Source organism: Acanthochromis polyacanthus, chromosome 17 (assembly GCF_021347895.1).
Source record: "Acanthochromis polyacanthus isolate Apoly-LR-REF ecotype Palm Island chromosome 17, KAUST_Apoly_ChrSc, whole genome shotgun sequence".
NCBI lineage: Eukaryota > Metazoa > Chordata > Actinopteri > Pomacentridae > Acanthochromis > Acanthochromis polyacanthus.
In genome coordinates, this window is record NC_067129.1 from 2,192,445 (window position 1) to 2,724,854 (window position 532,410).

The 532,410-nt window shown below is 39.6% G+C and overlaps 17 protein-coding genes, 3 long non-coding RNA genes and 5 other non-coding genes across 39 annotated transcripts; 13 read left to right on the top strand and 12 right to left on the bottom strand.

Annotated features, from left to right (window-relative positions):
- Positions 1–55,208: 55,208 nt before the first annotated feature.
- LOC110958056 (odorant receptor 131-2-like) lies at positions 55,209–56,793 on the bottom strand. Its single transcript, XM_022204358.2, has one exon. It carries the CDS (start codon positions 56,634–56,636, stop codon positions 55,659–55,661), a length of 978 nt encoding a protein of 325 aa, XP_022060050.1. The 5' UTR covers positions 56,637–56,793; the 3' UTR covers positions 55,209–55,658.
- An 8,460-nt stretch (positions 56,794–65,253) lies between these two features.
- On the top strand, positions 65,254–78,313 carry map11 (microtubule associated protein 11). Of its 2 annotated transcripts, none has more exons than XM_022204359.2 (13): positions 65,254–65,532; positions 66,452–66,795; positions 67,859–67,954; positions 69,083–69,212; positions 71,149–71,235; positions 71,556–71,676; positions 72,561–72,708; positions 72,965–73,047; positions 73,705–73,856; positions 75,204–75,340; positions 75,412–75,490; positions 77,298–77,412; positions 77,491–78,313. In XM_022204359.2, exons 1-13 carry the CDS (start codon positions 65,340–65,342, stop codon positions 77,645–77,647), a joined length of 1,842 nt encoding a protein of 613 aa, XP_022060051.1. In that variant the 5' UTR covers positions 65,254–65,339; the 3' UTR covers positions 77,648–78,313. The 2 variants fall into 2 exon arrangements, with proteins under 2 accessions (XP_022060051.1, XP_022060052.1); XM_022204360.2 differs by having other exon boundaries at positions 66,455–66,795.
- Positions 78,314–78,486: 173 nt separating this feature from the next.
- Positions 78,487–94,758, bottom strand: zgc:152891 (uncharacterized protein LOC767741 homolog). The gene is made up of 14 exons (XM_051937356.1): positions 94,612–94,758; positions 93,453–93,681; positions 90,840–90,921; positions 89,659–89,748; positions 89,429–89,544; positions 88,656–88,828; positions 88,437–88,580; positions 87,408–87,611; positions 87,073–87,159; positions 85,915–86,084; positions 85,710–85,825; positions 81,232–81,332; positions 79,616–79,786; positions 78,487–79,386 (listed from the first exon to the last, which is right to left on the bottom strand). The coding sequence occupies exons 1-14, from the start codon at positions 94,756–94,758 to the stop codon at positions 79,207–79,209; spliced, it is 2,010 nt and encodes a 669-aa protein (XP_051793316.1). The 3' UTR covers positions 78,487–79,206.
- Positions 94,759–99,876: 5,118 nt separating this feature from the next.
- trnav-uac (transfer RNA valine (anticodon UAC)) lies at positions 99,877–99,949 on the top strand. The gene has a single exon. It is a non-coding gene; the product is annotated as a tRNA-Val (tRNA).
- Positions 99,950–100,257: 308 nt separating this feature from the next.
- Positions 100,258–100,329, bottom strand: trnaa-cgc (transfer RNA alanine (anticodon CGC)). The gene has a single exon. It is a non-coding gene; the product is annotated as a tRNA-Ala (tRNA).
- A 2,584-nt stretch (positions 100,330–102,913) lies between these two features.
- LOC110969733 (rap1 GTPase-activating protein 2-like) lies at positions 102,914–160,681 on the top strand. 6 transcript variants are annotated; one of them, XM_051937347.1, is made up of 27 exons: positions 102,914–103,152; positions 105,325–105,392; positions 112,779–113,091; positions 121,318–121,353; positions 139,726–139,810; positions 141,246–141,281; positions 143,895–143,942; positions 145,707–145,739; positions 146,241–146,447; positions 146,531–146,634; positions 148,025–148,103; positions 149,203–149,256; positions 149,343–149,426; positions 151,190–151,290; positions 151,564–151,693; positions 152,700–152,855; positions 153,956–154,027; positions 154,103–154,189; positions 155,137–155,283; positions 156,127–156,231; positions 156,311–156,402; positions 156,500–156,604; positions 156,675–156,762; positions 158,385–158,445; positions 158,523–158,590; positions 158,761–158,791; positions 159,447–160,681. In XM_051937347.1, exons 3-26 carry the CDS (start codon positions 113,048–113,050, stop codon positions 158,767–158,769), a joined length of 2,031 nt encoding a protein of 676 aa, XP_051793307.1. In that variant the 5' UTR covers positions 102,914–103,152; positions 105,325–105,392; positions 112,779–113,047; the 3' UTR covers positions 158,770–158,791; positions 159,447–160,681. The 6 variants fall into 6 exon arrangements, with proteins under 6 accessions (XP_051793307.1, XP_051793304.1, XP_051793305.1 ...); XM_051937346.1 differs by having other exon boundaries at positions 102,915–103,152; positions 158,758–158,791; XM_051937344.1 differs by having other exon boundaries at positions 158,385–158,590; positions 158,758–158,791.
- On the top strand, positions 103,340–103,421 carry trnas-uga (transfer RNA serine (anticodon UGA)). Its single transcript has one exon. It is a non-coding gene; the product is annotated as a tRNA-Ser (tRNA).
- trnam-cau (transfer RNA methionine (anticodon CAU)) lies at positions 106,367–106,438 on the top strand. The gene has a single exon. It is a non-coding gene; the product is annotated as a tRNA-Met (tRNA).
- Positions 160,682–161,772: 1,091 nt separating the features above from the next.
- Positions 161,773–170,745, top strand: ncbp3 (nuclear cap binding subunit 3). The gene is made up of 11 exons (XM_022219884.2): positions 161,773–162,584; positions 163,834–163,899; positions 165,086–165,194; positions 165,282–165,407; positions 165,923–166,048; positions 166,132–166,280; positions 166,358–166,466; positions 167,742–167,841; positions 169,499–169,608; positions 169,717–170,028; positions 170,597–170,745. The coding sequence occupies exons 1-10, from the start codon at positions 162,402–162,404 to the stop codon at positions 169,941–169,943; spliced, it is 1,305 nt and encodes a 434-aa protein (XP_022075576.2). The 5' UTR covers positions 161,773–162,401; the 3' UTR covers positions 169,944–170,028; positions 170,597–170,745.
- A 6,201-nt stretch (positions 170,746–176,946) lies between these two features.
- Positions 176,947–192,981, top strand: pcf11 (PCF11 cleavage and polyadenylation factor subunit). The gene is given in 18 exon segments (XM_022219890.2): positions 176,947–177,332; positions 180,188–180,313; positions 180,649–180,831; positions 182,262–182,477; positions 182,750–183,774; positions 184,205–184,379; positions 185,248–185,653; positions 186,016–186,159; positions 187,083–187,522; positions 187,524–188,378; positions 188,514–188,580; positions 188,718–188,843; positions 189,497–189,617; positions 189,874–190,057; positions 190,837–190,992; positions 192,028–192,120; positions 192,206–192,241; positions 192,322–192,981. Coding segments are annotated over 18 exon segments (4,791 nt in total). The 5' UTR covers positions 176,947–177,089; the 3' UTR covers positions 192,517–192,981.
- Positions 192,982–194,069: 1,088 nt separating this feature from the next.
- Positions 194,070–200,253, bottom strand: ccdc90b (coiled-coil domain containing 90B). The gene is made up of 9 exons (XM_022219888.2): positions 200,091–200,253; positions 199,414–199,533; positions 198,759–198,862; positions 198,378–198,479; positions 195,605–195,646; positions 195,422–195,493; positions 195,113–195,166; positions 194,751–194,865; positions 194,070–194,635 (listed from the first exon to the last, which is right to left on the bottom strand). The coding sequence occupies exons 1-9, from the start codon at positions 200,140–200,142 to the stop codon at positions 194,580–194,582; spliced, it is 717 nt and encodes a 238-aa protein (XP_022075580.2). The 5' UTR covers positions 200,143–200,253; the 3' UTR covers positions 194,070–194,579.
- Positions 200,254–201,963: 1,710 nt separating this feature from the next.
- alg8 (ALG8 alpha-1,3-glucosyltransferase) lies at positions 201,964–215,022 on the top strand. 2 transcript variants are annotated; one of them, XM_051937358.1, is made up of 13 exons: positions 201,964–202,068; positions 203,531–203,609; positions 204,037–204,230; positions 204,761–204,870; positions 205,049–205,116; positions 205,771–205,897; positions 206,649–206,752; positions 206,852–206,972; positions 208,715–208,854; positions 210,182–210,321; positions 210,404–210,501; positions 212,184–212,256; positions 213,424–215,022. In XM_051937358.1, exons 1-13 carry the CDS (start codon positions 201,983–201,985, stop codon positions 213,647–213,649), a joined length of 1,566 nt encoding a protein of 521 aa, XP_051793318.1. In that variant the 5' UTR covers positions 201,964–201,982; the 3' UTR covers positions 213,650–215,022. The 2 variants fall into 2 exon arrangements, with proteins under 2 accessions (XP_051793318.1, XP_051793319.1); XM_051937359.1 differs by having other exon boundaries at positions 206,858–206,972.
- Positions 215,023–217,318: 2,296 nt separating this feature from the next.
- Positions 217,319–231,192, bottom strand: guca1d (guanylate cyclase activator 1d). The gene is made up of 4 exons (XM_022215005.2): positions 230,802–231,192; positions 227,988–228,137; positions 222,979–223,066; positions 217,319–222,480 (listed from the first exon to the last, which is right to left on the bottom strand). Exons 1-4 carry the CDS (start codon positions 230,994–230,996, stop codon positions 222,356–222,358), a joined length of 558 nt encoding a protein of 185 aa, XP_022070697.1. The 5' UTR covers positions 230,997–231,192; the 3' UTR covers positions 217,319–222,355.
- Positions 231,193–236,134: 4,942 nt separating this feature from the next.
- Positions 236,135–246,556, bottom strand: dub (duboraya). Of its 3 annotated transcripts, none has more exons than XM_051937365.1 (8): positions 246,468–246,556; positions 241,083–241,172; positions 240,702–240,770; positions 239,239–239,310; positions 238,909–239,148; positions 237,944–238,165; positions 237,659–237,904; positions 236,135–236,597 (listed from the first exon to the last, which is right to left on the bottom strand). In XM_051937365.1, exons 1-8 carry the CDS (start codon positions 246,471–246,473, stop codon positions 236,574–236,576), a joined length of 969 nt encoding a protein of 322 aa, XP_051793325.1. In that variant the 5' UTR covers positions 246,474–246,556; the 3' UTR covers positions 236,135–236,573. The 3 variants fall into 3 exon arrangements, with proteins under 3 accessions (XP_051793325.1, XP_051793324.1, XP_051793323.1); XM_051937364.1 differs by having other exon boundaries at positions 236,136–236,597; positions 237,659–237,826; positions 237,866–238,165; XM_051937363.1 differs by having other exon boundaries at positions 236,138–236,597; positions 237,659–238,165.
- Positions 236,565–246,289, top strand: LOC127530504 (uncharacterized). The gene is made up of 3 exons (XR_007937084.1): positions 236,565–236,671; positions 238,927–239,282; positions 241,097–246,289. It is a non-coding gene; the product is annotated as an uncharacterized LOC127530504 (long non-coding RNA).
- A 7,951-nt stretch (positions 246,557–254,507) lies between the features above and the next one.
- Positions 254,508–295,141, bottom strand: LOC110965841 (stromal interaction molecule 1-like). Of its 2 annotated transcripts, XM_022215007.2 has the most exons (14): positions 294,988–295,141; positions 293,777–293,905; positions 284,764–284,894; positions 284,568–284,682; positions 283,165–283,276; positions 282,036–282,151; positions 279,886–280,060; positions 267,605–267,782; positions 267,363–267,530; positions 265,659–265,759; positions 264,774–265,009; positions 263,529–263,615; positions 259,530–259,593; positions 254,508–256,806 (listed from the first exon to the last, which is right to left on the bottom strand). In XM_022215007.2, the coding sequence occupies exons 2-14, from the start codon at positions 293,901–293,903 to the stop codon at positions 256,374–256,376; spliced, it is 2,043 nt and encodes a 680-aa protein (XP_022070699.1). In that variant the 5' UTR covers positions 293,904–293,905; positions 294,988–295,141; the 3' UTR covers positions 254,508–256,373. The 2 variants fall into 2 exon arrangements, with proteins under 2 accessions (XP_022070699.1, XP_022070700.1); XM_022215008.2 differs by lacking the exon at positions 263,529–263,615.
- Positions 295,142–297,525: 2,384 nt separating this feature from the next.
- On the top strand, positions 297,526–320,485 carry rhogb (ras homolog family member Gb). The gene is made up of 5 exons (XM_022214995.2): positions 297,526–297,682; positions 314,006–314,114; positions 314,843–314,994; positions 315,109–315,279; positions 316,933–320,485. Exons 3-5 carry the CDS (start codon positions 314,866–314,868, stop codon positions 317,206–317,208), a joined length of 576 nt encoding a protein of 191 aa, XP_022070687.1. The 5' UTR covers positions 297,526–297,682; positions 314,006–314,114; positions 314,843–314,865; the 3' UTR covers positions 317,209–320,485.
- Positions 320,486–325,701: 5,216 nt separating this feature from the next.
- On the bottom strand, positions 325,702–335,824 carry pgap2 (post-GPI attachment to proteins 2). Its single transcript, XM_022215003.2, has 6 exons — positions 335,484–335,824; positions 333,197–333,365; positions 331,658–331,907; positions 331,363–331,469; positions 327,881–327,989; positions 325,702–326,398 (listed from the first exon to the last, which is right to left on the bottom strand). Exons 2-6 carry the CDS (start codon positions 333,362–333,364, stop codon positions 326,268–326,270), a joined length of 765 nt encoding a protein of 254 aa, XP_022070695.1. The 5' UTR covers position 333,365; positions 335,484–335,824; the 3' UTR covers positions 325,702–326,267.
- Positions 335,825–336,395: 571 nt separating this feature from the next.
- On the bottom strand, positions 336,396–337,535 carry LOC127530506 (uncharacterized). Its single transcript, XR_007937087.1, has 2 exons — positions 337,407–337,535; positions 336,396–337,286 (listed from the first exon to the last, which is right to left on the bottom strand). It is a non-coding gene; the product is annotated as an uncharacterized LOC127530506 (long non-coding RNA).
- LOC110965835 (uncharacterized) lies at positions 337,279–344,996 on the top strand. Its single transcript, XM_022215000.2, has 6 exons — positions 337,279–337,781; positions 341,315–341,520; positions 341,634–341,751; positions 342,155–342,338; positions 343,205–343,297; positions 343,558–344,996. Exons 1-6 carry the CDS (start codon positions 337,293–337,295, stop codon positions 344,052–344,054), a joined length of 1,587 nt encoding a protein of 528 aa, XP_022070692.1. The 5' UTR covers positions 337,279–337,292; the 3' UTR covers positions 344,055–344,996.
- On the bottom strand, positions 337,689–347,534 carry LOC127530507 (uncharacterized). The gene is made up of 3 exons (XR_007937088.1): positions 347,418–347,534; positions 341,240–341,505; positions 337,689–337,803 (listed from the first exon to the last, which is right to left on the bottom strand). It is a non-coding gene; the product is annotated as an uncharacterized LOC127530507 (long non-coding RNA).
- timd4 (T cell immunoglobulin and mucin domain containing 4) lies at positions 347,425–354,651 on the top strand. The gene is made up of 8 exons (XM_022215001.2): positions 347,425–347,527; positions 349,406–349,584; positions 350,202–350,364; positions 351,599–351,679; positions 351,850–351,929; positions 352,293–352,404; positions 353,747–353,780; positions 354,415–354,651. The coding sequence occupies exons 1-8, from the start codon at positions 347,467–347,469 to the stop codon at positions 354,497–354,499; spliced, it is 795 nt and encodes a 264-aa protein (XP_022070693.1). The 5' UTR covers positions 347,425–347,466; the 3' UTR covers positions 354,500–354,651.
- A 3,949-nt stretch (positions 354,652–358,600) lies between these two features.
- trnav-cac (transfer RNA valine (anticodon CAC)) lies at positions 358,601–358,673 on the bottom strand. Its single transcript has one exon. It is a non-coding gene; the product is annotated as a tRNA-Val (tRNA).
- A 3,089-nt stretch (positions 358,674–361,762) lies between these two features.
- On the top strand, positions 361,763–372,771 carry znf346 (zinc finger protein 346). Of its 5 annotated transcripts, none has more exons than XM_022214996.2 (7): positions 361,763–361,865; positions 364,197–364,300; positions 365,783–365,875; positions 366,318–366,468; positions 367,068–367,313; positions 367,417–367,516; positions 370,297–372,771. In XM_022214996.2, the coding sequence occupies exons 1-7, from the start codon at positions 361,808–361,810 to the stop codon at positions 370,436–370,438; spliced, it is 894 nt and encodes a 297-aa protein (XP_022070688.1). In that variant the 5' UTR covers positions 361,763–361,807; the 3' UTR covers positions 370,439–372,771. The 5 variants fall into 5 exon arrangements, with proteins under 5 accessions (XP_022070688.1, XP_022070691.1, XP_022070689.1 ...); XM_022214999.2 differs by having other exon boundaries at positions 367,071–367,313; XM_022214997.2 differs by having other exon boundaries at positions 366,321–366,468.
- Positions 372,772–455,571: 82,800 nt separating this feature from the next.
- Positions 455,572–478,842, bottom strand: fgfr4 (fibroblast growth factor receptor 4). The gene is made up of 21 exons (XM_022195067.2): positions 478,142–478,842; positions 475,642–475,864; positions 472,729–472,916; positions 472,479–472,629; positions 471,341–471,391; positions 469,775–470,044; positions 468,151–468,240; positions 467,882–468,048; positions 467,677–467,800; positions 466,113–466,303; positions 465,160–465,298; positions 464,824–465,017; positions 464,592–464,737; positions 463,526–463,647; positions 463,339–463,449; positions 463,022–463,212; positions 460,941–461,063; positions 460,376–460,446; positions 459,988–460,125; positions 459,159–459,264; positions 455,572–458,659 (listed from the first exon to the last, which is right to left on the bottom strand). The coding sequence occupies exons 2-21, from the start codon at positions 475,727–475,729 to the stop codon at positions 458,483–458,485; spliced, it is 2,838 nt and encodes a 945-aa protein (XP_022050759.1). The 5' UTR covers positions 475,730–475,864; positions 478,142–478,842; the 3' UTR covers positions 455,572–458,482.
- Positions 478,843–532,410: the final 53,568 nt, after the last annotated feature.

Below are 532,410 nucleotides of genomic sequence, written 5' to 3' on the forward strand. Positions count from 1 at the left end.
ATCAACAGGTCAGCCAGAAGTGATTATGAATGATTTATTGATTGTGAGGAGCAGGAAGGAGCAGAGCTATAAACTCTGGTGTTAATGGCGACCCTTAAGGCTACTTAGGAAATTAGGCTGCCTGTAAGGGCAACAATTAAGCTACTTGTCTTTGCTCTGCAATCAGACCAGAGAATACTGAACATATGTTGTCAGTCCTGCCTACAGGTGCAAATAACGTCACCTGAACCTGATGTGTCATTTTTGCTTGTAATTAGAAAGTAGCTCATCAGGAATTGTTTAACCTATCTGTGAAGGTTCCACATGGTGAAAATCCATTTTTGCTGTTTTTTGAGGCTGCTATGAACTGGAATGTGACATCTATTTCAATAAGCCCCCAATTAGTTAGACGGCTACCCGATTTTACAAGCTGGTCAGAATTTTACTGCTTTGTTGCTGTGGAGTCAACGGTTAGCTGACTCGCTGCCCGCTGGTTCCGAACCATTCAGAACGAGCAGCTTCCTCACAGTCAGCCAGATTTATTGAGATAATTCTGCTCACAGGTCAGAGCTTCTTGGAAACACTGAGGAACAATCAGAGATGGTTGAAAATAAGAAACAAGGCCTGGGAAGGTTTCTGTGTTTGCATGTTGCCTGCTGTGCCTCTGTGAAACCAAGTTAATCTGTTTGCTTCTCTCCTGCTCTCTGTGCTCACACATTCTGTATTTTAACACTGGAAAAATCCCAATAAAGCTGTCAGAATATTTTGCTTTTCTGTTTTTGTTGTCAGACAACAGAACAAGCATTAAAGAGTGACTAAAATGCGCACTAATTCTGCCATGGGGTAAACTGTGTTACTGATCAATCACAGACGCAGAGAGAGTTTTCTTCCTGAAGTGGGTGGGGATTCTGAAACAGCCCGTTTAGAACAGGTCTAAAACCATGTTACACAGTCATGGTAAAATTAAGTGTATTTTAAAGACACGTTGTATTGACATGGGACTTAATTAACATTAATTTACTGAAAAGGAACACATTATAAGCCCTGTCGCTTGGAAATAATAAAGCAGTACTAATTAGTTTTTCCAATTATTTCTTGTTTCTTAAAGGAAACCACACTTCTCTCAGACATCAAGTCATGTTTTGACATTTTCAGTACTAACTGAGCTGTGGTCTTTGCCTAACTTAAACCGTGTTCTGTGGGAGTCTAAAATCAGACAAACATTTTAGAAGGTGTAATCTGTTATTAGCTAATATTATATGAAAAGAGAACGTTTTGTCAGGGGACATTTTGCAGCCTGAACTTTGTGAATTATTTAAATATTGACATAATTTCTAGGAAAAAGCAGCGTGGACTTGTTTAGAACAGGAACTATAACAGCAGCATCATGGACTGCTACTGTAGTGTCACGTTTTAAACTCACACAGTTAAATGATGATTGTTCTTCGTTCCTCCTAATACACGTCATCATGTGCAAAAAAAAACTGTTTCAACAACTAAACATTCAGCTGTTAGGATAATACATTTATGAATGTATTCATATTTCATGTTAAAATTAATATGTGCTTTTGTCTGCACAAACTGAAGAGATACTGAACAATTACTGAGCAATTGTTTTAATATGAGCTTTTCTTGAAAAGGGAACATTACTTTATTTCCTTCATGGCTGATTAGTTTTTTATTAAGCCCCAGGCATAAGACAAAGATAATACAAAAAGGAAGCCATCTTTTTTTTCTGGTTTCTACAATGAGAAATGGATGATGTATTTCAATAAAGGACAGCTGATGGACTCATTTGTAAGAAGCACTCTCCCTTTGCTTTGTGTCTTCTTCTTCCTCTGTTGTCTCCTCAACCTTCTCGCTCCTTTCAGACTAACCTCCACTTCTCTGCTTCTGTTCCCGTCTATCACTGTTACTGGTGGTGTTCTTTCTGCATTACATCTTCCTACTTACTCTCTGCTACAATAACAAACTCCCAGCATGAAGCATACAAGATTGAAATTAGACTATTTTAGGATGCGGCTTCTCGGTAACCCATTAAAACCAAAATACATTCTACACATTTAGCTGCAGGCAAACATGCAGCTCAACCGGAGCAGCTGAGAGACTCATGTTCCATAATCACGCCAATAAAGCTAATGTCAGGACAGTCTGGCTGGAATGATAACATCAACTAAAACTAAAACTGTGGTCCAGATAAGTCTTTTAACAAGCAAGCAGCTGCAGCACACAGACTTCATATTTTACATTTATAAATGTGGGTCATAATTTCAATTTAACATCTTATTCCAGAGGGCTGCACAGTGCCGTAGTGGTTAGCACTTTCGCCTTGCAGCAAGAAGATCCCCGGTTCAAATCCCGGCCTGGGATCTTTCTGCATGGAGTCTGCATGTTCTCCCTGTGCATGCGTGGGTTTTCTCCGGGCACTCCGGCTTCCTCCCACAGTCCAAAAACATGCTGAGGTTAATTGGTTACTCTAAATTGTCCGTAGGTGTGAATGTGAGTGTGATTGTGTGTCTGTATATGTAGCCCTGTGACAGACTGGTGACCTGTCCAGGGTGTCCCCTGCCTTCACCCGAGTCAGCTGGGATAGACTCCAGCACCCCCCATGACCCTAGTGAGGATAAAGCGGTGTATAGAGAATGGATGGATAGACTGACTGTGACGGCCTCTGCCTCTGGATCAGGATAGTGGCAGGTTATCCTTCTTTCTCTCTCTCAGGTGAGCGTGGGTGCAGGAGCCTGGTAGACAGGTGTTGCCGATCCACTCACCTGGGATTGGAGCAGCTGGGAGTGATCGAGCCAACTACCTCGTCTTCCATATAAGCAGACGCTGCGGACCGCTGAACAGCCACAGTCAGCAGTGATCTCCTGTTCTGTCTGACTCACCTGGGTCAGCTCTGTACTGACCTCTGTTTCTTTACCTTCCAGTCTGGACTCAAACAAGTCTGAACCAACCAGCCCAATAGTTTTTACTGCAATGTTAATTTTAGGTGCTTACAGGAGGGAATACTTCCCAAAAGAAGAAGACTTCAGAGAAAATGTAATAACACAGCACACCTGGAATCAGACAGCCAGCAGGAGGCCATCAGGTGAAGCGTTATATCAGAATTGTCGAACAGCAATTTCATACATAATTAAATTTAATGTGAAGCAGGCCTTATTTTCTCAGCAGCACTCTTTAAGTAGGAAGTAGACAAAAAGGAATGATTCAATCAAGGATAAATATACAGTTTATTATACCTGTTTATATTATTAGATCTGGAAATTTCATTGACTGAAATGTTCATTATGCTAATCCAGACGTTCAGTGGTATTTATTCACGGAGATGTGAAATATGTCTATAATCAAATATTTGGTTTTGGATGATGGAGTGGAGTATCTTCCGAAATTAAGCACCTTTTAATTCAGTTTAGAGCAAAATGAGTGTAGTTTTCCAACAAATATGTATATGTGGAAGAGCAGATAAAAGATATTATCCTAAATAGTGGATGTAACAGTCCATGTGGTATTTCTGCAACCAAATAAAAGCTCTTCTGATTTGAGTTTCCATCTTTAACGTTTGCATGGGCGCTACATGTAGTGATCTGATAAGAAATTAATGCCAAGTGATAAAGAAAACGAGAAAGAAATGTGTTTTTTTTCCAACTTTATTGAGAAAATTTATACAATTAAAGAAGATAAGAGCTTTAGTCATTTACAGTTAATGAAGAATGATAAACTTGGTGTTCTCTCCACAAAAGATGAGGAACTAGTGGAGTAAAATCTAAAGAAAAATTTGTTGGGATAGAGTTGTTGTCTCATAATTTACAAATCAGGAGAGAAATGTGAGGCAAACGTGCAGAAAACTAGAAAGAAACAATTAGATGAAGTGTTTATGGTTATTAGGCCACAATATTTTTCCTATCTATGGATTGACCCCACTCCTCTCGATCTGATGGAAAATTCCCTCTGATCAGGCCAGTTTAAGGTTTTTATTATTATTATTATTATTGTGCTATTATTGCAACATTTAGGGTTCATGTAAGTACAGCTATTGTCAGTTTAACAACAACCTGCACTGAATTGTGCAGAAAAGATCATGTCAAGCTGTTGCACTTTGTTCTGTTCAGCAAGCAGCATTTATCTCTGACTTTGCCTCATTTTCATGGTTTGTTTGTGTCCTCCAAGCATTCTGATCACCATCTTTGATGTGTACGGTTACTATGGCTACCAGTGGACTCATTTATCAGGAGTTTAGCAGAAAAGGCGCCACCTGTTTATATCAGACTCCAGTTAATGCAAATACATGAAAGCGCTGCTGATCTTGTCATCTAACTTACAAGCAGAAAAGTGAATAAATGTTACTTGGGGAGAAAAACAATTCCAGACACGTCTACTGAACTTTAAAAATCTGTAGTCATGTCCTTGAATCCCTCGCTGCTTTCCTCTTGTTGCTTCTTCGTTTACTTCAAATCCACTGACCTGAAAATGTCCCTCTTTTGTCACCATAACTGCAAAAAAAGAAACCCTCAGTCACTTTTGATATCAGACATTGTTTATTGCCTTCTGTCACACGCATGCTTGTTTGGCTTTTGTTTTGGGTTTGTTTTTTTTTTTTGGTGAAACATAACTTCCATTCAGCCCTTCTGTTTGAGTTGTTGTCATTATTGCATTTGTGAACCACAGCCACTTACCGGTTAAAACAGCACCTTTATTTGTTTGACTCCAGCGGAAAATTGCTCGGTGCCATTCAGCGTTTGTTATGATTGTTTTGTTTTCAGCTGCAATTTGCGCTCAGTGGGTCATTCTGATTTTCAGTTGGCCATTTTTTTGTATTTGTTTTATATTATTCTTTGCAACAAAGCCTCTATGTGGGGGCTGATGTTCGAGGGCTGGCTCTCTCATGGTGTTGGATAAAAGGTGCTAAATCAGTCTGATTATGAGGAGGGGAAGCAGCGCTTGTGTTCACTTGTTTCACTTGACTTCACTGTAGCCACTTCATTTATATAGCTTACATAAAAGGTGCCATGCTTTGGTTGGGTTTTATTCTGTCAATAATGAACCTGCACAGTTCCCCAAATATTCATAAAATATAAATTAAGAAAACCTAAAGAATCAATCCTAAGACACAATCGCATAGCATGAAATATGAACCAGAAGCATAGACTGTATATATAGTGGACGTAGCATCTGGCTCCAGAATTGAAGCCCACCCGGAAGTGTCAAAAACTTGCAATATCACGCCGTCCGCTAGGGTTGGGTCCAAAAAGCTTTTGCTCCATAGACCCCAATTCATTTTTGGAGAAAAATAATATTTGATAGACTGATGTTCTACAGCTCAGGATTTTTTCCCGTCAGTTTTCATGGTCAAAATGAGAGATCAGGTGGCCGATCTTAAAATAAATCAATACTGAATTTTAAACAAATCGTTAAAGTTGGCGGAGCCAGGGGGCGTGGCTATACTTGATAGACAGCAACAGAAGCCTCTGTGGTAAAATGTGGGCGGGATAAGAGAGTCCTCAGCCAATCCTGCCCCTAGTTGCTCTCCGGTCCAGCCTGTTTGATGACGCTTTTTACGTCACTGGCTCCAAAAAATCCAAAATGGCGACCAGGAAGTAGCAAAATCCGGGCTTCATTTTCTCGGCGTTGAAACCAACGGGTGACGTCACGGTTAGTTTACCCCTGACCAGAAACAAAGAAATAAAAGCATGAAAAAGTGTTTAAACTTGTTAATATGACTTATTTAGCACAAATGAGTCAGTACTAGTGCCGTAGTGATTTGCTTTAGTGACATTCTTGGGCATTTGAGGGTTTATTTCAGGTAGATTTGACTGGGTCCTGATGATTTATGCGTCCTCTGTAATGCCTGTAACTTGTCTGAGACCTTCCTCTGGAGTCCAAAAGTTAAAAGTAACGCCACTCTAATTTTTAGATGTTTCCCAACTAACCTGTTTCCTTTACCAGTTTTCCTACATCAGAGGAGGGCGGCATAGTTTGGTTTGGCTGGATTTTATTTTATTATAGGCAAACCTGCAAATTCCATGTTTCACAAAACAAAGAAAATCTAAAGAACTAATCCAACAAAGTAACAATTATACAGAATTATATTTGTATCATAATTATTTGCATTACTGACATTCTTGGAAAATTGTAGATTTGACAGATTCTGAGCAGGTCCTAAAAACTTAGGCGTCCTCTGTAATGCCTGTAACTTCTCTGAGACTGTGGAGCTACCTTAACGGTCCACCATTTTAGAGTAACACCTCTCTTATCTAAAGTGTGTCTCCCATCTTGGCCTCTACTTGTAGCTCCAGGATGTCTGTCTGCAGAGCCTTGTTCCTCCTGCTGAGGTTCACTGCTGCTTAACTGACTCCATGCTGGGTCCGTGAGGTGCAGTCCGGCATTTGTTCTCTTCTGTCTTGATCAGACAAGATGGTGACAGTGCACTGACAAACATGTCCAAGTGGGCAGCATCTCCTGGATTTTACTGCTGACAGATATCTGTTGTCTGTTTGTGATCGCTAAAAAGGATCTTGGCCCGATCAGTGGCTGGTTGAGCTTGTTAATCCATCAACATGTGTCATTCCACTGCAGGTAAGAGGTCCTTTCTGCTACTCTGGCATTTTCAAACACTGACTTTCCTCTCAGGCAGTCTGTTGTTCTGTGGGCAGTGAGTGCTGGAGATGACGTGGTTGAAGCTTTGGAATCACTTAAGGTGTAGGAAGTGAAGTTGTTGGAGCTGTCTGAGAACATGATCACATTTCTGCGGTAAAATACTAAGCAAGACGCACACACAGTAAGACTGAATCAGACTAAACAAGCCACCAGCTTGGTCAGATGGTTCACTTTGCATGAAAGTAAAATCCTATGCAACAACTGCAGGTAACTCAAAGATATCACAGACATGTACCACAAAGTCAGCAAACCCCAGCTCTGTTGTTGGCTTCATTATATCTAACAACGGCAGTCTGGCATCAATCAGGAGTTTCTGATCCAGGCTGTGAGCGTGTTCAGAAAAAGAAGAAAAATGTTGGCTCCAGATAACCAAACATGGACAGGTGTAGAGCTGAGTATTCCTCACAAAAAGGCGACAATCTTTAACTGATATTAAGAGTTCAAAAACTAAAAAAAAAAAACTGCAGGAAGTAACACAGGTGCTGCAGCCAAAGTCAGGAAGGAAAGCTGGCAAAAATAATATTCATTTTGTGGATGCACAAGTCAATAGGCTGATCAGTATTAAAGCAAGATTAGGTCCAACTGTAATAGGACTGTGTGTCATTTAAACGTAGTCTTCTCATTCACCATTCAGTTAATTGTTATGTGTAGTGAGACTAGAAATCAGAGTTACAGATGCAGTCGCTTTATGCCACTCGGTAAACTCAAGTCATACAAATAAAGCTTTTTCATGGTGAAATGTGAAGGTTGAATTCAGCAATTTCACATTCACTCATTTTCTGATGCATTAGGCAATATTCATGTGTTTATTCTCTCAACTAGAGGCATTAAAAGGAAAAAAATATGAAAACAGTTTTAAACATTAAGCAGATTTACTGCAAATTTCATGAGGTCAACAAGTACAAGACTTTTAATCAGTTGTTGTTTTAGGATTACATCGACGCACAAAGGCATATAGAACAATGCAATGAATCTGAAACCACTTGCAGCACTGAAAACTTTTTACTATCTGCACACTGAGCTCTGCAGGATCTTCTCGGAATGGAAATACCATTTCTCAGGAAAACTGACTGGTCAGTAGGTGCTTTGGAGCAGTTTATGTTGAGATAACAGATGGAGGTTTATTAAAACACCACCTACCAATCAATCTGACCTGTCTGTGCATAGTTAGGACTGTTACACTCAACAAAAATATAAACGCAACACTTTTGTTTTTGCTCCCATTTTTTATGAGATGAACTCAAGGATGTAAAACTTTTTCCTTTCATTGTGGGCAGTCTAAGGCACACCTGTGCACTAATCATGGTGTCTAATCAGCATGTTGATATGGCACACCTGTGAGGTGGGATGGATTGTCTCAGCAAAGGAGAAGTGCTCACTATCACAGATTTAGACAGATTTGTGAACAATATTTGAGAGAAATGGTGATATTGTGTATGTGGACAAAGTTTTACATCCTTGAGTTCATCTTATAAAAAATGGGAGCAAAAACAAAAGTGTTGCGTTTATGGTTTTGTTGAGTGTAGATTCTGAGGAGGGATTTTAGAGCTGGTTTCAAAGCAACCTCATTGTTCTATAGACCTTTACCTTCATTTTATCTTCCAAATACATTTGTCTGCATTGTCTCATACAACTCTGGCCCCACTGAACCCAATGCTGCCACATTTGAAGTAATCACATCTTTACTTACCTTCAATCTTGTCATAACCGATAGAGCCAAGTCACACCAACAATAGTGTGATCTACATTTCAATAAATCTGGATTTTCCTCTAAATTCTTACCATATTTATTGCTAGATATAGAAACTATTCACCCCTTTGATTACTTCTTAAAATATTGCCTTGCAGTCTTTGGATTTATGGCTTGTGTAACATGTTTGCCACATCTAAAGATTCCTCACAATCACAGCAGCTCCTTTCCTAGCATCCCTCCCTTCACCAAATATTAGAGAGCTGCTCTGACAGTGCTGTTGAGTAGCACAGCCCTGCAGCAAATATTACCTTTGTGAAACTAAATGTTCCAAATTTGTTGACACTGTGTCGGAGCGGCTTCATTTTCGAGCCTGGAATTAGCGCTGGTGTTGTGTTGTATTGAATTACACTGCAAAGTGCAGCCGATGTCTTCCCCCTCCCCTTACATAAGGGAAGTGTGGGTGCAGTGACAGAGACAAAACATAGGTACATCTCACGGTTGAAAGCAATTACACGGCGTGTTGTGTTGGGCTGAACATGTGCTCACCCACTGAAAGTCTAAATAAAGCTAAAGGGTCTCGGTCACAGGTAGAAATGAGGCTGCAGTTCACCGGTTGGTTCGGTGTGTTTGGGATGCCTTTATGGCATTCAGGGCCTCGCCATGTTCAATCCATAGATTTCTTTTGCCTGTGGGTTTAATATATCTCAGTGCCTGGCAGTGCAGCTTTAAGCTACATAGTCCCAAAGGTGGTGAGCTTCCTTGTGTGCCTCTTCACTGGAATTGTGTCTATTTTTTGCTACATAAGGACTTTTCCGGATATGTCCATGGCAGCCGGTCCTGTCAGGATGTGGATGCTGCTGTCGGGTACGGAGGGGAAGCTCAAGGCCATGCTTATGATGTTGAGGTTAGAGTTGTATCTCAGCCTCCAGTCAAACCCAGTTTTGACTCCAAGAACAGCAAGCTGCTTGGGGGGTTGCTTAATGACAAAAAGTTGACTGCTGTATCTCAGCTGATCGGCTGGGAGCATCAACTGAAGAGGAGTCTTGTTTCAGAAAATTCACTTCCATACATCAGCATGCTGTAATTTAAGTGCCATTCAGCACAAGAGTACATTGCTGCTGTCCTTGAGTAATGATCATTTTGTTTAAGTGCTTTTTCTACTTTCTTCTCATATTGATAAACAACTAAGTACATATAGAAATACATCAAGTAATAATGTGCTGTAAACTGGAATATATGCGACATTGTTTGGATTTAAAGCAAATGCTTCCAGTCTTTCGAAATAGAGATTTTACATAATGCAAGGCACTAATAAGCTTGTTTCTTTGTGGATTTTTGTATGGCCTCTCTGACTTATTTCTCTGTACTTTCTTGACTGCCACAGATCAGGGAGATTATGGCAGTTTTTCTTCGTCTATACCACTATAAAACTTGTTTATATTCATCCTGCTGAGCCTATATTGACATTTTCATTCGGAAATTTTGAGTAACAACCTCGGGAGAGTTGCACTAATCTGATAGTGTTCGCACAAAGTGCCTGTGCATGACATTCTGCCTGTCTTCATTGTGTTTATACCGAATGAGAGGAAACAAGACAAAATGGAGTGCAAGTTTTGAATATTGCATATAGATTTGGATTTTTTTTTTTTTGCATCTAATTATGAGGAATGCAAATTTTGCTCAAATGCTGCAACCCCACTTCTGCCTGTTAGACCTCAACTGAAGAGCCTCTCCAACGGATTGGCTCTGAACAGCGCTAGAGTGCCTTTGTGTGGACGGATCAGGAAGCACAGCAGTAGTGGCCTATCGGTGGCAGCTCCTTGGCACAAGAAAAGAAGCTGTATTTAAAGGAACATGGTGACAAAAAGGTATAAAAATGATAGAATGTGAGTGATAAATTAAGGTGCTATTATATGTGGCTATATCTGCAACTTCCCTTTTTTCAGTGCACAGCTTCTCCAAAGACAAAACTTCCAGTGAGAAAAGAAGCAGAGCATCGATTGTGGTGAATTCAGCAGCATATGTCTCTTTTGTTTATTCATTACATGATTGATAGCTTTTACCAGCACCACTCAAAAAGCAGAACCTCCACGAGGTAATTACCCCACTCTGCAAATGATTGTAATTTGAGTTGAGCATTACTAATTGGTGTCACTAAATGTAAAGATTTTCATTAGCAGGGGTGTAATTAACCATTTTGAATGATCTGGCCCCCTTTTTTATTGACATACGGCAGAAAACATGAGAAATTCCGAATATCAACCAAATGGATCTTATTAGCCATGTCCTCCAGACCAAGGTGAATTAATCAAAGCAGACTTGATTTATATACCCCGCCCCTTCCTTTCTTCTTCCATCTCTCTTCCTCCCTCCCTCTCTCTCTCTCTCACTGAGGCAGCTGGGGATTCATTTGTCTTGCTGATTAATGATGAGAACCATATCCTCCACAACACCAGTAAATTAAAAGAGATTGGGGACAGAGAGAAAGAACATCAAGGTCCATTCATCCCAATCAAATTTCACAGTAGGTTCAATTCATCCTAAGCTTTATTTGTATTGTCTGCTATACAAACACAAAAAGCACCACAGTCATTCACTTTCTCCTCCCAGACCGTCTCTGGCAGTCTGGGGATTTCATCTGGCCACTTTCCAGGTGCACGCTCATTTTTCCAGCCTTCGGGATACAACCATACTCGCTGCTTCTCTGCAGTGTAAGCAGAGTGTCTGTTTCAGATAGTAATTGTTCACGAGCTGCAGCTACGCCTGGCTGTTTTTGGCTGTTGTCTCTGTGTGCAAAGTTTGTTTGTTTTGGTTTTCCTTCCTACAGTCAAAAGAAATAAGTGTAAAGTGATATAAAGTCTGTGCTGTATCTGGAGCCAGGACCTGGTCATGTACAGTATTTACATGTATGATGTACCGTCTGTAGGGTAATATTGTCTGTGTACATTTCTAAAGCACTATGTACGAGAAGAACACAAGTACGTATACGGATTCAGATTTTCATGAAAACCTTAAAAATAATCTGAAAGTCTGAGGCTCTAGAAACTCTGAACAGAAGAAACATTTAAGATTCTGTTTTACTTCCAGGTCGGTAATCAAACTCAAGCAAAAGAGTGGCATTGACTGTGTTTGTACAAAGGATTGGATTTCCTTGAGTTGTATCCTTCCATTGAAGCAGCAGTGAAATGACACTCGGGTGGGTTTAATTGACTCATCAGAGGCTTGTTCAAGCAAATTAACTGGTGGCCATTGTTCACCTGTGACAAACACGGCTGTGCCTCAAGTTTCCAGCAGAATATTTCTGACTCGAGCTCTTGTCGGACATGGGATATGTAGCGTTGCTTTCATGTTAATGACAGCTTCATTCAGACGTGCCGTTTGACTGATTGATTGAATTAATTCATCATACTGGACTGATAAACAAAAGACTAAGGCCCCATCCACATGAAGACAAAACGCTTAACAGTTTCAAAAACGATCACCATAAAGACGAAGGCATCTCAGAAAATGTGTGCGTCTGCATGAATGCACTCGATACGCTTGGAAACACTGTAAAACACATGCCAGACCTCTAGGGGCGCTGTAACGATATGACAGAAACACGTGCAAACAGAAGAAAAAAAACAGTGGGCATGCGCACTTGCGGCAAAAGTTGTAAACAGAGACCAAGCTAATGTGTCCTCGATAATTGTTTGTTCAACTCGGTGGTGATTGAGAAGAAGGAGATTTTGCTACAACATGTATAGTAGGGTCACTAGCTTCATCAGCACATTTGCTACACTGTACGCCACCATTGTTGTTGTCGTTGCCGCATGTGACGCATGTGTGTCAATGAAGTTATGAAACTGCGCATGCGTGTCAATGAAGATACGAAACTATAACGCAAGCGTATCTGACAAGTAGCGGAGAGCCAGTAAACACTGAGCTGCGTATACGGCATTTCAAAATCTTTCCACTCTGGAACCTGGTTTCAAAAATGATCATTTACAGACCCCCAAAACACCGTCTTCGTGTGGATGATACACAGATTCGGCAAGAAACTTATGTGTTTAGACCTCGGTTTGTCTTCGTGGGTGGGGCCTGAATCTGCCTGGAGTGGTGTGACTTGTCGCCATGTCAGGGATAATGTATCAGTATAGGTAATGAATAAACATACTATTGTTGGTCCACAAACATTAATATGTGCAACTCTCTCATGTTGAAGATGCTCTAATGGTCCTGCTGCTCCTTGATGCTGCAGATATTTAATAAAGTCAGAGGAAAGACTCCTAAACTGCTGGAAGCAACAAACTAAACTTCAGCTCCAGTTACCATTTAGTCAAGATTGGTGAGTTATGGTGTTAGTGGTGAGTCTCGGTAATCTGACCTGTTCTGTCCTTAGTAGAGAAATAGAGCTTTATTTCTGTGAACATTTCCTTTCAGTTGAAGTGCAAAGTAAGAAAGGTGTTTTCATGATTTTGTGTCTTTCGTGCTCATGATGTTTTTGAACCAGTATTGGTACTGAGGACGAAGTCTTCTGTACATTCCTTGTGTTACAACCCGGCTCTAAAGCTGCAACAAAAACAGGGAGACAGCACAGGGTGACGACTAGAAAAAAGGTTTTATTGAAGTACAAACAAAGGCGCACTGAAGACCTCCAACCAAACCAGAACCAGACCGCTGGAGCTCCAGAAGGAAACAGCTCCTGTCAGAGAGCCTGATACTAGAAAGGAGGGAGGCTTTATGTACACTGACAGTCATTAAAAACTTTGAGACCATATTTTTTATTTTGAACCCCGAAACTGGATTTTCTTCATATGAATCATTTGTTTAGCATATTGGCATACAGAAACGAAAATCTAAAGTTTCAAGAATGATTTCAAAATAAAGAATTTCACAAAAGAAAACGGCACCTGCCAAACACAAAGTCACAACAGTCAATACCGAGTATGGCCTCCATTTGCTTGGATGCAGGCAGCAATCCGTCGGCGCATGCTTTGGACCAGGCTTCTGATTGTGGGTTGGGAACAGCCCATACGCCTGGATACATCACTGTAGCTCAAACCGGCCTCCACCATACCCAGTGCCCGGAGACGTTGTTCATGTGATAGACGCGGCATGATGCTGTTCACTGGACTAACAATGGAGGCCTTTTTTGGGCCTTTATATAGGCCTTCAGAACCCATTCTCACATTGTGCAGATACTCACTTAGTATTGCTTGGTGTGTATTTGGTTCACTTTTGCAAAGTGACCAACCCATGTGCAATGAATCATGACAAAATGACAACTCATCATTATCTCAACTACCAGGGCACTAGATCATCAGTAAATCCACAATGAATAATTACAACCCCCTACAAGTAGAATTCTGCCTACATTTCTACCTCAAAGTTTCTGTTGATTGTCAGTATAGTTTGAGCCACTTGATCCCAGGTGTGGCTCAATCAGCTGATGACCCTCAGCACCTGAACAGGCACACCTGGTGTCCAAGTGGAAGGTCGTCACACATGGTACAACTCAAAGTGTGTCGCTTGTGTTTTCTGATGTGACTGTTTGCAGGTCAGACTTGAGCGATGTTGAAACTGATATACAAATGTTAGAAAGTCTGACAAAAATTGACATTGAGACTTTTGCAAACATGAAACTGACAGGCTCACTTGGCGTTAGATTAATGGACGGGAGCGCATGTCTGTTATGGCTGGAGAAATGGCATCAGAACTAATGGAAAGTGTTAGAAATCAAACTATTACTCTAAACGAAGAGAGGCTTGAGGGTAATCCATCCAAAACTTTTCAAACTTTCCTAAAAATGAAATGTGTCAACTTTGCAGATGCCTATCGAGAAAACATCAGAGAATGAACAAAATCATTAGAAGCAATTCTCTGGAGAGCACGTATGTTTGCTCAGAATTATACTACCGTCCGTCCAAAAGATGTGAAGATACTTTAGATTGCACCAAAGTGGTGGACTTGCTGACGATGGCATCCCTAGAGTCAGGCTGCTGGCATCATTGTTAGTTCCAGAAGGGCAGCTTTAGATTGCCAAGTCTGCCTCAATGAATAGACCTGATAACAAGAAACAACAGTGAAATCCAAATGTTTGTTGTCTGTGTCCTGTTACTTCTTTCACTTTAATCTGATAGTCATGGCGATAGCGGCTCAAAAACCTCTCCATCTCTCTTATAGTGTTCTTCCACTGCAGACGAGATTAAACCCAGTTATCTGAGAATCAAGCCCCTCATCGGCCAAAAACCTCAATCTGTGTTTGTCTGCGAAACTGGTCCACTCTCACAGTTTCATATTATATTTATATCCCATTGAGGAATGCATAATAATCCCTTTAAAGCCAGAATAACAACACTTCACTTACATGTTCCAAGTCACAGCTGCAGTTTATATTGAGCAACTCAACTTTTTAGAGTCTGTTTTTGTGTTATTGTTGCCATTTCTTTTAGTTTGATTATTGTGAAGCGACAGCTTTTATATCCTTTCCTTCCCTCCTGTATCATATTACTGCAGCTGCTGCAACAAACCATTTCCCACATTAGGAATCAATAGGCTTTCATCTTATCGCCTTTTGTTGCACGTACTGACTGCTCGACTCTCAGCAGGACCATGCAGTCTGTGGACAGTAGTTCTACATTGTTCAGGGACTCAAACAGGCCCTAAATTTTTCAATTATCCCCACAGCATTTGGCAGCTTCCCAAAAGGCATCTCAAGTGACTTGCTTCCAAAGGAAATAGAAGGGAAGTTCTGACAAGCACTCAGGTCACATCTCCCTAATTAATGCTGCCTCCTTCTGCTGTTCTAAAATCAACAGTAGTTCAGGCCTTTTTTCCCTCTGTGATGCATTCATTTCTTCTTTTACACCTGCCACTGCTTTCAAAGTCACCAGAACTTCATCTGGGTTCAAAAGGCGAAGAGCTACGTGGAGGAGCTCATAGTTTGAAAATACTAAGGAAGCAGCAGGAAGGAGCATTATAGTCTGTGAGGTTAGCGCCCCACAGACATCCACAGATTCATTGATCTCTGTGAGAAATATGCAGTAGTTTAGAAAGTCAGGAGTGTGAGAAATATTAAATCTATATAGCAAACACCTTAAAGAGCCTCGTGGAAGTTGTTTATATGTACCTGACTGACCAGAAGGTAGAGTTTGCACAGCTAATGGGAAAGTGGAAGCGATATTTATGCCAAGCAGCAACCAGCACAGCACACTGATGAGGACTGAAGTTCCTCTAACAGCCACTAGATGCTGGTTCCTGCATTCTTTCTACCAGCCAGTAGGGGGCGACTCCTCTGGTTGCAACATCTCTAAGAAAATAACCCTACTTCTCACTGGCTTTGTTCTCTTACTAGACCTTTTTCTTGTGACTTTTTAGTCTCAATCACTAATTTTAAGTCTCCCTCAACCCAGCATGATGTTCATTTAGTAAATTATTGTCGCATTTCGAGCTAAATGGATGATGAAGCAGAGTATGTTTTAAGAGGGGCTACCTTGTGGTTGTCAGATCACAACCACATCGTCGTGCCGAGTGTCCTCAAGTTCTCAGTCAGAACCACACCTTGCTCACAATGTCCAGTTTCAATAGAGCAAAATGGTCACATCCATCTTTGAAAACATGCTCTGAGAAGCGGAGTTTGAGTCAAACCCCGGAACGTGTATTAATCATTCACAAAGCAGTACAGAGGTGCTCCACACTCACTCACTCACTCGCAGGCTGACAGGCAGGTAGGCACACTGCGAGAGAACACTCGAACCGAAAGAAAATGGCGAAACGCAAATGTCATTTCACTGAAATGCGAAAAAAAAGTACCCCTGTTTTCGTCCGGGTCGTGTCAAATGGGAGGCAGAATGTACAGTCTGCAAAGCTGGGACTTATGTCTCTGTAGCTAATAAGAAAAGGAAAAAGAAGGGAAAAAAGGACTGTTGACTTGAGGCATTATTTCTATATTTTTTTCATTTGCCATTAGACACATTATTTTGAAGAATGGGCTAACTGAACATTGAAGAATAGGCTACCTCTCTTTTTTTCATTTTGTTTAATATTTTGAGGCATTATTTCTATTTTTACATAATTGATAATTGGGAGGTTATTTTGAAGAATGGTACTCTACGTCACTTTTCCTAACTAAGGTGTAAGTGTCAGACTTAAGAGAGATGATTATTTCTTATTTTGTTAAACATCTGAATACATGTGTTCCTACACAACTTGAGTCAATAATTATTAAAGACTAGAGCATGCCATATTTGTATGTGACTGATTATATTGTTCAGGAGAATTGCTTTAAATTAATAAATATATTATTTATAAAGCAACTGTTTGTGAGTGTTTTGGGCTATTTTTCTGTATATCCAGGTAAAGTGTAGCCTAGCCATGCTACACCCATGGCTGGAAGTGTGTCCTCTTTTCAGAGAAACAGAATATGGTCACCCTAATCTTCCTCCCATTTTCAAAATCACTGGCCCATCAGCAGCAGCCTGCACGATGAAAATGGAAAGTTTGGATTGGGCAATAAGACATATTCTGGTTGTTTGCTTTGATGAATTATCTATTTTAATGACTGCATGTGAGCAGCATCTCTGATTGTCTGTTCTGCTTTGATTCTATAAAACTGGCTGGTAATGTTGTTTATATAGCTTTATGTTACAATTTAAAGTCTATGGACAGCTACTGGTGGTTTTGGTTATTTTAAGAGGATTCTACTGAGGAAGGAGGTTCTATGTTCAGAATCAATAGTCAGCTGCTTGCACAGACAGAGCGTTTGTCTGCAGAGAAGATATTTACTGTTGTTTTGGACATTCAGGGTAGAGTGTTGCTCAACCAGATTCTTCCACAACAATACAGCTACACTGATAGATAAATTAACTTTATTTTGTATGACTAAATATCTATTTTCATTTTAGTTTTAAGAAAGTACTATTGCCACATAATATTCTTTATTTTTGTCCTTCCTTTTAGAAATGTAGCTCAGTAACATTTAGCACATTTTAACAGACCTAGACAAGAAATCTCACTTTCACTTGAGTAAAATTTGAAGAAACAATACTTTATCTTGAGTACAGTTTCCATTCTTGTAGAGAACGTAGTGATTTGTTTTATGGCCAAAAACTTTGCAGCTCATTACAAGATCAAAATAAACTGTTAATCATATTCACTCTATTAATACTCATCACTGTGAAGTTGCCAGGTTTGGTACCATTGTGACTGCAGTTTTAAAGCATATCTGGCATCCCACTATTACCCAGAGATTCTGAACAGAAGAAGAAGTCACTGCAGCTTGTGACTCTCCGTAAAACCACAGATAATATTTGCGTCTTAGTTTATGTGTGGATTAAACATACAAGATGAAGTGATTTGTGAGATTTAGAGACGGTGTTTTTGAGAAGAGGAGAAAGCTGAATTGGAAAATATTTAATTTTTGCCAATCTCACAAAATGACCACGGTTTATCCGGAAGAGAAGATGAATGTCTGCGCCAAATTTCATGAAAATTAATTTCTGTAGAAGTCAAACACATCAACCTTCTGATGGCAACCACCAAAGACTGGGGAATTTATTCTCTGATGGATGATCTGTTAGCAATAGATCTAATAGTTACTGACGTATTTTAGTCTGCGTCAACCTGCTGGAAAACTAGCTCAAGTTTCCTGGAAAGCTAAAATGAGCAGATGCATCACAGCGACTAACACAAAGTCTCAGTAAACCCTAAAAGGATGCTTTGCGAATTCTTTAGCTAAACTGTCTTATTTGGCATATTATACTTGTACTATACCCTGATTGTACAACCACAAGCCCGTCAGACCCTGAACTTTTCTTACCCAAATACGACTACTTTCATACCAAAAATATTGTGTTTTTCAAGTCTTCTTGCTGTAACTGCATCCTTATAGTTTTAGATTTAGATTTTTTTTTCTTGTATCTGTACACGAGTCGCTAAGTTTTAGCATTTTAATGTGTTTGGATAAAAATCTGCAACTCTCTGCCCAAACAAGGAAAAAAAAGTCAGATCCTTTGCTATATTTTCAGTATCCCTGTCATTTTTTCATATTATTTGCGCTTTATTTTGAAGATTCACACTTACACTGCATTTAATTTGCATGTCATTCTTCCACAAGGATTTGTATTCATTCCAGCAGTAAACAGTCCTTGAACTCAGCTGCCACCTTTTCAATTACTAAGCCAGTTCATTTGTGGGGTGCGCTGCTGAAGAATTTATCAGCAAAACACATATTGAAACTGCTGAACAAAGACACTTCTCAGTAATTTTTTTCTTAAGGCTACTCTGGCTACCCTTTGCTACCTTTGCAGCCTCGCACATCTCACCGTGCCATTGTTTGGGTGTTGATTTGACCTCTTCTGCCTCCAATTCATTCTGATGAAAGTAATGAGCAAGATGTCAAGGAGGAGGAATAGAACATTTCATTTTAGCGGCTGTGAATAAGAAGACTGACCTTTCAGTTATAGCTCGAGGAGGATCTGTAAGTGTGAAGGCCATCTCTGCCTGCACATGTTAACCCACGGTCACTGTGAGAAAGGAACACAAACTCAGTCCTACGCACATTTTACATACATTCCACTTCCATCAAAGACCACATCTTTCCATTGACATCCAGAGTCAGAGCACCTTTGTTCCAAGAAATAAAATTCCAACTTCTGACAATAGAAAAAAAAAAAAATTGGTTACTTATAAGAATCATGTTGTGAAAAAAGTTAAGAAAATGTCCAGTGTTGGCAGTTTTGCAGCTAGCGGTAATTTACCATCAAAATAATGAGCATGTTCTTACATGTTCACACTTTCTGACACAGGATGTAATGCAACACCTTTGGCCATTTGTTCAAGCCGCTTTAAATTTCAGTGACAAATGATGGTGATATTATACCAGTTATTAGAGCCCCATGCTGATCAGACAGATTTCTGACCATTATTGTGCGCTCCTGCGACGCCTGTCCACTAACGCCCGCAAACATTCTGACGTTAACACCCACGCAGTTCTATTGTTTTTGTGTTTTCTCCCATCAAACAGGAGAAACATCTTAATTCATGATCTGGCATTCATATAAACATCATGTCTGTGCTAAAGCAGAAAATGTAAATTAGGCTGTATTCAGACAAATTGCAGTAAGCTAAGCAGCGGACACGTTTCATACGTTGCTCAGTTGTATCTTGTTCAATATGTGCAGAAAGAAGCGGTTTATCTTTGAATGAGAGCTCACTTTAACTGGAAAGAATGGCCCATGCATGTCAACGAAACCTTCCCTAATTTGTGCCTGTTTTGCACACTTGGCATAACTCACATAGTTGATTTTTTTTCCTCCATTTTTGTCAGTAACAGCTGACAGATTTGTCCAAATGTCAGGCTTGCATTTGATTCTGTACTGTAATCCCAGCTTAAATCTTCTTCGTAATTTGCTGATTCCATCCTTCTGGTTAAATCCCAGCACCAGCAGTTTATTGTCTGACAACGTGGAGCAGAGTTGAAACCATCCAATCACAATGTAGACCTCTACCATGTTTCAGACAAGATCAGATAAGACAAGACGTTAAAAACACAGTGCAATTACATACAAGAGATGAAATTTTCAAGAACACTATATACGAAGAGATGAGGTCAGTCTGACTGATGTAGGGATGAATGACCAGCAGAAACCTTCCTCCTTAGAGTTGGCAGTCTGTCACTGAAGGCACTGCTTAAGGACTGATTATATGCACTAGACATACAGAACCCACCCATAATTACCCAGACCCACTTCCAAAACAAAGCGGCATTATTCCTGGGTCAAGTTAAATAAAGTCAAATGTCAAAAGTCACTGATTTACTTTGTCACACTGAATCAGCGTACTAATTTCACCAAACTGCATGAATCTAGATGCATTGTGCACAGACAATGATTAGGTGTTGCACTAAAGCATCAGCTGAGCTTACATGAGTGAATGTTTTAATTCAAACCTTCTGAACACGGACTGTACATAGAACAGGAACATCCCCATCCTGAGAACACTCATATGTTTGTAGACTACTGTTCCGAAGCCTTGACTTTCAGATTTTCCCGTCCCCATCTTGCTCTTTTGAATGCAGACCGAACAAGCGAGTTGTACAGCGATATAGTGCCAACTTGTTAATCAGCAGCATGCCTTGCTTGATCATCTTTTTGGTTCTAAATGGAACCATAATTTGACTTCAATACTAAAGGCTTCTTTATACGACCAGAGGAGTCGCCCCCTGCTGGCTGTTTAAGTCACTTCTGCATTGTCTTTACTTTTCAGACTTGGAGGCTACGTCTGTCTTTTCTGTTCAGTCTATGGGCTTTAGTTTTTTTGGAAGTGGCTTGATGGATGGTAACAAATCAAGGCAGCAGCTTAAAACTGTTTTCTTTAGCGTGTTGCAGCTAATGTAAGTTTTAACCACTGTTTGGTTGTAAAGGGAACACCAGAGGCTGCACTGCACGTTTAGATCAAAATACCCTACTTTGTTTAGCTGAACTGTCAGTATTCAAAACTTGGTTAATTAACCAAGGTAACCAACCAAGGCTACTGCATTCGGTGCGGTATCTGTCTGGGTAAGTATGTATGTGGGTGGGTATGTATGTATGTCCGGTCCGATATCTCTGCAAGTGCTGAAGTCAGGATAATCAAACTTGGCACTGAAGATCAGTCTAAGGTCCCCTGCTCAGGTGTGGAGTTAGAGGTCAGCAGATCAAGTAGGAAGGGATATACGTAGGATGATCAAAATTGATACAGACTCATATGCAAGTATTTAATGCCATCTCTCCCTGAGATCCGCACCATCTACTCCACCCGCTGCTTGAGGAGAGTGCGCAACATCATGCGGGACCAGCACCATCCTGTTCACCACCTCTTCCACCTGCTGCCTTCAGGGAGAAGGTACAGGTCCATACAGGCCAAAACTGCAAGACTGGCCAACAGTCTGTATCCACAGGCTGTGAGGCTACTCAACTCTTCCCCTCTCCCCTCTCTGCTCCCCCATTCTTACGGACAATAACCATATCCACCAATTATAAATCTGAACTGGTTTGCATAGTTGCAGAATGTCACTATTCACCACTACCCCTCTCCTGTGACCCTCCTTCCCCAACGGTTATGTCTTTGTTGCACTGGGTTGTTTACGGTAGTTATTATTTATTATTGTGGGTTTCTTATTGTGGGGTTTTTGTACTGGGCTATTTACGATATTTATTACTGTGAGTTTTTTTTGCACTCTATCAACTCTGCTGTTATGGATGCTCCAAGCGCAATTTCGTTGTTCTGTGACAATGACAATAAATATTCTGAATCTGAATCTGAATCTACTGAAACTCACCAGTAGATGGCGTGGTTCTGTCATCTACTGAGAGCTCATCTAGTTTCTGCTATTAACCGAAAACAATCCAGTAGATTATAAAACTTTGATGTATGCTCTCACCTAATTTAATTAGGAAACTGTTGCTCTTTAATTAAAATATAACAGTGCAAAGCTAACTTAGCAAGTTTGCTCAGTGGTTTTGGTCCAGTGTTTATGGTGTTCTGGTGGTCCTTGCAGTTTTCCTGATGTGGTGTTTACCGTAGCTGATGCATGCGGTCAAACACCACCAATGAGAATGACATGTTCTCTCAGACTTCTTAATGTTTGACCTTTTAACCTTTAAGTCCTTTTGTTCCCTAAAAACAACCACAGATGCAGCTCATAAATGCAATTCATTCACACACTCACAAAGTTGCTTGTGAACATGATCCAGCCAGTCGTTCCACCTGCCACCACCATGTAATTAGGAAAACACCTTGGTAATGTATAAATGTAATTTCCAGATCAAGGTTGACAGTGGAGTGTTGTCATCAGTGATAAAAATGATGGCCACGGCTCAGAAAAATACCCCAAATTTTAATATCCTTTTGGATGAGATGGCCTTTACTCTTCATTGCACTGCATCATCCCCGGCATCAAACCAATTCCCGTCTCTGATCCCATCTCCTGTTCTCCATCCTTTAATGACGACATTGTGCTCGTTTCATTAGATTTTTTGGACACATTTTCAGCCGAGCAACTGGTGTCTGGCTCGCGTTGCCACAGCAATATACCATCAATTCATACCAAGAGCAGAAACGTAGTGAGTGAATCACTCATTATCAGATGTGTTCTCATTTGGTATCTGCTCCTAGCTCACTATCGCAGCCAGAAACACTAATACCACAGATGATGGAGCAGCACTCAAAGCTCAGCAGTACAACAACAGGGTGTCAGGGTTGCAAGCTCTACAAACACTGGCTTCTTTCTACCGGCAGAACTCACACATGGAAGCACACACTCCCCCACCACCGCCATCACCGCTGCTGCCTCCAGCATGTGCTATTTTGCCAACTGCAACCCTGGGCAAGATAATAAGATGGCTAGCAGACATTTTGTCAATATTTCTGTCTTGGCTGAGAGTGCGCCTGGCCCGCTGCTTACTGATAGATGTGTTGACTGAATTTTTTTTTTTTTTCTTCCACAGGAGCTCTGCCCTGGTTTGCCAGACTGCAAGAGAGCAAGTAAGGCAAGTGTACAGGGAGGAGAGAAGGGCTCGCTAATGCAAAGCAGTTCATTAAAATCAGGCACAAAGCATCTATCAGGGGGGAGGGATGCTGCTAATCAGCGCCTGTGGTTAGTCCAGCAATATGAAAAAGGAGACGGAACACTACTCAGCTGTGATCTTGTCTAGGGAGCAGTGGAGTTGGTTGATGCTAAGGAGCCGTGCAGATGATTGATTTTCCAGAAGGATGCTTTGAGACACTGCTCTTGGTCTGCCATCTGATTAACATACATAGCATTATTCATGTCATGAATATACAAGGAGGCGAGGAACAAATAAATACTGACATGCATCCAGGAGCTGATAAATATTAAATGGAGCACACATGGCTTCAGATTTTACCATTTTATAATTTGAACATTCATGCTGTGAGGCCCCTAGCCAAGGTCTAATCTCGGGTTTGAACAGGTTGAGCAGCCAAGTGAGGAGACCAAACTTCTTCACAAACACCATATTTGTGCTTTAGCGTGGCGTCATGAATTCGGTTTCTGGTAAATCATTAGAAGTTTGCTGTGTTATTCAGCTGATCCAGACGGTTCACAGAGCGGCACAGCTAAGCAGCCTCTGATTTGTTTCGATATGTGTCTCAGCAGTACATCCAGAAAAACAGGTGCTTTAATGCAGATTTATTTTATTTAAACAAAAAAAATGATCTTACATTTTTTATCTCCACTCTGGCTTAATTAAATGTCTTCATAACTGTCAACTAATTGCATAAACTCATATTGGTGTGATCATTTTTAAAGTACTGACTGAATTAATTATTTTTCTTATTTGTACTTTATGCATTAATTGAAGCACACATTTTTCACATTCATTTAACTGTCGCTGTTTAGATACATACAGTCTATGTGCTCTGAGAAAAGATTGGCTCAGATTTAGTACTTTTGACTTGCTGGTTTGGTCAATAATTAAAGTAAGCTTGCAATCAGAACAAGAAAAGTCAAGATATAGCATTAACACTCTGTGGTAAATATGATCAAATATGTGGTGACAATACTGAGTTCTGTTGTGTGCTCTTGTGTTGAATCTTTTCGCCTACACAAACAGCATTCACTGTTGTATTTATGCTCGTGTGTCTGTGTGACTCTGCGATTACACTGCCAAAACAATCGTTAGTGGACGGGTTTCTGTGCCACTTGGACTTTAAACAGTGACTGCTGAAACACAGCACATCAAGTTGGAGGTGAGTTAACAGTTACTTCTACTAAAAATACTGCAGCACAGAAAAGAGAGAAGCTGTTGGATTCTTTTGAGTCTACTCATGGATTGGTATAGATGTGAAAATGACACAGGGATAGTCACTACATTGGTACAGTGCTGGTTATTGTGTCAATGAGCAAGCCATATACAGTTAAAGACAAAGTACTGAAACTTTATGTTTGCGCGCACAGTCCTTTCCTGCGAAGAACAATCACAGTTGTTGTTACATCTCTTGGTAGGTCCAGGTCCTGCTGCAGTCTCAGCTAAGATGTAGGTTTAATGCTTAGCTTAAACCGCTATAGCAGCTTTGTGAGGGCTGGTGTGAAATCAAATTAGTTCTGTTAGCCTAACCCACACAGCCAATCCCCCAACAGACCGTATCCTTAACCACCGATTACAGCACGGCCTCCAGCTGATAAAATATAACATTTAGGCTTTGTCCGAAATGGCATACTAACGTACTATATACTACAAACTCAATGAGTATATACTGTATACTACGTACTATAAGTATGATTAGAATGCCGACCGTTCACACTGTAGTATACTACTAGGTTTCCCATAATGCATTTCAAACCTCCGACGACAAAAACCGTAAGTACGGCTATCAAATATCTCGGCTGAATGCCGGCTTCAGGTCGATTTTACGCTAACAAACAGTCGCATAATTAATGTGGCAATTTCAAGCCGGCACTCCTCATGCAGTTATTAGCCAGATTATGCGAATCGTTTCAATTGTAGCTGCAGGCTACTGGAGGTAGCTGCTACTTGTTCTGTATGCAAAGCGAGCTGCTGCAACTAGCTGCTAGCATTCAGTAGCACGTTGTGAGGCGTCTGACAAATTTAAAACGTTGGTCAGAAAACGCCTATTTCTCAAATCTGTGGGGTGATTAGGATGACTACTCAACCACATAAAATAAAATAAAAATCGCCGCGGTCCGGCCACATATCCCGCGGAGGCTTCCATTTTGGTGGGTAGCTCGCAAAGCATTATGGGCCGGTTGAATATGACTGGTGTGGGCACCGCGCTTACTTAAAAATTTTCCAGAAATAGTATACATCCGGGTATTTCTCGCGTACTCAATCTTTTCATACTATCTAATGTGAACACACTACATACTTATTTTGACGTCACACTTAGTATGAGTAGTACGTTAGTATGCCATTTCGGACACAGCCTTAAACTTTGTGAGGCCATACTTGGATAGGGAATCAGTTTAAGCTAGATTTGAACAGCAGCATGCTAAAGCATTACACTTAACCCTTAAAAAGCCAGGACCGAGTATACTCGGTTCACGCTTACTCGTACGCACAGCCGAAACCGAACATTCTCGGCTCAACACGTGTGACTTGTTTAGGATTGCTAATTAACATAAAATATGCACACACCCGTATGTTTGGTAAGATATAAACATTGGCCCCAAATTTGCTTATTACAAACGATAAAGCCGTATGAGCCGATATAACGAAGCCGCAATTACGAAGCTCTTATTGGGGCTGCGTACCGGCCGATACTCAATATGGCGAACGTCTACGACAATGCGACCTCGCAAGACTTGATCAATATTTTTATGGATTAGGTGGTTTTAGCATATGTTTTAGTGTATGTACTTCTCCAGAAACATGGCCTTGTAAGGGTTAAAGAAACCGCAAAGTTTACCATGTTTGCTGCCTTGGTTTAGCATGCTAACATTTGATCAATAGCATCATATAACATGCCAGATGGTTTTGCAAAACTAAATAAGTCATCTTTGGAAAGTATATGTTAAAAGGGTAGGTAGTTTTAAAAAGCACTTGCTAGGTGATTGGATGGACCATCATATCTGAATTGCTACCAAAGCTTCCACTAGTTCCTCAGATGATGCTGGTTCATCCAAACTGCTGTGGTTTGAACACAAGGGCAAAGTCTGAAGCCTGGTGAGATGGATCCTGATGTGTTATGAATCTCATGAATATTCAGATACCTCTCAAGGTAAAATTAATGCCATAAACACCAAGTACAGTTGAGGCTGATCTGAATATCGTTTGTCACATTGTGAAGTTTTATATATATTAAAAGTCATAAACTAAAGTATTCGACAAAGTAGTCAGAGACAAAAATGTATTTTCTTGGAGATTGTACTTTTACTTCATGTTTCTAAAAGAAAACAAAGACATTGTGCACAAATTCACAGACCTCCTTTGAGAAGCGTGCGTTGCCATGTCAGACTGTGGATAAAAACTAATGGCACCAACACTGGTAGCTGTTTGCTGCTACTGTTTGGATTTCATAGTATTTGTGCAAACACACAAACAAAGCTGTTCACAGCCCACTGGCATAGCATCCAGCTGTGCCTTTGACACTGATTCACATCATAATGTCTCATTCATTATATGTGTTTCTTTAAATCCTCCTTCTGTACATATTTTTTGGTGTATATATTTTTGGCATCCTCCCTCCAAGACACACTGAAGGAGAAAAATGAAAAGAAGAAGAAACGAGTTGCCACCAATGTACTATAGTTGTAAAAGAGTTTTCATTTACGCTGCATTTGTATCACTTAGTCTTATCAAAGGTAATTATGGAAATTTACAGCGTAATTATGGAGACATTGACTTCTGCATTACTATATAATTATGTCTATTTGAAGCCCCTCAGATCAAGTCATAGTCTACGTTTGCCTGCAATCAAACTCTATTTAAGAGCAACTGCAAATAATAGTATAGAGTTTTTTCAGCTAATATATACTGTATATAAGAGGAGCAGAGATGTAACTCTTCCTTTATCTCATATCTTTGAATTTCCAAAGAATTAAAGTTGCGTTAGTTCATTGCTAGCATGTGAAGGCAGCTTTTGGTGTGTATAGCATTACTGTAAACACACCGCAATGCTCCACATGACCTGCTTCAAAACATCTATTACATGCACACCAATTAACAACAACATTAAAAACCATCTGCCTAACATTGTGATTCAAAACAGCTCTGAACCATCAAGGCCTCTAAAGGTGTCTTGTGGTATCTAACGTTAACGGAATGTTTGAGCCCTTAAGGTCATAGATTTGATCGGTTTTTCAGGCACCACAGAGACTCAATCAGACTGAGATCTGAGGAATTAGGAGGCTAAGTCAACACCTTGATCTTAATTTCATTCCTCAAACTGTTCCTGATCAACTTCTACCGTGTGGCAGGAAGCATTATCCTGGTAAATGTCACAATGAGATCCACATAAATGCAAGTCGCCAAGGTTTCCCAACAGAGCATTGTCCAGAGCATGCCCTCCTCCACCGGCTTCTTCCCATAGTGCATCCTGTTGCCATCTTTTCTCTAGGAAATACACCTGACGATCAAGATGTAGGAGGGAAAACATGATTTGTCAGATAATATTGCTCCATGATCCATGTTCCAATACTCATGTGCCCTTGAAGGTGCTTTTGACAGTGGACATTGGTCAGAATGAGGAATCTCCAGCTAAGCAACCACAAAAACGGCAAATGTTTTCTGACACCTTTATGTCTGAACAGTGTTAAGGTTTTCACTGGTTCGTGCTACATTAGATCCTCTGTGGGATCCAGCCACATGGTCCAGCCTTTGCTCCTCACATAAACATATCAGTGAGCCTTTGGCAGCCATAATGCTGTCGTCAATTTACCGATCGGCCTCACTTGGGCCACTTTTGGTAGATGCTGGTCCAACTCACCAGATGTAGACTGTAGTCATGAGCCTGCCATTGGTGTTGCATTGTTGATGGCTTTCTCCTCTACTTCTGCCAGCTATCTTTACCATTTTCAAAATCCCTTTTACCACTCAGCATCCCGGCTGACAGCCTACCTCACTGAAAATTTCAAGTTTACCTAAAGAGTTTGATTGTGCAGTAAAACCACCCTGCTAGTCTCTACAGCTGAATTAACCATTTTAGTGAATTTATTCCATCAAACAATTCCTCCTGTCACTATACATCAGGAATACTGCTGATGCACCCTTTGCTTTGCTTAGCTCTGCCCAGTAGGATTGCGATTGATTTAATGAATAACAAACTAGTCAGAGTGTTTTTCTTCTATAGCAGATTGATAATCGGGTGCTATGTCAGACTAGGCAGGCATTAACTCCTGCATACTGGGAAAACTGACAGATTCCCTTTTTGTAGCTGTTGTCTAGCCATTACAATGTATTCCATATCAAAGTCACTCAGATTCTCTCGCTGCCCATTTTTCCCACCCATTGAAAGGAGATGATCTGTGTCTTCTATGTCACCTGTCACTAGATATGTGTCAGATCAGTTTAAATCCTCCAACCTAAACAGCCACACATGTTGTTTGTACCTCTAATACAACTAATAGGAGTCTTCTAGTAGCAGAAGATATGAAGCACATAATCTGTTGAAATCACCACTAAAAGGTAGAACTAATTTTATGCTGTGATAATGGTATTGGTTTGATTAGGGTTAGACATGCAAAGGTTCAGGAAAATGTCCTAGTCTGAGCTAAAATAAAGTTGTTTTTTTTTACCTAAGAGGACTTTTTTTGCAATGTCTTGACTAAAAGAAACATTGGTTTGAAATGTTTTGCAGACAGTGGCCTCCCACATTAAAACCCACTGTTTCAGATTCCCATCCATCCACCCCGACCTCTTCCCTGTGCAGATTTTACAATTCTATAGCAATACCCTGTGACTTCCTCTTTTGCTGTCATGTTTACTACCTGAAGGCTCTTTCACCTGACTGTCAGCATGACATTTGGGGGGTGAAATGACTGATGCGGCTTCATAGGAGGACTAACAATGAAACAATGAGCACAAGTTCTGTTCAGAAACACCGAAACATGTTGTTTAGTATCGAAGGACAGTCTCATGTGCACACTATGTCCTCGTAGGTTGACACATGTCAAGCCGCATCAAGAGAAAATCACTTCAGCACGGCTGTGATTTTATTGCATTTGCTCCCCTGTGTTCCCTGGATGGCAAACGACACATATCAAATGACATGAGGTTCTCTTGTGTTGCACTTGATAACTGAATTATCTGCAGATTGGAGAGAATAGAGTCCACAGGGAGCAAAAGTATCTGTTAAATTTATTGGAAAGAAAAGGGAAGTCGAGTCAGCGTTTAATTGAGATGTAACTGAAACCAAAGTGCATTTGAAAACAAAAAAGTTTCGAAGACACTGAGAAAGTTGCATCTGAGACGAGAATCCCTCTCTGACTCAAACTCCAGAGAGAAACTCAAAGTAAAAGTAGGCTATTTCCAGCACTTGCAGAGGTATCTTGTGTATGCATCACAGAGGTTATTAGCCCAAAGTCTGGGGTTGTTGCCTTTGAATCATTAAGTAAAGAGTGAGTGTTTGAAGCTCCTTGATATAATGATCCTTGGCAACTCTGAGAGTTCAAAGTAAATTGGCAAGGGTAAAAAAGGCTTTTCTGCCACTGAACAAAATAGAGAAATCAGCCAGCTATGTTTAATAGAATTTTCATCAGTGCTCAACCAGTCTCTCAAATGGGTTATCTAAGATAATGGCTGCACGGGTTCATTACCTCCTTGTCAAATTAAATTTCTTTTTCTCCTCCAGGCAGATTGGATAGTGATTACAGATCTAACCAAAAGAAGGCTCTAACTTTCATGCCGTAAAACTGGGAAAAGGCCGTGATGACAGCAAAATTAGTCCATTTCATCTCAAGACCTTTGTTGCAAGTTGACCCATTCACTTCGCAAAGAAAGTCCGTGTCCAGTACTGTAGCACTGTGGATTGTCTTTGTTTTGTCTTTTCTCTTTCTTTGTTCCTCTTGTATCTCCAAAGTGAAGTGTCTTTTGTGAAAACGAGGTGATGCATACTGTAACACGCTGCATTTACTTAAGACAAAATCCGCAGAATCAGCATACTGGGTTTTTAATCTTTGTTTTTTTTTTTAAAGGACATGAAAATGTTAAATGGTGCGTAGAAAACAATGAGAATGTAAAAGCAACTGAAAATATAACTGTTAAAGAACAGAGTGGAACAAATGCAATTGTATAAGAATTTTAATTGCAAGCCGTCTGGTTTTAATCCTGGTAGGATTTACTGACAGCTGCGGTTTCTTGTGGCAAAGAAAAGGGGAAAAAAAGTCTTAAATTTAAAACTTAAACCATGTGCTGAGAGGTTTAATCACACATACTGATTAGCCACAACATTAAGACAGGTAAAGTGAATAAGACTGATTATTTTGGGGATGGGATGGATTAGGCAGAAATGGGACAGTCGGTTCTTGAAGCTGAAGTGTTGGAAGCAGAAAAAATGTGCAACATGATGATCTGAGTGACTCTGAAAGAGGCGAAACTGAATGCATCAGATCAGAGGTTTTATTGTCATTACCTTGCAGCGCAAGACGGCAACACAATTCTGTGAGTTAAAGTGTACGGAACAAAAAGACATTCTCAATGCATATAAAAACATTCAGACATTTTTAAACTTAATAAATACGGAAAACATCTCAAGGTAGCAGGAAAGACATATATTCATTATTTGTACATATAAACTGCCCAATCAGCTGGTATTAGAAGTTAGTATCTTTAATTTCACAGAACGGAGAAAATCTGCAAAATAACAGTAAATAAATAAGGCCTGGTAAATGTCTGAAATAGCCAACAGCTGAGTCCCTACAATGCTCTGGTCCTCCTTAATGACCCTTTGCAGAGCCTTCTGTTGAAGATGAAGACCCATGCTGTGAAGCAGTATGTTAGGAAACAATGATGACTGCTGGTTCAAAATATCGGTAAATGTTCCCAATATCAGGCAGCTGAGGCCCTACAATGCTCTGGTCCTCCTTAATGGCCCTTTGCAGAGCCCTCTGGTCCTTCTGGGTGAAGCTTTCCAACCCGCTGTGATGCAGTCTGCTGATGATCTCCACAGTGAACCTGGACCAGTTGACCAGAAGCTTCTACGGCCGATTGGCTCTCCTCAGTTTCCTCTAGAAAAACAGCCACTGATGAGACTTTTTCCAAAGGTAGTGTCTACAGATACGGACCCGTACCCCTAGCGTGTGGCCTACGGATACGGCACTTTCCATTTGCCGACAGATACGGACCCATATGTGAGTCTCGCGAGTCAAGAAGCTGCTAACCACTGCAAACTGTTGAAAGGTAAGCAAAGGTTAGGGTTAGGGTTAGGTTTAGGGTCCGTACCTGTAGTACCAATGCTACGGGTCCGTACCGCTAGCGTCTACCGGGAGTCACGTGACCAGATCTCGCGTATCTGATTGGCAAATGGAAAGTGCCATATCCGTAGGCTACGGGTACGGGTCCGTACCTCTAGCAACAACCTTTTCCAAATTTGAGGAAGTGAAGATTTAAAATCCCAGACTTTTTCCTCAGGACGGTGTGAAAACGGGAAGCTGGTGGAGGCAGCGTGACGCTCAAGAGAACATCATGTTGGGGAGGTTTGGGTCTTGGCTTTCATTTGGAAGTTTCATTGACTGTAACATTGTTGGAGACTCCTTTAGTCTTAGGATAACACTGCAAAATTGTTCAGGAATGGTGTGAGGAACATGACCAAGAGCTCACATTAGCTCCAAACTCCTCACATCTGAATCTCATCAAGTATCTGTGGGATTTGTTGAAAATCAAGACCAACCACGGCACACCTTCAGAGATGTGTCCAAAGCCTTCACGATATTAGGCTGGTGGTTTTATTGTTGTGGCTGATTTAACTGTGTTTGTCAGTACAGAAGCTGTGAAAATAGAGTTTCCTAAGAGGGAAGAAGACGAGTGCTCTGATGGACGTTAGCCAAGCTGTTGGTTCTGTTTTGTTTTTCTGGAGCAGTTCCGCCATCATCCACAATTAGTTTTAATGTTAGCTGCTTGATTTCCTTTGGGCTTTGCACTGCGGGAAATAAAATGCACCGTTTTAGTGTATTTTGTACTCTCTCCGGTATGAACACACACAATGCAGTGCTTGAAACCTGCTTTAGCTTGTAGCATGGACATGAGCCACTTGTCTATACCATATTTAAATCAAATGTACAATATTACTTATTGAAACATAAGGACTACAATTACATGCCTTGTTTCCATAATATGTACAGAACAAACAAGAGTTTAACAACCAGTTTTTGACTTTTACAAGATCCTGACTTTTGTATTTGGATCTTTTCAGTGATATCTAAATGTTGAAGCATAAATAGCTGCACGGTGGCTTTGTTCTTTTAGGTACTTTTAATTCTCGTTTGTATTTTGTGGGCCACACATAAAGACCAATAAATAAAAAGACTGAAGTCCAAAGCTCGCTTCCTGACAAAAGGAAAGAAAAGGCTTTTCTTTTTCTTGCTATTTTCGAATTGGAGTGAAAATAAATGGCAACATGTTTTGCCACAGACTGGCCTTCAACATTAGGGGAGTACAAAGAAAAATAAACCAAGCAGCTTGAGAGAAGCCCCTTCAAAAAGCATTTTCTTTTACCCCTCTGTGAGAAAGAATTACATCAGACTGTACCTCTCAGGATGTGCAGGATCTACAAATAGATAGCTTCAAAGGGCTGCAAGTGCCACCTGTGTGATGAGTGAACTTTAATCATCAAAGTGAAGTGGGTGGAGCACGCTGCGTCCAGACGGAAATTTGCATTTAAATATGTTTTAATTCAATCGCGTGTGGATATTTTCGAGGCGCTAAATTTCATCACTACAAACACTCGATCGCAAAAGTGTTCACTAACTGATAATAGTCAGCAAAATGTTCAAAAATACTGACGGAGGCTTCAAATGGAGCGGCGCTTAGTCACTTTGTGCAACCCTTTGATGTATTATTTGTGACAATATATATGGAAATATTTTTGATCTAAAAGTTTACATTTCATGTTAATATGCAGCACAATAGCGGAAGCGCACGAAAGCAAAATTTTCTCAATTACTTTTATTGAGAAATGTAAGGAGCCTCAAACCATTCAGCGGTTTTGAAAAGAGTTCAAGGAGACGTTTCTTTTGCTTGCCTGTCTCCTAGCAACAGTGATCTCACAACTTAAACTGAACACTTTGTGCTCTTGACCTCTCATGTCAACCCCAACAGGTTACATCTGAATGTAGCATCAATCACCTACAGGAAGCAATACTGACAAAAACACCGAATCTCCTAAATATTCTGCATTATTTAATATATACCATGCTTAACAAATTCATCAGACGGCCTGTCATAGAAATGACAAAACACAAGTATTTTAGAAATCTGTCAAAAATTGGTTTCAAACTAAAAATTGTGTTGTTATTAATTATGCAAATAACAAACTGGAGCTACTAAATAATCCTTATTCATATTTAATAACCAAAAATCTTATTATTTTCTATGACCTCAGATAACAGATTGTATTCTTGCTGCTGTCGATTTTATGGACTTTCATTCTTGAGCTCCAAATTTGCATTTACTTATTCATTCATTTATTTGATCAGGGGCAATGCAATTATCATAGAACAAATAAAACTGTTGCATTACATATAGAGTGTATAGCTTTGAGCTAATTTTCAACTCGCGTCCCTGGTTACTTTTCAGTAAAAGTAGTCAAAGGACCAACACCACCAATAAAAACAGCACAGACAACATTAGAAACCTATAACCCCCACCCACCCACCCACGCCCACACAAACACACACAATAACACAATCCACAGTCAGTCAGACCTTATAGATGTCATAGGTGGGTACATTCTTGTTTTTCTTTCAGCCAATCCATAACTTTTGCTGTAAATGTTTTTAAATCTGCTGTCCTATTAATGTTGTTTGTTAATGTGTTCCAGATGTGACAGCCTTTGATTGAAGAGGCTGTCTGTCCAAATGTAGTTCTGTGGTAAGCTAGTTTGCAGTTCTTGTTGGTGAAGCTTCTGGTGACCCTGCTGCTGTCCTGTCCTTAGATGAATCCACAGAGTGGCTGTGGCTCTGATTTATTGAGGCATTTAAAGATTAATTTGATGAAGCAAAGATCTATGAAGCTGTTGCCAGACACTTGCTTTGGATGGAACCTTCTGAATTCACTAAATCCCAGATCTGTTCAGTAGCATTCCAGCCTTGACTTTGACTTGGCCACTCCATCAGCTCCAGAACTCCAGATTCCTTTTTCTTGGTCCAGTAGTCTCTGCACAGCTGTGAAGTCTGCTTGGGGTCGTTGTCTTCTTGGTGTATGAACCCACCACCAATCAGGTTCAATCCAGAAGGGATCCCATGATGCACCAAGATGTTGTGGTAGACCTTCCCGTTCATGATGCCATCCATTTGAACTAATTTGTCCATGCCATTTCCATTAATGGAACCCCATACCATAATGGAATCTCCACTGTGTTTCACTGTTGGTACAATGGATCTAACATCAAAATGTTCTCCAGCTTTTTTGCAGACATAAACACAATTTGAGGCAATAGTGTGGTCAGTATGCCTTGGACTGGATTACAGAGACTGGAACTTACAAAATGCACCAAGGAAGAGACTGAAAACAAAAGCAGATGTCAGAAACCTTAAGGTCTGAAGAACTAGAGACAGAAGGAAGACCGCTGCTGATCTGCAGGTACAGAGCATGCTTCTAGATCAGAATCTAGGAGCATTAATCTAGATTAGGTTAATCAAAGATGGTCGAGCAGAAGACGCCTGGAAAAACCTTCTGTACACAACATTAACTATTAAACTAGAAACTAAAGTATATCGGTGTCTTTGGTGAAATTTAGTTTGGATTTCATTTTGAAGGCTGATCAGCAGGAATGTTCTGAGTTAGTCCTCCTGGTTGTAAAGTTTGCGTGTCCCAGTGCTGTTTTCACTGTATGGCAGGGTAATTGGTGATTCTGAATGGGCTGTAGGTGTTACTGTGAGTCTCTTAACCTTGTGGCGATCTGTCCAGGGTGTTTCCCGCCTCTTACCCAGTGTCAGCTGGGAAAGACTCTGTGACCTTCGGCAGGATAAAGCAGCAGATGGATGGATGGATGGATGGGCAAAAATCCCCGAGCTGCCTGTTCCACTGATGGTTTAAAACTGTTTTCTGAATAATCACTCCGTTATGTGTCGGCAGCTGCTCTATAATTTCACTGCCTTCAACAGTAACAATAAAAGTCGTTCAGTGCAGAGTAAAGATTTTCACCGGGCTTTTTCAGAAAACGCTTTTCCTCCTTCAGAAATACGAAAAGTCAAAAAAGCAGAATTGAAGTGGAGTCGAGAAAATCAGCACCGGAGAGAAAGTGCTCTGCAATTTAACTTTACTCCCTCATAATTACTTTTATTATATGCATTTCAGAATTCTCAGATTGTGGACATTTTTACCTCTCATTGAAAGACAGAGTTTAAAGTTTGTGTTCATTATTTTCAGGCACAAATTATGGTGCGTTCACATAATATTGTTTGGTAAATAGGTGCTGTATGAATGTAGGTATGACAGAAATGAAAATCTGAAACGCATTCATTTCTTTAGAAGCGGACATACCAAAGCGAAGCAGCAGTGAGTATTGAACTGATATTCAACAGGTGGCTCCAGCGACTACAAGCATCATTTCTATGTTACAGTCCTTTGTTTGGTCGTAAATGCAGTTTACCGCTGTTAAAGTTTCATACAGTTCAGCCCAAATATGCTCTTTATTAGATTAATAGCTCAGCGGTCACGTATCTGCTACTGATTGATCACATCATGATTGTTTCTGCAGCTTTTGCAGTTTTTCGGATAGCTTTTAAAGAGGAAGTATCACGCTGTACACTCAAGCTGAGCCAACAATTTCACTCTTCAAGGGAGTTTCAACGCGAAAAGCCGATAATGGTTCAGAATACAGGAGGATTCAGTGCTTGTGTACATATTCAGAAAGCAAAATGCCAACAATGCTCTGTGCCTGGACCTGCAAGTGGGCAGCTGTTAGCCGAAAGAACCAGTGAAGTGGGTTATCTTTGCCCTGGTTTAGACATTTTTCTCCTCGAGTTGTCATAAAAAAATCCCGCCGATGGGTTTGAAGGGCATGTTTTCTTTAAAAAAAAACCTACCAAAATAAGACCATTTATCACAGCGAGAAACTGTAAAAGCAGCAAAAATGGTCTTTTCTATTCATCTATTTTCATCTTTTTACTGGCCCTTGATATGCAGTTCAGTCAGAAAAATGAACCAGATCAAATCTTGAAATGGTGACATGTTGTCAAAATTACTTTATTTCACATCACATTTAAAAATTCATAAATATAAAAGTGTTTGCTCTAACCAGATGCTGTAAAAAAATAAATCTTCTTTCCTCTTCCCAACTAGAAACCCATGAGTGGCTCAGGTGTGACTAATAGTTGTGATAAAAAAATATAAAAACTCAGAGAATTTTTGGCTGAACTGCAAGCAGTGCTTACATAGTCTAGCCGCGCTAGACAACCCACGGCAACGAATTTAATTCTCTGTCAGGGTGGGTCTAGTTACCCTCCATAAGGCTCGAGGCTGGATTCTCCTAAAACTGGCCGGACGAATCACCATGAAGTGTAGAGTCAGAAGGCGGGCGTAACGAAGTGACGACAGAGGCGCGATGATTCTGACAGAAACAACCGGAAACAACTAGCCTAGCCACGCTAGACAACCCACGGCAACGAATTTAATTCTCTCCCAGGGTCGACAACAAAAACGACAACAGTCGTTGAGCTCCATTAGCACCGACTCTGAATAATCTTTCTGTTAACATGTCTGTAATATACTTGAGCTTCACCCATTGACTGTATAAATAAGGCTTCACCGAACTACCGCATCCTCTGATTTCCGGGGCTCTAGGAACTCCGTTAGCCTATTCGTTGCGCTGATTGGTTGTATACCTACCCAATTGCTGCAGAGTGATTTGAAAGACAACCTTTAAGCCCGCCTCCCTCCCTGTCGAGAGTTCCTAGACCCTTGTGCCTTCAGACCTGGGTCTAGCACGGCTAGGCTAGTGCTTACACAGTATGGAAGCAAATAAAAAATCGGAGTAGTAAAATATCTCCAGTATGAAGAGTTTCCGTTATTTCTTCTGTGTTGGTAACACCAAAAAATTTACATGTTGATTCAGCAGCTGTCTGATCTATTTTTTGTAAAATAAATAATCCAAAAAATTCAACTCTCTTTTTTTCTTTTTGATGATTTATGTCCTTCTAGTTTTGCAAGAGAAGCATTTTTTACTCCTCTCTACTGAGTCATGCTCAGTCTGTTCCCATTAGAGGTGCAAGATTTTATTTCACAGTGAAAAATGAGCCCACAGTGAGTAAAAATGTGACCGGAGCAAACAAACAGAAACCGCTTTGGGTTCAGAGGGTTAATGCAGCTTTAGGCCAAAGTTGTAATGTGTACTTTTCTCCAAACCTCTCATGTCTGAACAAAACATTGCCTCCACTTTGTCGTTCTGACACATAAATCCAGTCACGGGAGTAGAAAATTATATTTGCAATATTCATCCAGTATAATCTGCATTTCAGAGTTAATTTCATGAAATTTTATGAGAGTGTTATTTATGAGCAGATGACTAAGCATCAGCAGCTGTGTTCTGCAGAGAGGAGGTGAAGTGGTTCTCGTGGTAACAGACGCTGGATGGTCTGATCCAACTAATCTTTTGTCGAGATCCTGCTTCATTTTTTTCAATGAAGGCAGGATTATGCATGTGGCATCTCATTTACAGGTGTTTGGTTGCAGGTCCTCCTGTTTTTTAGCAGCAAACTGTGAGTGATGCAGTGCTTCTTTTCTCCTTGATCTGTGGCGTTGTTGATCTGCTCTACTGCGTTTTAATGAATTATGTCAACGTCGGGTAGTTTGGGCTCAGTTTTGTGCTAACTGTGCACAAATAAAACCACCAATGTGAAGGTATGAGCTGCTGAAAATGCTTTTATATAAATTGTCTTTCTGGGTAAAATGAAGGGAAGGTTTCTGTTTGATAGAGCTCTGAACAGGTGGAGTCTGAATCACAAAGATTGCATCAACTCAGTGGCAACATAATCAAATCTGGCTTTAAAAAAAAAAAGTTGAGCTGTGCCTTTGCTGTGACAAGTTTCTCTGCTTTTTGATTACATTTCCACTGAGGAGATGATGAACAGCAGGCTATGTGGGGCTCAGCGTGAGGGTTGCCTCTGCAGATATCCTGATTGGTTCACAAACAGAGTCTCTTTACTCCAAGACATTCAACAACTGATAAACTCAGTCCGAGCAGCCACTGGCTTGAGTTTCTTTGGACTGCATTTGGTTTGTCAAAGTGCTATGGCAATATCTGTCCTGTTTATCAGACTTAATAGTGACCATTCTAATCTGTAAATCACAGCGAATAAGACTCGACGCTTTCTGCTGGTGATATAAACACAATAAAAACAAATAACTTCTGTTTATGAGTAATGAATGAAATGAGTAAAAACAACTGCATAAAGAAAATAAACTATTTCTGTTGGTGTCATATGGAAATGTCGATATAAGCTATAGATTAAAAGTAGACTGCTGGACAAAACAGTGGGTATATTTTCCTAATTAGGAAGAAAACCAAGCTATGAATGACGACCCCTTTATGCGACCTGAGCTGAGATTTATAATGAAATCAACCATATCTTCTGCGATCTGCTGCGTATTATAATATCCCTGCATCAGAATACAGATGGTAATAGTGTGTCTAATACTTTAAAACAGGGGAATAAGAAGTTGTAGTTTTAATGCTCGACATCTCTGCAACAGAATAAAACAACCAAGAATGTAGATAATAATGGAAGGCAGATGGACATTAATTATAAAGAAATTACAAGTAACACATTTGCGACACGGAGAGTTTAGTTTGGGTTCATTGAGTTAATGAGGTTGTTTGATGCTGCTTGTGAAATTTTGTCCCACTTACACTATTGTTCAGCAGTAAAAGTATGGGGCAACTTGCCCCCCCCCGCGTCAAAGTCCGCCCTGACGTGCTTTTTTTCGCTAGCTGAGCTGCTAGCTGAGCTGCTATCTGAGCTGCGAAGCTGCCTGCCTGGCTAAATACTGGAGCTGTGTTGAAAATTCATTTCTCCATCACTCACATGTATGAAACGACATATGAAAACAGACCCCATTTTGAAAAAAAATGAAGTTCCCCTTTAAAAATGATTTTATTGCTGGAAGCTGCAAGCCAACGCCTAAAGAACAAACTAAAGCAACGGAACCAAACCCGGTTCAGTGAAGAGAAGCAGAGGAAATGTTTGACTGCAGACATAAAGCAGGAAGACACTGAGCTGCTCAGGTGTTCCTGATAACACCAAGCAGCCACCTGGATAGCCAATAGGAACACAGCTTACTGGAAGTCCAGAGGGCTGGCTTAGTGAAGGAAATTTAGTTTAAAGTTGAAGCAGAAAGTTAACAAAGAAAGTTGAAAACCACCTTCTGATACCTGAAATCTGAGTTTTCACACAAAGAACAGCTGAACATGTCAAACTGGTTCCATAGTAGAACCTTCACTGTAAAAATGTCATAGTATGGTGTGTTGCTCAGAAAACATTACAACCGGCTGTTTAGGGTCACCGAGGAGCAACACAAAAAGAGGACAAACGCTGGTTTCCAGGGGTTTGAAAGAGTATGTTTACAACAACACAACATGTGAGCAGAAAAATCACATCACTGGGATTTCCCAGTGTGATTGGCTGCATAGATGACACACAGATCCCCATCACAGCATCATGAAGCTGTTTATGTGAATAGGAAGTTCATTCACAGCATAAATGTGCAGGTAGGCTACAAGTAGATTGACTTTTAAGCTCGATGCGATACAAAAGGAACAAAAAAAACCCATCTTAAAGTCGTAAAAAAAAAAACATTAAAAAACTTCTCATCATCAGAAATGCTACAGGATTAATGAACACTTGTTAATAGGAGCATTTCATCGGTGTTGTCTTTTTCATGGGGTTTATTGACAATCAGAAAATTAAATGAGGACTACGGTTTCAAAAATGTTAAAGACTGCATCATAGTTCAACATCTGTCATTCTCTGCACTGTCCAGATCATATGTGATGCTGCATACATCATTTCTAATGTGGAGGCCACGTGGTCTGGGTCTGTTCATGACTCCAGGATTTATGGAGAGTCTAACCTGAGCAACAGACTGCAGCGTGGTCAGCAGCATAAAGATTTTCACAAAAGAATTCTCTTGTCTCCCTCCTTTAATATGCTCTGATGTATCCACTATACATTACAGAAGAGTTTGATGGCCTTCTGCTGGGTGACAGGGGTTACCATGACAACCCAGGCTGATGACCTCATACCCTGACCCTGAACCAGGCCCCCAACAGAACTTCAACCAGGCTCACTACAGGAGGAGAGCCCGGGTGGAGATGACCATAGGCCTGCTGAAAGCCCGTTTCCAGAGCCTACGTCTCCTCAGGGTGACCCCTGAGAGGGCCTGTGATATTACTGTGGCATGTGTTGTTCTTCATAATATTACCACTATTAGAGGCATCTACTTTCTTTCTGTTGGCTGAGTCGAAGTCTGTGTTAGTTTAAATAGTCTTAATTATTTAACAGGACATGATATGGATGCAGACATTTAGGCTGTGTGGATAAAACAACTGCACAGTCAAACAGCCACTTAATATTTAGGCTACTTTACAATGTAAAACATGATCAACATGAAGTACCTCCATGAGATAATGCCGAGGTCTGACCTGTTTGAACAATGTTTTTATATTTCATCTTAAGCTGCTGCCCCGTGCGCTTCTCCCCCGCAATTTCCCCTAAATGAAATAACTTACTAGGCTGCCATTCAGACAGTTATTCCCTGTAATATTATTCTGATTACAAAGGACTACATTTAAACTTACGCATTGATCCGGGCAGCAGTGTTCTCCACGCTGTCTCCCTCTCTTTTGCAGCTGCAGCGGTGTTGCACTTCTTTCTAAAAACGTGTTCAAACTTGCCATGTGAGCGCGTTAAAAATTTCCATTTCAAAAACACAGCCCTCTGCTTCCCCGTTGCCATGGTGACTCGTCGAATCGGGGCTCCATTGATGCTACTCCGAGTTGATTAAACCAACTAAAATCAGCCGTTGTGAAACCGAAAACTCAGAGTTTCCTATCTCAGAGTAGATCAACTCAGAATTCAGGGTTAAACTGCAGAGTTTGTTAAACCTGCTGATACTGGAGCTGGAGGGACAGGGTTTTCTCCATCACTGCTGCTCTCCATGTTCAGGAGATCCATAAAGACATATCTTTGCAGCACTACCAACAACTAATCCCCTTTATGCTCTTTTCTCCACTACATTTTATTTATTTATGTTTTTTGTGTTCTTACCTACTTTGTAAAGCATCTTTACAGGTCTTGGTTTGGGGCTGTGAAAGTCCGATCAAAACCTCAGAGTCATAATCTGGTGGTGATGGTGAGTAAGATGGTGGGTATCCTGCTCCACTCATGCCTCAAGACGAGTTTATAAAATCCATCGTCAGGCAGGAAAACGGTAATCTGTCGGACCCATCTCATGTCCCGTTTCCAGAGTATGCTGTCTTAAATTCAGACAAAAGGTAAGAGTCCCTCCCTCAATCAAGCTCACTAATGAGCAGTTAGCTGCTGCTACCAAAAGAAGGTACCTAAATGTCGTTTGAATATAGCATTATATATGTACTATATATAGGAATATAGTACTATATATATTGTATATAGGACTATAATACTATATATGTACTATACATAGGAATATAATGGTCTATCTTCCTACAGTTCCTGGAGTCAGTCATGGCTGAATCTGCTCTATCTTTATCTTGGAGCAGTGGTGACATCTTGTGGCAGCTTCATGGCAGACTTTATACAAACTGTCACTAAAACCAAACTGTTTTCATTTTGGATTTGAAGCTTAATGTGATATAAAATACTCATCCAAGATTACAGGCAGTAACAGACTGGCACAAGAAAAATATCAACACTAATTCGAGGCCTAATGTCACGGATGCAATGGGTCTATGAAGTTTGCATATGCTGACCTGTTAAGTGTTTTATTGCAGTCAGACTGTGCAGTAAAAGAAGAAATTATCACAATTTTAAATCCAGTATGTGTGTGAGTGTATGCAGTGTTTCAGCTCAGTCAGCCTAACTTAATTCACCCATAGTGCAAAATATTTTGCTTTTCTTTCTTTTATTAAAATGCACAACAGAGATGACTTAACTTGAACTTCTTTAGACTGTTTATCCTGTATTGCATTTAGGCTTGATTCAGCTACACATAGAAGCCAACTGCAGTGCAAAATCAATCATAGAAATACTACTCCAACTCGTAAAGAAACTGTTAATGTGGGTGCTGAAGTTTGCTGAATTGCAGGGTGGCTCCAAAGTTGAGCTTAATCTGTGAACTGATCTCCAACAAAAGACCTACTGTGGCTAAAACCATGTCAGTTTTATGTCGGTAAGTCTGTAAAGGGGGTTTGGTACTATGCGTTCTGTACAAGTGGCAATAGAGCACATCTGAGTTGACTTTTAAGCTCGATGCGATACAAAACTAACAGAAATAAACATCTTAAAGTAGTAAAAAAAATAAATTAAAAAACTCCTCATTATCATCAGAAATGCTACAGGATTAATGACAATCAGAAAATTGAATGATATCCTCAGGAAAGTATTCGAGTGTTCAGAATAAAGATTTTAGATTCTGTGTTCATAGCAAGCGACAGATGAATTAAACCAATTAAATAACAGCGTACAGTCAAAATACAGGTGTAACATCCGTACAGTTACCTCCTATCACGTCTGATTCACTGATTATGTTTACATTTGATCTCCTTCTTTCTTTCTTTGTATGTTTATTCTAATTACAAATATGCACTTTTATTTTGTCCTTCTTAGAATCGGTTTCGGAGGGAAATCCAGTATGTGAGGACCTCTGTGCTCTGGATCGGTATTCCCACCGTGATCCTGTTTTAGTCCGAGGACACAGCAAACTGTACGACAGCGACTCTCTGCTCGGTAAGTTGAGCTGCTATCAGTTGTTTTGTGATTAATTTGTCGTCAGACTGACTTTGGAACGAGCTGCCAGAGGAGACGAGGCATGCGGAGTCTGTAGCTTCCTTTAAGTCACTTTTAAAAACTCACTTTTATAGAATTGCTTTTATGTGATGCCGTCTTTTATCTTTTATCATCTTTTGTCGTCTTTTGTCTTCACTTTTATGTGTTTTGGTCTGTTCGGCCTTTTATTCGTGTTTTAGTCTTATATTTGTGAATGACATTTTTTTAACCTTTTATTTGTGTTTCAGTCTTCTAGTTGTGTTTTAGTGTTTTAGCCTTTTAGTTATTAGTGTTACTCGTTACATTTTAGTTCCTTTGTTTTATTGAATTCTTCTATGCCCTGCTAACTGATTACTGTCTGATTTGTTTTAATTCTGATTGTTTATCTTTATTTCACCTCACTCTGCACTCTTAATCTTTTAAATCTATTTTATAGCCTATTGTTTTATTGTTCTGTCTCTCGTTCCTGTTCCTCACCGACATGAGCATCTACTGGATTCACCGCTTCCTGCACCGTCAGCTCATTTATAAGGTGAGTACAGAAAAGTTTATCCTTCTAGCTACACTTCATCATCAACAGTCACACAGTTTAATTGCTGTAAAGTACAGATGGACACAACCCCGGTTAAAATAACCCCAAAATGTAGATTATCTGACAATGTGATGGTGTCCATTTGAATTTTTTTTCATCTTAATATCTATAATTTGCATGTGCTGAAGGTTAAACTGCTCAAATTTCATAAAACATTTTCTCATTTGCTTCATTGCTACGGTCTAATTAATGTAGATATTTTGGGTTTATGGGACAGATTTCAATTTTGTAGTGTGATTTGTTGTTTTTCATTGTCTTACATCCTTTTAAAAATGATAATTAAAAAGTTTATTTCAACAGCACTTATCAAAACCAGCGTTACAAAATGCTTTACGACAAACAGAAGACACAAACAGTGAAACACAGAATAAAGATGAACCGCGATGAACGATAAAAAAAACACCAAAGATAAAATCCTTAAAGAACTTAAACCTAAAATAAAGCAAGTAAAGAGCATTATGAAGACTGTGTAACTGACCAGTTAACAACAAAACCAAAGAAGATTTGTACAGAGAGATAAATATGGCTTCAAAAGTACCTCAGACAGGTGATTCCACCACTGAGGAGGCCTCAGAATAAACGTTTTCGTATTTAAACTGGAGATGGAAACAGTCAGCAGAATCTGAGGATCTCACACTGAACTGCTTCCTAAAGGGACAGCAGGTGTGATAAACACTCTGAGGCCATAAAAAATCCTAAAATCAATCCAAAACAAATGGTTCAGCCAGTTTAGGATCATTAAATTTGGTGTAATGTGTTTTCTTTTCTGTGTTTTAGTTAAAAGTCTCGCTGAAGTTGATTAATTGATTTCCTTTTAATACCTGCTAACAGATCATTACAGCAGCCCAACCATGAGGACAGAACAGCATGAATGATATTTTATTAATGACGGTCATTAAAACTCGCTATCGATCGTACCCTAGCTCAGTCTGTCAGACGGCTGTAGCTCGACCAGATGACCTTGTTAAGGTGTTGCTCAGAAAGTGAGATTATTGTCCAAGAGCACATCCAGGTTCCTGATATTTGGTTTAACGTTAATTTTTAAGGAAGCAAGAGATGATTGAACACCAGAATGCAGATTGTCAGGAGCAATTTAAGGGATCTCTGTTTAATTGAGTAGAATTTCAGGAAGTTTGCTTTCATACATTTTTTTCCATTACATATTCCCAAAGAACAAGATATCGACATACAGTAAAGCAAGAAAAGCACTCAGAATGCACAGTCCTCCTCCAAAGCTGCTCAGTCCTCCTCCAAGGCTGCTCAATCCACCTCCAAGGCTGCTCAGTCCACCTCCAAGGCTGCTCAGTCCACCTCCAAGGCTGCTCAGTCCTCCTCCAAGGCTGCTCAATCCACCTCCAAGGCTGCTCAGTCCTCCTCCAAGGCTGCTCAGTCCACCTCCAAGGCTGCTCAGTCCTCCTCCATGGCTGCTCAGTCCTCCTCCATGGCTGCTCAGTCCTCCTCCAAGGCTGCTCAGTCCTCCTCCAAGGCTGCTCAGTCCTCCTCCAAGGCTGCTCAGTCCTCCTCCAAGGCTGCTCAGTCCACCTCCAAGGCTGCTCAGTCCTCCTCCAAGGCTGCTTAGTCGTTGGATCATTTCTTGAAATCTTGAATAAAAAAATGACCTTGCGCTGAGCACAGGCGTGTTTTCTGCATGTGTACGTTATGCATGGATACCAGATCACGTGACTTAAATATGTAGCGGGTGGCAGGAATTGATGGGACTCAGAAACACCCTCACAGTTTAATCAGTTGTTCCTTGGATCATTTCTCATGGATAAGTCCTGATAAGTCCTCAGAGGTGGATTTGTAGTAGGATCATAATCAGCTGATGTAGTGTTCACATGTTGTCATGGTTACAGTGACATTGTGCCGCTATCTCACGACGATAGAGAAATCTTTAACAAATCCATGGATCCAGACTGTAATCCGCATCACTGCCAGAATCTAATCACTTGGTCCTTGTGTCATTTATGATCTTCCCTGAAAATTTCATCCACATTTGAGACTCCGTGTTTTCTCTCTGTGTTTTGAGAGCAAAATGAATTTAACCCTGAAAGTCTTTTTGAAACTTCACTGTGCATCTAAAGAAGTAATAAAGGTAGCAACAGAAATTGTACTTTGAAGGAAAATCTGAACTTGCTGTCCATTACTGGCTTTTCTGGAGCTTTCAGCCCCACCTCATGGTCTTCATCAGCATGTGGGCTTTGTTCAGACACAGATCTGTTGTCGGTTTGATCCATAGTCAACCAAAGTGAATTTTGAATTTTAGCCTTGAAAGTCCACTTACTAGTTTTCCACACTTTCAACCATATCACACAGTCTTCCTCTGCAGGTAGAGCTTCTTTATAATCATTAACTTGGAGCTAAACCAAACAGAACAACCTTAAAGGGCACCTACTGAGATTACATGTCAACAGATTCATCTCCACGGCAACTGAGCCACACCCATCTGTTGATGAATACCATGTAATATGGTTGAAAGTTAGTTTATGGGTCTTTTATAAAATCAGGATAATATAGTTTCACTTTCTGGTGTGTTTGCTGCATTAAAAACAAAGTCAGATCCTGCAAATGTATTTTAATAAATCAGCTTATTTTATCACAATCATTTGCAAACTACACCTGTTTTTAGAATCCAAAATGCAAAAACCAGCAGGTAAAAGTACATTCAGATACAAAATCGACTTCCCGTTTTGCAAATGTCCCCGAGTACATTCAGTGTGATGTATTTACAAGCAAAAACAACCAATGACTATAAAGCATCTAAAACAAAAAACAAACCAGTGGAACCACACGAGATGCTGTTTATCAGAGCAAATATGGACAGAGGTGAGATCAGTGATGATGAAAAACACATTTTTGCAAACACGAGGTGTTGTCGTATTCATAATGCTATTCATCTCAGCAGAAGAAGAACGGCATCCAGAGGGAGGATCTCATGGCTGCTCCTGCCACCATCCTTCCCAGTATTCCCAGTGCTATATTCTCTGCCATCCCATCGAACGGCTCTCTTTCAACAACCACCTGGTGGGTTCCTTGAAGATGGGCACAGAGAAGAGGTATTTAAAGTTTGTGCTTCTAATATTACAATGAAGGGGGGACTCTGGTTGCCAAAATAAAATAGCAAGAGAAGGAAGCTGCCAGAAGCCGTTTAAACCTTGGAGTTCGATCAAATGTGCGGGATTGTTCGCTGACTGCAAACTGGAAGAAGTTCGCTGCTGCATTTTCAGCTTTTCTTTTCTTTCTTTTTTTTTTTGGCCCTCAACTTAAAGTGGCAGCTTGTGTCCAATTCTATTTGTGTTTAATAAAGTGACCTCAAACTCATTAGCACACAGCAGTCCTGGGGCTATTTAATATTCCCACTCTGAGGGTATCGATTAGCTTCTGGGGTTCTGTACAAAATATAATGAAGCTGCCCCGTGTGATCTGCCGTGTGCACTGTAGCCGAAAGAACACAGACAATGAACAGAACACGCAGGGAAGCAGGGAATCGATCGGGTCACAAAACTCCACTTTCTCCAGGACCTCCAGAGGATTAAATGGGCCTCAGCACAAATCCATAACATAACATTTCTCTTGTGCTTGACCAGATCTGCATATACATTTTGTACAGCATCTGAACTCTTATGCAGATCAGACTCTGTAGGACTTTTTGTTGCACAAATTTAGTTGTTTTTTTGGGGGGGATATTATCCACGTTGTGTTTCCACAGGACAGGAAGTAAGAAGAAGGTACAGTGGATGGCTTTGTGTTTGGTGGCTGCTGCTGTTTGTTCACAGGCCTATTGAAATTACTGAATAAACCAGAAATCATATGCTGTACCTGGAAGATGCCAAGAACTTAACAATTCTGCATTATTATATCTGCAAGTAGACCAATTAGTCTCTGATTGTGGATTAAAAAAAACTGACGCTGCCATTGCTGTGATCAAATATTTGATATTAAAAACTATTTTCTATGTTTTGTTTTATAATATTATGAAACACAGCCACATTTGTTTCAGAAAATATCACTAATTGACTTCTGCATTATCATTTTTTGTTAATATTTACATAAAGATGACACTTTTCATGATGTTTTTTTCTCCATTTTTCCACTCCCTACAACCAGAGATTATTAAATCTATTTGTCCAGTGTTACAGATTCTGACTCAATGTCCTGTTGAGAAAAAACTGTGAAAATTTCAATTTTTTTATATTAGTTTCTTAGTTATTGTCATTCAAACACAGCCTCAAATTTAAAAATCATAATGACGAAAGTAGGTCGAAGGGGAATTATTTTTTAAAAAATACTTATCTTGGGACACAGCTGATAAATCAAGCTAAACATTTCACAAATATCTTTATAAATATCCATATTTTGTGCTACAGGATTTTAAGGAAATTTTAGGTAAATCGGGGATGGTTGAGCAGGATGGATTGAGATGGAATGGCCAAATATAAAATTTTATCATGTACTTTCTGAGATGATAAAATAAATGGCCATCAATTCAATTTCAGCATTTTTTTTTGCATGTTAGAATTTGAGGATTTGTTTGAATGACAATATCTCAGAAATTGACAATAAAAACCAGAGTATTTCGTAGATGGAGCTAAAATTTCACTGATATTATAAATATCCACATTTTATGCAATGACAAATTAGAGATGGTTGAGCAGAAATTGTTCTAACAATCTGATCATTTCAGCTGGAATGATCCCTATATATGCCTTATGTTGAAATATTAATCACAAGTCATAAATAAATCAGTCCAGTTTCCCATTTTCTCAATAATACACACCCTGTACCCAGTCCTGCTCCAGGTGTGATGTAGACGGTGTGGTGGCTGTTAAGAGGAACAGCCTGGTTGGAGTGGTATGGATCAACTACATGCGACCCCCCCCCGTGATCTGATTGGCCACCCCGTGTGCCCACCAAAGTTTTCATTACAAATTTACATCTCTGATTTCTGATGTTCCTGACCACCGACTGCACCTGAATGCACCAATGACATTAGTTTGATCTTTTGATTGTATTTCTTTTGGATTTGTGGATTTGAAGAAGCCTTGTAGACGTTTCCTGATGCCGGAGGAGAAGACGGGCAGCTTTGGACCTTTGCGGTAAGAAGACTGTGGCCGTTTCTCAGTACGTAACTGTCCGTACCTGGTTTCTCGCGTACTCGTGAAACGTCATCAGCGAGACCGCACGAATCGGTAGATGGGACCATAGATGTGGCAGTCTTCTTTCACCTTAAGGAAGAAGGACACTCGTTTCAGGACACCAATGTTCAGGTTTTGGACAGGGAGGACAGATGGTTTGAGAGAGGAGTGAAAGAAGCCATCCATGTCAAAGTAGAGAAGCCATCTCTGAACGGGGGGGGTCTGTGACATCATCTTTCGCCAATTTACAATCAGGTCCTTTCAAAACTCCCCAAAAGAACTACTCAGCAGACTCATGCTAATGACCACCATCAGCACACGAGGGCTCAGTGACGCATTTCAACAACCCCCATCGATACTCACAACCACCATCGTTGAGTAATCAGACGAGTTTTGGTATTGGTCGTTGGAATAATAGCCCTGGACACACCTCACAGAGGTTTTAAAGCTGGGGCAACACCAACCACCACCAGAACTGAAGAAGCCTCTTGGATGAGAGGTGAAACGTCTTCAAGGAACTTTCTTAAAATCCAGTGGATTTATTTAAACTACTTTGGATAACCATGACCTGGATGAATGAGAACCTACACAGACATGTATAGAATGTGCTATAGCTAAAAAGATGATGGTGTGCAAATACGCAGGAAAATATTAACTGTGTACAGATATCCAGTGATAATATACCCTTCGGAAACAAAAAGCCTTTTTTTAAAAAAGTAGCAGTGTTGATTTGTAGGTTGCAGGCTTCACTTCATTGCATTGCCTCTAAATGTGCAAATAACTACCAGTTCAGTGTCATGTGTTAAATGTAACACGAGTGGATTTTTTTTTTTCAAATCAGGAAACTAACAATCAAAAAACTGAAGCATTTTTCATAAGTTCTCACTTTTCTGCACATAAGAGAGACACAGACAAAGTTTGTCCGTCTTCATCCTCCTCCTCAATGCTGTGAAATGCAACAAGTTCTTCAGAAGAACATAAATCAGTGAAACAAAATAAAACCGATGAAAGTACATAAGCATGCTGAGCTTCCAGGTTCAGCGGATTTAAGCGAGCAGCAGAAGCAGCAGCTGCTCTGTGCGACTGTCAGCAGGACTTACGGACTAATTGATAGAAATCTTCACACCTCCTGTAAACAGCACAGTTGCCTCCAAACACAGCTCTGCTCACAGTTCCTAAATAATCTGTGCTTAATGTATGGTGGAGTTAAGAAAAGTAGAGTCGCTCTGTGTCACTTAGGGACATATTATTACGGTATTGTGATGTTTTACTATTAGTAGATGTGATTTGAATCCTGTGGCTAAGATCCGAATGCAGCACAAATACATGATGTGAAAAGAAGAGGGACGCCGTGTTTCATATTTACTTTTTTCCTTTTTCTTCTGTTTATGCAGCCCACATAGCTGCCTCCTGCAGACTGAACTCGCTGCTCTTTAGGTAAACACAAGTCGTGGGTGTTGTTAATCTGCTGGCTGTGAAGTCGGACTGCATTATCTGAGCCATGGGTGGTGCTGCTGCTCCAAGGTGGGAACGACTACTGACTGTCTGATGCAACAGAACAAGGTTTGAAGCAAACTGTGATCTATTAGAAAGTTTGAGCTTCTGAGGAATAGATGAGGTTGATTTGAAACACATGTACGGCGGGGGTTCATACAGATGAGGGTGAAGGCTCGGGTTAGTAGACCCACGGTGATGCTTTGAGCTAGAACTTTACATCGACATGCTAACTTGTAAGTGTTGACATCGAGAAGTTCGGCAGGAATAAAGTTCAATGGAGAGCTCTGGAGTAAATGCTGCATTGTGTGGAGCTCAGCGCCATAGTCGCAGTTCGGATCTTGAGTATTAGGCCATGTCCACACGTATCCGGATATTTTTAAAACCGAATATCCGGCCCCCCTCCGTTTAGGAAAAACCTGCGACCACACGTCCCCTTTTTCTACAAAAATCTCCATCTACACGTATCCGGATACATGTACGTATATATCAAGCTTATCCAACCAGAAGCGGCGGCGGCCTCTCTCATGTCGAACATGCCGAGGACATGGAATGGTTGTCAGGTGCAAAATAGCGGAAGTCACAGTAGTCCTCCTCCGATGCTCTTTGAGCATAGACTGTATATATAGTGGACGTAGCATCTGGCTCCAGAATTGAAGCCAACCCGGAAGTGTCAAAAACTTGCAATATCACGCCATCCGCTAGGGTTGGCTCCAAAAAGCTTTTGCTCCATAGACCCCAATTCATTTTTGGAAAAAATAAAATTTGATAGACTGATGTTCTACAGCTCAGGATTTTTTTCCCGTTAGTTTTCATGGTCATAATGAGAGATCAGGTGGCCGATCTTAAAATAAATCAATACTGTATTTTAAATAAATTGTTAAAGTTGGCGGAGCCAGGGGGCGTGGCTATACTTGATAGACAGCAACAGAAGCCTCTGCGGTAAAATGTGGGCGGGATAAGAGAGTCCTCAGCCAATCCTGCCCCTAGTTGCTCTCCGGTCCAGTCTGTTTGATGACGCTTTTTACATCACTGGCTCCAAAAAATCCAAAACGGCGACCAGGAAGTAGCAAAATCCGGGCTTCATTTTCTCGCCGTTGAAACCAACGGGTGACGTCACGGTTAGTTCACGCTTGTCTTTGAGGTGAAGCAGTAAATGAGCTTGTAAGATCAAACAAGCAAAAAGCGTCTGTAGTATTGTTGAAACCAGTACACTTTTGAGCGCGTCCATTCTGCTCCGATTGTCTAAAAAGGTCGCATGTCTGACGTCAGCAGTTTTGTCGCAGGCAGTGACGTCTGCGCTCCTAAAACTCCGGTTATGTCTGTCCACACGTAAACGCATACCCGGGGTTTTTCCCAAATCTCTACTTTGGCCGGAGTTTTCAAAACCTCCGTTTTCTGAACCAAAAACCTCCGGTTACGTGTGGATGACAGGCCGAATCGGAGAAAAATATATGCGTTTTCAGACTTATCCGGATACGTGTGGACAGGGCCTCAGTTGTGACACCTTGTAAAGGCTGATGTCCTCAGTCAGCTGAGATATTTCTGAGTGCAATGAAAGTGTATAGAAAGCTTCATCTCAACACAGCTGAAGAGGTTTTCTAGTCTGGATAAAAGTGAGGATTTCACTGACTGACCCACCAATTCACATGATATGTACAATGAAGCAACACAAAAATACACATTTTGTATGGTTTCATTACATATATGAAGTATTTTAAACAAGAAAAACTCTCAAATTACAGTCCTCCTCCAATGCTGCTCAGTCGTTGGATCATTTCCGACGGATGAAATCTTGAAAAAATTTGTAGGAGAAACCATGGCACCATAGAACGTGTCCATTAAATATAGATGCTCTTACTTTGAAAGAACATCAACTTTTTTACAGTGTGTCATTTAGAAGGAACTGAAATGAGTACTACTTTGTTTTCTGTCATACTGGATAGTTTCTCTTTGATAATTAAAGGGTTTGACTGAGAAGATGGATGTGAATAAATCCTGATGATTAAAATAACTGAAAAAGAAACATTTGAAGTAAAGTCTTATTTTAAGGAAGGCTTTGGAGCTCAGGAAGACATGTTTATTGGTGGGTAAAGATGTTGATTCTAATGACTTATTTATGGATCTGTTTCATTCCTATTTATAAACTATTGTTTGTGGCCAGACTGTTGGACTTCATTCATTTTGGAAAACAGGTAACCGGTCTGTTGTTCGTGTTTAATCCTGTGAGGACAGGGCCAGGAAGTAGCATTAGAAATATAATTCAACATCACAGAGACAAACTAACATTCACACCTATAGGTAGTTTAGATTTAACAGTTAAACTACTCTAGAGACTGCAGCATCCAGAAGACGTTTAGATTTAAACCCAGAATTGTTTTGATTTGAAGCATCGAAGGGCCAGTGAGGACTTTTGATACCTGAAGTGTATTTATTTGATCATAACCTGAGGATCTAAATGCATTTATTCCACTTGTATTGATTACTTTCAGATTATTTAATTGGGACTTCTTTCACCGATGCTTTTGATGGAAGAATGTGATCCTGATGGGTGATCTGCACGTAACTGGTAAGGTTCTCATGTAAGCCACAAAATCAATTTCGACCACAATAAAAACATGACTGACATCTGGTGGCAGCACGTGGTATATGTTTGTGAATTTGGTGAACTTATAAACACAATGGCTGTCCACTGTCCTCAGTTTAACTGTTTTATGTGGCAGTTAAAGATTAACTAAATTATCTGTTTTATTATAAAATATAAAGAAATATTTGCATTTGTGTTTTCATCTAAAATTGTTAATCTTTTTTTCAATACATGAATTTTTCCATTTTGATAGAATTTTTTGTTTCATGCACGAATTTCTTGGCTGCGAAAAAAACTTGAATTCTGTAGCATTCAAAAATTATTAAAACAGTCAAAATAACAACGTCTGTAAAATAAATATATTTTAGCTTTATTGTATTTACAATAAAGCAGTTCAGTTTTATGGACACATGTAAAAGTGCCTTTGAACTTAGTCCTTTTTTGACATCATTTTCAATCTCCATGCTCTTTATTTATTATTAAACCCTGTGGAAAAAAAGATAACTATACTACATTGTTTCTGGATTCCCATAGGTTGCTGCTTGTTCCTTTGACCTAATCCAGTGGTCTGGATGTTGAATCTTCTCTCGAAGTCCTTCCATTGGGTGAGTTTATGATTGATTTATCAGTGATGTCATAGGTTCTTTGGTTGGCTCATTGGTTGAGACCATTTGGAGCTTTAATGCCCAGCTTTTTTTATCCATAGCCCGTCACCTCTGCAGTGTCGTCCAGTGGGGGTTATGTTGCAAAACCTTGAATTGTAGGCTTTGTAAACATGCAGTGTAGCTGGGCTGGCTGTCCTGCTACAGATTTAGATCCTTAAAACAACATCAACATCAAATAATGTTACACATCACTATCTATGTTTGTTTTTGCTTGCTGTTTGGTTTCGTCTTCAGTCTCCTTGCTATTTCATTTGTAACTCGCTATCGACTGTTGCATTTGCTTGCTGTTTATTTCATCTTCAATTGCTGATTATTCTCATTGTCCGATATATATATATTTATATATCAAACCCAACTTGCTTTTAAAACATTTATCTGCTTTCAGTTTACGTCCTCTAATATATTTGACAAGCTAATTTTCATCAAGTACAGATTTATTCTCAGTGAAAAGATCAAAAATGCAGACGGGCCGGTGTTATTTCTTTACAGATTCATTCACCTCTCTGCTAAAAGAAGGTAAATATCCTGAAATATATGAATGAATTCATGACTGTAAAACAGACAAAGAGCACACAGCACATCAAGCTCTCACAGTCACTTCTAATAAAGCTAAAATAAAATTTAATTCCGCTTCAGCATTGCTGTAATTCAGCCACTAGAGGGCGTCACACTCTTCACAATGAGCCACCAGCTTGTTACAGGTGAGGTCACATCATCACACAGGATCCGAGTCATGATGCTTCATGTCTCACATCATAAAAGTATCCACTTTATTGTATTTCAGAGCAGCTAATAAAGCTTTTCTGTTAATAACTTTAAACTCTGTGGAAGCATGAAATGAGAACAAGCTGCCAGCTGACATTCAACCACAACTTGTCATTTCATTAGTTTATGTTTCGCTGTAATACTTAGGTTTATTGAACCCACTACCATGTTTATAGTATCTTTACATCTATAACTGCCCTGCTCTACATAAACCACCTGCCTCTTCTGACTTGTCACTTACTATTTCTATAATACACTATTTTCTGCATTGTGCACCATGTCAACACTGTATGTTTATATCCTGTCTTCTGGTTAATCTCTCTTCCCTCAAAGTATATTATTCGCCAAGTATCTCTATTTCTCACAGTTGTCATTATGATTTCTGTTGTCATATTTCTGAAGCTGACCTGGAGACTGTATGTGGCTGGAACAACGATAACTTTGACTTGTAGACCAGAGAGCTGTCAGGACAACTTGTCAAGTGTCAGAGGACCAGGGCAGTAAAATACTATTTGAATGATGTAGTTTCTCTCTTTAACAAACACAGACAGATTAATGCTCACTTCATCACCAGGATACTACACTATCGTGATGCTCTTTGTTCTAGTCTGCCAAAGAACACAAGAAATTCTTATTTTGCACATTAGTCTTTTTAAAATTCTTCAACGTCCAAACTGAAAACCCAACCTGGCTTTCACACCTTTGGATGTGGGTTTCCAAAGGCTTTTACGTCATAAATTTGCAGATTAGTCCTGTATTTGTTGTTTTTCTACCTCATAGGGAGTCCCAGATTTTCTGCAAACGCGTTAAATTTGTTCTGTTTTCATTTTTCTTTCAATCGTCCCTCCTTGTAAAATTCTGTCAAACTGTGGTTTCATCACGTAGAATATGAATAAAATGACAAGAAAGAGTAAATATCTATCATTTTTGTAATCACACAATTTTTCACAAGTTTGTGGCTGCAACATTCCTGTTTAATGAAAAGATAGAAGATATACAGTTCACATTTTTGTTCTCCCTCGGAAAAAAAATCCAGTGAAAGGTGAGACGGAGCTTAAAGGTGTATTTTAGATGAGGTGGGTGACGCTACATAGGACAAAGAACCAGAAAGAGTTTGTTTTGGTCAGAGAGCAGCAGATAATCTTCACAACTCAACACGGCCACTTAAACAGGATAATCTCAAATATCACATCTGTGCTGGAGAGAACAGAGTCATGACATGTATTACTGTATGCAACAATCACAAATAATATAATCTGAGTAAGAACAATAATACTTTGTTGTGACAGGGTTTTACTGTTGCAGAGGGTTTAAGACAGACTGACAAAACTACACAACGTCATTCTCAAAACAACGTAATATTTGTGAAGCTCATTCAGAAGCTTTCAATCTATATCAAGGATTTGAAAGCTTTAGGACATTGTTTACAATTTATACCACATTTAAAGGCACATATAAAGCTTTGTCCATTTACATGCAAGCCAAGGATGAGACGTCAGACTTTACTACGACAACTGAGAGTCTCAGTCGGCAGCAGAGGTAGAACATGAGGACGGGCCTGATGCTCTGATCTCTGAGGCCGTAGATGAGTGGACTCAGACATTTGGGCACAATCAAAATAAACAAATAAAAAATATTTTGGATGTGTACAAGCACAGCCCTGGTCACTACTGTTGACAGAGTCATGAGCAGTGGAAAGTAAATGATAGAGGAGAGATTGAGTCCAAACTGCACCAGATGCAGCAGCAGTGTGTTTCGAGCCTTATGGGCTGAAGCTTTGTCTGCAGAGGCCGACCTGGCTGCTGCTGCAACACCAATATAGGAGGAAATGATTGCCACACCAGCTGATGTGAACACAAAACATGTGAAGGCTTTGTTATAAGCATCAGATATTGGTCCAACAAATATGTTTATGCGCGAACACATTCCTTTGACCTGTAGATTCAGCAGGTTGTCAAAAGGAAGCTCTAACAGCAGAAGAAGTCGAATGAGAACATTCAGAAAAGAAAACATCCAAATCAAAATGATTGCCACATCTGTGTTTCTGACAGTGACGATACCAGCATGTCTCAGTGGGTAACACACAGCAACATATCTCTCCACAGACATCACCACCAGAGTGAGAGGAGCGATCGTAGTGGTGAAAGCAGCGAGCTGAGTGAGAAATCCACATAGAGGATACGTCATTACGACTCTATCTGCAGCCAACAGGAACAGAACCTGACTCACAACCAGCTGTACAGTTTCAGCAAACAACAGGTTATACAGCAGAATGTAGCGAGCAGTCTCACAAAACACAGCTTTACTCCTCAGAGTGAACAACATCATCCCGTTAATGTAGAGAAACACACAGCATGGCAGCGTGGTCACAATGGACAACAATACAATCCCCAGCAGCCTGTCGTCCTGCAGCCCAGCTGTGGTGTTATTCTGATTTCTGGATGACATTTCAGAGATTGATGATAGAAGTGAAGCACAAAAACACAATGAAGCCGTTAAAAAATACAACTTAGAACAATGCTCACAGCATCATCAATGCTCACAGCATCATCCAAACACACCTTAGCGTAGCGGCAGGTTGTTGTGTCACTCTGTGGGCAGAGCTTGTCTGCAGAGATGACTAAACCTCTGCTGTTGTTTATGAGCTCTGTCCTCACAGCAGCTTCACGTCACACCATCACATGTCCACGCATCAGCAGAGGAAGACACAAACCAGCCAGCAGCTGTGCAGCTGGAAAACACCAAGTACCAAAGAAAATATGCAAATATGTCGGAGAATATGATCGAGATTTTCCTTTGTTTTCGTGATTTTTGTATGTGCCACCAAGACATCTACTGTATGATTTGTCTGACGGAGTTAATAGAAAGAGACTAATGAATGAGGCCACCACGACACCTATGAGTCCTCTAAAGGAGTTATAAAAAGAGAATGTTGAGGGAAACCACCAAGACATTGATGACTAGTCTGATGGAGATACAAGAAAGAGGCTAGTGAGTTAGGCCACCAAGACACCCATGACTTGTCTGAAGGAGTTATAAAAATGTCACCATGACACCTATGATTGTGTTGAAAGAGTTTCAAGAAAGACAGGCAAGAGGGAGGCCACCAAGACACCTATGACTTGTCTAAAGGAGGTACAAGAACGGTACTAGTGAGGGAAGACACCTATGAGTCCTCTAAAGGAGTGATAAGAAAGAGACGAGTGTCAGAAGCCACCAAGACAATCATGACTCATCTGATGAAATTATAAAGTGATTAGTGAGGGAGGCCACCATGACACCTATGACTTGTCTGAAGGAGTTAGAAGACAGAGGTGAGTGATGGAGACCATCAAGACACCTATGACTCCTCTAAAGGAGTTAAGAGAAAGAGACTAGTGACGAAGACCCCTAAGACACCTATGACTAGTCTGATGGAGTTGTAAAAAAAACTGATTAGAGGGATGCCACCAAGACACCTATGAGTAGTCTAAAGGAGTTACAAGAAAGAGACTAGTGATGGAGGTCACCAAGACACCTATGAGTAGTCTAAAGGAGTTACAAGAAAGAGACTAGTGATGGAGGTCACCAAGACACCTATGATTCTGGAGAAAGAGTTACAAGAAAGACACTCATAAGGGAAGCCACCAAGAAAGACACCTATGACTTGTCTAAAAGAGTCGCATGAAAAAGATGAGTGAGGGAGGCCACCAAGACGCTTATGACTCCTCAAAAGGAGTTACAAGAAAGATACTACTGAGAGAGGCAACCAAGACATTGATGAGTCTTCTAAAGGAGGTGCAAGAAAGATTCTAGTGAGGGAAGTCACCAAGACACCTGTGAATCTTCTGAAGGAGATAAAATTTTTGGCAGCTGAGAAAGGAGAGACTGTTCAAACAACAACTGCTGTCTGTTCTTCACCAGTCAGTGCTTTATGGGAGAGTGACAATGAAGAAGAAATAGTTGAAAAAAATTTGTATAAAAAGTTGACTAGAGTTCAGCAGAAGGCAGGTGGGAGACTCTGAAGTCAATTGGAAGAAGCTTCTTCAATATCATGAGCCAAACAATTAAAGTTTTCAGATTTACGGCCATCAAAACTCCTTCAGAGTAGTCATATGTGTCTTGGTGGCCTCCTTCACTCATCTCTTTCTTTTACAGTCACTCAGAGTTTGAGGACATTGTGCTATATCCAGACTTAGACATGTGTCATATTACTCCTACTTGTCAATGACAGATTTAACTTTGCTCTAAGAGATATTCAGTAACATGGACATTTTATTGCATCCACCTGATTTATGTTTTAATCTTTTCATTTGCTTGGAGTGTTGTTTTCTTTTCATGGTGTAGTTCTATCAAGAGTCGCGAAGTTTCTTTATACTACTATCACTGAGACTCATTGATTGCATTCAGATGATCTTCATTTCACCAGATGTGTGACCTCTACCATTTACTGACTCACCCTAACCCGAAATCACGTAAGAAAAATGGAGCGGACCATGGCATTGTACATTCACTTCCAGGAATACATGTTGGATAACTTCACAATGTTTGGACTGGAAAACAATCCACAGTGATCCAAACAACAGAGGCAGCATCATGAAAGAAGATGGATTAACAAACTCAATACTTACCATCCCTCAGGCCTGACTGAAAGGTTGGGATAGACATGGATATTTGGCTCAATCTTCTGTTCAAAAACATTGACTTCCGAACCCTAACCCTTACCCGACCTATCCCTCACCCTAATTCTTACCCTACCTAATGCAAACCACACCTATCCCTAACCTTTACCTGAACAAACCCTAAGTCTACCTAACCCTAATCCAAACTTTTAAACTACCTAACCCTAACAAAACATATCCCAAACCTTTACCCTACCTAATCCAAACCCTTTTTATTGCAAAACTGTTTGCAAAATTGCCAGTATTTGCCACAACTAAACAACAAATACACTGACTGTGATTGATTGTTGAAAAGCATCCATGCCTCCATACACTGCTTTATCCTCACTAGGGTTGCGGGGGGTGCTGGAGCCCATCCCAGCTGACTCGGGCAAAGGCAGGGGACACCCTGGACAGGTCACCAGTCTGTCACAGGGCTACATATACAGACACACAATCACACTCGCATTCACACCTACGGGCAATTTAGAGTAACCAATTAACCTCAGCATATTTTTGGACTGTGGAAGGAAGCCGGAGTACCCGGAGAAAACCCACGCATGCACAGGGAGAACATGCAAACTCCATGCAGAAAGATCCCAGGCCCACCCCGGGATTCGAACCAGGGATCTTCTTGCTGCAAGGCGAAAGTGCTAACCACTGTGCAGCCCTGTTGAAAAGCAATAAACAGGAAAGCTTCCAAGGAGAATGAATGTTTTTATAGGCATCATACATCACAGAAAAACGTCTTTTTACCCCTAATATCTAGCACGACCAATGTCCAAGATGGACAAAGCAGTTGGAGTTTAGAATTGATAACTACATTTACTATGGAGAGTCTGCTGTATTACTGCAGCACTGAGGGACAATGGACACTCACTCATGGACCATAGTGTCGCTGGTAACCATGGAAACCATGCACTAAGACAGTGACAGCTGCAACCTAAAACTGTCCACAAGATAAAAGTTAAAGTATAAGTTAAATGTTTGGAGTTTTGTGATTGAAACAAAGATAAAAATCGATATTTTGACTAAAACAACATCAACATCAGATACTTTGTACATTTTAATTCTGAAGTAAACTTTTCTCACTTACTTTGTTTGTTCTTGTCAAACTTTGCCTCCATTTGTCCTCACGGTGAGGCATGTTATTAACCACGCCTGACATACACGTTAGCGGGGTTACTGCATTTGCTTCGGTATCTGGCTGCCTGGGTAAGTATGTATGTGTGTATGTCCATTCAGATATCTCTGCAAGTGCTGAAGTCAGGATAATCAAACTTGGCACTGAAGATCAGTCTAAGGTCCCCTGCTCAGTTGTGGAGTTACAGGTCAGCACATCAAGGTCACAGGGGTCACTTAGCACATTTCTTGCGTATTGCATCAGTAACCACGCCTGATGTACACGTCAGCGGGGTTACTGCATTCGCTTCGGTATCTGGCTGGCTGGGTAAGTATGTATGTGTGTATGTCCATTCAGATATCTGGGCGTGGTTCTGCCATCTACTGCAGGCTGGTCTAGTTCCCTTCTGCATGAAGACTTCTAAAAACGCCCCTGGGAGTCATTAATCATGTCAGCATTTGTTGAAAACATTAATTAGTGAGTGTCTGTACATTTAATGTGACTAAATGGGTTGTCTGGAGACTGTTGGATGGGAACATTTGTGGAAGCTGACAAACATTTACCCTCAAGAAGTTAACAAAGGGCCCTGACTAATTAAGGAAACATGTCCCTAAACAGAAAGAACAGTGACACTGCAGTTAACTCCATGTTTATTTTTCAAGAGGCTGTTGATTAAAGTAAATAAAAAATAAAGAAATAAAACTAAAACTGAACTTTTCCTTTGTTCTTGTTTTTTTTTTAACTCCTGAAGTTCAGAAACTTGTACAAAGTGGAAAAGGAAAGTTAGCAATACATCAGCTGCGCCCTCTTGTCTTCGGGGTCCGTGTGGTACATGGTGGCCCCGGTTGCTCTCTGGGGGCGCTGCCCCGTGGCTCCTCGGCCTGTGGGGGGGTGCCCTGTCGGCTTGGCACTGCACTGCTGTGATGGCTGTTCTGGGCTTCGGGGTCTTTCACACTTGCATGTGCATGTTTGCTCAGGTCCCACCAGCTCCTGTCGAGTTCCGCTGTTGAGCAGTGATGGGACCCGCCGGAATGTGCTGAGACTCTCTCCAGAGTCTAATCTCAAACTAAACCCTCTCTCCTTTTCTCTAGTATCTTCCTCTAGTATCATCTGGCCTATTCCACTCTATACTAACATGACACCCACAACTATGGTGTTCAGTACTGTCTGGCTAATTATTCATTTATTTATTTATTGTTTGGTTTTCTGTTCTCTTGTGTATGTGTTTGTTTGTTTATCTTATTGATGGGTAATTATTAGTTGGGAATAACACAACACCTGATATTCTTCAGATGTAATAGCATTGCTTGCTAGTCCCTGTCCCTGTCCATCCCCTCTCGTCCTGTCCACCCCTTTGTTTCCCCTCACATCACCACTGAGGTGTAGCACTGCCCTCCCTGACTCTTAAACAGGGTAATGTAATAAAAGTGTCAGCTTAGCTTTCAGGGAGGGCTGGTGATGGTCACACGCATGCACTAAATAATAAGATATTTGGCTGCAAGACTAAAATATGCATTAATCTCATAAAGTGTTGACACCCCTTCCATGGAGTTAAACAATGAGAATAAATGCAGACAAAAAAAAAGAAAAGCAATACATCAGTCACATGAACAAACTGCAGTGAGGTAAACATGGAGTGTAGGTGAGCTGGCTGCTCTACTGCAGATTTAGATTCTTAAAACGGCACCAATGCCACGTCCAAATAATGTTACACATCACTATCTGTTTGTTTTTGCTTGCTGTTTAGTTTCGTCTTCAGTCTCCTTGCTATTTCATTTGTACTCGCTGTCTACTATTGCGTTTGCTCGCTGTTTATTTCATCTGCAATTGCTGATTATTCTCATTGTCTGGTTTTCTGGTTAACAATTGCTCTATACTTTACTTTTCACTCACTGTTTACTTGTGACTTCAATCAGAGCCTATTTTCATTTCTACATGCTGTTTACTTTCATTAATGTTTATTATCTAACACAGTATCATCTATTAGGATTTTACACAAAGTTTTGAACTCTTCTGGGTTTGACATCTAATGTCCACATCCATAAAAATGTATGAAAACTGTGAAGAAACAAAGATAACAAACAAAGTTATGTGTAAAAGTTGAACTGCTACTAAACTTTGCAAATGATGAGGTGTGTTATTGTTGTTCTGGAAATGTTTTTTTCAGTTTGGTGAAACACTCTGAGGTGTCACAAAGAGAAATCCCCACGTCTCACCTCGTCCCCTGACAACTCATTTAGACGCATTAAATATTCATTAATGTTTGAGGAGATGTGTTTCTCTGTAGAGACAAAGTTTAACAAGCACAAACAAGTCCAAAGTAAATGAAAGAAACTTCAGTGTCTGTCCTGAAAACTTTGCTTACATGTTAAAGATGCCTGTTAACGCAGAGCATGGAGGAAAAATCAAAACATGTTCTAAAAGGGTCATATCTAAACTCAAATCATAGTATTTGTCTACATCAAGCCACATGGTTTTGGTGACTGAACTTACCAGGCTTTTAGCGCATTGTTAATGTTGTGAAGGGGTTAGTTTCACCCTAAATCAGAATGAAAGGCAAGAACAAGTAAATTTAAGGTACACAAGCTACAAAGAAATCATGAAAAGAAGTAATTGATTTGAGTAAAATAATAATCCTTAAAGCAAGTGTCAGCTTCTGTAGAAGTTGTAGATTGTAATGAACAGCTGCAACATTGAAGTCCTCAACAAATGGAATTTGTAAATGGTGCTTATGCCTATCAGCAGCATCTAAGCAAATGTACTGGAGCTGTAAAGCTGTTTTCTGTTGTGAAACTTACATGCTGTCACATGAGCAAGTGATGTTTGATGTGGTGCAGATGGTTCCCACTTGTGGCGACGAGCAAACAGGGTTGGTTGGTTGGTTGGTTGGTTGGTTGGTTGGTTGGTTGGTCGGTTGGTTGGTTGGTCGGTTGGTTCATGTTGTTTGACTTGTTTCATGTCTTAACAAGAAAAGTACTCAGAGAGCACAGTACTCTGCCAAGGCTGCTCAGTCATCGTATGATTTCCGATGGATGTACAGATACTGAATCACGTGACCTAAATATGTACCAGGTGGCAGGAGTTGATGGGACTCGGTAACACCCCCACAATTTCATCATTTGTTCCTTGTGGCATTTCTGATGGATAAGTCTTGATAAGTCCGCAGCGGTGGATTCGTAGTAGGATTGCAATCATGTGGTCATCAGCAGGCAGTTGATGTAGCGTTCACTTACTGTCATAGCTACAGTGATGCTGTGCAGTCATATAGAATCTTTAACAAATCCATGGATCCAGATTATAAGCCCCATCACTGCCAGAATCTCATGAGGTGTTCCTTGTGTCATTTCTGACCTTTCCTGAAAATTTCTTTCAAATCTGTTAGTCTGTTTTTCAGTAATGTTGCACACAGACAGACAGATTAACAGAAGGACAAACGTACGCCGATCATCACATAACTCCGCAGCGTTCCTTGGCAGTGTAATAAGGACAGAAATGTGTAGAAAGCTACATAATTTCATTGTTCATGACATTCTTTTTTAAATATTCATTTATATTTATTTATTGCAGTTAGGAACAATCACTATTTCTCATTAACCATAGATCTCTGTGGGTTAAAGGCTCAACACCACAACTCAGTCACTGGCTGTATGGGTTCAAGATAAGAAGTAAGTCCAAGAGCAAACCGCTGCTACATGTCTGTAGGAACAGCAGGACAGAGAGGAGCGAATGTGAGGAAGTGTTCAGGCATAACTTCATAAGATAAACCTGTGTGGGGAAAAAAATGAAGAAGAAAAGTAAGTATTTTAGTTGCATGAGTTTAAAAATTTTAAAAGGGGTTTTCTCCATTCTTTTTTCCTTGTGAAATAGTATTTTTTTCAACCAAAGCATCCAAAATCCTTCAAGAGAAACAACATGAGAAGGAGAAAACATGTTTGTTGAAACTAGTAAGAACTCACATCCCAGATGAGGGGTCATGAGTTTATATTGCTCAACTGTGCAGAGTCACAAGTCAAAAAGATTGGCTAACGTTGTTTCAACAATCTAAGCAGGTGAAGAAGAAGACAATGGAGCAGGCTTGTTTATGGCTGTTTCTGCCACAACAATAGTAACATAAATGCAGCAGTAGATGGTGCTGCTGGTTTACTGAGGTCAGCAGTCTGCCACAGAGCCAAGCAGTCACACTTCCATTTTAAATTTGGTGTATTGTCAAAATATAAATATCAGTCATGATTATCTCAACTTAATAAAAAGAACACAATCCAAACTATTTCTGAATCAGCTCATTTTATTCTTGTTTAAAGCTCATTAGAAGGTGGTTGGTATTGAATTCGTGTGGTTATTTAGTTGACATTTTAGTGATAGCCAGTCATTTTTTATTAAGCAATTGTTTCCATAATAGTTATGGAGTTTGTAAAGACGTGATCATAATGAACATAAAAACATTAGTTATTTTTTACATTTAATAAATTGTATGCAAGCTATATCCCATGGACTTCAACAGTTCCTCACTTATACACTGACCCAGACAATTTTCACGTCATTTAGGACAACCTTTGTTTTGTTATTTTCAACAAGATTTATGTCAGCTTTAATCGTTTCTCATCATTTTGGCTCATTTTTGTGGTTTTGGACTAATTTTCAAGTAATTTCGTGTCATTCTGGACTAATTTTCTGTAATTATGGATCATTTTCAAGTCATTCTGGACATGTAAATATGTAATTGTGGAACTTTTTGTATCATAGTTGACATTTTAGTGATATCCAGTCATTTTTTATTAATAAATGTTTGTTTCCATAATGAATAACTATGAAATTTAAAGACGTGATCATAGTGAACATAAAAAAAGCAACAGTTTTGTCACTTTTAATAATAGAATTCTATGCAAGATATATCCCATGGACTTCAGTCCTTCACTTATATATTGACCCGGACAATTTTCAAGTCATTTAGGACAATTTTTTTTGTTAATTTTATAATCATGGATAATTTTCTAATCATTATGGACATGTCAATATATAATTGTGGGACTTTTTGTAACATAGTTGACATTTTAGTGATATCCAGTCATTTTTTATTAATAGGTGATTGTTTCCATAATAAATAATTATGAAATTTGTAAAGACATGATCATAATGAGCTTGTAATTAAAATGTATGTAAGATTTATCCCATGGACTCCAGAAGTCCCTCACTTCAAACTGGCCCACATGCTGCTGATGGTGCAGAAGCGGCCTCCTGCTGCAGGCTCCAGCTGCTCCTGTGAATCCACCGCTGGGGGGCGCACCGCTTGGCTGTTCTGTGTGACGCAGACGGAAGTGTTCGTGTCATTGTCCCATCCTCTGGTCCTCCTCCTCTTCCTCAGCATCCTCCTCCTCCTCCTCCGTCGCCATGGTGCAGATGATGGAGTCGCAGTGTGAGTATTTCATGTATTTCCCGGCGGTGCCCATCACGGATCTGTCTGACCCGGCGCGCTACCGGACGCTGCCCCGCCGGAGCCACCTCTACCTGGGGGAGACCGTCCGCTTCCTCCTGGTGCTGCGCTGCAGGGACGCCGGGGCGACACCGACCGAGCCCGGCCCCGGTAAGGAGGCAGGGAGGATGCTGCCAGAGTCGGTGTTTTCGGTGTCAAACAGATGCAGCTGATAGTGTCCAGACCGGTGTTTTTATTCATTCATTTTCACACACAGCCTCCCTGTGAGCCTCATCAGTGCAAAACATTCATGTTTTACCTGCAGAATTCATCATGTAGCTGATACCAGACTGTGGATAATTAATGTGCTTTTATAGTAACCCATCAAAGAAGGAGAACATGCATCAACACAGTAGCTGCAGAGAGCCACAATAACCAGGAAGTGCTTTTAGTATATTTTAAAAACAGCAACACTTTCATTGTATTTAACATGAGAATTTCATCAATGAGTCGATTCACTGATGAGTCCACAGAGAGAAAATTAATCTGCTAGTTGGACCCAGTCAGTGCCAAAACTTACCAACCAGGATTCAAATTCCTGTCAACACTGCACAAAAGTAAAATTAAATTTCTGAAAAATTGGACAAAAGTAGAGCGAAAATATTTTTGAGTTTTATCCCAAAAATTAGACTAAAACACTAGATAATATGGAACCAAAGCAGGACCATAAAAACAGATAATATGGAACCAAAACACCAGATAATATGGAGCCAGAACAGGACAAAACCAGAGACAATATGGAAGCAAAACAGGATCAGATAGCATTGAATCAAAACAACAGATAAAATGGAACCAAAACACCAGAGTTTATGGAACCAAAACCGGATCAAATACCAGATGGTATTGAACCAAAATAACAGATAAGATGGAACTAAAACACCAGATAATATGGAATCTAAACAGGACAAAATATCAGATTAAACCGAACTAAACTGGGGCTAAAAGCAGCAAAATCGTTCTCTGTCCTCATTATGTTACCTTTGGAGATCCTCATCATCAGAATGAACCTGAACACGAACCTTTCCTCCAGCAGGCGGCCCTGATGCTGCTGCAGCAGGTTTTGGGTCAGAGTCGGCCAGCAGCCGGGCGTGGAGGGAGCTGGCTGGCTCCCTGTGTGCTGTGGCCAGCGTCAGTCCAGGCGAGAGCAGCCGCCACCGGGGCAACCACCACCAGCATCACCCCGACTACCAGAGCAGCGGGGACGAGGCCAACGAGGACGGCGAGGATGACTACATCGCAGCCGCCGAGGCAGCCATCGCGGCGCTGGGCAGCAGGGTGGACTCCCGGTGTCGGAACTTCAGGGACTGCAAGCCGCTGCTCATCCACAACTCGTCTGGAACGGCGTCCAGGGAGTTCCGCAGGGCACCTGTCCAGGTATCTTAGTGTTGATGTCGGTCACCTTGTCTAGCACTGACATGGATCATCATATCTTTGACATCGTTCAGACATTCAGGCTCTCCAGCAGATAGATTCTCATGGCTTTGGTGACCTTCAGTCTTTGTTGTTTAACGTTCTGAACTCCAAAACCTGCTGGTGGGATCGAGAGGCATTCTGTCTTTTAAAACGGGTGACAAACATGCGGCCCGTGGGCCAAAACCGTCCCTGAAAGTGTAAAAATTCCAGAGAAGACAGTAACTGCAGATTGTAAATTAGTAAAACTATGAATTTCAAATCATTTCTAGACCATGACAAGTTGTTTTGGTCATAAAATACTCGATTGTTCTTTTGTTATTTTGTGTCTCATTTTTGTAATATTTTCTCTTATTTTTGTTGCTTTTTGTTTGACTTTCATCATTTTGATCATTCAGTAAAATACTCTATCATTCATTTCCAGATGACTAGACGTTTTGTTCCTTTGTAAATACACCTTGATCTGGAAGTAGTATTGTGAAATGAATTGAGACATAATATTTCTTGAATTGAACTTATATTTCTTCAGAAATTTCAGGTTCCTCATGATGTTTTGTAAAAAGATAATTCCTTAAATGTGAACAGTTTCAGAACGTGTTTTTTTTCACTAAAACAAAGTGAAAATGTGGACTTATTTATAGGTTACTATGCTGTGATTTTGCTGGTGTGGATCACTTCAGATCAGACTGGGCTGAATGTGGAACCTGAACTAAAATGAGTTTTAAAACACTCACCAGAATTACATTATTTATCACAGCCAGGAACTGTAAAAACAGAAAAAAAATGTTACACTCTCGGTCACGTACTGGAAAAATCACAAAACCTGCGTTTAAAACGGTGATATCTAATCAAGATGACTTTATTCTGCTTGTCTCATTTTAAAATTCACCAAAAGTAATCATTTGCTTTGACCAGAGAATGTAAAAACTACTAATTCTGCAACCTCTGACCCCTGCAGCAGGTTGCTGTAAACACAGCTGCAGCTCCGTGACACTTTTAAATCCTTTGATTATTTTCTCTGTTTCAGTCTCCTCTGGACGAGCCGGTGGTTCTGACGGATGAAGTGATCTTTCCTCTCACCGTGTCTCTGGACAAACTTCCTGTCAGCACCCTGAAAGTCAAGGTCAGGAGGAACACCAGGCAGTTTCATTTCTGACAGTGATTTTATGGCATTTTCACGCCTGTAAAAGGTTTTTCCAGACTCCAGCTAAAACACAAAATACACGTACAGACCGTATTCAACATTAGAGAGCTGAATAATTGATCAATTCACCAATGTGTGACATTTCTGTTGTTTCCACATCAAAATGCTGAATGGATTTTCCTTCTTTTTAATGACAAATTTCAAGATCTTTCAGATTTGTCTTGCTGAAATGTTCACAGTTTTAGGCTAACAAATCTATTCATGATAGAAGATTAATGAAAACTAAATAAATTCTCCAATGCACACCCAGAATCCTTAGAAACATGTAGGTGAGAACAACAACTTGCAGTCATGGTTAATATTTTCTGTCGGTTTTAATTCTTTGTGCAGAAAACGTTCACAAGGTTCCCAAACATGGACTAAAGCTCACGTCAATATAGAAACAAACCAGGGTTCAAACTTCAGTGAATGTTAGACCAAAACAAGGATAAAATATGAGTACATTTTGTCCCAAACTGGAGTTAAAATTTTCCTAAATATTTACCAATACCATGCCGAAAACTCCTGTTAAAGCTCCAAGGAATATTGGGCTAAAACTGAGGTAAATATTAAGGGTTGACAAAGGTCGAAACATCAGTGAATTTTATCCTGAAAATTAGCTTGATATTTGATGAAGCAGAAATGTTAAAAATTTGGGGTTTCAAACACTGTTGGATTTTTCCCCAGTCAGCTTTTTATTAAAAAGAAAAAAAAGAAAAAATTAATGAAAATAAAATACATTTTCTAATCCACACCCTGAAGAACACATAAAACCCTTAAAAAATAAATGTGGGAATAAAAACCTACATCTAGAGTTACAAAGCGGTTCTATATTTACATCTAGGAGTGGTAAAATTCTGCACTACTGGAAGCAAGACAACACAATAATAATGTCAGTTTGCGGATCGTCGACGGCTGCAATGAACCAAACTCCACGGAAAACTGGACCAAGGCAGATTATTATTGGAATATTAGTGTGAAAGGTGCCTGCAAACTCAAGTGTGATCCAGAAAACCGGCTTCAGATTGCGTTTTTAAGACTGACTGGGATTCTTTTGTGATTTTCCAGGTGATGGTCACAGTGTGGAAGAGGGAGGCGGAGAAGGTGGAGGTGCAGGAACTCGGCTACCTGAGCGTCCTGCAGCAGCGAGAGCCGACACACACCTTCAGACACGACCTGAACACCTTCAAGGCTCAGGGTAGACACGTTTCTACTTTTATTACTCTTTGGATCTTTATTTTGTGAAGTTCTGCTCAGAAAACAAGCAGAAGTCGCCAGTGATGCTTGCAGTACCAGTTAAAGTCACATGGGGGCGGCGTTTCTTCAGAATTAAGCCCTGGTTGGTTCATCAGAATAAATCGTCACATGCACTGAACTCCCTGTATTTAAGGAAAGGTACGTTTGTTTAGCTGCGGATGTAAAAATACAGAAAAAGGGTGAAAGTGGTAATTATTCAGGTCTTAAAATAAGCAGCATTTATTTGCATACTGCATGTTTGCATGTGACAACAAACCAGTACCACGTAGATTAAATGCCAAAGGAATCTAAACTATATCACCTCTTAATTAGTGCTAAATTGAACAGTTGAACATTTCTGTAAAGAAATACTTTAAAAGAGCAATATTGAAAATTCAAGCCTCACAGCAGAAACTTAAGGCAACAAAAGGGAATCTACCTGTGATCATTTAAACTAAACTGAGTCTTGCTGTGATTTACAGTCAGTGTAACTGCATTAACATGCTTCTAAAATAGAGCCGTGAATCACCAGAACTTTCTCAGTTTTGGATCTGTTTGATTTGTCAGTCTGCATGTCTGCATCATGTCCACACAGAAAAGAGCTGCCTGAAAAATCTGATTGTGAGACTTCATGAATGGATCAGTGAGCAACTAAAGTTCTGTTAGAAACACAGCTGGAGCAGTAATCAGGAGGTATAGAAGGAGCCCTAGTACCATTAAATCAAGGGGTCTTTCGTCTGGTTGAAATAAGGTTAAATAAAAAATACATAAATAAAGCCGTGAACCACAAATATCAGCCGCTTTAGATTTGGGATTATCAGGGGAAATTCTGTAAAGGACGCTTCATAACATCAACCTCATTAGATGGAGGGCAAGAAGAAAACCCTTGCTTGGTGCTCGGAACAAAACCGCAAGATGATGAACATTAGGAGTGCATTATTTGGTCAGATGAGACCAACATAGATTTGTTGGGTGTTGTGGAAGTTCAGCAACATGGAGAGACACACTAGAGACTCAGATGGCTGAAATCGTGAGTAAAGTTCAGGAGAAGTGAGACCAACTGAGCAGCAGTACATAAGATAGGATAAGATAATCTTTATTACTCCCCATGTCAGGGGAAATTTCCCATGTTACAGCATACAGTGAGCAGCAGTAAACAACAATACAGTTATAGTCATAATAATATTTACAAGATGCACAAGGGTGAAGGGTGTAAAAAGTGGCTTATGGAATGATGTGAAGTGTAGGAAAATTCAAATAGTGCAAGAACTGTGCAAGCAACGCCAGCATCAATTCTGAGGATTCTCTCTGATCTTTGGGTTTATATTGTAGTTGGAAGAAAGTCAGATTTAGATTACAGACCAACATGGAGACAACTGTCCTCCTTAGTCAGAATAGATCATATCTCTAAGGGCCATTATGACCTTAGAAAGAGGAAGGAGTCATTTTTCTTCACATTGGGCTCATGGATAATGTTTGCTTTAGAATGGTGTCACTTTTTAACTAGCAGCTAGGAACAGACCATCTTTTCCTAGTTGTTAGTTAAAAAGTAACGCTGTTGTACACTGGGCTCAGATGGAGTCCTGCATGTCGGGCGTGAACCTGACCAGGACTACCACAGTGAGTGCATAGTCGTCACAGTGAAGCACGGAGGTGGAAGTGTGACGATGCAGAAGTTTCCAGAACTAAACAGTTTGTTCGACTTCATGAGACGATTAAAGCTTTATTTTAGGCATAGTTTGAACCCCGCTGGAAATGTAAATTGATGGTACCAAAAAACTCTTTTTTTGGCTTTCAGTCCAATCAAACAATCATATATCTACTAAAAACACCAATCAATGTACTTAATAATTGCAGCTACAGGCGACTGGACCGACTTTCTCCTGTTGTTTCTGCAGTGAGCACCACCCTGACCGTCCTACCGCCCCCAACCGTGCGCTGTAAGCAGATGACTGTTTCTGGGAGACAACTTGCTGTCCTTAAAGGTACAAAATCACTTTTAATTAACCGCTGTTATTAACCAGATTCACACTGGAGCAGAAAAAGTTCCTGTTTGATTCCTCCAAATTATGTAAGCACTAAATCTCGACTTCCACTTCCACACTTATTATTACACTGCCTGCAGCGGCTACGGGTCAGATATTAAAGACTAGAATCACTGTTATTAGAGTTATAGTAGCTGTGCAGATCATGAGCAGGAAATTACTTCCAGCGTTTAGGAGTTAAACAGCCTTTCTGTCTCAAATGTCTAAATCACCTAAGATGACATTTTCCCTACCTAAAATTGAGTTTCCTCTCCTCTCAGTGCTGAATGAGTCGTCTCAGGAGGAGGTGAGCATTCGAGATGTTCGGATTTTACCGAACCTCAACGCCTCCTACCTTCCCATGATGCCCGACGGCTCCGTGCTGCTGGTGGACAACGTGTGGTACGTACAAACAGGTTTTACTGAATCAAGTTCCCGTTACTTTCTGTTATATTACCCTGTCCTAAGTTACAGTTTGTAATTGTATTCTGTTGCATTATGCTCTGTTTCACACTTAGGTCGCACTCTGATGCGTTGTGTTACGTTACAAAATATTTTGTGTTGTTACGTTGTCGTCTGTTATGTTTAATTTTATGGTGTGATATTGTGTTGTGTTGTGTTCTAGGTTTGGGCTGAGTTCAGGTTGGTTTTGATCGGTTATAGACAAGGTTTGGATTAGTTTTAGACTAGTTGTAGGCTAATTTCAGACCGTTTTGGGCTAGTGCTATACTGGTTTTAGACTGGTTTCAGGCCAGTTTTTCGCTGTTTTAGGTTCATTTGGAAATGGTTCTAGACTTGGTTTGGATTAATTTTGGACTAGTTTTAGGGTAGTTCTGAATTGGTGTTGGACTAGTTTTGGACTGGCTTTGAGTTGGGTTTAGGCTACTTTCAGACTGGTTTTAGACTACTTTTCGGCTAATTTTGGACTAATTTTGAGCTGGTTCAAGACTTATTTTAGGGAAGTTTCGAATTGGTTTAGGATTAGTTTTTGGACTAGTTTTAAACTAGCTTTGGACTGGTTTTAGACTAGCTTTGGACTGGTTTTAGACGAGTTTTAGGCTGGTTTTTACATTGTGTTATGTTGTGTTATAGTCTAATAATTTATGTTTATTTAAAGTCTGTTGCCTTTTTGCTAGAACACATTTTAATATATTTTGAGATTTTATATGACATATTAAATTTTAAAACTTTATATTGTTTGGCTTTCTGCCACGTTACAGTTTTATGACCATCTGTTAGTTTTTCTTGCCTGATGTGAGTCTGACGGAACCCATTCTGCCCTGCAGCCACCAGTCCGGTGAGGTCGGCATGGCGTCTTTCTGCCGGGTGGACAGCTTGGCTTGTCGCCTTCCCAGCATGCTCAGCTCTTTGGAGGAGCACGACTTCTTGTTCCAGCTGCACCTCAACGACATGCCGCAGGACGACTCCAACGAGGTCATTGTGGTTGTTGGGTTCAGTTCTTTCTTCTACAGTTGCATTTAGTCTGACATTGATCTGGTGACGTTATTTTACTCTCAGTCTAAATTTCCTGCTTAAAGTCCATAACCCAACATCGAGACAACTTTGAAAGGATATTATCACTCGACGTGTGACTCCTGATATCATTACAGCTCCTCAGGTTGTTTTGTAAGAAGGTTTTCTTGATGCGTTCCTCTGTGGTGAATGTCGGTGTGTACTGTTGTGTTTTCAGGGGCTGGAGGTTCCTCTGGTCGCTGTGCTGCAGTGGTCCACTCCCAAGATGCCTTTCACCAACTGCATCTACACCCACTACAGGTCAAACACCAGTCGACAGTCCTCAAATACTCCATCACAAGTTTAAGAACAGATGTAGTTTTGGGCTGCTTTTAGGCTGGGTTTAGTCTACTTTTAGGCTAGTTTCAGACTAGTTTTTGACTGGTCTTGGACTAGTTTTGGGCTGGCTTTAGGTTAGTTTTGGAATGGTTTCAGGTTAGGTTTGGACTAATTTTGGACTAGTATTGAGTTGGGTTAAGACCAGTTTTAGGGTAGTTCTGAATTGGTTTTTGACTCATTTTGGGTTAATTTTGGGCTGACTTTAGGTTACTTTTAGGCTAGTTTGAGACTAGTTTTTGACTGGTCTTGGACTAGTTTTGGGCTATTTTTGGACTGGTTTAAGACCGATTTCAGACTGGCTTGGGGGCAGCTTTAAAGTAGTTTTGGAAAGGTTTTAGATTAGGTTTGGACTAATTTGGACTAGCTTTGAGCAGATTTTAGGCTAGTTTCAGACTGATCTTAGACTAGTTTTAGGCTATTTTTGGACTAATTTTAAACTCGTTTTGAGCTGGTTTAAGGCTAATTTTAGGGTAGTTCTGGATTGATTTTGGACTAGATTTGGACTGCTTTTAGGCTGAGTTTAGTCTGCTTTCTTTCTTCACTTTTTTCGATGACCCTCTGTCTTCCATTAACCTCCAGGCTGCCCAGCATCCGTCTGGACCGGCCACGGTTCGTCATGACGGCGAGCTGTCCAAGCACCGTCAGGGTGAAGGAGCACTTCAAGGTCAAATACGTCCTGCTCAACAACCTGCAGGACTTCCTGGCCGTCCGACTTGTCTGGACTCCAGACGGTTAGTGTGGATTTAGACCACAGGAAAGCATTTTATCCAGTCAGATCTCGTCCAACAGGAAATCCACCTGGAATCTTCTTCTCTATGATTCAGACGTTTAGACAGATTCCACTCTTTTTGTGGAGTAAATATGAAGCAACTAGTTAGCTTAGCTAGGTATTAGCTAGACAGGTTTTAGAGTAGTGTTTGACTGTTGGCACTTAATTCTAAACTTATTTGATCTCAATTTTTGACTGATTTTGTTCTTGATTTAGGATAGGGTTTTAATGAATTAGTTGTGGATTTGTTTGGTCTTGATTTTGGACTGGGTTTTGGATTTGGTTTGAACTTGGTTTTAGAGCGATTTTAGAGTGGTTTAGTTCTTGAAGTTGTACTGCTTTGGACTTGCTTTTGGATTGGTTTGGTAATTAGATTTTAGACTTCATTTTGGACAGGTCTAGTCTTGATTTTTAACTGGTTTTTGAATACTTTTTGACTAATTTTCAACTTGATAAACTGGTTTGGTCTTGAATTTAAACTACTTTTGGACTTGGTTTGGGAACAGTTTTGACTTGGTTTGGTACTGTTTTGCACTTGATTTTAAACTGGTTTAGTCTTGGTTTTAGACCAGTTAAGTCTTGAATAATGACTGGTTTTGGACTTGATTTTGGACTTGATTATAGATTTTTTTTGGACACGTTTGATCTTGATTTTGGACTCACATTCTGACAGGTTGGGTCTTTTTTTTTACCACGGGTTTTGGATTTGGTTTTGGACCTGGTTTTAGAGTGGTTTAGTTCTTGAAGTTGGACTGTTTTGAACTTGCTTTTGGATTGGTTTGGAAATATGATTTTAGACTTCATTTTGGACAGGTCTAGTCTTAATTTTTAGCTGGTTTTTGAATACTTTTTGAATAATTTAGACTTGATTGTAAAGTGGTTTGACCCTGGGTTTAGATGAGTTAAGGCTTGAATAAGGACTGGTTTTGGATGTAATTTTAGAATTCATCTTGGACATGTCTGGTCCTGATTTTTAATTGTTTTTTTGAATACTTTTTATCTTGATTATAAACTGGTTTGGTCTTGAATTTAAACTACTTTTGGACTTGGGTTGGTTCTGTTTTGCACTTGATTTTAAACTGGTAAATTTGAGCTCATTTTGTGCTTAGTTTTAGACTAGATTGGTCTTGGTTTGGGAGTTAATTTTTTACTCTCATTTACACTGGTTTGGACTTGGTTTTTATCTGGGTTTTAGTAGGTTTTGGTTAGCCTGGACTTAGTTTTGGCTTTGTTTTCAGATGGTTTTAGAATTGTTCTGGATTGGTTTTGCTTTCTTTTGCTGTTTTCTAACCGTATTTGCGTGTTTCAGGTCGTGGTCAGGGTGAGGATGCAGCGCTGGCAGCCGTCGTCTGTCACACTCCTCTCAGTAACCTCGGTCACTGTCGCAAAGGAAGCACTCTGTCGTTCAGTGTCGCCTTCCAGATCCTCAAACCAGGACTCTACGAGGTACGTCGAGCAGCAACAGTCCTGCTGCCTCTTTGTTCACCTCGCTGAGAAAATCTTCCCTCTTTCTGCAGCTGAGTCAACACATGAAGCTGAAGCTCCAGTTCACAGCTTCAGTCTCAAACCCTCCGCCTGACGCTCGGCCGCTGTCACGTAAGAACTTTCCCTTCTTCCCCCTGAAGAAAATGTTTTTGTGTGAGGAGAGCGTCAGGTTTCCATCAGAGGTCGCTGATGTCAGATTAAGATTCTATTCTGAGTCACTTAAACATCATTTTGATGCACAAATCCTCATGTCTGAAACACTGTAAAGCAACAACAATCTCTGACCTTTTCTGTCTTTTTTAGTAATAATATAATAAGTAAAGCAGCCTTGGAAGCACGTATGCATTCAGCACATATTATTTTTAGAATTAACTGACAAATACAGTTTGTTTGAGAGACACAGAAGCTTCAACTTATCAAACCGCAGAAAAGTGGCACCACAGAAGAAACTGTCAGATTTTCAGCTTTCTGATAGTCCTTCGACGACTCATCTGTGCTGCATTGTTCCAGCAGGAAAATGAACTAAATATAAGCATAAAATTATGACGCTTTAGAAAATCCCTTTTCTTTACATGTCTAATAAAACACACTAAAATAAGCAGTTTGCACTATATTCTGTAGATAATATAAAATACAAAAAAATCTGCATTCCTCAGAATGAGTATGCAGAGCTGACCAACACAAAAACTTCTGAGTCTTCAGATGAACTGCAGGCAGTGTTTCCACAGAGCAGAGACTGAAAGGAAAATAAAATATAGTGAATCAGTAAAATAAATGCACAACGGTTCAAAAAATAGTGAGCAGAGGAGCAAGTTGCTGTTGGAGCTGTTGGAGATGCATTCAGCACGGTGAAGTGAAAGAACTTTCTTTCACATGCAAAGTGGCATAAAAAACATTTCTGGAAGTTCTAAAATTGTAAATATTTAGAAACCTTTCGTACGTAGAGCCTTCATTTTTCCAGTTTTGGTAACACCTGTGGATATTTGGAAAAATACAGTTCATTTAGATGCCAGGGATTGGAAAATATGTCATGATGATTTACCTTTTTTTTTGTGATTATTCACAACAACATAACTGTCATAATGAGCACAGGACATGTCTGAGTTCTTTGAGTCATAGTTTTCCATAGAGGTGTGAGATAACTCAACAGTGACTGAGAATGTGAAAAGGAGGATTAAAGAGTCACAAACGTTTATCCTTTGAGCTGAAGAAAGAAACAGATCAAAATCTCAACATGAACTTTTTTTTAAAAATGTGGTTTAAAAATACAACAAAGCAAAATAAAGAGAAACATGAACATCTTTAAGAACATTTGTCTTTAAATTTTTGGACATTTTTCCCAAGAAGTTACAAACCAGTTTTGTTTTTGATTTACAAATGCTGTCATCTCTTCCATTTCATAAATATCCATTGTTGTATCCCTCCATGCTGACTTGAATATCCTGTGATAGCCACTTCTTAGTTCTACAATTCTTACTTGCAACCAACAAAACACTCAACTGATATTCATCCTTTTTTTCTCCATTCCTGTTTTAAACATCCCAAATAAACAGTTTTTATTGGAAAAGGAATTACACATTTAAAAATAGAAATGTTAAAAGGATGACATGGTACACAGGTATTAAGAGAGAAGCTGAAGAGAAAATAAAAGAACGAGATGAAGATCAGGAGGTTAGACAGAGGGACTACAGAGTGATAAAAGAGAACTTTATTTGAATGTGAGTCTAAAACTGTCTTATCTCAACACAAACCTTGAACATTATGAACTTCTCGTGTCCATAAATTAGTGCAAACTTGTTCCAGGTTGGTCCACATATGAACGTTTTCACATCTCTTCTCGTTTTCATGTGATTAAATGTCACTAAAACACCACAAAGCCTCTACTGCTGAATGTAAAAGCTGTCATCTCATCATGCAGGTAAAAACAGCCCGTCCAGCCCGGCAGTTCGAGACCTGCTGGACCGACACCAGGCTAGTCTGGGTCGATCTCAGTCCTTCTCCCACCAGCAGCCGTCTCGATCGCACATCATGAGGTAAAGTTCTCATTTCAGACCGAGCAGATATCACATGCGGTTAGGTGGTTATCTGATCATGCCGCTGGATGTTTCCAGGACGGGCAGCGCCATGGAGCGCCGGGCCATCACGCCGCCCGTCGGCTCGCCGGTCGGCCGGCCGCTCTACCTGCCGCCGCAGGACAAGACGCTGCTGTCGCTGGACAAGATCGCCAAGAGGGAGTGCAAAGTCCTGGTGGTGGATCCCGCCAGCTAGAAGGCGAAGAGGCTTTTATTGGGAAGGAGACTTAACCTCAAAGAAAGCTGCAGGAAACACCGACAGGTTTGATGGAACTTTGATGAGGAGAAGAGCTGCCGTGATCAAACTCCACACGAAATATTTAATGTATTATCACATCTACAGACACAGCTTTTATGGATCATGTGTTTTCCTGCTCATTTGAACAAAATTTAGAAAAAAAATCAGGAAATTTCCAAGAACTTCTTGCACAATTTAGTACTAATTATTAGAGAAACGGTGAAAGCAGAGCTACGGTTTTGCAAATAATTTTTAATCTAAAAAATGTGTCTTTGTTTTCCACTGCCGATCAGGAAGCAGAAACAACAGTGAAATATTTACTGAAGCACATCTTTAACCATCTGTAAAAGATTTCCCTCTATAATTATCACCACATTTCACAGGATTTTATTTACAGCTTCTAGTGGAAATGAGCTGGAAAAAACAAGAGCAGTAAAATGAAGTGTTATTTCTTAATTCTGTATTCTTTAACATTGAGAGAAACTTTTGTCTCATTTTTCAGTGTTATTCTCTCTCAGTAGTTTTATTTTGGACAGTTGTGCCTTCAGATTTTGAGTGAATGCGACACGACAAACTAAATAAACTGCATGCGAGAATGATTTTATTAAAAAGAATTCACATGTCCTGCTTTGTTTCCGTCATACCACATCTGTTCGGTTTACTGCAGGTAAATCTGAGAGGAGCAAAGCTGGAGGTGCTTTTATTTTGAAATTAAAACCCAGCTTCGTGTTTCTGAACAGTCACAAAGTTTATTTTTCATCATCCTCAAACCAAGAAAACAATGGAGCCAAAGTGGATTGTACACATTTAAATATCGCCGTTAAGACCCTGCAATATTAGATCAAAGACTAATTTATGTGACTCAATTAAATACATTAAGGCTACAGTATCATTAGTCATTTAAATTTACTATAAGAATTAAAATCCTATAAAATTACACGAGAAAAACCAATGAATTCAAACCACACTGACATGTTGGTTTGTGTTTAATTTTATGAATCTGCTTTGTTTATTCACGTTTACTTGCATGTGTGCAGATGCAGTTGTACAGTTTTGAGGTGCCTGGACTTTAATTTTTCACCACTTTATATTTCTTCTCCAGTACATCCAGACTTACTGCACTTTTACTGCACTCCAAGTGATTAGATTCAGATTAACAACAGAATGTAATCTGGAAACAAATCAAGGTGTATTATTGGAGTTTAAAATAACTACTGATCACATGAAGAAAATTCAACTCATTGATACTGGTTTTACCTTTAAAAGCACATAAACATGTGGTTTTCATCCAGAAACATGACATATTACTCTGATTGTTGCACTGAAGTAGAATTGTACCACTTCAGTATTCTTTGACTGCTGGGGCTTTGTTATTATGAGCTAAAACAATCACTAGATATGATTTTTGACATTTTACAGAACATTAATTTGATTAAAAAACAATAGGATCGACTAATTGATAGTGAAGATTGTGAGTTGTTGCCTTCGTCATCAATAATTGCTGCTGTCGGATGAGGTCAAATGGCAACGCTGTTCTCGATGTGTGCTGGACAGAGGTACGGATATGGCAGCTCCAGCCGGCTGTTGCGCTCAGCGATGTCTTCAGAAATGGCGGTGAGTTGACCCTGCACCTCCTCCACCAGCCTGCGGTGGACGCCGTCTGCAAAGATGGCCTCATTGTAGTGACACAGAGGAACCTGCAGGGGGAGACACACTTTCATGAAAACAGCGACCACAGACTGTCTGGGAAAGACGGACACAGCTAAAGTGATGCCTCGTCTAAAACAGCGGTGTCCAACCACCGGGCCGTGGGCCGTTACCAGGACACACAGAAAGAATGAAAACGTTTTACTTGTCATTTTTAGGGCTGGGACTTTAACGCGTTAATTTCGTGTTTGTTTATTGTTGAGGTGGGCGGAGCCTCACAGAGTCGTGGGCGGGCTGCGACAGCATCACCAGCGTCATCAGGACACGACACGTGGAGTTGATGTCGGGCAGGAAGGACAGGATGTCGTCCTCCGTCATGCCGCCTTTGACCTGCGGAGGAGGACGCAACATGGCCGCCGGGCAGTTGGGCATCCAGAGAGCGAAGTCCAGCTGCAGCAGAGGAAGGAGCAGATGTTCCAGATGTTCAGAGAGAACAGCAGTGTAAAGCCTTTAATATAGAAAACATGAATGAAATGAATCCTGTATTTGTGAGCAAAGAAAACCTTCCTGGTTCAGTGTGAGAGAAAATAATTTATTCAAAGTTTAAATGTGGGAAATCTCACTTCCATACAGTCAAAATAACTCAACTAATGATCAACTATTCCCTCTTTTGTAATATTTTTATACACATTCTCACCACAGGATGAATTTTTACTTCAGTGGAGTTACGTGACGATCGGCGTACGTTTGTCTGTCTGTCTGTCTGTCCGCAACATTACTCATAAACAGACTAACAGATTTGGGTGACATTTTCAGGGAAGGTCAGAAATGACACAAGGACCAAGTGATTAGATTTTGGAAGTGATGCAACTTATAGTTTGGATCCACGCATTTGTTAAACTGTGGGGGTGTTTCTGAGTTCCATCAATTCCTGCCGCCCGCTACATATTTAAAGGCACATGATTTGGTGTCCGTACATCACGTACACATGCACAACACACGCCTGTGCTCAGCGCAAGGTCATTTTGTTTGTGGGTACATCTACATTAAATGGACACATTCCATAGTGCTGCGATTTCTGATCATCAGTAACTAATAAACAAACAAATGCTGCATTTCTTTAAAAAAAAAAAAGCTTCATTTCTGACAATGCCATGTGGGGGAATGAGCGGCCTTGGAGGAGTACTGTGCTCCCTGAGTGCTTTTCTAGTTATTATTTTTATTACCTCCACCAGGAGGTCATGTAATCACCGGAGTTTGTCTGTTTGTTTGTTTGTTTGTTTGTCTGTTAACAGCATAACTCAAAATGTCATGGACAAATTTTCACCAAATTTTTACAGGATGTCCGGAAGAGCAAAAGTAACAATTGATTAGATTTTGGAGGTGATCCGGATCACCGTCTGGATCCAGGATTGTTTTGAAGGAGTCTGTACAATTGAGAGGGATGGCCACCAGGCCATCTCTCAGTTGTACAGACAGAGGTCGTGGGATCAATCCCAGGCGACGGCCGAATTCCGTGCGGCCGGTTCGGGCTGCCCTAGTCGGGACCGACGAAACAAAGAGGCGGTGACGCGAACGGTACCGTCACACGTGCGCGCAACGCTACCGTTATGTGCGTGCGTCAAAACACTGTGCTGTTACACTGTACATGCATGTTATGCTTTGTGCAAAAACTGTTAAAACTAAATTAAATCCGTCCATGACGTTTTGGGTTATGCTGTTAACAGACAAACAGACAGACAAACAAACTCCGATTGGTCATCTGTACAATTGAGGGATGGCCTGGCGGAGGTCTGCGCTCTCGGAGTGCTTTTCTAGTTATTGCTGTTTTTGTTGTTGCGGTTATTTTTTTTTATTTCTATTGTTGTTCTGTAGTGTGTCTGTGTTTGACTCACCTGTGAGAAGTTAACAGCAGAGTGCAGAGCTGAACACGAGAAAATGATCATCGTGACAAACTTGGACACTTCAGCTTTGGTGTTGAAGGACTGAGGGAAACCTGCACAGACATGTTCACATTTACAGATTCATGTAAATATTCACACACATTTACAGATTTGGTTGCACATTTACAATTTTTGTGTAGATATTTACATATGTGTATATAATCATTTACAATTTTGTGTTTACATTTTCAGTTTTATAAATGAATAAATGTCTGAACACATTTTTGTAAACATTTTCATATTTGTGTACATACAGTATTTGTGTCGATTTGCAGACATGACTGAACAAATTTTGGCATACATTTTTGTGTAGATGTTTTTTGTCTGTAGATTTTTGTACATTTTAAAAATGTATGTACAGATTTACACTTATTTGTGTACACATTAACAAAGCCTTATTAGACTAATTTATTTTTAGCATTTGTATACATTTACTTTTGTATAGATTTGCATGCACTACTTGTTACCTCCACCAGGAGGTCATGTAATCACGGAGTTTGTTTGTCTGTTTGTTTGTTTGTTTGTCTGTTAACAGCATAACTCAAAAAGTCATGGACGAATTTTTACCAAATTTTTACAGGATGTCCGGAAGAGCGAAAGTAACAATCGAACAAAACGTCATGGACGTTTTGGGTTATGCTGTTAACACACAAACAGACAAACAAACTCCGATTGGTCATCTGTACAATTGAGGGATGGCCTGGCGGAGGTCTGCGCTCTCCCAGTGCTTTTCTAGTTTGTTTTAGCATATACAACTTTGTAAACACATTTAAAGCTTTATCTCGAGCTTTATAAATGTTAATCATTATTGCAGATTTGCTTATTTATGTACATTTGTGTTAATTTGTGTGACTGTCCTCACATCTCAGTAATTTGGAAATTAGCAGATTTTTTAGTCTCTCAGTGCACACATTGACATAAACACAAACTGCAGTGTGATAGTTTAATAACACTGTAACAATTTACTGTTGTTTTAACAGTAATATTACTGTAAAGTGACCAAATGTCTACCGTAGAACCTGTTCACAGTAAGTTTCTGTAGATCTACAATGCATCAGGGTCAAAATTCACTGAGAGGTTAAATTTATATATATATATATATATATATATATTTTTTTTTTTTTTTTTTTTTTTACATGAATCACACAGTAAATTTGAGCGGGAATTTTCAGCAGTATATTTTGCGTCGTTCCCAGCGAAAAAGGAGGAGCCGCCATCTTAATATCCACCAGAACTTCAACAGGTGTCCGGCTACCTGTTTTATTTCCAACCTCACTCGTCAGAGTCTGCTTTTTTGTCCGTGACTCCAGCAGGTAAGTCACTTCATTCTTTGTAATTTTGAGTTAAATTGAAGTAGTTTGGTCCGATAACGGCCCCGTGTGTCCGACGGTAACTGACTCAGAGAGAAGAAAAGAGACGTCGGGCTCTCCTTAGCTAGTAAGTTAATGTATTAAACTTTAGCAAGCTGCTTGCTGATGAAATTTTGATAGAGTTTGGTTTTTGCATTTGTTGATAATGTTAAGAAGTGAGCCAAGAAGTAACGATATCGATAAACGTTAAATTTAAACCATGTGCGTTACAGCGCGCGCGCCTGTCTTAGCTACGTTCGTTAGCTAAGTGAGTGTTTCTGTTAGCTGCGTCCATTAGTCAGGTGTGTGTGTGTTTGTGTGTTAGCTATGTCTGTTAGCTTCGTCCGTTAGCTATGTCTGTTAGCTTGGTATGTTTCATAAATTTCATCACTTGTTTTTTGCTGTTAGCTGCTGAGAGAAAACTGACTATCAAAGCAGGCCTGACAAACAACACATTGAAAGGAAAGACTTTGACCCAGTTCTAAAATGTAAGTTATTCTATTTTTAAAAGCAGAACTTTCTGGTAAAGTTGTTGTTTTTATGGCAGGGAAAGACTGAGTGGACCAAATCTTTTGGGTGTATTACACTGACATGGGACAGTAAATAGCACTACGTGGGTCACTTTAGCCATATTTTTCTCCTTGGCTGGTGTAATGTATGATGTCTTTTGTGTTTGAAGATTTTTGTCAGGATAAATCCAGAGCAGAGGAAGTGTGCCTCCAAGGTTCAAGCAGAAAGACCGGCAAGATGGTCCAACAAGAAAGATGAGTCCCTCAGTCCATAGACATATATACGTAGACGCCTCATAGGCTGTCGAGAGACGTGCTTACAGCGCCGCCATCTTGGAACGGGACCAGCGGACGCAGCGGTACATAGACATCTACGGAGGCAAGAGGTACTGCTGAATCTCAAAGTGGAATTATGCGCTGAATTTTGAACTGATTGCCAAACTGTTTGATTCTTAGAAACGTCACATGTGTAGCTACTATACAAGCTGCTCGGATTTTTTTTACAATGCTGTTTTTGCCACTCAACACTTAAGCTACACACTATCTCCCTCTGACTCCAGCATAGTTATTTAAAGATGCCGGACTTCTGTTCAGCCTATGGATGCTCTAATGAGCGCTGTAAGGAAACAAGAGCTCGTGGGATTACTTTTCACATGTAAGATGTATGTAAGGAATAATATATTGTTAGCAGGTTGTCATAGCTAGAGAGAAATAAACGCAGACAAGACGGATAGAACCCCATCAGCTCCGTGTCTGGCTTCTACCCATGATCTAACAGCTCTCTGCATCATCCTGTGTATTACACAGCTGCTTACCGGTGAAATAACTGATCTGAGACCATTTTTTTGTTTAAAATTCGATGTTATGAATCTAGCGTTCCTAGCAACAGCCTGTTAAAAAGAAAAAAAACAGACTTATTGCAGGAATTGGTGGGTTAGAATACAGCATCTGATAGATCTACCGGTAATAATAGCCCTGATTTATGATGGAATCATTTTTGTTGTAGACGATTCTTTATCTCTGGCTACTTTTCTCACATGTTTAAGCTTTCCTAAAGAACGTGATTTAAACATGTGCTATAATAGTAATAATAACAGTAATAATAATAACAATAAAAATAATAGGAATAATAGTAATGATAATAATAATTGATATAATATTAATAGTAGTAATAATAATAATGATAATTATTCACAGTAGAAATAATAGCAGTATCTATCTATCTATCTATCTAGCATATCTGGCGTTTGTTACAAGCAAACCCCGTCAAAATTGCTTGAGAATTGAGCGATTTATGACAACTTTAATTGTATAAGCACATCATTCCTCTATGGAAGTAATGCATTGTGGGAGCGAGCGGTCCCGTTCCAAGATGGCGGCGCTGCAGGCACATCGCTCGAGTGCGCAGCCGCAGTCAATGAGACGTCTACGTATATATGTCTATGCCTCAGTCCACATGTAGCATCGTTCAGCTGGGACAGAACAACAACTATGCTACTGCTGTTTCATGCAGTGTTATAGTGGTAGAAACATAATGTGGTATTTCTAATGGCAAGTATTTCAGTCAACTAAAGTTTCCATAAATTCATCAATCTCACCTATAAATTTCTACATCAATAACAAAGTAATTTTCATTCTTCTACTGCACAGATGTCGACTCTCGCCCAGGAAGAGGATTCCATCCCAGAAAGAAGCATCCAATTCAGGATGAGGAATGTAGCTCAAGAACCCAATCCACTTCGGGATAAATAAAGTTAGTTTTGGACATTCTGTTGTTGAAATTCTACAATTCTTGGTTCTTACATTTCCAGCATTTCCAGGTTTTCCTACATTTAAAATTATAATCAAGTGTTTAATTGTTTCCAGTTATTGGATTTCATAGTTTTGTTGTTTAAAACAACTTAAAAATCTCTTATATGACAACACTGTCTATAGGGATGTTTATGTGAGTATTTTTGAACTGAATCAGCTTTACTGGGACGCCTTTGTCAGCAAGTCTCAGAGAGCAAATGAAAAGCAATATTAGACTTGCACACATCACATTGTTGTGATTAGCAACTCCTTCCCTTTGTTTTTTTTTTGTTTGATTCTTTATATTTGCTGCTAGAGGTACAGTCAGTTCATCTCAAACAATAAATCATTTTAAAATCATCAAAATATGCAAGGAAGACTAAACATAATTCCAGGAAATGCACTTCACTTTATATTGCTTTAGTAACTTTAAGTGGAAGGATTTGTATCTTCATAAATGTAGTGTTGTTTACAAAATGAAAAACATGTTTATTTTACAGTATGTAATATGTTACAACTAATTCGTTTGCAATATTAAAGTAGTACAGTAATCTTTGTTACAATAATCTCATTGTTGCTGTGACAATAAACACAGCACCCTTTTACTGTGATTGCATTTACAGTAAGATAATTATTACTGTAAATAACAACATAGGTACTGTGATTAAGTTTACAGTAAGCTTACTGTAAAACAAACTGCAACAACTTGACAACTGCTGCCAGCCAGTTACTGTACATTTTACGGGAAGCTTTTTGCAGTGAACAAACAAACAAGCAGAACCTGAGTTGTGTGTGAAGCCATGTGTGTTGATATCTGTGATCCAGTGTTGAAGCTCTGAGTCCAGCTGAACGTCATCGTCTCTGCTGTAATAAACATTCACCCAACTGACCACAAACCTGACACACACACACGCACACACACTTTGGTGAAACAGTGTTTTTTTCATGTCGCCTCACTCCAGGACTGATCAGGTGTGTTTGTTTACCTGTGTAGTGCGTCCCAGACCCTCAGTGCGTCCTGAGCGAAGTAGCTGTGTGGCAGGTTGCCCAAACCGCGGTCCTCCAGGTCATCGGGGACGCACAGGGACCGATAGGTGGTCCTGGCCGAGGCCCGGGACAGGAGGACGGGTAACGTCTTCAGACCGGAGCCCATCGCCTGGAGGGCCGTCAGGAGACACAGTGAGGAGAAAAAACGCATTACTGATTTTATCTGCAGTTCAGATGACAAAGACACAAAATAACTACAGAAAGACACACAATAACAACATAAAGATGCAGAAGAACCACAAAAAGACAAAAAAGAACCACAGAAAGACATAAAATAACCACAAAAAGACACAAAAGAGCCACAGAAAGACACAAAATATCTGCAGAAAGATAAAATTACAACAGATAGAAACAAAAGAGCCACAAAAAGAGACAGAACCACAGAATGACGTGAAATAACCACAAAAAGACACAAAAGGAACACAAAAAGACACAAAAGAGCCACAGAAAGACACAAAATAACTGCAGAAAGATAAAATTGCAACAAATAGAAACAAAAGAGCCACAACCATAGAATGACGTGAAATAACCACAAAAAGACACAAAATGAACACAAAAAGACACAAAAGAGCCACAGAAAGACATAGAATAACCACAGAAAGACACAAAATAGCAACAGACAAAAGAACCACAGAAAGACACAAAGCAACCACAAAAACATTAAGAAATAAGACAAACATCCACAAATAGGCACGACAAAATGGCATAAAACAACCAGAAAAGGACACAAAACAACTACAAAGAGACACACAACAAAAATTACAAAGAAAAGAGACATAAACATCCACAAATAGACATAAAAAAGACAAAATCAGAAAAAGAAAGAAACCAAACCTCAAAAGACAGAAACATATAAATAGACAAAGCAACTACAACATGACACAAAACAACCACAAAGAGACATAGAGTAATCACATGAACACAAAATGACCAAAAAGTGATATAATACTACCAGAAAAAGACAAAAACAACCAGACACATACCCCCCCCAAAGAAAACTCATAAAATGACCGAAAGTGACACTAAACAAGCAGAAAACGACCTAAAACAACCATTTAACATTGTTAAACTCTGAACTACTGTTTGTGAGGTTTTACCTTATCAAACACACCATCAGCTGCCAGCAGAGACGCTCTGGCCTGAAGGTTAATCTGCAGCGACGTCTTAACATGTGGCATCAACAGCTGGACACAAAAACAACCAATCAGAAAGGAGGAAATTACATGACTCTGCACATCTGGATGAGACACAAAATAAAACATAATACTACCACAAAAAGTCACAAAATGATCACACAGATACAAAACAATGAGGAAAAGACAAAACAACCGGAACAACACCCAGACATTTGAGACCTTCTGGACCAGCTGTGGCTGTATATAATAATAATGTTACATTAATAACATTGTGGGTCCATGTTGTGTTGCTGTACCTGGTGTAGCGGGTGCAGATCGGGCAGCTGCCTCAGCGTTGCCACGCAGCACAGCTCCCCCATCACATGGGTCTTCAGGTAGTGGGACACCAGCTGGTGACACTGGAAGTCGGCGGCACGAACCCAGATCTTAGCCAGCAGCCAATCAGAGCCGGGGTCAGAGGGCAAAAAGACCGGGTTCTGAGGACCCGGGTTCTGCTGCAGCTGAGGAACCCACAGATCAGCTGTTAGAGAACTTCTCAGAATGAGTAGAGCTGAGCAGAACAGCTTACTATAGTGTGTTAATGAGTCACCAGACTGAAAAAACGGACTGTTTTAACCATTTTTAATTGTATTTTTTGGATGTTTTAGATAACATTACTTTACAGATATGTGCTGTCATGTTCAAAAAAATAAATTAAGTATTCTTAGGATTAAAGAACTGACAGATCGTGTTTAATTGGTATTTTGCAAAGGTTATTAAATTACAGATATCATAAGACAATATTATCTGTAATGTGATTGTAAAGATTTAAGAAAAAAGTTTTCAGAGGATGAAATAACATTACTGCACATTTGGATGACACACAGAAGAACAAAACATTAAACAGCCACAAACGGACACAAAAATGATCACATAGACACAAAATGACCAAAAACAAACGTGAAACGACCAGAAAAACACAAAACTATCACAACAAAAAGACACAAAACAATTAGAGATACAAAATAACTAGAATAGACATAAAACTACCACAAGATACAAAATGGTCACACAGACACAAAACAACCAGGAAAAGACTCGAAACAACCACAAAATCAGACAAAACAAAAATAATAATTTGCTCTTTTATTGTGTGTATTTGTGTATATGTCTCTTATAAATATTTTAAAGGTATTTGTCATTATTTTCACAATTTTTGCAGCTTTTAAACATTACAGTATTCCACCTTTTTGTTCTTTCTGGATCTCTTGCTGCCAGATTTTTTTTTTACACATTTTGTTTCGACAGTGCGTTCATATCATCACCTACCTGTATGAGGAGCTCACCTGGATGGCGATGGGGACCAGCTGGCCCTGCTGGTTCAGGTGAAGGAGGCACAGTGGCGCCGACAGGTATGTCTGCTTCCCATTGACCACGTTGGTCGGGACGCCGTCCAAAACCTCGTAGTCCAACAGGTAAATCCTCCCTTCCTGCCACATGACACAACCTCAGCACACATGACTAAAAACACACCACACCTGGGAGTCAGAGGTGTGAACACGCACCTGGAGCTCGCGTTGAAGGGAGGAGCCTTCGCGCAGGAAGGGCTGGAGCATGCCGGCGGTGATGGATAGGTTTGGAGGGAGGAGGCGGGTCTGGCGCAGCAGCAGAGGGTTGCTGCCGTTCAAACACTGGTGGCCGAAATACCAGTCGTCCTTCCAGTGAGCCTGAACGAACCCTGAGAGGCAGAAAAAAAGCTTATTCTGCAAGGATGGAACCGTTGGAAGTTCACCTGCGACATGTAAAGACACACAAAGAGACACAAAACAACCACAAAAGACAAAAAATAACCAAAAATTGACATAAAAACAACCACAAAATGCCACAAAACACCCACGAGAAAAGAAAGCCATAAAGAGATGCAAAAAATGATCACAGAGATACAAAATGAAGAAAAAGACACATAAAATAAAGAATTGGATAAAGAATTGGAGACACTCAATCACCACAAATAGACACAAAATAACCACAAATATAGGAAAAAACGACCACAAAGAAAATTAAAACAAAAAACAAGCACAAAAAGACACCAGACAACCACAAAGAGGCACAAATGATCTCAGAGACAGAAAATGAGCAAACTGAGACAGAAAAAGCAACAAAAAACACAAAACAGCCAAAAAGAGACTAAATCTGAGCTGATCTGTTCACACATTTCTTCTCAAAGTGACTAATTTCTGCAAAACCCAGCAAGTAAAAGCTACCTTCTAATAAACCTTACTGCCTTGATACTGGGTAAAAGGTTGGATTTTAAAGTATTTGCCGCTCTCTTTCTTACTGGCGATGCTGTTCTGGTGTCCACTGTGGCTAAAAACAGTCTCCAGCTCTGAGAAGCTCGTCCAGGTTTCGGCTCGGCAGGTGAAGCCCTTTAGGTAGGTCAGGTCGGCACCTGAACTGAGAACGGACAAACAGACAGAATAAGTAATAAACACAATAAAAATAGTATATATATATACATATATATATATATATATATATATATCTCATACATTAAATGTTGGGTTTCACCTTTTGCGAGTGTAGCGGAGGTTTGGCATGAGTTCGGACACGCTGTTCATGTCGACACTTTGAGGAGCGCCGTCGACAATCATTCGCCACCTGGAACAACAACGGGAGAAGACAGACTCAAGATCCAGGTTTCTGCACCTGGAATCAACTCCAGACATTTAAAAGTCTACATTAATCCAGAAATATCGAGGAAGAGACACAAAGACACACAGTCACTTTAAAAAGACACAACACAACAGGAAAGTGACATAAAGCTGCTGCTAAGACACAAAAAAGCAAAGCAACTGCCAAAAGAAAAGTACATGACCACAAAAAGACACAAAAAACAAAAGTGATACAAACAACCACAGAGACACAAAACAACCACAGAGACACAAAACAACCACAAAGAGACACACAACAACCACAAACAGACACAAAACAACCACAAAAATACACACAACAACCACAAAAAGACACAAAGCAACCACAAAGAGACACAAAACAACCACAAAGAGACACAAAGCAACCACAAAGAGACACAAAACAACCACAAACAGACACAAAACAACCACAAAAATACACACAACAACCACAAAAAGACACAAAGCAACCACAAAGAGACACAAAACAACCACAAAGAGACACACAACAACCACAAACAGACACAAAACAACCACAAAAATACACACAACAACCACAAAAAGACACAAAGCAACCACAAAGAGACACAAAACAACCACAGAGACACAAAACAACCACAGAGACACAAAACAACCACAAAGAGACACACAACAACCACAAACAGACACAAAGCAACCACAACAAAAACAGAAAACAACTGCAAAAGACACAAAACAACCACAAAGGAGTCACAAAACAACCACAAAAATACACACAACAACCACAAAAAGACACAAAGCAACCACAACAAAAACAGAAAACAACTGCAAAAGACACAGAATGACCACAAAAACACACAATGTTACAACAAATAGATATAAACAGGCAAAGTGCCATCAAGTGACACATAGCGATTACAAAATGACACAAACTGACCGCAAAACGACAGAGAACAACAGCACAAAGATTAAAAGTAACTACAAAACTACACAAAACAACAAAAAAGAGACGGACACAATGGCAAAAAATTATACAAAAAACAACAAATGCAAAGAGACGAACCAGCTGCACAGTTTTACCTGATGAGTTCCTGCTGTCGCTGCAGCTGTCGCAGTCGGTGCTGCTTCAGCTTCTCTTCTGTCTCGTCCTGCAGCAAACACACTGTAAACAACAACAATCACACACAAGAACACACAATTAGAAAACTGAAACAGTCTGCATGGACAGCAAAAGATAGTTTGGCAGAGTGGTATTTAGAAAAAAAGAAACTAATGAAAATACAACTAGAAAAGCGCTCAGAGAGCTCAGACCTCCGCCAGGCCATCGCTCAATTGTACAGATGACCAATCAGAGTTTGTTTGTCTGTTTGTCTGTTAACAGCATAACCCAAAACGTCATGGACGGATTTAATTTAGTTTTAACAGTTTGTGCACAAAGCATAACATGCATGTACAGTGTAACAGCACAGTGTTTTGATGCACGCACATAACGGTAGCGTTGTGCGGGCGTGTGACGGTACTGTATGCGTCGCCGCCGCTTCGTTCCGTCGGTCCCGACTCACTCGGGCAGCCCCGACATTGCCCCGACATTGCAATTGTCCTTCGACCTTCAAAAAAATTCTGGATCCAGACGGTGATCCGGATCACCTCCAAAATCGAATCGATTGTTACTTTTGCTCTTCCGGACATCCTGTAAAAATTTGGTGAAAATCTGTCCATGACTTTTTGAGTTATGCTGTTAACAGACAAACAGACAGACACACACACACACACAGACGGACAGACAGACAAACAAATTCCGGTGATTACATAACCTCCTGGCAGAGGTAAATATAAATACTTACAAAATAATTATACACATATTTACGCATCATGAAACACAAGTTATAAATATGTAATACTAATATAACATAATACTAATGAAACATAAAGAAACACTTAAAAAATTGCTCAACAATGAAACATTTCTGAAACAAAACTTTAAAAAATAAAACATAAAAAACAGTAACAAACCAAATAAAACATTGCTAGAGCGCAAATGAACACAATTAAGCATGAATAAAAGTTAACAGTAATGAAAAAGCATTAACATTGTTAATGTTACTACAAAATACTAATAATACTAACAAAAAAATAACACGAATGACAAAACACCAATGAACCAAATGGAATAATACTAATAAAACACAATAAAATGTGACAAAACATTAATACTAAAAACTAAAAACATTAGAGGTTCCTGTTACGTCTGACTCTGCTAAAATGCATAGTAGTGTATATCATAATGTAAAGGTTTAGTATGTGCAGCCTATATAAGGCTTCCAAACTGGACATGACACGATACAGTGGGGGATGTTGAGAGACTTGCAGTGGAAGGTGTAGAGTAGTGGCTCCACAGAGCGGATGTCAACGAACAACCAGAGCACACTGGTGGCACCGCTGCTGTGAAACTCAGCATGGGGTTCAGCAGCAGCAGGACAGTGGCTGGACAGGAGCCCTCATGGACGCAGGGATAGCATCTCCTCGAACAGCAGATTAATTTCTGACAGTTTTGAGCATCACTAGGACATGGCAGATGCACCAGACAACAGCATGCAATCTGTAAAAGCTTCTCAAGGCAGCCCACGTGTACTATTTGAAAGAGACAGATGAACAACCCGAAGAGGTGCCCAGCTTTAAAGCTTGATGTGAGCATGGCAAACCGCAAAGTCTCCTGTTTTATTTCTGGTATATGGTGCTGTCAATGGAACTGGTGATCCTCTTGTTGATCCGATCATTCGGGGAAGCCAACTTCTTCCTGTACTGTCACTCATTGACTGAGCTGATACCGTACTTCTTTGCCAACAACAATGTAAACTATGCATGGTTGGAAGTCTGCAAAAGTCTGCATACACATGAATAAAATAACAGGCTTAATACCTGCTATGAAAGACCTTATAAAACAAAACGAAAATGCTCAAGAGTTGAAATCCCAGTTGCAGAATGTCACTTAGCTCCTCAACATTGCTGTTGACCTGCATCAAACAATAATTCCACTGTTACCTCAGGATGAAAAGGTTAAACAGAATAATTGGTTCTCAAGCATTGAAAATTACAACAGTACATTCAAGAATCATCACTCAATGGTTGGATGAAAACTAACATGTTCCCAGTCCTGTTGAAAATGTTTTGGTTGCAGCAACAAAGGATGTTTGTCACTTTCAAATGGAGGATGCCTCACAGGCAGCAGCACAGGACAAAGCCCCATCACACTTCATGAAGGTGTGCAGGATGATGTGAACCCAAGTGATAGCATATCAAATGTGCAGCAAATCTGTTGGCTTTGTGTTCACTAAAGCAGTTAACGAAACAGAAGTCCAGACTCGTCTATTTTTTGATAGTCACTGTGGAAGCCACTACAGCTATGTCAGTTTTCAGTAAAAAAGAACCGAAAAATTAGTCGAAAAATCGCATTTCCAGGTAAAGTAAAAATAGCCTAATAATTATGGTGGGAATGAGTTATTTTACTGTTACCATTCAAAGTCTCATTTAGGACATCATAAAGGTTAAAAAAAATTAGGCGGCATTTTGTCGTGGGGGAATGCACGGTAGGCCATCTGGGCTCCTGGACTATAAGCATAACAAAACATTTTTTAAAATTGATTAACAAGGAAACATTTTTATAACTACAAAAACAAAAGACTAAATTCTCACACTTCCCACTCCTCAGCTCCACTCCTTCGTCTGCTGTTTGCAGCCACCTGTCGCACAGGAACACCTGAGTTTCTGGCTCCGCCCCCTCCTGTCTGTCAGCCAAACGGCAGACCTCCACCCGGCTGCAGTGCCAGTCTAAGGCGGGGAATCCGGGTCGAACCTCCAAACGGAGCCGAACCAGAACCAGACGACCCAGAGAGCCGTTGGATTGAACCAGAACTGTACACGTCTGTGAATAAGTGCAGCATGGTTCAACAAGAGAAAGAGAAAAAAGGCCATAAGAGACACAAAACAGCTACAAAGAGACATAAAACAAGTACAAAGACTCACAAAACAGCTACAAAATGACACAAAATAGCTTCAAAGAAAGACAAAACCACCAGAAATAGACACAAAACAATTGCAAAGAGACACATCTACAAACTTATACAAAATAGCAACAAAGAAATACAGAACAACAGAGAAAAAGACAGAAATAATTACAAACATAATAAAACAACCAAAGAAACCCAAAAAAGAGGAACAGAACTGTTATGAAATGACACAAAATAGCCAAAAAATAAACCACGAAACAACCACAAACATACACAAAACTACTACAAAATGACAAAAAATATCTGCAATTAGAAACAAAACCACGAATATACACAAAAAAACTACAAAAACACACTAAACGGCCAAAATGACAAACAAAACAACTGAAAAATGACACAAAATGGCTACAAATAAGCACAAAACAACCACAGAGACAAAAATAGAAACAACTTGATAATGATACAAAATAGTTTCAAATAGACACAAAACAGCTACAGACACAAAACAACAACAAAATGACACAAACCAACCACAAAGACACAAACAAGGACTTTAGAGGAACCTTATTCTAAATTTTTTAAAATGAAACTATGATTTCTAACGTCATTAATCAAAGTTGTTTCTGTTTCTGACTCAAAATAACAACAAAAAGACAACAAACAACTATTAAACACACAAACACCTGTAAAAAACGCACAAACTAACCAGAAAGACACAAAAAACAGGCTTCAGATGGACCTTATTAATTAAAAAAATAAAATAAAACTATGGTTTCCAGTGTTTTTTTCTATTTCTTTCAGATTATTTCATCGAACATCACAGTGAAATGTCCGGTGAAACTCACCGAACCCGGCAGCAGACGGCGGTCGCCTTCATTCACGCTGAAGGGCGGAGTCTCGCCTTGCGATCCAATCAGACTGAGCCACAGGCGGCTGAAGGTTCCACAGGTGGGACCAGGTGAGGTGTGAACGCTCACTTCAAACTCAGACATGATGCTGAGAACACAGGGACAGAGAAATATTTATTATTTTTTTACGTTTTACAATTACTTTACAAAATTCCCCATTTTTTTTACAGGTAAGTTTACAGCTAATAACTGCTAAAATCACAGGAAAATAAAGGTATTAATGTGGACGTTAAGTGGAAAAATCAGGACAAAACTCAATCATTTCCAATTTCAAAAATTTGTGTCATTTTTAGAAAAGATAATTTGACTGTAAAACTGAACTATTTTTCTAAAAACATGATTATTTTACAAACATTTTTGTTAAATTGCAGATATTTAGTCAAATCACACTATTAGTTTTAATTAACATGTGCAACAAAAACAGACAAAAACTGTACATCCACATTAAAAGTTCATAAATTTTACAATAGTTGACCATAAAATTACACAATTTTTCTGTATTTAAATCAGCAAAAATATTATTTTACAAATTGCAGATGTTTTCCATTATTTAAACTAATTGCAATAAATATAATTATTTTTGTAAGAAAAAGTTGGTAAACTAGTGATTTAAAAACTGATTTTTAAAAAATGTTTACTGTTAATTTTCATATTTTTGGTGTTTTGTTAAATTAAAGATAACAACGATTAAAATCACAGATAAAAATAATAATTTAAATGTTGATTGGAATAAAAGCAGACTCAAACTGTAAATCTCTATTTTCACTTGCTAATTTGACAATGTTTTACCGTAAAGTTGCACTGCTCTTCTGTATTTAAGTCAGTGAAAAGATAATTATTTTACTGATATTTGCCAGCATTTTCAAGAAAAAAACATCTATATGAACAATTCAAAAAGAGTCAGTATGTTTTGTTTTTTGTTTTTTTACCTCTAATCTACAGAGTTGCCCTTTTTGTCGAAATACAGATAATATGAAGTGAAATTAGAGAAAATAAGTACTAATGTGCATGTTGACTGTAAACAAAAGAGCCAGGCTAAAACAGTGTGACCTCCTGTATTTAAATCTGCTACAAAAAACATTTTACAATTATTTTCAATTGTTTTCACCATTTTGAGCATTTTTTTTTTTTGTTCTTCATTATTATCAAGAATCAAGGAAGCCTGAAGCAAATCTGACACTGAAGTCTGAGTAACAACTTGCTGGAAAGTTTGGAAACTCCTTCTGTTTAGCCTTAAACACTGCTGCTGGATCATTTTCCTTTTTCTAGTTTAGTTTTAGTTTAGTTTATTTAAAAGGACAATGTGCAGTAACATTAAAAAGATGCCTGCACCAGATTTAGCACAGAGCTAATTTCCATCTGCAGTCCTTTGCACAATAAAAATACATAACACTAACAGATAATAAAATATTGCAGTCATAAAGATGGCATACAATATAGAATACAATACAAATATTACATTAAAAACACATAAAATTCATAATAAAATACACATGAAATTCATAGAGAACAAAAATGCACAAAAAAATGCAGAATAGTCAAAGTGTAAGATAATAATGTGCAACAGCTTTACTATTACTGTCTGCTCCATATTTTAGTGAGTGCAAAACTGATGCTCTAAAAGACAATTTTTGACCTCACGTGAGAAGTTTCTAAAAACTTTTCTGGACGTTTCACACACGAGGTTTTTGAAAGTGTGCTTGTGGTTTCAGCTCCTATTTGTTCTTGTATAAAACACAAATTCTGTGGGTTTGCCTGTTTCTCGTAACAAATAAATCTGCTTAGAAAGTCACAGGTGCAGCTAGAAAGCACATCTAGTTTGTCTTCCTCTGCAGGATCTCATTTGTTTACGTCGCTGATATTTGACTTGTAAAGTAGGTACAGTTAGTGTAGGCGTCCAGCGAGCACAAAGAAACAAAGGTGTAAAAGGACCGACAGAAAAGACAAAGATCACTTCCTGCTTCAGTAGAAGGAAACATCCAGCTCTGTTTGTTTCATCAGCAGTAAAATCAGCTGAAAGAATCTCCTTCTGTCCTTTTATTTTACTGAAATGCAGTTTAAATTAACTTAGAATGACACACTGGCTCTGAGAGGAAGATATACACTATGTTCAATAAGGTGTTCTATATTAATTAGAGTTGCTCTATACTTATTAAAAGTTTCTCTGTATGAGTCAAAGTTGCTCTATAAGTTAAAATTGCTCTAAATGAGTTAAAGTTGTTCTAAAGAAGATAACGTTTCTCAAAAATGAGTTAAAGTTGGATATCAAAGCTCTAAACGAGATTTAGTTGATATTATGAGCTAAAGTTGCTCTAAAATGAGTTATAGTTGTTCCATATTATTTAAAGTTGCTCTCTGTATCAGAAAGTTTTTCACTTCAAATCTTTGTTGGGTGTAAAGGAGAGAAAAATGTCATTATTTAAATTCTCTTTAAGGATTTTTTTCTCACTTGCAAAAGCATGAATAAGAGCAATTATTCTCCCTATTTTTTCATAACATGAAAAAACTAAAACTCTTATTTACCTGTCAGAAGTATCTGATCTGTCTGACTTGTTCTGAGGATTTCTGCAAGAAAAATGAAAACATGGAAATGTGATTACAAACAAGGTGAGTAAAACTAATAAAATACGATATTATGCTGTGCACATCCTAAAATGTAAAGGCATTCATTTTAAATGGAAATACAAAAATATAAAATATATCTACCAGAGTGATGCTTCCTGTCGTCCCTGAGCTGCTGATGTGTTGTTCGGCAGCTGCAGGTACATTTCTCACCTTTTCCTTTCAAGCTCCGCCCACAACACGTTCAAATCTAACACCTGAACACCTCACCGCAGGTACCGGACTGTTTCCTCTTCTTTTACTACTTCACACTATAAAATATTCTGTAAATGAGTCAGATTTTACAATTAAAACACGATAAGTTCATGTGATTTATTGTCAAAATATTATACTGTAAAAAAATATTTCATAAAACAAATTTTGCTACTAATGGTGCAATTTTTCTCTTTAATGACATGTCTTAAAATGTATTTTGAATTTTATTGTATTATTTTACAAGCATTGAATTTTGCATGTTTCCACTGAATCTTCATGGACACACATAGTACATGTATAAATGAGAAATATGATTTCATATTTAAATCAATAAATAATATATGAACACATAATGTTAAGATATATATAGAAATCAAATTAAAAAGCAGTAATAACATTTAGAATTTAAATAATAAAAAAGTCAATAGACCCTTTAATGACCCACGTCACGAATGACGTCACAGCTTTAGCTGGAGTATAGACTGTATATAAAGATGGACGTAGCATCTGGCTCCAGAATTGAAGCCCACCCGGAAGTGTCAAAAACTTGCAATATCACGCCGTCCACTAGGGTTGACTCCAAGAAGCTTTTTCTCCATAGACCCCAATTCATTTTTGGAAAAAATAAAATTTGATAGACTGATGTTCTACAGCTCAGGATTTTTTTCCCATCAGTTTTCATGGTCAAAATGAGAGATCAGGTGGCCGATCTTAAAATAAATCAATACTGAATTTTAAATGAATCGTTAAAGTTGGCGGAGCCAGGGGGCGTGGCTATACTTGATAGACAGCAACAGAAGCCTCTGCGGTAAAATGTGGGCGGGATAAGAGAGTCCTCAGCCAATCCTGCCCCTAGTTGCTCTCCGGTCCAGTCTGTTTGATGACGCTTTTTACGTCACTGGCTCCAAAAAATCCAAAATGTCGACCAGGAAGTAGCAAAATCCGGGCTTCATTTTCTCGCCGTTGAAACCAACGGGTGACGTCACAGTTAGTTTACGCCTGAGCTGGAGGCAAAAAGGAAACTCGCGGCTGTGACCGAAAGGCGAAAGACTGAGGGACTAGGCTCTAACAACTTTTCTAAAATGTCGTCCTGCTGTGTTTTTGGATGCCAGAATATGAAGAATGACATTGGCGAACGCAAATTAAAGTTTTATAGGATTCCACCGAACACTCGTGCTCAGAGGGAACGAAGATAGTTGTGGTTAAATGCACTGAGGCGAAAAGACTGGACAGAGACGATCAGCTGCAGTCAATTCCAGCCATTTTCAGTACAAAAAATCGCTAATATTCTATTTGTAAATAAAAAAATGACGAGAAATAAAGGGAATATTGGACGCGTATCGCGAGGTGCATTTCCTTGAAAACGACCGATTCGTGGATTTTATACCGACTTCAAGACATGTTTTGGACAAAATAGTTTACTGGCTTGTGTCGTCTGGATGTCCAAGGTTGGATTATGGCCGTTTTTTGTGGAATATTTTCATCTGTGTGTAATAATGAACCCGGAAATGTGAGTCGTGCTGTGTACGTTAAAGCCGTGTACAGAGAAAGGATGGATGGATATTCGTTGTTTGTCAGACAAATGTGTTTATATTACCCGCTGTGGTAATCACATCTGAAAGTGGTTTATACCGGTGGATTCATGAGAATCTAAGCTTTCCATCGGCGTATAGTGTTTGTATAATCGCGTTTGCAGCCTTCGGACATTCTTTAAATTCCTATGCAAATTAGTAGGTGTACCGCTGGCGGTACATTGAAGTTTAACGGGTGAAAAATGCTCGAGTTTGCAGCGCAAACTCCCAGCGCAAACTATATACTCCCAGTCCCGCTTGACTTCTCGCTCGCTTTTGCCTCCAGCATAAGCCCCGCCCACAAAAAACGTCACAATGTTTGTAAACAAATAAAGGGTCTATAAATGCAGCTTATTTATTCACTTCCCAGTGAAGTTATCATACCTTTTTCAAGTGTTTTTTTTTTAAAAATTCAATATTAATGCCCGTATTCCTGTGCAATTTTGTGAATAATTTGATAAATCTATCCATTAACATACAACAGATGTTGAAATAAATCCAGAAATGATATTATAAAAATAAAAAAAGTAAAATAATAAATCAGAATATACTTATAAATCTAAAACATTTATTCATGCCCTGATGGATTACCATGTAGTAACATATATTTTAAATAGATTCAAATATTAGTTATTTATTATTTTAATTTTTCTGACAATGTACAAATGGATTAAAATGTTGCTGAAGTTATGTGTATTTTAAACACACGAATTAAGCACATAACGGTCAAAGAATAAATAAAAAGCAAGGAGAATGTTTCCACCTGCGGTTTGTCCCTTTATTTATAGTGACGTCACTTGTCAATGGGGCAACTGGTTCCATAGTGTAGCGGTTATCACGTCTGCTTTACACGCAGAAGGTCCTGGGTTCGAGCCCCAGTGGAACCAGACGTTTTGTCATATGCGATACCCTAATTTTATAATGACGGCACAAAAGACAACAGCAGTCAGTTGTAACACGCGTTTATACGTAATAGCAGTGTCGTTGTATTAATAAAACCCATAGTACATCGATGAATACACGCTATGCAAAAAACGTGTGTGTGTGTGTGTGTATATATATATATATATATATATATATGTATATGAAAAGCTACATGAAAACGTATATTCTGCGTCCCATTAGCTCGTCGTAGCCGGTTGCCGTCGAAGAATTGGCACTCTAAGCATTTTTACAAAGTAAAAGCTAAAAGCAGTGGAGATGCCGGGGATTGAACCCGGGACCTCATACATGCGAAGCATGCGCTCTACCACTGAGCTACATCCCCACACAGTGCGCTGACTGAGCGAATGAGAGTTATTGAATACAGATAAGGCCCTAATGTCCTGTCGAGCGGTTGTTTAACTTTTTAGCACAGTTGAATTCGACAATTCAGGTGCAACAATTTAAGGCACAATTGCTACTACTACTGTAGCAATAGGTAGCAATATAGAAACATCCATATATACATACAGGAACTTTCTTTTTTCTGAGATAAAGTGTTCATGTGTGCTCAAAGATGGAACGTTCTATGATAGTTTCAGACTTTTTTCAAAGTTATACTGATCCATAATCATAGAGCATTTCATCTATTTGCCCAATCATAAAAAACACTGAGTCAGTGACACGATCAGAAATAACTGTAAGTTTTAAGTATAGCTAGACAAAATATGCTTTAAATAATTGGAAAGTGCGTTTTTAATCAGTTTTGATATTTTACAGATACCATTTTAATATCCATTCTTTATGCAAACCAGAGCAGAAGGGTTCTGGTAATTTTAGATGGAATAATCCTATATTTATTTTCCTTTCAGTGCACTCTGAATGCATTTTGCTTGTTTGTACCTGCACATTAAAAGCTGTTCGGAAAAATATAAACTTCATTCATTCGAACATGATTTTGAAGAAGTGCATTCAGGTCTGATACTGTCCCATAATGAGGGAGACATGGAAATCACTGCAGTGTTTGGGCAAATCAAAGTGAATTTCAGGTTATTGACGGAATTTTCTCTGACAAATACCAACATGCTAATTAGTTTTCTAATCACTGTTCTATTAGCTGCAATACCAGCAGTATAGAACGAATTGGCAGCAAGTTAAGACTGAAGTATGAAAACATATCTCTACATTTTATACTTTGGCAACTGAAAAGGGAGACGGGTATGGCTGCAGCCTGGAGACTGCTGCGTGATGGTGTGGGCGTGTACAACAGCAAGTGTACTTGGTACACGGTCAAAAATCTAAAGCCGTGCTTTCAGTAAGCGATGGCGTTACAGGTAAATTCCCAGAGAGGCCGATTTTTATATCCATTTAATACATAAGACGTTTGACGTTTGAATGAAACGTTAACGTTTCATTTGAATTGTAAGGTGTCCGTGGGCTAACACGTAGCTACGTCTTTATTTGAAGAAACGTTCGTTGCCTATTTTTCCTTTAAAGCTAATAGCTAATGTTAGCTACCTAAAGCAGTGTTTTTCGAACTCTTTTACTGATAAATGAAAGTGTTTTTCAGTAAAGTGTCCCTCATGATAACATGTTCAAAGAAAGAATTCACTTATTTACTTATTTTTCATTATCATTTGTCCACCTATAAATGTCAACTCAACTTTTTTCAAGATGAAATCATCTGCTTAATTGGCATGATTTATTTATTATTGTTCAGTAAGTCACCATTATGAAACGTATATGGTATGTCTAGGTGTTTTACAGATTTTGTTGTTATGTTCAGGGCAAAATGTGGCAAGAATAATATACAGAATACCTTTGTTTTGCATTCAGATGGCAATGATCATTGAAGGAAAATCATTTTTCAACATGACTATGCAAGAACTGTTGTAAAGACAATTGTGTCTCAGTGTGTAGCGTTAAACTGGAATAAATCAACTGTTTGATTTATTCCAGTTTACGATTCTCAGTTTAAGAGAATGTATGACAAGAAAATTATTAATTACAATTTTTATTGCTAGTTTTTATATATTTTTCCCCTCCCAACTCCTTTGGAATGTCATGAAACATATGATTTTTGATTTGAATGTGGACTGTGTGTTTTCTTGAGTGTAATAAATAATAAATGAGAATATAAATTAATATGACAGGCAAATTTATATTGTATCCCCATTTGACAATAAAAACAATAATAATAAAACCTAAAACAATTTTTGACAACAGACTACTGTTTGTTTTTCCTGTATTGTTCCTTCAGATCAAATGACCGTGTCTTCCACCAGAAATCATAACACCATACTCATGAGTATGCTTTTGTTTTATTGCTATAACCACAGGTTATGTTGGACGTGGGAGGTTGGGAGAGATGCAGGGTGTTTATTCTGAGGATCCCCACCCTGGATTTTGCAGCCAGTTCTGCCAGCTTCAGTCTTAGTGTTTGCTTGTGTGTGCACGCATGTGTATCTCTGAATAAAGATGCAGAGATAAAGGTCATGATATGTGGCACATTGATTTCACACATCACATACATCAAGTGCTTATCCTGTATTGCTCCTGATGAGAGCTTGTAAGTGTTGAGGTCCACCTGCTATGGTGAGTGAGTAGAAAGAGAGAAAGATCAACGAGTGACGAGTATGGCTGCAGCCTGCAGACTCCAGTGTGATGGCGCTTGTCTCGTGGTGTGGGTTTGTACAACACAGCCACCTGTAGTTTGACGCTGTGTAAGTACGTAGTATTCTGTGGAAAGCGCAAGAGAATTTAAGTGATGTTTGTGAGAAAGACATTTTCAACATTGTATAAACCCCGCTCGGACAGGACGTGAAAAGAAGACATGTCCGTACAAAGAGGAAATTTGGTCGCCCTAGATAAAGAACGGTCTTATTTGACGCAAGCTTTTATTCTGAAATTTAAGAGCTCCTGGGGGTGTGGCGTCCTTGTCACCAGACGAGCGCCATGAGACGAGCGCCATCACACGGGAGGCTCTGGGCTGCAGCGATATAGTTTTGGAACTCTCCTGACATCCACGTTAACGTGCCTGAATGGTTGCCAAGATATTTCAACTGCCGTCCAACTGGCTAGAATCGTCGGTAATATTTAGGAATTAACCGAGCAATGACGCTTCACTGGAGACCTTTCCGGGACCGGTTTCTGTCAGGACTAAAATTGTGTAAGTTTCGCTCCCTTCACATGACAGCAGCTGGAAGCGGAAGAGAATCAGTGAGGATGCATGAAAAGTTAAGAAGCGTTTATACACACACCTGTAATGTTAAGTTGACCTGCATCAAACATGCGGCAGTGCAGCCGGCATAAATGAGTTCATAAAAACTGTACAGTGTGGAGAGAAGGTGGTGTCAGCTGCGATGGCCGAGTGGTTAAGGCGTTGGACTTGAAATCCAATGGGGTCTCCCCGCGCAGGTTCGAACCCTGCTCGCAGCGGTGAATTAATCTTTATTTTTATTTTTAACACCGTTCGCTCAACTTTTGCGGATTCGGATTCAGAACACTTTATTATTCCCCATCGGGGAATTGAAAAAGGCACGTAGGGCAGGCAGTACAACCCTGAAAAGAAATCGGGATAAATATACATACAAATGTAGAGAAAATAATATAAGAATAACAATAAAAAAGACAAAAAACACAACTTAGTAACATACTAGTGCAAATATAAATGAACAAGTAAGTGCATTATGACAACGAAGTAGATGCAAGTTGTAAATAGGAACTGTGAGCAGGGTTCAAATCTGCGCAGGGAAACCTCATTGGATTTCAAGTCCAGTACCTTAACCACTTGGCCAAAAATTCTCATACTGTTTTGTCACATCATTTTATATTCGGCTTAAACACTGCGTTACTTTTCTGAGTTTTAATCAAGTTTCCAAACTTATACGGTGAAAAACATGGCTGACATTCTGAAGAGATACCCACGCCCTCTTTACATCACGTGACCAGGCATGCTGTTCGGATTGGTTCAGACATCGTTTAGAATTATTTGATCTCGTTAGGAATATATTCAAAACTGTTCGGATTGGTTTGGACATCGTTTAGAATTCTTTGAACTTGTTAGGAATGTATTCAAAACTGCTCGGATGTGTTAGGAACTTGTTTAGATGTGTTCGGAACTCGGAGCAGTCCATTTACTGGCGGGTACAGCCATCACTGCTGGATGTTTGGTTGTGTGTCTCTGTGTGGCCCTGTGATGGACTGATTACCTGGCCAGGTGAACTCTGCCTTCAACCAAAGCTGAGATAGACTCCAGTAGTTAGGCGGATAAGTCAAATGATAGTTCACTTTTTCAGGAAAGCACCAAATTTGGTACAGACATAGTATATGACCATACAATTGATTTAAGAGGAGTACCCCAAAAATCTAAGCCCCCTGGTGGCTGTTATATATAACACTGTTATAAATGGCTTTATTGAATCTGCAGACCCTTAAACAATGGGGGTAGATCTTGAAAGTAACTTTGTATCTGCCGTATTAAGGGAGATATTACATAAATAGGTTTAGCAAGGCGGCCACCAGGGGGCTTAGATTTTTGGGGTACTCCTCTTAAATCAATTGTATGGTCATATACTATGTCTGTACCAAAGTTGGTGCTTTCCTGAAAAAGTGAACTATCGACCCCAAATTTAGGTCTTATCCGCCTAACTGCAGCCCCCCACAGCCCTGTAGAGGATGAAAAGGTGTATAGATGATGGATGGATTTTATTCATGCATTTCAAGAAACTTTTTGGATTGTGTCTTGTTTTATGAGACAATTCCAAGCAGCCTCTTGGTATAGAGTTTGTAGTGAAAATGTAGATCTAGGAGAGGGTTGTTTCAATCCATTGACCTCTGGGTTATGGGCCCAGCACGCTTCCGCTGCGCCACTCTGCTGTTTTTGTTCCATTTTGTAGCACGCTGCTGTGATGAGGCAGTTGGTGTTTTCTCTGAACAACAGCGTCAAGCTAATGTTTGTTTTGTAGTGAAAAACTTGACTTAGCATGGGACTCACCTTTGGCCAAATCAAAGTAAAATTACTGCTACTGATTATCTTTGTAGATTCTTAATCATGCAGATCATGGTAATTGTAGAAGCTTCAGTAAATTCAGTGGTGCTCTTCAGTGCTAAAATACCTCCTTCTAACCCAACATCCCAGGAAAGGAAGGTAGTAGCATCACCCGGCAGAGACAAGAATATGACCATTCACTTTAAGGAGGAATAAGTCCAAAACATTGACTTGCAGTCTGAAGTTTGGACTTCCTGTCATTTTGTAGGGTTTCTTTCCATTTTTTTGAAGATGGTTCAGTCTTTCTGATTCCTTCAGTCTCATCTTCTTTCTGTCTCCTGTCTTCATCAGTGCTGAAAATAGTCTGGAGGGGATAAAGCAACGAGAAGCAGCATGAAGGTGTGACAACAACTAACAAGGTGAGTTCCTTCATACAGGTGTAAGGTCTGACAGAGTGGAATGCTAATGGGGGACGACAAAATGACAACAAGAATACCAGAAAACTGTAACAACCAAAACACAATACAACAAAAATTTACAGAATAAACACCAAAGTTGTGTGTAGTTCATAAATCAAATTGTCTAATCGTTGCTGGAAGGTGAAAACTTTAGAAGAGTTTCTGACTTTGAGGGACACCAGAGGAATCATTTCTATTTCGTGTCACATCCTATGATGTAAACATTCAGCGCCAAACGCCTGATGAGCTCGTTGAACTGAGTCTTGTTTTTTGTGACAATTCCAGTCAAACTCCTCAAGTTTGTAGTGAAAATGTAGATCTAGCAGAGGATGGGTTATAGGCCCAACACACGCCACTCTGCTTCTCTGGACTCTGGGTGGGACTCCGGTCAGAGATCTCCTGATGATCAGATGATGTTTGAAGTAGTTGTTCTACCACTACCAGAGAAATGGTGAACATAAAGTAAAACTTAATTTGTCTGCAGCCTTCAAATCACTAAATCCTCTCTGCTCTGGAAAGAGGACAGGTTTGTAGATTTCTGCTGTTTGGCAAAGAAATGAGCTCCAAATTCAGCAATGGAGCTGCTGCTTTCTCTGGCTGAGTGTGATCAACTCTTGATGAAGGTTTCAACAAATTGTGGATGTTTCTGCTCTTACATGTAAATGACCTGTTACTTACAGTTTATCAGTTTTAATGTCAACATTCTCACCTTAAAGAATAAACTGCTGAACTCTGCTAAAAAGCAGAAATCTACAAATCTGTCCTCTGCACAGAGCAGAGAGGATTTAGTGATTTGGAGGCTGCACACAAACTCAGTTTCACTTCATTTAACCCTTTTGCTGACTGAATGTTAGTATTAGTAGTACAACAACTACTTCAAACATGATCTGATCATCAGCAGATCTCTGATTAGAGTCCCACTCAGCGTCCAGAGAAGCAGAGTGGCGCAGCGGAAGCGTGCTGGGCCCATAACCCAGAGGTCGATGGATCGAAACCATCCTCTGCTAGGTCTACATTTTCACTACAATCTCTACACCAGGAGTTTGACTGTAATTGTCTCATCAAACAAGACACAGTTCAGTGCTGAATGTTTACATCATCGAATGTGACACTCAGGGGCCGTTTACACGAGGACCATCCTAACAGAAAAAGCAAAAGTGGCGTCTTGCCATTTCACGTTTAGACGAGCGGTTTTGAAGGAAATCCGCGTATATACGGTGACTCTATAGTGTGTGGAATTCGATTGGATATGCATGCCAGGCAGCTGGGTGGCGCTGTGATAAAACTCCGCCATGTCTACGCGCATGCTTACTATCTCCCTTTTCGGATCTCCGCCACGGTAAATGTTCATGAATGGAATGTGTACAGATTCTGTACGTTTGTTGGTACGACTCCTGTAGTGTACATAGAGCTGCCAGAGTTGCTTGAAGGTACGAAGGATGGAAATAATCACACATCTTTGTTTACTTCCTTGTACCGGCCGGCAAACCAAAGCACCGGCGCACGTATGTGACGTAATCGCGTACGCGACGTGGTCAGATCTCGGCAAAGTTTTGCGTTTTGCTGTTTAGACGGAAACGTAACGGCGGAGCGTTTTCTACTTTTCCACTCTGGAGGCCGGTTTAAAATTTTTGCGTTTTCAAGCCCCCAAAACGCCGTCCTCGTATAAACAATAGGGTGTTTTGTTGAAATATTTTGCCGTTTTTACCTGCAAGCGTCCTCGTGTAAACGGCCCCTAAATAAGAATAAAACATTATTCCAAAGTCAGAAAGTCTTCTAAAATCTCAACCTTCCAACAACTGCTGAACAGATTGTGAGTGTTTCTGCTCCCACATGTAAATGAATTGTTACTTCTGCAGTTTTATTCTTAACACCCTCACCTGAAAGAATAAACTCATGCACTGTGTTCAAAGCCGCACGGAGAATCCCCAGAGTATAGATGACGGATGGATGGATTTTATTCATATCTTTCAAGAGAACAATTGAACAGAAAGTGTTCTGTAAAATTTGACGATTTCAGATGGAATGAGCTGACTGTGTTTTAATGTGAAAACGGCAAAATCAAAACTCCCTGTAGACAAACTGAATGTTTATATGTGATAACAGAATGTCAAATATTTTAGAGCATTTTAGACATACTTTTATATATTTTACTAGCAATATTTTGTACATTTCTTAATATTTTCTGACATCTGAATAATATTTACATACATTTTAGATCTTTTAAAATCTAATATTTTATCAATGCTCTCAGGAATATTGATGTGTTTTGGGACATTAAGAGAAAAATTAATGTGGCAGAGGCTGAGACATTGTGACTTTTATTCTGTAGTCTGAGTTCAATCTCACATGTAACTCACATGTAATAATATAACATCAAATCTTTGTAGGCATTTTTATGTGCACTTTAACACATTTTATTAATAAGCACATTTTTCTAATAGTTCCCAGACATTTTAGCCATATTTCAGACATTTCATTCATATTTCTATACATTTTATTAATATTTTATTAATATTTTCTTATATTTTGTTCATATTTACTCATACTTTAACACTTTCAGTAATATTGATGTTTTTTGGGACATTAAGAACAAAATTAATGCACCAGGGGCTGAAATATGGTGAGTTTTAGCCTGTTGTCTGCGTTCAAACTCACAGGACGTATGTCCTAATATGACAATTAGATCATTTTATGAATATTTATTACAGTTTATCAATATTTTTCAAACATATAAATATTTTTTTCTGACATTTTTTAGATTTTTTCAGTAAAATAGTCAGTAGTCCGGGTTCACACTCAGTCACTCAGGCTGTTTGTAGTAATATAATATGGAACCACACGGCAGCTCTCTGAAACACTGAGCATATGTGGAGCTGTGTGATTCCTAGTCTGTGCCAGGAGGACGGGGGAGACAGAGGGGGAGACAGAGAGGGAGACAGAGGGGGAGAGACCTGGATGACGATCAGGGACATTTTGTTCTGATGTTAGCGTCCAGACAGAGCAGGTGGCCTCGGCACACTCAGCAACGTTTCCACCACTTCAGAGGATGGTACATCCATCAACGTAAACCTAACCTTCCTCTAAACCTGAAACCGCCCTAAAACAGAACAGATTTCTTCTTGGCCGCCTGGCAGGATGAATGTATGAATACAAATTTATCCCCCCCAACCCGAGTGATGTAAATACTCTGAAACAGACTCGATCCAAACCACCAGTGAGGTGGCAGACGGCGACCGAGACCGTGTGAAGGAGGAACAAAAACACGAACAAATGTCATCACAAAACCTCCAACAGGTGTCGAGAGGTTTCACTGAATAAAACACAACTGAATCAGTCATAGAAAGGCACATTTTCGATAATTTCATGAGGATTTAATTGACACTTGAATATTTTGGAGCATTTTGCTAACATTTTTGGGGATTTCAATCATATTTTCAGTCATTTTATAAATCTTTTAGGACAGTTTATTAATATTTTTATGACTTTTTAAAATTTTTAAGATGTATTTTTACTTTGTGACATTTTATCAGTATTTTCCAGGCATTTGATTTATATATTTTTGGAATTTTGTTAATATTTTGAAGCATTTTTTACTGATATTTTTGGACATATCAATAACATTTTCAGTCATTTTATAAAGGTTTTAGGACATTTTATTAATAATTGTAGGACATTTATATATTTCCAAGACATGTTATTACTTTCTGTCATTTTATCAAGATTCTCCAGACATTTAATTTTTTTTGGAATTTTTTTGGAATTTTGGGAATTTTGTTAATCTTTTGGTGCATTTCACTAATATTTTTGGGCATATCATTTTATCAGATCTTTATTATCATTTTTATGACTTTGTAAATATTTTCCAGACATGTTATTACTTTCTGACATTTTATCAATATTTCCTAAACATTTGATTTATATGTTTTTGGAATTTTGAGAATTTTATTATTATTTTGGAGCATTTTTGCTAATATTTTTGGACATATCAGTATTATTTTCAGTCATTTTTTAAAAGTCTTTTAGGACATTTAATTAATAATAATACTCTTGTGACGTTTAAATATTTCCCAGACATTTAAAAAATATTTTTGGACATTGAATTATATTCTTTCACGATTGATACTCTATGTTATGTATGTTGTGTCCAAATTCTAGCAATATTTTCATTGATATTGGACATTTTATGCATAATTTTGCCATATTTTATTCATATTTTTGAGACATTTTATTCATATTTTCAAACTGATGAATATTTTTCAGACACTTAAACGATATTTGTGGACATGTTGATATTTTTTTGAACATTTTGATTATATTCCGGACTTGTTATGAATATCTTGAGACATTTTCAGAACCTGCAGAAACATTTCCTGCTTCTGTTCAGATTGTTCATGTTGTGGCTGTGATGAACGCTGCAGCCTGTAGGGGGCGCTAGCAGCGCCTTTCACTGACGGACCTGTTTGTGTCCGGCTCATTTCTGTGTATGAAGTAATTGCAGCTCTCACTTAACTCTCTGTAATTCCCGTTATCCCCTCAGCGGTAATTGGATGTAAATGTATTCAGCTGCTGAGAATTAAACCTGAGAAATTGGAAAAGCGTTGAGCACCGCTTTGTGTTTCCTCCACCGTGACAGGCAGCCGTTTGTCCTGTTTTCATTTACATTTCTGCTGCATTCGCTGCTCTTTTGTCTCCTAATCGCTGTGGATTTGTCTGCCGTTTGTTTGTGTTCCATCTCAGTAACACATTAACCTCCTTCTCGCTTGGACTATCTGAATGCAGTTTACATTTTAGCTGGCTGCTGCTCAGAGAATTAGAAATACTGAGTCCAAAGTCTGTCCTGGAGAAAGAACATCTGCTGTCTGAAACATTTACTTCATATTGATTTACTCTGACAGTAATAAAATAGATGCTTTTCAAATATTTCTCCACTTTTTCAAAAATATTTTAGCCTTATGACCATTCAGTCCAACACTAACTTTAACTAAATACCAGAATTACTAGAAAAGTTAAGAACTTCCATGCATATATTTGTAGAGCTGCAATAATTAATTAATTAGTCTTCAATATCTTTGGGTTGTAAACAAATTCAGACTTTTCTCGTCACATTTTTCACTTTTTTCTGATGTTTCGTGTTGCAAAACAGATTGATAAATCCAGAAAATTATCTAGAAATTAATCAACAATGAGAATAATCATCATCCACACAACTGACCCTATTTTAGTTTTAGACCAGGTTGTGTTTTAGTCTGGACAGTTTCAGCTTCATGTTCGAATTTTAAGAACTATGTTACCGACGTATGAATAATGTCCATATTTAATATTTTTTATAGTTGTTTAGCTTTTAGACGAAAGAAAGACAGAACGGAAGAAAAGGAAGGAAAAAAGGAAGGAAGGAAGAAAAAGGAAAGAAAAAGAAAGAAAGAAAGAAAGAAAGAAAGAAAGAAAGAAGAAAAGGAAGAAAGAAAGAAGAAAAGGAAGGAAAAAAGGAAGGAAGGAAGGAAGAAAAAGGAAAGAAAAAAGAAGAAAAGGAAGAAAGAAGGAAAGAAAGAAAGAAGAAAAGGAAGGAAGAATAAAGGAAAGAAGAAAAGAAAGGAAGAAGAGAAGAAAGAAAGAAGGAAGGAAGAAAGAATAAAGAAGAAAAGGAAGGAGAAAGAAAGCAAGGTAGAAAGAAGAGATGGAAGAAAGAATGAGGGGAGGAAGGAAAGAAGAAAAAGGATGAAAGAAAGAGGGGAAGGAACTAAAGAAAGAAAGAAAGAAAGAAAGAAAGAAGAAAAGGAAGAAAGAAAGAAAAAGAAGAAAAGGAAGAAAGAAAGAAAGAAAAAGAAAGAAGGAAGAAAAAGGAAAGAAAAAGCAAGGAAGGAAGAAGAAAGGAAAGCAAAAAGAAGAAAAGAAAGAAAGAAGAAAAGGAAGGGAAGAAGAATAAAGAAAAGAAAAAGAAGAGAAGGAAGGAAGAAAGGAAAAAGGAAGGAAGGAAGAAAAAAGGAACGAAAAAGAAGAAAAGAAAGAAGGAAAAAGAAAAAACGAAGGAAGAAAAAGGAAAGAAAGAAGAAAAGGAAGCCTTCCTTTTCTTCTTTCTTTTCTTTTTCTTCCTTCTTCCTTCTTTCTTTCTTTCCTTTTCTTCCTTCCTTCAAAGAAGGAAAAAAAGAAGAAAAGAAAGAAGGAAATGAAGGAAGGAAGGAAAAAAAAAGGAGGGAAGGAAGGAAAGAAAAAAGAAAGAAAGAAAGAATGGAAGGAAGGAAGGAAGCAAGGAAGGAAATAAAAATCCTGCTCCCAATGGAGAAGCTAATTGACAAATAGCTGCAGCTCAATAAAAGTGTTACTGAGAGGATAAATGTTTGTGTTCTTGCTGCTGCTTCAGCTTCAGTCTGTGTCGTTACAGAACGTAAAACCCAGTAAAATGCTGTTTCCGTCGGTTTGTCTCCAGTACTATTATTCTGCTGATTCACAAACTGATTTTTGCACATTTTTATGCTTTTTCAATATATTTACATCTTTGGATATCTTATTAATATTTTTGTGCACATTCAATATTTGTCGGACAGTGAAATGATATTTTCTGAGATCTTATTAATTTGTTATATTTACTTATTATTTTTGTCTTTATTTTGTGATCAATGGAAATGTTTCTATTTTTTATGAATATTTTTGGACATGTTCATATATTTGGGACTTTTTACTTGCATTTAACAATCAGTTTTATCTGCATTCTGAGTATTTTCTTAATATTTTACAGCATTTTACTAATATTTTTGAGCATAGTAAGAGGATTTTCGGTAAATTTATAAATCTTTTACGACATTTTATTCATATTTTCTAGACATGTTCTTACTTTCTGACATGTCATCAGTATTTCCAGACATTTAGTTTGTATGTTTTGGGCATTTTCTGAATATATTTAGACATATTCATACAATTTTCATGCATTTTATTAATCTTTTGGGGAATTTCAAACACGCTTTCAGACATTTTGTTATTATTATTCATCGAATAAATGAATAATAATACATTTTAGTCATTGTTTGGCTCAGCTGTACGCAGCTTTACGCTGATGATTGATTTAAAAATCTTGCTCATAATGTAAAAGCTGCACAGAAACACAGATTTACTGAAGCCAGAATTGAATTAATTTCCCTCTAACTGATGAATCACTGCAGATGCATCTTTTTTTGCGTTCTGGCTGCTGCTTCAGCTTCAAACTGTATCCTTACAGAACATCAAAGCCCGTAAACTGCTGTTTCCATCCATTTATCTCCATTTATTATGTATGATAAGTTTTCAGACTGACTGTTCTGCTTCGTCTGAGAGAGCACACCATGTATACCTCCTCTCCTGTTGCCTCCCTAGGTCTCTCTCCCTCCCTCTCTCCCTTTCCCGGCTGCCGTGAACTGAAGTGGGAGACGAGAGAAACATTAACGGCAGGAGGAGACACGGTGGGAGGATGAGGAGGGAGAGAGGAAGGCAGGGCGTCTGGCGGAGATGAGAGTATTTATAGGTGGAGGCATGAGGAGGTAGAACGGCAGCCGGAGGGAGGAGAGAGGGAGATACAAAGAGAGGAGGAGAACCCAGACACAATAAGAAGGAGACAAAGAGGAGGAGAGGAGGAGCGAGGCACCATGCTGAGGAGGAAGAGGAGCGTGTCGTTCGGAGGCTTCGGCTGGTAAGAGCGCCTTCATCCTTTCACACACCGCCTTCACGCTCCGGGGAGGTTGTCGAGTTCATTTCCAGCCCGAGCTGCACTGAAGTGACATCACTGTGACATCATGGTTACATCAGCTCAGTCCTCTCCCGAAATCTATTTATCACAACGAGCCTCTTTTTGTTTTCCGACCCGCTTTGTTTGAAGACGACAGACTTTCTTTGAATGGGCTTTGGTCGGAAACTTCTTTGTTGTCGTCGTTTCCAGGCGAACAAAAACTGATGAGCTGCTGCGGTTAATAAACAACTTTGTGAACGATCAGGAATTCAAATGATTTGGAGCTTTACAGAAAGCTCAGATGGGCTGCAGGTGTCTGGATCTTTAACATGAAACTTTCTCCTTTGTTAAATGGGCAGAAATATGCAGCAAGTGCACAGAGCTCAGAGTTAGATGTGATCTACATCCACAGACAGAACGTAAATGAACCAATATTGATGAACCCCAGTCCTCTAAACACCTAAATGTTGTCTGACTTATTCTGGAAAAAAAACAAACCACAGCACTGAAGTGACATTACGGTTGAATTGGCCTAATTCCCCCCCAAAAATCTAATTAGTAAAATGATATTTTTCTGTTTTCTGACCTATTTGAAGATGAGCAGACACATGAGAGTTGACTGGAGTTTAAGTGTGGCTTTTTTGAATGGATTTTGGTTGAAAACTTCTTTGTTGTCGTCATTTTGAGCCGAACAAAAACTGTGGAGCTGCTACGGTTACTAAACAACTTTGTGTACGATCAGGAATTCAAATGATTTAAAGCTTTACAGAAAGCTCAGATGGGCTGCATGTGTCTGTCTGGATCATTTACATTAAACTTTCTCCTTTTTTAAACGGCCAGAAATATATAGTAAACCGTTGCATGTGATCTGCATCCAAAGACAGGATAAAAATGAACAAATATTGATGAACCTCAGTCCTCTAAATGCCAGAAAATGTTGTCTGATTTGTTCTGAGCTTCACTAAAGTGACATCACTTTTACATCAGCTCCAAACATCTAATTAGTAAAACAATCTTTTTCTATTTTCTGACCTGCTTTGTTTGAAGATAAACCTGAGAGTTGACTGGAGTTAAAATGTGATTTTCTTTGAATGGGCTTTGGTTGGAATCTTCTTTGTTGTCGTCGTTTCCAAAACAAAAACTGTTGAGCTGCTGCGGTTAATAAACGACTTTGTGTACGATCAGGAATTCAAATAATTTGAAGCTTTGCAGCACAGAAAGCTCAGATGGGCTGCTTACATGAAAACTTTCTTCTTTGTTAAACAAGTAAATTGTGCACACAGTCAAAAATCCATAAAAATGGATGCTCCTCGGTCTTCTAAATCCCAAAAAACTTATTTTGCATTTTTTTTTTTTAATGACGTTGTAAAATTCTCTTTTGACGTGAAACTAGCTGTTTTTGTAAATCCTTGACAGGAAAAGCCAAGCTGAAATGATTTAATGTTGAAAAGCAGGAAAAGGGGAAACCCTCCAGACTTTTTGTAATCTCTGTACTTGTTGCCTTCAACTCTTTACAGTTTTTTGGGGCAGTTTGTCATCTCTTCTCTGCAGAATTAGTGACGGTTGGTTTAAACACGGCGGCTTCGACCTGATGCGTGGCGTTGTAGATCTCTGGAGGAGAAGGAACCAACGTGGATCGCCGGTTTGGAGATGAATGTAAAGTAGCTGCTGAGCGTCGCCGTCGTTCTCGCCTCAGTAAATCTGTCAGAACTCCCTGTGACCAGAATACACAACCGAGCCTGGAAACTCTGACACAAGCTGCTTTTCAATCATTCACTGCTCCTGTTTACCTTCCTCCCCCTGCCAACAGGCCTCCTTGCTCATTATGTCCTTCTCTATCTCCTTATATCCTTTAGTTAGTCCTTATGCCCTTCTTTCCCTCCTTATCACATTCTCTTCCTCCTCATTTCCTTTCCTTTGCTCCCTCCTCCACCTCCTTATCTCTTTCTCTACTTCCTAACTATTTACCTTTTTGCTTTTGTCCTTATCTACCTCCTTATCTCCTTTCCTCTGGTCCTTTTTCCTCCTTATCCCCTTCTCTACAATTTTCTCCTTTATTTACTCCTTCTTTCCTTCTCTACCTCCTTATATTATTTCATTACTCCTTACTTCCTTCTTTACATCCTTATCACCTTCTCTACTTTCTCATCTCCTTAACTTTCTCCTTTTGTTCTTCTCCACCTCCTTATCTCCTTTTCTTACTTCTTCTGTTCTTTTTTACCTCCTTATCTCCTTCTCTACAAATTTCTACTTTCCTTCCGCCTTCTTTCCTTTTCCAACTCCTTATCTCGTTTCCTTACTCCTTCTTTCCCTTTCCATCTCCTGTCTTTACTCCTTTCCTTCTTTACCTCCTCATCTCCATCTCTACCTTCTTATGTCTTTTCTTTTCTCCTTCTGTCCTTCTCCTCCTCCTCATCTCCTTTCCTTAGTCCTTCTAGACTTTCAAACTTCCTTATCTCCTTTCTCTACTCCTTCTGTCCTTCTGTACCTCCTTACATCCTTCAATTACTCATTCTTTCCTTCATCTCCTTTACTTTCTCCTTCTGTCCTTTCACCGCCTCCTCATCTCCTTCTCTACCTTCTTAACTCCTCACCTTTCTTCTTTCGTCCGTCTCCATCTCATCTCCTCTTGTTACTCCTTCTTTCCTCCTGTACGTCTTTATCTACTTCTCTTACTCCTTCTGTCCTTCTTTACTCCCTCTTTCCTTCTCTACATCCTCACTTCCTTTCTTTGATTCAGTGTTTCCTTATATTCCTCCTTCTCTTCTATACTTTTCCCGTCTTTGTCCACATTGGTTCCACACCTAATTCTCCTTCTTTGTATCGTTTCGTCCTCTCATTTAGGTCCTTATTTCCATCCATCCCTCCTCCTTTCCTTCCTTATTTTTAGTCACAGCTCCCTTCTTGAAGAATCCTCGAGTTTTGGAGTTTGTGCATCCATTATTTCCTTACATAACACCTTCCTTCCTCCTCCTCCTCCGTCCTCCCTCATCATAATACAATAACAGATGGTACTCCCTCACAGATTACCTCGTGCAGCCTCCTCCGTCCTGCCAGTGTTTAGACCGAGCCGGCTAATAGAGTTGCAGCATTAAATAATGCAGGAACAGCTCGGGGGCAGCTGGAGGAACAGTTTATATTAAGCCCACCTTCACTGTTTTCTACCTTCTCACTTTAATTCCACGATCTGGATTAGATCAGGAAGTGTTGACTCAGCTCTCCTGACGTGGATCTCTGAAGTTGTGTTAATGTTAATCCAGTTATTAGAGCGTGAGTTTCCGTTTTCGTGCTTTTTATTACCTCAATATGTTATTTATCACCAACCTCACACATAATTGCATTTAAAACTGTCCTCATGAGGATAAATAAAGTTTTATTGAACTCGGTAGACTAGAAATGTGCCTTGAAGTAATCTAAATATTATATAGATTGTGTTTTTTTTTATTTTATTAAGCGGTCGTGGACAGTTACATGGGGTCCTCGACTTCTCCTACGGTGTGACGTAAATCGATTTTTGCTGTAAGTCAGAACTCCCGTGAAAATGTAAACAACTCCTTACATGCATCATGATATCTATCACTTTATTTGTATAACTACAGTAACGACTAACAGCCATTGGCTCACACTGAAACACAACTCGGTAGGAAACAATCACCAATTGACTGATGAGATCCAAAGTCATTTTCATGGAATCTGAATTTTATTTTGTCTGCTTTCCTTAGAAACTTATTTTCCATTGGTATTTTGCTTTATAGCCTTGTGATGCTGGTTTAATCGCCGTTTAATTGCTTGATTTATTGCTTGGATTTATGACCAGACACTTGACCAATTTAAGGTGGTCGCAGAAACATTTTAGGCCAAAAACACGACGGTTGCCGTTACATTTGTTTGCTCAGTGCGCTTAAAATCGAGCTGTGACACATTCAGAAATATTATGGATGGAAAACACAAAAGAAACTGTTTTTAACATGGAAAATAGATAAAGACTTTGCACTAGAGAAGTATTCGTATTGACTTTTGGCACTAATGTGTCAGTTTCGTATTTGAATCTGTGTGAACGATGAAGCTCGTAGGTTACTGAACAGCAAGGGAAGAAATATTTGTTACCTCAGTTTGTCCTTATGTCTTTCCAGGAGCTCGTGCTGCCAGATTTTTGTGATTTTTATTCACAGTATCCTTGCTGTGCATCGAAACCCATTTAAGTCTGTATTATAGTCAGCATCTTTACTGTTTACCTGTAAATAAGCCCCTGTGTGTGGACACAGTCTGAGGCGAGGTGGCGTGCCTTCACTCAGCCGTCGGCCATCTTTGTGTGGTCATGTGGTTCGTGTAGTCAGAGTGTAAGAGCAGATTTAGCAGCATGATGTGTTATTTATGACCTTTGGGAGTTGAGTTTTTACAGAGTCATCATACATACAGGCTTTTAACGCCAAGGTCGATCGCTCTCTCTCACTTTCCATTTCTACGGTACTACTCTTCTGCCTTACCTCCTCTTGTTGCCTCTCGTCTGGTTTCCTTTCCTCTCCCACCACTTTCTTTCCTCCTCTAATGTTAAACTGAGGTTTACAGGTACAGGTGAGTCTCAAAACTCTCTAAAATGTTCAATTTGTTCTCTGTTTATGTCACATTCAGAATTGAAATTGCTACTTCTGTATATTAGAATTGTATCCAGGAATGAGGGATGTGTGTCACAAAAATAAATGTTTTACAGAAGACAACAGACAACAAACCTGATAAATATGACACAACCAGAGGAGATGTTACATAAAAGGGGCGTTATGTAATGGTAATATTTTTTAAATAACTTTTTGAGAGAGATATGAAATGTGGGGCAAGAGAGCAGAAGAATAACATGCAGTGAAGGTTGCAGTTGGGAATAGCCTATCAAGTTGCCCCCAATAAATTAATAAATGAGAGATTGCACTTGGTACACGGCAAAACAAAAAATGACAGAACATATAAATAAAAACTGGTATGGTGGTGGCAGCATCATGATGTGAAGCACGGTGGAGGCAGCATCATGACGTGAAGCACGGTGGAGGCAGCATCATGACGTGAAGCACGGTGGTGGCAGCATCATGACGTGAAGCACGGTGGTGGCAGCATCATGACGTGAAGCACGGTGGAGGCAGCATCATGACGTGAAGCACGGTGGTGGCAGCATCATGACGTGAAGCACGGTGGAGGCAGCATCATGACGTGAAGCACGGTGGTGGCAGCATCATGACGTGAAGCACGGTGGAGGCAGCATCATGACGTGAAGCACGGTGGTGGCAGCATCATGACGTGAAGCACGGTGGAGGCAGCATCATGACGTGAAGCACGGTGGTGGCAGCATCATGACGTGAAGCACGGTGGAGGCAGCATCATGACGTGAAGCACGGTGGTGGCAGCATCATGACGTGAAGCACGGTGGTGGCAGCATCATGACGTGAAGCACGGTGGAGGCAGCATCATGACGTGAAGCACGGTGGTGGCAGCATCATGATGTGAAGCACGGTGGAGGCAGCATCATGACGTGAAGCACGGTGGAGGCAGCATCATGACGTGAAGCACGGTGGAGGCAGCATCATGATGTGAAGCACGGTGGTGGCAGCATCATGACGTGAAGCACGGTGGAGGCAGCATCATGACGTGAAGCACGGTGGAGGCAGCATCATGATGTGAAGCACGGTGGTGGCAGCATCATGACGTGAAGCACGGTGGTGGCAGCATCATGACGTGAAGCACGGTGGTGGCAGCATCACGATGTGAAGCACGGTGGTGGCAGCATCATGACGTGAAGCACGGTGGTGGCAGCATCATGACGTGAAGCACGGTGGAGGCAGCATCATGATGTGAAGCACGGTGGTGGCAGCATCATGACGTGAAGCACGGTGGTGGCAGCATCATGACGTGAAGCACGGTGGAGGCAGCATCATGACGTGAAGCACGGTGGAGGCAGCATCATGATGTGAAGCACGGTGGTGGCAGCATCATGACGTGAAGCACGGTGGTGGCAGCATCATGACGTGAAGCACGGTGGTGGCAGCATCATGACGTGAAGCACGGTGGAGGCAGCATCATGATGTGAAGCACGGTGGAGGCAGCATCATGACGTGAAGCACGGTGGTGGCAGCATCATGACGTGAAGCACGGTGGAGGCAGCATCATGACGTGAAGCACGGTGGAGGCAGCATCATGATGTGAAGCACGGTGGAGGCAGCATCATGATGTGAAGCACGGTGGTGGCAGCATCATGATGTGAAGCACGGTGGAGGCAGCATCATGATGTGAAGCACGGTGGTGGCAGCATCATGATGTGAAGCACGGTGGAGGCAGCATCATGATGTGAAGCACGGTGGAGGCAGCATCATGATGTGAAGCACGGTGGAGGCAGCATCATGATGTGAAGCACGGTGGTGGCAGCATCATGATGTGAAGCATGGTGGTGTTTTTTCACATGTTGGAGAGAAATTCCAGCATTTTCCTCAGTTCATGTTTGGGACACAGCAGTGATGTTTGTATGTTAAAATGGTCATGTTTAGTCCTGTGTTGCTCGTCTCTTACATGTAGTTCGGGTGGGTTCAGATCAGCTGACTGTTCCAGTTTATAGTTATGAGAAACTCCTGTGCCACTTCAGCTCACTGCTTTTTTATTTTATTTGTTTATTCCTTTCATTGATTCACTCATGTTTTTTGTTTTTACATTTATTTATTTAGTTATTTATAGGTACTGAGACTATTTTTGATTGCTGATTAATCATTCAAGTTATTTTAATCATTTAATGTTTTTAGTAAAAATGTGAAACTGTCCTGCTTCCAGCTTTTCAGATTTAAATAGTTATAGGTTTCTGACTCTTCTGAGATATTAAACAGAATCTTTTGGGGGGGGTTGAACTGTTTTTTTTGGATAAAAGGAGCAGCTTGATACATGTGCAATTTAAGTAACTACTTTTGTGTGATGAAACCCAACAACAAATAAGTGAATTTCATCCAGAAATGAGGACAATTTGCCTCAGAATTTATCATTTTACAGAAAACAACAGACAACAAAACCCGATGAATACGACACAACCAGAGGAGACTTCATACTAAGGGACATTTAAAGCAAAAAAGGCCAAGACTTTACTGGTTTCAGCCTTTTAGATGCAAATATTTGCAGGTTTCTGCCCCTTCTAGGATATTAAGCTGAATACTTTGGGGTTTTGGACTCTATGTTTTCATAAAAGGATCAGATTGATACATGTGCAATTTAAAGAACTACTTTTGTCTCATAGCATTTAACAACAAATGAGTGATCTTCATACAGAAATTGGGAAAATTTGCCACAAAATAAAATGTTTTACAGAAAACAACAGACAGAAAAACCCGATGAATATGATGACATAACTAGAGGAGACTTTATCTAAAGGCACATTTAAAGCAAAACTGTCAAAACTTTGCTGGTTTCAGTCTTTTAGATGCAAATATTTGCAAGTTTCTTTCTCTTCTGAGATATTAAACGGAATCTTTTGGGGTTTTTAGACTGTTTGTTTGGATAAAAGGAGCAGCTTGATACGTGTGCAATTTAAATAACTACTTTTGTGTGATAAAACCCAACAACGAATAAGTGAATTTCATCCAGAAATGAGGAAACTTTACCACACATTTAATATTTTACAGAATAAAACAGACATCAAACCTCATGGATACGACATAACCTGATAAGACTTTATATTAAGGCACATTTAAAGCAAAAAAAAAAATCAAAACTTTACTGGTTTCAACCTTTTAGATGCAAATATTTGCAGGTTCCTGCCTCTTCTGAGACATTGAACAGAATATTTTGGAGGTTTTGAACTGTTTGGACAAAATGAGCAGTTTGAAGTTGTTTCTTTGGTAAACTGTGAATAAAATGCAAAAATAATTCTCTATTTGATGGCTTCTTTTCCATTTTGTGCCTCGTTCTGTTCACTGTGTGGCGTTTTATGGCTGCTTCACCCTTCCATCCTGAACATGTGTGATGTAGTGTGGCTGCAGCACTTTAACAAATAGGGTTTTTATTGCGGTGAACCTCTGAGATCACACCTCTCCCTCGCTCAGGTTACTAAGGTTAATAGACTATGCAGATATAAATCTCTTCCTGCGCCTCAGTAATGTTCCTGCTGTTATCTTGGCGTGTTGAGTGCTGCACATATTAACAGCATGTCCTCTGTCTGTGTCTCTGCAGGATTGATAAGTCGACGGTCAGCGCTCTGAGAGCTCGGTGAGTAACAACCAAAACCCCCGAATCACACCGACAGACTGGTGCAGGTCTGTTACTGCAAGAACGAAACCCACGCTAAAATAAAACACACACAGGGTTACACTACATTTTTCTATATTATACGATTAAATTAGCTGTTATGTTAATTTATTAAATGTTTATGCTACCAATTGTTGAGTAAGTTGAACTTAAAAATGGTTTTGATTGTAGATAAAACTCACTAGAAGTTGTTAAACCCTCCCCAAAAAAATTACCAACTACGAACTGTTAAGCATCTTTTTAGAAAAAAGTCTAAATTGTCTGACTGCAGCTTCTTAAATGTGATTATTCACTATGGAAACATTGATTTTGACTTGTTGTATTTGAGCATTTTGAATTTTAACACCTGCAATTTTTACTCGGAATTCGTAATCATTGAAAAGCAAAAGTGAAAATAATTTACTGAATTTTTCAGCATATATCAGGCATGAAAAGTTCCACATAAAAAAAAAATGTTTTCTTTCATGAATAAAGACATTTCTAAGTGACCCCGAACTTTTGAACGGTAATATAATTGAGTTATGATGCTCTAAATTGTTTAAAGTTGCTCTGTATGAATTAAAGTTGCTCTATATTAGTTAAAGTTGCTCTATATTAGTAAAAGTTGCTCTATTAAAGTTGACTTACACCACCGTTCTAAAGTTTGGGGTCATCCAAACAGTTCCACATTTCCCATGTAAACTCCCACTTTTATCCATGTGCTAACAGAACTGCACAAGAGTTTTCTAATCATCAATGAGCCTTTCAGCACCTTTAACACCGTGTGTTTTCACAGCCCGAAATCAGCAGTTTACATCAATGTTTTTGGATTAAAACACTTTTGAAGGATGTTCAGTCACTACATTGATAAGAAATATGATATTTTTAGTTCCGAATTACCTAAAAATTAGTAGCGTAAATGTCAGTTTTTAGTTGTTGCAAATAGTATTTCCATGCAATTTAAAAATGTTTAAATTGCGACATAATTAATTACGATATTCATGAAAACAAGTTGTTTGAAGTAGATTTTCTTCAGTAGTATTTGGTTTTTAAGAAATCTAAAACTTCTCCAATAAAATTTTGACTCATTTACTTTTTAAAAAACTATTTTTTGGCTGCAGTTGTGTAATTCAACACAAAATATTAAATCATGAAAACAACTAATTAGAGTTTAAATTACACACAGTATTAAGTCGATGCAATTATTAATATTGCCAACATTTTAAATATCCACACTTTATGACAAACATTTTCATGTAAATCGGAGATGCCCTCTGATGGTTTAAGGTGGAATAACACGCAGAAGATTATATTTATCAGTACATGTTTACAAATTGGCAAAAGAAAATTGCAGAAATGTGAGAATTAAAACTCAGCAGACAACAGAAAGCAGCAGAAATGATCCTCTCACAGCAGAAAACCTGAATCTAAAGTTTATTCTTTGACCTTCATGTTTTCGGGAGTTTAGCCTCGACTTGAACTGATTCTCTCACTTTTAATATGAGCTTTAACAGTGAGGTGTGAGATCTCATTTAATGCTTAATATTTGTAGTAGTTGGGTGATTCTCTGCTGCTGAGAGTTCTGTTTGATAGATGCGGGCGGACGGTGTTTTTTTTTTCACTCCGTGTGAACTCAGACTGACGTCTCAGCGATGAGAGTTTGGCCCTGAGCAGAAAGCTGCTGTTTGCTGTTATATTTGGAGCACCAGTTAGAAACTCTTCTTCTATTGTTCCGCTGCCTGATGGGAGCAGCTCCTGATGCTTCCCTGAACAAAGACATCCCAGCATCAGTAGAGATGAAGACAAACCTCAGGGCTGTTTTCATGGCAGATGCTGGATTTGTTTTGGAGTTGTTCTGCTGGTGCTTATTTAGAAATGTGTATCTTTGTGTTTGAGAATTCCAACCAACACATAAGTGAGCTTTGGTGGAAAATCCAGCTTGGATTTGAGATGTGAATTTGAATTTTGGTAAACTATTACCATTTATAAAAGGCTGAATTTACTATTACCAGCTCCTGTCTGTGATGAGTCAGGAATGTTCATTTAACTGTCACTGGATCTGTATTTGGGATCGACTGATAAGAGTCTTCCAGGGTCGATGATGAGAACAGCCTGAATACAGACTTACAATGAAAACAGCTCCCTCCGACCTGAACTCTGTCATTCAGGTCTACACTCCCTCCCTCTCACTATGCTCAGCCAACAAAAAGATCCAACCTCTACAACAGGGCCGGTCCATCGTTAGACTCGTCTAATCTGTAGGGCTGGACCCAAATGTCCGACTATTGGGTCGTGATGGTGGTATCCAAATATTAATTTAACCAATCCTCATATTCGTGAGCTCGCATTTGTTCGGTTCACCTTCTAGGTCGTATTTCGTTGTTGCGAGTTCAACCTTTTATCCTCCACGTTGGCGTTTGTTCCCCTGGAAAGTCGCTGCTTCGCTCAGAGGATTTTCTTTGATGAAGACAAACCTCAGAGTTTCAGCTGAGGGAGAAGAAGCGGCTGCAGATTTTAATAAGAACTCAGGCATCTGTAATGAACCTTGCAGGAACTCACGGATTTGTCAGAAGTGCTTCGCTGAAAGGAATCCGCCGGTTAAAGTGTGAATCTGATCAAAAGGCAGGTTGATGCTCGCTGGCAGGGAGGAAAAGCCTGATGTGGGTTAGTGATGGCTGATGAGGCTGAAAAACAAAAACCAGAAAGCCCAGAGAGGCAGACAACTGGAGAGCTGGAATACATCAAACTCTGTGTACAGAGTTTAAACTTTCCCCAAAGGAGGAGCATCTACACTGCCTACCTGGAGCTCTTTGTTTAGTCGCAGATTTCATCGAGAAAAAATAAATTTCAACAACGCTGTGGTTCTTCAGCATCACACAGGTCACATATGTTTACATACAAGTCATGTAATTATGCATTTTTATATCACTGCACACGTTCTCATGTAATTAGTTTTATTTTATAACATATTCCAGTACTTTCCAAAATATATGCAAAAACATGATTCAAGTATGACCAGATTTAAGTGGACAGTTCATCCACATAATGCAGTAAATGTTTTGTTAAATAATAATTAATATTAAGTAAAACCAAGGGAAAAAAAGCCCTAGTTTACATGTTCACTGGAAAAAACAAAAAAACATACCAAAATAGTAAAAAAAAAAGTTCAGTAATGCTTTAAAAAAATCCATATGTTTACATTTGTCAATTTGTTCTTTTGCAAAATGTGACTGAAAGATTAGACTGTTTAACTGTATTGAAATAAAAGATATCTGACGGTTTTACAAATATTTGACATTGTTTCATTGAAAATTTGGTGTTGTGGATTGAAAAGTAGTAAACCTTTTTTTTAACCTATTTTACATATTTTCTGTTTTTTAAATAATAGTTAATGTCTTGTAAAATCACAGAAAAAAGCCCAAGTTTACATGTTGTCTGGAAAAGACGAGAGAAAAACAAACAAACAGACCAAAATAGTGAATAAAGTCAAGAAAAATGTAAGAAGATCAATAGTTTTACATTTGGCAGTTAGTTTTTTTACAACACATGACTGAAAGATTAGACTGTATTTCAGTAAAATCACAGCTAAAAACATTAATTTACACTTCGACTGTTGAACAAAAAGGGTTTAAAGCTTTGAAAACATGTCAGTAATATAAAAAATCGATATATTTTCAATCTGCTTTTACATCAAGTGACTGTAAAATTGTAATATTCTACTGTATTTAAATAAAAGATATATGATAATTTTACAGATATTTGACGTTATTTCAAGGAAAAACTCGGGTTGTTTGTTTAATTTCAGTTCAGCTCTGGTAAACTCACAGCTAAAAACATTTACAAACTATTTACACGTTGACTGTAAAACAAAACTTTTTCAAAAATGTCAATAATAGAAAAAAACTAGCAATACCTGCTTTTACATCATGTGACTTTAAAACTAAACTGTTTTACAGTATTTGAATTTTAAAAATCTATATTTTATAGATATTTGCTGATATTTTCCGTTTCTGAATGTTAAATTTTTTGATGTTTTTTTTTTCTGGTACATTTTGACGGATCGTTTGTTTAACAGCTCATAAACAACATTTGTTTTTTTTAATTATGTTGACATGATTGACGTGTCCACTCATGGTCATTTGTAAACATGTTACACACACGTGCAGACGCATGACTCATGACACACGTGACTGCAGGGAAGGTGACCTAAATGACAGAACGTTGAGCTCTTCACCCTCCGGCTGTTTCTCCTCTCTTTCACACTTCATCATCTTTTCATACATCCTCCATGTGTCCCTTTTTTCTGTAGTTTCTGCTCCTCTACTGGTGTCTGTTGGACGTCGTTTAGTTTTTACTGTTTCTAAAAGCTGAAGGAACTTAAAGACGCGTTTAAGCGACGTATCAGAATGAAGGTAAAACACCGGTGGCGGTTTAGTGAAATGAAAAGTCAGCTGGTAACAACAATGTCCAGTAATGTTTCATTCCTCCAAAGTGTTCAGATTAAATAACATTATTCAACATTGACATTTAAGATCAGGCTTTAATTTGAGCAGTTTAACTTTAATATGGAAAGAAGTGATTGGAGACTAGTTCAGCTTTATATATAATATCTGCCTGCGGATTTTCTGTCAGCTTCTTGATGTTTTTGTTTTTTTGAGCTGCTTTCTGGTGGATGTTTCCGTCTTTACCAGGAATTTACATGTTGTTCCTGAATCCTCTGAGGTTTTGATGTGCATCATAAACTGCTTTATCTCCACCAAATATTGGATTCTCTGCTGTATTCTGCAAAAAAATACTTATAAAGCTGAGAAAATCTGACAGCAAGGATGGAAAATAGGTTAAAAACTGTGAAAATAGCATCAGATGTCTGTAAAATGGGGATATTATAGCTGATTGAAATGCATTTAAATGTTGTAATCTAACAGTCACACAGAAAAAAATACAGATTTTTGATGTGGACATTATTTACATTTTTGATCTTTTTTTAAAATTTATTTATTTTTACAGCTAATTTTCTTTTTTCTGCAATTCTACTAAGTATTATCTGCAACTTAAAACAGGAAAACCCATAAACTACTAGTTTAAATTAATTATTTGCCATTTTTCCATCCTTAAAATATTTTTTATTTCAATTAAAAGCAAATATCTGTGAAATAATAACATTTTTGCAGATTTAAATGTAAAAAAAAAAGTGAATTTGTAACAATAAGATCAATCATGAAGATATTTTTACACTGTTTTTACAGTAATTTAATACATTTTTCTGTGAATTTACTCACTATTATCTCCAGTTCAACAAAACAGCAAATATCTGTAAAAATAATAATATTTTTTAGCTAATTTAAACACTATAAAACTGTAATTTTATGGTCACAAGTTGTAAAAGAACTAATTTCTATTTGTATAAATACAGGTTTTTGGTGTGGACATTATTTAGTTTTTGTTTAATTTTTTCTTTTAACAATCAACATGTAATTTAATGATTTTTTCTGTTAATTTATTAGATCTTATATGTAATTAAATAAATGTCATTTTCACTAGATGTTATATGTAATTAAATAAAAAGGGAAAATTAATGAAATAACAGTAAATTGTCCGAAAAAAGTTAAAAACTGTGAAAACAAACAATTTTTTGCAGGTTCGCTGAGTTCGTCAAGACTTTTAGTTGTTGATGTTGTTTTTGGAGGATTTACGCAATCAAATAAGGGGATCTTGATGAAATATCAGGATTTTAATGTCAGATATGGTTAATTTTTCTGACAGAACTCGCACACGATTCCTTCAAGGCTGCTAAAAGTTGAAAGTTCAAGTGATAAATGGAGTCACTTTGTTGATTGGAAACAGGTTTTGGGAGTTTAAAGAAAAATATCTCACCCAGAATTCTTTCTATAACGATACAAAGCTCTCCTCCTTAATTCTCCATCATTGTTTTATTTCAAACGGAGGATGTCAACATGTGCAGCGGTCCAGGTACTGATCGTTAGAGAGATCAGCGTCCTCCTCGTCTCTTTTCTTTCCTCTCTCTATCCCTGTTTTTCCTCATTCTGCCTCCTGCTCTCTCTCTGAGCGATTACGGCGCTATAATCCTAATGGTCCCTGGCGTTATGGGGGAGAGAGAGGGGGGAGGCAGCAGGGAGGCAGCGCTGGTGTATTAGATTTGAGAGAGATGCTCAGTTACCGACGGCAACACAACAATGCCGCACGACCACTGGTGAGTCTGCCGTTTCCTGCGTTGTCTGTGTGTGTTCTGTCCTTTAAATTTTACTGGCAGCGTTTCAGATTTATTTATTTTTTTGTTGCAAACTGCACGTGTCATTTTTCTTTTTGTTTGTTATTGCGAATATTTCTTGTTTACGCTTCTCTGACATGACTGGTGTGTGCCGCTGTGAACTCCAAGGAGAGTTTAGGAGAAGAAGGACAGCTGTGAAACATCTGCACAGCAACATGTTGACAGCTGCAGGATCAATGGAAAGGATGGAAAATCTGGAGGTTCAATGAAGGACGGAAGAAATGCAGATTAAACGCAGAGAAGATTAGACAGATAGATGGATAGACTATAGACGATAGACAGGTAGATGGATGGATAGATGGATAGACTATAGATGATGGATGGATGGATAGATGGATAGATAGATGGATGGATGGACTATAGACGATAGATAGGTAGATAGGTAGATGGATGGATAGATGATAGACTATAGACGATGGATGGATGGATAGATGGATAGATAGATGGATGGATAGATAAATGGATGGACTATAGACGATAGTTGGATGGATGGATGGATGGATGGATAGATAGATAGATGGATGGACTATAGATGATAGATGGATGGATGGATGGATGGATGGATGGATGGATGGATGGATGGATGGATGGATGGATAGATGGATAGATGGATGGATAGATAGATAGATAGATAGATAGATAGATAGATAGATAGATAGATAGATAGATAGATAGATAGATAGATGGATGGATGGATGGATGGACTATAGATGATAGTTGGATAGATAGATGGATAGATAGATAGATAGATAGATAGATAGATAGATAGATAGATAGACAATAGGTGGATGGATGATAGATGGATGGATATATAAATGGATGGACTATAGACGATAGTTGGATAGATAGATAGATAGATAGATAGATAGATAGATAGACAATAGATTGATGGATGATAGATGGATGGGTGATGGATGGATAGATGGATGGATGACAGATGGATGGATGATAGACGGATAGATGGATGGATAGATAGATAGATAGATAGATAGACAGACAGACAGACAATAGGTGGATGGATGATAGATGGATGGATATATAAATGGATGGACTATAGACGATAGTTGGATGGATGGATAGATAGATAGATAGATAGACAGTAGGTGGATGGATGATAGATGGATGGATGATGGATTGATGGATGGATAGATGGATAGATGGATGGATGACGGATGGATGACAGATGGATGGATGATAGATGGATAGATGGACAGATAGACGATAGATAGATAGATAGATAGATAGATAGATAGATAGATAGATAGATAGATAGAACGTGATGTGCAAATTATCAGACAAAAACAAGAATTTTCTTCACAGATTTCTGTGTAAAATTTGTTGTTTTTGTCTCTGCAGCTGCAGATTTCTTCACATCACGTTTCCCCAGAATGCTCTGAGCCTGCTGTGTGTTTGTATGTGCACTTCATGCCTGCATCTGTGAGGACTGGAGTGAGTTTTGTGTGAATTGTTTCTCATGGTTTTTGCTGCATCCCTGTAATGTTTTATGTCAACAAGCGTCCTGGCAGCTAAAGGGCAGACTGTCTACGTAGAAACTGAAGCCGGCAGCGTCTCTCTGCTCTCCTGCCGCTGCCGGTCATGATGCTACTTTTTCTGGCAGCTCTGACTCATTTGTGAATATAATTAGCCCCGTAAAACAACGCAAAAAGGGTAAAACTGTGAGGGCTGCAGGGGGATGAGAATCACTGAAGTCGCACACTTTTACTGGTTTTTACAAAGAGCAACATGAGCCTGCAGCTGATGAGGAGTCGTAGTAAGGCTGCGTGATGTTGGAGTAAAACTGACAATGGGATATTCAGTGTGATAACACATCCACTGTAAAGATAAACAGCAACTGTAGCTGTAATTTTTGGAACAGTTTAGAGTGAGAATCAACACTGTGTTGTAGCTACATAGGAAAAAATCATTTTTTTTCAATCATTCTTCAATTTGCTGTTATTTTGCATTAGAAATAATAACTAGTAAAACTGAAGAAAAAAGAAATTTACATGTTGAGCATAAAAAAGGCCAAAACTGTAAATACTGTCCATATCAAAAATCTGTAATTTTACACATAATTACTCATTTATTCACAACATTTAACAGTAAATCTTTTTTCCTGATTTATTTCATATAAAAATGATTCAGTACTATCATACCTAAAGTATTAATCTCCCTTGGAAGTTCTATAGTTTTATTGTTTTTCAACAAGTATAAGGGAGGCCACCAAGAAACCTGTGATTCCTCTGAAGGAGATGCAAGAAAGTAACTAGTGAGGGAGGCCACCAAGACAGTTATGACTCCACTGAAGGAGATGAAAGTTTCAGCAGCTGAGAAGGGAGAGACTGTTCAAACAACAACTGTTGTCTGTTCTTCAACAGTCAGAGTTTTATGGGAGAGTGACAAAGAAGAAGAAATAGTTGAAAAAAGTTTGTATAAAAACTTGACTAGAATTCAGCAGAAGGCAGGTGGGAGACTCTGAAGTCAACTGGAAGAAGCTTCTTTGATCTGATGAGACCAAACTTGAGTATTTTTCACATCTGACTAGACACTAGAGTATATATGGCAATAAAGAACAACTTGAAACTCCTTCAAAAGACTCATAGGGGTCTTGGTGGCCTCTTTCCCTATTGCCTTTATTGTAACTCCTTCAGAGGAGTCACATGCCACATTCTTTACATTTCTTAATGATGGATTTAACTGCATTTCAAGCTCTCATAAATATTCTTTCATCCGTTACCTGACTTATGCTTTCCAGTAACCTTTAGATGAAGTTTTTTTTAGTGTTCTTTAGTCTTCATGGTTTAGTTCTATCAAATAGTACCAATCTACCAATGACTGGACCTTCCAGATACAAAAGTCTTTGTTCTACAATCATAATAACTTCTAAACACTAAACACTTACACTACCTTTCAGAAGCATTTTTTTCAATAAAGATGACATTAAATGAATGATAAATCCAATGCAGACATAGTTAATGTGGTAAATGACTATTCTAGCTGTAAACGGCTGATTTTTAATGGAATATCTCCATAGGGGTACAGAGGAACATTTCCAGCAACCATCACTCCTGTGTTCTAATGCTACATTGTGTTAGCTAATGGTGTTGAAAGGCTCATTGATGATTAGAAAACCCTTCAGTTATGTTAGCACATGGATAAAAGTGGTCATCTGTTTTTACTTTGACATTAAAGAGTCTTTATTGTATTTTTTGTCCAAAAGACAAATTAAATTTCTCATTTTTTAGTGTTTAAAAGCATTAAAAGGAGAAAACTTCATTTTTATAGGCACTGTACGTGTCTGTGAGAGAAAAGTAGTGAAGTTTCCAGTGCTTCCAGTTAGGAGACAGGTTCACCAACTTTCATACATAATGACTTAAAAGATTCGTTCTGTGTGAACCTTGCCTTTACTTGTGCATCTATTTTTAGATTTTTAGATTTTTGTCTTTTTGCAGCCATTTTGCCATTTTTTAAATCTCTGTTGACACTGAATCTCTTTTTAATTAGTTTCTGTTCATTTGATGCATCCTCTTTTGGCTCCTAATATTCATTTTAAGTAACACTGAAGCATACTCTAAAGGTAAATGTCAGGGTTTGTATTTGTGAACTGACTCTCAGGAGAAAATGGGGCGTGCAGGAAGAAAAAGGACCCAAAGCTATCCTTCTAAAAATGTTTAAAAGTTAAAGTCAAAATCCTGACCTTCATCCAATAACAAAGCAGTGAAGCTGCTCATTTTGCATCATCTGTTTCATTTGATTCTGTTTATTTACTTTCAGACTTGCATGAAGGTCTGATGATGTTTGATTCATGCAGAAATATAGAAAACTCCAACAGGCTCAGAAACTTCCTAGTGTAGTTCTCCTGTAGTGAATCGTGTGCTGCAGCCCTGAAATAAAATGCCAGCATTGTCCATTTTAAACGACCTTAAACGGTTTTAGCAGCTGGACCAGTTACACCGATGCCTCGATGGAAGTTGTGGTGTCGTGCTGTGGTCACGTCGTCCTCACAGTGGAGGAACTTGAGGGTTAAATTTAAATGTTAATGAGGAGCTTTGATGTTCCCTCGGAGCCCAGCAGGCCTCCTGGCTGTGAAGAAAAAAATCACAAATACATTTTTCATGACTTTACATGCCGGAAAACTACCTGCGAGCGTGCCGACCGACCGGGTACAGATGGAACCAGGAAAATGTCCCCCTGTATGTCGAATTTATAAATGCTTTGTAACATGCTGCCATGTAGCCGCGAGGATGACCTCGGTTTACATGCATTTATAAAGAGCTGGCGTGTTCGATATCACATTCGGACTTTTACATGTACATCTGTTTGGACACTCTGGGCTCAAACCAGGACACAAAGCTCACAGAGCTGCAGTTTATTTACTGTTTCAGGCTGCTTTACTTTACAACAAGAGATGTTGGATTGTGGTTTAATGCAAACCTGCTCTAGACAGATTTAGTCTTATGTCATATTCTTTACATATATGAACTGGAAAAGCCCTCAGAGCACAGTCCTCCTCCAAGGCTGCTCATTCCCCCATATGTCAGAAATGCAGCATTTATTTATTAGTTATTGATGATTAGAAATCCCGGCACCATTTAATAGTTGTACCCACAAACAAAATGAGCTTCACTTAGCACAGGCGTGTGTTCTGCATGTGTATGTTATGTACGGATACTGAATCACGTGACCTAAATATGTAGCGGGCAACACCCCCACAGTTTAATCAGTTGTTCTTGGATCATTTCTGATGGATAAGTCCTCAGTGGTGGATTTTTAGTAGGATCACAATCATGTGATCATCATCCGGCAGCTGATGTAGTGTTCACTGGTTGTCATGGTTACACTGATGCTGTGCTGCTATCTGGTAATGATACAGAAATCCCCTTCCTGGGATCTTTAGCATGGAGTTTCCATGTTCTCCCTGTGCATGTATTGGTTTTCTCCGGCTTCCTGTCACAGTCTGAGCTGCAATCTGGTGCGTCTTTCTGGAGTGGACCGCAGCTCGTTTGCATAAAGTAGACTTCTATTTTATGCAAATTCAATGTGGCGTGCGGAGATCTGAAACTTTCGTCAAACATCTAAACTAGCCTTCGGTGGACTAAAACGAGGACACATTCAGCTACAGGTTACTTCCCACTTCAAATGCTTTCAGAAATACTTTTCGCTGAACAGTTTTCATAATAAAAGAGAAAGTTAGCTCTTGAGTCAATGCGTTTGTCCAATCAGGGGCAGCCAGGATAGCTTGAGAAGAAGGTCGGCAGGAGTACATGCTCAAGTACATGCCCACCAAGCAGGCAATTTTCCGATGCGGTGTGTTTAAATGTGGGAAAAATGCATCGAGTGGACACGTACCAGCCGGTATAGACTCCAGCCTTCTGCGACTCTGATGAGGATTATGCCGTGAATAGATGATGGATGGATGGAATCTAGCGATGTTTGATCCATCAGAAACTGTTTAGCAGCTGGAAGCCTCCGACTGGAGCTAAATTTAGTCAAAACACAAATTTAGTTCCTCGAAAGGTTCGTGACCTCCTGAGAAAATATTGTTGCTGTCGCTGGATTCACACTGTTGTCTGCGATGAAACACTCCGCAGGCGTGTTGCATTATGGGAACGGCCCAGAGGAGCGTTTGACAGCAGCGTATCATGCTAACACGTGTGTGTGTTGGAGATGATGTTATCAGTAGCGACGTGAAGCTGTCAGCGGCGATAACGAACCAGCTGAGATTCGGGGTAAAAGTGGTTTTATTTTGAAATGAAACTCAGGAGCTTTATTTTCACACTCATTCTCCAGCCTTAAACAAAGTTCAGCAGCTGATACTGGCTCTTACATCTTAAAACTTATTGCATAAATTCTAAAACTGACCATAATTTAAACGGATTCTGTGTTGTCGCCGCTGTCAGCTCCACACTGAGAGACCTTTCCTCTCTCTGGAGGTTTCATGTCGTCTTTTCATTACTGACCTTTGTGCTGGTTCCTGTCAGGAGTCTGGATCAAATCTGTGTTGTAGTCCCAAAAAAACCTAATTTACATCAGTTTTTGAATCTGAATATTTGCTGAAAAACTAGCTGAAATACATAAAATAAGCACATGAGAACACGGTATAAAGTTAATGTTTTATTTACAGTTTTTAAAAGTAAAAGCTCCAGTTTTATTACAGACTTTTACTGTTTTCTAAAATTGCAGATTTACAGATAATAAATTACAGATAACGTCAAGTAAAATCACAGAACAAAGTCATTAATTTACATGTTAACTGTAAAAACAGTCCAAAACGTATCAGAGGTCTTTTACAATGTTAGATTGTAAAGTTAGAAATGTTTATACTGTATTTGAACTATTCTATTTATACTATATATTTGTATTGGTGATTTTATAAAAGGTAAATATCTTTTTAAGCAGATCTTTTACAGATTTATCTTATTTTGTGAAATCACAGATAATAAATTACACTTAATAACCAGTAAAATTTATTAATTTACATGTTAACTAAAGATTTTGGACTTAAGATTACACTTATTTAAATCAGCAAAACGAGTATATTATGCTGAATACTTTTTTAATTGTTCAGATTTTCCATTTTTTGTGAAGTTACACCGTAAAATGACAGTTTCATAGGATTTGAATCTAAAAATTAATATTGTTTTTTAATGTTTTTCTCTTTTTTTTTACCAATTAAAGTTTTGTTTTGAGGTTGTCTTTTTGTGTTTATTTGAACTTTGTCTCTCTTTGTTGCTTTTACGTGTATTTTTCTATTAATTTCACATTTGTTTATGATCATTTTGCATCTCTTTTAGTTAATTTATTCTCTTTCTGGTCTTTTTGTGTGTCTTTATACTTGTCTCTCTTTTGATCTTCTCTTGTGTCTTGCGTTGGTTTTGCATCTGTTTGTGTTGATTTTTTGTCTCTTTTTGTATGGTTCTGTCTCTGTATGGTCGATTTTTGTCTCTTTCTAGTTGTTTTGTGTCTTTTTGAATTGGTTTTGCATCTGTTTGTGTTCATGTTGCACATCTTTTTGTCAGTCTTCATCTTTTTTCAGTCATTTTTTGTGTCTTCGTGGTCATTTTGTATTTATTTGTGCTCATTTCACAAGTATTTGTTAGATAATTTCTTACATTGTGATTGTTTCATGTCAGTTTGCAGCCATTATGAGAGTTTGTCTCTCTTTGTTGCTGTTTTTTCATATTTTGCTGTTTTTTGTGTTGTATTGGCTTTACATCTGTTTGTGTTCATTTTTCATCTCTTTTATTATCTCGTTTTTGTCTCTTCATGGTCTTTTTGTGTGTCTCTGTCGCTGTTTTTCACTGTTTTGTGACTCTTTGCTGAGTTTTATGTGTTTCTGCATTGGTTTTACGTCTGTTTCTGTTTATTTTGCATCGCTTTTACTGAGTTTTAGTCTCTTTATGGCCTTTTTGTTTATCTTTGTAGCTCTGTTTGTCGCTGTTTTTTTTGGCTCTTTGCTGTTGTTTCGTCTCTTTTTATTGTTGTTGCATCTGTTTGTGCTAATTTTGCATCTATTTTTGTCAGATTAATCTGTTTCCAGTCATTTTGTGTGTCTGAGAGGTGTTTTTTTGTCTCCATTTGCGTTGAATTTTCATCTGTTTGTGTTTGCTTTTCTTCTGTTTTGAAGAGTTTTTGTCTCTTGCTGGTCTTTTTGTGTCTTTGTAGTTGCTTGTCACTGTTTCCTCTTTGCTTTTTTGTGTTTTTGTATTTGTTTTACATCTGTTTGTGTTCAATTTGCATCTATTTTCTTCAGTTTTCATCTATTTACAGTCATTTTGTGTGTCTTTGTGGTCATTTTGTGTTAGTTTTTATTCATTTTTCATCTTTTTTTAAAATTATTTTGTCTCCCTGTGTTTTTTTTTGCATCTATTTCTGTCATTTAAATACACTATCCAGGTTCAGAATCTGAGTATACAGCAAAATCAGACTCTGGATGTGTTGATGGTTGGTGTCCATCAGCAGGTCACATGTGGAGGTTTCTGCCTGTTTTCCCCTCAGCTGTCAACACTTGTCAGCTGAAATTGTAGATTCTGATTGATGCTTTCTGATTGGTCGTTGCCTCCGATGTGTTGTGGAAGCATTCCTGGTATGTATTTATATATATATGGATTTATATAAACATACAAGCCTCAGCTGAGTCTGACTGGAGGTGTTGATCAGCTTCCGGCCTCCAGCACAAAACCCAGCTCCAAATCGTCACTCGTCTGGTTTCCTTTGGCAGGTTTTTATGCAACACGTCTCACTTTGTTGTCACACACCGTTACACACAGTTACACAAGGTCGTCGGCCTCGGTTCAAAGGCCCTCCGGCTGCTCCGCTTTTATCTCTTTTCACTGGAAATGTCAGTTTGGTGAAATTGGTTCGGATTCACAAAAGGCACAACAGGAGGAGAGTCAGAGAGTTGTAGAGATGATATGAGAATATTCAGCGTTTTGTCACCACATTAACTTGTTTTTTTATTTTATTACCACTAAAATGTGCTGGTGTTGTTGCTTTGCAGGGAGATTTGTAGCTGAGGCACTGAGGTGCTTTGAAAAATAGCTTTTATTTATTAAATAACTTCAGACAAAACAGGAAAAAACTAAATCAGAGTGATCTTAGCCTCAGTTTCAATTTTCAATACACCTACATACAGCAGACGTCTCTTTTTGTATTTATTATGCATCTGTTTGTGTTTATTATCTGTTATGGTGAGTTTATTCTCTCTTTTGTGTTTCTGTCTGGTTGTGTCATTTTTGTTGCTGTTTTGTGGCTCTTTGCTGTTATTTTGTGCCTGTTGTATCTATTTATGATCATTCTGAGTTAATTTATTCTCTTTCTAGTCTGTTTGTGTCTTGTAGTTGTTTATCTCTCCCATTTTGTCAGTCTTTGCTGTTGTTTTGCATTGGTTTTGTTGATTCTTTGCCTCTTTTTGTATGTTTTTCTCTTTGATTCTTTCTGGTCGTTTTGTTTTAATCTCTTTCCAGTTGCTTTGTGTGTCTTTTCGGTCATATTACATACACTTTAAGGTGTTTTCATCTATTTGAAGCCATTGTGCATGTAGCCGTCCTTTTGTCACTGGTGCTTGTCTTTCTGCTTGTATTGAGTTTGCATTTGTTTCTGCTCATTTTTCTTCTCTTTAAATGAGTTCTAATCTATTTCTGGTCTTTTTGTGTGTCTTTGTAGTCATTTGTCTCTCTTTGTCGCTGTTTTGAAATTAAGGTGCTTTCGAAAATAGTTGTATTTATTAAATCAATAATAAATAAAAGAAGAAAAAACTAAACCAGAATAGTATTTGTCTTTCAAATGGCACCAATTTCCAATATCATAATTTTGTGTTTAGATTTTACTGATAGAACCACGTGTGAGACGTTCAAGGACCATTGGAAAGTTTAAAATGTAATGAATTCTTGAACTTTTACACTTCTGAATGGTATAATTTTGGCTTTTTTTTCAAAGATAAAATGCCTGGTGGGATTTTAAGGGTTCAGGGGGTAAAAACTTTTTTGACAATCCAAAAGAGTTCCTTCAGTCTTTGACGTTTAGTTTTTTACGACATTTAAAGTCTGTTTGCAGCAGTAGACAGCTCTGATAATTAAACTCTTTGTACTCGGCAGCAAACAGTGACCAGAGAGAAGCATTTAGCAGCTAAAAACCCCAGTGTTTCCCTCAGGAGCTTGCGGTGACCAAAAACAGAGCTATAAGAGAGAAAACCTTGGACTCAGATTCTTCATGTGGAAACAAACACGACTCCAGATGAATCATCATGTTGCTCAGTTACTGGTGGATGTGAAAATCGTGTTGTTGGGGGTCTCATGGGGATCAACAGCTTCAAAGCATCCTTTAAAAGTCAGTTAATGCAGCAGAGTAGGAATGTTCTGTCAAGTACAACATTTAAATACTAAAAGATGCTTATGAGCTTCAGTTTGAGGGTTAATTCTAAGTGTTTTTCTTTACGCATTTCGCTGTATCATAAACTATAAGCCAGAAATGGTCGCTAATTAATGGTAATTCACCGAGAAGCTTTTCAATAATGCAATTTATTGTTGATTCATGTGTGTCTGAACTGGACCAAAGATCTTCTGTGAAGAAAGACAGTCCACTCAGTCACATCAGAGTTGTGTGGTTCTAGAACCAGTTCACCAACCTGTAGGCGAGTGGAACCGATGCTTTACCGTTGTACCGGCCTCTTTTTGTTTGTTTGTTAATTTATGTATACGTCAGCAAAAACCAAGCATCTATTGTCTACCTGCAAGCTTTTTGAATCTTGTTGCGAATATTAACTTAAATCAAACTGAGTTGCATTTACAGGCATAATATTCTGTAGTCTTTTAGTTCTGTAGTTTTCTTTTCAATAGGGTTCCTGTGTTTTCTGGTTTCCAACAAGAACGGACTTTTTGACATTTGTTTTGGTAGAAATGCACGTAGCAGATCCAAATTAATAAAAATTTACCAATATTCAAGCATGAGTCATCAAAATTCAAGCATGAGTCATCAAAATTCAAGCATGAGTCATCACTATTCAGGCATGAGTCATCAATATCCGAGTCCGATTTTATTGTTAATCCAGTATGAGACACTGGTTTCACTGTGCAAGTCATCAGGTAGAGTTTATATTCAAAATCTTGTGTCATTTAGTGAATGACTCCTCAATTTTTCGAGTCAAATCTGCTGCTAGTCCAAAAGTCTGACTCAGCAATATTCAAGTTTACAAGTCGCTAGTGTTAAAGTAAAAACATTGTAATCTTGGGTTGTTGGTATTCAAGTTCTTCTTAAAGTATTAGTTGTCAATATCTAGTGCAACTCACTGTTTGTCCCAGTACGACTCAGCACTTTTCAAGTTCAACTAAGAAAAATTTAAGTTCATCTATTATCTAAGTAATCAAGGACAAACTCTTGAGTTGCTGATATTCAAATCTAGACCACAATATGACTGAACAATACTGAAGCATCAGTCATCAATATTCAAGCACAAGTCATAAGTATTCAAAGATGAGTCATCAATTATCAAGCGTGAGTCATCAATAATTCTACAGTTCTAAAATTTCACTTAGGAGATGCTTTTATCCAAAGTGACGTACATCTGAGAGTGGATACAACACAAGCAAGGATCTAGTTAGGAGACAACAACCCAGATAAGTGCCATTAAACAAGTTGTAGTGAGATAATAATCAGTATTCACACATGAGTCATCAGTATTCATGCATGAGTCATCAGTTTCCTAGTCCATATCATTGTCAATCCATTGTCAGTTAAAATTTAATATCTTTATTTGGTCATTTAAATATCAATCAATGTGTGACTAATCAATTTTCAACTTAAGTAAACTTAGTCCAACTCATAGGTATTCCAGTGTGACTCAGCAGTTTCCAAGTTTGACTTAGCAATATCCAAAATGTCCACAGTTTACTCATTTTATTTAACAAAATTTGCATTAAGTGTTAAATCAAATCCAAGCAGTTCATCCGCATTCATGTGAAATCACGACTCATCAATATTCATGTCATATTATGACTCATCAATATTTAGTTCAAATCATGAGTTATCAATATTTAAGCCCAAGTCTATTAGAAACTATGAATCCAGTGAAACTCTGGTGGTAAATCAATGTAATCGACTGCCGGCAGCTCCTCCAAAAGTTTAATCCAGGTCAGCTTATTCGTCTTTTTGGACACCTGCGGAAACCATGGCAACCACGGCGAGCAGATTTAGCCGAGTCGCCTGAGGGCTGAGGAAATGGATGGTCTTCTGGCTGGTTGATTACAGAGTGTGTGAAGAGTGGAGGCTGCTGACAGATTGGAGATCTATCTTTAGAGACAGACTCAACTGATCATGAGTGTCGCTCAGGTGAAGCAGGACTCCAACAGGGCTGCAGGTGGACGGTGGTTTATTAGAGGTAAAGGTGACGCTCAGGGCTTTTATTTATAATCAGAGGGCCATTAGAAGTGCACAGGGGCAGGCTGTGTGCAACACAAGAGGGTAGAAACCTGAAATATATCTGTCCCGGTTAACTAGTATATGGATTGATCTGCTTCATAGACACATTAGGAAGCCAATTATTGATTTTTTTTGTTTGTTTGTTTCAGCAAACAGGAGCACTTATCCACCTCCAATGTTCCTGTGGCAGACTGTCCCCCCTCCCCACCTCGAACCGCACCCCCCACCATGAAGGTAACACTCATATCTCATTACCGGGCTTTGCAAAAGTTCTGTTACACTCGGTTTCATGATCTTTAGAGACGTTTACATGTCGGAGTGAAAATTTCCATTAGGCAAACTGAAAGTGCTACCTTATAGGGAGGTGTCATTAATACAAATTTGTTCTCCGGTGAAGTTGTATCAAGATGGAAGTCAAAAGAGTTGAGATATCTGCTCTCCTTCATGCTGGCCACAACAAGTCTGACAGAGCCAAGCAGCTGAACATCAGCCGGATGACCGTCCACAGAGTCGCGGAGAGGCTCAAGAATGGTGAAGATCTTTCAGGTCTTCACCATTCCTGAGCCTCTCTGCAACTTGAAAGATCTTCACCATTCTTGAGCTTCTCCGTGACTCTGTGGACGGTCATCCGGCTGATGTTCAGCTGTTTGGCTCTGTCAGACTTCTTGTGGCCAGCACGAAGGAGAGCAGATATCTCAACTCTTTTGACTTCCATCTTGATACAACTTCACCGGAAAAATGCACGTAGCAGATCCAAATTAATAAAAATTTACCAATATTCAAGCATGAGTCATCAAAATCAAGCATGAGTCATCAGTATTCAGGCATGAGTCATCAATATCCGAGTCCGATTTTATTGTTAATCCAGTATGAGACACTGGTTTCACTGTGCAAGTCATCAGGTAGAGTTTATATTCAAAATCTTGTGTCATTTAGTGAATGACTCATCAATTTTTCGAGTCAAATCTGCTGTTAGTCCAAAAGTCTGACTCCAAACAGCTGAACATCGGCCGGATGACCGTCCACAGAGTCGCGGAGAGGCTCAAGAATGGTGAAGATCTTTCAGGTGAAGATCATCTTGATACAACTTCACCGGAGAACAAATTTGTACCAATGACACCTCCCTATAAAGTAGAACTTTCAGTTTGCTTCATGGAAATTTTCACTCCGACATGTAAACGTCTCTAAAGATCATGAAACCGAGTGTAACAGAACTTTTGCAAAGCCTGGTATTTCAGTGTGGTCTGTGGTGTCTCTGCTAAATTTGTTCTCTACACTCTTTCAGGAAAATAAAGACTATCTGGTTTGAAGTTTTGTTAAGAGGAGATTAGGAGAGTTTATGTTTGGAATCATTTTGGACATCTGGCTGTCAAACTTTGATGACCGTCCTCATAATGATCCATCGTTACAGTTAGCTGCACCAGCTAATCAATATGTCGATACACGTCTAAAGCGGTTAGCTAAATGTCTCTTTCAGGCGGCTAATTTCTATGATTTATGTAGACATTCTTGTGCTTTTTGTGCCCACCTGCACTATTTTGTCATCATTAACCTGAATCGGCACAACAAAGACGGAAAGTGTAAAGTTAGCGTGACCCATAGAGCCACAACAGATGCCTGAATGCAAAAACCCAGAAAACTAAACATGTCTCTGTCTGTTTGTCTGCAGTCGGCTCATTTCTTCGACATGATGGACAAAATGGAGGTAAGGATTAAATTATTCTCCGTCTGTTTTACGTGCACTTAGCCCTGCTGTGAAAAGACTGCACTTTAAATAAATAAAGGAACAAACAGCAGATTATTTTTCCTGCTGGGCGACAACTCTTAATATGTTTGTCTCCTTGAGAATGAAACGTGTTTTATTGGCCGTGAAAAGTTTCTTCTCCTCATCCAATATTCATTTAGCTTCGAGCAGAATGAAATGAAGTCTGAGCTGCTGCAGGTGAAACAGGACAGGAACACTTCAGATACAAACATCGTGCAGGCTTTTATTCGACATCCCAGATATAAATATTTTTGTTTTGATACATTCTGGTAAAGTTCTAGTTCGGTTGTGTTCTTAAAGTCAGGATAACGTTCTATAAAGGAATTTGAAAAATGTGTTTAGACTGTCTCTCAAATCGCAGTTTCATGACCATAATATATCTTTAAGTCCTCGAGGTAATTTCTTTTGCCAAAATCCAAAAATCCATATGGTAATTATGAACACTATTGCCAAGGAACGTGGCAGAGTTATGCGACAATCTGCGCTGGTTTATCTGTTAGTCTGTTAGCAAGATTTCTGAACGGATTTGGATGAAATTTTCAGGAAAGCTCAGAAATGACACAAGGACCAAGTGATTAGATTTTGGCAGTGATGCAGCTTATAGTCTGGATCCACAAATTTGTTAAAGATTTCTGTATCATTGTGAGATAGCGGCACAGTGTCACTGTAACCATGACAACAAGTGATCACTACATCAGCTGCCTGCTAGTGCTTTTGTTGTTGTTATTATTACTATTAATAACAACAATAATAATAACAAGAAAAGCACTCAGAGAGCGGTACTCTGCCAAGGCTGCTCAGTCGTATAATTTCTGACGGATAAACCCTGATAAGTCCTCATTGGTGGATTTGTAGTAGGATCACAATCAGCTGACAGAAATCTTTAGCAAATCCGTGGATCCAGATTATAAGCTGCATCACCGCCAAAATCTATTCACTTGGTCCTTGTGTCATTTCTGACCTTCCCTGAAAATTTCATCGAAATCCGTTAGTCTGTTTTTGAGTAATGTTGCTAACAGACAGATGGACAGACAAACCAACACTGATCGTCACATAACAACAGCAACAAGATAATGTAATAGAAATGCTCAATGCGAAAAATAGACCAACACAACCTCTACATCAAAAATAAAGGAAAGTTTTGAATCTCAGTAAGATTTACTGACTTTTGTTGCATATTGAAGTGAATCTAAACTGTTTTATTTCTTATCAAAGTAAATATAGTAGCCTTTCATTTAGCAGTAATCTGTATGTGATTTCGCACAAGTGTGTATTCAGTCCTGTAGTGTACTGTATAGCATTTTCAAATAATACTTATCGATCTCCTTGATTACTACTAATCTGTATCAGTTGACCCTCTGTTGATAATAGTTCTTATTATCTCATAAACTATAAGAACTGTCAGTGAACCAGACTGTTCTAAGTAGGGATGGGAATTTCGACTAATTTCCAAACCGACTAGTCGCTAATTTTATTGGCGACTAGTCGGTTCGGAAAACTTGCAATTTAACCCTTTAAGTGCCAAAGTCGCAATATTGCGACAAGCAACATTGCTGAACATAACAAGCCATAGCTTCAAATATACTGCCTCGTGTGCCTCATGTACTGTACACCAGGAGATGGCGGACATCTGGAACTTCAATCTGAGCATCAGTTGTGGGCGTGTTTTCATTCAAAGTTTTGGAGTTTACAGAGTTTGAAAACCGAGGAGATGAGACTCGCCGTCGGAGCGTATCAGAGCGCAAGACGGCACATTTTAGAGTGAGAAAACTCACCGAACCGAGAGGTCTGGTCAACGCTGACAAAGTACTTTGTCAAGTAATGGCTTACTCATATTCTGAAGAGGAATATTCACCCTCTGATGAAGATGTTCAGTCGTCCACTGAGACAGAAAGTGCCGCTGCGTCTGTGCGTAACGGCAGCGGGTCGGTGTGCCATGACAGTCCACGAGCAGCACATACTGGAAACGATGCTTTGCTTCGGGGTGGCAGGAAGGGACGTGGTGGGTGTAGCTGGAGTGGTCAAAACACCGCTAATGATGAGGGGGATAGCGGGGGTTGAAAAAAGAGACAAGCATATGCTACTGGCAGGATCAGCCAGGTAGCCCAGACAGGACGAGCGTGCAGCGCACGCCCGAGCGTAGAGCTGCATGACCGGGGGCCGCGAAGCGTGGCTGTGCCGGGGAGGGGGAGGGGGGCACACTAGCGTTTAACCGACTAGTAAAATACTAAACGTTTAATAAATGAGTAGGCGGTTAAACGATTAAACGACTAGTCGCGCACATCCCTAGTTCTAAAGGATGACATGTCCTTCATTACCCTGAACACATACTGTTGTTTATTTTGAGTCAATCTCACCTAATCCACCAAATGTGTCCTAATCTTCTGCTGAAAATAGACCCAAACTTAAAAACTACACAGACCAGCTGCTGTCAGACATTATTGAGAAGCTTTTTTAAAAAATATTCAATGGAGTTGTTTTTAAATATTTACGTGTTCGGCATTCAACGGCGGACGATCTTAATACTGTCCTCTCTCCATGACGCCGATGCAGCAGGTTCCAGAAGCTGCCGAGATGAAGACGATCCCTCAGAGACAGAAGGCACGTCTGTCCATCTGTCTGTCCTCATGTCCATCCACCCTCATTACTCACTGCTTCGTTTCGTTTGTGTCCATGTAGGAGCAGACTTACGGGGCTGCTTCTAATTAAGAGATATGTAGAGTTGTCTGCATCCTCCTGAGTGAGACGGTTCTGTCTCTGGTATTTAACTTTTTAACCTGAGCAGGACTGGACTGCTATTTCTGAAACAGCTTCCAGGTGTCGAACACTCTGAGCTCTGTTTGGGAGAGATGCAGCTGAGGTTCATTCACGATCTCAGTGTCATAGAACAGTTTTTCACGCTCTCATTTACAGGTTTGATGAGGTGGAACTAAAAACTGTCGGTTTCTGCTGCAGTTTTTCAGATCAGACACAGAGACTTATTGTGTCTCAGGTTCATCAGAGACCTTCCAGGGTGATAATATCCTCAGACTGATTTGTTTTGCAGTGTAGACGGGAAGTGTGCATCATCTCCTTTCTTTACTGGAGGAGACTTCGTGCAGTGATGTGGCTAAAACAGTGCTGATGCTAACTGGACACATACTAGAGTTGATTGAAGAGTTGTGGGATTATTTTTGTGAGCAGTAACCATCACCAGTCAGAATCCTGTGTGACGATATTTAAGAGAAGAAACAGCAAGAGCCATGGTGTCTAGCAAAGAGACACAAAACAACCACAAAGAGACACAAAATGAGCACAAAAAGACACTAAGCGACCACAAAGAGACACAAAATGACCACAAAGAGACACAAACAACCACAAAGAGACACAAAATGACCACGAAGAGACAAAAAATGACCACAAAGAGACACAAAACAGCCACAAAGAGACACAAAATGACCACGAAGAGACACAAAACAATCACAAAGGGACACCAAACAACCACAAAAAGACACAAAATGATTGCAAAATGTTCACAAAGAAACACAAAGTCACTTCAAAACGATCATAAAGAGTCAAAAACAAACACAAAGAGACACAAAATGACTGCAAAGAGAAACAAAATAACCAGAAAGAGAGACAAAGCAACCAAAACAAGATGCAAAATCACCACAAAGACACACAAAACCTTGACAAAGAGACACAAACAAGCAGAGACAGTTTGGATTCTTGTAGGCACAGTTTCTGAACTTTATGATCTCAAATGTAATTGTAGAGGAGTAGAGGTACGATGATTCTTGCTCCATTATTGGAAACCAACTGTGACTTGTAATTGTTTTTTCAGTCTTCTGATTGGCCAACATGGTTTTAGGGTTGGGGCTACATCACTACCTGTTGGTTTGGCTCTTCAAGGGAGAATCAGTTGTTTTTGCATTTCATGTGGAGGAAAATCCCCATTTTATCAAATATCTATGGACAAGGTGCTGTTTGCTTTCAGAGACCTCTGAGGGCCACAAACTTTCCATGTTAATAAACTGATGCTTCTCAGAGGCGACTGGAACTCCGACATCTCACATACGAAACCATAAATCACTCGATTGAATAAAAACTCTGCACCTTCTGTCATGTTCAACATTATCATTCTTCTATATTCACGTGCATGTGTGCATCATCAGAGTCCTTGTGTGTGTGTTTGTGTGTAAACATGACTAGAATAAAGCCAATATTATTTAGATTAATCGGTTATTGGTTTGGAATGTAAATTGTCAAAAGATTGTTGTTTTCTTCAAGCTAGAGTCCAATAACATTCCGGTTGTTCTTGACAAATAAACAATAAATGTAATCATTGCCTAATTTATAGTTATTTATTTATTCTCTCTGTTTCAGGACGACTACATTCCTTATCCGAGGATAGAGGAGGTGAGAATCTTCTGCAAACATACCAGCACATATTTTGGTGTTTTATTTTGTTTTCCGGAGTGATTTCATGAGTTCTTTATACAGTTTTCTGTCCTGTTAGTACATAGAGTTCACACTTTTTCTTGCCTTGACCATGTACAGCGCTCTGGTTGTTTCAAAGCGTGTTGTATAAATGTAGTTGATTTGATTTAATACGACTCACAGACTCCGAAACACTCGAGCTGAGTGTTACGTAGAGAGAGGAGAGAAAACACTGGTGCACTGAGGAACAGTCAGCAATTAGGTTCAACTAGTTTTTCTAGCTTTGCTCGAAGGATAAGGCAGCCAAGTTTTATCTGACTCTATCTGGGATATTATTGTGGTATTTTATTCTAATTTGTTTGAAGGTTGTTTTTAATGCAGGTTACCCTTAATAATTTAGGCCTAAAACTGATAATTAATGTAATCATTAAGTAATAAAATGACCCATGTATGTGTTTGAGATATATGATTGTGTTGCAGGTGTTGGAGAGGGGGGCGCCTTACCCTCAGGTCATCCTGCCTCAGTTCGGAGGTTACTGGATCGAGGACCCCGAGGCTCCTCCTCCCACCTCCTTAGAGAGTAGGGCTGAGGAGGAGGAGGAGGATACACCCCGAGGGGATTATGGGTACCAGCTGGAAGAGATCAATGAGGCTGCACGGGCGTACAGGAAACACTTTCTGGGCAGGGTGAGAATGTTTGGAGGTTGTCTGCGTTTCAATTCCATGTTTGACGAAGTGCTTGGCAGTAACACCGACTGTGTTTTACTCAGGAGCATCTCAACTTCTCCTGTTCAGCCAGCAGTCTGGGAAATCTGCTGCTGTCAGTGAGACACGAGGAGGACAGGGAACAGGAGCACCTTCACGTCATCATCAGGTACGTACACACTACCGTTCAGAAGTTTGGGGTCACCCAGACGTTTTCTTGTTCTCCATTAAACTCCCACTTTTATCCATGTGCTAACATAACTGCACAAAGGTTTTCTAATCATCAATGAGCCTTTCAACAACATTAGCTAACACAGTGTAGCATTAGAAGTTAAAGTTGCTCTATATTAGTTAAAGTTGCTCTCTGTTAGTTGAAGTTGCTCTAAAATGAGTTGAAGTTGCTCTGTATTAATTAAAGTTGCTCTAAATTAGTAAAAGTTGCTCTAAATGAGATAAAGTTGACCTACACTACTGTTCAAAAGTTTGGGGTCATCCAGACAGTTCCATGTTTGCCATGAGAACTCCCACTTTTATCCATGTGCTAACAACTGCACAAGGGTTTTCTAGTCATCAGTGAGCCTTTCAACACCATTAGCTAACACAATGTAGCATTAGAACCAGGCGTGAACTAACCGTGACGTCACCGGTTGGTTTCAACGCCGAGAAAATGAAACCCAGATTTTGCTACTTCCTGGTCACTGTTTTGGATTTTTTGTAGCCGTAAAAAGCGTCATCAAACAGGCTGGACCGGAGAGCAACTAGGGGCAGGATTGGCTGAAGACCCTCCTATCCCGCCCACATTTTACCGCAGAGGCTTCTGTTGCTGTCTATCAAGTATAGCCACGCCCCCTGGCTCCACCAACTTTAACGATTTATTTAAAATTCAGTATTGATTTATTTTAAGATCGGCCCCCTGATCTCTCATTTTGACCATGAAAACTAACGGGGAAAAAAATCCTGAGCTGTAGAACATCAGTCTATCAAATTTTATTTTTTCCAAAAATGAATTGGGGTCTATGGAGCAAAAGCTTTTTGGAGCCAACCCTAGCGGACGGCGTGATATTGCAAGTTTTTGACACTTCCGGGTGGGCTTCAAATTTGGAGCCAGATGCTACGTCCATCTTTATATACAGTCTATGATTAGAACACAGGAGTGATGGTTGCTGGAAATGTTCCTCTGTACCCCTATGGAGATATTCCATTAAAAATCAGCTGTTTCCAGCTACAATAGTCATTTACCATATTAACAATGTGACCCTAAACTTTTGAACAGTACTGTACATATTTATCAGACCAGGCCGACAAGTTGAGTTACAGTTTCTGCTTCAGTGGAGCAAATCTTCAACAAACTTATAAATTCTGTTACATAGAAGCAGCTATGAGTTTTCACTGCTCATAGGTGGCTGTTTTTATGTCGAATCTGCACTCAGAACTGCAATAATGAGGTAAGCTTCGTATTAGGGGGCCTTAATAATATTTATTTAGTTAATCCTGTAAATAAACACAACTATGCATAAACTGTGGTGGAGGACTTTCAGGTTTGTCTCTTCTGTCTTCAGGTCACGGGTGAAAAGTGTCTACCACAGATTATCGCTGTCAGAGCTGCCGGACATTCCGAGTGTACCAGAGCTGGCCAAGGTACAAACACATGAAACACCACAGAGGAGCTTCTGATTTATTACTTTAATGTTTTCAACTTCAGGAGAAACTGAGGTGGAAGATTGCTTACTGAAGTTAAAGCACAGATACAACAGTGTAAAAATGCTGCAAGTCCACGTAAGTACCATGTAGCCTCACATAGTCAGACCAGAGAATAGCTTGACTGCACTGCATTTCTTTAAACTAATCACGGCTGTCTTTGGTGGAGCTAACAGGATGCAGCGGCAGGGTTCCCTCAAAATAAAATACTTTGGTCGAAGTGCAGAAGTTTTATCAGCTAAATGTTTCTATAGTAACAGCAGTGAGTACTCGCCGAGCGATTAGTTGATTAATTTATTGAATAAAAAATTATTGCTTTTTGCTTTTTAAATGTAAGGATTTGGTTCTTTACCATACATGGCACTATGCTGTTGTTTGGGCAAAATGTGAGATCTGAAGACTATAGCTTGGACTGTTGGCATCATTTGTCACTATTTTCTGACATTTTACAGACAAAACAATGAACCCTTTCCACCCTCTGAGCTCTCTGTTTATAACCAATCATTATCAGATGTTAAAGTGCTACCCACCGCCATTTTTAGAAGGTGTGGACAAATTTTTTTTTTGCATTTTTAAACATCTTTTACATGGCCTTTAATGTAATAATGTAATAAAATAGGTTTTTAAAGAACAACAGGAGAGCTTGTAAACATCTCATTCCAAATATATGTAGCTTATGAGCTGCTAATAATTCAGGGATCTGCATTTGTTTGATGCAGACTTTAGTTTGCAGCTTGCAGACAGGAGGGGGCGCTGCAGTAATGAAATTTTAGAGAAAATATCAGTGGTGGAATGGCCAACAAAAAAGTTTAATTATAATTTGAAAATTAATTGATTATTTTGTAAACTGAGTCTAAAAAGTAGCTACAGCTGTGAGATAAAGTAATGCAGTAAAAATATTACCCTAGTAAATGATTAGAAATGAGAAAGCGCAGACTCTTATGCATACTACTGCAGTCAATGTGTTCCACCGCTGTTCAATATTCTAACTGTAACTTCGGGTGATGTCTGTGTTGTGTTTGTGATGTTTCTCCTGAAGCTGCTGTGCGATGAAGCAGCAGGACTGCGATTCACTCCTGTCCTCTACCCGAAGGTGAGCTCAGAGAACATCATCTTACCTGAAACTTTTCTGATAAATGACAGTAGAGATGAAGTTTTTGTCTGTTTGTGTGTCACCAGGCGTCTCGGCTCATCGTGAACTACGACGAGCACGACGTCAACAACACCTTCAAGTTTGGAGTCATTTACCAGAGATTTGGACAGGTACAAACTGTTAGACTCTTCATACCTTGTGACAGATGTGATGGTTAGCTGACATGTGACAGATGTGATGGTTAGCCGACATGTGACAGATGCGATGGTTGTAGCCGACATATGACAGATGTGATGGTTATAGCTGACATGTGACAGATGTGATGGTTGTAGCTGACATGTGACAGATGTGATGGTTGTAGCTGACATGTGACAGATGCGATGGTTGTAGCCGACATGTGACAGATGTGATGGTTATAGCTGACATGTGACAGATGTGATGGTTGTAGCTGACATGTGACAGATGTGATGGTTAGCTGACATGTGACAGATATGATGATTGTAGCCGACATGTGACAGATGTGATGGTTGTGGCCGACATGTGACAGATGTGATGGTTGTGGCCGACATGTGACAGATGCGATGGTTGTAGCTGACATGTGACAGATGTGATGTTGTAGCTGGCATGTGACAGATGTGATGGTTGTAGCTGACGTGACAGATGCGATGGTTGTAGCCGACAAGTGACAGATGTGATGGTTGTAGCCGACATGTGACAGATGTGATGGTTGTAGCCGACATGTGACAGATGTGATGGTTATAGCTGACATGTGACAGATGTGATGGTTGTAGCCGACATGTGACAGATGCGATGGTTGTAGCCGACATGTGACAGATGCGATGGTTGTAGCCGACATGTGACAGATGTGATGTTGTAGCTGGCATGTGACAGATGTGATGGTTGTAGCTGACGTGACAGATGTGATGGTTGTAGCTGACATGTGACAGATGTGATGATTGTAGCTGACATGTGACAGATGTGATGGTTATGGCTGACATGTGACAGATGTGACGGTTGTAGCCGACATGTGACAGATGTGATGGTTATAGCTGACATGTGACAGATGTGACGGTTGTAGCTGACATGTGACAGATGTGATGGTTATAGCTGACATGTGACAGATGTGATGGTTGTAGCCAACATGTGACAGATGTGATGGTTATAGCTGACATGTGACAGATGTGATGGTTGTAGCCGACATGTGACAGATGTGATGGTTGTAGCCGACATGTGACAGATGTGATGGTTGTAGCTGACATGTGACAGATGTGATGGTTAGCTGACATGTGACAGATGTGATGGTTGTAGCCGACATGTGACAGATGTGATGGTTAGCTGACATGTGACAGATGTGATGGTTGTAGCTGATATGTGACAGATGCGATGGTTGTAGCTGACATGTGACGGATGTCATGGTTGTAGCCAACATGTGACAGATGTGATGGTTAGCTGACATGTGACAGATGTGATGATTGTAGCCGACATTTGACAGATGTGATGGTTGTAGCTGACGTGACAGATGTGATGATTGTAGCCAACATGTGACAGATGCGATGGTTGTAGCTGACATGTGACGGATGTCATGGTTGTAGCCAACATGTGACAGATGTGATGGTTAGCTGACATGTGACAGATGTGACGGTTGTAGCTGGCATGTGACAGATGTGATGGTTGTAGCCAACATTTGACAGATGTGATGGTTGTAGCTGACGTGACAGATGTGATGATTGTAGCTGACGTGACAGATGTGATGGTTGTAGCTGACGTGTGACAGATGTGATGGTTGTAGCCGACATTTGACAGATGTGATGGTTGTAGCTGACGTGACAGATGTGATGATTGTAGCTGACGTGACAGATGTGATGGTTGTAGCTGACGTGTGACAGATGTGATGGTTAGCTGACATGCCATGAGTCTGTCATCTGTCCGTCAGGTGTCTGAGGAGGACCTCTTTAGGAACAATGAGGAGACGCCAGCCTTCACAGAGTTCCTGCAGCTGTTGGGAGACACAGTGGAGCTGCAGGACTTTAAGGGGTGAGAATCACAAATAACAACATAAAACTGTTTAATCATCACAGAGTGAAGCCATTTTTATCACCACACAAATCATTGTCAGTCAGCACCAGTCCACTGTAAAACAACATAAAACATCATGGCAGATGGTGTCTACTCACTTAGTCTTTTCTTTATTAATGGTCTGAGGCAACAGCAGCATTTCTTCTCCATGTTTCTGCTGTTGAACTACAACACCTTCAACTCCCAATGTAACAGGAGGGGGTGACTGACTGGTTCCTCTTCCCTTTGCAGGTTTCGGGGGGGTCTGGACGTGTCTCACGGTCAGACAGGGTCTCAGTCCATCTACACCGTCCACCGACAGCAGGAGATCATGTTCCATGTGTCTACTAAACTGCCCTTCACTGAGGGAGATGCTCAGCAGGTAGGCAGCATGAGGCTCAGCATGTTGCAGCATGACACAACATGACTCAGCAAGCATCATATAACATGAGTCATCATGTTACAGCATGACATGACATGGTACAGCATAACGTGACATGACTAAACACGATGCATCATCACATCACGAAGCGTGTTCCATAGATGACAGAACGTGATGTGACTTGGCATAGCATAACAGAGCACAGTGTTACGCCCAGCCTAGGGGTTGGTTCAACATGAACTGCCATCCTTCACTGGTCCCAAGCAGCCACAAAATGTGCTGTCTCAGAGAAATTAATGATTCATTTACAATAAATGTGAAGTCCAAAACAAAGGATGTAGCTGAACAAAAAACAAAGTAGTATTAATGTTTAACTTAAATTTAGAATGAGCCCAAGGCAAAAATAACAAAATATACCCTTTATTGTGTTGAGTAAGACTTTCCTATCGAAAAAAAAACACATTAGTATAAAAGAAAACATTGTGGCTTAGCTCCGTTTCTAAGTTAAACATGAGAAAAACCAGTTAAACCAAAAGTGGCAGCTCACTCCTACTATATGTTACTTTACTACTATATATTACCACAAACTACATTCTACAAGACAAAGTACAAGTTGTGCTGAATGTGTGTGCTGGTTGGAACAGCACAGTTCTATTGGAGCTAAAACTACACAATCACATACAGTGCGACCTAAAAATGCAAGATATTGCTTCACACCACCACAAAGGGCATGTAGCGTCGTAACATGATCCAGACGTCACATGACACGGCGTACGATGGGCCTTGAAGTGGTGTCCGGTGCTGATGACATGTGGTGGGATTTAAACATCACTGCATGACATACATATGAACTCACAGCATCACAAGACGTGACGTGACATTAATCTGATATATGATGTGTCAAAAGTTAGCACTAGATAGCATGTGAGGATGGGATGTGACGTAAACGTGATGTGAGTTTGTGTGACATGGTAAATTATAACACAATAACAACGTTGTCCTCCAGCTGCAGCGGAAGCGTCACATAGGAAATGACATCGTGGCGGTGGTGTTTCAAGAAGAGGCCACGCCCTTCGTCCCCGACATGATCGCCTCTAACTTCCTCCACGCCTTCATGCTGGTGCAGGTGGAGGAGCCCTGCTCCGACAACACCTCCTACAAGGTGACTGGTTTACATACAAGCAGCTGGAAGACGGTTTGTTTCTTTCAGCTCTGTCTGATTAAAGCGAGAGTTATAACCACAGGGAATTATTATTATTATCACTGGCAGACGGGTTTACCTCAGAGATGAGAAAGAACGGCTTTAATTTCAAACAGACGATTTCTGGTAACAGGAAGAGCTTCACATCTACAAAAAAAAGTTTTTAAACTGCACAAAACACAAGGAAAAGAAACAATTCACATTGTTTAAGCAGATATTAGAAAGGAAGGTAAATAAGGCTTCCAGACGTAGTCACACTACTGTTGATATTATTATATTATCAATTCAATTCAATTCAATTTTATTTACATAGCGTCAATTACAGTCAAATTGTCTCAAGACGCTTTACAGAACCCATATGCGTGACCCCCAGAGCAAGCCCAAAGGTGACAGTGGCAAGGAAAACACCCTTTTAACAGGGAAGAAACCTCGAGCAGAACCCGGCTCTATATAGGGGGGACCCATCTGCCTGCTGGCCGGGCGGGTTGAGAAGGACAGAAGAGGGCAAGCGGGAGGGATGGGAGAAGAGGGAGGTCCATCAGGACCAGTCGAGGTATTTTTAACTCATCCTCATCGGCTAAAACCCAACCATGATCCACTGTCACATAGGTGGTGTAAAGGGACAGCAAAACCTGCATGACATCGATTGAAAAGAAAATTAAGTACTCGTTTGCCATGAGACCATTCAGAGTTATTAATTATGGAGATTAGACTAACTGTATTATTATTATAACCACTAGTATTGTAGCCAAGAGGGTGTCAATTAATTGACAACACATTTTTAACGCATTGCAAACCTATTCTGTTCAAACACAGGAACTGGATTGATTTTAAAATCTTTATTCTACTTAAAGGATGTATAACCAAGGGCAGTGGTTTCAGGCAAACACTAAATATTTAAATGACTTAAAAACTTGACTGGGAAATCACTCCTATGTTATCGTCCTTTTCCCAGCGCCGCCTGACAAACTGAATTTCTTTAATACTGATGACACTAAACTCTCAGACATCCAGTGATGCTGTTGTTTCTATCGGTAACAGTAGAAACTTGTGATTGACAGGTGTCCGTCACAGCCAGAGAGGACGTACCGCCGTTTGGCCCGCCCCTTCCAAATCCAGCTGTCTTCAAGAAGGTGAGACTGGAGGTCGTTTGGCAAACGGGGCGCTGAAACATGACGAAGCGTTACATTTACCGGGTTTCTTTTCAGGGTCAGGAGTTCAGAGAGTTTCTTCTCACCAAACTCATCAACGCAGAGCTGGCCTGCTACAAGAGCGACCGATTCGCCCGGCTGGAGGTAAAAATGACAACGAGGACCGATCGCTTCTGCCGCCTGAGATCTGTGGTTTCATCGTAGTTTCAACACATTAATTAAAATGTGACTCTTCTCATTTCGGGTTTTTCTGCAGAGATGACAGATCAAGTTACAGCTTCTAGTAAATATTGTTTTGGTCACCACTTAAAATGCAAATCTGTAGATTCCAACACTTTAACTTAATTTATTCTGTCAAATTCAGTGATTTTATCAGTTTAGACATTCTGTAAACAAACGAGTCACTAGGAAACACATGTTTAAAATGCTGGACAGCTGACTTCCTGTTTATGTATGAATTTAATGTAAAAATGTTCTTTAATTTGTAAGAATAAAGAAATATGTTTAGATCCATTTCAGATTTAAAATAAACCCAACAGTAGCCTGAGGAGTAATATTAAGAGCTTCACTTTGGTCTGTTGTAATCAAACCCAGCTGTTTGGTCTCTCATAGTTGTTTTTTTACGCGATAGAAACAAGAAACCAGCTCTGCGGAAACAAACACCAAAAAGCCCACCAGCTGAACTCCCACACTGTAAATGAGAGGCCTCTTGACTACAGTATAAATATATACATTTATTTTTGTTTGCAGTAAATTCACAGTTTTAAATTTTTAAACCACCTCACTGCAGGATGCAGCAGACAGGGTTGGATGGAGGCAATTGATTCGCTGTGGCGACCCCTGAAGGGAAAAGCCGAAAGGAAAAGAAGAAGAAGAAATTTTTAAACTCTGATTAAAATAAAAGACATATGCATTATGCATGAGCAAAACAAGCCCAAAACTAATGAGATTTGCCAACGACTTTACAGGAAAACGAGCCCAAAGTCGCTTGTTAAAAGCCGACTTGGCAACACTGGTCGTTGCTGTGAAGCAGGTGAACGCCACGTATTGCCTAAAATCATTTGTGCGACTGTTTTGTGTCGGTTTGTTAGGAGCGAACTCGGGCCGCCCTACTGGACAGCCTCCATGATGAGCTGCAAAGACGCTCCCAGTGCATGCTGGGATTGATGTCGGGTCTGGAGGAGGAGGGCCGGGCGGAGAACGGACACGCCCACGGAGGACTGCTGGAGTCCATCAAGGTCTGTTGGGTTCTCCTTTCCTGTCTTTTTCCTTTCTTCCTGCATCGTACAACATTTTAATTTGACATCACAGCATCATTTTTAATCATCATCATGTTGTCGTCATCAGATTGTTGTACCAGCCTTTTAATAGTGTTTCAAACAGGTGAAATTAGCATTAAAGCAACTTTTTAACGGGTTAGTCAGTTTGATTACAACTTGAATCATTGACAGACATTTGCTGCATAACAGAGACTAATTTAATTTCTGTATTATATCATGATGAAGTAGTCCTGCACCAGTTTTTATTCAAGTTATGTATTTCAGAGATTGATAGATTAAATACAGATACATTTTTTAAAAATTGTCCCTCAACCCACTTTTTGAAATATGAGGCTGCGTTTACACGACAGTATCTCAGAACTATTGGTGGATCCTTTAATCTAAATAATCTAAATAGAGTTCTTACGTTTCAGGATGGTTCTCCTTTTTTTCCCCATTTCTGTGACCCAGTATTTCATATTAAACAGAATTCTCTTTTAATATGAAAGTTGATTTTTGCGTCCAGAGGGTTAATGTCTCAATATGTAAAACATTAAATGCTACCTTTGCACCTCTTTCATTCTGAACTGTAAACCAGCTAATGAGTGTTATTATTCTGCGTTTTATCGATAGCAGCGGTTTAAATGATGACGTTTGTGTCCAGAATGATTCACAAATGTTCAAGAATTCTGCTAAATGTTACTGAAGCCGACCTGGCTGCTTGTTTCAGGCTGTCAGATGTGAGCATTTGGAGTTTTTTTGACTGTAAAATAGGTGAATTTAGTGTTTTTCTGAAGTTGTCTCACACCTTGTTCACGTCAGAGGGCGATGCGAGGGCGGAGCGTCTCCATGGAAACCATGTCGCGGGGCGGGGCCGGACTTCCCACCAGCCTGAGTGGAGGCGGTCTGGCTCACATCAGCGCCGAGGTGAATCTGAACTTGTGCAGATGTCACAGATGTTGTTTGTGCGACTTTCTGCTGACAGCTGCTGTGTTTTTGATGCCAGTACAACGTGAAGTCTCCCGTGAAGAGGCGTTCGGGGCTTTTCCCTCGTCTGCTGAGCGTCGACAGCCAAACGGAGAAACACAACCACAGGAGGTAACTATCCGACCGCCACACGGAGCTTCGCTGAACGCTGGACTTGGCCTTTACAGCCTCTTATTTTCCTTCTTCTTCTTGTTCTCGGTAACGTCAGTCTCCTCAGCGAGCAGAGGAGCTTCGACGGCTGCCACCCGATGCTGGAGGTGAGGTCAGAGGTGCCGTCCAATCCCAGCTCTCCGGAGGCGGGACAGCGGGACAGGTGTGTCATCAAATGAGTATCTGTGATGCTGCTCAAAGCTCCTTGTCAACATTACCGGTTTTATTTGCAGGATTCACATGAAGAAGGAGAGCAGTAAGATTTCCAGGTCGACCTCCAGCACCTGCAGCTTCAGCATCCCGGCCGACGACACTCACCTGGTGAGACTTAACGTTACGTAGGGCAGCAGTTTCACCTGATGGTGGCAGTGTTGCTCTCTGTTTAAAAACCTAAACCCAAACACAGCAATCCAGAAGTGTGTCTGTTTCTGCTTGTTGTCACAGTAACATGAGGCTGCAGCACCTGGACGTCAGGTTTAGTGCAGAACAGCATTTAAGGAGAATAAATAAATAACAATAAATAAAAAAAACCCTGAAGTATCCAATCATTTGAAAGCAGAACCAGAGCATGAAGATAACAATCAGTCAGAAATACATCCAGTACAGTGGGGAACTCCGGCAAAAATGTAAACAACCGTTCCGTGCATCACGATATGATCAGTTCTTCATCAGAGTCATGAACACCAATGACTTTAATGCATGTATGAATCATTTTACAAGAAAATAACAGAATATGTTGCACTGTTTTTACAGCTTTTATTCTATCTAATTTCACTTCCATGGAGACGGCTTTCCTTTTCTTCCAAGCATCAGAAGAGTCTGACTTACGCTAGAAGCCATATTGAAGGGCAAAAAGTTAGTGAATGCAGCACAATCCAAGGTGGAGTCCAACCAGAGAATGGAAACAAAGTCGTCTGATAGCGCCGTGTGACGACGTATTCATCCGCTCCGTTCGCAAACTAGTTCCACGTAATTAGTTCAGATGTAACAATGAAACGCTGTAGGTTGAGGGCTGCCTATATGTGTCACTGGATGTTTTCAGACTGATGCTGTATCTCATATCGTCCATTAGCCTCCTCTTACGTGCTGCTTCAAACACACAAGTAGTTTTCCAGGACAAATTTGAGAAGCTGGAAGATCTCACAAACCTTCAGCTGCAGAAATAGAAGCCGACAGAGGCTCTGAAAGTGTTTAGTTTGTCCAGTATCAGGATCACTTCAGGTGAAAAATGCTGGACATGCCTCATCTGGTGCAATCGTTCTGTGACGGCACCAACCTGTCCTTCAATCCCATTTAATTATGCACAACTTCAGCCCTTAATACAGTTTAAACAGGTGAGTTATATAAAAAATCATGTATGTACAGTTGTCAAAAATGGGGAAATGAGCTTTAGAGACTAAAATTGTTTTTGTGCCAGGTTGTAAACGTGTTTATTTCTGCTGTAAAGTTCCCTTTTGAAGGCCTCGAGTGGACGTTTGAGGAACTGCAGCTTTCTCATATTGTCTTCATTTGGAGACATATCATATCAGGGACCTTCTTACTTTTTCATCATAAACTCTGGGTATTGAAAATTATAATTTTAGAACAATATAACAAGTACTTTCCAGGATCCATTTTTTACTGCCTTTCCACCCAACTTTAGCACGTTATCCTTAAAGTTGTTATCAAAACTCCCATCTTTGACCCAAAACAAAAACATAATAATGCAGAAGTCAACTACTGATATTTTCTGAACCATATCTAGCTACATGTTGCAGTAATGCTAAATAAAACCTATAAAGTGCTTTTTAATATGAAATACTCACAAAACATGAAAAGAAAGTTATATCCAACTAAACATTTAAGACAAACTGTACCATGGAGCGCACTGATGGAAACGATTTTAAACACTGTAAACATCAGTAATGCTTCTTCTTCTTCTTCCTCTTTTTCTTCTTCTTCAGCTCATCCAAGCCGCCGAGGCTCAGAGCTCCAGTCCGCTGATCGTCTGTCGCAGCCCAACAGGTCCAGTAAAACCTCCGGTGAACATTCCACTCGTCTGTTTCTGTTTTAATGAGTCTGTTTCCTTCCTTCACATCCAGACACGAGAAATAAAAACTCTCCCAGAACCAACCTCAAGTTCCGTTTCGACAAACTGAGTCACTCTACAGTAAGTGTGCTCCGGGTTTCTGCTCCTGTTGCATTTAAAATCACTTTAAACTCACCTGCTTTATAAAACTGAAGAAATATAAACAAAAAATTGCTTTTTGACTTTATTTTAGTTTGCCATCTTGTTGCTGAAATTTTAAACTTCTGATGCTTTCTGTCTGTCTTCAGCAGGGACAGTAAGCTGTGAGGACGGCAGTGGGAGGTTCGTACGGCTTCATGTCTGTGATTTTTACGTTTTGATGCATGTTGCTTCAAGATTTTTGCATTTTTCTGTCTGTTTTTATGCTTTCCTTTCACTAGAAGTCACCTGTTCTTAATGTTTTTGTACTTGTACTGACAGAGTGTTTTTTTTTACCGTCTTAACAATCAAGATTCCTGGAAGGTTTTAAATCAATTCCTTAAAAAGAATCTTAAACAGTCATGAATGTCATTGTTAGTTGTTATAAATCGACCATAGATGAAAATGGGTTAGTGTAAATTTGAGCAAAAACATTATTATTTATTGGTTACTTAATGTTTACGCTTTTATCTGGTTCTCAGATTTGTAAATTAAATTATTGAGAATTATTGTTTATATATCTGGTAAACATGAACCAAAGTCTGAAATAAATGTCATTAATTTGGTTGTGAAATATCAGGATTTTAGTGGTGTTGAATTTAATTTGGTGAAGCCTTGAGTGTCGAAGCTTCTTCATCCATATTTTTTTAAATTTTAGTTCCACTTTTTCCTGATTATGTGTCTTTTTATTATAAGCTGCATGTTAAAAATTAGAAACAATTTTTAAATTTTTTTAAAAAATCTTTCTGCATATAAATAACCTTTAATGTGTTCTCTTCTGTGCTGTTTTGTTTTCCAGGATATAATCCAAGGTTCAGCATCGACGTAAATCTGTAGATCACACACACGTCTTTCTATCCTTATGAGGACCGTAATGTGAAACTCTGCTCCCCTTTCTGCAGAACTTGTCTAATTTTACATTTAAATGTCAATAACAGCTGATGGCTCCACCTGAAGAAAACACTAAAAAATCATCCATTTATTGACCTCAGTGAAAATATAGGGCAGCGGAAACACAATTTACTTTGACAAAGTGCACTTTTCTCTCATTTTACAGGAAACCTACTGAAATATGAATCATAAAACTGTTTTAATTTGACATTTTGCAAACATTTTGCAAAAACCTAAATTAACTTGTGTGATCCATCCATTTGGTTCGTTTATTTAAGTGCATCATTAAAGATTTAATCCATAAACTTTCACACTTTTTGGTTTTTAGAAGGATTAAATTGAACTTTTTGAAGCTGTACAAATTCCTGCAATAATCATTTTTACCCTGAAACAGAATACGACTGCAGTTTATTGAGGATTTGAGATGAACTTTTCTTCCTGAAATGATTCGGTCTCTTTGTTTACACACTTCGTTGACTGCTTTGAATCTCTTTTTCATCTTTACAATCAAACTGTTGAACCGGCACTCACTTTTTGAACAACAACAAGTTCAGAAACCAGACATAAAAACACACATTTCCTTTTTGCGAACATTTATTGTTGGTTGGTTTTGGAGGTGAGAGGAAAAACTGTTAACACCTGCAAAAAGAAGAAGCTGAACTGCCATCTGATGCAAAGAAAACGTGGATATTTTGCACTAAAGCGACACAAACTGTGGATCGTCCTCTGTGGCTGTTTCATTACTAATCTGATGTGTTCAGTGTGATCCAGGGCACCGACTCTAATCTACTGTAACTGTTCTGATTGCACTGAAAGCACAAGATCTGCTCCTCCTTCTCTTCCTCCTCTTGTGTTCAGGTTTTCCAAAATAAAAGTGCTATTTTATTTTGAAGGGGGAAGACAATGTAGCTCCAACACAAAGATGTCGCCGTGTGTTTCTGTTCACGGAGGAAAACTGTGACGTGAAGATGTGATAAAGTTTCTGCAGGACAAGATTTCTGCACTTTGTTTCACCGACGTTTGTTTCGTCTTTCCAGTGTCGAAGTGTGTGAATCTGCATGTTTAGTTCAGAAAAACACTGGAAAACTGAAAAACTTCGGGTTTTCCAGCTAGCATACTTCAATAAAAACTACAATAGTTTAATATTTTTGCTTTAAGTGATTCAAATTTTGAATATTAGAATTGTTCCGGCTGGACCAAACGAATCAAAACCAAAAAAATTCAAGTATTTTCAGTCTCGCTTTTACAACTGCTTATAAATACGTCTCTTGAGGCACATTTTACTGCTGTAAGAAGAACACAAAAAGTCTTTAAAAACAGCAAACTGTTGTAATATTTAGTGTCCACTCTGCAAGAACAAATGTCGTAAAAAAAAAATTAAAGCTGCAAGCAGCGATGGACGGGTCCTCGCATCCTTGTTGGTCGGCGAATCCTCGCATGTCCACCAGGTGGCGTTGCGACCGAGAGTGTGTCAGGATTGGACTCTGATCACACATGTAAAGTTTCAGGCAGATCAGAGCAAGTACAGCTAGTTATAGAGCATTTCCTTTCATCCACCAGGTGCCGCTATGACTTTGGCTGTATATCCGCATGTGATTGTCATCAGGGCAGGACTCTGATCATACAAGTAAAGTTCCATGCAGATTGGAGCATGTTCAGGGCATTTACACAGCATTTCCTGTTTCATGGCGAATTGTAAATTTCCAGGGGTCGTTATTTCCACGCCCTCAGACTTTTGTGAAGCATTCTGATAACTTTTGATCACCCATGTCTGCTGTACATCTTGGCCAAATTTCAGCTCTGTTGGAGTTACTCTGTTTGAGTATACAGCTTTTGAAAATGGTCAAAAATGATCCAAAATTGTAAAACATATGACACATAATTCAAAATGGCCGACTTCCTTTTGGTTTTTGGGCATGCGGATATATATAATAACTATGTTTTGGGCATATATATGATGTCATTATATATAATTAAATTGTAAAAATAATTAAATGTAAATTTTACCTGTAATGATTTTAAGAGCCAGCAGGTGTCAGCATGGAGCGACACAGTGCTGGTACGGCATCAGCACAGTTGGGGGGGCCGCAGACAGGTACAGGTACCTGACGGTGACAGTCGAGATGTATTCTGATGAGCGATCCTTCATATCACAATCATGTTTCTTTTGATGAAGCAATGATAAATTTTTTTTTTGGCATAAATGTGATCCGGCTGCCCCACGTTTGGCCTGGATTGTATTCGTATATATTTATATACAATCGCTCATCACAATAGATCTCGACTGAGATCCCCGGTTCAAATCCCGGCCTGGTCCTGGGATCTTTCTGCATGGAGTTTGCATGTTCTCCCTGTGCATGCCTGGGTTTTCTCCGGGTACTCCGGCTTCCTCCCACAGTCCAAAAATATGCTAAGGTGAATTGGATACTCTAATTTGCCCGTAGGTGTGAATGTGAGTGTGATTGTTTGTATATGTAGCCCTGCGACAGACTGGTCCAGCACCCCCCGCGACCCTAATGAGGATAAAGCGGTGTATAGAGAATGGATGGATGGATGGAGAAAGAAAATTCAACCTATTTTTATTTGGATAAAAACAAGAATAAACACCACAATAAACGACAAATACCGAAATAAAACGTAATTGAATATCAGTGGTCGCTTGGGGGCGGTATTGCTCCACTGTAGCGTATCTGCTTCATTTTCGCCGTCGAAGAAGAAGAAGCGTGGGAACCAAACAGTGCCGGGTTACGAAATTATCCGCAGCAGCAGCAGGAAGAAGAAGCGGGTGAACTAACCAGTGCCGGGTTACGAAAACACCCGCAGCAGTAGCATCGGCGGCCGTTGTTCCAGCTCCGTTAGCGCCATGGCGGCAGTGCGCAGCTTACGGGTGTCGGTGAAATCAGACAGCGGCTCGGACCGCTCGGAGTCGGACTCGGATTCCGAGTCGGACCGAGATGCCCGCGAGGCCGAACCGATGGAGGTGGAGGAGGGCGAGCTGGAGGCGGAGGACATCTCCGTTAACCGCTCCCTGAAGGAGCTGCTGCCGGTAAGTGCCCGAACTAGGCCCCGTCAGACCGGGGACTGGCGTCAACTGAGGCCGGCGCGTCGTCGGGGAGCCTGGACGTCTGCTGCCTTGGACTTCCCGCTGTCTGTGCTGAAGCTGGCTAGTCGTTAGCTCCGGTTTCAGTCCTCGGTTAGCAGATGTTACCGGGTCGCTGCTTTTTAACTCGAACTAGTTTTCAATTTCAGACATTTTGTTTTAGATTTTTTTCCCGGTTTGTTTTTCAGTCACTTGTTGCTGGTTGCTTCCTCACGTGTTGTTTGGATGGAGCGACGATGACACGAAATTCCGCCCAGAAAACTGGCGGTTTTAATTATTTTACAGAAGGAGGCTGAACATTTTAAAAAAACTATTCAGTATTTAAATACGGGTGCAGGCATTGAACTATTCGGCAGGTTTAGAAATCACAAATGTAGAAGATATTTTAGCTTATTAAGCTGTTTACTTTGATGATCTTCCTGCTAACAGTCAACTAGCAACAAAGAAGACACTGTTGTCGGTTGTAGAAGTGAAGTTTTTTACCTGTTTGCAGTCATTTTACATGTGTTTGTTATCTGTTAACTCAATACTACCATTTTTGACTGTCAGTCAAAAAAAAAACCGTTTGATGAATGATCACTTAGTCTAATTTAGGGCCTTTTTTCTGCCAAACTTCATTCTGATTCTGCTCATTTCCTAACAGATTTTGTGTATTTATCTAAGAGTTACTCATTTATTTACAGCTGCTTTCTTACCACTTTTAAGGTCATTTTTGTCAGCAGTACTGAGTCGAATGTTTTGATGGCTTTTACGTTTTTATGCAGTCAGTTTAAGTTTTATGAATTTTTAAAAAAAAATCTTGAATTTTTCCTCAACTAAATGTTGACCAAAAAAAAAGATCTGAATAAAGTGCAGTTGACCATGTTTCCTTCTCACAATTTCTCCTCAAAGTGAACAGTTCACATAAAAATGAAGGTATTTTTGTCCTCTTTCTCCCAGTGTGAGTCTCATATTGATATACAGCAATGAGCTGCGTCCTTTTTTCTGCCAAACTTCATTCGTTTTCTGCTCATTTTATAACTAATTTTGTGTGTTTATTTGCTCATTTTAAGACCATTTCTGGCAGCAGTACTGAGTCTAATGTCCGTTAAAAGCTGCTACCGGTTGCTTCAGGAGAGCCAAAGTGAAAATTCCTCCAAACAGAACCTAAAACAGGTCAGTGTCATTTAAAGCATCTTTTTGCCTTGTTTTGCAGGATACGAGTCGGCGGTACGAGAACAAGGCTGGAGCCTTCATCACTGGGATCGATGTCAACTCAAAGGTACGACAAACACAGATTTATTTCCTCTGTTTTGATGCGCAGAGCAAATCCTGAGGAGAAACTGAAGAAGAAACTTGGAATAGAAGACAAATTCTAAGTATATTTTTATAGTTTCATGTGTAATATTGTTGCTTCTGAGGTCCAATGAATCGATCAGCTGTCGACTATTAACTTTGTAAATTCCGCTTTGTTGCTCCTGTCACATTTCTTTTCACTTTTTGCTCATTTTTCATTGTAGTATAAAATCTTGCACCTTTGTGGAAACGGAACAACCATGATTAGAAGTGGAGAGAACTCAGAAAAGTCTATAGTGCACAATAAGACAGTTATAATGTCATAAATCCAAAGAAAAAAAGCTGAATTGAATTTGATTACTTGTTTTGCAGAATTGCATCAAAACATAGTGCTAACGTGTTAACAACACTGACAAGACAATCACCTTTACATCCTATAAATGTTCACCTTTTTACTTTTTTACAGCCTCTATATTCTAAACATTTTTCTAGAAAGATGTTTCACCGTGCTGAATGGATCTCCAACACCTTCCTCCTCTGTTTTTTTCTGAGCGACGCTGTATTTAATTTTTTTCTCTCAGTTTCTCTTCTCTGTGCAGCAACCATTTTAATCATCAATGAATTTCTTTTTAGGAAAAAAAAGTCTAAATTCTCACATTGCAGCTTCTTAAAAGTTGAATATTTTTGGACAAAACAAGACATTTGCCATCTTCAGGCGGCAGTGATGGACGTTTTTTTTATGATTTTAAGACATTTTAAAACCAAATACCCCCCAGAATGAACCCAGAAAACAACAGACATTTAAAATACATTTTTAAATTCTATAATTTCTCTGATTTCAGCGTCTTAAATGTGAATATTTTCTGGTTTGTTTTGCCTCCTCTATGCCAGTAATTGTTTATTTTGGGGCTGTGGACAAAGGAAAGACATATTAGTTACAGCACAGGTCCGTTTACTCATAACTAATGTTTATGTTTGTTATGAGAAGAATAAATGTCCTGAAATGTCTTATTTTCTCCAAACATCAGGAAAATGTCAGACACGTTGCACGTCTGGCATCGTTACACCAGAAAATGTTTTATATTTGGTTGCTTTCATGTTAATTATTAAAGTGTTTGATGTTTTGTGTCAGTTTTATTTTAACACCCGGATGTGTTTAATGTGTTCATCAGGAGGCGATCGAGAAGAAAGAGAAGCGAGCGAGGCGTTTTCATTTCCGCGGCGAGGAGGAAAGCGTCGTTCAGAGGAACGTTTTCCTGGACAAAGACGGCATGAAGAAAGGTGACGAAGCCGCCTTCAGTTTACTGTTTGTGTTGTTGGCGTGTTTGTTTGTTTTCTGAGCCCGTCTTCTTCTTCTGTGGTGCTCAGCCATCCCCAGACTGCGCATGGAGGCGATCCACGTGACGGGTGTGGACGACATGAGCACACAGGACGTCTTTGGGTATTTTAAGGAGTATCCTCCAGCGCACATCGAGTGGATCGACGACACGTCCTGTGAGTAGAACACAGAAAAACCATGAAAAGTAAGATCAAAATCGAACACAGAAACACAACTCTATCAGGCTGAAGTTAAAACTGAAGCTCCCCAAATGTTCATCAGGGCCGTTAATACAAAACCGTCCAGAAGGATGATTGGAGAATTCTACAGGTTCATAGTCAACTTAAGATGCTGCTCAACTAATTATGTAAAAACAAAGTAGGTTCACCAAAAAATGTTCTGAAAAAAAGTGTTTCCTTCTTACAATTTCCACTCTACATGAACAGTTTGCACATAAAATGTAGGTATTTTTGTCCTCGTCCATGCAGTGTGTGTCCTTGTCAGTTCACCATCACTCCTGTGGGGAATTGTGCTCCAAATTTCTTTAACTTTCAGAGATTTGAGGCCCAAACTCACCTTGAAAGTTGAATTTTTTCAGGCTATGACGTCACTCATGTAGCTGAGAGTCGCAGTTTGGAGCTACAGATGTGTTTGAAGTCTTGGCCGGCTAATCCGTGTCCTCGTCTCCTAGGTAACGTGGTTTGGTTGGACGACAACACATGCATCCGAGCTCTCATCAACGCCAGCCGGATGCCCGACCCAGAGGCGGTTGCCACGGAGACGGAGAGTAGCAGCCAGCCGGGCGAGCAGAGCAAAGGTCAGTGTGTGCAGAAATATCGTCATCAATCGTGGTGAAAGGGCAGCGACGCGGTGCATCATGGGTAAAATGTTCGGTCGCAGGGCGCCGCGGCCAGAGGTCCGACGACGACGAAGAGGAGGAAGAGGGCGAAGTGGACGAGGACGAGGAGGAGAAGAAGAGCGGCGAGGAGATCGAGGGCAAAGACAGCGACGGGGAGGCGGCGCCGCCGACGAAGGCGGAGGGCGGTCAGGTAGAGCAGCGTCACCGTGATGTCACAGGGCGATCGGGCTCATTGATCGGTTCCAATAACTCCTCGATGTGTCGCAGGTGGAAGATCTGTCACGAGCCGAGAGAGAATCTCTGCTGAGGAACGACCTGAGGCCCGCCATCAAACCCTTCAAAGGAAACAAGCTGTTCCTACGCTTCGCCACGCAAGGTCACACACAGTAGACACACGCATATAAACAAACACACACACACACACACACACACACACACACACACATGTTTGTACTTCTATCTTAGTGAGGACATCCATAAGCGTAATGCATTTCTTAGAGCCTTACCCTAACCTTAACCATCACAACTGATTGCCTAAACTTAATCCTTACCCTAACCAAACCTCAATTCATACCTGTTCTCTAAAAACAAGTCTTCACCCTCAAACATGGCTGTTTCAAAGTGAGGACCGGCCAAAATGTCCTCACTTTGTAAAAATGTCCTCACTTTGATAGTTACATGCAGAAAATGGTTCTCACAATGTAGCAAGTACAAGTACGCACGCACGCACACACACACACACACACACACACACACACACACACACACACACAAACACACACACATAAACACACAGTCTGTTAGCTGCTGTGCCTGTTCCACTGTTATGTATCTGATGCATCTACAGTGGTCCTTCACCATACTGCGTTGTCGCTGTATCACAGATTTTTCTTTATATTTCAGGACTTTTTAGTGTGTAGGTATTTTTATGTGTTTAGTATTGTGGCGAGCTGCGCTGAAGAACAACGCTGGAGAACAGATATCTCCTTTTATGCACTCTGCTACTGCCCCTGTTTTATTTTAGCACGCAGAACACCTTTATAGAGAATATGGCAGGAAGTCATCAAACACACTTCACTTAACCAAACTAACTAGGCTAACTAAACCACAAACATTAGTAGCACCGGAACACTAACATAAACCACAATAATGACGTTTAACCCTCCTGTTGTCTTCGTTTACAGGCACCAAAAAATATTGTTTCCTTGTCTGAAGAAAATCCGAAAATTCACCCAAAAAAATCCCCCAAAATTTCTGAAAATTTGCAAAACCTTCAGGAAGAAAATTCCAATAATTCCTTAAAAGTTTGTTTAAAAAATTCCTCAAATTTGGCAGGAAAATTCTTGTAAATATTTTCAAAAAATTAGTAAAAATCTTCCAAAAAAAATCCTAAAATAACTAAAGTGATTCCATATATATCAGTAAAACTTCTAATATTTACTTTAAGAACATTCACTAAAAAAATCAACCAAAATCCGGCGAAATTCACTGGATTTTGGTTGATTTTTTTTTTTCAGGGTTTTATTCTTTTACTGCAGCAGAAATACAGTTCTAGCGTGTTCTGTGGGTTAATACATCCAACAGCTGCATCAAACTTCAGACATCATGTGATCTGAGCTCTGAAACAAACATGATTTATTTTCCTCTCCAGATGATAAGAAGGAGCTGGGTGCCGCTCGCCGTAGCAGATATTACATGAAGTACGGAAACCCCAACTATGGAGGCATGAAGGGAATCCTCAGCAACTCCTGGTGAGACGCTTAAACATTTCATCTGAACATTTTAGTGGTTGACGGCAGGAATATGTGATCATTCCGGGTTTATGGGGTCCTACAGATTGTCCTGATCTTCAGTGGAGTTTCTCAGGTTTTATTCTTCATGTTTGAAGACTGCAGCCTCACAAACAATTTGAGTCTTTTCTCTGTGAGAGCTGAAGCTGCATTAAAGTCACTGCAAATAATGATTTTAACTGTTTATTTACTCAATCGAGAGAAAAAGAAAAACGTCAATTAAAAGGACGAAGCATGAAATAATAATTTTTTTAAAAAATCATTAAAAAGTTTAAAATATTAAAATAACTTATACACTCTAAGATTTAAAACAAATAAAATGACAAAATACTAAAATCTAACAAAATCCTGGGAACAACAGAAAATTGTTTAAAAAGTGAAAACATTAAGACAAAATAAAATCAAAGAAATTAAAAATACAAAGAAATAAAAACAAAACCATTAAATAATGTAAAATTTGAAAACATAAACAAGAAAAAATATTAAAAAGACAAAAAGTTTAAATAATATATACAACAAAAATAAATAAAATGACAGCATATTAAAATAAAACAATAAAATCATTATTAAAAGTTTAGACATAAACAAAAAGTATTTATAAGTGAAAGAAATTAAAAAGAAAAATACAAAGAACTCAAAACATGAAAATACAACATAAAATTTGAAATATAAACAACAAAAATTATGAAAAAGGCAAAGCATTAAAGTAAAATGATAAAATCACTATTTAGAAAAGAAAAATATGAATAAAAATCTAAACATGAAAATACAGTTATATTAGGATTCATAGAAGTAAAATTAAATAATTAATATTAAGAAAATAAAGAGAAAGAAAGTCAGAACATGAAATTTTACGAAAAATAAAATCAAGATTCAACAACGGTGAAATCATGTAATAAAATAAAAGCATAAAAATGAAATAATAAAAACAAACAACCAAATATACTTAATAATCAAAATATAGAAGTGAAATAAAGTATTAAATTTTTAAAAGGAAATAACAAGTGAATATATATATATAAAATATTACTCTTGTCATATCCAGCTGATATGTGGCAAATCTTGAGACTTAAAGGGGAAGTTCGTTTTTTTCAACCTGGGGTCTGTTTTCATGTCATTTCATACATGCGAGTGATGGAGAAATGATTTTCGACATAGCTCCAGTATTTAGCCAGGCATGCAGCTTAACAGCTCAGCTAGCGAAAAGTATGGGGCAACTCCCCCCCCCCCCCCGCGCACGTCAAAGTCCACCCTAACGTGCTTTTCCCCCACACTGACCGGCTCGGACAGTCTCAATGAGTGTCCCACAACATACTAGAGATGAGAAGTGAACGAAAACCTCCACATTACCTGGCGATTGCTCTTTGTTGTGGTCTGTATCCAGATCTCAGGACGCTAGAAAGCAAATCTCGTTCCGAAATCATGCGATAGCTCACGCCAAAACACCAGTTTTGGCGTGAGCTAAAGCTTAACAAATTCCTATTTCTAATAAAGGACACTGAAAGGGGTGATAAGATTTCTGTGCTGTTCAAACGTTAATTTTCATTTTCATCTGAGGAGGTTTTGTAGAGAATCTGCAGCATAAAAGCGTCAGTATTTATAATCTGTCTGTGTTCAGGAAGAGGAGGTATCACAACCGGAGGATCCAGAGAGACGTCATCAAGAGCAAGAAGCCTCTGATTGGAGACAGCATGGGACACACACCTCCGTACACACACCGACACTCAGGTAAACACACACAGAGTTCAGGCTGAAGTCTGGTGCTGTTGGCAGAACGTTTCTCTGAGTCACACTCGGTGTTGGTTTTTATCTTCTAACTTCTTGCTTCCTCCTCAGCTGACCTGGTCAACCTGCCCGAGGAGCCCATCAAGGAGGAGGAGGAAGAGGAGGAAGAAGAGGACGGCGACGAAGACATGGACTCAGACGATCGAGTGGTGGAGTACAAGGAGAGGGGGGAGAGGGGCGGGGCCTCACGCTCCCTGGGGGCGGGGCTTCGCAGCCGGGTGGAGCGATCTCCGTCCCCTGGTCGGAGTCGGATGAGATGGACTACGACCTGGAGCTGAAAATGATCTCCACACCGTCCCCCAAGAAGAGCAAGAAGATGACCATGTACGCCGACGAGCTGGACACACACCTGAAGAGCATCCGGTCAGACACTCACCTGTCCTCAACCTTCACCTGTCCTCAACTTCACCTGTCCTCAACTTCACCTGTCCTCAACCTTCACCTGTCCTCACTATCACCTGTCTTCACCTTCACCTGTCCTCAACCTTCACCTGTCTTCACCTTCACCTGTCCTCAACCTTCACCTGTCCTCACCCTTCACCTGTCCTCACCCTCACCTGTCCTCAACCTTCACCTGTCCTCATTCTTCACCTGTCCTCAACCTTCACCTGTCCTCACCCTCACCTGTCCTCACCCTCACCTGTCCTCACCCTCACCTGTCCTCAACCCTCACCTGTCCTCAACCCTCACCTGTCCTCAACCCTCACCTGTCCTCAACCCTCACCTGTCCTCAACCTTCACCTGTCCTCAACCTTCACCTGTCCTCACCTTCACCTGACCCCTAAAGGTCAGACGGTGGAAACAAAAGCAGAAATCGTGCACTTCCACCGAGCACAAAAAGTTCCTCAGCTAAACTGTTTAAAATCTTTATCAGGTTGTGAAGTCGGTTTGAACTTTCCTGTCGTTTATTTCATGCTTTTGTCGTCAACAGTAACCGGATCGGAGGTTCGGCATCACAGACCAGGACCAAATCGTCGTCACCCACCAAGGTAACGGACGTCCGGCAGCTGCTGGAGGAGAAGAGGCAGGGCTCCTCTCAGCAGCGACAGCCCCCTCCAGTGTCCAGCAGCAGTAAGACAGGTGAGCCCTTCAGTCCAGATGTTTGTTTGTTCCAACTGCTGCTGTGACGAGGCTGTGACTCTCCAACGCTGTCCACAGATGTTCGGCAGCGTCTCGGGAAGAGACGCTACTCTCCGGACAGACGGCGCTCCCCCTCACCTGTCTCCCCCAGAGACACGCCCCCAGCCAGAGAGCCAATCAGGGACGTGCATCGTAGACTGGGCGTGGCCAGCCAGGACAGCAGAGGCCTCTACTCCAACTCATCCAAAGAAAGAAAGACAAGTAAATACAAACTCTGCTGCTCAGATGTTCTGTTCAGGGCCCTCAGAAAGTGTAGAATAAGTAGAGTCTGTCTCTTATGGAGCCTCCCAAGTCTGTTTGTCATAATTACTCACAAGTCTTTGAACTTGTTGAAGGATTTCCAAACTACATCCTGCCAGGTGTCGTGTCCAAAAGGTTTTTAAGTGCTTCTCAAAGTCTAAATGTTCATGCAGCTGCTGACATTGAGTTGTTAAAATCTAACCATGTTACAGCAGCTGCACCGTCAATTTAAGAGCTTCAATCTGTCTCTGGATGGACGAAACAAACAAAAGGTTTTCTGTTCCTCCTAATATTAGATTATTCCTGGAGCTCTGTTGGTATGGAGCTTCTCTTTCCTTCTTTAACTCTGGAGATCCATGAGACAACTGGACGCTGCAGCCCCAAAAAACAGAAATGTATCTCCCCAACGGAGGTTTTGTTTGGGAAAGAGCTGCTGCATGAAGTAACGTCTCCAAAAGTCTGGGGTGTTTTTGCTCCTTTAGATTGAATTAAGCCTCAAAACACAACAAAAGTAGAACTTGTATACCAGCATATAGTAGATAAAGACATACAGGAGGTCCTTGGCTTACGTCTGAGTTCCATTCCTACGGATTTACAGAAGTCGATTTCCTCCATAAGTTGGAAATCCAGTGAAAATGTAAATGAAGCCGTTCCATGGATCACAATATCGATCAGTTCTTAGTAAAAGTCATGAACACCAACGACTTTCCTGCATGTATGAATCATTTTACTAGAAGATAACAGAATGTTGAGGTTTCAATGTTTATTGTTCAGTTCCAGATTTACCTGATGTCAGTGAACGTGCCATGTTTAGTTAGCTCACCTCTGATTGGCTGAGAGTCAGCAGTAGAGCGAGCTGGGAATGGCGGCTAATTCTGGAGCTAAGTTATGGGGCTTTTCTAGTTATTCTGGCTTCAACAAACCAGCAGAGAACCAGATAAAGTCTCACTCATTCATCACAGAGGGTCACTACAACATGTTGACCTGTTTTTACAACTTGACCCATGTTGGTCGGTGTTTCTGTTCCCAGCGTTTTATTCTGTCTAATTTCACTTCCATGGAGACGGCTTTCCTTTTCTTCCAAGCATCAGAAGAGTCTGACTTTTGCTGGGAGCCATAATGAAGGTAAAAAGTTAGTGAATGTAGCACAATCCAAGGTGGAGTACAACCAGAGAATGGAAACAAAGTCGTCTGATAGCACCGTGTGACAACGTATTCATCCGCTCCACTCACCAATTAGTTCCACGTAATTAGTTCTGACGTAACGATGAAACGTTGTAGGTCAATGACGTCGTAAACCAATTACCCCTCTTATATATTTATGTAGATATCCTAAAGAAGCAGATCGTGTTGCCTTCGCTGTCAGTCGGTTTTCTAAATGAATGTCTGTGTTTTCTACAGGTGGTCTGTGGAGTCGGCTCGGCTCCAGCGACGACGACGGCAGCAGCAGCGGACGTCACGACCGCAGACCGAGCGGCCACTCAGGGGGAATCTTCTCTTCGTCGACGTCGTCGGGGCGGAGCGACGGCGGCGGCATCAGCAGCAGAGTGGGGAGGAGACGAAGCGACCGAGAGGAGGAGGTGGAGGAGAAACAGGAGGAGGAGGAGGACGACTCGACGCTGCAGAGGATGTGGGGCGCCATGATCAAACAGAAGCAGGAGCGTCTGTCCCACAAGATGAAGAAGAGCCGGTTGGACAACCTGCCGTCGCTGCAGATAGAAATCAGCCGTGACAGCAGCGACGAGTCCGACGCCTGAAACTGAGCCGACAGGAGGACAGCCAGCCGGAGTTTCCTTCTCCGATGAACTTTAAATTTCCAGTCTAAAGACAGACGTGCAGGTCTGAGGCCAGTGTGGACGGATTTTAATTTCACATTTTGTTTGTGCAGCGCCTCGATGGATGTCAGCTCGGACCTCCTCATGACGTTCATTTGCTCCCAATGAGAGTCTCTCCATCATGTCTGCCACCAGGTTCCATTTTCCATCTCGTTACGTGAAAATTTTTGCTCATAGTTTCCTAAAAATGATATGCTGTAAATGACAGGATATTTCCATCTAAGTCCCGCCCCGTTTGGTGCTACTCTAAAGGAAACAAAGAAAGCCTTCTGATCCCTCTCTGCTCCATATTCTACATATCTGTGATATTTATCAGCTGTTGTCCTGTCAGGATGCACCACAGCATCATGGGAAACGTTGTTTAACAGGGCTGCACGATATATTGAGTCAGCATCGACGTGTGAAGTCAGGAAGTTTAACACCAACACATCATGTTGCACCTTTTTTCCCACATGTACAGAAAAGTGAACGAGGAGAGAAAAGGAAGACCTGGTTGCAGAAAGAAAAGTAGCTTCACTTAAAGGGCTCAATGGAATATTAATCACCTGATGATTTGTTTTCCCACAGTTAAATCCACATAATCGATATATTGACGTTTGCTCAAAGAAAACAGATTAAAGCGCTGAAAGTCTGACATACGAACATTTTATGTCCACTATTTTTTGCTCACATCTCTGTGTGAGCTGCTGCAGTAAGCGAGTGGAGACTAGAAGCTTCTACTGCAGACTGAACATCAGAAAATCAGTCGGTCAGGGTTCAGGTTCTCAGCAAGTGAGGATACGATTTAATATATATTCAGCCTCTATGAGATGCACTGAATCCAGCTGAAGGTGCAGTAAACACAGTTTGTTCCTGAAATCAATTAATAATCGCGATAAGTGATCTCGATATTGTTTGGCATAAGTGTAATTGAGCAGCTCTAGTTGGTTGGATTAAAATATATCGGCTGCACTAAAGATGACGGTCCTCTGCCAGCACACAGCTCTGGATGATGAGTGCAAAGTCAGATCTGAGTTACTATTTTGGATGTCTTTCATCACACCTTAATTTTCAGCTTTCAAAGATAGTTTTAATTTTCTTTACAGTCACACTCCTCTGCAAAATCATTCTGGACTGATTTATTTACCGGGCTTTGCAAAAGTTCTGTTACACGGTTTCATGAGCTTTAGAGACGTTTACACGTCGGAGTGAAAAATTCCATTAAACAAACTGAAAGTTCTACCTTACAGGCAGGTGTCATTAATGCAAATTTGTTCTCCGGTGAAGTTGTATCAAGATGGAAGTCAAAAGAGTTGAGATATCTGCTCTCCTTCGTGCTGGCCACAGAGAGGCTCAAGAATGGTGAAAACCTGAAAGATCTTCACCATTCTTGAGCCTCTCCACAACTCTGTGGACGGTCATCCGGCTGATGTTCAGCTGCTTGGTTCTGTCAGACTTGTTGTGGTCAGCACGAAGGAGAGCAGATATCTCAACTCTTTTGACTTCCATCTTGATACAACTTCACCGGAGAACAAATTTGTATTAATAACACCTCCCTATAGCGTCGGACTTTGTTTGTTTAATGGAATTTTTCACTCCAACATGTAAACGTCTCTAAAGATCATGAAACCGTGTAACAGAACTTTTGCAAAGCCCATTATTTCCAAATAGCGCTTTTCAAGTCGTCTGCTGAAAATTCCTTCATTTTTTCCAGCACATATACAGGAAAACCAAAACATGTCTTGTTTTCATATATCATGCAGCCCTACTGTGATCATTCCTACGTTACAGCGGAGAAGCTGTGGATCTTCTCTGCGTTTACCTGCAACTCATCGGAGTGTTGAACCCTCAGCCGTGGCGTTGGAATCACTGCCTCGCTCCAAACCATTCCTCAAAGCTCTTCATCGTCCGGCTGCAGCTCCTCCTCGACAGATGTTCAGTCACAGAAACTATTTAATGGCCCCATTGGCGTGTTTTCTGTGGAGAGACGGACGCACAAGAGGATCGGTTAAAGGTGAAAATGAGAAGAGACTCCACCTAAGGCTCCACCTTCAGCTTCCGGCCGTTTTCGTCTCGTTCCTCTCGAAGCTGAAAGATCCAGTCAGACTCCAAAACAAAAGAGGAGGAACCAGATTATTTTCTGATGGTTGTGGGACATTTTCGTACATTTTTTTAAAATCGCCTTCTGCGTTATTGATCAACATCCGGGTTCGCTGACAGACTGAACACTGTATCGTACATTCGCAGTTGGATTTGTTTTTTTTTTTTTTTAATCAAACCTTTGGGGCCACAGCGACTGTAATCAGGCAGGGGACTTCAGACTGTTGCTCACATGTTTAGATCATTGTTAAAATGCTGAATGATGTTTTGTTTGACAGGTCTGCAGAATTACTGGATTAGAAAATAAATGAATTTATTATTTCTGCTGTCACACAGGTCGTATGAACATGTGAAATATATGAAAAGTTTCCACAAATACATGATTTGTCATCTTTCCTGCAGCTTGGAAGTTTACATGGAGGTCACTTATTTTGAGCCGTTTACCAGGTAAAAGCACCAAACACTGTTTTTTTAAAAAAATTGGATCCACTCATTAATTGGTTATCCGTAAATGTTGTTTAATATAGAGAGGACTGAAATAATTGCCAGGAAATGGTCAAACAAGCTCCTGATGTGTCTGACTGAATATCACAAATTATATGACAACACTAGAAGAACCGAACCAAACCATGAGCAGGTGTTTGGCTTGGAACAGTGAATTGCAGATTAATTTAGTTTTGAATGAAGCATTGATTAGACATTCTGACTTAAGCTTAAATCGAAATGTTCCTGATGATTAAAATGACAACAAAGACACAAAATAGCAGCAGAGACACAAGATGACCAAAAAGAGACACAAAGGGATTAAAAACAAACACAAAACAACCACAAAGAGACCTAAAATGACTACAGAGACACAAAGTGATGCGAAACACAAGGTAATGGAAAACACGAGACGGAGACACGAAACAGTCCCAAAGAGACCGTAAATAACTGGAAAGAAAAAAAAGAAAGAAGTGGGAGCAGGACCCCAGTGGTTAAAAATGACCACAAATGGACACAATTTGATACAAAAACAAACTAAAAATGACCATAGTGGTGAAAACTGACCACAAAGAGACACAAAATGACAACAAAGAGACATGAGGTGATGCATTACCAGACATGAAATAACTGCAAAGACGCATGAATATATGAAAAATGACTATAGGGATGAAAATTGACTCCAAAAGGATGTATAGAGATGCATAAAACGACAGCATAAAGTTTAAACACACAGAGAGATTGAAAACAACCGCAGTGAGGAAAATTGACCAGAGGTGGAACAACAGCAGACATAAGGTGATAAGAGACACAAAACGGCCACAAAGAGATTCGATACAGCAACAAAGAAGACTCAGACTGATCAGAAAAAGATGCAAAACCACCACAAAGGGATAAAAGACAACTACAGAGACAAAGACACAGTATGGCAACGCCAGACTGACCACAGAAAACGCTAAACAAACACAAAACAGATGAACAGATGTAAAACAGATATAAAGAACCACACAGTGACAACAGACTGTTCACAAAGAGACACCCAGAGATGATTTTGTGTCCATTTATTCAGAATTAGTAACCTAGATTTGAATAATTTAATAAAAGATCAGTGTTATGGTCTTATTACTTGAGCTCAGATGACTGTGGAGGTCATTGAGTTCATGATCACACATTCCTTGTTAGAACATTTGTTAAGTGGAATATTTTAATATGTTTTAATACTATCCATCATTACATACTAATATGCTAGCGTTGCGTTATTAATAATAATCTTATTATTGTCAGGAGTAGGCCGCCACGCTTCTGCCTCATGTTGTATTGGATAATCATTTCTGGGCTGCCTTCGTTATGTAATCATAAGCCCACCCTTCTGCACTCTGATTGGCTCATTTGTGTGACTGTTATCCCATGTAACCAATCACAATCAAAAGCCCGGTTAAGTGGGCCTAAAACCAGCCAATGGGTTTACTTGACGTCGCGGCGTATATAAAAGTTTCGATGTGACGTATGAGGCCTTCAGTTGAAGTCGCCATTTTGTTATCGTCGAAAACGGCCAGAGAATCAGCGGCAGGCGGCGTCCGAAATAAACTACCAAAACCGGCGTTATTTCTCTGCAAGTCTGGGTAGAACAGTTAGCTACATGAGTTCATGGACTGCCTGCTGATCAGTGGTTATGGTATCGATAAGGCTCGCGTAGGTTTACCCGGGTCTCTCAGCTCAAAGATGGACGACAGCGCGGCGAGGGAAGACGCCCGCCGGGACTACCAGTCCTCCCTGGAAGACCTGACGTTCAACAGCAAGCCGCACATCAACATGCTCACCATCCTGGCCGAGGAGAACGTCAACTTCGCCAAGGATATCGTCGCAATAATTGAAGCACAAATCAGCAAGGTTTTTATAAATATAGAATACTTTCAAACACAGATGCTTCATGTATGTTTGTAGGCCCAGATGGCCGTTAGCTGTTAGCTGCTAGCCGAACATGGCGGCTGCGAAATACGTTACATGTAGTTGTTCTGGTTCGCAACGCTCTCCAGTGGCCCATTTTACTGTGTATTAAAGTCGTTTATACATTAATATATTTCACAGCAAGACATGATTTTTCAGCTTTTAACTTTTTGTCGAAACTCATTCGCAGTTTAGCTTTAACTTGATGTGGTCTTCGATTCAGCTGCAGTTAAAATCCACCTTAAAATCATATATTTCACGATTTTCTTTGTGTTTAACATAGTTTATCTAAAGAAACTACTTTAGAACCCAGTAACGTGACGAAAACTTAATATTTTAAATAAAATGGTTAAATCTGTTTAATTCAACTCAACCTGACATGCTGAGTAATAAAGGATTATCGTAAACGCAAGCTAACTTCATTCATATACTACAGAAATGACAAAACTTGAATGAATCTATTTAAATAAAGCCGATCAATACAACAAACCACAAAATGCCATTGCTTTATTTTATTGTCATAAAGATTGCCTAAATTTGCGATGGATATGAAGCTGAACTTCCTGAAACTACCTTAACTTTGGAGTAGTAATGTGACGAGAGTATAGTGTTTTAGATGTGACTTTATTGAAGGTGGGCTCTTTATTCTAACTAAAAGCAGACATACTTTATTTGTATAGCACAAATATTTTTGTGGAAAACTAGGCTCCAAAATACGTTACGTTTCGTTGTTTTGGTTTGCAACACTCGCATTGTCGCCCTGCAACTCCATTTTATTGTCTTAAAGTGCAAAAAGTCGTTTCTACATTAATTTAACTTTTTGTTGAAACTTCATGACAGTTTAGCTTTAACTTGGTGTGGTCTCCGATTCAACTGAAGTTAAAATCCACCTTTAAAATCATATAATTTGCGATTTTTTTAAAATTATTTTTGTGTTTAATATGAAGTTTATATTAATAAACTACTTTAGAGTCCAGCAATGTGATGAAAACTTGGCATTTTAATTAAAATAGTTAACTAAATGGGTTTAATTCTGCCAACTCATTCATGTACTACAGAAATGACAAAACGCTTAATTAGAAGTCAACAAGAAAAGGTTTTATCACTAATAAAACAACATATGAATACTACAAACCACAAGATTGCCTAAGTTTTTGTTGAATGTGAAGCTAAACTTCCTCAAACTACCTCAACTTTGGACCAGTAATGTGATGAGAATATAGTGTTTTAATGAGTTTATTAACAGTCAACTATTTATTTAAAGCAAACTTTACTTGTGTAGCACACATTGCCAAATTATTTTTGTTGATCCTCACAGTTGAAATTTAATAAAGTAGTTATTGCAGCTCTGCTTTTCAGCCTTGTTTACTTTAAAGAGCCTTTAGTAACACGCAAATGGTACACTGAAGGCAGTTTAATAGGAAATCACTGTTGACTCACGTTGGTGACAGAAATGTGACCCAACAGTCAAAGTACATGATAATCTGATCAACACAGGAAGGAAGCTGTTGATTATTTTAAATTACTGCTTCAGTTCATTACGTCTAGCCTGTAAAACCATTAAAGTCAGAGATGCTGACTCTACGCCCTTTCACATTGAGAAAAAATGATTTAGTCCACAGATTTACCAGAGCAAATGAAGCATTAAAGCTGAGATTCTGTGGTATTGTTAGGGTGGATTTTGACTTTCCGTAGCCACTGGAAGTATTTTGGCGTTTCGTCTCTGTATTCCTGCAGCATGTTTACTCAGATCTGCTGATTGAGGCGGGACCACATCAGTGTTTTTAAATGGTTGTCAGTCGAACCCATTGTTAATAAATATTGTTGAGTAGTCATTGTTAAAAGCAGGAGACGGGCCCTCTTTAAAGCCCCTCCACCTCTTTAGAAATGCTTTTCAGTCAGCAGGTTGCCTCAGTTACCTCTGTGGTCAGTGTTTGCATTTTCACGCATGACGACACAAAGCCTGATCGCATCAGAAAGCAAAGTTTCTCTGCTTTAATTCACTAGTAAATCTTGAATTACTGAAATGTTATTGAATGGTTAAAAATGTTTATAATAAAAATTGTGAAATGTGCTTTTTGTCATTTTTTATTTCCCAGTGTAATTTATTGGTATGACTCTGGTTTACATTTCCTGACGCACTGAGTCTGACTCGGCTTGTTCGGACTGGTTGTTTACTCAGCTCATGCTTACACAGTTTAGTACCAGACTTCTGAGTTTAAAAGCAGCTTCTTAAACCAAATGCCTACAAATTATTTGTCCCAAAGAGTTTGCAGTTTTTTAACAACTCAAAGAAGAAAAAGCATTGAATGGGTAAAACTTTAAAGTTCAGCAGCTCACTGGGTGGAGTTAAACCTGATGTCTCATCTGGGTAAAGTACAAAGAGTGGTTTAAGGAAAAACCCTCTTTGGAGGTAAAAAAGACGGACTGGACTGAGCTCCTTTTTTTAACCCTCAGTGTGTCTTGGATGTATTTTTCTGCCCTCACTTTGAGGAAGGATCTTTGCAGACACTGAACGGACTGAAATCGTTGAAGAGTTTCTTGTTTTGGAGTTGCTGGGTTCATACCTTCAAGAAGTCTTTGTTTTGACTCCTGAATGAAGAGAACGACATGCAGACTATGGACGGCACTTTTTTCCCCAGACTTGTTTTCTCTACTTTTTAGAGTTTTCACACAGCCGGTGTTTTGATGGGGAGGGTTTTCCTCCCCTGTTAAATCCTGTCAAGTTGTGATTTGTTCTGAAATGTTGCTTTAACCCCTGTTGTTTTCTAAACTTGTTGAGTTCTCTATTGCTCCAGGCCCCAGCTGCAGAGAAGCTTCCAGTTTTGTACTTAGTGGATTCCATAGTGAAGAATGTTGGAGGAGAGTACCTTGCAGTGTTTGCTAAAAACCTAATCACTTCATTTATATGTGTCTTTGAAAAGGTACAGTTCTCTTTGCTGCCGTTAAGCATTGTTTCAAATTAAACACTAAGAATCTTAGCAGCCCACTTCACTTCCCTCCTGTTTGTGTTGCTTGCTTTTATGTGTAGTCACCTGCACTCTGCTCCTGTGTACTTAACGCCATAATGTAGTCCTGTTAATAAAAGTGTGGGATGGCGGGTTAATGTCATGCTTTGGGATTTTTACACCTTACATTTTAACTCCAGAACGTATGGTAAAGTTAAAGCAGACAGTACTAACGTGCATTAGCCTTTGCTGTGATGTTGAAGTGGGTTCTTGTTGGTAGCTGTGGACCAAGTCCTGTCCTCTGTTTGTAGGTGGACGAAAACACTAGAAAGAGTCTGTTCAAGCTACGATCGACGTGGGACGACGTGTTTCCTCTGAAGAAGCTGTACGCGTTGGACGTGCGCGTCAACTCTGTGGACCCGGCGTGGCCCATCAAGCCGCTGCCGCCCACCGTCAACGCCAGCATCCACGTCAACCCCAAGTTTCTGAAGCAGGTGTGTATGTGCTGCTGACACCACACCTGAGGCTACATGCAGTCAGGTTTTTGAGAACCTGCACACCTCAAACACAAAAATCCAACAAATGTGAGGAAGTTTGTCAGTTCACACTTAATTTTCTGTTTTACATGCTTTTGTTAAACTGAAGTAAAGGTTAACTGCAATTCACGTCCAGCTCATACTGAGAAATGTGTAAATGTCAAACCCAGGTAGTTTCTGGATGAGGGTTTGTGTTTGTTTTTTTTTACTGCAGTAAATTAAAACGAACCTGAATTGAAACGGCACAACTTTGACTAGAAGTAAAGAGAACTCCGAAATGTCTTCTGTGCAGTATGACAGTTACTAATAATGCAATAGATTAAAGAATTTGAGTCTAAAATTGAAAAACCAGGAATCAACGTTTACGTAATTTTTCCGAGTGCCCACAGGTGCTACCGGTACTGGGAGAAATATGACAGTTTTAAACTATAATTCTGTTTTCTCATTGGATAGTTGAAGGACTGCTGACAAGTTAAAATAAGTGTTTGTTTTCTTGCACTGATAAATCTTGTAATTTTGGTGACTTTTTGTTAAATATGCCTTTCAAACCTGCAGGGTGGCATTTGGGGTTTAGAGGGTTTCATTACGGTTTGTTCAAAAATTCTGTTATTGCAGAGATGCTGTTTCAACTTAACATTTAGAAAGTACATTTTTTAAACCAACAGAAATGGATAAAGTATAACACTGCTGTGTAGTTGTTATCATGTGCAATATTTATTATCTTGTACTTTTTGCACTTCTCTGTTTTTTGTTCCTAAGAGCCCTGTAACAGTAAATTTCTCCTTTGTGAGATCAATAAAGTCTATCTTATGTTAAATTTAGAGATGACTAATTAAAATGCTTAACTGTGCTTTTTGCAGCTGTAATGCTCCTCATCTAAAACTTTGACACATCAGAGAAGCAGGAACTAAACTTACAGACTTGATGTGGCACACTTAGGACTCTGTAACCATTAATCAGTTATTAATAAGATATACAGCTCAATGATTTACTAACCGCTTTCTGGGTCCAGCAGCACTATTTAATGACGTCGTATTGAGTTCAGAAAGTGTGACGTTTATTTTTCATAGTTTATTACATTTCATAGACTAAACAGTTTGTCATGATTAGCTGTAAACCACCATTAGAACTCTTATTTTGGCACAGCGTTACCACGACTATTAATCCGACCAGCATTCTGATAAATGTATGTCACTAAAGCTGTTTCTCACCCCCAGTTTTATGGCCATAGCTGTGTAAAGTCTGAATCTACAATTAACTCGACATTCCAGCTGTCAGATAAATGCTCTGCTGCTAAAAGTAGAAATATCTGACAATGGAAGAAGTCAGCAGAAGCTCTCGAAGATGTTTGTTCACTTAGTCTAACTTTGTGTCTCCTTCATCTCCAGTCTGAGGAGGCGTCCTCTCCACAGCCGGCCCCTGCCAAGCCGCCACTGGCAGCGCCCGCCCCCCAGCTGACGCCCCAGCCGCCCGTCGCCATCAGCCAGTCGAGTTTGACCCGGGAGCATGTCATCAGGCAGCAGCTGCTGGCCAAGCAGAAGCAGCTGCTGGAGCTTCAGCAGAAGAAGATTGAGTTGGAGCTGGAGCAGACCAAAGCACAGCTGGTAGGACAAACGACAAGATCTGATTTTCATTCCTAGATAATTATCAGTACACATGTTTTATGCCTGGAACAAGGTGGCAGATGTGGCCTTCTGCTGTAAATGAATTGATATTTTCTGCTTCAGACTCACTGCATGTCTTTGAAAATCTTCAGTTCAGTTTCTTAAAAAAATGCCTAACAATAAACCATGTAGTCATTTTAAATGAAAAAGTCAAACATACAAGTCTCTTCAGCTTGACTCCTTTTCTTAACAGTAGTTTAATGTTTGTGCAGGCTGGTGGTTTTGTGTTAGCGACCACGACTGCAGACTGTGCTCCAACAGCCTCCAGCACGGCATCGAAGCCCGTCACCCAAACTGCTCCCACGGTACGACCCTGGATCCCTCCTCAGACTCAGCCCGACACCAAACCGTCCACCAGAGACCCCCGTCTGAACCGCTCCGGCCCTCCAGCTGCCTCCCAACCCAAAGAACAGCCTGCTGCTAAAAAAGAGACCCTCTCCACAACAGGCAGCTCTCACACTCCCACACCTGAGAAAAGAGCACCTGAGAAAAGACCGCCGGAGAGGTCCACCCGGCCGGAGAAGGCCCGGACCCCCAGGAAGGATGTGTCTGAAGAGAAGCCCAAGTCCAAATCTCCGTCTCCGATGGCTAAAAGTTTGCAGAGCAAAAGCAAACAGGCAGAGGCTGAGATTCAGAAGCCAATAGATGGCACAAAGAAAGATCCTCGACTGAGGAAACGGACACAGGAGAAGAGCGGAGACGCCAAAGACGACGAGCTGAAGGAGAAGAAGAGATGCAGCGACAAGAAAGAACGAGACGAGGCAGCTCGGGGAGCAGATCCGCAGAGGTTCAGCAAAGGGAAGCTGGTGAACGGCTCCGTGAACAAACACGACCGCGATGAAGCAGCCGACAGGGCCGGAGGCAACGCCCGAACACACGCCAGGAAACGTACCCGCTCACGGTCCAGGTCCCGCTCCCCGACCTCGTCCCCGAAGAGGAAGGACAGGCGGTCGCCCAAAAGCAGAGCGAGGAGCAGCTCCTTGTCCCCGTCGCCTTCACGCAAAGCCAGCAAACCCAGGAGGGTCCGTGCAGATGAACTGCAGCACGGAAAACCCGGCCGGGAGGACCGGCTCGCTCCCAAAAAGAACCAGTCAGACAGCAGGAGGTCCAAGAGACCGGGGGAGGACCGGCACTCCGAATCCAGAGACTCTCATTCCCCACGAAGCCACGATGGAGGAGGCAAGGAGGCGAAGGAGGCAACGCACCGCTGGAGGAGCGGCTGGGAGGAAAGCAAACAGTGAGTCCAACACCTGAACCAATAATTCTGTGCAAACATCTAAAACTAAACCTCGTTGTCAAAACTCAGGATGTCTTTGTGTCATCAGGCCTCAGAACTACTGATAGACATTTACATTACAGTTTAACGCCCTGATCCTCTTTTTGTCTTTGGTCGACTTTAACACTTAAAAATAATCATTAGTTCTGTTTAGGGATATCTCCAAATCTATTTATGTGAGATCTAGGATTAATGTCCTAGTTTATCCCAGATTAATGTCACACTCGGTCGCTGGTGTAAGATGAAGAGCGCAGCAGTTTGTAATGTTTATGCTCACATCTTATCAAATCTGAGCGGATGAAGAGCCCATTTAACAGTCTACCATCACAACAGGTTGTCTGTGTTTGAGGATGCAGCAGTAAAAAAATGTGAATTTGTGTTTCCGCTCCAGTCTGAAGCTTTCTGAAGACACTCATGCAAAGTCTGGACCTCAGAGACACAAACCGTACAACACTCCAACGCGGCCAACAACCCCCAGAACCCCAAAGCATCGCCTCAGCGTGGACGCCAACCTGCAGATACCCGAGGTCCTGAACTCAGCCTCCAAGAAGGACCTGCTCAGGAGGGTACGTTACAAACACAGTTTATGAAGTTACACAGATGTAGAAAGATGACAAAACATGTAAAACCTGCAGAACAGCTCTTATTCTGGTACACCACCACCACAACTATTAATCCAACTTTGTCACCACTCTTGATCTGATACTACATCTGTAAAGTGGTAGCAGGCTAAACTCTGCACCTGCTGAACATCTGCTTTTAAGTAACAATACTATTTACAGATGTTTCCTGAACAGGGAACAGCTATCCAGGTGGCTGAACTTCACTGAAAGTTGTGAGACTGAAAACTAGTTAGAAGAGAATGAAACAGATTCTGCTGTCAGATTTTACCAGCTTCAAGTGATTTTTTTTTTGTACATGAGGTTTTTTTAGACACTTCCAGTTGATAATGTTTAATGAATTGTAGGAAGCCTAAACTGTTGTTCAAAATTGATTGTTCTGAATATTACTTTCACTTTTTAGCCCTAGCACTGTGTTAGCCATCATGACTGAGTGTAGTGAGCTGCTGTTTTTCTGTTAAACTGACTCCATCAAGATCTCTTTGACTGCACCTGCGCTCTGATAATCTGGTGCGTCTCAGACGGACCTCCCTACATACATTTTTACAAATATATATATAATCCACTACAGATGATTTCATCCTTTGAAACAGCTGCAGGGGAATTAATTGTTTAACAAAGTTCTTCTTCCAACCACAACATCTAACCCATCACAGCTGGAGTGTCTCCAGGTCAGCCGGATGATCTTCAAACAACCACATAAAATTTTAATTACAGTCTGGAGCCCTGACCTCAAACTGCACATCAGCACTCAACAGTTTAGGCTGCTTTCATATTTGTCTAACAGCAGCTGTCTTTGTGTGTCCCTCTGCAGGCCAGCAAGCGCTTGGAGAGCGGCGAGATCTCCCAGGAGGACTTCCTGAACATGGCCCACCAGATCAAACACTTATTCCAGTATCAGGAGGAAAGGCAGCAGCGCTCGGAGGGCTGGGACGCCGCCGCCGACTTCCCCGTCAAGAAACAGCCGCTGCTGGGCATGCCCCAGTCCGCTCAGCCCCGCCCCCACGAAGCCATGGACGCTGCCGAGCTGTCGTACTACGAGCACAAATCCAAGCTGAGGAAGACGCAGGTCAACCACCGCCCTGCTGGAGAGGAGTGGGAGGCAGAGGAAAGCCCGGAGGAGGGCGAGGAGGGAGCGCAGGGAGAAAAGACGGGCAGCGGGCGGAGCGCCGGACACCCAACGACACATAAATACAGCCGGGCGACACGGGACCGGCCAGGTGAGCCGATGGTTGAGCTTTCTCTCTCATACATCAGAGTGTCTTTGAGGTTTCAGAAGACAGAGGGGTAAAATATGGTGATCGACCAATATGGGAGGTTATTTAGGGCCGATGGCATTAGTACTGTACAGTTGAACAGGTTTGTAGATGATAAACTTCAGCATCACACAGAGAAAATCATCAGGACGTAAACTAATTAAAGGGAGATGTTTTTTAAAGCTGATTTAAATCCAAAACTGTGAACAGAACTTCCTCCAGAGCAGCTTAGATTTACATCGTCAGTTACCATGGTGATCTAGCTGGGTAAAGCGCTCAGGTGTGTTTATCAGATGTTTTAATGTGTCTGTTCTAAACTCTTTCAGGTGAGAGGAGGAGCAAAGAGCGCGAGCAGCCACGACCTCCGCTCGCCCCCATGATCGAGGAGTACAACCACGGCAAACAGTTCCCCACTCTGAAGTCGCTGCCAGGCCTTCGCTTCAGGAGGAGAGTCGACCCCAAAGAGTCCAGTGAGTCCAAACTCCTCCTGTGTCCATCATGATTACTATCTGCTCACACTGAAGAAAAATGTTATGTTTTTGTCCACAGAGAGGTCAGAGTTCAGGGTCTGGATCTGCAGAGAGTCAGAGAGTCGATCAGAGATACTTCAGCAGGGTTAGAAGCTCCTGAGGAGATCACAGCTCACACATTTACCCATGATTTATTTACAGTAGAATCAGTCACCGGCAGCCTCTCAGGGCATCATGGGAGCCGTAATTAACACCCTAGATAAGCTTTAGGACAGAAGTTCTTTTTAACTGTCTGAACTCCAAGTAGTTTTGCGCTTTTGATTTGTTTAGTTTCTTCTTCTTGACACTTTTTTACTTCTTCTGGGCTCAGTGTTCACTTCTGTCTTATCAAGTTTTATTTCTCCACTTGTGCAATATGACGCCATTATAATGCAAAAAAGAAAAACAGTGTTGTGAAGTTTCCACAGGTGTTTCTAAGCGGAAAGAAAAAACAGGCTTTACATTTTTAATGTCACAATGCTTTTTTCAAAACAGTTAATGAGTGTTCATTTACAGAATGTGATATACAATTTTTTTGTAAAACTTGAAATGAGATGTGGGGATGAAATAATTTCATGGAATATCACAGTTTCTTTCTTAGATTTTTATTTTTTTTTTAAATTTCCAGACGCAGTAAGACTTAGAAGAGACGGGTGAGAGGTGCAGAGCTTGTGGCTGATAGATGTTTCATCTTGGTGTTACTTTTAAAGGCCTTTCAGACCTGTGGGGGGGTTTAGAGGGATGAAGTAGCTCTTGTGTTCGAGTCGTTCTTAAATGAGATGAAACTCGTTATTTTCAGTGAAACTCCTGAAATATAGACTAAATGGAACTGATGTGAAGTTTGAGGAACGTTGACAGAACGTCTGTTCATCTTTTGTTTCCAGGTGAAAGGGAGTGGACCTCACCGCTGACGGAGCGCCAGCACTACGAAGATCGTGAGGAGCAGAAGAGCGGCTATGACGCTCCGCGGAGGTACGCCGACTCCAGACACCCCGACCCTCGGAGGCCGGAGGGCCCCTCTCCGTCTGGCACCGTGGTCCTCAGGAACTGTCCGAGTCCAGCTGGTCTGGACTCTTCGGGCCCCCGGTTTGAGCGTGAGCGCCTGTCTCCGCTCCACCAGAAAGACTCGGCAGACATGAGCCCGATTCCTCGCTTCGAGAGCCCCAACAGCGAGCACTCTGATGACGGCCCCCTAAACCCGGACGCTCCTCACCTGCCCCCTCACCCTAAATCCATCCTCAAGCCGCCGCCCCGCGTCGTCCCGCTGCCTGGTGTCCGGCAGCACACCGACTCCCCGGGACACACACCCCCCATGAAGGAGGACACCCCCCTCTCGGTTCAACGGCCCCGGACACTCGGGCCCCTCTAGGCCACACCCCCCTGGGTGGTACGAGGGCGGGGGTCCCGGGCGCTACGATGACACACAGTTTGATGGGCCGCACCACCAGGGCCCCGGCAGGTTCGATGGGGGGGGTCCGCCTCATCACAACATGCCAGAGAGGGTGGACGGCCCCGGGCAGTGTGAGGGCCCCCACATGGCTCACGGTCCAATGAGAGGTGGAGATGGAATGGGACGGTTTGATGGCCCCCCTCAGGGGCCTGGTAGGTTTGGCCCTATTGGCCAACAGCCCCCTGTGAGGTATGAGGGCCAGGGTCCTGGGCCGGGCCACTTAGAGGGCCCGATGCAGCGCTTTGAAGGTCCTCGGGGCTTTAATAACATGGGCCCCGGTCCGGGTTCGGGGCCGATGGGCTTCCAGCAGCAGCATCCGATGCGCTTCGACGGCCCGATGAGGTTTGATGGCCCCGGTCGCTTCGAGGGGCCCGGCCAGCCGGGGCCCAGGTATGACATGCCCCATCAGGGAGGACCTCCACGCTTTGAGTACGCAGCTGGCCAGCAGGGGCCCCCCAGGTTTGGTCCCCAACACAACCTGCAGCCCCCCATGAGGCCAATGGCTCCGCCCATGTTCGAGAACCCCATAGCCCCCCAGCAGAACTTCCCCATGGCCCCCCAACGGTTCGCAGAGCCCATGAACCCTCAGTTCCCGGCAGGACCGATGCAGTTCCAGGCGCAGCCAAACATGCAGCAAGCAGGAACCTTCAACATGCAGCCGCCGTTCAGCCAACCGGCCCCCGGCCCCTTCTACAACCCTGCAGCCCCCGCAGTCGGCATGCAGCAGCCGGTGAGTGACTCATCACTCCAAATCAGTCTGTTTTAGATCAATATTTAACCCTCTGAAACATTTTTTATTTTTGCTGCAGCATCAATGCTCTTAATATACACATTTCAATTTAAATCTTCCTTTTTTCATTTTCAGGTGAATTTACTGGGAAACCTGAACCAGCCCTTCTTGCCTCAGACCTCAGTGCCTTTCGGACAGCAGAGTGAGTGATTTTTACTGCAGCTTTCAGTGAGCAACAGGTTTAGACGTGAATCTGTCGTGTGGAGTCGCGTTTGTTTATCTGCAGGTTCTCTAAAGGTTTCAGTTTCCTGACATTGGTTTGGTTGTTTGTCGCTGCAGCTCCACAGGTCGTCCCTCCAGAGAACCACTTCGGTCAGGTTGACGTCAACGACCTGCTGTCCAAACTCATCTCCACCGGCATCATCAAACCCTCGCAGCCCGACGCCACGCCAACCTCCATCACCGGTCAGTCCACTGATAAGAGAATGTGAATGTAAATGTGGGGATGCTGTTTTCTGACCGCCTCACTCCCAAATAACCAGAAAGCAGTTAAGGAAAGGAAGAATGTATCAAAGATCTTTAGTTTATTTGTAGATTTATTGTAGCGGGAAACCAAACTCATCAGCATCACCTTAAATCTGTTTCTGAGCTTTTCATGAATCTGATCTAACCTACATACATCTAGTCTGTGATCATCTTTGTCTTCAGTACTTCTGGTGATCTGAATATTGTCTGTATCAAGGAACCTGTAATTCATCAGGAACATTTTATTTATTATGTTATTCATAACTAGACTTCTTTATTAATTGTGATAGGAGTGTTTATTTGATGTTCTCCTTTTTACTTCAAGATCCAGAACGGTTTGTCTCCAGCAGTTTTTGTTCATCTTTCTCTGTTCCGTCACTTCTGTTACCCACTAAGGTCCACATCCTAAAGCATTATTATAATTATTTAGTGTTTTCTAGACTCTTTTTCAGGTTCATCTGTAGCTGCCTCCTAATTTAGCTGTTAGCATAGCGTTAGCCTCAGTGAGAGCAGCAAACGTCCTGATGGTCGATACTCTTGATTATAATTTGCTTCTCGTGTTATTTGGTTTTTAAAATGCTTTTCTTTTCCAGAATCGTCTACGGTGGCTCAGGCAGCTCCAGTGGTGGTGGAGGAGGAGGAAGAGGAGCAGGAGGAGGAGGAAGAGGACGATCTCCCCGACCTCACCAGCTTCAGCGTCGACGACATGAAACAGTGAGTGCAGCCGATCAGCTTCACTTTAAATCAGGCAATGAATCACGAACCTTCATCCGATCCACTGGTGACGTTTCAGAGCAGCGACCTTTTGAAACTCGTGTTTTTATTGTTAAATGTGCTTTAAGATGAACTTTACTGTCAGAGAATCAGTCGGAGGTCCAGTGTGTTTCCTTCTCGCTGCTTCCTGCCGTTTGATCCTTCTGGGTTGTGACGTTTTCTGTTTCCGTGACATTTCGTGCTCCGTCTCTCTCAGGCGCTATGAGAGCGTGGTGACCAAGCTGTACTCAGGGAACCAGTGCTGCCTGTGCAGCATGCGCTTCACCGCCGCTCAGACCGACATGTACGCCGACCACCTGGACTGGCACTTCAGGCAGAACCACGCCGGCAAAGTGGCCAGCAAGAAGGTCACACACCGCCGCTGGTACTACAGCCTCACGGTAAGAACACACACACACACACACACACACACACACACACACACTCACTCAACTCAGAACACTCCGAGGTTTTCCAGACCCAAATAAAAAGGCCAGTTACAGACAGATATAATGCAGCACGCCGCTAACTGCCCACTTGACAATGGATTTGGTGTCCCGTGTGCGTTTTGTCGTCCTCAGGTAGTATTTGTTCTGCTATAATCTGCACTAAGAAGTGAGATTAGCAGGTTATTGAAGTATGTTGAGTCTTTTAACCTGCTGGATCACCATGGTAACCTGTTCTGGAGGAGCTTCTGTTCAGAGTTTAGGATTTAAATCTGCTGTAAGAAGCATCTGCCCTCACAAGTTATTTCCCAACAATATTCTCTGAGTGATACAGATTCTCAGGTGATGTTTTTATCTGTAAACCTGTCTAACCGTTCGTTAATAATCGCGCTTAAGGAAGCCGTTCAGTTGCAGCAGAAAAACTGCGTCACATTATCACAAAATCCTACGTCCTGAGTTTGTGATGCAGAAGAGGCTTAAATACGTATTTTTTTAAATTCTTCTTTATGCTCGATTATAACCGTAGATTGAAGTCGACGGCACACGATTGGTCTGTTTGTACAGAATGAGTCACATGACGGGTCAGACGTCCTTCAATGTGTCTGAAGAAGAAAAACCTGTTGAACAAAGAAACCTCACGACCACCGTCTGACACCTTTTAACTCAGCAGACCCAAATAAAGAGGTGAAGCCGGTGATCTGATCGATGAATCCTCCGTCTGTGTTTGTTTTCAGGACTGGATCGAGTTCGAGGAGATTGCCGACCTGGAGGAACGAGCCAAGAGTCAGTTCTTTGAGAAGGAGAACGAGGAGGAGGTGCAGAAGAACCAGGCGGCCGCCAAGGAGAAGGAGTTCCAGAGCGTCAAAGCCACCAAGGACCAAGTGGGAGAGGTGAGTTACCGATAACCAATCAGCTAATCTATACCAGCATCACCTGTTAACGTGATGCATCAACATTCAATAACTAGAATTTATTAGATTCTGTTTTAATCGTTATCAGAGAAACCTAAAGCAGGAAAACAAGCATTTTGAGCTGCACAAGTAAAACGACTGGATGTTACCCTTATTGTTCTGTTTATTAAAATGCAGCCAGTAAATAAAAACAAACAGGCTGAACAGACACTCAGCAATAAGAGACGAGTAGAAAAACTGTCTTAGATGTTCACAATTGTTTTGTCTTGATTAGATGGAATATTGACTGGACATGATGGACGATTTTAAAAATGGTTTGTCTCGTGAACATTCAAAATATACAGTATTCTAAGTATAAACAAAAACAATATATACAATATTCTGTCTAAATAAATACAAAACATACAATATTTATCTAAAAATAAAACAATTTATACAATATTCTATTTAAATAAAAACTACAAAAACAAACTAAATGTTTGTTTCTGTCAAAATAAAACAAAAATAACCGTAAACGGCAGCGACAGTTCTAACAGTGCTGGGTCGTGTCTTTTCTTTTCTGTGTTTGTTTTTGGATTAAAACAACCGCTAATGTTTATTTGTTTGTTTTTGGATTAAAAACAACCACTAATGTTGTTTATTTGTTTTTGGATTAAAAACAACCACTAATGTTGTTTATTTGTTTGTTTTTGGATTAAAAATAACCACTAATGTTGTTTGTTTGTTTTTGGATTAAAAACAACCACTAATGTTGTTTATTTGTTTGTTTTTGGATTAAAAATAACCACGAATGTTGTTTGTTTGTTTTTGGATTAAAAATAACCACTAATGTTGTTTATTTGTTTGTTTTTGGATTAAAAACAACCACTAATGTTGTTTATTTGTTTGTTTTTGGATTAAAAATAACCACGAATGTTGTTTGTTTGTTTTTGGATTAAAAATAACCACTAATGTTGTTTATTTGTTTGTTTTTGGATTAAAAACAACCACTCATGTTGTCCGTTTGTGTTCCAGTCGTGTGAGATCTGTCAGGAGCCGTTTGAGACGTACTGGGTGGAGGAGGAGGAGGACTGGTTCCTGAAAAACGCCATCAGGGTCGACGACAAGGTGACGACGGCGAGCTTCTGAATCCCACGTTTACAGCTTCTGTAAGAAATAAACATGTAAACAAGTGTTTGTTTTCTCTCCCCAGAACTTCCACCCCTCCTGCTTTGAAGATTATAAAAATGTAAGTACAGCCGGATCCGTTTCTTTCTGTTGTCTCTCTGTGGATGTCGGTGGGGTTGACCTGCTGCTGTTTCCTCTCAGACGTCGTCGTATCTCGACGTCACTCCGTCGCCCAACAAGCTGCTGACCGACCACCCGCTGGGCGCCTTCGTGAAGACGGAGGAAGAAGAAGAACAGGAGGAGAAGGAGGAGGAGAAGGCGGTCGTCTCAGTGAAACAGGAAGTGGAGGACGTTGAACTTCCTGACGTGAAGCAGGATGATGAGGAGGTTTTATAGAAGCAGCCTGAGGAGCAGACGTAGCTCCGGGCGCTGCAAAGCTCCGGCTGCAGCTCAACTTGAATACATTTTTGTATTTGGATCGTACGCGGCCATTTCAGGTCTGCCGTTTCTGTGAATTAAATGTTTGGTTTGGTCAAAGATGTACATGATTTAATTTATAAATTAAAGTATTTTTGTATCTCCTGTGTAACGGTGATTGAATCCAACAGCTGCTGCCTGTTAGTCTGTACATAGTTGCCGTGATTGATTATTAATTATTGATGAGGTGGTTTATTGAGGGGCAGGTGTTGAAGGTAAGCATCATCTGAAGACTGGAGGACTCTACCGAGGACTGCGGCGTCTTTTCTTTTTTCCTTTGAATCAATAAAGAGTCTGAAACGTGTTTGTGTGATTTGACACTTATTGATCCTGAGTTTTACTGTTTAGGTTCACGACTAAAAATAAAGCTGCAGTAAAATTAAACCACCGCTTCTGTGTTTTTATTGTTTGGTTTTCCGCTCGTTTTGGATCTTTCTAAAGCTTTATTGTAGTATTTTGTCTTTCAGGTTGTGTGCTTTGCATCTCTGGTTTTTGTCTGTATAGTTGTTTTGCATCTCATTGAACTGTGTCGCGTCTTTGAAGTTGTTTTTGTGTGTTTGGTCACTTGCGTCTCTGGTTTGTGTACCTTTGTGATCGATTTGCATCTCTTCGAGGCCTTTTGTGTATCCTTCTAGTCATTTGTCTGTTTTGCATCTTTGTAGTCTTGTTTGTGGTTGTGATGCATTCCTGAGGCAGCTTTGTGTCTTTGGTCACTTTGTGGTCATTTTGGGTCTCTGTGGTTTTGCATCTCATTGAAGCTGTTTCATCTTTTTGCATCTTTGTAGTGATTTTGTGCCTCTTTGTGGTTGTTTTGTATCTCATTGAACCGTTTATTGCATCTTTGTGCCTCTTTGAAGTTGTTTTTGTGTGTTTGGTCACTCTGCATCTGTGGGTATTTTGCATCCAACCGTTTTTTCCGTTTTGAGTCAATTTGAGATCATTTTAATATCTTTGTACTTGTTTTGTCGCTTGGAGGCTGTTTTATGTCTTTGTGGTCTTTGTCATTTTTCATCTCAGGTTTTGTGTCTTTGCAGCTCTTTATAGTAATTTTGCGTCTGTTTTTTTTTCTTTTTTAAAGCGGTTTTGCGTATTTTTTTGGTCGTTTTGCATCTCTGGTTTAATGTGAGTAATACATAAATAATATAGTTGTTTATGTTCTATTTCTACAGCATATGTTTATTTTTCCTCATTCTTTCAGAATTTTTTCTCTTGTTCCTTTTCATCGGCACCAACTTGAGTTTATTTAAAATAGGGCAATAAAAGACGACAATCAAAAATAAATGGTAAAAAAAAAAAACTCACTGCCTGACGTCACGTTTTCAGTATTCAGATTTTTAAAACCACAGTTGTTTGTTCATTCTTAATGAACGACTTAAAAAGTTAAAATTGTCTGCAGTCGAACTGATATGAGAACGTTTTGGTTGTTTTTCAGTCGGTTTGTTTGGCTACAGAACAGAAACAAGAATCTGACCTCAGTTTGAAAAAAAACTTTATTAAAAACAACTTTAAAAACTTTACAAAGTACAATTATTTTAAAAAAATCAAACCAAAAAACTTTGTTCTTAAAGGGCCACTGCACTAAAATTCAAATATTTTCACACATTTAATATGCGCATGTACTGAAAAAAGCAAGTACTATCAAGTAAATAATGATTTGCTGATACATTAAAGATATGACACTGTTTAAATAGAGTATTTTTACATTGTTGTACTGATGCTTTTAGCAAATATTACTACTTCCACATTAAAATTTAAAAGCATTAGGTGTACTTACATAAAGTACTTGAGTAAACGTGTATTTTGGGGAAGTGCTTCTGTTTTTACTTCAATTTTTCTACATAAAGAGCCCTTTTACTTTTCATAATTTAAGTAGATCATGATGACAGAAAGTCTGTGCTTTGATTCTTATAGTCATTCTTGTACTTTTACTGTGAAATCAGAGTTTAATTTTGCTTTTGTAGCGTAGTTCTGACGTGGTTCCTTCACCTCCACAGCCGGTAGACTCCCAGAGCGATGGCGAGGCAGGAGAAGACGGTCGCTGAGAGGAAACACTCAGTTTTATTCACAACAACGATAAATTTAGTGAATCTTGCCAATGAGAACCAAAAAAAGCAAAAGAATCCATCAACTTCCTGTTTTTCGAGACTCATTACCTGCCAGGTAGCGAATCGTCTCCAGTTTGAGCGACTCCAGCACCGTTTTGAGCGACGCCACCTGCAGGTCGATCTTCTTGTTGGCCTCTATGTTGTCATTTTCAAGGTCAGCTTTCTGCGCACAAGAGACGTGATGTCATCGAGAGCAACCAATCACAACGCAGCTGCAGAATACTTAGCGCGAGGTTATAAAAATAATGTATGCAAAGTATACAGTGTAGAGATAAAAACTCAGTTCTTAAAATAGAAGACTGTGACTAGAAACTCACTAAGACTAATATACAAAACGACAACCAGCTCCACTGACACTGTCTAGGAAACTTTGCAGTACTATTATAGAAGTATTTTAAACGCTGTGTTACCTTGTGATAGAACTCTGACGTGGCCTCCATCAGCTTCTTCTCCTGTTCAGTAAACTGACAGAAAAACACAATGAATTCCAGCATCATGAAGTTGTTTAAAGCAGCAGCTGCAGATTTTAGTTCATCATTTATTCACCTCACAGATAAAGAACTCCATGACTGAATGGCGACTTGAAAATCAGATTCTGTTGTTACAGTTTTTGGCTGATAAATGGTGGAATTTGGTAATTTGTATATAATTATTATCCATCTTTGGTGTTCAGAGGGATAAATAACGATGCGTTCGCTTCCTGATGCTTCGACACTCACCATGTCAGAGATCCTGCTTCTCTCCAGGTTGATGTCCAGTTTGGTTTCTGCTCGGACTTTCTCAGTCTCCTCCTAAACAAAAACATCCACAAACACACAGGATGTTCCGCAAATTCCAAAACCAACCACAAGATAAATGAATCCAAGAGACGATGTTTGTCTTAGAAACACATCTTCTCTCACCTTCAGTCTGTTCTGCAGCTGCTCCAACTCTCGCTTCATTTTCTGCAGGAGCACAGAAGTTATAAAGCATCATTTAGTACAATTAGAATTGAAAGTCAATCTGCAGAAACAATCTCCCAAGACTTCTGTATTATCATTATCTTTATTATCAGGATTAAGACCCTGTGTTGCAATTTAGTTCAGAAAACCATTAATATTGTTGTTTATAGTTATCTGACCATTTACAAAAACCTAGACTGTAAACAGTGTGTACAATAGACAGATGTAAGTAATAAACTGTGATATCAGTTTAAATTTTTATCAGTTAATAGTGGTTTCAAATAAAAATTTATACAATTTTACTAATTTTGTAACACTTTCTCCCACTTCGGCAGCTCTTATGTTCAATCGACTCTTCAGTTTGAGTCCTAAGTATATTGTAAAGGTTTTTACAGAATGGTATTCTAGAATATTTTACTCCTAATACATGCCATTTTTTTTATTATAAAAGAGAATCTAAAATCCTTCTGAATCCTCAGATTCTAAAACACCAACAAAGAAAACAAGCATTTTGAAGCTGGTTTTGTCCAGTTTGTTTTGTGTTCATTTTGCATACATGTATTTTAACAAGACAATGCCTGATTTGTAGATTCAAACATAAAACTTCAGAAAACTTGCAATACAAAAATAATTGTTTTAATGTGTACAGTACGTTGGGGAAGTTTGTGTTGATATCTGTTAGTTAAAATTTTTACCCTATTCTCCTGTCGTGCATTTTAAAGAGTTGATGCACATTGTCGACTACAATTTCATTTAAAATAAGAGATAATGAAAAAAAATCCAATTGTACACGCTGTCAGTTTTGTTTGGGGAAAAATGCGGTCAGTTTTTAATAATTCTTGCATAAAAGGCATAATATAGTTCATCTATCTGAAAGGTGAATAAAAGAGGACCAAGTACACACGTGGACAAAATTGTTGGTACCCCTCAGTTAAAGAAGGAAAAACCCACAATTCTCACTGAAATCACTTGAAACTCACAAAAGTAACAATAAATAAAAATTTATTGAAAATTAAATAATCAAAATCAGCCATCACTTTTGAATTGTTGATTAACATAATTATTTAAAAAAACAAACTAATGAAATAGGCCTGGACAAAAATGATGGTACCCATAACTTAATATTTTGTTGCACAACCTTTTGAGGCAATCACTGCAATTAAACGATTTCTGTATTTGTCAATGAGCGTTCTGCAGCTGTCAACAGGTATTTTGGCCCACTCCTCATGAGCAAACAGCTCCAGTTGTCTCAGGTTTGATGGGTGTCTTCTCCAAATGGCATGTTTCAGCTCCTTCCACATATGTTCAATGGGATTCAGATCTGGGCTCATAGAAGGCCACTTTAGAATAGTCCAACGCTTTTCTCTCAGCCATTCTTGGGTGTTTTTGGCTGTGTGTTTTGGATCGTTGTCCTGTTGGAAGACCCATGACCTGCGACTGAGACCAAGCTTTCTGACACTAGGCAGCACATTTCTCTCCAGAATGCCTTGATAGTCTTCAGATTTCATCGTACCTTGCACACTTTCAAGACACCCAGTGCCAGATGCAGCAAAGCAGCCCCAAAACATTACTGAGCCTCCTCCATGTTTCACCGTAGGGACAGTGTTCTTTTCTTCGTATGCTTGGTTTTTGAGTCTATGAACATAGAGTTGATGTGCCTTACCAAAAAGCTCCAGTTTGGTCTCATCTGTCCAAAGGACATTCTCCCAGAAGCTTTGTGGCTTGTCAACATGCATTTTTGCAAATTCCAGTCTGGCTTTTTTATGAGTTTTTTTCAGCAGTGGTGTCCTCCTTGGTCGTCTCCCATGAAGTCCACTTTGGCTCAAACAACGACGAATGGTGCGATCTGACACTGATGTACCTTGGCCTTGGAGTTCACCTTTAATTTCTTTGGAGGTTGCTCTGGGCTCTTTGGATACAATTCCAACGATCCGTCTCTTCAATTTGTCATCAATTTTCCTCTTGCGGCCACGTCCAGGGAGGTTGGCTACTGTCCCGTGGGTCTTGAACTTCTGAATAATATGAGCCACTGTTGTCACAGGAACTTCAAGCTGTTTAGAGATGGTCTTATAGCCTTTACCTTTTAGATGTTTGTCTATAATTTTTTTTCGGATGTCCTGGGACAATTCTCTCCTTCGCTTTCTGTTGTCCATGTTCAGTGTGGTACACACCTTTTCACCAAACAGCAGGGTGACTACTTGTCTCCCTTTAAATAGGCAGACTGACTGATTATGAGTTTGGAAACACCTGTGATGTCAATTAAATGACACACCTGAGTTAATCATGTCACTCTGGTCAAATAGTTTTCAATCTTTTATAGAGGTACCATCATTTTTGTCCAGGCCTGTTTCATTAGTTTGTTTTTTTAAATAATTATGTTAATCAACAATTCAAAAGTAATGGCTGTTTTTGATTATTTAATTTTCAATAAATTTTTATTTATTGTTACTTTTGTGAGTTTCAAGTGATTTCAGTGAGAATTGTGGGTTTTTCCTTCTTTAACTGAGGGGTACCAACAATTTTGTCCACGTGTGTATTGCACCATGAGGAACACCTCTACTAAATATCATCTAGTCCTCAAAAGAAGAGTTTTTCTAGAAAACCTTCTGATCCACAGAATTTAATGCGTCACATTGATGTAAAAAAAGTGCAGCAGGCTGTTGGTGGGCATCCAGGACACCAACGAGACATAATACAGCTACTGTTGCTGCAGCATGTAGGGACACCAGAGTACCGTGTTTTCAGACCGCAGGTTGGCAAACTCGCTCTTCTCCAGAATCACCATGTCCTTCCTGACTGAGTCCAGGTGAGCCATGATCTGCTGCACCGCGATCTCCTAAAAACAAGACAAAGAGGTCAGGAAACCACCTCGGAAGTAAATAAGGGCTCGAAATCTGACTCTCTGGCAAAAATATTATTACATACGTAAATTAAATACACAAAATTTGTCCTCTAAATGGCGACAATTTTGCAACGAAAACTTCTTTCACTGATGTCCTGCAGATAACAAAGTGGACACAAGGTTTCTCTAAAACACGATAAATATGAGTATGTGACATCCAGTGATAATAAATAACTGGTATCTCCAGTCTACCATGCTGCCAGGTTGTCCTACCTGGTGGGATTTGGTCACCATGTCTTTATAAACGATGTCCATGTTGGCCGTGGCCAGAGTGACCAGAGCGGAGACGATCAGCTCCGCCTGCCGTTTCTCAAAACCTGCACACAGACATTTGATAGCTTTTTAAAACTTTATCTGCATATTTTCCTGAAAAGAACAGGCTGTAAACATATTTTCAGTTCAAAAATAAACCACACAGTCAGTCTGATGAGGGACACTAACAGTGAACTGGATGTTTTTTAAAGTATTTAAAGTCATAGCTTTACAGATCTTTCACCACTCAGACTACAGTTCACGTTAAACCAGAGTGCATTGTGGGAGTTCAGCCAGCAACGTGCACCATGAAAAAGACTTCTGAGATGGTTAATGACCTCCAACATCAATTAACTAAGATAAAGAGATGTAATGTTGTAAATGTGCTGAATTCAAGCTATTGATAAGAGATTGGAACAAAATAACTCAATCTTTGCATCTGTAGACGAAACAAAAACAACAAACTTGTGTCTCTTGAAGTTTAAAATGGGACACATTAGGAGTTGTTATTATTTACAGGTTATTATGTGATAATTATAAAGGCAACCTGAAAACAGACAGATTCTCAGGCAGCTTCTGAACAGAGTTTTTAAGGAGCTTTGATTTTATTCCTCACCGCTGTTCTCCAGCTCCGTCACCATGGCGTGGGAGTCGAAGGTGAGTTTACGCTGCTCCAGAGGCGTCAGTTCAACTTTCCTCAGGTCGAACGCAGCCGACGGTGCTCCCACATGGAAACCTTCCACACAGACACACAAAAACACACATTTTCATCGACTTTTAGTCTGTTAATGCACTTTAGCTTTATATAAAGACTGGTAACACAATCAAACTATGGAGACACACAAGGACAAAGTGATGAATAATGACCACTAAAACCTGGAAATGACAATAAAGAGATTAAAAACAACCAGAGTGTGACACAAAATATCACAACATGACGCAAAAAGAAACAAAGCAACTACAAAAACACAAAAAAGACAAAAAAGTGACACAAAACTACCACAAAGAGACAAAAAAAATGATCAGACATAAAAACATAAGACAACAAAGTGACAAAATGCGACCACAAAGATACACAAAGTCGTAATAGACACACAAGAGAAACAAACTGATACGAAAGAAGCACAAAACAACTTCACAGAGACACAAAACAGGCACTAAGTGACACAAAGCTGCTTGTTTGTTGTTATTTATTACTTTGAGTCTCCTGTTTGTACTTCAGCACTTCAGGAAGTGTGTTTCTGGTGCACGGTATCCCAGCATGCTTTGCGGGAACTCGTTTAACGGACTCACCTTTCCACATAACGACGCTCCGTGGGGCGAAGCGCCGCAGCAGTGCGTTCATCCCGGACAGTTCAGTCACACCGAAGAGACAAGGACACACACAGACACACACTCAGCTGTAACACCGGATACTCCCTGACTGTTGGGATGTTGCCTTCAGGGACCGTTGGGACACATATACTCTCCGTGAAACAGTCCATCAGAATTATGGGGAACAGCGCCCTCCTTTGGTCAGCTTCTATTCACATTAAGCGACTAAATAGGAATATTTTGCACATATTCGTTACTTGTTTACATATGACAGCATTGCAATATTGCCAACATTTGCACATAGAATTTATTTGTAGCTATTAATTTATTTTTATGTTATTCTATTTTATTATTATTATTATTATTATTATTATCGTTTTTTCATTTTTATCTTATCTCATTTTATTTGTTATTTAGTTGTGTGAAGGGTACATCTAGGGTGACCATACGTCCTCTTTTGCCCGGACATGTCCTCTTTTTTGAGAGGCTGTCCGGCCTGTCCGGCCGGCGTTTATAAAGTCCTTCAAATGTCCGGGTTTTTGATCCCCTAAACTCCACATAACGCGAAACCGCCCCGCCGCGCCGCGCCGCGCTCTTGAATCGTACTGCGCAGCACTTAGAACCCATTCTCTTCTATCAGACAATTTCCACTGCACACGCTGCGGAGCGCCAGCGCCGCGTCTCTGAAGCGCCGGCGCTGGAGATTCGCTTCCTCGCAGGCTGACAGGCAGGTAGGCACACTGCGAGAGAGCACTCGAACAGAAAGAAAATGCCGAAACGCAAATGTCATTTCACTGATGAAATGCAAAAAAAGTACCCCTGTTTTCGTCCGGGTCGTGTCAAATGGGAGGCAGAATGTACAGTCTGCAAAGCTGGACTTATGTCTCTGTAGCTAATAAGAAAAGGAAAAAGAAGGAAAAAGGACTGTTGACTTGAGGCATTATTTCTATATTTTTTTCATTTGCCATTAGACACATTATTTTTGAAGAATGGGCTACCTGAACATTGAAGAATAGGCTACCTCTCTTTTTTCTTTTTGTTTAATATTTTGAGGCATTATTTCTATTTTTACATAATTGATAATTGGGAGGTTATTTTGAAGAATGGTACTCTACCTCACTTTTCCTAACTAAGGTGTAAGTGTCAGACTTAAGAGAGATGATTATTTCTTATTTTGTTAAACATCTGAATACATGTGTTCCTACACAACTTGAGTCAATAACTATTAAAGACTAGAGCAGGCCATATTTGTATGTGACTGATTATATTGTTTAGGAGAATTGCTTTAATTTAACAAATATATTATTTATAAAGCAACTGTTTGTGAGTGTTTTGGGCTATTTTTCTGTATATCCAGGTAAAGTGTTCTTTTCTGGGGAATTCAGAATATCTGTTTAACTGAGTTTGAAGCACAGAAAGCCCCCTGACCCAAGCAAAACCCCTAAAAATGGGGTGGGGGGGGGACTGAAAATTTTTCGCGCGCGAGCTGGAAATGTGTCCTCTTTTCAGAGAAACAGAATATGGTCACCCTAGTACATCACTCAGGGTAATCACTATGTTTCTGCTGTGTATATGACAATAAATGTCTTGAATCTTAAAGAATTCAGAATAGCCGACATTAGACGGTGACAGTAAAGGCGTCTCTATGATTACGTCATTTCCGCGTTATTTACTTGTTTATTTTGTTTTCTCTTTTTTGAGAAACCAATTAAAACAACAGCATAAAATGACAAAATAGTCGATATTTTTTATTCTAAAATTTACAAAAAAAAGAATCTGGCAAAATAGAAATAAACGGCAGTTCAGTGAAGGGTTGTCCGGCTCGTTGTTGTCAATAAAGTTGCATAGTACAGATTCAAATCCTCGGTGTCATGGCGGCTCCTGTGGACAGCGGCTACTGGTTTCCAGCGTTAGCTCTGGGAGTTTCCTTCCTCAAATGTCTCTTCATCAACGCCTAGTGAGTGCAGAACCTTCACTGTGGGCTGGTTATATTTAGCGGCGCAGTTTCAGGGCGATGCTTTTATTTGTTCGCCGTTAATTTAAAATTAGCTACGACGGTTTTTAGCATCGAGCTAACTGAGGGAGCACCGAGCGTTAGCGTCAAGTCTCAAAATCTAGTTTTTAATTACATAATCACAGAAATAAAGCTGTTTGAGCTAATATCTGATGACTGCGGTTAGAAAACAAATTGCCCATGGAGCTGTTAGCATTATTTAACTTTGTTTAAAGTGAGGAGGTGTTGTGGTAATGTCAGCTCTACGTGTTATAACTCCGGATAGTTTAACCGTAGGGCCTCAAGATGGCGCCGTTTTTCTTTACAGCAGGAGAATTAAACTTATTTTAGTTCAGGTTCCACATTCAGCCCAATATGATCTCAAGTGACGAGTAAAATTACAGCATAATATCCTATAAATAACCACAACGCCACCCCCCACCCCCCCTTTGTGTTCATGAATAAAGTACGTTCTGAAAATGTTCACATGTATGGAATGATCTTTTTACAAAACATCATGAACAACCTGATATTTATTTAGAAAATTTACATTTCTAAAACTTTATGCCTCAGTTTATCGTTTACACTTTACAACTTCCACATCACAGAATGTTTACAAATTTAACAAAAAATTTAGTAACAGGTATCTGGAACTGAATCATATATTTATTTTACTTTCTGATCAAAATGACAAAAGTCAGACAGAAAAAGACAAAAAAAACAACCAATAAAGCGAAACACAAAATGACAGAAATAAGACAAAAAAACCTCAAACGAGACAAAAAGGGAACAGAAAACAACAAAAGAGAACCAAAACGACAGAAACATGAGACAAACAACAAAAAAAAGACAAAAAACAAAACAAGACAAAATATTACAAAAATGAGACCCAAAATGACGAGAAAAAATGAACAATCTTGTATTTTACTTTATGGTCAAAACAGCTTGTCACGGTCTAGAAATTATTTAAAATTTGCATTTTTACAAATCTATAATTTGCAGTCAGTGTCGTCTCTATGCATTTGTTCCAGCTAGATCACTGCTTTTGGCCTGCGGGCCGCATGTTTGACACCCCTATTTTACAGGTTTCACACAGAATATTAAATCATAAATGGAGGCACTTCCTGCTGAAGTGTTTAAGTTGCTGTGTTAGTTTTACTTTGTCTTGGGCTGTTATTTTCTGAGTGGAGTCATCAGAAATATAAAAATGCAATATTTTATCACCTCAAGCCAAACTTCTATGGAAAACGTTCTAATTTAGTAATGCATCGCACCAGTCACAGTACATGGTTTAATGTATCAGCAGAGTCAGTCTAAATTAAACTGTGTCTAACCTTCACACTCCTGTATTTGTGACTAAAATGAGTTCACTTTTAGGTGCATTACTGTCGACCTGTAGTTCACCTGCTGCTGTGTTTGTCTTCAGTCATTCCACAGACTTCGAGGTTCACAGGAACTGGCTGGCCATCACTCACAGCCTGCCGGTGTCCAGGTGGTACCATGAGGTGAGTGATAAAGTGAAACACTGATGCTAAATGGGAGGAGGATCTTTGGGATGTTCTGGAGAACACTTCATGCAGCGGTCCGACTGTCCCATCATCGATACAAGATTTTGGTATAAAATTAATGCATCTCTAGACAGAAATAAGTGCACTGACGTTGCAGAAGCTTATGGAAACGATGCCACAGCGAATGTGTGCGGTAATCAAAGCTAAAGACGGTCCAACAAAATGAGTGTGTAACTTTTTTGTGACTGGACAGTGTATTATCCTTCCATGTGTCAGTGATGAGAAAATAAGTCCAGAAAAGAGCTGCCTCGCTCAGAAACAAAACCAAACAAAGCTGATAACCATCTTCATGTCACCTGTTTTCTCTGACTGGAGCTTTAGTTTTCGTTGATCTGGCTGTGACTCTTTCTGCGTGTTTCCATAGAACACGTCAGAGTGGACTCTGGACTACCCGCCGCTGTTCGCCTGGTTCGAGTTCGGCCTGTCCCACGTGGCTCAGCACTTCGACAGGAACATGCTGCAGGTGGAGAATCTGAACTACGCCAGCCCGTCCACGGTGCTTTTCCAGAGGCTGTCGGTCATTTTCACCGATGTGGTTTTTATCTACGCTGCCAGAGAGTAAGTCCAACTTCAGATCACAGCCTTTCTTAAATATACATCTCTAACTGTATCTACTAAAGCAGAAGCAGTCCTAGACACTAAAGAGCAGCCACAAAAAGACAAAAACTGACAACAGACAAAGTGTAATCATAAAGAAGCAAAAAAAAAGACCACAAATCGACAAAGGATGGGCACAAAATTTGTATAGACAAGACAACTACAAGCAGACCAGAAAGACTGAAAGAATGATTGCAAACAGATAAAAAACAACCACAGCAGCACCACAAAGAGACATAGAAGTGGCTGTAAGTGCATAAAAAACAACCGCAGAGACGACAAATGGGCAAAAGATACAAAAAAAAAATGACCACAGAACCACAGACAATCACAAAAGAATCATTTTACACCTCAAAGTGCTGTAAAATGACAACAGTCGGTGTAACCATGAGTTGTGTAGCTGTTTTGTGTTTCTCTGGATATTTGGAGTTTCACATTAGACTATGTAAAGTTGTGTTTGTGCTCGCTGCTGATTGGCTGTCCTCCTCCAGGTGCTGCAGGTGCGTTCAGGAGCAGAAGGGCCCTCGGGACGTTTTGAGCCGGCCGTCCTTTGTCCTGGCCGTGCTGCTGCTGTGGAACTTCGGCCTCCTCATCGTCGACCGTATCCTTCATGTATTTAAATCAGATTTCTAAAGAGAACTGGTGATTATGGGACTTAATTAATGGACTTCTAGTGGGTGGGGCTTTGTACTGAAAAGTCTTGGTAATATTTGTCGTCCTCGTGTAAATGTGTAAATGTTTGTGAACGCAGAGACTTGTCCTTCACATTTTCACCTCAGATATTCACTTCCAGTACAACGGTTTCTTGTTTGGTGTCCTGCTGCTGTCGGTGGCAAAACACCTGCAGGTACAAACTTCAGTTTCCTCTGATTTACATCTCATTTCCACGGTTTTGGCCCACGGGCCGCATGTGAGACACCCCTGCTTTAAATCATCAAAAGCACTTAAACTTATGTCTATTCTTCGATTCATCTGCCAACCAGAATTGATCTGAATTGAAAACTTTACTTATTGTGTCAAATGTTGCTGTTTGACAAAAATGTGATTAATTAATTTCAAAGCCTCTAATTAATTAGAATGATTGTTTTCGATCATCACTAATCATTACCAAATAGTTCAGCTAGTTTAACGCGTGCCTCGGTGTGAAGCACAAACTGTAGTGGTTTATTCTTCCTGTAACAAAACATTTCATCAAACTGGCTCTACATGTGGCAGAATAAACTCCTCACTCATTTATTTCCGTGTTATCTGTCCTGTTTTAGAGACAAAAACGTTTCACACACATAAAAATGGACAGTAAAAAGTGATGAGCTTTTATCTCATATGTCTGTGATGAAGGTTCCATCAATCTGCAATGAAAGGATTTCCTTTAGTTGACCACCAGGGGCGCTGTTTGCTTATTATATAGATTTACAGACATTAAGCAGATGAAAGAACATCTGATTGGATGATTTAACTTCAACAAGCTTGGTTCACACTTTGTTTTATTTGTGTGAAACAGTCGCAGCACCTGCAGGGGGCGCTGCTGTTCGCTGTCCTGCTCAACCTGAAGCACATCTACCTGTACGTGGCTCCGGCCTACGGCATCTACCTGCTGAGGAGCTACTGCTTCAGTCAGGACAACAAAGGTGCCACACACACTTCTACTGTTCTGTGTTTTTAATTTTCCTCATTTGAACAGGAGGATTTTGGTTAATTTCCTTCAGTTCCAGGAGTATTTTCAATCCTGTTCCATTTTTACTCACAGTGTAAAGTTCTGCACATCGATGGAAACGCAACAGTCATTAATAGAAGAAGACTCAAGCATGTCTTCTGTGGTGTATGCCACATTTACAGAGTGAGAAATCATAGAAAGGGAAGAAAAAAAGGATTGTTTGTTTTAAAAAAATAATGGAATGAAAAACATTTTCCAAGTAGCCACAGGTGTATTTCTGCAAAATATGGGGAAAAATGATGACTAAACACGCTATAGATAATACATTTTGTACATTTTTGAGTAAAATGTATTATATTTCTATGATATCTGCTCTGCCTGCTGTTCAGCTTTTAAGTTTTGATTGTATATTTTTATCATCTTTAACTTTATTTCAGTGTTCATTTTATACTCTTTCACTCTTTGTTTACTTCTTATGTTTCTGCTTTACTATTACTCTAATTATTTTATTTTGTAGCCCTGTGTTTGTGGTCTTTAGCACTTGTTTTTTCTTGTTTTTCCCCATTAATTGGGTGTGGCACTTTAATGTTTTACCTGACGTTGTTGTACAAATTTACTTTAACCTTCTGGGTAACACCACAGCAACCAACCAAGAAATGTTCCCGGGATGCAGCAACAGTTGTTCCGATGCAGCCTATGTATTCCGGTTGTGTCTTTCTGTTCAGACGGTTCTATCAGGTGGGCGAGTTTCAGCCCGTTGCGTCTGCTGGCTCTGGGCAGCATCGTGGTCTCGGTGTGCGCTCTGTCCTTCGGTCCGTTCGTCGCCATGGTGAGTGGAGTTGGTGTTCGTAGAAAACCAGAAATCTGCCAAAATGTTTTCAGGCCCGGGGGGAGTTTGTTGCTGATGAGGAGGCGTTGTGTTTTGCAGGGGCAGCTCCCTCAGGTCCTGTCCCGTCTGTTCCCCTTTAAACGAGGCCTCTGTCACGCCTACTGGGCCCCTAACATCTGGGCTCTCTACAACATCCTGGACAAAGGCCTGGCGGTGCTCGGTGAGTCTCCACCTCCTCTGAATAGTCTTACCTGAGGCCTGTACGAGGAAGCGACATTAGCGGATTAGCGAGGTACATTTGGAGTTTTCAGTATCACACATGTGGTTCTCTTTCAGCCATTGGAAACTCAAATGTTTAAAGCAATCTATGTTTTTTTTTATTTTTTTTAATTTCCGAGTCAATAAAAGTTTAATATCTGACAGTACCGTTGTCCTAGATCAGGAGTGTCACTTCAGGTTCCACATTCAATTCAATATGATCTCCAGTAAACCAGACCAGTAAAATCACGGCATGGTAACCTATAAATAACCACAACTCCTAATATTTCCTTTTTTTTAGTGCAAAAAAGTGCATTCTGAAAAAGTTCTCATTTTAAAAATTATCTATTTAGAAAGCGTCATGAACAAACTGACATTTCTTAATAAAAGAAAGTTCAATTCCAGCAATATTATGCCTCAGTTTATCATTCACATATTACATTTCCAGATCACAGTTTATCTAGTAAATCACAAAACATTTAGTCACAGATATGTGGAACTGAACGCTAGAGTATTTTACTTTATGATCAAATGACAAAAGTCGGGCCAAAAAAAAGACAAAATACAACAGAAACGAGACAAAATATTACAAAAACGAGACATAAAATGAAAAAAAAAATGAGACAAAAAAGTTACAAAGCGACAAAAAAATGGCCAAAGACAAAAACAAGACAGAAAAATTACACAAATGAGACCAAAAATGACAAAAGCACGAAACAAAACAATGAAAAAATAGAAGAACATCACACAAAAAACACAAAACGACACAAATGATGCTCAAAACAACGAATAAAGCAAAACACAAAATGACAAAAATAAGACAAAAAACACAAGCGAGACAAAAAGGAAGCAAAAAACAACAAAAAATAGACAAAATATGAGAAAAATGAGACACAAAATGACAAGAACAATGAATAATCTTGCATTTTACTTTATGATCAAACAACTTGCCATGATCTAGAAATTATTTTTAATTTATACTTTCACTAATTTATAATCTGCAGTTAATGTCTTCTCTGTAGTATTTACACTTTTAGGGCCGGATTGGACCCTCTGGAGGACCGGCTTTTGGCCCGTGGGCCGCATGTTTGACGCCCATGGCCTAGATAACACACATTTCAAGTACAGTAGCTCTAATACTTGGTTTAATTACTCTTTACATCCTGTAACAGTCCAAGGAGGTGTTGACCTCAGCGCTGGCAAGCAGAGAGCATTGTGGGAGTTTAGCTAATAAAGAAGCACCAGACTAATGAGGCTTACTGACCTCAGGCCATGAATGAGCATTAACTAAGTTAAACGAGGACAGGAGTCGTACGGTGGAACACGGAATGGTTGATTTTTAACGGCTAATTTCACGTTTCCGTGTGATAACAGAAGAAAGAATCGTAGAAAAATTCCATTAATTGCTCAGTGAATTTCCAAACTGGTAATTCATAAAATTTCTAAATATTCTGAAAAATAATATTCATCCCATTTTGTCAGAGTATGAAGTTCTGTCTGCAGAGCTTTTGTTTTGATGACTAAAGCCTACATTCACCCACCGGTCACTTTATTAGGTACAGCTGTTCGCCTGCTTGTTACATATCTCATCATCATGAGCTAATGAAGTGGATGGTAAGAACAATTTACTATGAACAGATGGAAGCATGAAACTGATGTTTGAGAAGCTGAAGCACCTCATCATCATTATTATTATTTCTCCAGGTGTTCGTCTGAAGCTGCTGGACGAGGCGGGACTTCCTCGAGCCTCCATGACGGGTGGGTTGGTTCAGGAGTTTCAGCACTCGGTCCTCCCCTCTGTCTCTCCCTCTGTCACACTCGTCTGCACCCTGCTGTCCATCCTGGTGAGTCTGAACGAGTCGCAGATCAGTTATCGGCTTGACTGATAATCTTCGCCGATAATTGATTTTTAATTTATGAGCTACTTCAGGTCTGATGCAGCATTCTCTCTCTGTCTGTCATCACTCTGTGGCCTCAGAAATGCATCTAAGGCAGAAATACCAAGAAACTTTAGCTTCTCTCAGAGTGGCTAAAGCTATGCTAATGGATATCTGAGTTATAAGGCAGCCACAGATTAACCTGAAACAGAAATTGGAAAACAATAAAATTAAGATCTGGACCTTAATGGACAAATAAAATGATAAAACAATGAAATATTAAGAAAACAAAAGAAGAGCAGGAGTAAAATTGATGAACCCAAGTGGATCCCATATAAACAGAGAAGATAATTTAATGACTCGTTTTTCTATTTTACATATTTATTCATATTTACCTGATTAATGAAGAAGTCTAGTTATCAATGACAGGTTCTCTACAGCCATGGCCATAAGTTTGGACACAAGTACCATGACGCTTGTGAATCTTAGAAAATACCAAAAAATTGTCACTTACAATATAAATACCAGTCATAGCCATCAACCAAAATGAAATACAGATATTTCCAGTGCATAAATTTGATGTTTGACAGCAAATAGTATATGAAAAACTTTCGTCAGTCAATGACAAAATTTGTGCAACAATTTGCAGTTAATATTCCAATGTCAATATTTGCTGTCAAACATCAAATTTATGCACTGGAAATATCTGTATTTCATTTTGGTTGATGGCTATGACTGGTAAGTGACAATTTTGTGGTATTTTCTAAGATTCACAAGCGTCATGGTACTTGTGTCCAAACTTATGGCCATGGCTGTAGTATCACATGCTGTTAAAACATTACATTCAGTCTACATCGGCCTCCAAGTATCGACATCGGTATCGGCCCTAACAAAAATTCATTTTTGAGAAATTAAATAAATTAGGGATGTCTGATATTGGCTTTTTTGCCAATAACCGATGTGCCGATATTGTCCAACTCTCAATTTCCTATTCCGATATCAACCGATACCGATATATGTGGGCTTGGGAATAATTCCAAACCACAGATATATTGTTAGTCAGGCACAGCAAGCTTCTTACTGAAGCCACGACTTAAACACGACTGGTTTACACGCTTCACGAGTCGACGACGATGTCACCATTTGCGCGCCGGTAGATGATAAAATAATTCTGCACAGTGACGTCATGCACAAGAGCTGAGAAAACGCAGTAAAAGTTTCAGTTCCTCTAATCGTTTTTAAATGAGAGTAACATCACTGTCTGCTATCCCACGTCCTCCGTCCCTCTCTGCAGCCGGCGGTGGCGTCCATCTGGCTTCGTCCTCGCGGCGCTCGTGGTTTCCTGCGCTGCCTGCTGCTCTGCGCTCTGGGCTCCTTCATGTTCGGCTGGCACGTCCACGAGAAAGCCATCCTCATCGCCATCCTGCCCCTCAGGTCGGCTAAAACGACGTCGCGTTTTTAACCGTAGGAGGAGAGCCGGTGGATCAGCTTTCCGTCTGCTTTTGTCTCCCTGCAGCATCCTGGCGGTGGAGAGCCGAGAGGATGCTGGGATCTTCCTGGTTCTGACCACCACGGGGCATTACTCGCTGTTCCCGCTGCTCTTCACCCCCGCAGGTAAGCAGGACGGAGGTTTGATGTGAGCAAACTAACGGACGAGGAGAGGAATATGTCCGAAGAGTTTGTAGTTCATAACAGGGGTGTCCAACATGAGGCCCGTGGGCCAAAAGCGGTCCTCCAGAGGGTCCAATCCGGTCCTCAAAGTGTAAAAATTACAGAGAAGACATTAACTGCAGATTGTAAATTCGTAAAACTATAAATTTAAAATCATGTCTAGACCATGACAAGTTGTGATCAAAATACTAGTTTGTTCTTTTGTCGTTTTGTTTCTCATTTTTGTAATATTGTGTCTATTTTTTGTTGTTTTTTTTGTCTGACTTATTTGTCTCATGTTTTTGTCGTTTTGTGTTTCGTTTTTGTCTCACTTGTGCTATTTTTGTCTTTTTTTGGTTCTAGTTTTTGAAATTTTTTTATCTCATTTGTGTAATTTTTTGTCTCGTTTTTGTCCATTTTTTGTGTAATCTTTTGTTTCTTTTTGTGTTTCATGCCGTTTGTCTCATTTTTATTTCATTTTGTGTCATTTTTGTTGTTTTTTTGTCCTTTTTTTGTCTTATTTGTCATGTTTTTGTCATTTTGTTTCTTTTTTTGTCTCGCTTGTGCTTTTGGTCTTACTTTTGTCATTCTGTGTTTTGCTTTAATTCATTGTTTTGTGTATCGTTTTTTTTTTTTTTTGCTTTCGTCTTGCCTGTGCATCATTTTCCGCTTTTTTGGTTTTTGTGTCGTTTGTCCATTTTTTAAAAACTTTTTTTGTCTAATTATTTTTCCTCTTTTTTATTTTGCTTTGTGTCTTTTGTCTCATTTTTTGTCATTCTGTGTCTGATTTTTATAATATTTTGTCTTGTTTTTGTTATTTTTTGTCCTTTTTTTGTCTTATTTGTCATGTTTTTGTCGTTTTGTTTCTTTTTTTGTCTCGCGTGTGCTTTTGGTCTTGCTTTTGTCGTTCTGTGTTTTGCTTTATTCATTGTTTTGTGTATCGTTTTTGTCGTTTTTTTTTTTTTGCTTTCATCTTGCCTGTGCGTCATTTTCCGCTTTTTTGGTTTTTGTGTCGTTTGTCCATTTTTTTGTCGCTTTGTAGCTTTTTTGTCTAATTATTTTTCCTCTTTTTTATTTTGCTTTGTGTCGTTTGTCTCATTTTTTGTCCTTTTGTGTCTCATTTTTATAATATTTTGTCTTGTTTTTGTTGTTTTCTTCTCATTTTTTTGTCTAACTTTTTTCGTTTTGACCGTAAAGTAAAATACTGTCTTTCAGTTCCAGATGACTAAATGTTGTGTTCCTCTGTAGACACTCTGATCTGTGAACAAACAGTTCAGCAGCTCTGTTCTGTTCACTAAGAAGTACTGTGGCATTTAGTTTATAACTTTATTTGTCATAATACTAAAATTTCTCACTTTGATATGTGCCTGAATGTATTGATACTGAAACAATACGACCAAAAAACATCAGGAAGAGTTCAATAGACAACAGAACATGGAACTTAGAATTTGTCGTTTTTTTGTCTGAAAATATTTTGACCGTGTCCGTGAAAGGCAGCGGTGGATGAGACGGGGATTATCGTACCACAGACAGTTCAGACATTTTAATATCCAGCCAGAAATGGAGGAACTCTTCAGTGAGATCAGCTCCTAACATGTTCATGTCTCTCGTCCTGATTAGATTTGTGTTTTTTTCTTTTTTGGCAGAGTTTCCTATCAAAGTTTCTCTGATGCTGATGTTCACCGTCTTCTCTTTCACGGCTCTCAGGAAGCTCCACAGGTAAAAACTCACCTGTTTTATGCATTTTTAGTAATAGTAAATATAATCAACATGCTAATTAAAATGCCTTATTATGTGGTTAAATAATTAAAGGTACAACTTTGTCCGATCTTTAAAAATGACTAGTTAGATTTTTATTAGATTTAGGGTCGTAAAATGTCTTAAAAAGTCTCACTTTCTCATAAAATAGTAAGATAGGTTTATCCCAGGCAGTGTTAATTGTTGTTGTCTTTGTTTTACTACATTGTTTTTTATATGTCTGTGTGTCTTTCTTTTATGTTTGGGACAACTGATGGAAATCAGCCTTGTGCTAAATCCGGCTTTTATACTGAAACCTTGTGCAAACTATTATGAGATTTTACATCCCGTCCAAATAAATAAAATTATTGAATATTTAGAATAAGTTTGAATAGTTAAGAAAAAGCCCTGAGATAGAAGTGAGTGTTAGGAAGAGATTTAAAAGAGGACACACAAGAGTTTTCCTGCCGGAGATCTGCAGACCTGGAGAGCTGAGGAAAACCTCTAAGACCTGGTCACCTTTAGTAGGACTTAGGTAACATTATTAGAGCCCTGACTGAGGATGTTCGTGATCAGGATTATAGGATGTTAACGAATCAGAGCAGCATGACAATTCAAGGCTGGAAAACCGGCAGGAAGGTCTTAAATTAAACACGCGATGTGTTCAAGGGTCACTGTGAAGATCAAAAATCAGATCATTCCTTCTGCTTTTACAGTTTTATGACTGATGGATGGAGTAACTTTGGCAGTTGAAGGTTGAACACAAATGTTTCCTGGTTCAGGCTTCTCAAATGTGACTTTTGAGGTTTTAGACAGCTGGTCGGACGTCGCCGCATGCCGTAGTGAGAGGAAAAATCCTATTTAAAAAAAACTACATGTCGACGAGAGAGACTGATGATCCAGCAACAAGCTGTCGTCAGCTGTTATGAATAATAAAAAACTGTGAAAATATCACTGACATGATCAGCCGAGTAATAAAAACAATCATCACTTTGAATTATTAACAATACTTATAGGTTTTAGAAGTTGTGACAGGATGAAATATTTGATGGATTAGATAAATAAATAAAAATGGGGTTTTATATCGGATCTAACCCACTGATTGTTATAATCCTGCACACTGAAGTAATCAGATTACTCTCCCCTCAGCGGTCAGGGCTCTCTGCTCCGTCCTCTGGAGGTCATCTACCTGCTGGGCCTGGTCGTCGTGGCGATCGCCTGTGAGGTGGTCTTCCCCCTGTCGCCGTGGCAACAGAAGCTGCCTTTCCTCCCCCTGCTGGCCACATCGGTGTACTGTTCGGCGGGCATCTGCTACTCCTTCCTGCGTCTCTACGTCAGCCTACTGCGACGGGACGACAAACCCAAGCAGCTGTGAGATCCAGGTTAGAGCCCGCAGCGACACACCCTCCGCCACCGCCACCGCCTGCCCTCGAGCAAGGCAGCCGGACACAACACTATCGTTTAACAGAAGGGGAAGCAGAGGGGCGTGCACACGATCCGACGGCACGGGAAAGGTTCGATCTGGGCAACAAAACTATAAACAGACAATTTTAGCACCTATTCTTCTTGGAAACAAACAGATGACATCACATCCAGGTTTTCCGGCATCATTGGTACATTTATCAGTTTCTTTACATGATGAGTCTTTAGTGTTTGCTGCATCACGAGAAAAACGGACAAATTCAACCTCAGCTCGAGCAAAAACTGAGAATGTAGTGGGACTGAAGGAAGAAACAAAGTCTTGGAGGTCTGAAATCATTTTATCTGCAGCTTTGTTACCCAAAAATTAATCCTAAATCAACATTAAAAGAAAATAGTATTTGCATCATGTTAAATCGTTTGAACCTGGTTGTTTTATTTTGAAATATTATCAGACAAAACAAACCAGAAGGCTGAACTACGAAGCGAGATTAGTGTGTTAGCAGGTATGTTGAGAATAAAGTCAGAGTTTTCAGTCCCACAAAGGTCTTTTAAGCTGCTAATCTCCATGGTAACTGTTGCGCTGGAACTACATCTCCATGGTAACTGTTGCTCTGGGGCTAGATCTCCATGGTAACTGTTGCTCTGGAGCTAGATCTCCATGGTAACCGATGCTGCGGAGCTAGATCTCCATGGTAACCGATGCTGCAGAGCTAGATCTCCATGGTAACTGATGCTCTGGAGCTATATCTCCATGGTAACCGATGCTGCAGAGCTCGATCTCCATGGTAACTGATGCGGTGGAGCAGGTTTTGTTCAGAGTTCAAATTTAAATCGGCCAGAAGAAGTGTCTCCCTTTAAACAAATAGTTTTCTGATGATGTTTTATGAGTGATACAGATTATCAGCAGGGGGAATACATTATTTATGTAAACATGTTGAGCTGTCTGTTACTAAAATCCACTGAATGAAGCTGTGTAGTTACAGCATCACACACTAAGCAGCTCACTTGAAATCATGTGGCTTATTTGGAAATATAATGTTTGAGACAGTGCAGCAAAGAAACAAAAAGAAACTTTCACATCCCAGCGACTTGATTCTGTAGCAGAAATGCTAATTTTATCAACTTGATCTACAAGAATCCAACGTACCGTCGGTGGTTTCAGATACAGGAAGTCTCGTGTCTGCATGGAGGAAACAACAACAACTGAGAAGCAGTGAAGGACTTGTGTTGTTAATAAAAGAATATGTGGACCAAAATAGAACTGATAGACATTTATGACATTTGTATTTTTGCATTTTTCAATAAAAAAAGAAAAGATGTCCTGTCTGTGCGTGTCATGGTGTTCATTGTGTCCAACTGGATTTAAACAAACTGAAAAATTATTTAGATTCCCACAGCAGGTGAGTAAAAACACTAATAAAAGTGTTGCAGTAATGTATCAGAAACTGTTTGTTCTCCTGGATAAACATGACTCTGTTCAGACAGGTATATTTAATATTTCTGCTGTTTGTTTTTGCACACAGTCTTCTCATAATGGCACCTATCAAACCCAAGTCCATCCTTACAGTAATCATTAATCAGTTCCATGCTTTTGGTTGTTGAAAATGTGTGAATGGACAGATGAGACGTCTCCAGTGTTTGTTTTCGTGCTAGTTTTTCAGCTGAAGTGGTTCTAAATCTCGACAAACTACAGACTTTGAGAGCCTCTGTCAGCTTTTGGAAGTCGTGTTTCCTTTTTTTTGCAGGTAAAGACAAATGTTTTCCAGGAGCGTTTGTGAGATCTTTTGCCTTCATATGTACTAATCGCACGGGATTAGTATTACCTGGGGATCTACCCCCCTGTATTTTAAGGAAATTGCGTGACATTACAGCCCAGATATGACATCAAATCTGTGCACATCTAATGGCTCACAGAATACGGTGTGATACCTGCTCTGTCCAACATGCTGAACCAACAGGGTCACCATGACAACATAATTTGTGCTATCCAAAACCCTTGTCTTATGTTGTAACAACACTATTGTTAGTGTCTTGTTAGGTACATGGAAAGCTTGTGATTCAGGTTAAAATGACCACTTTTAACGTAGTATGTAGTCGTCATGGCAACAGTGAATATGTCAAAGCAGCAACGTGACTTGAGAACAGCGGGCAGCGTTGTCGGGATAACGGGCCGTCAGGGCGTTTGTATTAAACCTGTAGAAAGATAGGCCTAGAAAAACGTTTCTTACCACATGCTGGTGTGCATGTCATCCATCTCTATATCCTCTTAGATGTCCCTCTTTTTGTTGATCTGATTTTTCTGTGAATGGTCCATAGGCATGTTGTGTATAGGCCTACTCCTGCATTTGCACCAGAAATGTTGTCAGTAATTTCCACCACAGCCTCCATAATTCAACCAGGAAAGAGGTAGGTAAAGGCGCGCAATAAAAGAAAATAAAACAACAAAAATACCCCCCAATCACTGAGATGCAGATTCGCACCGGACGAGTATTATCCCAGGATGCCTGTGTTTGGTGAAATATGGTCGGTAATTTTGCATTACAAATTACAGACATCCTCCACAATTATTACAAATCACCACTGGTCTCGAGGTAATGGCAATCCCATGCGAAGAAGGCTATAACTGTAAATTTGTCCTCGAAAACTACTTTTGTTGTGTGTTTGTAGCGGCAGGGTCAACGCGCATGAGGGAACAATGGAAGATTTTTTGTTAGGTTCTTTTGGGACACTAACTGGACAAATTTTGACCATTTGCCATTTTTACGCCCTTTCACTTTTGCCCTCCGTTATTAAGAAAAATGCTGTTCCTGCATTAAACCTGATGCCCAGGTGGTGCAGCATCAGGTTACTGTTTGTTTTGCTTGAACATCTCTGATTTGCTTGAAACTTTATGATCATAAACTCTGGATATTAAAGCACGATACATGTGTGACTGTAGACTGACATGCTTTCACTTTGCACCTTGCTTGCCACGCGTTGCATCGGCATTTTTTAGTCTTGACCTTCTTGTGCCGTCGTTCCTGCTTCTTCTGCCAGGGAACACAGAATCCTAAGAAAAGCCTCCAAGGTCAGCACCACGTTGCTTTAGCAGCAGTTTCTGGAAACTTAATTTGCTTAAGGTTCCTTTAATCTTCTAGTCATCCCAGAACATTGTTTACTTTGAAAAAGAGCAGGAAGCTTTCTGTGATTAACTGATAAGCCATTTAAAAGGTGTATCCCCATCGTTTGAGGTAGTACCAAGCCCTTGATTTTACTGGTTGAGCTACGTGGCATCTTTGACTTATCAGCTCTGGATACTGACCCAGAAATTTAACCATATAGGGTGGCTGGGTTTGACCTTAGAGATAGGTTAAGGCGCTCCAGCGAATCACTGATCCTTAGCATGACAAGGATCCAGTTAAGGTGGTTTGTTATTGAATTAAGATGCCTCTTGGACACCTTGTTTTGGAGGTTTTCTGCAACTGAGAAAAACACAGAACTTTAAGAAAGGATTATATATTCCATCTGATGCAGGAACACTTCAGCATCTTTCAGGAGGCGGAAGATGGCTGTCTTAGATTCCCTGCTTAGCCTGCAGCCAACTCTGAATAAATGGAAGAAATTGGATGGATGGATTAAAGGGTGTCTTTTGTTCAAAAACTTTATTGATAAGGCAACACAAAACATGATTGGTTAACATGAACATAGAGTGCTTTACAGGATACATTTTCACTGCAAGAATTTCTATTGCACAATTAGAACTGTTAGCATGATTGCTAACCCGCAGATCGGACCTCCATTTTTCAACTCTAAGCATCAAATTTGTAATCAATAGTCGCTACTCTTCAGACATTCACCCTCCGGTATCTCGGTCTGGTCTCACTCATTGTCGGATAAAAATACAAAGGATTGAAACACTCAAACTTCATGATCAAACATGGACATCTAAACTAGGCTCACTGGGACTCCGTGCCCAGACTGTGTCCTCAGTCCATCGCCGTTAACCACAATGAAACACAAATGTTGTGTATCACATGTGAACAACACAACAGTGGTGGTTCTGATCAGCAATGAAAAATAAGTGAGCCAACTTCTGGCCTGGGGCAATCAAATGCCAATCAAATAAAAGAGATTTACTGTTTGCTAGTGAAGAAAGTACAGTAGTGCTTGTATTCCTTCCTCTCCCTTCCTGTCTCTATAGAGGTGCCATGGAGAGTATTATATGAAAGCTGCAGCGTCTCATTCAAAACAATGCAGAGAACCATGGGAACCTTGCCTCCACTTTACAATGACCTGTACCAACGCTGCTTAAGGAAAGCCTCAGGGATTATCACAGAGTTCTCTCATCACCATCACGAACAGTTTAACCTGCTTCCCTCTGGAAAAAGGTACTGGAACCAGGGTTTTTCCTGGCTCAGAGTGGACTTTTTGGGGATGCCATGAAAAACCCTGATTAGAGCCAGACTATGAAGCTTTCTACTGCAGGAACTCGGGGCAGACGTCAATGTTTACAGGACAGAAACTGTAATTGGCATCAACCTCTCTGTTTCCACTGTGGTGTAGGATACGATGCTTTGACTGAGACTTTAACTTCGAATGTGCCAAAACAATGGATCGAAGTATTTCTCATCTAAACATCCCCCTACAAGGGGTCAGGGCAAAGATTCATGCTAGGGACTCCATTGACATCACTCCTTGTTCTGTTGAAACTGCTTTGAACACAGTTATGTCTGTGACATTAACTGCTCTACTGGCATAGATCTGCCACTATCCCACGATGAAGCCTTCCAACAACATGTGAGCGTTGACTGGTTGGCATTAGCCAGCACCAGACGCTTTCTCATGATAGCTAGACTCCCCCAATGCTCAGTGGTACCAACATGGAGCGGCTGGTAGTTCTAGTGACCACCTTCTTGGGTCATTGCAGCATTACACAGTGCAAGGCTTCAACTGGTGCTGCAACCAGGTACTACAACTTCTCAATATCTTTCTTCTTCTGGCTTATTGGTTAATATGTTTTTAGTAGATTAAACATATCAGCAAAAATCTATTGATTCACAGTTCATGCACATTCTTTCAGTGGAACTTCACCTTATGTAAGAGTTTCCTTTTTTGGGATGCAAGACTTCTGTTCTGAACTCTGGATCGGTAGCTTTCCACTGCAGGAATTTGTGGAAGATGTCAAGTAGTGTTTACAGGAGTTGCTACCTAATCTGCCCTTTCAACCTTTCTGGTTCCTCTGTGTTGTAAGACGGAAAAACTTCACCTACAGCGTTAACTCCAAATATGCCAAAACAACAACATACAGTAGTTACTGGAGCTACTTCCAGTTCTAGGGGCATATCGGTAGTAGAAAAATTAAGGTTTGTTATGTTAACCTGTTTGCTTAATTGTGGATGGCAATGAAAAGATTTCTATTCTACAAGGGCGGGAAAGTTGTCGCCTGCCAAGGAGTTTTTCAGAGCTGGTCATGAGTACCTACTGTCTTGACAACAGCCCTAAAAGAGGTTCTGCCGGGATGATAATCATGGTGGGAACATGTTCAGGTTGTCTTAACATGGCCCATAAGTTCCTGCAATGGAAAACGACTTCATCTTCTTCCAGACTGTAAGACCTCTGAACTCCTTTACATACAAGCGTACACTAAGGACAGAATAGTCTCTTAAACAAACAACTGCTGCTAAAGACTCAGTTATTATCTTATTTGAAAAGCATTGCTATTGTAGGATTACTGTACTTAATAAAGTTCCTGGTAGCATCTATGCACATTGCACTTTGGTAGCTAGGATTATGGGATTTGGTCCTGGTGTTGCAGCTGAATGACAAAAACGTTTTCTAACTCAGTAGATCGAGACGCACAAAACTAACAGCAGAAGAAAAATAAAGCGATGTATTTGAACTATTTATGCTTTCCCGTTGTGTAAAAAATATTGCTGTATTTGTCTTCCTCGTTAAAACTGAACATTCGGACAGACATATGTGAGAATATGTTCTGATGTTATATGTTCCAGACTGTTTCCTGAAAGAAACTTAGGTTTTATGAAGATAGAAGAGGACTTTGGTTTGTTTGAGCGAGGCTAACAGTTTGTTTCTCGTCTTTATGCTAAGCTAAGGTAAACTCCTGAACATTAACTTTGAGAGAAATTAAACTGTACCTTTAAATAGTAGTTTAAACGATTGTTGAGTTGATAAAAGTCAAAGTCAAACTGATGTTGAATCATGAGATGTTGTTAAGAAGTAGTTTAAAGTGCAGTTCCATCAATGGCCACTAGACAGATTGATCTATTGGATTTCTTTCTGTTTCTATAGTTTTAATGTCTTGTCTGTTGAAGTGCCGTTCCACCAGTGACTACTCTGTTCTGCCTCTTATTGACTCCCATTCGAAAAGAATCGCTCTAGAAATCAGTAAAAAAAATGTAAATGATCGTCTGTTTGGACGTTATGTCTCAGTTAATACGATTTGAAGGCTTTTATTTTTGAAACTAGTCTTCAATTAGATAACACTTTGCCCTGACCTGGTGCCCTGGTTTGGTCTAAATCGGCCTGGTTTGGTCTGAATCTTCCTGGTTTGGCCTGGGTCGGCCTGAATCGGCCTGGTTTGGCCTGATTCCAGACGTGCTGATGTAGTAGAGTTGAGGATGATCTCTCTGCTCTGTTCTGGAGGACAGTAATGGAAAGTGTTTTCATTGAGCTGCCCAGCATGTTTTCGAGCTGCTGTTTGATATTAAAATGTTCGCAGCGTTCTGTCAGCGTCTCGTTCCTCCGACGTGCTGAGTCCGTCCTTTAAATATGAACCAACCCAGAGGCAGAGAAGCTACCTGTAAATCTGCTCTTTTACAGCTCAGGCTGAAGAACCTTTTACAGTGTTAAGAGGATCAGCAGATCGCGGCATGACAATCCCAGCAGTCCTCCTCCTGAGAAATCCTTTCCAGTGTGTCTAACGTCTGCAAGAAACTGATGTTCAAAGTGTTTTAGTGATGCTCAGCTGCTGTGCTTCTTATCAGCTCTTCATATATTGAAATATATCCCAACCAGTGGACTAATGTAGCCAGAAAATAGTAATTATTGAAGAAAATTCTCCAAAATGAACCATTTTCAGGACACATCTTGGACTCTGAGAAGGCGTGACAGACATAGATTAAAAGACTAGTCGTTAAATAAATCAGCTGGTTAATTGATGATGAAAATAGTTCAAGAGCTAATTTTTGGTGTCATTTCAAAAGCAGAAAGTACCATTTATAAATAAAATGTGCATAGTATTGAGAGGACAGCTCTAGTCTGTTTTGTCAACCTTCCCCTCGTCTTGCATTCTAGAAATCTGTTGAAATAGTAGCCTTAAATTTCTTCATGTATTTCTTGTATTTTTATGGCTGTATTATTCCATTATGCAACAAAATTTTCAACTTTTCATGTGCTTTGCTTTGGACACATTTCCTCTGAAATTCAGGCTGAACATTCAGAGCTGGGTGTCAGTTTATAATCTTTAAATGGTGAAGCGATAACAATGTACTAGTTTGGGGAGAATAAATGAGTTTGCTTTGTTTCATCTAAACTCAAGCAGCTGAAATCTGAATAAATAGACCAAAAATGGCAAAATGTTGGATGAACTTAGGTTCTTTCAAAGTCACAGAATAAGAAGACATATCTGGTACCTTCTAAAACCTAGTTTACAACTTTGAATTGATATGTTTTGTGTATTTCAACGGCAACATGAATTTTCTGCATTTCTACACCATTGTGCACATATTTATGAGAGATCTTCGGAGAATTCTAACTATTTGATACCAGATATAAACAAAGCAAAATGTTGGATTTGTCTGTTAAACTTCACAAGCAGTACAGAAACTTTATCTGAATAAAATAGACCATGGAATTGATGAAATTTTGAATGGAATGTGGCACCATATTATCAGAGAATAAGTACGTTGAATTTAAATTAATTTGGTTCAGTCAGTTGGATTTTTGCAGAGGCAGATGCTAAACATTCTACATTTTTTTCTTATTTCTGGTGCTACAAAGTTTAAATACAGTGATTTAGGATGCTGGAATTTAGAGATATCAACACAATTTTATGCAAAAATTTGCAAAGCGAACAGTAGCACAGACATATTTTCGAAAAAAGTGGCAAATTTTTGATTGGTTTCAGATCCTACCTGGTCAAAGAGAAAGTGAAAAAATTACTGTTAATCTGCGACGATATTTGGTGCTTTGGACGCAGTAAATAGATTTTAAGGAAACTGGAACCATCACTAGAAATGTAATGAAAACTTTGTCTTTGGTTGAGCATATTTGGACGAAATCGTATCTGGTTCAAACCCCAAAACGTTGGTTTTGTGTCATGAAAGTGTCCAAACATCAGCCTCCAAGTTAAAGATCTGTCTCGGTAGTCTAAACCTGTTAAGTTTGTCTGATTGTGGAAATGTAATCGTGTGTTTGGTGTCTTTATAAATCGCTGCTGTCAGAGTCAAGTTTTATGGGTTTCTGTGATTTGTAAGATAAACAACAGGTCTGTGGAGTCTTCAGGTATGCGTCGAAAATGAGTTCCTTTTTCAACTTGATACCTGGAGACGAGGAGGGGCGGACAACCAATCACAGTCCACCGTGGACATGATTTGATTGTTGGTTTTAGGATGGTGAAGGGGAGAATTCAGTCAGTCTTTGAGGTTGAAATGGTGACTTTTCATCCCGCCCGGCCTTCAATGATGATCACTAAGACAGGCGTCAGGTCCATCAGGTTCCTCAGTGTGTCCATGATGTCTTCATGGTCCTTGGCGCCCTCGATGAACTCCTCCAGGGTCAGCTCACCTGAGGGGTCAGAGGTCGTAGTTTTATGGATGAACCGGCTTCAAGCACACAAACAATTAAAAAAACAAGTGTCCAACTGGTTTAAAACCCCTGAGATTTGATCAATCTAAGAGCTGCACTTACTGAAAACATGGTCCCGAACGCCTGCCTCCAAGAAATTTAAGATTTTGCTTGTATTTTTTGGGATAGTTATGATAGTCTCTTTGTTGTCATTTTGTGTGTCTTTGTGTTCATTCTGAATCTTTTTGTGGTAATTTTGTGTTCCTTTGCAGTAATTTTTTGTCTCTTTGTACCAAGTTTGTGTCTCTCTGTGGACATTTTTTGTTCATTTATGGTAATTTTGTGTGTCTGTGGTCATTTAGTATCTCTTTGTATCAGTTTTGTCTCTTTTTGGTCAAAAGTTTGGGCACACCTTCTCATGTAATGGTCTTTCATTATTTTCATGACTATTTACATTGTAGATTTTCTACAACTCTATTTCTGCTGCGTCTTCTTTACCTTCGCCGTTCACGTCTATCCTCTCAAATATGAGCGAGACAATCTCCTCGGGGTCGATGTCTCGGTTTCGTGTGATGTCCTGGATGGCCTGCAGGGGAGATAAACAGCGTCTGACTCAGGAACATGTCACGAAACCAACAAAGCAAGCTCAAACCACAAATATGTGAGCTCAGATTTGACCAATGGGGGGTTTTCAGGCTCAAAGATGATTATTTTTAATTAAGTCAAGCGATAACCGATACTTGGAGCAGTAAAGATGAAACTGTTGATGTTGGCAACCAAAAACACAAACTCCAATGCAAGACTTTGCTGTAATATTTGTTATCTACTCTACTGTTCTAAAGTTTGGGGTCACCCATCAATTCCATGTTTTCCATGAAAACTCCCACTTTTATCCATGTGCTAACATAACTGCACAAGGGTTTTCTAATCATCAAAGAGCCTTTCAACACCATTAGCTAACACAATGTAGCATTAGAACACAGGAGTGATGGTTGCTGGAAATGTTCCTCTGTACCCCTATGGAGATATTCCATTAAAAATCAGCCGTTTCCAGCTACAATAGTCATTTACCACATTAACTATGTCTGCACTGGATTTATCACTCATTTAATGTTCTCGTCATTGAAAAAAAAGGATTTTCTTTCAAAAATAAGGATGTGTAGTAATGTACATGTTTATTTAGAAATTCATTTAACCATCATTTAATATTTGATGCACAACATGGGTCAGGACATACCCATTTTCCATTGAATTTGGGTCACTTTTGACTCATGTTGTACATCAAAGGGTTAAACTAGAACTTTAGGAGGCATGTAGGGGAAACGTCTCCCTCTGTATTTAGAAGATTGTGGACAGGAAATCGCTCAAGACCACAGAACGACTACAGTTTAAAAGAGCCGCGTTATGAATTAATTTATGTTACCCAGAATCTGTTTTTTTTCAGAATTGCGATAAAAAAAATAAGCTAAATGTGGCATGATCCCATAATCAGCTGAAACTAACCATCTAAGCATTTATTACTTTTTATTTCTGTCACATTTTTACTCACTACAGGCTCATTTTTCACTGCAATATAAAGTCCTGAACCTCTATAGAAACGGCATAACTATGGCTAAGAGTACCAGTAACTCTGTGCAGAATGATGCACTTTTAATGCCATAAATCATTTTAAAAAAGACAATTGAAGTTACATTTTGTAAATATTTGCTTTGTAATATTTGATAAAAAGTGGAGTCAGCAGGTACAACATCTTTCCACACGTGTTCCTAACTGTGGTGGCTCTGCATGTTATGGATAATTTACTTTAACTAGACTTTAACATCGGCTGTAGAAAGATGTTAGCCTAGCCGCGCTAGACAACCCACGGCAACGAATTTAATTCTCTGCCAGGGTGGGTCCAGTTACCCTCCATAAGGCTCGAGGCTGGATTCTCCTAAAACTGGCCGGACCAATCACCATGAAGTGTAGAGTCAGAAGGCGGGCGTAACGAAGTGACGACAGAGGTGTGACGATTCTGACAGAAACAACCGGCGCACAATAAACAGTTATCTTTCGACTCGGCTTTGGCCACAGCCCTTAAAGATTTGAAGCTAAAATTCAACTTGAAAGATAAACAAAGGACGGCACTGAAGTGTTTCATTGAGAAGAAAGACGTATTGGGACTTATGCCGACGGGATATGGCAAATCCTTAATATACCAGTTGGCTCCGCTGGTTGGGAAGCTAATGGGACTTAGCCACAATCCGCCAGCGCTCTAGGAACTACGTCAGCCTATTCGTTGCACTGATTGGTTGTATACCTACCCAATTGCTGCAGAGTGATTTGATAGACAACCTTTTAGCCCGCCTCCCTCCCTGTCGAGCGTTCCTAGACCCTTGTGTCTTCAGAACTTGGGTCTAGCACGGCTAGGCTAGAAAGTGTTTCACTGTGCTGAATGTATTTCCCTCCTCTGTTCACTGTTTGTTAGCCATGCTGCATTTATGTTATTGATCTGGATTGTTTTATTTTCCTCAGTCATGGCTTCACAGTTTTGTCGAGGAGGACAAACCTTTCTTCCCCTTAATCTGGTGCAAACGATTCATTTTTGGCTGTTTTTTTTTTTTTAAATCAAGAAGGATGGGACCAGATTAGCCCTACACGGTGTGAAAGGCAGGTGGGGAACATCCAGCCGGGATTAGAGCGCTACTTTAATGACAGGACTACTAAATATTAATTTAATGATGTGATGGTTTATTGATTTATTATTCAGTTTTGAACACATTCTCTGTTGTTTGTTCGCTTTGATGCTGTTGACAACGGACAGATTGAAACTGTCAATAATTTAGTTTTGTTCGTTTTTCTTCTAAACAATAAACAAAAACATTTTGTTTGTGTCTGTCTAATGCAGCTGCATCTTTTGAAACAAAGAAATATTTTCCAGAAATATTTCATCATAATATTTGACATTCTGTAAAATTTTAAGGGTGTCTAACAACTTTCTTCCACCACTGTAGATGATTAGAACTGTCGCAGGATCGAAAATCCAACAATTTATTTCTGTTTTTACAGCTTCATTCTGATAAATAATGTTATTTTGCTGATTTTGTTTTATTTTTGAAAAATAACCAGCCTTTCATGCTCGACGTTTGAGGTTAAATAAGAAAATTAAACGGTTTAATTTTTCCTTACTATGACATACCGCGCTCCAATTTCAAGATTCAACCCCTTAAAGTTCCGCAAACAAACTACACCAATAAACGAGGCGTTGATTTTCTTTTTCATTTCTGATGCATTTTGCAGAATAGCAGCCTAAACGTACCACATGCAAAGTGGAAATGTCGTCTGTGCAGCATTTAAGCATCAAGAGTTAGATTTTTTTATTTCAGTGGGACGAAAATCTTCATCCGTTTCTGCATCACCTGCAAATTTTAGGGGTTTTTTCTTTTCCGCTAAGGTTTTATCAATCCATATATTCACATTTTACAACTCTTTTTAACAAAATCAACTGCTCATTTAGGTATCCGATTGACTGTTTTGCTTTTTTCTAATGTCTTGACCAGCTGTCCATATCGATTTTATGTGTAGAAGAGGAGTCTGGCTCGTAGAAATACTTTTATTTGGGATGTTTTCTCTGCTGGACTTTCAGGTTGAATGAGGAAAATCCTTTTTGTAGTTGAAAATTCAACACTGAAACATGTGAAATGATTGTAGTTTTTGCAGGTTAAAGACAGTGTAGGAGTCTTTTCAATGTTTAATCATGAGCTCAGACGGTTGACTTTTCTTCTGGCTGCCTGGTTTCTGTCTGATGTCCCTCAGGATGCTTTAATGTCTCGGCTAACTGGGTTGGAGTCGCCTGTCCCAGTTCCAGCGGCTTCCTGTTGTCTGATAGATTGAGCTTATTCAGCAGATTAACACTCGTCTAATTTCAGAGCTAATCCAGCCCAGTTTTCAGTCGGGGCTGCAGACTGAGGGTCAGTTCAGTGTCTGTACGGTGCGAAGTGACGAAAATCAAGTCTGCCAAGTCGATTTTCAACCTTTAGAGCTGTAAAATACCTTCAAGAGGAAATATTCTACCCATGTTATGCCAAAGTTTTTATACTTTTCCTCTGAATAGAAAATCTGAGAATGAATGAAAGTGTTAAAATTGAACCCTCCTCTGCAGCGTTCATTCATTGATTCTACCATCAGGTTTGCACAGATTCAGATAACATTTAAAACGGGGAATAGAAATAGAAAAGCGTCCCACTTTCTGCCTCTCCTTGGCCTTTGGGGTTGGTTTAAGTTCTCCAAACCTGATGAGGTCTGACAGATTTCCGGGGTCTTTTTCTGAGCTCACAGGAGAAACAATCAGCAGAACCAGCTCAGTCTGAGGACTTCAGAAATAAAATCGGACGGTCGCTGGATCCGAACAGAAGACATTCAAAAGATCACAATAATCTGAGAAGTTTAACCTTGAGCTCAGCTGCAAGACTTCAGACGTGCTTAAAACTCGAAGCAATCTGTGGATGTTCCTGCAGCATTTTTAATCTTTTTTCACTGCAGTTTAAAATCCTGCACCTTTATGGAAACATGGCAACTCAGAAATATATTCAGTGCCGTTTTAATGCCATAAATCATAAAAAACAAAATCAAATCTGACATTTTAAATTAGTTTTCTGAGTGTCCACGGGCGTTACCGACACTGGAAAAGACATGAAGGCTCCACATGCTTCAGATATTTTACTATTTACATTCTTTATGTCTTCTGTAAATTCAGTTTTTCCAGCTATAGAAAGACGTTTCCCCCCTCCAGCAACCTGCTCCTCTGTTCACTGTTTTGGAGTCCCGGTACATTTATTTTTATGAACTTTATAGTTGTTTTTTTTTAAATTTTTATTATTGTCACATGACCGTTAGTCAAAACTGAGTCAATCATGGCTGCTCAGTTGTGTCAAAGATCTCAGATTTTTTTGCATTTTGCAGGAAGTGTTTGGTGTGAACGGTTCATTTTTGGTGAATTTTTACATTAAACATATAGAATAAAGGGATTTTGATTGAATGCCTCAGTTTAAAGCTTGACAGAACGGCATGTCGCTGGTGAGTAGTTCAGGGAAAAGTTGAAAAATCCAACGATACCTTCCATTTTCACGGTTTCTTGCTGGTAAATGGTGTCATTTTGGGAAACTTTCTGACTCTCCAGCGGGTTTGGAGGTTCAGAGGGTTTAGTGTTTGATTCTGAAGCTCTTTGCATTAAAACTCCGGCTGCAATTATCACAGTTATTTTCGTTGTTTTGTGAAACCAGAAAGATGACAAATGTCTAGATTTGTCAACAGCTCAAAGATATTCAGTTCAAAAACACTAATTACCTTTTTATATTTCTCTGTTTTTCGTGTTGTTGTTTTATTTTTATTTGTTAATCATAATTTTTAGACATTTTGTTGTTTTAATCATCAGCTGTTTCTTTCATAATTCAGAATTGTAGATTGAAATCCTAAATTTGTTGGATGGCGTTTTGTCTGCATGTGTGACGATGTCGTGCGTTGTTTACCGAGAAGATGGTCTCCAGCTCCTCCTTGTCGATCTTTCCGTTGCCGTCCTGGTCGAACAGTTTGAAATACCATTTTAGTTTCTGGTTGATTTCTCCCTTCAGCATCAGGCTGATGGCTGCGATGTACTCCACGAAGTCGATGTAACCGTCCTGCAGACACAAACCAGGAGGCAGAACGTCACAATCTACGATTTCTGGAGGTCTTATGAAAGTCACACCTTCTTGTTTCCTGAAAGTAAAGCTCAGCATCAAAACTCAAAGCAGCAAACATGAAACAGAGAAAGTCAGTATTTGGATTTATTCAGTCAGAGTTCTAGTTTTCTGCTTTTGTTCAAAAATAAATGCATTTAAAAAGACGTTATGGAATTTAATGGAAAAAAATACTTGAATAAATTGTGTTAATATTTATGAACTAGCTGTTGATGTGACTTTGAAGTAATTAAATAAATTAAGAAATAAATGTCATTCTGATATAAAAAATAAAACAAAATTCTAGAAATGAAAGGATTTAAATAAAAATTATGAAAATATTTAAAGTCACATCTTAAAAGGTCCAGTTTGAAATTTTTAAAAAGTGATTTTCTAAAATAAAATCAAGACATTCAATAATAAACTAAAAAATGACGTTAAGAAAAAGAAATTTAATAACTGTTTAAAAGTGATTTTTAGATTTTTTTTAATTTCATGAAATAAATCAACTTGCTTTTTTTTTTAAAGCAAGTTATGAAATGTACAATTTAAAAATGACATGGAATAAAAAAATAAGTTATATTGTAAAATGTAAAAAAAAATATGAAATGACATTTAAGAAAAAATAAGAAAATGACTTGGAAATGTAAAATTAAAAAAAATGCAAGTGAAATAATTCTTTAAAAAAGGCTTAAAATAAATATAAAATAAAAATAAAATGTGACTTTTGAAAAAAGAGAAATATAAAATGAAAGAGACCATATGAAATGGAAAAAAATACATTAAAATATATATTAAAATAAGTTAAAAAAAAGGTTAAAAAAATCCAAATTCTCCTTAATAACTTAAAAATGATCAATTTGAACACATTTGGAGTCATTTTGCAATATTTTTAAGTAATTTTGGACAGTTTTCCAGTTACACATATTTTGAGTCATTTTGAACTAATTTCACAAATAAGACACAAATAAGAAACACTGGTGATAAAAATCTCATAAAATGTAAATTAGTAAAGAAATAAAACCACGAGGAAAAGATAAACCCGATAAGATTTGAGCCAATCAGCTAAAACTGAGCACCTGGAGGTGAGATCAGATGGAAATAAAAACAAGAATTGTCCTCCAGGAGAAAGTTATTCCGGATTGCAGTAAGTAAAACTGGATTTCCCACGGTGAGTAAAAGCAGCCGCCACCTGCAGCTTAATCCAATCAACTGAGAGCCTTATAAATAAATAAAGCTCAGTTCCTTCCACAGACAAACCCACGCAGCCTGACACAGCACGAAATCATTCACTTTTAGTTTCACTGATTAAAAAAAAAAAAAAAGGACATCCTGCATTCAGTGTTGCCAGAATGTTCAATAATATTTAATCATGGAGATCAGATAAAGTCAGAGTGCACACTTATGGGTTTTTATAACGTTTAAAGTAGAAAAATATGCAGTAATACGTGGAAAGATTTGTGTTAAAATGACTCAATTAGTAGAAACTAACACTTAATTGTTCCCTTTTAAGATGAGATTATTTTCCAACTTTTACTGCATGAAAATGAGATTAATTTTGTACCACTGCTGCAGCTTTTACTACACGGGTCTGAAAATATTTTTGTGCTTTTACTGCATGAATATGAGAATATTTTTTTGTACTTTATATGCATGAAAATAAGAATCATTTCATACCATTACTACAACTTTTACTTCACAAGTCTGAGATTTTTTTTGTACTTTTTCTGCATGAGGATGAGAATATTTTGATGCTTTCACTACGTAAATATGAGAATATTTTCATACTTTTACTGGGTGCAGCTTAAATTATTTTTGTGCTTTAACTGCATGATGCTGACGATATTTATGTATTTCTACTACAAAAAACTGCAAATTCTTTGTGCTTCTACTTTATAAAGATGGGACTTTTACGTCATGACGATGAGAACGTTTTTGTACTTTTACTGCATGGAGTTGAGAAAAAAATTGTACTTTTACCTAATGACAGGAATTTTATACTTTAACTGTGGTTTGTACTGCAGAAACATATATTTTAGTACTTTTACTGCAACTTTAATTGCATGAAAATGAGAATAATTTTGTGCTTTTTTTTAACACAAAGATGAGAATATTTTTGAATTTTTGCTGTATTAAGCTGAAAATATATTTGTTGTTTTCCTGAAACTTTTCCTACATGAAGATGAAAATATTTTTGTATTTCTACCACAAGGAAGTGAAAATATTTGTTTACTTTTGTGGCATGAAGATGAGAAATGTTTTGTATTTTTTCTACATGGAAATTAGAACATTTTTTGATTTCTAGAAGAAGAAACCAAAAAATTATTTTACTGCATGAAGGTGAAAACTTAGTTTGTATTTTTAATACATGAAGCTGAGAATAGTTTTGTACTTTTACTGCATAGAAATTTGAACATTTTTTGATTTCCACAAGAAGAAATCAAGAAAATACTTTTACTCCCTAAAGATGTAAATATTTTTGTACTTTTACTACATGAAGATGTAAATGTTGGACACACTGTTGACTAGAAAACGAGCAGATTGATATATTTCAGGATGGTTTTCTGAGTCGGGCCGGTTCTTATCTGGCGATCCCGACCTGCTGTGTGTTTGCTCTGAACTCACCCCGTCCATGTCGAAGGTGAAGAACACCTGGTCCACGTAGCTGTTGGCGTTCTCGTTCATGCCCTTCAGGTTCAGGATGGCCTTGAGCTCGAACAGCGTAATGAGGCCCGACGGAGACTCTCTCATGAACATGTTGTACCAGTGGTGCATGTCCTCGGACAGGATGTCGTCCAGGCTGGAGCCGTGGTTCCCCATGGCTGCAGCGAGGAGCAGGAGGCCAAAACCTCGAGCAGAGAGAGAGGAGGGTGACCGGACCGAGGCGAGGGTGGATGAGCCACAACTTTGTTCCCAGTCCGGTTGGTGGACCCTCAGTGGGATCAGATGGAAGAGTCTTGGAGCAGCGGCAGGCTCGAGCCGGCCCACATCCAGGCTGCAGTGACTCTGCAGCTCACAGCAGCCCTCAGGATTCTAACCCTCTTAGATCACAGAGGAAGAATCAAGAAGGCACCTAAAATAACTCCCTAATGAGATCAGGCCGCCTGCTGCAGGGAGCCCGGAGCAAGGAGGCAAGAGGAGGAGCTGCCGAGTTCAGGTGAGGGAGTCTGGCTGGCCCTGGAAGCAGGATGGTTATACAACCGGCTGATTGGGCCAACCTGCTTCAGACCAGGAGGTTCCCCCATTTCAGATCTGCCCTGGCCTTCAGAAGTCCTAGACGTGGTTTTTAACCTGCAGAAGCTTTACAGCAAGATAGAAAATCTGATTTTAGGGCACTGTAGACCGACAGGTTGAGCAGACGACCCCTAAACTTGGATCGTCTGCTGGATTCCATTCCCCCATTCTTCTCCCCTCTTTCCTGTCTTCCTCTCATCAACACTGTCAGACAGCGCTGCAAAAAAATATATATATAAAAATGTGACTTGTCACAATCTTGACTTCCAAAAGTCACGGAGCCCTTTGATGCCCGGTGTGGGTCTGGAGGTACCCATGTTCCATCGGATTTGGGTCACTTTTGACCCATGTTGTGCATCAAAGGGTTAAAGCAGGCCCATGATTAATGATATTATTAGGATTTGTTGTTAGTAGGGCTGTAGTTTGTCATTCCAAAGTCAAATTTATTCATAAAGCACTTTTAAAAACTACCAGAACTGAACCAAAGAGCTGAACAGCTAAAACAGCCGGCCATAAAACACACTGACTGAGGGACTAATCTGAATTAAGACTGTAAAATAATCAGAATTTACAGTTATAGCACAATTAAAGATGGATTTGGTCAATACAGTGTTGGATAATATCCTGTTTTGTCAACACTAAAACTTTAAAAAGTAACCACTTCTCCCATTTGAACCTGGAATCACCAGATATGATGATATTTTCATGATAAACACGTCCGGCTGATTTTCATTGACCTCTTTAGACGGTTTGATCATGAAGCAGGACTTTAAGTAAATGGAAAAGATGTTTAAAAGTCTAAAATTTGTCTTATCTTAAAACCGACCAATCAGGATGCATCAAAGTGAGGTAAAGTTTACTGAGCCTGTAGATGACACTGAAAATCCACAGAAAACGCCTGTGATCACATCACATTTTCAAACATTGTCTTTCCTCCTTTGCTTTGATCTGTGCTGACGTTTGATGGTCTGGGTTTCTGTGATCTTAAGGCGTTCCCTGCAGCTGCTGTCACCGTCGATCACAGTCAGTAATGGTCTTAGAGCTGTTGGTAGTGATCCAGTTAAACCATTTAAACTCATGATGCCACGGTCACAGACACGCTATCAGCCTGATTTGTCCTCTGTTTCAGAACTTCAGGACGAAATCGACCTCATAAAGGCAAAGACAAAGACGGTGTACGACAGAACGTCTGTATTCTACATATATGGAAAGAAATGAGACTGAAAGGTGTGGTTCATGTTAGAGCTGCCGAAGTCCAGATTTCTGACTGATTTCTGGATGTTGTCTCTCCATTAGTCTGAAGGAAGGTCTGGTTTTTAAGCAAAAAATATCCCTAAATCTCAAGAAAACACATTGACAAGTGTTTGTCAAAGCAACGTTTTTGTCGATAGTATTTTACCTAAAATCATGTGGGTGCTTTTATGTCATTAAAGGAAACAGAATTATTCAGATTGAAAGAGAAAAGTACACCACCGTTCAAAAGCACTCTTTGTGGTCATTTTGTGTTTATTTCTCATTTTGTGTCTCTTTGTGGTCATTTTGTATTTATTTGTCATTTTGTGTCTCTTTGTGGTCATTTTGTGTCACTTTGTCGTCATTTTGTGTTTCTTTGTTGTCATTTTGTGTTTCTTTGTAGTTATTTTGTGTCTCTTTGTGGTCATTTTGTGTCTCTTTGTGGTCATTTTGTGTCTCTTTGTTGTCATTTTGTGTTTCTTTGTTGTCATTTTGTGTTTCTTTGTAGTCATTTTGTGTCTCTTTGTAGTTATTTTGTGTCTCTTTGTTGTCATTTTGTGTCTCTTTGTGGTCATTTTGTGTCTCTTTGTGGTCATTTTGTGTCTCTTTGTTGTCATTTTGTGTTTCTTTGTAGTCATTTTGTGTCTCTTTGTAGTTATTTTGTGTCTCTTTGTTGTCATTTTGTGTCTCTTTGTAGTCATTTTGTGTTTCTTTGTTGTCATTTTGTGTTTCTTTGTAGTCATTTTGTGTCTCTTTGTAGTCATTTTGTGTTTCTTTGTTGTCATTTTGTGTTTCTTTGTAGTTATTTTATGTCTCTTTGTTGTCATTTTGTGTCTCTTTGTAGTCATTTTGTGTTTCTTTGTTGTCATTTTGTGTTTCTTTGTAGTCATTTTGTGTCTCTTTGTAGTCATTTTGTGTTTCTTTGTTGTCATTTTGTGTTTCTTTGTAGTTATTTTATGTCTCTCTGTAGTCATTTTGTGTTTCTTTGTTGTCATTTTGTGTCTCTGTGATAATTTTATGTCATTTGACGTCTGTGTTTGTTTTTCTCTGTTATAATTGTTTTTGGTCCGTCATTGTTATTTGTGTATTTTTTGTATGCTTGTGTTTTTTGTATCTTTATGAATATTTTTTAATCTCCTTGTGCTAATTTTACGTCTTTTTCTCATTTTTGTCTCTTTCTCTTTTGTTTTTGTCTGTTTTGTATTTTTGTAATTATTTTTGTCACTTTGTGTTCCTTTCTGCTCTGTCGTCGGTTTTTGTCGCGTTCGGTTCATTTTTTTTGTCCCTTTCTGTTTGTTGTTGTGTCTTTTGTTCATCTTTTGCATGTTTGTGGTCTTTCTGTGAACACTTTTCATCTGTTTGTGGTAATTTTGCATAATTTTACATTCGTTTGTGTTCGTTTTTTGTCTCCTCATCATTGTTTTTCTTGCTTTCATTTATTTTTTATCCCCATCTGTTTGTTTTTGTGTCCTTGTGGTCCTTCTCTGAACATTTTCTGTCTCTTTGTGGTCATTTTGCATCCCTTTGTGTTTGTTTTCCGTCTATTTTCCATTATTTTTTTGTCTCTTTCTGTCAGTTTTTTGTTTCCTCATCATTGTTTTCTGTCTCTCTGTGTTCTTTTTCCGTCTCTTTGCCTCGATGACTCTGAATCAGTGCGTCCGCTGTGGATCTAATAAAAGCTCTGATCTAACTGCTGACACGAGGAGCTGCTGATCTGATTAAGAAACTTCAGACAAAGCTGCTGATTGTCAGCAGTGGCGTTGGGCTGAGTAATTAAAGGTCGGCTGTGGTTAATGCAGGTCGTTTAGGTGAATGAATGGAGTTTGGTTCACAATATGAACTGTACAGAATGAATACTTAAATTGATTATTCACTGCAATAAATTAAAATATTCTAATATGATATTCACGGTTACAGGAACTGACAGAAACATAACACTGGTACATTTTGTGGTCAAATTAAAACTTTTACTTCTTTCTGGCTGATCTTAGTATTTTAGGGTTGTTTTGCCTCTTTGTGGTCAGTTTTTGGTCTCTTGTGTTAATTTTGCGTTATTTTTGGTCAGTTTGTGTTTGTTTTTATCTCTTTTTTTAGTATTTCATGTCACTTTCTGTATCCTTGTGATGATTTTGTATCTTTCTGAATATTTTTTTATCAGTTTATGGTCATTTTCCATCATTTTTGTGTTAGTTTTCTTAATTTTTTTCATATTTTTTGTTTTATTGTGTTCATTTCTTCAATTCAGTTCTATTTACATAGCGCCAATTACAGTCAAATTGTGTCAAGATGCTTTACAGAACCCATATGAACCCCCAGAGCCGCCCTAAGTAATTTTATTTAGTGTCATATTTATTGTCTCTTACTGTTTGTTTTCTGTATCTTTGTGGTTGTTTTTTTAAATCTTTTTGACATTTTTAATCTTTTTATGGTAGATTTTATATCATTCTACATCTCTTTGTGCTTGTCGTCTCTTTATGTCCATTTTTGTATCTGTTTAAATTTTTAATCTTTAGTGATAATTTTATGTCAGTTTGCTTCTCTTTGTCTTTGTGTTTTTTTTCTCATTGACGTTTTTTTTGTGTCTTTTTCATGAGTTTTTTGTTAGTCTCTTGTATCCCTGTGCTAATTTTTTATCTTTCTGAATATTCATAGTCTATTTGTGGTCATTTTACATCATTTTGCATCTTTTTGTATTAGTTTTCTATATTTTTTTGTTTCTTTGCGTTCATTTTTGTCTCTTAGTATTTGCTCTCTTAGTATCTGTATCTTTGTTTTGTCTCTTTTTTCGTTTTCTGTCTTTATGTCACAGTTGTTGTTTTTTTAATCTGTTTATCTATTTGTATTTTTTGTATCTTTGTTTTCATGTTTTTTCTTTGTGGTTGTTTTATATCTTTCCTAACATAATTTTGCATCTCGTAATGTTGGTTTTTAGTCTGTTTGCCATTTTTGTCTCTTTATGTTCGTTTTTTGTCCCTTAGAGTTTGTTTTTTATGTCTGTGTGCTCGTTTTTTGTGTTTTTTGTGACTGGATGTCTCTGTCCCTGTGTCAGACTCTGTTGTAATCTCCCAGCATGCCTCTGGGCTGCAGGTTTTATTTGTGTATCAGAGGATCAAACAGATTATCCATTAATCGCTGCTCCTCCTTCCAGATCCTTCTCTCGGCAGATTAACACTTTCGCAGTCCGCTGGACAAAAATCAAACCTCTGAACGTCAAAACCTGCCATTAGATTTGTTTATTATCTCCTTGTGTTCATTTTGTATAATTGTAAACATTTTTAGCCTATTTGTGGTCGTTTTGTGTAACTTTGTGGTGGTTTTGTGTCTGTTTATGGTGGTTTTGTGTATGTTTGTACCATTTTTTGTCCCTTTACGATCTTTTTGTGTCTCTTTGTGGTCATTTTGTGGTTCTTTTGTGTCACTTTGTAATGGTTTTATGCCTCTTTGTGGTCATTTTGTCTCTTTTTTCCCTCTCTTTAACCAATAAAACAACATTGCCGTTTTTTTATCCAACATTTTTTTTATTATTTTTCTAACAAACTTTGGAATCAGGCTTCAGAATTTCTCTCTCAGAGCGGTGCATATTATTTCCAGAGAAGCACCTGCTGACCCTTTACATTCTGTGGTTTTAAATAAACACCAGAAATCATCAGTCACGGTTTTAAAGGCACCAAACAGCAAGAAATCATTTCAACAACAACAACGAATAAATCACATCATATTGATTTATAAAAGTACGAATGTGGCGTTGCAGTGTGCTGCAGGTTAGAAGCTTTGAGCTGGATCTGGATCTTCAGATCGTCTCGTTAACTCGCTGCAGCTAAACCTCGTTATCTCAGCCCTGCAGGCTTTTTCCTTCGGGCCTCGCTGCTGCAGGGTCTCCCTCCCCGCCCTCCAGGGGCTCATCATGGCTGCTGTCCAATCATGTGATCCTCACCGGGCCAAACATGTCGCCTCCTGTGGACCAAACATCACCCATGAAACATCAGAACGTTCACCTGATGGCAGCAGGGGTTTTTGCTCAGCTACAGGTATTTCATCTGTGGTTTTGTTTTGTGTCTCAGTGGTCATTTTCTGTCCCGTAGTGGTTGTTTTGCCTGACTCTCTGTCTGTTTTAGGTCTTTGTGTGTCTCTCTTTGCTCCGTTTGCATCTTTTTTTGTGTTTGTGTGTCTCTTTTTGGCTCGTTTGCACCTCTTCTTGGTGTTTGTGTCTCTTTTTGGTTGTTTTGCGTCTCTTTTTGGTCCGTTTGCACCTCTTTTTGGTCCGTTTGCACCTCTTTTTGGTGTTTGTGTCTCTTTTGGTCATTTTCCGCTCTTTTTGGTCATTGTGTGTCTCTTTTTGGTCATTGTGTGTCTCTTTTTGGTCATTGTGTGTCTCTTTTTGGTCATTGTGGGTCTGTTTTTGGTCATTTTGCATCTCTTTTTTGTCTTTGTGTGTCTCTCTGAGGTCATTTTCTATCATTTTGGGATAGAAAAAATGATAGAAAATGGGACAGAAGTTGGGATAGAAAATGACCCAACTACTATGGGCCACTTTCTATCCCATAGTAGTTGTGTTTCATGACTGTTGATCGTTTTGTGTCACCTTGTGGTGATTTGTTTCCCTGGTGGTTTTGCATCACTTTTTGATTGTTTTGTGTATTGTTGTTCTCAGCATCTTTATGGGGGTTTTGTGTCTCTTTATGATGATTTGGGGTCTCTTTAGCGGTGGATTTGTGTCTCTTTGTGGTCATTTTGTGTCTCTTTGTGTGTCTGTGGTTGTTTTGCATGCTTGCGTTGATAATTTTGTGTCACCGTGTAGTGGTTGTGTGTTCCTTTGTGGTGGTTTTGCATCAATTTGTGATTGTTGTGCGTATCATTGTGGTATTTTTGTGTCTCTTGTTGGTATTTCTGTGTCTCTTTCTGGTTGTTTTGTCTCTTTGGGAAGTTATTTCTACCAGACATTATGACGGCGCACACAGAGCTGAGTTTGGTCTTGTTGCACCAGTGAAATCAAATCAAAATGAAAACAGAATCACCTCGTTCTCTTTTTCTTTTCTGTCGTCTGTCTTAGTTTCTACTTCCGTCGAATCCTGTTTCTTCTCTTCCTCTGGGTCTGATGGAGATCTTTCCTCTCCTCCCTTCGGTCCGTCTTCTTCCTCCTTCACTTGGCTGCTGCTCTTCGTCTCGTCTTCTTCCTCCTTCACCTCGCTGCTGCTCTTCGTCTCGTCTTCTTCCTCCTTCACTTGGCTGCTGCTCTTCGTCTCGTCTTCTTCCTCCTTCACCTCGCTGCTGCTCTTCGTCTCGTCTTCTTCCTCCTTCACCTCGCTGCTGCTCTTCGGCTCGTCTTCTCCGTGGGTTTGGTGTTCCTCTGGAGGTGTTAAGACGTCTGTTGGACCTTCCTGTCCTCCCGTTGCTTTGTCCTCTGCTTCACTCGGTTGCGTCTCCGTTGCGTCGTCGCCGGCGACACCAACGTCGTCTCCACAACTGGACTTCCTGTGGCGGCGGGACGGAGGACGGCGTCGGATGGAGTGACGAGGTCTGCCCTGGAGGAGGACCAATAGGAGCAGAGATGGACAGGAGAGGTCAGAATGGAACTGATGAGAAGTTGAATTGATTATTTACTGGAAAATAAACAACTTTAAACATTCTAATATGAAATCAAATCAATCAGCAGTATCTTCAAAAAGATCTCTAACAATGGCAGACACACAAAAAGACTGTGGTCAGTTTACAACATATTGTGTTGCTGTGTAGCATTTTAGTGCCTTTGTAGTTATTTGGTGTCTCTTTGTGGTCATATTGTGTCTCTTTGTTTTCTTTTAGTGTCACTTTGGGATGGTTTAGCATCTCTGTAGTTGTTTTGTCCCTTTGAGGGGATTTTATGTCTCTTTGTGGTACTTTTGTCTTTTTTTTGGTGATTTTTGTCTCTTTTTGGTCATTTTGCACTCTTTGGTTACATCTTTTCCTGGTCTTTGTGTGTCTCTTTGTGGTCTTTGTGTGTCTCTTTGTGGTCATTTTGTGTCACTTTGTGGTCATTTTGCACTCTTTGGTTATTGTGTGTCTTTTCCTGGTCTTTGTGTGTCTCTTTTTGGCTCTTGTGTGTCTCTTTGTGGTCATTGTGTATATCTCAGTAGTCATTGTGTGTCTCTTTGTGGTTGTTTGGCAGCTGTTATGTTTGTGTGTTGCTGCTGTCTCTCTCTGACAGACAGCGAATGCATTGTTTCAGGTGTTTCTGGGTCATTGAATGCATCACATCAGTAAAACCGGCGTTTTAAATCTGTCTGACCTTGTTGATGCTCGACAGGATGGATCCCTCCGACGCTGTGGGAGGGGCTTCGAAGGAGGCGGGGCCCTCCTCCTTGGTTACCGGAGCGACGGTGACTGGGCTGGTGGGGGTCGCTGAGGATGAGACGGGTACCGTTGTAATGGGGGCGGAGCCTGGGGAGGCCGGGGTGAAGGAGGGGGGCAGCAGCCTGAAGCCGGGACTCTTCGGAGAGTGAGCCGAGGGGGAGAGGACGAGGTTGGCCTGCACAGACAGTGATGTCACAGTGATGTCACAGTGATGTCACAGTGATGTCACAGTGATGTCACACCAACAGAGGGCAGCCGGACTCACCTGGAGCTTCTCTATTAGAGCAGAGTTCCTCTTGGCTTTGGCAGGTAGAGGAGAGGTCACACCTGAAGGAGGCTGACGCACAGACACACACAAACACAATACACACACACATACATAAACACACACAGACATTTCTTGGTCAGTTTTGTTTTGTGTTTTTTGTCCCTTTTGGTTCTTAAATCTTTGTATTTGGTCTTTTTCATGTCTATTCTTTTTTTGTGTCTTTTTTGGTGTCTGTTATTTTTGTCTCCTTTTCGCCTTTTTTGTTTCTATTTTGCCATTTTTTTCTCTCCTAAGTATTTGTGATATCTTTTTTTAATCTTTTTATAGTTTGTTTTTTGGCATTTTGTTGTTATTTTGATAGCCTTTTTTCTTTATTTGGCCTTTTTATATGTATTTGATTTGGTTATAAGTCAGGTTTTGTCTCTCTCTGGCATTTTTTTTAAGTTCTGTTGGTCACTGTGTATATGTTTTTGTCACCTTTCAGTTATTTTTGTCTATTTTGAGTGTTTAATTTTTTTATGTCTTATTGTTTTTAACCCTTTTTGGTCATCACGTCTTTAGTCATTTTTGTCTTTTTTGTCGACTTTTGTCTCTTTTTGATCTTTTTTATATACCACTGGTCCTTTTCTGTTTCTATTTCATCATTTCTGTGTCTTTTTGGTCATTTTTGTGTCTTTATGGTCTTCTTTAAGTCTTTTTTCCCCCTATTTTGTCCATTTCTGTCTCCTCAATAATTTTTAAGTCTTTCTGGTCTTTTTTTTTTACATCTTTTTTGTTCTTCTTTCTGTCTTTATTTCTTTCTTTACTGTGGATTTGTTTAATTTTAATATTTTTTTGTCTCTTTTTGCCTTTTTTCATCTCTATTTGATTATTTTGTCACTTTTTGGTCTTCTTTTATACATCTGGTCCTTTTTTGTTTCCATTTCATCATTTCCGTGTCTTTTTGATCCTGTTTATCTTTATTTTTGTCTCCCCCTTAATAACTTATGTCTTTCTGGTCTTTTTTTGCATCTGTTTTGGTCTCTTTTGTGTCTTTATCTGTGTCTTTACTGTTGTTTTTTTTATATTTTTGATCATTTTTTGTGTCTTTCTGACATTTTTTCATCTGATCATTTTTGTCTCTTTTTGGTCGCTTTTTGTCTTTCTTCTTCCTTATTTATTTCTGTTAGGTCATTATTTTCTGTCTTCTTTGTGTATTTGTTTGTTTTTGTGTTTTTGTAATTATTTACTGTTTGGTTTTTTTTTAAAATATCTTTTTAGTCATTTTTGTTGCATTTTTTAAAACTCTCTGGTCAGGTTTTGCATATATCTATTTCTATTTGGTTTATCTCTTTTCTTTGGTCTTTTGTATCTTTCCTTCCGCTTGTTTTACCTACTTTGCTTTTTGTGGACATTTTTTCCACATTTTCTTGTTTTCATGTGTAAATACATCCTGTTGTCTCGTTGTGTGTCTGTCTCACCTCCTGGTTGTCTCCATCTGGTTTGGGCAGCTGTAAGGTCCGAGGCGGTCGTCGTCTGACTGGTTTTTCCTACAACAGAACAGAAATTAAACAAAAACATTACATCATTTAGCTGCTGTGCTATTGCACTAATAAGCACTAATATGTACCCCAATTATATCTAAAGTCAGACTGCATGCAACCACTTCTTTCTTGATTGTGATCATTTAGAAACAGCTCACTTAATAGTTTAGAATTGTTTGTTGGTTATCATTACCTTTAAGTTATCCATAGTTTGCAGAATTGTTTTCTAATGTTGTAAATTGTGCTTTTACCATCAAGGATGACCTGAGAAAGCAGGATGTGTCTGTGTGGTTGTTGGAGATCAGATATTAAACTCACCGCTCCATTCCCAGCAGCGTTCTGTGGAGGAGCCGAGCCTTTAAATCTTCCTGCCAGTTCAGCCACAGAGAGATGGGACGGAGCCTCCTCCTGAGAAAAGAAACAAACCAACAAGACTGTGGAAAGGTAACTGTCAGTGATGTGCTACTGAATCACAAGAAAGCCGCTAAGAGACACAAAACAATCACAACAGCATGAAAATAACCACAAAGAGATACAAAACGGACACAAAGAGACACAAAACAACTGTAAAGACTACTAATGAATACTAACAGACACAAAAACGGCCACAAAGACACGCAAAATTACCATAAAAAGACACAAAACAATCACAAGGAGACACATACCAACCATAAAGACACAAAATGACCACAAAGAAACACTGGATAACCGTACAACAAAACAAAAACGGCCATTAAGATAGACAAACCAACCATAAAGACACAAAATGGCCACAAAGAAACACTGGATAACCGTACAACAAAACAAAAACGGCCATTAAGATAGACAAACCAACCATAAAGACACAAAATGGCCACAAAGAGGGATAGAATGTCCATACAACAAGACACAAATGACCATTAAGATAGACAGAACAACTAAAAAGAGACAAAACAACCACAAATGGACACAAAACAACTTTAAAGAGACATAAAACAACCACAGAGAGACACAAACTGCAACACCAACAAGTTTTTTGTCTGTCTGGACCAGTGGATTTATTAGTGTTAGGGTTCAGCCAACAGGTGGTATCGGTTTGCGGCTGAAAGTCAAACCTCACATCAGCTGGGTGGAATCATTGCAACATTCAACAGATTTCAGTGGTAAATTACTGATATTACTTCCACTACTAATACCAACACTACCCTTCTGCTGTAATGCCACCATCTGTCCCCCACCAGCTTTCCAAACTGCCCGTCCAACACCGATAGTCCAACACATGAGGACGTACAGGACCCGACAGCTGAAGCCTCTGAAGCTCTGCTGACCCAAAATGTCCTCAGAAGGTCTACAAAGCACCCTGGTCCTCACAGAGATAGACGTCCATCCACACACACACACACACACACACACACACACACAGCTGTTGACGTGGGGTTGATCCAGCTGAAGGCCTCGCATCGCTGACATTCAAAAGATAATGAAATCACACAGTCAGTCTTTCCACAGCCGACCCGCAAACTGAAGGTAGAAAGTGATGAAGAAACAACCGTTAAACCACTTCCACTTTTTCAATGTGTGTGTGTACAGATGCCTCTGTGGGGACCAGTGTGAGATCTTGAGTCCTCACTTTGACCCTGGGTGTGTTCAACATTCTGTATAGTCTGCCAGACAAAGATTTAGCGTGTCCCCGGACGTAATGTGTCAAATGCCAAAAATATCAGGATGTCCGACTACGTCCAGTCTGCAGTTTACCGACCAGCAGACCTTGAATAGAAGATCCGTCACAGACTCCAAAAGACATGTTTAACTGCAGCTAGTAAAGTCACAAAATGCACTGACAAATCTGGCAAAGATACAGAAATCTTTAACCAATCTCTACATTTGTCCAAAATGATTAGAAGTTTGTCTAGAACTTGCTAAAAAAAAAAAATCCTCTTTTCCTGTTCACAATCTGTCCAAAATGAGTTAAACATATAGGATGGCTTAGAAGGGTTCCAAAAATGACAAAGCAATGAAAACGCATCCAAAATGACTCACATTTCACCTCATAAAATAAGTGTTCTCTAAATGTTGTCAAAATTGGTCAAAAATGACCCAAAATTTGTGCAAAATTACTAAAAATTCCACAAATTAGTCCAGAACTTTCTCAAAAAAAATCTTCCCTAACTGTTCAAAACCTGTCAGAAATGAGTTAATTCTCTTGGATGGCTGGGAAGAGCTAAAAAAAAATCACAAATGGGTCCAAAATGACTTTAAAATGTCTTCAAACTATTAAAATTTTCTTTAAAACATAGGAATTATTCATAGTTACAGTTTTATCAATATTGGTGGTCCTCAGCGGAGGGTCTGTAGTGGGATCACAAACGTGATCGTCAGCAGCCAGCTGACGTTTTGCTCGCTTGTTGTCATGGTTAGTGACACCGTACAGAAATCTTTAACAAATCCGTGGATCCAGACTTTAAGCCACATGACTGCCAAAATCTAATCATTTGGTCCTTGTGTCATTTCTGACCTTCCCTGAAAGTTTCATCCAAATCCGTTAGTTTGTTTTTGAGTAAAGTTGCTAACGGATGGAAGATTCACAAATGCCGATCATCACATAACTTCACCATGTTCCTTGGCAGAGCAATCATTTCTAAGCAAACAGGCCAAAGCTGTAAAAGTCCCTATCAAAATCTATTTTTCCATCATCATGGTTTATCTGATTAAAAATTTTAACACAATTCACACATCTGCAGCACAGAATGACTAAAAATCCCTGAAACCTCTATGGCAACACATTTCAGGCAGTTTATCCAAGTAGACTTACGTCACACAAATGGGCAGTTGATCCGGTAATGGCAGAACCAACCAACTCTAAATGGAAGACGGTAAACAGTAGGGCCCGATTGATTTATCGGCCAGCTGATTAAATCAGTTGTTTATAGCTCTTTTCAAAATAATTGTCATCGCTGGAGTTAACCCAATTAAACACTGATATGTTCTTAATTTGTGCACTTTGTAATGTCCTTTTATTGTGATGTATTGATCTTTTATTGATGTATTAACCTTTTGTTGTGACCTGCTGGCCTTTTATTGTGACCTATTGTCTTTTTAATATGACCTATTGTCTTATGTTTTATTTTGTTTCACAGTTATGTTTTCTTTGTGTACTTTTTGGAGTGTGCTTTTGTGATTTATTGTCTTTCTGTATCACCGTCTTTTTTTTTCTTTTTACCTAGCATGTAAATTAGCATTGTTGCTATAATCTGACATATTTATACCCATTGCTGTATAAATGGATAAAGAAATAAATAAAATACATTTTTCTCAAGGAATAGCATGTAATGTCAGTTATTTATTGTTCTTTGCCTAATATTTGTTCGTTGAATATGGTGGTGCGTACATATTTTTGCATAATTTAATGTTTGCAAGTCAAATTATGTGTTTTTTTTTTTTAAAAGCCCAATAGTTTATATTACATTTTCAGAGATTATATAAGATTGTCAAGATGGTTCAAATATAGAAATAATTCTGTTCTATTAATGATATTTTTAACCGTTTAAAGTTCTACTTCCTGTTTACCGTCTGTAACCTCACGGACAGGAAGCGACCTTGTGGAGTAGAATGCGGGAAGAGACAAATTGGCGGACAGCCGGGTGTAATTGTTGGAAAGCAATGGACTTTAATGTTTTTACATCTTATCGGAATCAGTTTTTGTTGTTGTTGAGGACTGCTTAAGAACTGTTCGGTCTCGCTGCCACTGAGTGTTGTCTTCGGTTCCAGAGGAGTGTTTTGTTACTGTGCGGAGTGAGCTAGCCACGTTAGCTTAGCTCACCGGAGCTGCGTGGAGGGATGACCTTTTGGATCTTCAACAACGCAATGAGAGCGGAGGGCTGCAGGACCGACACAGAGGCTGCCGAGGACGGTCTGCTGTCTGCAGGAGTGGTTGTTGTGCCTACGGAGGGAGACCAGTCTGCGGACAGGAAGTCTACAGGTGTGGTATGAGTTACTGTAAACTATAAAGCATTCTATTCGTCAATGAGCTCCAACGAACCTTAAACTATGCTGAATACTGGAAGCTAAAGAGAGAGGGCACTCAGGTTAAGACAGAATAAATATTGATTAATCCCGGGTCTATTTTATTTTTATGTGTTTATTATTTTTCATTGAACCGGTTTGTTTGTGCCTTGTTGCTTAATACAAAGTGGGATTTTCTTCTTTGAGTCTGTAATATTTCTGTTTTCTGCTGTGCATGCTCATTGGGTTGTGTGTTCATATTGTTATTCTATGGTATATCCTGGTAATTTCAAAATTCAGTATATTTTTTAATAAGTGAAGCTCATATGTTCCCTTAAGGCCTCTGCACGCTGCGATTTTCGGCTGTCCCAGAGGACAGATAACAATTGTGGTGATCTCTGGTCTTGACTCTAAATCGGTGGTCCTACATCACACTGTGAGACAGGTTCAAGGATGGCCGTTGTCATGGTGATCAAAGACAAGTTGCCATAAAATTCTGACTATCAGAAGTTCTGGGTGATCGTCTCACAGTGTGACTGTTGCTAGACCTTCTACAACTAACCAACCGTAGAAATGCAAGATGAAATGACGTACTGATCAGTGCTACAATGGAGCTAAAACCCAAATAGATGATTTGCAGAGACAAAACAAGTATGTGGGATTTAAACAGAGAAGACAGCCTAGTAGAGTTGTGGCAGCAGAAGTCTTTTGCACGTGTCCTCCACCTTGTTAAACCAGAGCATGGAAGGATATAGCGGCAGAATTATAGCTTCCAGGTTAGCGGCTAGCAAACGCACACAGACACCACTGTAAATGGTGTAAATGGCAGAAAAAACAAAACTTTAATTCAGTAATGTTTGGCTCATTTCCCTGTGATTGTAGGAGCTACATTTATGCATCGGTTGTTTTTTCATTGATGGATGGAGCATGCTTATTGCGCTTTCACGTCTCTTTAACGTGAATGTTTATGATTGCATCGTCATGTGAAAAGAAATCAAACAGCCACTGTTTACTCCTCTGACTGTTTTTTTTTTTTATCCAAACGTGCTCATGTGAAGTGAGCAGCAGCAGTAGAAAGAAGAACAAAAAAATACTTTTGTCCAACTGAAATAGATGTGATAGTTGTCTACATAGAAATCAATATTGAAATTTGGTTTTCATCACACTAAGGCAATTAATAAAAGGAGAAAAACAGTAGGCTGAAGATTGAGCCCTGGGGGACGCCATGAGTGGTTAGTTGAGCTGCATTCATCCAAAAATAAGAATGAAACCGATGTAAAATCAAACCTGAGAGTCGTAGTAAAATCTAAAAATGACAAAACAAATGTTTGAACTATTTCTCCCAATACGTCAGCCAGGAAGGGAAGATAAGATATTGGACAGATGGTAATTTCTCTGAGAACTGTAGCTGATTTCAAATATTCGGGAACTTAAATGTTTAGCGTATGTGATCTATGTACAAACGGAGCCATAATTCACGGACTAAACGAGCTGACGACACCACAAACTCCACAATGACAGCGTCGATGAAATCTGATGCATACTTTGGTTTCCTCTGTCCGCTGCTTTCCGCCAAATCTAACCTGCAGGCTTATTATTGCATCACGGCGCAAAGTGAAATCCAGCGGTAACCGTTTACTCCTCTGTCCGATTGACTTTCACCCAAACACAGACATGTAATGTGAGCAGCAGCAGCAAAAAGAAGAATCTGAAGAGTTTTACCTCCATCCTGTCGGTCGTCCGTCGGCGTTTCTGTCGAGTACGTGTGAAAGAGCGAGTGCAGGCCTGCAGGTTAAATATAGAACCAGAGTCAGTGCAGAGAGAGAGGGAGGGACGGCAGCTCATGTTCTGTCACATGTTCATCATTTCTGTGTTTGTTTGCTGCTCGTTCTGCATGTTGATCAATTGAAGATGGTTTAACTTCAATTCACACCCTGTAAACACACATTTAACTGACATTAACTTGCCTTGTTACTAGTTCTGAGCAATAAAATGTGGACCCAGCTGAGTGTCTAGTCAGTGTATATATATGAAAAATATAAACATATATTAGCAGGATACTTAGTCCCAACCTGGTGGCAGGAATTTTTACCAAATAGTCATATGACAGTTAGTTTTTCCTTGTATTATTTGTCTTTCTGTCGCAGTGATGCTACATTTACGCTAAATGTAAACGAGTTTGGATACTACAAATGCTCTCCGGTGTTTTTAATTTTCCTGCAGTAGATCGATGTGTTCCTCTTTTTAAAAAAACAAGAAAGTAAAATTTGACTGTCAAATTAGTTTCTCTTTCGGATCAGGATGTTTAACCATTTTAAGCTCTTGTAATTGTGGTTGTACAAGTTTTATATACGCAAGTCTCACATTTTCAGATGCAAATAGTTTGAAATCTTTATATTTTGGAAGAGTTTCCAGACCAGGGGTGTCAAACTCGTTTTAGTTCAAGTTCCACCATCAGCCCAAATTCATCTCCAGTGAACCGGACCAGTAAAATCGCAGCATAATAACCTTGAAATAACCACAATTCTTAATGTTTCCTTTGTTTTAGTGCAAAAAAAGTACATTCTGAAAATGTTGTCATTTAAAATATTATCTTTCTACAAAACATCGTGAACAACCTGACATTTATTATGAAAAATAAATTACATTTCTTCAACATTCAGCCTCAGTTTATCGTTTCTACATTACAACTTCCAGATCACATAGTGTCTACAAAGGAGCACAACATTTATTCATCTGGAGCTGAACCAAAGAGGATTTTGCTTTATGATGAAAATGACAAAAGTCAGACAAAAAAGCCAGCAAAAACAAGACAAGTTACTACAATGAGACACAAAATGATGACAAAATGGGACAAACGACACAAACCAAAACAATAAGAGACAAAAAAGTTACAAAGGGACAAAAAAAATGGACAAACGGCAAAAATGAGACAAAAGATGACAAAAGCGAAAAACAAAACAACAAAAAAATAGACTAACGATAGTAAAGTAGACTAATGAGACAAACTGCAATATGTATATTTTTTATTTCTTTTAAAAGAAAGCATGTCTTCCCAACCTGCTGTGATAAAATGATTTTTGCTAATCTTTTGAATGAAAACATGTTAATACCAACACGAGACAGTCGGAAAAATCAGCAGAGCTTCACTCCTAACGTTTTAGCTGATATTTGTTGATATTTTCTCAATGTGAAAATATCACGTTTGTACCAAACAAGTCAGACAGTAGCCTCAGGAGCTTTTTATCACAGTGTTTCTGTTATTTTGTCCACCCCGCTGTGTTTTGATGTGATATTTGGGTGATAAAGGAAACTGCAGCTGCTCGTCGTTCTACAGAATGTCTTCTCGGCCCGGTGGGGAAGTTGAGTCACTCGAGCAAAGAGAATTTCGTCTCTCGTTTCTCCTTTTGTGTTTCGTCACTTCTGCCTCTGAAGTGAACAGTTTTAGCTCCCAGTAGCACAAGGAGAAAGTCTAAACTTAAACTAAACAGTGAATTTGAGGAACACACTGGGATTAAAAATGACTAATTTCTAAATGAAGTTTTCAAACGAGAACTTAAGTTTCCATTTGCATTCCCAAACTATCTTTTCCGTTTATTTTTAAATAGAGAAACACGCAAAACAAAGTGCAGGGTCTGAATATCACAACAATAAAAACCCTCTTCTGCTCGTTTTATGTGTGTTTCAGTTCATCTTCTGGCCGATCAGCGTTGGCGGTTTGTCTTCTGAACGGAAACACAGGACGTGGTTGGAGGGGAGGAGTGAAACCGACAGGAAGACGCATCGTGAAGACGGAGGAATCCTTATAAGGTGAAGTTAAAGCTCTTGAAAATGTGACCAGAAACATGTTTGTGCAACATCACAGCTTTTATCAACAAAACAACAAAAAAACAAGAGAAGCTTTTCTGCTAAGATGACAAACATTTCACACGACTGTATGAGGTCATTCTAGAGCAGGAGAACATTTGAAAAATCAACCTTCTCTTTTCCAGTTTTCTGCTCCATAGTCATCAATAATAGGTATTGATTGGCTCAGCTTATACGTCAATGGTAGCATTTTTATTCCATGTTTTCTGTGTTGTTTGCTAACCCTACTCTAATCACAGTAACAGGGTTGCTAATCCATGCTAATGTGATCTTTTTCTCAGCAGTAGAAGCTAGATATTTAGCTAGCTGTTACTGCTGACCAAGAGGACAAACTGACTGATGGAAAACGGTCCAAAGAATGAGTCTGATCCTGATAATATGAGGTAGAGTGAGACATTCAGTCAAGGCTGACAATGGATGAAAATACGAAAAATAGAAGTGAGGACATAGCTTTACTCTACCCATTCTTTTGGACAACTGATGATGTAAACCACAAAAACAATACACAACATGACAAAAACAAGACATATAAGGACAAAAACAAGACACAAAATGACAAAAATAAGACAAAATGACAAAAACGAGACACAAAACTACAAAAACGAGACATAAAATGACAGAAACGGGACAGAAAACGACAAAAGCAAGACATAAAATGACCAAAAAAGACACAAAATGACAGAAATGAAACAGAAAACGACAGAAACAAGACAAGAACAAGAAGACAAAATGACAAAAATGACACACAAAAACAAGACAAAAATGACTCAGGTTCCATGTATAATAATTATTATTTAATATATTCTGTTGATTTAAAAAAAATCCCACAATTACAAGAGACATCAATGAAAAACATAAAACCAAAAAAGGGGATTTAAATTTAATTTGAACTGTTTTATTTGAGATTCAGTTTGGTCATCGGGTTGGTGGGACCAGAGAAAAATGGCATTTTAGGGGGAACTCCAGACTTACAGAGTTTGGTATATTTTCAAACATTTTTTCCTCCTAGTTTTTTTTTTAGATTTGATCACAGGACAAGAACATTTACACAACAACTGCATGTTTTAGTATTTTCTACATGAATTATTTAAAAATTGATGGGTGGGACATAAAATATCCTCCAGTTCTGGATTGACCCAGCAGCTAACAGATCCACAGTAAGGCGCCCAGTCCTTGTTTATTGGTTTAAAGTTTCCACTATGTCTGAATGTCCCATACTACCACTAGAGATTGTCCTACTGTTGTGGGGGCATTACCATCAAAAACAACAGGAACTAACTGGGTGTTGAGCTCCACGCATGCTGGGAGTACACTAAGACTCTTGTTTTCACTCTTGCAGCCGGCAGCAGAACATTTGGTGAGTTTTAGTCGTGGCTGAGATATTTTGGAGTTTGCTAAAGCAGAGAGTAAATAAACCTGGTGGACTTAGGAGTTAATGACAGAGCAGCACATCCAGACTCAGTCTCATTTATGTAGAGATTAAACTTCAGTGTCATTCATTGATGTTAACGTGCAGTTTTTCACGTTTGTTGCTCATGCTCCTGACCAAACCAGTCCAGGTGGAAGACGATGTGAAGAGAAGCTCCAGAGGATGAAAATCACACATTTACTTTGGAAATAAATGTCCTTTAATGAGACATTGTCCTGCAAAAGTTGGATTTCCCTTTAATGATGTTCAAATCTTTGAGTGTTTAGTTGATGTTGGTTTCTAAATGTTTTCTGACACTCGGCCCCAAACATTAAAACCTTCTACGGCTCACAAGCTGCAACAGTTCACACATTATCAACGATCTTTGTGACTAAACTAAGATAAAAAGTGAAAAACTGTCTGATTCCTGCATCATGAATGTAAGTCTTTTTGGTATTTATGACAGTAAACTGAATATATTTGGGTTTAACATTTTATAAACCAAAACAAGAAATGAATTAGTGGAGAAAACAATCAACAGATAAATGGACGAAGAAAATGTGTTTTCCAACATATATGTCTGAATTCCTCCAACATTACAAGATACATATAATTTAAATTCAATTTTATTTACAGAACACCATTTACAGGTCAAACTGTCTCAAGACGCTTTATTTTTATATATTTTTTGTCATATTTAAAATATGACAAAGTAAGAAATTTAAACCTCTTGACTAATCCAATTTGTTTTTTAAGAGACTAATCAACAACTAAAATAACTTTCTGCACTAAAACTAATAAACATGAGGTCAAATAGAAGGAACAGTTTTAAATCCTGCAGTCCCACGACGACAAGAATAAAGTTTGTGAACAAAAACTAAATCTGCTGGATTCCATTAAAGTCCTAATAAATGATAATAAAGTGTGATACTAAAGGACACAGAAAGAGGAAATGTTTGAAGAAACAACTTGATGTTTTCATTTCAGACTAGAAAACGCTTTAAGACCTTTCTCTGTTTTTGCTCTTTTTCATCGTTTTATCGTCTCTTCTGTTTAATTTGATCTTCTAAAGTCTAACTGGTGTCTTTTCAAATGTTTTGTCTTTAGTTTGATTCTTCTTAAATGTTTAGTTTTGCTCATTTCTCATTTTCTATTCTTTTGTAATGTCTGATTTGATTTTGAAATGTTTTGTTTTTTAATGTTTAATTGTTGTTTTTTTCAAATGTTTTATCGGCTTGTTTGAAAAATTTCCTTTTCTTTCCCAATGTTTAATTTTTAGATTAAATCTTTAAGGTTTTTCTTTTTAAATGTTTCACCACCTTTTAATGTTTAATTTTCTTTTTAAATGCTTCATTGTATTTTCTGTTTAATTCCTATTTAAAGTTTTATTGTCTTTAAGATTTAATTTTCTAATTAAACATTTAATTTTTTTATTAAATTTTTTGTCTTTTTAAAGGTTTAATCTAATTGTTTTGTAATTTTTAAAATGTTTAATATTCTTTAGTTGTATTTTTTTTTAAAAATGTAATTATCTAAATACGTCATCTTTAATGTTTTTGTTTAAACAATTTTGTTTAATTTCATAATTACATGTTTTGTATCTTCTGTTTAATTATCTCATTAAACATTTTGTCTTTCATATAATTTTATTGTATTTAATGTTTAATTTTCTTAAAAGTTTTATTGTATTAAATGTTTTTTCCTTTAATTGTTTTTTTAATGTACTTTATTTCTTTAATCTTTTTTTTTCTGTCAAGATTTTAACCCCAACCTTAAAAATGAAACAAAATCTTAAATCACAATAAAAATAGTTCTGATGACTTTATTTGTTTAGAACCTTTAACACGGATGACAAAACTAAACAAGCAAAGAGAAAAAAACTATGTTAAAACGATGATTAAAAATAGATTTATCATCATAAAATATGTTGTGTTCAGAGGATGGAGGGAGTTTATTGAAATGTTCTTGGGCTCACACAGTAAATCATTTAAAATAGAAACTTGATATTCATTCTAAGGAAACTGCAGAGCGGCAGAAGAACCAACAATATCTCCTGTTTTCTTCTCTACTGAGTCGACTCTTCTGCTGCTTTCAGACCAAACAACTACAGACTCTTCACAACCTGCTCAAACTCTTGGTACAGGACCTCACCACACGGGTCAACAAGGTTTCCTTCTCATTTCTACTCTGAAGCTCACCTTCTCCTGCTCAAACTGCTGACAAATGTTTGTGCTGCTCTAAAGTCTGGTCTCCAGAACTTCCTAAAAACTCTCAAAGTCTCTTCTGCTGCAGGTTGCTTTGTAGAACTGTTCCAGAAAACCTCACTAAACCACATGGAGGGGCCTCAAGATAGTCGTCCAAATGAAATCGTACAAAAACCAAAGTAGCACAACCAAACGCTAAAGTCTCCTGCAGCCTACCAGAGAAGCTCCTTAAACAGAGAATCAGGACAGGAACTCTTCCCTTCTGGACAACCAACGTTGGTTCACAAACAAGAACACAGAATGTGTCTGACCAAAAACCTCAAAAGACTCACTACAGCCAAGATAAAGACACAACTCAGCTGCACCAAACCCACTAATCACTGCAGGATTCTGTCATTGAGCTTACCAGTTTTACATCACAGGCAGATGCTGCAGCTGATGATGCTGTAATTCACATAAACAAGGAAACAAGTCCATCAGAATTTGAATGTTAACAGTCCAAAATGAAAAGGTGATATACAGCTTTCCTATTGGGTTAAAGAACCAATAAAAACGTGAAAAATACTTTGTAAAAGCGAGAGGTCAGTAGAAGCTTTCATTTTTTCTTACAACGTTTCGGTGCCCCCCCCCCAATCTATCTATCTTTCTATCCATCCATCCATAGCATATCTATATGTCTATCTATAGTTTATCTTTCCATCCATCCATCCATCCATCATGTTGGTTTTGATTTTAGATGTGTTGGTCCCTCTCTAGAGTCGGTAATCTGATCTTAGACTCTCCTCTCGTGCCTCCTAGTTTTCTTCGCTCTCACCTTCAGTTTTAAATAAACTTGATTTGTCTTTAATCTGCTGAATCTGACCTTCAACAGATGAAGCTCGTCCTGAAAATGCTCCCAGCTGCTCTCTGCTGCCACCTACTGGTTAAGGTCCACCTCTTCATGGCTGCTGACAGGTCAGTGAATGCACCACATGCAGTCAGTACTTCCAGAGTGAGTCAACAGAGTTCTGACAGATGAGGAGGTTAACAGTAACTGACATTTACTGACTCATTCCATGTTTCATTGTGACTGGTTTGTTCTGAGGAAAGCAGATGTTAAAGACATTAGAGGAGATTTAATTTCCTACGACTTCGAACGTAGCATGCGCACATACAACCCCTCCCTCACCCCCCTCTTACCTCCCCCCTCTTAACATTTACGAAGAAACGCCCCCCTCCAGAAACTTGCGTAGGACTCGTGAAGTTGTCTTTTACGGCTGGGTCCCCCTGGATCTTTATCTGCCATTATGTAAAAAAAAGATGACAAAACAAGTCGCCAGCTAACTACGAAGCTATACCAAAGCAACACATACACAAAACACGTAAGTCCAAGGCGTACGTAATCTACGTAACTAGGCCTGAGCCGGAAGATTTTTGATTGACAGGAAAGGGAGCAAACCAAACGCCTCGGTCCGAGCGCGTTGATTGGCTGATGTTTTTCAGGTCCTGCCATGTCCACAATTAATTTTTTAAAATGTTTTATTCTTTTAGAGACCATACATACAAGTCCACTAAAGGTCAGTATATTCATTTTATGTGAATCAGACAAATTAAACATCCTCCATAATGCCTTTAAATGTGTGTGGAAAAAGTGAAAAATTGAGTTTTTGGGGGAAATTAGTTCAAATATTGTCAAGAAAACCTCTGCAGATTTACCAAAATAAGATGTAGACTTTGTCAAGTTGTCTAAGAACAGTTTGTGAATTCAGAAACTATGAACTTTATTTTCCTCAACTTTGAATGGTCACCTTTGGTTTCTTATTACTGATGCACTGATATTTTTAACAGTTTAATCTGTACCCCAAAACTGTTCCTGATAAAGTTTGCAGTTCAACATTTGTGCACATCGAGTTGAAACCTCTTTGGTTTGCAGACAGCTGGTTTTAATGTGCACAAGTTTTGAAATGAATTAAACACCATTAATTACTTAATTTACACAGGTTATGATTTTAAAACCCCAATAAGCTATTTGAGAAACAGGAATTTACTCATTTTCGAGAACAATTTCAAGCATACAGGACCACTAGTTTCTCATTGGAGAGTATAATTTATTCATTCAAGCACACGATTTAAACATCAGTCATATTCTGCTTGTTTTATTAATTTGGAAGAACAAATAAAGTTAATTGAGGGATGCCTCCAGCTGCAGAAACTGTTTCAGGAGTCAGTAAACTTCCTCTGAATCAAAAAGTGAAATCTTGTTTATGCAGTCAAACCATTAGAGAAGAAGAGACACAACATGACTCAATGAAAACAGCTTTTTATTGCTCAATTTAGATGTATAAATAAAACAGGATTCTCTCTTTAGTTTTCTGGGTGATAAAGTCCTTTGACAGCAGCTGCTTTCTTTAAATAAACGCATTTATCCAGAGTAAACCACTGGATTTAAAACCTAACATCAGCTGCTCTGTTGCTGCTTGATCTTAGAATCGTACGTTTCCTCAGCAGGTGAACAAAACCAAACAGAAAACACGTTCTCTGCTCCAACTTTGGGACGAGAAAACCCGGCGTCAGGCAGCATCAGAAGACCTTCAGCTTCCAAAACACTCCGAATAAAATCAGAAACTGTCACTGAAAATACACATTTCAAATAAAATCTACAGACGATTGTCGTGCTCATCACCTGAACTGTAACCTCAGTCATCTTCAGAGTTTGTATTTCTTAATAGATCTCTACTGTAGTAAAAGTACAATATAAAAATATGACACTGTTAGACTGATAGAGCTGCTGCAGGTTTACAACTTTTAACCCTCTCAACTCCAACAAAACCCGCCAGCAGGTTTGAAAGGCATAGCTTTAAAAGAATAATTAAAAATCACCAAAATGACACCATTTATTCTCCAGAGATTGTAAGAATGTTCTGTCCTTGAACTACTCATGCTGTTTTGTTTGATAACTGAACTAAATCTAAGCTTAAATGTTGGACTTTTTAAATAAAAAAATCACTTGAAGTTTAAAAATCTGCCAACAATAAATGATTTGCTGGAACCACATCCTATAAAAAAAAAACCCAAAAAATCAGCACTCAGCAGCGTTATTGTGAATTCATTAGTTACCAGCTGTGATCAAAAGTCACGTGACACAAAATCTGACTTTTCAGCAATGAGTAAGAAGACAAATTCATAACGGAAGCAAACATCTGTATTTGTAACAATATCTATAGCATGTGGAGCCAACTTTTTTACTTTAATATTGTGTGCACGTGGAAAAATGTTGCAGGTTTTTTTTTCCAGTTTCTTTAATGTAAATAATCCAAGAATTTCAGCATTATTATTTTGTCTTTTTTAATGATCAATGACATCATTTCTGAGTTCCTTCTCCTTCTTCACAGTTGTTCTGTTTCCATAGAGGACTTAATATTGAGTGAAAAATGAGTCCACAGTGAGGAGAAATGTGACAGAAACAAAAGAAAAAAAAGAAACGCCTCGAGATGCTTGGAGTTTAGAGGGTTAAATAGAAAACCTCCTTCAGTTCTCCTCTTGTTCTTCTTTGGTGTCGTTTTTGCCACAGTGAGTCCAAATCTGGTCTTTTCTCAGTTTAGTGAAGAGATAGAGTCAAACACAGCCATTAAATACAAGCAGAAATGTGAAAATCGGATGTTCCCTGTGATGAAAGCGATCAGGATCAGACTAACTCTTAACATTGGTTCCACTGGTGCATCCATCTTTATCACTTTGGGCGTATCAGAAACTTTTCCCTCAAATTTTCTGTCAGTTCCCATTCACCTAATTATTAGATATTATATATATATGATTTCAGTAATTTCTCACCATATGATTTAAATGACTTTGAATGGGAATAAAGGTGCAGATAAATGTTTCGCTCTTTTCCATCAGGATAATCTGACTTGCTTCTTGAAACTTTTAGTTGGTAAAAGTTAGTTCTCTTTGGCTTCTGACTCCTCACTGCTTATTTACTATGAAAACAGTGAAATAAGGAGTTCTCCAGGTGGTTTAATCTACCTGGACGGCCGTTCTGAGACGCTCAGATAGACCTGCTGAACGTCAGGAGCACCAGTGACCAATGAAACGTTTAGTCCCACCTGGCTGATCTTTGGTCGCAGGCTGGAGCCCTGAAGATGAAGGTCATGAGGTGAAAGCAGGTTTCATTCAGTGGCGTCCCTGCTTCTTCTTGAAGATCTTATTAAAAGCGTTTCTCCTCCGGCTGCTGGTCGACTCGACCTCCTCGCCTCCTTCCTCTTCTGCGGGGCTCTTCCTGGTTGGAGGCTGAAGCCCCGCCCCCCGAGCGCTGCCCGATGAGCTGGACGAGGCAGAGGAGGAGAAGATGGCTGGCCTATCGACCGCATCCGAGGTGATGCAGAGGGAGCGGGTGGAGCAGGAGGTGGTGAGGCCGGCGGCGGGGCTGCCCCTCAGCTCTACCAGGCTGGAGCTCTTCTCCAGACCTCCTCCACTGAGACCAGAACCCGCCTGCAGGGGGTGGAGCCTGGAGGGCAGGAGGTGGGGCTTGGAGCAGTACAGGCCTCGTGATTCGCTCAGAGACAGCGGCAGGGCAGAGTCAGAGTCAGAGCGATTCATGATGTCCCTGAGAGACAGAAAGTTTAATTTTTGCATTTTTACAGTAAATTAATTCGTATCAATGTGCTGTCATATGGAGTTAACAATGGTGATTGTGGGAAGTTGTGTATTCGATATATCTTTAACCGGAGGGGGGTCTACAACACCACTTATCAGGTACTTATGCTGCAGTCCTGAAATCCCTCCCCTAGAAGTTTGGTGTGATACTAAACACCATCTACCATTCACCAAGTGGAACTCTGAGGTCATGATGACGCCTTACGACTATGCAATGTTGTTATGTGCAATCGTGCTAGAAGGGACATGTAGAGGGTAATTATATGTAAAGTAGATAGGGATATGTGCAATACAATTATATGTAATCCTGTCAGAGGGATATATGCAGTGGAATCTGATGTTACAGTGACAGAGGCGTAAGTGTAGTATAGCAGCAATAGTGATAGAGATATGTGCTCATGAGTTTGTTATTACGATTTGTGAAGTTCTGTGGACCAAATGCTCGATGTTGGCTGTAAGTTTTAACAACGCTGGCGACTAAAAGCCACAGAGGTTAACAGTCTAGCAAACTAACCACCTTATGTAGATGCTGAAGTTTAGCTGACAGCCTGATTTTTGTATTTAGCTTCATTAATAGATTCATGAAAACATGTTTTTAATCCAATATGAAATGTTAATGGGATGAGAAAAGGTTAAGAAGGATGAAAAACAGCAAAGTAGGAAGAAAGTACGGAGGCCACAAAGTCTCCAAATAAATTTTAGAATTTTGTCTGAAGCAGAGCCTAGGCAATACTCCATTACCAGCCATGCAGTGTGCTCTCGTAGGTAACATCCTTTGTACTCTATGCTGTTTGGATGCTGTATTCTCTGCAGGAATTTCACTTCCTTGATTATGTCTTGCCATTTCTGAGTGGACTGCTTCCCACTGTTAGACATCTTCTTGATGGCCACCACCTCATTTGTCCAAACAAAATGAAATATTAGATTTATTTTGAGACTTTGAATCCTCTGTAGGAAATGGCAAGTTAGAAAAACTGTAATAGTGGCCCTGAAACCCTGTTAGCTCTGTCTGTAGATTGTAAATTTGACCAATTGAAAAACCTGCCAAAGCTGAATCCCGACTATTTGTTGAACTTGCAAAGTCGATCCTAGCTGACTAAGGGTGACGCCAGGGGACACCCGGACAGGTAACAGTCCATCGCAGGGCTACACATAGAGACAAACAATCACATTCACACCCAAGGACAATTTAGAATCACCAATTAACCTCACATGCTTCTGGACTGTAGGAGGAAGCTGGAGAACCCGGAGAAAACCCCCGCATCCACAGGGAGAACATGGAGACTCCATGCAGAAAGATCCCAGGAAGGCCGGGACGTGAACTGAGGATCTTCTAGCTCAGGGGTCGGCAACCTTTAACACTCAAAGAGCCATTTTGACCCGTTTCCCACAGAAAAGAAAACACTGGGAGCCGCAAAATCCTTTTGGCATTTAAAATGAAGACAACACTGCATATATCACTTTTTTACCTCTATGCCCTTGTTAATCAGTCGTGATTAATTAATTACAAAGCCTCTAATTAGATATTATTTTTTTAATTGTGTCCTTCCACTAATATTTATCTTACTTGGTTAATGTCATTTTTGCTCCTGGACCTCATATGTTACGTAACGTTAGCTGGAAATCAATATTTTGCAAATGTCTATTTAACTTGTAAAATCTATTTATCTATTTATCTTAAGCTAGTAACTTTTCTCCAGTAAGTCGCTGCCCTATTTTCCAAGACGACACTCCTCTGACTCTCTGACCTGCTGCCTGGACATTGAGCGGTGTTCTTGCGACTAACATGTATTACCCTATCATGAGTACTTTTGACTCAAAGACAGACGTGTCTTTCTTGGAGTGGAGCTTTAATATACAGGCTTGCCATTCTTGAGTACAAAATGATGTGAAACTACCGGTGTTGCTTCTCCAGGAGTAAAACAAAAAAAGGCATGAAACGTGTGGGAATCGGAAGCTCCGTGTTGTCTCTCTGCATCAACTTTGCGCTCTCATGTCACCCCTGCAGCACATCCGGTGGAGTGACACGTCAAAATAAGAGCGGTAATTTCACAATAAAATTCTTTATATTAAAATGCATTGAAACGCGCCTGAAAGGCAGAACAATTTATTTTCCAAAACTACAGGGAGCCACAACAGAGGGCTGAAAGAGCCGCGGGTTGCCGACCCCTGTTCTAGCTGTAAGGCGACAATACTAACCACCAAGCTAACTGTGAACCCTGAACCACTGAACTATAAAAAACTCTGTTTGTCCGTATCTTGACTCATCAGACACACTGATGACTTGTTTCTTTTCTCGTTAGTGCATCAGTAAAATAAAAGTCATGCAGCAGAAGATACCCGAAGCTGCCGGAGCGACAGCGCTGCCTCCGGCTCCCTGCAGCGCCCCCTGCAGGAGGGAGGCTGGACACCTCTGAAGAGTGGAAGTAGGAAGAACGAAAGAGCAGAGCAGAGAAATGAGCAGCACCATCAGGAGACGGGGAAGGACAGACGGGGAGGACGGGGCCGATGGAGGGGTGAGACAGGGAGGAGGACAGAGGGAGAGGGTGGGGCACAGGGAGGAACTCCAGCTGGCCAATCGAACGGCTGCGATTCTGCCGGCCGCTGGGAGGGCGGGATGACGTGACCTGGCCACGCCCATCCTGTTGAGACAAGCCCCAACCCTCAACCAACCTCTGAGAGCTGAACGCCAGAGCGGGGTCTCCCATCCGTGGTCGCAGGGGCATCAGGCTCTGGGCTGCAGAAGATGGAGAGGTTTAGTTACACCTGAACACTGCTTTATCTATAAAACACAAACCAAAGGACTGACCCATGAAACCAGTCTGACTTATTCAGGCTCAACAAAAACTAAAACCCAGTCAGAGGTATCAGATATCATGAAGGTGGTGTTTAACTTTCTTTAACTCAGACTTTCTGCTTCAAACTGCTCACATAAAATTAGGGGTTTAATGCATCATGTGAATCTTCATCGTGTGCTACTGCTTCTTTTATCAGGCTGTGTTTATGGAGAAATATGAGGATTTTTTTTAAAAAAATTATAGCCTAAATTATGTCAGAGAGTAATGCTGGTAGAAAACTGTTAATATTTATTTTACTGATGAATGCAGCTGATTATTTCTAACTGACAGCTGCACATTAGAGCTGTTTAACTTCATAAATTTAGACATAATGTTGTACTGAAGTGCATTTAGGTCTGACACTGTCCCATAATGCAAGAAATCACCTAAATTTTTGGCCAAATTAAAGTCAAAGCTATTGTTATTTATTGAATATTATCTGTAATAAATACCAGTAGAATTGTAAGTCTTCTAATCTGTGTTCTGCAGTACCAGCAGTGTAAATGGGCCAAATATAAAATCATATTTATGTGATTTTTGGATCATTAACTCGGATTCCCATGAATACAGTTTGCAATACTGTGATTACAGGACTTCATTCTAAGTAGATTTGCAGATAAAACATGGATAGAGAATTATCAGGAAACGATTTAGTTAACCCTATAAAAAAAAAAAACAACTATATATTGCTATTTATTGTTGACTTTTAACCACGATCCAGCTGTTCCATTCCAACATTTATCTGTTATGTTTAGCTTAGTGTTTAAAATATCTAATAATAGTTCTAAATTAAGAATTCTAACTTTATAAGAGAATGCATCTTGTGGAAATAAAAACCAAACTCAGTGCTTTTAGCTGCTGTAAGTGGGTGTTAGTGGGAGAATGAGGAAGGAGTTAAAATATTGCCGTTTTCCAGGTGTTCAGAGCGAAAAGGTGAAGACGAAATCTTCAAGAAAACATCCGACCAGATGCTGGGGAAGGTGGAGGAAGAGGAGAAGCTGCACAGGTAGGAGGCGTCCACACGAACACCTGAACGCCGACTTCAGTCTGAACTATCTCAGTACTACGGAGATTTAATTATCATAGTTAACCATTTTTTCAACTAGAGGAGAGAGAGTGAATATACTGGTAGAAGGATGCTGAGTTTCCCACTGCCAGGCAGGAGGCCTAGAGGAAGACCAAAGAGGAGGTTTATGGATGTGGTTAAAGAGGACATGATGGTAGTTGGTGTGAGAGAAGAGGATGCAGCAGACAGGGTTAGATGGAGGCAATTGATTTGCTGTGGCGACCCCTGAAGAGAAAAGCTGAAAGGAAAAGAAGAAGAAGAAGACGACAAGTTTCTGCCAGTAAAGTAAATAATAAAGAAGAAAAGTTTATGAATAAAAAATATATTCAAAATTATGAGACAAAAACTCCAAATTGACTTCGTACTTTATAACTTTTCATGTTATTGTTTTGAAGCAGTACTTAAAAATATTACTATTAAATAATATAATTTAATTATAAAACTAGAATCTCAAATGTTGAGGGACAAAAGAATTTTTAAAAATCTAATTTGACAGTTAATCTTATCGTTTTTATGGAGTCATACATAAAATAAATAAAAATAAGTAAGATTAAATGTGTAAAACATCAAGAAAGGTGGAATTGTGAAGAGGAATAAATCAATTAATAAATGTTGAAATATCAAGAAAAATCTATTCGGAAAAAGGATTTTCATTTATTTCAATATTTGCTCATTTGTTTCAGTTTATCTTCATTTAGATATTTCCATTCCTCTAAGTTACTCAAAACAACTAAACAAAAAGTTAAAATAGAATTTTTATTTTAAATTTTAACTTTAAGGTGGAAATATAAAAAGCAAAATTTGTTCATTTTATTTTTATTTAGATGTTTTGAAAAATACATAATTTTTACCTTTACGTTACTCTATTTTTCTGTATATATTTTTGTAATGAGTAACTCAATGAAATAAAAAGTTAAATTTAATTTTTATTTTCAAGTTTTAACTTTAAGGTGGAAATGTAAAAAGGAATAAATAAAAAAATAATATTAAGAAGAAAATACAAGGATTTTCATTTGTTTAAAATATGTTAATTTATTTCACTTCACACTTTTCACATCTTTATTGAGATGTTTTGAAAAAAATTTTTTTTTTACATTTACAGTACTTTATTTGTCTGCATATATATATATTTTTTAATGAGTGACTCAAAGTTATGACAGTCAAATTTGAATTATTTCAAAAATGTAACTTTTTTTTACTTTATCTCTGATTTTATTTTTTTAAACCATGTCTAATTTTTTTCTTCTTTATTTTTTCTTTGGTGAAGCTGGCTTCAATAAAACCAACATGTGTTAACCTTTTGTTCACAAATTTTCAGCTTTTCATCACATTTTAAATTTACCATCCAAGTCCTGGTAAATTTCAACTTTCCATTTTAATTCTGGTCCCTGATTGTGTTGCGTTCAGGTGCAGCTGGCGTGTCGTAGATGTTTGTGTGGACATTGGTTCATACCTCTGTTTCAGGATTTAAAAAGTAAATAAATTTAAAAAAAAAAAAATCACACAATGTTCTTCCACTTTGACGGAAATTTAATGAATCATTTTCCAATTCAGTGGCTTCAATTTTTGCATTTTTTTCCCTGAAGTTTATTAAATTTTTCATCTGATTTGTACGGAGATCCAGATACGTCACGATGGGAATAATTTTTGTGACTATTTTTGTCTTTTTGTCGCATTTGCATTTTCTCTGACCTACAATCCCATTTTCTTAATTGTAGTTATTTATTTGTCACAAATAAGTTGACTAATATGTGCAATCATTTAGTAATTAATTTCTGAAAATTACTTTACTACGTGACTATATTATGGTAAAAAAACAACAAAAACATATGTTGACCTTTAAATCAGCAAATTAAAAGCTGAATTAAACAAATATTTTATTTCTATGATCAAATATTTCATTATAAATCACCAGTTTCATTTTCTGCTTACATCATATTACTTCTATATATCATATTATTTACATATTTTGTTTTTAAATAACCTAAGTGACTTATTTTTTGTGTAAGATTAGATTTTATCCCCAAGAGCATTATACAATCATATATTACATTCAAATACTTTGTACCATGTTAAATATTAAATGCTTTTGTAGCCTGAAATCTTTATAGAACAATTTTTAATTCTAGTAGACAATAGTAGTGTATAAATAAATACAAATTTAATACACGGATATAAAATAATCAATGTGATTTTTTTTTAAAAACTTACATTTAGTTGTTGACATGTAATAATACATCAGTATGTTTTTTATTTTCTTCAAAAAATTAATCATTTATATCTCATTATCTCACATGGAGTGCACACCTTAAAAATAGGGTAAATACTTTTTTTACAACAAATATTCAAACAGAAAATAAACTAAATTGAACTATTAAAGTAAATTGCAAAATTATTCCTGTATTTTTAATAAAAGCATTTGAGAAATTTATTTTTGCAGAAATGCAATTTTTTATATTCACCTCGTATTTACAAGGACATTGAAAATCGTATTTGATTTTAAATTAGAAAACGAGATGAAACTTATTTCTGCAGAAATATTGTTTATTTTTTATTAAACTTTTATCTTCCCTGTTTGATGGGTAATTATAATAAAAAACATTTCACTACTGAAGCCAAAACGTTCTTTTTAATTTTTCAGAAACTTCGGAAACCCCGAGCGACTTTGGAGGAGCTGTCAATCACAGGATGGTGTGATCTGATTGGTTAGTTCCTACAGAGGTATGAGCCAATCGAAGAGGGGGAGAGGCTAAGGAGGCAGGGGCCAACCGGATTGTTTCCATGGTGACTGGGTGTCCGCGATGCCGCCCAGAGGCCAAAGGTCGCTGACGCGCCGGTCCATCTGCCACGCTGCGTCTGGAGGGAGCCAATCAGGAGAGAAATGCTGAGACAAGACGACCAATCAGAGGAGGAGGCGGAGCCCACAGCTGAGGTCAGTTTGATTTAAAATGGCGAAGTTTGTCCCTTCTGAGCCTCTGTAGAAGCAGTAATGTCTTCTCTTTTTTTTTTTTAATGTCTCTTTACATTGAAAACACGGAGAAACTGATGAGTTTTGTTGATGTAGGTCGGTGCACAGGTTAATAAAAATAAAATCTAAATTTTATTATTGTCTCCTAATTTAAATCAGTCTATATAAAGTATTTAAACAAGCGTGAATATTGCTAATGTTTTAATTTAAGAAGTTTTAATGTACCTGCAAATGACAATGTGCCCTGTGAGCTTAAACTGACACTTAAATATAATATCTAAAATATATGAGCATCAATTACTTAAAATTAGTTGATTTTAACAAATTTTGAATTGAATTACCTATCTTGTAAAATTACTTCTGTATGTGACTTGAATATTAATATTTGATAAATTGTTTATAAATAAACTTGGAAAATTACTGACATTTTTAGATCTCACTACATTTTATGCATTCACCCTCTAAATCACTTTGAAATGATTTTTTGGTGTGTCTTTCAAGCTCAATTCTCTATATGGAATAAATTAAAATATGTCATTTTTAAAAAATTAACTTCTAAATAACTGATTTCATTTTTAATTTCAGTTTTGCACAAATTAATAGAACTATTGGATAACTTATTATACATTATACAATATTTAAAGAAACATGTAAACATATCCTTTTATATTTTACATTACTCTCATTTATTGTAGATATTTTAATAGAATTGCTTTAAAAAGATTAGCTAAGCTGCTAGCTGAGCTGCTAAGCTGCCTGTCTGGCTAAATACTGGAGCTATGTCGAAAATTCATTTCTCCATCACTCACATGTATGAAATGACATGAAAACAGACCCCAGGTTGAAAAAAACGAAGTTCCCCTTTAAGTCCATAGAAACAACGGATCATCACGTCTTCTTGGTGATGTGACATAACGCAACTTTGATCAAACTTTTTCAGGCTAGAGATGCAGAAACTAATGCAGGATTATAAAGCAGATGAGTGTTAATCTGTGAGTCATGTGAGTGCACGGTGTTCAGTTCCAGATGTTTCCACACAGACTTACACTGCAGCGTCCCTGGAGACAGGATGTCCTCGTCCATGTCGTCCAGGTCGTCTGAGAGCAGGAGGTGCTGGGGGGTCGGAGGTCTGAGGCCCAGGAAGGACGGGTCCAGGTTCAGAGCCGCGGCCAGCGCTCCCACCCCCGGGTTGTTAACCAGACAGAAGCCGGTCAGAGACTCGATCTGCTGCCAGCGGTGGAGCTTCTCCTTCAGCGCCGCCGTCACATCGGCCAGGGCCTGTCTGAGGGGGGAAGGACATTAGCAGCCGAGCTACCTGTACAGGTGAGAGCTGACCTCCAACATGTGACCCAGAGTTACAGTGTTAATCCTCTGAGCTGCAAGCAGTTTCTGGATGTTTTTTGTTCCTCTCACATTTTCACTCACTGGACTCATTTTTTACTGCAGCATAAAGTCCTGGAATTTTTGTAACTTAGTACTGATTTATTTTCTTGCTTGATGCAGAATCTGGTGCAGACGTGTTATTGGAGAATTTTTTAGTGAGATGTGAAAAATAAAGTTATTTGGATTAAATATCATTAAAAATTCTGCTTGGATTTGGTTAATTTTCACAGATGAATAGTTCAAGGACCGTCAGAAAGTTAATAATCCGATGATTCTTTCCGTTTCCACAGTTTTTGGTTGATAAATGGTGTCACCGCCTGGGATTTTTAGGGTCTGAGGGTTAAAACATGTGGAGATAATGTAACAGAGCCCAAGAATAAAAGTATGAACCTATAAATGAGCTTCACATGGGCTCTTTGAGTTCAGATTGCTCTAAACTTTAAAACAACTCAGCCTCAAAAACTGATTTATCCCGTGCAGTAATCATAGACAGTCGACGTTGCTTCAATCACAGACCTCAACCTGATGAGATAACTGCTGTAACTCACTTTGCAGAGAGGATCTTGTGGTCGACGTCATCCAGCGAGGAGCTGTGAGCCACATGGAACGTCCCGAACAGAGAGCTCCTCTTCTTCTTAATCTTCTCTGCCTGAAACATCATCAGAGTTAGCGGTGTGTCCGAACCTCAGCAACTCCACCAAAACCCCCAGTTTACTAGAGCTACGACTAACAACGAGGGAGCGTAAAAAAGCAGATGTTTTCATTATCAGTAGTTATTTATCAGGGAACAAAATACCTCAAACTGTGACTTACGCTCATGTTGATGGACACTCCCGATCAAAATCTTAAGAAGGTTCTAAGGAGAGCCTCAAAATGCAAAACAAAGAAATGAGTGAGCAATTTACTGAAAACAGCAATTAAACTGAAATAGGCTGTTCATCAGCTGATCAAAAGTTTAAGACCACAGCTCCAAAAAAACTAGAAAACTGTCAAAACAGAAACATAAGGGTCAAAAACGAACTCAGTGAGGAGCTCCACCGTTCTTGTTGATCACTTCAAAAATTCCTTCAGGCATGCTTGATGTTTCCAGGAGGCTGGTGGGCTCATTGCTCCAAGTGGTGAAGATGCTTCATGAAGGTCTGGAACTGATGTCCATTTTTGTAGACTTCCTTTGCCATCCATCCTTCAATGTTCTCAATTGGATTTAGATAAGGATGGTCCAAAAAAAGTGACTTTATTCTCCTGGAGGAAGTCTTTCATCAGTGTTGTCATGTTGAAAGACCTGGACATTTAAAACTAGACGAGGTTCTCAGTCACCACATCACCAGCTGCTGTTTGACACACTGAACAACCTCAAGCTCCCAGATCATGATGGAGCCTCGTAGAAAATATCTCCAGTGGATCTCCTGGTCATCCACTAACGTTGGAAGCCATCAGGACCTTCAAGGTTACATTCATTCTGGTCAGAGAACAAAACTTTCTTCCACCTTTCAATGTCCCATTTTTGCTGCTCCTTCTAAACTCCAAACGGGCGGTGGACGTTGAAGACCTTTTTCAGCCCTTCCCTCCTCGATGCCGTCTGATGGTTACTGGGCCTTAGTCAGCACCAGTAAGGACCTCAATCTGGGTCCAGGATCATCTTGTCTTGACGGACCGCCAATGGGATCCTCCGGTTCAGCAGTGGTGAACTTTTTTTGGGTCTACCTTGACTTTTTTGCTCCATTACCCTCAAGATCTTTCATGAAATTCAAAATGACCGTCCTACTGTGTCCACCCTCAGCGTTGGAGAGGCCTCAACAATCCTATCGCCTTCAAAGACAGAAAGGTTTCTGCCATCAGGAGGTCATGACTGTGAATACCTGACAGGAAATAACATGGAATCTAAATGTTTGAGCAGATGTTGGCTTTTAAAGGCTGTGATCTTAAACTTTTGATCAACTGACTAAAGCATGTTTGAGTTTGAATGCAGTTTTCCATAAAATTCCTGCTCCAGTTCGTTTTTCTCTTGCTCCCATTTCTTCGTTTTGCATTTTGAAGCTCTACTGAGAAGCTTTTTAAGATTCTACAGTGCAAAATGCAATGTCTTGCAATTCTTCAACTGGTATTAAGGTTTTGATCAGGAGTGTATTTAGATTGATTTTTTTTTTCTCTGATCAACCATCAAAAATACCAAAATCATCATAGGAAACTGAGAAACAAGCAGATGCTCGTATCTGTGAAGCTGCTAACAGAAGTTTTGTTGCATTGCTCACCCCCTCTCTGGCCTGCAGCAGCTGCCTCTCGGCGCTCTGCTTCTTGATGTTGTAGTACTGAACTTCGATCTCGTGCGTCAGCTGCAGCCACTTCTGCAGAGCGTCCGGCGGCAGCCAACGAACCCGCGACTCCAGCTCCCTCTCCGCCTTCCTCAGTGCCGTGCGGACCTGTGATAGAGGACACAGAGTCGGTCAATGAATCCATCGGTCGATCCGTCAGTGAACGTATCGATAAGGTCCACCTGCTCCAGCTCCTCCTCGGCGTATTTCTGCTGGCTCCTCTCGTTCTCGGTTCCTTCTCGGAGATCACGGAGCCGATGGGCCTCCTGCTTGGCCGAGTTGATCTCGCTCCTCAGCTGCTCCTCCACCTTCACCTTCTCCACCTGGACGCTGCGCTGCTCCTCCTGCGCCTGCTGCAGCCTGACAGGAGACAACGGCGGTTTGAACGAGCGCTCCTGAATGCATCATCAAGTTCACACAAAGTAGTATTAATTATAGTGACAGCAGCTGCAGTAACTGGAACCACAAGTGTGCCGTGTAATTCATCCTAGATGTTTAACTCATTTTGGACAGATTGTGAACAGGAAAAGAGGATTTTTGGAGCAAGGTCTGGACAAATTTCGAACAATTTTGGACAAATGTGGAGATTTGTTAGAGAGTTCTGTGTCATTGCGAGATAGTGTCCATTAACAGACAGACAGAAAACAAACCAACGCTGATTGTCACATAACTCCGCCGAACCTTCGCGGAGTTATGTGACAATAATCACAAAAATCCTGCTTAGATTTGTTTCAAAGATTGTAGCAACGTTGAAAATCCAGTGATTCTTGATGTTTTGATAGTTTCTGGCTGACAAATTGTGTCATTTTGGTGATTTTCTTTTAAAGACAAAAAACCTGTTTGCAGGGTTTGAAGATTCAGAGGTTTTAAGCAGGTGATAATATTTTGCAGAGTGTCCTTAAAGTCTGGACACAGGAAACCACAGATTAAATATGGCTTTGTCAAAACAGGAAAGAACTGAACTGGTACTTGTCAGTGGACGTGAAGGATGGACATATGGAAAGATAGCAGATAAATTTAATCTTTCTACAGAGCCATATTTAATCTGTGGAGGAAAACAATTACAGTTAATGAGATTTTTTATTTCCCAGATTTTAGGGACACCCTGTAGTAATCAAATCAATCAAACTTGTAAATGAGTGTTATATGAGTAATCAATTGATTTGCGGTTTTGTTGAGAAGTGCAGATTTTGATTTTTGCTGGATCTCTTTTGTGTAAATGGTTTATTTCTGGTGGATTTGTGGATGTAGAGCGATTTTGATTAAATATCCCATTGTGAAGCTTAGATTTAGTCACGTTTTCTAACAGTTGCATGTCTCACACTGTTGAAACCTGAGGATTCTCTCTGTTTTTTGCAGTTTCTGGCTGATATCTGGTGTCGTTTTTTCAAGCCCACCATGAGTTTAGGGATTTGGAGCCTGAATTGATAATGAAAATAACCAAAGTAACAGCAGCAATACTGCGTGTATAAATGAGAAGTACAAGTATTTGTTTGAGGAAACTGGAGGCTGTGATTTATCCTGTTACAGCGTGACTCTGTGTGTGTTGTATATACTGTATGTGCTGTCTGCTGTATGTCAGCGTGTACATGCAGGTGTGTCTGTGTGTTCAGACTGAGCTGCTGGCTATTCTTTGCCCATATAAGGACTAAAGACAGAAGGTTTCTGCATCGGCCGCGCACACACACACACACAGACACACACACACACACACACACACACACACACACGGTGGATGAGTTCTTTCCTTCTGGCTGCTGCAGCTCCGTCAGTTTTAATGACATGACATTAGGAAATCAACCAAACAAGAAAGTGTTGCTGCATTTCTGAGAACATAAATAGTCACACTCATACAGTAGCAACTACTGATGTTAACAATTACTGGGGGAATCAAGTAGTTACTGCGATAAAAACGGTGATAAAAGTCTAAGGACACGTGTCAGAAATGTGTTATTGCTGAGCTGTAATACCTGTTTGTACCACCAGGTGGAGCCTCTTACTGTTCAATAGAACAGAATAGCTTTACTGTCATCATACATGGGGGCATGACGAAAATATAAGAAGCTGCCTCTGAGGGGTGCGTTGAAGCAAGCTAAATTAATGTACATATAAAATAAAACTAAATTAAGAATTCCAACATATGCAAAAGAGGCAAGATATATAGAATGTAGTGAGGAGGTAATGAGATCAAATAAACAATAAAATAGAATAAATATGGGCAGGAGATAAGCAGCATTACTGAAGGTGACACTGCGTTATTGTTTGGAGTTCAGAAGTCTGATGGATCATGGGTAAAAACTGACTACAGGCAGCTTAGGCAGGCAGCAAGCATTGTGGGAGTTCAGGAAGCAATGGGCATCATGACAAAGTCCTCTGTGATGCTGAATGTCTAAGGCCTGTATGGCAACGTTACTATGGACTATCTACAATCTACGCCTGTGTTGTTACGTTGCCTCATTATTTTACCTTTCATTGTAAAAGTTTGGTATCTTTGTATTCATTTTCTGTCTACTTGTTGACTTACATCACTCAGTAGTCATATGACATCTGTGGTAATTTCATAGTAGTCTCTAGTAGTATTAGTCCATGTACCTTTATTGTAGTTTTTTTCTCATTGTCATTTTGTGTCTGGTTGTAGTTGTTTTGCGTCTCATTGCAGTTGTTTTGTGTCTGACTGTTCTTTTATGTCTCTTTGTCATTGTTTTGTGTCTCTTTTTTGTAATTTGGTAGACTATGATGTTTTAGTGACATTTTGGACAACATAATAAACTACTGCCTTTATTTTCTATTCAATAGGTAAATAGAGAAGAAGACCTGCACTGAAGGGCTGGAATCGAACCTGCGTCTCTGACACAGTCTTCTTTATGAGTCACCCTCTCAACCAGTTGAGCGACTTGAGCACGTTTTTCCACTTGTTGGACAACATACTAAACTATGATGTTTTTGGCCACATTTTGGACGACATAGTAAACTATGTCGTTTTTGTCACATTTTGGACGACATACTAAACTGACGTTTTGGTCACATTTTGGACGACATACTAAACTATGACGTTTTTGGTCACATTTTGGAAGACATACTAAACTACGACGTTTTCGTCAAATCATGAACGACATACTAAACTATGATGTTTTTTGTCACATTTTGGACGACATACTAAACTATGACGTTTTTGTCACATTTTGGAGGACATACACACGTGGACAAAATTGTTGGTACCCCTCAGTTAAAGAAGGAAAAACCCACAATTCTCACTGAAATCACTTGAAACTCACAAAAGTAACAATAAATAAAAATTTATTGAAAATTAAATAATCAAAAACAAACATTACTTTTGAATTGTTGATTAACATAATTATTTAAAAAAACAAACTAATGAAACAGGCCTGGACAAAAATGATGGTACCTCTATAAAAGATTGAAAACTATTTGACCAGAGTGACATGATTAACTCAGGTGTGTCATTTAATTGACATCACAGGTGTTTCCAAACTCATAATCAGTCAGTCTGCCTATTTAAAGGGAGACAAGTAGTCACCCTGCTGTTTGGTGAAAAGGTGTGTACCACACTGAACATGGACAACAGAAAGCGAAGGAGAGAATTGTCCCAGGACATCCGAAAAAAAATTATAGACAAACATCTTAAAGGTAAAGGCTATAAGACCATCTCTAAACAGCTTGAAGTTCCTGTGACAACAGTGGCTCATATTATTCAGAAGTTCAAGACCCACGGGACAGTAGCCAACCTCCCTGGACGTGGCCGCAAGAGGAAAATTGATGACAAATTGAAGAGACGGATCGTTGGAATTGTATCCAAAGAGCCCAGAGCAACCTCCAAAGAAATTAAAGGTGAACTCCAAGGCCAAGGTACATCAGTGTCAGATCGCACCATTCGTCGTTGTTTGAGCCAAAGTGGACTTCATGGGAGACGACCAAGGAGGACACCACTGCTGAAAAAAACTCATAAAAAAGCGAGACTGGAATTTGCAAAAATGCATGTTGACAAGCCACAAAGCTTCTGGGAGAATGTCCTTTGGACAGATGAGACCAAACTGGAGCTTTTTGGTAAGGCACATCAACTCTATGTTCATAGACTCAAAAAGCAAGCATACGAAGAAAAGAACACTGTCCCTACGGTGAAACATGGAGGAGGCTCAGTAATGTTTTGGGGCTGCTTTGCTGCATCTGGCACAGGGTGTCTTGAAAGTGTGCAAGGTACGATGAAATCTGAAGACTATCAAGGCATTCTGGAGAGAAATGTGCTGCCTAGTGTCAGAAAGCTTGGTCTCAGTCGCAGGTCATGGGTCTTCCAACAGGACAACGATCCAAAACACACAGCCAAAAACACCCAAGAATGGCTGAGAGAAAAGCGTCGGACTATTCTAAAGTGGCCTTCTATGAGCCCAGATCTGAATCCCATTGAACATATGTGGAAGGAGCTGAAACATGCCATTTGGAGAAGACACCCATCAAACCTGAGACAACTGGAGCTGTTTGCTCATGAGGAGTGGGCCAAAATACCTGTTGACAGCTGCAGAACGCTCATTGACAAATACAGAAATCGTTTAATTGCAGTGATTGCCTCAAAAGGTTGTGCAACAAAATATTAAGTTATGGGTACCATCATTTTTGTCCAGCCCTATTTCATTAGTTTGTTTTTTAAAATAATTATGTTAATCAACAATTCAAAAGTGATGGCTGATTTTGATTATTTAATTTTCAAAATTTTTTTATTTATTGTTACTTTTGTGAGTTTCAAGTGATTTCAGTGAGAATTGTGGGTTTTTCCTTCTTTAACTGAGGGGTACCAACAATTTTGTCCACGTGTGTACTAAACTATGACGTTTTGGTCACATTTTGGACGAAATACTAAACATGACACTTTTAGTCACTTGTTGGACAACATACTAAACAATGACATTTTTGTCATATTTTGGACGACATACTAAACTATGACGTTTTGGTCACATTTTGGACGACATAGTATACTGTGACATTTTTGTCACATTTTGGACGACATACTAAACTATGACGTTTTTGTCAAATTTTGGACGACATACGAAACTATGACGTTTTTGGCCACATTTTGGACAACATACTAAACTATGACATTTTTGGATACATTTTGGACGACATACTAAAATATGACGTTTTCGTCAAATCATGAACGACATACTAAACTATGACTTTTTTTGTCACATTTTGGACGACATACTAAACTATGACATTTTTGCGCACATTTTGGAGGACATACTAAACGATGACGTTATTGTCACATTTTGGACGACATACTAAAATATGACTTTTTTTCACAGTAATGTTCTCTTATTGTTTCATTCAACAAACGCACAGGAGCTATCTTACACATAGTTTATTTTGCTGGTAGATTGGAATTGAGCTCCAACAGACGACATACCTGACTTATGATGCTTTTAGTCACATTCTGGACGACATACTCAACTATGACTTTATTGTGATATTTTGGACGACAAACTAAACTATGACTTCTTTTTCACATTTTGGACAACATACTAAACTATGACGTTTTTGGCCACATTTTGGACGACATACTAAACTATGACATTTTTGCGCACATTTTGGAGGACATACTAAACGATGACGTTATTGTCACATTTTGGACGACATACTAAAATATGACGTTTTTGCGCACATTTTGGACGACATACTAAACTATGACGTTTTTGGCCACATTTTGGACAACATACTAAACTATGACGTTTTTGTCACATTTTGGACGACATACTAAACTATGACGTTTTCGTCAAATCATGAACGACATACTAAACTATGACTTTTTTTGTCACATTTTGGACGACATCCTAAACTGACGTTTTTGGCTACATTTTGGACGACATACTAAACTATGACGTTTTTGTCAAATTTTGGACGACATACGAAACTATGACGTTTTTGTCACATTTTGAAAGACAGTAAAATATGACGTTTTTGGCCACATTTTGGACGTCATACTAAACTATGACGTTTTTGGCTACATTTTGGATGACATACTACACTATGATGTTTTTGGCCACATTTTGGACGACATACTAAACTATGACATTTTTGCACACATTTTGGACAACATACTAAACTATGACGTTTTTGGCCACATTTTGGACGACATACTAAACTATGACGTTTTGGTCAGATTTTGGACGACATACTAAACTATGACTTTTTTTCACATTTTGGACGACATAGTAAACTATATAGGTGTAGTATTTAGATCATTTTTTCTTGTGCTAGGTTTAGATCAAACTGGAACTGATACAATGGGATTAATTTAAATTGATCTAATGGACCCACCACTACATAACACCCCATTGATCATCAACGCCACGGCTGCTCCACCTAAATTGACTAAACGACCTCTAAAGGAGGCGCAAACCATAGATTATTCCAAGTTAGCGAGCAATGATGTTGTGAGAGTGACCATTGGCTTTGGGGACCATAATTTATGGCTGGATTGGATTAAAGGGACAGTTCAAGAAGTATACATGACTGTGTTCGCTCCACAGCTCATCCCACTCTTTTCACTGAACCAGCTCCCTTCTTTACAGAATCTGATCCCATAGGATATCAATGTATGCTTGCTTTGTTTATGAGTGCTTTACCACCAAACTGTACAACACTGTCGTCCATTTTTCCTCCAGTTTTGAATGACACACTTTCCCCAACATTTGCACCGAAAGCAGTTTATTATACTTGTTTTACAAGAGCAGCTGGAGTCAGATGAGGAAGGGGTCGCCGTTCCCCTGGCATCCATTGGACTCTGAGAAGCTGGTCTCACGTTTAAAAGACCAAAAGGGGGAATTGTTGGATTATTGTACCTTATTTAAGTTTTGTTTATTAACGGGTGTGCCTTTATTGTAGAAGTTTAGAAGAGTTCACATGCATATAAAAGTAGCTGTAACTGAGAGTAATATGCTGTAGTGGAAAAGCAATGGGTGTTTGGGGTCATGTGAACATTTGTGTTTCAGAGATCAACAACGACGGTATCTCATGTTGAAGACGACACAACCTTGACCCACTCAACGGTTTAGGGGAAGGGTTGCCTCCACCCTGAGGTGAGAAGGAGAACAAGGAGTACGGTCACAAGAAAAGAGAAGCCAAAAAGAGGGAGAAGATACCAAAAAAGCTTTTATGATTTTGTTGTAGAATATAAGTCTGGCTCAGAGTGAAACGAGGTATGAACTGACAGTGTCTCTGTTGCTGTTAGGGAAAGGAGTCTGGACCCAGAATTCTGTTCTGTTATATTAAGTTTTCTGTGGAATAAACATTGACAGTGAGACAATTATGTTCTCTTATTGTTTCATTCAACAAACGCACAGGAGCTATCTTACACATAGTTTATTTTGCTGGTAGATTGGAATTGAGCTCCAACAGACGACATACCTGACTTATGATGCTTTTAGTCACATTCTGGACGACATACTCAACTATGACTTTATTGTGATATTTTGGACGACAAACTAAACTATGACTTCTTTTTCACATTTTGGACAACATACTAAACTATGACGTTTTTGGCCACATTTTGGACGACCTACTGAACTATGACGTTTTTGGCCACATTTTGGACGACCTACTGAACTATGACGTTTTTGTCACATTTTGGACGACATTCTAAACTATGACATTTTTGGTTATATTTTGGACGACATACTAAACTATGACGTTTTTGGCCACATTTTGGACGACATACTAAACTATGACGTTTTTGGCTCCATTTTGGACAACATACTAAACCATGACATTTTTCGTCCAATTTTGCACGACATAGTAAAATATGACGTTTTTGGCCACATTTTGGACGACATACTAAACTATGACGTTTTTGACCACATTTTGGATGACATACTAAACTATGATATTTTTAGTGACATTTTGGACGACATACTAAACTGACGTTTTTGGTCACATTTTGGACAACTTCCTAAATTATGACGTTTTTGGTCACATTTTGGACGACATACTAAACTACGACGTTTTCGTCAAATTGTGAATGACATACTATACTATGACGTTTTTGGCCACATTTTGGACAACTTCCTAAATTATGACGTTTTTGGCCACATTTTGGACGACATACTAAACTATGACGTTTTTGGTCACATTTTGGACGACATACTAAACTACGACGTTTTCGTCAAATTGTGAACGACATACTATACTATGACGTTTTTGGCCACATTTTGGACGACATGCTATACTATGACGTTTTTGGCCACATTTTGGATTACATACTAAACTATGACGTTTTTGGTTACATTTTGGACGACATACTGAACTATGACTTTTTTGGCTCCATTTTGGACAACATACTAAACTATGATGTTTTTGGCCACATTTTGGACGACATACTAAACTATGACTTTTTTGGCTCCATTTTGGACAACATACTAAACTATGATGTTTTTGGTCACATTTTGGACGACATACTAAACTATGACGTTATTGACACATTTTGGACGACATTCTAAACTATGACGTTTTTGGTTACATTTTGGACGACATACTAAACTATGATGTTTTTAGTGACATTTTGGACGACATACTAAACTAAGACGTTATTGTCAAATTTTGGACGACATTCTAAACGATGACGTTTTTGGTTACATTTTGGACAACATACTAAACTATGACGTTATTGACACATTTTGGACGACATTCTAAACTATGACGTTTTTGGTTACATTTTGGACGACATACTAAACTATGACGTTTTTGCGCACATTTTGGACGACATACTAAACTATGACGTTTTTTTCACATTTTGGACGACATACGAAACTATGACGTTTTTGTCACATTTTGGACGACATACTAAAATATGACGTTTTTGGCCACATTTTGGACAACATACTAAACTATGACGTTTTTGTCACATTTTGGACGACATACTAAACTATGACGTTTTTGTCACATTTTGGACGACATACTAAAATATGACGTTTTTGCGCACATTTTGGATGACATACTAAACTATGACGTTTTTGGCCACATTTTGGACGACATACTAAACTATGACGTTTTTGTCAAATTTTGGACGACATACGTAACTGATGTTTTTGTCATATTTTGGACGACAGTAAAATATGACGTTTTTGGCCACATTTTGGACGTCATACTAAACTATGACTTTATTGTGATATTTTGGACGACAAACTAAACTATGACTTTTTTTTTCCACATTTTGGACAACATACTAAACTATGACGTTTTTGGCTACATTTTGGATGACATACTACACTATGATGTTTTTGGCCACATTTTGGACGACATACTAAACTATGACGCTTTTAGTCACATTCTGGACAACATACTCAACTATGACTTTATTGTGATATTTTGGACGACAAACTAAACTATGACTTTTTATTCACATTTTGGACAACATACTAAACTATGACGTTTTTGTGCACATTTTGGACGACATACTAAACTATGACGTTTATGTCAAATGTTGGACGACATACTAAACTGTGATGTTTTTGTCAAATTTTGGACGACATACGAAACTGACGTTTTTGTCACATTTTGGACGACATCCTAAACTATGACGTTTTTGGCCACATTTTGGACGACATACTAAACTATGACATTTTTGGATACATTTTGGACGACATACTAAACTATGACGTTTTTGTCAAATTTTGGACGACATATGAAACTATGACGTTTTTGTCAAATTTTGGACGACATACGAAACTATGACGTTTTTGTCACATTTTGGACGACAGTAAAATATGACGTTTTTGGCCACATTTTGGACGTCATACTCAACTTTGACTTTATTGTGATATTTTGGACGACAAACTAAACTATGACTTTTTTTCACATTTTGGACAACATACTAAACTATGACGTTTTTGGCTACATTTTGGACGACATACTAAACTATGACGTTATTGTCACATTTTGGACGACATACTAAACTATGACGTTTTTGGTCACATTTTGGACGACATACTAAACTATGACGTTTATGTCAAATTTTGGACGACATACGAAACTATGACGTTTTTGGCCACATTTTGGACAACATACTAAACTATGACGTTTTTGCGCACATTTTGGACGACATACTAAACTATGACGTTTTTGGCCACATTTTGGACAACATACTAAACTATGACGTTTTTGCGCACATTTTGGACGACATACTAAACTATGACGTTTTTGGCCACATTTTGGACGACATACTAAACTATGACGTTTTTGTCAAATTTTGGACGACATACTAAACTATGACGTTTTTGTCAAATTTTGGACGACATACTAAACTATGACGTTTTTGTCACATTTTGGACGACAGTAAAATATGACGTTTTTGGCCACATTTTGGACGTCATACTCAACTATGACGTTTTTGGCTACATTTTGGATGACATACTACACTATGATGTTTTTGGCCACATTTTGGACGACATACTAAACTATGACGCTTTTAGTCACATTCTGGACGACATACTCAACTATGACTTTATTGTGATATTTTGGACGACAAACTAAACTATGACTTTTTTTTCACATTTTGGACGACATACGAAACTACGACGTTTTTTTCAAATTTTGGACGACATACGAAACTATGACGTTTTTGGCCACATTTTGGACGACATACTAAACTATGACGTTTTTCGCACATTTTGGACGACATACTAAACTATGACGCTTTTGTCAAATTTTGGACGACATACTAAACTATGACGTTTTTGTCAAATTTTGGACGACATACGAAACTATGACATTTTTTTCACATTTTGGACGACAGTAAAATATGACGTTTTTGGCCACATTTTGGACGTCATACTAAACTATGACGTTTTTAGTGACATTTTGGAAGACATGCTAAAATATGACGTTTTTGGCTACATTTTGGATGACATACTAAACTATGACGTTATTGTCACATTTTGGACAACTTCCTAAATTATGACGTTTTTGGCCACATTTTGGACGACATACTAAACTATGACGTTTTTGGTCACATTTTGGACGACATACTAAATTATGACATTTTTGACCACATTTTGGATGACATACTAAACTATGACGTTTTTGGCTCCATTTTGGACAACATACTAAACTATGACGTTATTGTCACATTTTGGATGACATACTAAAATATGACGTTTTTGGCCACATTTTGGACGACATGCTAAACTATGACGTTATTGTCATATTTTGGATGACATACTAAAATATGACGTTTTTGGTCACATTTTGGACAACTTGCTAAATTATGACGTTTTTGGCCACATTTTGGACGACATACTAAACTATGACGTTTTTGCCCACATTTTGGACAACTTGCTAAATTATGACGTTTTTGGCCACATTTTGGACGACATACTAAACTATGACGTTTTTGCCCACATTTTGGACGACCTCCTGAACTATGACGTTTTTGTCACATTTTGGACGACATACTAAACTATGACGTTATTGTCACATTTTGGATGATGACGTTTTTGGCCACATTTTGGATTACATACTAAACTATGACGTTTTTGGTTACATTTTGGACGACATACTGAACTATGACTTTTTTGGCTCCATTTTGGACGACATACTAAATTATGACATTTTTGACCACATTTTGGATGACATACTAAACTATGACTTTTTTGGCTCCATTTTGGACAACATACTAAACTATGATGTTTTTGGTCACATTTTGGACGACATACTAAAGTATGACGTTTTTGTCAAATTTTGGACGACATACTAAACTATGATGTTTTTAGTGACATTTTGGACGACATACTAAACTAAGACGTTTTTGGCCACATTTTGGACGACATACTAAACTATGACGTATTTGGCCACATTTTGGACGACATAGTAAAATATGACGTTATCGTCACACTTTGGAGGACATACTAAACTATGATGTTTTTAGTGACATTTTGGACGACATACTAAACTGACGTTTTTGGTCACATTTTGGACAACTTCCTAAATTATGACGTTTTTGGCCACATTTTGGACGACATACTAAACTACGACGTTTTCGTCAAATTGTGAACGACATACTAAACTATTACGTTTTTGGCCACATTTTGGACGACATACTAAACATGACGTTTTTAGTCACATTTTGGACGACATACTAAACTACTAGAACTCAGAGAGTGCAGTACTCCGCCATAGCTGCTCAGTTGACCTCTCATTTCCGACACCTACTGACTGAACATGGAACTGACCAATTAATACTGAATCTGAATTCTGGACCCAAACCCAGCACCTTGACTCAACACGTCAAGAGATTCTGTCGGTAAAGTGTCGTTAAGTTCAACATTGTCTTTGAATCTTCTGACTGGATCTGAAACCAATCCAACTAACACTGAACTTACAGGTTTATTCTGCTCGGGTCGGGTTCAGGTTCTGCAGGTAAACATCTGCTTCATTGTGTCTGCTGTATAATTCCACTCACTTCTCCTGCAGGTCCAGCAGACTCTGCTCGGCCCTCTGTAGACCCTCCAGATCCTTCGTCAGCTTCCCCAGGTCGTCTCTGGACTTTCGGGTCTGGACGTAGGCGAACCAGCAGCCACCCAGCGCCATGAGGATGGACATGGCCAGAACCAGGTCCTTCCAGCGGTTCTGTCGCCCTGTAAACATACTATATTTAAAAAGACACCGACTTCCAGTTTCTGACTTTATCTCTCCAATAACTGAAGGAATCTGAGTGACTGTTTTCATTTTTCTTGACAACTGTTCATCTGATGAACCTCAAACTTGGCAGGTGGATCTCTAGTGACCACAAGAAGTGCTGTATCCAGTCTGAACTTGCTTGGATGCGCAGTGGCTATAACCGGAGGTCTTTTATGGTGAAATATGAGGGCAGATAACTACTCAGTCCATTAATAGCAGTTTTAATTGAACGCTATAATGTAAAGCCTCAGAGGTGTTATTTATACTCAAATGACATATCAGGAATGTGTTTAGATATAGATGCATATGCACTCACCGGCCACTTTATTAGAGACAACTGCTCAACTGCTTGTTAAATATCTAATCAGCCAATCACATCAACTCAATGCATTTAGACTTGTAGGTAGGCACGGTCAAGACGACCTGCTGGGGTTAAACCCGAGCATCAAAATGGAGAAGAAAAGGTGATTTAAGTGGTTGTTGGTACCAAACAGATGGGCCGGACTGTTTCAGAAACGGCTGATTCATGGGATTTTCACACAAACATCTTTTACAAAAAATGGTCTGAAAAAGAAGGAATATCCAGTTGAGGAGTAGAAGTTCTCTAGAAGAAAACGCTTCGCTGATGCAGAAGTCAGAGGAGAACGACAAGACTGGATGATAGAAAGGAAATAAGTCAAATCACCAACCACACGTCAAACCTTTAAGCAGATCCAGCAGCAGAAGACACCAGGTGTCACTGATGAAACTGAGGCCACAATTCACCAAAACCGGACAATAGAAGATTGGGGAAAAAAAAAAAAAGTTGCCTGGACTTGATTTCTGCTGCGACATTCAGATTATCAGAATTACAGTAAACAGAATGAAAACGTGGATCTATCCGGCCTCATATCAACGGTTCAGACTGCTGCTGGCGTGATGATGTGGAGGACATTTTCTCATCACACTTTGGCCTCCTTAGAACCGACTGAGCATCATTTAACTCCACAGTCTACCTCAGTGTTGTTGCTGAACATCTCCATCCCTTCAGGACCACAGTGGAACATCTTCTGAAGATACTTCCAGCAGGAAAACACTTCAAAGCTAAGCTTATCTCAAACTGGTTTCTCAAACATGACGGTGAAGAAAATAGCACACCTTTTGCTGGAGATCCCTTCTAGTGTCACTCCTTCACTCCATTTCCCATGATTATCCACAATTCTTTGATCATTAATATGTTACTGTTTGCCAGACCTCCTTCTTACGTTTTGTTGTCACACCTTTGGTCTTTGCATCCGACTACCCAGACTCCTTGATTCATTTACCTTTTGTTCTTTGTTGTCTTGGCCTCTGTCACTGATTGGCGACCAAATTAACCACTATCCACCCTTGTATTTACACACAGCTCCTTCCTATAAAATGTGAACTCTGCAAATGTTCTTGGTTGGTTTATCTTCACAGAGTCATGCTCCGTGTTGGTCAGACCCACTGTATGCTGGAAAAAAAAAAAAAACACCCAACTACACCAAACGTCCAAGGACTAAGAGTGAAATTTCTTCAACAATGACGATGAGTTCACTGATCTCCAATAACCTCCACAGTCAGCAGATCTCCAGTAGAGCAGCATCGGGATGAGATGAGATTAGCATCATGGCTGTGCAGCTGACAAAACTGCAACCATGCGATGCTATCATGTCAATATGGACCAATAAATGTTTATTGAATCTCTGAACATGAAAAATTTAGGCAGTTCTGAAGGCAAAAGGAATCCAACATGGTACCAGCAAGATGTAGCTGAATAAAGTGATCGTTTACTGTTTGCATTTGCACCTAAATGTGTAAATATACATGAAGGACGTGTATTAGATGAAATCACAACCACAGCAGTACACCAGGTTTATCCGTCTACCTGCACAGATGCTAACATGACGGCTACAGATACGAGTCGCTGACCTGGCGGCGGTCCGAACAGAACGATGTCGAGGGCTTTGAGATGCAGCTTCTGGGCGTGGCTTCGGTCTGAGATCTTCAGCACATACATGGTGAGAGTCGTGTTCTTCACCGCCAGCCTGCAGGGAAGAGGAGGAGGAACGTCAGTGATTTTAACCTGCAGACGTCGGCGTGGTGCGTTCAGGGACGGCGTTCAGTGTGAGAACAGCAGATGTTTGATAGAGGAGCATCGAGTTTGATCACATGACCCCCGTGTCTCATGGATGTACTGACTTGAAGAAAATGGTAAAAATATATGAATGTGAGCAGAGAACAGTGAGGAGTTCAATGAATGAACTGAGTTTAACTGACGGCTGCAGTTTACAACAAAAACGCAACAGTCTCAAACTCAGAACCACGACTCTCTACTTCCTTCTGTCCATTTATCCTTCATTTTTCACTCTGTCCTTCATTTTCCCCTTCCTTTTATCTGCCCTCCTTCTATCCTTAATTCATTTCATTCTATCTCTTTCCTTTATTCCATTGCTCTTTTCTTCCTTCTACCCATCTTATTTCCTTATTTCTATCCTTTGGTCTGCCCTTTTATAATTCCCTTGTTCTTCTTTCATTCGAGCCTTTCTTTTTTATCTTTAACTTCTTCTATCCTCTCTTCTGTCTTTAATCCTTTCTGTCTTTCTTTTTCTTAATTCTATTCCTCAAGTCTTGTCTTCCTGACTTTTCTTTTCCTTCTTTCTTTCCTTTTTTTCATTTCCTTTCTTTCCTTCCATCCATCACAGTCCTCTACAGCTGATGTCTCTTAATAACTTCTACTTCCTGTGTGGTTTGAAGTCGCCTGTTAAGATTCATTTCCTGACGTCTTTATCTGTGATGTCCATCAGAACAAACCTTCAGAACTCCTCAGAGAACGGCTCAGTCCAGACATCCACTGAGAATCCGTTCATTTAAAGTGGATTCCTTCATGATAAACTTCAGACAGTTCTGCTGCTTTCAACAATGAGCTCCATTAATCTGTTAAATGTGTTTTATTGTTGTTCTCTGCAGGTTAGTGGCTTCATTCCAGTGCTTTTATTTAAGGAATGACTGTGAAACTGTTTGTTACTTACAAAGTTGTAAATAAAGTTTTTCCTGTTACCTGGGCAGGGCCTTGCCGTCAATCCGGTGTTTCCTGAAGGTTTCTGTGTACTGAGGAAGCTCAACGCTGACGACTAGCCAGTCCTCCACCTGCTGCAGCGTCCAGTTATACACTGAAAACACACAATCAGCACACCTGAGCCAGGTGAACGCACCGCACACAGGTACAGAAACACACAAAACGCGTCTGATTCATCCAGACGTTCTTTGTGTGAATTGGCTCAACGAAAACTAAAACCCAGCCAGACCTAATAGAAGGTGTTTTTTTTAACTTTCTTTGTTCACTTTCTGCTTCAAACTCTGTTCACACAAAGGAACATTTGATGCATCTCGTGATTCTTTTATCGTGTTCAGCTGCTTCAGTGAACAGGTTGTTTTAATGGAGAACAATGAAAAATATAAAAATGTAAACATAAAACTGTTAACCCTTCTGCGGTCTTCATTTACAGGCACCAAAAAATATTGTCACCTTGTCTGAAAAAAATCCAAAAATTGAGCAAAAAAAGAAAAAGAAAATTCCAATAATTCCTTAAAGGTTTTGTTTTTAAAAAAATCCCCCAAATTTGGCAAAAAAAATCCTTGTAAATATTTTCAGAAAATGAGTAAAAATCTTCCAAAAAAATCCCCCCCAAAAATCTAAAGTGATTACATAAATATCAGTAAAACTTTTGGTATTTTCTTAAACATTAAAAAAAAAACTTAATGAAATATTTTTTAATGTTTCTTTTCATCACGAAACCATTTGGTTAAAAGGAAATGCTTCTCAAAACAAATTTAAATCTAAATTCTGAACAGAACCAGCTCTACAGCATCAGTTACCATGGAGATTAGCAGGTTAAAAGAACTTCATGACACTAAAAACTCTGACTTTTACTTCAGTCTGTTGCTACATGAATAACAACAAGCTTTCCTACGTCTTCTCTTCTTCTTCTCTATAAATAAACATCTTCTTCTTCAGTATTTATTTTGACAAACTGAGCTGGAAAATTAGAGCGATCCAGAAATAGATTTTAGTTCTACACTCTGTGGTTCTACTTTCTGTCTCCTGCAGCTTCATGATCCTTTACTTTCTGTCACTTGATTTTTTCTTCTTCTCTTCTTTTTTATTTTTCTTTCTTGCTCCCCTCATATTTCTTTCTTTCCTTCTTTCTGTCCACTCTTATCATTTCTTTCTTTTCTATTATTTTCCTTCCCTTTATCTTTCTATCTTGTATATTCCTTCCTTCCTTCCTTCCTTCCTCCCTGTTTATTTTTATGGCCTCTGGTTCGTTAAACGTTGTGTCTTCTTCTCACAGTAAATAAACACTGACAGTAAACAATGACTGTTTGTTTACTACTAGTAGAACCTCTCATTTCCTCCAGCAGCTTTCAGTTTATTTTAGATGGACCGTGTCTCCTCCTGACCTTCAGAGCTCTTCCAGGCGTTCCACATGTCCTCCACGCTGATGAGCAGGTCGGCCCGGTGGAAGCTGCTGTGTTTGGCTTTGGGGTCGTGGAGCTTCATGTCCTCCCTGAGGAACTGAGGAGATCCAGACGAGTTAACGTCCATCAGTTAGTAAATAAACGATCAAATCGTCTGGATCAGGTCTGAACGTCTCACCTCGTCCGTCTCCGTCGTGTCCACCGTCCCGTCAGCGTCATCGTCCATCAGTTTATGGATGCTGCAGATCGCCTCAAAGCTCAGGACGGAGTTCTCATCCTGACAGAGCTGCTGGTCTATCACACACAGATCTATAGCAGAGAACATCTATCACACACAGATCTATAATAGAACATCTATCACACACAGATCTATGATAGAACATCTATCACACAGATCTGTGATAGAACATCTATCACACACAGATCTATAATAGAACATCTATCATACACAGATCTATAGCAGAGAACATCTATCACACACAGATCTATAATAGAACATCTATCACACACAGATCTATAGCAGAGAACATCTATCACACACAGATCTATAATAGAACATCTATCATACACAGATCTATAGCAGAGAACATCTATCACACACAGATCTATAATAGAACATCTATCACACACAGATCTATAGCAGAGAACATCTATCACACACAGATCTATAATAGAACATCTATCATACACAGATCTATAGCAGAGAACATCTATCACACACAGATCTATAATAGAACATCTATCATACACAGATCTATAGCAGAGAACATCTATCACACACAGATCTATAATAGAACATCTATCATACACAGATCTATAGCAGAGAACATCTATCACACACAGATCTATAATAGAACATCTATCACACACAGATCTGTAATAGAACATCTATCACACACAGATCTATAATAGAACATCTATCACACACAGATCTATAATAGAACATCTATCATACACAGATCTATAGCAGAGAACATCTATCATACACAGATCTATAATAGAACATCTATCATACACAGATCTATAGCAGAGAACATCTATCATACACAGATCTATAGCAGAGAACATCTATCACACACAGATCTATAGCAGAGAACATCTATCACACACAGATCTATAATAGAACATCTATCACACACAGATCTATAGCAGAGAACATCTATCATACACAGATCTATAGCAGAGAACATCTATCACACACAGATCTGTAATAGAACATCTATCACACACAGATCTATAATAGAACATCTATCACACACAGATCTATAGCAGAGAACATCTATCACACAGAGATCTATAATAGAACAACTATCACACACAGATCTGTGATAGAACATCTATCACACACAGATCTGTGATAGAACATCTATCACACACAGATCTATAATAGAACATCTATCACACACAGATCTGTGATAGAACATCTATCATACACAGATCTGTGATAGAACATCTATCATACACAGATCTATAGCAGAGAACATCTATCACACACAGATCTATAATAGAACATCTATCACACACAGATCTATAATAGAACATCTATCACACACAGATCTGTGATAGAACATCTATCATACACAGATCTATAGCAGAGAACATCTATCACACAGATCTATAATAGAACATCTATCACACACACATCTATAATAGAACATCTATCACACACACATCTATAATAGAACATCTATCACACACACATCTATAATAGAACATCTATCACACACAGATCTATAATAGAACATCTATCACACACAGATCTGTGATAGAACATCTATCATACACAGATCTATAGCAGAGAACATCTATCACACACACATCTATAATAGAACATCTATCACACACACATCTATAATAGAACATCTATCACACACAGATCTATAATAGAACATCTATCACACACAGATCTGTGATAGAACATCTATCATACACAGATCTATAGCAGAGAACATCTATCACACACAGATCTATAATAGAACATCTATCACACACAGATCTATAATAGAACATCTATCACACACAGATCTATGATAGAACATCTATCACACACAGATCTATAATAGAACATCTATCACACACAGATCTATAATAGAACATCTATCACACACAGATCTGTGATAGAACATCTATCACACACAGATCTATGATAGAACATCTATCACACACAGATCTATAATAGAACATCTATCACACACAGATCTATGATAGAACATCTATCACACACAGATCTATAATAGAACATCTATCACACACAGATCTATAATAGAACATCTATCACACACAGATCTATGATAGAACATCTATCACACACAGATCTGTGATAGAACATCTATCACACACAGATCTGTGATAGAACATCTATCACACACAGATCTGTGATAGAACATCTATCACACACAGATCTATGATAGAACATCTATCACACACAGATCTGTGATAGAACATCTATCACACACAGATCTATGATAGATAAATTAGGTAATCTGTTTCACATATTTTCCAGTTTCGATGAATCACTAATCTGAAGTAAAATCTCAGTGAATAAATGTGTTACTGTCAGCTGGAAAACTGCAAATAATTCCCACAAAAACGTCTGTATTTCTACAGCAGTAATTTATTCTTTTACCGTGTTAAAATCTCAGATATTTGACGGATACTTTCCGTGATTTTTCCCGTTATTACAGCGAGTTTATAATAAAGTTGTTGTGACTAAAGTTTCTGTCTCCACACGGCTCTCGGTTTGATGAACGTTTATTTCTGGAGCCAAAAAAAGCTTCAGAACCACAAACATCCATCATTTCTCTGTTTGGGACGGAGACGAGGAAGACGAAGCGTCACGGGAGAGAGAGGAGAAATAAAATACTAAAGAAATACTGCAGAAGAAGTAGAGAACAGGAAAGTAAACATGTGAAAGACGTGGCCGAGCAGGAGAATGAAGGGACGCAAATAAGAAGTACAAGTACTGCAGAATTCTACTGCAACACATGAAACACTATATTTTTACTACAACCTAATACTGCAGTCAGACAGATGGATATAATTTACACACATATTACTGCTGCTGTTTATCGTCTCTTTGTGGTCGTTTTGTGTCTCTTTGTGGTCGTTTTGTGTCTCTTTGTGGTCGTTTTGTGTCTCCAGAGTGGGACTACCAAAGATGTGACACATTCAGCTGGTACGACTGATGTCTTTCTTTAACCGGTGTGTTGAACTTCATTCATTCTGCGTCACCTGTCCAGGTGTGTCAGGTGTTTACATGCAGACTCTGGATTCTGTAATCCACATCCAGGTTCTGAGGTCAGGATCTGATGTGTACATGTGAGAAACTGGATCAGAACCGGGAGAACTCAGCCGACACCTCATCCCGTTAGCCTCGGCTAGCTGCTAGCATTCACGATCATCCATCAGACCGCTGACATCCAGCTGCTGCCGTCGCCATGACAACAAACACAGCCACAAGCTCATGACTACATTTGGTCATTTCAGCCTCGGAGAGTCTCTGCATGAACGCTCAGCTGGATCGGTGTGTGTGTGTGTGTGTGTGTGTCTGTGTGTGTTGTTTTGTCTCTGTGCAGTCGTTTTGCAGTCTCTTTTTGTCTGTCTGTGGTTGTTTTGTGTCTATTTGCTGTTATTTTGTGTATTTTGTCAAACACATCTGCCTCTGCCCTCCCTCTGTTTCTTTTCTCTGTTCCAGCTGTTGTTCCAGATGTCAGACTGAAGGCAGCAGCTCTCTCTCTCAACTGTCAGGGTAAACATTAGTTCAGCAGCTCCATCACACTGGTCAGTTTGGTTAGACTGAGAGAAGGAAGGGGAAGTTGTGGATCTTTAACACATAAATCATCCTCATTCCCAGCTCCATCACTCAGATAAATCTGAGGTTCTACACATGAAACAGACGTGCAGACTCAGGGTGATTAACGCTCTCAAACAGTACCATTAACTCTAGTATGCTCCCAAAATAAACCTCCAGAAAACTACTAAGAAGCAGAAGCCGTCTGAGAATCTGTTTTAAACCTTTAGTGTCACAGTCTTGTGGCTGTTTTGTGTCACTTTGTGGTCGTTTTGTGTCACTTTGTGGTCGTTTTGTGTTTAAACAAATTCAGATTAAAAACTGTTGAACGTCTACAGAAAGCAGAAAACCTTCACACATAAGCTGTCGAGCAGGAAGGTAGTTTGTAGCCACATTCACACGGCGACCAAACCACACACAACTTGTCCGTCTGAAATCTGATGCTGATCTACAAATTGAAAGCGCGAACACAGACATCTCCAGCAGGTCTGCTGTTAACCCTCTGATCCCAGCTTAGGTTTCCTTTTCATGGAGACACCAGAGGAGAATAGAGACGGCGAGGTAAAGAGCAGCAGCAGCCTCGGTTAAAGGTCTGAGGATTAAGTCGAGCAGCTGTGAGGACAGAAATACTCAGATAATAGAATTAAAGAGGACCAAGGTAAAGTCAAAGTCGCACACCGAACATCAGCTCAGCCGGACAAAGGCTGCCAAACTACACTACCCATCATGCACTGTGTGCAGGGCTTAGAAAAAGGAGTCAAATCTCAGAAGTTTTCCCATTTTATTGCTTTTCAACAATGAATCATCTAATTTGGCTTTTTTGATTCTTTAAAGACTCTTTTATGTCAAAGTGAAATAGATTTCTACAAAGTAATTCAGATAATTAAAAACAAAGTAAAATAAGTAGCTGCATAAGTATTAACCGTCTGTAAAGTGTTTAATTCAAGACAAGTGCAGCTAAGAGAATGACAGAGCAGGAAAAAGACTGGTGAGGGAGGCCACCAAGACAGCTATGACTCCTCTGAAGGACTTACAAGAAAGAGACATGAATTGGTGCTGAAGCACGTAATGTCCTGATTTGTGGAGATGACTGAGCTTCATGTTCAGGTTTTATCTTTGCTACAGAGACATGTCAGTCAGTCAGAACAGATTACTGAATTAAATTTGACTTCATAAAAACGTTACGGTGTCCAGATAGCATTAGCCACATGCTAAGAGATACAACAGACCTTTTGGGGATAGCCTCAGCCTAGCACCGTCAGCAAAACAAGCTCCAGCTACACCAAGGAGTCAATTACAGGAAGTCCTCAGTTTACGACGTCCTCAACCTACAGCGTTTTGTTGTTACATTAGAACCGGTTACGTGCAACTAGTTGACGAGCGGATGAATAAATCGTCACGCGGAGAATGGAAACGAAGACATCTTATAGCGTTGCGTGACGACGCATTCATCCACTCGTCAACTAGTTCCACAAAACCAGTTCTAATGTAAGGACCAAACGCTGTAGGTTGAGGACGCCGTAAACCGAGGACCTCCTGTACAATGATGCAATTAAACAAAAATAAGCTGAATATCTGCCCTGATAATCAGTCATTCTCTATTTTACCTCTATTTCAGAGCAGCTTGAGAACAAATAATTAAATTTTAAGGCTCATAAAAAAGACGTTATCATTTAAAGAACATTGCCAGAGTACGCCAGTTTCTCTCTCAGAGAAACGCTCTTCTTTCTGGTCTCCCTAAAAAGAATATATTCCAAGTACAATTACTCCAAAACTCAGCTGCTCGGATGCTGACAAAGACCAGAAAGAGAGCTCACGTTCTACCGATTTTAAAGTCTCTACACGGCCCTGTAACATGAATACTTTTAAAAGCAAATTTAAAACCTACGTTTTGAGTTTGGCTTCTAAATAAATTTTTAATTTAATCTATTTTAGGTATTTTATTTCATTTCACTGATCTTATTGTTTTTCATTTGTCCACTTTTATTTGTTTTTATTTTAAGGTAGCTAATGGTTGTGAGTTTGGGTGGCGTGTTTTCATCTTTGTGCTACATTGTCTTGTATGAAAAGCGCTATAGAAATAAAGCTAATATTGCAGTTCTCTTTCTCTGGTTAATGAAGCTCTTCACAAGCATCTCCTTCACCTCATTTGAAAGTATCACATGATCGGCATCATGTCCAACAGCTCAGACTCATTCTGATGTTTGAGATCCTGCAGCTGATCTTTAGCTCTGATCAGATTGTTCATATCTGCAGTTTTACTCTCAGATAGTCAAACTCAGCCGTCAAACGTGGAAACAGTTTGAGTCTTTTTGCCACTTGACTTCCTGTGACATCGTCAGGAAGCTGCGGTTTGCTCCTACGCTATCATTGCTGCACAGAACACATCAGCTGAACACATTAACGTCCACACATGAGGACATTTCCGGCGGATTTCAGGCTGACGGGTTCTAAAAACCACAAGCAGAAAACAGCAGTTTATTCCAGTGTAACAGCAGCAGCTCTTTTTATCAAAGTGCTGGACGTCAAACGAATGAATAAACTCGTGTGAACCGCAACAACTGCTCGGCTAAACCGACATGCCAAAGCAACAGAAACAGAAAACATTTCAGGCGGCCTGTGGTTTCGTCTGAACACGTCGGGTCGTAAAATAAACACCAGAACAACAAAGAGATGAAGAGATCTTAAAGTACGCATCCCATCAGCAGCCTGCAGAAAACAAATGAAGCAGCATCTCTACAGATCTAAAAACTGAGCAGATAATAATCACTGTGAAAAATAAATCAAGTAAAATCTGATAAAAGCAGCAAGTATCTGCAAAATAATGAATGCAAGCAGATGTTAATACAGTAAAACTGTGATTTTTCGGTCAAATATTGCTAAAAAAAAACAAATTACTCTGTTAAAAATACAGGTTTTAAACATTATGTGTCGCTCTGGCCTGTTTTTGTTTGTTGTTTAGTTTTGTTTACTTTACAGTCAAAATGTAAATTAATTAATACTTTTCTGCGATTTTATCCGATATTATCTGTAATTTTAGACAGGAAATTTAAAAGCAAGGAAAATCTGTAAAATAACAAAAATATTTTTACATTTTTCAATCGCTAATATAAATATTTTCTCTTTCAAACTGAAGAAATATCTTTAAATTAATTATATTTTTTGCTTATTTAAATATAGTGAAAAGAGTGAGCATGGGCCCGTTTTGTAAGGAAACATGTAAATATTACTCGTTTGAGAATTTATTAGTTATTTTCTGTAATTTAACAAAATAGAGAAAATGAAAAATAATCCTAAATAGCTGGAAAAAAAACTGCAATTAACACTGTCACACATACATACACACCTATTATTTTTATATATTTTTTAAATCAGAAAAAATGCTGTAATGTGAAAAAAAATTGCAAAAAACATAACGGCAAACATCTGTGAAATATATTAACGGATTCAAATGCAGAAAAACGGTGTAATTTTAGAATCACACTGTGAAAGAAATGAAAGTTTAGGCTCGTTTTATGCTTAATTATGTTTCCATAATTCCTTTTTATAGTTATCTGTAATTGAACAAACTGTAAAATCATAGTAAATTTTTCAAATAATTAAAAAATAGGTTCCTTTTTTTTGCAGTGTACTAATTTTTTTTTTTTTGTAAATAGTACTTTTTCTGTTTGAGTAGTGATTTTATTTTTATCTCTGAGTTTTAATTTCTTTGTTTTTATGATTATAAAATTTCATGTTGATTTTATTGCTTAAATTATGTTTTATTTCTGATAATGTACGTTTTTACCTTTTAGATCATATTTACTATTTATTTTATTTTCCATTGTCGTGTATAAATAAACTTGTCCTGAGGGGCCGTTTACACGAGCACGCTTGCAGGTAAAAACGACAAAATATTTCAACAAAACGCCCTATCGTTCATACGAGGACGGCGTTTTGGGGGCTTAAAAACGCAAAAATTTGAAACCGGCCTCCAGAGTGGAAAAGTAGAAAACGCTCCGCTGTTACGTTTCCGTCTAAACAGTAAAACGCAAAACTTTGCCGAGATCTGACCACGTCGCCTACGCGATTACGTCGCATACGTGCGCCGGTGCTTTGGTTTGCCGGCCGGTACAAGGACGTAAACAAAGATGTGTGATTATTTCCATCCTTCGTACCTTCAAGCAACTCTGGCAGCTCTCTGTACACTACAGGAGTCGTACCAACAAACGTACAGAATCTGTACAGATTCCATTCATGAACATTTACCGCGGCGGAGATCCGAAAAGGGAGACAGTACGCATGCGCGTAGACATGGCGGAGTTTTATCACAGCGCCACCCAGCTGCCTGGCATTCATATCCAATCGAATTCCACACACTATAGAGTCACCGTATATACGCAGATTTCCTTCAAAACCGCTCGTCTAAACGCGAAATGACAAGACGCTACTTTTGCGTTTTCTGTTAAGATGGTCCTCTCATGTAAACGTAGCCTGACTGTCCGTTTCTTCAGGGAGCTAATGCGTCCAAACACGGATCACACATGCAAAAAAAAAAAGACACAATTAAACATTACAACAGCTCAGTGAACGTCCATCACCATCCTGAGCAGCCGAAGGGAAACCATAGAGCTAAAATACTAGATCTGCTGCTGCCAGGTGAAGTTTCTATGTTTCGATTGATGTCCTTACATGAGCAGATATTTCAGCTCTACAGTCTGAGGAACATGTTCTGTCTTTAATGTAAAAAGAAGCCGGGACATGCAGAGCTGCTGGAGTTCTCCGTGAAAGAGGAAAGAGATCAACACGACATTAAAGAACAGAGCTCCTGTCTAACTGTCCTGAAAACCACAATCAGATCAGAGCTGGAAACGCTCCCACAACATCGGCTAACAGCTCTAATTCAGTTCTGAAGTTTCAACCTAATTTTCACAGAACGTTTGCAGAACATTTATCATTCCAAATAATGTTCCTGTGAGGATAAACGTGACACAACATTCAGAGAATGTTTAGAGGAAACTGCCAGATTATGTTCCATGACAACAGCACAAGAATGTTCTGAAGACAACATTACAGAAATGTTTTACAGACGTTACTAAAGCCGTTAAGAACATTAAGAGTCCAACAAAGTCATCATTACGTTATCCTGACTGTGAGAAATACATTCTAAAACAAAAAGAAAATGTTGTTGCTAAATATTAGTACGACTTTGCAGAACAATCAACATCAACAAAAGACACAGAAATGCCCCAATGAGACAGAAAAATGATCAAAAAGAGACACAAAATAACCATAAAAAGAAACAAAACAATGACAAAGACACAAAGAGACACAAAATGACCACAAAGAGACACACAATGAGCAAAGCGACAAAACGATCACAGAGACAAACACAATAACTTGGCTGATGGGACTTTTTTACCTGAGGCTGCGTTGCCGTGGGAAACCAGGTGATGGTGTCGGTCCAGGTGGGCGTGGTCACTTCTGTCCAATCCACTGTGAGCCACAACACACACACCCAACACACACAGCAGCCACACACACTCCATGTCTGCAGAGAGAACAGAACGCCTGTAAGCCTTCAAACATCCACAGAACACTTCATTATTATTATCATTATCATCACATTAGGAACACGTGTTCACTAATGCAACCATCCAGGCAGCCAATCAGCTGGCAGAACTGCTCAGGTGTTAAATCCTAACAGTAGATCAACGTTCCATTTATTGAAGCAAAATTCTTCATGTTTTTGTTCAGGAGTCATTCTGAAAACAATAATTCATGCCGTCTGCAGAAACATCTTTCATCCACTACCAACAGACTTCATTTAAAATTTTGCCAATTGTAGATAGAAGCGACGATCTTCATGTTTTCCACCAGATGCCTTTTAGTAAAACACTAATTCCTGCTGTCTGAACAAACATCTGGTCTCTGATCAAACAAAACCAAAGTTTATCCAAAGTTTTGCTAATTTTGTCGGACACTGAGGTCAAATTCTCAACTTCCTGTCGTCTGCACAGACCTGAAGTCTTTATAAACTTATATACCAGGCTTGAGTCAAGGTTTTCCCAGTTTTAGACTTTCCAGTTCTTGTGTTGAGCCCAAACACCAGTAAAACAGAGTTAAGATTAAAGCCTGTTCACCGTCTGCATCCATCCATGGCTGCTGTTTATCATCTTCTAATTGAGTTTTTTTATTGTTGCTGCTGATATCTGCAGTTAAACGTGTTTAAAGAGGATTATTGATCATTTTTAGAGCTACATTAACTCGCTTTGATCCACCAAATGACGCTTATCTGCGGCAGAATCTCGGCGACGCGCACCAGAAATTAATGAACGAGCTTCAGACAAACCAGCCGCACGTGACTCCAATCAGAAACTTATCGATCCGCAGCTTCATCGACCAGCTCCATCTCAGTTTCCGCGGTTTTCTCAGTCTGTCTGTTTGGGTTTTAGTTCAGTTTTTTTTACACAAAATGTTCTTTTCCGTGCCTCTGATTGATGTAAATAAAGTTGAATAAAGTTTGTTTGTGTGAATAAAGTTGCTGGTTTTAAAGGTCAGAGGTCAGACAGGTGTTCAGTTTCCCACCGACTCGTTTCAGAGCTGAACAGTTGGAAGTCATCGTTCACTCACCTCTGCCTCGGCGCCTCCTCTAATCCATCGATCCGAACCGATCAGCGCTGATCGATGAGGCTCAAACTGATCGAAGGAGGTGATCAGAGCTGCGGACGGTTCTCTGCTCGGTTCTGAACCCTCTGACTCCAACTCAACCAGCTGCTGCGGAACAAAAAACACCCAGATATCCGCCCGTGCTGCCTTCATGGACCTGGGAGAGGCTCCGAAATCTGAGCGTTCACTTTGAAAAACAACTTTATTTAAAAACATTTCTGGAGCTGCGTTAGTTTATTTTATAACCTGCAGAATGCCAAGGAGACGGAAACACACAGCAGTGCACAAACAGACACAAAAAGACACACAAAAAATATTACTGTATGCAAAAAAACACAAAAGGACACAAACTGACCTCAAACGGACACAAAATATGCACAGACACACAAGAAAACACAAAAAGATCATAAAGAAACACAAAAAAGCCACAAAGAGACAGAAAACAAACTTAAAGAGGCACAACAAATAAACACAAAACCCCTAAAAGACACAGAAAGACCCAACAGAAACACAAAACAGAAACAAGGACACCAAATGACCACAAAACCACACAAAACAATAAGTACTAGATGCAAAATAACCACAAAGGGACACAAACTGACTTCAAACAGATACAAAATAAGCACAGAAATAAAACAAAGAACACACACATTGATCTAAAACACACACAGTAACCACAGAGATAAAACAGGTCAGTGAACACATTTAAATAACAACATAAAGGAGGTGTGTGTGATTCTTCTTGAGTTGTAGATGAAAATTCAAAATGAGATTTAACTGCACTAACATCTGTGTGTTTGATAATAACTTTTATCGGTTCAGTTTTTTTTACAGGATCATGTAAATCTACTGATATAATCAAAAATCATTTCAGATTTTAACTCTCGTGTTGCATATTTCTGTAGTTTCATCGGTTTCCTGGTGGTTAAACGAGTAAAATCTGCTGATCTTCCCACATTTCTGCTCAGAATCCTCCTCTTTCTCCTGTCCCCGGTGATCTAAATTCCCACAGCACTCGAAGGCAGCATCACTTCTCTTGCAGCGGGCTGATGGCGCCACCCTGCGGCCGCACTGAGGAATTGCAGCTAAAACTTCAATACTCAGATCAGGGCTGACAGAAAGTTATTTAGAAAGAGTGAATCTGCAGAGACACTTTTAAAAACTGTAAAAACTCAGTAAGCAGCCAAATACACAGTTTTAAAAAAGGAAGGGTTCAATATTCCTATTAAGACACACAAAACAAGCAGAAAAAGAAACAAAATGACTACAAAACACCACAAAGATTCAAGATTCAAAATATTTATTGCACCCTTAGGTAAATTCAGTTTACAGTGAGTGAGTTCTGTCGTATTGTAACACACCTAAAAAAAAACAACACAAGACAAGACAAAGCGACGACAGAGCTACGGCTAAAAGAACAAAGAAGATGGCCACAAAGTAAAAGCAAGATAAATTAAAAACATAGTAATAAATAAATAAAAATGGCTAAAAAGACACACAAAATGACCAAAGAAGGACACAAAAACACAACAACCCTAAACAGTCTAAATGATGTCAGAAAGACGCAAAACAGCAGAGACACAAAATGACCACAAAGACATGCAAGATGACCACAGAATCACAAAAACACAAGAAAATGATAACAGCAAAGACACAAAATGACTACAAAGAGCAGAGATGCAAAATGACACAAATACACCACAAAGAGACACAAAATGACCACAAAAAGACACAAAACAGCCATAAAGATGCATGCAAGGTGACTACCGCAACACAAAAAAAAACACAGTGAGATAAAAAAAAAAACGACCACAAAGACACAAAAATGACCATGAAGAGACGCAAAACAACCAGAGACACAAAACAACAGAAAAGTGACACAAAACAACAAAAAAGACACAAAACAACTTCAAAGCGACACACAACAACCACAAAGACACAAAATGACAACAAAGTGACACAAAACAAGTACAAAGAGGTACAACAGCAGAGACACAAAATGACAAAAGAAAGACACAAAAAACATCACAATGAGAGGCAAAACGACTACAAATATTTTAATGTTTCTCAACTTTGGACTGAACAAACAGAACACACACACACGTGTGTGTGTGCCCATGTTTTTGCTATATTGTGGGGACCAAATGTCCCCACAACTGTAGGAAAACCGAAAACTATGTCACTTGTGGGGACCTCATTTGGGTCCCCACAAGTTTAAACAGTGTTTTCTTGGCCATGTTGTTGTTACGGAAAAAAGTAAAAGTGCAAAAACGTTTCTTTAGGGTTAGACATTGTTTGGTTAAGGTTAAGGTTAGATATGAATGGGAGTCAATGGTAAGTCCCCACAATGATAGCAAGACACACACACACACACACACACACACACACACACACACACACACACACACACACACACACACACACACACACACACACACACACACACACACACACACAGTAAACTTCCTCAAACTCGCTCCAACACTTCCTCTCCTCTCGGACTTCTTCCTCCTCCTCCTTAGCTCCGCCTCACACCGACACAACCGACACAGACCCGCTATCCCTCCACACACACGGGCACGGACACACACACTGACGGACACACGCACGGAGCGGGACTGAGCGGAGCTGCGCCCCCGGACAGGAGCACTGATGACCGGTGAGTTTCTGCTCTTCAATCCCCCGGACCTCCGGACCAGCTGAGAGAGTGTGTGTGTGCGTGTGTGCGTGTGCGTGTGTCAAACTTACAGCTGTTATTTGATCGCGGCTTTAATTCCCGTCAGCTGATCGATCTTTCCTCCAGCGGATCAATAACCTGTATATCCGCTTGTTTGTTTGTTTGTTGTGTTTGAAGGAAACTAGAGAAGTAGAGCGACCACTCCCAGTGTGTTTCTGTCACTTCTTGTTTTGAGTAACACACTCAGGTTTAGAATAAAATGACTGTCAGGAACATGAAGAGTAAAAACCTGAATATAAACCTGCACATTCATAGAAAATAAAAACAATACAAAGTTAAGGAACTGTTATCTAAAGCAGAAGAATACTTTTACATTTAGTAGAACACTGTGGTGTAAAGGGAAACAGCATAGGCTACCACAGAAATACTTCTACATGTGTAAAATAATAATTATTATAACTAATTAATTATAAATAATAAAATGTCTGAACCTTTCATTCAAAACTGCAGGCACTGCGCACAACATAAGGTCATTTATTCTCATGAGGACTCATGTACAATGCCTAAAACAGTATAGAGACTCAAAAGTTTGTCGAAAAGAGCCACAAAAATGGATAAAAATGAACTACAAAAGACTACAAACAAATGCAAAATGACAGCAAAGAGACACAAAATGTTCTCTGAACGATGGGAAATTTGTGCAATTTAAATAAAAAGGATCACAAAGAGACTCCAAACAATCAGAAAGGACATAAAACAACTTTTAAAGAGACACAAATGCTCTCAAAAAGATGGAATTTAAGTGCAAATTTACTAAAAATTATAAATAATAACACAAAGCAATTTTAGAGACAAAAAATGCACTCAGAAGAGACACAAAATGTTCAGAAGGAGACACAAAATGACCACAAAATACTGCAAAATGTCTTCAAAAAGATGGAAATTAGGTGCAAATTTACTAACAAAAGACCACAGTCATAAAACGATCACAAACGACAGTAGAAGTACTTACAATATACACAAAACAACCTAAAAAATGTGGAAATAAAAACAAAAAATAACCACAAAAAGACACAAAACAAGTACAATGTGACAAAACAACTTCAGAGAGACACAAAAAGTAGAGAAAGACGCAAAATGACCACAAAGAAGATGGACTGTAACTGCAAATTTACCTAAAATGATCAAAAAGAACAGAGAACAATTTTAAAGAGACACAAAATGTCCAGAAAAAAATGCAAAATGACCACAAAGTATTGCAAAACCACCACAAAAACATGGAAATTAAATGCAAAAAGATTAGAAATGACCACAAACACACAGAAAACAAGTACAATGAGACAAAATGACTTCAGAGAGACACAAAATGTCCAGAAAAAGATTAAAAATGACCTCAAAGAAATACAAAATGTTCTCAAAAAGATGGACTATAACTGCAAACTTACTTAAAATGATCAAAAAGAACACAGAACAACTTTAGAGACACAAAATGTCCAGAAAAAAAAGCAAAATGACCTCAAAACATGGAAATTAGGTGCAAAAAGATTAGAAATTATCACAAACACAAAACAAGTACAATGAGACAAAACGACTTAAAAGAAACACAAAATGTACAGACAAGATGTAAAACAAGCATAAATTTACTAAAAAAAAAATCACACAGGCACAAAACAACTTTAAAGAGACAAAAAAAATGTCCTCACAACAGACAGTAAAAGATGCAAAATGACCTAAAAAAAAGATTTAAAAAATTAAGCGCAAAAAGACTGAAAATGATTGGAACAGACAGAAAACAAATGCAAGTGAACACAATGACTTCAAAGAGAGACAAAAAAGAAGAAAAAGACGCAAAATGTCCTCAAATAATTGAACTTAAACTTAATTTGAACTTAAACTTAGACTGAAACCAGTGATTAATTTAAAGAAATGATTTAAAATTGGTGACAAGCAGTAACTATGAAGTCCCCATAAAGCAGCAGAAGGCGTAGTGGTGCAGTTAGAGTCTAAAAGTTGTGCAACGACCACGTGAACATCACCAGGAGTACTGCAGGAATCACTGGCATGCCAGCAGGAGAATGACGAAGCGTGTTCATGCTGGTCGAGGTGACATCACAGAGCGTCAGCGGCCGCACGCGCTCAGATCAGCATCAGAAACATGACAGTCATGTTGGCCAATTTCAGACTTCCTAGAACGAGACAGGAAGTCAGAGAGCGTCACAGATGATCAAGTGTGTTCTGGTGTGGTGAATCATCCAGCTGTCAGAAACTCCAGATACACAAAACGAATCATTCCAGTCCAGCTTAGGCTCAGTTTATCTGCTGGTTTAGTCCAGGTTTAGATAGTCTGGGTTGTTGTGGTGCTGGATTGTTATCCCCAGATGTGGTCTCATATTCTTGGTGGTTTAGTTTTGATGTCATCGGCTTTTAGGCCCAGTTTGATCAAGTCCTCCTGATTGTCTTAGCCTTGATGTGGTGTGATGTTGATATGAGTACTTTTAGTTTGGACTGATATCGTTTTGTGTTTTAGCATGTTTTTTTTCTGATATTCTCTGTTGTTTTAACCCTAGTTTGGGCTGACATTGTTGGGTGTTTTATCCCTCACTTGGTCTCATATGTTCGGTCTATTTCGGTGTTTTATCCATGATGTGGACGGATGTTTGGTGGGTGTTTTAACCCTGGTTTGGTCTGATATATATCACTCTTTTAGCCCTGGTTTGGCCTGATATTTTGGGTGTTTTAGCCACGACTTAGCCCTGGTTTGGTCTGATATTACTGATGTTTTAGCCCTGGTTTGGTCTGATATTACTGATGTTTTAGCCCTGGTTTGGTCTGATATTACTGATGTTTTAGCCCTGGTTTGGTCTGATATATATCACTCTTTTAGCCCTGGTTTGGCCTGATATTTTGGGTGTTTTAGCCACGACTTAGCCCTGGTTTGGTCTGATATTACTGATGTTTTAGCCCTGGTTTGGTCTGATATTACTGATGTTTTAGCCCTGGTTTGGTCTGATATATATCACTCTTTTAGCCCTGGTTTGGTCTGATATATATCACTCTTTTAGCCCTGGTTTGGCCTGATATTTTGGGTGTTTTAGCCACGACTTAGCCCTGGTTTGGTCTGATATTACTGATGTTTTAGCCCTGGTTTGGTCTGATATTACTGATGTTTTAGCCCTGGTTTGGTCTGATATATATCATTCTTTTAGCCCTGGTTTGGCCTGATATTTTGGGTGTTTTAGCCATGATTTGGACAGATGTTGACAGGTGTCTTACCCTTGCTTTGGTCAGATATTAATGAAGTTTTTTTTCTCATATATTTCAGTTAGTTTGGTCGGATGTTTTGGATGTTTTCACACTAGTTCGATAGAATGTATTTGAGTACCTTGGCTCTGGTTTGGCCTGCTATTGTTGGGTGCTTCGGCTCGGGTTTAGTTTGATATTTTTGGAATGTTTTGCACCTGATTTGATGAGAGATTGTTGGATGTTTTAGCCCTAATTTAGCCTGATATTGTTGAATGCTACAGCTCTTGTTTGGTCCAATATTTTGATGTTTTAGCCCTGTTTTGGCCTGATACATATCAGTGTATTAGCCCTGGTTTGGTTTGATATTGTTACATGTTTTAGCCCTGGTTTGGTCTGATATATGTCATTCTTTTAGCTCTGGCTTGGTGTGATATTGTTATGTGTTTAGCTCTGGTTTGGTCTGATATTGTTGCGTTTTAGTCCTGGTTTGGTCTGATATATATCAGTCTTTTAGGCCTGGTTTGGTCTGATGTTATGTGTTTTAGCCCTGGTTTCGTCTGATATATGTCATTCTTTTAGCTCTGGATTGGTGTGATATTGTTACATGTTTTAGCTCTGGTTGGCCTGATATCATTGGGTGTTTTAGTTATTTGGTCCAGTATTCACTTTTCACAACTTTCTAGTACTCAAAAGTTTACTTACAGCAGACAGTCTAATTGTGAACCAGCGGTTTGTAGCTGTGGTATAAATATTTACAGTTTAGTGACATAGAGAGACCACGTGCAGAGTTTAACCTGTTAAATTGAACCCACTTTAACAGTTCTTTTTTCTGTCTCTGTGCACTGCTATGCTGCTGTTCTCGGTAAAAGCTTTGTCTTCACACATTCTGTCGCTGGACGAAGCGAGTGTCGGACAAACCCTTCCTGTTTCGGTTTCAACACAGACAGTTCCTCTTTGGCCTGGCGTCTGACTGGGGTGAGGAAACGCTTTCTGCTTCTGACAGACTCGGCTCGTCACGCTCAGACTCGGTCAATATTAATAGGATTATATGCAAATTGACCTGTAGAGTTGGACAGAACTGTCTGCTGTTTGAGCCTAGGTAAGTGCCAATATTCTGTCATGTTTTAGTCCTGTTTGGTCTGGTATTCTTTAATGTTTTAGTCCTGTTTGGTCCAGTATTATCTTATCTTTTGGTCCTGTTTGGTTCAGTATTCTCTCATGTTTTAGTCCTGTTTGGTCTGGTATTCTCTCATGTTTTATTCTTGTTTGATCTGGTATTCTCTCATGTTTTAGTCCTGTTTGGTCTGGTATTCTCTCATGTTTTAGTCCTGTTTGGTCTGGTATTCTCTCATGTTTTATTCTTGTTTGATCTGCTATTCTCTCATGTCTTAGTCCTGTTTGGTCCAGTATTCTCTCATGTTTTAGTCCTGTTTGGTCTGGTATTCTGTCATGTTTTAGTCCTGTTTGGTCTGGTAATCTCTCATGTTTTAGTCCTGTTTGGTTCAGTATTCTCTCATGTTTTAGTCCTGTTTGGTCTGGTATTCTCTCATGTTTTATTCTTGTTTGGTCTGGTATTCTCTCATGTTTTAGTCCTGTTTGGTTCAGTATTCTCTCATGTTTTAGTCCTGTTTGGTTCAGTATTCTCTCATGTTTTAGTCCTGTTTGGTCCAGTATTCTCTCATGTTTTAGTCCTGTTTGGTCCAGTATTCTCTCATGTTTTAGTCCTGTTTGGTCCAGTATTCTCTCATGCTTTAGTCCTGTTTGGTCCAGTATTCTCTCATGTTTTAGTCCTGTTTGGTCCAGTATTCTCTCATGTTTTAGTCCTGTTTGGTCTGGTATTCTGTCATGTTTTAGTCCTGTTTGGTCTGGTAATCTCCCATGTTTTAGTCCTGTTTGGTTCAGTATTCTCTCATGTTTTAGTCCTGTTTGGTCTGGTATTCTCTCATGTTTTATTCTTGTTTGGTCTGGTATTCTCTCATGTTTTAGTCCTGTTTGGTTCAGTATTCTCTCATGTTTTAGTCCTGTTTGGTTCAGTATTCTCTCATGTTTTAGTCCTGTTTGGTCCAGTATTCTCTCATGCTTTAGTCCTGTTTGGTCCAGTATTCTCTCATGTTTTAGTCCTGTTTGGTCTGGTATTCTCTCATGTTTTAGTCTTGTTTGGTCTGGTATTCTCTCATGTTTTATTCTTGTTTGATCTGCTATTCTCTCATGTCTTAGTCCTGTTTGGTCCAGTATTCTCTCATGTTTTAGTCCTGTTTGGTCTGGTATTCTGTCATGTTTTAGTCCTGTTTGGTCTGGTAATCTCTCATGTTTTAGTCCTGTTTGGTCCAGTATTCTCTCATGTTTTAGTCCTGTTTGGTCCAGCATTCTCTCATGTTTTAGTCCTGTTTGGTCTGGTATTCTGTCATGTTTTAGTCCTGTTTGGTCTGGTAATCTCCCATGTTTTAGTCCTGTTTGGTTCAGTATTCTCTCATGTTTTAGTCCTGTTTGGTCTGGTATTCTCTCATGTTTTATTCTTGTTTGGTCTGGTATTCTCTCATGTTTTAGTCCTGTTTGGTTCAGTATTCTCTCATGTTTTAGTCCTGTTTGGTTCAGTATTCTCTCATGTTTTAGTCCTGTTTGGTCCAGTATTCTCTCATGCTTTAGTCCTGTTTGGTCCAGTATTCTCTCATGTTTTAGTCCTGTTTGGTCTGGTATTCTCTCATGTTTTAGTCTTGTTTGGTCTGGTATTCTCTCATGTTTTATTCTTGTTTGATCTGCTATTCTCTCATGTCTTAGTCCTGTTTGGTCCAGTATTCTCTCATGTTTTAGTCCTGTTTGGTCTGGTATTCTGTCATGTTTTAGTCCTGTTTGGTCTGGTAATCTCTCATGTTTTAGTCCTGTTTGGTTCAGTATTCTCTCATGTTTTAGTCCTGTTTGGTCTGGTATTCTCTCATGTTTTATTCTTGTTTGGTCTGGTATTCTCTCATGTTTTAGTCCTGTTTGGTTCAGTATTCTCTCATGTTTTAGTCCTGTTTGGTTCAGTATTCTCTCATGTTTTAGTCCTGTTTGGTCCAGTATTCTCTCATGTTTTAGTCCTGTTTGGTCCAGTATTCTCTCATGTTTTAGTCCTGTTTGGTCCAGTATTCTCTCATGCTTTAGTCCTGTTTGGTCCAGTATTCTCTCATGTTTTAGTCCTGTTTGGTCCAGTATTCTCTCATGTTTTAGTCCTGTTTGGTCTGGTATTCTGTCATGTTTTAGTCCTGTTTGGTCTGGTAATCTCTCATGTTTTAGTCCTGTTTGGTTCAGTATTCTCTCATGTTTTAGTCCTGTTTGGTCTGGTATTCTCTCATGTTTTATTCTTGTTTGGTCTGGTATTCTCTCATGTTTTAGTCCTGTTTGGTTCAGTATTCTCTCATGTTTTAGTCCTGTTTGGTTCAGTATTCTCTCATGTTTTAGTCCTGTTTGGTCCAGTATTCTCTCATGCTTTAGTCCTGTTTGGTCCAGTATTCTCTCATGCTTTAGTCCTGTTTGGTCCAGTATTCTCTCATGTTTTAGTCCTGTTTGGTCTGGTATTCTCTCATGTTTTATTCTTGTTTGATCTGCTATTCTCTCATGTCTTAGTCCTGTTTGATCTGGTATTCTCTCATGCTTTAGTCCTGTTTGGTCTGCTATTCTCTCATGTTTTAGTCCTGTTTGGTCTGGTATTCTCTCATGTTTTAGTCCTGTTTGGTCCGGTATTCTCTCATGTTTTAGTCCTGTTTGGTCTGGTATTCTCTCATGTTTTAGTCCTGTTTGGTCTGGTAATCTCTCATGTTTTAGTCCTGTTTGGTTCAGTATTCTCTCATGTTTTAGTCCTGTTTGGTCTGGTATTCTCTCATGTTTTATTCTTGTTTGGTCTGGTATTCTCTCGTGTTTTAGTCCTGTTTGGTTCAGTATTCTCTCATGTTTTAGTCCTGTTTGGTCCAGTATTCTCTCATGTTTTAGTCCTGTTTGGTTCAGTATTCTCTCATGTTTTAGTCCTGTTTGGTCCAGTATTCTCTCATGTTTTAGTCCTGTTTGGTCCAGTATTCTCTCATGTTTTAGTCCTGTTTGGTTCAGTATTCTCTCATGTTTTAGTCCTGTTTGGTCCAGTATTCTCTCATGCTTTAGTCCTGTTTGGTCCAGTATTCTCTCATGCTTTAGTCCTGTTTGGTCCAGTATTCTCTCATGTTTTAGTCCTGTTTGGTCTGGTATTCTCTCATGTTTTATTCTTGTTTGATCTGCTATTCTCTCATGTCTTAGTCCTGTTTGATCTGGTATTCTCTCATGTTTTAATCCTGTTTGGTCTGGTATTCTCTCATGTTTTATTCTTGTTTGATCTGCTATTCTCTCATGTCTTAGTCCTGTTTGATCTGGTATTCTCTCATGCTTTAGTCCTGTTTGGTCTGCTATTCTCTCATGTTTTAGTCCTGTTTGGTCTGGTATTCTCTCATGTTTTAGTCCTGTTTGGTCCAGTATTCTCTCATGTTTTAGTCCTGTTTGGTCCAGTATTCTCTCATGCTTTAGTCCTGTTTGGTCCAGTATTCTCTCATGTTTTAGTCCTGTTTGGTTCAGTATCCTCTTATGTTTTAGCCCTGTTTGGTCCAGTATTTTTTGATGTTTTAGTCCTGTTTGGTCTAGGTTTCTCTAATGTTTTAGTCCTGTTTGGTCGAGTATTCTCTCATGTTTTAATCCTGTTTGGGCCGGTATCCTCTAATGTTTCAGTCCTATTTACGCCAGTATTTTTGGATGTCTTAGTCCTGTTTGGGACGGTATTCTGTCATGTTTTAGTTCTGTTTGGTCGAGTATTCGCTCATGTTTAAGCCTCAGTTTTTAAGAAATATTCTCTGGAATTTTGGCACTACTTTGGTCCAATATTCCTAAATGATTTGCCATCAGTTTGTCCAACATTCTCTCGTATTTCTATCTTAATTTTACAAAATGTCCTCTGTCTTTTCTCATGATGTTTGTCCAATATTTTCAGGCGACGTTTTGTTCCAATAATCTTTGGCATCTCAGTTGTAGTTGGGCCCAGTTCTATCTGCTATTTTAGCAGTGATTTGTTGTGATATTTTCTGGTGTTTCACAGTTTGGTGTGATAATCTCAAGTGTTTTGGTACTAATTTGGTATGATGCTCTTTGGTGTTTTAGCCTCTGTTTGGTGGGAAATTCTCTGTTGTTTTATCTTTTAGTTGGTCTGATATTGTTTGGTGTTCTAGCTTGAGTTTGGTGCGAATTTCTCAAGTGTTCTGTCACAATTTTTCATTATATTCTTTGGTGTTTTAGCGTCAGTTTGGTATAATATTGTCTATTATTTTAGCCTCAGTTTGGTGTGAATTACTCAAGTATTTTGGCACTGATTTGGTCTGGTATTGTCTGGTGGTTTTAGCCTTTATTTGGTCTGATATTGTTTGGTGTTTTAGCGTCAGTTTGGTGTAATATTATCTGTTATTTTAGCCTCAGTTTGGTGTGATTTTCTTTTGTATTTTATCTTATATTTGGTGTGATGTTTGCAAGTGTTTTGGCACTAATTTGGTGTGATATTGCCTGGTATTTTAGCTTATTTAGTGTGAATTTCTTTGGAGTTTTAGCCTTTATTTGTTCTGATATTCTTTAGTGTTTTACCCTCAGTTTGGTGTGAATTTCTTTGGTGGTCTATCCTTTATTTGGTCTGATATTCTTTGGTATTTTAGCCTCAGTTTGTTGTGATATTATCCGGTGTTTTGGCACTAACTCGGTGTGATATTCTCTCGTGTTTTAGCCTCAGTTTGGTCTGGTATTATCTGGTGTTTTGGCACTAACTCGGTGTGATATTCTCTCGTGTTTTAGCCTCAGTTTGAACTGGCAGCATTCATTTGCTTCATACTTTTATGTATATCTCTTACTATTTTGCCATCCCTTTGGTTAAAGTTCCTCCTGTTCTTCCTCAAAGTTACGATAATCTACTGTTTGCTGTGAGTCATTCTTCAAGGCAGGTGTCTCCGCCACATGAGGTTCTTCAGATTTTTAAAAAGTAGAAAAAGTTGACACAGCTGCAAAGCCAATTTTAGAGATTTTCCCGTCAGTGCTTCAGCTTCAGGGAGACTCGGTTCCTCTGTGGGTGACGACTGTCAGCCTAAAACAGCAGAACAAAATAAAAATACAGAAAGAGAAGACAGCTGACTGGACGAAACCAGATTGATTGTCAGTTCCTGAAACACAGAAATGCAAGATGAGAAAATCCACAAAGGAGGCAACATTGTGCTGGTCTCTCTGTCCTCAGTGACTCTGACCACGATGTTCCAAAACTTTTCCCATTAACTGTGAACAAACTGTGGCCAAACCTTTTCTGTTCCTCAGCTACAGAGGCCTTATATAATTCTGTTAGAGACAGAATTTCCCTCTTCATATTTGATTATATTTTAGTGAGCCTCCTCCCTGTTTTCTGACACTTTTAAAGGTGACAAAATGAGTAAACATGTTTAGGCTTCAGATTAAAGTGAATCCTAAAAATCTTAATGTAAATCTTGGCAATAAGCTGTGCAACAATAAACCACAGACAGAGAAGAAAGAATATATTCTAATATGAAATAATATCAGTAAACAGCTGCTGCTTCCCAAACTTCCAACAGAGGACCAAATTCCCCAAACTGAAAGACACAAACATGCTTGTTTTGCATCACTTTGTAGTAATTTTTCATCTCTTCATGATTGTTTGGGACTTTTCAAGGAAGTTTGCATCTCTTTGTACAGGTCCTGTGTCTCTTTCTAGTTGTTTGTGTCTCTTTAAAGATGTTTGTGTCTCGCTGAGGACATTTTACATGTCTTTGTAGCTTTTTTTGTGTTCCTCTGGGGACATTTCTGCCTCTTCAAGGATGTTCTCAATATGTTTTAAATCTCTTTGTTGTGCTTTTGCGTCTGTCCATGAACATTTGCGTCTCTGGAGTTTATTTGTGTCTTTTCAAGAACTTTTGTATCTGTTCTCTGCTTGATTTCTGTGTGTTTGAGGATGTTTGCATCTCTGTAGTAATTTTGTGCCTCTGCAATACATCTGCCTCCCTTTGCAGTTGATTTGTGTCTCTTTTAGAACGTTTGCACCCCTTTGTAGTTAATTTGTTTCTCTTTCTAGAACATTTGTATCCCTTTGTAGTTGATTTGTGTCTCTTCTAAGACTTTTGCATTTCTTTGTAGCTGATTTGTGTCTCTTTCTAGAACATTTGCATCTCTTTGTAGTTGATTTGTTTCTCTTTCTAGAACATTTGTATGCCTTTGTAGTTGATTTGTGTCTCTTTCTAGAACATTTGCATCCCTTTGTAGTTGATTTGTTTCTCTTTCTAGAACATTTGTATCCCTTTGTAGTTGATTTGTGTCTCTTTCTAGAACATTTGCATCCCTTTGTAGTTAATTTGTGTCGCTTTCTAGAACGTTTGCATCTTTTTGTAGTTGATTTGTGTCTCTTCTAAGACTTTTGCATTTCTTTGTAGCTGATTTGTGTTTCTTTCTAGAACATTTGCATCTCTTTGTAGCTGATTTGTGTCGCTTTCTAGAACGTTTGCATCTCTTTGTAGTTGATTTGTGTCTCTTTCTAGAATGTTTGCATCTCTTTGTAGTTGATTTGTGTCTCTTTCTAGGATGTTTGTATCTCTTTATAACTGATTTGTGTTTCTTTTAGAACATTTGCATCCCTTTGTAGTTTATTTGCGTCTCTTTCTAGAACGTTTGCATCTCTTCGTAGTTAATTTGTTTTCTACAAGGATGTTTGCATCTCTTGTTGGTATTGTGTGTCTCCTTGTGGTCGTTTTGCATGTCTTTAAAGAGGAAACAAGATGTTTTCAGACACAGCTTTAGAAATTAGAAACAGTTTTATGGGAAACATTGATCATGAATCAGAGCATAGCGGTACTTTACATTCATGAAGACGCAACATCTCATTTCATGCTAATGATTAGCTGGCATTAAAATAGAAAGTGCTTCTTTCAGATTCACACTTTAATCACACAATCGCTCAGAGAGGAAGGGAGCTTTCACACAACCAGTGTGTCTCAGTGTTGATCTCTAATCTCGTTTTCTTCTGATCGAGTTTGATGTGACTTTGAAAACCGTCACCAGGATACGTATCTCATTAGCATCTAAACTACCTAAATAAAAATGTAATTTTGGCCACCAAAATTTAGAAAAGCTCTACTGTAAGTTGGGGATTTTCTGTTCACTTCAATGTAGTTTTATTGCAGTGCCACCTAGTGAGTGTTAATGGAACTGCAGTCAAACTCAGCTGACTTTAACACTGATTAACTGACTTTTATCTGCTAATTTTGACACATTAAAGTGAAGTTCAAACCCTGATTTTGAAGCAAACAGTCACACAATCACCCGTCCGAGTTGATGCAGGTTTCCTTACTGAAGTTGTTTATTTCACCATTAAACCACAGTGACACTTTTCTACTAAAAGCTTCCTTTTTTCCAAACAGTTACAGAAGTACACCGTTACAACACTCGGACCGTTAGTTTCTGCTGGGTCTCTGCAGGTTCATTAACCTTCAAGCGACTGAATAAGGTCACATATTTCTTTAGAGTTATATTTCCACCTGGGGTCTTGCTGTCCTACAGCTTTAGTTTTTATAGGAATTGGTTCAAAGATAATGAGAAGTTGTGTGACCCTGGAAAAATGGTTACTTTAACATTATAGGCTTTAAGTTTATTCTAATTTTCCAGTTCTATCAAGACTAACAGACATAGACTAGCATGATTTATGATTTAATACCCAAAGTGAAGATGAAAACTCAATCAAAACAATTGACAAAGATGAGTTTCTGGCTAGTTTTTGCATTAAAAAATGATTGGAAACCATAGTTGCTTCCTTTGGAGCATTTTAAAACAGCTGTCAAACATAAAAGCAGCACGATAAACTCAAATAAAGACATTTTAAACGTATTCATCTGTAAAATATAAATGATCCATTAAAATAGTTTGGTCACCTGCTAACTCTTTACATCAGGTTGTAGAAGTTAATGACATATTTCTTTTTTTGTGTCTCTTTGTGACTGTTTTGTGTCTGTGGGAGTTTAGCGGTGTCTCTTTGTGGTCATTTTGATATTTTGCACATATTTCTGGTCGTTTTGCTTGTTTTTGTGATAGTTTTGGTGGTAGCTTAGCATTCCTGTTTTCTGTGCAACTCTGTGGTCGTTTAGAATCTCTTTGTGGCCGTTTTACGTGTCTTTGTGGTTATTTTGTGTCATTTTGTAATAGTTTAGATTCTCTTTTTGGTGGTTTTAACTGTCTTTCTTATAGTTTTGCTTGTTTTTCTGGTAATTTTGCATGCTTCTCTGGTAGTGTAGTATTTCCTTTCTATGTCACTGTTTTGTTTCTTGGTGACTGTTTTGCCTAATGGATAAGCCTCTCTTTGTGGTCGTTTTGCTTGTTTTTGTGATAGTTTTGGTGGTAGCTTAGCATTCCTGTTTTCTGTGCAACTCTGTGGTCGTTTAGAATCTCTTTGTGGCCGTTTTACGTGTCTTTGTGGTTATTTTGTGTCATTTTGTAATAGTTTAGATTCTCTTTTTGGTGATTTTAACTGTCTTTCTTATAGTTTTGCTTGTTTTTCTGGTAATTTTGCATGCTTCTCTGGTAGTGTAGTATTTCCTTTCTGTGTCACTGTTTTGTGTCTTTGTGGTAGACAATCATCTATTTTAGTGTTTTCTTGTGGTAGTTTTTTATGCTTTTGTAGTAACTTTGTGTCTCTTTATGGTCAATTTGCATGTCTTTGAGGTAGATTTTTATGTTTTTGTAGTAGGTTTCTGTTTGATGTATTTTCTTTGTACTGTTTTGTGTGTCTGTAGTACTTTCTATGTCACTGTTTTGTTTCTTGGTGACTGTTTTGCCTAATGGATAAGCCTCTCTTTGTGGTAGTTTTGCATGTTTTTGTGATAGTTTTGTCTTTCTGTGGTGCATTTGTGTCTCTTTGTGGTAGATTTGCATATCTTTGTGGTCTTTTTGCGATTATTTTCAGTAGTTTTGTGTGCTTTTGTGATAGTTTAGCATTTCTTTCTGGTAGTTTTCCGTGTCTCACTGATCGCTTTATGTCTTTCTGATCATCTTGTGTCTTTGTGTGGTAACTTTCTGTCTATTTGTGGTTGTAATGGGCGTGTAGTGTATTATACCACATACACAATACAGCAGCCAGAGAAAAGGGAAGAGCAGATAGACAGATATTCTAATTAGCCAGCAGAGTAGCAGTAACTACAATTTCTCTGTTGAAATCAGCCTGATTTGATGCTGAGCACCTTTAAATACCAAACTTAATCTAATTACAGACGAATCTGTCAAACTCTGTCATTAGTTGTAATTTACACAAAGAAGAAACACGTTTCTACATACTGCGTTTCTTTTTCAGTTGTCTGCGACTCCTAAATACTTCAACCTTTCTGGTTTTGTGTCACTTCTGCCTGACAGCAGCTGTGTAAGATTTAAGAGTCTGCAGGCAGATTAGAGAAGTGAGAAAGTGTTCACAGATGAGACAAATCTTACTAAAAGTTGTGGATGTGAATAAATCTTTCACCACCGCAAACGTCAGAGGTCGCAGTTTTCGTCCACGGCGCCAAATCTAAACAAGACGAGGGACAGAAGAATCTGCAGGAAACTGTGAGATCAGAGGTTAGAGCTTCCAGCAGGAGTGAGATCAGCCGACCTCCGCCCAGAGAGAGAAGGGCAGGGTGGGGTCGGCGTCCCCAGAGTCTGGGCTGAGCCACTTTCTCCATCCACACATCTGGAGACACGCTGCAAACTCGGTGTGCTGCTGTTAGAAAGAGTTCATCTGATGATTCTCTAAGTGCTCACAAGACAACACTGGAACTCAGAATAACGCCACGGAAAGGAAGACTAACGGAGAGACGCTGAAATATGGATACCACTGCGTTTTCATCCAAATGTAGCACAGATTTTAACTCCACTCAGAAGTGTCTGCTGCTGGTTTAACACTCTGAACTCCAAGTAGTTTCTCAGTTTTTTTTCCTCACCATGAGATCATTTGAAGTTTAAAGTTCTGCACTTCAGCGGAAACAGAACAATCATGAAGAGGGTCAATATAAAATTGAAGGACTTTTGAAGTCCATGGGACAAATCTTCTATATATTTTTATGAAAAGTTAAAAAAAAGTTTTTTTATGTTTATTATGATCATGTCTTTACAAATTCCATAATTATTTATGATGGAAATAATCACTTATTAATAAAAAATTACTGGATATCAATAAAATGTCCCACAATTATATATTGACCCATCCAGAATGACTTAAAAATGATCCATAATTATGTAAAATTATTCCAGAATGACATGAAATCTGTCCTAAATGACTTGAAAATTATCCCAAAGACACAAAAGATCCAAGCTGACATAAAACTTGTTGAAAATGACAAGAAAATTGCCCAAAATGACCCAAAAATTGTCTAAAATCACTTGAAAACTATCATTAATTACAGAAAATTGTCCAAAATGATTAAAAAAAATTTAGAATGACTTGAAAATGATCCATAATTTCAGAAAATTAGTCCAGAATGAAATGACGTTTGCCCTAAATGACTGGAAATTATCCCAAAGACACAAAATTGATCCAAAATGACGAGAAAAGATCCAAGCTGACATAAAACTTTTTGAAATTGACAAGAAAATTGTCCAAAATGACTTAAAAATGGTCCGGGTCAATATATAATTGAGGGATTTTTGAAGTTCATGGGATATATCCTGCATACATTTTTATTTAATTTAAAAAAAAAACTAATGTTTTTATGTTCATTTTGATCACGTCTTCACAAAGTTCATAATTATTTATAATGGAAACAATCACTTATTAATAAAAAATGACTGGATATCACTAAAATATCAACTAAATAACGTCTGAATTTAATACCAACCACCTTCTAATGAGCTAAACAAGAATAAAATGAGCCGATTCAGAAATAGTTTGGATTGTGTTCTTTTTATTATGTTGAGATAATCATGACAGATATTTCTTTTTTGGCAATATATCAAATTTTAGATGGAAAAATCACAAATTAAATCCCTTTCCACTAAGTTCTCCGTTCCAAAAACCATAGACATATATATGTCTATATATGTATATATGTCTATGCCAAAAACACCTCTCCAGGAAGTGTGTTAATTCCAGATCACATGACCTGCTCCACATGATGTCATTTCCTCCTGAAGAAAAGACTGGAAGACTCCAAGGCTTTCTGACTTATTTAAGATAAAGTAGTCAACAGGTTTACTACAATATCTTTAGAAATAACTTTCAATTTCAATTTTACTGAGTTGTATATATAATATTTAGAAGAATCTTTCTCTAAAAATGACACATGGGGTTTGGTTAGAATAAAAGAAATGTTAATTTTAGGCCTGAAAACAGCAAACGTGAAAAAGAGACCTGTTAGCTATGTTAGAAAAAGTCCCATAATTATATATTGACCTCAGAAATGTCTTCTGTGCAAAATGACACAGTTAATCCTAAAAGAAAAGAAAAAAAAGTTTAATTACTTTAATTATGTATTATACAAAAATTGAAAAACCTGGAATCAAAATCACTACATTATTCGAAGCGCCCACACTGGAAAAAATATGTTGACTCTACATACTGCAGATATTTTACTAGTTTTTTTCCACACTTATCTCGTCTCTGTGTGTGTAAACAAAGCCTACAGTTCAAAGTCTTTGTCACAGGGCACTCCCGGCTTCAAGATTTAAAAAAAAAAAAGAGTAGAATAAAGTGATTATTTTGAAAGTTTACATCATTTCCATCAGATGATTAGTTCAAGGACCATCTGAAAGTCGAATATCTGTCGCTCCCACTGTTTTTCCACTTTCTGGCTGATATACGGTGATTGTTTTTCTACGATAACATTCCTTTCAAACCAGCCGGCAGGTTTTGCGGCTCATTGTTTTGCAAGTTAACGTCGACATTCAAATATGTGTGTGTGTTTGAATCTGTGTGTGTGTGTGTGCAGGATAACATCTCTGTTTTGTTTAGAAACTGTTTCCTTCTGCGGCAGTCATTTACATAAACACAAATACTGACAAACTCTCCCCTCTCTGCAGTTGGACGATGGGACGTGTCAAGTTCCTGAACAAGCTGTGTTAACCGAAGGAAACCGAAGCGTCTCTGGCAGCGGCAGCAGGACGAGTTGTGTAGAGTCAGAGCTCACAGGTGTGTTGGTGTGTGTTAGGTACATTATACAGTCTGTACTGCCTCATGAAAAACACACACAGAGACAAAAACAACCACACAGACACACAAAATGACCAGAAAAAGACCCAAAACTTACAACAGAGAGACAAAACAACGCCAAATAGATGCTAAATGACAATTAAAGAGTTGAAAAGGACTAGAAAAGAGTAACAAAGTAACAAACATGACTACAGAAACTAAAAATAACCACAAACAGGCACAAATGAACACAAAATGAAAAAAAAACTGCAAAAGAGACACAAAACAAGACAAAAAGATGCAAAACTACAACAAATAGACACAAAAAAGAACCACAAAGAGACACAAAATGACTACAGAGACATAGAAACAACAAAAAGATACAAAACAAGACAAAAAGATGCAAAACTACAACAAATAGACACAAAAAACAACCACAAAGAGACACAGAAACAACAAAGAGATGCAAAACAAGTACAAAAAGATACAAAAAAAGTACAAAAAGATACAAAACAGAAAACAAAAAGATACAAAACAAGCACAAAAAGATACAAAACAAGCACAAAAAGATACAAAACAAGTACAAAAAGATGCAAAATCTATACAAAGACAATCATTAAAAGACACCAAACGACAACAAAGACTGTATGGTGTCTTCTTTATTGTGTTAAAAAAAGTCGTCGCCATCACAGTCCCCTGTATGAATGTAGCACTGATGTGTGTTGCAGGTTGCTGAAGGACACGGGTCGTCATGCAGACTATAAAGTGTGTGGTTGTGGGTGACGGCGCTGTGGGGAAGACCTGCCTCCTCATCTCCTACACCACCGGAGCTTTCCCCAAAGAGTACATCCCCACTGTGTTCGACAACTACAGCAGCCAGGTACGTATCCAAAGGGTTTTATCTGGATGAACCGATGCTCACCGAGCTCTGTTCACCTGTGTGTGTGTGTCCTCCTGTGTGTGTGTTCACCTGTGTGTGTCCTCTTGTGCTCAGGTGACGGTGGACGGCCGGATCATCAGCCTGAACCTGTGGGACACGGCGGGTCAGGAGGAGTACGACCGGCTGAGGACGCTGTCCTACCCACAGACCAACGTCTTCGTCATCTGCTTCTCCATCTCAAGCCCCGCCTCCTACGAGAACGTCAAACACAAGTGGCACCCAGAGGTCAGAGGTCAACATATCAACAGAGCTCTGCTTCCAAATCCTCCACTCATTCCCGACTCCTATCTAGTAACTACTATATAGTGACAGTGAATAAAGTATTTATATATAGTATAGTATAGTCACTGCTGTCACTCAAAACATCTCAGATAGATGCCACTTTGTTTGTTGTTTTTTATGTGTCATGATATATCACTCGGCTTCCATTATACATATTAATGCAAATTATTTTTAATTGTAATATTTTTGCCTGTTGTCTTTTTGATAAACTACACGACAAACAAGATTTATACAGCTTAACTCTCTAAAATATGTCTTAATGCTCTAAAATATGCCTTAACTCTCTAAAATACGTCTTATCACTCTAAAATACGTCTTAATGCTCTAAAATACGTCCTAAAAGTCTAAAATACGTCTTAATGCTCTAAAATACGTCCTAAAAGTCTAAAATACGTCTTATCACTCTAAAATACGTCTTATCACTCTAAAATACGTCATAAAAGTCTAAAACACGTCTTATCACTCTAAAATACGTCTTAATGCTCTAAAATACGCCTTAACTCTCTAAAATACGCCTTAACTCTCTAAAATACGTTTTATCACTCTAAAATATGTCCTAAAAGTCTAAAATACGTCTTATCACTCTAAAATACGTCCTAAAAGTCTAAAATACGTCTTATCACTCTAAAATACGTCCTAAAAGTCTAAAATACGTCTTATCACTCTAAAATACGTCTTAATGCTCTAAAATACGCCTTAACTCTCTAAAATACGCCTTAACTCTCTAAAATACGTTTTATCACTCTAAAATATGTCCTAAAAGTCTAAAATACGTTTTATCACTCTAAAATATGTCCTAAAAGTCTAAAATACGTCTTATCACTCTAAAATACGTCCTAAAAGTCTAAAATACGTCTTATCACTCTAAAATACGTCTTAATGCTCTAAAATACGCCTTAACTCTCTAAAATACGCCTTAACTCTCTAAAATACGTTTTATCACTCTAAAATATGTCCTAAAAGTCTAAAATACGTTTTATCACTCTAAAATATGTCCTAAAAGTCTAAAATACGTCTTATCACTCTAAAATACGTCTTAATGCTCTAAAATACGCCTTAACTCTCTAAAATACGCCTTAACTCTCTAAAATACGTCTTATCACTCTAAAATACGTCCTAAAAGTCTAAAATACGTCTTATCACTCTAAAATACGTCTTATCATTCTAAAAAACGTCCTAAAAGTCTAAAATACGTCTTAATGCTCTAAAAAACGTCCTAAAAGTCTAAAATACGTCTTAATGCACTAAAATATGCTTGAATGCTCTAAGATATGTCCTAACACAGCAAACTACATCTTAACGCTCTAAAATGTGTCTTATTGCTCCAAAATACACCTTAACGCTTTAAAATACTTAGCTCTCTAAAATAGTATTATCACTCTACGATACCTCCTTACACCATATAAAATGTTTTAACACTCTAAAATACATCCTAACAATCTAAAATACATCCTAATGCTCTAAAATACGTCTTAACTGACTAAATTACGTTCTAGCAATCTAAAATATGTTTTAAAGCTCTAAAATACACCTTATTGCTCTGACATACGCTCCAGATCAGATCTGAGCCTTTTCTCCTCCATCTACTTCCCCCAGGTGTTCCACCACTGCCCCGGCGTTCCCATCCTCCTGGTCGGCACGAAGAGCGACCTCCGGAGCGACGCCGAGATTCAGAGGAAGCTGAAGGAGCAGAACCAGACGCCCGTCACCCACCAGCAGGGTACCGCTCTGGCCCGCCAGATCCAGGCCGTGCGCTACCTGGAGTGCTCGGCCCTCAACCAGGACGGCATCAAGGACGTGTTCACCGAAGCCGTGAGGGCGTTCCTCAACCCCCAGCCCACCGTCAGCAAGAAGCTCTGTGTCCTGCTGTAGAGACTGGTCCAAGGATTCACGCTAAAGATGTGTTTTTTTAAAGTTTGGTTAGAGTTTTATCTTGTGATTAAAAAAAGGGAAGGTTTGAATGGAGGAGGAGCTGAAAACATGTCAACTGTCCACCTTAGTCCGTAACAGGATGAACATCATGACTGAGGATCTGGCGTCAGATCAGGGATTAAAGTTAATATTCCCAACTGAAAATCTGCACGAAAGTTAAATTCGAACTAGAAACACCCTCACTTGGCTTCCCTTCAACTTTAATTCTGCTTCAGATTTTCCAAAGATTCCTGCAGATTAAAGCGATTTTATGTTGCTTTTCAAACACACTGAACCAGATCATTCCATCTAAAATCATCACGTTTTTAGCAGATATTCATTTCAGTTGGCCTGAATTCTTTACAGAACTAAAATATATATATATATTATTAATGACATATGTGAAATACTTTCTGAGATCTAGTTTATTTCTTTTCTAATTTACAGTCAACCCACTTTTAGCAGTCATTTTTAAAAATATGAGGCTGTTTGAAGAAGAATGTCTCAGGAACTATTAAAGATAAAAGCTTGAATATTTAATGTAGTTTCTCATCACGCCAATGACTGGAAATCTGCAATATATAAATACTCAAATAGATCAAATAAGATCAAAATAAATGACTAAATATGTCGCTGCATGTTACAATAATACAAAACTAAATATATCGAATGGCTTTAATTGAAATGCTGGATCTCAAAAATTAAAAATAAAGTTATTGTCATTAAATTGATTAAATACAGGTAGACAGTCTGAGTTCTGGAGTTTTTCCAAATATAACTAAGAAAATCAATAACATTAATAGAAATTACACAGAAAATGTCAGGCTTTTATATTTAATAGCTTCTGAGATATTCTAATTCAACTTTAAACGTGAAAAAACATGCTGAAAGTGGGCTGATGGTTAATTTAATGCCGTCACACAGAGAAGAAAGTTCCTGAGAATCCTTCTGTTTTTACCTTTCCTTCAGTTTCTCGCTGATCCACTGATATTTGTTTGTACATCCAGAAACACTGCAAAAGGAGCTGCTCATCGTCAATTCTGCTGCTTTGAGTGTGACTAAAAGCAAACAGAAACAGACTAAAAAAACGTGCCTCACATTGTGCCTCACACTGAAAAAAACTCCGGATCTTTACGACTGTAGAACAAATTACATTCGTGCAAGTATTTCGATTGATTTGGAAGAAGGATCTGAACTGTTTTCAAATGAATCTGAGGGTCGGACAGGGACCAGATCTATTATTTTAAACAAATAGAGATTATTATTGATACTGAGAATTGTGCTTCACTGCACAGAGAGTTTATATGTTAGAGGTGTGGCAGCTTTTAGAGATCAGATGCTGCAAATGAAACCCTTTAAAATGCACTGAAGGTAGGAAGAGAATTAAAACTTTGAACACTTTCAAGTCTTTCTCAGTGAAGAAATCAGAGAATCAGATGTAGAGAAGAAGCTTAGACACACTTTTTAGAACTCTTAGATTTTAGAACAGCGTTCAAAATGCAGTCCCTCCAGGAATTTGCACTGTTACGATCGCAATAAAAAATTCACGCAGTTTCAACAAATCTCCATGAATTCTGAGCGACCTTGCAATTTTGTCCAATCGCTGCAACTTCTCAGCAATTTTGGCCGACCCCTCCTTGAGTTCCACCAATCGTAGAAGTCCCCAGCACCCCAAATTTCATCGCAACAAATACGCTGAAAACATCACAATTTTTTTTAGACAAGCTGCCACGAATTCAGGCAGTTTAGGCCGCAACAATCTCGAAAAAAAAGTCTGTGAAATCCTGGAGGGACTGAAAATGAGAGTTTTGAGGAAAAAAAATGAATTCTAAGTTTAAAATCAGGATTTTGGGTTTAAAAGTCAAAGTCAAAATTCTGAATTTAAATTAGAGATTCAGAGAAAAATATCAGAATTCTTGTTTTAATTCAGATTTCTGATTTTAGATTCTGACTTTAAACTGGATTACTGAGAAAAATGACCGAATTCTGGTTTTAAAGTCAGAATTCTAAATTTTAAATCTGAATTCTGTGGAAAAACGGCAGGAAATAAGAAATTAAAATGACAATTCTGAGAAAAAAGAATTCTGAGTTTAAATTCAGACTTTGTGGAAAAAGGGGAAAGTAACTCTTAATTTACAACTGGAATTCAGACAAATAAGAATTCTTATTTTAAAAGTAGAATTCTAAGCTTAAATATAACTTGGAGTAAAAAAATCAGAATTTTATGTTTTTTAATTGTATTTCTTTATAATTTAATTTCATCAATATTTAACTAATAAAAAGTCCGTTTTAAAAAAATAAGGGAAATGCCATGCTTAGTGAGTGGGAAATCAAAGGAGACGATGAAGAAGAAAAAGCTCTAAAGATGAAGTTTGATGAAAAAAAAACACAAAGATATATGTGTGGAGTTTTGGTGAGAAAGCCTGAATGTAAACAGAAACTTAGTGAGAAGTTGTGAAGTGAGACGAGTTCAAACATCCAGTGACACCCAGAGAAAACATTCATGATCCACAAACCAGAGGCAAAAGACCAACAACTGCAATAAAAAACAAACATCTGGTTCTTTGCTAGGTCCAAACTTCTGTACACAGAGATGGCAAAAAAGGGAAGATTCCAACTAGAACTTCAGCAGGAAACATCTAAAAGTCTAACAACTGTGCCGTGTTGGCAGTCAACAAGATCAAAACTGGATCTTATCTAGAGTAAATTCTAGAGTAGCGTCTAGATTTGAAGTTGACTGGGTCACGCTAAACCTTCATGCAAGACAACTGGACTTATATTAATTTACTGTTTCTGGGTGGAACGGACATCTCTAAAAAAAAAAAAAAACGAGGGGGTGTTCGACACCATTTATCAGGTACTTATAATGCAGTCCTGAGATTCCTCCACGGACAGTTTCACCACCATGTGGGTCTCTGATCTTCAACAGGATATTAGCCAAATGTTTGGGGGTAAAACCTGAGACTCCCCACCAGTCGGTTAGAACTGAAGAAGTTTCTTGGATGAAGGTGAAATGCTTTCAAGAGCCAGAAAGTAAAGTCCAGTAGCCTGAAGCATTTTCACAACAGGCTCCTTCACAACTCCACAGGATTTTTGTTGTTAGCCACGATGCTAGCACAGCTAATCCTCCTCCGATTGCTAAATCTCATGATTGAAAATGTTTGTTTTTGTTGCAGATTTAAATTACTGTATTTTTATTTAAATGTGACATTACATTTAAAACGTGTTTCATACAGTACATCTGCCTGCTGTGGTTTATTCCAACTTCATCATCTTCAACAAGCAGCGGTGCTTTGAGCTAAATGCTAACGGCAGCAGTAATGTTAGCATGCTGATAGCTTTCACATGCAAAAAAGAAGCTAATTAATCTGACTGCTGGATTTCAAAGCTGACTAAACTACTAGACAAGCCAAAAAGGATACTGCAAAAACCCTTTACTTGTCTGTCTGACAAGTTGTTGGACTGGTAAAAGAGTCGGATCAGTCCATGAATAAAAAGTCCATAAATAAAAAGTCTCGATAGCCGTCACCACCAAATTTAAAGCAAACTTACAGAGACTGTGACTCAATGCTACATGAGTGTGAACACAGCAGGAGAAGATGGTTCAGTGAAGCTTAAATGGTGAAAAAGGAAGTTGAAAACTTGTTGGAAAAATATGAAATTTCTGGGAAGTTCGTTTCACAAACAGCTGATGGTTTCCTCTATTTATGTACGTCACAATTTTTTCACCAAATCAGAAGCAGTTTGAGCATCAAATTTTCTTTTGCGATATTTTGAGATTTATTTTCTGGCACGGCTGAGTAAACGATGTTTGCTAATATTATTTAGAGAGAGCTTCTACTCTTGAAGTTTTCCAAATGGCACATTTTAACCAGTAAAACGGGTGCAAAACTGGAAACAGATTTCATCCGTCTGTCTCTGTTCTCACCCTGTGAAGCGGTTTTGTTGTTCAGGTAAATGAAATTGGGGAAGTAAGCTTAATAAATGACCTGCACACCAACAACTTCCCCAAACGATGAAAGGACTCTTGTGGCGTCGGCTAATAAAATAATCAAATCACAAACACACCTGACGGCACGTTCACATTCACAGGGGATCTAACCACAACACGGAGTTCATATCACATCAGGGCTTTTTAAAGAGTCTTTTTGTAGTCGAATCAAAAACCTAAATATTGCCATAGAGGATGTTAAACGCCAAGAATTAGACACCAGATGAGATTCTACTCTGGCCCATTTTGAACCGTTGGCTCATTACCTCCGCCAGGAGGTAATGTAATCATCGGAGTTTGTTTGTTTGTCTGTTAACAGCATAACTCAAAAAGTCATGGACGGATTTTCACCAAATTTTTACAGAATGTCCAGAAGAGGAAAAGTAACAATCAATTAGATTTTGGAGGTGATCCGGATCACCGTCTGGATCCAGGATTTTTTTGAAAGACTCTGTACAATTGAGAGATGGCCAGACGGTGATCTGTAAAAATTGGGTGAAAATCCGTCCATGACTTTTTGAGTTATGCTGTTAATAGACAAACAGACAGACAGACAAACAGATGGCCTGGCGGAGGTCTGCGCTCTCCGAGTGCTTTTCTAGTTTATACATGTTGTATGGGAATGTCCAGGAGTTTCTGGTTTGTCCGTACTCTGACAGAACTAACGGGGGTAGAGATACCAAAGAACCCAGCTTTTTGGACATTGCCAATCTGGAACTATCAATAGCAAGACCCAATGATGCAAGATTAAACAAGAGATCAAATGTAGCCAAAGCCTGTCCTACACTGAGCGTACATGTTGAATTTGGAAATAAAAAATGATTAAAAAAATTTGTTTGCATCTGTAAAGATGAATAAAACCACCAAACACTTTTCACAATGAGGACTCAGCATATAACCTCTGAATGCTTCACATGTTGCGATTAATTGGAAATATTCAGCTAATTTCCACATAGACACAAGATGACAAAAATGATGCAAAATAATCACGAAGAAATGCAGAAAAACCTCAAAGAGACAAAAACGACTTCAAAGAGACGCAAGAAATTCTGTGCTTCGAGAAGCCAAGACTGACTCAGCTGTGACCAACAAAACATCCAAGTTGAACTGCAGGCAGTGTTTTCATAAAGCTAGAGAGGGGAAAAAAAAAAAACATACTGGAACAACAACATCAGGGCTTGATGGTTCAAAAATGGTGTACAGAGGAGCAAAATGTTAAAAGATACATTCAACATGGTGAAACGTGTTTTTACGGTTGATGCAGAGTAGAAAGAAAAAGTTTGTAGGGGCTGGAAATGTGTGAATAGCCACATATCTACAGTTTGAGATACTTTTTAAAATCTTTTTTAGAGACAGATAGGCCATACAGATGACAGGGTAACGGATTGTTGAGTCGACTCCAGGCGTCAGTTTGAGGGTTAAAGAAGCAGTCTGTGGTTTGTGTGACCGAGTTGTTCCAGGATGTCGCGTTTTCCTCCTCAGAGACCGGGGGTCAGTTCCTCTTCCTGCCCCTCGTCTTCAAACGAAACTTTAAGCTGTTCATCGATAACTGAGACACGCGATCTGACAGGAAAACACCGAAGTCAACGTCTTTTTGGTGCAAACTCATCATCCTTCTGATACTTAGGGGTTGTGGACTGAATCGGTTAGCGTTTAAGACGCGATAAAGATTTCACACCATCAAAACAAAACAAAAGTTATCATTAAATTAGAAGAAGAAGAACAGTGACTTCTGATTTCAGGATGTTTTATCAGTTAACAGTGAGGGTGCTGGAGGGGACTCACATCCAACAAACCGGTGACGTCAATGTTAAACCTCCGTGTTGTTGCCGTGCCGACTGACTCTGCAGTTACTTTCTACTGAAGCTCCTAGAATGACCAACAATCTACAGACATATTCCCTGTATTAGTCTTAAACCTGGACACCAAACATCTGCCCAGACTTTAGATAGTTTACCAATAACTCTGACTGTAATCAGTATGAGTATTTATATTCCTGTGCAGCAGCACCCCCTGGTGTCTGAAGGCCAGCATCTACAGCCTGTTTCCACATGAAACAAGTGATTATCAGCAGCTTATAAACAATCACTTTAAATCACGGTGCCTTGAAAGGTGTAAATACTGTTTATTGACTTTTAATACAATCGGTATTTCTATATATTTTAAAATTCAAAGAGCTTTGTATATACTAACCTTTAAAGTTATTGTATGTACTGTAAGCTTTTGAATATTTTGAATTTCCCTCGGGATAAATGAAGGGTCTATCTATCATCTATCTGATGTAGCTGCCATCTGTTTTTTCACAGCTAGATTGTGGCAGTAGTTCATTGTCCATGGAGTAATTTTAGGAAGACGACCACTGCAGCCATGATTAGTGGTACTGCGGCTCAATTACTACTGCAGCTGTTTCCACCAATTTTTGTTGCCCAATGATGTTCCAATACACTTTAACAGCTTCATAAGACCAAATACTTCACTGTTCAACTGTCAAGTAATGCAATTATCGACAGGTGATACAATTTAGAATTTGTTTAGTAATACTGCACAGACAGGGCTGTACTGTCTTCTGTTGAATACCGTATCTGGAAAGACTTTTACAAGAGCTGCTGTTGTTCTGTAATTAACAAAAGTACCCCCCGGTAAACAGATAAACAGTATGATTGTATGAGTTCTCAGGAAGATGTCTTTACTTTGTCCACCAAAACTCATTTCACTGTCAAATCACACCACCCTTGTACAGCAGCAGACACTGGGCTACTGTCCTGCAGAGTGGGTGGGGCCTAACACCTGGTTAACCTGGTCCTCAGTGTTTACAAGTTTAAAGGTGGTGGTGTCCAGAGTGTCTTTATTCTGGTATTTTCATGTAAACGGCTCAGTTTAATAATACAGTGGTCATTTTTAAAGGATAGATCTGCTGTACAGTGGACAATATTCATATCAGAATCCTGTTTTGGAGTCATAATTTAAATAAACCAGCAATTTTCTAATAATTTCAGAACTAGAATGAAAACAGCAACTGTCAAATGTCATTCTTGTTATAACATGGTCACGGAGTGTTGATGCAAGTACATGAAAATGAAAATACACACCGTGTTACTGCATTTTCATAATTATTTTTACTAAAACAACACAAACACATATGTGGGAATTTAAAATTCTATTGTGAAGAAAAACCTTCATCCTGAAATAAAGTCTGCTAAAGGTTTCACACAGCAGCGAGATCGTAAAGTGATTCAGTGGCGTAAAGGTGTGTCACAGGTGTTCCACTGCTGGATTTTGATGAGATCAGACGGTCATATCGGGATGGAAATATAATATTGATGACATAAAGCCACATGATATATAAATTTCCATATTTACTGATGATGTAAAGCAAAACAAATGTATCTAAAATCCCCCAAAAATGCAAGAAAGTTCAGCTGCTTGCAGTTGTTGGGTTACAACCGTCTCAAACATTCTTATCAAATGTGGCTATGTTAGCCTAGCCACCAGAGGCTAACCAATCTGTCTAATCAATAACAAAGCACCAGAGCCATTTATCACTTCCCAGGAATGATTATAAAGAAGAAGGTATTCTTACAGACCAATTAAATGTCTCCTGTATTTGGGTAGATGATTGAACCTTTCAAACTAACTGGGTAAACGTTACATTAAGCCTCTGGCAGGTTTGAGAGGTGTGCGTTCTTTTAGAAGAAAATCACCACAATGTCTCCAACTTTTCTTTGTTGTACGTTTCTTTGTCTTTTATGATTTGTGGTATTGTAACTGTATCATATTCTCTCTTCTTTCAGTCACGGTTGTGCTGTTTCTATAGAGTTGCAGGACTTTATATTGCAGTAAAAACATGAAAGAAGCAAAAAATGCCCAGAAACTGCTTTGAATACAGAGGGTTAACATGACATCACTACACTGAAGCTACACCAGCAACTTCCTACATTCAGAAACCAGTTTTATTCAGTCCTTTAAAGCAAAATTTTATTAATTCTGCAGTCTACTGATTTAAAAAAAAACTAGCTGGTATTAGCTGTCTGTGTGGCATTATGGACTGACCTGTAGTTGAATTTAATTACAAGTGCTGAGGGTTTTTGTTGTTCAAAAGTGCCAATGAAAATGTAGCTTATATGGACACACCCTAAACACCAACACCAGTTATTGATTCGAAAGCTATGCTCGCTCTAATGTAAGCATCTCGTGTTGGCTATGATTTGAAATCATTTTACAATCAGATTTTTCTTTTTACACACACGTAGTCCAACAACGGGTGGCAGAGCAGGTTATCCAAGAAACTGCAGGGTTACTGACTCCAACACCAAGTTGGTCCTGATGGCAGACGAGCACCTCGCATTGCATTAAACGTATAAAAGTGCTTGTGCATTTAATAACAGAACGAACGCCAATAACAGGCTATTATTTTACACGCAATTGTTGCACTACATAATTCAAAAAAAGATAGAAATCAAATATGAATTCATACATTTATTTCAGGATTTTTTTACAGAATGACTCGGGTCTTTGGAGGCTGACTATTCATGTCGGTTTTACAGCAATCTATGCATTTTGCTGTTATTTATTTAACAACTGTTCAGTAAAATCTTCTTTTATGCTCGAGTAGATGAAACTTCAATACACAAAGTGCTTTAAAAATATTGAAACATTTTTATTTTCAGTTCTTGTCAAGTTGGCGCTGGTGATTTTCCTTTGGTGCCAGCTAAAGTCTTTCCGTAGGGCATCAATAATTCCGCTACGTAGGAAAAACACACTCTACATAAAAATTTCCATGACGTGACAATCTGATCTCGCCCGGTTTGTGTCGGTGGGATCCCGGCGACACATCATCTTACACCGCCGAATGAGCAGAGATACTATCGGCCACTTTTACATCACTCGAGCTCTGAAGAAACATCACAAGGCCGAAGGCTAAAAGTGTCGTTGGAATGATCAAGTATAGCTTCATCAGTTCATTTTATAAACTGTTCGTGAGGCAACACGACGCCCGTTTGTGTTCGGAAATGTCAGTTAAAAGTTCAGCTCAGTATCGTTTGTCCTCCGGCGGCGTGGCCACGATCACCTCTTTGCTCCCAAAGTCCCAGAAGGCCGTCATGTGGAAGGCCATGTTGGAGAAGACAACCAGGTACTCGAAGAAGGCAAACAGGGTATAGACTGCAGAAAAATGGGGTGGGAGGGCGGGACGGAGGGTAAAGACAGAGGCAGTGAGTGAATACGTGACAGATAAGAGTATTCCTGCACGTTTGCAGCATCTACTAAGAGCTCTCCTTTTTTGAAAACCCTTTAACTTGAGGAAACCTAAGGAGGGTATGAAACTAGGAAGTTGCTTTTCTGCAGAAAATGTGTGCAACTGCTGAAAGATGCAAAAATGTCAAGACACAAAGTTGAAGACGCAAAAAATCCGACTGATCAAAGATGCACATTTTAAAGATGCAAAAACATGTTTGATTGAAATCTGATAATCAATTCAAGAGTTGTATTGACTGGGCAACAAACATTAAAGATTTAACTCTCAGCAACAAGTTGTTTATACGAACTGGGCTGGAAATTCTTGACATTTCAAGAGGTGAAAGATACTGGGCGGCAGTCGCACAACCCCCCGCGGACAGTCTCGTCGGTCCAGCGGGTTTTGCGTTGCACTTTTTTTTTTTTTTTTTTGCCGCAGACCAGTGAGGTGGCAATGTCGGCAGAATTTTAATGAGGCGCTGGCCTATACCAGCGAGGCGGCCCGCCTCGTCGGTTATATGGGAGGGGAAACACTGCTATCCATCCATCATCTTAATCCTCATTAGGGTCTCTGGGAGGCTGGAGTCTATCCCAGCTGACTTAGGGAGAAAACAAGGGACACCTGAACAGGTAACAGCCTATCACAGGGCTAGAAATACAATCACATTCATTCCTACGGACAGTTTAGAATCACTAATTAACTTCAGCATATTTTTGGACAGTGGGAGGAAACTGGAGAACCTGGAGAAAGCCCACACATGCACAGGGAGAACATGCAAACTCCATGCGGAAAGATCCCACATTGGCAACCAGAGATCTTCTAGCTGCAAGGCGACCATGCTAACCAACGATCCACTGTGCAGCCCCGGCAGAGATATTGACTTCAACATTTAATTAATTTCCTACAGTGACCTCTAGTGACAGAACTGCACAAACGCTAACACTTATCTGTGGCCTTGATCTGGACATTTGAGCCACATTTGGTTAGAATCTGATGAAGCAACAATACCAGCCATCTCAAACTGAACATCTGGGCAACGTTTGTTGTGCCTCAAACATGTATAAAGTTTCGTGAGGACTCGATGAAATATGCGGGACATGGAGTCAAAATTAGGTCTGAGAAAAATTCAGAGGCAGAAAAGTTTACCACATTTTCTTTGCACTGAATCCAAAGACAACAGCGACTCATGGTAGCAGAGATATTAACAGAACCATGTTGGGATATTCGTTGGGTCGTATCATTTTGGATACGTGAAGCGCTGGTTTATAAGGAAGTTGTCATTTTAGGTTCGGAAGCACGTTTCTATCTGCAAGCGTTTAGGAGTAGCAGCAGATGGAAAAGGGTATCGATTGCTGAAAATATGACAATAAATACGCAGCAGAACAATCTCGGTGTTGATCAGGACCTACCTCCAGTTTCACAGTACTTGTTGTGGCGTCTGAAGAAGTAGGCGGCGACCAAACAGCAGCTGACGTTAAACACGAAGAGACGCGACTTCCAGCGATAAGACGTTATTTCCTGAGACAAAACAAAATGAGTCGCATTTAACAACTATTTTTCCAAGTAGTCCACTGTAAAAAATAAAACAAATTAAATACTGCAAAGGAGCAAAATGACCACTCGTTTACACTCATTATATTTTTACAAACTGTCTGTCACTGTATTGTGCAGCATTGTGGAGATAAACTGGAAACTCCAGCATGAAAACACAAAAAAGTCTTTTTATCCGGGTCAGTGGTAGTTGTATTAAACCCTTTAATGAAGTGAAAAAGTACAGCCTGTATATCAAACAAAGTGCCACATGGACAAACACTGGTCAACTAAAGCTTAGATTTCTTTCTTTAAATACAGCGGAATTCACAGGATGGTGTCAGTTACGGCAAGTTTGTATACATCAGTTTTTTTTGTTTTTTTTTTTAAATCAGCAGTTTAGTGGTTTAGAGCAGCAGCCTGGAAGTGACTGTATTCTTAATTAGCCGCATCTCAGTCTCTATTTCACACTTGTTCTGCTTTCTGAAAACAGAAACAGCAAAATATGTATAAAAAAAAGAAATACAGTATGCATGTCTCTGTGAAGGCATAACTGATTATGTCAAAGCTAACAATGGGTCAACATCAATTATTTTAGGCAATGCATTGTGTTTTGTTGTTTTTAAGACATCAGTTCATTATAACAACTGTTTTTCTTCGGTATCACTGCTTAATTAGTTGCATGTTTGCTTCAGTTTTGGACAACTTCAGCTGCAGAGTTAAACTCGGGTTTAAATGTAAAAGTTTCTGAAGACCCAGGGCTCAGGGAGTTTGACAGAATTTCAGATTATTACTGGAGAAAAAAGTGGTTTTAATGGCGGACCACAGCAGCACAAACAACTGAAGAGAAACCACACAGAAGACACTTTACATCCTGCTCTCTGTGCTCATATATTCTGTATTTCACACAGTAATTCAACAGGAATTAAGCAATATTTTCATGAAATTTGAACCTACCAAAGTCAGAGGGGAATGGCACGAACAGGAGAAATTAGTTGTTTTAGCTGGAACTGTAGCTTTTCATTTTGCTAAGGGGTCTAATAGAAACATGGACTTATTTTAGACTGACTCTGCAAACTTAAACAATAAGCAATCTTTTTATTTATTTTCATCATGTTGGATTGCCACTTTGTGACTTTGCTTTTTAGGAGGAAAACTGGGCCACATGTTGGGCCACGCTTTGATTAAACGCATCTAAACTGAAGCAGGATTGATTTTAAACAGAAATGAACTACATGTTAGCATGTTAAATACTATTATAACAGTCAGCTGAGGTGTTCTGGAAGCTAGAGTCAAGTCTTACAGGCTGCAGTTTGAAGTGACTGATGGACAAAATGACCCTCGACACCGATCCCGTTTCCTCTGCACTCAAACTCACTATTTATTTGAGGAGAGTTCTGCTTAAACTGCTGCTGACTGAAACAAGGAAGCACCAGAATAGGGTCGAGTTGATCGTTAAATCTGGAACTCGGCCGGAAGAGTCGAAACCACACGTCGACTTTATGCTCTGTTCAGGAGATCATTTCACACCCAACGGTTTTAATAATCTGCCAATCAGAAGAAGAAAAATGGATCCCGATCTGGACTTCCTCTTTTCTTTTAACTCATATTTTTAGTAGAATTTCCTGTGTGGGGAAAAAAGACTCAACTTTACATGTTCTCAAGAACTTTCCCAAAGATTTTTTTTTAAAAAACCCTAAAAACCAGAAGACGTTTGTCTAATTTCTTGGGTTCTACAACCTCCATAAAAATCTTTAAAAAGTCCTCAAGAACTTCTTGATAGCTTCAGGCACCCAAAAAAATAATAATAAAAAAAAATCACCATCAGCGCCCATAAAAACTCACATTAGTCCCAACAGAAGTGGTTAGTGGATTCCAGTAGCATCCTAATAGAGAACCAACAGAACAACACCAAGAAACCCTACAACCATTTCAAGAACCATTCCTTTGCGTCCACGAAAACTTCCTGAAGAAACACGAGATTCTCCTCAAAAACCAGCAAAACTCTTTAAGACACTCACTGAAACATTGCATGAACCAAGAAAATCTGCTCAAAGATCATTAAATGCTCTGAAAGGCCCACTAAGTCAATCACAGCACACCCGAAACCGCACAAACACTCTTCAAAGATCAGAAGCACCTCCTAAACTATCAGCTAAACTTCCTTAAAATCCTTTACAGCCTCTATGGTGACACAACTAAGATCTTTCAAGGACCCCTAGAACCGTCGAAAACAATTGTCAAGCATGTCTCAAACCCACAACCTTAATACAGGCAACAAAACCCCTAAGAGAAGACTAAACCTGTTAAAGGAACCCCTAGAACCACTGCAAAAACTAAACAAACCTACTCAATAAGAGGAAATCCTTAAAAAGGACCACTACTGCACTTGTAGCACACCAGTAACCCACAAACATTCTTCAAGATAATATTGTCCACGAAACCTTTAGAACCTCTATGGAGATCCAACAAAGCTCTTTCAAAGACCCCTAGAGCCTCTAAAAACACCTATAGAGCCTTTCATACCCTACAACATCCTCAAGAACTCATCGGTCACATCAAGGGCTACAAAATCTCTTTCAGGATGCCCAAGGACTTCAACTAGAACCATTTCAAGCAGCATAAATACTCTTCTAGGAGCCTTAGAACCTTAAAAAGGGGAACCAGACTCCCTCATGAACCACTGAAACTAAGGAAATCCTTTAATCACCGCATGGCCCAAGAGAACCTCCAAAACAACCTTAAATGTTCCTCAAGACTTAAACTGTGACACCAACAACCCTTAAAAGAACCCTAAAAAATCTTGAAGTAGATTTTTAAACATTGGGGACCCCGAATAGAACCCCAAACAGTCCTTGAAACTCTTCCAGATCAACTGTACCACACATAAAACCTCCAAATTTCCCAGAAGATCCTTTTATGAGTCAGTGTTTTGTAGATTTCCATCTGGCTTCTTCTTGATAAAGTGGATTTTTAGTGCAGTAGCGCCCCTGCAGGTAGCATTTTTTGAAATTTTGACTTTCAATTTGTTATATTTTTATCTTGTTTGTGATTATGTTGAACAGTTTATTTGAATCTTACTTCTATTTACATTTTTTGGATGTTATTTTTAGATTATTTCAGATTTTGTGGCGGTTCCTGATCTGACACACACAGAAACACACATCAAAGAGAGTTGAAAACAACATTTGCACATAAAAAATATCCCAAGAAGATTCCATCAGTCAGAATGCTGCTCAACAATTACTAATAAAACACTTTAGCAACACAACTGTGTGCATTGAATACATACTTTATGAGGACGTATTGTTATTTACACACATAAACCTATTTAACATCAGAGAAATGGAGGTTTGTTTACCTCTGGGTTCACGTAGTGTTTCCTGATCACATGCCACAGTCTGCATGTAATGAGCATGTGCAGCAGCGAGCTCACTATGAACACGATGAAACCATATTTATGAACACCTGTGGAGACAAACAGGACTTCATCACCTGAGTGAAATCTTCTACTCATCTTCCTCACCAGTACTTGTTAGCTTAGCATAAAGACTGGAAACAAAGGGAAACAGTTAGCCTGGCTCTGCCCAAAGCTTCACCAAATCCTCTGATTAACTTGTTGCCGGGCTCAGCTGCTCCCTGGGCTTCGTACTCACTGTAAGTTTCAGTGGACGCCACGTATGTGAGCAGCAGCAGGCCGGTGTTTTCGGCGAGGCTGCAGAGGAGAGCCAGGCCGCTCAGCAGCAGCTCCGGCAGCCTCTTGGCGAAGCGGCGGCGGTAGAAGCTGAAGTAGGCGGCGGTCACCAGGTAACGCGGCGCCGAGTGCAGGCCGATGCAGCAGCGCCAGATGTAGCGCTCCGGGATGAGGCTGATAGCAGCGCTGATGGACGGGAGGTAGTTTGACACCTGGTGGGTACAAATAAAACATCTGAGTGTTTTCTTACCAACAGGTAACAGACATTTATACACGGCTGGATGTTAAGTTATTTTCCCTGGCCAATGTTAAAAATTTTGTGCATTTCTTCTGTTTTCTTTGCCATAAAGTTTGTGTAACTTTACAACCTGACAATATCAAACAAATCTGTGAAAAATCCTTTTTTACAGAGTAAAACAAGACGACATGGTCATCAATATCCCCCATAACTCTGTTAAATATTATCGCACAGGTCTCATTTTCGAACTTGATCAAGGTGTCCATGGTGTGAAGCTACACTCTAAATTTCGTTAGCAGTGTAATAGCTTCCGAGAAAAGCTGTCCCCTTCATGTCGGACGGACGGATGGACGCACGGAAGTACGGACGGACGGAGGCCAAACCTATATCTCCCTTTTCCACTTCATGGAGGCGGGGGATAATAAAAACTGAATCATTCCTTTTTAAAATCATACTTTTTTTTTTTTTTTTGTTTTACAAGCTGCTCGATCATCTCTGACCTGCCTGAAATTTTGACAGATTTGAAATTTTTACAAGACAAACAGAGATAGATGGATAGATACTTTTATACTGAGATCTATGAATACTTACCTGTTGATCAACTTTCATTTTCTTACTTCTATTTTGAGAACCTATTTGCAGAAACTTTGTCCTACTTAGACCAGTTTATCTTGTAATATTTTTGTCTTTGTGGTACAAGTTGATGCTGCTCAGTGACTGACGTTTAATAAAAAATCACTGTTTTTTCCACATTTTTGTGATCAAGTATTTCATATCTACATGTCTTGTTTTGGATGGATGTTTTGTTTTGTATTACTGTGATCTGCAGCTACATATTTGTCCCAAAATATCACAACTTCAATTCTGTATTATAAACTGTTTTTTTAATTTGTGCTCAAAGATTGGACTTTTCATGACGGCTTGTATTTATTATTTCCTATTCCAACTTACCTTTCAAAACAAATTACATGATGAGAAATAACATCAACAATTCAGGCTTTTACCTTCAATAAATCCTGAGATATTTCTGTTCAAAGAGCCACAAAGAGGGTCAAAGAGCAATTTAAAAAAAAATAGACAGCACGGAAAGTATTTGATATATTAAGCTGAAATTTCAGAGACCATTTTAAAGACACAGTTTAGAAGTTAAAACAAGTTTCTAGCAAATCAGAGATGGTCGAGTAGAAGATGATGGTCTGAGATGGAAAAGCCGACGTGCTTTCTGACAAATGCGCTTCTTTTTTGTTAGACACCAGTATTTACTTGGCAGTGTGTGTAAGTCGAGTCCTCAAAGTGGTACATGAGGGAGATGAAGAGGCAGCCGATGAAGCCGACCAGAGGGAGGAGAACCGTCACCACAGCGAAGTCGGTGAACGGCAGCCGGATGAGGGGCCGGTCCCGGTCCAGACTGCTGTACGGGCCCTGGAGCATCCTGACCCAACACACAGGAAATGAATCAGTAAAAACGTGTTCAGACTCAAGTTGTACCGAGGGTTCAAGGGAGATGTGTTTCTAGTCGACCAAAAACTGTGCAGGAGAACTTTTTCCTTCAGCAAAAACTATCTATTTGGATATGAAACAGTTAAAACTAAGTGAGCAACAACAGTACGCCTTCATGTTGAGATATATTTGAGCATTTCTCCTATCATAGTCCAGCACTTCTATTTACAGAAATAAAAACACTACGCTTACATGCTATCGACATGTAGAATTATACTCTAGATTATGTGTAGCTGATGTGTAGTGCAACAATCATCTTTAAGTCAGTTTTTATCTATCTATCTGTAGTCTATTTATCTGTAATCTACCTACCGATAGATAGATTACAGATAGATATCTGTCCGTCCATCCCTTCGTCTGTCTATAGTCTATTTACTTATCTGTAATCTATCTACCTACTTATAATCTATCTGTAATCTATCTATAGTCTATCTATGCCAAGGGACTAGGGAGTAAACTATACACCAGCACTGACCTCTGCTGCATCGCCATTTAACTTGAATTTTCAAGAATTATCAATGGAGTTTTGTATGCTGAAATGTAAAGCAGATCATAAAGACTCAATGGACATCTAGAAACCAATATTACGACAATGCCCAACAAGTTAAAATTATAAGAATCATCAGTGGAGTGTCATGTGCTGACCTATAGAGCAGCTATAAGACGATTTAGGAGACATCTACAAACCAGCACAAAGCACTGCCATCATGTTGATTAAACTTAAATATGACTAACATAGCATTATGTTCTGTGTGTATGCTGAATTTTAGAGCAGGTCAAAAGACTCAGGAGTCATCTGTAAACCATTTCTCCAGCCGCTACAATTTGAAAAGTAAAGAATTATCCACGGAGTTGAGTTTACTGAACTGTATGAGCTTTGAATCTGTAATCACTGTTACGACAATGTCAGTTATCCTAAAAGTGCAATAACTATCAGTGGAGTTTGGTAAACTGAATTATAGACGAGATAAGAAGACTCAGGAATGACCTAGAAGACGGTATTAATTTCTGCTACAATCTCAGTTAACCTAAAATTTCAAGAACTGTTAATGGAGTTTTGTATGGGGACTTGTAAAGCAGTCAAGATGACACATTTAAGGCAGCATTTACCTTTATTACAGTGACAATAACTGACATTTTCAAGAATTATCAATGGACTTTTGTATGTTGTACTGTAAAGCAGTTAAAGGGACTGAAGAGTAAACTATGAACCAGCACTGACCTTTGCTACAGCACCACTTAACTTAAAATTTCAAGAATTATCAATGGACTTCTGTATGTTTTATTGTAAAGCAGTTAACCATTGTGTTGTCTTAGGGTTTAAAATGACCCGGCCACTAACTCCACTAACCGCAGAGGAAAAAAAATCTATAAATGACCTTTTCAACTTGAAATTCAATGACTTTTCCAAAAGTCACCCCAAAATTAGCATCAACTTTCATGTGCACTGCTGTTTCCCTTCAAAAATGCATTTAAAGCTACTTTTTGCACATTTCTGATACCTTTTAAGCATATAAAAGTATTAGCTTTTGCTCAACAAATAATGTTTATATCTATACAGAACCTTTAGCAGCCACTATAGTGGCAATAAACGTCTACTGTAGTAAAGAAAAAGTTTATATGTAAAATGTAATAAAACGAGTCGTGTCCACTGATTAAATACAGTCTTTCTGGGCTCTGAAGAGTGAAAAACCCAGAAAATGTGTGATGCAGGACAAGTTGTTTCTACATGTAAGATAGACTTTGGATTGAAAATTAGCTGCTTCATTTTAGAGGCTTGGTGGGTCATTTCTGACCCTTTGGTGAGTGTTGAGGATGTTAAGATAACAAGTTGGTTAATGAAACTCAGGAGTAATATATAAGACAGCATTTGGTTTAACTACAGTACCAGTCACCCGTTAAATCTGAAGGTTTGTCACTTGAGTTCTGTTTGCTGCTCTCTCCTGTCTAAATATCTGTCCAGGTGTCGTCTACAGGTCTCCACTGTACCTGCCAGGCTGCTAACAGTTAGCCTTAAACAGGAGCAGGTATATGGGGCTCAGACGCTCACCTTCACAGTCGCCCGGCCAGACTAGACCAGCTGTTCCGCTTCGCTGCCATTTAACTCCCTTTAGCTCGTGTTTAGCTCCGGAAGCTAATCCTGTTAGCTTAGCTTAGCATGGCGCAGTTAGCTAACGTTAGCGGCGAACTTACTCCAACACGAAGCGCGGCTTTAATTCGATAAAATAGTTTGTCAGCTCGTCATGAAACTTCTCTAAAGCTACTGTGGCCCATTTCAAGCCACAGACAGCTTCTATAATTGGGTTTTCAGGTTAGTTTAGCGACTTTTTAAAGGACGAGGCTGCGGTATTTGGCTCCGTTTCAACGGCGTCACGTTAACTAAAATGAGGCTAACAACTTCCGGTCACACCCTTCAGGATAAAAGCCCCGAATTAATTTCTTCTGGCTGTTCTTTGCAGCAGCAGCTAGATTACATGTAAATGGGATTAAGTAATCAGATTACAAAAGCAAGTAACTATAATCAGACAAGATTACATTTTAGTTAGATAATAATGATTATAATTACAACTATTAGAAGTAAATTATATTAAATATTAATTCATAATTACTAATTTCCCCGCTGTGGGATTAATAAAGGTTTATCTATCTATCCATCTAACATTATAATTCCCTGATTGATGGACAAACATTTTAAAGAAGAATAAAAGCCACATGTACTGGTTCTGTAAGTTTTCATTGCTCCCTGTTGTGCCTCCAGCAGGTGGTGAACTGGTGCCACAATACAGTAATGAGGACCTGGAGGTGGGATTCAAGTCATGATGCTCCTCAGAATCTCCAATAATGCTTCTTTACACGCTACAAATAAGGAAAAGTTTATGAGCTGGGGACTTCTCATCTCTGTATTCCAACCTGTGTGTACTTTTATTAACATAAGTTTTTCAAAAAGTGTTGAGAAAAGTACTGTAGAAATGAAGTTTAATATTATTATTGTTGTTGTTTTCATTCACATTTCCAGCCTGCACAGCTGCAGATTAATTACAAGCAGATTTCATTTCAAACAACAAAGTGTATCTATACAACAATCTGATATGATTGACATCTGACAGTCATTTACAACAAAGAGACGAGTACAGAGACAAAAAAGACACACAAAATGACGACATGAAGATGTAAAATCATGAGAAATACTAAAAGTGACCTCAAAGAGACAAAAAGTGACAACAAAATTACAAAAAATATCAACAAAGAGACACAACTTAACAGAAACACAAAATAATGACAAAGAGATGCGAAATTATGACAAAAAGGACCTCAAAAAGGGACAGAACTTGACAACAGAACCACAAAATGATGACACAGAGATGCAAAATCAAGAGAAGTAGTCAAAATGACTTCAAAAAGACACATAATGACCACAAAAAGACAAAAAAGTGACCACAATGAGACACAAAAGGACAAATTTCATGTGACCAGCAAATGTAAAGGGTTGCACAATGAAGCAGGCAAACTGTCTGTGTGTGTTTGTGTCTCACTTCCTGTTTCTGGAGAACAGCTCATGTTAGACTCTGGGTGGTCTGAACAAAAGACACAAACGGAGACACAAAAAGACCACAATGACTTCCAGAAGTATTCCAAAGAGACAAAACTACAACTGTCATGTGATCAGTAAAATGTAAATTGTTGTATTTTGAAATAGGAGAAGGATCTACTGTGTGTGTTTGTGTTTTCAAGTGAAGTTTCACTTTCCAAAGAACAGCTAAAGTTCCCATATTGGAATTGGGCGGGAGAAAAAAGGCGCCATTCCTCTCTGAAGCAGCAGACAGTCAGCACGTGTTCCTCACAACATTCTCATCTGAAGATGCCGATGCAGGAACGGAAAAACAAGAGAGGACATGTTGAATATTTTGTCAGCGGTCGACACTTAAACCTGGATGATTTGAAACATGAAGCTCAAAATGTGAGAAACAAGTACCTTCCCATCGAAAACATCCCGGATTACCCCCAACCGGAGTTCCATGTGGCTCATCTGAAACACGAAACAGACGAAGAGGGGCTAAATGGCATCAAGAAGGATGAGGGCTTCAAGTTTCCTCACTCAGACTCTGATAATCCACACAAGTTCTTCCTGCAGTGGTGGAGTCTGGCTGTCAGTCCTGAGGAGGTGAATTCAGCTGAGACGAGGTTCCTGCAGCAGAAATTCTCCAGCCTTACAGAGGATCAGGCCGCCATACATTCCAGCTTCTTCTTTAAGTTTACCACCTCTCCAGCCTTCTCAGAGTGCTCCAGGCTGGGCTCGTACCGCTTCACCTGCCCCCTGGAGGAAGTCCTGGATGCCTACCGCCAGCAGGTAGGAACTCTGAAGAGAATATCTAAAAATAAATGTTTTTGTGTTGTTGGATGTGATAGATATAAACATCATCTGTTGCTCATTAACTAATTATGTCTGTAGTACAGAAAAAAATGAAACTCTTGGTTGACAACAAAATGATACAAAATGACCAACAAGAGCTGCAACAAACAGACAAAATAACAGCAAGATTCACAATTTCCACAAGGAGGTGAAGGAACAACCACAAAGACTTAAGAAAAAGGCAACATGACATCCAAGAGACACAGTGTGGCATCAAAGAAACACAAAAAAAACACAAAATGAGCAGAAAGAGGCAAAAAATACATCCACAAAGAGACACCAAAAAAACACAGAGAGATGCTAAAGAATCACAAAAACACAAAACAAGACACAAAATAACAACAAAGAGACACAAAGTAACAACAGAGACACAAAGTAGCAACAGAGACACAAAGTAGCAACAGAGAGCCACAAAGGAACAACAGAGACACAAAGTAGCAACAGAGACACAAAGTAGCAACAGAGAGCCACAAAGGAACAACAGAGACACAAAGTAGCAACAGAGACACAAAGTAGCAACAGAGAGCCACAAAGGAACAACAGAGACACAAAGTAGCAACAGAGAGCCACAAAGGAACAACAGAGACACAAAGTAGCAACAGAGACACAAAGTAGCAACAGAGAGCCACAAAGGAACAACAGAGACACAAAGTAGCAACAGAGACACAAAGTAGCAACAGAGAGCCACAAAGTAGCAACAGAGACACAAAGTAGCAACAGAGACACAAAGTAACAAAAGAGACACAAAGTAGCAACAGAGACACAAAGTAGCAACAGAGACACAAAGTAGCAACAGAGATACAAAGTAGCAGGAGAGCCACAAAGAAACAACAGAGACACAAAGTAGCAACAGAGACACAAAGTAGCAACAGAGACACAAAGTAGCAACAGAGAGCCACAAAGTAGCAACAGAGACACAAAGTAGCAACAGAGAGCCACAAAGTAGCAACAGAGACACAAAGTAGCAACAGAGACACAAAGTAACAAAAGAGACACAAAGTAGCAACAGAGACACAAAGTAGCAACAGAGACACAAAGTAACAAAAGAGACACAAAGTAGCAACAGAGACACAAAGTAGCAACAGAGACACAAAGTAGCAACAGAGATACAAAGTAGCAGGAGAGCCACAAAGAAACAACAGAGACACAAAGTAGCAACAGAGACACAAAGTAGCAACAGAGACACAAAGTAGCAACAGAGACACAAAGTAGCAACAGAGAGCCACAAAGTAGCAACAGAGACACAAAGTAGCAACAGAGAGCCACAAAGTAGCAACAGAGACACAAAGTAGCAACAGAGACACAAAGTAACAAAAGAGACACAAAGTAGCAACAGAGACACAAAGTAGCAACAGAGACACAAAGTAGCAACAGAGCCACAAAGTAGCAACAGAGAGCCACAAAGTAGCAACAGAGACACAAAGTAGCAACAGAGACACAAAGTAGCAACAGAGACACAAAGTAGCAACAGAGAGCCACAAAGGAACAACAGAGACACAAAGTAGCAACAGAGATACAAAGTAGCAACAGAGACACAAAGTAACAAAAGAGACACAAAGTAGCAACAGAGAGCCACAAAGGAACAACAGAGACACAAAGTAGCAACAGAGACACAAAGTAGCAACAGAGACACAAAGTAGCAACAGAGACACAAAGTAGCGACAGAGACACAAAGTAACAAAAGAGACACAAAGTAGCAACAGAGACACAAAGTAACAAAAGAGACACAAAGTAGCAACAGAGACACAAAGTAACAACAGAGAGCCACAAAGTAGCAACAGAGACACAAAGTAGCAACAGAGACACAAAGTAACAACAGAGACACAAAGTAGCAACAGAGACACAAAGTAACAACAGAGAGCCACAAAGTAGCAACAGAAACACAAAGTAACAACAGAGAGCGACAAAGTAGCAACAGAGACACAAAGTAGCAACAGAGAGCCACAAAGTAGCAACAGAGACACAAAGTAGCAACAGAGACACAAAGTAACAACAGAGAGCCACAAAGTAGCAACAGAGACACAAAGTAACAAAAGAGACACAAAGTAGCAACAGAGACACAAAGTAACAAAAGAGACACAAAGTAGCAACAGAGACACAAAGTAACAAAAGAGACACAAAGTAGCAACAGAGACACAAAGTAGCAACAGAGACACAAAGTAACAACAGAGACACAAAGTAACAAAAGAGACACAAAGTAGCAACAGAGACACAAAGTAACAACAGAGACACAAAGTAGCAACAGAGACACAAAGTAGCAACAGAGACACAAAGTAGCAACAGAGACACAAAGTAGCAACAGAGAGCGACAAAGTAGCAACAGAGACACAAAGTAGCAACAGGGAGCCACAAAGGAACAACAGAGACACAAAGTAGCAACACAGAGCGACAAAGTAGCAACAGAGACACAAAGTAACAACAGAGATACAAAGTAGCAACAGAGACACAAAGTAGCAACAGAGACACAAAGTAACAACAGAGACACAAAGTAGCAACAGAGAGCCACAAAGTAACAACAGAGACACAAAGTAGCAACAGAGACACAAAGTAACAAAAGAGACACAAAGTAGCAACAGAGACACAAAGTAGCAACAGAGAGCGACAAAGTAGCAACAGAGACACAAAGTAGCAACAGGGAGCCACAAAGTAGCAACAGAGACACAAAGTAGCAACAGAGACACAAAGTAGCAACAGAGACACAAAGTAGCAACAGAGACACAAAGTAACAACAGAGACACAAAGTAGCAACAGAGAGCCACAAAGTAACAACAGAGACACAAAGTAGCAACAGAGACACAAAGTAACAAAAGAGACACAAAGTAGCAACAGAGACACAAAGTAGCAACAGAGAGCGACAAAGTAGCAACAGAGACACAAAGTAGCAACAGGGAGCCACAAAGGAACAACAGAGATACAAAGTAACAACAGAGAGCCACAAAGTAGCAACAGAGACACAAAGTAACAACAGAGACACAAAGTAGCAACAGAGAGCGACAAAGTAGCAACAGAGACACAAAGTAGCAACAGGGAGCCACAAAGGAACAACAGAGATACAAAGTAACAACAGAGAGCCACAAAGTAGCAACAGAGACACAAAGTAGCAACACAGAGCGACAAAGTAGCAACAGAGACACAAAGTAGCAACAGAGACACGAAGTAGCAACAGAGATACAAAGTAACAACAGAGACACAAAGTAGCAACAGAGACACAAAGAAGCAACAGAGACACTAAGTAACAAAAGAGACACAAAGTAGCGACAGAGACACAAAGTAGCAACAGAGATACAAAGTAACAACAGACTCAAAATAATTACAAAAACACACAAAATGTTATTTGTCCTGTGATGAGTAATACCTCACTCAGTGGTAATAATCTGTGTTGTTGGTACACTTACAGGGCGTCTGATTAACGTTCCCTTCTTGCACAGTGAGGTCTGAGTCCTCCAGTAAAATCTCTGTTGTGTTTTCAGTTTTGCTCTGGGGATCAGCCGGTCATGAGGCTGTACGAAACTGTCCTGCACCCAAAGGAAGTGCAGCATACTGTGTTGGTCCACAGTCCAGCCAATCAGGAGGACTTCTCCGAGTATCCTCTGCTGACTGACGACCCGAACGCCATCTGTGTTTACAAAGATGGCCGCTTCATCTGGAGGCCATACGCCATCTGTAGTGAACACAGGTAAGGTTACAGTTAAATGGAACAGGCTCAATTGAAAGAACCAGAACACACAGATTTAAAGTCTTCTTTGAGCTGATCACCATTGTGTTTGTTGCTTTTCATTTTTCCATCAGGCACAAGCTGATCTGCAAATCTAAGACAAAGGAGATGGACGTTCAGCAGCTTACTTGGAAAGACAAAGTGTATTATATTTGGGATAATGTCGCCATCGCCCTGCATGTGGGCGAACAGGTATCTTCACTGCTTATTCTAATGTTGAAGAAGGAAATTGATGCACCGTTACCTTCAATATCGTATCATTAGATGCATTCAGTGAATTCAGGATTTTACTGTTGCAGCTGGTCATTTCTAGCAAATATTCGTAGCATGAATCATCTCGTTAGTTGACGTTTTGATTTGTAAATTTCTGAAAACACTGAATAATCTTTGTGAGTCCAACACCTGGACCAAACCAAATGCTCCACTGTGAAAATCTTAACTTTCAAAATATGAATCATGAATGGTTCTTTTTCTTCGTATTACGTTTTTTGTTCATCGGCTCTTCATTTCAGCTTTACTCGTACTCACAATTTCAATTAGTCGTATTTTATAAACACGAAAAATGTCTTTTTGTTCTGCTGTTTTTCTGTCTCAGGTGCTGAGGTTTGATACCGACCAACTGAGAAAGAACCTCAAATTCTGTGACAAAAATTATCCAGCAATTGTACCAACAGGGAGATTCAATAATTTCGAGGAGGCTAAAATAGCGGTTGGACGTTTGTGGCCTGACTGTGACTTCCCATTGGAAAAGGAGAGTTCACTGGAGCAGCGATTCACTGGTATTACAGCTGAACTGACTTCACAATCACCAGCTTGTCTTGAAAACATGAACCTGTCCGGTCTGTTGAAACCTCTTTCTTTACTGGAAAACACAAAAAGCTCTCAAGCAAAGAAAGAAGCTGCAATGTTGGCATCGTGAAATGGTTTATATGGAAACATTTCACAAGTTTTAACAGTTAATTTGTTGATGAAATAATAAAAACAGGAAAAAAACTGTGGCCAGGATACAGTATCATCCATGAATTCCTGGTTATGGAAAACTACGCAGCGTTTTTAAGTTTTATTTCAATGATCAGCATGTTTCTACAGCGAGTTACCATGACAACAGAGACGTCAACAAGCTAACAGCTAATTTACTACAACGAGCTAATCTGAAACACTGTCAGATTATATCTACTGTTTGTCAACTACTTTGATATCATTACATTATTTACAGTCTGTTGGGACATCTTTGATCCCATTGTCATTTTCGACACATTTTTAGTCATGACAACATTTAAGTCAATTTGAAAATACCGTTTGACTCATTTGATCAAGTTATTTTGGACAGAATGTTTGAGTCACTTTGGACAAATGTTGAGTCGTTTTAGACAAATGTTGAGTCATTTTGGACAAGTGTTCATTCATGTTGTACGAGGTTTTAGTTACGCTGAACAAGCTTCATGTCATTTGGGGAGAACAAATTGGTCATTTTTAGACACATTTTAAATAATTTTATACACTTGTTATTCATTCTGGACATTTTGGAGCTTTCCATCAAGAAACAATAGAAACATTAACAGGAAATAAAGCTGGTGGAACTAAAATTAAATGATCTTTTAAGATTTCTAACAGCAGATTTGATGTTTTTGTCTCCGTGCTCCAGTGCAAAACCTCCGACTGGTTCTTGTTGGGAGGTCTGGATCAAGGAAGAGCTCCAGTGGAAACATCATACTGGGAAGAGATGCCTTCAGCGCAGGTAACACTGGAGATTTACACCATCTGGAGCCACCTTTTCTTCTAGTAACACCTAGGTGTGCTTGGAACAATGGTGTTGATTCCATATTTCGTAGAGATTAAACTTTTAAGTTTTATTTTTTGACATTATAGAAGAAGTTTCTGGGTTCTCTGTTCGTCTTCATGGTCATTCTGTTTCCATAGAGGTGCAGGACAGAACAAACTCATTCAACTGCCCAGAATTCAGAGAGTTAAAGAAGATTTAAACTTTCTTCTCCTCAGGGAACGCTCAGTGCTGTCTGCAGACGGAGAAGGTGTTCAGCTGGGAGCTGACTGTCGTCGACACTCCTGGACTCTCAGAAACGCCCGATACGCAGACGGAGATCTTAAAATGCATCGACATGTCGGCCCCGGGGCCCCACGCCATCCTGCTGGTCATCAAGGTGGAGACCCTCGACAATGAAGGAGAAGACATCGTGAGGCAGATGGAGAAGATCTTTGGAGAGAACGTCTGGAGGCACACCTTCGTAGTCCTCACCTTCGAGGACGGGGCGGAGAGAGACGGCAATATTCTGAATGAAACCAAAACCAAAGTGGGGAAGATTCTGGACTGGGAAGTAGGTGAGAGATACTACGTCCTCAACAACAAGCAGCAGGTCTGGGATCTGCTGGATGAGTTGGCCACGATGGTCTTTGAAAACAGAGAGAAATTCTACTCTGTCCAGAACCGAGTCAGCAAGAGAAAGATCACCGATGTTGATGGTGCAATTACAGATTGACGGAAAATCTGATTTTATGCACTGATTTATTCCACAGATGTGTAAAATATCCTACATCTTTTTTATTCATTTTTAAAATTAGATGCTTTATTGCATTTTTTCTTTCTTTCAAAAGAAAAGCAGAATGACACACTACAAAATCAAAACTTAGCAAATCACGAAGTAACTTTCCACTAAAGTGATGCTTAAAGTTTCCATCTGGCATTAACAGACTGAGGAGCTCTAAGGAACCAAACACCTTCACTGCCACTGAGGAACCAGTCTAGGTGAAGGTGTTTTAAATACTAGACGATCGATTAGCTTCTCTGCTATCTGTAGTTCTGAAAGTGAGAAGAACGTAATTCTGCAAATTCTTTACTTATTCTATTTAGTTCCTAGAATGTTCTTCTTAAAAGTCGGATGGCTGAAGATGTTCTAAAAATGTTTGATAATGTTGTTGGAGCGTTACACCCCGACGTTCTCAAAGCAGACTCTTCCACTGAGAACATTCTTCCTTTGTTGTCGTGGAACATTGTGGGAACGTTTAATACATCCTATAATGCGTTTCCTCAACAGATCATTGGAGCCAGAATGTAGAAGGTCAAACATGACATTTCAGGTACGTTTTATTAAAGTGATCTGAGTTCTAAAGAAGGAAATGACCGAGGTACGTATACGTAGCTAATTTATTGTGAGAAATCTGTGTTTCTTTCTACTGTAGGTCAGAGTGTTTTTTTAAAGTGTTTATTTTTTTTTCTTGTCAGTGTGAATCTTTATCCTCTTTAACTTCATTTCAATTTATTCCTTCATTTGGAAATATTTGATTTACTATCTTGGTATTTGGTCTTTTGTCCACTTTGCAGGTCGACATGAACACTACATTAAGCTAAATTATATTATGAAATAAGGATAGATCGTAATTTATATGTCAGTGTCTATGAGAAAATAAAGATATCCACTTCTGTTGTTGATCTGTTTCTTTCTCTTAAAAAAAAAAAATCTAAAACATAGAATAGACAAAACTTTACAACTGCTGTGGAATTTCTTGTCACATACTGAAAGTGGGTCGAAGGGTGATTTAAAAATAAAAAATCTCAGGAAGCACAGCACTTCTGGACATCCATGGGAGGAGTTATAGTTTAAAAAGAAAGTTAAATTTCAATAAATTATTTAACATTTACACCTAATCTGTGCAGCCGACACATTCCAGAGCAACAAACAAAGAATCCAGAGATCCTTTCCCAAAGCTGTATATTTAGTAAAAACACCACTGAAGAAGACCGCTAACCCAAAACTCACCTCCAAATGGAACATCTGCTCATCAGATGTTTACTACCAAAGGACCACTAACTGCTCTCTTGGAGACAACAGGACATCTCCTACCTCCACTAGAATCTGATACAGGCCATAAAGTGCCAACTGTGAGGAAAACCACACCTCAGCAGCAGACTGCCATTCTGATCTACTGATCTCCCAACCTAACACACAGAAGTTGGTACGCAGGAATGAACTGAACAGTTTTCAAATCAGGATATTAAGAAAATGCAGCATCACCGGAGTGATGATCTGGACTCAGAATCTGATACCAGGTTGATCAGAACCAGTACGGAACAAGAACATATCAAATCTGAAGTATTTGTAGAGAAAAACACCTGAGACCAACACCTCCCTTCTCTCTATCTCAGGAACCATATGAGATAAACATATTATTATTTGGGATCATTCTAATCACTTATTTAGATCTGTCATCATCATAAATATTTAACAACTGGATTTGTACGTTTAAAAAATGAACTAAGAGGAAGTTCAAAACAGATTTGGTGTCTGCCCTCTCCTGGACAGTGAAGCTAAACGCTACCTCTTTGGGAGAAACACATCCATGACTGGTCAGATGCTGATTTCAATTTGGCTCCAAAACTTTCCAAAAAAAAAAAAAGAAAGTCGCTGGAATGCAACAAACAAGGACAAATGACAAGGCTAACTCAGAGAAGACAAAAGGCTTTTTGAAACTGGCTCTGTCATGAAAATTTGACTTAAAACTGGGTTCTTGGATGACGACTTAAAGAAACGAATAACTTTAAACTATGGCTTTGTTTTCCTGTTTTACTTAAGATTTCACTTCCTACGCAAGCATTAATAAAACAACAGCATGAATATTTTCTGTACAACTATGAGCTTTGACTCGTGCCATTTCTACTGCAGCTCATTTTTGCAACACAAACCAAAGTTCCTCGTTGTCTCTGTGTTGCTGAACCGACTCATCCAGCATCCAAGCATCACTTTCCTTCTGCTAAACTTATTCTTCATCCTACTAGACTTATTCTTCATCCTACTCCTGTTCTTATACATGGGATGTGTGTATTCTGTGCTTTATAAATTGTATCCATTGGTTGATTTTTCATGCATTACCATGGAAAAGAATAAATGAAATGAAATGAAAAAAAAAACGGGTGAATTTATAAATTACATCCGGTTTTCCAACTTCAAACTAATTCTAAATTCATCAGCTTTCTGCCAGCTGCTTCCAATGACGATCACAGTTCATTTAATTAGTTAGTATATCTGCATTTATCTATTCATTTATTCACTGTCTGACTGTCTTAACGAGTGCAATTTAACTACAAAGTGTAGTATTTCTTAAATGTTTACATACTGATTGTACACTGATAATTGTGAAGCCTTAAAGTGTTACCAAAAGCATCATTAATTCTCAAAAAGCCACATTTTTGTTATTTTTCTAGATTTTTCTTTTCATAAATATCCCAAATAAAAGTAAAAGCCCCTCATACTGTCGGTTTGGGCAGAAAAAGAGACGAAGTGAAGAAGGCAGAAATATTTGATGTGAATAAAGAGTCCTCTGTGTGGCTGCGACGTCTCCACACAGCCAACTACAGTGTGAGTTTGTGTTAAAAAACAGACAAAGTCTTTTTGTCCTCAGTGTTTCCTTCAGTGTAAACTCACTGTGTTCATCCTCGTCTGCGTTGCTCAACATGTTTCCCTTCACCTTCATCAGATGAAAGAAGAACTGCACATTTTTCTGACTTTAATCATTAAAAACCCTCTGAAAGCTTTTAGATTTCAGATGAAGGTGGACTTATAACTGAGCAACGGGCCCAAAACGTTAGACTTTTTAAAATAATACTTTCCTGCTATTATACAAAATATCATCTTAATAATAAAAGACTGTATTATAGTAACTCTATAACACTGTAAACTGCAGTCTGTCTATAAAAACATCTTCACACACGGTCTTGTGTTGCAGCATTGAATGGCTGGCGAATCAACGGAAACACATTCAACGGATCACACAAACACACACAGACGCACAAACACACGCCAACACAGTGTGTGTCGCCCCTCCCCCCACCTCCGTCACACACTCACTGTCCTGTTGTTGTCGTCTGACTGGACAGTGGACACACTCAGTCACAGGATGGCCGCCGTGTCGCCGCCAACGCCTCAGACCTTCATCACCCTCCTCTTCGTCCTGTCAGGTGAGACACGCGCTGACATCATAACATGCACAGCTGACATCACAGCACGCACTCTGACATCACAGCACGCACTCTGACATCACAGCACGCACTGACATTCAGTCTGAAAGCCGCTTTCAGGATCTTTTAACTCCACGTGGAGTCGAGTTGTGACAACTGGAATGAAATTTATTTTCCCGTTAAAAGTTTGTTATGTAGTCCTGTTGTTTTGTGTCTCTTCGCAGTTGTTTTGTGTGTTTCTATGAATTTTTTTTGCCTCTTTGTGGTTGTTATGTGTCTTTCTCTGAAGGTTTTTCTCTGTGCTTGTCTTGTGCATCTTTGTGGTTGTTTTTTGTCTCTTTGTGGTCGTTTTATGTTTCTTTGTGGGTTGCTGTGTGTCTTTGTAGTTGTTTTGTGTCTCTTTGTGATTGTTGTGTGTCTCTTTGTGGTTGTTTTGTGCCTGTTTCTGGTTGTTTTGTGTCTCTGTGGGGTTTTTTTGTGCTGTTGTGGGTTTTTTTGCCTCTTTGTGGCTTTTTTGTGTCTCTTTTTGGTTGTTTTGTGTCTGTTTGTGGTTGTTTTGTGTCTCTTTGTGGTTGTTTTGTGTTTGTTTGTGGTTGTTTTGTGTCTCTTTGTGGTTGTTTTGTGCCAGTTTGTGGTTGTTTTGTGTTTGTTTGTGGTTGTTTTGTGTCTCTTTGTGGTTGTTTTGTGCCAGTTTGTGGTTGTTTAGTGCCAGTTTGTGGTTGTTTTGTGTCTGTTTGTGGTTGTTTTGTGTTTGTTTGTGGTTTTTTTGTGTCTCTTTGTGTCTCTTTGTGGTTGTTTTGTGCCAGTTTGTGGTTGTTTTGTGTCTGTTTGTGTTTGTTTGTGGTTGTTTTGTGTCTGTTTGTGGTTGTTTCGTGCCTGTTTGTGGTTGTTTTGTGTCTGTTTGTGTTTGTTTGTGGTTGTTTTGTGTCTCTCTGTGGTTGTTTTGTGTCTGTTTGTGGTTGTTTCGTGCCTGTTTGTGGTTGTTTTGTGTCTGTTTGTGGTTGTTTTGTGCCTCTTTGTGGTTGTTTTGTGCCTCTTTGTGGTTGTTTTGTGCCCATTTGTGGTTGTTTTGTGTTTGTTTGTGGTTGTTTTGTGACTGTTTGTGGTTGTTTTGTGTCTGTTTGTGGTTGTTTTGGGTCTTTTGTGGTTGTTTTGTGCATCTTTGTGGTTGTTTTGTGTTTATTTGTGGTTGTTTTGTGCCCGTTTGTGGTTGTTTTGTGTTTGTTTGTGATTGTTTTGTGCCCGTTTGTGGTTGTTTTGTGTTTGTTTGTGGTTGTTTTGTGTTTATTTGTGATTGTTTTGTGCCCGTCTGTGGTTGTTTTGTGCCCGTTTGTGGTTGTTTTGTGTTTGTTTGTGGTTGTTTTGTGCCTGTTTGTGGTTGTTTTGTGTCTGTTTGTGGTTGTTTTGGGTCTTTTGTGGTTGTTTTGTGCATCTTTGTGTGATATGTGATTGTTTTACATCTCTGTAGCTGCTTTATGTCACTCTGTATTTATAGCTGGTTTACACCTACTTGCGTCTATACCTGTTTTCTGTCTGGACTTGTGTGTGTCTGTTGAGTTTATTAAGAAATGGGGCGTTAACAGTTTGTATGTCTTTGTGCTGCTGACAGACACTTTTCTTCCATTTCCGTTTCTTTTGTGTGTCTGTTTGCTGGCTCTTTGTGGTATTTCTTTTGTCTGTTTGTTGTCTCTGGTTGTTTATTGTCTAGCTGTCGTTGTTCTTTGGCTCTTTGTTATTGTTCTGTGCATCTTTATGTGTTGTTTTACATCACTGCTGTCATCTCAGTCGCTTCATGTCTTAAATTTCATATTGAATTTGTGTCTCCTACGTGAATTGTCGAGGTAATTAAGAAACGGGGTGGGTGTCTTTGTGCTGCAGGCGGACACTTCTTGTCTGTTACCTCTTTTAAAGTCACAGAGGGCGGCGTGGCCTCCCTGTCCTGTCAGTACTCGGTGAAGCGTTTCGGCCTGAGTCGGGTCTGCTGGGGTCGCGGCTGTGGGACGTTCTGGTGCAGCAACATCCTGGTGCAGACGGACGAGAACGGCGTCATCTCCAAGGTCACAACACAGGGACACAACACAATGAAAAAGACACGCTAAAACATGCTAAAACAGCCATAGATGAGCTACAACGAGACACAAAACAGCAAACAGAGAGACACAAAATGATTATGAAGACACACAAAAAAAAAACAACTATAAGGCAACTCACAACTGTCAAAGAAGCGACACAAAGCAAATACAAAAAGACACAATATTATTTACAAAGAAACAGAATGATCACACCTCAGAAACAGTGATAAAAAAGCGGCACAAAGCAACTAAAGACAAATAATCCTACAGACACACAAAATGATCATAAAGAAATGCAAAACAGCTATAAAGAAACACAGAATGATCACAAACGCAGATAAATCTACCTCAGAGACACAAAACGGTGAAAAAAGCAACACAAAGCAACTAGAAAGAGACACAATGTGTCCACAAAGACGCACAAAGTGACCAAAAACAGAAACAAAGTGATAATAAATGGCTGCAAAAAGACCACAAAGAGACAAACAACAATTTATTCATGTTTGTTGTTGAGATTTGAGTTTTAAGTCCACCTTTAGTTGCTTCTCTTTTGGTAATTATCACTTATCTGGCTCCCGATCAAACCTCGACCGGTGCTGCAGGTGTCCGACCGCTACCGGCTGACGGGGGACGTCCTGGACGGACAGATGGACCTGGACATCCTGAACGTGAGGCGGACGGACAGCGGGCCGTACTGCTGCAGGGTCGACATCGACGGCATCTTCAACGACAAGAAGGTGATCATGAACCTGAGGGTGGTCAAAGGTGAGTGGGACCGCAGCTCACATGACAGGTGATCGTTGTTCGCCAAGTTTCACTATCCGAGAGTTTGTGCAGAAGTTTAAACACACCGTCCCCGATTCTACCGTCAGTGTTAAATTTATGTGTTTGGGGATGTTAAAATAAAAAGAAAGACGTGCAAAACAAGCACAGAAACACACAAAACAACCACAAATGGATGCAAAGCAAACAAAACAACTATAATGACACACAAAAAAAAACACAAAATGACCATGATGAGACACAAAATGATTATGAAGACACACAAAAAGACTGCCAAAAGACACAAAACTGTGGCTAACAGGTAAGAGCCTTCCATTGGATAATTACTGCAGTGATGACAACAATTTATTTAACCCTAGCTGATGCAATGAGGAGCTTCTCATTTCTGAAACAACAATGTTGGAAGAGGAAGACCTATCCTATGGTCATGGAAAGGATGTTAATCTGTATGGAAAGGATGTTAATCTGTCTCAGAAGGGTCAAATTATTGACCTGCATCAAGCAAAGAAAACAACTAAGGATATGAAAGTACTAAAATCAGGTTAAGAACCGTCCAACGCATCATTAAAACCTGAAGGACAGTGGGGAACCATCATCTTCAGGAACAAATGTGGGCTGATGAGTCCAGATTTACCCTGTTCCAGAGTGATGGGGGCATCAGGGTAAGAGGCGGATGAAGTGAAGCCCTCATCATGGCTAGTTTCTACCAGCCTGTGGGGGTTAGGGTTATGATCTGGGGTTGGTCAGGTTCAGCAACGTCATGTTCCCAAAGAATGAGGTCAGCTGAAGATACTGAAGGACCAGGTCTTCAGAACAGGGGAGTTTTTCTTCCCTGATGGCATGAACATGTTCCAAGATGACGATGCCAGGATTCATGGGGTCACATTGAGAATGATTGGATCAGGGAGCATGAGATGGATTGTCCTCCACAGAGTCCAGACCTCAGAACCACTGAGGATCTTTGGGATGTTCTGGAGAAGACTTTGTCCGACTCTCCCATCATCAATATGAGATCTTGTAGATAAATTAGTCCATCTCTGGACAGAAATAAATGCAGTGGCGCTGCTGAAGCCTATTGAAACGATGCCACAGTGAATGATTGCCCTACTCAGAGGTAAAGGTGGTCAAACAACTTTTTTTTTGGTCAGGCAGTGTATTTGTTGATTTCTTTCTGATTCAGTCGGTTATTCTGGTTAAACTGATTTCTCTCTCTCAGCTCCGGCCACCAGTCCTCCTCGTACGACAACGAGTGCAACGGCACCAACAGACCAAGCCACGGAGCCACCGGCCTCCACAGGTGAAACATTCTCAGTTACGTTTTCAGCCGGATGACGTTCATAACCGCTACAAAGACATGTCAATCAAAGACAAAGATACACAAACAAGTGCCTAAGAGTGCAGTTTACTGTCTAGAAGTGTACTTTTGTGGCGTTGGGTTGTCCTCTGAAGTTTTCCGTCTCTTTCTAGTGAACTGGAAAACCCTGTTGTCGTCTCAGCTGGAGCTCCTGAGGAAGAACTCCACCCTGCTACGCTCCGACGCCGTTGCTGTGAGCCTCCACCGTCATTTACCCACTGTTTCACTCCTACATTTAGCACTTTGTATGATTAAGCCTCATATAAGTCTCTGACACAGCGCTCCATTGGTAGCTACAGCTCAATAAGGCTCTCTGCTTGACACAAAGACACACAAAATGGGTACAAAGAGATGCAAAATCATAAGAAAGACGCAAAAAACAACGACGAATAAATACGTAAGAACCACAGCGACACTAAACCATCACACACAGATCTAATGTGTGACACAAAACATAGACAGGTACTACAGCTGATCTTAGCCTCCCTTATATGTATATAAATGATGTGAGCTGAAGGTAATCAGGTGAACCGTTGCTTCTCTCTCTCTGTTTTAGGTGGAGGACTCTCTACCGTCGCTCTCCCTGCAGATCAACGTTCCCATCCTCTCTCTCTCTGTCAGTGTGTTGATGATCCTGGCTGCAGTTTTCCTCTTTTTGGCCTTTAAACGTAGGACATCTCATGTAGCCTAATTTTCCTTTAGCGTTGAGTTGTGTACGTCCTTCACATCACCGCTCAGTCACATCATGCAAACGCGATCCAAACCACAACACGAGAAAGAAGTTCAGAGACTGTAAACATCAAAGAACTGATTTAAATTTAGCTGCATAGTGTTACAGTCAAACTCGGCCTTGGCAAAATGACCACAAAGACACAGAAGAGCATGAAAAAGACTCACAAAACGACTGCAGAGACACAAAATGGCTCCAGACAGATGTAAAATAATAACAAAGACTGAAAAATAAGATTAAAACCATAAAAAAGACACAAAACTACAACATAAAGAAACAATATGTTTACACAAAGACAAAAATGAAGACAAAGAGACACAAAATGACCACAAAGAGACACAGAATGGGTACAGATAGATGCAAAACAGGAGCAAAGACTCACAAAACGATGACAAACACAAAGAAAATGACAACAGAGACACAATGTGTCTACAAATAGACCGGAAATGACCACAAAGAAACACAAAACTATGAAGAGACACAAAATGACACAAAAGAGAGACAAAACTATGAGACACAAAACGGGTACAGATAAATACAAAACAAGAGGAAAAACTCACAAAAGGACTACAAATAGAAAGAATAGAACCACAAGGACACAAAACTATAAAAAAAAGACACAAACTACAACACAAAGACAATTTGTATACACAGAGACACAAAAAAAACACACACAGGTTGTTCGAGTGTTTCCCCTCAGACATGAGAGAACATTACAGTCAAACTGGGATATGTACAAAATAATAACAGACACACAAAATGACAATAAGTAAATGGATAACAGACACAAAACTATACATATTCGCAATATGTCCACACAGAGACACCAAATGACCACAAAGACGCAAAAAAGGGGTAAAAATGGAAGCAAAATAATAATAAAGACACTCAAAATGATGACAAATAGAGACAGGCACCACAGAGACACAAAATTATACATATATGTATATATATAACAAAAAACAACACAAAACAACCACAATTTCATTTCACCAACTGTGATTAAAAGCGTATAGTGACAGTGTGTACAGGCGGATGTGTCTATATTTAATTTTTTAAGCTTCATTAATTGGAACCAACAGCCAGATTCATCTTGTGACTTCATGAAACTAAGGATAAACATAGGAATTTTCAAAATAAAAGCCTCGACAGAATGGTTCTGTCAGCCGTGTGCGCTCTGTGTACACAGTGAACAGTCTCTGAACATTTTGATCGTAGCACATACTTGTTAATGTTTATGTGATGAAAATCTGAACATTTAATCCTTTTTTGTGCTGCAGGTGGAGTTTACAGACGAGCCTTAAAGAGCGGATGGTGAGTTCAGAACAAACTTATTATTAGTAGTAGTAGTAGTGGGTTATGCTAGGGTTATGTTGTTTTGTCCTCAAGTCAAAGATATTCAGTTAGCTGCCATAGTGGAGGAAACAAACCAGGAAATATTCACATTTAATATTCTTTTTTTTAAATTTAAAATTACTCAAACCGATTAATCAATTTATTTAATAGTTGGCAAATAATCGATTGATCTAAAAAGGAATCAATTTGTTTTTTTTAATTTAGTCACTACCACTGAAAACGGTCGCATTTCTGGTTTCTTATTCAGATATGTGGCTGCTGCATATGAAGAAAGCATTAAATTATAGAGTAGTATCAGTCACAGTATCAATAAGTGCCGGTATCGGTTAGCAGTATCGATAAAATCCAAACAATACCATCCTTAAATGTCATAGAGGAGGACAGAAACCATTTAGTTAACTAGTCACACAGTTTGTTCACTGACTATTGTCTTTAAAATCTGCAGCTGCTGCAAAAGACACTCAGTTAAAACTCATTTTTCAACTATTTTTATTTTTAAAAAAATGCTAAAATCCATGTAAGAGAACAGCCGCAGTTCATTTCTTGCTTCACGTTCTGACCTGCAGTGTAACGAGTCTCTTTCCTCCTCCAGCTTCTCCTCTGAAGAACCTCCTCACATCATCTACGAGATCCGCATGAGGAGACCCGTCCAGGAGAACATCTACACTCTGGACTAGAGATCCTGCAGCCGGACCACAGAGACACAGCATTTAGAAAGGGAATAAGCTGAGGGAGCGCTACACTCCCTAATTGATGTGCTGCTGCCTGCATGTGCTGTTTACAACGCTGATATTTGTTTAAGTTTATTATTAAAAAATTATTGAAATCAGGCAGAATTGTCTGTCATGTTTGGACTGTAATTATGGAGGACACTTAAAGGCTCAGGCAGCTTCTGAACTGTCTTTCCCTGATTTCGGAGTGGATTTAAGGGAGTTTTTACTCATGTTGTCGTTTCTGTGTGTGTGTGTTTTGTAAATTGTGCTGCTGAACTGTACTCTAGTACACTTGAATCTAAACACCAGCTCCTTTTACTGTTACCGTTGCTGTACTTCTAGTTTCAGATATCTACAGCTTCAGATTACTCTGATGCATGAGATATGTGGAGCTACCATTCTGTATGTGTACATTTTTGTTTGGGGTAAGAAGTGTTGAAAGGGTAACAGGCGGGGATACTCACCGCTCTGATAAAACTACAGGGCCGTGAGGTTTCATCCGTTAACTGGAGATTGAGATGCCGGTAAATAACACAAATCCTTTGCTTTGGCCCTCAAGGAACAGTTGCTGCAGCATTAGACAAACTATACTCGATGCTGGCCATGCCCTGTGAGGCGATAACCTGGTGTAGCCGATATCGTTCTCCAGCAGCCATCGGAAGGACTTGATTTTATATTTTCCAAACTGGAGGAGATACTCTTCCATTAACTCCTGCTGGAAATATGCGGGTCCCGCTTGATTTCACAATTTCCGCATAAAATGAGAAAACTATAACCGATATAAATGGAGTTGAGTGAGTTTTTATGCGACGCCCGGCCTGACGACATCAGTTCACACACACACACACACACACACACACACACACACACACACACACACACACACACACACACACACACACACACACACACACACTAGAAGCACGAGCTGATGCGGAGCGCGGTGCCAGTGTTGCCAACTTAGCGACTTTCTCGCTAAATCTAGCGACTTTTTTGGTCAAAAGTGACTAGCCACAAATCTAGCGACTTTTTCTTTATTGGAGACTCTGACAGGAAAACTCAGATCATTCTGCAGCTACTGTCCTCAACAAGCAGCAGGTGCTGCTGTGAGCTTCTCCCCCTCCCAAAGCACAGGCTGTCAGTCCAGTAACCCCACAGCAGTCCCAGTGTCTGATTAGAGGACACATCCCTCCGCGTCCAGACGGCAGGTGAATCATATTTTTGCATATTTCACAACTATTCACATACTTTGCAACTTTCCACAATTTCCCCGCATAAAATGGCATAAAAACCCTCTGCTGCCTCAGGAGGTCCTGCTGCAGGTTGAACATCTTGCTGTTTTTTACACATTTTGCCCCCAGGATGAAATCAGCAGACCCATCAGCCCTGCTCTCCCAGATCTGCCTCCAAGTAGCACTGGCCCTGACTCCAAAGCCAACAGTGTTGTCTCCCTCTGATGCCACTGGTGGAGCAGGCTTTCTGGAGATGAGGTACCTCCTCAGGTCCTCAATTTCCTCAAAGCCTCTGGCATACTGAAGAAATGACAGCAGGCTGTCTTTCTCGTGGCCCTGTGGGTTGAAGCTCCCATCCTGATCCTCCTTCTCAGCCTTATTTATAACGTAGATGGTGTAGCCGATATCGTTCTCCAGCAGCCATCGGAAGGACTTGCTTTAATATTTTCCAAACTGGAGGAGATATTCTCCCATCACCTCCTGCTGGTCAGAGGCATCTCCTCCACGCTGGAAGTCCAAACTGAGTGCATTGGTTCTCACTAGGTCCTGATTTTGAGCTGAGGAAATGTCTTGAAGTGATCGAGTGTTCTTAATCCTCAACGCTTCATCAGACGGGTCCTGGCAAAGATGGCCTGATGGGCCCCTCCTGAAGGACACAGGCATCTTTCCAGGAAAAAAGATGACCCCTTTCTTCATTTTCCTATGTACACAGTAAAGCACAAGCATGCAGTAAAGTTACAAACAAGAAAACAAGTAAATTGGGACAAATTCTGAAAATGGCAGAGTATTTTTGCCAAGGCCTGATTATTATATGCAGAGGTATACATTTAGAAAGCATAACATACAGCTAAAACACAGTACAAATATGACATTTATTCTGTAAGAGTATATCAAAATTAACATGTGTGGATTGCAAAGTTTGTTTACACTCTTAGAAACAGGAAAATATTTTTGCTGTCCCAAAATCAGGAGTGAGAGAGTACAAAAAATATTGTGGTTATGTAAAAGTATGGTTATTGTTATGCTTTAATTCTGTGTAAAAACAAAACTTGGCTCTACATAAAGCCACACAGGTAATGGTAAGGCTTTCTTTATAAAAGTTTCCCTACAGTAATGAGAATATTTAAACTTTTCTGTGTTTTAAATAGTTTAATTTAAGTATTTAAATACATTTAATTCAAAATTAAGTATTATATGGTAAAAATAACAATAATAACATTATCTGGCCCAAAAGAATACCACAGGGTAGCAGGTTGTCCTGTTACAGTAAATTTAATCACATTATTTAAAATATTCCATTTGAAGACTGTTCTGTCCTCACTAAATGTAAAGCTATCTAGTTAAGACAGACAGCGAACAGGAGACTTCATGTGGTAGAAATCTCTTTACTGTAAAGCTGTAACACACAAACATACAACAATCAGAATTGAGCATTGTACATCTCAAACACACATTTACGGTAAATGTTACACCACACAACTGATTGGCATCTAAATTTCATTAACTTTGAATTGACTTGTAAATTAATCTGTCCAAATTAGCCTAATTAGCATCTGAAAAGTCCGCTAGCTTAAATGCTAAAGTTTGTACTCTTAAACTCGTTTTAACCTTATTTGTTAAAATTAAAAGGACTAATTGTTAGCTTGCTTACAGATTGATATATATATATATAACACTTTTCAACTCAAACCCAAAACTTACAGCCTTATGTGGGCCAAGACAACACGTGGACAGCTGCACTTCGGCCATGACAGTTCCAGACTGAGCATCTGAACAATCAGCATGACAATCTCAACTCTCGCCACCAGAGGGCACTGCGAACCAGGAGAAAAACCACCTAAAGTCATTCACAACATTAAACTAACCATCACAGACATAATATTGCATATCCACATATAAAAAATAATGCCCTGATAGATACTGCCTCAGTAAAACTGTAAATGTGTTTAGTAAAACACTCAATGTGTTTAATTTACTGTAAATTACACAAAATTGAGAACATTTCTTAAGATTAATCAGATATTGAGGATCAACCTGTGTTGTTTCATATCAAGTATTGTTTCAGCATTGAGTCTCTCAAATATAAATCTAATATTAACGCTTAACTCATTTGGTAATTTGGTTAAAATAGTTAATGGAAAACATTGCTCAGTTAAGCTATTATTTTTTCACATTTTTAAGATGGCAAATGTCATTGAGTACAATATCCCCCTAGTAAAAGTCACATTTCTTTTTTAAAAACTGTTACAAATCTTACAAAATACACACAAAAACCCAACACAATTACAGTAACTTAAAGTCATGTAGATCGCCGAAATCAATTCCAGTCATACTCAGAGTTAAAATCAACATGATTAAGCTAAAGTTTATGTTAAAAGCATGCAGTACAGTATAGTCGATTGCAAATCCAGTCAGTCCATTACGATCACATCTAAGTAAAAAAGACAACAAACATCCTGATTTTCATGAATGAAACCTTCAAGCAAAATGTTTAAAAAGGAAAGAAAACTGAGGATTGTTTTCCGAGAAGTGATCAGACAAAGAAAACAGAATTTCGGCGGGTTTTTCTTAAAGTACTGCTGTGGGATTCTGCTGCAGACTGGTAATCATACAGTAAGAAGCGGGGGCTTTTAAGCGCTACCAAAAGGGTGAAACAGCGCCCCACAAATCTCCATAGTGGCCAAAAATATATTACATCCGTACTGTAAGGAACTACCACAGAGAATGAATGGGAAAAGTTAAGGAAGTTAAGCTCAACTTCTTTTTTTAGGGGCAGGCGGGTGGGGTGGGGGGGGAGAGAAATCAAAGAAGTAAATGGAACAAAACAAATAGATGTTTCCGCCCGGTTTCGAACCGGGGACCTTTCGCGTGTGAGGCGAACGTGATAACCACTACACTACGGAAACCACTGCGGTATTACAACCGTACACATTCAGTTATAATAGTGTCAGACAATTACGTGGCTACTTCTTTGTGAAATACTTTTCATTTTAGGAGCACCGGATATATCTGTCACCTTTTTATCAGTGACGACAGCTTGTATTCCACACAGCAATCATTCGGATAAGACCCATTTTTATAAACTTATCTGAGGAGTGATGAAAATATGGCTTTCCCAAGTGTAGTGGTTATCACGTTCGCCTAACACTTTTTCATGAATGAAACCTTCAAGCAAAATGTTCAAAAAGAAAACTGAGGATTGTTTTCCGAGAAGCGATCAGACAAAGAAAACAGAATTTCGGCGGGTTTTTCTTAAAAGTACTGCTGTGGGATTCTGCTGCAGACTGGCAATCATACAGTAAGAAGCGCAGGCTTTTAAGCGCTACCAAAAGGGTGAAACAGCGCCCCCAAATCTCCATAGTGGCCAAAAATATATTACATCCGTACTGTAAGGAACTACCATAGAGAATGAATGGGAAAAGTTAAGGAAGTTAAGCTCAACTATACGCGGTCTGGGCGCACAGAGGTCTCCGGTTCAAAGCCGGGCGGAAACATGCATGCATTTTAGTCTCTGCAGTACCAACCATTGAAAAAAACAACTTTTCAGAAATTCCACTGATGCAGAAACTGAATAGAAGCAAAGTGTTACTGAATTTAGAAGGACACAACACTGTTGATTTGAAACAGACAAAAACACAACAGTCCTCTGACTGGTACAAAGATCATTTAAGTCTAGAAACATGAATAGACTAAATAATATGACCTCAGTGTCCGTCTTTTTTTTTTTTTTTTTAACTGAGTACCAGTCAGTTTTAGAGTTTTCTGATAATACTTAAATCACTTCATGGACTCCTGTGAAGCTAACAGAGTGGAGCTAAACCTAGTTTAGCTTGAATCTTGATTTTGCCATGTAAACACAGTGTGCCACCATCAAATAATTTCTTAATTTTATATCATTACTAACATTATTTTGAACGAGAACAAACTGTTTTAATATACCAAAGTTGATGAGTATTGTAATTAAAAATAAAGTAAATCTCAACCCGCTCAATGTAAACTAATAATATGTATTGTAAAAGCAGCTGTAGTGTGACTTGATAATCTACCTCTGCCAGTGTCCGTTGAGGTGGATGGAGACTCTTCATCAACCTGGAAATCATCCAGAAGTCTCCTCTTTGGTTGTGCTGAAAGCTCCTCTCTATCTGGGCTGTTTTCTCGCTTTCTTTTTCTCTGATTTTCAGAGCTGGTCTTCCTTTTTGGTCAAAAAGTCCTGCAATTATATATTGACCCTAGTAGCCTTAAAATCAGTTCTCAAAAACATTTTCATCCACTCTCATGTAAAACCAAATATAAAACACTAAATCTAACTGGTTGTGGAATCTGGCCCGCTGCAGGGTGTCCGATAAGAACTTAACCAGATGTCTTTTTAGTCCAAGAAGCTTTATTGAGTCTGAAACGTGGTTCTGCAATACAGAAGGCAATAAAGAATGCTTATCAATACAGTATGAACACTGGTATAGCCGAAATGTTCTATGTACATAGCATCCACATACATTCTGTATGAGAGACAGCAGGTGCGATTTGTGGCACTGGTCTTGCCCCTACTGTTCTGTATGCATATACAATAAAGGTATTTTGCTGCTTTAGCGCTGTAAGAACTAACAGAAAATATTCAAACCAATAACAAACTCAATTATGGCATGAGGACGAGAAATAGCATGATGATAAACATAAATGATAATTCCAACTCAGCTCTTTCTATAACGTGAGCTGTGATATGAGCCTCTAAACATTTACAAGCAGCCTCACGTGACCATGAGCGCTCCACTGTCCCGGCTGTGCGCCTGCACAGCTGCCATCCACCAAACATCAAGCACAAGCAAACAGAAACTATCTGTGCACTGCATGAATACCCCAGACACACTCTCATCAGAAATCAACAGGAAAATAAAGTGAATGACAAATTAACAGTGAATACCGCGTCACTCTTTATCATTACTATAGCGAGCACACAACCAAACTTTCTGCACACAGCGACTACTCTGAAATGCCACAAACATGATAGCACGAGAACAGAGCACATTACAGCAGTAAACAATCAGAACTTATGAACTTACGTTTTCAGAAGACGCACGTAACAACAATAAATCCCAACATCAGGGATAGACAGACAGGATGAGTTCGCAGCAGGTACTGGGGGAAGAGTGTGGGGGTTCCTGGCCTTCTTTACAGCAACTCTGCCAGGACTGTAAATTAGTATTTTACGCTCTGCTTTCCACACAGATATGTAACTCTTAAGAGGATGTAACAGATAAGAAAAGAGTCCCACTGCCTTTTCAATGTTTTAGCATTGCTTTTATGATGTTAGCCATCTCTTTATGTCCTTTGTGTATCTAAAGCTCAACTCCACTTATCAGCTTGCCTGTATTTAGGCTTCAGGCTCAGCTGAAGTACTATATCCTCAGTACTATAATGAATTTATTTGAATAGCGTACAACAGTTGCAGGAAAACATGCTTTTAAAAAGGTAAACGTTTTGCTTAAATCTGTTCAATTAATGTCACACTTTATTGGAAAATGTAACACAAGGTGCCTTACAAAACTAAAGGAAATGAAGGATCTGTCATAAATGCTTCACTGTTGGGTTTTGTTCTAAGTGTAAATAACACCTGTATGGAAAATATATTGGAAGTGTCATTCATAATGATTTGTGAATTAAAGTCATGTAGCGTCAACTCCACATTGTCACATTAAAAGATTTAATTTTAATTTAATTAATTTTGTTAACTTTATATTTTTATTAATTGACTTCTATCTATCTATATCTGTATCAAAGATCGTCTGTACGGACTACAACTTCACCTTCGTGACTTTTTGCACTCCTGTTTTTTGTTCCTAAGAGCCCTGTAACAGTAAATTTCTCCTTTGTGACATCAATAAAGTCTATCTTATCTTATCTTATCTTATCTTATCTTACCTTATCAACGTGAAAACACCAACAGAGTGAGAACTCTTCGTCCCCCGACACCCCCCCCTCCCCCCCCGGTCTGCTCATCTGTTGCGCATGCGCATTAAGACACCGCTGGTCGTGTGTAGGAATTATGGCCGTTGAGATGCAGACGGAGGATTTTCCTTACCTACCGTCGGGGCCGGCGGAAAGTATAGCCCGTTTCTTTACTAATTCAACGTTTATATTAACAGAACACTGCATGCGAGCACCTAATAACAGTGAAGTGAATGAATGTGTACCGAAGTTGCAGTCTGCTGGGTGTTAGCTTCCTCCAAGCTAACATTCATGATGAGCGCTATGAGCATGCTAAGCTAACCGTAGCAGCTTCGATTCCAAGGTCGACGAGAGCATGTCTGCATCCGATGTTGCTCCCGAATGACTGAATCATTCGCTCTGTTCGTGGAGCTGTAGAGACCGAGGAAGGCTTGTTTAGTCTGGCCTCAGCTGTCATGTGTGTTTTAGGACATATGCTAGTTGCTATTGAATGCAATCGCAGCCTCACGTATTTATCTGGTGCAAGACTCATGCTGCATTTGAACTTCTCAATGGGCATCATCGCGGCTAAACTTTGTTTTAGTTTCCTGAAAGTAAATTTTAAATGCAAATGTGTCTGACATCTGATGTGCTGTGTGGCTGTTGTCCTTCTCGGCCTGTGTGAGTGTGGTGCAGATCATCTTCTTGCAGACTTAAGTCCATCTCTGGGTCTAATTCTGGACAGCTGATGTGGTGCTGACAGTGATATCACGACAAATTAGGCCACGACAAGAAACGTAGTCTCAGCAGTTAATAAACTGCCTGTAACTGGATATATGACGGAGTAGATGTCTGGAATTGTTGTTGCACTCAGTATTGTGGTGCTTTTCCTCCCTAACCATAAGGCTAGACTGCATCCAAGTGAGGCCTTTTCAGAGTTTATTAAGCTGTTGTTGGATAGTTAATTTTAATGAATAATAGCGCTGAAAGAGTCGGGAAACGTATCTTCTTGTCATTTTAAAAGTTTCAGTTCATAACTCACTGGAATAGATTTAAAACGTGTCGGATTTTGAAAGGATGCTTCAGTACTTCCAGCACATTTATTACATTTGTTAATGACTCTGTGGAGGTCAATAAATAAAGCAATAACAAAAACAAAAAGATTTCCACAAGAAAACAATGGCACCTTTGTGTATAATTCATGGCTCAGGAGCTGAATTAAAGTGTTGCACAATCTACAATCAAGTTAAATAAAAGAAACCCTGAGTCAGACACGCTGCATAATGCATATCTTAAATTGTTTTATTTCATATTGCAATTTCAATAAACTACAGACATAACAGCCTGCTTGGCTGTTATACAGTATGTGCATTACTTTATGATTTACTTAGCTTTATCAGGAAATGTCGAACCCAGTGTTATCCCCACATTGCTGTAATTTGTAATTCTGTAATGTGTAAGCAGTAACAGTTTGAAATGGCAACGCTACATGTAAACAAATCTATGTTTCAGGTATTTATTGTTCGGAAAGGTGTCATTTCCCCTTCTGCTGCTCTTTATAGTGGAGGACTTTGCCTGAAATAAGGAACCCCTAGACTCACATCAGCAGAAATTATTACAGTTTTATTAAATGTCATGTTAAATGAAGGCATTTATGAACAATTTGTCGCTTTCCAAAGTAACTGAAGGTGAAGTTAAATTCGGGAAAATGAAAAGAAATGGCTAAATAATGTAGTTAGTGTTTTGGGAGCTCAAATGTAGTTGTAAAAGTGTGTCTTTAAGTGGAAATGCGTGGTGAGGAGTCCGTGTATTCTATCACAATGTGCCAAATACCGCAGGAGCGTTGCAGCTGTCTGATAAAGTCCTGTAATGTGAGAAGCTTTTGTGTAGCGGACACCTAAATCTGAATGACAAAAGGGCATCGCTCTAGGTGGATTTGGGAGCAGACAATGTGACATGTTCCATCTTTTAAAAGGCGCAAATGAAATCCTACAAACTCTGGCATGACGTGTCAGCCTCCAAACAAACTGAACCCCCTGCCTCTGTGTGATACGCCACCTGTCTTTTCTTTTTTTTTTCCCCCCGTCACGCCTTTGAGTCGATGCATCAAGGTGAATTAACGTTCCAGATTGTACGAGCCAAGAGATGACTCAGTCTCTGCGTTCGGTCTGAAACATACTTCTGCGTCCTGGAGTATGTTGTTCACAGATGTCTGCATAGGCGTCACTGCGACTAGAAGGGCCATGCAGTTATTTACTGGTGACGAAAGAGAAGAAGCTGTTCTGAAAGGGGCTTGTTTTGCAGAACTCTTGAGATAAAGCTAATACTGAGGGCCGTCGATGCCGCTGAGCTGTTGCATCCTTGATGTGTGAAAAGAGTATCTTGAGCGCTGTTTGAACTGTTGTCATGGATAATCCCCCCCCCACGCACACACTGTGTTATAATTACATTTTCCCAGAAGATGTAACCTGATTTGAAATCTCCTGTTTCTCTCTTCCCTCCTGCAGTAAATAAGATGATAAAGGAGCATGGCGACCTGTTTTCTGACTCCCAGTGTAAAGTCTGCAGTGCTGTCCTAATTTCTGAGTCTCAGAAGTTGACTCATTATCAGGTCAGTGAGCCTGCTGCTGTTCTGCTGTTCTGGGACTTCGGTTATATTAGATGGTGCTTTGATGCTGAGGTGGAAGACCGTTTAATTATCAGCTAAAAGGTTTGATTATTTAACACTCTGTACGCCACATTTAAGCTGGTGTTACTCATGAAAGAGCAGATACCAAAACAGTAAGCTGGAGGAGGTCAAGTTATGATCAAATTAATGCTTCATTATTAGAAACAACTCAGTTTTGCCTCTAATAAATAAATGCATCACAGAGGAACAGATGTTTGAACAGATGTTTAACCAGCTTAAACTCAGCAGATAAAGGAGACTTCAGGTCATGTTTCTGACCAGGTGTTGCCTTTTCTGCACATTTTTCCATTTCAGCATCTGGATTCATGATGAAGAACAGATGCAGTTGTTTTCCTTCTCTTCCAATTTATTTTCAGTGCAAACAGAAATCTTTACACATACAACCTGGAAATCTTTAGTTTCTACTAAACTCCACTCAAACTGAATTTCAGGCAGTTAGTTTGAATAAAAGGACTGAATATTGTCAGAGATAGATGAAGTTTTGCCTTTTCTTTCCAGGCTGTAAACCTGTAGCAACAAAATCTAATGCTAATTATAATACATTTTATTTGTAACACACTTTTCATTTAGGCAAACTCTCAAAGTGCTACATTAAAGATATAAAAGGATAAAAACAAAACAAGCAGGTAAAATAAAAATTTTAGGCACACGTTTAATTAAAAGCTTTATTAAAAAGAAGCGTCTTTAGGCCTTTTTTTTTTTCGTCTGTGAAGCTCTCAGGTGGTCAGGGAGTTCCAGATGATGAAACTATAGCTTAGATAAGCTCAATGCAATACTTCAAAGTGTTTATTTTGTCAAAAAACATGAAGCCATTTATTCATAGTGAAATACAACAAAGAAAAGGAGCAGACCTTTGAATCTGAGAGTTTAAAATCATGCTGGATTTGAGTCTTTCAGCACCATTAGCTAACACAGTGTAGCATTAGAACACAGGAGTGATGGTTGCTGGAAATGTTCCTCTGTACCCCTATGGAGGCATTCCATTAAAAATCAGCTAGAATAGTCATTTAACACATTAGCAATGTCTGCACTGGATTTATCACTCATTTAATGTTATCTTCATTGAAAAAAAAATGCTTTTCTTTCAAAAATAAGGACATTTCTAAGTGACCCCAGACTTTTGAATGACAGTGTAAATGTAATTAGAAGTAATGAGTTAAAATAGATCAAGGTCTGGGTTGGGAATAGTGTATTTAATGTTCAGTCAGAGTATCAAGTGTAAGAAAACACTAATATTTTGAGTATTACGTTGCATGGAAAAGGAAGTAGATTTCATCATCTGATATTGTTCTATCTTCAGACTGGGAGCTTGAAAACAGTGTGGCCTCATCATGACCCGCTCTGCACTAGATTTAACTACTGCTGCGTGTTGGAAACGTGTTTAATGTTTGTGCTTCTGTTCAGAGCAAGAAACATGCCAACAAAGTGCGGCGTTATCTTTCGATGCATAACGAGGAGACGGCGGTTAAAAAGATGAAGACGGTATCATCCGACACTGTGAGTGAAAACTGCTGAACTGTAACTGTTAAAATATTGTTTAATGTTTGCGATCGACAAATGCAGTTGTGCAGGCGGTTTGTGTGTCATCAGAGTCACGCTGAATGTTTCTGTCATAACCGCCTGTTTATCCAGAACCCGCTGGCCAGCCTGTCTGTGACGTTCATTCAGTTTAATTCAGACACAGACCGGGTAGTTCATCAAGAAACAAAAGCATCTTACTGTGGCCACGAGTCACTTCTCTGTCATTTCAACTAAGAACACGCTGAGAGCTGTTCCTTCACGCAGCGTCCAGACAGATTTACATCACATGAAATCGCTTACAACGATATTAAATAGGCAGCCGACTCTCAGGAGTGTTCAAATGCTCTTAATGTGCTAAAATCATAAATGATTCCTCACATATATAAATGATGTAAGTTTGTGTGCGTGTATTTGTCAGCAGGACTGTAACAACGGGGACACGGACCGGCTGAAGGCGTGTCATGTATGTAACATGACCTTCTCCGCTCCAGTCGTGGCCGAGTCTCACTATCAGGGCAAAGTTCACGCCAAGAACCTGAGGCTGAAAACAGTCGGACCTCAGACCCCAGGTAGCTTCTTCTTTTAACCCTCCTGTTGTCCTCATTTACGGACACGGAAAAATATCGTTCCCTTGTCTGAAAAAAATTCAGCAAGAAAAAGCTCCCAAATTTATACAAAATCTTCAGGAAGAAAATTCCTCAAAGGTTTTATTTAAAAAAAAATTGGCAAGAAATTAAGTTAAAAAAAAAAATGTAAATCCTTTCAAAAATGATTAAAAATCTGCCCCCAAAATATTTAAAGTGATCACATGTATCAGTGAAAGTTGTAATACTTTCTTTAAGAACATTCAGGGGGGAAAAAAATCTACCAAAATCCAGTGAATTTCGCTTTATTTTGGTTGTTTTTTTTAACATTTCTTTTTTTCCCCCTCACCAAAAAATGTTCAAAAATTTCCCAAAAATGTTGAAAATGTGGAAGTTTTCACTGTGAAATTATATATATTTTCCCCACATTTTCAAACTTTAAAACGCCTCAATGTGACCCGCAGGACGACACCGGGGCTAAACTCCTAATTGCTTCCGTGCATCAGTGAGGTTTCTGTCGGTGCGATGGCAGATATGGCACGGCGGCGTTTCTGAAACCGTTTTTATTTCTGCGCCCTCTTCAGCAGTAGCACCCCCACCAACACCGACAGCTCAGCCGAAGAAGAAACCTGCAGATGACTCGAGTGCCGCTCCAGCGACGGGCGGCAACAACAACAACAACAACAACAACCCGGACCGTTTCTGCTCCATCTGCCAGGCCTCCTTCAACAACCCGCTCATGGCTCAGCAGCACTACGTGGGCAAGAAGCACAGAAAAAAGATGACCAAGCTGAAGCTGATGGAGACGTACGGCCTGTCCACAGCACCAGGTCAGAACAGCCAGGAGTTATATCCATCATGCAGCAAGAACCCAGACACATTCAGTTGTTCAGGCTTAAAGACAACTAATTCTTTGGTTTTCTGTGCTGGCAGCGTCCACACTAAACGGCTACCCGTGCACCGTGTGCAACATCGAACTAAACTCTGTGGAGCAGTACCAGTCTCACATCAGTGGTGCCAAGCATAAGAACCAGTAAGTACAGAGAAATGAATGTGTTAAGTCCTTTTCACACAGGTTTAATGTCACCTGTGGCTCTCTGTTAGCCTAGCCGTGCTAGACCCAGCTCTTAAGACACAAGGGTCTAGGGAAGCTCGACAGGGAGGGAGGCGGCCTAAAAGGTTGTCTTTCAAATCACCCTGCAGCAATTGGGTAAGTATACAACCAATCAGCGCAATGAATAGGCTGACGTAGTTCCTAGAGCGCCGGATTGTGGCTAAGTCCCATTAGCTTCCCAACCAGCGAAGCCAACTGGTATATTAAGGATTTGCCATATCCCGTCGGCATAAGTCCAAATACGTCTTTCTTCTCAATGAAACACTTCAGTGCCGTCCTTTGTTTATCTTTCAAGTTGAATTTTTGCTTCAAATCTTTAAGGGCTGTGGCCAAAGCCGAGTCAAAAGATAACTCTTTATTGTGCGCCGGTTGTTTCTGTCAGAATCGTCGCGCCTCTGTCGTCACTTAGTTACTTAGTCACTTAGTCGTCACATGGCCAGTTTTAGGAGCATCCAACCTCGAGCCTTATGGAGGGTAACCAGACCCACCCTGGCAGAGAATTAAATTCGTTGCCGTGGGTTGTCCAGCGCGGCTAGGCTAGCTCTCTGGTAGTCTGTAAATTACCCCCACGTCTGTGTTTCTTGCAGTTTTACTCGGTTTTACTGACATTACAGCCCGGATATGATGTCAAATCTGTGCACGTCGCAACATTCGCAAAGAAAATGATTGATTGGAAGCGTCTGGTCACACACTGTGGAGTTAGTGGAACTAAGTGACGACAGGTGTTTGACCGATTCTGTGACCTGAGTGGTTTCTGCAGTGAGTAGTTAGATAGTGTAGTGCATTTTGACAGCCGTAAACCGAAACCTATGAGGAAAAAACTGCAGTGTTAGGCTTGGTGTGTGACACCTGCTCTGTCCAACATGAGGAACCAACAGTGTCGCCATGACAACATAATTTGTGCCTTCCAAAACCCTCATGTTAAAAGTCTATGTTGTAACAACGCCATTGTTAGGGTCTCATTAGGTTTATGGAAAACTTGTGGTTCGAGTTAAAATGGCCACTTTCAACGTGGTTTGTAGTCGTCATGGCAACAGTGAATATGTCAAAGCAGTAACGTGACTTGAGAACAGCGGGCAGCGTTGTCGGGATAACGAGATAAGATAGGCCTAAGAAAGTGTTTCATACTCCATGCTGCTACATGTCATCCATCTCAGTATCCTCCCACATTTCCCTCTTCTTGTTGATCTGATTTTTCTGTGATGCTCCATAGGCCTGTTTTTACTTTACAGTTTTAAGAAGTGATTTAAAAGAAGTCTGATCTCCTCAGGCAGGTCGTTCTAAAGTCGAGGTCCCGATGGAGAACGCTCAGTCGACTTTGGATTTAATCCTCCTGTTGTCTTCACTTATGGGCACCCAGAAATATATTGTTTTTTTTGTCTGAAAAATATCCAAAAGTTCTGCAAAAAAAATTCCCCTCAAACTTCTGAAAATTTGCAAAACGTTCGGGAAGCAAATTCAAATAATTCCTTAAAAGTTTTATTTTAAAAAAATCCCCCAAATTTGGCAAGAAAATTCTTGTAAATATTTTCAAAAAATGAGTAAAAATCTTCCAAAAAAAGTCCTAAAAATATCTGAAGTCATTACATATATATCAAGAAAGCTTCTAATATTTTCTTTAAGAACATTCACATTCATATGAGCCCTTCTCTATCTACCTTTACATTTAATATGTATACCATTATTGCAGTACATTCACTCTGTTTCCCCCTGTGCTATTTCTCCGAGTGTCCCTGGTCCCAGAGCTGGATGCTTCAGATCTGTGGTCGATGTTCCACCAGCTGGTCCAGTCTCCATCATGTCCACTGTGGGATGCTGCTGCTGACCTTCCTCCAGCCCTCTGCTTCCAACTCCCCTTTTCCACCAGTCAACTCTGCATTGCCTTCACTATACTTGTTAACTTGTTGCTAACTTACATACTGTTTGAATTTTACTGCTAGCTATATATGGAGTATGTTTAATGTCAGAGCCGTACATCATCAGAGTAAACTATGAGTCAGTTTTCAGTGTTAGCTTATACTTTGTGTCACATATCCTGTCATACATGTATCCAAATGTGTGTTGTGTTTTTCCCACCCCTCCCTCTCCTCCCATCCCTCCCCCTTGCCCTCCTCTGTCCCTCTCAACCCGCCCGGCCAGCAGGCAGATGGGTCCCCCCTATATAGAGCCGGGTTCTGCTCGAGGTTTCTTCCCTGTTAAAAGGGTGTTTTCCTTGCCACTGTCGCCTTTGGGCTTGCTCTGGGGGTCAGGCATATGGGTTCTGTAAAGCGTCTTGAGACGATTTGACTGTAATTGACGCTATATAAATAAAATTGAATTGAATTCACAAAACAAATTTAAAAAATCCACCAAAATCCAGCAGATTTTGGTTGATTTTTTTTGTGAACGTTCTTAGGAAACATTTTTGTGAAATGTTTTTTTTCCCGCACCAAAAAATGCTCAAAAAATTTCCCCAAAATGTTTAAAATGTGGACATCAGAAGTTTCACTGAGAAAATAATTTTTTTCTACATTTCTAAACTTTAAAACGGATTAATTTGACCCGCAGGACGACACGAGGGTTAAGCCTCGACTTCGGAACGACCAGAAGGATCCACCTGAGGACCCGAAGCTCATACGGGGTCAACAGATCATAAATGGAACACATTCAGAGGAATGTCTCCAAATATTCTTACAGCGTCCCTTTTGTTTCCTGTTTAGAGTGAAGAAGTCCAGCCTGAACACTGCAGAGAACCAGCAGCCCGCAGACCAGTCGTACACCAGCGAGAACCAGTACGCAGCCGGAGACGAGCAGTACGCTCCCGAGGACACGGAGTACTCAGAGGAGTACCAGTACACTTGAGGCTGGACTGGGACTGACTGTGGAGGTTTTTAGTCAGGACTTGGAACGACACAACAACCAGCCCCCCTTTCAATCCATTCACCACCCGTCGACCTCCATGAAGCTCCAGCTCCCGTCAGAGTAGGTTTTCCCTGGAACAGAACCATGTAACCCACAGCTTTGGACCTCGGAACATCCCCACATTTAACATTTCCAGCTGAACCCGTTAACGGATGTGTGTGTTTTTAGTTCGTTTTACTCCGTAATGAAAAGAGAACCAGCTTTTGATGAGTGGATAGGGGAGTGGTGAGGAGCTTATACCTCTCAGTGTGTGATGAAGGACTGAACCCACAGACTGAAGAAGATTTATGTCCGTTACAGATCCACTCACTGACCCATAGACATTCTCCATGCACATTAGGGCTGGATAACGTGTGAAAGTCGTCGATACTGGCGCTGATTTAGCACAGTTTTTCCCCAGAACTTCAACTGTGAAATCATTTATTCGTCCGACAAAGAAGTCAGACTTGTCAAATGCTGCATGTCGTTCAACCCTCTGAAGCTGTTTGGGCATTTTTTGACATTCAGACGGTTAAAGGCGAGAAAGTAACAAAATACAGCCTAAAATTGGGGAAAATTTAGATTTAAATACGTCAATATACAGCCATGGCCATAAGTTTGGACACAAGTACCATGACGCTTGTGAATCTTAGAAAATACCACAAAATTGTCACTTACAATACAGTACACAACTCCTGAGAACTACATTAAGTTTCATATTTAAAAAAAACAAAAGAGTTTGGTGTCATTTTGTTATTCTTACCAAATTCGGTTGTGGAAGTACTGCATTTTTTTGTTATTTTCTTCTAATATTATGTTTTTGGAACAAAGTTGTTCCAATTGTTGGATTTTATTGCTAATATTATATCCCTTGTTGATTTGTTGACTAATTAAACTGGTGCTGTCAAAAAATATTAGTTATGTTCTGTAATAGACATCAAAACAAACATAGGAAGTCATGCTGTGTCCAAACTTATGGCCATGGCTGTAAGATCAGAGAGCAAATAAAGCGACCAATCCGGCGTCTTCGATGCAAAAAAAAAAAGTATTGTGGTTTGAAATCCAGCCTTAATGTGCAGATTCAGTCGGTCAGGGTGTTTGATCGTTCTGCCTCCTAACATCTAACCAGTATTAACATCCAGCACCAGAGCCACATGTAAGCAGAAAACCGCTTCTAGTTCTCGTCTCGCCACATTTCCAGTTGGTTTGCATCTCGAGTGAATGTATTTATTGCAACGTCTTTTCTTTCTCCCGCAAGTTTGTCTCTTTCTGCCGTTTAAAACCGAAGCTTTCCGTCTAGAAAACAGATCATTAGATGTGATATTATCAGTTGAGAACCTGGTTTAACTGTTTTTCAGTTTGTTTTTATCTACAAATGTTTGTTTTTTGTTAGTTTTTTTTTTAAATGGAAACGTTTGCCGTGTGGATTTTCTCGTTAAAGTTCTGGAGAAAGCCGTTTGTGTTCAGGTGGCCCAGCGTTTTATTATCCTATTCTTGTTGTTTTCTTACTGTAAAAAGCCGACATAATGTAAACGCAGGCTGCATTTCAAACCAACACGCAAGATGAGCCTGAAGTAGATCCTTTAATACTTCTAAAAGCACCAGAATAGGTAAAAAAACAAGCCTTGATGCTTGTTTGATGTCATTATTTTTTAACAAATCAGTGTTTCTTTACGTCTGGATTCTGTGAAGATAGAAAAATGTGAATTGTCTCTCCTCACATTTCAGACACGGTGGCTCTGTAACAGCTGGAGGTGACTGAACACGTTAATGAAGCTTTTTTTGGTACTCTTCCGTTACATTTTTAATTTAAAGACCGAAAGATTTTTAATGACTGCCCTCGTGGGGCTTTTTGAACTCCGTAGAGACTGATAGACGCTTTCTGAGCTCTGTAACTTACTGTCCATAGCAGAGATCACAGTATTTACCGCAGAGAAAAAGTGATGTCAAATTAGAAAGTGATGTCAATATAAGAATAAGACTAACATTTTTGGTCCTTTTGTCCTCATATACGACAATTGGTTACATATTTTAGTATTGAATGTCTTCAACTTTCTGGCTAAAGGAAAAAAAAAAGATTTTTTTTGGATGTAATTTATACAAAGAGGGCTCATGCATACTGTATGTGTAAAAGAAAACAAACAAAAAAAAACGACAAATGGCCTTTTTGTTTCCACCCTCATCGTTTGTGTGTTCGTTGTTTTGTGATTAAGATTTACTTTGGATATAAAGTTATGTACTGTTGAGGGAAAAAAATGCTGCAAAGTTGTGCATAAAGTAGAGAAATGTTTTAAGATTGAGTTTGTTTTTCCTTTAACAGAAGGCGGTGGGCGAGTCTTTGGAATCTAAAGATGTTTTCTGGTGTTAAAAAGGAACAGTCTCACATCTACAGTTGCAAGTCATTTCAGCTTTGGTTTCTCTGGATTTATTTTTTAATTTCTTTAGAAAAGTCTTTAAAATCAGTTCAGTGGGGAGTGTGTTCCATTCTGTTATTGTTTTGTAGGAGAATTTCCATCGTCCAAAGGCAGTTTTGCGTAGAGGGATGCAACACTGCCACCTAGATGAAGACCTTGTTGTCCTGGTCGTATTTCCAGAGATGCAATGAGTAAAAAAAATTGAGAGTTGAGGGCGCAGAACCATGAACTACTTTGGAAATCAATCGTACATTAGCATACATGCTTCAAAAAACAACCCGTGTTTATCCAACGTATGACTGTGTGATGTCTTCTTATCCAGGGTTTTAATGGCTTGTTTATTTAGGGATTTGAGGTTTCAGAGTTGTTCTGTTGGCTCGTAAAAAGCCCGAGTTACAGGATATGAAATGTGTTATAATTGAAGCATAAAGAAAAGGTTTTTGCACCTGAGTGTGAAGTCTAATAACACTGAGATATTTATAACATGTGACATTAGTTACCATTATGATAGGACAGTTTATTTAAGAAAAAAATAGTGGCAAACTGTTTACAAAAACAAAATCATTAGACGTTGGCAGAACCAGTGGTGGAGTGGAGGGGGTGAGTGAGTGAGAACAGGAAAGAAATTACAAAGCAAATCAAAGAAGATGAACATTTAGAAATGGGGACAGATTAAAGGGAAAGCCAAAAAAAGTGTCTCAGTTACCTTAAAGTTACTCTACTGGAAGGATCAAAACTGGATGGACAGATAGAAATTCAAAGATAGATATCCTCTCATTCGGTGTTTTGATGATGATGAAAACCATGTTGAACACGTCAGTCCAGAATCTGCCTTTACCAGCCTGTTGGGTTTAGATCTGGTGACTGATTCACATCAATTTTAGGTTTCATCACAGGATAAAGCTAATCATAACTTCCTACTGATTTGCAATGACATTTCTCACTAAAAAGATATAAATAGATCCAAACCGTGCCAGGAAAATGCTTCCTACATCAAAACAGACACCAGATTCTCTCACTGAAGGGTCAGTGGTTTAGCCTAGCCACGCTGGACAACCCACGGCAACGAATTTAATTCTCTGCCAGGGTGGGTCTAGTTACCCTCCATAAGCCTCGAGGTTGGATGCTCCTAAAACTAGCCGGACCAATCACCATGAAGTGTAGAGTCAGAAGGCGGGCGTAACGAAGTGACGACAGAGGCGTGACGATTCTGATAGAAACAACCACAGAAACAAGGATAGACAAGAAGATGGCTGCACACAATAAACAGTTATCTTTCGACTCGGCTTTGGCCACAGCCCTTAAAGATTCGAAGCTAAAATTCAACTTGAAAGATAAACAAAGGATAAGATAAGAAAGATAAATAAGGCTTCACCGAACTCCCGCATCCTCTGATTTCCGGAGCTCTAGGAACTCCGTCAGCCTATTCGTTGCGCTGATTGGTTGTATACCTACCCAGTTGCTGCAGAGTGATTTGAAAGACAACCTTTTAGCCCGCCTCCCTCCCTGTCTAGAGTTCCTAGATCCTTGCGTCTTCAGAGCTGGGTCTAGCATGGCTAGGCTATCAGCAGGCCCCAACAGGCCAACTAGCTCCAGGGCCATTAGGCCCAGGCCCTGCCAAAGCCCCAGATGCAGACGGCTCCCCACTGAGGAAACATAGCTACTAAAAGATGGAGAATAGTAAAATAGTAAGTAAATAGTAAAATAAATACTAAAATAGTGAAATAATAATGTAGTATACAAAATAATAAAATAAATAAATAAAAGCAAGACCAGGGAATAAACAGTATAAATCAAGGCATTAAGATAAAATAAAAGCAATTACGTAAAAGCCAGTTTAAAAAGGTGAGTCTTGAGCCTGTGTTTAAAAGTCTCTACGTTCTCTACAGCCCTCAGGTCCTCTGGCAGGCTGTTCCACAGGCGAAAAGCAAAGCAGAGTCTCTCTCAGTCTGTAAGAAAATACTAAAAACTCAGCTCTTCACTGAACACCTTTGCACTTGACAGTGTGAAAATTACAAAATATATTAAAATCCTACTTCGTCTACTGCCTGTAGGCACCACGGTCCTGTTGTCACTCTTGAACTTGTTTTATGGCTCTTTTGCTCGTTGTTTTCTCCTGAATAGATCCTTGCCCGTGTCGAATCTACTCTCAGATGTACGTCGCTTTGGATAAAACATCTGCTAAATCAAACTGTAGAAATAAAGATAAAAAAGACAAAATGTACAGAATGGACAGCTGATTAAAAGCTGGTTAAAAGGATGACATCATCTTATCAGGGGATTAAGAGAGAAGCTGAAGGGAAAATAAAAGAAATAGATGAAGATCAGGAGGTTAGACAGAGGGACTACAAGCGGTGGACATTTTAAAAAGGGATTAAAAGGCAGAGAGTTTACTTGAAGGCGAGGCTATAAAAGTGGATTGTAAAGAAGTAACTGATTGGGTGAGCCTTTTCTCCTCAGGCAGGTCGTTCCAAAGCCGAGGGGTCCTGGTGGAGAAGATCCTTGGATTTAGGCCTCAACTTTGGAACGACCAGGAAGAACCCACCTGAAGATCTGAGGCTGCTGTAGAGACGTACGGCGTTAACATGTCTAAAATACGGCCAGAGGAAAGGCCCTGGCAAGCTTTAAAAGTGATCAGTAAAGTCTTAAAATCAATTCTAAAACGGACAGGGAACTGATGAAGAGAAGCTAGAACAGAGGAGATGTGATGTCGTCTGTTAAAGGCATTATGGAGGATGTTTTTGTTGTTTGTCTGATTCACATAAAATGAATATACTGACCTTTAGTGGACTTGTATGTATGGTCTCTAAAAGAATAAAAAAATAAAAAAATAAATAACTGTGGACATGGCAGGACCTGAAAAACATCAGCCAATCAACGCGCTCGGACCGAGGGGTTTGGTTTGCTCCCTTTCCTGTCAATCAAAAATCTTCTGGCTCAGGCCTAGTTACGTAGATTACGTACGCCTTGGACTTACGTGTTTTCTGTATGTGTTGCTTTGGTATAGCTTCGTAGTTAGCTGGCGACTTGTTTTGCTCATCTTTTTATTTACATGATGGCAGATAAAGATCCAGGGGGACCCAGCCGTAAAATAAATGCATTTTTTGAGGTCAGAGAAAATAAAAGACGACTGGATCGCGAGAATGCAAAAACAAAAGTGATTATTGGCGAGTCATTTGGGCGATGGTGTCAGCTCAAGCAACAAATGGACCTAAAGACAGATGCCTTGGTTGCTAAATTCCTTCTGGACAGGTAAAATGTATCATTGTATTATACTGCGGCTGTAGGCAACTTCAGGAGTCCTACGATAGTTTCTGGAGGGGGGCGTTTCTTCGTAAATGTTAAGAGGGGGGAGGTTAGAGGGGGGTGAGGGAGAGGTTGTATGTGCACATGCTACGTTCAAAGTCGTAGGAAATTAAATCTCCTCTAATGCCTTTAAAACCAGTAAGGAGCTGCTGAGTTCTGGACCAGTTGGAGGCAGTAGAAGGACTTCTGTGGAACGCCAGATAAAAAGGAGTTACAGTAATCAAGGCGGGAAAAAATGAGGACATGGAGGATTTTTTCAAGGTCTGACTGAGGGAGAATTGGTTTGATTTTGGAAATAATTGGTGATTCTAAATTGTCTGTAGGTGTGAATGTGATTGTCTCTATGTGTAACCCTGTGATGGACTGTTACCTGTCCAGGTGTCTCCTATCTTCACCCTCAATCAGCTGGGATAGACTCCAGCCCTCTGTGACTCTAATCAAGATTAAGTGGTGTCTACATAATGATGGATGACGATTAGGAGCTCAGGTGAACCTCCTCTCACCGACGACCTCCACCCAACAAATGACTCGTTTTAACCGTGTAAATGTGAGACTGTGTTCCTTTTTAACACCAGAAAACATCTTTAGATTCAAAAGACTCACCCACCGCCTTCTGTTAAAGGAAAAACAAACTCTCTTAAAACATTTCTCTACTTTATGCACAACTTTGCAGCATTTTTTTCCCCTCAACAGTACATAACTTTATATCCAAAGTAAATCTTAATCACGAAACACCGAACACACAAACGATGAGGGTGGAAACAAAAAGGTTTGTTTGTTTTTTTTGCTTCCAGAGAGGAAAGTAGAAAACAAGCCGGCAGAATAGAGGAGAAGTATCCAGGTCACAGTTTAAAATGTTGGAGAAAGAAAAATAAATGTCAGAAATTAAACAGTCTCCTCAAATCAGTACGTGTTCGAAAAAAAAATTATCAAAGTTTGGCTTCTGAAGTACAGTCCTACAGAGTGAAATATGACTTTTATTTTCATTACTTTACGCATTTAAACTCAAGATTAAAAACAATCCATACTATTTATTTGAACACACATTTAATGCAGAGAGGCTTTTCAGTGTTCTGTCTCCTTTTAGTTCATTAACGGACAAGTGTCAAATGAAAAACAGTGAAAGTCTAATAGTTTGTTGCATCAATGGATTCTGTGATCCGCTGACACTAGTGACGGTTTAGTTTCTTTGTTGGAAGTGCTTCTACGTGTTTTGATGTGATATTTGTTGGGATTCTTTCAGCAGGTGGTTCCAGCAGTGTGTTTGGGCTCATCGTCTGTTTGCAAGATGAAGGTTCAGCTACTAAGACTGTATGAATGTAGATAAACGTGTCTGGATTTTTGAATCCATCCTGCTGCCGTTTACTGTTCCTGAAGTCAGATGTTTCCTCCTCTGAGTTTCACTGAGGAGATGAGTTAGTTTGGATCAGAAGCTCTTCTTTAGATTTCCAGCATTCAAAGTTATTTTTTTGTCCCCAATCTGTTTATACAAGAGCTTTAAGTGTCTGGACTGGTAGTGATGTTTGACTTTTTATTCGCAGCTCAAAGGCTTTTTCTGTCATCAGCTGCACTTGTTTTCTCCACCGGTAGTTTCTTTTCTTTTCAGAGCTTCCCATAAAGCTCCATTTGAAGCATCAGATCCCTGCTCTGGTTCTCAGTGATTCATTTTCTCACAGAGGAGCAGTTTTGCTGTCATAGTTCTCTGGAAACTTGGCCTCTCTGGCAATCACTGCAACCTCAGTACATGAAAAGTTCAACTGAAAAGAAGCCTGGCCACCCTGAGCTCTTTTATCCAGTCGGAATGAAACACCAGAACAACGAGCTCCACCTGGAGGTCAGTCGTTAAGTGGCTTTGGCACACCTGGAAGTTTGTGCAATCAACACACTCGGTCATTTCTGTGATTGAAAGTGGAGAAAACATCAGATTTCCCTTTACTGATCCAGAGAAAATGAAGGATTTGCTATGTGGAAGTGCTTTTATTGTGAAGTGTTAAGATCTAAGAGCAACCGAAGCCAAGAAAAACAGAATTAAAAACTGCCTCAGAAAGCAGTATGAAAACGGTTCATCAGGAGTGTTTGCCCAATCTGCTGTGAAAGAACTTCACCTTTACCTGAAAGCAACACCTTCAGATGGTTTGGAAACCCCAACAGGAACATTCAACAAACACAACTGACCAGCCTCAGTTATGCTCTTTGGTTTATTCATGGGAGAAAATCCTTATTTATCTGCCTGCACTGTTATGTTTGGGTGAAACTGTCCAAGTGTGTCGACTCTTTCTGAAAAAAAGGAAGGAATTCACACAATCACAGGTCAAAGTAAAAACAACGTTGAACCAAATAAAGCCTAAAGTCTGAGCTCAGAAGGAGAATTCATCAAACCACCGCTTAGAAGAAACCAAACCTGGACCATCAGCTGGACTGAGCTTCATGCTCCTGATACTGTTGAGTCCACATGGTGGCGCTGTTGCTCTGTGCAAGTGCTGGATCAGAATAAATGTTTGTGCTCTCTGCTCATAGAAAAGCTCTACACATTGCTTTCCTTTTCATTCATTCATTCGAATGCGTTCAGATCTTTTACAGTGTAGAAAATAAAAATTAATAAGAAACTTGACTTATTTAACAATAAAAATATTAAAGCAAGTAGAAAACAAGAACAGCTGGAAGTTAAATAAGATGAAATTGAGTCCAGCATCTCATCGTTCTGCAGGTTGTTCCAGGAGAACAGTGAATAAAACTGGATTTTCCAACTTTAACCTGCAAGATAATCCAAACATCTGAGCAAGGTGAGATTCCTGAGATCATCTATTAACCCTCCCGTTGTCTTCTTTTACGGGCACCAAAAAATATTGTTTTCTTGTATTAAAAAAATCCAAAAATTCAGCAAAAAAATTCCCCCAATTTCTGAAAATTTGCAAAACCTTCAGGAAGAAAAGTCCAATAATTCCTTAAAATTTTCCCTTGAAAGTTTTATTTTAAAAATCCCCAAAATTTGGCAAGAAAATTCTTGTAAATATTTTTTTTAAACTGGGGAAAAATCTTCCAAAAAAATCCTAAAAAGTATCTAAAATGACTACATATATGTCAGTAAAACGTCTAATTTTTCTTTAAGAACATTCACAAAAAATCAACCAAAACCCAGTGAATTTAACTGGATTTTGGTTGATTTTTTGTGAATGTTCTTAAGGAACATTTTTAACATTTCTTTTTTTTCCACCAAAGCATCAAAATGCTTACAGTTTCACTGTGATTTTTTTTCCACATTTTCAAACTTTAAAACGGGTCAATTTTGACCCGCAGGACAACACGAGAGTTAAACGACAAGTTAGAGGGACACTGACCTCTTCTTCATAAGATTTTATGTACATGCATTTAATTTCCATAGATTTTTCTTTGTCTTTTCAGCCTTTATTTGTGTGTTTGCAAGTCTGAACCACTGCTTTCTCCACAGAAACCTACAGATTCACACTGTGTACGGAATATGGTTAATTTGTGAGCGTCTGTTGTTGAAAACTCCTTCAGAAAACGGAGAAACTTGTCACGACTGGAAGGAAACTAAAGCATAAAAGACTGAGACAAATAACCTGCAAATATTACAGTTTATAAAGTATTAGACTGTGAAAGAATTGGCTTTCCAAAGTCGTGTTTTTGGAATGAAAGTGACATCCACCAGTGAAGGTTTTGTGCAACCAGAAGTGTAGTGAATTCTTTGTATGTCACTAAGTAAATGCTTATTTATAAATGGCAGCAAACATCATAGACACACAACAACCAAGCTTCAGATCATCATTTTAGAAGCCTGTGATGCTTTAAAATCCACAAATCACAAATGTTAGATGTTTCTCTGTCTCATTAGATGTTCAAAGCAATCAATTTTAAGAACACAAAGACATTCTTAGGTATATTTGAAGAATTTTACCACTTGAAAACTCAAAAAAAGTGCACACAAAATGTGGAAATCTGCCATTTGAAATAATTCCAGGCATCACTGCTCTTTGTGAAAGGCTGAAAACAGGAAAATAAATCTTTTTGTTGGTCTTTAAAGCTCCAGTATGTCAGCGAGGTCGTTCAGATGTTACACAATCACTCAGTCCTTCATGTGAAACTCACTGACGCCTCTAAATGTGTTTTTCTGCAGTTTTTTCTCCGGTCTGCGGTCGTGTTTGTTGTCTGAGTGTTTATCTGCAGCCAAAACAAAGACGCTTATGGCTTCTCTGAACGGGACGCGCTGAAGAATCCGTCACTTTGAATTTCCTGACAGTTTTGTCTGCCGCTGACCCTCCGACAGCCTCAGAGCTTTTAGGTCCAGAAGTGGTGCTGTGAAGATACGAGTCTGAACTCTGGGAGGCACAAAAACACATCAGAGGCAGAAACCCCAAAATGCTTTGTTCCCTCTTTTTGCTGCCTGCTGGGGATTCTCAGCTTGTCATAAATAATCAGGTTTGATGGGAACAGAATACATGTAATAGAGATTATGTAATCAGATTACACTAAATACGGAGCTATAATAAGCCCAGATGACAGAGAAATGTGAAATTAAATTATAGTCACATTCACAGAGCTACATGATCATAATTTGTCTTTAAAATAATGAAACCTTTCAGTTATTCATCTAAGGTGACCGAACTAATGCTTATATTCCTTTATATTTACATGATTAGTTGGAAATTTTGAGTAAGTTTACTTTACAAGAGCTGTGCTTCAGTCTTCACTCTGAGGTCCTCCTTTAGCATTTCTGGCTTGAAATCTGTGTGATCGATGACTGATTCTGCCCTTAAGGCCTTAATTAATGACTGAAGCTCCCTCCTGCTGCTCACGAGCAGAGTTGGAGGTAACACATTACTGTAATCACATTACATTTGTCTGTAATGCAGTTTATGTAGCACGTCACTGATCCTGAATCACATTAAAGCGACTAATCAGTTTCAGTTTCAGCCGGTTCCACCTTGATGCTGTTAAATGCTTTTTGGGCTGTTTTTAAAACGAAATGTCTTCTGTATGTCCTCCCTGTTAGGGTGGTGAAAAGAAAAGATGAGATGAGATGAGATGAGATACGATGAGATTAGATGAGATACGATATGATGATCTGAGATGAGATGAAATAAGATAAGATATGATGAGATAAGATGAGATGAAATACAATAAGATACGATGAGATGAGATACAATGAGATGAAGTATGATAAGATGAGATACGATGAGATATGTTATGATGAGATGCGATACGATGAGATGAAATAAGATAAGATACGATGAGTTGAGATACGTTGAGATGAAATGATATAAGATACCATAAGATAAGATACAATGAGATGAGATATGTTTCAATAAGATTAGATGAGAGGAAATAAGATAAGATACGATGAGATGAGATGAAATAAGATACGATGAGATGAGATACGTTACAATGAGATGAGATGAAATAAGATAAGATACGATGAGATAAGATAAGATACAATGAGACGAGATGATATATGATAACACAATGAGATATGATAAGATAAACCTCTGTTAATCCTGAGGGAAATCCTTTTGCCAAATATTGCTCAACAAATAATATAACAAATGAGAAAGATATTGGTCGATGTAAGATATTAGCTATAAGCAAGTATTATGTTACTGAAAGTTAGAAATACAGAAGCTAAAATAAGACTAAAATAGAAAGTTAGAAAGGAATAATACTGAGGGAGTAAAGTCATATTGCACATGAAGAAATATTGCAATGAAGATATCAGACATGAAAATGAGGACATATGTAAGGTTAAACATTACATTGTTAGGTGGGAATTAGGTGATGTTGCATAGGAGCACAGAGGTAATTTAGTGTAATAAAATATTCTGCACAGGGAGCAAATAAGCAAAGTAATGCATTACTTCAATAAAAACTAACAAGTCATGTGTAAGACATGATTCCTTTTCACTAACCATCCTTAAACTGCTCAATGATCAATATTACAATTTATTATAAAGCCGCTTGTTGTCCTGAAAATGCAGGAAATGGGAAAAATTAGACCCTAATTATATGTGGAATCTTAAAGCTTTTTCTTCTACAAAGTCTACAAATCATCCACTTTCTGATCAGAATTTCTCTGAGGAATCACCGCTGGATTCTTCCTTCTAACTGCATAAAGACACAAGATTTCACACCGGACTTTTCCTCAAACAACCTGATGCTTTCTAACATGATAGCTGATGTTTTGTGCTGATCATCCAACCAGAACCTGAAGAGTTTCATCCAGATCTTGCGATGCTGCAGGTGGGAGTAACCAAACGTCTACACAGATTTTTACTTTCACCAACACTAATGTCCTGTTTTTAAAAGACTTTCCTGCAGCTGTGTGTGTCCGGCATACAGTCGAGTCTGTGGGACACTCAGGGTTGCATCAGGATAGTCTTTAATAGCTGCCAGACAAGATGATTTGTCTTGGTCCCCTGCAGGCTGAATAGGCTTCACCCTCATTGTAATTCAATTAAAGGAGCCATGTCAGTATTAAAACGTTCCCGATCTGATTCTCATATGGCGACTGTATCTTCTTACAGGATCCACTAACGGACAGTCCTGAATAAATTGTGTTTTATTGTCCACCGGCCTTAAAAAAAAACGCTGTGGCTGCCAGAGTGTGTTTGTGAGACACTGCGGTTGTCAGGGAGCTCTAAATTTCTCATTGTCTGTCCGTAAACCCAAAGCTGGTTTGTACCGATTTTAAAAGCAGAAAACGTTGAATCCAGATGTTGCAGATGCTCTTCTTCTCCTGCACAGAGGAGAACAGATGCAGTGGGTCAGCGGTGGAATCCAGTTCTTATTGGATCATAAATTTCGTCTTTTATTCAGTGAGGAGACAGCAGAAGTTACCCGAGTCCAGTTTTTAAAGCACCTGTTGAGAAATGTTGGAAATATTATTAAAATCCAGCGCTAAACTCAAATCTGTGTCTTAGATATCTGAGTATGATGCCTGAAACTGTTGCTGAAGAACATCTCTACTTCAATTTGGAGGAAATATAATCACACGGTGTCTCTTGTGTTTGTTTTTGGCGTGTTTTTGACGTCTTTGTGGACAGTTTCCAAGATGCTGTCTGACGTTTTAGGGTTGATGCTGCTCAGGGCTGCCAAAATGTCTGAACATTTTTGGGCCTAAAGTTGACTAAAATTACTCAGAATTTGTCCATATTTGTTGAAATTTGTCCAAAATAACATGAAATCTATTGTTGTCCTGAATTTTCTTGACAGAATAAGTTCAATTTCAGCAACATTGCGCCTCAGTTTATCATCACACGTGTGCTTTACAACCTGCAGCTCACAGAGTGTCAAAGGAACAAGATGTTTAGGCTCAGCTGTCTGGAACTGAACGATGCCATATTTTATTTTATGATCAAAACAACTTGTCAAGATCTAGAAATGTGCAGTTTTACTAATTTACAAATCACAGTTAATGTAGTTTCTGTAGCTTTTCCACTTTACAAAGCCGTCATTGGACCCTCTGGAGGGTCACTTTTTGCATGTTTGACACCCCTGATCAATGAGCCTTTCAGCACCATTAGCTAACACAATGTAGCATTAGAACACAGGAGTGATGGTTGCTGGAAATGTTCCTCTGTACCCCTATGGAGATATTCCATTAAACATTTCCAGCTAGAATAGTCATTTACCACACTAACAATGTCTATGTAGCATACCCCCTTGATTGAAGGATGACGCTTATTGATGAGTTTTTTTTTAATTTATTGGCAGTAAACCCTGAAACCTCACCGTAAGAGCTAGAAAAACACAAAGCAACGTGTAAGCTATAAATGCCAACTCTTACAACCATTAGATAGACCTTAGCTTTAGTGATAAAACAACAAATGTACACATTCAGTTCCATGTAACACTCCAAATTGCTCTTCTTTACACACAAACACACCTAGTGCCTCTTTCAAAGGGGCTGCTAAGTGCAAAATATATATTTATGTGCCAATGTCTCTCCCTATCCTTATCCTTCTCCGTCTTATCGTTGCTGATAAGCGAATTCGCGTTCAGCTGCAACAGGAAGTAATTATTTCAAAGTAAGAGCATCAACCGGAAGTTACATTTAGCAATTGTAAATAAAGGTAAAACTCCAAAATAAAATGCTGCAATTATCTTTGGCAAATAAAGAAATGTACTAGGTTATTTACAGTCTACACTGAATTTATCGTTCATTTCATGTTATCTACATTAAAGTTGAATTTATTTAATAGTTTTTTTTAAACAAAAACTTAAAAAAAAACTTGGACCCTGCATGTACGACAGTTTCCCCACAGATCGGATCAGTACTGTCAAAATACGACGACTGAGCAGTAAACACAGCCTGCAGTTCATCCAGAAAACGTCCCTGAATTTTTGTCTCATGACTGTTGGTTGCAGCTGAGTCATTAATAACTTCCTGCTTGTGCAGATTTTTTTTTATTTTTTTACAAAATCTGGTTACAGCAAACCCTTTATTTGTGTCAAACTTTAGATTAAGACAGAGATTTGACTGAATTCCTGGCTCTGGGTCACGAGGAGAAAAAGCTCCACAGAACACGTTGACTTTTCTCTGGTGTCTCGTTGCGTTGCCTGAACCATGTGTTCAGAGGATCAAAAGAAAAATCAACCCGACAAAGTTGCTGAAGCTTTTCTGGCATCTGATCTTTGCCTCCTCTGTCTGCAGGAAAAAGGTTTCTGATTCACATCTCACGTCTAAAAGAAAACATCATCGTGTCCGACTGTGTTTTCTTTAATCACACAGAACAAAAGATGCAGGAAGGAAGAGAATAAACCTCCAAAACCCTGATGTAACTCAAGACATTTGAAACAGAACTCTTTTTTTTGGTTTCTTGATACAGTAAAGGAGAAACACTTGAAGCTGCTCTTTTAAGGAAGAAGCACAGAATTAACCTTAGATTGGCTCATTTATTATGTGAGATCATTAAACTGTCACTTCATTAACCAGTTTTAGCTTTGTGTGCAGTCGTGTTTCACATCCAGCGTCTAATTTTTGTGTTTGTGCCTCCATGACTCAACAATCAGCTGATTTCTGCAACTTTTTTTTACATGCACTCTGTTGTTTGCATGCTGAGAAGTGAGAAGACAGTGTGAAAATGTCCAGTAAACATGTTTTTTGTTGCAATCTCAAGTTGTTTTTTAAGCTGACTTCAATTTCTTAGCTTGATAAGAGCAGGAAAGGAAGTCAGGAGGAGAGAAAATGTGAAAAAGAGCCACAAAAGAAGCTGCAAGAAGAGACAGACAGAGGCGGACGGTGGGTTTGAGAGGCTTTCGGAGAGATCGGTTTCTTGAAATGGAGCCATCCGGAGGCCGAGGCATCACAGTGTCTGAGCAAGGCACAAAAACTAAAAGAAAAACCTCCTCCTCCTCCTCCTCCTCCTCCTCCTCCCTCATTACATGGAGGCACAGGTGCAGAGCTGCACACTGCAAAAAAAAAGGCTGCTGAATTTATAGTAACTAAGACGGCAGATTAACTGTTGAGGCCATAAAACTACTCAGTCTGTACCGTTTTACTGCTTTTATTCAGCTCTAATAAAGTGAATCAAATGACTCTCAGGGCAGAAAGTTGATTAAATTGCCTGAAAATGTCATTTAATCGCATTTCCCTAATTAACTAATGAACGTTTTGATGTACTTTACAGCTCCTCCGGTGTTTTAGCGTCTCTCGGCTCATTTTATTTAGTTATTTATTTATTCTTATTTTATTTTTGCAGCAGCAGGTGGGAAAAGCTTTGATAAGTTATGTTCAACCTGCTCAGCAGTGAACAGTAAATAACAACCAGATATCTGTGTTTGGGAATGTGCAGGAGACGCACAGAAAAATGAACCATCTGAGGGCATTAACAAGTCATTCAGTTACCACATCAACCAGTTATTCTCCATCCGTGAAAACTTATCACTTAAAAAATAAAATATAGGTCTAATGGGCTCCTTTTTGAAATTTCCCTTTTCTAAATCCACATTTCTGCAGACAATGCTTGAGGAAATTACCCAGAGTTCATAGCACTGTGAGGCCAAATGTGAGCATAATGGGGGATGGTCAGAAGTATTAAAAAAACACACAGAAGGAGCCACTAATCCTAAAAGATCCTAAAAGAAAAAACAAGAAAAGTACTCAGAGAGCAGTCCTCCTCCACAGCTACTCATTCCCTCATCTGGCATTTACAGACATGCAGCAATTTGATTATTAGTTATTGATGATCAGAAGTCACGGCAACATTTACTATACATGTACCCACAAACAAAACGACCTGCGCTGAGCACAGGCGTGTGTTCTGCATGTGTACGTGATGCACAGACACCGAATGTAGATTACAGTCATGTGATGCAGCGTTCACTTGTTGCCATGGTTACAGTGACGCCGTGCCGCTATCCCAACATGATACGGAAATCTTTAACAAATCCGTGGATCCAGATGAGGCGTAGTTCTGGTTGCACAATATCAAAGATGACAACATTCAGAGAATCCCAGATACTGAAGCCAAATACAGAAAAATAGTTTAGATATTTTGGTTTTATTTCTGGAATTAGTGATCTGGAACCAAAGTTATGTCCTCAGTGTTTTAACTGGATTATGGTGGCATCACTGACATAAAATGTGAAGGAAGGACCAACTTTTTAACCTGAATCATGCATAAAGACTCATTTAACCCTCCTGTTGTGTTTGTTTCTCAGTGATGTTCTCTGTCAGTTTGTCCAGAAACCATGAGACACTTGTTCTGTTCAGGGTCAAATGGATCAGCCGACTTAAAATCAAGACAAATGAGTGGTGAAGATTTGTTCCCATTTTCATTTTATATGTTTATTACACTTATTAAACCAAGCAAAAGAAGTTTCAGACTGAAAAAAATACTTGAAAATGATTTCTTTTTAGATTATTTATCATTTTAAAATGGGTTAATTTGACCTGCAACATAACAGGAGGGTTAAAATGCTCATTACAGCATCAGGTGAGTTGAAAACCTGCTGATGAAAGGAATAAAATCAGATTGTTTATCCTGATGTTCGTCATGTTTCCCACCTCAGACACTTTCCACTCACTTGTCTTTTCCTTGTTACTTAAACTGAAAACATAAGAGGAGCTTTCTTTCTCACGCTGACGTCATTTTGAGGAGCAACTCCGTTAATAAATAGAAATAATTACCAGCTGATCTCTGATGACTGCTCTGTGAATCATAGAACGGACACCAGTGGACAGTTTTAATTATTCTGTAACGGAGAAAGAGAGCAGAAATGAAGCAGCTGTTGTTCCGGCTGCAGGTGTGCTGAGGAACTGCGTGTCCTTCTCAGGCTGATGTTTCACGACTCGTAATACCCGTGACAGTGCAGCTGTAAGGGAACATATCTCCACCACATGTTTCCTCAGAGAGCCAAGAGGAACTTGGAAATGCAGATAAGAAAAGAGGAAAGTCAGACAAGTGTTCTGGCTACTGAAGAAAGAAGACCGCTTTTAATTCATTCATAATTCAGGTTAAACTGTGATTTTTACCGTTACTCCTTCTCATGTGTGGAATTAAACTCTTCAAGTAGACTTCAGGGAGAATACAGAGGATTTATCACACTAAATATGTACAAAATACACATTTGTGATGCCATCCTCAGTAGAAATGTGGAAGAAGCAGAGGAATTTTACTCATTGTGTCTGAATTTAGCGTTTCTCTTCACATAAATACAAATAGTGATAAATAAAGTGATGCAGAAAAGACACAAAATGTGCATTAAAAAACACCCGAAAGCAGGAAAATAATGACTGACTGGACACCAAACTTTCACCACTATAAACTTATTAGATTACACTGTTGGATGATTTTATTTAAACTCTAAACCTGTAAAAAAAAAAAAAAAAAAAAAAAAAAAAACAGTGTTGCATAAAATACATCAGTTAATTTTTTAATTCTTATTTTTATTATGATTTCTAATTATCATTTTTGATAATTTATTTCAGATGAATAAATATTAATTCATTAATATTATTTATATAATTAAAACAAAAATAAAAACTAATATTTTTATTATATATATAATACAAATATTATTACAAAATTATTATAGTTATTTATACAGTTAATAATGAATAAATAATTGATTACATTTATTCATATATTTTTTGTTTGGGTCTTACAGGGTTCTAAATCTCATGTTTATTTTCTAACATGTTCTTCTAGTAGCATTAAATGCTTTTTTCCTCAGTATATTCATATGAAATCAATGAACGATGGGATGTATGTATATGAATGTACTTTGTGTCATAAAAAAAACCTTCTAAAGCAGTCATTTTTTGAGGGTGTAAATATGTTTGTGCATTTTTTTAAATGACAAAAACTGTAAAATAAAAGAATAATCAAAATGCAAATTTACAACAACAATAAAAAATGAGACAGTTTTGATTCTACTGTGTGTCAGTAAACCTGGAACCTTCAGAAAACCATGAATGATTTAATGGAAGTATTCGATCATTTCCAGTTCAATTTTTATTACTTTTATTTGTAGTAATCGTGTAAAATAAAACACTTTGAAAAGTCTTTTAAAGCTCCTATTTAACTATTTACTGTTTTTATCTGCAGTGACCTAAAACAACCTCAGTTATGTTTAAATACCCAAACACGTGTGAAAATATAAAGCCTGACATGTCAGAAAAGAGCCGTGCAACAGCAGGAAAGGAAAAGCTTTGGCTGATTTCCCTGCTCTAATTTTTACTGTGATGCTTTAATATCTGCTGATTTGTGGAGCTTCAATCTTCTGTTTAACTTCTTGTGACCCGCGTACGACTTCCATCGCTGAACCGTGAAGAGGTCACGTGACTGCGAGTCGTTTCCCACGAGGTGTTCTACTTATTTAGTCTACCTCCTCCACATTCTGTACGCTCCTCTGGCAGCTCGTCAGCAACACGGAAACAGAAGAAAGACCGTCCTCTTTTCACTGGTTTCTCAGCCGTCTGCTGCAGGTGGCCGAGTGGTCGCATTACACACACACACACACACACACACACACACACACACACACACACACACACACACACACACACACACACAGAGAGAGAGAGTCAAGTTTCCATCACTTCCAATGACGCTGCATCGACTTGCATTCATTTCCTGGACACCAACTCCAGCCTTCACCCTCTGTTTTTTTGTTCCCGTCACATTTTTGCTCGCTGTGGTTTCATTTTTCACTGCAGCATAAAATCCTCCACCTCTATGGAAACAGAACAACCGTGGCTGGAAGTAGAACCAGCTCAGAAATGTGTTCTCTGGAGTATGACGGAGTAATAGTGCCATGAATCACACTAAAAACACGAGTCATTCATTGATTTTGCACTTGTTTGACCCTCCTGTCGTCTTCATGATCAGGCACCAAAAGTCTGAAAAAAATCCAAAAATTCAGCAAAAAAATTCCTAAAATTTCTTAAAATCTCCAAAACCTTCAGGAAGAAAATTCCAATATTTTCTTAAAAAATTTCCCTTAAAATTTGTACTTAAAAAATAAATACCCCCACAATTTAGCGAGAAAATTCTCATAAGTATTTTCAGCAAACAAATAAAAATCTTCCAAATAATCCCCCAAAAATATGTAAAGTGATTAAATGTATGTCAGTAAAACTTCTAAGATTTTCAAAAGTCGCTGGATTTTGGAAGCTTTTTTCTTTTATTCCACCAAAAAAAAAAAATTTCCCAAAAATATTGAAAATCTGGACCTCAGAAGTTTCGCTGTAAAAATATATTTATTTTCTCCACATTTTCAAACTTGAAAATTTGACCACAAAGGTTAAAAAACAGCATTTTCTAAGTACCCACCAGTGTTTCTGCTCTGTGTAAACACAGCAAGTTTAAGTTTTTATCAGAAAAATGATAAAAACATGAAATCAACATAAAAAAAAATCCTAGTGTCCACAGGCGTTACTCATAGTGGGAGAATACAGCTGGTTACATCCAATTCCTGAATTTTTGTCACTAGACTCCTGATTGCAGATGAATCAGTCATGGTGTTACGGTTTCGCTGAAGTGTGAAGAAGTTTTTGCTTTTTATAGAATGTGGTTATCGTGCACGGTTGATTTTTGGCGAATTTTCAAGTGATTTTAATGAAATATCACAATGTTTGGCTTGGATTTGTTAGTTGAAGGACCGTTTTCTTTGTTTTTACATTTTTGGCTCTGACAAGTGGTGTAATTTTGGATATTAGAGAATTAAAATTCAGCGTTTCACATCATCAGAATGTGATTTTTGTTCCACAGTGTGTCTGAGGAAACAGTTTATGTCCTCATAAGATCAGTAATACAAACACACACTTTCCTTCCACCATATTCCATGAAAATTCCTGTGGATTAATTCTAATTCTAGTGACAGATGGAGGCGTGCGTGTGCGTGTGCGTGTGCGTGTGCGTGTGCGTGTGCGTGTGCGTGTGTGTGAAGGTAAAACCTGCCTCCTACAGTTTGCTGGGACTGTCAGCCAGCAGACACCTGTTTGAACGCCCTCCTCCCCCTCGTCTCCTTCTCCTTCTTTTCTCCCCCCTTCAGACACTCGATACATGGGGGAGGGTTGGAGGAGGGGGGAGGCAGAAACAGAGAGAGGAGGAGGAGGAAGGGGAGAAAGGGAGAAAACAGCTGGATCAACTGAACGTTTCCGTTTTCTGTTTCCCGTCACAGATTTGTCAGGACCGTTTGTGGACCGAGCAGCTTTAACTCCTCTCCTCCACAGAACTGATCCACTCTGAAACACCGATGTTGAGGATTTGGAGCTTTTTACAGCCACTAAATGAAAGTTAATTCGCTCAATACAAAACACAAAAGATGAGAGATTTAAGTTCTGAATTGTGAAGCTAAATTGTTCAGTTAAGGTGCAGCCGGTGGAATAAAAACTATATTTCAGTCAGTGAAAGTTTTCTGGTTCTGAAGGTAATTCAGCTGAAATCCCCGATAGTGTTACGATTATTAGAAACGATTAAACCACTCACACAGGGTTAACATTCATGTTATGTTGTGGGTCAAACTCACCCATTTTAAAGTAATATAGATGTAAAACAGCCCTCGTGTGACATCAAATGAACTCATAAAGACATAAAGTGACCAAAGTATGACACAAAACAACCACAAAATGATGAAAAATGACCAAACTACAATGTAAAAAGAAGCAAAATTTACCAAAATTGGACACCAAAGAACCACAAAATGATGAAAAACGACCAAACTGGGACATAAAAAGATGTAAAATGATCAAAATGTCACACAAAGCCCACAAAACAACATAAAACAACTCAATATGATGCCAAACTACCACAAAAAATGTAAAACAGCCAACATGTAATGCCAAATGAACTCATAAATTGACCAAAGTTCTGCACAAAACCACCACAAAATGATGAAAAATGACCAAAGTGGGACATAAAAAGATGTAAAATGAACAAAATATCACACAAAGACCACAAAACAACATAAAACAACTCAACGAGATGCCAAACTACCACAAAAGGATGTAAAACAGCCAACACGTGACGCCAAATGAACTCAAAGACATAAAATGACCAAAGTACGACACAAAACAACCACGAATTGATGAAAAATGACCAAACTACAATGAAAAAAGAAGCAAAAATGACCAATATTGGACACCAAAAAAAACACAAAATGATGAAAAACGACCAAACTGGGACATAAAAAGATGCAAAATGACCAAAATGTCACACAAAGCCCACAAAACAACATAAAACAACTCAATATGACGCTAAACTACCACAAAAAGATGCAAAATAGCCAACATGTGATGCCAAATGAACTCATAAAGACATAAAGTGACCAAAGTACAACACAAAACAACCACAAAAGGATGAAAAACGACCAAAGTGGGACATAAAAAGATGTAAAATGAACAAAATATCACACAAAGACCACAAAACAACATAAAACAACTCAACGAGATGCCAAACTACCACAAAAGGATGTAAAACAGCCAACATGTGACACCAAATGAACTCAAAGACATAAAATGACCAAAGTACGACACAAAACAACCACGAATTGATGAAAAATGACCAAACTACAATGAAAAAAGAAGCAAAAATGACCAATATTGGACACCAAAAAAAACACAAAATGATGAAAAATGAACAAACTGGGACATAAAAAGATGCAAAATGACCAAAATGTCACACAAAAGACCACAAAACAACTCAATATGATGCCAAACTACCACAAAAGGATGCGAAACAGACAACATGTGAGGCCAAATGAACTCATAAATTGACCAAAGTTCTGCACAAAACCACCACAAAATGATGAAAAACGACCAAAGTGGGATGTAAAAAGACGAAAAATTACCAGAACTGGACACCAAACTACCACAAAAGAAATCACGTCCTAAATATGCAGCGGGTGGCAGGAAGTGATGGGACTCAGAAACACCCCCACAGTTTAATCAGTTGTTCCTCGGATCATTTCTGATGGATAAGTCCTGATAAGTCCTCAGCAGTGGATTCAAGTCCAATTTAAGTTGGTTGCAAGTGTTTTTTTAAATTGAAGTTATGTAAAATAAAACAAACTTGAATGACTATAAAATCTGAAAAGACTATTTCTCTATTTTCTTGATTACTTGTTGTATTGGTAGCTGGTACTTTTTTTTTAAAATTCTTTCATAGTTTGCTGGTGTTTGCTGACGTCCAGATAAACAGCTGAAAGTCACACGTTGTCATGATGTCATGACTTCTCTGAGAGGAACTTTTGCTCCGCTGACTGCTTCCAGGCCTTCAGAGCTGCTGTCTTCATGATTTATTCAGTGTCAGAATGTTTGCTGCGAAACACGGAGTTAAAGGAAGCCTCCTGACCGCAGAGCAGCAGAGTCAAAGCCACGGTCAGACAACAGGTGAGCGGTTACGCTCTCAGGCACGTCTCATTGATATTCTAACCTATTGCACTTTCCCAGAGAGAGGACTCCCCTGTGGAAACACATTACTGCCTCCAGCTTCCCCCTGCAGGCTTTGATCCTCTCAATGTGAAGCAGATCGTCGGCTAGACGGCAGTTAAAGCGACCGGCGAGGCTCAGAGGGGAGAAATGTGGAAGAGTCCGTCCATGCGTGTGAAGAGGAGGAGAGGCGCTAACAGAGTCAACATGTGTTCACGAAATAACCACAGAACGGCACATTTAGTGAGTCATGTAGCCATGAAGACAGAGCTGTTTTTATTCACTTTTGTTCCATTGCTGCTGACACTTCTGGCACCTTCACAGAACAAATTTCATAATTATTTATTATGGAAACAATCAGTTATTAATAAAAAATGACTGGATATCAATAAAATGTCAACTACAATACAAAAAATCCCACAATTATATATTGACCTATCCAGAATGATTTGAAAATGATCTTTAATTACGGAAAATTAGTCCAGAATAATACGAAATTTGTCCTAAATGATTTAAAAATTATTCCAAAGACACAAAATGATCCAAAATGATGAGAAATGATCCAAGCTGGCATAAAACTTGTTGAAAATGACTCCAAACTTATCCAAAATGACTCAAAAATTGTCTAAATTACTCGAAAATGATCCCAAAGACACCAAAATGATGAGAAACGATCCAAGCTGACGTAAAATTTGTTGAAAATGACTCAAAAAGTGTCCGAAATGACTCAAAACTTATTGGGGTCAATCTATAATTGAGTCCATGGGACATATCTTGGATATATTTTTATTAAAAGTCAAAAAACTAACGTTTATTACGTTCATTGCGATCATGTCTTTACAAATTCCACAATTATTTATTATGGAAACAATCACTTATGAATAAAAAATGAATCGATATCACGAGAATGTCAACTAAATAACTGTCTGAAATTAATAACAACCACCTTCTAATTAGCTAAACAATAATAAAGAACATTTACAATTTACATGACTTTTGAAGATGATCATTTGGCCTGATCATGAAGCTCATAGTCTTAATTATGTCTGATTATTCTGCCTAAATTACACATAATCTGACATAGAAACCAAGCGAGTCGCTTTACAAGATGTGGAAATATATGAGACGGCATATCGGAAGTGAAATTTGAAATGTTATCTTAGGAAAAATCATCCGACGGAAGACATTTTTGTGCCTGAAATGAGAAAATGAACAATTCTTCTGACACCTGACATTTAATCATATAAACATCAGGATATTCAGCTATTTCTTTTCTTTTTTTTCCCTCTGGGCAATTAGCCTTAAGTGAAAGCGAAAACAGTGGACGGACACTGAGGGAGGCTTCCTGCTCGTACAGCACAAAGCTTCCTTTCAGGAGGCGGCAGGTCGGAGCTGCCGTGGTGAAATGAAGCCCCGTCTGAATCCAACACCTCTGTTTTGGCTGACCTCTGGGTGTTTAAGGAGGCACGGGTCACTTCCCTCCCCCACGTCTGCAGGACGACGGTCTGCGGATGTCCCAGCTCCCCTCACCTGGGGGTGGCGGCTCTGTTCCAGGAAGAGGGATTACACGGTTTGCCAAATACCTGCAGAAAACACTCAGGCTGGAAACAAAGCCGGAGCTCAACACGAATCATTGCAGATGAAGAAAGTCCCTTAATCGGGCCGTTTTCCTCCTCGGTGCAGGTTTTAGAGCTCAGACAAGATAGAAATCCTTCTTGAATGAAAACTTAGAGAATGCCTCATGGACACTGAGTTTAATTAAATTTACCGCTCTTCAGATCCATGTAAGGACAAAAACACTTCTTTCCAAACTATTTAGTGAATGTTAGTCCAGCTAACAAAGGATGTTCTTCTTTGTAAAACAAGGGATTTTTTTGGGAGATTTTTACTCATTTTTGGAAAATATTTACAAGAATTTTCGTGCCAAATTTGGGGGATTTTTTAAAAATTGAACTTTCAAGGAATTATTAGAATTTTCTTTCTGAAGGTTTTGCAAATTTTCAGAAATTTGGGGAATTTTTTGGCGGAATTTTGGGATTTTTTTCAGACAAGGAATCAATATTTTTTGGTGCCCGTAAATGAGGACAACAGGAGGGTAAAGTTGTGTTTTCTTTTTGCTTTCAGGACACACTGCAGCTCACTTTGCAAAGTTCGTACTGTTGCATGCAGCATGTAAACAAAAAGGACATACACACGTGGACAAAATTGTTGGTACCCCTCAGTTAAAGAAGGAAAAACCCACAATTCTCACTGAAATCACTTGAAACTCACAAAAGTAACAATAAATAAAAATTTATTGAAAATTAAATAATCAAAATCAGCCATCACTTTTGAATTGTTGATTAACATAATTATTTAAAAAAACAAACTAATGAAATAGGGCTGGACAAAAATGATGGTACCCATAACTTAATATTTTGTTGCACAACCTTTTGAGGCAATCACTGCAATTAAATGATTTCTGTATTTGTCAATGAGCGTTCTGCAGCTGTCAACAGGTATTTTGGCCCACTCCTCATGAGCAAACAGCTCCAGTTGTCTCAGGTTTGATGGGTGTCTTCTCCAAATGGCATGTTTCAGCTCCTTCCACATATGTTCAATGGGATTCAGATCTGGGCTCATAGAAGGCCACTTTAGAATAGTCCAACGCTTTTCTCTCAGCCATTCTTGGGTGTTTTTGGCTGTGTGTTTTGGATCGTTGTCCTGTTGGAAGACCCATGACCTGCGACTGAGACCAAGCTTTCTGACACTAGGCAGCACATTTCTCTCCAGAATGCCTTGATAGTCTTCAGATTTCATCGTACCTTGCACACTTTCAAGACACCCTGTGCCAGATGCAGCAAAGCAGCCCCAAAACATTACTGAGCCTCCTCCATGTTTCACCGTAGGGACAGTGTTCTTTTCTTCGTATGCTTGCTTTTTGAGTCTATGAACATAGAGTTGATGTGCCTTACCAAAAAGCTCCAGTTTGGTCTCATCTGTCCAAAGGACATTCTCCCAGAAGCTTTGTGGCTTGTCAACATGCATTTTTGCAAATTCCAGTCTCGCTTTTTTATGAGTTTTTTTCAGCAGTGGTGTCCTCCTTGGTCGTCTCCCATGAAGTCCACTTTGGCTCAAACAACGACGAATGGTGCGATCTGACACTGATGTACCTTGACCTTGGAGTTCACCTTTAATTTCTTTGGAGGTTGCTCTGGGCTCTTTGGATACAATTCCAACGATCCGTCTCTTCAATTTGTCATCAATTTTCCTCTTGCGGCCACGTCCAGGGAGGTTGGCTACTGTCCCGTGGGTCTTGAACTTCTGAATAATATGAGCCACTGTTGTCACAGGAACTTCAAGCTGTTTAGAGATGGTCTTATAGCCTTTACCTTTAAGATGTTTGTCTATAATTTTTTTCGGATGTCCTGGGACAATTCTCTCCTTCGCTTTCTGTTGTCCATGTTCAGTGTGGTACACACCTTTTCACCGAACAGCAGGGTGACTACTTGTCTCCCTTTAAATAGGCAGACTGACTGATTATGAGTTTGGAAACACCTGTGATGTCAATTAAATGACACACCTGAGTTAATCATGTCACTCTGGTCAAATAGTTTTCAATCTTTTATAGAGGTACCATCATTTTTGTCCAGGCCTGTTTCATTAGTTTGTTTTTTTAAATAATTATGTTAATCAACAATTCAAAAGTAATGGCTGTTTTTGATTATTTAATTTTCAATAAATTTTTATTTATTGTTACTTTTGTGAGTTTCAAGTGATTTCAGTGAGAATTGTGGGTTTTTCCTTCTTTAACTGAGGGGTACCAACAATTTTGTCCACGTGTGTACTACCCATAATATTGAGCCCTAAACTTTGACCTTCTTTCTCATGCATCTATTGCATCGTTGCACAATCAGCTGTCATCTGTCCGTTTGCTCGAGCTTCTTAACACTTGTGTGAAACGCCATGATGTGTGCGACATATTTTCCACTGTGCAGAGGATTGTGGGTCAGAATACTGGTTTGCAAACTGCAAAATGTGACCAAATGGAAGTGGACATCGTGGTATTTTTGACACACGTATCAGAACAAACTGCATCTTTTTTCTGTTTTATGGGTACCAAAGGATGAGTGAAGATGAATTAAAACAAAATAGCATTAAAGTATAACGACCTGTGCACATTTCTACACATTTTTAACTTCTTTGAAACCCGTTTGATCACCGGTGGATCCAATAGTGGAGTGTTTCCTCGTCCCTTCGTAACAAAACAATTCGTCTTATTCAGCGTTTCCTTCATCGGCATGTTTCGAAGAATACAGAAAGCAAAAAATAAGTTGCTGTACTTTGAGTATTTGAGGGACAGATTAAGATTTCCCCCACAATGTCCTCCTCGTCTCCAGCTCTCCCTCACCAAGAGCTTTTGTGTTTCAAATCAGGCGGGATAAAAGAGCATGTTCGGCCTCAGAGCCTTCCTCGAGGGTTTCAGGAATGAAGGGATCTTTTTGCCTTTGGTGCTGATAATCGGCAGCTTCTCTCGTTTCCCTTCAGCACAAAAACCTCCTCTGTCTGCCTCCTTACCCTCCGAGGGAGAGTTTTCACCTCCCTGGGGTGAGACCGAGCCACCTGTAAGCCTGGATTTAGACCCTGGGAGGAGGAAGCTGCTCCGGTCTTTTCAGCCTCGCCGGTATCGGACAGATGTCGCGTCTTTCAAGACTTCTATGGTTTCTGTTCTTTATCTGCCACAGAATGGAAAAGGAGAATACGCCTCTATCATCTGCTTAGACCTCGTGGACTTTATTCCTAAAGAAGTGTTCAAATGAACGTAGGCTCTCAGCGAAAGAATCCTGACTACTGTAGTTCAGACAAGCTAAAGCAGCTCCCTGCCCATAAAGACAGATATGCAAAAGCAATACATTTTAAACAGTCTGTGAGCCCCTCAGTTCCCCTGAACCCAGCGGATAAGAGGCTTATGTTCCCCTGTAGGAGGAGGAAGTGAAGGATGAGTGGATGAAGGGCAGGAAGGATGAGGGGATCCTGATGTTCTCGTCAGGAGATCACAGAGTGGGTTCATCGGAAAACAAAAGGTGACTCAGCATCGTGTCAGGCGGTACGTTTGAGGCCAGTCTTGTAAATAAATTATTTCTGATGCTGAAAGAGCCACTGAATGAGGTCCTGCTTAGCTTGATAAGGATGCTGCTCTATCTGTGGGTCAGGCAGCTGAAACATCCAACAATACAGGGATTACCATAAAAACATCTGTATAACCTCCTCAGTCTTAATCAGAATCAGCTTCAAAACTATAGAAAGAAAAGAGGGAAAAAATAAATAAAACACAATATATACACAGATATTTACAAGCTAGAAAGGAATATATGAACACAGTAGTGCAAAATGATAATTGCTACGTGACGGTGACTTTTTTTGGACTTACAAATAACTGGTTATCCTATAAATATCTTTCAGCTGTTGTTTTTTTAATGTTTACTGTTAAAATAATAATACCTGTATTTATTTATTTAGCATCTTTTAAAAACAGAGTCAACAAAGCGCTTAACAGACAGGGTGAAAAAGAAAAGACTCAGGAAGACTATGATGGTAAAAGATACTTAAAATATCCAACAAAGGGACTATCCAAGAGCAATAAAAGAAAAACAGAGGATAAAGCCATAAACACAAGGCGAAAATGAGAATAATAGTAATATTAAATAAGTACAATCAATAAAAAATAAGGGGTAAAAGAGAATAAAATGAACAATGAAATAAATAAAATTGAAAAATAAAAATAGAGAATCAGATGATAATAAAAACAAAAAAAAAGAAATAGAAACAGACACTGTTACAGAGCAATTACCATGCTAACACTGTGCCCAAATACAGCATCAAAGAACTACTACAATTCAATAGACTCCTAAATGGTGTGATTTTATTGATTTATTAATCACGTTTCACCTGCAGTGTTTAGACTGGCACGGTATCACGTCAAATGATTGTTTAAAACATGAATTCTTACCAAGAAAAAACCCCCGAGGCCAATACCTGCCAACATGCCAAAAAGTGCAGTTCCTTAAATGGACACTAGAGGCTGCCTCCAATAGCGATCGATTCCAAAAGAGCTCCATGTTAAAAAGTCCAACTTTACAACAGAAATAAACACATTTCCAGTCTGAAACAAAAACCAGCTTTGGTCTCTGTCGCTTATATTTCCATTCATGACAGCAATATGAGGGGTGAATCTTTATGCAATCCATTAGTTTGAATTTAATTAAGACTTAAAATAGGTAATGTTGTGGCCATTTTGAGTGACAGGTTGGTGGATTTGGAGAGATCATGAACTCCTAAGATGGCGATGGTCATCATGGAGGTTTCATCCAACTTCATGTACAGTCAGTGGCATTTATTCTAAATGCAAACATGGAGCTGCTTGTTATTTTTATCCACTGGTAATAAAGGTCATTCTGACCACACAAATGTGCCCTTAACAATTCTGACTCTAGAGAGAGAAATGCAACATCAGTTTGTACAATTCTCTTTACATTCCTCTGTAGTAGTTGATCAAACCCTAAAAACTCATCTTTGTCTATCAGAACAACATCTTTAGAAGTGTTTACTCCATGAATATGATCCCATCATTCCTTAAGGTGACTTAGATGTAAGAAAGTGCAGATCTATGAAGAGTTCACCTCCCTACTTAATGCAGCTGGAGCACACCAGCTCACCTACCACTCCAGTCAAACACCATAAAACTAGACTACACTATACAATGGAAAGTTGTGATATTGGAGTAACTTCACCATATATGTTTAAATTAGAACCTGATTCTGTAGAAGAATTGAAGTCCCACCCTGTAGGTTGATAAGACTGGTTCTTTTGGTTTCATTTCAACACTTGATTTTCATTGAGCTCAAATCAGCTCTACTGGATCATCTCAGAAACTTTCAACTATAAAATCATTCATTCCTCAAAATGCAAGTCAGTTGATGTGGTAGAACTTTAGTTTCTAAGTTTAGCTTGGAGTCACCAATCCAGGACGGAATCATGGTTAATTATTTCTGGCCAGCTTAGTTCTTGATCATATCCTTAAAATCAGCCCAACAGCTTACTGGTACAATGAAGTAAACTCAAATGACCTCATAGCTAAGTCGTCAAGCACCTAAATCCAGTTTTTGCAGTTCCACCGATGCATAGAAGTTCTCTTTGCTTTTAAGATGTCATTGAGTCTGGCTGTAGTCCTGTGTTTCCCCTTCACCGTCACCCCCCTCCAGTTTCCAACCTGTAAGCTTCCTTCACCCCACTAATGTGAAACCTCTGCAGCAAGACATGAGCTGAGGAGCAGACGAACAGAAATCTGCCAGCGGAGGTTTGAGATGTTAGACAGAAAGCTGCAGACAGTCAGACGGTTGGGACGGCAGACAGGCTGGCGGTGGGCGTCTCTCCGTTAACGAGGCCTGACAGCTTCCATGCAGGCTCATGCCACAGAGAAAGGGAGGATCGGGTCAGATTCAGAGCGTTTGATGTCGGGGAGGCGATGCCGTTTGAAGCCGCCGCTCATTTCGCCTCTGTTTGCTTTTTTAAGCCCTGTTGTGTCAGACGGCCCGAGCGGCCCGGCGCTGGTGCAGCCAGAGCCTTCCAGTAACTCACAATGACAGTGGAAAACAAACCACCTGATACCAGCCGGCCAACTGCAAGCTGATACTAACACCACTTGTCTGGATTGAGAGATTACCCAACATGCTCGTTTTTCTGGTACATACAAGAGTTTCATTCTTTATTGTGCCGCCGGAAGAGTCTGACAATTTTTTTCTTCTTTTTTTTGTGGTTTAAGCCAGGAAATCCTGAGTTGGCGTGCCGGCCTGGACGCCGTGTCCATTGTCTGGCCACTCGCTCACTGCTCCCATTGATGCTCTTCATCCAGCTGTAAAATCTGGTGTGGTGGTGGAGTGTGTGTGTGTGTGTGTGTGTGTGTGTGTTATGGGGACGGATGCAATCCACTCTGAAAACAAGATGTCACTCCCCCCAGACCGGTCAGAGTGAGTAAGAGAGTAGAAGCTGTGGCATGGAGGGATAAAAACATGCCGTGTTTGCTTCCTGTGTGCCTCCATTGCACTGTATGCTCTCCCTCTCTCAGTGGGTTGGAGCTATAGGTTTTCATGCTGCATTTCCTCTCTTCCACTGTGGATGCTCTGCAGCGTTTAACAAGAGGGGCAGATTAGCATAACAGCCTCCGCAGGAACCCTGTCAGCATTAAAACACACTTCCTCTGGAAGTGGTTTTCTGCATAATCTGTTCCTCCCACACCACCTTCAGCCCCTCCATCACCTCCAGCCCTGACAGAAAACACCAACAGCACTCCCATCTCCTCATCTGTTTGTCTCTCAGCTTTAAGGTGCTGCAACATCTGTTTTTACGCAAAAACATGATGTCCAAAATTGACCTCAACTCATTTAAGTTTCATTCATGCAGAGATAATTTACAGCATAAGGCATCTCATGACAGTTCACACAGTGAGGTGAAGACCTTATGATAACCTAAGAAATGATCACAGTTTCCTTTGAACGTGCTCTGTGCTGACGGTAGAACACGTTCTACTGTCATGAACAGTGGTTTGATAAGAACCATTTCCAGAATAAAACCAATCCTCTCTCAGACTGTTACGACTGCGGTCGTATAGAAAAGCATCGTGTTTTTCCTCTGCTCTGTGTTTCTTTTTTGTTTGTCCATCTGATTGGCAAATAGAGCCACGATATCATTTCGTGTATTGCTTAGTAAAACCAAGTTCTGTGTTAGTTGTTGTGTTAGTGAGCTGCTGCTTTTTGTTTTATTCGTTTTCACCTGTTAAAGTTAGAGAGGGAAGATAGACAGCATTTAATTTTGTGCTTTTATTTTGGTTGGTCAATCTCCTAAAGTCTATTGTGGTTTTATTGTTGCGTAGAGGTCTTCCCTAATTTAATTTACACCTTGCCTATGTTTATTAATACACATCTATTGTATTGTGTCTATTTCTCTGGGAAAACATTGCGGTGTGCTGCTTGAGACCGTGGCAGGGTGACACTTCCTGTTGCGTTCAGTAACCTCCAGTAACCTGGCTGTATTTTAGACGAGTCAACCTTGTATGTCCCTACATCAGCCTCAGATCCTTGGAGTCCTCTGTGGTGCAAATTGAACCTTCTCAGTCAGTAAAATGTGCTGCTGAGTTCTGGCAGAGGAGTTTGGAACGAGTCAATGAAAGGTAATCTAACAGAAGAGGAAACAACCAGATGGATCTAAAAAGGAGAATCAAAAGTTGGGAAACAAAACAGACGCTCAACAAAAGAAGACAGAGAAGCAGGAATGGAGGCAGGTGATCAGACGACCTGACAGAAGGCAGATGTAGAAACACAAGGCTAAATACAGCGAGTGGAGTGGAAACAATCAGAGACTCACAGGATGGAAGGAAAACCAAGCAAGACATGCAAAAGAAAGTACCTAAACACTGAGACACAAAGGAGAAACAGAAGATAAACAAGTGATATCATATCACTCTAAGCTGGCTTTCAAAGTGTTCTACCGTTTTTGTTGCTGTTGTCAGATCTCTAAACTAACAGTTCACTTCCTTTACTGTTTATGTCTAACATTCATTTTGTTTGAGGCGTGCATATCTCTGGTCTAGTGGAGAGAGTCTGACCGTGTTGATGCTTTCAGATTGTTTGGATTAACAAGTTTTCTCCAGGTTCTTATTATTTTGAATGGAACTTCACTACGAATAAATTGTCATGTTTAGTCGTCTTTGGATTGTCTACAAAAATAAAGCTTTTGTGGTTATTTATATGGATGCTGTTAAAAGTTATAGGAGATTACTGTTCACTGAGAAATGCATAACATGACGGCACCCAAAAAAAAGGTTATTCAGAAAGATTAAATAGAGCAAATGTTGTCTTTATTAACTCATTGTGTGGCTTAGAATCATTTCTTTTACTGAAATGAACCATTGTGCAGGTATTTACACCCCCTGTCAAATGGTTTGAGACAGGTTCCAATTTATTTGAATGAGAAAGTGTCTCAAAACTTTTGACAAGGGGTGTATATTTGTTTTACATCAATTTAACCAATATATCCCATGTTTTAATAATATATATTGACTTGTGTCTTAACCACTACAATAAATTGCTTAAAAGTGCAATAAACTCTAAAAACTGAAAATAATTCTTGTTTTTTTTCCACATATTTCAAATACAGAAATTGCAGAGCTGACACTATAATTTGTAAATGTTAAAAAGTTGCACAACATCCCGCGGTCTTGTTTATATAGATTTTTGTTGTGTGCTTTGTGTATTTTTACACACCAATCACTGCAACCAAAAAGCACTCTGAGACCTGGTGAATGTGTGAAATGTTAGTGGAACTCCCCAGATTTCATATGCAAAAAGAATGATGGATCTGTCTCATCTGGTTTCAAATCTACCACCAATCAAAATGAATATGCAATCATAGCTACGCTGGGCTCTACAGTGTTCAGTAGTTTTAACATGTTCTTTTACCAGATTTTAATAAAATGATATATTATAACTCGGTTCATTTACTAATTCACTGAATCCATTAAAAACAGGAAACCACCTTTGGAACGTTTCCCTGTATCCCTGAATTATCCATTGCTCATAAGTTTCTATAAAAACCTCATGTTTCTCAGTCTGTCTGTGTTTGTTTTTGTGTTAAAAGACCGAAGGAGGCGACTTACAGGAAACTAAAATCTCTTACTGTAAGAAATCCGTCTTATGCAACAGCAGAGGAAAGTGATTGTTTATGGAAATGTCTGTTTCTTTGTGTTGCTCGAGATTGTGTGCCCAGCGAGCACGAAGCCCCACACCACATTTAACAGCGAAACACAAGAAAGCAAAGCCAACAAAAACACAAGAATCAGGCAACATCCTTTGTTCCGGGATATTTGAGGCATATCAAGGCTTTTCAGAATTTCAGCTCTGCCAAATACCACCACAAAACCCATCCGGCGGATAAGACGACACACTCTTCCGATAAGAAAAAAAGAGAAACTTGTTTTCCTTGCAGAGTCATCCATATTCTCACGTTCCCACATCCGGATCAGGAAGCAGCTCTGAGCAGGAGGAACAGGTGGATCCACAGAACAGTCAGCTGGAGGCGCTGACACAGTCTGAAGCCATGAGAATACTCCTTACTGCACAGCTCTGCCGGTAGTCTTCAGCCCTGAGTCCATGCAGTTTGCTTTATTCCTCCTCATGTTGCTCCCTCCAGCTCTGATTCCCACAATAGGAGCAAAAATCTGGATTATATTATAAGAAAAAACAATATCTCTCCATGTTTATTCCCATTTTCTGTCAGTTGGTCCACCGCTTTAGTCCAAACTATGGATTGTCACAAACTAACTCCTGTTTTCCAAAGGACAAAACCTGCTGATTTTCACTCTTGACATTTTTGATTTGATCAGAATTTCTCCACATTTGAACCAAAAACGTGGCATGAATATCATGAAATTTGGTGCAGACATCGATGGGAAACGCATCACTTGACTTTTCATAAAACATCAAGTGAAAAATTCAGGTTTTTTTTGCAGATCTTTGGCTTAAGTCTAAACTAATCCGTCCTCCTCAGCTGTTCTTTGTGTGCAGCGTTAGACACACTAAACCGAGACTCAATTCAGTTCAGTTCTATTTATACAGAGCCAATTTATGACATGGCACCAGAGGAAACATGCATGGCAACACATGCAACAGACAGCTTGGAGAAAAACAAACCCCATAAAGCCAAAGATAGGAAGCGGGTGGTAACATGAAACCAAAGCCGCTGACAGTTTGGTTGTAGATACACTCAGGTGTGCTGATCGCTGGGGTCTTATGGGAGGAGGAGTCGTGGCGGCTGACCAATCCGATGGGCTGGGAGGAGGTCTGGAGCTCCAGGTTAGTCACTCCTCATGAGCGCCAGGTGAGATCAGGAGCTCAGTCATCGGCCAGGTGTGACCAATCACAGTCCCAACACACAGCAGGTAGAAGCACACTCAGGAGGTCGTTTTCATCGACCAGTGGAGGAAAAGATGGGGAAATATTTTACTTGTTGGCAGGGAAGCATGATCACTAGAAATGCTTTCATAGCGCGTTTAAAATCACATTTTGAAGCATCTCATATTTAAAAAAAAAAAGTTTATGGAAAAATTTCACAAAAAATTTAGATGCTCACTTAAGATGGTTTTCGAGAAAGAGTCAAAACATCCAATAGAAGATGGAAACACTTTTTTTTTATTAATAAGGCTATTTAATTTGCATGACCGATCAGCTGTTTCAGCTTCTTTCATCGTCTCCAGAAAACCCCAAACATGTCTGATACAAACTGACAAAGAATTATTAATAACTTGCCTGATTAAAAACAATTTCCTGAATATTTCTTGCCAATTTTCCCCATAAATTGCAACAAAATTTCTTTCTTCTTCATCTTCGAGGTCTTTCAGTGGCTGACAAACACTTCGGTAAAGGAAATTAATGGAAACAAACTCAATTTACTTTCACATTAGCTTCAATTTTGTTTGAGGCTGTATCTTTGTACCTTGGCATCTATTTGACAAACGCATGGCTGCACTTCCCACAGCTACTGGCAGAGTTATAGACATAGAGCTGAACAAAAGAGAGGGAGACGGTGAAGAATCAAAGTACAATAAAGAAAGAGGTAAATATTGTGTACGGCTAAACTTTGAGACAGCTTAGAAGAAAAAGACGAGAGTTTTGCAGAAATAAGTGAAGCTCAGTGCTGATAAAGTGCAGTCAGATAGTTCATCTGTTCACAGCAGAGTTAAATAAAGTAAAAGAACAAGAAAATCTGATCAAAAATAACCGGTACTCAGTCCACATCTACATTTGGGGTGGACAGATAGAGCAGCGTGCCAGGGTTTGAGAGGAAACAGACTGGAGAAACGGTCCGAGTGCATATTTTGGATTTCAGATCAGGTTTCAGCCTCTCGGCCCGCAGCACCGGATAGATTTGATTACGGCAACAACCGCAGGCCAAATAATTAGCACATTATTCACAGCAGGATGTCAGCCTCGTGTTTCAGCGAGAGCCACGACATCTAGACTGTTCCACGGACGTCAGGAGGAAGATTTCCGGTTTATACTGACACCAACGGGCCCAAAGTCAGAGACAACAGGGGGAATCAAACATAAAGAGAACCTAAACACTGTCAATGTTTTGTGAACTCTAAAATAATGTAAACGAAACCAATCAGTCACAAATGAAGAGTGTAAACAGAAAACCTCAGCTCAGGTTTCAGCCGTTTAAACAGGAGGAGGATGGATTTCCTCGGGTGCTCGTAGTTTCCTGATGTCCTCTGCTGCTCTGCTGATTGGCTGCTGATCCAGGAAGCACCAGCCTGACACAATGATCAGCACAAATACAATAAAATACTGAGAAAAAGCACAAGATTCAAATCGTGAGAGCTCAAAGTATAATGTTGCATGTTGCATGAAACGACGGAATCCAGATGCAGCGTGAAATCATCCGTGGAAAGTGAAAAAAGACAATATGTGTACCGAAACTAAGAAGTGTTTCAGTTGTGATTATCTTATGTAGTCTCAGATGAATAAATAATTTTTCATGACAACATGCTTCTTATCATGTCTTTATTGACATAGAAATATGTCTAAATCCAAACTGAAACATGTTTACGCACCACATAAACGGCTAAAAATACACAAATCAACCATATATGTAAAGCCGTATTGCAGTATGGACCTTAGATTAAAGGAAAATGTAAGACAGAGTAAAAGGAGTCGCATTGTTGCTTCAGTTGGGCCATGAAAAGTTTCCGTAGATGCTAAAACTGCAGCCTCACACTAAAAAAATCCCCCTGAAAATGCAAAACTTCCATGAATTAATAAAATATATTTCAGAATTAACAGAAATGAGTTCACTGTGCTTAAAAAAAGGACCAAAATCAATGCAGTACAAACAGAAATATCATCATTTTCATTCCACATATTCTTTCTTGTCAAGTCCTACATTACCCACAATGCATCTCCATCACCAACAGCTTGGTCTGATGAGGGTGTGTTACGCTACTAGCAGCTAAAGATCTGCTTCAGAAGTCTGTTTTGTTCACTTCTTTCTAATTTTGCGACTTCAGTTTGCTTCAGTTTTTAAACTTGTGGCCTTTAGCACCAAACTGGAGACTTCATAAAGCTCATAGAAGCACTTTTCAAGTCTTACAAACAGAATTTGGTGGGGAAACTGTATGGTGTTCTGCTTTAAAACTACCAAAAGCACACAATACAAGAAATAATACTTGGAAAAACTGGTATTTGAATCATTTTTGAACAGTTTATTATTGGAAACTCCACACGCTGACCAACAAAAACTGGTGCCTTGACAGGAAAATAGCAGAGAAAGATCTGGAGAACAGTGATATTGGGAGTTTTCAGAGAGGCAAAAAAAAAGTCACTTAGATGTTTACGATGCTTCTGCAAGCTGAAGGCGGTCAAATTTAGCGTAGGTTTCCTCCTGTTGTACAAAAATAATTGCCTGGAAAATCCAGACTGACTTTATTTATGTATTAATATAAATACAAATAAAGGCAGTCTGGCATTGTGATGACAGGAGACGATTTCAAAAAGGAGGGGCTAACGAATGCAGCTTGAACGAGAAAGAACCAATCAGCGTAACACGGATGTGACGCACCAACAAATCGACCTTGAAGTCCATGTAGTCCAAACAACAATGGCATGCAGCCGAGAAAGCGTCGCGGTGAATGATTACTGCCGTTTTTGTCACAAAAATCTGCGAATACATGGGGTACTCTCAAGTACAACACTTATTTTTGAAAAGGCTACGCAACAAAAGACTCCTTCCGAACGATTAGCGGTGTTAGGAATAACTTTAAATTGGAGCCAAACCAAGTCGGTGCGTATGTGTAAAAGTTGCCTAAATTTACTCACACGTCCAGGCGCTGAAGATGACGCAGCATTAACTCCCGCCTCCCGTGCTATGATTGGTCGTACCAAACTGTCCCGAGAGGGAAACGGGATTCAATTCGCCCAATGCCAAACTGATTCTCCTGTATCTCCTAACATGGAGATTCAGTTTGGATTTTCCAAGCTATAAAAATAAAGGCAAAACATGTTTAAAAATGAACACTACCAGCAGATGTGACATCAACGAGCTGCTCCTGACTAAATGACAAAACTTCATAATAAAGCCAGCTGTGTTGTTAACGGAAGTTGGATAATTTTCCTCTTCTTTTCTTTCTTTTTTTCACATTTCCAGCAGACAGAAATGATCCAACGACTGAGCGGCCTTGGAAGAGTACTGCTCTCTCTGAGTGTATTTAAAGTTTATTTATGTGTATTTTAATATTAATGTGAACTGCTGCTACAACACTGCAAATTTCAAAAACCACCTGTATGATACTGTGAGTACAGACAGAGGTTACTTTATGGTTCATCCAGGGTTCCTCGGTACGGCTCAGGACTGTGAGAAGGTCGGTCATGCTTTTATATAATCCGCTACAGATGGTTGGACCTCATGCGCCATAAATCATTTACATTCACACATGTGCATCTCACATTAGGTGGCCACAGACTTCACTTTTAGGGAGCTGCCACGACGTCCATCCACCTTCACATGCCGTCCAGCTAACGACGTCTCGTCACAGCACAGAAAATATCATAAAAATACGGTAGAAACTATTAAACCTAAACAGTCATAAAACACTGGGTGGATTAATTTCTTAGTGCCTTCATGGAAAACCAGTTAAATTTATCTTCTCATTAAATCCATATGGTTAAATGGTGTTCAGCGTATACGTCCTGTATCTTTGTCTGTGCAGAATTCGTTTAAAGTTCCTCTAGGCGATGAGAAAATCTGCTCAATACCCCAGAATATTCGGGTAGAAGTTGTTTGATGGCACACTGAGTGAATGTACGCCGTCACATTTGCCATAAAAATGGTACACTGAGTTTGTTTACAGCTATTTCTGTTCTCTCAACTGCACATCTCTTCACCTGCAGGGAACAAACACAGATTTTCTATACAATAAATATCAGTAATATGATTTGATCTGGTACAAAAAAACAGCTTTATACCATTTGTTTGGTTGCTCTCCATAACTGATAGCGACCTTAATATGTGCTATAGTCAGATAAAGTAGTATTTCATCATTTTTGTAGGGTTTTAATCCCTCAATGTGTAAATTAATCAGGTAAAAGCTCAAATGAAACAACACTGTAGGGCCATTAATGATCAGTGTCTGTGGGCTTGAATGTACTGGATAAAAAAAACAAAACAACTAAAGACAAAAGGAAAAGTGTTGATTTGACTCAAATATTTCAACTTGTCATGTTTCATGCTTAGGATCATATGTATTTGTTTGAATTAGTTTTCATTATTTGTCAAATTGTGGCATTTGTTTAACTGTAATCTACAAGAAGTTCTATATAAATGCATGTTTGTCAGTTAAACATTCACTGTAAATCAAAACTCTCTTTACGTCGCTACCTGATGTTGATATCAGATTGTCCAGAGAGCAAAAGCTGCAGCTTGTTGGTAGCTGCTGCTCGTCTAAAAGTATCTCAACTTTGTTCTTCCACAGAAGCAAAGACAGAGGAAGCTTCCATCTCCGGGCTGAGAGTTAAGACTTCTGTGGCTGCAGGCTGAGCCTTCCTGAATGGAGCTTAGACTTAACTCAGTGGGCACAGTGGTGTGGCTTTGCTGCTTGACTTGGCCATATCCTGACGGAGCGGCCGCCAGGAAAAGGAAAGTTACATCACAGAAGTGCAGCATTATGAGGGATTTGTGTTTGTTCATTGTTCATTCAGAGCCCCGTGGCTTGACTTAACTGCTTGAGTTGAAGTTTGTCGTTGGCTGATCGTCACTTCCTGCCACTGATTTCTGGACCACCCTGACTTTAGATTAGCTATGCTGAGTAGCTGCGCCGTCCAATTTCTCCTTTAAGTAAACTTTGGACTAAAGGTTTAGAGGTAAATGAGAAACTGAGGATTAATGCTCCCCTGAGCAATGCAGTAAAATCCTGTCAAGTCATCGTATGTAAAACATACAGTTGTCAACAAAAGTTTGTACGCTTGTGAAGGTCATGTACGTCATGACAGTCTTGAGCTTCCAGTGGTTCCTTGAAGTCTTATTTTCTATGATGAGTCACGCATTTATATTCATTCATAGATTTATTAAATGTTTTCTGGAAAAAAGGCAAAATCTACTGGGTTAAAAATGTACATACAGCAATGTTAATGTTTGGCTGAATGTCTCTTTGGCCATTTCCACCTCAACTAAGAACTTTTGGTTGCCATTCACAAGCTTCTGGTTGTATCTTCTAGTTGACAGAATTGGTGCAATTCAACTAAATTTGTTGCCTTTCTGAAACAAACTTGTTCCTTCATCACATTCCACAAGTTCTGTTTGGGGCTTTAAGTCAGGACTTTAGTAAGACCAGTCTAAACCCTTAATTCTAGCCCGACTGAGTCACATTTCTACCACTTTTGATGTGTGATTTGAGACAATGTCTTGCTGAAACGCCCAACTGTGTCAAAGATTTACTTTCTGGCCAAAGATTTCAGGTTTTTCTGAATAAGATGGAGGTAATCCTACTTATTAATTACTCCATTTACTTTGTGTAAAGCACCAGTTCTACTAGTACCAAAACAGCACCAGAGCATAATACTGCCGCCACCATGCTCGATGGTAGTTTTAATGTTCTCGGGGTTAAAGGCCCGATCTTTTCTTCTTCAATGTATCTTCATATGTCTTTGGTCACTGTGACCAAATAGCAGAATTTTTGTTTCATTCTGATGACAGGACCTTTGTATGTAAAACACAATTAAACTCAATGCTGCAATGATATATAAAGTCTTTACAAGTCCATGTAAACTTTCATCCACGACTGTTCGTGTCTTTCTTTGAGGACAATCTCAGTGGGAAGATTTGGAGTTAAGGTATGAAATACATTAATCATATTTCGGACGCTTGTTCTTTCTAATGTGATAGAATTATAGATGTGGTGTTGAGAATTAAATGAAAAAATGAAATCAACCAATTAGTTACTACATGCCTTCTTAGAGAATGCAGGATGTCTCAATTACGATAATATTACATTAGCACGAGCAAAGAGGTCACATACGAGGCATCCAAGGTCAAACGAATCCGGTCTTCATTTAAATCTGGATTTGTTTTTAGGTGAAAATATTTTAAATTTTCTTCAAATGCAGGTGTCTCCAGACAAGTAAATCTATTTCAGCAAGCTTTGGCTTATGAAAACATGTGACATCTGGTCTCAGACTGGGGTTAAAGGTTAAAGTTTAGCTGCCTTGGTCTGACAGGAATGACCTTATCGTCAATGACAGCTCAGACTTTAGTCTAGATTCCTGCGAGACAGGATCACATGAGGGTGATAAGGTTTACTGGAGCCAACATGTTTAATGAATGGTCTGAGTAGATGAAAAAAAAAAAAGTATAATCAATCAACAAATGATGATGCACCTGTCTTTACATGCAATGGCTGCTGCAGAGTATGCAGATCCAGGATCGGCCTCTACAGTCACTCGAGACGCTGCTCATCTATTACCTCGCAAGGCGCTTATCCATAGTCTACAGACTGATGGATGCCAACAATAAAAATGAGAGTTACGACCCCTGAACTGTCTTCAGATCATATTCATTCATAGTAAATTGTTCACCAGATCTTTTTACCTCAATATCCATCCTTGAAACACATCGAGTTAGTGTGACCCACAACATTATTCAAGTTTTTATGGTAATATTTATGCACTTAATTAACTTTATTAATCTTTTTTAAATCTAAGAGAGGAGTTTCTTTTGTCTAAAGCTAATCAAACCCCGGAGACGAACCACAGTTTCTCTCTGAGGTTCAGGGTCTTTGCAAACCCACCATACACCCCAACCACCTCCTGCTGGCTTCATGGTGCCTCTTCAGTCATTCAGGAAAAATATTGTTTGTAAATATTGTCCAGATACACTAGAAAGATTCTTTCAAGTATAGAAGGTTGCTGATTTTATGAAAAGAATATTATTTTTACCTTAAATGACTACGTACCGTATAGTTTAAGGGATGCTAGTTCTTTGGTCAAACAAGTCTTCTTCCCCTAGTGGTCCAAAACAGACTAAGCAGGTTAGGACAACACTTGAACTCTAAATATGAGGAATTTGGTGAATGCATCAAGTTTGTACACGAACAAATTAGTAAATCTGTGTGGTTGATGGTTGGCTTTTTGCTGTGTTTCAGATGATGAATACTACAACAGTTCTGTTTCGTATCTAGACTACATATTCATGTATGTGTGCAACCTGCTGTACAAAACTGGATTCTTTCACTTGCTCAGTTTTGGGCCTTTGGGGACATGTAACCTCGCCAAAGGTCAAAGGTCAAACACACTAAGCTCACCTTTCATTGCCTGTTGGGGAGCTGAAGCTTGTTTGAACCAACATTTGCAGAGTTTACATATAAATTGGGTTGTAGTGCTGATATATTAAACAATTTTTCTTCTTCATAAACTTCCCTTTTATCATCAAACGCTGTTCCCCAAACAGTACTCCACTACTAAGCTTACAGACACAGTTAACAACTAGCTGGGGTAGCATTTAGCAGCTAAAGTGTCAGATATGTCCTTCTAAAAGTTGGGAGAGACCAAAAATGGAGCTAAAAGAGAGTGAATATTGGACTTAGACTCATCAGATGGCCAGAAACTTGACTTGTGTGTCACTACTGATGTCGTTCATCACTTTACATCTCATATCTCAGTTTAGCTTCTTAAGCTAATTCACTGGCATTTGCTTGTCTGTTCCCATGTATGAGCCCGATTGTAACAAATGCTCCATACCTGCTGAATGTGTTTCCTAATTACCAGTAATTATATCAGCTTTGAAGATATTTCAATGTTAGGGTCACAACTTTCTTCCAACAACTGATCAACAAAATCAAGTTTATTTGGTCACACACATTATATGTCATCTCAGTATCAGACATTTATTGGTGAAAAAGACTCTTTTTTTTACTGTATTGTTCAGTTTTTCCTGCTAAATGCAGTTCTAAGACTTTGTCTTATCAGTTCCACTGTCATATCTTTGGGTTTTAGTCTGAGTTGTGACCTCTATAAAGAAGAAGAATACACAGAGCACAGGCTGGATGGTGGGAAAGTCGAGGCCACGTCAAAATAAAACGCTGTAAAAGGGACGACACATTGTTGTGCCGTTCAGTTTCAGACCTCCAAGGAACAAGTTTGGTCGGAGTTCTGTACTCTCACTGTTTGAGACCGAGACCTCCCAGCTGCCGTGTGTCGATTTGGGCCTCAGAAATGGCTTCCAGGGACATGTGACCTCCGGGTTCAGAGGTCAGGGTTCAGCCGGTCCAGACTCACCTTCCCCTCCCTGATGCTGAGCACAAAGCTCACATTGAGTCGAGGCCCTGGAAGCCGTGGAGCTCTGAAAGTGTCCTTCCAGGATTTAGTGATTTTCTGTCGGGGCAATTCAGCTTCAGCTTAAGAAAACAGCTGTGTATTTTATGTCTGTACAGAGAACTACTGTTCACCTAATATTACCCAAGTAGAGGAACGATTATTGGTGTTGAAACATGAATAGCAAAAGCACAAACACAGCTCTTTGGACAACTATGTCTCCCAAATATTACTCCTGTATGACTAAACTATGCTCTCAGTCGTGTTTGAAAAGAAACATGTTCCTAACAGAAAGGTAAGACTGTGACGTGCGATGAAAGACTCTCAGTCTGAAGGATGTAGGAGGGCAGGATGGAGGTCTAAGTTAAGAACCGGTCTTTTTCCCAGGAGGCTGAGGCTTGTGTCTGATATGAAATCATTATTGTTAGACTTCAGTTTTGTCTTTGCTCATTGTTTGGCACCAAAATTACATGGTTACGCTTCAAAATATCATGGTTTGGGTTAAAATATGACTCTTTAGCAACATGTTTGAAGTTTTTCCTTCATTTCTTTGGTTACCAGAGTGAAAAACCCCATCTACATCTATTATATGATTGCAAAGCAATGAAATAAATGACAAATGGACAGAAAATAGACTTCCTTAAAACATAACGGATGCATAGAAACACAACTTTTGCTGGACTGCTTTGGGTACAGTTCTAGGTACAGCGTGAGGCGTATAGATTTGGTCTAAACCATGTGCTGAAGTTTAAACAAACACCTTAAAACCACAGAACCTGTCAGCTCACAACATCAGATAATTCTAATAGTGGTCAGTGAAAGACTGGAAAAAACTTTTCCTGGTCCACTGGGTTTCAAATTCTTCTGCCACACTGGGGTCCATCCCACCTTATATCAACAATTTAAGGTGGCAGTGCTGATGTATTGCTGTAGAGGATGTTTTCTTGCCTCAGTTTAAGTCCTTTAACAGATCATTATTTAAACAGCACAACCTAGCCGAGTAATGTTGCCCACCATGTCCATCTCTTTCTGACCGTAGTGGATCCATCTTCAGCTAACCTTCACCATGTTTCAAACCTCATAGAATCTCAAACTGTTTTCTAGAACCAGATCATGACTTCAATATACTCAAATAGTCTCTACAGACAACAGATCTCAGTCCAACAGGGCACCTTTGGGATGTGGTGTAACAGGAGATTTTCACTGTGAAGGTTCTGCCCACAAATCTGCAGAAATCATATCAAAATGGACCAAAATCTGTGAGGAATGTTTCTCTGCACCTTGTTGCATCTCTTCCACCAAGAATTAAGACAGTTCTGAAGGCAGGAGAGGGTTCAAAGCAAGAGTGTCTATCAGCGTTTTTCATACGTCTGTGAATTTGTGGCACTTTGCAGCACGAAGACAGTCAGGTTTGAAAAAGTGAGAAATTAAACTGAAATTACATTGAGGGACCAGTTTACCTTTATTAGATGACTTCTCCACATATCAGCTCTAAAGACAAACTAAATATAAACTCTACCTGATTGAACAAGTCTCTGCTAAAATTCTTGCTTTTCTTTAGAATAAAACATTTTAATCAGAATCAGTTTTGACTGCCAGGCGGGTTTTCACACATGATGAATTTGATGTCGTGTTTTGGTTCTCAATAGTAGTAAAAGAAGGATAAAAAGCAAACATCGCAAGTCAACAGATAGTGTCACATGAGAAATAAGAAGTGTTTTAAGTCAAATAAACAGCAAATACAAACCCAAGGCATTATTAAGGTAATAAAAAGTTATAGAAATCAAATCATTGTGCAGAAATGTGAAGATTAATGCGCAAGATTACACAGTTAATAGTGGAAACAACGTGAGATGTGCAAATAATCCTATTTAAAAAGTATTTAAAAAGTATTGCATTGAGTCAATATTTATGGAGAAGGACGGAGAAGAGAGATACACGGTCAGAAAATCTATTTAAGGTAGGGTAAAATTCAGATTTAGCTTATTGAAATGCACATGTAACAGTACATGTGTCAGTATGTGTTTTTCTGCTTACAGATAAATCTGTGTAATATTAATACTTCTCAATCAGTGTTTCTACTCATGAAACTTGTGCGATATTGTTATTTCCACACTCAGAGGTGTTTCAGCAATCTAAACTGGTTCTTATGTATATTTTTTGTTCATTTTTCTACTGATATTTCTTAAATGTTTGCATTTTCCCGTTAGAAATGTCCTCACTGTGGGATTAATAACGTATGAATCACTTAAAATCCAGCTTCAAACATGCACCTTTTCCCCTTCTGTACTGAAGAAATAATAAAACAAACACACAAGTGAAAACATCTCCTGCACTTTCTCCTCCTGCTACAAAGGCGGCTTTTATCACGGCTGATGGCTGTAGAGGTCCTGGCCGGGTCCTGACCTGCAGACCTTCCACTCACTGCCTTCAAAACAACAGCTGGCATGGAGGAAGGGTGGGAGATAAGGGAGGGCAGGATGGGAGGAGAGGAAGGGAGTGTGAAGGAGTGAAGGAGGGAGGCAGATATGAGAGGAGGAGGAGGAGGAGGGATGGAGAGAGAGAGTGTGGGTGAGAAAGTTTGTGTTGACCAGCTGGAGTGTTTGCTTTAAAGATTCCCTGCAGACGAAGTTCAGGACCAAGAGGAAAGAAAATACAGATTGTTACAGTTTTATGTATTTGATGTCATTTATTTACAGGTCATACATGTGGAAAGACAATAAGTATAATACATGTTTAAGGTTTAATAAAAATGATGAAAATTAAAGAAAACATGATTGACAAACTGTGGAAAGTCCGTCTAATTCCACAGTTGAATTCATTTCACCGAGGCTGAACTTGTGCTGGTGATCTGCTGCCTTTATTACTTATTCTAAGATTACATTTGTGGCCAGATTTAGATTTAAATTGACATAAATATCAATAAACTCCACCGGCAATCATTATAGTATAAAACCAAACCAATCAGCAAAATTTTGCTGGATTTTGGTTGATTTTTTAGTGAATGTTCTTAAAGAATATATTGAAAGTTTTACTGATATATATATATGTGATCATTTTAGATATTTTTAGGATTTTTTGGGGGAAGATTTTTACTCATTTTTTGAAAATATTTACAAGAATTTTCTTGCCAAATTTGGGGGAATTTTTATACATAAAACTTTTAAGGAATTATTGGAATTTTCTTCCCAATTTTTTTTTATACATTTTCAGGAATTTGGGGAATTTTTTTGCTGAATTTTTGGATTTTTTTCAGACAGGAAACAATATTTAACAGGAGGGTTAAATGGATATCAGAATCGGCTCACTATATTGTGTACTTATTCATATTTCATGTTTATTTTCTACTGCATCATGTCTCTGTGGGATTAATAAAGAATAATTTTATCTTAAAACACAATGAGTGCAGGTTCAAGACTCATCCTGGTCTAAGACACACACACACACACACACACACACACACACACACACACACACACACACACACACACACACACACACACACACACACACACACACACACACACACACACACACACACACACACAGCTTAAAGATGTTTTCAGCTGTTGCTGCTGCTTGTATAAGTGCCTCTTTGTTCCCTGAGAGTTTTGGGCTTCTCTCCCCTCCTTCCCCTCTTCCTCTCCCTCCACCACCTCTCTATCTCACTCCTCTAACTCCCCCATCATCTCCCCCCTCCCCCCTTTTTCTCCCCCTCCCCTTCATGTCAGAATAAAACGTCTTCACTAAGTGATCGTTACATTTCGCTGCAGGTTTTTGGCATCGCTGCATCGTCTCCATCTGGGTTGTGTTTTCTGCTGTTTGTTCAAAATAAAAACAGGATAAAACAGGTAAAAATGCAGCTTTATTGTGACCTTCACTAACTTGAAATTATCACACCCAGTTTGGAAATATTGGAGTGAGGTGTCTGAGAAAACGTCTTGATTAAAGCTGAATGCACATAAACAAGGAAAGTGAACTGGAAAGGTTACAGATAAACAGCTAAACTTTGGAATCAGCAGCTATCAGCTCCTCTAAACGTCCCATGATCAACGCAAAATAAAATTTAAAAAAAAAAAATCAACATTTTACTGCCTTCTGGCCCAGTAAATACTAAATATTATTCCTAAATATATAGATAATACATACAAAGCCCAAAACAGCTGTATTTTGAAGCAAATGTGACTCAAACAGGAGTGAATAAATCTGTCAGGACGACTTTCAGAGGTGGATTAAGACACTTTTTGTGCTCTAGTGAGTCTTTACAGCATCAGGAAGGTTGAGCTTGATCACACAGTGGTTAAAAGTTTAGTTAATGTGGACATAAAAACAACTTCAGTTTGGGAAACAATCATAGTTTAGGTTCAAATAAAGCTTCTTCATTTCATGGGTAACCATGGTAACGAGTCCCACTCATCTAGGAGCAACAGGAAAGTACACACAGAAATAAAATAAATGGCGAAGATATATCGGTTTGAGACATGTTTGAGTGTAATTGAGAGCGCAGGTTATTTCTACAGAAACCTGATTGTGGGATGTTTACGTTGGTGAAATGATGCATAAAGCATAGAAGGTTGCATGTTAATGACTGTTATCCATGTTCCATTTCACTTTATGGTTGTTTTATGTCACGAAAAACATAATTAGATTTCATCACTAAGGAACTGTGTGCGGCCAGAACCCTAACCTTATGTTATGTTCAAGTGACAGCTCCCTCTAGTGGCTGCATGTAGTTATAAAACCAGAAAGTCCATTACGTGGAGGTTGGGGTGGATGGATGGGCTGACCAAACACCAGACAAAAGATAAAATAAAAGTACTCACGCTACCGTTCAAAAGTTTGTCGTCATCCAGACAATTCCATGTTTTCCAGTAAAACTCCCACTTTTATCCATGTGCTAACATAACTGAACAAGGGTTTTCTAACCATCAATGAGCCTTTTAGTACCATTAGCTAACACAATGTAGCATTAGAACACAGGAGTGATGGTTGCTGGAAATGTTCCTCTGTACCCCTATGGAGATATTCCATTAAACATTTCCAGCTAGAACAGTCATTTAGCACAGTAACAATGTCTACACTGTATCATTCATTTAATGGGATCTTCATTTAGAAAAACTTTTTAAAATTAGGACATTTTTCAGTGTATTTTACCTCCAAACCATGACATCTTCCTAAACCTAACCAGTAGTTTTGCTTTCTAAACTTAACCAACCAAAGTGTGATATTTTCCTGAAATTAGAAGCTTTTCTTACAAGCTTCAGGAAATAAAATGTGTTTGTCTCAAAGCAAACTTTCAAAACATACATGAGAACTCAGTTTAGTTGTATAGGAAGATCATTTTAAGAGACAGAATGCATTTCACACCACGTGGTCTCAGTGAACTCTGACCTTAACCTTCCTGTTAACCATTTTGAAATACACTAATTAATGCTTTTTATTATTCTCTATATTGTAGATTAATACTGAAGATGAGCACTTTTTGTTAACAACTTAATTCCATATGTGTTCTTTTATAGCTTTAATGTCTTCAGTAATAATCTACAATGTATAAAATAATTAAATAAAAACTGTTGAACGGGAAGATGTGTCCAAACTTTTGACTGGTAGTGTATTTAAACACAACATACAGAATTAAATGTGAAGTGGCATTTACACCAGAACCATGTTTATTTGGTTTAATGGGAGGACAGTCTCTGTACACTGGTAAAAATAAAAAATAAAATTTTTTTGTTAAATTACTGATAATAACTAGTAAACCACAGAAAAAAGCATTTTTATGCTTTTAACAAAACTTTAAATAACATCATCAAAACCATCATTTTTACAAGTGGTAATTTGTTATTTTTACTGCAATAAATATTCAGATTTCTGCCATTCATTGTTGATTGAAAGAAAAATTATGTATATAGGGATAGAAAAAGTTAGAGAATTATACACATTTTTATTTATTAACCTACTAAAGTAAAAAAATAGTAATTTCATGTGGACTGTAAAAAATGAAAACAAAACAAAGATAAAAAAAAGGTCAAAAATGGAAATAATGCCCACATTAAAAATAGTAATTTGTTCCTTTACAATGAGTGACTGTAAAATGACAGTTTATTACTTAAAAAGTCACTATTTTTAGAAATATTTGCTGTTATTTTCAGTTTTCTACACTGTTTAACTGTTACAGTATTCTGCAGCATGTTTTATTTATTTTTAACAGTGTATGTTTGTAGCACAATAAAGAATATAAACACACCAACGTGGTTTGATTTAGGCTTCCATACAGAGAGCTTTTTAACAGAACAGCATCTGATACACAGAAAAAGCCTGTTGAAGGGTATATTCTCTCTCAATTCAGTTTTTTTTCCGAGGGATTTGTCGTGTAGAACATCAATAGTCATCCTTTAAATTGAAAAAACAGAGACAAAAAGCAACACGTTAGCCGTGACGTGTTGGTAAATGTGAGTTTTTTGTGCGTGAAGATCAAACATCTCGGCATCAAAAGTCCCGGTGGCACAAGTCCAGCCCCTCAGAATCCGTCTATTCACCCCACAGGTTCTAATTGGAAGAAAATCAAGCCACGCTTCGTGATGGACGTGAAAACGCTCTCTGTGAGGTGACATTCCAGCAGCATATTTAAAGAAACTTCTGGCGCACTTAGACGCTGGCAGGACTCCAGATCCTTTGTACGAGCGTCCATCTTTCCCTCCAAACCTCCATTGTAGCCGCAGCCAAGGAGGGGGTTTGAGGCAGTGCAATCAGATCCTTGGATCCCTCCTGGCGTTTGTTCCCCCGACTTGTTTTCACTGTCAACACACCACTTGAGAGAATTAAGGGGAGCCAAGTACCTGGAGCTCAGGAGGTAATAAAGCAGTCAAAGCACAATTAAACCTTCAGAAACAAGTTGAGTCAAGCTTATTCCATTCCAATTCGCAACACAGAGAATCGGTTATAAAGGATGCATGTGTGCACTCATAAAGCCGTGTGATGAGGGAAAAAATGCTCTTTAATGGCTTTTTTTTCTCCAGACATCTCATTCACTCAGAAAACAGCTGATTCAACAGCTAATCTCTGCAACGAGGCACATCTGTTGCAGACGGTTCTCAGTCATTCACCTGTTTAAAACTTGTTTTCTAGAAGTCTTTTATTCCGACACGGATCTGTAAGAGCGTCTCTGATTTACCCTGGTGCCGTCCAGCGGGTCAAAATTGACCCGGTTTAGAGAGTGAAAATGTGGGGAAAAATGTGATTTTACAGTGAAACTTGAAACTGGTCTAGTTTCTGAGAGAAGGTTCTGTTCACAGTTTGAGACTTAAATCAGTGACTCTTTTCCTAATGATTCTTTATGAGTCTGGGAATCTGTTAAATCTGCAGACATGTTCAGCTCTGTAATTTTATGTCTTATTTTTGTCATTTTGTGTCAATTTTTGTCATTTTGCATTTAGTGTCTCATTGTTGTAACTCTGTGCTTTGTTTTTGTCATTTTGTGTATAGCTTTTGTCATTTTGTGTCTAGTTTTTGTCCTTTTGCCTCATTTTTGTCATTTTATATCTTATTTTTTGTCATTTTGCGTGTAGTTCTTGTCATTTAGTGTCTCATTGTTGTAACTCTGTGCTTTGATTTGCCATTTTGTGTCTAGTTTTTTGTCATTTTATGTCTAGTTTTTGTCATTTTGTGTCTAGTTTTTGTCCTTTTGCCTCGTTTTTGTCATTTTATATCTTATTTTTTTGTCATTTTGCGTGTAGTTCTTGTCATTTAGTGTCTCATTGTTGTAACTCTGCTTTGTTTTTGTCATTTTGTGTGGGTTCGGGTCATCGGGTCATAAAACATTATGACTTTAAGCTCAGATTTGATTCTTTATCCGAACAGAACTCAAACACAATGAGTTCACCAGTTTCTAACTTTATAGACTAAATGATCAGTCGGGTACCTGGGAGAGTGATCAATAAGAGAAATAATTGTTAACTGCATTTATACATGTGACACTGACAGGAACTGTGTCTAATTTTATACTCAAAAGCCAATTTATAGACTCTGAAGATCACGTCAAATCAATGTGTTTAAGCTGCATTGGTCACAGTAAAGTTTATTAAAGTTTATTGATCTATTCATGTCCTGTCACGTGACTCAGAAGCCGTTTTATGCTGAAAAGAGTCGACACAGGGAGGTTCTGAGAGAAGGTTCTGTTCACAGTTTGAGGCTTAAATCAGTGACTCTTTTCCTGATTCTTTACGAGTCTGGGAATCTGTTTAATCTGCAGACCTGTTCAGCTCTTCGTTAGTGACGTTTGGACGTGCACCTGCATGCATTCAGACGGTGAAGCAGAAAACATATAACTGTTTTTTATAATTGGTCTTGATTTGCTGCCAAATCTGTTACCACAGCTCAGAGAACACAGAATAGAACACAGATTAGTCTTGGTCTATGGGGGAGTATCTCTTTGATTTGTCCAAAACCAGAATGATTTTCACGAATCCTTCAGTGTCAGAATGAAAGCCGCTTGCTTTGGTTTATGCTATGAAAGTACAGGCTTAGTTTAGATGCAAAATCTGCTTGGCTAAACTTAAGAAAAGATCATGATTTGGAGCTGGATTTGTGTTGATTTTTTGGTAAACGTGCATTTTTTTTTAACTTTGCTTTTTTTCCCACCAAAAATGTTCAAAACTGTGTCTCTTTTTTGTTTGTCGTTTGTCTGATTTTTGTCATTTTGTGTCTCATTTTTGTTGTTTTGTCTGATTTTTGTCATTTGTCTCATGTTTATGTTGTTTTGTTTCCCAAAAATGTTGAAAATGTGGACATCAGAAGTTTCCCTGTGAAGATAAATATTTTTTAACACATTTTCAAACTTTAAACCGGGTTAATTTTGACTGCAGGCCAACATAAGTTACAGGATTTCTCACATTTGCTTCGGCATTAAGTCACTTTAAACACATCATCAGGGACTGGAGCTCAGCGTTGTGGAGTTTAATCTGTCTACCCCTGATTAGCTGTTTAATCGTGAGGAGTGTGAAGCTTATTGGAGAGGAAGTTCTGGCTAATCAGGTGTTTCCCTGCCAGCAGAAACTCCACCAGGAGAAGTGAAGAGTGTGAGATTAAATGTCGGGTCGTAAACTCTGGCTGATGGCCAAACATTTCCCTCCACATCTGTCTGTCTGTAGTTCCCTCACTTTCTCCCTCTCGCGTCTTTGCCTCCTACCTATTATCGCTGCTTGTTTTCGATGTGGTTCTGGACACACACACACACACACACACACTGCATACATTCCACATTTAGCCTTAACGAGGCAAATTAAAGTGTGTTTTGGAGTTTGCAGGAAATGAGCAACAAGTGCTGTTGGGGAGTAAATGAGATTGTGAGCGATGAAGCCAAGAAGGTCTGGAATTATAACGATCACGGATCTGAGGGGGGAGTCTGAGGCCTCACTGTGTATTTCTTATTTGTTTTTTACCTGGTGTGGGTGTCAGTTTATGATACTTGGAGACACAGTGAGTCCTGACAAAACCAAGCAGTGGCGACGATGTAGAGCTAGCTGCTGTCGACTCAGATTCTGTCTCCTGTTGTCGTTAAGTTCATTCTAAACGCCCATTTAAGTCAAATGTTTGGTTTTTTTTTACCTTGTTTACAAGTCCATATGGTGATATTTATATTCTAAAGGATGCATTATAAGTGAAATAAGTCACCAACACCATGATTGAGTGTTTCTTCCTCAAAGCTGTGACGTACTGACGACAATATCAAAAGGGTCAATACATAATTGTGGGACTTTTTGTGACGTAGTTGCTGTTTTCAGGCCTAAAATCAACATGGCCACCCATAACCAAACACCACATGGCATTTTAGAGAAAGATTCTTCTAAATATTATATATACAACTGAGTAAAATGTAAAGTTATTTCTAAAGATATTGTAGTAAACCTGTCACTACTTTATATTAAATAAAACAGAAAGCTTTAGCGTCTGGCCAGTCTTTTCTTCAGGAAGAAATGACATCATGTGGAGCAGGTCATGTGATCTGGAATAAACACACTTCCTGGAGAGGTGTTTTTGTAACGGGGAACTTAGTGGAAAGTGATTTCTCAGACACAGATACAATTTGTTACTTTGTTTTATAAGATTCCGCAGAAATTACAAAATGCCAAGAGACACACAAAATACCTACAAAAAAAATGTAAAATGACCACAAAAACACCTAAAATTACCACCACAAGGTTTACAGAACCATGCAGTGTCAGAAGAAAATGCCCATGGGATAGATGATGAAGCTCATCTATTATTTCATGAAGCAGAATGACCTGTTTGGCTTCTCACTGCTTTGTCTGAAATGTGTCATCGCTCTAAGTTTCCTGTCCAGCTCTGACCAGCAGCATCTAAAAATCTGACACGCACAAACCGGCAAACGCACCACGAAGCGTCTCTCTCGGGAAACTCGGTGTCATCTGAAAAATTCAGCAGCAGAGCGATGGTTCAGAGCTTAACTAAAGGAGTCAGTGAGTCAGGACCTCAGGGGACGCTGGAGAAACCAGAAGTGCTGACAAACACAAACTGTGAGCGTGAATGTTGAAGGCGTGAAGGTTTATTCATTACAGAAATATCTGAGAGATGGGAGGAGACGGGGAGGTCCGACCACGGAGAACATTCAGCGGTTAGACGGAGACACTGGTTGTTTGTCCTGATGAGAGTCGTAGCAAAACCAGAGAGGAGGCCGGGCAGAGACGTCAGAATTTATGGATTTTTAAAAACTATATGCAGCAAAAAACAACCAAAAAAAGGCATGGTCACCACTGCTGCATGTTGCACTTTGTCCTGAAGTTTAATAAGAGAAGCTTCATCTGTTTGAAGATGCTCTGTGGGTGAAACCAAACCTCTGCATGAACATTCAGTTGGATTTAACAGATGTGACAAATTACTAATGAGGCCACAAGTATCTGTTATCGATGAAGTTCATCAGCAGTTTAAAACTCTCACAGGAGGTGTTGGTAGTGAGTAAAGCTCTGTAAACTTTAATATCCCTCCAAAACATAAAGCTTAAGGGTAATTAAACCGATAAGATGTGAGAACAGTGAGTTATTTATTTAGAATATTAGATTTGCTTTGCCTGTTTATTATTTGTTGTGTAAAAAATCAGTTAGACCACTGCAGCAGAAATAAAAACTAAACTGACAATCCGACTTTTTAAACTCAATGTTCAAAACAATTACTGCAAGTGCCAAGTTAAATTAAATGTAGTTTTTGAGTTGAGCAAATTCTGTTAAAGTTATCAGTCAGAAAGCTTGAGTTACTTTGTTCGAAAATGTTTTCAAAAAGATCTGCAAAGTTCTTGAAATGTTTTCAGCAGGAAGTTCTGGAACCTTCTTCATAGGATAAAGTTCATTCTAAATATGTTCTTTTTAAAAAACTGAGCTGAGAATATCGTTCTCAGTTATCCTCATCTCAATGCAACTAAATGTAGTTAAATATTTCAATAATGCAAACCACAATATACAGAATTCTCATCGTTTTCGAAATATTTGGTCACAGAAATCAAAGAAAGGTATTTGTGTTGGACTCTCATAACTTCTTTAGCAGGTGTGAAAAGTTGCAGCACAAAAACTAAAGTGTTTCTGGATAGACTGACCCCTATAGAACAGATTCTGGAGTTTCACAGCAGTTCTAAGAACATAACTCAGATTGAACCTCAAATTTGTATAAAAAAAATGTTGAAAATGTGTCGACGGGCAACTTTTTGAAAAGTTAATCTTGGAAAGTAGTTGGTGGGCTGCACAGTGGTCGGTGGTTAGCACGGTCGCCTTGCAGCTAGAAGATCAACGGTTTTCTTGTCTGCTTTTCCAGGATCTTCTTGCATGGAGTCTCCATGTTCTCCCTCTACATATGTGGGTTTTCTCCAGGTTCTCCAACTTCCTCCCACAGTCAAAAACATGCTGAAGTTAACTGGTGATTCTAAACTGCCTGTAGGTGTGAATGTGATTGTTTGTCTCAATGCGTGGGCCTGGGATAGACTGTTACCTGTCCAGGTGTCTCCTACCTTCACCCAACGTCAGCTGGGATAGACTCTAACCTAATGAGGATTAAACAGTGTGTAGATGATGGATGGAAAGTAGCTGGTGTATCTTAAGCTAAAATTTCACAGACAGAGTTTCAAGCAGATCAGAGATGGTCAAGCAGAAAGCCCCTGATGATTTCACATGGGATATCTAAAGCTGTAGGTTTTCAGATCATCTCTTCACGTAGACATTGCTGCTGCTGCATTGGGTTGTACATGGAAGCAGATAAATACTTGCATGTACAAGCCTTAGATCCTCGGGTGGGTCTGTCCTGGTCGTTCCAAAGTCGAGGCTTAAATCTAAAGGTGACCAAGTCTTCTCCATCAGGACCCCTCAGCTTTGGAACGACCTGCCTGAGGAGAAAAGGCTCGTCTATTCAAATCACTTCTTAAAACCCACGTTTATAGATTTGCCTTCCAGTAAAGTTCTCTTTTATTCCTCTTATCACTCTCTGCCTCTTTATCCCTTTTAAAATGTTCACTGCTTGTAGTTCCTCTTTCTAACCTCCTGATCTTCATCTATTTCTTTTATTTTCTCTTCAGCTTCTCTCTTAACCTCCTTATATGTCGTCCTTTTAACCAGCTTCTAATTGGCTTTCTATTCTGGACATTTTTTTCATTTTTTATGTTCTACCTGTCAAAGCACTTTGTGAATGTTCTTCTTAAAGGTGCTGTACAAATAAAGTTATTATAAACAACAAATTGAATCAGCTCCTACTTAGATTGGAAGTGTTGATGGCAGGAACTACGAACAGGAGCAAGTTTCATAGCGTTAAAGCTAGCAGCATATAAAAAATGTATTATTTTTAAAGTCCTAAAGAGAAGCTATCTAACTGTCACGACCATAATAAAGTTGGTTGTGATGCCTTCAGGTTAGTTTAGTGATATCTAGACGCTGAGTTAGGACGACAAGTAAGAACTTCTTTCAACCTCAGATAGTCTCAAACACTTGATAAAGTCATCATCTGAAGGTAAACACAGCCCCTGAGAAATCCTTGTAGATGTTGTGTCATGATATTCCAGCAGTAGATCAGGAATCACATCCGCCGTAAATGTTTTTCAGGTTTGTGTTTTCACTAATTTTATTGATCTGTCATCGTTAGCCGTCGCTAATCTGCTGCTTCCTGCTGATTGTTTTCACTCTGCGGTCACAAATGGCTCAGAAACCACCTGCACCGGGATGAGGTCATGTGGATTTGTTATTAGCTGCTCATGGATGGGGTGGTGAATGGTATCCATGGCAACAGGCGTCACCAGGGCCCCCCAGCAAAGTAGGCGGTGGCAAACACGGATGTGGGGCCCACGTGGCCTATTTTTACTATCATTTATCAATGTGTGGCTGTAAAAGGAAGTTACACTAACAAATAATCAAAAATTTAAACAATATCTACAACCCAGACTGCTTTAAACAAAAAGAACGGTGCTATCATGAGGAAAAAAAGTAGGATAAGACTAATGTATGTGTGCATCTCAGAATCTCCATCTTTCTGCCCTCAGTAATGTCTTTTGACGCGCAGTTTTTCCATAATTTGCCGATTAATGTGAGGCAGATGCACGTAATGCTTCTGTGTGTGGAGCTGGCCGGCCTCGGAGGCAGCGGGAGTGCTCAGGCTATGAGATAATGCCAGACAGAGGCCAGCCTGGGACTAACACCACTGCTGCTGTGTGTGTGTGTGTGTGTGTGTGTGTGTGTGTGTGTGTGTGTGTGTGTGTGTGTGTGTGTGTGTGTGTGTGTGTGTGTGTGTGTGTGTGTGTGTGTGTGTGTGCGCACACAGTCACACTAAACCCCACCAGCGGATGTTTTACATCCCCTTTCCGCTCAATTACCGCCTCTCAAGGTCACAGATATCCGTCCAAGATAACTTTAAGCGTGTTTTCTCGGCCAACTGCAGCCGCGTTCTCTTTTTTTATTTACACTTTGTTTTGCATCCTTTGCATTTCAACTAAAATGTGAGTCACAGGAGACTATTTGTTTCCTCCCATAAACGGATATAATGAGCACCTCTTCCTTATAATGACTGGGTCTGAACCCTAATGCAGGTCGTAAACATTACTGTGGCGTTCTTGGCTGCAGTCTGAGGTCCTTATTGTTTCTTGGCTCTCTCCTTGTCCTCCTCACCCCGTGATTTTTTTATTGGATCCACAATCCTGCGAGTTTTCCCCGAGCTGTTTATGCTATTTGTTTGCTCATGATCACTTAATGGGTTTAATGGGGAAGTGCGTGTGTGTGAGATATCGGGAGAAAGTGTGTTTGGTGGTGAATGTGCAGACCGTGTGTGTGTGTGTGTGTGTGTGTGTGTGTGTGTGTGTGTGTGTGTGTGTGTGTGTGTGTGTGTGTGTGTGTGTGTGTGTGTGCATTCCACCCGGCGACTCGTCCGGCCTCTCCGGATCTCAGCGCAGTGCGTCGCTCTAATCCTGCCTTCCTGTTTTCCTGCAGGAGAAGTGAGGCGGAGAGGAAGAGCAGATCTGATAATTAGCCTGATAACAGTCGCAGTCAGTTTACCTGGAAGACAACGAGGAGAAAGCGCAGGGCAGCGCTCGAGTCACAACCAGGCAACATTTTCATTTTTATCTGCGCTGCTCTGAAAGCTGGAGCTCTGTTTATTTTCTGCATAGACACTGGGTGACAGCCGGAACACGGTTTGACCCAGAAACCCTCGGGATTTACGACTGAAGTGCTTCAGAAAGTTTGGAAGGAAACGCGGGGCATAACTGTACACTATGAAGGCTTATATCACTGTCCACCAAAACTCAAATGTTTGTCCTCTTCTGCTTTGAATGTTGACAATGTATCAGAAAAAGAAGAATTTCAAGGACATTTAATTTGGTCTCGTTTTCAGGTTGATTCAGCCAAATTCCTCAAGAGATTTGTGACCCAGGATGAGATGTAGGTTTAAGACTTTGATCCTGAATCAAAGAAGCAAACGATATAAACTCGGGCTACGACTTTAACGAAAAATAATGCGCCATAAAGTACCTCATTTAATCGACCTTTCCCTGTTCCCTCATTTCTGGCACACCAGCAACACTGATGAACACTCCAGCCCAGTAGGTGGTGGTAATGAACCTAAAGTCTGCTTGAAGAAGATGCACAGGAAGCACCGTAGTGACCACTAGCTGGTCACATGACAGCGCTTTAGCTTGAGCGTCAGACCGACGTGGTGGCTCGGCCAAAAACTCTTATTACACAAACACTTCAGCAAAACGCTTTTCTGAAAGCATTTAAGGCCAAAAATAAGCTGCAAAATCTGTCCTCGTTTTAGTTCAATGACGGCTAGTTTAGACCGTTAACGAAAGTTTCGTGTTATGTAAGACCTCCGCTACCTGCACTGAATTTGCATAAAGGAGAAATAAAGTTTAATTTATGCAAATGAGCTCCAGGAAGACGCACCAGAACGCAGCTCAAAACACACGGGAATGCAACCAGCATGCAATGCGGTGTGTTTCACGTAGACAATGAATGAAATGCGAGAAACCGAGGATCCTGTGGACACGTTAGCTATGACAGTCCTGGTACCGGCGAACAATGTAGCCAGCCAATAACAGACCTCTTTAGAAGACATTGGAAGTGCTTAATGTAGCCAAGACCAAATGGCACGTGTCTTGAAATGCAGCGCTATCGTGCGTGGACAATTAATGGGATGCTGTGGAAATGTACCATAAGGATCCACGGGAGAGTTGTAAAAGATCTACATGTTCCTTTTTGTATGTGGTGACTATGAACACGAACTCAACAAGTGTTATAGTTGCATTAACCGTACCAAACATGATGCTACGACTTTCCCTTAGCCTACCTACATCCACAGAATTCTTGTTCTTGTGTGGTTGAAACCTCTGTACAGGTTGGAAATAGCCGTTTTAGAAAAGATCTACTTCCTGAAACCTCAATGAGAGGAGCCAGCTGTGACTCTGAAGGTGTGTCTTGTTAAGAAACATCCGAACACACAGCTTCAGATTCTGTTGAGCTGCAGCTAATTCTTATTATTTGTAGAAACTACACCAGACAGAAACTCATTACCCAGGAGGCTCTTATGTTTATATGTTAAGGGACATTTACAAGGAAAATTAAGAGACAAACTTGAGGAAAAAAGCCAACAGTGATGTGCCAAAGCCTGCAGAGAGGTAACCTTAGAGCGCTGTTTAATTTTCAGACTGAAAGCCTCTTATTATTGAAATGCTGCTGTATTTCCTGCCCTTGAATTCCAGAAAACATTTTGCCGCATTACCGCCGCAGCGCCGAATATTATTTCTTAAATTGTCCTCTATTGAATTAGAAAAGGTGAAAGGAAATACCAGAGCTCAGTGTTCACTTTCCTCAGTGCCTCAAACATGCTTGTGAGGGATGAAACTATGCATGACACACTCACAGAAACATACTTATTGAATAAATGACTTTGACTTTGCGTGATCCGACTGACAAGCGATTCAGTTCAATCACAAAATAGTCCTACAGTGGTTTTGGATTTCCTGAAAGCTGAAATATCCATCCACCACAAACTACTCACCCGCTGTGCTTCCCATGTAGACGGAGCCCGCTGTGGTCGAATCACTACTAGCTGATGGATTAAAATGTTGCCAAGAGCTTTTCTCTGTTTTCACTTTTGGCTCTAAGTATGAAACGCGGTTGACACCAGCTGACACTGGAAAACAACTGCACCAAAAACGATCAGTTCATGAAAAGCCACAAACACTGAGAGAGTTATTAAAGCAGTGGAGAGGTCAGATAGAGACATAAAGAGGCTGATTGTTTGGATAAACAGAACGCTAATGAAATAACTCATGGAACAACTCCTAAAATACCTCAACAGCTATTTGATGGATTCTAATAAAAATCGGAAAAGATGCTTATGCTTCCCAGAGGGTGAATCCTAATGATTACGGTAACTTTTGCTCTAAAACCAGCAGGTCACCTTTTTCATTCATCCAGTAAAACATCTGCATGCTGACAAACTGCATCTGCACCAGACTGACACTTTTCTTCTGGCTCCACTGGGAGGTTGGTGGTAAAATTTAAAAGTTCAAACCATCAGAAAGTTTGGTTTATGACTAAATTACTGCAAAACCCGCTGTAAGTCGAAGTTTTATTTGATTTAATAATCGCAATAATCTTATAACCTTTCCTTCTTTGTGCATTATCGGTACATTTATTTGGAGGTTTTACGTGTAGTGTGGGTGTTTCTGTTGCAGTATTTTGGTTACTTTGGATAAAAATCCAAATACGTCTTCCACTACTACATGAAGACGGATGATCTCCCGTTTTCGGTCGTCTGGATTTAAGTAAAAGCAGAGCAGGCAGTCAGGGAAAGTGAACAGACGCCGCGATCGAACAAGAGATAAAAGAGTGACGATGACTGTTATGATGCTGCACACTGACAGCGTCCACATGGACTCCGTCTCCCTCCCGCCGACGTCTTCATCACTTTTCAGACTTCGAAGAGGAAGAGCGAACGAGGCGAGGCGGTAGCTGGACGGTTTGTTTCTGCTGCTCTGGCAGTAATGAAGTGTCTAATGGAGTTCTGTCAGCGGCTCGGAGAGACCGGAGACCTCGAGACACGCTGGAGACACGACACACACACATCCTTTATGCATACAAACACACCCGCTCTGGTGACGCCTGGCCAATTACCACCCACCAGCAATTACTGCCGCTCACACATGGTGGCGGCTCTGGAAGCTCTCGGCCATGTGTGGATGGACCTGTGATGTGGTCGCTGAAGCACTAACAGACACGAAGCAGAGTTCCTAAAAACCGCTGAGTGGGGGCGTCAGCAGACCCACCAGCCAAACCTTTTAATGGACCCTTCTTTTACAGTTCGTGCAGTTAAGTTTTATACCTTAAAACGTCCCACAACTTTTCATATTAAGATTACTGAGGAGGCGTCTTTAACGGGTAGAACAAAGCTCGAAATGTCGCGTACACTTTTTAGTCGGCTCTTAAATTAATGAACGAGTTTAAATAAGAGTTATTTAAGTGGCCTCTCGAGTAAATTCACAAATTAAGGGAGGATTAAAAGAATCCTTTGTCTGTGTACAAGAAGTGATTGAATATCCAGTTATCGGAAGGCTCTAAAAGCAGGAACTTCATGCCAGAAGATAATTAAAAAATTGTGTTTTCTTGTGGCGGGAAACAACATTATGTGCTTTATTGGACACAGGAATGACATTTTTGTGGAAAGATATGGATGTTTTTGAGCTTTATTCGTTTGGTAATTTAGGATTTTGCTTTACAACACACAGGAAGGAGGTTTTTTTAAAGGATTGTCCATTCAACTATTTAGCACTTGTTTAGTTTTTAGGGGTTAAATGTCTGAAAAGCACTCGAAGATGACACCAGTTGTGCACATTTAAACAGCAAACCATGCAAATTTTCCTCTTTTACAGTTTAATTCCACTGTGAATCCTTTTTATCCTGCAAGTCTCGGCTTCTGGACTCAATCCTGAGCACCTCTTGATTGAAGGTTTCTCTTGTTTCTTTGGTTAAAACACTAAAATCTTCTCCAGTTCAGTCACACAAGCGTTCCCTCCATGTTCTGCAAACCCTCAGTCACTGTGAGAGGTAAGAAGTCATCTGGAGGGGGCGGGAAGAGACGGACCCCCTGTCTGCATGACATCTGCTGTCTGTTTATCCTTCACACCTTCTCTGCCTGTGTCACTCCATTATACACGGCTGATAGCTGAAAAACCTCAACATTTCTCTGGTTGATCCACTTTTGAAAGGCTTTCATAAACCAGAGGGAGGTGGAAGTTTCTCAAACCACAGATCTGATGGTGGAATTTAGCTTGGAGGGGATCTCTCACCGAATCTTGGGTTACAGGGCTTTCACATAACAAATAATTGGATAATTTATTCTTATTTTAAAGATTGACTTGACATAATTGCAGAGATTCAGTGTGGAAATAAAGAGAGACGAAGAGAAACTCTCAGAAAAGGTCAGAACTGGCCAGAGCTGAACTGTCGATGCTGTAGAATGCATTTAACCACTTGGCGACTAGACAGTGACTAAAAACACGGCACGGCTCTCAGTCCTATTGAAAACTGGAGTTAGATAAATATTTTGGGGGTATACAAGTGGCTCAGAGCCTCCACCACAGAACGCTGTGTCCTGACAGCAGTTCATACAGCGTTACTGAACAGAAAACAGCCCTTTGGAGACTGAGCTTTGCTGCTTCATCAGTCTGTTAAAGGTCACTTTTACATTAATGTTCTTCATCCAGACCAGTAATGGAGAGAGCCACGCAATAAAATAACAAATCATTTAGCTTCAGCTGATAAACTGTGATAGCCTAGCCACGCTAGACAACCCACGACAACGAATTTAATTCTCTGCCAGGGTGGGTCTAGTTACCCTCCATAAGGCTCGAGGCTGGATTCTCCTAAAACTAGCCGGACCAATCACCATGAAGTGTAGAGTCAGAAGGCGGGCATAACTAAGTGACGACAGAGGCGCGACGATTCTGACAGAAACAACCGGCGCACAATAAACAGTTATCTTTCGACTCGGCTTTGGCCACGGCCCTTAAAGATTTGAAGCTAAAATTCAACTTGAAAGATAAACAAAGGACGGCACTGAAGTGTTTCATTGAGAAGAAAGACGTATTTGGACTTATGCCCACGGGATACGGCAAATCCTTAATATACCAGTTGGCTCCGCTGGTTGGGAAGCTAATGGGACTTAGCCACAATCCGGCGCTCTAGGAACTACGTCAGCCTATTCGTTGCGCTGATTGGTTGTATACCTACCCAATTGCTGCAGAGTGATTTGAAAGACAACCTTTTAGCCCGCCTCCCTCCCTGTCGAGCGGCCCTGGACCCTTGTGTCTTAAGAGCTGGGTCTAGCGCGGCTAGGCTAAAACTGTGACTCTGTACGTGAAGCTCACCTGTCTGAGGTGAAAAGAAGTCCAGTGTGACTTCCTGTTTGATCACGATTTTTGTATTTTTGTATTTTTGTATTTTTGTCCACATAGGAATAATTTCGTGTTTGAAATATGCTAATTTCTCACTTTATAACAGATCTTGAACATTTTGATAGTTGAAAAAGATGGAGAATATCACACAGAACAGCAAAAGAAGAATGCCAGCATCCATTTTGTTGACTTTTTTCCACTTTTTTCCTCCAGCTGCTGCTTTCCGTCTCTCTTTTATGATGTCATCACTGATAGAGAGGGTGGGGTAGGAATACAAAAATTACAATTTCTTTAAAAATATAAAAGGGAAATTAAAAATTTAAATGGGATGATGTCAGAAATATGATTTTTGAGAAATAACTGGAATGTGGAATGATAAAAATGACCTCACCGGCTCATTTTTGACCCACTTATGCGTCTAAGGGTTAAGGACATTTAGCTTCTAATAGATGTGAAGCTGTAAAGCAGAGTGAACACGAAAGGTGTTTTTGTGGGTGTTAACAGTTTTGCGTGTTCTGTTGTCTTTGGACAAATATTGGGGCTGAAAAGTGGAAAAAGTCTTCACCGGTTCGCTTCACACGACGTGGTTTGTGCTTTCGTTTATGCGGTGCAGACTTGTGCCATGGGGAAAATGACAGAGAAATTTTTTTGTGATCAACTTTTTTATTTATGTGTTTTGCAATTTTACATTTAGTTGCATAATCCACATTCCCCCCCTCACCTCTTCAATTATGACGGGTAAATCATACAAAAATACTCATAACGTGAGCAAAAAAAAACCCACAAACAATCCCTTACAAAATAAATAAACGATAACTAATAATTAAAAAAATAAAAACCATGTCCACGTCACTATGTGCAAAGTTGTACAGCAATAAATACAATAATAAATCCAACGTGAAGTGCTGATTTCCTCCGTCAAAGACATCCAGAGAAGTAGCAATGCATACATAATGATTATTTATAATAAAATGATAGAGAAATTTTACCGGGTGTGACCAAGTATCATAGCTAAAGCAACTTTTACACAAAAGTGTTAAAGCCGACACATTCAGATTCCTTCAGATTAAAGAAAAGGAACCGAAGTCTGAAAGCATCGAAGGTGTTAGCACTTCCAAACGGTGCCATAATACGGACAAAAATCCAAGAATTGGAATAATAAATGCATAAACAAACAGCAATGAAGGATGCAAATAGAGTTTTAGTCCCTCTTACACTTAGTAAATGTGCTTGTTGGTTCACAAAAGCTCCAGAAATTGGATTTTAGATGCTATTAAATGAACTCTCAGACACTGATGCCTTGATTCAAGCATAGTTGTGCAATCATGAAATTAGCTGTTGGTGGGAAGCCAGTGAGGGATCATGATCTTCACTGTGGGCTGGGTTTCTGTGTACAGACGGAGGAAGCATGTTGGGTTGATCTTAAAGGGATTCATGCCTAATCTAACATAATGAGAAAATGGCATTCTATGATTCACCATGAAAAATAAATATCTTGGCATCAACAAAATCAAACTCTCAAGTCCGTTTCAAGCTTCTGGAATCACAGGTTTCATTCAGAAAACGACCCATTTCACCAAACAGTTTTCACTTCTCTTATTAAATCCCTAATTTTCCAGCTCAGGGGATGTTGGCCTGACCGTCGGAGGAGCCTCGTCTGCACCAGCGTGTCTGGGTTCAGTTCCAGAAATATTTCCCCATTAAACGGAGGCAGCCGTGTAGTTTTGGGTTGGATTAGATTATTCACACATTTTTCTGCCTCCCTCAGACGTTCTCCCTCTTCAGGAAACTCCTCTGTTATAAAGTCGCTCTGTCTTGCTTTCCCTTCACAACCGTCATCTGTAACACGACATGAGCTGAACTTAAACAGGAGTTAGAGCTGCGTGTGTCGATGCAAATCACCTGGACCGAACATGAAACAGACTTTACCTGGCCGGCTCTGTGTAATGTTCAACCTCACCAGTGACCGGACCTTCCAGATAGACGGGTTTTTGTACTACAGCCACTGGAGACACATTGAATGGACTCAGATGATCTCAGTTCCATTATTTTGCCAACGATTCTCTATCCATTTATCCATTTGGAGATACTGAATCCTTAAAATGACTTCCCAACTACGACATCCTATTAATGGTGAAAATACAAAAATATCCCAGGTCTGTCAACATGTGAAATTCTCAAAATTCAACCAAAATATTTCATGAAGCCTAGTTTTGGGTCCCAAAATAACAAATGAGTGAACTTAAAACTAAATCTGGGCATCATATTCACTCAATTCTGCCTGATTTGACACAGACTGACCCTATTAATACTAATCTAGCACTGACAGTGGTAATAACAGTTCAAATGACTCTGGATAACTACTTTTGACTTTTGTGAACATGGAGACAAAAATAACTGCATCACTGTTGCTGTTTTAACCAAAAAGTTGCAGGTCTCTCAAACATTCATTGCTGCTTTTATATTATTTAACCAAAACTATGATATCGTCTTAATCCTACTAGAAAATGTTATTTAGGCTTTAGTGGAGTCGAGTCAATATTGCAGCCGAACGGGAACAAGCAAACCTGTCCTTATTTTCTTGATAAAAACTTAAAACACAAGTGCTAAAAAAAAAGGACAAACGAAAACATACTCACGATCAACAAAGACAAATATACAATTCAGCAACATGACTGACTCAAGGCATCATCTAAACCCACATAAAGAGGAGAATTTCAAATTAATTTTAAAGATAAATTCAATTAAAGAGCAGCAAGGGGTTATGAAGCGTTTAAAAGTACGCAATCCAGACACAAATATCACATCTCCACTGGTAATTCAAACAAAAACATCATGTAAAATCAAATCGATTCAAATTAAAGGAAGCAATAATAGGAGCTCGTGAATTCATAAAGGAACCCAACTTCAAGCGGAGTTCTGTCTTTACTTTTTCCTTCATCTCTCTCTCTCTCTCCATTGGTGGAGGGTGGGAGGTAGTGGTCATCATTTTCTTTGTCACCAGTGGTAGAATATGAAATAGATTTGCCTTTTTTTTTATCCATCATTCCTTCTGGAAGAGAACCACTTATATAGAACAATGGCTGAAGTGGTAAAGCTATGGAGTAACAGGAGTGCCACATCAAAATATAAATAAATTCATAAATAAATAAATAAATAAATAAATATAAAGAGAAATAAATAAATAAAAGGAAAAAACAGAAAAGGTAAAAGCAAAGACAAAATTTTCCTTTTTATTTATTTATTTCTCTTTATATGTCCACATTTATTTATTTATTTATTTATTTCTATTTATATGTCCACATACATTTATTTATTTCTCTTTATATTTCCACATTTATTTCTCTTTATATGTATTTATTTCTCTTTATATTTCCACATTTATTTATTTATTTATTTATTTATTTATTTCTCTTTATATTTCCACATTTATTTCTCTTTATATGTATTTATTTCTCTTTATATTTCCACATTTATTTATTTATTTATTTATTTATTTATTTCTCTTTATATTTCCATATTTATTCATTTGTTTGTTTGTTTCTCTTTATATTTCCACATTTATTTATTTATTTATTTATTTATTCATATTTTGATGTGGCACTCCTGTGACTCCATATAAATCAACATTTAAAATGGATCTTATTCCTGCCTAAATACCAAAATAGTTTCAGTCCCAAAATATGTGCGTATGGTCTCCAATTCTGCCACAGTTTCTCCATAAATTGTGTCTTTCGTCAATGGCTGGGATTCTGGAAAGTGTTTCGAAATGCCTCATCTTTACTTTCCGATTAAATTCTTGCGCTAATGCTTTCTAGGCGTTATTTGAAGTAGACAGGAGGACAGTTTCTCCTCCATCTGCCGTCTTCAGAGTCTAAAATGAGGCCTGAGGGGGCAGTTTGGGCCGCAGGGTGATAGTTTCCCCCCTGAAAGCCTTAATTTCAGTTAATTTCCCTCCGCAGTCCGAGCAGACCGGCTCTCAGCGGCCTCTGGGGTGGACAGAAGTTCACTGATGCTTTTTACACCGAGCAGCCTGATCTCAGAGCTGCTGACCTTCGCTAAGTGTTCGGGGGATAATTTAATTGAACCTCCATTTTCTGACCCGAAACCACTCACCATGGAGCTATAAATTGTAGAAATCTAATGCTGGGCTAATGTGAGGGCTAAAAAGCTGCTTAGTTTGGCTCACAGGGCCATGCTTGTGTCTTGCATGTTCTACCTCATTTAATGCTAATTACATGCAATTATTGCTTCATTTTCATTCCTGCTGATCGTGTTCCAGAGAGAGTGATGTGCTGTGGGTGAATGTGTTTTCCTACAATCCACATAACTGATGTTTTCATTTAAGCTGTTCTGTGATTAAAAAAAAAAAAAAAAGGCAATTTAAGTCCAGGTAATCTCACCAGGTAGTTACAGATTTTAAAGTCTAATTACAAGTGATGTCTTATTTTACCGATACTGGAGGGATCCTTAAATGGTTATAAGATGTGATTAGGTAAAGTTATGTTTCCGTGGATATCCATAAACGATGTAACGTTCTGCCATCTTTAATTTTCTCTACATTGTTGTTTTTGCGGTTAAATGTGTTTTTGTTCAGAACAGTTTTTTTATGGATTATTTTCTTCTGCAAGCCAATAAAACTACCAAAAATCAGCCTGCTCAAGGACACTGAGCTCGTTTTTCACTGCTGTGTAATGTTTAGTGATTGGCTGGAGACTGATGACCGATGACGGTTAAAAGGAGCCAAGATGATGCCGACTAGACACAAGAAATCTGCTTATCAGCTCATCAACAGGCAGCGCTAGCATCCTGACTGTGTAGATGTAAGATATGGTGGATTGTTGCTTACTTGTAGGAGTTTGTGGCGGTGGAGAGCCATTTTTGGAGTTATGATGGTCAGCTATTGTATTTTGGTCTCTTACTTTTGCACAGATTTCATTTTGGCCTTTGTTCACGCTGAAAATTAAACTCCTCATTTCCGTAATTAAATATTACAACTCTGTGGCATTTTGGGCCTTTGGGAAGATATGTATTGTTTAAGTTATGTCTCTGCACCTCCTGAAAATTGTAGAAAGTAAGAGTTGTATCACCACCAGTAAGAACAAATAAAGAGTTCATTTGCAAAAGCAGGTAACTCCGTTTTCAGAAAACTCATTTGTTTATTGTTTACTTGAGATAATAACACTAATAATTTATTTTTTCTGTATTTTGTCATCTACTGAGTCAAATCCACTCAACTTCAGTTTGATTGATATTATCTCAAGCAAACAATAAAAAAAAGAAGTTTTCTGAAAATTTATCAAAACGGAGTTCTCGGTTTTTGCAAATGAACTCTTCAAATACAACTGAATACTGACAACATCGGCATGCAAAGAGTTACACATGAAGGCTGTTAAACACTAAGATCTGACAGAAAATAAAAACTTTTATTTACATCTCGCAGACAAGAAAACCCCAAGAACAACATACATGACAGAGCGGCAGTAAATACACATGTTGAGCAGCACACTCAAACAAACACTCATCCTCTCTTCCTCTGCTTTGTTCTCACACATGCATCTTTTTCTCTCCTCTCACCAACACTCAGTCTTTCTTCTCTCTCTCTCTCACACACACACTTTCCTCCCTCTTAACCTCTTGGATGCCTGGCTTCCTGTCTCCCTGCAGCCTGAAAGCCGAGCCAAATCAATTAGTCTGTAGAAATTACAGAGCAATAAATAACGAGGGCCAGTCGGCAGCAGCGGAGACGAAGCCAGAGTTATGGGCCCCTCCTGTCTGCTCGGTGCAGCTCAGGATGCCGGGGCCTCCGACCTCTAAGAATATCACAATCTGAGCTTTTTATGCGCTTCACTGCATGATGTTTACGGGACCGAGTGTTTTGTTTAATGAGAGGAATAAGAGACAGACCAGTGTGTGCGCTCAGAGCTCCTGATTTGTGCCGGTGTGCATTTTCTTTTCACATTCATAGAAAGGGTAAAAAAACAGCGACGTCTCAGTCTGTCGGTTAATCGGATTTGTGTAAATGTTATTCTCTGCATGCATGTAGCGGAGGAAGGAAACACCGCGTATAGAAATTAATGTAAGCTCTAGGGATTGTGGGTAACCGTAGACGCCAGGCGGGGGGGTGTGGAGCTGCTCGTGACCCCGGACTCTGATGTTACCTGATCCAGCCTGTTGCAGACCGTCCCAGTAAAATCATCTCGGCGTACATCCACACACTCAGCCATAAATGTGAGCAGTGAAATATCTGATATCTCCAAATGTGCACCAAAAGTCATCCTTTCACCGTGTATGTTAAAGTTTACAGTCCTTATATAGTAACGGTTGCAGGTCTCGTCTGATCAATTCTGACATTTAAAAGCAGTAAAAACACCCTAAGTGATGTTCCTTCACCATGAATGCTGATGACTTTCCCTTAAAGGACCAGAAAGTTGCACAAATTGAAATACTTCCAAAGGTAATATTTTCCTACAGCTGCTTCATGCTTTTGTGTGTAGAGGCTGTTTTGTGCTTACGAGTTTCAGGGTTCACTAAAGGGGTTGAATCAAGGTTTAAACTGTGCTTTAGTGTGTTTTTCCTTTCATAAAACAGTGCAAATTAAGCTACATGAATCCATCACTGTAGAAAACTGATGTGTTTGTGTGAATAATCATGAAACTAGCAGGACATTGTGATTATCATTGTTGCTATCTGAGTGAGAAAATCTAAGAAACTGAGACTTCTCATTCTTTTTTACCATAAACACAGAATTGTGATTTGCCACGGCTTAAAGCAAACAACTCTTTGCTTGATGAAAATTTACTTCCAGAGTCAAATCTGCTCAAACTAAAAGTGAGCTTGGTGGTTCCAGTTGATAAAGAAAAAGTAGTGAGAAATTTTTTTTTTATGTAAGAGCAATGCAATGATACCATCCACTAGCGCTGCTCTCGCAAATAGTTATCAATCTCAAAGAAAGTTCTTCCCTTCTTCACAATCAAAATTCATGTTTCCTACTGATGGTGTAAAACTATCACAGTCTGTATTCTCTGAAACATTAATTAATGCTTAACCAGACATTTCTGTAACCGAGCTGTGGGTGTCCTCCGTTGGATAGCTGCAGTCATTTGGGCATCAGCTGTAGCGTGGACATCATACTGGACTATTGTGGTGAAGATGGAGGTGAGCTGAAAGGCAAAGCTCTCGATTTTCCAGTTGATCCATGTTCCAACCCTCAAAAGGATGAGATTTTGAATAGAAGCAGGCATAAGGAGCTTCCTCTGTATGGTGGTTGAGTTCAGCTTCAGAAATGGAGTGAAGGAGCTCGGACATCCGGAGGGAACTCAGAGTAGAGTCACCTCTGCTTCATATCTGGGTTTTTATTTTCAAAACAAGTTTTTTTAGTGTAAAAAAGTTTCTTGTCGCTGCAACTTTTTTGTCTGTGTTGGATTATACAGATGTTTTGTATATGAATGCTTCTGCTCAATGTCTGAATGGTTGACGCTGTTTACCACGCTTCTTTGAGGTTTATTACCAACTGTAAAGTGTCAACGCACCACAGAGTTCTACTCTCGGGTCGGATGGCCAGCTTTAGCCACCAGAAGGATCCATCATTGGTATACTTTCATATAGAAGGCAATACCTGGACTGCTGCCCATCTACATTTGCTCTTAACTGCACAGCAAAGTTCTGATCTTCACTCGCTCCGTTCACAAGATCATTTGTTGCTTTCTGTTCCATATTTTCGTACTGAACTGGGTAAAAAGGCTTTTGTTTTTTCTGCACCTTCTGAATGGAATATGTCGCACAAAGACTGGAAACTTACCGAGCTGATCTCACTGAGAACTTTTATATCCAAACTGTGAGCTCTTGAGGCCATTTCCACAACATGCACTTGTTTTTCCAGCTTAAGGGGTCCAGACATCCAATTAAGGGTGATTCCTGGGTGCCTTTCCACTGATATTCACCTGAGAGGAGAACCAGAACTTTTATATCTCATCTAGCCTGAGAGCACCTTTAGAACCCCCATAAGGAGCTGGAAGACATTGCTGGGAGAGAGATGCTGGGAAAACCCTGCCTATCCTGTTGAATGGATGCATAATTAGACAGCTACAGTTTAAAGATAGTGATGAATGCTGAGTAGATTTGTGGTTGAGATTCTTGTACAGAAATTATGAGTTTGCACTCTGACTGGACGTGCTCCATCAGTGTAGTAACACAACAGTACTGACAGCATGTAATGGTTAAACTTCCTCTAAGCAGTTGTTGACAGAAGAAGACAAATGGTGGTGGGAACTTAATGACAGACTCGTGAAATAACTGGTTTGATCGATTTCCTTGCACAACAGCGGAAAAGAGTTTCTGACCCTCTGAAATGTTGAATTTCACCACAACCTCCCAGAAATGTCACAGCTCCCCTCTCTTCCATGTACTTACAAGGCTCTGCTGTGGTACTGGGCTTCACTGGTGCATATTTGCATTTCAAACTGCCACAAACAAGACAATTAAAAACAGCTTTAGGGCCTCTGAGGTTCTGGTTCATGCTAGCATGGTGTCTGGTCAGTAATTCAGCATTTTCAGGTCTGGTTTGCTGACTACACAAATGACAGCCTGGTATCATGAACAGACGTGTTAGTAGCATGCAAAGTCACTTGGGGTGTCAACAGAATGCATATTTTGCAGCATTTCATTGCACGAAATGCGGTTGTGACAAGTGTCCTCTTGAGCTTATCGTCACTGTGCACCCAAAAAGCATTTTCCCCATAGACCTCCATTCTAAAAGGTCTGTAAAACTGTTGAGTGTTAACCATCCACAGCAGACGAGCTCAGTGTTTATTCTTTAGCTTATGATCGTTTAATATGTAGAGACTTTTATCATCACAGCCTGTTGGTTCTTGCAGGATGAGAGTCAACACTTCCAAGTGGTTCTTCATCAGAAACTGGTGGATTACTCCCTCTGGGTTTGGAATGAAGCGGTACCCAAAGTGAAGGGGTTTAAGTATCTCGGGATCTCATTTATAATGGGGAAAGTGGAGAACGAGATGGATCAATGATTGGTGCATCTGCAGTAGTATGGCCGTTGCATCATGGTTAACACAGAGCTAAGCTGGAAGGCAAAGCTCTTGATTAACCAGGTAATCTATCTTCTAATTATGGTCATGAGTTCTGGGCAGTGACCAAAAGAATAAGACAAAAGCCTTAACCTTAGTGATGTGTTGAGGAACTTTGCCATCCAGAGGGAACCTGAAGAATGTTAGCCACTCCTTCAGGTCTAAAGGATCCAAAATGCCAAGACTGATATCTGGGTCACAGGCAAGGAGACAAGAATCCTGAAATTCTTGAAATGAGCCCTCTAACTATGACAACAAAGGTCTTCTTTAGAGTGTAAACAGAATATAAAACACCTGCTTTACTGTGCTTCTTCATATTCATCATTATTTAGTGGACTAGCTTGGAAAATCCAAACTGAATCTCCATGTAATCTCCTATCTCCATGTTAGGAGATACAGGAGAGTCAGTTTGGCATTGGGCGAATTGAATCCCGTTTCCCTCCCGGGACAGTTTGGTACGACCAATCATAGCACGGGAGGCGGGAGCTAATGCTGCGTCATCTTCAGCGCCTCGAAGATGATGCCGGAGGAGGAGGAGGGGGGCCAAAGCGAATCTTTTTGTGGTCTCTTGGCGTTTTGGATGGCGTTAGTCGTTGCCTCTTTTCACTTGATGTTTCCGACGATGAGGAGGCAGTGGATGGCTCGTTACTTTCGGCTTCTTGCCATTGTTTGTACAGAGGAAAATCTCGTTCCAAACGTGTGAGTAAATTTAACCAACCTTTACACATACGCACCGACTTGGTTTGGCTCCGATTTAAAGTTATTCCTAACACCGCTAATCGTTTGGAAGGAGTCTTTTGTTGCGTAGCCTTTTCAAAAATAAGTGTTGTACTTGAGAGTACCCCATGTATTCGCAGATTTTTGTGACAAAAACGGCAGTAATCATTCACTGCGACGCTTTCTCGGCTGCATGCCATTGTTGTTGGACTACATGGACTTCAAGGTCGATTTGTTTGTGCGTCACATCCGTGTTACGCTGATTGGTTCTTTCTCGTTCAAGCTGCATTCGTTAGCACCTCCTTTTTGAAATCGTCTCCTGTCATCACAATGCCAGACTGCCTTTATTTGTATTTATATTAATACATAAATAAAGTCAGTCTGGATTTTCCAGGCAATTAGTGGACAGGAACCAAAAGCGGTCCTTCAGGTTGGAATACTTGGTGCAATAGCCGCTGCTTTTATATTTAGGACAGTGTGCAGAGGATTGTAGCATAACGGGTGTCCTCTGCAGCAGTCTGAGTCAGCAGACGGCCCTACAGATCCACGTGGATGAGTGTTGTATTACTGCTGCCCCTCTGACTGATAAGCTGCTCTCATGTTGTCCCAGTGTTAACTCAACATCCTGTGTCCACACTCTCTTCCTGGCCTTATCACACAGTGTGTGTAGACGGAATCACAAATACTTCCGGAGGTTAATAGATAAAGTAGACCAACAAACATTGCACTGGACCACACACACACACACACACACACACACACACACACACACACACACACACACACACACACACACACACACACACACACACACACACACACACACACACACACACACACACACACACACACACACACAGTGCTGTTCTGTGTGTATTTATGTGTGTGTGTGGTTCAGGGTTCAGTGTGCAGCAGCAAACCAGTTAAACTTTAAACTGCGATAAACAGAGGAGTCGTTCTGTGACTCCAGTTTGTGCAGCGACTGCTCAGAGAGTTACGACAAAAAGGTCCAATAAGGGCAGCTTTTGTCCCACGTTAAGGGGATTCTTCAGCGAGGACACTGGGTGGAAGATTAAGAGCTGATCTCAACCTGCAAATGGCCAAAAACTAAAACTAGCAGTGCAATCCACAATGACAAGGACGGGGGTTGTTTTTAGCACCGATACAGCTAATCTGACTTCATATTCTTCCATTCTAATTTGATCCCTGGTTAAACCTCTGGCTTAAGGTCCAGATCATTCAGATACAAATCTGCGGTCAGCTTTTCAAACAGCGACTCCTTGACTGCACATATTAGCTTTGCATTTCTGGTCTTGTGCTGCAGAGTAGAGCCAGTTAGCCCCAGCACCATAATCCAGTATAATAACCAAAGTATTTATGTTTTATTTCCAGTTTGTTTTGCTTCTATAATAGAGGAGGATTTGAGAATGAGGGCAAACCGATGTGTCTGCTTTAAATAACAGGGCAGGCTGCTAACATTACATTAAAATTCCCTTCCAGGCCCTGATTATATCCCTAAAAAGTCATTTCTGTGTAATAAAATGACATGTTGTGAAGCTTTTATTCTAGGGAAATAATCCCTTCATGCTTTAAAAGGCTTCAGATGTACAGATCTATGAAGTACCCGCCTCCACCACTTCATCACACAGATACTGATCTATTGTAGCCCAAAATAATAAGCGAGCAACTCACAGATGCTCTTTGGCTTGGTTACGTTCCTGTACCAAGTTTCTGATTGATGTTACAGCAAATAAACACTCTTTAAAATGTTCTTAACATTTGTGTTCATGTTTTGGTTTGGAAAAAGAACCCATTCTCTAATTTTTCATTAAACTTTCCCTTTTGTTTTGCTTTTGTGTTTCTGCCTGTCAAACTAACTCTTCATATCTTGTGATTTTGTGAGTTCTCAGGTAACTTGTGAGACTTTTAGAGCTGGGAGGCTGTTTGGACTTGATACGATACCAAGTTTGGCACAGAAAACCTTAAATATTTGTGCTGCTGGAGATGAGAGTCTTTGCAGCTGGAATGTCTATGATGTTATAAGGTTGATGAGTTAAGAAAGACGGGACAGATATTGTCAGCAGAGCAGTTTATTTTGATTCTGAGAGGCGTTTTTACTTCCCGTTTTCGCGGATCAAAGTGTCTCGTCTTTGTCCCGTCATAACAAATACGATCCTTTGATTATTGAAAATTTCCCGGTGCTGATAACTTCTGTTTGTTCAACAAATACAGGCTGGAATTTGTTGAAAGTGCATCTGGATCGTGTCGTGTTTTCTGTTCAGTGGTAAAGCTGATGGTCTGAATGGACACAGTGGACCTCGATCACAGGATTTTCTTTTGTTTGCGCTGCTTTAAACTGAAGATCGCTGATGTTTCAAGAGACTCAAACTGGAGAAAACAACATAAGAACAAAATGAAAGTTTACTTCAGCCGTTTAGTCTGATGAAGAATGAAGAATATTGTGTCGATATAAAATTATAGCCTGGAATCAGATGTGTGTTGATTTTCAGACACTCAAACTCTGTGGGAAGATGGATCCAATAAAACAGTCTTCTGCTTCATGAAATTCACTGTAAAACATGCAGGAATTTAATAAAACCAAGTGGTCTGTTCACATTCCTTAACATTGAAAAGTTTATTTATTTCGAGGTGATTCAACTTGACTTTAACACTTTAAGTTTGTTGAATGTATTCCCTTAAGTTCCCTTTAATGCACTTGAACTTTGAAGTAATTATTCAGCAAAAGTTTACTGACCTCACATTTTAAGTCAGCAGGAAACAACTATTGGAAGACGAAGACCTGACCGTGGGACCAGATGAAGGTGATGCTGAGGTCCCTCTGCTCTGTAAATTCTCTCTGATTTGTCTAAGTCAAAGCCGAACCATTTTGAAGTGCCACCAGATGAAACATCACATCAGAAAGTCAAAATCCAGCACGTTTGGAAGGTTTTCAGCTTTGTTCAGCCGTGCTTCTTTGTGGATGTGTACACCAACAGCTGTAGAAAATATTATACTCTGTTTGATCCAGCCAGTTGCATCTACACCTTTCGTTTACGGACACCACTGACCTCGTAACACAATTACACACATTCAAAACTGCAAATAAAGAGAGGAGATGGAAACTCATGTCATGCAGATCCTCGTAGATGGAGAAGAATAGATTAGATTCAACGTTAGTCACTTCAAAGAGTACTAAGACAAGAAAATGCAGTTTAGCATCCAGAAGTGCTTTATTTACGGTATACTATATACATTATGTTACAGTAAGAACAGAGTTAACAGCATGCTATGAACACTAATATATGAATATGGGTCAATCTATAATTAAGGGACTTCTGAAGTCCATCAGGTATATCTGCATACATTTTATTAAAAGGAAAAAAAATAATGTTTTTAGGTTCATTATTTGATTTGATTTATTTGGATCCCCATTAGCTATGGCAATGCCAAAGCTATTCTTCCTGGGGTCCATACAACATCTTTACAATGTGTCAATGCAGTTGCATTATTTACAATACAATCCATATACAGATGCAACATAAAACAAAAAAACAACAAAAAGTACCCAACACAACAATACACAGACAATACAAGACCGCTCCCAGGTCAGCAGTGATATATAATATTTACATATCATATCTACATAGATCTACATATATTATGTATATTGGTCACACAAAACTCAAATTTCTTTTGCCCTTAGATATTACACCCAACGCCATTGAAGCACAAACCCCGATTTAACAATTAAATTTAAATCAGATTTGCCAGTCACCCATTCTTTTACTTATTTATCTCACTAGAACTATTTCTGTTGCAAAGGTGCAATTTTAAGTAACACTTGTACTTCCAATTGACCTATATTAAGTCTCTATTGTACACAGATGTTTTTTGACTAACTTTTTGAAAATTATTTTGCTATTTTCTTGTGTAATGTTTCCTGTAGTTTATTCCATTCTTGCATAGCTCTGTACATAACCATTCGTTTAATTGTGTTTGTTTTTGATTTGGGTAGTGTAAAATTTCCTTTGGTAGCATGTCTGGTTGCGTAGCTATGTCTAGCTGAACTAAAATGTACATTTCTATACAAGATTGATGTTTTTTTTGTAATTAAAATGTTTCTAAAGAGAACCAGCAATACAATAATCTTTCCTTAACCAATAGCCAGTCCAAACAATTGTGCATGGCTATGATATTTGTTCTGTAACCGCAATGCAAAGCTGTTCTTGCTGCTCTATTTTGTACAATTTGCAACTTTTTTTTTATATTTTCTTGTGACGTATTCGACCAGACTACTGGACAGTAGTCCAGAACTGATAATACTAAAGATTGCAAGACTAGTTTAATTAAGCTTAGTGACATGAAAGCTGCACACCTTTTCGCAACAGAAACAGCACTTCCCATCTTGGATACCTTCTTATCAATATGTTCATGTCATGGTCATATCTTTACAAATCCCATAATTATTATGGAAACAATCATTTATTAATAAAAAAAATGACTGGATATCACTAAAACGCCAAGTAAATAACAGCCTGAATTTAAAAACAACCACCTTCTAATTAGCTAAGCAATAATAAAATGAGTTCATTCAGAAACAGTTTGATTGTGTTCTTTTATTAAGTTGAGATAATCATGACAGATATTTCTTTTTTTGACAATATATCAAATTTTATATGGAAAATAAATTAAATCACTTTCAGCTAAGTTCCCCGTTACAAAAAAATCTCTCTAAACACTATAAATAGTACAAACAGTATGAACAGAGTAAACGGTATTAATGCTATGGGATATATGAGGTATATTTACACAGGATTAGCAGAATGAACTCTACAAACAGTGTGAAAGTCTAATTCTTGGCTTAGAAAGTGAGTTTACATTCCAACACTTAAATATGACTGATGGGATAATTGTTGATTCTTCTGCAGTGATAAAATGTTGGCATAGAATTCCAAAAAACAAGAATAATGTCAGGAATTTCACTTTTGCAGACAGTGTTCCTGCAACTATCAGCAAGTGGCGTCGAAGTCACACTGGAGGAAACATTAAAACAAACAAAAAACTCTTTTCTGGGTAACTTTCTCTGCTGAAGCCTCAACTGTAGGTAGCAGGTCACACAAACATGCTTTCATTATGTAGGTGTTGATGGAGGATGCTAAATGTCTTTCTAAACAGGCAGCAAGAATACAGAGGAGGCTGTGAGAAAAGATGGATTTAGAGAAATCAGTGCAACTTTGACAAAGTCAGACCAGCAGATCTTTAAAGGTTAAGCAGCTTTAAATGTGTGCTTTTATTTTGTTTATCCTGACATTCACTTTTACCTCATGTTCATGTCAACACATTTCCTACACATCAGGTATCTGGAGGATTTAGAAATAATACAGGTTCCTTTTTGAACAAAAAAGTGCCCCACCAAGCTAAAAAGAGAAAATGCAAATAAGCACCAAATGCATGCGGATGTGGAGCCGAAGCACACGGCTCAGCAGAACCTGAAAACACCATGAAAGTCAGTAAAAGTGGAGCCCGGGGGTTTCCCATTAGCAGCAGCGACAGTCCGTTTGACTGAATGGGAGCTGGATTAGCTGTCAGAATCCCACAATACAAGTCGGACCCTTGCTGACTAATCAGACAAATGGAGAAGGAAACAAGTCAGCAGATGTGCTGCCCGCTGAGGCCGACGCTCGGCTCCCACACACAGCAAAACAACAATCTGAGCAGCAGAACATGGAGAGAAATACATTGGAGAATCCTGGATGTCAAGGAGATCAGAGAACAAACACCACATTTATCCAACTGCCCTCTGACTGTGCTCTGTAGGAAAATATACAGCACTGTTAGCCTAGCATAGCATAAAGACTCACTAATCACAATAACGGAATCTTGTTTGTTGAATCCACAGAAAATGCAGCGTAAAAGTCCAGCAGCATCTGATGTTTTCACTGAAATGTTCATTTGATGAAGGGTTTTATTTGGTGGAAAGGTAAAGCAAAACCTTTAACCCTCCTGCTGTCTTCATTTACGGGCACCAAAAAAAATATTGTTTCCTTGTCTGAAAAAAAACATCCATCCATCCATTCTCTATACACCGCTTTATCCTCACTAGGGTCATGGGGGGTGCTGGAGTCTATCCCAGCTGACTCGGGTGAAGGCAGGGGACACCCTGGACAGGCCACCAGTCTGTCACAGGGCTACATATACAGACACACAATCACACTCACATTCACACCTACGGACAATTTAGAGTTATCAATTAACCTCAGCATGTTTTTGGACTGTGGGAGGAAGCCGGAGTACCCGGAGAAAACCCACGCATGCACAGGGAGAACATGCAAACTCCATGCAGAAAGATCCCAGGCTGGGATTTGAATCAGGGATCTTCTTGCTGCAAGGCGAAAGTGCTAACCACTATGCAGCCCACTGTGCAGCCCCTGAAAAAAACAACAACAAAAATTCTGCAAAAAAACAAACTAATTTCTGTAAATTTGCAAATACCTTCAGGAAGAAAATTCCAACAATTCCTTAAAAGATTCCCTAAAGTTTAATTGACAAAAAAAGCAATTGTGGCAAAAAAATAAAATTCTTGTAAATATTTTCACACAAAATAAAATCAGTAAAAATCTTCCCAAAAAAATCCTAAAAATATCTAAAGTGATTCCATAAATATGAGTAAAACTTCTAATATTTTCTTTAAGAACATTCACTAAAAATAAACTAAATCCAGTGAAATTTGCTGGATTTTTATGCTTGTAGTTCATTTTTTTTGGTGAAACATTTTTAACATTTCTTTTTTTTTCCCCACCAAAAAATTTTCAAACATTTCCCAAAAATGTTGAAAATGTAGCCATCAGAAGTTTCACGGTGAAATAGGTTTTGTCTTCCACATTTTCAAACTTTGAAAAGGGTCAGTTTGACCCACAGGCTTAAATACTGATCACACACATTATCTGGAGCTAAGCAACCACAGCAGATTGAACACACTGTACCGGGGTGATAAGGCGTCTGTGTGTGTTTGCTGTGTTCATGTGGACATGCGTGTGTTAGTGTGTTTAACATGTAAAGTCATGACTCTTAACCCAGATATTTTAAGATGGAAACACTTACGTAACGACAAACACACAACGTGCTTATCTCGACTACTGACAATAACTCCTTTGTAGCAAATGAACATTTTTAACTTCAGCTGCACCAGAGGAATACATGTCAATAAATCAGCCATAGATGGCATTTTAAATTTGTAGTCAGGGCTTAACTTCCTTAAATGGAGTGGACCACCTGACTTTAGAAATTTAAATTTAAGAAAACATGACTGTAGAAAACCCTGAAGAACTGTTTCATGTCTAAAGTCATCCACAGACTGCTATAAAAACATGCAAAGTCATGTTTCATTCCACTGTGGATCTGACTTTGTCACTGCACACGTCAATATATGCATTTGTTGTTGTGTTTTACATGAAATTGCTGACTTCTATGTGGAGGGAGGAGGAGCTTCTTTGTTTGTTGTTGTTGACAGAAGGAGACAATGTCAAGAAAATCAGATAGATAAGAGAAGTTACATTGTTACAGCAGCTTATGTAGCAATAAACATGGTAATAAAATAGTAGTAGTAATATTTACGATAAATACAGGGATGAGAAATGACAATGAAACAGTGCAGTATTTACTCACTAAACAACACAATGGAAAGTGACTTCAAAAATAAGTTTAAAAAGTGCAGAGAATTGCTGTACACATTTTGTGGTTTGGGAATTTATGCTTTGGGTCCAGTGTATGCTAGCATAAGATAAAGTGTGTGTCCACTTAATGTGAATAAGGAGACCGGAGATTTTCTACTAGAGCAGTGGAGAGAGACACTAATCTTCTGGAAACTAGGCAGATCTCTGCAACCAGATCAACACTTCATGACCTTCTTCAGGTCCAAAGGATCAGAGAACACGAGTGAACTGGATGAGCATCATTAATGGTTGCCCTGCAGCTGATGCCATGATTTAACCCTCCTGTTGTCTTCATTTGCAAGCACCAAATAAAAAATTGCTTCCAGTCCAAAAAAAAATATCTAAAAATTCAGCAAAAAAATTCCCCAAATTTCTGAAAATTTGCAAAACCTTCAGGAAGAAAATTCCAATAATTCCTCAAAAAGTTTATTTTAAAAAAATGTGGCAAGGAATATCTTGTAAATATTTTATAAAAATCTCCCCCAATTCCATACATATCAGTAAAACTTCTATTTTTTAAGAACATTCACAAAAAACAAACAAATCCAGCGAAATTCACTGGATTTGGTTGATTTTTTTGTGAATGTTCTTTTAACTGCCATAAATATTATTTATGTTGTTATTTCATATGTTGTTTGCATATATTATTTTATTTCTTATTTTTAATGCATAATGACTGATTTGATGGGAAATATATGAGAGGAACATTTTTTATTTCTGTGTTGCACGGGGACACTTTAAGTTGTGACAACCTGGAAGTTTATGTTGTATGCAGACATCTGTTGTCTCCCCAAGACGATTAATGGCAAGAAAAGTTGTTCCTCCTTGTTTTGAAGAACTTTTAAGACAATGTCCATTTTTTCCGTTTTACTTCTCATTCCCTCATGGTGAATTGCAGCCAGCGAGGTATGTGTGTTTAATGTTTGTATTTGTGGCGAATTTTCATTCATGTTTAATTGATCTCCATGCTAATTAACAGCGTGTGTGTGTATTTTTGTATGTGCAATTACCTGTATTCCATGTAGTTCGATGGTGGATTTGATGAAGAATGATCGAAGCTGCGATTAAATCCATCAGTGACTGACAACTCTGGTTCCGTGTATTTCCTGAGGGAGTGATAGTTCTTAAACATTTAACATTTAACATTTCCCCTCCACCAAAAAAAAATGTTCAAAGATTTTCCTAAAATGTTGAAAACGTGAACATTAGAAGTTTCACTGAATTTTTTTTCTCCACATTTTCAAATTAAAAACGGGTCAATTTTGACCTGCAGGACGACACGAGGGTTAATCACATTTTAACTTATTCACTCGGAATATTTTTTAATCAGACTGTATAATTTATATTGTTCTAATCAGCTATGTAAAGTGCAAAAGTGATTTTTTAAAAAGTGTAATCTTTTACAAACCCAATACAGAAAGTGCAAATAACAGTTCATTCTGTTTAGTGATGATAAAACAGTATTAATGCCGGTTTAAACCATGACCACATGTATGAAAATAAGAACCTAGTTATGTTAAACTCAGATGCAAAATATTTGTGTAGCTCTAGAAAGCAAAAAATAAAAAAAAAATCTACATTGTTTCCACTTTTATGCGTTTGCAGAGAAGGTAATAAAACTGAATGGAGACCAATCTACTGACAAGGAAAACAAAAATGAAGCTAAACGATGAGACGGGAAAACGAGAGAAACGAATGTGAGGAAGATGAAAGACAGAGACGGTGAGACGGAAGAATGAAGAGATGAAGGTTAAAGGTCAAGAGGAGGGAGGAGAGTTCAGCAGTGATCCCAGCCAGCCTGCTGTTTGAAGTGTGTGTGTGTGTGTGTGTTATCTCCTGTGTGCACGGTGTGTGGTCTGTACATGCGTGTAAGCGTGTTTGTGTGTCTTATCTCCCATGTACAATAAATCCCGGTCACCCACTGAGGCCCTTCTGCTCCGAGCCGCCGTCCTGCTGCAGCTGATAAAGGTCTCGGTCTGGGGTCTGTGTCTGGATGTTGGTGTTCATGTGTGACATCAGACGCACTCAGAATTTGTAATGAAGTTTGGTTTTAAAATGGAGAAAACGTTTGCCGCATGAGCTCTTTGATTTGAAGAAAAGACCAACATAGAAAAGTAGAACCGACATCCTGATTGTTGGTGCATCTCGGACCTTATTTTTTTTCCTGTATGTCCTTCCCTTCTAAGATTATAGACAAACTGCTTGGCACAAAGTCTCCGAAATTATTAGAGGATACTAAAGAGTTTTCTACTTATGTGTCCTGACCGTTTGTTGAACTGGGTCTTCATGGTGGAGATGTTCCAGGGAAATAATTTAAGCCTCTAAACGTCCCTGCTCAGATGGAACTACTTTCTGAAGGTTCAGGACCTTTAGGAATCTCTTGGGATCTGTCCAAACCAAACACAACTGTAAACACATTATTACTCCACCAAGGAATGGCAAAGTTGCATGACGACCGGCGTACGTTTGTCTGTCTGTCATCAACATTACTCTAAAACAGACCAACGGATTTGGATGAAATTTTCAGGGAAGGTCAGAAATGACACAAAGACCAAGTGATTAGATTTTGGCAGTGATGCAGCTTATAGTCTGGATCCACGGATTTGTTAAAGATTTCTGTATCATTGCGAGATAGCGTCACTGTAACCATGACAACAAGTGAACACTACATCAGCTGATTGCTGATGATCACATGATTGTGATCCCACTACAAATTCACCACTGAGGACTTATCCATCAGAAATGATCCAAGGAACAGCTGATTAAATTGTGGGGGTGTTATATATTTAGGTCACGTGATCCGGTGTCCGTACATGAAGTACACATGTAGAACACACGCCTGTACTCAGTGCAGCATCATTTAGTTTGTGGGTGCATCTACATTAAATGGACACGTTCTATGGTGCTGTGATTTCTGCAGTTGGAAATGAAACGACTGAGCAGCCTTGGAGGAGGACTGCTTTCTGAGTGCTCTTCTTGTTTTGTGTTCGTGGCTGACAATGATCAAGCAGAAGACAGGAGAACAGGATTTGTCGCCCACTTTAGCAGAATATGACATTGAATCATAAGACTTTTGACCGAGCTCAATGTTTGACCCAAAGCTGCCAGAAAGCTCTAAAAGACAAAAAGCAGCAGAAACAGCTCTGATCTATGGATGGTTAGCAGTCGAATCCCTGATCAGTGCTTGGCCAAACACCTTCTCTGAAGCAGCAGCAGCCAACAATGACTGCTGCTTCTTTCTGAGGCTTTTAAAATGCAGGGAAATCTATGTGGCACAAGACCGGCTTAAAGATTAGTCATGTCATAATTTGTTTGCTTCACTTTATCAACATAAATTAAGGTAAATCGCATTCGTCGGTGAGGTTAAACTGTTGCATAAGGAACATTTGTTACTATTTGCAGTAATGTGAACATTGTTCCTGTGTTTTGTTTAAAGGGTTTTCACCTTAACTCATCAATTTATGGACATGTGATGTTTGCCATCTTTGTAAACCTGCTACTTTGCTGCCAATGCAAAATAAAAGAAGAGGAGAAAGCCACAGTTTGGTCAGTGAGTCCAGCTCAAATGAAGCGTCCTTTATTGAGTGGGGAAACTGCATATAAACTCAAACTTATCAAAGAAAAATGACTGGTCATTGAAAATGGGAGAACATTCCACGATCTCCCAACAATACAGCAGAAGTGTTTACCCAGTGGAGCAAGACGATGAAAATTAATGCACAGCAGCATCTGCTACTGAGGTGGATCATTGTGATAAATAGTTTGTGGTGATTTTACATTTATGTCTGTTACGTGCAACAGTTAGAGAAACGTTAGTCTTCTTGTCCCTCCACACGTTTTCATCAGCTATTGTTCGTCTCTTCAGTGGAGCAAAAGTCTGAGTAGTAAATGAGTCACATACAGAATGATTTATGCACCAAGTGTTGCTTTTTATTTTTAATCAGACTTTCCCACCTCAGCCATGCATGAATGCTTAGATTGTGGATGGATCTGCACACGCTTTCTTGTTGTTGTTTCTTGATCAGATGCTGCTGCATTCATGTTCATGAATCACATGTACAAATATGCTCCTTAAATCTCAGTTAACGGCATCAAACTGAAACAAAGCGAAGATAAAAGTCGCTGCTTATCCTGCATCCTCTCGCTACCACTAGTAGGGTCTAAATAAAAATATTACACCACTGCTTAATGCTCCCAGAAACCTTCAACACGAAATGCCAAACATACTGATGGATAAGCTGCAGGGTAATTGGATTAAACTGGTCGAGCTACATCACTAAATCGTGGGCGATTCCAGTTGATTCAAGTTTGCTTTAACTTATTAGGACTGAAGTTGGGAACTAAAACAACGCGTGGGATAAAGTGTGAAGCTCAGACATGCTGGTGCAGAGAAGTTCTGAGCTGAAGGGAAAGAAGAGCAGCGAGTGGACGTGTGACCTTTATAAGCTGAGACCACAGGTGAACCAGACGAGCTGACGAGCCTCCTCTGGCTGCTAATTATCCACTGAAACCAGCCGAGGAGACTAAAACTGCTCACTGCATTTCTGGGTTTGTTGGTTTAAAAAAAACATCAAAATAAATCATAACAACAAAACCAACCCGCTGTCAGATCCATCAAACAACACAGACGAGGACACAAAGCTGCTTTATTTTAAATTATACTTTATTTCATATAAAAACAAAACAATAAACAAATAAATTAGATATTTCTAAAATAATTCTCTTGAGGAAATGCTTAAGAACGCTGTGATTGTTTACAGTTGGTATCTGGGAGAAGAGCAGATAGCTGGAATGTTAAAAATGAAAATGTGTTTGGACTCTTTGTGGATGTAAATGGAAAACTGACGACAGAACATGCAGACAAACGAGGTGAACGGACCAGACGGTGGTTTTCTCTACAAACACACGACTGCCGGATGAAGCCAGGAATGAAACCCTCCATTTTCCCATCATACAGTTTGATCTCTTTCCACCTGACTGTCAGCCGTTGTTCTGTTTGTGTCTCAATTGTTGGTGGGATTCAGGAGGCAGACTGGGACTCAGTTGGCATTTTACCCCGGTGGGGAATAGCCTACAGCTGGTGCTGGTGGCAGCGGCGAATCTGAATAAGGATTTGTAATTTAAAAGATGGTGGCTGTGGGGATAAAGATAGGGACGTTTGGGAGAGAAGAGGAGCCATTACCATAATAAGAGCCTCTTCATTTGCACACAAGCCCAAGCCATACCCACACCGCCACCCCCAACACTCCCTCTGGTCCGCAGTCACACCCATTAAGCCGGCAAAGCTTTCATTGTCCGGCCAGGCTGCGGACCTGAGGACCCCTCGCCAACAGATTGGGCTGGGTGAAGGGTTACCGCCAGACAAAGGAGGCTCCCTCCCCCTCCTCCTCTATTTGAAATCAATCACACAGGCTTTCACATGCAGTGTCCCCCCTCCTCCCCGCCTCCCGGTCTTCCTCTCCTTGTCAGCAGTGGCAGTGGGCTTGGGCCAGCTCCCCACAGAGTCCTCATGCTAAACCGTGGGTCCAGTCCCACCGCGACAAAGGCTACGTTCAGACTGCAGGGCTTAATGCTCAATTCCGATTTTTTTGTGAGTTCGTTCACATTTCCAATTAAATATGACTTGTATGTGGTCTCCTGTGTGAACCTCACACGACCCAAAAGTGTCCCGCATGCGCAGAAGAGGACACAACAACGACACGCAGAGAGCGTGTTCCGTGTTTAGGGAAGTAAACATGGACGCTAACAGTAGAGCATGTCTGGCCATTTTAAAATTGTTGTGCAGCTGGAGCCAGCATATTTATAACTTAATCGTTTTAAGGAGAAGGTCAAGAAGGAAGAGAGCCAGGATTTTTCCCTGGTGTTTTGTGGGGCAGTGGCAGCAACGTCTGTCCAGAGAACTGTGTGGGTGCAGAGTCACAGCCAGGAGTGGTGGGATAGTGATGTGAGAGGCTTCACAGTTGCAGACTTCATTCAGAATTTTAGAATGATAAGGGCGACCTTTACCTACATATGTGAGCGCCTGTTTTTTAACACTCACAGCAAGACACACGTCTCCGGCAGCCCGAAGACGCAGAATAGTGACGTTTGTCGTGTACCAATGGCGTATAGGTCGGATAAATGTGACCTGGCCGTTCAGACTGAAGTCGCATGGCAAAAGATCCGATACGTATCGGAATTGACCACATATCCAAGTGGCCTGGGTCGCATTTGAAAAAATCGGATCTGTGTCGTTCAGACTGTCATGAAAAGATCAGATACAGGTCGCATAAGGGCAAAAAAATCATATTTGGGTCACTTTCGCCTGCAGTGTGAACATAGCCAAAGACCGGAGAACCACGAAACGCTGCTCACCAGTAAACAAGTCCGTCTCGTAACCTTCAGGCTCTGAGATCTGATCTAAACCAATTCTGTAATGTGTTGCAGCTTGATCAACAAACCTCTGTAGTCTTTCTCCAGCAACAACAACAATAACTGGGCTCCCTGTGGTATTTAACAATAAATCAATTTCTTGGAACCAGACAACAAACGGAGGGTTTCATTCCAAAATTTCCCAAGTTCTAAAGCCATGTCAAAAGGCAGAATCTGTCATTTTGTTGACTTGTTGATGGAAAATGTGTGTTTCTCCATCAACTCCATTTCCATGTCGTCACTTTTCATTTACATTCGGGACACCAATAGCTCACTGGGTAAAAATTAATCATTCTGGAAAGAAACCTGAACATGAAGACAGCCGTAAAAGGTTTGGCACTTGATTTAATTCCTCTCTCCGTTTGCCTCCTGTAACCTTCATTTTTTTTCGTGTCATTCAGAATAATTTATAAAAGGCAATCGTCTTTCTTTCTGCTGTCGATATGTACATACAATATTTTTAATATTCTAATATATTCACAGGAAATCATCGGTTCAGGCACTTTGCTGCCGTTACAGCAACTTCTTAGCTTGAGAGATCCTGAGATTTAAGACCGTTTTCTTTTTTAAATAAGCAACACAAAAGTAAAATAATCTTATATAGAGAGATTTATATTTAACAATCAGTTTCTTATTTTTTATCATAGCAAAATAAATCTTTTTTTGTTTGTTTGTTTCTGGTAAAATGTCTTTATGAGCCGAGGTTTCGAGCCCCGGTTTGGGGTTTTGCGGTAGGAGATCATTGTCCGTCGATCAAAGAAAGCACTTGAAGGCGTTTTCGAGTACCAGGATCTTCTGTTGAGATTCGTGCCGCGGTTTTTCCAACTGTTCTCGGGCACAGAGTCAGAGCTGATAGTCTGAAGTACCGTGTTTAGTTTGTCCTCTTTTCTTCTGCTCACGACGAAGCGTTTTTCTTCAAACCTCCATCGTGTGACGAAGCCCAGTGGCCTCGGTGCTCTGTGTATGTGTTCATGTATGCGTGTATAAATGCCTAGCTATCTCTAAGGGCTTTGACTGGAGGTCCAATGGAAACATCACGAGGACACAACCTTTAACTTAACGTTGCAGCGGTGGACCTTCACGGTGTCCACCAGCGGATGTGTTAAAGTCCAAGGCGGCGTGTTTCCACTCTATCGTTTGCGTGTCTATCGGAGAGCCGCCTTCACGTCTATCCGAGAGCGAACGTCCTGGTAGCCGAGGAGGCAGGGGTCGGTGGACAAGGCATCGTGGGTGAAAACGGAGTCGTTGTCGGAGGAGCAGGAGCTGGACGTGTCCTCACATGACGGGGAGTACTGCTCGAAGGGCGTCGACAGGTCCAAGTACTGAGGGGAAGAGAGGAAGTTCAGAGATCAGAGAGAAGCTGGCTGGAGACGTTTTGCAACAAGAGGAAACTGATCCACGTTTAAATGTTTGTAAAATTGGCAGTAAACAGCAGTGAAAATTGAATCTGGCCTCTTCTCAAAGGCTGCTATTGAACATGCAGTTCTTTGAAAGGCGTCCGCAGCAGAAGAGATGCAGATGTGGAGAAACGCTGCCATCATCGACTCAGACCACCGGGTCAGCACACACAGATACTCTCTAAACAGCTTTAGGTTGATTTAAAGATTGTTCAACTTTACCTTTCTGCATTTTAATCACTGCTGAGCCATCTGCATCAGTATAAAACACACTCAGCCCAACACGGTTTGATTTTGCTGCTTGGGAGTTTATGAGCTCAGGAATCAGGACATCTGGGCAACAGATTGTCGGTGGAAACGTGTGTGCAGCATATTCATAGCGGCTGCATACGTTAGCGTGTTGTGTTTGTGTTTTGAAGCCCACCTCGTCAGAGATGGACAGCAGCACTCGGTCCAGCTCCTCCACCAGCTGCTTGAAGGTCGGCCTCTGGGTGGAAACAGCATGCCAGCACTCACGCATCATCATGTAGCTACGGAGAGAAAAACACGAAATGACTTCAGGAATCGATATAATACGCAATAAGACCAATGTTTATGTCGGTTGGCTTTGGAAAAGATGAGGAAAGACGGGTTTTATGAGAGATATGATGACTAGCTTTCAAAATAAACAAAATAGCAGACTGTGAGCTTGTCTCTCCTCACTGGGATTCATCAATTTGAAGACCAAGAGGCCAAATATCACAATTTATGAGACAGAACTCAACAGTAATCAGCCAGACGTTCATAAAGGTGGTACTATCCTGCTTCCTGCTTCCATTCTGACCAATGTTTAAGTCATTTGGCTTCGGAAAATATGCAGAAAATTGGGTTTTGTAAGAGATCTAATGACTAGCTTTAAAAAAAAAACAAAATATCAGACTGTGATCTTGTCTCTCCTCACCGAGATTCATCAATCTGAAGGTGAAGTGCCCAAATATAATGACTTATGAGACAGAATTCAACAGTAAACAGCCAGACGTTCATAAAGGTGGTACTATCCTGCTTCCTGCTTCCATTCTGGACAGTGTTGAAGTCATTTAGCTTTGGAAAAGATGCAGAAAACTGGGTTTTGTAAGAGATGTGACGACTAGTCTGGTTTGGTCTCTCCCCACATGGGTTCCCCTATTTGTGCCGTTTGTCCACTGTAATGCTTCGTAACATAAACAGGAATGGTCGCTAAGAGTGGAGAATAAAAGAGAAGATTTCCTGCTTACAGCTCATGTGTGCAGTTGGAGGGTCTGTCCATGCGATGTCCTTCCTTCAGCAGCTTGTAAAGTTCCTCAACGGGAATTCCGGGGTACGGCGAACCACCCAACGTGAAAATCTCCCACATCAGCACACCGAACGACCACCTGAGCCCACAAAGGAGACACAAAAACGAGGCTTTTCAGGTCTTGCTTTGGTTTTCTTTGGAATAAATTGGTATATGAGGACGATAGCAAAGAAACAGAGAAATACAGCAAAGTGTTCAAGGAGTTTTGAGTTGATTTTAGCTACATGAGGTGTTTAAAGTTTGAACACGACATAAAAAGAGGCCGGACTGATAAGTTAGCGCAGTTTTTTGACTTAACAAACATTTTATGTATGAAAAGTTGAACTTACACGTCGCTCTGGTGTGTGTAGATTCTGTCAAACAAAGCTTCAGGTGCCATCCACTTCACCGGCAGCCGACCCTACAGAACAAACACCGACACGTTTAGAAAACTGAAGGATTTTTATACCAAATTCTCACCCTCAGTCGCCCGGTGCCCTCACATTTCTCCCTCCTGATCCTCCCCCTTCCTCCCTCCTCATCCACTCTTTTCTAATTACGTCCCATTAAGCCTGCTGCCAATCAGAGGGAAACATCAGACATCTGTCTTGAGGAGTATTAAAAGCTGTGAAAGGAGCCAGGAAGGAGGAGACTGGCTGAGGGGCAGATGTGTTTCCAGGCAGGACTAGTGAGGGTTTCTTCGTATACGAACATAATTTATCCTTGAGAGGTCAGATACAGAATTTACAGCATCTAATTCTGATGATATTGGATCAAATGCGCCGTTAGATTACAATATTTAACTTCTTAATGGTAGAAAATCAAAAGAAAAGCAGGAATGCAGCTGCAGATTTCTCTACTGGAAGGTTATAGGACTGAATTCCTGAAAGTAAGCTGCTCTGAACCGTCACTCACGCTGGTATTTTTCTTGTAGTAGTCGATCTGGTGAACTCCTCTGGCCAGGCCGAAGTCAGCGATCTTCATCACATTGTCCTCCGTCACCAGGACGTTCCTGGCTGCCAGATCTCTGTGGATGCACTGCAGAAGGAGCACAGAGGGAATTAAAAGACTGACAAAAACCAACATGAGCTCCAGGCCAGCTGCCGGCTCTCCAGATTAGGAAGGTTTATTTAGCTTCTAGCTCCAGAGGTTTAATGAGGAATTTGCTGCAAGAATTGTTTTTTATGGAACACGTTGCCTCTTTCTTTTCATTTTTATGTTGTTTTTGACGCTGCTAAGCATACATTTAACAAGAAGATTAAACTACATTTTTATTGTCCAAGTTTTTATATGCATGAAGCGCTCTTTTGAATTTAGACTTGTGACACGACATGCTCCTGTGTGATCCAGGCTGTGGTTTGGAGGCGTCGTGTAAAAACACGGAGGTAGGGGAGGCAGAAATGATTCACTGCAGCTTTTCTCCAAAAACGAAAAGACTCAGGAGTCTAAAATCAACACACACACTGCCTCATTTCTGTGAACTCCACAAAAATATAATGTCTTTATATAGAAATCCTGGAGTTTTAAGAAAAAAAAAACAACCCTTTTGGGAGGAAAAAAGAAAGCAGTGTTTGCCCACATTGAATGGATGTCATTAAGTTTATTTTGGTTTTCATTCGAAATAGACGTGGGATTTGTGGGGACGTGCGAAATGAACCATTCTTGGTTTGCGGGTCTCCCCATAATGGAGGGTTAGTTTCAGGCTCCTGCATTCTTAGGAGGCCGTAGAGCCAGAAACCTGATGCCTACACCCAGACGATGGCTCTGCTGCCTGTTTGCTAACAGATTTATGGCGGCGCTAAAAAGGACAAAGCCCTGCGACGAAGGGACGGACAGACGGATGGAGGAGAGTAAACAGGGCCGAAGCTGCGGCGGCTTTCTGCTCAGGAATGCCCGTCTGAGACACCGGCTGGCAGACAAAGAGACGTGTTGATAAGAAGCACACAAACAGAATGCATGCTGGGAAAATAAAAGGAGCAGAAACACGGGGGTCGGGGAGGGGGGAGCAGAAAAAGAAAGGGGACAGACAGAGGAAAGAGAAAGAGGGGAGGAACAGCTGGTGTTGCCATCCACAGTCTGGACCAGACTCATCAATCTGAAGGCCAAGTGCCCGAATACAATGATTTATGAGACGGAACTCAACCCTAATCACACTTTCCTCTCAGTCTAAACCAGACTTCTTAGATTACGCCCAGAATGTGCTACTATCCTGCTTTCATTTCATGGATTACACCACAGGGATGTTTGATGTGTAAATACCTTCATGGAGCTGAAGATTACCATCTAAAAGTCTCCTAAAAGCTTCAACAGCTTTGTTAATCAGTTTCCCAAAGAATGTATAAATAAACCACCAAAGTTAAACTAAATGAGCCACACAATCACACCGCAAAACTTCCTGTAATTAATCTGACGACAAGCAAGTAAACTGTTGAATTGTTGATGGAAAATATGTGTTTCTCCATCAATTAAAAATCCAGCGTTGTCAGTTTTCACTTACATTCAGGAACTGGATTTGATTCTACTCTCCGTTTTCCTCCTTGAACCTTCGTTTTTGTCGTTCAGAATGATTTCTAAAAGACAATCATCTTTCTTTCTGCTGTTGATGTGTGCATACAATATTTAAATATTCTAATATATTGACTGGAAATCATCAGTTGACTCTAACTTCTTAGCATGAGAGATCCTGGGATTTAAGACTGTTTTCTTTTTTAAAATAAGCAACACAAAAGTAAAATAATCTCATGAAGAGAGATTAATATGTGTAACTATTCTCATGCAGTCGAATCTTGCTATGTAAAAGTTCCCTTGATGATAATTTTTTGTTTATCAGCTGACAAGTTTCTCAAAATTGCATCATTAAACCACCAAACTGAAGCTAAATGAGCCACATTATCACACTAAAAAGCTTCCGTTCTTCTTCAGCTTGCATGAAATGCTTGCGGAGAAGATTTACAACCCCTCAGATCTCCTGTTTCCACCCTTTAAAGCCAACATACCCTCTTGGAGGCCAGGTACTCCATCCCTCGGGCCACCTGGTAGGCGCAGGACAGCAGGTCTTTGAAGGTGAGCTGCTCCTCGGGCACTTTGGTCACATCAAAGGTGTAATCCATCCCTGGAGGTCGCCGGGCGCGCAGGTACTCCCTCAGACTGCCTTTGGAGGCATATTCCACCAGCACATACAGAGGACCTGGAGGGGAGACAGACAGGATGAAGGACGGAGACGTTTCTGTTGCTGCTTTAGCCTCCAGGTTTGGGACCATCACAGCTGAAGCGGTTTCTAAGATGTTTTCTGGTCACATTAAAGGTGACTCACCGTCCTGTGTGCAGACTCCCAGCAGGTTGATGATGTTCTTGTGTTTGTCCATCACCTTCATCAGCTCCATCTCTGAGATCAGGTCTGCCAGATCTTTGTCTGTGGCATCATCTGAGGGGAAATTAATGTTTAGACTTTTTCACAAAAACAAGCAGACATCATGAGGTCTTCTTGCGTCGTTTCCTACCTTTGAGCATCTTCACAGCCACGGTGGTGGCCTGTTCAGGAGAGTCCTTGTTGATGCCGTAGGCTTCAGCTCTGACCACCTGACCGAAGCAGCCTTCTCCCAGAGGTTTGCCCAACGTTAAACTACACACAGAGAACAAGCGGGAGTTAGTGAAAATAAGTACGTCTAAATGAAAACTGTACAAATCCATAATTTGGGGCTCTGGTTTTCTTAAACCATAGGTTGGACGGAGCCAAAAATGGGTTGCGGGCTTGTTTCCTTTTTAGGTCCCCACATGATGCGAAAGCTACAGAGTTTAAACGGGTCCTGATCCCAGCTGCCAAACTAAACTCAGTGAAGAAACACTCTCTCTGCAAGGGGCAGGAGTTTTTAGTGGTGCAGAGGCTCAACATTTCAAAACTCACATCGTTTGTTACAATATTAACTGTCAGGATCAATCCAGAATATCATCTACATCTTTGTAAATGGAGTGGTTCTGGTTTTGGGCTGTCTGGATAGTTCCACTGGTTGCGTGGGCGACCCATGAACTGTCCATCCATCCATCCATTCTCTATACACCGCTTTATCCTCACTAGGGTCACAGGGGGCTGGAGTCTATCCCAGCTGACTTGAGTGAAGGCAGGGGACACCCTGGACAGGTCACCAGTCTGTCACAGGGCTACATATACAGACACACAATCACACTCACATTCACACCTACGGACAATTTAGAGTAACCAATTAACCTCAGTATGTTTTTGGACTGTGGGAGGAAGCCGGAGTACCCGGAGAAAACCCACGCATGCACAGGGAGAACATGCAAACTCCATGCAGAAAGATCCCAGGCCCAGGCCGGGATTTGAACTGGGGATCTTCTTGCTGCAAGACGAAAGTCTTAACCAGTACACCACTGTGTAGCCCACCCATGAACTAGCTCGTCCTCAACACAGCAGCCTGGGTTCGATTCCTGCTCACTGCCCTTTACTGCATCTCTTCCCCTACTTTCCTTTCTGCATCTTAACTGCACCTATCCAATAAAAGCCAAAAAATAACTTTAAGAAGTGATTCTGGTCGGCAGATGACTTACTTCTCTCGAGGAAACTCCCAGTCCGGGTCGTACGGAAGCTCAAACTCCATGACTCCGGCCAGCATCGGAGAACAGCTGGACGAGAGGCGAGCGACTCTCATCAGAGACGCACTGGACTTCCCTGACGAGTTGGACTCCACCGAGTACTGAAGGAAGACAAAAGGAGGAATTAGCGAGCAGCCTCGTGGTCGGATGATTCCAACAGACCGTCCTGTGATTAGTGAAGCCATACCTGTCTGCGCAGAGGGAACTTGGAGAGCTTCTGCACAGGGAGGGCGTCAAACGGCTCCCTCCTCGGATGGACCTGCATCCGGCACAACACCACGATGACGATGGCCATGATCAAAGCCAGGAACCCGCAGGCGTAGATGATGATGTCGGTGTATTTGGTCTCCATAGTGTCCATCCCGTCTGCTGCTTCCTCCTCTGCACGAACGGGGGGAGAGATTTTTAGATTTTACCACAACCATTCAAACAACATCTCAGTGTCTAGTGGGCAAAGGTAAAGCACACAGAACAAGTAAAAGTCCTTGAACCACGGTCACGTTGCCTCCAGCTCCTCCTTTACCTGAAATCACGGTGAGCCAGGCGGACTGGTGGGCAAAGCCGATGGAGTTTCCAGCCAGACAGGTGTACTCTCCTGCGTCGTCCATGGTGACCTTGGACAGGTAGAGCACCTCCACCTCCGACATGTTCAGACTGCCGGTCTGCACAACACAAAATGCAAAAACATTAAAAAAACAGAACTATGCTGTAATGAAAAGGCTGTAATTTTATGGAATAATTCTTTTTAGTTTTGCAATATGAAAAAAAAACTGCAATTAAGAAACATTTCTAATGTAAAACAACAACTCAAAGCTGTAAAATGTCCGTTTCTAGGTGGGGATGTATTACATAAAAGGACAAATTTGTTGTTACTTTCCTTTTCATTCAGATTTAAGTTTAATAGTATAAATATACTTCTGAAATTAGCGAGCAGATTGACGGATTAGTACTGAATCTGTCATTTTACGTTGCTTTGGTAGTCAAATGGGAAATATCTTGTTTAACTACAGACGTTTTCACTACAAAAATGCTAAATAAACGTGTTTTCATCATTGTATAAAACTTGTAAGCATATTCAATCCGTCAACATACAGTTTCGACCGATCTAGGTCGACATTATTATCTAATTTTAGCATTTCATTGTGCTTACACATGTAAATATTATTCATTAAATGGTAAAAAGACAAAAAAATAAACAAAATCTCAAAAAAAATTAAGGCTAAAAACTAGATTTTAATGATAGAAAATTACTGTATTTTTATGTTTATGTTTTTCCCACATTATCTTACTGTATTTTGGGGTTGTTAGCTGCCCAGCTGCCACAACATTGTTGTTTTTTCTGGATTTTTTTCTAGTGTAGGACACAGTTAAGCGATTGTTTGTCCGATTGAACCGTACATGACTGAGTTCTTCATCTGCCTGAGCGGTGGATGTTAATAAAAGAGGATAAACCGTGATGTTAGTGATCAAACCAACCTTCAGAACCTGGACGTATGGCGTCCCATCAGGACCGTAGCGGCTGCCGTTCCTCTGGATGTGCTTCAGCCACTGAATGTGCGGCTGAGCGTCGCTGTAAACTTTACAGTGGAACTGGACGTCGCTGCCGACCACCGCCGTGGTGTTGGCGGGCAGACCGGCCTGCAGGATGGGCCGGTGGGGCGATCGCTCTGCAATGGGAAGAAATCACAGAAGACATGAGGAAAGTGAGCAGAGAATCAGACCGAAAGATTTCACTAAACTCCAGAGGAACCAGGCAGAGATCTTCTCAGGGGTTCAAAGGTGATCCAGGGACATGCAGACAGAGTTTAACTTGAACTTTTCCACTGGTTTAACTCTGTTGCCTCAGAGAATCACTCCTTTTAACAGGAATCACAGTGAGCCGATAACTTCCAGATATTTAACATCCGACACACATGACTGCTTTGTAAACAAACGGGCAGCAATTGCCACTGTCACCTTTAATGTGTTTCCCTGCTGGCAGACGACCAGGAAATGTCATTTTGGGATGAGAATGGGCTCCATTAGCATGCCTCTTTGTGGCTGCTGGCTTTGATCTGTGGTCATTGTCGCTCTCTGATCTCGTTAGTTGTCTCGTTAGTCGTCTCCCTGCGTCAGCGAGGACGGAAACTGACCCCGCCGTGGACAGACAGCCAACAAATGAACAAACAAACCGCAGCCGTCCTCCATCTCTTGTCACAGGTCAGGTAGAAAACCGGATCGGACATCTGACCGTCCACTTCCTGCCCACCACCGCCAACGCCAGGCGTCCCGTCACCTTCTGTTCACCCCCTCGGTTATCCCTCCTTCAGACCGGGGCTTTTACTTTCTACTTATTCAACAAGTTCTAACTAGTAGTGCTCTGACTGCTGCGGCCAGATTAACCGTCCTGTTGTCTTCATTTACAGGCACCAAAAAATACTGTTTCCTTGTCTAAAAAACATCCAAAAATTCAGCAAAAAAATTTAACCAAATTTCTGAAAGTTCCAATAATTCCTTAAAAGATTCCCATAAAAGTTTTATTTAAAAAAAAACTAATTTGGCAAGAAGCATCTTGTACATATTTTCAAAAAAATAGTAAAAATCTTCCCCAAAAAAGTCCTAAAAATGTCTAAAGTGATCACATACATATCAGTAAAACTTCTAATATTTTCTTTGAGAACATTCACAAAAAATCAACCAAAATCCGGCGAAATTCACTGGATTTTGGCTGATTTTTTTTGTGAATGTTCTCAAAGAAAGTTTTTTTTAACATTTCTTTTTTCCCCACCAAAAAATGTTCAAAAATGTCCCAAAAATGTTGAAAATGTGAACATCAGATGTTACACTGTGAAAATATATCTTTTTTCCACATTTTCAAACTTTAAAACGGGTCAATTTGACCCGCAGGACGACACGAGGGTTAAAAAGCATCGCAGCGTAGGCTTAAAGACCACTTCTGTCTTGCTGATGCTCGTATCTATCACATTAAATTCTGACTCTTCTGCTCTGAGCGCTCGCAGGATGTTTTGTAGTTTTATAGAAGTTCTATTTTGAGTCTTACCCAGGACGTCCAGGACATAGCTGTGAGCGATGGAGCCATATTTGTTCTCCACCACGCAGGTGTAGTTTCCTCTGTCTGAGGGCACCACGCTCTCCATCACCAGGCTCCAGTGCTGGTGTCTCAGCTGGAAACACAAAACAACATCAGCATGAACGGACGCTCGATCAGCAGGAGAGCAGAGAAGCACAAACCACTGAATCCTCACCTTGATGCCTCCGATGCGATGCTCTCCTCTGAATTCACGTCCGTTTTTGAGCCATCGGATGGTCGGCATGGGGCTTCCCATCGCCGGGCAGCGGAACTTCACCGTGTTGCCGGCAGGAACGGCGTACAGCTTCTTCTCCATGCGCTGGGTGTGAGTCCAGTAAGGACCTGAGGAGCCAAAGACCAGCCAATGAGCCGTTAGTGTCATCAGCGTTTGGATATAACGTGGAGGTTGACTTGTTGCACCTAGGAATCAAACAACTAACCCACCTCTGGAGAGGTAAACTTGGTCGTTTTCAATCTCAGTGGATGAGTCCTCCAAGCCGTTGTCCTCGTCATCGTCGCCAGACCCCAACGAATCTGAGAGCACGACACAAAAATGAAGACCCGTCTGATATTTGGTACATTAAGTTTGAACCCCAAAGCCTACTCGTGAGTTTGAAAGGCATCTTAAAAAAGTAAACACCAAAATTCCACAATTCAGAGGTAGAAATTGCAAAAACAGAAAGAAATTGTCTGATATTTAAATTTTCCAACAGTCCTTGAACTAATCATCTACCAGCTTGACCAAATCTAAGCTTGCATTGTCGTATTTCATCCACATCCCTGTATGAATCAAAAATCTGTCAAAAATAAAGGGTTTTCTGTAACCAGATTTTGTAAAACAACAAAAAATTCTGCACTTCTCTGCACAACCAGGAAGACTGGTGAGTCAGCTGCAACCAACAGTCATGTGACAAAAAATCAGGGACTTTATTGGATGAACTGAAGGCGGTGTTTGGTCAGCCACCGTATTCTTACAGTACTGATCCGACCTGTGGGGAAAATGTCGTACACGTTGGTTCCAGGTTTTTCAACTTTAGTTAAAAATGGAATTAAATAAATTCAATGTTAGTTTTTATACACTACCATTCAAAAGTTTGGAGTCACTTAGAAATGTCCTTATTTTCGAAAGAAATGCAGTTTTTTTTCTATGAAGATACCATTAAATGAATGATAAATCCAGTGTATATGTCACAGGCCAAATTAGAATCCAGGCAGATTTAGAATCCGCCTAGGCAGAATTAGAATTTTTAACCCTAACCCTACCATGGTTGTTGTAAAGATTTCAATTTTGATATATCAATAGCCTGCATATTAGAAAGAATAACCCTAACCCTCTAACAGGATTATGGTATACAGTATATGAAAAAACAACCCAGAAACTACTTTGACAACATAATTTTTTCTCTGCTTATTTTGCCAAGTTTTGAGGACAAAAGTTGACATTACTTCTAAAGTAATTATTTACCATTTATCTAAAACCAAATTTCAAGGTACATAATGTTAGGGAAAACAAATAATTACATTAACAGAGCATATCATATTCAAAACCCTTCAAATTTCAATCTCGCCTAGGTGAAATCAAAATTCTAATTCTGTCTAGGCGGATTTAAAAACTGCCTGGATTCTAATTTCGCCTGTAACATAGACATAGTTAATGTGGTAAATGACTATTGTAGCTGGAAACGGTGATGTTTAATGGAATATCTCCATAGGGGTACAGAGGAACATTTCCAGCAACCATCACTCCTGTGTTCTAATGCTACATTGTGTTAGCTAATGGTGCTGAAAGGCTCATTGATGTTATGTTATGTTAGCACAAGGATAAAAGTGGGAGTTTTACTGGAAAACATGGAATTGTCTGGATGATGACAAACTTTAGAACGGTAGTGTAAATTTTGTGGCATTATAGTTTTGTTAATCTGAGACAAGGTTGAGTTCTCATAACTTTTAGCCATGTTTCTGCTTTTTCCATAGAGGTGCAGGACTCTAAACATGACAGGAGCATAAATAAAACACCCAGAACCTGTTTGGGTTTAAAGCCCTAAAGCTACAGTGTTTGTGCCCTCACCTGCCACAGCGATGGTGAAGTTCCTCACAGGCTCTTTGGTTCCTCGGAGAACGCAGACATAAACGCCTGAATCCTCGTACGTGACGTCTGTGATCTCCATGACGGCTCCGCGCATCTGGATGCGAGGCGTCGGCAGAACCCGGACTCCCTCCTTGTACCAGTTGACCGCCATGCCGGGCCGGCTGCTCATGTCACAGCGCAGCTTCAGGACGTTTCCCGGTTCTAACAGAAGATGCTCCGTGGTGTCTTCATTCAGGTCTTCGAGAACATCTGTCAGAAGCAGAAATGGTGTTTCAGCGCGTTTGCTTTTCCTCGGCTACAGCCACGTCAGGCTGCCCAGTCGCCTAAACCTCACTCAACTCTGACCTTCAGCTCCTCGGCCACATTATCTCCCATCCCAGCATACACACCAGCACAATGAAATCACCATGGAGACCAGAGGGCCCTACTGACCCGGCCCTCCTCCTCCTCCTCTTCATCTTTTTGTTCCTGCGTGGATTACTGTGGGACTGAGAGCGATCTAGCTAATGCTGAAGGGAGGAGAAGGAGCAGGGAGGAGAGGCTAATGAACATGTAGGGACGTGACAGCGGACGGAGAGTAAATCTGAGGGGAGGTGAAGGTTCACTGGAGATCTAAGTGAGCGAGGGGAGGAGAAGAGGAGGATGTTGAGTTGTGAGCCCACACAGATGGCCACCACACCAGCACCAGCAGCTTTTATCGTTTAACATCACAGACACCCAAATGATTCAGTTTAAATCAAGGGTGTCCAACATGAGAGCCGTGGGCCAAAAGTGGTCCTCCAGAGGGTCCAATCTGGTCCTCAAAGTGTAAAAATTACAGAGAAGACATTAACTGCAGATTGTAAATTCATAAAACTATAAATTTAAAATAATTTCCAGACCATGACAAGTTGTTTGGATCATAAAGTAAAATACTAGATTGTTCTATTGCTGTTTTGTGTCTTATTTTTGTAATATTTGGTCTTGTTTTTGTCTGATTTTTGTCGTTTGTCTCATGTTTTTCTTGTTTTCTGTTTTCCTTTTTGTCTCGCTTGTGTTTTTTCGTCTATTTTCCATCATTTATTTGTGTCATTTTTTGTCTCGTTTTTGTCATTTATCCCGTTTTTTGGCACTTTGTAACTTTTTTGTCTGATTTTTTTGTCTCTTTTTGGTTTTGCTTCACGTTGTTCATCTCAGTTTTGTCATTTTGTGTCACATTTTTGTAATATTTTGTCTTGTTTTTGTTGTTTTGGTCTGACTTTTGTCATTTTGTTTCTCGTTTTTGGACATTTTAGTGACATCAAGACATTTTTTGCACTAAAACAAAAGAAAGGTTTGGAGTTGTGGTTGTTTATGGGTTTATTATTCTGTGATTTTACTGGTCAAACTGGGCTGAATGTTGCCCCTGAACTAAAATGAATTCAACACCTCCTGGTTTAAACAAACTGTTGCTGGATCGTCGTCACATTCTCAGTTATTTTAAGTTCATGAGAAACAGTGCAATTGTCAGCACTTAAGCTACCAAACATTAAAAGCACCTTAAACGGTTTACGGCTCTGGAGTTACCTGAGGGGATTTCAGCAGCGGTCAGGTCCACCGTCTGGGAGATGATGGTACCTGTGGAAAGGAGAAGCGGTGGTTTAAAAACAATAACACAGTAAATACATGTTTAATTCTCTGAACCTCAGGTAGTTTCTGCAGTTATTTTGAAAGCAGTATGTTAAGATTTAGATAAAACTTGTCATGTATTTTGTGCCATTTTATTGAATTTTAACATGTTAAAACATATAAATATTATAAATTTAAGTGTCCACAGGTGTTACCAACACTGATAAAATAGCGACTCTACATGTATTTTACTATTTATATGTTTAAAACCTCTACAGATGTTCAGTTTTCCCACTTTCAGCACATTAAGACATTTTACTGTGCTGAATGTACCTTCTAATAGCTTGCTGACAACTTTCTCCTCTTTATATCACTTTTTCTTTATGTTTTATTTTGTTCTTAAGGTCTCTAAATGTTCCCATGCTCATCTTCTATCTGTTCTATGTAAACACTGCCTGCAGTTCATCTGAAAAGTCTCTGAATTTTTCTCATGTAACTGTTTATCACAGCTCGGTCATTTTTAACTTCTTGGTTACGTTAAGGAGCACAGAATTTTTTGTATTTTACAGAATGTAGTTGGAGTGATTGATTTTTTTTTTTTGGCATTTTTTTTTCATGAGGCTTGTAGAATAAAATCATTTGAATGGAAACATACTGTTTTAAGCTCAGACTTGGTTGATTTTCCTCTGCTTTGACTTCCTTCCTCTTTCTTCTTTTGTTGTTTTAGAAACTGCTAAATTTCCTTCTTTTAAATTCTTTACATCTTTACATTTTTTGTTGATTATTTGAATCTGTTTTAAGTCTGTTTACTTTGTACGGTGTCTCTGGGTGCTCTGAAAGGCACCTATAAATAAAATGTATTATTATTATTCTTTCCTGAGAGAACTGCACATCATGCGTGATTACTTTAAAAACTCCAATGATTCTTTCTGTTTTGATACTTTCTAGCTCTGATAAATGGTGTTTTTTAAAACACTATTTGCCTTTCAAAACTTCTGTGAGGTTTAAGGGTTCAGAGGAAGAAGTTTGGATGTAATTTTCTGATAAACTTCCTCTGAATGGCAGAAAACCACCTAATACATGCAGCATGTCTCACCAGGCAGCACCTCCAGCCAGGCTGACTGCATGTCCTGCACCGTCTGCCCTGTGTGGATGCTCTCAGCCATACAGATGTATTCTCCTGCATCCTCCAGAGTGATGTTGGACAGATGGAGCGTGTTCACTTTGGACCCGTTGCTCTGCAGGGCCTGCACAGAGGAGAGGTTATTTCATCGTCTCTTTAACATGAAAAGAACTAAATCAAAAAGCAGCGTTCTGCTGGTGTCCCTCTGCAGGTTTTATCTCACCGTCAGAGCCCTGAGGCGAGGCGGTCCTCCCTGCCTCTGTTCTGGACCTTCAGACTCGGTCTTCAGCCACTGAACCTTGGTGGACGCCGGCCTGTGGACTTTACACACCAGCTTGGCCTGACCTCCCACCACCGCCGTGGTGTTTTCTGGGTAACCAGGAACTATTAGAGGCCTGGAGACCCGAAGATCTGAAGAGGAAGACAGAGAATCGTGCAGAAACTTTGATATGTGTCTTGAAAATGAAGAACTTCTCAACCAGACTCCAGGTGTCAGAGTGCAGCTTTTCTACAGAATAAGGGAGTCTACAGTCTCAGAATAAACTGCTGCAAACCATCGTGGTCTCAACGCACCCGAGTGAACGAGAGAAAATTGTCAAACCAAATCCTGGTGGTTTCAGTTTACCTCTGACAGGTCCAGCTACAGAAGAGCACCATGTTCCTAAACAAACGCTGACATTTAATGCTTCCAGGAGCCGGTGATAGAGTGCCCTGATAACCCAGCTACTATGGTGTCACCGTCAGCCACAGTGCCGTCCCTTCAGTGGGTCACTCGCCCATTTTTGTGCTCGCCCACTCACTTGTTGGAGCATATGTGCTGCCTGGCCGAGGACCTCGCTCACTGCTCAGTCACTCAGAACGAACAATTTTCCAGGGCAATTTTCTGTCTGATTGCTTCCTGCAAGCGCTTAGTGAAAAGGCAATCTGTTCCCTTGTCGGAGTGAAGTGCTGCCTTTTTTTCTAATCACTCAGAGTACAGGCAGGTAACGCTTTCAGCAGCAAACACACACTACAGCCCTGCAAGTGGAAAATCAGAAACGGTGATCGGGCTAAAGCGGCCAAGAGGAAAACAAATTAAAAGGAACATCTCTGCAGCTGGTCTTCATGCAAACATTTAGTCCTAAAGGCTGACAGTATTTTCATGAAATGGAGCAAACTTTAGCGCAGTAGAAATGTGAACCGCACACACTGCAGCCACGCTAATGAACTTGCAGAGACAGGGACGGTGCCCCGGAGTTGAACTCGAGGCAGAGTGTGAATTGTCACCCAGAGGCGAGGGGGCAAACACAACACAACACAACACAAACAAACCGCTCGGGTGGTGCGAGCCAGCCAGCCAGCCGGCCGGTGGGGCTGGCAGCAGCACAGCCTCACAATCAGCAGACCTTCATGCATCCCTCCGATGTGCATTTCATACCGGCTCGGTTTTATTCACAGAAAGCTCCAGAACGCCTCCAAGTCAACCAGAGTTACACAAATCCATCAGGTGAGGCGGCTGCACAGAGACACGGTTGTAATTTCACGTTAGCAGAGCTCACCACAGGAACCAAGCAGCTTTATTCAGCACAAAACAAAACTTTCTTTATGCTTTTTAATGTTTCTAAAAGCTGCTGCTACACATCCAGGTTCTCTGCTTTATTTAACAAACAGGATTCCTAAATTTTGGCATCATTGGTGTAAAATAGTTCTTTCCTGTTTGCTCTGTACAAAGATCTGATGGGCTTTATGTAGAAAAGCTGCACTTTTGTATAACTGGACTGAAAATAAGCGTCTCTGTGGGAAATCAGATCAGCTGCAGAAGAACATCAACTGTCTGCTTCTATCTGGAGTGTGCTGTGATTTATCTCCACTCAGAGCTGTTATCAAATCAGCATCATGACAGAAAACAACCACAGAATTATTTAAGGAGCTTAATAAAAGCTTTGAAAAGAAGATTTCTGTCGAGCAAACCCGGCTAAAATAGTCTGTGTGCAGGAAACGTCTTTCCTCTTCAGTCTGAGTTTGAACTGTTTTCTTTGGTCGTGTCCCTGCGGATACAGTCGCCCTGTCAGGAGCCAGAGCAGTGCATTGTGGGTCGCCGCGACCTTTGCGACCTCCGTTCAGCTGGAGTCACCCTCAGAGGAGCTGGAACCTGCTACAGCTTTGTCCCCGGGATCATTCTTTGTCGTTAAATACTGACTTTTAAACCATCAAACTGCTTCTACAATCCAGGAATCAGAGCAACATTACAGTTTTCATTCCTCACAGAGACCAGATTATCCCAAGAACTGAATCTCCTGCACGTTCTCCAACCTTAAAGCTCTCTGTTTTAAACCTCGGTTCGTCTCTTCACTTTCTCGTCTTCTAAATTACTCTGAGAGCTTCCTCGGAGCCCCCTTCGTCTGAGCAACAAGCCCCGGCTGGCCTCGATGGCCCCGCAGTACAAAGTGGGGCCACAAAGATGGAAAAGACTCTGAGCACGATGCCTCCGGGGCAACAAGCCACTTTGTCTTTCATCAATCTCCACACATCCTCACAAAAATGTCATCCTGGAGTCCTTTAATCTGACTTAAGAGCTGATTTACTCGACGACAGGAGAAGAAGAAGCAGCTCCAGCTCACGGGTTCTGCTCTGAGAGACGCCGACTGTACGGAACAATAGGACTGATTATGCCTTAACTCATTAGAAACATTCTGATGGATCTTTAAACCGACAGTGGCCGCCTTATTGTGTTTGGGTCTGTTTGCAAAGCTTCAATGAAACAGCCCCGACCGGCCGGCCACCCCCTCCTCGTCCTCCCCAGCTGGCTCGCAGCCAGGCAGATTTACACTTCCGAGCCTCAGGGCCTCGGACGGATCAGGTAGCGCAGTTTACAGCAGCAAAAACACCGACTTCTTCACGTCTTCCTCGACTGCAGACCCTTGTCTCATTTCTGCTGTCACCTCCACTTCCTCTCTGGGTTCAGGGCTGCTGAGAAACCTAATCTTTCTAAGAGGGGAAAGTGGGCTGATTGAAAGATTTGCAGAAACACGTGAACTGAATGTGCTCAGAGTCCTGCCCCGGATCAAATGCTGGAAGAAACCAGCAAACCTCAGACCCTCAGAAGCTCATCTAACCGATAAAAGGGGGAAAACCAGCGTGCTTTCAGGTGTCTTACCTTTAGTTCTTAACTCCTCGATGGCTCTGGACGTGACTCTGTCCACCACACCGAGCAGCAGAACGCAGAACATGCAGATCCTCACCATCTTCTAGACCTGACGTGTGTGTCTTGTGGTTGAAAAAGGGGAAAAATTACACGTTTGGAAGCCTGGAGAGGGCCTCACACGCTGGTCCCAGGCATTGGCGACTCCAGAAACCCACAAAGTCTCTAAATCTGGATCCTGCAGGAGCAAACAAACACATGGCAGACGGTTATCTGTCCGTCAGAAACCCGATTCTGTGAGGAGATCTGGCAGGAGGGGAGCAGCTAAAGACACAAACTTTTCCCTTCACTTTCAAACCAGATGGCAAGAAACACAAACAATTGTTCATCCAAATTGCTTAAAGAAAAAAGAGAGAGGGAGCCTGTTTGACTGTGAGCAGCTGTATTCTTAAGCAGATGTCCTGTAACTGTCCCGTTCGTCTGCGTTACATTGTCCAGGCTCTCCTGCTGCTGCTGCTGCCTGCTGTTTGTCAGTGGACGGGGCTCAGTCTGTCCCGGGATAATGGGCTCTTACTAGGAAAACACTCCAAACTTGCCAGGAAGCTACAGAATCTGAAGGAGCAGCGCCGCGACTCGACCTGCAGCCGATGCAGCTTCAGGTTCAGGAGGCTGGAAACAGTCAAACAGGTGACTGGAGGGGAAAACGAGCATCATGTGCAGGATCTGCTCATTTCCATGCACATGTAGGAACCATTAGATAACAAACAGTGATTAAATGCACTTCAAGAACTAAAGCAACTATAATAATGCAACAGTTTAGGGAATATACCGCAAATTAGGGCATTTCTGTTCAGCCAAATCAGTATTTCCAGGATAAATATGCTACCTTTTAATCTATAAAATCCAAAAATGTTGCTTTAATTGGACAAAACAGTCCAGAACTATAAAAAATATTCAGCTTAGTTTTATGGAAGACTAAGAAAAGCCGCAAATCCTCACAATTATGAAGCTAAAACGGGGATTTAGGGTTTGAGTTTGATATATTTGCTGGAAAAAAACCCATCTGATCACTCAAAAGATGAGCAGAATCATTTATATTGATGTACAAATCCATTAATTAGCAAGTTTCTGCTCTAATCTATGCATATCTGATGCTTTTTAGCTTAAAGAAACGTGCTCAACATCAAGAAAAGTTTACCTGCTCTAGTTAAAAGTGCATCTAAAACATGATATAGAGCACAATATTCTCTTTTTAAGGATACTGTGGGTGATTAAGGATAAAATTTGAAGCCACAAACTCACTCTGCAGACAAACTATAAACTCTGACAGCCTATAGGGAATAATGCGCTGATTCTTGTGCTGAAAGCTGCGCCAACTGCGCACAGGCGCCAGACCCTGGTGCGTGCGCTCCATGCAGGCAGGCCGCGCCCACACACACACACACACACACACACACACACACACACACACACACACACACACACACACACACACACACACACACACACACACACACACACACACACACACACCGTTTAAAGAACCAGCTCGCTGAATGAAACGTATTCTTTCTCAATTAAGGACTGGAAAACTTTTTCTCCTGCTGCTGTTAATTCTTCTGGCGCGCCGCCGCCTTCAGCTGGAGCCAAAACACTTCTACTGTATTCTGCTTTTTCAGGTCTAAAAAAAAAATATTAAAAAATGGGAGGGAAGGGCGTCACTGCGCCTTTCTGTCAAATAATTCACGCTTAATAAATCAGCCCCACGCAATGTTAGACTCCAACAGCCCGTGGAGGTTCTAATGAAGCCCGGAGCTGCCAGAAGCAGGAGAGAATGTTCCTATTTGTGTCGCAGCGATCACACGTGTGCGCGCACCCACCAATCAATAAAATCGATCAGGTGAGCAGAAAGTGTGACACGTCCAGAGATCGATTTTTATAAGATACAGGTATTTCATTTAAATTTATACATTCCGTTTCTTAAAATTAAACCACATCCCTACCCATTGATTTGTCTCTTAAATGTATTTTCTTTGACTTTAATGTGCGTAAAAACATCAGTGAAATAAATCACTGCTTTAAAAACATTTTCACTGTCTTCAAACTCCGCTTTGAGTGACACAAGCACTCTTTTCCAGACAAATAGTCCATGTGGAAGGTTCAATGTCTACTAAGCGGCTTGTTTGGCTCTGAGCATTGCAAAACACAGCCGTTTCCTGACCGAAATCCCGGTTTAAAAAATGCGCAAAAGTACATTAAATCACCGGTTTACGGCGCAAATCAGTAAATCAGGAAGGTCAAGCAGCGAAAGAAAGTAGAAATTAAGTTGTTCTGTGTTTAGAAATGCCGTCTGTTTTCTAGAAAATCGCAGAATATGAATGAAAAGGTGGTTTAAATGCGCGATACGAGGCTTTCAGGAATGGATAATGTTGGGATCTCGCGCTGGCTCCGCTGAAAATGAATGAAAGTACAACTCTCCAAGAACCTCCAGCTGTCTCAGTCCGTTCTCACCCACCTTTCCTCCGGGTCTGTCCTCGCAGCGACAACTGGCACCAACCAGGGGGGTGAACTCACTCCTTGTCCCGGTAGATCTGAGTGAAAATTGAAATCCTCATTTGGAGATCCCCGCTGTATCCTCCACAAAAGCGGGCTGTGAGCGGCTTCCAGGGTTCGTGTATCCTCCTGAAATCGAAGCCGACCCTATAAATCCATCAAACGCAGCCCCCTGCAACATGAACGACAGCTGTCGGGCTCTCCTGGTGACCAGGGCAGAAGGAGCTGCGATCCTCCGGGGCAAAGTCCGCTGCAGCCGGCCGCTCACAGCGCTAGATCCATGGAGGAAATAAAACCCAACAGGGGAGCGAGGAAAGCGGATTTCGCCGGTGGCAAAGTCGTAAATTTTGTTCTGAAATTGTTGAAAAAGATCCGATATGAGGAGAGAAAGAAACGGGTGACAGAAAAACGTGCCCGGTCGCTCAGAGTCCTTCTTGGATAACTCTCTACGCGCGTCTTTACGCAGCGCTTCTACGACTTCTCCTGTCCTCGGTGAGTTTATCCCGGTGAGATGTGCGCTGTGCTGCTGAAACGTGGAGCTCAGACTCGTCCGTCCGCTTCCCTCGAACCGCTCAGAGACACAGAGCTGCGTCCTCAGCACTCCAGCCCTCCTACAGCACTCCGCTGCTCTCCGGACGGCAGTCACAACAACAATGGTCTGAGAGCCGCCGGGGGAGCAGGAGGAGGAGAGAGAGTGAGGAGAGGGGAGGGGTACACTCCACATACCCCCCTCTCCTGCCCCCAACACACAAAAAACACCCCCATCCCTCCACAGAGCTGCCAAATAAAACTCCAGACCCTCTGCCTCTCTGCGCGCAAAATTAAATTATCCCATTTTTAAAAACTTTCTCAGTATTTTTCCTACTAGAACCACCTCCTCGCCAAATGAACCACACAAATCACTCCATTAGAGGGGTTTTATTATGAAGTCTCATAATTTATTGCGCGTTAATTGCTCCTTGGAAGACGCATTCAATTAAGCAGCCTTTGTGAGCGCGTGCGTGCGGATTGCCTCCGCGTTTTAATTGCATCGGTGAAAGAACAGGACCGAGTAATCCCATTAGCTGCAGCGCAGAATCAAGATAAACCCTGTTTTTTATCAGCTTAACACACCGAGTCTTAATTGAAATGGAAGCTTTGGTTTAACACAACAACATGCGTGCATTAAATCCTCCTGGAGGCTGGACTGAGCTGCAGATTGGAGCAGAAATCTGAATTTTATGGAGTTTAAAGCTGCAGCAAACTGAACAGAGACGTTTTATTTAACAGATATATGAATCTGAGCTGCACCAGCAGGGGGTCAGCATGCAGCAGAGATAAAGAAAAGTCATGATAATAGAAACAATGTGATAAAACGTGAACATAAGAGCACACGAATACTCTCACTAACTCATTAACTTGTCCTTTCTTACTCTCTCAGCCTTCATATCCATCACTGTCACGTTGGACTCTGCTCACCTTTAAAGCTGAAAACAAGAAACAATACATCTCAGTTTATTTAATGCTCTGTTTCAATGCTCACACAAAGAATCTGAAATAAATGCTTTTTTTCAGTGTCCAGAGGTGGAATTTTACATTTCAGTAGTTCTGTAAGTTTGGGTTCGTCTCAGTGTCCTCTGAAAGCTTTAGGCTGCGGTTAAGAATAAAAGAAATAAACAGAGGATTATCCACCTATTATCTCAGGAAAAAAGTCAGGATAAGGTTTGGAATCCTTTTAGTTCTTTTGTTGTTTTCTCTTCTCTGTACTGCTGTTACTGGGATCGATTAGCCATGTTACACCGCTACATAACTAAGGATAGTACAGTTATGTGATTTGTGGTAGGATCACAATCAGCTGATGTAGTGTTCACTTGTTGTCGTGGTTACAGTGAGGCTGTCTCACAGTGATACAGAAATCATTAACAAACCCGTGGATCCAGACTATAAACAGCATCACTGCCAAAATCTAGTCAGTTGGTCCTTGTGTCATTTCTGACCTTCCCTGAAAGTTTCATCCCAATCCATTGGTCTGTTTTTGAGTAATGTTGCTAAAAGACAGACAGGCAGACAGACAGACGGATGGACATCATTTTACTCCTCAGTGATCGGTTGTGTGAGGAAGCATTTGGATTTATGTTTCTTTCTGATTTACTAAAACTAAAATCTCTTTAAAAAATAACTATTTTAAAAAACACTGTAAAACACCAGAAAAGAGAAAAGGATCTTATTTCTGTTCATACACTGTAAAAGCTTCTTAAAAGTTTTTGAACTGTATACGCTTTAATAAGTTACTAATTTTTACTTTAAGTCATGAATAAATATTGCCATTTTAAAGATATTTGTCATTATTTAAAAGAAAAGTTTATATATTAAGGACTGAAAAATGGGAAATAATTTGTAGCTGTTTTATAAATTTACCCAGTTTTGTCCAATTGTAGTGAAATCACTGAAAATTGTAATGATTTAGATAATTATGAAAAAAAACTAGCAAAAACTAATGATAAACCAAAAGTATAAACGATAAAATAATGTTTACATCAGAGATCTGTACTTTTACACAAAGTAATTATTTCTGTTACAACGCTGTTACTGTATTTATATCAGGAAAAAAATAAAAAAATAACAGATATTTGACATTATTTGAAAAAAAATACAGATCTTAAGGATGAAAAATACTAAAATAAAAAAGTAAAGGGTTATTGCAAAGTATTATTTATGTGTTGATGGGGAAAAAACAGTCAAGACTCTACATAGTACCACATCAAACATCTGTATTTTTTATTAATACTATATATTCATTTATATTTCCCCTTGAATCAGCTAAAAATCTAATTATTTTACACAATATTGTTTTAATATTGCCGGTTTTTACATTTTTTTTTACAACATTTCACTGTTTTTAATGCATTTTTTACTGTCAGATCTCACAGTTTCTTTCTTCATTTCTTTAACAGTGTACTTAATATAATAAGTACATTTAAATTCGCTGATCAGAATGCTTTTTCCCATTCAGCTAACCTATGTCCATCTAAAACCTCCCAGCAGTTAAACAGCAGCAGGAACTTTCATGTCAGCCTGTGAGAAATCCTTCAGGATTATTGTTTTGCCTCCGCTGGAGAGTTTTTATTACGACGCGAGACAGGAAATGTGCAGGAGAGAAGGTTCAGTCACCAGCTACAAAGGTCCTGGCCCGGATTCAAACCCGGTTACATGATCCCTGCTCTGTGAGCCGCCGGGATGCTCGGAAGAAACCAACAACCGAAGCTCCAGATAAATCACCAGGCAGGTAGAGAGGCTGCACACTCCGTTTGCTTTTATTTGGGGGTCAAACTCTTCTCGTGGCCCAAGTTTGTGTGCGTTTAAAAGAAACTCATGTGTGGAAATAAACTCCAGATTTGACCTTTGACTCCCGGCGCTGCTACTTCAGGTCAGGCGGAGCTTTACAGCGAAAGTCAAAGTACACAAATAAACGAGTCCGAGTGGAAGTCATAAAGCAGATAAGAGCTGTGCTGATGGCGGCCGGCGCTGTGTGTGTGTCTGTGTGTGAGTGTGGTAGCTGTGTTGTACATAAATCAGTCACATGGAGGGGGTTTGGGTGCAAAAACTAAATCCTCATTTAGCTAAATCTGCATTAAACTCATAGAAGTCAACATAAAGTCCTGTGAATGGAAGGAAACAACACTGGCTGCTGCCTCCCAGATTCTACAAATGATTAATTTAAGCTGCCCTCCAGGCTTTCCCTGAATCGGGGTCAGTAAACACCCGGACGTGTGTGTGTGTGTGTGTGTTTGGGCAGGTATGTTATGAGACACTGTGTTTTGGGAGGGGTGTTAATGTTGTTGTGCTAATGAGCTCCAGGTGGGACAGCAGCCGCCTCAGAGCTTCACACCAAAACCCCGTCCTGACCATCAGGCTGTTTAAAGGAAATGCAGCGTGTTCTGGGGCGCTAACGTCCTCCATTTAACATCAGTTACATCAATTACAACAATAAAATCTGTTGTCTGAGCTGCGTTATGCCACATAGTAAAAAATACATAAAAACGACAACAAAACATTGGAATCGTGTGGCAGAAAATACTGCAGCATAACGGAGAAACAGCACCTCGTAAAATACATTAAGATGCACCATGTGGCCTTAATTTGAAATGACATCATGTACTTTTTGTTTTTTTTTTAATATTCAATGAAGCATATTTACTTGTCTAAAAAACAACCTGTGCTAGAGTATATGTACATACATACACTACTGGGGTCACCCAGATAATTCCATGTTTTCCATGAAAACTCCCACTTTTATCCATGTGCTAACATAACTGCACAAGGGTTTTCTAACCATCAAAGAGCCTTTCAACAGCATTAGCTAACACAATGTAGCATTAGAACACAGGAGTGATGGTTGCTGGAAATGTTCCTCTGTACCCCTATGGAGATATTCCATTAAAAATCAGCTGTTTACAGCTACAATAGTCATTTACCACATTAACAATGTCTACATTGGATTTATCATTCATTTAATGGTATCTTCATTTTTTTAAAAACTACCTTTCTTTCAAAAATAAGGACATTTTATAGGACATTTTACTACATTTTGTCGTAAGCCTGTTGACTACTTTATGTTAAATAAGTCAGAAAGCCTTTTTATTTTCTACAAGAGGAAATGACATGTGGAGCAGGTCATGTGATTTCTGTAAAATCACAGACAGTAAATAAAAAACAAGTAGAGAGAGTTTAGATTATTCTGAAATTTTCCGTCAAACACCTCACTTCTCTGACCAGAGCCTCCGTCCAGCCCTTTATCTGATGACATCAGTGATATGGGGGATCCCTCCTGACCCTCCCGCTGACCTCAGGTCCAGATAGCATTGATTAGCATCGATAGGCTGCTGCATGTTAATGATAACGGCAGATAAAAGGCCGGTTGGTGCCTGACAGCAGATAACGGATTGGGGTGAATGTTAATGATTTGGGATGAGGTGAGCTGAGGTTAGCGGCCGTTTCTGTGAGTGGAGGGAAAGTGAGGTGGACCAGGGGTCAGCAGGAATGTGTGACGTGTGGCCGCTCGCTCATTAGTCTGGTTCACAGCAGGGACACGTTATAGAAACATCAGCTCCCATTTAGATTCAAATCTCTGCTCCTCTGCAGAATGAGCGAAGTCACCAAGAGGGCATCCAAACCTAGAGGGGCATCCAAACCTAGAGGGGCATCCAAACCTAGAGGGGCATCCAAACCTAGAGGGGCATCCAAACCTAGAGGGCATCCAAACCTAGAGGGGCATCCAAACCTGGAGGGCATCCAAACCTAGAGGGGCATCCAACCTAGAGGGCATCCAAACCTAGAGGGGCATCCAAACCTAGAGGGCATCCAAACCTAGAGGGGCATCCAAACCTAGAGGGCATCCAAACCTAGAGGGGCATCCAAACCTAGAGGGGCATCCAAACCTAGAGGGGCATCCAAACCTAGAGGGGCATCCAAACCTAGAGGGGCATCCAAACCTAGAGGGGCATCCAAACCTAGAGGGGCATCCAAACCTGGAGGGCATCCAAACCTAGAGGGGCATCCAAACCTAGAGGGCATCCAAACCTAGAGGGCATCCAAACCTAGAGGGGCATCCAAACCTAGAGGGCATCCAAACCTAGAGGGGCATCCAAACCTAGAGGGCATCCAAACCTAGAGGGGCATCCAAACCTAGAGGGGCATCCAAACCTAGAGGGGCATCCAAACCTAGAGGGCATCCAAACCTAGAGGGGCATCCAAACCTAGAGGGCATCCAAACCTAGAGGGGCATCCAAACCTAGAGGGGCATCCAAACCTAGAGGGGCATCCAAGAGGTATTTGAAAGCTGCTGACATAAAGATCAATATTTCTTCACATATCAGGTTTAATTGAAAGTGTGGCTTCGTCCGGAGGAACATGCTTTGTTTTTCTTTACAAAATTTCCAGCAACTTCTTGGTCTTCGCTTCTGAAATTGCAAATCAGACTTTGAGGATCTTCGTCTCATCGGATAATCCAGGATTCATTTGTAATCCAAAAAACAAACAAATCTGTTCCGAGTTTCGAAACCTAAAATGGAAAAACTGTTTCGGATCTCAGAATCTGCTTCTGGTTTTGGAGATTCCTTCTTCTGGTTTTTTGTTTGGAAGCCAAAAACAGGAGTCATGGAGATTTTAGTTTCTTTTAATTTCATCTGAAATTACACGGTGTGTTTGTGGGTTTTTTGCTTCCAAACAAAGTATGACAAAACTCAGAAATGCTCCAATTGTGGTTTTTGAACAAGTCCTTTGTTTAAACTTAAAAAAACAGAAAAGTCTGTTTCTGGTTTTGAAACGTAAAATGGAAAAAGTGAGCGCCTAAAAAACTGAAATGTCCCACGATTGTTTGATTGTTCTGTTTTTCTCTTTGATACCTGAAACTGCATCACTGTTTCTGATTTTTAACAAAGAATGAGTTGCAGATTTTCTAAAGACACCCAGAACTGTGAAACTATCAGATCAATACTTCTGAGAGATTAAACATCATGAGGTTTTTCCGACTGTTCCGCCATCACAGAACATCTTCAGGAATCTTTAATGGAATCTGGATGCAGGAGTTACACTAAATCTTTGCTTATTTTCTGTTTGGTGATGATAATGTGGACAGTAATCTCCTGAAGTTGTTCAGTTTGGTTGATCTTGGTGATCTCTTGTACTGTGGGGTTTGTTTCTCTTCGATTTGCCACGTTACATCACTGACGATGGGCAAAAATGCTTTGAAATATGGTGAGAAACACCCAGAAGCACAACCTTATGAACAAGGTCGGTGATGCTGGTCGACTGTCTGCGACGTTAGGAGAAGTTCCCGAAGTTTCTCAACAACTGAAGCGACCTCAGAGGGATCGTTATGGATCATTTAACGCTCCACAAACAGATAAAGTGAAGAAACGGTGATCAGGAGTAGCTAAGGAAAGGAATGATCTAGGAATGATAGTTTGTGTGTTCTGGATGTTTCTGAGGGAAAATGTAGTCAAAATACTGCTCAAAAAAATTAAAGGAACACTTTGAAAACACATCATATTTCAAGGCAGGGGGAAAACAAACTGGATATTTACATTGATATGGACTGCTTAATGTGTTAGGAATGAAAGGTGCCACATTGTTTGATGGAAATGAAAATTATCAACCCCCCAGGAGGGCTAAATTCAAGACATTCCAAAATCAAAGTGAAAAACTGATGTGGCAGGCTGGTCCATTTTCTGAAATTCCTTGGCAGCAACTCAGAATGGTATTCAGTAGTTTGTATGGCCTCCATGTGCTTGTATGCATGACTGACGATGTCGGGACAAGCTCTGAATGAGACGACAGATGGTGTCCTGGGGTATCTCCTCCCAGATCTGAACCAGGGCATCACTGAGCTCCTGGACAGTCTGAGGAGCAACCTGATGGTGTTGGACAGAACAAAACATAATGTTCCAAAGGTGTTCTATTGGATTTAGGTCAGTTGAGAATTGGGGCCAGTCAATGCTGTCAATTCCTTCATCCCCCAGGAAGTGCCTGCATCCTCTTGCCACATGAGGCCAGGCATTGTTGAGCACCAGAAGGAATCCAGGACCACTGCACCAATGTAGGGTCTGGCAATGGGTCAAAGGATTTCATCCTGATACCTAAAGGCAGTCAGAATGCCATTGTCCAGCCTGTAGAGGTCTGTGCGTCCCTCCATGGATATGCCTCCCCACACCATCACTGACCCACCACCAAACCGGTCACACTGAACAATGTTACAGGCAGCATAACGTTCTCCACGGCTTCTCCAGACCCTTTCATGTCTGTCACATGTGCTCAGGGTGAAGCTGCTCTCATCTGTGAAAAGCACAGGGCACCAGTGGTGGACCTGCCAATTCCTGTGTTCTATGGCAAATGCTAATCAAGCTCCACGGTGCCGGGCAGTGAGCACAGGACCCACTAGAGGACATCAGACCTTCCTCATTACATCTCTATCTGATTGTTTGATCAGAGACATTCACACCAGTGGTCTGCTGGAGCTCATTTTGTAGAGCTATAGCAGTGCTCATCCTGGTCCTCCTATCTGCACAAAGGATCAGATACCTGTCCTGCTGATGGGTTGAGGACCTTCTACAGCCCTGTCCAGCTCTCCTCGAGTAACTGTCTGTCTCCTGGAATCTCCTCCATGCTCTTGAGAATGTGCTGGGAGACACAGCAAACCCTCTGGTAATGGCACACACTGATGTTTCATCGTGGAGGAGTTGGACTGTCTGTGGAACCTCTGTAGGATCCAGGTATCGCCTCACGCTACCAGTAGTTACAGTGACCCTAGCCAAATGCAAATCTATTGAAAAACAGTCAGAAAACACAAGAAGGGAATAAAATGTCAGTGGCCTTCATGTGTAAAACCAATCCTGTTTTGGGGGTTGTCTCATTGTTACCCCTCTAGTGCAGAGAATGTGACGTATCATGTAAAGCGCTTTGGATAAAAGCGCTATATAAATACAACCATTTACCATTTTAGATTATTCAAGATGCTCTATGTGCAGATATTCACTCATTTTCTGTTCTGGTGATGAAAACGTGAACAGAAATCTCCTGAAGTCGATCGGTTTGGTTCATCTCAGTGATCTCTTGTACTTTCTCTCCACATTAGACTACAAAAAACTGGCAAAAATGCTTCAAAATACGATGAAAAATCAACCAAAACACCCAGAAGCTCGACCTTGTGAACAACGCAGTGAGGAATTCCTTTCATTTCAAGAAACCTTTCACTAAAACCGCTTAAATCACAGAGAAATGCTCGTGTTGAGGCCTCGGTGCAGGCCGGTGATGTTGGCCGACCGTCTGTGACTCCCACGCTGCTCGGCTGCTGAAGCTCCCCATTGTTGTGTGTTTGTGTTAATCATTACCTGCGATGTTCGCAACACAATGGGACAAGCTGAGAGTCCGTTCTTTGTGATGTAGGAGAGCGCTGCTGCCAAACACAGAGCTGAAAGGGAGGCTGAGGGGGAGAGGATGAGGGGGAGGCAGAAAGGAAGGGAGGAGGAGGTTTGAAGACACCAGCTGACACACCGCTTCAAACACACAACTTAATGCCGAACATCACCGGAAAACACAGAGTCTCTGAAGACACCAAACAGGAGGATTCTGGGGGGTTTAGGCTAAAATAATGCCAACAAATCTGAATATTTCAGTCTGACTAAGCCTTGAGTTGAATATTTCAGTAAAAATGAAGGTAACGTTTTGTACGATAATGTCTGGAGAATTTTTAATAACCTTTAAGATACTTAATGGGAAATAAAATGGGTTAAAAAATCTGAAAACTTCAACAAGTTCTGCTTTTTGTGCATAAGATATTCAAAAGATTTAAAAAATTTAGAAACTTTATACAGAAATTTGCTCTCAGAAGTGTAATAAGAATAATAATCAATAATAATTTATAAAATAATAATCTAATATTACTTTATTTGTATGCACTATTCATGTAATACACATAGCTCACTGTGTGTTAACATTTTATAACTGCTTAACAGCTACTAAGTTAAAAACACCTCTGCCCTTCTTAGTGGCATTTTAAAAGTGAAAGTAACTTTTAGAATAATAACTACACGAAATGTTTAGGATGGGATAAAAGTAAAGTTTATCGTGTTCTGAGGAAGAAATTTAGCATCACAGCAGCACAAGAACAGAACACATGTAAATAAAATGCACATACAGTCAGTGATATACAGCTTCTATTGGTATCTATGTGCCATCAAATAGTTAAACAGCAGATACAGTAGATTTAAAGCACTTATCATTATATACAGATACATATGTGTGATGAATGCATGTTATCGAGTATAAAGTGAAAAATACTGATATGACAAAGAAATTAAACATTTTATCTGAAAAAAACTATTGATTATATTTGCATATAATGTAAAAAAAAATCATCACTTTCTTTATTATCTGCACATGGAAGCTGCTGCATGTTTGAGTTTAGTGAAAATTATTGTTTTTGTTGATAAAAGAAACATTAACTGCACATTTATTCTGCTAGAAGAGCACAGAAATAGTCCTTTGTGGAATAATCACTGACTGGTTTATATGACAGAAAGAATGAAGCATTTTAAGGCTGGAAGGAAAGGTGGAGGTTTTAATTTACACCTGGCTAAGTCCCCAGCAGTTTTAAAGTAATCTGATTACTTTAAAACCGCCGGGTAACGTGTGCTTCCTCTTGTTTTGGATTTCTGATGTGCTGCTGGTAAAGCTGAAGTCTAAAAATGCAGTTTAGTTCTTTCTACCTGGATCTTTCAGCGGAGTTTGTCTGATTGAGGAAAATTCTTACTATATGATAAAATGGCTTTTAAAAAAACCCCAGCCCAGCTTCATTGTCGTGAACCTTTTCCCCTCCTGCTCTTATTTGGAGCTGAATAGGACGTCAGAGAATGCAGTTTTCTCCTGATCACACACCTACACACTGCCAGCTGTTTACATGAAGATGGATATCAATGACAGCCACTGTCTTCCCTCGCCTCTTTGCTCTCCTAATCACATCCAGCAGGGGACTCCTGTTCTCCCCCTCACCCACACAGAAGGCTGAACCCTGCCTGAACCCTGCTGCTTTAATTAATCTCACTGACTTTGTTAATTATTTGTTTGGCTGGCTGACTGCCTGTGTGTGTGTGCGTGAACACGTCCCTCTTTGAAGTATTTGGGATGTATGCCACGGCTGAAACAACCTCAAACAGAGGAGGAGGATTCCCTCTTCTGTCCTCCCTGGATTTATCTGAGGAAACATCTCACATGTTGGGGTTTGTCTTTAGGAGAAGTTCCCGAAGGTTCTCGACAACTGAAGCGACTTCAGAGGGATTTTTGAATCATTTAACGCTTTAAAGAGAAGAAACGGTGAGCAGGAGTCTGTAGCGAGGAAAGGGATGATCATTTTTATGTGTTCTGGATGTTTTTGAAGGAAAATTTGGTCAAAATATTTGCTGTAATCCAAATCTATTGATCTATCTGTTACCGTTCAAAAGTTTGGGGTCACTTAGAAACGTCCTTATTGTTGAAAGAAAAGCAATTTTTTCATTGGAGATAATATTAAATGAATGATAAATTCAGTCTAGACGTTGTTAATGTGCTAAATGACTATTTTTGTTTATTGTTTACAAGAAAAGCTAACAAAACTAACTTCTACCAGAATGAAATCCGCAGGATTTTGGTTGATTTTTTTCCCGAATGTTCCAAAAGAAACATTTTTTTTAACATTTTGTTTTTCCATCAAAAAATGTTCAAAAATTTCCCCAAAAATGTTGAAATGTGGAAGTTTTCACAGTGAAAATATATTTTTTCCCCACATTTTCATACTGTAAAACGAGTCAATTTGACCCACAGGACGACACGAAGGTTAAAACGAGATGGACTCAATGAGATGTCTAAGATTCATTGTCTTAAAACAAGTCCCTCCATCTGCTGAAATGTCTCTTGTTAAGTGAATTTATTTTAAATCATATGAGGGGCTGCATAGCGGAGCAGTGGTTACCACTTTCGCCTTGCAGCAAGAAGATCCCCGGTTCAAATCCCGGGGTGGGCCTGGGATCTTTCTGCATGGAGTTTGCATGTTCTCCCTGTGCATGCGTGGGTTTTCTCCGGGTACTCCGGTTTCCTCCCACAGTCCAAAAACATGCTGAGGTTAATTGGTTACTCTAAATTGCCCGTAGGTGTGAATGTGATTGTGTGTCTGTATATGTAGCCCTGTGACAGACTGGTGACCTGTCCAGGGTGTCCCCTGCCTTCACCAGAGTCAGCTGGGATAGACTCCAGCACCCCCCATGACCCTAGTGAGGATAAGGCGGTGTATAGAGAATGGATGGATGGAAGTCAGATGAGACATTTAGACTAAAAATCAGGCAAACAGACTTGGTGAGATTTGGAGTTTTTGCAGTGTACACCTTTTTAACACCTTTAAAGTAGCTTTAACTGGAGCACATGAGCAATAAAGCAGAGGAAACTGTATTACATAACTCAACAGGAAGAATCATAACTTATATGGCTCGTGTAACTCAACTGAACACCTCCTCCTCCTCCTCCTCCAGCTAACACAACCCAGACTGATCTGTCCGCTCAACACACCGACACAAGATTTACTCCAACATCCTCTAAATGTTGATGCGACTTTTACTCCGTTTGTTCCAACAGAGCACCAGCCTGCACACTCTGCTCACTTTCTACTGCAGAAGTATGTGTGTGTGTGTACATCAGCAGATGTTTTAATGCACATGTGTGTGCTGTTGCTCGTATTTGGCTGGCAACGGAGGGATTAGTGCCGTCCAAACACACCGTGTGACGTACCCAGGATGTACGCGCAGGGACGTGTTTGGTTAACCTGGACACCGGGCCCTGAGTGAACGCAGACCCCCTGGCTGCCGTATTCTGGAGGAAATCCGGTAACGTGTCACATATGGGGGGTATTATTCATGATTACAGCTCCATAAACAGACAGAGAGGCTGGAAGCGGATCTGTGGCCTGATTCTTCCTCCTGACCTCGCTCAGATTCTTCTCTGCTGGCATCCCTGGAAGCTCTGAAGGGTTGGATTCTCCTTTCTTTTCAGGATTTATTTATTTATTTAATTTGTTTATTTTGAGCAGACATTTGTTGAGTTAACAGGGCAAGTTCAATTCAGTTTGTGCCCAAAAAAGGAGCAGAAAAAGTTCAAAGAATTTATCAGTGTCCACTCCCTCCCATCATAAGTCCACAATAATTTAAATTCAACAGTCAGAAAAACAAAAAACAAAAAGAAGGAAAACAAAAGAATGCATTTCTATACATAATACCTAAATGATTGAACTTGACTTCCATTTTTCAGCTTTAACCCTCCTGTTTTCCTCATTTAAGTGCACCATAAAATATTGTTTCCTTGTCTGAAAAAAATCCAAAAATTCAGCAAAAAAAAATCTACAAAATTTGCAAAACCTTCAGGAGGAAAATTCCAATAATTCCTTAAAAGTTTCCCTAAAAGTTTTATTTTAAAAAATCCCCCAAATTTGGCAAGAAAATTCTTGTAAATATTTTTTTAAAAATGAGTTAAAATTCTCTCAAAAATTCTGAAAAAAAAAATAAAATATATATATATATGTATATATATATATATATATATATATATATATATATATATATATATCAGTAAAAGATTTTCTTTAAGAACATTCACATAAAAATCAACCAAAATCCAGCAAAATTTCTTAAAGAAACATTTTTAACATTTATTTCTTCCACCAAAAATATTCAAAAATTTCCCAAAAATGTCGTAAATGTGGACATCAGAAGTTTCACTGTGAAAATCTATTTTTCTCCCACATTTTCAAACATTAGAACGGATCAATTTGACCCGTGGGATGACATGAGGCTTAAAGACACGTTACTGAGCAAATAAAGTTCATTTTGTTCCACATCTTTAAACTACAGATGACCTTGTTTGTTTTAATTCTGGAAAAGCTGCTGAATGAAGCTGAATTCTGCCTTTTTCTACGCTGTGAAAGGTCCGCTGCTATGAAGACATCAGAGGTGTCACAGCGGCTTTCTCTAATGGATCCGCCCTCTCCATTGAGGCAGGAAGCCAGACTTCACATTCAGAGCTCTGCTGAATGACCTCCACCCACCATGAAGCCTCCTGTTGGCCTCCACTGACTTAAAGAGCCTCATTTAACACCGAAGGTTCACAAATGAAGGAATTTATCTGCGGTCAAGTTGAAATATTACATAGAAACAAATGAAAGCTGATGAAATTTTACACATAATACACATTTTATTTACTTAAGTTGTCTATTTTGTATCTTCTAATTGTTTCTTTTACTTATTTTATCCTTTTGTACCCTATATTTACATATTTATGTATAGATTTTATTTATTTAATATCACTACTATTATTATTAGCATTATTGGCCTTGCACATATAGTTTCACCCTCCATTTTTCTTTTATTTTGCTTGTTCTTTCCCTTCATTGGATGTGGCGCTTTATGATTTTGTCTGTTGTACAAATTTATTTTGAGTATCTTTCACCATGTTAGGACTTCTTTTTTATGTTCTTCCCGGGTATCCTTTACTTTTATGTCCTGTCTGAAGAACACTGTCTTAAAAGGTGCTAAATGAATAACATTATTGTCCGTGAAAAGTGAAACTAATGGAGATTTTATTGCGTATTAAGATCCAAAAACATGTCTAGAGGTTCTTGTTGTCTCATGTGCACGACTCATTCCTGTTTTTAAATCTTCTGAAAGACACTATATTTGCTTTGAAACGCTCAAAATGTGCTTTTAATGTTTCATGAAAAGCCTTATTTTTTCCACATTAGGGCTCTACACCGGTCTGTTTGGATCTAAAATAATCCAGTGTTATACTTCCTGGTTTAGGTGATTTAAGTTATGCTGTGCTGATTAAAATACAGTAGAAATGGTGGAATTTTATCATCAAACACTGTAAGAAAAAACTGCTAATTCTAAAAAGATAAATTTTTCATGTAGATGCTTTACAGTTAACATTTGCATTTATACTTTTTTGTGATTTTACCAGATATTGTTTGTGTTTTAGCAAAACAGAGAAATTGTGTAAAATAAACTAATTACAGTTTTCCTTACAGTGCAGGTTAGAGCTCTGATTGCTGCACAAATCTGCATTTTTTTTCTGCAAATCTAGCGGCATGATGAAGATTCAGTTCGCTGATTTCACATTTTTCATCCAGTTTTTGTCAACGTAAATGCAAAAAAATACAAAGATGATGCCACTCTTCATCCATCTTGTCAGGATGGATGGATGTGGTCCATGCCACTGCTCAGGACATGAAGAGATGAAATCATGTGACAGAGGCAGCAGAGAGGAGATATGTCAGGGAGGAAAAGGGCCGATGATGACGGATTTAAGGATTCTGGGGTTAAGAGGAGGTGATCAGCGGGAAATGAAGAAGGGCTTGTGATAAACTGTCCTAGCAGTGACTCTAAAGCATTTTAGAGGCCAGTGAAGATGCAGATGTGGTCAACATCTGTGTCCCCAAATGATTATTCTAAAGTCTCAGATAAAATTACTGGATTTTTATAGTTAATTGCAGCTTATAAACACACAGTAGCAACAAAAAAACCTCCTTATTGGCTTCACATTAATCTCACCTTTCCCCTCTTTACCTCCTGCTCCTCTCAGACAGATTCCCTCTCCCTCTCCCTCTCCCTCTCATCTCCTCTCCTCTCCTCTCCCCTCTCCCTCTCATCTCCTCTCCTCTCCTCTCCCCTCTCCCCTCCTCTCCCTCTCCTCTCCCCCTCTCTCTCTCTCCCTCTCCTCTCCCCTCCCCCCTCTCTCCCTCTCCTCTCCCCTCCCCCCTCTCTCTCCCTCTCCTCTCCCCTCCCCCTCTCTCTCCCTCTCCTCTCTCCTCTCCCTCTCCTCTCCCTCTCTCCCTCTCCCTCTCCCCTCCCCCTCTCTCCCTCTCCTCTCCCTCTCCTCTCCCTCTCCCTCTCCTCTCCCTCTCCTCTCCCCTCCCCTCTCTCTCTCCCTCTCCCCTCCCCCTCCTCTCCCTCTCCCTCTCCCTCTCCCTCTCCCTCTCCTCTCCCCTCTCCCTCTCCCTCTCCCCTCCCCCTCCTCTCCCTCTCCTCTCCCTCTCCCTCTCCTTTCCTCTCCCTCTCCCTCTCCCTCTCCCTCTCCTTCCCCCTCTCCCTCTCCTCTCCTCTCCTCTCCCTCTCCCCTCCTCTCCCTCTCCCTTCCTCTCTCTCTCCTCTCCCTCTCCCTCTCCCTTCCTCTCCCTCTCCCTCTCCCTTCCTCTCTCTCTCCTCTCCTCTCCCTCTCCCTCTCCCCTCCTCTCTCTCTCCTCTCCTCTCCCTCTCCCTCTCCCCTCCTCTCTCTCTCCTCTCCTCTCTCCCTCTCCTCTCTCTCTCCTCTCCTCCTCTCCTCTCCTCTCCCTCTCCCTCTCCCCTCCTCTCTCTCTCCTCTCCTCTCTCCCTCTCCTCTCCTCTCTCTCTCCCTCTCCCTCTCCTCTCTCTCTCCCTCTCCCTCTCCCTCTCCTCTCCTCTCCTCTCCTCTCTCCTCTCCTCTCCCTCTCCCTCTCCCTCTCCCCTCCTCTCCCTCTCCCTTCCTCTCTCTCTCTCCTCTCCTCTCCTCTCCTCTCCTCTCCCTCTCCCTCTCCCTCTCCCTCTCCCTCTCCCATAGGACTCTGTTCAGCATCAGGTTTGGCAGCTCCGGCTTCCTGCGTGCGATCAGGGACACAGACAATGTCATTCATATTATTTGTTTTGTTCCACATGTTCTGTTGATTTACAGAAGTGCAGGATTGAAACCTACAATCCACTAGGAGCTGGTTTCTGTCTGTGCAGCCGAATGTCAGGTGAAAGTAAACCTGGTTCAGGCTCTTAAAGATGTTTTACACGCTGGAGTTGACGAGAGCCGCGGTGGAAATCTGACCAAGCCGGACGTGGAACATTTCTGGAACGGATTCAACAAGTGTCAGCTCAAGTCGCTTCACAGAGGAAGCTGAAGATGCTACAAAAACATACAGAGAAGCTCAAAAAACCTCAAGCTGAACATTCATCCAGCATGGCACAGGTCTGCTTCTGATTCTGTCAGATGAGCCACAAGAATACTGCAAAAACTCAAAATCTCACTGAGCCTATTTGTCTTATTTTTAGTCAAAATGTCTCATCTCACTTGATTTAAGATAAATTCACTTAACAGGTGACATTTCAGCAGATGGAGGGACTTGTTTTAAGACGATGCATCCTAAATATCTCGTTAAGTCAAACGATCTTGAATTTATCGTGTTTTAACCCTCCTGTCGTCCTGCTGGTCAAGTTGACCCATTATAAAGTTTAAAGATGTGGGGAAAATTTTTTGTGAACACTTCCACATTTTCTAAAATCTTTGGGGAAATTTTTGAAAATTTTTTGGTGGAAATAAATATTTTTTAAAAAAACGTTTCTTTAAGAAGATTCGGGAAAAAAAATCAACCAAAATCCAGCGAATTTCACTGAATTTTGGTTGATTTTTTTCTGAATGCTCTTAAAGAAAATATTAGAAGTTTTACTGATATATATGTAATAACTTTAGATGTTTTTAGGATTTTTTTGGAAAATTTTTTTTGGGGAAATATTTACAATTTTTATATATTTTTTAAATATTTATTTCTTGTCAAATTTGGGGATTTCTTAAAAAAATTAGGGGAAACTTCTTACTGAAGATTTTGCTATTCTTTAAATGAATTTGGGGATTTTTTTGCTGAATTGTTTTCTATTTTTTACAGACAAGGAAACAATATTTTTTGGCGCCATAAATGAGCACAACTGGAGGGATAAGACACCTAAGCTTGACGATCCTGACAAAAATACAGCTCAAAATAAGTTTTTCCAGCTAATTTTAAGATCTCAAGATCATATCTTACTTCAAGAAGTCTTACCAAGCCATTTTTCACTTGTTCTATTGGCAGATTTTTTCACTTATTTCAAGGCAAAAGTTCCTTGCAATAAGTTCTTTTTTTCTTGTTTGAGAGGGGCATTTTTTCCAGTGAATACAAGTACCTGCCTAATTTACTACATTAACCTTTAGTTGCTGGCATTGAGATTCACAATCTCTTTTTCAAGGGAGTCCTGACCAAGACAGGCAGCAGCAAATAGAAAATACAGTCAGAAAATTACACAAAAAACAAGTGCATGTTGTGGATTTGGTTGCAAGAACTCCCAGTTTGGATATAAAAGAGCTTAATGAGATTAACTCAGTTAATTTCCAGTCTTCCTGCAACATATTCCATGCAAAAGGTGCAGAAAAAACAAGTCTTTTTACCCAATTCAGTACAGAACAGAAAGCAACAAATGATCCTGTGAACAGAGAGAGTGAAGATCAAACAAATGGCAGTAGTCCGAGTATTTCCTTACATATGAAACTATACCAATGACAGATCCGTCTGGTGGCTAAATCAGGCCGTCCTAGCAGAGACTAGAACTCTCAGTGGTGAGCCGACACTTTACAGTTTGTAATAAACCTTAGAGAAGCGCGGTAAACACTGTCAACCATCTGGAGACACTGAGCAGAAGCATTTATGTCCAGCACAGAGAAAAAAGTCACAGCGACAAGCCGCTTCTTTACATTAAGAGAAAAACAATATTGTGTTTTCTTTCCTCATGCTACCAGAACAGCTCGACACCACCAAAGTCTGGACTCTACAGATCATCTGACTTCTGGAGTGAATGAGTCTTTCAGTTGTTGAGACACAATAAAAGGATCCATCCAAACCATACCATTCAAACTGTGGACTCAGAAGCTTATTCAGATATGAGATATGTAAAACTGCCCTCAAATTAAGATCATTTTGAGCTTTAAATTGCTGTTGCCTGGCTGAAAAACACCCACTTTGCACTACAAAATTACTCAGCAGTGTTGAATGTTTATCACACTTCAAACAATTACATTTAAAAGTGATCTATAGTGTCAAGTTAAGCGTAAAACTTGAAAAGAAGCCTCCAAACAGAACCAACACCTGCCATAAAATACAATCTTTTAAAATTCCTTAGCTTAATCTGTGCTAATGCTATTCTGCAATCACATATATACTCAATTCTCTAAGTTTAATTTGTGCAAAAGCTTTAAATCTGCAGAAATAATTAACACAGGAAATTCAGAATAAGCAGAAACGGGAGCTAAATTCTGCAGCAAGACTTTCTTCTACAAACAGTTTGTTAGATACTGACTGCAACTAAAATCAAAGCCAGATTTATTTGCATTACTTGTTTGCAGTCATGACAAATCTCCCCAAAGAGAAACATCCCATCAAAGGCTCAAATGCAAACAATGCACTAAAAACAGTAATTATGTCGCTTTAGCTCATGTGTTGCTGTCAGAAAACAGACATTTCCAGCTCTGGAGCTCCAATAAACTTAAAGCATTTGTAAGTTTGTGAGTAAAAGTGAAGGATTCTCACTTTTATCTTTTAATTAAGTCGATTTTGATCCTTCGCCATGAAATTTCAAATGCTGTGTAAATGTCCTGAACATGCTCCAATCTGCCTGAAACTTTACATGTATGATCAGAGTCCTGCCCTGATCACATCCATATGATGAAATACACCCCCTGTCAGAAGTTGTAGGACAGGTTCTACTTTATTTGAATGAGACAGTGTCCTAAAACTTTTGACAGGGGGTGTAATTTATTTCCATCTTGAACTGCAAAAATCCCCCTTATTGTGGCAGATCAATGAAATCAACGTGTCCCAAGTCAGAGAGGAGCTGCAGATTCACACCTACACGGTTAATCTTTTACTTATCTTTGTCTTCTACATACTTATCTTATCTTCAGTCCACAGGAGGAAAACATCTCGCTGGAGTCGTTTTTTACTGTAAGGCAGCTGCAGAAAATGACGTGAACATGTCAGCTCAGTGATAAAATTAGTTGTTTTTTAAAAATATAATCTGTAAAGTATGATTGGTTTGTGGTTTTTAGGTTGTTTTTTGGCTAAACTGAGTGATCCGTTTCATTGTGAGGGCTCAAATATTTGTTTTTCCCACTGATGGTTCATCCAATTAACTCATCAAAAGTTACATTTTTCTGATTCATCCATAAACTCTGTCCTTTCTCCACCATGAGGAGGCCCATCTCTGGTGTCGATCCCTCCCAGTAATCCCCTGGATCTGTCCACCCCCCGTCATCTCAGCCCTCCTCTGCTTATTAGATCAGGTCCTCTGTCAAAAAGCAGGGATCTGGGGCCTCTTTGTTTGGCCCCTGATTAAGAGCTTCTCACTCTGGAGGATCAGGCCTTTACACCCAGTGAAGGAGGGAGCCGGGGCTCAGAAAGAGAGAGGATCTTTCTTTCTTTTTGTCTTGGGGGGGTCTTATGGGCCACATTGTTGCAGGGCTCAGAGGAGGCTTCTTTTTGAGGCGGGCTGGATTTGGAGGACAATGGGATGTTAGACGATGAGGGATTTAAAACTTAAGCTCATACTTTTAGGGTTACACTTGTCCACAGCCCGGAGACGTCGCAGTCCGTCTTTCGTGAGCTGCTCTGGCAGAAATTCAAACAAACATCTTAACTTGAAGCGATTGATCGCATCAGATCTCTGCTGGGTGCCGCAAACAAAGGAAGGTAAAGATTTAAGAGCATGTGATCCTTACTGCTCTTTTTATATCCATCCTTGGTGTCTTTTTCCAAGCACGTTTAAATAAATAACGTATGACAAATAAATACAAACTTCCTAAGCAGCTAATTAGCTCAGTGCGGAGTTCCTCAGGGTTATGTATTGGGTCTTATGATGCTGTATTTGGGAAGTCAAAAATATAGCTTCTGTTTGTTTTGTTGGAAAGTATTTGGATTTTTAGAGATTAAATAGAATATTTAAACTTAAAAGGCTAAACCAATGGTGTTGTTTCATGGAAGCAAAGTAGCCAATTACAAAAAAAGCCCAGTAACACCTACAGAATAATACACCTACAACTTTCTTTGAAATTCCATGCTAATATTTGAGTTATCGCAGGAATACATATCTATGTCATAGTTTATTTTTAAAAAGGGAGATTTTTCTGCTCCTTTATGTGTTGTTTTAAATGAATCACTGGAGCAACTGAAATACGTTTATACAGAAATTAAATACATATAGTGAAGTTTACATCAGAATATTGAGGAAACGCTTCTCACAAACAACTTGCCTGTCTTTCAATGCTTTTTTGTAGAAACTAAAATATCTTTTCAATTTTTTATGATTAAAAGTCAAAGTACTTGGTTAAAGGGAAAGTCACATATAGCAAAAATGACTTAAATCCACAACTAACTTAACTTCAATGACAGTGATGTCCTGCACTTTGTATGGGCTCATTATTTTATACTGAGGGAATAGAGGGGCTTTAAAAACAAGAATTTTAACTTGTTTGGAGCCTCAAAATGAATCATGTCACTCTGCAGTTCAGCAAAAAGCAGAACTCAGGAGTAGGAGTCGTAACCTGCTTCTTTTCAGCGATAAAATGTGGATATTTAATGTTGGACTGTGAAGGAAAGAGTTCTGGCTTTAGTCTATCCATTATCTGTACTTATTAGTCATTTATTAGTCTAAAGGAAGCTGTCCCCACTTCTAATGGGCCAGAGGTGAAGTACAGCTGGACAGGGGGACCATTTATCAGAGACAGCAGACACTAAAACTCACAGCTAGGAGCAGTTTAGACTCTGTCCACAAATGTGTGAATATGTTTTAAAACTGAAGGCGATTCCTTGGTCTTTTGTTCCACATTTAAATGCAGTTTGAATTTCATATATATCTTTTGGGAAAATCCTTAAAAGAAAAAGGTTTTAGGAAGTTCCATTTCCAGTGCCGACGTGCAGACAGGAAGAAACAGACTTATGAAGCAGTTCGTCACATCCCTGTTAAACGGTTCTACAACCAGCCATCTACTTCCTGTTTACACCAGCACAGTGCATGGTCGCGTGTTTCCAGGTGTGTTGCTGCTGAAAGGAATCGAAAATTTTGGACAAGGATGGTTTTAGTCTTATGAGCTTTACAGTCTCCCGTTAGTAGCAAAAATACAAACTTTGTTTTGCTACCTGATTAATACCAACCTAAACTGAGTAAATTGTGTTTTACTCCAAAACGATGACGCTGTTGCTGTTTCAGAGAAAGACAAACTTACTTTAACAGACTGCTGGAGAGCGCAGCACAAAAGCCTGAAGTTTATTTTGATGATTAATGAGTTTAAACGGCATGTATGAACATCAGCATCAACAGGTGGTTAGAAGAGCATTTAGACTACCGCTCAAAAGTTTCCTAATTTTTAAAAAGAAAAACTTTTTTTCCTATAAAGATGACATGAAATGAATGATAAATCCAATGTAGACATAGTTAATGTGGTAAATGACTGTTGCAGCTGGAAACGGCTGATTTTTAATGGAATATCTCCATAGGGGTACAGAGGAACATTTCCAGCAGCCATCACTCCTGTGTTCTAATGCTACATTGTGTTAGCTAATGGTGCTGAAAGGCTCATTGATGATTAGAAAACCCTTGTTCAGTTATGTTAGCACATGGATTAAAGTGGGAGTTTTACTGGAAGACATAAAATTATCTGGGTGACCCCAAACTTCTGAATGATAGTGTACATATGCACAGAAAGAGTGATAGTTGCTCATTCACTGTCACTATTAGCAACAATTTTATACATTTTTGTTCTTTCAACATGGTTCTCATTATCAGATATGCAGTTATAACACTGGTCCTTGTTAGGAGTGAGATATTTCAATAAAAAGAGCCAAAAAACATCATTATACATTCAGATCTGGTGGGAATGCACCTAAAATGTTGCAAAACACATCAGAATTTTAAATAAGTAGTGCAATGGCCAATTGTCTGGGTGACCCCAAACCTTTTAACGATACTGTAAATAATTTTTATATCAATGCTTTTTTAAAATTGAGGAAGATCCCATAGAGGCAAAAGATATCAGTGAAACCTGGAAGTTCTGTCAAGACATTCAAAGTAGTATCCCTGTGTTTCACTCAGTTTGTAATTCTACATTCTTGGTTTAAAAACTTTGTTAACCTTCATCTGTCAATGCTGAAAACAACTTCAGAGTTTGGAAGATAAAATAAGTATTCAGCTGCAAACTTCTCTAATTTACTGGTTCTAATCAACAGCCTGACAAATGCTGTGAGGAGATGCAGTCAGCCTAATCTTTTTGTGTTTACTTGTTAACGTGTTGGGTCTTTTCATGTAGATGCAGAACCAAACAGAGGAACCTTTTCTGGTCCGGACTCGTGATGCAGCATTCCAGAGGGATTGAGAGGCCATGTGGGAAAGGCAAACCGAGGTGTTAATCTCAGCAGAGTGACTCCCCTCCCTTCATGTCCCATCATCCTCCAGGGGGATATTCTTAATCCCACAGTCTCTCCATTCATTCCTGACATGATCCAAGGCCTCTTCAGCATCACCACATACACAAAGGGTTAATTAAAGCTGGTCAGGCTGGAATGAGAGCGGATGGTTGGAGACTCTGATTGGATGAGCATCAAAGAATATGTGCAGGAACCTCGTGATTCAGATGGAGAGGAATGGAGGAATCACTGACTTAAGAGACGTGGTTTCCTTTGTGGAATTCCAGTTAAATTAGTTAAAGTCAGTACAATGTGATAAAGAAGATCGGAGGTGGACTCCAGCTCGATGATGGACGTGGAAACACGCCTTCCTCTGAGCGTGTGAATCTAGGTTCTGTGGATGTTTGAGTTCTGCTGCTCAGTGAAGCTCAGAAAACACAGTGAGGAGAAACACCTAGAGAACACCCAGGAACTACACTCAGATTCACCTCATTCTGCTCTTAAAAGCAGAGCACAAAGACTTGAAGCTGGTCCTTTACGGTGACGATGGAGGAAACGTTGAGCCTCACAGTGTCGATGCTCACACAGATTCATCGCTTCTATTTAGCCAAACCAGAAACTAGACAACAACTCAGAAGCTCATCCTTTCTCTGAACTAAACAATGCTAATCTGGGACGTGATCAGATTATTGTTTAACATATTCAGGTTTTAAATTAGGCACCTTTTACCACGTAGACTGAAATATCTCAACAATTACTGGATGGATTTCCTCGAGTCTCTTAGCTCCAACAGATCACATCCACACTACGTTGGGCAAACTGGGTAAGCGTGTTTCAGGTATTCTGTTGGTGAAAGAGGTACTGTTAAATGAAACCCTAAAAAATGGCTACTCCTGAAAGGGAAGGCACAATGTGTACCACGGTTTAATGAGACAAAAACTAAGAAACTACAGAACCAAGCATGGAGGAGATCCGCCATCACATCTTTGAATCTGCACATGGCACAAGAAATTTATGTAGACAGGGACAGTGTTGGCTAAAGGGAGGAGTAGGCGACCAAGAACATCCGAGGAAAACATCAACAGTACCTCTTTCACCAACAGGATACCTGAAACACACAATTTCAATGTGATTACAAACTTTAATAAACACTGATTACAATAAAACAAATCTGGTTAAGATATCTTATCAACTGCCCTTGTAATAAATTCTTAAAATTGTAAAGAGACTTTATGGACACCCTGTATAATATTTAGAAGAATCTTTCTCTAAAAATACCATGTGGTGTTTGGCTATAGGCAGTCGTGTTGATTTTAAGCCTGAAAACAGCAAAAATGTCGACTATGACACAAAAAGTCCTGCAGTTGTATATTGACCCAAATCAACACAGCAAACATCCAAAAAGTGCAATCTGCTGTGGCTGTAGACAAGTTTTTTTTAAGTCTTAGGTCAGTCTATTTCTTCTTTAGGTCCATTTCACAATGAAAACCTTAGCTACTAAATACTGTACTGTTGCCATGGTTACCAGTAGTTATACACTTTGTACACAACTCCATAATCACTGCCAGTCAATCAGACAAAAAGCATTCAACACTCAGTTTTCCTTTTATGGCCACAGTGAACTCCACTTGAGCAATAGGAAGTAAAACATTAATTTTACTACAAAAATGAGAATATCTGTGCAATAGCAGCATTTATCTACTTATAGAAGAGTTATGAAATGTAGATCAAAACTGTGTGGTATCATTTTTTGTTTTAGTATTTCTACTTATGGAGGAATCTGTGCCATGCCACAGATTCTGTTATTTCAGACATCCAGGTATATAGTACACTGGATAGATAGTACACTGAATATATATTCAGTGTACTATCTGAACATCCACACATAGAAGAATCACTTCTTATGTAGACTTTTTGCTACACATGTGAATGATCTCCCTTTGCTGCTGTAGCACTGCTAACATCCCCACTATGGGACTAATAAAGGCTAATCTTATTTTAGCTGTTAAGGAAGGAGGATCAAACGTCTCTTCTTCTTCCCTCCATCCATGCTTCTCCCAGCTCGCCAGTTAAAGAAATAAAAAAAAACATCATTTCTTTCCCATCCCTGACAAAAGCCTCCCGTCTCTTCCTCCACAGCAGCGTCATAAATATCTCAGTTCAGAGGTTGACAGCTCAAGCTTGATTCATTTTCACGCATGTACATATTTGGACTGGATCCCTGTCAAAAACAATTATAATGGTCCCCTCAGGATCTCAGGCCCCCCCTCCCTCCTGAGAGGCGTCTGCTGTCAGGACTGCTTGGATGATTTTCCGGAGTCGGGGTGTCCACATCTGTGCCTGATTAGCACAACAATAAGGCCCAGCACCCCCAACTTAATGAGAAGGCATCTTCAGCCCGGACTCGAGGACCCCTCTGACAAAGATGCCATACAACCACTACACACAAGTGTTTTCCTCCAGATCCATTAGGCACAAACCTGCTGTCGCTGCTACACAGAGATTTCACCAGAGAGGTGGGTAAAAATCCTAAAAGTATGAGGCTGCAGTCGTTCCCCAGAAATGGTTCTTTGTGAAAAGGGACAATAAAGTAAACTGGAAAATAAAATGAGAGTAGAAAATGAAAACATCACCCACGGCCAAAATTAGAGGGGAAACCTGGCTCTGCCACCGTCGGCCTTTTCATTTAAACAGCGGCTCGAGACGCTCTGTTTCTCTAAAGTCAAATTACCAGAAAACTTTCCCATCTGTGCAGCCTGTTGTTAAGAAGCCTTCTGTGTAAATGTGAAATAAAATTACACAGGAGATGCTCACGGACTCACAAAAACAGGTTCTGTGTGTTTAAATTCCTGGTGTTTGACTGCAGCAGCTCACTGAGTGGTCGACCCAGACAACAATGGCTCGGTCATTATTCCACAGCCTCAGTGTCTGTGAGAACTTCTATTCCTCATGTTGTACAATAAATCACAACAGGCTGCTGTCCACTGCAGGAATCTATGCAGGGTGGACTGAACCTTTGTGAGAGATCCAACCACAAGAACTGCCCCAGTAGAACGTTTTCAAGGAGGAGAAAGTTCCAACTCTGAGGTTCTTCTGAGCGGACCTGAAAAACTGCTGCACAGATCTTTACGTTGATTAGCTAAACTCAAAGACATCACGCCATTTTTTAGCATTTATCAATGTCCTTGTCAAGAAGCTAGCAATTTTCTCTCTAACGTCGACATCTTCAGTGGATAAGTTAACCAAACAGGACAACGTAACAAACCTCTGTTGCTGAACCTGACCAATCCCAGATCATAACCCTGACCCCCACAGGCTGGTAGGCACTAGCCATGATGAGTTCATCACTTCATCCGCCTCTCTTCTTACCCTGATGCCCCCATCACTCTGGAACAGGGTAAATCTGGACTCGTCAGACCACATGACCTTCTTCCATTGATCCAGAGTCCAATCTTTATGCTACCTACCAAACTGAAGCCTTTTTTCCCTGATTATTCTCACTGATCAGTAGTTTTCTTAGAGCTACAGCTGTTTAGTCCCAGTCCTTTGAGTTCCCTTCATGAGGAAATGTTCTTACTTTCATTATTAAACAGTTCTGAGTTCTACTGTTGATTTCCTATGATCATCTAAGAGTTTGTTCCTGAAGATGATGGTTGTCCACTATCCTTCAGGTTTTAATGATGCATTGGACGGTTCTTAACCTGATTTTAGTAGTTCCAGAAATCTCCTGAGTGGTTTTCTTGCTTGATGCAAGCCAATAATTTGACCCTTCTGAGACAGATTAACATCTTTTCCATGACCACAGGATATGTCTTCTGGTTGTTTAAGAAATGAGAAGCTCCTCACTGTATGTAGGGTTAAAGAAGTTGTGTCATCACTGCAGTAATTATCCAATGGAAGGATCTTACCTGTTTGCTGAGGTAAATCCAGGTGGAGACTTCTTTTTTGGAGAGGCAGCGTATTTGTCGTTTTTTGAAGCACTTGAAGTCAAAGCTGTCAGATCCTACACTGCACTGAAAACAGAAAGGATGAAAAGGGCTGATTAGGGGGTCGATAATGTAAATGCCCACACTATCTTGTTCCTGTAGTAGAAAGTTGTCTATTATGAGGACTTGTCCTCCTGTAGAGAACAATAATTGCCCCATATTGTAAATCGTTGGGCTTCTGCATGACGATTGGTTAGGTTTGGGTATTCATGCAGTGGCTGTGGCTTAAGTCACCAGATAATTAATGTATGTCAATGTAAAGTCGTCTGAAGTGCTACAAACATGGCGATATATGTGCTGATCCTTGCGATTAACAATCAGCATTTTGGAAGTGAGGACATTTCTGTGAATATTCAGGCTATTTCAGCCAGATATTTTGAGGGTTTTTTGAGGCTTAAGACCTAGTTTTAAGGTCGAGGAAGGCCTTATACTTAGTCTACACTGAACCAAGGAATGCATGCAGACCTGCAGCAGAGCAGAGATGCAGCACATGCAAACAAAACAAGACAGCGATCTTTCATTTTGGGATTGCTATGTCTTAAGATTAAGAACCCAACTCAAAGTCTTTCATTGAGTTTGTAGTAAGACTCTGAGGATAAAGTTACTCAGCAACCATCAGCTGGTACTGACAAAATAAATGCTGACAGAGCAATCGAGACAAATGTTTCTTTGAATGTATTCATTACCTTAATTAGGAAAAACATCTGCAGTTTATGACCTATTACTGTGCAAAAGTGCTGCACAAATGTGAGAAATAGATAGAAGGCTGGTCTGTGCACACCACTCCTCTGCTGTAGCCTGTTTCATTGACAGTACTAGTTGTGGAATCATGTTACATGTCTAGTTTAGCCACAGTTTTGAGTCGTGATGGTCAAAGACACCGTCATGCTTTACATATTGGTCACTGCGAATGCAAACTGTGACTTCAGGACGGCAACAGAATCTTTTCTACTTTATTTGCTGAAGTCTTCTGAAATCTACACTTCTGGAATACCAACAGAAGAGAAAATGCAAAGGAAATTTAAACACTGGGACATTTTCTGCCGATCATCTCATCTTTTCTTCTTATTGCATCAGTCGCTCTGTCTCCGTGCCTTTGGATAGCTCTTTTGATTCTGTACTGATGGATTGCAGACATGCAAGATTGCAAAAAGGTGTGAGGTTCACAACCAGCCAGCGTGGCAACAAATAGCAGTAAAGTAAACTCAGCTTAAAGCATCAGCATGCTTCTTCAGAAGCGCTTATCGGACAAGCAGGGCAGCCGCAGAAAACCCCTGGACTACGCCGTTTTAAAGTTAGATTTTCCGGTTTCATCTACCTCCCATTTTTTCTGTGTTTCTCAGATAGACCTCAAGAAAAACCAACAAATGTTCAAGTCAGATTTAGAAAATCAGCAGCACTCCAAAGACTGGAAGCAGGAGGACACAACAAACCTCTGAAAACACCGAAGCTGCCAGAACATTTCTGAAAAACTGCTCGTTGGACGATCAAATGAGGGGATGGCTGTGTCCAACCATTTCTGCTCTTCTCCACAGCCTTCTGTAACCTTCACTCTCTCTTCACATGGTGATTTTCTGTCCAGAGGTGAGACAATGAGCTGGACTTGAACTTCTCTCTTGAGCTCTTTATTGTCTTTTGTTCTGCAGCTGTCTGTCACTTTTATTGTCAACCACCAAGTGCAAACTCAGCTCAGATTGCCTGAAAATGTGCCCCGTTATTCTCATATTTAAACACATTCACTCCACCTCCCGATTGGTCTCTTAAAGGCAGTTTAAGGAACAACTTTTATGACGGTTATTGCAATTATTTAAGTACAAACGTGCATCTTTGTGTGTAGACAGTTAAATATGTGCAAGGTGTAGTTTTTAAAGGAGTCAGATTTCATTTCAGTTGCTTTATATTTCAGGTTGATTCTCGCTCTGTGATCCAGTGTTTGAGGGTTTTTTCCTCTCATTTAGAAGCTGTGGAAAGTGTGCATGGAGCATCTACTTTTGTTTCTTCAACAATGCTGGCACCCACAGATTTGGCAGGAACGTTGTTTAGAAAGTGACTTAATAAGTAGCTCTCCATCGCAGTCCAAGCTTCAAATGTAGCCTAAAATTAACTCAATTCCAGCAAACAAAGATGCCCTAATTGAAAAGACAGACAGCGCTGTATGGTGGTGTTTCCAAGGAGACGCACAAAAACACCCCAGATCTACTCAGATAAATAAAACAATATGGATGGATTAACTGTTTCTGTAGCTGCTTTTCATTATAAATGACCTGAAGGATGAAGACGAGCTGCTGGATTTGAATCCATTCACAGCCCAATATTAAAAAATGTGGATATTTCTCATGTTTTGGGAAAGGATTTGACTCTCCAGCTTTCTTGCTTCTACTCTAGAAGTCAGTTTTCATATTGATTTCGATTTTTTAACTCTTGATGTTCGTTGCTGTGTCTGAGATCGGCTCATTCTTGCAGAACAAAACCACAGAGTTCACTTTCATTGTCGCAGCTCCTTTGACTTTGGTCTATCTCGGCCTACAGTACGTCATCGTGTCGTTGTGGCAGTAAACAGCAGACGGCTCAAAGTCAACCCAGCTGATCCAGTGAGCAGAGTTTACCCAGCCCGCCTCCTCCCCTGCTTGTAAATGGTCAATTAATCTAAATCTCTCAGTGTTTATTGGTCTCTGTTAGCTAAATGAGAGTAGACTTCTCCTCCCTCTTTGGGCTGTAAAGTGGAAGAAATGGTGTTAAAAAGAGAGACTTGCTGATTGGCACTGGCGCCCTGTGTGGCCTTGGAGGAGTGAAGGGAGGCGGGGGAGGTGGGTTCCTCTGTCAGGGGGGAGTTTTATGAGGCCCTGTAATCACCAGGCGTTAAACTCAACAATTAGGAGCTGCTATTTTGTCGCTGGTTTATGGCGAGAGGCTAGCTAGCTGCTCCGACGGCTCAGCAGGCGGGTGGGACGACGGTCTGAGCTGGAGTTTGTGCTGAGGCGAAAACAAACCGCTCAAGTTCACCAAAACAGGAAGTGGAACGAATCTTATGGTCAAGGTGGTCTGAAAAGTACAATGAATGAAGGAATGCACCTTATTTACACATATTGTCTGTTAAAGGGAATCAATAAGGGATGTTTTCACCCAGAATTCACCAATGAACTTCAGCATTAGCATGAATTCTATGACTAATGGTTGGGATATGTTGATTTTTCTAAGATACTATGAGTTGTCTAAGCCTGCATTTTGCACTGTCAGCTGAAACTTGAGCGTTAAATACACTTCCGTTCAGAAGTTTGGGGTAATTAAATGTCCTTAATTTTGAAAAAAAAAACAAAAAAAAAACAGTTTTTTTCTATCAAGATAACCTGAAATGAATGATAAATCCAGTGTAGACATTGTTAATGTGGTAAATGACTATTGCAGCTGGAAACGGCTGATTTTTAATGGAATATCTCCATAGGGGTACAGAGGAACATTTCCAGCAACCATCACTCCTGTGTTCTAATGCTACATTGTGTTAGCTAATGGTGTTGAAAGGCTCATTGATGGTTAGAAAACCCTTGTTCAATTATGTTAGCACATGGATAAAAGTGGGAGTTTTCATGGAAAACATGGAATTCAATGACAATCCAACCAGTAGCTGTGGAATGACATAAACTAGATAAAAACAAGAAAATAAAAAGGGATTTCTTGGGTGACCTCAAACAGCAGTTGAATTGTGAATTCTACCATCATGTAATCCACAGCTCTGGTTTTTCAGTGTTTGCTGGTTGTCCAGCTATCACTGCAAAGATGTTTGTGGCTTTTGCTAAATACAGCCTCCACAACTGTGGACAATGAGGCTGATCATAAGGAAAACACTAAATGTACCACCAGTAAAGTCCACCATCTGAATCCCCTCCATCTCTTGGTCTGTACCTTCAACAAGTGTAGGATAAACTCAGTGAAGAGCAACCAATGCAGGTGGATCTAAATGAACACCCTACTCATCTATACAGTAAAGCATTCAGTTTGTAGCTCAGACAGAGAATGGCAAGAACATTCCTCCATAAACAACACTGTTTTTTTGCTACATTTGCAGCCATTTCAGGTCAAACGGCAGCACAGATGTTCCGTTCACCACCTCTGGCTGCCACGGGTTTCATTTTGAATCATGAAGCTTAAAAGGACCGACATTCAGTACCCACTTCCTACTGTTGAGTGTCAACAACTTTTTCCACCTGTGCCCTGGCATGTTCTGCTCATCATAACATACCATTCATCATTGCTGTTGCTGTTATTTTAAACATAGCTCATCAGTAAATCACGATAATTATAGTTTAGCTTCCAAATATAGGCAACCTCATCTAGGACAGACATACCAAACATATAAACATCGGAAACACCAACAGTAATACTTGCCTATAATCAGTAAATGTCACGCCTGATTACACTATAAACTGCAAACACATTAAACACTGAAGGTTTACAAAGACATGCCTTAGCTGTCACAAGTTATTTGTATTTACACTTTAAAATCCATACAGGAAAAGGTGTAGATGTATATAAACTGGGTGATCATGAGTTCATGATGTCCGTTGTGTTCTTGGAACTAACAACGCATCAAATATTTTCAAATATACTAACTTATAACAAGAATCCACATTAATTTAAGCTGCGCTAATGTACATTTTTATAGCTACATGTCTTCGTGTAATGTTAATTTTTTGGTCTCCTAATCTTAATTTATGATTTTTCTCACCACTTTTCCTTTCCATGCACTTCCTGAACAGCATCAAACAGCAGAGGGACAAAGTTAGCAGCTAGCTCATTAGCATAATGGAACATTTAACAGCTAAAGAGTCACTCAGGACGCATTCAAATGGTGGAGACCAAAAACAGAGGTAAAAGGAGGGAATATAGGTGGAGAAATTCAGAGTTTACAGCTTTTTGCTACTTCTCTTTTCTAAGGAAGAGCCACCAAACTTGATTAAACAGTTTACACAATAATACTAGCAGTTAGCAAGTAGCTAAAATAGTCAGTTCAAGTAAAAAAAATGTTTAATTTTTAAACAAACCATCCACACTACCACAGAGAGCCACAAAAACACGGTCAGTTGACGCTCACTGTTACCAAAACGGTGAATTTAGGGACAAAAATGAGAAATTTGAAGTCTTCTTTCATGTTTTTGCATTGGCATCGGTCTAGAAAAAGCAGAGTAACATGTCTGACTGGCCATCACAGCGCATTAATGGATAACTCTGCAGTTCGTTGCAGCAAAAGTTGAATAAGGTCTCTGATGGCACTTCCAGCAATCAAACCACAAACGCCTATAACCTCAGTAAACACTTGAGTTAAGTTCAGTCACTCTCCACTCATATAGCACATAGAAAAACATAGGTAGCAACAGATTAGCAGTGTTAGGAGCACTTAAGTCCTACTTGTGGCACATTTAGCTAACTTTTGTGCGTTAAGCATCATTTTAAGTTGTTCCAAACATTTCTTTGTCTTACCAGTGCTGAGGTATCCGGTCTTCTGCTGCTGTGGTCATCTGGTTGGTTTTGGGCAAAAGATGACAACAAGGAAGCTTCAGGCTTTTATACCAGACCTGTCAATCAGACCATACCAAGTATCTGCCACGTCAAGGGGTGGACTGGGTTTATTTGATTGAAATATTACTAATTTGTGTGATTTGTGGTGGGTAAATAAACTTATTATGGGTTTGTTTATTGTAATTCTTTTCAATAGGTAGACCAATTGTAGTGATTTGTGCTTTTCATTGTTAGTTTAGTTGTTGGTGTTTTATGTTTCCCCTGTTGTGTAACTGGTCTGATCAGCCAGTATATACAGTACAGTTCAAAAGTTTGGGGTCACTTTGAAATGTCCTTATTTTTCAAAGAAAAGCAGTTTTTTTCCAATAAAGATGACATTAAATGAATGATAAATCCAGTGTAGATATTGTTAATGTGGTAAATGACTATTCTAGCTGTAAACGGCTGATTTTTAATGGAATATCTCCATAGGGGTACAGAGGAACATTTCCAGCAACCATCACTCCTGTGTTCTAATGCTACATTGTGTTAGCTAATGGTGCTGAAAGGCTCATTGATGATCAGAAAACCCTTGTGCAGTTATGTTAGCACATGGATAAAAGTGGGAGTTTTCATGGAAAACATGGAGTTGTCTGGATGACCCCAAACTGTTGAATGGCAGTGAATATAAATCCCATTCTGTTCAGTGATTTTCAGGCCTGCTGAGAGTTTGTTTGATCAGTTTAGTTGGTTATATATATATATATATATATATATATATATATATACACGTGGACAAAATTGTTGGTACCCCTCAGTTAAAGAAGGAAAACCCACAATTCTCACTGAAATCACTTGAAACTCACAAAAGTAATAATAAATAAAAAATTATTGAAAATTAAATAATCAAAAACAGCCATTACTTTTGAATTGTTGATTAACATAATTATTTAAAAAAACAAACTAATGAAACAGGCCTGGACAAAAATGATGGTACCTCTATAAAAGATTGAAAACTATTTGACCAGAGTGACATGATTAACTCAGGTGTGTCATTTAATTGACATCACAGGTGTTTCCAAACTCATAATCAGTCAGTCTGCCTATTTAAAGGGAGACAAGTAGTCACCCTGCTGTTTGGTGAAAAGGTGTGTACCACACTGAACATGGACAACAGAAAGCCAAGGAGAGAATTGTCCCAGGACATCTGAAAAAAAATGATAGACAAACATCTTAAAGGTAAAGGCTATAAGACCATCTCTAAACAGCTTGAAGTTCCTGTGACAACAGTGGCTCATATTACTCAGAAGTTCAAGACCCACGGGACAGTAGCCAACCTCCCTGGACGTGGCCGCAAGAGGAAAATTGATGACAAATTGAAGAGACGGATCGTTGGAATTGTATCCAAAGAGCCCAGAGCAACCTCCAAAGAAATTAAAGGTGAACTCCAAGGCCAAGGTACATCAGTGTCAGATCGCACCATTCGTCGTTGTTTGAGCCAAAGTGGACTTCATGGGAGACGACCAAGGAGGACACCACTGCTGAAAAAAACTCATAAAAAAGCCAGACTGGAATTTGCAAAAATGCATGTTGACAAGCCACAAAGCTTCTGGGAGAATGTCCTTTGGACAGATGAGACCAAACTGGAGCTTTTTGGTAAGGCACATCAACTCTATGTTCATAGACTCAAAAACAAAGCATACGAAGAAAAGAACACTGTCCCTACGGTGAAACATGGAGGAGGCTCAGTAATGTTTTGGGGCTGCTTTGCTGCATCTGGCACAGGGTGTCTTGAAAGTGTGCAAGGTACGATGAAATCTGAAGACTATCAAGGCATTCTGGAGAGAAATGTGCTGCCTAGTGTCAGAAAGCTTGGTCTCAGTCGCAGGTCATGGGTCTTCCAACAGGACAACGATCCAAAACACACAGCCAAAAACACCCAAGAATGGCTGAGAGAAAAGCGTTGGACTATTCTAAAGTGGCCTTCTATGAGCCCAGATCTGAATCCCATTGAACATATGTGGAAGGAGTTGAAACATGCCATTTGGAGAAGACACCCATCAAACCTGAGACAACTGGAGCCGTTTGCTCATGAGGAGTGGGCCAAAATACCTGTTGACAGCTGCAGAACACTCATTGACAAATACAGAAATCGTTTAATTGCAGTGATTGCCTCAAAAGGTTGTGCAACAAAATATTAAGTTATGGGTACCATCATTTTTGTCCAGCCCTATTTCATTAGTTTGTTTTTTTTAGATAATTATGTTAATCAACAATTCAAAAGTGATGGCTGATTTTGATTATTTAATTTTCAATAAATTTTTATTTATTGTTACTTTTGTGAGTTTCAAGTGATTTCAGTGAGAATTGTGGGTTTTTCCTTCTTTAACTGAGGGGTACCAACAATTTTGTCCACGTGTGTATATATATATATATTTACCTATAGCCTCAGTTAAGTTCAGTTATTTTGATCTCTTTTATGAGCTCAAATTTATTATTTGGTTGTTGTAACTTTGTTTTTCATTTTTGGGTTTTTGATTTTTGTTTTTCATTTTTCCGGCTGTCTGATTATCGGGGCATCAGAGGCTGTTTCATTAAAATAAAATGAGGGTATTGAAGTATTTTTTAAAGGTAATGTCAGTCTGAACTTAACTGACTTCACACACAGACAGCAGGTTGCCACTGAAATGAACCGTTCCTGTAACACCTGAATTACAGGTGTCATTAGCAGCGCTCAATGAGGCCTTGGAGGCGGGAACTTTACATTGTAATGGGATTAAAACTCTTTCTCCAGGGATCCAAGACACTAAATGGTCACAGACAAATGTTTTCTCCTCTTTAATCAACAGTGGAGGAACAAATTGATCCAAAACCTCCAGAACTGCATGTACAGAAAGTCAGAGGACTGTTCTAGATGCATAAGTAAAGGGTCACTGTCAGCTGTATATTTCAGGGGATATAGTGATAAAACAATGAACTCTTTGCTCAAAAAATGACTGTAGAAGCTGTATTTTTACAAGGGTTGCAACTAATGCAGGGCTGCATCTAACAATTATTGTGAACTGCAAATTGCTCTCTCATATCACTTAATCGGTTGTTTTGCCTATAAAATGTCAGAAGATACTTAAAAAAAACTGTTCATTGCAGTTTCCCAGAGTCTTTAAACGTCTTGTTTTCTCTGACTATCAGCCAGCTGTTTTTAAATACTCGATTTAAAAACATATAGAACATAGAAAAGCAAAGAAATCTTCATTCTAGTGAAAGGGGAACAAGCAACTACTTGCCAAAATATTGTTTTTGGTTGAACAGTTCATAAATAAAGAAACCATTTCAGCTCATATTTAAGGTAAGAAGTAAAGTGAGTGTATCCAGGACAAAATGTTTCATTGATTAAAAAATGTATAGGTGAACTATATATGCAAATATAGAAGACTTTATTAAATAAATGTAGCTTCATTAATGTTCAAACCGGTACAAATATACCTGAGAATCAGCGGCTGCTGTTCATGAGCTCAGTAAAAGTTAAAAAGTGTGTGAAAGGGACGCAACATGCCGATGACTTGTGTCAGCTGACGTCCATCCTGACCTCCGTCTGATCATGCAAACTGCTGCCGCTGAAGTCACGTCCAGTATTTAAATGAAGCCCAGCTTTAGTGTCGCGCCGGCAAAAAGGAAAAGACGAGTAAAGTCCTGCTGTCCTGTTTAATTTGCCTGTAATGCTGACAGATTCAGTATTTACTTAGTGTCTGCTAATCACTTAAACTGAGAATTATAGCCGTCAAAATGTTACTGAGTTTTTATTTATTTCTCCAAATATTTTAGACACATTGTTGGCTGTTTGTCATGAAGGAAAAGATGTAAAAAAAACGATTAAATGTGTGAAAGTTCAGTTACCATGGGTTACCTCGGGTTCATAATCAGTTCTTCTGTCTCTGGGTATGTTAAAAATGCAGATCCCAGAGGAAAGGTTTCCTCCTCTGACCTCTGCTTATCTAAGCTGGCCTCTGCTGCTGACCTGCCCCGGCCTCAGGTAACTCTGCTCACACAGGTAAAACGATCTTCATTCTTCCTCGGCTGCTCAAATTCGTGATTTAAGATTAACAATTAACACTTGGAGGGTTTGTGTGAAGAAGCGGAGCCGTTTGAAGCTTCCTAGTTCAGTAAAGAACCAAACCAAACCAGACAATACAAAGGGCCTTTTCTTAAAATGAAGAGCTCAGGTGTTAGTTCCAGTTTATGGAAGGATTAAGCATTTTAGAGAAATACTGCAGTTTTGTTAAAGCCGCTGACGTCTCTGAGATCCGCTCAAGCCGTCTGTTGGCGTCGACGACACCAGAGTCAATATTTGAAACCGTCAGACACTGAGGAGTTTTTCCAGCCTAAAAAAGCCTCATAATGAGTTTAGACATGAAGTAAGTCACAGGACACTATCCAGGACACCGAGGTCTGTGCCGGATCATTATGTTCTGTTTTATTTGAGCGGCTTACGTCTCATTTTGACTCCGCATTTGGCTCATTTTAGGCATAAAGTTGACATGTGAGACCTAAGAACATGGCAACATCACTAAATAGAAGTTAGACAGGGAAAGAAACAGACAGTCAGAAAAGATTTTGAATTAGTCAAGCTTATTTGACAGAAAAAAACAAAGAAGAACCTGTCAGACATCCATCAGTTCACAAAGCGACGTTGTGGACATGGAAGAAGGACTTTTACCGAGGAGACTGAGATTCGTGTTGGAGCATTATTATAATAATTATCATCTTTATTTATATAGCACTTTTCATACAGCAGTTGCAGCACAAAGTGCTTTACAAACAGACAAATAATTAAAATAAGATAAAAGAAATTATGACCCAAATCCACCCCACCCAGCCCCGAACCCGCCCACCCAGCAATCCATACACTGTACTGTTAAAAAGCAACATAAATAAAAGACAATAATAAATCAGGGACATTGTTATACCCAGTACGTACTGAGGAAACGCCATCTTAAAGGTTTAAAATAGGTAAACACTGGAGGACTAAAAGGCGATTCAAGTAAAAGCCAGACTGAAAAGGTAGGTTTTAAGTTTGTTTTTAAAAACATTAACATTAGGTGCAGCCCTCAGGTCTTCAGGAAGGTTGTTCCATAAGCGGGGGCCGTAGTAATAAAAAGATGCCCCATCATAAGTTTTGATGTTTTCCTTGGGGACTGTCAACAGAGAACTTCCTGAAGATCTGAGGGTTCTAATTGGTTCATACGGTAAAAGCAAATCTGATAAATAAGATGGACTAAGACCATTAAGAGCTTTAAAAACCAATAAATGAATCTTAAAAATTATGTGACGATCAGCGTTGGTTTGTCTGTTGGCAACATTAACCCTAACCTAACCCAACAAAAACAAGGTTGTTGTGTTTGTGGGTCCATCTATATGAAATGGACACATTCTATGTTGCTGTAATTTCTGCCACAATTTTATAAAAGATTTCATCTGTGGGAAATAATACGATGACTGAGCAGCGTTGGTGGAGTCCTGGGCTCTCTCTGGGTGCTTTTCTTGTTTTTGCACTCATTTTTGTTATATTTGTGACTTTAGTTTTGCTTTCAGTTACTGTTTAGTTCAGTTTAGGCACCAAAGCAAATTGGTTAAATCTAGGAAAATACCATGGTTTGGGCTAAAATTCACTCTTTCACAACCTGCAGACTTGCTGGAAAATGAGCACCAGTGACGACGCCAGAAGAAAACATTCAGCTACAGACTGTATTCATGGCCGTTTTCTGACATTCACTGATTTTTCTACATTTTCTAAACTGTCCTGTGCCTCCAAAAGTGACGCGAAAGAGAACCCAGAGACTTCAGATGTGACTTCAGTAAGATAAGGCAGAGAAAAAATAACTGTCCAAGTAGAGAACACAGACTTAAGCCATGTGTGTACATCCATAGGATTTAACTGCATTCTGTAGCTGAAGTATTTTATCACCCGTTTGTATTTCTTGCTAATTAAGTGCACGTTTGTGTCTCATTAACTGCAAACTGACAATTTAAGCTTTAAATTTCTGTCTTGTATCCGTATGTCCTAAGTATAAGAGCCAGGTCCACACATTAATAGCTACATAAAAATGTCTTTTCTCTTTGTTTCGGGTGTTTTTCTTTCTTCAACAACATGAGCAGGATCTGTGAAACTCCATGTGCTGTTATTGGTACGATCGGATAACTACTTTATAATAATTTAGTTCTCAAAGGAAGCAGAAAAAGCACACAAATAAGAAGGATTTCACCGTGAACCGGCATCCCTGGCTGCTCCGGCTCTTTCCCATGCCACTGTGTGACTGTGAGTGGGTCAGTGCAGCTGATAGGCATGAAATAGGAGGCAGGTGTTCAGGACGGTCCAGCTGAACTCTCCTGAGAGGCCCTCTGGTCAAACAGGTCAGAGGTCGGCGTGCACTTGTTTGGACATGTGCACGGTTCCACGTATTCAGGCATATTTTAGTCCATAGGTAGACGTCAGCGGGTCTGTGTGGGTCATTGTGTGTAGAAGTAGCCGTCGGTGCGTATGGACTCACAGCTGCAGAGCGGCTGATTGGTCCTCTGGGAGAAAAACACTGGAGCTTTCTGTTCAGCCGCACTGAGCTCAACACTCGCTGCTCTTGTGTTTTTGGATCATCTGTCGAGTTGGGAGATGAGCAGCAGCATCGGGATTTATGAGAAATGCGGTCTTTGCTTGGAAACATCCGACTGTCGGCCAAGAAACTATTTTCACCCTCAAGTGTAGAAAAGTTAATAATAATGTAAATTAAAAAAGAGACTTGAAGGACTCTTGTTCTGCTGTGATGCTCACTATTAGCTCACATTATAGCATGTTCACTTATTATGATCCCGTGTGTGAATTATAGCTACAGAGACTGGATAATAAATTATAAGGAAGCACAACCTGTCATGCTCTTTACAAACATTCTTGGGATTTAAGTTTGACATGAGTTAGAAGAGAAGTCAAAAGCACACTTACTTATGTATCCTGAAAGACAGTCGGTTTAGTTTAGCATAAAGACTGGAAATAAGTGGAAACAGCAGCCTGTTGTGTCAGAACTTACCTCCCACCAGATCTAAAGCTCACTCATTAACATGTTAGAGCTGCTGCACAAAATGGTGACAAATGATGTGGAAATGTGGGGCTGTAGGGCTCCGGCTTTGCTCCATGTCTGCTTTGAAAATAAAAGAGGATACGCTAACTATTGGGCTGCTTGTTTTGACTCTGGGCTTTAGAAATGCTGAGAATGTAACCTGTGTGTGTGTTCCCTCACTACCTGAGCTCTGCAACTGAAATTCAGAAAACAGCACCATTACCACTACACTAATAGGAAACGTAGTTAAACTAGTAATGCCACTATTTGTAGCGACACAAGCGTTCGACACTGTCAACATGTTCACGAATGTTGACTGTAAAATAGTTTACAGGAGGTCCTCGGTTTACGACGTTCTCCACCTGCGGCGTTTCGTCTCTATGTCTGAACTGGTGATGTGGAACTAGTTGACGAGAAGAGCGGATGAGCACAGCGCCATGAGACAACTTTGTTTTCATTCGTGAGTTGTGCTACATTCTCTAACTTTTTGCCCTTCATTATGGCTCCCAGCGTAAGTCAGACTGTTTTGATGCTTGAAGAAAAGGAAAGCCGTCTCCATGGAAGTGAAATTAGACAGAATAAAATGCTTAAGTTGTAAAAACAGTGCAACATATTCTGTTATTTTCTTGTAAAATGATTCATACATGCATGAAAGTCGGTGGTATTCATGACTTTGATGAAGAACTGATCGATATCGTGATGCACGTAACGGCTTTGTTCCCACTTATGGTGAAAATCGACTTACATCAATCCGTAGGAACGGAACTCCAACGTAAATCGAGGACCCGCTGTATTACTTTGGAAAGCTGACAACCTTCAGATCTTTGATAGTGCTGTTACAAACTGGCTCAGGGCTGAACACAGGAGGGCAGATCACACAAGAGCCGTAGCTACAAATAAGTTAACGTAGCTAAAATATAACTTAATCTAAGTACAAATAAAACAAAGTCATACAAAGTAGAATCCTGAGGAGAGACTGGATAACTGGATGACTGCTACAACCCAGGCGTAAACTAACAGTGACGTCACCGGTTGGTTTCAACGGCGAGAAAATGAAGCCCGGATTTTGCTACTTCCTGGTCGCCGTTTTGGATTTTTTGGAGCCAGTGACGTAAAAAGCGTCATCAAACAGACTGGACCGGAGAGCAACTAGGGGCAGGATTGGCTGAGGACTCTCTTATCCCGCCCACATTTTACCGCAGAGGCTTCTGTTGCTGTCTATCAAGTATAGCCACGCCCCCTGGCTCCGCCAACTTTAACGATTTATTTAAAATTCAGTATTGATTTATTTTGAGATCGGCCACCTGATCTCATTTTGACCATGAAAACTAACAGGGAAAAAAATCCTGAGCTGTAGAACATCAGTCTATCAAATTTTATTTTTTCCAAAAATGAATTGGGGTCTATGGAGAAAAAGCTTTTTGGAGCCAACCCTAGCGGACGGCGTGATATTGCAAGTTTTTGACACTTAAGGGTTTGCTTCAATTCTGGAGCCAGATGCTACGTCCACTATATATACAGTCTATGCTACAACCTTATGTAGTAAAGCCAGACCACATGATGTCCTGTAGGTATAAAAGCCCAGAAGGATGAGATAAATAGTTCACCCACCCCTTCCTAGAGGTCAGAAGTCTGATCAGATGTTACCTGTATCCAGCTAATACCTGTAATTTACGTAAAGTCCCCTGGCTGTCGGACTCATACAAATGCAGAAAATGACTGATCTCAGCTACTGCTGGTTTCAGTGGCAGGGAACTATAATTGCAAAGAACTTTATGATATGTAGTACTATGAAGGTCTGCTGCTTTGGGAGGAGCCAGACTGATGCTAAAAATAGGACAGACCTCTAACATTAAACCCGTAGGTCCAGGTGATGCCAAACCACAGCAGCAGAGTCAGACATTTAAAGAAAAACCCACAAGGACGTGAGCTTCAGCGTTCAGTGTGGAAGCAGTTTGAGCTCCTGGCCTGAGTGGTGAACCGTGCAGTTTCGTGGTGCCACGCGTCTTTCCTGTGTTGGTTCATGGATGTGTGGCAGCGTAAGTGATTCCAGGACTGTGTGGTAGTGCCGTGACGCAGGTCCAGCAGCCAAAGAAAACCCTTCAGACAGACTCCTGCTTGTGTGTTCTCAGAAAGAAATGCTGGAGTCACCGCTCCAGGTTGTAAAAGTGAGGACGTTTCATGAGTGGGCCTATTTTTAAAGCTCAAAATATTTGTTCTCATGTGTTTTATGCATGTTTTCATATTTTAAGAGCTGCAAACGCTGTATTCTGATCAGATTTACTGAGCGATACGACTGTAGAAAAAACCCATCCCTGCTTTATGCTGCTTAATTGTCTTTGTGCGTCAATCACTATGTTTATGCATTTATAAGAGCAGAACACGCTCTCTCTTTTTCCTCTGGAATTGCAGTCATTATGTCCATTAATTACCTGTGAAATGGCTCTCAGGCAGAGGCAGGCTGCTGCATTCAGGCTGCCAGCAGGCGATTTGGGTTGGCATGGAGCCACCAGGCCAAAGATCCAGGACAACACACGCATCCACGTTTAGGTTCCATACCTCAGCCTATCAGCAGGACAACACACGCATCCACGTTTAACTTCCATACCTCAGCCCATCAGCAGGACAACACACGCATCCACGTTTAGCTTCCATACCTCAGCCCATCAGCAGGACAACACACGCATCCACGTTTAGCTTCCATACCTCAGCCCATCAGCAGGACAACACACGCATGCACGTTTAGGTTCCATACCTCAGCCTATCAGCAGGACAACACACGCATACACGTTTAGCTTCCATACCTCAGCCCATCAGCAGGACAACACACGCATCCACGTTTAGCTTCCATACCTCAGCCTATCAGCAGGACAACACACACATACACGTTTAGCTTCCATACCTCAGCCCATCAGCAGGACAACACATGCATGCACGTTTAGCTTCCATACCTCAGCCTATCAGCAGGACAACACACACATACACGTTTAGCTTCCATACCTCAGCCTATCAGCAGGACAACACACACATACACGTTTAGCTTCCATACCTCAGCCTATCAGCAGGACAACACACACATACACGTTTAGCTTCCATACCTCAGCCTATCAGCAGGACAACACACACATACACGTTTAGCTTCCATAACTCAACCCATTAGCAGGACAACACACGCATGCACGTTTAGCTTCCATACTTCAGCCCATTAGCAGGACAACACACGCATACACGTTTAGCTTCCATACCTCAGCCTATCAGCAGGACAACACACACATACACGTTTAGCTTCCATACCTCAGCCTATCAGCAGGACAACACACACATACACGTTTAGCTTCCATACCTCAGCCTATCAGCAGGACAACACACACATACACGTTTAGCTTCCATACCTCAGCCCATCAGCAGGACAACACATGCATGCACGTTTAGCTTCCATACCTCAGCCTATCAGCAGGACAACACACACATACACGTTTAGCTTCCATACCTCAGCCTATCAGCAGGACAACACACACATACATGTTTAGCTTCCATACCTCAGCCCATTAGCAGGACAACACATGCATACATGTTTAGCTTCCATACCTCAGCCCATTAGCACATCCCCCAGATTGATTTATTGTGACTGCAGCAGGGAAAATCCTCTTTTGAAATGCGTCATGCAACAGAAAGTGAAGGGAAACGAGCTGTGGATTTTCCCAGACAGTGTTTAAAAGCTTAAACCGTTTATTCCAACCCGGTTTCAACCATTATTCTGAGCAGTTATCACAACACAGAGCTCACCTGAGCTCTGGAAACAAAGCTGCACTGAGAAAGAGACAAGACGCACTTAGATAATCACACAGGATGGAAGATGTTTTCCTGATGATGTAAACTTCTGTATTTGGAGTCTGTGTTGTTTGAACCTCCTCGTCATTAAACCACAAAGTCACACCTTTGATGAAAGCTGCTCAGAGGAAAGAATTCAGCACATTAAAGCTGCTTCACATCCTGAAATATCTGCCGCAAATAAACATAATAAACTACTGAACACATTTGTTTATGCTTTTATTACATCTCACTGGCAACAGAAGCATTAAGTTGTCAGACATTCCAGTTGGAAGCAACACATTTTTGTAGGATCTGTGTGCATCATGCTGTAATAAATATGAATGTATTTAGAGAGATAAATACAAAGCCGACATTCAGTTGTTAACAATGTTTACAGTGGTCACTTGTGCTACTGCAACAACAACAAAATAATAAAGTAGACTTTCTTTCTTTCTAAACTTCCATACAGTGTGTGGAGAGCCGACGCTTGGCGAAACTTTCGTCAAACATCTAAACTAGCTGTCAGTGAACTAAAACAAACACAGATTGAGCTGCTGCACAGATTATTTCTAACCTCAAATGCTTTCAGAAATACTTTTTGCTCAGCTGTTTTCGTAATAAAAGAGAAAGTTTGTGACCGAGCTGCCATGTTGGTCCGGCTTGAAATCCAGCAGCAGACAGCTCCTGAGTCGATGCGTTTGTCCAATCAGAGGCAGGATAGTTGGAGAAAAAGGTCGGTAGGAGTTTAACACCGGCTACTGGCCTCACGTGCACGCCCACCAAGCAGCTGATTTTCAGATACACTGTGTTTACATGTGGGAAAAACGCATCTAGTGGACACGGAGCATAAGTCTACTATTTCCACCAAGTTACCTGCATGTTATGGTTGTCAGATTTCTCTTTTTCTAGTGAAAACCACTTCAAGTAGGAACCTACAAGCTGAAAATGGCAGATTTTTGCTGAAAACTTGGATCGTGCAATAAATCTCGCTGCTTGTTTTCTCATTAATTCACCATTAAATTGACATTACTTGCCTCCCTGCTTGCAAATGTTCCACCAAAACTATTTCCCTCCTCAGTATTTTGAATCAGCTTAGCACTGCCCAGGACCACTGCGATTTTAAAAAACCCACACAAACACATTAGAACCTTTCTCTCCTCATAACAAAGTGACAATGAGGTGCCATCAAACCATTCTCCATCAGACACCGACAGTGATATGGAGACAGGTCTGGTTATGTGACTACCAGCAGCCCTTTTTCCTCTTAATGGACCACCATAAAAAAGAGATTTATTAGACTGTTGAGAGGACACTTCTAACTACAAACACGATTGGTTCTTCCTCCTTTTATTAGGAACGTGTGATCTATTGGGGTTCCATGTTCGTAAATTCCCCTCAAAGCTTAGAAAAATAAGTCTGTGGGCCGAGCAGTAAAACAGTACAGCACTAGTGGATTTAAGGACAAACCTGGAAGCCAGAATCATCCATAATTACATCCATGGTATCAAACTGCAGCTTTATTTGATCTTAAATAAAAACTAATACATTCATTGTGTTGCAGCGCTTCTTAGAATAAGACTGGCTCATGTTTGGAAACTTGCCATGATTTAGAAAACAGCCACAAATCGTAAATGCTGCGACAAAACTCTTTTAGAAGGTTCTCACTTCCTTGTTTGCTCATGATTTTCTTCCACTTTCAACCCGGAGGTAAAATGTAATTCCCACTGTAGAAGACTTTAGACGTCGTCCACCTGCTAGGAGACAGAAGACAGGTGTTGATCATCTCGTCTGAGTCTCACCTGTTGCCTTACACAGCATTAAACCGAACGAGCTGCAGGGAGGCTGCACTGAATGTCAATGGATTGTTCTGCCCAGAGTTTTGTCTCTCAGGCTGGTGAAGCTAATAGCTGCCATGCCAGAAAATGTTGTCCTCCTTCTTTATATAATTTATCAATTTCAACACAACAGCTGCTAAAAGTACAAAAATAGGCTGAATTGTTCTTCAAAATCAGTATTTGTGTCTTCTACTACAAAGCCAGAAGCTGTCAAATCTTTATTTTTACATTTATTTTAACCTTATTGTGTATTCTAAAAATGTTTAGCAGTATGTGATGAATGCATGAGATGGATTTAAAGGTTTAAAATAAGCTGTTTAGTTCACTGAGACACACATAAGGCCTTCTATCCTGTGTTTTGGTAGAAACCACTTTAACTGACTCACTTACGAACAAACAAACACACTTGAATATGACCGCAAGTGTTTACTCGTTCATACACAGTAGCCAGCAGCGAAATACGCCTGTGATACTGTGACCACACATGGAGAAACACTGTTGTTTGAAGAATCACAGAGTTTCACTGCAGAACGATTCAGTCAGAGGATTTATTCATGATTATGGATTCAAGAGTGAAACTTCTCATATCAAAATGTCCAGTCAGACAGTTGCATTCAGATTAAAGAGTCCTGCTGTTTCGGACCAAATTCTCATTTTTCTCGTTTCTGCTTTGCACACAGCAGCTTGCTTTAGATAGAACAAACTCTAACGTCACCACGGAGTCCATTAGTTGAGCTGCAGGCCTCACACAAGCTCTTACTTTAACCTAAAGTTGTTTACATAAAGGTGAATGAGAGGTCAGAGGCTAACTCACAAAGACTTTCTCAGTTCTGACTTCTACACAAACAAAGAAAGCGACAAGAATGAAGTTAAGTGAACTAAATTATCAATGACAGCAGTGTGAAAGTCTGCAGCATCAGCAGCTACTGAGTAAGGGGCCGTTTACACGAGGACGCTTGCAGGTAAAAACGTCAAAATATTTCAACCAAACACCCTATCGTTTATACGAGGACGGCGTTTTGGGGGCTTGAAAACGCAAAAATTTGAAACCAGCCTCCAGAGTGGAAAAGTAGAAAACGCTCCGCCGTTACGTTTCCGTCTAAACAGCAAAACGCAAAACTTTGCCGAGATCTGACCACGTCGCGTACGCGATTACATCACATACGTGCTTTGGTTTGCCGGCCGGTACAAGGAAGTAAACAAAGATGTGTGATTATTTCCATCCTTCGTACCTTCAAGCAACTCTGGCAGCTCTATGTACACTACAGGAGTCGTACCAACAAACGTACAGAATCTGTACAGATTCCATTCATGAACATTTACCGCAGCGGAGATCCGAAAAGGGAGATAGTACGCATGCGCGTAGACATGGCGGAGTTTTATCACAGCGCCACCTAGCTGCCTGGCATGCATATCCAATCAAATTCCACACACTATAGAGTCACCGTATATACGCAGATTTCCTTCAAAACCGCTCGTCTAAACGTGAAATGACAAGACGCCACTTTTGCGTTTTCTGTTAAGATGGTCCTCGTGTAAACAGCCCCTGAGTCTTGTGAGTTGTGGAACTGCTGAAGGTGCAAATGCAAAAGAATACTGATGCCAGGTGGATGGAAAAGGGGGGGGAGGAGCCTCAGGGGAATTTCATTACCTGATGAGCCTCCATGCAACGCTGCAACAAGTCAGATCCTTTCCTGAAGTATTACAGTGTGACCCCAACAGAAAGAAAAGTTCTGCATTCAAAAGCATCACCAAGTTAAAATCTGAAAGCATTATCAGGAAACTTTGCTCAAGGTATTAAAAGTGAAAGCAATCTGTCACTAACATGCTTCCTGTCAGTGTTTCAGTGATGCATGCCATGTTTTTGGATTAATATTACTGCTGCATTCGTGCTTATGCTACATTCTGCAGCTGATAATATTCATGTTATTTTTAACTATTTCATGTATTTTTTATCCTGTTCAATCTATAACACAAGTTTTATTTACAAGAACTAAACTAAAAGATGCTACAGGTGACTGGAAGTGACTCATCAAAGTAAAATAACAGAGAAAAAAAGGCTGCAGTGAAAGATTATTCACTACTGTTTGGATTTTAATCAACAGTTTGGTCTTTAAAATGACAGAAAGTTGCAACCTGAGATCGATTAGTCAATTAGTAACCAACTGATTGTTTCAGCTCTAATGGAAAACAATATTAATACTGACAAATCTGTGGCTTAAATTTAAAAAGAAATAATACAGAAGATTCACAAATGGAGACAGTAATGGTCCATAAATAATAGATATATAAATGGATTTCCACCAACACGTGTTCTTCATATAAACAGGGCACACCTGACCGTCCTCCACTGATCACACACACCTGACTCTACTTTAACCTTCTAATTAGCTGCTAATCCTGGAGCTTCACAAACACATGGATCATTTTACTCACTAAAGAAGTGTAAACTTTTGGGACATTTCTCTCATTGGGTTCAACTTGTGGACAACTTATAAAGAAGTACAGAAAATTCTAAAGGGTTCACAAACCTTTAGCACCTCCAAGACAACAATAGTGATGTCGCAATTCACTCTACATGAAACCCCGATTTCAATTTAAGCATTTAGCCAAAGTCAGTTCAAACACTTCGAAAGCATGAACTTTAGTCCACTAGAAGCAAAGGTGGAGGACATGAAACTCTTAATTTATGTTAATTTCTGCATTGCATGCTCATGTTTTTAGATGGATTAACCTTTTCATCCTTTAACTATGTAGTGGCTTTACTAAACATGGCCTACATGACATTCTTCTGTCAAATATTAATGTAGGAAGACCGTCTAATTGTCACCTGCAGCACTAATGTTTCTGTGAACTTTTGCAGCCCTGATCCTCCTCCTCAGTAATGATTTTTATTGTGAACAGCTGAGCCTCTCCAACACCTCCATATGCCCCGCCTCTGTGGTTTTGCCCCGCCCACAACCCAAGGAGCTGTAGATGGATTGGTCCTGGTCAAACAACCTCCTCCAATCACGGTGCCAGGTGGACCTCAAAAGGTTCATTCACACAGTGTTCATCAGCAGTTTGTTTCAGGAAAGGATGGGCTGCAGATGAATGTTTGGGCTGGTATGGGGGTAGAAACCAGCTAAATACTATGAGAGCTCTGTATTAGTTTTTATTTGTGGGTGCTGCTCTCTGTTCTTTCACTTTTGTTTTGTATTTAATTGTGAATCTACTCATTTCAGAATAAATTCCAGCCCGTCACTCTGCAACACAGTGCTGTTTTATTTTCTTTTGTAGCCATCCGTCTACCTAAGCAGACGCGTCATAACGATGTGTATTTGTTATTGGAGGACTGATCTTGGAGACACAATCTAACATTTATTGCTGCCAGTTTGCTTTTTCTGAAGGTGATGTTAAAGTTACTGAACAATCGGCTTTGAACACGCCGTCTTTATGCGTTTTAGCACTGTCGTTTTGTTATTAAGACCTGTTTCATTCTTCTCACATCTACTTCTATCCACAGACCTCAACATGTGCAGCATTTGTCCACTGGTACTCCATGTTTTTGTGTAGTTTCTTGTCTTGGACGTCTGTGACTGCAGTATTTTATGTTATTTTTTTAAGGAGAGAACAACGGGAAACATGGGGAGAAGACATGCAGTAAATGGCCATGAGTCGGACTCAAACCCGTCACCGCTGTAGTCCTTGTTTATGGGTTGTCTGCTCAGCCTGTGGAGCTACTGGTGCTCCTGTGACTGCAGTATTTAGACTTCCCCTCTTTTTCTTTTGGAGGTTTTTGGTCCTCCTTCTCTTGCTCTGATATAACCGAAGATGCTCGACCATATCGGAGGATTTGGATATTTAAGCCTCGTGTCGTCCTGCGGGTCAAAACTGACCCTGTTAAAAATTTTAAAATGTGGGAAAAAAATACATTTTCACAGTCAAACTTCTGATGTCCACATTTTCAACATTTTGGGAAATCTTTGAACAAAATAAAATGTTAAAACTCAACCAAAATCCAGTGAAATTTGCTGGGTTTTGGTTCATTTTTATTTTTTGTGTGTGAACGTGTTGCTAAAGAAATCATTAGAAGTTTTACTGATGTATGTAATCACTTCAGATATTTTTGGAAGATTTTTACTCATTTTTTGAAAATATTTACAAGAATTTTCTTGGCAAATTTGGGGGATTTTTTAAATAAATGTTTTAAGGAATTATTAGAATTTTCCTCCTGAAGGTTTTGCAAATTTTCAGAAATTTGGGGATTTTTTTGTTGAATTTTTGGATTTTTTTTTTTTTTTCAGACAAGGAAACGATATTTTTGGGGCCAGTAAATGAGGACAGCAGAGTAACAAGGCCAATAAACTGTACTGGGGGGAAAAAAGGAACATAAATTGGGTAAAACAATCACTGAGACAGTAGTTGAGCTTTTGTTCTGGTCATAAAACCATAAACATGACAGCAGATTGAGAAACGGTCGTGTGCAGCAGACGTCTTCATCCTTCAGAGGACGTAGAGGAAGACAGGCAGGAAACAGAGGGATACATGTAGGGAGAAAAGAGGATGGAGACGGGGATCAGTGGAGCGTGATAAATATCTTCGTCCTGTTGTGGGAGAGAAAGTAGATGGGAGGGAGAGGGGAGATAAACAAGACTGACAGCAGCGAACGAAAAGGAGACAGAAACTTCTCAAGCCGCGAAACAAAAAGCACAGTGATGGGAAACGTCAGGGGAAAGAAAGACGGAGGAGGTGGGGGAGAGACGAGAGGAAGCGGGATTCAATCAAGCCCTGTCAAGGTCAGTTTGCAGTGAATGGGCCCCTCCACCTGGCTGCTCTTTCACTGAGAGGATGCCTGCTGCTGGGGGCCTCACAGCGCTGCATGCTGGGAGGGGCCCGGCCACTCCACCGACGGTCACCGAGACAAAAGTCCACCGGGCCACACCAACAATGAACATTCACGTCATGTAACGTATGATGCCACATGTGGAATGAGGAGTTACGCTGCATGACCTGAACTGATTCTCCACCAAGTTATCTGCATGTTATGGTTGTCAAATTTCTCTTTTTTTCTAGTGAAAACAACCTCAAGTAGGAACCTACAAGCTGAAAATGGCAGATTTTTGCTGAAAACTTGGATCGTGCAATAAATCTTGCTGCTTGTTTTCTCATGAATTAGCCATTAAATTGACATTACTTGCCTCCCTGCTTGCAAATGTTCCACCAAACTATTTCCCTCCTCAGTATTTTGAATCAGCTTAGCACAGCCCAGGACAACTGCGATTTAAAAAAAAAAAAAAAAAAAAAAAAAAAAAAACCCACACAAACACATTAGAACCTTTCTCTCCTCATAACAAAGTGGTAATGACAGCCTCGTGACTTAGAGAGGCAGGTTATTGATATTTTAAATAAGATCAGTCAGAAATTGCATCATATTACATTTATACTACTGTTCAAAAGTTTGAGGTCACAAAGAAATGTCCTTATTTTTTAAAAACTTTTTTTCTTTTTTAATGAAGACCACATTAAATGAATGCTAAATCCAGTGTAGACATTGTTAATGTGGTAAATGACTATTCTATCTGTAAACAGCTGCTTTTTAATGGAATATCTCCATAGGGGTACAGAGGAACATTTCCAGCAACCATCACTCCTGTGTTCTAATGCTACATTGTGTTAGCTAATGGTACTAAAAGGCTCATTGATGATTAGAAAACCCTTGTGCAGTTATGTTAGCACATGGATAAAAGTGGGAGTTTTCATGGAAAACATAGAATTATCTGGGTGACCACAAACTTTGAACAGTAGTGTTAAAGTAAATGCACTCCTAAAACCTCAGCAACCATTGAATTATCCATTGGTCATTTTGTGAAACTTTTCTTACGGTAATAAGTGCTGGCAGAAATCCTGCGTTGTTTTCCCCCAATGTGCAGCTTTACTTGGGAAAAGTGTGAGGGAAGCATTATAAGATCAAAGTTACTGTATTTCATCCTGTTAAATTCAATCAATCCAACCAGGAGCTGCAAAAATGACAAACTGAATAAAAACAAGAAAATAAAAAGTGATTTCTTTGTATTTTCTGTATCCAAACAACAATAAGGCCACATTCATGCTTCTATCCCACACGCATTTCATTGGCAAGTCAACTCCACTAAATGCATAGAACTCACTTTAAGGTTTCCCAACTCTTATTCTATTTCTAAAAACACACAAAAAGTAGGAACTTCACACTTTCTTTTCTGCATCCAGACTACAGCAGTCATCATTACACCTTGACTTGTTAAATCTCTGGACTAAACCAACAGAATTTAACCCCATAGGAGCCTGAGGCTATTTTCCAGGTATTTTAGGGTATCTTTGCTTTTAATCTCTTATCTTGATCATTATAAGGACTGACCATACACGCCGGGTGGGTCTTCTTTATTTCAGAACACTCTGAGAAATGCAGATCTTCCTCCATTTGATCTGAAAGTTTCCCTGAAATTTAAAGACAAAGGAAAACGTTTGCATTGCTGGGAAGAAAGTAGAGATATCTGGATAATCTCCAACAGAAGCATTACAGGTTTCCAGGTTAAGACAGTAAATATTATGAGGACTAAATCTCACTTAAAATGAGGAAGCACATGTTTGTACTCTCACATAGAACAGATGTGTAGTACATATGCTAAACATTACAAACCTCATCTAACCAATGTTCAGAACATTTGAATCCTTCTCTGATTTTTCCAAGGCCAGAAAACTAGAAATGTTCCACATCTTTCAGGATGTCTAGGAACGCTACGATGTTTTATTTTCATTTTTAGTCAAAACCAAAATAAAAAGCTGAAGGATCACCAAAAAGGATTTACAGATGTCTGCAGAAAGTCTACAGTGTGAGAGGCTAAACTTTTCATGTGCTTTTCTGAAATGCGTTTGTTTTTTCGTCTGCGTTTTCTTGGTTTACATTTAGTTTGTTAGAAGCCATTCAGATGATTTACCAAAGACGACCTGCTGCTGCTGTCATGATTTAATGAGTCAGCAGACCGAGAGGCCAGACTCCCAACGACACGCAGTATTTCAGACGGACAGTGGGAAAGTTTGTGCTCTTTGTGTCCCTGCAGGCCGCTCGGCTGGCGCTGCGTTATCATTCTGAGGGAGCCTGAACGTCGACTTTCATTACGTTTATCTGTTTCTCAGCCCTGAAATAGAGAACGATAAACGGCAGTGGACCTCGTGGGGCTCACAGGTGATGTCATGAAAAGTTCTCTGCCAACATAAATCTGCGACGTAATGAATGGATGGCAGAGTTCAACAACAAACTGTGGCCACGTAGTTCCAAACATGATGCATTTCATACTACAGATCCATACAACAGCAATCAAACATATGAGGATCCTGTGGGGATCATTTTACTGATTCCTACAGGAACTTTATATGCTTTAAGATTCCTGCAGCTCTTTTTGAATTAATATAGATATGAAGCTGAATGCTTAGATCCACATGTCAAAGTGACATAGAGAGCAACAAATCAAAACATTCCTGTTTGTACGGGCTGAGACAACTGTAAGAAGCTTTTCTTGAACTAAAACTGCTGCAAACGTCATGAAAAAATTTATACTTTATGAATGTTGGTGAACCTTTAACAACTGTTGATCATAAGGACATGGGTTGGGGGGGTTATGGGTCGGGGGTTATGGTTGGAGGGTGGGTGGGGGGTTCTGGTGGGGCTGGGGCGGGCAGGGTTGGGCGTGGGTGGCGGGTGGGTCTTCTTGCCCTGGGCTGCCTGGGTTGGTTCTGGTGTGCTGGGGGTGTCAGTAGCTGCTCCTCTTGTCTTCAGGGTCTGTGTGGTACACTGTGGCCCCGGTGGCTCTCTGGGGGTGCCGCCCTGTGGGTCCTGCAGCCCGATGGGGGGGCGCTCCCTGTCAGCTTGACCCTGCATTGGGTCAGGGTCCTTCACACTTGCATGTTTGTCCAGGTCTCACCGGCTCCTGTCGAGTTCCAGTGTTGAGCAGTGATAAGACCCACCAGAATGTGCTGAGACTCTCTCCAGAGTCTCCACACTAAACTCATGATGTCTTTGTCTAGGATCTTCTTCTGGCCTACTCTATACTGTCAAGACATCCACAATGATGGTGTTCAATACTGTTTGTTTATTTTTTTTCTTTGTTTTGTGTTTTTTTTAATTTTTATTTTTTATTGACAGGCAGTTAGTAGTCGGGGATTACACAGCACCTGACACTCTTCAGGTGTACTAGCACCGCTTGCTAGCTCCTATCCCTGTCCGTCCTGTTTCGTCCATTCCACCCTTTGTTTCCCTTCACATCATTGAGGTGTAGCACTGCCCTCCCTGGCTCTTATTAGGGAATTCTAATAAAGAATATCTACTGAGCTCTCAGGGAGGGCTGGTGATGGTCACACACACGCACTAAATAAAAAAATATCTGGCTGCAAGACTAAAATATGCATTAATCTCAAAATGTTGACACCCCTTCTGTGGAGTCAATGAGAATAAATGCAGACATATAGAAGGAAAAAAAGGTTCTTGTTCTGACCTACAGAAAGCCTACCCAGGAATCACCCTGATTCCTAGACCCCGTGAGCGTTTACAACCCCATCTTTATTCCAGATGTGGACAACCATGCACAGCACAGATAAGCTGCACAGATGGTTAATTTCTCTTTAAGATGAACAATAATTAGTTTAAAGGTTTTTTTTGTGTGTGTGTGTCCGGAGGTATCAAATGGCAGCTGGTTCACATAAAGTTGCCAAGATCTCAACGGACAACTCAAGTTCTCGTCTCGAGAATCGCCTTATAATGCAACCAGAATGCATTGTTCAGCCATTTACAGGAAGAATGAACGGAAAGCGTTGAAGTGATGGATCAAGTGGACACATGACAAGTTTTTGTGTCCACCAATGCACTTTTTCATACTAAAAACAAAGTGCTAATGTGAAGGCCTGTAAGAGCTCATTAGAGGCAAAATGCTTTATCAGCTGAGATGCTTTGGTTTGATATGGAATATCAGTGGAAATGATTACAATCAAAAGCACAGGCTAATGCTTTTGGCATAGCATAAAATAATGGCACTACATTTGGAAATAATTGAAAAAAAATTGTTGGAACCAAGAAAAAATGCTTTGAACACATCAAAACTGAATACTGTTTAATGATTGAACAAATACATATTTTCTAATGATGTACTGCATATGTAGACATACTTCAGGCACTTTTTATGTGTTGTAAGCTTTTAACATCATATTACAGGACTAAAATAATACACAGGAGGACA

Bases quoted from the DNA above. Each gene is read 5' to 3' on its own strand.
- LOC110958056 (XM_022204358.2), bottom strand. From the start codon at position 56,636: ATGTCATCCAGAAATCAGAATAACACCACAGCTGGGCTGCAGGACGAC.
- map11 (XM_022204359.2), top strand. From the start codon at position 65,340: ATGGTGCAGATGATGGAGTCGCAGTGTGAGTATTTCATGTATTTCCCG. The intron at 65,533-66,451 runs GTAAGGAGGCAG...CCTTTCCTCCAG, and splicing joins ACCGACCGAGCCCGGCCCCG to CAGGCGGCCCTGATGCTGCT. The intron at 72,709-72,964 runs GTCATTGTGGTT...TTGTGTTTTCAG, and splicing joins CGCAGGACGACTCCAACGAG to GGGCTGGAGGTTCCTCTGGT.
- zgc:152891 (XM_051937356.1), bottom strand. From the start codon at position 94,758: ATGTCTGAGTTTGAAGTGAGCGTTCACACCTCACCTGGTCCCACCTGT. The intron at 90,922-93,452 runs GTGAGAATTTAG...TGTTGTTTACAG, and splicing joins GGAGCTGAGGAGTGGGAAGT to TGTGTTTGCTGCAGGACGAG. The intron at 79,387-79,615 runs GTGAGGCTCCGC...CTCCCCCTGCAG, and splicing joins CGCAGCCCGCCCACGACTCT to GTTCCTCTGTGTCACTACAA.
- LOC110969733 (XM_051937344.1), top strand. From the start codon at position 113,048: ATGCTGAGGAGGAAGAGGAGCGTGTCGTTCGGAGGCTTCGGCTG. The intron at 141,282-143,894 runs GTAAGGATTAAA...ACGCCGATGCAG, and splicing joins ACATGATGGACAAAATGGAG to CAGGTTCCAGAAGCTGCCGA. The intron at 146,448-146,530 runs GTGAGAATGTTT...TGTTTTACTCAG, and splicing joins GGAAACACTTTCTGGGCAGG to GAGCATCTCAACTTCTCCTG.
- ncbp3 (XM_022219884.2), top strand. From the start codon at position 162,402: ATGGCGGCAGTGCGCAGCTTACGGGTGTCGGTGAAATCAGACAGCGGC. The intron at 165,408-165,922 runs GTGAGTAGAACA...CTCGTCTCCTAG, and splicing joins GTGGATCGACGACACGTCCT to GTAACGTGGTTTGGTTGGAC. The intron at 167,842-169,498 runs GTGAGACGCTTA...GTCTGTGTTCAG, and splicing joins GGAATCCTCAGCAACTCCTG to GAAGAGGAGGTATCACAACC.
- ccdc90b (XM_022219888.2), bottom strand. From the start codon at position 200,142: ATGAACGCACTGCTGCGGCGCTTCGCCCCACGGAGCGTCGTTATGTGG. The intron at 194,866-195,112 runs GTAACACAGCGT...TCTTGTGCGCAG, and splicing joins CGTCAGAGTTCTATCACAAG to AAAGCTGACCTTGAAAATGA. The intron at 194,636-194,750 runs GTAATGAGTCTC...GTTTCCTCTCAG, and splicing joins GACGATTCGCTACCTGGCAG to CGACCGTCTTCTCCTGCCTC.
- alg8 (XM_051937358.1), top strand. From the start codon at position 201,983: ATGGCGGCTCCTGTGGACAGCGGCTACTGGTTTCCAGCGTTAGCTCTG. The intron at 204,231-204,760 runs GTAAGTCCAACT...GTCCTCCTCCAG, and splicing joins TTTATCTACGCTGCCAGAGA to GTGCTGCAGGTGCGTTCAGG. The intron at 212,257-213,423 runs GTAAAAACTCAC...CTCTCCCCTCAG, and splicing joins GCTCTCAGGAAGCTCCACAG to CGGTCAGGGCTCTCTGCTCC.
- guca1d (XM_022215005.2), bottom strand. From the start codon at position 230,996: ATGGGGAACCACGGCTCCAGCCTGGACGACATCCTGTCCGAGGACATG. The intron at 228,138-230,801 runs GTGAGTTCAGAG...TTGTGTCTGCAG, and splicing joins TCACCTTCGACATGGACGGG to GACGGTTACATCGACTTCGT. The intron at 222,481-222,978 runs GTAAAGAAGACG...CTGACCCCTCAG, and splicing joins GATAGACGTGAACGGCGAAG to GTGAGCTGACCCTGGAGGAG.
- dub (XM_051937363.1), bottom strand. The intron at 239,311-240,701 runs GTGAGACAGACA...TCTGTGCGTCAG, and splicing joins CAGATGGAGACAACCAGGAG to CCTCCTTCAGGTGTGACCTC. The intron at 239,149-239,238 runs GTGAGTCCGGCT...CTGTCTGTGCAG, and splicing joins CTCTAATAGAGAAGCTCCAG to GCCAACCTCGTCCTCTCCCC.
- LOC110965841 (XM_022215007.2), bottom strand. From the start codon at position 293,903: ATGGAGTGTGTGTGGCTGCTGTGTGTGTTGGGTGTGTGTGTTGTGGCT. The intron at 282,152-283,164 runs GTAACAGGAAAA...TCTTCCCTGCAG, and splicing joins GACGGCAAGGCCCTGCCCAG to GCTGGCGGTGAAGAACACGA. The intron at 265,760-267,362 runs GTGAGCAATGCA...ATGATGTTTCAG, and splicing joins TGCTGCAGGCCAGAGAGGGG to GCAGAGAAGATTAAGAAGAA.
- rhogb (XM_022214995.2), top strand. From the start codon at position 314,866: ATGCAGACTATAAAGTGTGTGGTTGTGGGTGACGGCGCTGTGGGGAAG. The intron at 314,995-315,108 runs GTACGTATCCAA...TCTTGTGCTCAG, and splicing joins TCGACAACTACAGCAGCCAG to GTGACGGTGGACGGCCGGAT. The intron at 315,280-316,932 runs GTCAGAGGTCAA...TACTTCCCCCAG, and splicing joins AACACAAGTGGCACCCAGAG to GTGTTCCACCACTGCCCCGG.
- pgap2 (XM_022215003.2), bottom strand. From the start codon at position 333,364: ATGCTCCAGGGCCCGTACAGCAGTCTGGACCGGGACCGGCCCCTCATC. The intron at 331,908-333,196 runs GTAAATACTGGT...TGTACCCACCAG, and splicing joins CGACTTACACACACTGCCAA to GTGTCAAACTACCTCCCGTC. The intron at 327,990-331,362 runs GTAAACAAACCT...GTTTTGTCTCAG, and splicing joins AACACTACGTGAACCCAGAG to GAAATAACGTCTTATCGCTG.
- LOC110965835 (XM_022215000.2), top strand. From the start codon at position 337,293: ATGCCGATGCAGGAACGGAAAAACAAGAGAGGACATGTTGAATATTTT. The intron at 341,521-341,633 runs GTAAGGTTACAG...TTTTTCCATCAG, and splicing joins GCCATCTGTAGTGAACACAG to GCACAAGCTGATCTGCAAAT. The intron at 342,339-343,204 runs GTATTACAGCTG...TCCGTGCTCCAG, and splicing joins ACTGGAGCAGCGATTCACTG to TGCAAAACCTCCGACTGGTT.
- timd4 (XM_022215001.2), top strand. From the start codon at position 347,467: ATGGCCGCCGTGTCGCCGCCAACGCCTCAGACCTTCATCACCCTCCTC. The intron at 349,585-350,201 runs GTCACAACACAG...CCGGTGCTGCAG, and splicing joins AGAACGGCGTCATCTCCAAG to GTGTCCGACCGCTACCGGCT. The intron at 352,405-353,746 runs GTAGGACATCTC...TTTGTGCTGCAG, and splicing joins CCTCTTTTTGGCCTTTAAAC to GTGGAGTTTACAGACGAGCC.
- znf346 (XM_022214996.2), top strand. From the start codon at position 361,808: ATGGCCGTTGAGATGCAGACGGAGGATTTTCCTTACCTACCGTCGGGG. The intron at 364,301-365,782 runs GTCAGTGAGCCT...GCTTCTGTTCAG, and splicing joins AGAAGTTGACTCATTATCAG to AGCAAGAAACATGCCAACAA. The intron at 366,469-367,067 runs GTAGCTTCTTCT...CGCCCTCTTCAG, and splicing joins AGTCGGACCTCAGACCCCAG to CAGTAGCACCCCCACCAACA.
- fgfr4 (XM_022195067.2), bottom strand. From the start codon at position 475,729: ATGGTGAGGATCTGCATGTTCTGCGTTCTGCTGCTCGGTGTGGTGGAC. The intron at 465,018-465,159 runs GTAAAGGAGGAG...CCGTTCGTGCAG, and splicing joins CTGGCTCACCGTGATTTCAG to AGGAGGAAGCAGCAGACGGG. The intron at 463,648-464,591 runs GTAAGTCATCTG...CTCTGTGTGTAG, and splicing joins TGGGAGTTTCCTCGAGAGAA to TTTAACGTTGGGCAAACCTC.